Source organism: Dromiciops gliroides, chromosome 3 (assembly GCF_019393635.1).
Source record: "Dromiciops gliroides isolate mDroGli1 chromosome 3, mDroGli1.pri, whole genome shotgun sequence".
Classification (NCBI taxonomy): Eukaryota; Metazoa; Chordata; class Mammalia; order Microbiotheria; family Microbiotheriidae; genus Dromiciops; species Dromiciops gliroides.
Genome location: NC_057863.1, coordinates 227,771,604 through 228,348,319, shown reverse-complemented (window position 1 = coordinate 228,348,319; position 576,716 = coordinate 227,771,604). Strand labels below are relative to the sequence as shown.

Below are 576,716 nucleotides of genomic sequence, written 5' to 3'. Positions count from 1 at the left end.
CTACCTCATATTTACATAACACTTTAAGATTTGGAGTGTTCTTTACATACATTATCTTATTTGATCCGCACAACAACACTGTGAGGTAGATGGTCTTACTAGAACTAAAACTCAGTCAACTGTTTTCCCCCCCTGCATTCTAGTTTAATGAGGAAAAGAAAAATAAATGATAAGAAAACAATTTCTGGGATATTTACTATGAAGATTGACTTCTAAGGAATATCTTGGAGGGGGAGGGTCAGTAGAAAGTCAGTTCAAAAGTCTCTACTTGGGGGCAGCTAGGTGGCGCAGTGGATAGAACACCGGCCCTGGAGTCAAATCCAGCCTCAGACACTTAACACTTACTAGCTGTGTGACCCTGGGCAAGTCACTTAACCCCAATTGCCTCACCAAAAAAAAAAAAAAAAGTCTCTACTTTCTTGAACAAAGTGATTGTTGATCCAATGGTATGTTGGTCCTAAATGCAGCAAGATCCTGAATCAAAGAAAGAATGAATTATAGTATTCAATCAATCAACACATATTTATTAAGTACCTACTATGTGCCAGGAGCACTGGTAATATAAATATAACAATAAGACAATTGTCTGGTATACTTAGCCAATAAAATGGACAAGTAGACATACATTTTATAAAAGTTTTCAACAAGCTTTGAAAAAAGTTTTCTGAAGAAACTGGTATAAACCAAAAAGTTCAATCCATTCCCTAAGCATTCTGTTAACCAAAACTTAATTTTGCTTTAAAATAATGAGATATGACTTGTTTTTATTTTAAATTTAATTTTACAATTATTTTTTCAATTAAGCATCCATTTTCTCTCCCTCCCACTTCCCTCTCCATTTCCCACCCCTTATTTATACACAATAAAAATGAGGAAAAAATTATATATTTTTTTCACAACGAAGGCATATCGACGTAGCAAATCCCCCATGTCCAAAAATATAGGTCTCGTTCCAGTTCTTTAGTCTGTCACTTCTCTATCAGGAGGTGGTTATCATGCTTAATCCTGGGTCTTCTGGAGTTGTGGTTTGCCACTAAATTAATCAGAGTGCTAATGTCTTTTGAAAATATTTTTCTTTAAATTGTTGTTGTTGCATAAATTTTTCTCCAGGTTCTGCTCATTTTACTTTGCATCAATTCATAAGGTTCTTCCCAGTTTTCTCTAAAACTGACCTTTTCATCATATTTTATTTTACAATAATATTCCATTACTTTCATATACCATAATTTATTTAGCCATTCCTGAATAGATGGGTAGCCCCTTAGTTTCCAGGGTATTTGCTACTATAAAAGTGCTATAAAAATTTTTGTACCTGAGTTCTTTTCCTCTCTCTTTGATGTTTTCGAAACCACTATGCCTATCAGTAGTATAACTGGGTCATGAGATACACACAGTTGAGTGACATTTTGGTAAAAGTTGCAAATTGCTTTTTAGAGTGAATGAGCCAACTCACAGCTCTACCAACAGTACATTACAGTGCCTGTTTTCTAGCTACCCCAGTAATATTTGTGACTTGTCCTTATTAAGGAGTGAGTCGTAAGAAAAAAATAAGAAAAGGGGAAAAGTCATAAACAAAAATATTATAAACTAGAAATGTAAACAAACTGTAATTTTATGAACAGAAAAAGCTGTGCCTATTTAAGATCATTTCGGCTTAGCCTACGTCATAGAACCACAAAGAGGAAAAAGGAACTTGGAGAGACATCAACTAGTCCAACCTTCTCATTTTACAGGGAGGAAACCAGGGCATAGAGACAGAAAAAGACTTGCCAAAGATTACAGTTAATAAATGTCAGAGGCAGGACTCAAACCCAAGTCTCCTGATTCTAAGTGCAATGATCTTTTTTATACCAGGAAGCAGCTTGGTCATGCAGTTGATAGAGCACTATGCGTGGTGTCAGGAAAAAGAGTTCAAATCCAGCCTCAGACACTTACTAGCTGTGTGAGTCTGAGAGAGTCACTTTACTTTTGTCTGTTTCAGTTTTCCCAGCTGTAGAATGAGGATAATAATAGCATCTACCTCACAAAGTGGTTGTGAGTATCAAATGAGATCATATGTGTAAAAAGTACTTTAACTGAATGACTACATGTTGGCGATGCTGTAGAGGGGATTCAGGTTCAAATATAGGTTGAGCTCTAGATGGTCTCAGATAGTTTCTAGTACTCTAATTATGTGATACTAGGATTGAATCATATGGACTTGATAATAATCCAGTTGCTCAATAAACAAATACTATTGGGGACAGCTAGGTGATGCAGTGGATAAAGCACTGGCTGTGGATTCAGGAGGACCTGAGTTCAAATCCAGCCTCAGACACTTGACACTTACTAGCTGTATGACCCTGGACAAGTCACTTAACCTTCATTGCCCCACAAAAAAACCAAACAAACAAAAACAAAAAACAAAACAAAACAAAAACAAATACTATTAAAGCAGAATACAATCATAGATCTAGAGCTGGAAGGGACCTCAGAGGCCATCTAGTCCAACCATCTTATTTTACAGAAGAGGAAACTGAAGCCTAGAGAATACAAGTGACTTGCCTAAGGTCACACAGTTCACTAAACTGGGGTTTTCTTAGATACTTTCCTCTATCTCACTTCTCATATATACTTAGGGATATTTCAATTTCTCCTGTGCAATATCTCTAGCATCTATTTTCTCCTCTCTATTTCACCTGCCACTACCCTAATTCAGGCTCCCATTAATGTCTATATAAATATAATAGCTTCAAAACAAGTCTCCCCACTTTTGAATAGCCCTAATTGTTAAGCAGGTTTTCCTTTCAGTGAACTGAAATCTACCTGACAACTTTCTCCCTATTTGCTTCTGCACTTTGGATGGTCTAGTTCTTCTTCCATATCCCTTTAAGTACCTGAAGGTTGCTATCCTGTCTTTTGTTGAGTCATTTTTCAGTCATGTCTTCATGATCCCTTTTGGGGTTCTCTTGGCAAAGATACTGGAGTGTTTTTTTTTAAATAGTATATTTTCCCAATTACATGTAAAGATAGTTTTTAACATTCATTTTTATAAGATTTTGAGTTCTAAATTTTTCTCCCTCTCTCCCTTCCCTCCCCCCTCCCAAAGCCAGCAAACAATCTGATATAGGTTGCACATTACAATCACGTTAAACATATTTCTACATTAGTCATGTTCTGAGAGAAGAATCAGAACAAAAGGGGGAAAGAAACTCAAGAAAGAACAACAACAACAGAAGTAAAAATAGTATGCTTCAATCTACATTCAAACTCCATAGTTCTTTTTTCTGTATATGGAGAGCATTTTCCTTCATAAGTCTTTTGGCATTGTCTTGGATCATTGTATTGCTGAGAAGAGCTAAGTCTATCACAGTTGATCATTGCACAACATTGTCTTGGATCATTGTATTGCTGAGAAGAGCTAAGTCTATCACAGTTGATCATTGCACAACATTGTTTATACTGTGTACAATGTTCTCTTGGTTCTGCTTATTTCACTCAGCATCAATTCATGTGAGTCTTTCCAGGTTTTTCTGAAATCCACCTACTCATCACTTCTTACAGCACAATAGTATTCTATTATATTCAAATACCACAACTTATTGAGCTATTCCCCAGTTAATGGGCATCCCCTCAATTTCCAATTCTTTGCCACCACAAAAAGAATAGCTATAAATATTTTTGCACATGTGGGTCTTTTTCCCTTTTTATGATCTCTTTGGGACATAGACTAGTGGTGGTATTGCTGGGTCAAAGGGTATGTACAGTTTTACAGCCTGTCGGGCATGGTTCCAAATTGCTCCCCAGAATGGTTGGATCAGTTCACAATTACATCAACAATGCATGTGTGTTCTAATTTTCCCACATCTTCTCCAACATTTATCATTTTCCTTTTTTGTCATATTAGCCAACTGGATAGGTATGAGGTGGTACTTCAGAGTAGTTTTAATTTGCATTCCTCTAATCAGTAGTGATTAAGAACATTTTCCCATATAGCTTTAGAAAGATTTAATTTCTTCATCTGAAAACTGCCTGTTCATATCCTGTGACCATTTCTCAATTCGGAAAGATACTGGAGTAGTTTTGTCATTTCCTTCTTCAGCTTATTTTACAAATGAGGAAACCAAGGCAAACAGGGTTAGGTGATTTGCCCAGGGTCACACAGCTAGTAAGTGTCTGAGGACAGATTGGATCATGTCCTACCTAAGTCTAATCTAGATTGAACATAGTCAGTACCTAAACTTGATGAAGTCATGCTAATTATTATTATTATTTTTTTTTTTTGGTGAGGCAATTGGGGTTAAGTGACTTGCCTAGGGTCACACAGCTAATAAGTGTTAAGTGTCTGAGGCTGGATTTGAACTCAGGTACTCCTGACTCCAGGGCCCGTGCTCTATCCACTGTGCCACCTAGCTTCCCCCTAAGTCATGCTAATTCTTAATGATTATCATGTCCCTTTCTTATTTTCAAATTCATGTTAAATATCTTTGTCCTATATTTTCCATTCTCTTTGGTAGAGAAAACAAAAACTAAGTAAAAGTTGAATAATTCTACTTTCTGTCGTTTGACATCAATTCTCCTAAAAAAAAACAACTAAAATAATTAGAATTACTAACATCATCAAATCAGATCAACCATGCAGTGATTGATAAAGTGCTTAGCAACTGACCTGCAAATGATTGAACTGGGTAGCATAACGGATAAAACTGTAGTTTAGTGTTTCGTAACCCTTAATTCTTCTAACATTTATCTGGCGGATAGTACCTCAAATGAATCAGCCCTAAATATTTAGTTTGTCCACTCTAGTACTATGTTCAATAATAGAGCAGAAAATAATAAATTGAAAATTTCCAGGAAAATGACACCTACTATGTTTTGAGATATAATATAATAATATAATAAATACAAAATTATAACCATTCATGGAATTGAGAGCTATACTTGCCACTGTCAGATATTGTCCAATTTCTTTACAGAGACACAACTAAAAGGTCACTCTATGGCATTCAGATCAATTCTTATTAAAGTGAGATTCTCATGGTGGAACTGTTTCCACTAACCGGAGAAGGGGCGAAGGTGAGTCGCTGGCACCTTAAAACCAGTCGCTTTGGGCAGGTGGAGCTCGTTAGCCTTGGCAGGCAAGCCGCCTAGGGGAAGGAACCCTGATTTTAAACCTCCGCTGCCTTGTGGCTATACCCATATATGGGAAAGGCTTCGGAAGTCAACCCTGAGGAAAAATCAGGAGCCTGAGTCCCTTAGGCAGTTGGATGTTGGACATCACATCCCTCTGGCAACTCCTGCGGCAGCACTGGTGCCAAACTGTATTGGCTCTGCCTCTCCTTTGGATCCACCAATGTCACGGAGAGGGAAAACCTGCTGCATGGGCAACAGCTTGTTTTTCATATTGATCCAGCCAGGCCAGCGCCCTGGAGAGGATACTCCAGCTACTCCTCATGGGGTAGATACAACACAAGATGAGGCAGTTATGGTTATAAGTCACTCAGGAGCTGCGGCTCCCATATCAAACTGCACATCCACACTGTGGCCTGTGGCTCTTTAAGGCACTGATCCATGGTCGTCTGTGACTGGTGGAGGCCTACTACATATATATATACTCAAAGAAAGGAAGGACAGACAAAAGGAAGATGAAGGAAGGAAAAAAGGGAGAAAGGCACAAGAAAAATGATTTTAATACAAGAAAGATTTAAAAGTAGAATAAGATAAAGAAAATTAAGAATGATTGGTTTCTTTGCTGAGAACCTGGTTAGGGTTAAAGTCAAAAAGTTATACTAAAGCACAATTTCAAACATCCCTGCCATTTTTATATACAAGTAACAATAGTCTGGAATACAACTTCAGAGATAAGGCAGTTCTTTAAGATTTTAAGTTTCAAAAGCCTCCTTTTGTTTTTGTTTTTTTTGGTGGGTCAATGAGGGTTAAGTGACTTACCCAGGGTCACCCAGCTAGTAAGTGTCAAGTGTCTGAGGCTGGATTTGAACTCAGGTCCTCCTGAATCCAGGGCCAGTGTTTCTTCCACTGCGCCATCTACCTGTCCCTGCAATAGCCTCCTAACTGGTTTCCCTCCTTCCATTCTCCCTGATACAATCAATCCTACAAACCACCATCAGGTTAACCTTCCTAAAATATTATTTTCATCATATTGATCTACTGCTTACAAACCATCATGGTTCCCCATTGCTTATAAGACAAAGTTCAACCACCCAAATATGGCATTCAAAGGCCTCCACAATCTTACCTTCTTCAACATTGTTTTATTATTAATAATATACAAACTCTCCACTGAAGATACATCATCCCCAAGCATCCCTCTCCACCAAAATACCTATGCCTTTCCTCATACTATTCTTCCTTTTTAGATAGTGTTCCTACACTCCATATCTAGTCTTCAAAACGTACTTCAGATCTCACTTCTTCTGTGTAGCCTGCCTTAAACCCTGTACTCTCAGAAATTGAACTTTCAGAAATGCCTTTGCTCTATTTCCTTTCACTTTATTTTTCTTGGGTTTTTTTTTTTTGCAACATGGTTAATGTGGAAATATATTTTGCATATCTTCATTTGTATAAGGGGTAGCATATTTCTTGTCTTCTCAATGGATGGGGCTGAAGGAAGAATGAGAATTCACAACTGAAAATAAATAGTTTTTGATTTAAAAAGTTAAAATGGCAGGGGAGGGTGGGGCAGCTAGGTGGTGCAGTGGATAAAGCACTGGCCCTGGATTCAGGAGGACACTTGACATTTACTAGCTATTTGACCTTGGGTAAGTCACTTAACCCTCATTGCACTGGAAAAAAAATGCACTCCACTACACTCCATGTGGAAGGACAATAGAGAGAAAACACATTGAGAAGCATCCAAAAGAGGCATTTGAAGCTGTTTCTCTCCATCTCTTACAAGATAAACAGGGTGGGCCAAAAGTCAAGAAGGGATTTCAGTATTTAATAACTCCCTTATTTTTTGTTTTTAATTTACAATACCATAGAATCATTTACAGTATATATAGGAAATGAGTTTACATTACGTGGGAAAAATAAAATCTTATAAATGGTGAAAAGTAAAGAAAAAATCATTTTTTGGACATTTTATTCACTTTATTTACATAATTCCAAACTGATCATAACATTTCACAGCTCCACCAACAATGCAGTGGTATGCCTATTTTTCTACCTCTCCAACATGGACTGTTATAATTCTTTGTCTCTTTGACCATTAATTCTATTAGGGAATGGTTATATCCATATACTTGTTAACTTGGTCTGAACACTGACAGCTTATGCATTTCAAAGCGAATTCTGCCTGGTAGAGTAGTCAGTCCTAGCCCCCTGGCACCTTATCAGAGATGTTATGGAACCTTTGCCACTACATGGCTATAAAAAATAATTTTCAAAAAGTTTTTAAAACATCATGACTTTTGACCTACTCTTTATAAGATATATCCTCCTCTTCTAGAAGTAGGGATTCCTTTGAAAAGAATCTGTTTTCAGGGGCAGCTAGGTGGCGCAGTGGATAAAGCACTGGCTTTGGATTCAGGAGGACCTGAGTTCAAATCCAACCTCAGACACGTGACACCTACTCGCTGTGTGACCCTGGGCAAGTCACTTAACCCTCACTGTCCCACGCAAAAAAAAAAGAAAGGAAGGAAGAAAAGTATCTGTTTTCCTGGGCCTAAGTCAACCAAATGAGAGCAAATTCCATCTTTTACCTTTCTTTGTATCCCTCGCACTTACCACAGTACCTAGCACATGGTAGGTGCTTAAAAAATGTTTGTTGACTGACAATAATCAGGCGATAGTTCCTTGTCTGAGGTACTAATGAGAGGAGTTCAGTTTCCCCTCCGCAAGACATCTGTCCCTCAACAAGTAGCCAAGTGTACTTGTATATCTCTTGTCTAATAAATGTCCATACTCTGTAATCTTATAAAGTGGCCAAGAGAGGAATCAATAAGGAGTTTCCTTCACCAATTCTAGAACATGTAAAATTAAAGACTTTTTAAAAAGTTACATTATTTTTTAAATGGAGAAAAATGGATATTGATATCTTCCACAGGTTGGATAAGGGAAGCATTCTTAAACATGGGACAGTAAAGGTCACTAAAGATAAAGTAGATAATTTCAATAACATGAAACTGAAAAGCCTTAATAGGAAAATTGTCAGTTGGTTAAAAAAAAATTTTCATCAAATATCTTCAACAAAGGTCTGATGTCCAAGCTCTGTATGTAATTAAAACAAGTACATAAGACCAAGGACCATTTCCCAATGGATAAATAGTTAAAGGAGATGAATAAGCAGTCCTCAAAGGACAAGCTATAAACCAATACCATCATTATGAAAGATTGTTCCAAATAAGAAATGAAATTTTTTTAAATTCTGAAGTTTTTCCTCATGCCTAAAAAATTGGTTGAGATAACAAAAGATGAAAATAATCAATGTTGGAATGGCTATATAGGAAGGCTGACACACCATTTTGGAATACCATCTAAAATTATGTTAAATAAGTGGATAAAATGTCCATACCTCGTCCCCAGAGATCTAACTACTAGGTATATACCCAAAGAGTCAAAGACCAAAAAGTCCCATATACCAAAAAATTCCAGTCTCAACACCTTTTATAGAATAAAGCAAGTTCCCAATGAGTGAGGAATAACTAAACAAATTGTTGTAGTACATTAATATAATGGAATATTGTTGTACTATAAGATGCAATGGATGTGAAGAATTCAAGGAAATGTGACAAGCCTTATAGGAACTGATTTCAAGAGAAATAAGAACCAGAAAAACAATGTACTAAATGGCTACAATAATATAAACAGAATGGACAATAAAATGAAACTAAATATTGTTTAATTTTGACCAATAATGACGCCTGAGATGAAAGAGAAGAAATAGAAGGTGTATTTTCCCCTTTTTTCACTGAAGAGACAAAGGATTCAAGATATGGAATATTACATATACTACTATAGGTCACAGCCATTGTTTTTTGTTGGTTTTGTAACCTTTTTCCTTTTACTTCAAAAATCTTGGTTATGATGGAAGTTTCTTAGGGGAAGAAAAAAGATGTATTCAGAAAGGAATGGATTGTAAAAATCAATTGGCACCATTTTGTTTTTAATGAGGAGGGTCGAATTAGATGATGTGTAAGTTCTTTACAGGAGCTAAATCCAATGATCACACCAGCAATTCCATATTTAAATTGTATTATATTTCTTGGGGTTTTCAATATTTTTTGTTATTATGTAATTTCATCTAGAAATGTTTTGTTTTCACATCATTCTGTAAACTCATTAAGAGCAGAGACTATCAGCGAGTGACATGCATTTTGTCCTGAAGATAGCCTTGCTCAAGTCAAAGGGATTTGTTTGATGGACTTATCTAAGATTTTTCCATTAGATTTAACAGGTATTTATTTTTTTTAAGTTTTATTGATGTATTTTGTTTTTGCATTCCCAACACTTACAGATTACTCCCATTTCATGAGAGGTTTCTTTTAACAAAGTAGCACAGTTAAGTAGAAGAAATAATACAGTCATGACCTTATCTGAAAATGCTTGCAATATTTCACATGTTCAGCAGCTCTCTGTCTCTATATAAAAAAAAAATTAAAAAGCAGAAATCTATTTTCTTTACCTCCCACTCCCTACCCCCTTGAATAAAAAAAAAAGAAAGCAAATTTCTTAGAGCAAATATATATAGTCAAGCAAAGCAAATTCCCTTAATAGCCATGTTCAATAATATGTCTCATTGTGCACCCTTAATTCCATCACCTCTCTGATTCCATGGGAGTTCTTGTTACTGAGAAAAGCTTCCTTTAAATCCCATCTAAAATTCTATCTTCTACCCCCTCTTAATTCCAGTGCCTTCCCTCCGTTATTTCCTATTTATCCTATATATAGCTTGTTTATATAGCTAGATAATAAATAGATTAGATATAGATATATGGTGGGTAGCTAGGTGGCACAGTGGATAAAGCACCGGCCCTGGATTCAGGAGGACCTGAGTTAAAATGCGGCCTCAGACACTTGACACTTACTAGCTGTGTGACCTTGGGCAAGTCACTTAACCTTCAATGGCCTGCAAAAAAACAAACAAAAGATATAGATATATGTATATATGTGTGTATACATATATATATATATATATATATATGTAATTGAAGAGTCTCCATATTTAAAGAAAGTAGTTGCTGTCTAACAGCAGATTTCTTTGTGTGTAGCCGACTGTGGCTGTATAAAAAATAAATTAAATAAAAATTATATATATATATATACATATATATATATATTATACAATCTTATTTTGTATAAGACAAAATTGGCGTGACTGGTTATACTTCTATGGAGTAAATAGTGTGTCTGTGAATTTCTCTGGGCCACCAAACCTGCTAAATAAGAAACAGAATCCAGGCACTATATAAATGTTAGCTATTAGTATTATTAAAACTATTATTCCCAGTTTTCTCTTCTCCTTTCCTCCCGGTAGACCATGAACTCCTTCAAGGTAAGGAATGATTTTGCTTTATCTTTGGATACCCAAAACCTACCTCACACAGTGCCTTGCACCTAGTAGGCCTTAATATGTGTTTGTTGAATTGAATAAAACAAGTGTGGAGATCTCACTATTGGTTCTTATACTTCTCTTGCATATTGTGTACCTCAGAGGCATGACTCCTGGGCCCTCAGACAGTTTCATGGTTCCCAAGGAGCAAACCATATAATTGACAGTCATATATTATAGATAGTGTATCTGTGTTTCTCATAAACCCAAGGAATCTTAGGCTGATAAGAATATTTAAGAAAAAATATTCCACTTTTCTCTTTCCATTAAAAAAAAAATCTCTGGGCAAATTCAATCTATTATACAATAGTGGGTATTTGACAGCAAGATAACTCCCATTTTAATATTAAATTTAAAATCAGTAAAAAAAACAATAGTAGGTACTTAATAAATGTTTGTTGAATTGATTGTCAGGTTCAAAGGAGTGTTAATTTTCACAAACCTGTACTAATGGAGAACTGCAGCTTGGGTAATCTAAAATTGTGGGTAATCATTTCTATTTGGTTTGGGAATACATTTCTCTTCTTGAATATGGATGCATGTGACATTCTGAGAGAATTCAGACTATTGCAAGCAAAATAATGAAGTTATGCAGTGAATGCCTGACTAGGCATAAGCTGGAAATTTGTCCAGATTCCTCCCAATCCTGACTGAGTAGCACCTCAGCCCAGGTTCCCACTGTATTTTAGTCATTTCTCTCGGCTTTCTACAAAACAGCAGTCCATAAGCATTTCTTAGTTTCTGTCTCCCTGACTGTTTCTGTCTAAGTTGGTCGATTTCTTCAGCTTTCTCTTACCAGAGCTCAGCAGAGTGCCTGGCACCTGTTAGGCATTTAAGAAATGCTTGTTGACTTAACCTTAGGCAGTGGGAGAGTGGTATTCATATGAAGGGTAGAGGTGAATAAGTCTAAAGAAGAATTCCTGCTTACAGACTGGCACAACTGCTTTGATTTTCCTAGGGAACAAGTCATAAGGAATCAAGTCAACAGAAAGAAAGGCTGAGCTGCCAGTTTCCCTGTCATCACAACTCAAATTTGCTCATAGATGGGGAGTATTTTGGTATCAGATGGTTTACTATTAAAATATGTCCCTTTATTTGTCATTTTATCTCTTGGGTTTTAAAAATGGCTAAAAATTTCACAAGAAGATTGAATCAATTTCTCCTTTAGCTGCAAAGTGATAGTAAGCAAAAACATACCCCCCCAAAAAAAAATCCCAGTGATAGTAAGCAAAAGGAAAGCAGCCACCTACAGCTAAATAATGTCTTTATCCATGTAAAACTGCTGAATATCATAGTACTTTTTAAAAGGTTTGTTCTAGGAAATTTCCTCTGGTGATGGCTATATAACTCATTGGGCTGAAGTTGTAGCATTAGAAATGTATGTTCCACATAAAGAAAATATCCCTGAGAAGGAACATTTTTTGACATTGGAACAACTTTCCAAGAGAGGTTATGAAATCTTATCTGGAGGTCTTTTACAGTAGAAGAGATTCTCATCTGTCAGGGATGATTGAGGTGCAGTTTTGCCTGTAGGCGAGGATGCTGGCTGGATGACTTCTCAAGGTCCTGTCTATGATTCTATGACTCTGTAAATCACATCAGCCACCCCTGAAAAGCAAGCACAGCAGCTGGAATTCATTGTGAGGAATTCACTTTTCAACCAACTTTTAGCCCATCATCTTGAATTGAGCTGACATGCCTCTAACCCGCATCGGTGTCCAAAGCTGTATCAGCAGCTGGGGCAGCCACAATTTCAGAAAGAATGAAGGCATACAGGTTTCCTATACCTGAGAAGTGGGAGTGAGGTCACTTCCTGCTGAGTCAGAAAAGGGGAGAATATGGGTGTCTAGATCTGATAAGAAAGTGATTTTAACTCAAGCATCCTTCTGAGAGTGGCGGGGGGAGAGTAATGATATCTATTGATAGAATCAGGAAAAGCAACTTTCAAGAGAGAAAAATGTTCTCCTTCTAAAGGTCTTTAAATTCTCTGGTTTTATTGTTATCTGCTTTCTTTTGGGGGAATGACTGTATAAATCTTGTTTCAATACAATTGGATTGATGTACACATATAAATTTGAATGAAGAGAATCATTAATTCCATCTTGTCTATTCCTTTGTTTTGACAGGACCAACAAGCCTTTCAACAGATCTCTAGCAATGCTATGACTCCCAAGATAGTCATTCATTTATTCCAGATTTAAATCTGTCAATGCTTGTGGCCACAACTACTTCTTTGGCAGTCTCTTCCATATCTTAATAACCCTCTGAGGAAAAAAAAATTTTTTCCCTAGGATCCAAAATAAGCCTCTTTTTAAAATAATTTTAGTTCATCTCCAAAAGCATTACAATCATCCCATAATGGAAACCAATTAATTCTGAATTTTTATTATGTTATCTAGTGTCTCCATTTATTTACTGTTTTAACTCTCAAAGGCTTTCTTTCCTCTAAACCCAGCCTCCTCATTGTGCACTGGAGAGCACTGGCAGTGTAGACTGATGATCCATTAGAAGCTAAGCCCCTCCTCACCAGCCTAATATTCTTATAATCAGCTAATACATACATATATATGTATATGTATGTATGTATGATATTATAAGGTGCCTACACTACTATAATAAGTAAAGCAAGTGAACTATGGGAATAATGAAGTAGCAGTTGTTGCCAACACCCTTTTTCCTTTTTGGGGGGTTACCTGCAAATGACATCAACAAACAAACAAAAACAAAACCAGAAAGAAACCTAAATTTTCACCTATTTGGTTTTTTGGCTTTTTTTGAGACTAGTTTCCCAGGAAATTCAGCACTGCCTGCCTACACCTTTGGCATGAGATTGGAGCCACTTTTACGGATCATTCCTGAGCAAGTGGTCACAATGTAAGACAATTCCCATTTTAAGAATGACTATGAGTAATAAGTAATTTTGACTATTATAAATACCCAAATTAACTATAAAGGACATATGGAGAAAGATGCAATCTGCATCCAGAGAAAGAACTGAAAGATAGAAATAAGTATAGAATGATTTCACATATATGTTGTGACTTTTATATATAGCTATAATTAGCTGGCTCAGCATCTACTACTGTGGGGCTATAGGCTATTAGCTGCCTAAGCCAGTCTGTAAGGGCCTATCTGCCTGGGGGTTTAAAAAATCCCCCAGGTTCATTAAGCCCAGGGACCCAACCTATAAGGGCCTGACCTTCCCCAACTGCTTCTCCCAAACTGACAAGAAAAGGCCTCTTTCAGTTTAAGCAAATACTAGGGTTTATTGATATGGATAAACTTAGGGATAAATGTAGAAATAAGGACAAAGAAAAGCAAAATACAACCTGTGAACTTTGGTACACCAGACTCACTCTCTCTTTTAACTTTCTCTCCTGCCGCCTGTGCATCTCTCGCCTGTGGGTGTGGCTGGCCCCTACAGCCATGCCTCACTTGGACTGGTTTGCCTCCCTCTCTCTAGCTTGCCGCTTGCGCTTTCTCCTCACTGTCAGCCGCACCCTGCTTTTCTTCATTGCTTCTTCACTCTCTGCTGCCCCCTTGTCTCCATAGCGTCCCCCTAGTGTCTCTACCCCCCAGGCTATAAAACTCTTCTCTCCCTTGAACCTCAGGCTGGCACCCATGCACCCCAAGCTAATTCGCTGGCACCCTCAGGCCGCGCCTAAGGCTGGCTTGGGGCACAGAGACTCGGGGCTGGGCACACCCAGAGCAAGGGGCTGGGCCGAGAAAGCTGGTGAGTGCCTGAGGCTTCCTATGTGTATCCCCTCTGAGTGGGGCGTGGGCACCCAAGGCCTCTTTGTGGGGCATGCTGCGTCAGGGAGAGCAGTCACGCTGGGGGCGCCTGAGGCTAATTTTAGCCTCTTACCATGTATATAAACAAATAGGCATATATGTATAAATATACACACCTATTTGGATGTAATGGTTGTCATCTCTAGGGAGGAGGGAGAGAAAAAGGAGGCGGGAAATTTACATGATAACTTTGTCATGTATTTAAAAGGAATAGGAAATTGCACATAGTGGATTTGCAGTTTCATGTGCAATCATTTATTGTACTATGTTATGAAAATGCTTGTCTTATTTCATAATTTAAAAAAATTAATTAATTTTTATTTTTTAAAAGAAAGGGCTTTAATAGAGCAAAAGACCAGTCCATTAACTTGGCAGGTACAATAAGGTATCACTCAGACCAGGTAGTCCAGGCGTGGCCAGAATGGGCAGTATGAACAACATCAAAGAGCATGTTTGGACTATAATGATTTGGGAAGCACAAGTCCACCTAGATTAGAACTACTCTAGTACTCTAGGCCAGTGGAGGTCACAAGAAAGGATGAAATTAGGGACAGCTAGGTGGCACAGTAGATAAAACTCTGGCCCTGGATTCAGGAGGACCTGAGTTCAAATCCGGTCTCAGACACTTGACACTAGCTGTGTGACCCTGGGCAAGTCACTTATTCCTCATTGCCCGCCAAAAATAAATAAATAAATAAAAGAAAGAAAGGGGAAAAAAAAAGAAAGGATGAAATTGAAAAGCTCTTCCTTCACAGCAAGGGTGATAATTCTAGGTACTTCTCATTATTCCTAGTGTAAAAACAGCTGATAGCTGAAAAGATATTTAAGTTTAGGTCCCAGTGGCAGCCCTAGGTGCTCCTAGATGCCCAGGAATTGGAACATAGGAAAGGGACTTCAGTTACTATTGGAGTGAACCTTGGTTCTTCCCATTATATAGGAAAAGGGGAAAGATACAAGTGAAAAGATGTTTCAAATCACAAATAATAAAAGGAATTCCATTTAAAACAATTGCAGTTTCATTTCATACCCATCAATTAGCAAAGACAAGTGAAAGAAATAGTTGTTTGAGGGGCTATGGAAAGTCAAGAATGTTGTTGCAGCTATGAATTGGTCCAAATATTCTGGAAAACAACCTAGAATTATGGAAGAAAAGTTACTAAGCAATCCTCTAACCAAGCAATCTTACTACGAGACATGAATTAGATTTCGAGGTGGTCAAAGGAAGGAAGTTCCCATATATATGGAAATATACATAGCAGTACTTTTGGGTTATTTTGGTTTTGTTTTTGATTTTTTGTGAGGCAGTTGGGGTTAACTGACTTACCCAGGGTCACACAGCTAGTAAGTGTCAGGGTCTGAGACCGGATTTTAACTCAGGTCCTCCTGAATCCAGGGCCAGTGCTCTATCCACTGTGCCACCTAGCTGCCCCACAGTACTTTTGTGATACCAAAAAACTAGGAAAGGAAATGGATGCCCATCAAATGGAAGCAGTGACCCCACACCATTTTCCTTCCACCTCCCTTTTTTCCTTTTCCCTTTTATCTTCAAAAACTCTTTAGCACATTTGTAAAGAGCACAGCATCTGATGACATAGACCCAGTTGGGGCTCTCACTGGAAGTGTAAGTGGCATTAAAGTGCTTTAGGAGTTCCTCCTGAGGAGGTAGACTGCAACCCATCCATGCCTCTCCATTCTACACAATTCTTATTCAGAAATTCCCATAAGTTCATCAATGGGGCTCCACCCAATATGCTAGAAGCCTTTCTCATTTTCTTCTGACATTGAAAGGGCAGTGGTGGATTCCTCCTAGTCTACCCCATTCTTTTTCTTTTTTGTTTTTTTTGTTTTTTGAGGGGGGCACTTTCGGTTAAGTGACCTGCCCAAGGTCACACAGCTAGTGTCAAGTGTTTGAGACCATATTTTAATTCAGGTCTTCCTGAATACAGGGCCAGTCAGTGCTTTATCCACTGTGCCACCTAGCTGCCCCATCTACCCCATTCTTGCTAAAGGACCAACACGCTTTTTTTTTCTATCATACAATTCCTTGATAGCATTTTTTACTTCTGTTCTTCTTTGGAGTTCTTCACTGATTATTTGTTGCTGCCTGTTGACACTATTCCACTATCAGTGCACCTCTTTTGGTCTCTTTGTGATATTCATTTTTAATTATCCAGACTCAGCTGTATTTCATGTCTTACTGCCAGATAATACCACTGGTAGAATGTTAGAATTAAAAAGATGGACTTTGCTCTCAGTGGAAGTTTGTGGTCAGTAAAGGAGATTGGCAATTTCCCCAAAATTATAAAATCCACTCTACTCTAAATCCAACTCATTGTCTATCTGCATTCTGCCCCAGATATGCATACGGATGGACAATCTCTACAGAGGATCCATCCAAATTCATGTTAAAATCTAGGTCATGAAAGACATCCTTCATCCATATAGTCTTTCCTATGTGAATGAATGGGCCAAACTCTTTTGAATTCTATATCTCTTCCTGGCTACTCTGCAATGTTGTAAGACCTGATCTTTGGAGAGCTGAATTTTTGGAGCCTCATGGTGTAGCTCCAGGTTCAAGGGTCCCTGAGTTTGAAGTTCAACCACTAGATCTTTTAAAGAGAAATTTCCTGATACACACTTCTCCTTGGAGAAAGAAGGTGGCAATCCACATGGTTCTTATGCGGGATTCTACTTGGAGGAAAAAGCTGATGAGTTACTTGGGACAGTATAGACCCAATAAGAAGGTCCAAAACATGTTCTACATTCAGAGAGAGTCCAAACGAGAGAGTGGGATTAGAAATCTTTTTTCTTTTTAAAAATTTGATATAGAATTATATTTTATACATATATCAAATATAGATATAATTTACAGACACATATATTAAATATTGTGGAAATTTATTTTGATTTGGGGACCCTACCTTTAGGCTGAGCTTAGAAAGCCTTAGGCCCTCAGGGTCTCTCCCCCTCCTCCTCAGCTTCAGCTGAGTGAAAAAGCCCGGTGGGCTATACAAGACACCAGGTCAGACAGCTGGGGGAAAAAAAGCCCCCAGCTCCCTCCGACCTGAGCGGATCCTGGATAGCCCCTGCTGAGGCACGTGAAACTTGGAGCGCACCCCACCACCACCACCAGCCGCAGCTCTTGCTGGCGGATTAGCTTGGTCTGTGGAGGCGAAGAAGCCCCAAGATTTGAGTGGAGAGAAGAAAAGGTATATATAGACCTGGGAGACGGACTAGGGGAAGGACGGCTGACTAGAGCAAGGAAGGAGACTAGAGGGGGACGGACTAGAGAAGGACGGACTAGGAGAGAAGCTGACTAGAGGGGAGCCCAGACAAGGACGGAGGAGAGTTCGGTTCCGAAAAGGAGAGCCAGGTCTGACAAGGTTACAGGCCTTAATACGAACCAGGGAAAGTGTAACGTGCCCTGAGGCCGGAGGTGGCTAAGGCCCTTACTGTATTCAAGAAGTTCGAAGAGCAGCAGGTGCAAAAGAGAGACCAAAGAGACGCAAGAGACGCAGTGGAAAGAGACCACAGGAAAGCAGTCAGGTTGTACACTTTATTTCCCTGTATTCCTAATTTTAAATAGTATCTCATAAATAAACTCTGCTTTGATTATTTGGTTAAGAGGCTTCTTAATCTTTAATCTATCAGTTTGGGAGCAGTGTGGTGGAACTTTATAAACGGCCCACATTAAATTAACGAAGTCAGATAGCCAAATAGTCAACAGTCCCCAGATTAGTCCTCTAGTCAGCTTCAGCCCCCAAATTTAAGCTAGTCAATTTAAAATTATTTCACATTTGAATGGCGACCACGAAGGGACTTACGGCCCAATTATAATTTTTCTAAATTTATCATTTTTCATGTAATCATAATTTTTCATAAATCCAATTATATATAATTTCCAGGTTAGTTATAGTTATTAATAATTAATTTTTGTACAATATATAATGTAAATTTTCTACATTATTGCATTTAGATATGCCTAGATATATTCTTTTTTTTTTTTTTTTTTTGGTTTTTTAGTGAGGCAATTGGGGTTAAGTGACTTGCCCAGGGTCACACAGCCAGTAAGTGCTAAGTGTCTGAGGCCGGATTTGAACTCAGGTACTCCTGACTCCAGGGCCGGTGCTCTATCCACTGGGCCACCTAGCTGCCCCGCCTAGATATATTCTAATACATAGAACTTAGTATTTTAATTCCTTAAATAACTGTTTTATAAATAACAAATACATATCAGTTTATATAGATGATTTATGACAGATTTGTTTAAATACAATTACTATATAAATAATACCTAAATAACTCATAAATGTACAACATATATATGTGAGTGTGTATAAATACATATATACCTCCTGTACCCTTCCTAGCACACCCCTCCCCCACCTTTCTAGATTAAACATTTTTATTTATATTTTTCTATTCCAATCTCTATCCCTCCCTTGCCCCCTCCCCTCTCCTTTCCCCAAGACAGGAAATAATCTGATATGAGTTATACATTTATGATCAAAGGATTAGAAATCTTGAGGAGACTGTGTGGGATTCTGTGGGAGAGAGGAACTCATCAGAAGGACAGAGGGCTGTCCTAACCCCTATGTTCAGTTCTTTTGAGAGGGAAGCTCTAAGTGTCTGTATTTAACCTTGGACCCTTGTGAATACTTAGCATTTTGTGCATTTTTCTTGTAGGATGGAAAACAATTCTTCCCATACTCAACAGCTATATTGTACATTCAGTGTCTAGTCTGCGCAGGAGTTAGGGACTCTGCTACCCATGTTTGAGGATACCCTAGTCATGAGCAATACCCAAGTTTTATTTCAGAGATTTTCTTGAATTACTCTTGGTAGAAAAAGATGAGTGAGAGGGAGAAATATTGACTGTCATCCAGCTCCCCAAATGGGCCTACTCAATGTGAACTAAGAACCCCTTGTTAGGGCCCTCTGGGCCTAGAAGAAAGAGATTAGGATTCTTGAGTTGTGTTTCTAAAGGCAATCAGTTCTATTACTATTGCATAGTTGATTTTCTTCAAAGGAAGGAAAGATAATCAACCAGATGAGACATCTTTGTGGTAGAATCATGCAGTTGTTGGGAAGTCTGGCGTTCCTAGGTAGCTTTCCCTTTATGTGTCTGTGCTTCTCTGGATAAGTCACCTGTTCCATACCAGAGATGACAAAAAGATTTAGTGGTAGGAGTGAGCCATTTCATATTCTTTGCCTGTCTCAGAAATCATGACCTCAGTAGATCCCATCCAGCCACTCACCAGGAAACCTAGTCCTACTTAACCCTCTTGTCATCTACCCTGCTACTGCCCCCCTTCTCACTCTCTGGATTTGACCTCCAAAGACCATGTACTCCTTAGGGGAATTAATACACTCAGCTTTGGGACTGTTCTCTGAGGATAAGTCATCTTGATGAAAAATTAAATTCACTTAATCTACTCTGTCTAGCAAGGCTCAGACAGTGCTTCATATCCCAGCCAATTATCCACCAGGAAACCTGGGCCTAAACAGGCATCTTGTCATCTGCCCTATTATCAAACATGTGTACCACCCTACCCTATCCACCTCTTGCTGTGGGAGTGGTAATTGAATGATCAGTACCATTGTCACTGGAAAGAGTGTGACAATGCATTAGCCTCACAATGTCTCCATTCACAATCCCTGTAACTCCCCAGACCAAAAAAAAGCTGCCACTCTTCCCTTGTTTAGATTGCTTATCCTGCTAGAATGAAGTTCCTTGAGGACAAGAACGATGTCCTTTTTGTATTTGTATTCTCAGTGCCTAGCATGGTTCCTGACACATAGTACGTGTTTGATTTTTTTTTTCATTCATTCATATTGGTAAGAATAACAGGCCCATAGCAACAACTGGGTAAAGTCTATGTTTGTGTTCAGTCTAATATGTATGGTCAAGCTGAACACAGACAGAAGTGAGTAGGATAATATCACTCCCATGAAAATATAAGAATGCCTTGTGTGCTCACGGGAAGCCTCCATCCCTTGAATGTGAAAGGAAAATAGGGAAGATTAAATAACAAGCCTTCCTTGTGTGTCCTTTCAGAGGTGTAACACTATAGCTTTCTTATGGATGCCAAGGCTTAAAAAGGGGATTTAAGTTAAGGCTGCTGAGGACAGAAGGGCTGTTAATGGATTGTAAAAGTAGGACAAGGGTTTGGAGGATAGATAAAAGAAATGTGACAAGAACATCTGCCTAACAAGAAGCAAAGAAAGCAAAAAGAAGCATATAGATATAGATGAAGAGAAAAAAGAGCAAAACAAGAGATTCATATAATTCATTTAATATATTTCCTACAACAAATATAGGAAAATATAGCAATGTGTGATGTTATTGTAGGATATTTAACACAATAAATTTCAATCATCTCAATTGAGATTTTAAAATCTTAAAATATGGTCAGTGAGGAATGATTTAATCTTCACTGTGGCCTGGTTTTACCAGATAATTGCAAAGCTAATATCATTAAAGTAGCTTTGAGCAACTCAACCAGGCCCTTAGAAAAATACAAGTGTAATAGGGATTAATGGAAGGTCCCTATTGATAATTGTAGCTACTGCCCTGGTCCCTGGCATCATCCCACATCTCTCTTCTGCTCAATAACTTTCAGTAGCTATTGCCTCTAGAAAAAAAAAATACAAACTCATCTTATTATTTAAAACCCTTCACAATCCACCTCTAACCTACCTTTCTAGGCTTATTTCATTGTTACTCCCTCCATAGGCTCTATTTTCTTGTTCATTTGCTGTTGCCTAAAATTAGCATTCTATTGCTCACTTCTGTGATTTTTCACAGGCTTCTCAAACTGTCGTATGCACATGTTGCATCCTTTCCAGGAGAATGTAAGCTTCTTGAGGCTGATTTTTTTTCATCTTGTCTCTAGTGTCCCTTGCACCTAGACCAGCCCCTTTACTTATAGTATGTACTTAACAAAGGCTAGTTAGACTTGAACTAGATTGGATTGGCCTGCTTTAACTGGATTGTGATCAATTGTTGGCACAAAAATGTGTATTTCCAATTTCTAGATTTACCAAAAATTACAGAGCCAAAAATCTTTGTCCAGACTGTCCTTTCTTCTCTATGTAGATGCTGCCAGCTGTTCCAGGGACACTGCTAAGACACTGAGGGGAAATTGGGAAGTCCTCTGAACCTCTGCAGTTTGAAAGATCCTCCTACAAGCAAGAGCATGAGCCCCAGAGAAGTTAAATAACTTATCCAGTCATACATTTTGCTGTGATCTAACAAGTATACAAACCTTAAAAAATAAAAATAAAAAAGCTTCTCGACTCATTATTCACATCTAATTACCTTCCCACTTCTCCCTTCAATTTCACTGATAAACTGAAAAAGTTGACTGTGCCTGATTCTTCCATTTCTTTACAACTTTTTCTCTCTTCAACCCCTTACAACTGTGTTTGTCTCACCACTCTACTAAAATTACTTTCTATGAGGTCATCCATGACCTCCAAATTACCAAATTTAGTGGCCCTTTTTCCATCCTTATCTTTTTTTAAATTGTTCTTCTGCTCCCCAGTAAACTTCTCATTTGACATTATTGACTACTTCCTTCCTTCCCTCTATCTTCCTTTGACTTTGGCAATAACATAGCCTTCTGGTCCTTTTCCCAGATATCTCTCATTATAAATGAAACCAGAGGAAGCTAAATCATAAAATCCTAGAGTTAGAGCTGGAAGGACCACTTTCTGAGTCCAACTATCTTGAAAGGTTAAATGATTTGGTCAGGGAACCATAGCTAGCAAATATTTGAGGTGGAATTTGAATGTCTTCCTGCCTGTAAGTCAAGCACCCCATCCCCTAGGCTGTTTCCTCAAATGGAAGAATGACTCCCGGGTCCTGCCTTCAAAAGCAAACAAAAGAGTTTACAGAGTTGTTTGTGTATCCAAATGTAACAAGAAGCAGCATTGTGTGGAACACTTGATTATTTTACTTTAGGGTGTTCATGATGAGCATAGATAAAAAATGGATTTTATTGGACAATAGCAAGTACAATAGGCAGATATTGAACAATACCTGTACCAATACATGAGCATCGTAATGATTTCTCTCTCTCTCACACACACACACGTAAACATACACTCCAATGTGACTCTGCTTACATAATACATACCCTTATGATTCACTCTTTAAATCAGACTCATGATTTTCTAAGTGGATGGAACTCTAAGAAACTTACTCTAAAAATGCAGAGTTGCACTTTCTCTACAATTTACAGACTTGGAGAATTGGTAGGAGAACTGAAAGGTTGACTAACTTGTTCTGGGTCACACAGCAAGAACATGGCAAGAGTCTGGGCTTGAACACACATCGTTCTGAATCCTAGGTCAGCCCTCTAGCTACTACTCCAAGCTGTCTCTCATTATTCAATCACAAAATCAATTAATGTTTTTGGATGTTTCTTATATATGAGACAATGTGCTATAGTCCTTAGCAGTATATGAATTTTTTCACTTCAAGGATCTGATTTCATCAGCTGCACATACTCTCTTTATCAAGGCAGACCAAGGTCCCTCCAAAGCCCAGGAAGGCAGTATTCATGAATTGTGATGGCCAACAGACCCATCACCTAGTGGTCAATTTTTTGAGGATGAGCCTCTCAAAATGTAACTAGGGAGGGCAGCTAGGTGGCACAGTGGATAAAGCACCAGCCCTGGATTCAGGAAGACCTGGGTTCAAATCTGGCCTCAGACTCTTGACACTTACTAGCTGTGTGACCCTGGGCAAGTCAAGTCATTTAACCCTCATTGCCCTGGCCAAAAAAAAAAATGTAACTAGGTATCTCACATGACAGACATACAGCCTATTATCTAGTCCATATTCAAACTCTCCATATTAGCAGGACCTCTCAGAGGTTCAGAATACCCCACAATAGGACATCAGAAAAGAACTTTAGCATGAATACCGCTAGCTATGCAGGGGTATATACAGAGAACCATTATTAACTTCATAAATAGTTAAAAAACAGATTCATCAAACCAACCAGAGTTGGTATGAGAATGTCTTTTGATGGACTTTCATTTTCATAAGACATTATAAGAACATGTACACACATGTATACATACATAGCTGAAGAATTTACATTTAACATCTGTCTTGCAAAATGAAATAATCTTTTGGGATGTCATTTTCAAACATTTCACGACTAAAAAGTATCCAAGTGTTCTAAGTTATTTTTTTCCTAATGCAAACACCTGGGGCCTATTGAATTTAATTTAGCAGCCTCTGTAGTTACTTATGCTAAAACCAAAATATGTAAAACCTCTATCAGACCAACATGCTTCTATTATGGTGTTATGTTTCTTTACTACTATTGTGTTCAATAGGGTGCTGCCTGGTTAAAAGAATTCATGTGGAAAATATGTGCATTAGCAGCCCATGAGAGACCCAAAAGAGTAAAATTTATATTCCAGAGAACAACTGAATACTTTCTGTAACTTCCAAACCAAAGAAACACAAGTGGGAAAATCTGCTAGTTTACAATGTCTCCAGGCAAGCTGTCTTCAGGAACTCATCAAGTACTTGACAGCTGTACTAATGGTGTCACCAAGATTGATCCTTGACCAACCCAGAATCTATAATCCAGGAAATCACCTCTAACCCTTCCCCACTCACCAAAGACCACTTCAGAAATACAGGAAGCAAGGGGCAAGAAAGGGGTTTTCTTCCTACACATCTGTGTGTTTTCCACCCACTGTGCATGACCCTGTATATCGCAGTGACGAGGATAAGATAGAGATAATGATGGATTGATGGAAGAGAAAGCCTTGAAAACACTATGTTTAAATTAGTAGGATCCAGAATCCCTAGGCTATTAGAAACTCCACTGAACCTTTAGAGTCTTCATTTCAGTTGTAGTAGGGCTTTTGCTTGTTTATTTACAAACTGTAAGAAACCAGTCAGATTTCCTTGTCTGTATTTATTTATTTATTAGTATGCATGTGTCTTGTTTTCAAGTTGTCTAATATTGATTGTGATGACAAGAAATGTCTTTTCAATGATACTTGTGAATGTGCCCAAGGGCTAATGAATGATGGGCATATTCAATAAAAAGCTAACAAACAGAGAGAATGAATAAGGACACAGTCAGTCTTACTTGAAGGGAGTACAAATGAATTGGGTCATGGATTTTCCCATGATAATCACTAATTTGTTGAACACTTGTCAAGCTCAGAGCAAGGTTTCTGCAGTTGGGGCGAGGGCAGGGGGAGGCAGAATCTCTGTCATGCATGAGAAATTTTCCACACTTTCTACATACGCAAAATCATAGGATTTAAAGCTGCAAAGAATCACTCACACTTCCATTCTGCAAATAAGAGAAGGGAATCCCAGAGAGGTTAAGTCACAGAGATAGTAAAGGACAGCCCAGATCCTCTGACTCCAAATTTAGAATGCTTTCCATTATACATTATACACACATATATATATATATATATACACATATATACATACACACACACACACACACACACACACATATATATATATATATATATATACATATATATATATATACAGTATATATTATACAGTATGGACTGCCTTCCTAGCAACTGGAGAGTCTATTCTATACAAAGCAGTATTTTTTTCTTTTTCCTTTAAAAAAAGAGTTTTATTGACGTCTTGGGTTTTTATTTAGGTTTTATTTTCTGATAATGTTGTTGTTGCTGTTCAGTCATGTCCAATTCTTCATGATGCCATTTGGGGTTTTCTTGGCAAAGGTACCAGAATGGTTTGTCATCTCCTTCTCCAGCTCATTTAACAGGTGAAAAAACTGAGGCAAACCGAGTTAAACAACTTGCCCAGGATCACACAGCTAGTGTGTGTCTGAGACCAGATTTGAATTCAGGAAGAGGAGTCTTCCTGACTCCAGGACCTGCACTCTATCCTCTGCACCACCTAGTAAAAACAGTAGCTACAAAAATATACCCCATAAACATGGGGCACACACTCCTACAAAACATACACAGCATCCCTGGAAAGAGTGGACACAGACTTAGAAAACAATGGTGGTGTGGCCCACATGTAAAGAATACAGGTGGATAAGACTACTCATTCCTCTCATAATGCTGTATGATTCTGGACAACTCATTTAACCTCTGGCTGCCTCAGTTTGCTCATCCATAAAATAGGGATAATAATAGCACCTCTCAGGGTTGTTGTGAGAATAAAATAAAGATAATATTTGTAAAGCCTTTGCAAACCTTAAAAGTGCTATGTGAATGATATTACTATCACTATCTGTTCATTATTTTTCTGCCTAATTACAACAACAATTTCTTGAGCAAAGGATTGAGTTTAAGTGCTAGGGATATAAAGACAAAATGAAAAAAAAAAACAGTCCATGGAAGTGAAAAACAAAGAGGCAAATTTGGGCTTAATGTAAAGAAAAACTTCCTGGCAATTTTTCCTGTCCAAAAGTAGATCAACTTGCCTTTCAAAGTGGTGGGTTCTATTCTGGAGGCTTCTTGAGCCAAAACTGGCCAACTTCTTGATGTTTATATGCTGGTATCGTGGAGGGTCCTTTCATGTAGACATTTGGCGAGATGGCCCCTGAAGTGCCTTCCAACTCTCAAGTTCCGTGATTCTGTGATTAGGAATTGGCATACTCTTTACCACTGCCCCCACTACCACCCCCTCCCACTGCCTAACAGGAACCCTTTTACACCTATAATCTTGGGAACTTTACAGAGGCAATAAATGGATGTGGGGATGGGAAGTAGTATAAAGGATTGAGGGTTTACAGAAATCAGAAGAGAAAGACAGGTAAAAGCAAACAAAATTGAATTATCAAACAGACCAAAAGAGGAACAAAAAGAAGAAAAATAAATATGAGAGAAGGGGGAAAAATACTGAACCTAAGAGAGGAAAAACCATAAGTAGGATAAATTGCATATAGATCACATATTCAAAGAATAGGACAATAAAAAGTAAATAAATGTATATAGATCTAGAGGGAATTCTCTTCCTTATAAACTTCCCCCAATAATCCTGAGGGAGCAAAAGATAATAGAGGCTCAATACAAAGAGAAAAATGTAGAACTAGAAATACAGTATACAAGTTCACTACAGCTAGTATAAAAACACATGTCTGTGTATGTTTGCGTGTGTTTAACTAGGGACAAGCAGGTTGAGTGGCAGTGGCTGCAAGCTCTGTCTCTCCCCTTCTGGTCTTTCCCAGAGTTCTCCAGAGCTTCAGAGTACAGTCCACTTAGTCCTGAAAGGAGAAGAGGGGTGCATGAGAGGTGAATGGAAAAGGCTAAGAAGCTAGTGTCTTGGGTTTTTAGCTATAGTTTCAAAAAGACTCAGTGAAAGGTGCTAACCTTGTGGAGGGCACACTGCCCAAGTCCTGAGGTAGGGAAGATGTGAATGCATTTCTGTCACCCTTCACCAGGCCAAGAGTGCAGCTGGGGACCATTGTTTAAGATGGCAAGTTAGGGGTCTTCAAAATCATCTAGGGGCAGCTAGGTGGTACAGTGGATAGAACACTGGCCCTGGATTCAGAAGGACCTGAGTTCAAATCTGACCTTACTAGCTGTGTGACCCTGGGCAAGTCACTTAACCCCAATTGCCTCACCCCTCCCCCAAAAAAATCTAAAAAAACAACAACAAAAATCATCTAAAGGGCTTTTCTGGGTGTCCTCAGGTAACAGATAAAACTGCAACTGTGTTAACTAGCATGTTTGCCCTGGCTAAGAACTGAAAGGTCATTACCAAAATTTTAACACTTCCCTTAAGGGAACCTAGGTAGCACAGGGGATAGAGCACTGGCCCTGGAGTTGGGAGGACCTGAGTTCAAATCTCACCTTAGACACTTACTGGCTGTGTGACCCTGGGCAAGTCACTTAACCCCAATTGCCTTACACATCTGAGGCCATCTCTAGTCGTCCTGATGTATATCTTGCCACTGGACCCAGATGGCTCTGGAGAGAGTGAGGTTGGTGACATGACCCTCTTCGAGAACGAAGGACAAAAATCAACACCTTCCTGAGGAAGAGTAAGTGGACCATAGTGTCAGCATAGCTAAATGAATGAAGGAGGTTGCAACCTCCTTGAGGCCTTACTTGCACTCACCCAAAATATCCAATCTGTTGGCAAGTCTTGTCACACTTATCTTCACAATATCTCTCCACTCATAAAGCCACTACTCTAGGGCAGGCCCTCATCAAGTCACACCTGAACTAAGAATAACCTTCCATGCTTCAAGTCTCCTCCTACTCCAGCCATCCTCCATTCTGCTGCATTACCTAAAACACAGGTCTGACCGAGTCACACATCCCTTCCCCACTCAATACACACCTCTTACATACAGGATCAAATATAAAGTGTTCTTATTTGACCTTTCCCAGGCTTTTTCTTGCTTCTGGTACTTCTCTCTCCATCTCCAAACTCTTTGTTTTTTCATTGCTTACCCCTACCCCCACCCCCACCCCCAGGCCTGAACTGTTCTCCCTCCTCACCTAAGCCTTCCTTGGCCATGCTCAAGACTCAGCTAAAATCTCATTTTCAGCAAGAGGCCTTTCCTAGTCTCTCCCACTGCTAGTGGCCTACCTATGAGGTTACCTCCCATTTACACCATCTATATCTTGAACATACATAGTTATCTGCATGATGTCTTCCCCATTGGAATATGAGCTCCTTGAAGTCAGTGACTGTGTTTTTGTCTTTCTTTGTATCCTCAGAGCTTAGCACAATACTTGGCACATAGTAAGTGCTTAATAAAGGCTTGTATCACAGAATCTCAGAGTTAAAAGGACCTCAGAGGGGGCAGCTAGGTGGCACAGTGGATAGAGCACCGGCTCTGGAGTCAGGAGTATCTGAGTTCAAATCTGGCCTCAGACACTTAACACTTACTAGCTGTGTGACCCTGGACAAGTCACTTAACCCCAATTGCCTCACTAAAAAAAAATAAATAAAGGGGACCTCAGAGGTCATCTAATCCGACCCATAGATGAATAGGACATCCTTAGCAAGAGGCCCAGGGGTCAGACAACCCACCATATAAGTGTGCATATTATTATTTTCTACATTTTCACTTTTTAATATAATTCCAAATTGTTTCCTGATTCTCAGTTCCTAATTCTGCTAACATTCATGTGCTTGTCTTCCCATACAGCTCCCAAAATTTACCATTTTCCTTTTTCTTCATCCTTTCCAATCTGATAAATATGAAGTGAAACCTCAGAGATGTTTCAATTTGTGTTTCTCTTATTATTTTTAATTTTTATTTCTCTGATTATTAAGCCTACTGCCTCTTGAGGCAACCCGTTCCATTTTCAGATAGTTCTGATTGCTATGAGGGGTTTTTTCCTCACCATTATCTAGCCAAAATATTCCTCATTTCAACTTTCATCTATTGCCCATAGTTCTATCGTCTGTGATCAAGTCAAATAAATCAGATCCTGCCTCATTTTGACAGTCCTTCAAATACTTGAAGTCAGCTATCACACTCTCTCCTAACACCATCCACATGACCCATATGCATACACATATCCTACCCCAAAAAAACTCTCATTTGATCATCTCACAGCATGATAAAGTAGGTAATTTAAGTATTAACCCTGTTTTGTGGGGTCAGCACAGAACTGTGAAAGGACTTGCCCAATGTGGCTGAGCTGGGATGGATTCAAGCCCAGATCTTGTCTCCAAATGCAAGGCACTTGCCAGTATACCACCGCTCCTACTTGCCTATATAGGACTATATAGGAATACAAAAGGAATGTAAGACACTATGCCTGCCCTTCAAGAGTTTACAAGTCAAAGGAGAAGACAAATATCCACAAAGCAATTAATTAAAGCAAAGCACTATACAAATATGGATCTAAATGAATGCTAATAACTTTTATATAGTTTAAGGTTCACAAATGATATATTTTATCTCATTTGATCCTGATAGAAACCCTATGAGGAGGGTGCTATTATCATACACATTTTGTAGATGGGAGAAATAAGATGGAAAAAAAAGTTAATGAACTGTCCTGGGTCATACAGCTAGTAAATATCGAAGGCAAGATTTTAACTCAGGTCTTCTGGACTCCAAATCTAACACTCTATCTATTATACCAAGCTGTCTGAATAATACATAGGATGACTGTTACGTGTTGGTGAACTTTGGTTGGTCTATAGTCACTCAAACATGAGCCAGAAGGGAGGAGTTACTCGGGATAATTCACTTTTAAGAAATACAATCTAGCTATCAAATAAATTAAATGTCTCCTTCTCTTTCCACAAGAGACTGACCAGCATTAAGTTCTTTAATTATTTTGAGTGAGATGGGGGGGGGGAGTTCTGTGTGTATATATTTTATTGAGGTGTCGATAAGAGCGTTTCACTATTTTTTCCCTTTCCTCTTTTCTTGGCAACAGTACGCACCCCGAAGCAGAACAATTGGTTGCCATCGTGGCCAGACCTAATAACTGATTAAGACCCTACTCGTTCCTTTTCATTTAGCCAAAAACTAAAGCTGTCTTTTTAAGTAAAAATAAAAGACATTTTCTTACTTATTTTTTAAAAAAAAAAGGATGGCAGTTATGGAAATTCTACAAAGGACAAGTCATACTGTATGCTAGAACAATGAAAGAGAAGAACCTTAAAGGGTTTGGGATAGGTAGAGAGGATGAGGCAGAGCATTCCTGACATGAAAGGATCATAGCTGGAGAGCTGGAAAAGACTTCATTTAGTCCAAGTCTATCATTATACAATTGAGAAATGGGCCAGAGAGTTTGAGTGACTGTTACAGAGGCAGAAATAAGCATGGTCCCCATGGGGAAACAGAGTGAGGGAACGGTGGGAAACAAGATTGACTAAAAAAAACAAGATCCGGGGCAGGTAGTTGGCGCAGTGGATAAAGCACTAGCCCTGGATTCAGGAGGACCTGAGTTCAAATTCGACCTCAGACACTTGACTGTGTGACCCTGGGCAAGTCACTTAACCCTCATTGACCCACAAAAATTAAAAAAATAATAATAACAAGATCCTTAAATCTGGGTGGAAGAGTTTGGACTTTATTGTAGGTTGAAAGGAGTTAATCCTATAGACAGTCTTTATCTAACAACTAACAAGGCGGGTTCTTACAATATAGAAACTACTCTCCAAATTGAAATCATTGGAGTTATATTAACTGTTTTAGGTTATAATAAGTGCAACTACAAGAATTCATGTTTTCCATCATCTAGTAAACCATGTGTCCCATTTAGCCATGGTGCCTGCTAAATCTGGTGAAATTCATGAATCAAGAATCATATGGAAATGGGGCAGCTAGGTGGCCCAGTGGATAGAGCACTGGCCTTGGATTCAGGAGGACCTGAGTTCAAATCCAGCCTCAGACATTTGACACTTACTAGCTGTGTGACCCTGGGCAAGTCACTTAACCCCAATTGCCTCACCAAAAAAAAAAAAAAAAAAGAATCATATGGAAGCAATATGGTGTAGGGGAACAAATGCACTGAACCTTCTTCAATGAGAGGTTCTGGATTTGAATCCTGGTCTGTTACTCAGTATCCTCCTCTGTAAAATGAGGGAGTGATTTAAGCTGAATGATCTCTGAGGTCCCTACTAGCCCTAAATCCTATGATCTCCTTTGGCTTTTTGTGACTAATATTTACATATCTGGACTATTTCAGAATGCAGAGAGTAATTTTCAAAGCTCTCTAAACTGACTATCAAATCGTAGCATAAGCACTGGGAAAATCTTACTCAGTTGCTATTTTAAGTGTGGGCACATGCTCAGTCTCATTACTCCACTTATATCTGTAAATCCGATGTAATTCAACAAACATTTATCAAGTACCTCTTATGTTCCAGAGACTATGGTAGGTGCTGGGTCAGTCAATAAACATTTATTAAGCTAACCTACTATGTGGCAGGCACTAAGCACTAGGAATACAAAGAGAGGCAAATAAGACAGTCCCTGCCCTCAAAGAATTCACAATCTGCTAGGGAGACAACAAGTAAAATAAATGTAACACAAACAAGCTATAGATAGGGTAAATGGGAAGAAATTAAAAGAAGCAAAGCACTAGGATTACAGGGATTAAGAGAGGCTTCCTGTAGAAGGTGGGATTGTAGCTGGGATTTAAAGGAAGCCAAGGAAGCCTTAGTGGGCAGTGATGTTGGAAACAAAGACACAATAAATAAAAATAGTATTTGTCCTCAAAGACCTGTAAAATGAGAAACTGCCGGTTCCACTTTCTGTACAAGGTGATTGTAAGGCTGAAAAAAAGGTCATGTATAACAGCACTTTTAAAACTATATAAGGTGCTATAAAAATATTATCAACAGCAGCACTTTTTTCCCCAAGAAGTATATGTCAGTACATCTCCAAGCCAAAGGCTGATTGGTCCTGGCACACACACTTGGCAAACTTGTCCAGAGTCATACATTTGCCAGTGAATTGTATGTTTCAACCTTGAGGCACAAAGAAAGTATATAGTGAGGAAGAATTTCTCTCACAACAAGTTCAGACAGATCCTTCTTCCCTTGACCTTGTTGCAAAGAGTCTCACCTGGTCCCCTCTCCACCAGTAATTCCCATCACTAGGAAACAGACATAAAGTGATAGTCTTTTCAGGTCTGTCAGGGTAATGTTGCACTGCATGTCAGTTTCATGTTTGATGCAGTATTTCTGAGATAACCATTGTAAAGTAATATGCCCCCTCCCCCATACTTGGTGACTTAAAATAAATCCCTAAGGCAACAAAATAAATTATTTCAAAATTTTTAAAGCTGCTCATTTTAATTTTTTATTTTGTTCAATAGATTTTCTTCTTAAAAATTGCTTTTGTCATTTGATTTTTAACGAGCTTTTTATTACTATGCTAGAGTAAATGCTTCTGGAAACAGGCTGGTTTTGGTCTATGGGGCAGCAATCTAACTCTTCAGAAAAGGCCATTTAAAAAATAGTTATGAGAGAAAGGAACCAACCTGAACAATGCATAGCAAGTTCACTGATTTCTCTCACTAGATCAGAGTTCTTCCAGCAAAGAGATTAAATATTGATCAGTATGGGTGCAGGGACAGATTCTTCTGGCTGGCTGCTCTCTACCATGCCTCCTTTACCTCTCTGCTTTCTTATGTTCACCCTTTTCTGATGTCTCTTTCACATCCATCTATATGTTCAGGTCTCAGAATTTAATCATTTATCGCATAAATGGCTTTTTAAAGGACCTGGCTCACAGAAATCACTGGGCTTTTGTCATAATTATTTGCTGAGGAAATACTGAGCTCTCCTGCACAGAAAATGCATTGTACACATCCAAGCATCTATTTGGAAGATCCACATTAATAGCTGTTAGCAGTCAATGTTAACATGCACACACATACACAATTTATATGACTTTTTTTTGCAGAGCAACGAGGGTTAAGTGACTTGCCCAGGGTCACACAGTTAGTAAGTATCAAGTGTCTGAGGCCACATTTGAACTCAGGACCTCTTGAATCCAAGACTGGTGCTTTATCCGCTGCCCCCCCCAGCTGCCCCTATGTGGCTTTCTTAATTTCTTTGATACATCTGGGTTGATTTTTGAAATGGTATTATTTATACCATACTAGGCTCTGGGAATTTAGCAATAATTTTTTTATCAATACCAAATGAAGAAACAAAATCATTTAGTTAAAATGTAGTTGGAGCCTCATCAACTTTGACCTAATCCCTCTCTCTGAATATTCAAAGAGATAAAGTATTTTAGGGGGTTTTTTGTTCTGTTTTGTCTTTATTGGGGTTTTTGTTGTTGTTTTACTACGAAGCCAACTAGTTGATTTGTGTGCTCTTGTGAAATTCCCTGCCATCCAGGCTGTTTTTCTCCCTAGGACCTTTTAAATACACAAAATGCTCTTTGGGAACTCATCTCAAGCATCCTAATCTTTTCTTTCTTCATTTTCACTGAAGCTCAAACCCCAATTCACACTCATACTAAAAATATGCACTGTGTTCAGTTTAAGCCGGTGATGTTTTCAGCATTGTCTGATGGATTCAGCAGCTTTCTTGGCTCCTGGTATGAATTTCTACAGTGACTTTCTGGCATAATTTCTGAAAGATATTATAAGCTTGCTTCACTCCTAATCGTAAGTACCAAGGGGGAAAAGGCAGTTAGCTTTTTACTATCAAGAGACTTTCCAAACACACTCCATCTATGGTGATTGGCTGGGGCAGGGCTTGTGGGATGGGGGAGGAGGATAAACTGCTAGCAAACAGATCTCTACTTTTTTTAATCTGATGGAAATGTTTACTCATTCATTAAAGTGGCCTCCTTCTTGGATCTTGTTCTGCCTTGCCATAAAGCTTCTCTTTGCAACGTGTATACCTTGGATCCATCTTGGGGATGAAACTGACTGTTCTGCTAGGCCTATGATTGGGTCATACAAGGAAAGATGTTTGCCATCTGTGAGTTTGGACAACTCTTTTTGCACTGAGAAGTGGCCAGCTATGCATCAATACCATTTTCTGCTTCAGTTAAGTGAATTTGATTTTTATCTTGCATGTGGGTCTCCAACCTACGGGCAAATGGAGACCACATGGTAATTATCTCTCCATCAAGACTCAATCCAAGATAGCTGTTCTTAAGAGAAAGCAAAACCAAGAAAATATCTGGGGTGTTAGAATGTATTTATTGCTAATATATAGTGATTTCAATTGCAAAAAAAAAAAAAGAGTCAAGCAAACCGCAAAACAGAAAAGGAAATAAATAAATTCAAAACGGGGATCGTGACAGTATGACACCAGATTATTTTTCATATCTAAATTATTAGAAACTAGGGCTTAGGTAAAGGAAAACAATACTGAAAGGCTTGAGAATCCTGATCAACGCATCATCTGATCATAATTCCAGAGGACTAACAGTGAAAGGGAAGCACACTTCCTGACTCTCAGCAAAGAAATGGTGGACCCCAAATATAGAATGAGGAATATGTTTTCAGACATGGCTGATGTGTTCATTTGCTTAGTTTAACCTGACTTTTTTATTATAAGAAGTCCTAAAAGATGAAGAGGAGGGAGGGGTCCTGGACAGGGGGAGGGAGAGGGTAGAGATGCACAGGCATATTTGTTAAAAGCAATTAGGTACTGGGGTAAGTTAGTTTCTTATTTAGAAGCATATGAAGGACTTTCACAACAGCTCTCTTTGCTTATTTCAGTTGAACTGATATAAATAGGGTGAGTTTAAATCATTTTTGATAAATCATTCTTGTCATGCAAAATGGCAAATTAACATTTGCCATTTGGAAAAGGAAAAAGCTATTGATCATAAATCTGGAGCCGGAAAGAAGCTTAGAGGGCATCTCACCCAACCCCCTCATTTTACAGATGAAGAAACCTCGGGCCAAGAAGGTTAAGCTGCCTCCATTCATTTGGCAGGCAATCATTTATCAAGCACATGCTCTGTGCTGGGCACTAAGGAGTACAAAAATGAATAACACAAGGTCCCTATCCTCAAAGAGCTTGCCATCTACTACATAACGGAGAACATGCAGGCCGGTAACTGTGATGAGGGCAGTGGAGTATGCAGAAAGGGGCCAAAGGAGGGAGAGATCATTTTGTTTTGTGGGGATCAGGAAGTTTATATGAAGGAAGGAAGCATCATTTGATTTTGGAAGGAAGAGGAAGATTTTAACAGGCATGATGAGTTTGGAAGCCATTCAAAAAATAGAGAATGCTGTGATCAGAAGCATAGAGAGAATAAAACTTGGGACACATTCAGGCAAAAGCAAATAGTCTAGTTTGACTAGAATATATAGTATTTTCAGTCAGTCAAACAATAAGCATCATTAAGGCACTTTGCTAAGTGCTAAAAAGAAAAAATGTGAGACAAGGTTAGAAATACTCACTGAAGCAAGATTGTGGAGGGTCTTGAATGCCTTATTAAGGAGTTTAAACTTTGTTCAATAGTTAATAAGGGGTCAACTGATGATTTTAAAATATGGGTATGATGTGGGCAGCTAGGTGGATTGAGCCCCAGCCCTGGAGTCAGGAGGACCAGAGTTCAAATCCAGCCTTAGACACTTACTAGCTGTATGACCCTGGGTAAATCACTTATCCCTGTTTGCCTCAGTTCTTTATCTTTAAAATGAGATAGAGAAGGAAATGGCAAAACCCTCCAGTATCTGTGTCAAGAAAACCCCAATGGTATCACAAAGAGTCAGAAACAACCTAGATGACTCAACAACAAAAACAACAAAAAAAATGATGTGATTGGGCTGGTGCATAAGGAAGATCTAACTGGTAGCAATGCGTAGGATATGGGTTTTAGAAGTCATTGGAGCCTTAATAAGGTAGAAAATTTGCTGTATATAATAAGGAGTCAAGTGAATAAAAGAATTGCTGCATCACAGTAAGGGCCAATGTGAGGTAAAATGGCATGAGTCTCTAGTTGAACCAATCAGCAAAGTTGTATAACTTTCTTCAATAACTCAGCTGTACCTCCAAGGCAGAAGCAGAGAAAAGTATAGCAGATAGTGGGTGTTATCCAGAGCTAGACAATCTCAACATTAGGTACCAATGGCCCCCATTCAAATGTTGAGTAGATTTAATAATATTTAGCATTAATTTAGCACTTTAAGGTTTGCAAAGTATTTTTAATATATTGCTTCATTTAGTCTGCACACTACCTCTCTGAAGTAGATGTTATCAGCACCCCCATTTTACAGAGGAGGAAACTGAGGCTAAGAGAGGTTAAGTGACTTGCTCAAGGTCAAACAGTTTCTAAAGCAGGATTTAAATTGAAGTCTTCCTGATTCTAAGACTAGTGCTCCGGCCATTGTGCAGTCTAATACTACTGCCAGTAATGATCTCACATCTATATAGCCCTGTACATAAATTATTTTCTCTTATTCTCACAATAGCCATGCAAGGTTTATGCTACATTTCAAACTGTTCCCATGTTACCAGATGACATAACTGAGGCTGAGAGGTCAGTTGGGGGACAATAATTCCCTATAGTTCAGGTAATGATTTGCCTAAGGTTGCTTAGCTAATAAATGTCTGAGGCAAGATTGAAATTCGGTTCTTCCTGATTCCAAGTTCAGTGCTCTATTTCTTGTGCCATCTAGTACAGCTATAATGGGAGGGATTGCATGCTCTACCCCTCCCCCAACTGGGATACTTATGAGTTCTAAGAGTCATCCTCATACCTCGTGGTTAGCAAGAAGGAAAAAGTAATTTGATTATTTTGTATTTTTTTGAATGCACACTCAGTTCCACTCCAGACAATTTAAAAGCTCATCTTCACCCTGCAATAAATGGACAAGAAATAATCACAAAAAACCTGTGTATCTTCTGAAGTAGAGGGCAGGGGACTCTATTATGAATGCTTGGAACCAGATTTCCCAAGTATCCACTTACGTTGCCATAAATCTTCAAAGGCCTAAACTCTCATTGTCCAATCCCCATTCCCCCATTACACTACTAATGGGGTAAGATGACATTCATATAACCCTTTACATCAATTAATTTACAACAATCCTACAGATATCATCTCCATTTTACCAATGAGGAAATTAAGTTTGAGATGGAGAAGGAAACAGCAAATCACTCCAGTATCTGTGCCAAGAAAACCCCAAATGGGGTCACAAAGAGCCACTGCTCATACAGATAGAAAGTTTTGGAGTCAAGATTCATACCTACATCTTCCATATTCCAAGTCCAGTTCTTTCCAATTCACCAGGATCACTCTCTAAAAGAAAATGTCCCAATATTCAGTGTTAACATAGTTTCTTAAAAACTGAGGGCATTGATTTCTTGGATTTCTTGCCTGTGGCCTCTTATTTCAATCATCCAATGATATCATTTTGGAATAGGAAAAAAACTAAAAAACCGTTTCACTGTATTCAGATTTTCACTCCCATTAAAATTACACTTACATTATTTGCCTTGCCAAAAATGTAGGTTATATATCACATATAGCCCTGTTTACCCCCCAAATATATTGATTTTCTACAAAATAAGATGCAGGTGGTGTCTAAATGAGATACCTAATTCAAAGATAGGTACCAAAATTTCAGCTTCCATTTGGTCTACCCTTTCCTTGACAGCCATGCGGATAAAAATGACATTTTGCTGAATCACAAATACCTCAAATAATTGTTGATCCTTCATTCTCAAAGAGTATATCACCAATCAGGATAGTGATGTCTTTGACTTGCAAGTGAATTGGATGTAACTGAGTCTCATCAGCCTCATTTTCTCCTCCAGAGTCATCCGAGCTCAGTGGCAAGACAAAGGTCAAGGTGACTGGCAATTGTCCCAAATGCAGTGGGATTTTGGTCTTTTTAAGCTAAGGTCTTTCCCAAGGTCTCAGTTTGTCTGAGGCAATGCTCTATCACTAACTAAAGGCTAGGTAAGAATTGAGACAAAAGATGACCTAGTTTACTTTCATAAAAGAATCAATCTGGGAGGCGAAGATCCTCAGAGTGTCTGGTCAGAACCTTGAACTTATGGCTCAGACCAGAAGAAAACCAAAAGCTGTAGCACATCCTTGTCAAAGATTTGGGATGATGATGATTTACCTTGAAACCATCCGAGCATCTACACGCTACTGAAACAAAGACGGCTGTGCTGGCTTGGTCATGTGCACCGCATGCAAAACTGGTGCATTCCTAAAGACCTACTCTATGGTGAGTTAGCCTCAGGCCAAAGACCTGCTGGATGCCCCCAGCTTCGCTACAGAGATGTATGCAGGCGAGACTTGAGGGCTCTGCGAATAGACATCGCAGCTGGGAGGAGATGGCCAAGTACCGCGCTCGATGGAGTTCAGTACTCATGCAGCTGAAATGGGCCTTCAAGCTCGGGAGGAAAAAAAATGAATGAGACGCAGGAACCTACAGGCGACAGAGAGCGTGCAGTTTTAAGATGTCCTCGTTGTGGCAGGAGCTGCGGCTCCCGTATAGGACTGCACAGTCATGCTGTGCCCTGTGTCTCTTCAGGGCGCTGATCCATGGTCGTCCACGACTGGCGGAAGCCTACTACTACTACTACTACTACTACTACCTTGAAACCACAGAGGGAACAGACTGACCAGATCAAATGAAAATTTTCCATTTCTAATTGGATCAGTTTACTCTGACAATTGTTCAAAGACCCAGTATCTAGTTTGTGGATTATACGGGATATTTTTCTCCTCTTCTTTCTTCCCTTTGCATGGAAACCTTTGACCATTCTGCTACCATTTAACACTTCTATCTACAGGCATCAAAGGCCAGAAGGAAGGGGCCAAGTGCTGAAAGTTACTGCTCTTATGAACTCTCACACAGCTGCTACAAAGCAGGAAAAAAGGAAGATCATGGTGCACTATCATTAATGTTGAATATTGAGACAGAGCCCTAGGTTCAAATTCTGGCTCTACTACATATGCTACTTGGTAAGGAGACATTTAGCTCTAGAAATGGAAAGACTCTTAGAGATTATTTAGTTCAAACCCTCCCCGCTTTTCTTTACACATAAGGAAACTGAGACCGAGAGTAATTTGGTCATATAGTTAGGAAATATCTGGGGCAAGATTTAGTCCAACTTCCACATTGTTTTTTACAGATAAGGAACCTGAGGGCTACAGTAGCTCAAGACTTCCTGATTCTAAGGCCTTAATAATTGAGGCCTTGAGTGACTTGTCAAAAGTCTTATAGGAAGTTAAATGGTAGCCTCAGAACTCAAATTTGGGTCATTTGACTCTGAAACAACTTTATTTTCACTGTGCCACCAGTCTTCCATTTCTTTCTCCATAAAAGGATGGGGTCGGATTTAATTTTATTACCAGGATGAAGGGTGGAAAGAAGAGTATGCCAGAGAATAAAGCATATGCTGTCAGACATATGAAGCATATCAGTTTATTTTACTTAATTATCCTTTGTTACAAGGAAACACCTTTGAAGGGGGGAGGGGGAGGAATTGAGATGTCTTTAAAAAATTGAATGAGCAGAACCAGCACATTGTACATAGTATCAACATTATGAGATGATCAACTGTGATAGACTTAACTCTGTCTTCTCAGCAATACAATGGTCCAAGATAGTGCCAAAAGACTCATGATAGAAAATGCTCTCCACATCCAGAAAAAAGAACTGTGGGATCTGAATGCAGATTGAACCGTACTGTTTCTACTTTTTTTGTTTCTGTTTTTTCTTTTTTGAGGTTTTCCCCCATTTGTTCTGATTCTTCTTTCATAGCATGACTAATGCAGAAATATGTTTAATGTGATTGTACATATATAACCTATATCAGATTGCTTGCTGTCTTGGGGAAGGGGGAAGGAAGGGAGGAAGGGAGAAAAATTTGGAACTAGAAACCTTCTAAAAACAAATGTTTAAAACCATCTCTACATGTAACTAGGAAATAATAAAATACTTTCATGATTTAAAAAAGCATCAATAAAACATTTTTAAAAAGAAATGAATCATATAAAGGGATATATCTTTAATCTATGATCCTTTTTATTATCCCAAACTGGATATTTTTTATAATCTTTTGGGTTTCAATTATCTACCCTCTGCCTGGCCCTCAACACTGTGCATAATCAAAGGTTAATTATGGAACTATTCATTGAAAGTCCATTAAACACTATGGAAAAATCTATTACTTTTCTATTCCATCTACAAGAGAAAGCTCAGCAGAGAACATCCCACCTGCTTGACACCAGCTCAGGTTTGTCATTGCTTTCTCTGTTGATACAAAAGCCTACATGTGATCCAATATCATCTCAGGAAAAGCCTGGTTAGAGGCAGCTAAATTTCTGTTCCCATCAGTTCCAACCTGGTCCTCTATCTAAACAAAGAGAAGAAAGACCATCCAATAAATTAATTCCTTGGTCTCCAACAATTATACCGGCTAGAACTGGTGAATTATTTAAAACCAAAAATTGATTAATTATTCACTGAGAGTTCACAAGAAGCCTCTCCAGTCATATAACGATAGAGAGGCCAGCCAAGCTGCCACCTTAGAATTCAGAAGCGCTGAACCAAATCTTTCCAGCCCCTAAATCTTTAAAATCACAAACCCAAGAGGACTGCCACAGGCACTAAAATCTAAGGTAACCCAAAGAAATGGGCTAATTTTTTAGAAGAGAAAGGGAGCATATATTCAATTAATAGTAGTATCAAAGTCCATATATTCCTGGGAAATTCCATACAATGGTTTAATGCAATTCAGTTCAATAAGCAGTTGTTAAACACCTACTGTGTACCAAGCACTGTGCTAGGCACTTGGAGATATAAGGACACAAAGGAAATAAACCCTCTTAGAGAAAACTCTAGCAAAAACTAATCCTATCATTCTAGATTATTTTTCTTCTCCTTTTTCTTCCTTTTATTTTTCTTTCATAAAAGTAAGCACTTATGGTAGGTACTTTGATTAAGTAGACTTAAGGACTTCATTCCTGCTAAATACTTTGTTCATATAAAGGCTAGGTTAGACAGGATACCCAGTCCATTTCAGTCCTTAGTCTGCAGGATTGGGTGAGTTAATTGAGACGTGAGTCAACACTTATCATGGATGACTTTCCATAGGAGAAGAATACAACCCTAGAGCCAAGATGTTTCCAGCAGACTTCCCCCAGGCGAATTTTTCTTTGCACCCCTACTCTGTGGAATTCGAAGGGACAATAGCCACAATGCTACTTTGTATTTGTAGAGTACTTCACATGTATCATCCCATCAGTATCAAAAGGCCCTGAATTGGACTCACTTAAATGTGGATCACTTAATCAATTCCATCTTGTAAATGGATATTAAATTATAAACAAGCTATTGCCTTGCAAAAGGCCTTTCTCTAGTAACAGGTGGCTTGTACGAAGTCTAGCTACTACTTCTAACAGGTATTTGTCAAAGTCCCAAGGAGTCTAGAAAACAATGTGTGCTTTCATACTGTGGAATACATGTGAACAGAAATTCCTTTCGAGGTCATGTATAATGTATCACAATATTACACTGGATTCTTTTGCAATGCTCACTGGGCCTTAGCATCACCAAAGAATACTAACATTTATCTAGAAAACATTATTTCCTTTCCAAATTTTCTACTCTTGGACAAAGATCTAAGACTTAAAACTTGGATATGGTGTCACTAAAGTCGGGCCAGGTAGCTTGGCTCAGCCTAAAGCGGCTATATATATGCAATTTTGAAAGCAGCCTTCTCCTTAAAAATATCTGGAGCAGATAAAAGATTCAGGTACTTCTCTCAAGGTTTCTTTTTGGTGGAGAGAGTGGTTGGTGTTCATTGGCCACGCTGGAGGTTTTGATATGATTTTCCCCCAGAAAAAAGAATTTCTGAGTCACAAATCATGTTTTTTAAATCCCTCAGTCTCATGAAAAAAGCAGGCCAACTGACATATTGGTCCCAACACCATCTCTTCCCCTAAAGTCTTTACACATCTTGAAATAAGAGGGGCTGCCCTACCCACTAGGCATAAGTGCAGTAGCATGGAAGTGAATTTCTCAGGGTTCCTCTGTATTCCAAAGGAGGTCTAGAACAATAATACTACTACTGCTGCTGTCGATATTAATTTATAACATATGACTTCAGATATATTATATAAGGTATTTGGATTTCTGTTTTAACATCCCAGTGCCCCTGAGTTTCCCAGGGCCCATGTTGATGTAGTCACCTACAAGTCTACAAGGCTGATGCAGTCACCTACAAGTCCCTGAGAGAAGACACAGGAAAGGTAGGTTTTGATGGGGCCAGGGAAGAAAGGGATTGGTTGTTTCAAGAGGACAGGTTTTGTTAGTGGGAAGGAAGACAAGAGTAGCTAGTTATCAGTATATAGGCACCAGGCCCCTAGTAATAGCTCATAGCTATTTATAGGGTGCTTTAAGGTTTACAAGCCACTTTACAAATATTATTTTATTTTATCTTCACAACAACCCTGGGAGGACTGTGCAATTATTATCCCAATTTATGGATGAGCAAACCGAGGCAAAGACTAAGTGACTTGCCTGTAGTCACACATTTAATAAGGTCTTCCTGACTTCTAGGCCTACCACTCTATCTATGCCCACCTAGCTAGCCTACAACTATCCCTACCTGCACCTACAGGTGATAAGAAGAAAGGCATCTGAGAGAGAGAAAGAGAGAGAGAGAGAGAGAGAGAGAGAGAGAGAGAGAGAGAGAGAGAGAGAGAGAGAGAGAGAGCAAGCTCACAGGATTTTGCAGGAGCTAAGATAACATGTTGACTTTATAATTTTCCCTAAGGCTATACTTTTCTTTTGGTAGCTTGGCCTCTTCATTTCTTTAAGTAAAGTTAAAATAAAAGGAGAGAATGTTGAGTAGGAGGAAGGGAAGGAAAGCATTCTTTCTTTCTAGGTCTCAGGGGCTATTTTGCTAATACCATATCAACCTCAAACAGCAGTTGGTTGAATGCAAAGATTGTCTTGAGTAGACAGACAATCGATCAAAAAACATTGCTTAAGTGGCTGATATATGCCAAATTAGATACTGGGAATATAACAAAAAATATGAAAAAAAAAAATCCCTGCCCTGAAGGAACTTACATTTGAATGAGGGAAACAATGAATATGAATATAATATAGGCTGAATAAATACAAATAATTTGGGAAGTGAGTGTACTAAAGCTGGGGGGCTAGGTAAAAGGGGGATCAAGGATGACTTCATGTGGTCCTTGAGCTGAGTCTTGAAGACAGATATGAAAATGGAAAACATTCAGAGATTGAGGGGGAGGAGGGGGACAACCAAGGCAAAGGTAAAAAGACAGTAGGTGTAATGTTCAGTGAGTAAAACAGAAAGCAGACTAGGAAGACTGGATTGCAGTATGAGAAGGAGGAAGTAATAAGTAATACAACTGAAAACATAGGAAGGAGCCTAATTTAAATATCAAACAGAGGAATTTACATGTGATTCTGGAAACAATAAGGAACTACTGGAGTCTATGAAGGGGAAAGGGGGCAGGTGGTAGTGGGATGTGTGTGTGTGTGTGTGTGTGTGTGTGTGTGTGTGTGTGTGTGTGTGACATGATCAACCTTGTGCTTTAGGAAAAATCACTTTGACACTTCCGTGGAGGACTCATTAGTGTGGGAAAAAGCTTGAGTCAAGGAAACCAATTAGAAATGTAGTTGGGATCATAAGATGTAGGGCTGGAAAAGACTTGTCAGACCATCTAATCCAAAGTTAGATTGGAATCTTTTTGAGGGCAGGGACCATCTTTTGCCTCTCTTTGTATCACCAGTGATTCCTCCAATTCACAAGTTGAGACATCACCCTCCTGCTGTCATTGGTTCTCCTTGAGAATGAAGGATGAACAACAATCTGTATCTCTGGTGCTTGGAGCAGGCCCCGGCACATAGTAGGTGCTTTATAAATGCTTGTCGACTTTCTCGACTTGACTTGGTGGTTACCAGCCTTTTTCTCTGTCAGGGTCCCTTTTAAATGCCATTAAATGTCTTAGATTCCCACAAAAAAAAAAAAAAAGAAATGTAGTTGGAGGCTCTAAGAACCTAAACCAAGGTCTTGGCTAAATGACTAGATAAGAGGAGCTTTTATGAAAGAAATATTGTGGAGATAGACATGACAAGATTTAGCAACTGATATGGGAGGTGAGAGAGAGTGAGGAGTCAAGGATGATACCAAGATTGCAACACAGAGTCACTGGAAGGATGACGATCCTCTTGACAATATTAGTGAAGTACAGAATGGGGTGGGTTTGGAGGGAATGATAATGAGTTATGTTTTATACATGCTGATTTTGAGATATCTTCAGGATATCCAATCTGAAGTTTCCAATAGGCAGTTTATGATGAAGAACTGGAGCTCAGGAGAAAGACTAGGGCTGGATATATATCTGGGAGAAATCTGCATAGAGATGGTAACTGAATCCATAGGAGTGGATGAGGTCACCAGAGAGAGTATAGAGATTAAAAAAGAGGGCTTAGGGAGCAGCTAGGTGGCGCAGTGGATAAGGCACCGGCCCTGGATTCAGGAGGACCTGAGTTCAAATCCAGCCTCAGACACTTGACACTTACTAGCTGTGTGACCGTGGGCAAGTTGCTTAACCCCAATTGCCCAGCAAAAAAAAAAAAAAAAAAATTACCAGAGAAAAAGAGAGATATAGGAAGATGGAGGAAACAGTAACTAATGAGAGGATTTTTTTTTTGCTTGTTTCATTTTGGGTTTTGGTTTTGGTTTTTTGCAGAGGGGGAATTTGAGAATGGGGAATTAGTTATGTAAGGAAAGAACTAGTAGCTAGAAAGAGGTTGAAGATGAGAGAGATGAGATGATAGAAGTGAGCAATTACTGAAGAAGATAATTGAGGATGGGGTCAATGATGTTATGGAGAGGTTAGCCTTATTGAAGAGGAGGGCCACCTCTTCCTCAGAGACTGGAATAATGGAGGGTATGGAGGGCGATGATATCAAGGGATTGTGAGCTGAGGAGAAAGGGAGTTCTCCGAGAATAGGCTTGATTTGTTGTTGTTGTCATTTTTGTCATTGTTGTTGTTAAGGTATAAATCAAGAGAGGTCTGAATTTAAATCCTGGCTCTGACACTTCTTAGCTAGCAATACATCCACAGATAAGCCAAATTAACTCTGAACTTCAGTTTCTTTACTTGTAAGACAGAGAATAAGGCTCTCAGATATTGACAAATTGCTCATCTATATTACTTTTGACACAGACAGAGATTTGGCAATGTATCTGCATTGGTACAGAGAATTCTCACCTTAAGAATGGGAATAAAACCACAGGTCCAGTGGGGAAAAAAGGCATGATAATATTTGTACTACCTAAGTCTCATGGCTGTTATGAGGAAAGTACTCTGTAAACTTTAATGTCTATATAAATGTGACCTGTTATTTTGATCAGGGCTATATGCAGTAATGTACTAATGGACCCTTAGAAGTAGTTATAGCCCATATTAAAATGTAAGTAATTCGAGATGACAGGAAGGAACTTCCAGAAAGAGGCAGCCAGTCCTAGTGGGAAGAACCCTGCGACTGAAGCCTGAAGATCTGGGTCCAAGGTCTAACTCTGTCACTTACTAGCTGGGTGATAATGGATAAGTCACTTAACATATCTGCCTCCAAAATAGGCAAGCTTGGACCTGATGACCTTTAAGGTCCCTTCATTATATAACATCCTAAGATTCTAGGAATTCTTGCCTTGGGTATTCCCAGATGCATTGACCCAGATGTGGTTAATACATTTGTTTAGGTTGCATGTAGGGTGTCACAGAGTTGTCAATCTGCACTGGGAGAGGGCATTTTTCTTAACAAGAGTTTCTTTCTTTCTTTCTTTTTTTGGGGGAGAGGGGGTGGGGCAGTGAGGGTTAAGTGACTTGCCCAGGGTCACACAACTAGTGTCAAGTGTCTGAGGCCAGATTTGAACTCAGGTCCTCCTGAATCCAGGGCCGGTGCTTTATCCACCGTGCCACCTAGCTGCCCCCAAGAATTTCTTATACTTACAAAATTCTCCAGATGCCCTTCCCTGCTAAAAAAAAGATAGTGTTAGGTAAAACCTTTAAATGTCACCTATAATAATAGCTAACATTTATGTAGTACTTACTATGTATTAGGCATATACAATTATTTTCTCATTTGATTTTGAGCCTTACAACCTTAGGAGGCAGGTGTTATTATTATATCCCTATTTTTCAGATAAGAAAACTGAGGTAAACAGAGGTTATGTGACTTGCCCAGGGTCACACAGCTAGTAAATGTTTGAGGTTAGATTTGAACTCAAGTCTTCCTGACTCCAGGCCCATGTTTCACCTAGCTGTCTCAACTGTTGAAGCTCCGAAGAGTGTGGAAAGCACAGAGACCCATTTGACTAGGTGGACTCCAGAATAGCTAGCTTTTCCTCATTCAGTAGATTTGCCCCATCATGGTTTTGGATACAAATACACTGACTATCATTCTATAAAGCAAGCTTGGTTGCAATTTTGCAGTTTTCTAAACACGTCCATCTCCAACTGAAAACTTTATCTTCACATTCATAGTTAGGATATGTACAGATATTTGACCAAATCTTTAAATAAATATGGCTGTGTCCATGTAACCTCAGACGTATCTATATGTCAGATATAGCAAACAGCTAAATGGGGGTCTATATGGCTCCAATCTGGTAGACCCAGTGGTCTGATTTGTCTTCTTCACAAAAGGGGAATTCCTCTTCTTTTCCATAACTAAAACCTTGATAGTAAAGAACTAAGCATTCAATGGGTACTATTCTGATAAGATGCTCATGACTCATGGAACTGGTTGAATATTCCCTGTAGATATGAATCTCTCAACATATGTGTTGAAGATAATCCCTCCCACCCCATCTTTAACCAACTTTCAATGATGCTGTGTCCTAGACTAAATATGACAATGAATAGTTATTAACTCTTGGATTGTCCATGCCATCATTCATTCATTCATTCATTCATTCATTCATTCAGCAAGCAAGCAAGCAAGCAAGCAAGCAATTATATTAAGTACCAGACACTATACTAGCTTCTAAGGATGCAGAGACAGAAGATAATCCCTGTCTTCAGAATTTGCCTTCTTTCTATATGTGTGTACATACATACATCCATACACAAATAAGTAAATGAAAAAAATTAATTTCATGTTTAGTTACATTTTAAATTTCAAACTGTCTCCTTCCATCCCCACTCCACACTAAAAAAAGCTACCATTTCACACACACACATATACACATACATGATGTATATTTTCTTCAAGAATTAAAGACAAACAATAACTATGTCTTCTATGCATGCATGCATACATGTATGTATGTGTATATATGTGTGTAAAAACATACTATCCATGATCTTCCAGAGCCATCTGGGTCCAGCAGCAAAATATATATCAGCATGATTGGAGATGGCCTCAGATGTTTAAGGCAATTGGGGTTACCGAGGGTCACATAGCTAGTAAGAGTCTGAGGTGAGATTTGAACTCAGGTTCTCACAACTTCAGGGCCAGTGTTCTATCCCCTGTGCCACCTAGCTGCCCTCCCATGAACAATTCAAATTTCTCCAATCATTTAAATCAGACTTTATTTGCATAAAAAGTGATTTATGATCATGTTTATCTAGTTCCTGAGTTTGTCTTGACAGCTATACTGTCTACAGTTAGTTTAAATGACGTATCTCTTACTTTCTCTTTTTGCAAAATTTTGTTGATGATATGTAGAAATGCTGATGATTTGTGTGAGTTTATTTTATATCCTACTACTTTAGTAAAATTATTAATTGTTTCAACTAACTTTTTAGTTGAATGTTTAGGATACAATCATATTATTTTTGTTACCTTTGTCATTGATATAATCAATTATGTTAATAATTTTCCTTATATTAAACTATCCCTGCATTCCTGGCATAAATGCCACTTGGTCACAATGTATAATCTTTGTCATATATTATTGTAGTCTCCTAGCTAGTATTTTATTTAGTATTTTTGTATCCATATTAATTAGTGAAGTTGGTTTATAATTTTCTTTCACTGTTTTAGCTCTTCCTGGTTTAGGTATCAGCTCCATATTTGTTTCATAAAAGAAGTTTGCTCAGACTTCTTCTTTGCTTCTTATTCCAAATAATTTATTTAAAATCAGACTTTGCTGATCTTTAAGTGTTTGGTAGAATGATCTATCTATGGTAGCTTTTCTCTTAATGTAACTTCCCTGTTTATCTCTTTTAATTAATTCTATTTTAGCTTTAACTTTATCTAAGATCATTATCACTACCCCTGCTTTTTTTTTTGGGGGGGGGGGCATCAGCTAAAGCATATTTTTACTCTAGAGATGTGTATCCTTCATATTTAAATTTGTTTCTTGTAAACAACCTATTATCAGATTCTGGTTTTTAATCCTTTCTGATCTATTTCCATATTATGGTTGAGGATGAATCGCATTCACAAAGTTACAATTACTAGTTGTGTATTTCCCTCTGTCCTATTTTTCCTCACTGTTAATCCTTCTCTCCCTCTCTTTTTACCCCATCCCTCCTCAGATATCTAATTTACTTCTAACCACTACCTCCCTATTCTTCACCCCTTCTAAGAATACCTCCTTTATCCTCTCCTCTTGTCCTATTCTTTAATCTACTCACCCCTCTAAAAAGCCTTCACTTATCCTACCCCTTTGCCTTCCTATTTCTCTCTAACTTAAGAAGACTTTTATATCCTTCTAGATATATATATATATATATAACATACACATATAAACATACATATCTATATCTATCTACCTATCTATCTATCTATCTATCTATCTATCTATCTATCTATCTATCTATCTATCTATCTACCTAATTCCCTCTTTAACCCATTTCTGATGAGATTCTGAGGATAAGGTTCTTCCAGCACTGCCAGTCCTCTACCCCCTCCTGCCCTTTATTATTAATAGTTCTTCCATTCATGACTTGTTAGTATGAGATAAGTGCTCCATTTTACCTCTCCCCACCCAATTTTATTTTTAGGATCATCCTCTCATAATCAACTGAACTCCAAGCCTTCTATCTATGTATACTCTTTCAAACTACCCTAGTAATGATAACATTCTTAACAGTTACAGATAACATTTTCCCATCTAAGATGTAAACAGTTTGACCTTATTATATCCATTATAATTAGTCTTTAATGTTTACCTTCTTATTTTTCTCCTAATTCTTGTAGGTCAAATTTTCCATTCAGTTCTGGCCTTTTCCTTATGAATGAAAGTCTTTTAATTCATTAAATAGATATTTTTCCATGCAGGATTACACTCAGCTTTGCTGGGTAAGTTATTCTTGATTACAAATCCAGATATTTTGATCTTCCAAATACCTGTTTCATACCCTTCAGTCTTTTAATATAGAGTATTTAAATTGTTTCTTTCTAGTTGTTTGTAGTATTTTCTCCTTGAAACTTAGCTATAATGTTCCTATGAGTTTTCATCTTGAGATCTCTTTCAGTTGATGACTGGTGGATTTTATTCATTTTCTATTTTATACTCTAGTTCTAAAACTTCATGGCAATTTTCCTTAATAAGTTACTGAAGTATAGTGTCTAGATTCATTTTTCCATCATAACTTTTAGAAAATCCAACAATTCCTCTGTTATTTCTCCTTGATCTGTCTTCTAGGTCAGTTGTTTTTCTAATGAAATGGTTCATATTCTCTTCTTTTTTTATTCTTTTGATTTTGTTTTATTATTTCTTGCTATCTTATGAAGTGATTAGATTCCCCTTGGCCAATTCTAATTTTTAAAAAGTTATTTTCTGTCGGGGCAGCTAGGTGGTGCAGTGGATAGAGCACTGGCCCTGGAGTCAGGAGTACCTGAGTTCAAATCCGGCCTCAGACACTTAACACTTACTAGCTGTGTGACCATGGGCAAGTCACTTAACCCCAATTGCCTCACACACACACGCAAAAAAGTTATTTTCTTCTAAGTTATTGAATCTTTTTCCAATTGTTAGACTTTCTTTTCATAATTTTCTTGATTTTCTTGAATTACTCTTATTTTTCCCTTAATTTTTCCTCAACCTCATTGATTTTAAAGTCCTTTTCAAGCTCTTCCAAGAACCCTTTTGGAGCCTGTAACCATTTGACATTTTTCTTTGAAGTAGAAGTAGCTATTTTGATTTCACTGTCTTCTTGCAAGGTTTAACCCAGTTTTTCTCTATCATCATTGTAACTATCTATAATAGTAATTCTTTCTCCCCTACTCATTTTTAGTAGTTTATTTCTTGGCTATTAATTTTGTGTTAGAGTTGGGCTCTAAGCCTCAAGGTGTGAGGGATAATGTCTGAAGCTTCAGGTTTTTCATACTGTTGTTTTCTGAGCTCTATAGGGCCCTGACCTCAGATACTCCTCTCTGCCCTTGAGCTACAACCAGAGCCCCCAGCAATGCAGTCACTGCAAATGCTCTTACTCCCTGCAATCTTTCCTGCTTCACCTCATGCTGCTGCCCAGGAACCAAAACCAGGGATTCTGTTCTCCTGCAAGTGACCACAGCCAGCAGGGCCCCCACCCTCTGCCACCACACTGACTGCACTAACTGAGGGTGCTAGTTCCTCCTCTCCCACAACCACAGCCTGAGACTGTCTGGACAGTGCACCTGGGCCCAGTACCAGCAGATGGGCCTGCAATCTTCCCTTGGAGAGCCATCTGATCCCTACACAGTCTGTGAAGTGAAAGTTCCTGAAGCCAAGACTGCAGCCTACACAACTGCCCCCAGGGCTTGTTGTTTGTTGATTCAGTGGGATCAGCCCAGAGGTATCTATACTTCAATCAAGCCAAACCACCAGCCTTGGAGGTCAGGTCTTTCCTAATACCCTCCTAAGTTGTCTTGGGTCACTGAAAAAAATTATCAAGGTAATATAAAGTAATTTGTGGAAGACAGCAGCACTAACAACTGGGTAAATCAGAAAGGCCCTTGTGTTTAAAAAAAAAAAAGTGTGGGTGGGGGAGGGAGGGAGAGAAACATAAGCTCAGCCTTGAAGAAAAGGTAGGAATTCTGGGGAGCATTCCAGGCCTGGGAGAAAGCCCATACACAATGCCCTAGAGGCTAGAGATAGAATACTATGCATGAGACATATCTATACCTCAGGATATTCTTTTTCAGCCTAAGCCAATGGTTGTCCTTTTTTCTCCAAGAGTCCAAAGTAAGCCTTTCACTACAATTAAGCTACTGTTTCTCAAGTTAAAGGCCTCCATAGGGGTGTATCTAGGCCATAGGTTTTTGCCATGATCATATGCTATGAGTCATAGTATATATGATGTGATGAAATTAGATTTCTCTTACTGTGGGTGAAAACTACTTGTGGCATAACTACATGTATAAAATACTAGAATATTTGGGTTTTTGTTTTTGTTTTTTTAGTGAGGCAATTGGGGTTAAGTGACTTGCCCAGGGTCACACAGCTAGTTAGTGTTAAGTGTCTGAGGCCGGATTTGAACTCAGGTACTCCTGACTCCAGGGCCGGTGCTCTATCCACTGCACCACCTAGCTGCCCCAAATACTAGAATATTTTAAATCTTTAAGATGGGATTATAGAAGGAACCATATACCGGGGAAGAAAAGAGGGAAGAACCAACCAAAAAAATAACCCACCACCTTGAGGACATAATGAAGTGAATCAAACATCTTGAATATGGGCAGGTGATAGTCTTACCAGTTCTTTTTTTTTTCTCTGTAAAAAAAAATGTATTATTTATTTTTAACATCCATTTTTCAAATTTTTGAGTTCCAAATTCTCTCCTCCCTCCTGCTCCTCCTCTATCCATTGAAGGAGGTAAGCAATGTAATATCAATTATACATGTGAAATCATGCAAAATATATTAACTATGTTGTAAAAAAAAATTTAAGCAGGAAAAATAAAGAAAGTGAAAAAGTATGCTTCACTCTGCACTCAAAGTTTATTAGTTTTCTCTCTGCAGGTGGATAGCATTTTTTCATCATGAGTCCTGTAAAATTGTCTTGGATCATTCTATTGATTAGAATAGCCAAGTCTTTCACAAGTGATCATCTGAATAATATTGCTGTTAACACGTACAATGTTTTCCTGGTTCTGCTCACTTCACTTTGCATGAGTTCACTTAAGTCTTCCAGTTTTTTTTCTGAAACTAATTCCCTCATCATTTCTTATAGCACAATGGTATTCTATCATAATCATATACCACAACTTGTTCAGCCACTGATGGGCATCCCCTCCATTTCCAATTCTTTGCCACCACAAAGAGAGTTGCTATGATCGGTTTTTTTGTACAAATTAATCCTATTCTCTTTTCTTTGAACTCTTTTGGATACAGACTTAGTAGTGGTATTGCTGGCTCAGAGATCATGCACAGTTTGATAGCTCTTTGGACATAGTTCCAAGTTGTTCTCCATTATGGTTGGATCAGTTCACAACTCTATCAACAGTATATTAGTGTCCCAGTTTTTCCACATCCCCTCCAGCATTTGTCATTTTCCTTTTCTGTCATGTTAGCCAATCTGACTGATAGGATGGCTAGGTGGTACAATAGATAGAGTGTCAGGTTTGAAGTCAGGAAGACCTGAGTTCAAATGTGGCCTCAGAAACTTACTAGTTGTATGACCTTGGGGAAGTTACTTAATCCTGTTTACCTTAGTTTCCTCATTTACAAAATGAGCTGGAAAGGGCAGCTAGGTGGAGCAGTAGATTAAGCACCCTTCCTGGATTGAGAAGGACCTGAGTTCAAATCCTCAAACGCCTGGCACTTACTAGTTGTGTGACCCTGGGGAAGTCACTTAACCCACAGTGCCCCGCAAAATTTAAAATAAAATAAAATAAAATGAGCTGGAGAAGGAAATGGAAAGCCACTCTAGTATCTTTGCCAAGGAATTCCCAATTGGGATCATGAAAAGTAGGACACAACTGAAATAGCTCAATAACAAAAAAGCCTATCCAAAAGGTGTGAGGAGTTACCACGCAATTGTTGTAAATCGATTTTCTCTCATCAATAGTGATTTAGAGTATTTTCTGTGATTATTGATAGCTTTGACTTCTTCTTCTGAAAACTGCCTGTTCATATTTATTAATTGGAAAATGATTTGAGAAATGATGCCTTTATCAGAGAAACTTACATTTTCCCCCAGTTTCCTTCTTTCCTTATAATTTTGGCTGCATTGTTTTTCTTTGTACAAAACCTTTTTTTTTTTCAATTTAAGGTCATCAAAATGATCCATTTTACTTCCTGTAATCTTCCCTATATCTTATTTGGTCATAAACTTTTTCCTTCTCCATAGATCTGAGAGATGAAATTTTCCACTCTCCCCTAATTTGCTCATAATATGATCCTCTACATCTGTCATGTACCTATTTTGACTTATCTTGGCATATAGTGTGAGATAATGGTCTATATGTAGTTTCTGCCAAACTGCTTTTCAGTTTTCCAAGCAATTTTTGTCAAATAATGAGTTCTTGTCTCAAAAGCCCGGATCTTTGGGCTTAATCAAACACTAGATATTACTATGTTCATTTATTACTGTACTGTGTGTCTAATATATTCCACTCTTCTGTATTTCTTTGCCAGTCCCAGCTTGTTTCATGATTGCTGCTTTGTTAAGGTATTTGAAATCCGGTGCTGCTTATGTGTTCTTTAACTGGGTGAAGAATTACAGCCCATCATCAGTGTCCTGAAGCTAGAACTTGGTGAAAAGTAAAATGGACACAAGTTGGGTCACCTGAAAAGAGTCAGTCATTCCTATCTTTTGTAGGGGGAATATACAGGTAATGCCTTCCTTGTGCCTTAAAATAGCCTTGTGAAACACTGGAGAGGCTTAGGAGTCAGAGGACGCAGCTAGTTTGTCAAGTACCCGTGTGACCTTGGGTAAGTTACTTAACCTCTTAGGGAATCACTCAACCCTTCAGGCAAGTGAGGGGGTTGAACTACAAGATCTCTAAGGTCCTTTCCAGATCTAAGTCCTATATTGCTTTGAGCAACTGAACTTTACCTTAAAGGGAAAACCCAGATCTACAGATGGGTTGGAGTGCAAACAAAGAAGAGGTTGAAGTTGAGAATCTCAATATGCCTTTGTGCCTGGTCAGTTTTATGTTTCTGTGCTCTGTTTCTTCTCTTAATTCCTAAATAAAGCTTTTAAGCCCAACCTTGTCTTGGTTAAATTAAGGGCTAGGGTACCTGGTCCAGAGCTAGTCAGTTGTTTAGTCAGGTTTAGGGCCTAATTTGGGGAAGGGCCAGGGAAGGAACCTCCCTGGGGGGGAGCAACCTTGGGGTTTCACAGCTAAACCTGTTCCCAGGTTCCCTGGGGACTTTCTTAAGGATGTTGTAAAAACAACAGCAACAACAAAACAAAACAGAAAAACCCTGTCCGCTAGGAATTTACAGTCTCAAGTAGAGTAGCAACAACATTGATATGGATCAGGTTGTGTTTTTTTGAGGGCAAGCCTTAAAGGAAATCTTATTTAATTGTTCTAAGTTTACAGTTAATTCTCTACTTTTTTCCCTGTGTGGCTGATTGTTAACAAAATATGAACCTAGTTTGAGATCCTGCATGTGTCTGGAGTTCCTCTCTGGCCTTCATTTTTACTGTGTGTTCAGAGGATGCAAATAAATATTAACAGAGCCAACATAATTGAGAAGATAAATCCTTCTTGAGAAATATTCATATAGCCCACACCAAAGTCTAATGGTATTATTATCTCTTTTTTGTTTGTTATCTTCACTGATATTCTACTCTGTTAGCAGGGCCATTCAAGGCTGGCTGTTTACTTTTTTAGAGATGAAAAGTGTGTTCCTTGTTTTCGTTTTTTTTTTTTTTTTTTTGGGGGGGGGGGAGAGAAAAGTACCTATAGGGCTGGCCCTAGGTAAGATTGTAAAATCAGCAAAGTTTGCAAATGACCTGTGCCTACTCTTTTTTTGGGGGGGTGGGGGGTGGGTAATGAGGGTTAAGTGACTTGCCCAGGGTCACACAGCTAGTAAGTATCAAGTGTCTGAGGCTGTATTTGAACTCAGGTCCTCCTGAATCCAGAGCTGGTGCTTTATCCACTGTGCCACCTAGCTGCCCCCATGCCTACTCTTTCTAAAGCCTCCTCCTTTAAGAAGCCTCCCCTTACCCCACCCCACCCTGCCAAAAAAATTACTCACAGGAATATGGTTGTCTCTGAGCCTTTTAGTCTGTTCTTCCCTCTCTCAAAATCTGCACTCAAAATGGGCCTGCACATAGTCGTCTCCACTTTTTTTTTGGAAGGATCTATGATCTCATAATATAGGGACCTCCCAAAGAGGCATCTTCTTCCATAGTTCTGCACAAGCCAATCAGCACCTACTCTGTAAACACAGGCATGCATACATAAGAATTGGTGGCCAAAAATTTTTAATATTTTGTATCTCTCTTTTTTAGGTTTGTATTTCTAAAGAAAGATGTAATTGCTTTTAAATTTAATTTTAGTTCTGTTGTAGCTGTTTTTATTTGATAAATAAAAATATCATTTATTATTTAATATTTAATATATGTTCATTTAAAAAAGAATATTCACTAGGCATATGTTCTAATGAAATGTTCTGTCTAATCCTACATAGGCAACTTATAGTTTTAGAGAGCTGCATAGGATACTTAGAAATCGAGGCATTTGTTCAGATAACAGCCAGTAAGTAAAATCAGAAGCAGGGCTTGAACACGTCTGCTTGACACGCAGGCAAGCTCTCTACATACCCACTATTATACTCTGCCTCACCATTGCCACTTTGTTGATCACTTAAATCACTGTATTTCTCCTCTCCTCTCTTCCTGAGGACTTATGCATTTTAAGCTTTATGGTGGAATAAAAGGTTTGATGGAGCTAAAGTAATTTTTCAGACAACAACTGAACTGGCAGGGGAGATGTTTGAGAGGGCATCAGGAAGGACTTCCCCTGGCCTCTGAAATCTTACCTCTACTTTCCACCTATTCAGAGGCCAGAATCCAAGAGGCCAATAAAGAACAAAAAAGATAAAATGCAGGCCAATTAGCAGACTCATCAATTAGTCCCTAAACTTTCTCTCTAAAAAAAAACCACACAGGGTTTTGCCCCACAAAGGTTCTTGCTCATGGATGCAGAGAATCCCTACTTAGTCTGTCTCTGCTAATAAGAGGGCCTACAAAGAAATGGCTTGATGTTGGTGCGGAACATAAAAAAAAAAAATAACCCTTGTCCCAAGAATAGTACATGATCAACCAGAATCTCATATCCAAAACATTAACATTTCTTTCTTTTGTTTTAGTTTTTTATTCATTTTGACCTGAAATACAAAGAGAAATAAATTTCCATGTACACAGCACAACACAAAAAGAGGAGTAAGTAGGAAACCATGAGTCTCCATTATACACTATTTACTCTTTTTGAAAAACTGAAATAAATAGTATACATTGTTTTCAAAGCTAATTTGCTTTTCTGTACTTCCTTCTGAGTTTTCTTTTGTTCTCTGCTGTGCAGTTTTTTTTCTCCCTCCTTACCCACTCCACAATAGAGAAGGCCACCATTAGACACAGATATATATATATATATATATATATATATATATATATATATATATATATATATATATATATATATATATATATATATATATAATTATACTGTACATCTATTAGTTCTTTCTCTAGAGGTGGATAGCATCTTTCTTTTTTTTTTTTTTTTTTTGGTTTTTTAAAGAGGCAATTGGAGTTAAGTGACTTGCCCAGGGTCACACAGCTAGTAAGCGTTAAGTGTCTGAGGCTGGATTTGAACTCAGGTACTCCCAACTCCAAGGCCAGTGCTCTATCCACTGGGCCACCTAGCTGCCCCTGCATCTTTCTTCATGGCTCCTGTGTAGTTGATTTGAGTATTTATAATACTCAAAATGACTTAGTTGTTCTTAGAAAGAAATCCATTAGCATTTCTTTAGAACTTCTGATAGTATAAGATATTCTAATCACATTTATCATTGCATTTTTTATTCTACAATGAAGTTCTTGACAGTAAATACAATGTGCCATTAGCTCCTTTTTTGCTATCATCACTAACTCCAATGAAAAAAGACCTTAGAGGAAAAAGAATTTTCATTTTCTTTTTAAATTTTTTTCTTTATTTATTTTTTTAATTGTCACTTTTCAAGATCTAATTCTTTTTTACATACTTTGCCTCAAATCTTCTCTCTGTTCAAACTTAAATTTTTTAAATGACCCAGTTCCAACACACAAGGACAAGCCAGAACACTCCATTCCTCATGTGGGTCATCTCTGTGTTTTGGGCATCCATTTTGCCCAGGAGTATGTAAGCTCCTTCAGGGCAGGGCCTGCTTCATTTTTATCTTTGTATACCCAGTGCCAAGCACAATGCCTGAAATATAATAGATACTTAATAGTTTGTTGAATTACATTGAACTGAAAATTGGCATGGTGGCATATGTGTTAGAAAGCAGAACCATCAAAAGAGGTGTAACATGTTACCCAGAAAAATCAACCCTAAAATTGACTTAGCACAAACTCTCCCGTTTATGATGAAGAATATTGGGAGTGAGAAAGGAAAGGACTACTGAAAACCTGTCTCAGAGTTATATATGTCAAGTGAGCACATGGACATTGGCAATGATTTTTAGTTTTTCTGCATTTTCAGTTCACTACTGCTTTGGTAAAGGTAAGTAGCATGTTTTGTTTTCATTTGTTTGTTTTATTATTGAATTGAACAGAGTTCTATAGTCTTTAAACACTGCCTTTACAATGTATAAATTGTTCTCACTTTGCATCAGTTAACAAAGAGCTTTCCAGTTTTCTCTGAAATGATTCATTTGTTTCATTTCTTACATTACATAGATTCCATTACATTCATATGCAGTCTGTTTAGTCGTTCCCCAATAAGACAACAGCACTTTAGTTTTCAATTTGGGGCTACTATGAAAAAAAGGTCCCATCGATATTTTTGTACATATAGGTCCTTTTACTGTTTCTTTGATCTTTTAGGAACATAAGCCTAGTGATGCTATAGCTGGGTTTCAAAGGATAAGTAGAATTGGGGGGCATAGTTCCAAATTGCTTTCCAGAATGGCCGTACCAATTTATAGCTCCACCAGCAATGTAGTGGTATGCTTGTTTTCCATAGACCCTACAACATATGTCATTCTCCTCTTTTGTCATCTTTGTTAGCCTGAGGGATGTAGGATAGATATTCAAAATTGCCTTTCTTTCCATTTCTCTAATTATCATTATTTAGAGCATTGCTTCATATGGTAGTTGATGGCCTGAATTTCTTCTCTTGAAAATTGTCTATTTATACATACACTTTGAGCATTTATTTATTGGGATATGATTTGGTCTTATAAATTTGAAGGTCCTTATATATCTTGAATGTGAAACAAATCGGAGACACTTCATGCAAAGGTTTTTTTTTTCTAGTTACCTGTTTCCCTTCAAATTTTAATGACATTGGAATTGTTTGCAAAAACTTTAAATTGTATACAATCAAAATTGTCTGTTTTATCTTGTATGATTGCTATCACTTGTTTAGTCATTTATGTATTTTTCTATCCATAGACGGGAAAGATAATTTCTTCCTTGTCCCTCTAATTTGTTTATGATCTGATCTATCAAAGTCACATATCCATTTTGAGTTTATCTTGATGATCTGTCTCATCAGCTCCCATAGATTCAATTATCAACTCTATGCAGGTGATTCTTAGATCTCCTTATTCAGTGTTAATCCCTTTCCTGACTTACAATCTCACATCTCTATCTGCCTATTGAACATCTTGAACTGGAAGTTCTATGGATATCTTAAACTCAACATGTCCAAAATTGAACTCATTACCTTCCCTCCCACCCCCCCCCAAAAAAATCTCTCCCTGCTTTCCTATTACTATCAAGGGTACCATCATCATACCATTCACCTTGGTTCACAATCTAAGTATCATCCTCAACTCCTCACTTTCTCTCACCCCATATATCCAACCTATCAAAAAGTCTTCTTGTTTCTACCTTTACAGTATTTCTCACATATGCCCCCTTTTCCACCCTTTTCCAGCCCCTCATCACCTTGTGCCTGGACTATTGTAGACATGCAAATACTCTGGTTGGTCTCCTGGTCTCCTGTCTCTCTCCACTTCAATCCATCCTCCACTTAACTGTCCCTTCCTAAAATGCAGTTCTAACCATATCACCCCACCCCACCCATTCCATAAATCCAACTGGCTTTCTATTACTTCTACAAATAAGTATAAAATCTTCTCTTTGGTTTTTAAAACATTTCACAACCTAGACCTTTGCTACTTTTCCAATCCTCTTATATGTTACTATCCTCCATGTACTCTGTGATCCAGGGACACTGGCCTCCTTGCCAATCCTTGTGGAAGACACATCTCCTAACTCTGTGAGTTTTCATGAGCTGTTTCCCCATACTGAATTCTCTCCGTCCTCATATTCATCTCCTGAGTTCCCTGGCTTCCATTAATTCCCAACTAAAATCCAACCTTCAACAAAAAGCCTTCCCAATCTTCTTAATACTGTTTTCTCTCTGAGATGATCTCTAATTTATCCTGTATTTTCTTTGTATATAGTTGATTGTGAACTGTCTGCCATTACACTGGGATCTCCTTTAGAGCAGGAATTGTTTTTCTTTCTTTAAATTCCTAGAAGTTGGCACAGTGCCTAATACATACACAGGTGGTACTTGGGTGAAGGTGTTCATCTAAATCTAATTTCTGCCAGATTACTGTTCAGTTTTTCTAGGAGGTTTTTTCGGTTTTGTTTTTGTTTTGTTTTGTGGGGATTTTTTGTCAACTGATGAGTACTTCTCCAACTATTTGGGATCTTTGGGTTTGTCAAATACTATGCTACTGTGTTGGATCTGATTGTTTCTTCTGCATGTTGTGTGCCTAATGTGTTCCAATGATCGATTTTTGTAACCAGTAATCATTTTAATGTAAGTCATTTTAATGCTTACTGCTTTGGAGTACAGTTTGAGATGTGATGACAGATCCTCTTCTCCCTTCCTTCCAACTCTTTTTTTTATTGTTAAGATTCTTTAGCTTTTATTGCTCTATATAAATTTGATTTTTTTTAACTTCTAGCTCTATAAAATGTTCCTTTGCTAACTTGATTGGTACAGTACTGAATAAGTAAATTTGGATAGCATTGTCATTTTTTATTATACCACCTTGACCTAATCATGAACAATTGATGTTTCTCTAATTATTTGTCTGTCTTTATTGCTTCAAAGAGTTTCTTATAGCTAGATTTATAAAGTTCAAGGGGAAATCTTAGTAGATATATTCCAAAATATTCTATAGTTTCCATAGCTATTTTGGGGGGGGGGCAATGAGGGTTAAGTGACTTGCCCAGGGTCACACAGCTAGTGTCAAGTGTCTGAGACTAGATTTGAACTCAGGTCTTCCTGAATTCAGAGCCAATGCTTTATCCACTGAGCCACCCAGCTGCCCCCTCCGTAGCTATTTTGAATGGATTTTCTCTTTCTAAATTTTCTTGATGGGTTTTTCGGTAATATATATCTATGAATAATTCTGATTTATGTGGATTTATTTTACATCCTTCAGCTTTACTGAAATTGTTGTTTTAATCAATTTATTTTATTTTATTGGGGGGGTGGGGCAATGAGGGTTAAATGACTTGCCCAGGGTCACACAGCTAGTAAGTATCAAGTGTCTGAGGATGGATTTGAACTCAGGTTCTCCTGAATTCATGGCCTGTGCTTTATCCATTGCACCACCTAGCTGCCCCTGTGTCAATTAATTTTTAATTGACTCTTTAGAGTTCTCCAAGTACTCCATTATATCATCTGCATGAAAGTGATAATTGTTTCTGCTTTCTCTTACATTTAAAAAATATATTATTTATTTATTTTTGACATTCCTTTTTTAAAATCTGGATTCTGAATTCTCTCCCTCCTTTTGCCTCTCCCCCACTGATTGAGAAGATAAGCAATGTGATATAAATTATGTATATAAAATCATGCAAAATATATTTCCATATTAGTCATTTTGCAAAAAGAAAAATAAAGTGGAAAAAATTATACTTCATTATCTGCTCAGAATTCCTCTGGTCTCTCTCTGGAGGTGGATAATATTTTTCATCATGGGTCCTTCAGAACTGTCTTGGATCATTCTATTGATCAGAGTAGCTAAGTCTTTCATAGTTGATCATCCTCACAATATTATTGAGTGTGATGTTCTCCCAATTCTATTCACTTCACTTTGCATGAGTTTATATGTCTTCCCAGATTTTTCTGAAACCATCCCCCTCATTATTTCTTTTCTTTTTTTGCACCTTCATAATTTCTTATAGCACAGTAGTATTCCATCACAATTATATACCATAATTTGTTCAGCCCTTTCCCAATTGATGGGCATCCCCTCAACGTCTAATTCTTTGGCACCACAAAGAGAACTGCTATAAATATTTTTGTACATAAAGGTCCTTTTCCCTTTTCCTTGATCTCTTTGGAATACAGACTTAGCAGTCTGTGATATTGCTGGATCAAAGAACATGAACAGCTTGATAACCCCTTGGCATAGTTCCAAATTGTTTTCCAGCATGGTTGGATCAGTTCACAATTCCACCAACAGTGAATTAGTGTCCCAATTTTTCAACATCCCCTCCAGCATTTGTCATTTTCCTTTTCTGTCATGTTAGCCAATCTGATTGAGCAGCTAGGTGGAACAGTAGATAGAATGCAAAGTTTGGAATCAAGAAGACCTAAGTTCAAATTTGGCCTCAGATACTAGTTGTGTGACCTTGGGAAAGTTATTTAACTATATTTGCCTCTGTTTCCTCATTTATAAAATGAGCTGGAGAAGGAAATGGCAAACCACTCTAGTATCTTTGCCAAGGAAATCCCAAATGGGATCATGAAGAGTAAGACACGAATGAAATGACTGAACAACAAAACCACTCCAATAGGTGTGAGGTGGTACCTCACAATTGTCTTAATTTGCATTTCTCTAATCAGTAGTAATTTAGAACATTTTTCATGTGACTATAGGTATCATTCGGGGAATGCTTATTTTTTATAAATTTTACTCAATTCCCTATATAGGTGGGAAATGAGGCCTTTATCAGAGTAATTTTTTTTGCCTAGTTTCCTATGTTCTTTCTAATTTTGGTTACCTTGGTAAAACCTTTCTTAATTTAATGTAATCAAGATGACCCATTTTACTTCCTGTGATCCTCTCTATCTCTTATTTGGTCATAAACTCTTCCCTTCTCTATAGATGTAGCAGGTAAAATTTTCCACACTCCCCTAATTTGCTTATGATATGACCCTTTATGTTTAAGTCATGCACCCATTTTGATTTTATCTTGGTATTTGGTGCAAGATGTTGGTCTATACCTAGTTTCTGCCAAATTTCTTTTCAGTTTTACAAACAATTTTTGTCAAATAGTGAGTTCTTGGCCCCAAAGCTTGGATCTTAGGTTTTATGAAACACTAGGTTACTATGGTCATTTACTACTGTTTATTATATACTTAATCTATCCCACTGATCTACCATTCTATTTCTTAGCCAGTACCAGATTGTTTTGATGATTACCACTTTGTAATGGAGTTTGAAATTGAGGGGATGAAATTCTTCACTGGCTTTGGCATCATCTGCAAAACCTCTGAAATATATGACTCTTTTTACATAGGCACAAAAGTTTACCTGAAAAATCTCCGGAGGATATGCCAGTGTTTTTCAATTAATCTCCACACCTGGCTATAGAGCACTGTGTTCCTTCCCTGGGGCAGTATAAATAATGTTTCACTTTGTCAATGCAGAATATCCTTTGTCTAATCTTGGCTCAAAGGAATTCTGCCCATTAGTTCTTCATTGGTGTTCTATAATGCTTCCTACAGCAAAGTGTACTGGTTGCTCTTTTCTGGATGTCTGACATCCACAGTGTGCACATGCAAACATACATACAGTCAGCATCTTTCCACTGTGACAGTTTGATGTAACAAAATCCCGATAGCATAATTACCTGACATTTAAGAAAACAACGTGCTTTCTAGTTGTTGTTTCGCCTGCAAGTAGCCCACACTGAGGCTAACATACAAACTGACTCTTACTACAGCTAAATAAAACCCAGGAAGTAACATTGCAACTCAGATAAAGCAGACACATTTATCAGCAAAAGTGTGGACAAACGGTGGCTGTCATTTGCATTTCAAAGACAGTGGCAGCCCTGCAGTTACTTAGTCTCTGAGATCACTGTGGTTATTAGGCCATTTGACTGCTACCGAAACCTAAACTGGCTTTAGAATCTTTAAATATATTTTTGGATGAGAAAAATGAGTGAGGTTCCAAAAAAGGAAATGTTTGCCAGACCACAGATCCTTTTCATTTTTTTCCCCTCGCAGCCCTTCTGTTTATTAAACTGCTACTCCTTCCACAACATCCTACTTTTCCAAAGCATTGTCCAAAATCCCTTTAAGCCATGGGCTTGCCGTCATTCAAATTCTTGAAAGATTTATTTCCTCAGTCACCTTTGTTTCTATTATGGCTATCTCAAGGGCAAGAATTTTATTGGTAGCTGTACAAAACTAAAAAAGATGCCAATTGGGAGAGAGAAATAAATAGATGTGAAGTGTGAGCCCTAAGAAATGGTGGCTATATAATCTATTCAGTAGAAAGAATGAGTGTTGGTTTGTTGTGGTGGTGGTGGTGGTGGTGGTTTTTGCATAAAAATATACATGGAGATAGGTAGATACATATTTGCATACATGTATAAATGTGGAGGCACACATAGTGAAGCAGGAAAAGGAATTTCTATAGAATACATGGTTCAGTAGTTGTCAGTCATATTGCTCATGATACAGGAATTATGTTTCTGACAAGGAAACAGAAAAAGAGGCATAATTAGGTAGAGAAATAACCACCTTTCAAAAAATAACCTTGAGATGATGAAGTACTTACTAGGTGGGGGAAATGAGGTTCCTTCTTTGGCATTCATGGTCTCTATTTTTATTTTTGGGACCCAAATTGATTCCTGTTAAAATATACATGAAAGAATTATTTTTAACAAAATACTATCCTAGTACTCATTAGTGTCTTATCTAGTATTTCGAAAAATCCATCTACATTGACCTGAATAGCTGGGGAATGATGGAAACAGACATACTCCATAAACCAATCTGAGATCCAAGGATCCAAGTTGAGAGAGACACTGAAAAATGCCAGCTGACTACATCAAGGCAAAGATTCTCCAAAATCTTCAGCCACAGCAGGTCTGATCCTTCAAGGAATTAGCTTCAATAGTCATTCAATTCATGGAGGAAAGGACATTATGGGTCCAATGTCCTTTGGGAACAAAAGATGGTTATTATGAGCATAATATTTTTAAACTAAGTGGTTTATATTCCTATAGGCTTATTAAAAGTATAAGAAAGAAAAGAAACTATAAACTCTCAAAGTTGGGCAATAACAGTGACTCATTGAATAGGCACTTCTTTAATACAAGGAAACCTATTTGGTAGAACTGAGTAGAACTGTGGCACAGTAGATACAGGGTTCAATTTGGAGTCAGGAATACTTGAGTTCAAATCCAGCCTCTGACACTTACTGGCCATGTGGCCCCTTGGCAAGTCACTTAACCTTTGTCAACTTCAATAGCCTCATCTATAAACTGGTTATAGTGATAAAAGCACCTCAGAGGGAAATCACTAAGATTAAGAAGGACTGGGAAAGGTTTCTTGCCCAAAATGGGGCTTTGGCAGCATCTAGAAAGAATCTAGGGAATTCAGGAGACCAATATGAGGAGGGCGAGAAAGTTCTAGGCATAGGGGACAGTTTATGAAAATACACAGAGATGGGAGATGGAGTATTTTTTTTTCAAAGAAACAGCATGAAGGCCACTGGCACTCTCTCAGAATATATGAAAAGGATCATGGTATAGGAAGACTGGAAAGGTAGCAAAGGGTCAGGTTACATACAAACACAATAGATTGCATTTGGTCCTAGAGGTAATATAGTACAGCTAGGTGACAGTGAATAGAGCACTAGCCCTGGAGTCAGGAGGACCTGAGGTCAAATCTGGCCTTAGACACTTGACACTCAGTAGCTGTGAAACCCTGGACAAGTCATCTAATCCCAATTGCCTCAGACATCCAGCACCATATTGTCCTCGTGTATATCTTGCCTCTGGAACCAGATGGCTCTGGAGCATAGAGTGAGGCCGGTGACTGTGCACAGCCCTACCTCACTGAAATCCAATTTACTGCAAATCATGTCATCACCCCCATGTCATGGTCCTCTTTGAAAACGAAGGATAAACAACAGGCGGTAATATGGAGCCACTGGAATTTATTAAATAGACCTTGTGAAATGATAAGACTTGTACTTTAGAAAGATCAATTTGACAGTTGAACAGAGACAGATGGATTGTCGTGGGGAGAGGCTTAAGGCAGGGAGACCAACCAACAGGTTCTTGCTATAGTCCAGGCATGAAGTGATGATGGCCTGGACCAGAGTGATGGCAGTGTCAGAGAAGAAAAGGGGGCATATATGAGAAATGTTGCAAAGGTAGAATCCATAAGACTCAACAAGTAATCGAGTATGAGGGGTAAGAAAGAGTAAGGAATTAGGGGCAGCTAAGTGGCGCAGTGGATAAAGCACCGGTCCTGGATTCAGGAGTTCCTGAGTTCAAATACGGCCTCAGACACTTGATACTTACTAGCTGTGTGACCCTGGGCAAGTCACTTAAGCCCCATTGCCTTGCAAAAAAAAAAAAAAGAAAAAGAAAGAAAGAGTAAGTAATTGAGAAGGACACCTAGGTTGTGAACCAAGGTGACTGGGATGATGATGGTAATAGGGAAATTCGGAAGAGCGAGGGGTTGGGGAATATAATGAGTTCCATTTTGGACATGTTGCTTAAGATGTCTATAGGTTATATAGTTCAAGATGTCCAATAGGCGGTTGGAGATGTGTGACTGGAGGTCAGGAGAGAGCATAAATCTAGAAAAATAGAGCTGAGAATCATCTGTATAGAGATGATCGTTGAATTCATAAGAGCTCATGAGAAAACCAAGCAAAATAGAATAGAAATGAGAAGAGGGCCCAGGATAGATCTAAGGGATATTTCCCTTGTGACAGAGAAAATGACCAGTTAAGCAAAACCAACCTCTGTGCTGACCAAGGATAAACAACACACCACACTCAGTCTCCCACCTCACCAGCTAAAGGAGGGAGATGCTTTTTCCCATCTCTTTTCCAGGGCTAAGATGGACCTATCATAATTATACAGCATACCCTTTAGAAACCCTTTGTTTTAAAAAGGAAGAAGTTAAAGATAGTTCAAGGTCTCATGACCTATAATCCGTACAATTATAATAGACTCCAAACTGATCTCCTTCTCTCCAGTCTCTCTCTCTTTTAAATTCATTCTTCACAGGATGGCCAGAATAACTTCCTAATACAGAGGTCTCGGCCGTGTCATTTTCCTGCACCCAAAATCCTCCATAGTTTACCTAATAAAATACAAATTTATTGTCATTTGAGGTCTTCTGAAATTTGACTCCAACCTACCCTTTCAGGCTTACTATAGATCACACCTCTTTGTATGGTCTAGCTGCTGGCCTAATGTTATTCTGGGCTTGCCTTGCCCCTTCTCATTTCTATGACTTGGAAGGCATTACCCCTGCCCCCATGCCTTTCCCTCATGTCTTCACCTGTTGAAGACTATAGAGTGCTAGACCTGGAGTGGGGAAGCTCCGAAGGCCAAGAGGGCCCCAGATATGAGCTACATGACCCTAGACAAGCCACTTAACCTCTGTTTGCCTCAGTTTCCTCAACTATAAAATGGGGATAATAACAACACCTACTTCACAGGGTTGGGAAGATAAAATGAGATAATCTTTGTAAAGTCCTTAACAGTTCCATGCTTTATATAAATGCTCATTCCCTTCCCTTCCCTATGAAAATCTTTCTTTTCCTTCATGTGGTACATGTTCCTACATTTTCCTGATCTTGCCCCGTGAAAGTAATCTTTCCCTTCTTGACTCTCTCATCCCCCTCAATTTATACATCTTATGCATTGATCATAACTTAAATGACAGTTCAGCTTAGATTATAGCTAAATATATTACTTGAATTATAGTTATTTGCACATTTGTCTCATCTACCTTAATACTACAAGAATAGTCCATATTTACTTAGTGGGCTAAGGTCTATAAAGCATTTTACTTGCATTATTTCATTTGGTCCTCCACACTTAAAATGATAGCTCATGATTGCCATTTATGGGCTTAACCTTCAATAGTCAGATGGCATGACTAACTCAAAGCAAGGGCTTTTTCTGAAATGGTGCAGTAGAAGAGCATATCTCCAACAAAACGAAATAGCTGCCCTGCAATCCTGGGGGTATGCTCCCCCACAAATACATGCAGTATCAATGGAGAGAGTGGACACAGAGAGAGAGAGAGGCAAATCACATTTCAGGCATTGCAGGGTCCTGGTGAAAAGAAAAAGACAAAAAATGTAACAAAAAGACAAAAAATAATAAATTTTATGAGTAGGAGAGCCCTGGCATCTGGAAAAATGAAGAAAAAGCTTTGAGTAGAACAGAGGTGACAAACACAACAAATAAACTGAATACAACTCAAACCCCTGAGAATGTTGCATAATCAGATGAAAACGGAATTGGCAAATATTTAACAAAATAAATAAAAATATAATTAAATACAGATAATATTCATATATAGTTTTCTAAGTCAATATGCACCTGAAGGGATCCTCATGTATGGTTTAGAGCCCCTTATTTCCATGTGAATTTGACATGACCAATGCAGAAGAAGCATTTGAATAGTTTTGTTTTTGTTTTTGTTTTGCGGGGCAATGAGGGTTAAGTGACCTGTCCAGGGTCACACAGCTAGTGAGTGTCAAATATCTGAGGCCGGATTTGAACTCAGGTCCTCCTGAATCCACGGCCTGTACTTTATCCACTCTGCCACCTAGCTGTCGCACATTTGAGTAGTTTTGAAGAGAACAAGGATCTTAGAGGCAGAAGTGAGATAGGACTGAGTTCTAAAATGGAGGAAATCCAATGCAAAGGCATACAGATAGGGTTTATCAACAAGTCTACTATGTGCCAGGCACTTCTGGCACCAAAAAAAATTAAATAATTCCTGCCCTCAAAGAGTTTGCCTTCTGACCTAATTTCTTTCCTCTAGTGTCAACATTGTGATACATGGGGATCTTTCCTAGTGTCAGCGTCAGTCTGAAGTTCTGAGCCGCCAGGTAAAATGCACTAGAATTAAGTAAGTGAGAATTACAAGTGTTATCATCCTATTCTCCCTAGTGTTGACCATCTGAATAACCCAGCTGAGCTGACACACAACCTTCTGTCATTGGAAAGGGTACCCAGCAGTGGACATTTGGACATGTCAGGACTAGAACCACTTTACCACTTCACCTTAATTAGACAATCATTTGGTTTGTCCTGTCACTACTCAAAAATGTGATGCCCCAGACTTTAAAATAGTTGGGCTGGAAACAAAATCTTCTCTGGATACTCAAATGGAATTGTGATCTCATCTATTTAGGAATTCCCTCCAATGGCATAGATTTAAGACCCAGATGGTTCCAGAGGAGAGAGTGGGGCTGGTGATTTTGCACAGCCCTCTCTCACTTACATCCAATTCACTGAAAGGCATGGCATCACCTCCCAACGTCATGGTCCTCTTTGAGAAGGAAGGATAAACAACAAAGGCACCATTCAGTATACTCAGGTCTTCCTCTAGTTCTGCTGACATGCTAATGATCACAATGGAACACAAGGCCTCTCCCTCCCTAGGTCTCATCACTTTATCTGACCTTCTTTTTCATTTGTACATGTCTTTAATGCTATCCTTGGGCACACAAATTCTCCTTCATAAATGCTTGTTTATAATGTGCTACAACCTGTTCTCAACATCACTTGGATGGTGTTGAGTCATTTCAGTCATGTCTGACTCTTCATAACCCCATTTAGAGTATTCTTGGCAAAGATACTGGAGGGGTTTGACATTTCCTTCTCCAGCTCATTTGATAGATGAGGAAACTAAGGCAAACTCAATTAAGAGACTTGCTCAGGATCACACAGCTAGTTAAGAGTCTTGAAGCTGAATTTGAACTCATGAAGATGAGTCTTCCTGACTTTTCTTGGCCTTAGACACTTACAACTGTATGACCTTGGTCAAGTCACTTAATCTTGTTTGCCTCAGTTTCCCCATCTGTCAAATGAGCTAGAGAAGGAAATGGCAAACCATTGTACTATCTTTGCCAATAAAACCCCGAATAGGGTCATGAAGGCTCAGACACAACAGAAAAATGACTGAACAACAACAGCAAGAGTGTCATATATGTAAACAGATATCAATAAACATTAAGTATTTACTATGTGCAAGGTACTATACTAAGCACTAGGGGATAAAAAAGAGGCAAAAGACAGTCCTTCCCCTCATGTTGCTTATAATGAAATGGGGTAGATAATGTGCAAATGTATACAAAGCAAGATATATTCTGCCAGATGAATAGGAAATAATCATTATATTTATATATATATATGTGTGTGTGTGTGTGTGTGTGTGTGTGTGTGTGTGTGTGGTTATATATACATACATATGTGTGTATATGTATATATGCGCATTTCTTGCTGTACTGCTTATCCATCAGTATGTATATACACTATACTATAGCTTATCCATCATTGTGTACACACACACACACACACACATACATATACACACAGATGGGTAAGCAATAATATAGGATTCTACCCAAGTATATGACTTGTCTGGATTTCCCTATCTGGCTAAGTAGGCCAAACTTTTTGGCATGATCATGAATTTCACAGAGAAGGTTTTGCAGCATTAGGAAGTTTGATATAACTAGTACCATGTCATCTGAAAAAGGAGGCATCTGAAAGACTCTGCCCCTTTAACTTCGAATCTGTCCCAGATATCCTTGATCATAATGCCAAACATACTTCTCTCCTGACCTCTCCTGATAAACACCTTTGGTGAGCATAACTCTCCCTGTATCAAGCCCTTCGGGTTATCTGTATTGTTAATGTCTTTCAAAGGATCTTACATAATTTTGATATATGCATGGGAGACTCCTTCCTTATATGTCATAGTATCTTAAATTTAGGAAGTGAAGACACTCTTAAGGCAACCCCCTCCTTTTATAGATAAGGACAGTGAGACTCAGAGGAGTTAAATGTCTCACCTAAGAAGGCTATCTAAAATATACAGATACAGAATTTGAACCCAGGTCCTCTGGTTCTCAATCCAGGGCTTTTTCTATTATACCAGCCTGCTTATGGAGCAAGCCTAACCTCAAATATCTAGTAGAGTTTTAAAAATATTTCTTCTACCATTTCTTCTGGCACCTGTAATTGAAAATTCATTCCTTTGGATCATGGAGGCTTTCCTAGGCTTTAAGTGTCTCCCATTAAAATATCCCTGGGATGAACACCTTAAGCTTTTATCAACTAATAATTTAGAAGGAAATTGTGACTACAACTCTGCAGAAATTGGACATAGAATAGGCAGGTATGCCCCTAAGAGAGAAAAAAGTGTCAGAGAAAGTGATGAGTGCCCAAAACAAACTTTTCCTAGATAGTTCACATTCCAGGGCCCCCTAAGACTTTGGGCTCATACAAACGGGGTCAAATCCTGGAGGGAGATATTTTCTCTATTTTCTCCAGTTGCCCTCTAGCTGGAGTTACTCCAAGGAATCTCCAAAATACAACTCAGGTATAGCTCATGTTTAGCTTTCCCCAGAGGCGGGTAAACAGAATCCCCCACCCCACCCCCATCCATACAAATACTCAAAGTAATAAATGCAAATCAACATGGGAGAGTCTTTATTTCACTCTGTAGGAAATGGTAAAAAAGATACAAAAAACCTCACAGCCAGCCATAAATAGATAGCAAAAAACAAAACCAAAAATACACACATTAGCTTCCCCAGTAATGGAACTGAACTTAAGGATGCTATTGGGATAAACTTGATATTCTGATCATTCCCTCTTTCCAACAGAATCTTAGAGTCCCCACAAGATTTATGGTAACACTCTATGGTTTAGACTCCTCCTTGAAGGTAAGGAGACTTTGGGGGCTACTAAACAAGCAGTGTCCAGTACGGTCTCAGTAACTCACAATAGTAATGGGGGGGGTGGAAAAGAAGATCAGACCTCTTGACCCCTCATGATGAGGATTTAGCCCTTCACTTCAGGAACCTTGTGCTCAGTCTTTTCCCCTCTTTAAGAAACATGCTGTTGAGAAAACCTCCTTCTAGAAAGTCTTTTCCAAACTCTCAAAGCTGGGGTTACCCATGAGGCAACTTCTAAAACTGGCACTGCCCAAGTAATATCTCTTCTGTGTCTAAAAGGCTAGGTTGTGGTACCACATTCCAGAGGGAATTCAAGAGTTTGAGTTCATGACATTGTCTCTTGGCTTCTTGGGCCAAATGGGAGGAAAAAAGTTTGTTTCTGCTAAGTGATTTTCTTTAAAAAAAAAAAAATCAAAACCAATAAATCTCATCTTTCTTTTAAAAATAAAAGAAATTTTAAACTTAATCACCAAATAAAATATTTCCATATATCATAGAACAGAAGGAAAAAATTGTACATGAGACTGTGACAATTTTGTAGAGCTTGCTTTTCTTTTAATGTAGAAAATAAATTTAACATATAACTTTCAGACCTGTCTTGCTTGTCTAGGATTCCTTCTGGCCTTCCTTCTGTTCCCTGATTTTGCCTATCCCTACACCCTCCTCCCTCCAACCAACCCCCAATTGGAAAAGAGAGAAAAATAAAACCCTTGTAATAAATATGTAGAGTCAAGGTGGGGGGAATCATCAATACATTGTTCACATCCAAAAAATGCCTATCTCATTCTGCATCCTGAGTCCAACATCTTTGTCAGGAAATGGGGCACTGGGTCAAATACTTCTGAAACCATGGTTGGCCATTTCATGGATCAGAGTTCTTCAGTTTTTCAAAATTGTTTTCATTTACAATGTCATTATTATATAAGTTGTTCTCCTGGTCTATTAACCAGAGCACCCTTTATCACTCTTTTCCACTCTTTATCAGTTCATACCTCTTCCTAGGTTTCTCGAAAACTATACCTTTTCTAATTTCTTATGGTGCAGGAATATACCATTACAGTCATGTATCATAATTGGTTCAGCCATTCTTTAATTGATGGACACCTTGGTAGTTTCCTATTCTTTGCTACTACAAAATGAGATGGTTATAAATAATTTTATATACATAAGTCCTTTTCTTCTTTCTTTGATCTTTTTGCAGGCATAGGCCTAATAGTAGTAGTATTGCTCAGTCCAAAGGTATACATAGTTTAGTGATTCTTTTTTCAAGCATAGTTCCAAATTGCTTTCCAGAATGTCTAGCCCAATTGCCATGTGCTTCTATAGGAGTTTTATCATTGTTAGCTAATCTCATGTTGGGGACTGGGAAATTCTAATTTTAGGTATCTGGTCTCTTATGTACTCTGAAAGGCAGAAGGTGGCTAGGAACTTGAGGTCCAACAATTCCTCTTTGAAGCTACTTGGGCAAGCACTTCTTGCATCCAACAATGTACTTCTGCTACAAGTTACCATGGGTGACTCCAGGGTGTGGGGAAGAAATTCCCCATTAGTCCCTCCTTCTTGTACTCTGAGAAGGTTAGAAGAAGGCAGAGAAAAGGAGGGAAAGAAGAAAAAGAGGGGATTAGCTAGTCTGGCAATTTATTTTTATAGATTACAGAGAAAGGTGGCTCCTCCAACTAGAATCTGTCCTGAATCTCAGTTCAGTAGCTGGTCACCAAGACTTCCTTTGTTTTGTGTCCTTTCAACCACGTGTCAGCAGGCATGCCCATGAGGAGGTAACCTTCAGATGTCTCCTAACATAGCTCTATGTCTTCCTATCTCATCAAGTTGATTGGGCATCGATCAAGGACCCTTCTTGATCAACCCCAGATGTAAACCTATTTCATATTTTGTTTAGTGTCAGTCGTGATCCTAAAATCCCTTTTAACAGTCTCTCTGATGGTTGTTCTAGCCCTTCCCCTTCCTCTCCATAAACTCTGTCTTGGCATACTCCCTGCAGACTAAGTGGTGTATTATTCCCTTACTCCCTACTAGGTGATTAAAGGTTTCTCTGACTCTATTGCCTATCCTATGAACCTTGGTTTTTAGTTTTGTCTGTTTTTTTTAAACCACATCAAACAATAACATTTTCAGAGTTTTTTGACCATTCAGTTGCATTGCATTTTTGTTCATCAAAGACCCAATGAAAGAATTGGAAATACTTTGTGCTTCATTACAGAGATATTATTGATCCTAGAACATTCAGACTTAAGCTGTATTTTTGCAGGTATAGCTAATTCCTGAGCCCCATCTGAATCCTTGTGGAGTAAAGCTCTGTGTTCTAAATGCTCCCTGGCTCTTAGAACCACATGAAAAATGAAACTTTGATGTTGGAGTATTTTCCTATCTCAATTGTTGTTTTATAAGCCTGAATCCAGTGACTTGAAATTTCCTCTCCCATTGTTCACCCACTCTGCAGTTATCACTGACATCATAAGACAAGCCAGAGACAAGATAGGAAATAACTAAGCCCCTTAGGGAAGTTCTAGAATCCCAAATTTCCACATAATTTTCCTCCAACTAAATTTCTTTAAACTTTTTCATATTCATTGTTTTCACCTGTGACACATCCTACTTATCCTTTCTGCATTATTCAGTCTGCCTGCTTTCAGGGGAAGCTATTGTATTCAGAACACGCACTTGAATTTCAAATCACTTGTGTCTTTCTTGCTAACCAGTTTTCCAAGCAACCTCATAAGCAAGAATTCATTAATTTGGACACCACTAATTCAGAACTTGTGATAGTCTTGACAGCATCTGGGCTGAAGCTTATCTTGACATTATGATGAAAGGGATTCCTGAACAAATTATTGGTATAAACAAAATTGCTGGGGGGGGGGATAAGAGAAGGGGGGGAAAACTTTTCAAAATACCCAAACAATTGAAATGATAATTATAATTTATTCTTATCTATTCATTCAAACAAATTCCCTGAGGACCACTGCAAGATGATCACATAGGCCTAAATCAAGTTATTGTAATGCTTGAATGTAGTAAAACCACATAGTTTTAAATGCCCTAAATAAAATATGTATACTTTATGAATATCTTCCTGTTGACAAAAGTAAACTTTGACCCCCACCTAGAGAGAAAAATTAAGATGGTGACCCTGGGGGTTTCCATTTTCTCCCTTCGATTCCTAACTTCCTCTCCAGTGCGGTACCATGCGGAATAGGGCAGAGAGGATGGAGTAGAGATGGAGGGGGCAGGGACCAAGTGAAGCAGCAGAATTGTAGTTTTCTCTCTTTTCCTATATCATCTCCATCTGGCTTCTTCCCTCCCTCCCCCTGCTATCTATTGGTATCATCAATTCCACCCTCCCCAATCCCACCACTACCTACACGTTCTGTGGGGGAGGGAGTCAGAAGATAAAAATGAATGTTAATATTCTGGTTAGAGGCAGGGGATAAGGTCATTGTGTTCTGCGGCCATGAGGAGAGAGAGAGGAAATCCCCAGCAGTAGGGGAGAAAGAACAGCCTGTGTGAAGCAACGTCAGTCAGCTGCATTTAAGTTACCACCTCCCTCTTTGGTTCTTTAGATATTCCTGCATCCCTGGCAAACAGCAAGGAAGGGCCTGGCATGATGCTCTCAATCCCAGAATCCTACAGACCAAGGCAAAGGCTGAACCTATTGTTTATTATTAGAGCCATACAATGAAGCAAAAGCAAAGCAAGGGAATCCAGAGCCACAGCTGCCTGTGTCGGCTTAACTTACATTATTGTGAGATGAGCTCTCTCAAAACAACATCGAACACCATAAATTGACTTACAATCCTGTCCCTACAAACCCGATCAATTTGTGGCCAGGTAGTCAGATGGAGTAAGGGGTGTGAAATCGATAGGCCATTACATAGCCACTTAGGAAATCCACTCACTTGGCAGCAAACTTTCTGGAGAAACTTCAAAGACCAAAGAAAAAAAAACCCAACCCACCAGTGACAATATATTTTATGGTATATTCTGTACCCTATGACCTCACAAATGCCAGGAACCATGAAAAACATTTGACTGCTTGTGGTTGGTTGTTTTTCTTTTTTTTCTGCTCTATGTTACCATTACAGAAAACTATGTAACAAGTTTCTTTTTCATAGGAATGTAGTATGGAGATGCTTTTTTCGAAGTTTCCCCTTTGAGCCATGGGAGGTTATGATGCGAAAGCTACAAATAGATTATTAGTGGAGGGGCTGGCAGGAGAGAGAGAGGTTCTAACTCTAAGTCTGACACTCCATTACAAAGTTATTTACTACCTTGACCTGCTTTACAGTATAGAACAAAATGCATGGACTGAAGTCCAAGAGTTTTGTTTGTTGTTGTTGTTTTTGTGGGGCAATGAGGGTTAAGTGACTTGCCCAGGGTCACACAGCCAGGAAATGTCAAGTGTCTGAGGCCAGATTTGAACTCAGGTCCTCCTGAATCCAGGACCAGTGCTTTATCCTTTGCGCCACCTAGCTGTCCCAGTCCAAGTGTTTTTGAAAAATTATAACTATAATAATAATTTATTCCTTTGCCTACTTCATAAAATATTCTAATATTTTGCCTACTACTTTATAAATCCATGGAAATTATGTAAAATATCATAATACCAAATATTCTCAGATCAACATTAATCTAGTGCATACCCTATGCAAGGATTGTAGATGGTAGGAATACTAATACAAAAATTAGTTCCTGACCTTCAAGGGCTTACCTTCATCTAGATGTTAAACCTCTTTATTATTTTGCTGCTAATTTATTTACTGACAGCCAGGATACATTCTAAAACCTAAAAATAACCCCCCAAATAGGTTACATTAACACCTACTTTGTCTAAATGAAAAGTTTGGTTTTAAAAGATGACTTTCAGAATAAAACAGAAATAGGTGCATGTGGAATCTAAGTATGCTCAAACCAGTTTGAGATGGGATTGGAGGGGAGCCAAGGGAAAGACCAACTGGTTTCCTCGTGGAGACAGAGCTTATAAGACTTTTAAAAAAATCTCTATTTCAAATACACAGAAAACATTGAAATCAGTTTTTTCTAACTACTGTAGCATTTACAATGATATTACATAGATGTCAAAAAATGAGTCATCCTGGATCCTAGACCTAATTTTAGAAAAAAACCTTTCAAATGAAAATAATAATAATATAGTCCTATGTAATACTTTAATTGAGTGCATGGGGAAAAATCACTCCTTTCAACTGATTAAGTTATAATAAGTATTATACATTAAATGTGATCAACACACCACTTTTTTCTATTTAATAGCACTTCACACAGACTTTTCCCTCTGCAATGCTTTCAGTAATCTTAACATATTTGAACATGAGTTACTTACATTATCTCCTTAAAATTCCTAACAATTCATCAATACCACAATTGTTCACCTGCACATGTTCCCTTCCCCTCAGTGGTCAAATTAGATTAGTCTGCAGAGCACCGTGAGAGGTACTTTCAAAACAGCCTGTAATTGAGAATGAGGATTTTCAACAAGGCTCAAATGTACATTTATAGTATAAACAAGAAGATTGTTTTGCACTTAGTATTTAATACTGCATTTTCTAATGAGTGCAAATGCATCTATATTTTCAAGGTTAAGTTCTGCTCTAAGGAATTTGGTGAGGCAAAGCTTTTTTAAACACATGCAAATCACAATTCTATTCTAGCCTCCAACACTTTCCTGTGTGCCCCACATAGTCCTGTTCACTTGACCTTACAGTCCTTCAGCATAATGAAAGAATTTGGCTCATTAGCTAAACTACATGGGTTGATTGGCACTATTTTTCACCTTAAAGCACACAAGATTACTAGGCTGTGTGCAGCTCTAACAATGAAGGGTTTAGAAACCACCTTATGAGGCGACCTCAAGACCTGAATGGTCAAGAGCACAGTTTTCAGGATGAGAAGAATAAACTGTTTTCCATCCCATTGAACAAGTACTTGATAACTAGTGACCAAATAAATACCTGGATTGAGCGCTAAACACTTTCATTACAGAATTTCCTCCCTCATTTGCAAGAAAAAGAGATTCTAAAGCAAGAGTTCTTAACCTGGGGGTCTATGTATTCCCAAGTAGTTGGATAGATTTCAGGGGATCCAAGAGCTTGGGTGGGACAACAATTATATCTTTATTTTTTACCAACCCCTAATTGAAATCTAGTATTTCTTTAGAGTAGCACAGTATCTTTAAATAGTTGTAGCTAGACAGCTCTCTTTGTGCTGGCAAAGAATTGGAAATCGAGGGAATGCCCATCAATTGGGGAATAGCTGAAATAGTTGTGGTATATGAATGTAATGGAATACTATTGTGCTATAAGAAATGATGGGCAGGATGGTTTCAGAAAAACCTGAAAAGACTTAAGTGGACTGATGCTGAGTGAAGTGAGCAGAACCAGAACATTGTACATAGTAACAGCAACATTGTATGATGATCCACTGGATAGACTTAGCTCCTTTCAGCAATACGGTGATCCAAGACACTTATGATGGAAAATGCTCTCCACATCCAGAAAAATGAACTGTGCAATCTGAATGCAGATTGAATCATACTATTTCTACTCTTTTTTGTGTTTGTTTTCTTCTTTGAGGTTTTGCTTTTTTGTTCTGATTCTTCTTTCACAACATGACTAATGTGGAAATAAGTTTAATGTGATTATACATATGTAACCTAAATCAGCTTGCTTGCTGCCTCTCTCTCTGGTCCCTAAATGTGGGACAGAAGGAGAAGTCATATTCCTTACTCCCATGTCTCTTCCAGACTCTCTTTGTCACCATCACTAAGCAATCTTTCTTCTTTTGAGGTTCATTCTATGTATCTCTATTACCCAGTTCACTCCTTACACAGTTATCTATAAACTCCCACATTGTTCTCCTTCCTTCTCAAGGAGATTTGACCTCAAGGAGGTCAAAGTCTTCCTCCTTACCCCTAGTCCTTTATGTTCCATGATCTTTTAGTCTGAAAGTCCCATAATAGCATTATATCTTCCGTAGCTATTCCTAATTCATTAGGACCTGATTTCGACATTAATTTAGAATTTTACAATTTGATCTTTCCTTGGACCTAATTTTTTATTCCTTCTTAGACAATTTGAGACAAAACAAAAAAAAATTGTTTAACAAGCATAAGCACATGTTGAAAAAAAGAATGCAAACTTCTTCACATATAAATTATATAATACGTATAATTCATGCCTTAAAATTGGTCGTTATGCAAACTGCTAGAACCCCGAAAAACAAGGGCATTAGCCTAGACTTGTCCATTTTTGCCATCACACATGTACCAGGCTTTGTTTGGACAATTCAGAGCTAAGGTAAATGTAAAATGTCCTGCAAACTGCTTCATGCTCTGATAAGGTGTAAGGATCAGCCTCCCCAGAGATTGTAACTTGCATGTTAGTGGGAAAAGTGCTGCTTAAAAGAGTAGTTATAAATTAAGTCACTGAATCCTGTTTTTAATTTGTTTTATCAAATGTCTACTTGTGGGTGTCCTGTTTTAAAGCATTCCTTTTTAATGAAGGAATAAATTATCTGTCCCATATTTGGGGGGAAAGGAACTCTATTTGATGTTATAGTACACCCCCCATATGTGAAGTCCCCATAATAGCTACCACTCCTCTCAAGAGTGAGGGGCAGGGGAGACACATGTTCAAAGTGCTCTTGTGGGTTCACATCCAGTCAACATGTTTACTTTCTTCCTAGTCATTCAGAGGATGCAATTAGTTTAAAGCAAAGATATTTTGTGTAAGATATGTAAAAAAAAGAAGAAGAAAAGAAGGAAGGGAGGAAGGAAGGAAGAGAGAGAGGGAGGGAGGGAGAGAGCAAGGAAGGAAGGGAGGGAGGAAGGAAGGGAGGGAGGGAGGAAGAAAAAAAGAAAAGAAAAAAATCACCCATATCAATAGATCATACCTTCTCACAAATATATACATCTTGTGGGAGAATAAGCATGCAGAAGGATGACTCCATGAAGGGGCTATACACCAGAAGAGTTGAATGGCAACAAATACTTCTAATGTTGTAGGGCCTTAGATGTCTTCTGGTTATCTCACAATTCTTTTCTCACTAGACCTGCTCCTCAGAGGACACTGTGTTGCTGCCAAGCACACTGTTTTGTCGGGTTTGCTAGACCAGCTCTTTATTTGTGGAAGGGGTGAGTGTGGGGTAGGGGCATCTCTTCAGGGCTTGTTCCTCTGCTAGACTTTTCTGGTTGCTCCCTCCTAGAATGCCAGAAAGCACTGTAGACAACCTATTTGTTCTTCCTCAGGACATAGAGAACACCGAAGTACACAGTTCAATAGTTCTTTGCTAAGAAGTTTAAATTAAGAATGTAATGAGGTTAGATCAAGAGAAAGATTAGTTTTAGTTACTATTTAGTCATCTCTTCCACCTGCAAATCTCTGTTCCAAAATAACTTAGCAAAAGGAAAAAGGAAAAAAGAAAAAAAAAACCCAGGTTATTTACATTTGCTATCTATTTTTAGTCATCTCTCTGTTTAAAAAATTTTAGTACATTTTAAGCCCCTATTAGAGCATGTTTTAACCTGTAGGAAAGTACTGTATTTGTTTTTGTAGCCTATTTTCATTGCTTTAGAAGAGAACTGTTTTATTTTCATCTGAGAGTTTTCAGTAGAGGTTATGCAAGGCCAATGTGTCTAGCTGTTTTGTCAACAGGTTATGCTGGGGTACTCAATAAAATGGTGCTAAATTCAGAGCCACTTATCATGTGTCTCTTTTTATGTGGCTCAATTTTTCCATTACCAGTAGTTCCCAAATGCTAATAAACCTAAACACAATATTTATGGTGGGAATGAATTCATTATGCCATTCAGAGATAATAATTTTACACCCTGGAAAATGGACAGTAAAGGATAGAAAAAAAAACCAACCTTGAAGGAAGTAGATCAATTAGATTTTTTCTTCCTTGACCAGAGGATGTTTAAGGCTATTGTTCCTATCAGGCTCACCCTGGGGTGGGGCCAGGATGACAACTTTCCTGGGCTGTGACTGAAAGATTTCCATTGCAAACAGCTTAACTTCACATATTGGGGCAGGGTATGAGGAAGGTCAGGGACACAAGGTTTTCACTTAGGAATGGACCAAATTGGTCCTGGAGAACTGAAGTCAATTGCCAGGGATGTGGGCTGGTGAGCTGAGGGAATGGCTAGAGATGTGGTGGGAGTCAGTTCAATCTATGCCTGGCGTAATAATAGAGAAGATGTGACTTCTGCATGGAGAACACAGCACTCAGTTTTTTGAGAGGTCAGGTATGTTTCTGTGCCTACTCTAGAAGAGGTTGGTCCCCTTGCTAACTTCCCTCAAACTTGTTGTAGCTGGACAGCTCATATTGTTCTGGGCACTAATTACTAGAGAAATTCTCTCTCTAAGTGGTGGAGAATATGGAGGGGAGAAGGAAAAGGAAGATCCACAGTAAAAAAGAAAAAGGAAAAAAAAAGTATGGCACACTGATCAAAGTTAGATTATATTTAGTTCTCTAAGATTAATTCCTTTGGACATGGGACATATTTTTGCTTTGAATTATTTTTTGGTTTTGGTTTTGGTTTTTTTTTGCAGGGCAATGAGGGTTAAGTGACTTGCCCAGGGTTATACAGCTAGTAAGTGTCAAATGTCTAAGGCCCGATTTGAACTCAGAACTCGGGTCCTCCTGAATCCAGGGCCCATGCTTTATCCACTGCACCACATAACTGCTCCCTGCTTTGAATTAGTTTATAAAATTGGAATAATTTCTAAGTACCTTAGAGGTTCTTCAATGAGATATAGATATGCTAGAATCTTTGCAAGTCAACTGATTTAACCTCTTTCTGCTGCCCCAGTCCTCTCTACAACACTCTTGACAAGCAATCATCTGGCAAATCCACCCAAGGGCCAAATAATTTCTTTCGCCAACCTTGGACACAACAGGAAGGAAGGACCTTTCTACATGGGCCCCAGATCTACCCTTGGCTCGTTTCACTTTTCCTTTCTAACCCTACCTTTGTCGTGGTTGTTCAGTCGTTTTCAATTGTGTCCAACTCTTCATGACCCCATTTGGGGGTTTCTTGGCAAAGATACTGGAGTGGTTTGCCATCTCCTTCTCCAGCTCATCTGACAGATGAGGAAACTGAGGCAAGCAGGGTTAAGTGACTTGCCCAGGATCATGCAGAAAGTGTCTGAGGCTGGATTTGAACTCAGGAAGATGAGTCTTCCTGACTCCAGGCCCAGTGCTCTCTCTACTATACTACTTAGTTGCCCAATGCTATCTATATCAGACTTCATTTTCCCATTTTTCACTAATCTCAAAGCCATTAGAAAGACACCTATTTCAAGCATCAGTCTTCTGTTTCCTTTGTCTCTTTTTAGCACCAGCATTAATATAAACATTAACAGCTCTAAAACCCAGTTTATTATTTCACTTCATTAACTCTTCACTAAATCTCTGCAACATTCATAATCAGCCTCTTTCTTCACATGTCATTTCACCTTTTCATTTCCTCCTATGTTTATAATAATGACCAGTTACTCTATACCAGGATCATTCTTCAAATGACTGGGTCAGCTCCTTTTGAACATGATCCACATTTTATGAAGACCAGCAGGAGGAGAAACTACCAATCTCAGTGACTTATCATAGCCCTGAATAATGTCAAGAGATAGCTATTTAATCATGGTGGTGGTGGTTGTTTTTTCAAATAAAAAGAATCAAAAGAAAAAGCCACATTTTCTAATATGTGACTATTAGAGACTGTTACATTATATGGATGTGGTATGATATAACAGTGGATAGAATGCACTAGATATGGCATCAGAAGGAATCTACCTTAGATACTTATTGGTCAATTCACTTAAACCTTCTCCTCCTCACCTTACCTTATAGATAGCTAGGTGGTACAGTAAATGGGGTGCTAGACTTAGAGGCAGGAAGAATTGAGTTCAAACCCAGCCTCAGATACTTATTAGCTGTGTGACCCTGGACAAGTCATTTAACCTGTTTCCTTATCTGTAAAATCAGGATAATTATAACAATATCTAGCATTTATATTAGTGCTATTAAGGTTTACAAAGTGTATATGTGTTCTCTTCAACAACCATGTAAAGTAGGTGCTATTATTACCCTCATTTATAAGCTTTGCAAGACTTGCAGGACCATATAAACGCTATTATTATTATTATATATTATCAATCATTTATTGGTTGATATTATCATACAATAGAATATCAATCATCTATTGGCTAATACTGTTATATTTTATGTATAATACTATTTATTACAAATTATTATCAAATGGTGATTATAAAATAGCAGTACTAATTATTTCCCAAGGCTGACATTGAGAAGCAAATAAGATAATGTATTCAAAGCATTTTGGTAACTTAAAGCACCATGTCAGTTATTATTATTCCAATCAGACTTAGGAATTAAAAAAAGAAATCTGATGTTCCATCTATTTGGTTCTATAAGTCAAAGCTCATTTCAACCAACTCAAGTAGCCAACCATATTCATGAATTACAGTGAGATTGTGTTTAATCCAACTCTGATGAAAATAAGTGGACTTTCCGACAAGGTTTGGAAATTTTTTGGTTATATAGATATTTTTGCTGTTGCAACAAGGCTTGACCTTTATAGAAAGAGGAAGGGAAGAAGCATTTATTTAGTACCTACTAGGTGTTAGGCATTTTGTTAAGTCCTTTACAAATATCTCATTTGATCTTCACAATCACCTTGTGGCTTAGATGCTATAATGATCCCCATTTTACAGTTGGGGAAACTGAGGCAAAGAGGTTAAGTGACTTGCCCAGGGTCACGCAGCTAGTAAGTGTCTGAGGCTATATTTGAACTCAGATCTTCCTTACTCTAGGCCCAGGACTCTATCTACTATACCACCTACCTACCTTAGAAATGTCCAAAAGAGGGCAGCTAGGTGGCGCAGTGGATAGAGCACTGGCTCTGAATTCAAGAGGACCTGAGTTCAAATCTTGCCTCAGACACATGACACTAGCTGTGTAACCCTGGGCAAGTCACTTAACCCTCATTGCCCCACCAAAAAAGAAAGAAAGAAAGAAAGAAAGAAAGAAAGAAAGAAAGAAAGAAAGAAAGAAAGAAAGAAAGAAAGAAAGAAAGAAAGAAAGAAAGAAAGAAAGAAAGAAAGAAAGAAAGAAATGTCCAAAAGGCAATGTTGGCAAAAAAATGTTTTTTCTGTGATGGAAGGGAAGAACCTTATACTTGTTTTTTTGGTTTTTAGTGAGGCAATTGGGGTTAAGTGACTCGCCCAGGGTCATACAGCTAGTAAGTGTTAAGTGTCTGAGGCTGGATTTGAACTCAGGTACTCCTGACTCCAGGACTAGTGCTCTATCCACTGCACCACCTAGCTGCCCTATACTTGGTTTTGGGGGTTTTTTTTAATGATTAAAAATCATTTGAATCTGGGTAAAGGCATTATGAAGAACATACCACTCAGGCACAGTTGTTTCTTTTCAATCTACATTTAGATTCTCTGTACAAAGTCAAAACAACAGGCTAAAAAATGGAAAATGCACAAATTCAAACTGTTTGGGACCAAGTAGAATCCCCTAATTGATCGTTTTCACTAAATTCAACTGCGGTGTGTTGAAATGTGTTGTTTGTTTTTGCTGAATTCAACCAAAAGGGCACTGTGTGAGTATACGGGAGTTTTTAATACCAAACTTGCTCATATTTTTGCCCTTGGGTATTTTCTGAATTCACTCCTTAGTTTTAAGGAGGAAATACAAAGACCTTCCCCCCCCCACCCCCCCGACATAATTGTCCACCCTGACTTGCACCATAGGCTTCTGTTGTTAGCATCTGACTTTCTGAAAGGTAATAGGGACTAGTAGGTCAAGGCCTGCTTTTTCGGGCCCTGTATAACAAATTCTGGCAACTTTTACACACTCCTATTAGTGAAGTGATTATTATTTATTGATCCTAGGTGTAGGGGGTGGGTATCGAGGCATTTTGCAAATGAGGATGATGATTCTATCTTCCCCTTCCTGCCCCCCCCCCTTCCTAATGTTATCTAGATTCCTACCAATGTGTATGTTTGCAATGATTTCTCGATTTCTCTTGGCTATTTTTGGAGTCTTGATGGAGGAAAGGGGACAAGTGGAATGCTCTCTTTTGCTATTTTTGCTGTCTGAAAGAAATTTTCTCATTCCTCTTTTTGGGATAAGTTCATCCAGCCATTCAAAAATATTTATTGAATTTCTGCTTTGTGCAAGGCTGGGTGATAGTACAGTTAGCCCTTTTACATTGCAACTTTCCCCATTGTGGGTTTCCATATATTGAGAGTGGGCATAAGAAATTAAATGGGAATATTGAGGCGGGGGAGTTTTGTAGAAGCCACAGATGACATGTAAAGGCCATCAGATGACATATTAAAAGTTAAGGAACTCAGAAATATATGAAATATATGGATAGTATTGTATAATATCAACATTTTATCTTTTAAGGTACTGTAAGCACCCCATAAAAGAAAAAGAAAAAATTCATACTTCTTCTCTGGTACAAAGGGATAGCCAAAAAAATGTATGCCGAGTTTCCAGATCATGGGGGCCCTGGACCCCTAACCCCCTGCGATGTAAAAGAGATGACTGTGTAGAGACTTTGTCCCTGGTTCCTGGTTCCAGAAGATCTAAACATCTGAGCTTTTCCTGAAGTTCTTCGGGCCTGAGTACCTCCCTAACAAAAATTTCTGACATAATCCTGTTACAATTAAATAAATCCCTATTGTTGGGATGCTGATTAGCCACAGCCCTGTTTCCTGGCAAGTCATGCAGCCAGGGTAGAAGAAGTGAGGGAAGAGGCTTCTGCTTGCTCCCCATTTCACTCCTTGGCAAATGAATATCACCAGAGAAATATTTTCATACACATGCATCTATCGCTTCAATACCGTCATCATCACCATCATGATTTATAGCTACAAATGTATTTAATAAGCAGCTGCTATGCACAGATCACTGAGCTAGCCATTAGGGACTGACAAGGACATAATACTTTGTCCAGGCCCTTGAAAGGCTTACAATCTAGTTGGAGACAAAGGAACTATATTCAAAAAATGCAAATGATAACCATAAGGTAACATACAGGCAGTGTTAAAATATATGTTATGTAACCTAAGCACAATAAAGAGTTTAATTAAATTCTATTCAAATTCTTCCTCAAACATGAGTTTTATGACCATGGGCAAGTCACTTAGCTTCTCTCTGTCTGACTTAGTTTCCTCATCTGCAAAATGAGGGTAATCATAGCACTTACCTCCCAGGGTTGTTGTGAGGATCAAATGAGGTAATATTTGGAAAGCGATCTGTAAACCTAAAAGTGCTATATAAATGATCGTTATTATTATTCCATTCAAAAAGCATTTATTAAGTGCCTCTTGTACATGAGGCTCTGCACCATGATCTGCTGCTATAGGCCTTGTGATGTATAGATAGGAGATAGAGAAAGAAGGAAAGAAAGGAAGGAAGGATGGAAGGAGGGAGGGAGGGAAGGAAGAAAGAAAGGAAGGAGGGAAGGAAGAAAGGAAGGAAGGAGGGAGGGAAGGAAGTGGAAGGAAGAAAGGAAGGAAGGAGGGAAGGAAGAAAGGAAGGAAGGAAGGAGGGAGGGAGGGAAGGAAGAAAGAAAGGAAGGAAGGAGGGAAGGAAGGAGGGAAGGAAGAAAGGAAGGAAGGAAGAAAGGAGGGAAGGAAGGGGAAGGAAGGAAGGAGGGAAGGAAAGGGAAGGAAAAGAGAGAAAGGAAGGGAAGGAGGTAGGGAGGGAGGAAGAAAGATGAAGGAAGAAGGGAGGGAAGGAGAGGAGAGATATATAAAGGGTTAACAAAGGAGCTGGTGCTTGAACTAAGTGTTAACAAGGGCTATTTCTATATACCAGTTGCCCTTCCTGGTTCTAGTGGATTCTGATAGACAGATGGGAGCTTTGGGCTTGAGAATGACCTAGGCCTGTCCCCCAGTAGTTTGGGTTCAATATTAGAAGAAGAAAAAAATGAAACATTCATAGGTCATTCAGCAATTAACAAAAAGAGATTGACTTTGTCATCACAGAAGAAAGCTATTCAACCAGAACAAGCACCGAGGACACCTTGAATGTACTCTGTGATCCAGCTACACTGGCCTTCCTGCTGTTTCTCCTACAAGTCAGTCTGACTTTAGTCTCCTGGGCTTTGCACTGGCTTTTCCCCACACTTTGAATGCTTTTCTTCCTCACCTCAGCCTTGGAGTTTCGTTGGCTTCCGAAATACCTCAGGTCAAATTTCACCTTCTGCAGCAGACCTCTTCTGGTCTCCCCAACTACTCGTGCCTTCTCTTCTGAGACTACCTTCCATCTACTCTTGTATGTATTTTCTCTGTGCCTAGTTATTTATATGTTCTCTCCCACATTAGAATGTGAGCTCCTTGAGGGTAGGAATGATGTTTTTACCTCCTTTTGTATCCCCAGCAATGCTTGGTGCATAGGAAGCATTTAATAACTGTTTGTTACTTAATTGACTGAAATGTAGTTTCTATTTTGTAATATTTTACTCTTATTAATGAATTGATTTTCTACAATTTTCATCAATAGCAAAAATAATATCACAAATGGATTTTTGTATGAGAAGAGAGCTCTTTGGAGTTTCTTAGATTCAGGAAATCTCTTTGAAATCCTTTAAAAAGTAAATTTGTTTAAAAAAAAAGTAAATTTGTATTGATATATTTTGTTTTTACATCATTTATATTCCTCAACAAATCTAACCTTGCCTTCCCTCCCAGAGGGCTATCCCTTATATCAAAGAATAAAAAGGGGGGGAGCAATTCAACAAAATTAATTAATCATTGAAAAAGTCTGATGTATTTAGTGTTCCAGAACCATATTACCCCACCTCTACGAAGAATTAGGGAAGGCACCATCTCCTATCTCTTTTTGGAGGTCAGGCTTGAGCATTCTATTTTCACAGCATTCATCTTTGATTGCTTTATTGTTCTTTCCCATTTACACTGCCACAGACTGGGTGGCCATAGTGGATAGAACACCAGGCCTGGAGTCAGGAAGATGAGTCTTCCTGACTTCAAATCTGACCTCAGACACATACTATCTGTGTGGTGCTGGGTAAGTCATTTAACCCTGTCTGCCTCAGTTTCCTTATCAGTAAAATGAGCTGGAGAAGGAAATGGCAAACCACTCCAGTATCTTTGCTAAGAAGACCCCAAATGGAGTGACAAAGAGATGGACATGAATGAAAAAACTCAACAAGAAAAAAAACAGTGAAGGGCCTGAGTGATGTCTGAGGTCTCCTCCTACTCTGAGATTCTGTGATGCCTTAAAGCCTCCAAGACTGAAGCCTGATGGAATGGAGAGCTAGAAAGGACCTTATGAAAGAATTGGCAGAACTTGGTTATCAACCCAAAGCAAGGAGTAAGGGGAAAATGAAGAATCAAGGGTGAGTTCAAGGTTTTTAGTTTGGATAACTGAGAAAAAGATAATAGCAGTGACAGAAATAGAGAAGCTTAGAGTGATACCAGGATTCCCATGTTATACCAGCCACAGTGTTTGTAGAAATTGTTCTAGAGAAACATAATGGGTATGGAAAGTATGGTCCCAGATCCTCCAAGACCCAGTCTGGCCGCTTTTAACTTGTGTGTGTGTGTGTGTGTGTGTGTGTGTGTGTGTGTGTGGCAATTTTGGGTTAAGTGACTTGACCAGGGTCACACAGCTAGTAAGTTTCAAGTGTCTGAGGCCAAATTTGAATTCAGGTCCTCCTGAATCCAGGGCCAGTGCTTTATCTACTTTGCCACCTAGCTGCCCCCCAGACCAAGCAAGCTGTCTTTCACTAGAAGTAACAGAATGACAAAAAGACAAATAGCCTCTGATAACCATTGTTCTTATTTGAGAGGCTCTAATTTCAGGGCAGAACATTTGACCTCGAGTTAAGGAGAGATCTGAGTTTGAATCCTGCCTCTGATCCTTCCCCATCTCACTTGTGTGACTATGGGCAAGTTCCTTATCTGAACTTCAACTTCCTCATCTAGAAAATAGGAATGGGGCTATCTGTCTTCCAAGAGTGGCTATGAAGATAAAATGAGATCACATGTGGAAAGCAAGTTACAAACCTTAAAGTCAGCTGTCCATATTGAATGAACTAAGAAATGTCATACCAAGGGACATTTTTCCACCAAAAGGAATATAATATGGCTTACGTTCAGAAAATAGGTTTTATGAGAATCTGAATTATAAAATAGATAAATCATAGGAAGTGAATATCTGCAACACTAAAAGACTATTTCTTCTATGTGGTTTATTTAAATAGTGAATTCCCTTAGGATATGTGCTGGTTATTATCAGATGTGTGTTCTTAAGCATTTTAAACTGCAACAAATTTTAAATTCTAAAATTGAACAAATATTTACAAAGTACCTACTATGACACAGAAGATAGAGAGCCAGCCTAGGTGTCATGCAGACACGCTTAGGGCTTCCGACACATACTGGCTGTATGTCCCAGGCAACACCCTAAGTAAAGATGGGGCAGATCTGCACGTGTAGAAGGAGCTTCCTCACTTGAGAAATCTCTATTCCAATGAAATCACGGGTTTAGTCAATATCTTTATATGCAAGTCATTTAAGCTATTCTACTTGAGCACCAATTGCCTCATTTATAAAGGCAGTAGGGGATAGTGGGAAGGAGGAAAACTTCCTTACAAGGATGTTGTAGACATCAAATGAGTTAAAGTATGTGAAAACCTTCAGTAAACTGTAAAGTACTACATAAATATCAGCTACTAGTATTGCTATTTTGAAAGTCAGCTTACAGATAACTTTTCAGGAACACATCTATCACATAAAAGGAAATACAGCCATAATCTTAAAAATATTTGTTCAGAGTCATAAGTATTTCAATTTGTTGGGAAATTTGGGGTCATTTACTTTATATTATGTACTTTCAGTGATGTAAGTGTGAAAGTCTGAAACCCTCCATGAGATTCTAGCTGGCATTTAAATGTGTATCGGCTGACTTTTTCATTGATTCCTTCATTCAGTTTTCCTTTGGAAAGTTTTAAAATAGCAGCTGCAATTTATGTCCTCTTGCCCGCATTTCTATTCCTGTCATATTTATATAACTTTTGAACTTGACTTACATATGTTTTAGCAATTCTACTTTTTTTCAATGCAACTTGGCAGATAGTTAAAGGATATCACTTATTTAAATTAGAAGGAAGAATTTTGAACCTCAACTAGAAAAGTGATATTTGCATGAAAAAAAAAGCTCTTCTTGTTCTAGTTTTGGCTTTTTTTTTTTAGATTTGATCCTAACCTACATACTTTCAGAAGAATCTCACTTTAAATAACTAAAAATTATTTAAAACAATCCTTCAGAAATCTAAAAATGCTTTAATTGTGTTCATAAGTAGGAAATGTCTTATCAAAATATGTTTTAATCTAATCATAAGAAGTTTTACAGGCCAAATTTAAGTATTAACACTAGAAGCGCCATATTATAAATGCAATAACTCTAAGTGGGAAATCTCAAAGTCAATTAACACAAGAGATTCTAATGCAAAAATTCCAATTCAAGAAGACAAATATGCCCAAGTATCTAAGCATTACTAAAGATTCAGTGGGACGGAAACCATGAGTGGAATATGTCTCTGCATGGAGATAGATTTGCACTTTCATGTGCAATCATCTTTTTATTGTATTATGTTATGGGAATGGTTGTTTTATACCATAGATTTTTTTAAAAAAATTAAAAGTAAAAAATAAATAAGTAAACCAAACCATGGCTTACTTAATGACAACATTTGGAAAGGTCAAATGTGAACATGTTTTGCCTGAAACAAGTAATAAATACTCTTTAAAAAAGCAAAGAAAACGAAAACATAACAAGTTAAATGGGGCTGTGCAGGTATATTATATATTAATCATTTATTATAATTATATATAACTTTGTAACATAAATATATAACATATACTTACATATGATATCATTTTAGGTTGGTTGATTATTATATATTAATTAATAGTTGTTGTTCAGTCATGTCCTACTCTTCCTGACACCATTTGGGGTTTTCTTTCTTTTCTTTTTTTTTTTGCTGGGCAATGAGGATTAAGTGACTTGCCCAGGGTCACACAGCTAATAAATGTCTGAGGCCACATTTGAACTCAGAAAGATAAGTCTTGCTGAGTCTAGGCCCAGCATTCTATCCACTCTACCACTTAGCTGCCCATGATTAATTCATTAATTATTAATACATGTGAAGAAATCCAGGAAGCAAGATGGAGAAGCATGTTGAAGAACATTTGGGTGAATATAAGGAGAGGGAAGCTGTGGCTAACTCAGCTCACAATCTGATGAGAGGGTCCAGCGGTTGACCGGGTGGAGTTTATAGGGATCTCTGCTGGCACTGAGGTGGAATTCTGATGTTTTCCCAGGCTTGTATACAGGACACAGTCTTGCTTGGCAGACCCAGGTGGAATAGGGGCATAGGCATAGCTGAGCTTAAACCAAAGTGAACCAGATTTGTTTCCAGGTTAAAGAGCAAGCCGACTGTGGTTACTTACAGACCAGAATACAGGCCAGGAGAGCTGAGAACGTGCCTCTCCTTAAATCTTACCACCTGGGACCCTCTGAAGCTTGGGATAGTACATTCTGGAGACAGTGCCCCACTTTAAGAATGAGTCAAAAGTCAAGAAATACATAGGCAAGATGAGCAGGCAGAAAAAGGTGTGGACCATATAAAGTTTCTTTGGTGACAAGGAAGATCGAGGTACACCCTCAGAAGAGGATAGCGATGTCAGGGCTCCTACATCCAAAGCTTACAAGAAAAATATGAATTAATCTCAAGCCATAGAAGTGCTCAAAGTAAACAGATAAAGTAAGAGAGGTAGAGGAAAAAATTAGAGTGATGCAGGAAAGTCATGGAAAAAAGTCAACAGCTTGAAAAGCCAAATGGAAAAGCTCTCTGAAGAAAATAATTGCCTAAGAATTAGGATTGAACAAATGGAAGCTAGTCACTTTATGAGAAACCAAGACACAATAAAGCAAATTCAAATGAATAAAATAATAGAGGGCAATGTGAAATATCTCCTTGGAAAAACAACTGATCTGGAAAATAGATCCAGGAGAGATAATTTGAAAATTATTGGACTACCTGAAAACCATGATCAAAAAAAGAACTTAGATGTTATCTTCCAAAAAATTGTCAGGGAAAATTGCCCTGATATTCTAGAAACAGAAGGCAAAATAGAAATTGAAAGAAACCACCAATCACCTCCTGAAAGAGATCCCAAAAGGAAAACTTCCAGGAATATTATAGCCAAATTCCAGAGCTCCCAAGTCAAGGAGAAAATACTGCAAGTAGCCAGAAAGAAACAATTCAAGTACTGTGGAGCCACAGTCAGGATAACACAAGATCTAGCACCTTCTACATTAAAGGATTTGAGGGCATGGAATATGATATTCCAGAGGTAAAAGGAATTGGAATTACAAATAAGAATCACCTACCCAGCAAAATTGAGTATAGTCTTTCAGGAGGGAAAATGGGACTTCAATAAAAAAGAGGACTTTCAGGCATTTGTGATAAAAAGACCTGAACTGAATAGAAAATTTGACTTTCAAATATAAGACCCTAGAGAAGCATAAAAAAGGGAAATGGAAAAAGAAATCATGAGAGATCTTAAAAGGTTAAACTGTTTACATTCCTACATGGGAAGATAATATGTCAAACTCATAAGAACTTTCTCAGTATTAGGGCAGATGATAGGAATAAATTTAGACAGAAGGCACAGGTGGGAATTGATTATGAAGGGATAATATCTGTAAAGCATTTACTTTTTGTTTATTTTTTTTGTGGGGCAGTTAGGGTTGGGTGACATGCCTGGGATTGCTGAGTTGGTGAGTGTCTTGTGTCTGAGGCCAGATTTGGGCTTGGATCTTATTGGGTCCAGAGTGGGTGCTTTGTCCACTGTGTCACCTAGCTGCCCCATGATGACATCTTTAGGTTAAAATGAGGGGGAAGAGAATTACACTGGGGGAGGAGGAAGGGGAGAGGTAGAATGGAGTGAAATCTCATATGAAAGAAGCAGAAAAGAGCTTATGGAGTAGGGGGAGAGATGGGGGAGGAGTAGGGCAGTGAATGAGCCTTACACTCATCAGAATTGGCTCAAAGACCTTACTCTCATCAGAGTTGGCTCAAGGAAGGAATAACATACACAATCAATTGGGTGGAGTAATCTATCTAACCCTGCAGGAAAGTAGGAGGGGAAGGGGATAAGGAGGGAGGAATGAAAGAAGGAAGGGCAGAGTGGGGAAGGGGGCAGTCAGAAGCTAAACGCTTTTTAAGAGGGATAGGGTAAAAAAACATAGAAAATAGAGTCAATATCACGGGGAGGGAATAGGATGGAGGGAAACAGTTAGCAATAGTAATTGAAAAAAAATTTTGAAGCAGCGGCAAGAGTAATGTAAGATGATGATGATGGTGGTGGTGGTGGTGGTGATTGATGATGATTGGGGGAAGATGAGGATTTATTGATGAGGACTGATTGATGATGAGGACTGATTGGTAAAGATGAAGATTGATCATGAGGAGGATTGATTTAGGATTGATGGATGGTGATTGATTGATGATGATGACAAAACGTATGGTACTTACTTTGCTGGGTTATTGTGAAGAAAATTCTTTATCAGGTTCTGAAGTTTTGTTTTTGTCTGCTTTCTTTCACAACCTGACTAATGTGGAAATGTTTTGCATGACTGCTCATGTATAGTTTATATTGAATTGCTTGAGTTCTTGGGGGTGGGGGTGGGGAGGGAGGGTGGAAGAGAATTTGGAACACAAAGTTTTTTTTTTAAAATTGATGTCAAAATTTGTATTTTACATGTAATTTGGGAAAATAAAATTCCAAATATAAAATTTTAAAGAAAGAATATAAGTAGAGGGAGAAACATGAAAGAGGGGTGATCAGGAATGTCTTTGATCAATTTGGTGAATCCCCTTACCACCAATTTAATTAATGAAATTACAGGGCATGGACCCTAGTAAGAAAAGTAGTTCTCATGGGGGTAGTTGTGTGATCTACCCTCTGGTAGAGAGTTCAATCAATCAATTAAGTACTAACCATGTGCTGGGTTCTTTCTGCCCTCAGGGAGTTCATGTTCTAATATGGGGAAGACAACATGTAAATACACACAAGATACATACAAAGTAGATATAAGATAAGGGGAAGGCACCAGCAGCTGGCAAGACCAAGAAAGGTCTCTGCAGAAGATGAGAGTTTGAACCGATTCCAGAAGGCAGCTAGGTATTGTAAGAGATGGTGGTAATGAGAGAGAGGACATTCCAAATGAGGGGGAACATCTAGTGCAGAGGTACAGAGATGGGAGGTATGTGAGAAATAGCAAGTAAGTCAGGATGGCTACATCAAAGAGTTCTTGAGGAGAGCAGAGTGTAAGAAGACTGGAAAGGGTCCATGTTGTGAAGAACTTTGTATGACACCCGAAGACGTTCATCCTAGAGGTAATAGAAAGCTACTGGAATTTACTGAATGTGAGGTCTTATGTATGTATGTGTGTATGGCGGGGAGGGGATGACATGGTTTGACCTACACTTTGAGAAATCGCCTTGGTAGCTGTGTGGAGGATAACTTGGAGAGACCTGAGAGGCTACTGCAATATTCCAGTCAAGAAATAATGAGAGTCTAAATTAGATTGGTGGCTAGGTGAGTGAAGGGAAAGAAATGTTGTAAAGGCAAAATAGGCAACAGATTGAACTAATTGGGCTAAAGAGAGAGTGAGGAATAGAGTATGTCACCAAGATTAAGTTGGGTGTTGGGAAGTATGATGGTGCCCTCACTGATAATAGGAAAGTTCAGAAGAAAGGTGGGGTTTAGAGGAAAAAATAATGATTTCTGCCTGGGACATGTTGAGATACTTATAGGGAATCCAGTTGGAAATGTCTGTTCATTTACCATAATTTGTTCGGCCATTTGCCAATTGATGGTCACTCTGTTTCCAGGTTGTTTTTTTTTTCTATAAATATTCTTGTATACATGGGTCTTTTCCTTTCTCTCTTTGATACTCTCTTTTATATGCCTAGTAATGGTAATGGGCCAAAGAGTATGCACAACTGACTTTGGGTATAAATCAATATGTTTTTTAGTATAGTATGAAAAGCCTTTCCAGAATCGTTAGATCAATTCATAGCTCTATCAGCAGTAGTTTATGGTTCCTGTCCTCCCACTACCCCATTCATTAATTACGATTTTCTTTTTTTGTCATCTTAGCCAATATGATGGGTATAAAGTTTGAGTTGTTTTAATTTTCATTTCTTTGTTATTAATGATTTGGAGGACTTTTAAGGTAGTTGATAACTTTTCTTTCTTCTTTTGAGAACTGCTTGTTCATGTCCTTTTACTACTTGTCCATTGGGGAATAGCTTTGTTCTTATATATTTGAATCAGTTTCCTACAGATAGAATGGATTATAAAGTTATGGTTAGTTGAACATCTGAAAAAGGAAGTGTTAATCACAAAAGAGCCAGCATAGCTTCATAAAGAACAGGTTGTGACAAACTAAACTTATTTCCTTCTGGGGACTATATTTCTGAACTGGTAGGCAAGGAAGAGAATACTATCAATATTGACTATTTCCAGATTTTGGAAAAATAAACATGGGGCAGGTGGAGCCATGATGGCAAAATAACATAAAGCAGTATAGAAAACTCTTTACCCCCAAACTCCCCAAACAGATCTAGAAAACATATAAAACTGAATGCTAACAGGGAAATCAAAGAATATGTCATAGTCACTTTTCCAGCCCAGGTTGGCATAAGGAGACAGACTGAGAAGTCTGTGAACACTAGGACAGTGCGTGGCCAGAAATGTGTACTGTCCAAAGCAGCTTTGTTGCCCACTATCCAGCTCTGAATAACTGATTTACGGTGGATTGGGAAGGAGACCTATGCCCAGGAGTGGCATTCCAGCATAAGGAAGGCCTTAGCCAGAGAGATACAAATTCAGAAGTAAATAACAGAAGTGTGACTCAAACCCCAGGAATGGAGCAAGATCTCAGCTCTAAGGAGGAATTACTAGGGCAGAAATCCCAGACCAGAGGGGAACCCATAGTTCTGTCATTCTAAGACAGTGAGAAAAGCAGTGTTTTGCAGCTAGCTGTAGAGGCTGGGGCCTGGAGCAGTTCACTGGTACTCAGACCCAAACTTAGGTGAGGAAATTGAAGGTCTCAGACCAGGCAGTCAGATTTTGCCCTAAAACAGACCACTTGAAAAGCACTGAAAACTTCCAATTCTGAGCTGTCCCTGAGATACTGAAATAAACCTATGTCAGAAAAAGGTTCAAGATAAAAAGTATCGGGGGCGGCTAGGTGGCGCAGTGGATAAAGCACCGGCCCTGGATTCAGGAGTACCTGAGTTCAAATCCGACCTCAGACACTTGACACTTACTAGCTGTGTGACCCTGGGCAAGTCACTTAACCCCCATTGCCCCGCAAAAAAAAAAAAAAAAAAAGATAAAAAGTATCTTGGTGAGAAGGAAGTAGAAGTCAAGAAATAGATTCATGCCTGTAGGCATTACTTATCTGGTTGGCTATTCTGGGTTTCTAGGAGTTTGGCCCCTGGGGCAAGGACTTTCCTTTTGGGGAGGAAAGCCTATCATAACTGAGACTCAGATAACTGGAATGCTCATTCTCCTTATAGAGGAGAAAAAACAGCTAAGAATTTCCCCCCAAGTTTGATGACTATGTATGTAAACGAGGATCCCATCTTTATAAAAGAGTTGTAGCTTAAGCTTCTTGACTTAAAGCTAAAAGGAAGATGTGAAAGTCCATTCTTCCTCTTGTAGGGAAGATATAGTACCTCACTGAGACATCTAGCTGAAGCCAGAAGCTAGAAATAGGAAAGTTCTACCAGCTCACGACTAAGGGGAGCCATGCCGGGCAGCACTGAATGGGACCAAAGGGTCAGCAAAGGACATTCTAGCAGTGAGTCTAGGAGAACAGCAAAGATCAACATCCAGCAGTGACTACACACTACATGAAATCATCAATAAATAGACCCAGCATGAACAGTATAATAACATTACTAGAAGATATTGGCAGCACTGCAGCATCAAAGACATGATTTGTCCCTCCACACATGGGCTAGCTATATAGACTGTGCCTCTTAATACCTGTTATCTAGGTGTTTCTACTGGGGGAAAGATCTATTATTATTTCCTTACTGTGCTATTTCATTAAATGCCTTTGCTTTGAATTAATTGTACCCTCTGGCTAACTAGTTAAAAGTAAACACAATGGAGGGGGGTCTATGATCTATGGTTTTGAGCAGTGTACCACAGAGTACCTTGAACTTTGTGGGGCTTATTGGTCGGGAAATCATCCCTATGCAAGTTGGGTATCTGTATGCCACAAGGTGCTATACACATAAGCATAAAGTAGTAGTTGTGGGGGTGGTAGTATTAGAGATGGTATTAATGGAAGCAATACTTCTGGAAAATAAGTACTTGTCAGAAAAAGGCCTCAGAGCTTTGACTCCTCTGTCCTCTGGTCTCTAAGGAATTCCGCAGGAACCTTGATGGTCAGCTTATCCAGTGACGATTAGGCCATGAGATAAACTAGCTCATGCTGTTCAAATTCACATGAGATTGATTTGTACTAGAAAATCAATTTAGTAATTTACAATGAGAAATATAGCTGCCCAAGCAGTTTAATATTTGCTTAGTCAGTCAGCACATTATCTCCTCAATAGGGAAGTTTATGTGGGAAACCAAATTAAGACCATAAGGGTGCTTAGTGATCATATGAAATCAGAGCAAAGAAAATGCCTATGGGATTATGTCTACCCAAACCAATTTTGTGCTCCTGTTGACCAGCCTGGACACAATCTCCCTTTGTGAGTAATAAAGAAACATGACCCACGTTGCTCTCCAAGTTCGGTTTTTTTTTTTTTTCCAATACTTTAAGCTGCCTTTTCTTTTCTTTCTAATTACATCAATTGTTTTACATCAAAAGGTTCCCAAATGCACCATCCTTAAGGCCTTGTGGCTTCTTTATTTGTTACTAGGAATTTGGAAGAGTTCAGAAGCACATTTAAAATATTTATTTTTGTCTTTTAACAAAGAAGAATTTGAAGGATCTAGCCTGAGTTTCTAGGTCTTCTGAAACAACTCCAGCTTCCTGGGGGTGCACCACAGCTCCTCTTTGGAGTCCATTCAGGAGACCTTAACCTTTGGCCCCTAGGATTTCCACTGATTTGTTAAACGTCCCTGATCACTGAACCCCAACTTGAGGCACAGAGCCTCCTGAACCTTCCTGGCCCCTGAGCTGACTTGGCTCCCCAGGTTAATTAGATAATTCCCTAATCACCAGTCTTTATTTTTTAATGCCGCTGATGTTGCCACAGATTTCTAAATGCACATTTCCAACAACTATTTCTCTCTTTCCTTGCTTACCCCAGTCATACATTCCAGACCACATGAGTATGTTTGTAGGGTTTATTTATAAAGGAAAAGAAAATACAAAATTCAGAAAAAAAATATATCAAGGTAGAATCATAAGTAGTATCCATTAAGCAAAACAAAACAAAATTACCCATTCCCAGACTGCACGATGCTACCTTCTAAACCTTTCTTCTAGTTACAAATTATCAGTCCTGGTTTCATGACTTCTCCTCCCAATATAGTGTGTCCACTCCCCAAGACAAGATTGGTATTGTTTGCCCTAGAATACCCAAGCAGATTTTGTGAATGTCTTACTTGTACTCTTTGTTAGAACTCATTAGTACATATCTATAATGAAACTCATTTTCATTCTCAGCCAATCAGGTGGCACTATGATAGTAAAATAGACTGAGATTGCTCTTCTCACATTTTGATAACATCAAGAAATTGATGAATATCTACTCTATCCCATCAAGAGGAAAAATATCAAGGAATTAAAAAAAAAGAAAAAGAAGTAACTAAGGGCAGTATTTATGATCATTTCAAAAACTCAGAATTATTAAACACAACACACACATCACTCCTAGAGTTCACAAAAGACAAGCTTGTCAGTCATAAGAATATCTCAGAATTCCCCCCAAATCCTAAAAAGAAATCAAACCTTAACATAGCTCCTGAAGACAGATTGATTTGATTCAAAATTTGCTGCATGTGCTTACTACATGAAAGTGACTGTCCTAGGCCTGAAGATACAAAGACAAAAGGGAAAAAAATGGTTCCTGCAGAGAAAAGTGTTTATATTCTCCTGGAGATTTGGTTTAAAGCCCTACTGGGTTGGGTTAGCTGGCCTCTGAAATCCCCTTTAGCTATATACCTATGTAGATGAAGTAAATATATCATTTATGGAGGGAAAGAGTACAACTAAGGGGATCAGGAAATGGTTCCGATAGGTGACCTGGGAAGGTAGGTGGTGCAGTCAGGGGATAGAGCCCCAGGCCTGGAATCAGGAAGACTCTTCTTCCTGACTTCAAATCTGACCTTAGACACTAGCTGTGTGACCCTGCGCAGGTCACTTCACCCCGTTTGCCTCAGTTGCCTCATTTGTAAAATGAGCTGGTGAAGGAAATGGCAAAGCACTCCGGGATCTTTGCCAAGAAAACTGCAAGCAGGGTCTTGAAGAGCAGGAAATGACTGAAATGACTCAACAACAACAAGAGAAGATGACATCTTTGACATCCAGGCCTTGAAGAAATGTAAGTATTCTAAGAGGGGGAAGTGAGAAGGGAGTACAGTTTCAGGTTTGGTTGATACCTTGTCTCTGAAATAAGATAACTAGCCAGAAATATGTGATGCAGCCGTGCAAGCGAGCAACAATACCAAGATGGTAGACAAGATGCTGCTGCACTAACCTTACCTACTCAAGGGTGAATTATTAGGAACCATTATTATTTTGATTGATCACATTTATATACAGCACTTCGTAGTTTACCATATGCTTTTTCTCACAACCACCCCGTGAAGTAGGTGGTACCAATATTATTATCCCTATTAATTCAATAACTTCTTGGCTTGTCTTTCCTAATCCATCTTGGCTACAGTCACATTCATGCCAGAGAAGTGTAAAATTGGGGCAATTCTTTTCAAAAAGATTTCTGGCTTTTAGCCGGGAATCCCCTAGTCATACTGTTGTCAATGTCACTCCTTTCTCTTCATCTCTCCCTACTTCCCTGACTCTCATCTGAATAAATAAGATTCTAGTTTCCACCAAATTTTGACCTTTATATAAATAGGATAAGAGCCTGCCCAGATTTCTTGGGAACAATCTAAACTTTTTTATATCCTTATATACTCCTTTAATTAGAATAATTGTTCAAACTCATTCACAGTACCTGGCACAGAATAATAGATAGAATTTACATATTGCTTTAAAAGCTTGCAAAATGCTTTACAATTATCTCATTTGATTCTCATCCTAGGATGTAGGTGCTATTATTATCCCCATTTTACAGGTGAGGAAACTGAGGCTGAGGGAGTTTAAGTGAGTTGCCCAGTGTCATGAAGCTGGTGTTTAAGGCTGTATTCATATTTAGGTCTTCTTGACACCAAGTGTAGGACACTATCTACTTTGAGAAATGAATATTTCTCTCTTATATTTAATAGCTAATTATTGTATTAGGACCAAGATTCGCCCTGCTTCTTCTACTTCCTCATCCAGAGACCAACCAGTGTGGTAAATCTCTCTTAAAGATTTACCCAGGGGGCACAGCTAGGTGGCGCAGTGGATAGAGCACTGGCCCTGGAGTCAGGAGTACCTGAGTTCAAATCCAGCCTCAGACACTTAACTAGCTGTGTGACCCTGGGCAAGTCACTTAACCCCAATTATCTCACTTAAAAAAAAAAAAAAAGATTTACCCAGGACAAGATCTAATAAGACAGTAAAAGAAATTCTAAGTCTGAGCTAATGGGTTTATTCCTGCTCATTGTGTTTCCTCAGACAGGTCTGGGAAAGTGTTGATTCTCCCTTTCTTTCAAGACAGGTCATATGGAAATGATGTCTCTTTGACCAAGATTTGGGTGACCTAAGTCACATACCTCAAGACCTTCATTTTAATATAGCTCACCTCCTGTTGGGATATCCAATCAGAGTTGATTACCACCCCCCAGGAACACCTACTCTTTGAAGGGTGTAGGAACTGTGAGTCTACAGTCATCATTGTCTTTGGTCTAAGAGAGATGGCCAAATGACCATCTTTTTATTAATAATGTGCTGGCTTTATTAATAAAATGATTAAATTACCCAGAAATTATATCTCAAACATTTTTAATCACCACACTACCAAGAAACCTATATGCCTTATGCATTGTTGTTCAGTCATTTCAGTTGTATCTGACTCTGTGACTCCATTTCGAGTTTTCTTGGCAAAGATATTAAAGTGGTTTGCCATTTCCTTCTCCAGCTTATTTTACAGCATAGGAAACTGAGTTAAAGAGGGTTAATTGATCTGTCCAGGCTAAGATAGCTAGTAAATGTCTGAGGCCATATTTGAACTTCCTGACTTCAGGCCTGGCATTCTAGCCACTGTATCACCTAGCTGCCCAAAGAAGAAACAATCATGAAAGGATACAGCAATGCATACACATACATAATATACATAGTAAGCCTTAATAAATCATTCATTTATTCTTATTCTCATTCATTCTTATTCTTCTGCATTCTTATTCTTGTTCATGTTCTGCCATAGAACAGCTACCTAAACTGTTGGAGGCCTTCCTTTGGGTCTCTTAATTTAAAAAAAAAAATTAATTAGCAAAAATCTATTTTCTCTTCTCACCTTCTTTCCCTTTTGGAAAAGAAAAGAAAAAGAAAATTCTTGTAACAAATATGCTTCTTTGACATATTTTTTTTCTTTTTTTTCTTTTTTAGTGAGGCAATTGGGGTTAAGTGACTTGCCTAAGGTCACACAGCTAGTAAGTGTTAAGTGTCTGAGGTGGAATTTGAACTCAGGTCCTCCTGACTCCAGGGCCAGTGCTCTATCCACTGCACCACCTAGCTGCCCCTCTTTGACATCTTTTAACATCTCATGGATACTAATGCAGCAGACTAACCATATGAGATCCTTTTGTTATGGGGTTTGAGACTATTAAAGTTTAAACTGGCCAGCCAAACTAGAGGACAGACATACCTTGAGAAGGAAGAGTGGCAAGTATATCAGGCGAGGTTACTGCCTGATTGGTGCCAAGGGACAGAGATAACTCCAGAAGACAGGACCACCTCCTCACTCAACTCTTTCCCCACCCCCAAAAGGAACTTTCAATTGTCAGGTGGTGATCACCCCATCTGCCATCTATAAAAGTTTTTGCCTTTTTCCTGCTCGAGGAGATAGTTCCAGAGACATGGTTCTCTGAGATACCTATCTCCCCTCCAGACTCCTCTCAAGGTCTCCTTTCTCTAGTGCTAAAATATAGGATTATTGTATTCTAATTGGATTTGTGTGTGAGAGGGTGTAATTCTTTACAGACCCCCCCCCACTACCACCAATTTCCCCTGTGACACTTTCCTATAGGTATATGACTGGCCTTTCCTCCTATTCTGATCATATATTATTTGATAGTATCTTTCATGGTATTTCTTGACCAAATTGGTCCTCATAGGTTACTTTACATCCCCACCAGGAAAATCATCCTTTGGTTTACATATAATTTTAATGTTTTTAAGTGTTCCATGATTTCTAGCATGATTTGACAGTATGGTACAGAAGAGTCAGGAAATCCTCTCTCTAACCCTTACATAGCTATATAACTATAAGTAAGTTGTTTAACTTTCTAAGCCTCAGGTTTCTTGCCTATAAAAATGGGGATAATAATACATTCCTCCTGAGATTGTTATACAGTGTTTCTGTAAACCCTGAAACACTAAGTGATTTATTTTATTCCAGGGATATTGAATCATTGCAAAATTGGTGGAATTAAAATAAATATTTTTTTGGTGATGGTGGTGGACACATTTTAGGAAACAACTTTGGATCATTGAAAGCACTACAATTTGCCAGATACAATCTAGCTCATTTACTTTCTCATAAACTTCTGGGTTCATTGTCCATCTGTGGTGCCAGTGCCTATTCTATGTACTGATGGACTAACTCAGTTGGTTCTTTACCAACTATGTCATAATCTTGGCTGGGTGAATCACCTTTTTTTTTCTGTTTGCATTGCTAGACCAATCTCTTTTGAATGATCAGGATCCTATTAAGGAGACTATAATATTTTGATGTAATTTGCACAATATCATCCACGTATAAGAACATATGGAAGATTTTAACATCTATCAGGAATCTCCTTTCCCTGTGGAGTCTGTATAGAGCATTCTCTGTAACAGTTGGGATACTTCTCACTAGCATAGTCCTTTTTGTTCTATGCCTTACTTGATATTGATTATCAGAAGATCATTTAACAGTTATTTCTGGAATAGTATTTATCAAGTAACCTTGTGAAATCTTTATGCATGCATGGTAAATATCTTGTTGGAACCAAGTCTCTTAGGCTGTGTTTGGGTCCATAGAATTATATACATTTTAAAATAATCAACAGAAAATGAAAACTGCCGAACCTGATATTCTTTACATCTTTCAGTTAAATGTGTGACTAGGAAGATGTGGTTTGTTAGAAAAACTTAAATGTGAAAACCTGTCTGTTCCCTTCTCATGTTTTCATCAAGGATACCTTCAATACATGTGTAGATCATTTTCATAAAATTCTTAAAGAGATAAGAAAATAGGCATATGGATTAATAGTAAATGATGTCTTCACTGTCACTTTTTTGTAATAATCCATAATTTTGTCTAGTTTTTTTTAGTAACTTCCCTTCTCTGAGATACTTCGAAAATTGATCCAAAAGTAACTTAAAAATTATTTTGGGGGCAGCTAGGTGGTGCAGTGGATAGAGCACCAGCCCTGTAGTCAGGAGGACCTGAGTTGAAATCCGGCCTCAGACACTTGACACTAACTAGCTGTGTGACCCCGGGCAAGTCACTTAACCCTCATTGCCCCGCCAAAAAAAAAATATTTTGCCCCAGCACAATTTCTTCTCTATGTCCTTGGTCGGGTCCAGCTGCTCTTCATTTCTTGAGTGTTTTTTCCCCTTTGGCATATAGTATACCAGGTTCCCAGGTTTTAAAGCCCAAATGTTGTACATCACAGTGAACAATTATGAGAAGTGATTGCAATAAAAAATGCTGCCAAATTGGTTCATTTAGTGTCCATTGGTTGTCCTCCTTCCAGCCTCATATGTAAATGCCGTGGAGTCTGACTTCATTTATGAGAGGTTAAGGGACTTGCCAAAGCTCACATAGGTACTATATGGCAAAGGTAGAATTTGAACTCTCATCCTTTGACTCCAAACCCATGGTCTCTTCCACTGAACCATATTACCTCTCATTTTTTCTTCCCTTCCACTCCTTTCACTGTTTTGTGAGTTGGCTCCTGCCATCCTCCTCTACACGGTAAATGACCTTGCTTTCTAAGCCAGTAGGAACAACTTCCATTTCTTTCTATTTAACAAAGAGCTGGTTTCCTGAATGAAGTGGTCTGGGGAATTTTTAGTTGTGGTGCCTTTTATATTGGTTAAATCTCTCTAGGAAATGGAGATAAATGGTCAGACTTTTATAAATTTTCCATTTTCAAAATCAACATCTTTTTAAAAATATATAGTTCAAGTTGGAGCTCCTGTCATTTGCTAATGGCACTATCTTCTAACCTTTCCCTTTCCCCCCAATTTAATTCTCTCATTAATCGTGTCTGGGCCCAAGAGCCTAGAAGACTTATCCTTCTCCCTTTTGCACTAAGTGGCCCTTCTGCTTTGGAAGTCCAGACCAGGTTCAGTCCTAAAGGAAGCCCTGGCCTCCAATTGGAGGGGAAAGATGCTCTCTATGCTCACTTTTAGGCTAGTTAAGTCTGACCCCAAAACTCTTGGGATAAATTATTTAAAGCTTATGTTTGGTTCTACCTCACATCCAAAGTTGACATAAAAAGGAAACTCGCAAATGTTAGCAGGGCTGCAGGAAAACAGGCGTATTGATGCAATGTTGGTGGGGCTCTGACTTGGTAATCATTTTGGAAAACAATTTGGAATTATGCTCCAAAAGTTACCGAACTGTTTATACCATTTGACCCAGAGATGCTACTCCAAAGAGGTAAAAGAAAGAGGAAATCGACCTACATGTACAAAAAATATTTACAGCAGGTTTTTTGTGGTGGCAAAGAATTAGAAACTAAAGGGGTGTCCATCAATTGGGACTGAATGGCTGAACAAACTATATGATACATTAGAATAATGGAAAATTGTTGTGCTGTAAGAAACTATAAAAGAGGGGGCAGCTAGGCGGCACAGTGGATAAAGCACCAGCCCTGGATTCAGGAGGACCTGAGTTCAAATCCAACCTCAGATGTTTGACACTTACTAGCTGTGTGACCATGGGCAAGTCACTTAACCCTCATTGCCTGCCCAAAAAAAATTATTTAAAAAAAAAGAAACTATAAAGGAGATGATTTCAAACAAACCAGGCTGAAGACTTATAGCAACTGGTCCAGACTAAACTGAACCAAACCAGGATAACTATTTATACTATAACCAAGAACATTGTAAAAATGAAAAATTTTGTTATTCATAGTTTTTGTTTTGTTTGTTTGTTTTGGTGAGGCAATTGGGGTTAACTGACTTGCCTAGGGTCACACAGCTAGTAATTGTTAGGTGTCTGAGGTCGGATTTGAACTCAGGCCCTCCTGAATCCAGGGCAGGTACTCTATCCACTGCACCACCTAGCTGACCCAAAATGAGCAATTTTGAAAGAACTCCAATCAATTATAAACAATTATGATTGACAAATCTGACAGGGAAGCTCCTTATGTCCCTATCAAGGGTGATGATAAACTAAATATACATAATCTAACATCTATTTTTGGACATAGCCAATATGGGATTTCCTTTTGCTTAATTATGCTTGTTACAAGGGTGTTTTTTTTTTCCAGTGAGGTAGGAGGAGGTATGGAGGAAAAATGCTTAATTTAAAAAAAAATTATTTTGGGGGCAGCTAGGTGATACAATGGATAAAGCACTGGTCCTGGATTCAGGACAACCTGAGTTCAAATCTGACCTCAGACACTTGACACTTACTAGCTGTGTGACCCTGGGCAAGTCACTTAACCCTCATTGCTCTGCAAAAAAATATATATTTTAAAAAGAAAACTTGGGTTTTGGCTCATGTCTATGGCCTCCACAAAAAGATTTAGGAGAAAGATACTCAATGTACAAAGGAATCAGTTATGGGGACAGATATTTATTTACTATGAACAAAATAAATGTTAAAACAGAAAGGACTCATACATAATATTGACAGAATAACTTAAAACAGGATTCATGCACTTCACTTAAAACTATTTTATAATATATTCCAGAAACCATTAGACTTCATCAGAACATAAAGTAGTTCATAGGTCTGCTGAATGGACATTTCAACTTAGCTCTTAACCGTCTGAACAGCTTTCAGTTATGCTGTCTGTGACATCTTCTCTGAAGAAGAAACTCTCCTTCCTACCCAGTTTGTTGCAGTCTTCAGACTGCTAAACCATTTAAACCCACAGGGTCACTTCAAATACTGGACACTTCTATCTTGTTATTGTAGCTTGGTAACCTCCACAGAAAAGGAAACAGAAAGTAGAAAAGAAAGACAAGGGTTGAGGCACAAACTCACCTAGTGAAGTCTTTTTACTCTAGCTGCTATGTAAGAGAAGTTATGATACCAGGATGAGAAGAGCCAGCCCATGTTCTACTCTTTATTGTAGGCTTCAGAGTTACATAATACTACTGGGATAATCCAAGGTAGATAGAATGAGCCAGCTGTTTTCCCTCTAACTTACACAGTTAAAGACATGAGCTATGATGGGTCAAGGGAGGTCACTTAGGGTTTTTTGCATCACACTGAAGCACCAAGTGCTGAGCTACATTATAGTTGGAGGCACCCAGGAAGTCTATCATTCCCATAGAAACCAAGCATGGAATCCACAGAGGTATACAGGAGAGTTTCCAGGCACATATTACCTGGAATAGCCCCTACATAATGTTGATTTGGATCTTTGGGGGTTTTTTTTGGTTTTTTTTTTTTTTTTTTTTTGTGAGGCAATTGGGGTTAAGTGACTTGCCCAAATTCACACAGCTAGTAAGTGTTAAGTGTCTGAGGTCGGATTTGAACTCAGGTCCTCCTGAATCCAGGGCCAGTGCTCTATCCACTGTGCCACCTAGCTGCCCCATGGATCTTTGGTTTTATTGGCCAATGGTCTGAGTGCACATAAACTTTTGACTTGGAATTGACTCTCTCATGGCCAGGTTCACGGTCATGATGTCATTCTTTACTATTTATTAACCAACTCCCCTCCCATCCAAATATATCATAGGATCACAGAGTAGAAGGGACACAAAAGACCATCTAATCTGACCCCTCATTTTACAAATGAAGAAACTTAGGTCTTAATATTTTAAGCAACTTGCTTAAGGTCACAAAAAAAAAAATTACAGAGACAGGATTTGAACCCAGGGCCTCTGATTCCAAAATTTGTACTGCACTGTCTTTTTAGATCAGTTACCAAACCATATTGTTTCTACCCCCTTAATATCTATAGCATATATCCTCTTAATTCATATAACCACTAATCTCATTCAGACCCTCATAATTTCTAACCTGGACTTTTAAAATAGCTTCCCTTTTGGCCTCCCTACTTCAGTTCTCTCCTTATTCCAATCACTGTTAGCACAGTGATTTTCTTTTTTTGTTTGTGTGTTTGAAAACTGTTAATTTAATGGGGGTATTTTTGTTTTAAATTAAGAAAGTAAAAACAGTAAATGTCTTACTGTTGGGAGAAAAGCATGGTAAAATCCTCTTTTTTTTTTTTTTTTAAGTGAGGCAATTGGGGTTAAGTGACTTGCCCAGGGTCACACAGCTAGTAAGTGTTAAGTGTCTGAGGCTGGATTTGAACTCAGGTACTCCTGACTCCAGGGCCAGTGCTCTATCCACTGCGCCACCTAGCTGCCCCCGCCACCTAGCTGCCCCCAAATCTTCTTATTTTAAAAAAAATATTTTCTCCCAATTACATGTTAAAAACATTTCTTAACATTTTAAAAAATGCTTTGAGTTCTAAATTCTACCCCAGAATGATTTTCTTAAAGTATAGGTATTCCCACGCTATTCCCTTATTTAATAAAATCCAATGGCTCCCTACCTCTAGGATCAAATATAAACTCTAACATTGAAAGCCCTTCATGGCCTACCCTACATTATCATTATGTAATTATTAAGATTGACTTATTATATGTTATTTCTCTTCATGCGTCATGCTCATGCTTCATGTTTAATAAAACTAACCCTACTGTTTTTCATATATGGCACTCCATTTTCTATTTCCATGATTTTGCATTGGTTGCCCCCAATGCTTGGAATGCCCTTCCTGCTCATCTGTCTCTTAGAACCCCAAGTCTTTTTTCAGTACTCAACTAAAATACTCCTTTCTACATTAGCCCTTCCCTGATCACTTCCTTTCAGGTATTTTATTAATGCCCTTCCCTCAAAAATCACCTTTTATCTATTATGTAACAATTGTGTGTATATGCACATTATAATGTATACATATAGCTATGTTATACAAAATATACCTATATGTATAACATATGTATATGACATGTATGTACATATTGTATCACCAATAAAATGTGAGCCTTTTGAGGGCAGAGAATATTTGTTTCACTTTTGTCCGTGTATCCCTCAAAAGCTAGAACAGTGGTTGACCCATGATAGGTACTTAAAAAATATACACACACACACATACTATATATATATATGTCTAGGAGCTTCCATCCCTCTTCTTGAAAAAGACATTTATGAAATCCAGATATGAGGCTTCTGAGTACTCTTAAAGCCTTTGATTACTTTTGTTTCTAAACCCTAAGCTACATTTACCTTCTTCTTCTTCTTCTTCTTCTTCTTCTTCTTCTTCTTCTTCTTCTTCTTCTTCTTCTTCTTCTTCTTCTTCTTCTTCTTCTTCTTCTTCTTCTTCTTCTTCTGCCATTCTCCCCTTCTGTTCCATTTCATATTCAAGTCATCAAAAATTAAAGTTTATGTTGACTTGGTTGAATGATCTCATCAAATTCTTTTTAGAATATCTCTATATTTTCATTCTTTAAAACAGTGTTGTTTGATACATTGTAGTCATCTTCAGGGTAATCATTTTGCTTATAATCATCCTGAGACTTCCAGGGAAGATGACCAAGTAACTCATGAAATGTGGTTCCTTACTGTGTTTGGACAGATGAAACTAATTCCACCAATTTCTTTCTTGTGCCTCTCCTCCCAGGCATGCATGCCTGAGAGCTATCCTTTCATTAGCTGCATTTTTTTGTGTCTCTGGTTTCATCTATGACAAGAATACTAATATTTTTAATAACAATAACTAGCATTTATAAAGGGCTTCAAGGTTTGCAAAGTGCTTTTTAAAAATCATATAATGTTATCCTAAAGGCAGATTTTTTTCTTTTGGGGGGGAGCAATGAGGGTTAAGTGACTTGCCCAGGGTCATACAGCTAGTAAATGTCAAGTGTCTGAAGCCAAATTTGAACTCATGTCCTCCTGACTCCAGGGCCAGTGCTCTATCCACTGTGCCACCTAGCTACTCCCTCATATCATGTTATCCTAACAACAGCCCTGGGAGGTAGATATTATTATTATCCCTATTTTACAGATGAGGAAACAGAGGCAGATTCAGGTTAAGTGACTAGCCCAAGTCACACAGCTAGTGAGTATCTGAGGGAGAATTTGAACTCAGGTCTTCCTGACTCCAGGTGTGGTACCATTCATTTTCCTGCAGAGCTGCTAATTGTGTGGTTCACATCTTCTAGTAGCGTAGAACTCATATATTACTGGATGAAGTTCTTATATTGAGAGCTCCAAATAGTTAAGTTGATGTTTATAAATGCTTTTAAACTTGTATGTGATCTTAAAAATGTTATGTCCCATTTTATGATAGACCCCCCTTCCCCCTATATCTGTGTAAGCAGAGGGCAGTTGCACAGGACTGAAAGCTATTTTTTTATTTTCTTTGTTTCATGGGTTTTCAAGGCCAAATAATTCATCATCTAGTGTCTGACCTGCTGGTGATGAGCCTCTATACTTAGCTTGGCAACCTATATTAATGAAAAATTCATAGTTTGTCTACCAACACGATGAAGACTATTTCAGAAAAAAAAACTGCTTAGACGACCAATTGGAAAGTCATCATAAGATTTTGGCTCTTTTGGCAGCAAATTCATTTATAGATTCACAGCAGAAAATAGACACAAAACTCATGCATCATTTTGTTGGCTTCAGAAGACCTAAAAGAAGCCAAAGTAAGCTAAAAGTCTGGAAGGCAATAATATTCAAACTCCTGTACAGCTGTGACCTCTGTCCTTGCACCTAACGCCATAATCAGCATGAGGCTAGTTCATCCGAGACATTGATCTTATGTGTCAATTCTTGGTCAGACAAAACCCCTAAAACTGAAACTTTAACAGGAAGTTATGCTACAAATGAGGCCAAGTTGCCCATAATTACCAATACACATCACACCTCAACTGGGTAGGTCTAACTACATGAAGAAAATAGAAACCAACAGCTGCTGCTGGGAGTCAATGCAAACGAATAGCAGAAACAAATTGTACAATGCAGACCATAAGGGCACAATGAAGAAAATTGGAAAAATGTAACTAAAATATCATCAAGAAAGATTTCTCTTGATGTAATAATACATGCTCTTCTGGAACTAGTTTGCTCTAATTGGGGGGTGGGGAAAAGCCAAATGTCAAAAATAGTTATTAAAATTTCACCGGATTCCCATCTTTTTAAAAAAATCTTCCTCACCATCTCTTTGCCCACAGTCCCCCCCCCCCCACTGCCCGTCTCTCCTCCCCACTCCCTCCCCATTCCCATCTCTAGTTTCAAATGTCTTATGGAATCAAGAGACTGCCTTATCCAATGCCAGGCACTAGTCAAAAATAGAAGTGTGGTGTCCCAGACATTTATGGTAATAGTAACTGTGACAGTGTAGTTGGGGACAAGGGAGGGAAGAGCCAAGAGGAGAAGAAATACTGACTTATTCTTAAATCTATTCTTTTTCAGTAGTCATATTCTAGAACATAAGGTCACATACTGAATAAGAGTTGACATTTATACAGTGATTCTCGGACATTATCTCATTTGATTTTCAATTCAATGTAGCTCAATTTAATGAATATTTATTAGGTACTCAATACTGTGTTCCAGACACTGTGCTAGGAGCTAGGGGTACTAAGACAAGAGTGAAAATATCTGTCCTCACAGAGCTTACATTCAACTGGGGGAAAACTCATCTATGGCTAAGTAAATGCAAAATATATGTAAAATAAATACAAAGTAACTTGGAGACAGATAGCTAGGTGGCACAGGGACAGCTAGGTGGTGCAGTAGATAGAACACCAGACCTGGAGTCAGGAAGACCTGAGTTCAAGTTTGGCCTCAGGCACTTACTTGTTGTGTGACCCTGGACAAGTCACTTAACCCTGTTTGCTTCAGTTTCCTTATCAGCAAAATGAGCTGCAGAAGGAAATGACAAACACCCCCCCCCTGGATCTTTGCCAAGAAAAGCCCAAATGGTGTCACAGAGAGTTGAACATAACTGAACAGCAACAACAAAACTTGGTGGAGGAAGACTGCTAACATCTGGGGAGGGGAAGGGTCCCCAAAAATCTCATGAAAAGAGTTTGCAACTATAATCTTCACAACAGCCATGTGGGATAGCTAGCCACATACACACAAACACACACACACACACACACACACACACATACACACAGAGTGTCTCCAAAGTCTTAGTGCAGTGTTTAAGCTTATCCTCCTTTCACAAAGGACAAAACAAGTTCAGGAAAGGTAAGTAATCTGCTCACAGTCCCAATGCTAAGAGTAGGAGCAAGTCTGAATTCAGATCTTGTCTGACTACATATTCAGTGCTGGTTTCCACTGCCTCACCATGTTGTGACATTGTACCACTGTATCCATCAGAGATGAGGAAACCCTATGAGGAAATGCTTAGACTTGTAAATGAAATAGTTCATCAGAAATAAAATGAAATTGATTTTCTTCTTTGTACATAGCAAGAATATAAGAAAATGTGAAGGATATGAAGTTACCATCATACACCCTTATATATAAAGGGATTATACAGAATGGTCCAAAAGTCACAGTCATGAAGGGGTTTCAATATTTAATAATTCCTTTATTTTTTGTTTTTAATTTATAATATCATAGCACCATATACAGTATATACAGAAACAAAGAATTGGGGGGGGGGGCTGGGGCAATGAGGGTCAAGTGACTTGCCCAGAGTCACACAGCTAGTAAGGCTGCATTTGAACTCAGGTCCTTCTGAATACAGGGCCAGTGCTTTATCCACTATGCCACCTAGCTGTCCCCCCCCCAAGAAAAAATAATTTTTAAAAAGTTATTAAAACATTAGACCCCTTCATGACTTTTGGCCCACCCTGTAGATCCAGATAAATATTTATATTTATGTATATATATACACCGATAGATAAATAGATGATAGATAGATAGATAGATAGATAGATAGATAGATAGATAGATAGATAGATAGATAGAAAGAAAGATAGATTTGGTCTAGACTTCTGATTTCATTCCTGAGGAGGAACTTCTCCTATCATGGAAGATGTACACATTATCTGCAATCCTTAGAGAGTTCCAATGACTTGCTAGATAAGGGTCACATAGCAAGTATGTGTCAGAGATTATAATTGAACCTGTTTTCCAGACTCCAATGCCTACTTGGTTTTTTACTATAACATGTTGTGTCCCAAGAGTCTTCATACAGTTTTAAGCAATTAAACCTTAAAAATCTACAAGACTTTGGGGACATTCTAGATATAATGATAATAAAAAAATAAAATTCCAATTCAATAGAATGATAATAGAATGAAAATAAATTAATAAAATTGCATTAAAATATAATGATGAGAAAAAGGGACCTCTAAGTTCCCTTCCAGTACTAAAACCCTATCCTTCTAGGATTCTTTGAGTTACAAATGTTTTAACACCTGTATGTGGCATTAACATTTAAAAATTCAAAGCCATTCAGAACTCAATCATCTACAAAACAATTATCTTAGTTATCCAAGGAGCCTTTTCCTAAAGTAAGACTTCTCTTTCTTGAACAAACAGTTTACACTTTAATAAAGCATTCTTTACTAGTGTGCTACTCTGCATAGTGAGACAATTTCTTTAATAGTTGGAGTCTATTAAAACCAGCCATGCACCAGTGCAACTGGACAACTAGTGTGCTGATGAAGGTTTTGTGTGTACGTTTGGTTTTTTTCCCCTTCTTTGAATGGTTGTTCCTAGCAACGTGCCAATCCCCATTCATAATCTCAATAGTCTCAAGTTGCTCTCTTTACTTTTTTTTTTTCTTAGAGAGGATTCAAGATTTGTATATGACATTTCTGGTCACATGAAATGAATGTTAATTTGGTGCACACAAATAAACAGGAATTCATTACAAAGGCCCAGGAGAAAAGTGCAATATTTCACTTGCGTTTAGCTCGATCATGATTTTCTTGGACCTGCTGGCTTCTCTTTGTCAATGTGCTGTCATGCTTGTGTGTGTGTGGGCGATCATCTTTGTGGAGTAACTATTTATAACATCATAGCCTATTCCATGAGAGTACTCAGTGGCAAGGCTTGAAGTTATACATTAAACTTTGAGGTGGTAACAGAAAAGACACATCAAATATCCTTTTTCATGTTGAAAACATGTTCCTCAACAAAATAAAAATGACCATTTGGAAATTATGTTATACTACCCATGCAATTCTGAGAAAAACAAAAACCAAAGCGTCTATGTATTAAATAAGCAATGAGTAAAAAGGTGTAGATTTTGTTATTGTGGTTTTAAAAAAAAAATCATTCACCAAGCACCCTGTTTTAACCACTTACTGTCTTAAATCTCCTTAATTCTCTCAATGCTATGAGTTTTGTTGTTGTTGTTATTGTTAAGTTGTTTCCGCTTTGTCTGACTCTTTATGACCCCATTTGGGATTTTCTTGGCAAAGATACTATAGTGGTTTACCATTTCTTTTCCTGATTATTTTATAGATGGGGAAACTGAAGCAAACATGGTTAAGTGACCTGTCCAAGATAACATAGCTGGTGTTTGAAATCAGATTTGAGCTTAGGTCCTCCTGACCAGTCTCTGTTATTCCACTCAGTTCAGAGCTAATGTCCATAAGAACGTGATCTCATAGACTTAGAAAAGGAAGGGACCTCAGAGGTTATCTTATCTGGCTTATTTTACAGATAAGAAAACTGAGGCCTGAAATGTTTTTGTATTTCCCCATCATATATATGTATATATGCATATGTATTCATATGCAAACACCATATACATATAACATGAATAGACTTAGACATAGAAGATGCATATATAATATCCTATATATATATTACTTGTTTTATGTGATTTATATATATAATACATAGCATATAACTATCATAATTTATAGAAATAACAGTAAGAACACATTTATATAGCACCTTATGGCTACAAGGAACTTAACATATATTATATTTATATATACTTAGAGCAGGAAGGGACCTTGAAGTTTACCTAGTCCAACCAACTAATTTCACAGTTGAGAAAGTTGAGGCCTAGAGAGGTTAAGTAATTTGACTAGGGTTTACCCAGGTAACATGTGGCAAACCTGAGATTTGAGCTTAGGTCAAATTACCTCAAACTACCACTCTTTTCATTGCAATCCACTGTCTCCCATTCTTTGATTTGTTATACAAGTTATAACAAGCATTACCTGTAAGTAATGCAAGTGTCACTATCCTTATTTTATAAAAAAAACTAAGGTTCATAGAAATTAAGGGACTTTTCCAGATTCACATCATTAATAAGTTCATATCATTAATAAGTGCTGGTGTTGACACATGGGCTTTCTAACTCCAAAGTCTTGAAAGAATATGTATCAGAGGAAAAAATGGAAAATATGCTTAATTCATATGAAAAATAATAGAATTTTCTTTTCTGAACTACTTGATGACTTTCCCTCCATTCTTATTCTTTGTATATATCGATACCCTGATTCCTTCCTTTTCAATATCTTCACTGGAAATTGTTATAATAATAATAATTGCTAGAATTTCTATAATACTTTAAAGTTTACAAAACTCTTTATAAATATTATTTCATTTGATCCACAAAACAACCCTGGGAGGTAGGTGTCATTATTATCTTCATTTTATAGATGAGGAAGGAGAGGCAAATGAAAGTTAAGTGATTCACCCAGGGTCACACAGCTAGTACATAGAAATCAGAATTTGAACTCAGATCTTCTTGACTGTAGGTCAAGCCTTCTATCCACTAGACCACCTAGTTGCCTAGGCATAATTAAATATATAAATTAAAATTGCAAGAGGGACCCAAAAGCTAGAATACTGTAAGTAAAATGTATGAGGAAACCAAATGCTAGAATAGAAGACCAGTATTATAAATATGGTTTGGCGATCATGGGTTTCTTATATTGATTATATGGGTGAGTCTTGGGTACTTATTATGGGCAAAAAATTGTTTATAAACAAAATCAAGTAAAAATCAATGCAACCATCATCCCTCCACTAATTGGGTTATTATTACCTTAGGAAAGCAAGAACATATTCTGACTTAACCCTTACATACGCCAGGGGCTGCTGCATAAAATTTTCACTCATTCCCATTTCCTTGCTGTTAGCTTAGTCCTGAAATCAGGTATGTACAATTGGCCAGTGGCAAATAGGGATTTTATGCTGGGCAAGAAGTAAGGAATATTTTCTTTAACTTATTTACTTATAGTTGGCTCTTAGAGCAATAGCATTACAAAGTATGTCTGAGATGACTTTTTTTTTTTTAATTTACTACCAAGACATCTGATCTCTGTATACTGTCTGGCACTTTTCATTTTATGCAGGAAAAGCAATCATATTAGAATCATATAACCAGAGAATTTCTGAGTGGGGGAAAAGACCTTAGAGATTATATATTTCAACCTTGAAATTACAACTTGATTAGGCACAGTCCCTTTCCTGCTTCCCCACAAAGTTACAAGGTCCCTTAAAATCCATCTAATCAGTAAAATGGAATGGGAAAGAGGAACCTGAACACAGGCATTATTTCTTCAACTTAACAGTCAAGGAAACCAAGGATCTCAGTGGTCAGTGGCAGAGCTGTAAAGAATAGCTCATTACAATGCTTTTTTCTACCAGGTCAGCCATGAAAGAAAGAGAGAGAGAGAGAGAGAGAAGGAAAGAAGGAAGGAAGGAAGGAAGGAAGGAAGGAAGGAAAGAAAGAAAGAAAGAAAGAAAGAAAGAAAGAAAGAAAGAAAGAAAGAAAGAAAGAAAGAAAGAAAGAAAGAAAGAAAGAAAGAAAGAAAGAAAGAAAGAAGAAAGGAAGGAAGGAAGGAAGGAAGAAAGGAAGAAAGGAAGAAAGAAAGGAAGGAAGAAAGGAAGAAAGAAAGAAAGAAAGAAAGAAAGAAAGAAAGAAAGAAAGAAAGAAAGAAAGAAAGAAAGAAAGAAAGAAAGAAAGAAAGGAAGGAAGAAAGAAAGAAAGAAAGTAAAAGAAAATACTGACCAATATGTCGAGTTTTAAAGAGTTCAGGATGGGCCTAGTGAGAATTGGGCCCTAGAGCTAATGAAAACCAGACTGTAAGTAAGCCTAATGAGAAATTTAATATATGCTCCTTCCTTTTTGTTTGATTTTTTATGGGAATGTTTGTGGGGAAATATTGAATGTATTTTCTGTTGGTGGATTCTTGTATTCTTTTAACAGAGAAAAGGGGAAGGCAGCCCATAGAGCATATGGGTTGTTGAGTGGTTATTGTTGATAGCACCTTACCCAACTCCATTTTTTTCTAACTCTGTTCAACCTGAGTATGAGTCTACCTGGCCGTTGTGTGACCATGATCAAATAACTTTAGTTTCAGTTTACTTCTCTGTAAAATTGGAATAATCACCCTCTCCTTGTCTACTTCACGGGGACTGGAGAAGAAATACTATATGAGGAACAACTTGTGAATTGTAAAGCATTTTATGAGTTATGAGTTATTTTTATTTAGTGGCAGAATTCATGACTAGAACCCATATCCCTGATTTTCAGTTGGGTATGTTTTCTATTTCATTATCTTCCTTTTTCTTTTCCTTTCCCTTTGTCTCAGACCTGGACTTTCCTATATTAATAGACTATTAATGAAGAATCAGCAAAGTAGATTAATGTAACTGTTAATCTAGTTTCTTACTTGGAATAGGATGAAAGGAAATAGGCTAACATCCCAGCAGGATGGATTTAGGTTAGACTATGCCTAACTTCATTATGAGGGAAAATTCTAGAAATGTCTTCCTGTGGAAAATTTAGTTATAACCAGATATCTTTTGGGAGGGTTAAGGGCACTCAAAGGATCAAAGGGGCCTGGCTCCAGTCAATTGTAGGTGCTTGATCAGTACACTTGCCTTGTCTCCCCCTCCCCCTTTAATACTGGAGGAGTAAGTCAGCAATCATACTTAGGAACCTCAGGAAGGATTTTTGAATGGACTTACTGTACATGAATTGAACCAATTGCCTTGGGGATATTTACTATGTCTTTCACATGCCATGATTGTGACTGTTCTCACCTGGGGAAAGAGTCCAGGAAGCCTGGACTCATGGTCTATTCCTGTATGGTTGAGTGTCATGGAATTCACTCCACCTCAAGGGTCTTGTGTCTAGAAGTTTGTCTCCCATTCTTCCTCTCTGCAACTGCATTTGCCCTAGGTGCTAGAATTCTTATTTGCAGGTCTGTTTTAAGTGTAATTCTACCATGAAATAGGCAGATGACCTTTCAGTATTCCCTTAGAGTCCTTCCTATGAGTCTGTGAGTCAAATGGTTAACTCCAAATGAAATAAATTCATAGATTCCCCCCCACCCCATTCAAGTAATTGTCATCAGGCATTATTAAAAAGCCAGGATAAATGCTGAATTCTATTAATTAACTGGGTACTGTTGATGTAAACTGGCTGCAAATCTTATACAGGTAGCCAGGAAGCTTGGTTCATATTAGCATTTCTACAGATTTTTCATAATTTAAGTATTGGCACCAGCTAAGTAGTTGAAATAGAAAGGTAAGTTATTAACCAAGTTCAATTCTCTGACAAAGCAACTAACAAAATCTTGGGCTCCCAGGCTTGAGGGAGGGTTTGTTTGGCTGCGCAGCTAATAGAGAGTGTGTGGTACCAGAGGAATGTGTCACAGTAATGCAGAGAGCTGTAATGATGTCAACTTGTTATTTACTTTCCAAATCTGAATGACTGAGCAAGGCGAAAGGAGAATCAATCAACCACAATGTGACCCTACAGGCGGAAAAAACACAGCACTCCCACCAGTAAGAGATTGGGGGAAGGGAAGCACATGTAACCAGGGCAATGTTGCATCATTTACTTGCATTGGTTTTGTATCGCACCCTTCTTTTTTCGATTGAATGTAATACCTCAGTATCAATCTGTACAAATCCAGGGGACAAATAAGGAAAGAAGGGCAGGTTCAAGGCAAAAGAACATCAACAAAACCTTTTGGGGGTCTTGAATTGCAACTGATACATAATAAAAATCCATTCTGCTGATTCACAATTATGGAGACTGTGTAAGTCTATATTTTTGATGTGCTCTAATGATGGTGTAGAAACAATAGTTTTACATCATTTGTGATTTATAATAATAATATAGCATTTGCATTTGTTATGTTTACATTTTTGATAGGTGACCTGGCCCTTAAAAGTAAGGATCCCCCTCACCTTTTTTTGCAGACAAATAGATCAAATAAGGTTATATTGTGGATTACTAAATACAGTACTAGCCACTTATTACAAGGCTTACTTATAATACCATTCTCCCTTCCCCCAAAACAACCCAAAACAAAATTAGACTACCACCACCTTATTTAAAATATAGGAACCAGGCAAAACCCCCACAACAACCCAAATGTGTTTTGGAGTATTTGTTTAATTGGATTAAACTCAAAAGGGCTAGGCGATTGCCCCATGCATGGAGGAGGGAGAGAGATGTATAGAATTGTGGAGTTAGACCTGTGTTGTAAAGTAAGCCATGAGAAATAAAAATACTTTGCAAATGTCTGAAACCTGGATAAGATAATATAAACAAATCTTGATGCCTGAACCGCCTTTACACCCTAGGAACAACAATAACAATAACAACAACAAATTTTGCTCTCCCTAAACTCACTGCCATATGCATGTATGTATATTTCATCTACATATGTACATACCATTGCTCATCCACTCGGGCTTATTTTGCAAAATTGCATACAACAAAGCTCACTTATATTTTTTCAAAAGAGGGGGAGGGGTAGGTGTTTTCAAGCAGCCGAATTTTAGAAGGGAACAACCTAAATACTGGTTGTGTTAAAGACAGTTGGGGAAAAAAAAATTTTGTTTTGGCCTCCCCCCCAATCCCCCCCCCCCCAAAGGAGGGGTGGTGGTGGTTGGCTGGGTTAGTTGTGGCTTAAGTTTCTTTTTTCTTTCTTTTTTTTTTTTGCAGGAGGGGGGAGGAGTTGCATTTTGGAGAGGGTGTGTGTGTGTGTGTGTGTGTGTGTGTGTGTGTGTGTGTGTGCGCGCAATGGGGGAAAAAAAAGGTGGTTCCCCACTCCACCCCTTCTTTGCCTAGTTCAGGTCAGCTTGCTGGATTTTTTTTCCCCCTAGGAGGTCACTCGCTGACTGTCTCTGTCTCAGTCTCAGTGTGGATCTCTTGTCTCTTTTCTCTTTCCGAGGGGTAGCTGCTTCTGTTTCTGTCTCCCTCTCCACCCTCACCCTCTCTCTCCTCTTTCCCTGTCTCTCTCTTCCCCCACCCCCACCCCTCACCTCGTACACACACACACACACACACACACACACACACACACACACACACACACACACGCATGCAGAGACACACAGAGACACACATCAAACACTAACTCTGCTAATGAATTAGTGAGCCGCAAGCAGCCAAGCAGCAGCACCTCCTGACCGCCATTCCGCACCCAAAAAAAAAAAAAAACCCAAACCAAAAAAAAAAAAAAAACTTTCCATTTTCCTCTTCCCACTCTCTGGGACTTCCTTTGCATTTCGGTGTGTGCAGAGGGGGGAGGAGGAGGAGGAGGAGAAGGAGGAGGAGGAGGAGAGGAGGAGGAGGAGAGGAGGAGGAGGAAGAGGAGGAGGAGGAGGAGGAGGAAGAGGAGGAGGAGGAGGAGGAGGGGGAGGGGGGGGAGAGTTGGGATTTACAGTCTCCTTTAACGCTTGCTGGGACCTTGGAAAAAAAGAAGAGTTACACCATGTACAGCAAGTGAAAGAAAAGTCTTGTGTGTTTCCAACAGAAGTTGAGGCTTTTCCCCCGCTGCTTCTAGGAGTGAAAAGCGTTGCCTTTAATACACTTGGAGTGAGGTGAGTTTGGAGGGCTGATTATTCATCATTTAGACCTTTTGGAGAGGAGGGGGGGAAGAGAGAGAGAGTGAGGGAGAGAGGGAGAGGGAGAGAGAGAGAGAGAGAGAGAGAGAGAGAGGGGGGGGGGGGAAGGGAGGTGGAGTGTGTGTATTGCAATTTTCTGATCAACTGGCCCCTGCTTGCCATACAACACCCCCCCCCCCTCCACCATGCAACAAACTTCTCTGGGTTCCTTTTTTTGGTGGTGATTGTTATTATTTATTTATTTTGCAAGCACCCCCCCCCCCAATTGGATTTATGGCTATGTTTCTCCTAGGATTCCCCACATTTTACTCTTGAGTGTCTATAGTGTGTGTTATGTGGTTTTGTTGTCTTAAATCATCTGGACAAAGTGGCTGGCTTTCTTAAAGGAAAGGTTTATAATTGTGATTATTTTGTGATTGTTGGGTTAGGTTTGGAGACGGTGGTGATTTTTTTAAGGCTTGAACAATAACAAAATGTGTTAGCTCCTGAAGTGCTCCTTAGGCTTGTGTTGTTTTTTTTTTTGTTGTTGTTGTTGTTGTCCCCCCTCCCCCTATGTTCTTTTGTTTTGGGCTGGAGAAGAAAGATCAATAAGTTTGGAGGAGAGTTTTTGGAATAATCACTTGGCTTTCAGAGGCTGTATTTTTAATTGGGAAAACTGCTAAATGTAAGGTATTCACATTGCAGATGGTGTGGAATTTCCACCAGCCCAGGGGTGGGGGAGGGGAATCCCATTCATCTACAGTATTAGATACAGCAAGGACTGGAATTACACTCGAGAAAATTGATCAAAGTTGAACTCCAAATAGTTAAATAAGTTAGTGGGTGTGCACGTCTGTGTGTTTTTTGAAGCACAATTTGCCATACTTGTCAAGTAACTTGAAAGCCACTCTCCTCCCCTCCCCCTTCAGCAAACTACTGCGAACAGTGTTCAATGTTATGAAATAGATTGAGGGTGGCTTTTATTAAAGTGTGTGCAGGAGGTTGCCCACTTCGCAAGAAAACAAAATTGCAGACCTGTTGCTTACGTCGTTAATGTGAAAAGATGCCTTGCTTGATCATCTGGATTCTGTGCCCCGCCAAAGAAATTGCCACCCCCTTCCTAAATGGTGTACTTGCTAGAGAGAGACTTATGTTATGAAAGCCTGTGAGAGCACCTTAGTCCCAACAACTCTGGGCTGCTTTTTTCACTTTGCTACTTTTGTACTGTTTTAATCTGAGCAGTTGTTTTGATATTTGGTTTAATGGGGTCTTATTTCATATATAATTGGGGACACTTGTGATAGGAGGCTGCCAACCCCTGGACCTGTTTAATTGTATGTTATTGTATCTCAAAGGCATTATTGCTGTTAAAATATTAAAAGTTAGGTTTCTAGGTATTTAATTTCAAGTCAATAACACTGTTTAGGGGGAAAAAAGACAAAATGATTGCATCTATAAGGTATTTCTTACTTCTACAAAGTTTTATTTTCCTCCTTATTACACGATATTTTTATTTTTCTGGCAGGCACTAGAACTCACTTTTAACCTGAAAGGGGGAGGGGCACAGCTACAAACCGGGAGGGGGAGGGAAAGAGAAACCTTTCTGCTCCGGCCATGTGTACTTATCTTCAAAAAAGGCAATGGCCCTTGAATATTTTTACCAGAAAAAGTGTGCCACAATCTTAGAACAGATTATGAGATAGTACATACAATAAATATAGTGTGAGGCAATTAAGACTTTGATATGCTCATTATTTTGAGATCCGTAATTTTACACATACAGTGAATATTTCAGGGAAAACTTTTAAACTGGGTAACAAATGTAGGATAATGATAACCAAAAAAGAAAGAAAAAGAAATGCACTCCCCTCCGGTCTGACTATTAATGATCCTTTCCTTGAACCTAATCACTTGCATACACTTTAAACTTCACACACCTGTGGGACAAAAATGGTAAGTTTATCATGCTGTGCTGTTGTCCCATGTGTATTTAGGTCTCCGGGGTGTCAAGAGTTGCCCTGAAGGTTCAAATAGGAAGAGATTTATTTGCACAAAGCAAGTAGAGTATGAACTCATTTTGAAAGATCATTTGGAGAAGAAAATGGATTTTAAAACATTTCAGTAACATTGTTTAAATATTTTTGTCTGTTGATGAAAGTAATTATGATCTAAGTAGGAGGAAACTTTCTTCTTTCAGTCCAAGGGGTAGCAAATTGTCAAAAGGGGCAGTCAGTGCATACGGTGGGAATCCTTGTCAATTAAGCCCTCGGCATTTGTTGACTATTCAGTAAGCTTATTCAGAGCTCTATACTAAGCTTCCAGAAGGATTGTTCTTGCCCTCAGGGATCTTCCTCTAGGGCCAAGCTTTAAGACTTTTGTCATTCTTGCCTCTTTACACACCTCTTGGCCCATCTTTAATTGTTCACACCTCCTTGTTAAAAGCTAGGGGAAGAGATGAAAGTCTAGCGCGTGGCTAATTTCTTTTGTTAGTCTTTTAGCTCTCTAAGTAACTTCCACTACTTAGAACTTCTTTTGAACCCTTCTAGTTTGGCTATAACTCCTTAGCTTGGAGTGTGTTAGTGGTGGCTCTGGTCTTATCACAACCCCTTCCCACAAAACTCTATCAAGAACCCCAACAACAGTTATTTTTCCACACAGAGTAAGAAAGAGTACTAGACCCAGAGTCAGAACACGGGGGTTCCCAGTACAAAATTGGCCACTCTTTAGCTATGGGACAAGTCAGTCCCATTTCTGAACTGCTGTCTCATCATCGGCAAAGTGGGAATAAAATGTAATTGCCCTACCTATTTCATGAGGTTACTATTTGATTTGTGGTGATTTCATTGTGGGTATACTTATTGCAAACCCTCTTCACTTTGGTGTAGGTCGTTTTATAAATCGCTGGCTTTGGGGACTAACCTCTTCAAACTTAGCTAACCTTATCCTTAGCCAAACATCCTTTTGCTCATTGCTAGGGTTTCCTGGAAGCCAGTTGTTCCCAACCCTATAGGCAAAGGGTTGCCTAGGCCTGGAGTTATTATGAGGGGTAAAGGAATCTACGTGCTTGTCATTTATTATCAGCCAAGAAAATATACTACTTGACTCAGTACATAAAGTAATCAAATGCTATCTTCTACACATACAGGTACTGCTATTTAAAAAATACATATAGGTACCATTTTGATTAATAAAAGGGGAAGTCCTTTAAAAGCATTCTTGAAGTCATGGTATTTTTGTTATGTTCCCTCTAAATTTCCTTTTATTTATTTTGAATATATCATTACGTCTATACTTGTATGTATATATTGTATTGTACATAACCAATTCATTTTTGTCATCGTGTCTTCTATACCTAGAGCATAGTAGGCATTTAATAAATATTTGTCTATCGATTGCTTGATCTGTTTCCTAAATCAAAGAAAAAACTGTGGTCCTAGAAAGTAGTCACAGAAAGAACTACTACTACTATGTTGAGATCTGAAAAATACATCATCCATCACATACTGGTTAACTACTACCTTATGCCTTTCCATCCATCATAGAAAGAAGGATCTATCACAGCTTCTTCTCTGCCAGCATAGTCTTTGAAAACCCAAGGTCCCCTTCATGTCTTGGTGGGCCTCTTCCTCATTAATGCTTTCCTCATCATTGGTGAGGAAAGGGGTTCCCAAACTGTAAAATATGATCTAAATGAGTTACGGTAGTTCACATTTTGGCCGCCATTCATCATTCATTGAGCTTTATGGTTTACTAAATGTTTTCCTCTAAATGTGATCGTATCTCCATTTTACACCTGTGGAAACTGAGGATGGGAAGGGTTTATACAATTTACTCAAGGTCATACAGCTGGTCCAGGCCTTCTCCAAGTCTATCAAATTGCAGAGTTAGGATGCAGTCATTGCATTGTGTGTACATCTTTTTCTCTGTCCTGTAAAGATTTTAAAATAAGTTACATGTTGATTTCTGTATTTAGCCACATAAGCAGTTCAAGCAGAAATTTAAACAGTAATTTTATTTCTATATGTTAATGGGTATCTAATTTGCCAGTTGTAAATCATCATTGATCTTTAGAAGGCCTTGGGAGAATAGTACAAAGAGCACTGAACTTGAAGACCAAAGGTTTGGTCGTGTTCATCCTACTAACCATGTAACTTTAAACAACTAATTTGAATATTATATGTCTCAGTTTGCTAACCAAAAAAGGGGGTAATCATCCTTGTTCAGCCTTTTCAGAAACATGAAATGAGACAGTGTATGTGAAAATGGCTGGAAAATATTAAGTACTATCTAAAGTCAACTGTTTTGGTTCAATTTTTAATATTCTGGGTAAGGGAGATCAAAGTTTTCCTCCAATTTTTTTTTTTTAATTACTGAGATCTCCTTATATAGGACTTTGATAAAACTTTTTTTGACTTGGGGGCAGAAATATTAACCTTGGCATAGACTTCAATGCCCAGCTCTCTTATCATCTCTGGGCCAGTGGAAGTCTTCCAAAGTGAGAAGATTCATTATGATTTTGTTGTTGTTGTTGTTTGTTGTTAATGTCAGGGCCTTTCCTTGTTAAAAAAAAAAAAGTGACTGATTCATAGTTCAGCCAGTAAACTGGGATCATCACAAAAATAAAAGAGCTCTCAGTGTAAAAAAAAAAAAATTGAAAGTCAGTTTGCTACTATAAACACATCGCTGCTGGGTCTTTTGAATAGCTTTATGGCTTTTAAAATAATTATATAGTACAAATTTAGTTTTTAAATGATGATGGGGAAAAGATAAATCCATACTTGGCCTCACATATCTACCCACTCCAAGGGTCCAATATTCTCTCTGTTAAGCTTTGGCAGAAAGTAGCCAGAAAACTTTTGAAGGCCAGGAATTCCCTCTTCCAGGGAGAAAGAGGATGGAGCACTGTTGAGTGATAGAACTAAGCTTTGAGAAGTATTCTCAGACCTTAACCAACATATAGATCTTGAGGTCATAACTGAAGATTCTCTCCCAATTTCCTACTTGGGAGGAAAACAATTAAACTTCAGATTCTGGGCTGCCCTACTTTTGTGTTTTTAACTGGTGGTAAGATTCATGCTGTAAATGTGTTTTTACACATATGTTTGTGTGGCATTGAAGTCTGGTGTTGAGTGATAATAAATGATTCTGTGCAATGTAAGGAAGGAACATCTCTGTTGTGGTTTTTTATTATCTTGGATTTGCCCTTTTTTCCTCTTTGAAAATTAAATGCACTATATAGACAGTAGGCTGTTTATATTTCACCACCAAGTACATTTTTTAAAAAAGGTTTTAATCAGGAAGCAAGATGAAAATAATTTTGTAAACTATGCTTTTTTTTTTAAGTTGGAAAGATAAACATTTTTTAACATGACTATTTTTAGTGTGAAGGAAATAGCTGACCTCTTTACAGCCAGAATACGGACATTATATTTTTTTCCCTTAGCTTCTCTGTCCCCTTCCCCCTGGCACTGTTTATAGGTCTCTACCCAATAGTCCAGTTGACCACACTGCCTGAAATGAAACAACAAAAATCAAAACTGAATGTGGGAAGAGAATTTAAAAGTCAACATGTTTGGAAAGGGAATAGAACACATGGTCTGAGAGAAGGAGTTTCAAAATCTCAGGGGAAAGATGTAACCTTAAGGAATTCACTCCCAACATTACTTCTTTAGCAGTGTGTCATTGAACTTGATTTAAAAAATGGTGATGTTACTAGAACTAGAGCTCTCTTGCCTTGTCATCAGGATCAATTGGGAATCTACTCCAAATGTGGGAAGAATATTCAGAAATTAATTTGAAGACATATTTAAAAGATTAAAATGGAGGAAAATATTTTTGTTTTTTAAAAGGAAGTTTTGTATATTGCTTTTAAAAATAATTTCTTATGCAGAGTGAGGTAAAAAGTATCTATGAAGAGATTAAAAATAGAAAGAAATCTAATGTGTGGGGGTTAATATTTTTTTAAAGGGCACAAAGATTAAGGGGAGAAATTCCTGATTGAAGGGTGTGAATGATACTGTTCATTTTAACTGTCATGGTACTTTAAACATTTTGCTTTGGAATCGGAATATGCAACCAGCAAGCAAGCTATCAACAAATATTATTGTTGGGTACTGTGAGGGATACAGAATGTATTAGATGAGGACATACTACAAGGCATAAAACCCATGAAGTGATAATTAGTAATATAAAGTAGTATATGATAAGTGTCAATGGGTTGGCACAGACAATAAATGCTAATGGAATTTGGAAGAGAATGAGACCACTCTGGACTTGTCAAGGATTTTAGTTGGTCTATTAAGGATGGTTAAGAATTGGGTGGAAAGGAAGGGGAAGACTCTGCTTTGGTGTAACAATCCAGAAATCTAAAACAAACTTTACAGAACACCTACATAAAAGCAGCTGGTTGGTAACAATGAATTGAGCACAAGGTATGAGGTGAGGAAGACCTGAATTCAGATCCTGTGTCAGACACCAACTTTGGCACTATGGGCAGATCCCTTAACGTTACTCAGCCTCGGTTTGCTCAGCTGTAAAAGTCAGGGAGTTGGATTTGATGACCAACAAGGTCTCTTCTGGCTCTAAATCTATGATTCTAATTAGGCGTTTACTTTGTTTTTTTGGCACTTCGTCCCCTGGGCTTTATTGGCATAATCATAGGTCATTACATTGGGTCAACATTTAGTTACTTTGGTATTTCCTAATTTTGAGAAACAGTCAGAAACATTGGGTTGTTACCTTTCTATTGTTTACCCAGACAACCCCAAATTCAAGTTCCCTGGCATGTACCCAGTGAACTTCTTGGCTAAGTTTGGAATATGATGGCATCCATGTTTGTTCTTACCGCATTTCTAGACTGCCTGACTAAATTGGATGTCCATTGGAAGCAGGCTGGAAAGCAATTAATGTTAGGATTTTTGAGGCTGCCACTGTCTTTGAATGCTTTTTCAGGCTTTACCCTTTTACTTCCTGTGGAACTGGAATCCCAAAATTTAGACTGAAATATAGTCCAGAATTGGCCCTTGGTTTTAGTTGTATACTTCATTACAAATATAAAGACGAGGGAAAAGTTTGTTTTGTTTTGTTTTACCAATGGTGATTAGATGTACCAAATTCTTAAATCCATATGCGACTTTAGGGATACATTTCAGCTTAATCTTAAGGACAATTTACTTGGATAGAATTCTGATACATTTTTCACTCCATTTGACCCTGGAGCTACTCACATGCTTAATTTTTTTTTTTTTTTGCGGGGCAATGAGGGTTAAGTGACTTGCCCAGGGTCACACAGCTAATAAATGTCAAGTGTCTGAGGCCAGCTTAAATTCTTTAAAGAGCTCCAGTTGCATTTTTCTGAGTACTCCCTACCACAGATAAATTTAGATAAATTTAATATCACCCTATAGCCAACCTGGTGAGTCTGTCTCTGTCTGTTATATGTCCCTCTACTTAGGTAGGTTGGTCTTTGGCCAACAGATATGGTAAATCACTGGACCCATACTTGAAGCCTTTTTAGGCTGATAGAACTTGTTAAAGTATGTACCCTACTGCTCTAGCTCTAGGGAACCCAGGTCCACTTCTTTTCCATAAGACACTGGATTAAGACTTAATCAACTCATCCACTTAGAAATATTTCCCAAAGCAGGCCGAATTTGAATTTACTCCATGAAACCAAAAAGGAGGTGAGTGATCTAGCTTAATGCTAGTTATTTTGCTAAGAAGCACATGGGAGCTATTACTGCCAGGGGTTTGTGACCTTGCCACAGACCCCTTTGGTGGTTTGGTATAGTCTCGGGATACCTTCTCAGAACGTTTTTGTTGTTGTTCAGTTGTTTTCATTTGTGTCCATCTCTTTGTGGTTTTCTTGGCAAAGACACTGGAATGGTTTGCCATTTCCTTCTCCAGATCATTTTACAGATAAAGAAACTGAGTCTAAGAGGGTTAAATGACTTTGCCCAGGGTCACATAGCTAGTGTCTTGTAGCCACATTTGAACTTAGTCTTCCAGATTCCAAGCATAGTACTCTATTCACTGTGACTCCTAGTTGCCTGAAAGTTTTTAGATGCATAATATACATACATAGGATAACAAAGGAAACTAATTACATAGAAATACAATTATAAAAAATTAATAAATATTTATGGATCCTAGATTAAGAATCCATGTATTAATGGAGCATTTTAGTCATAAAGTATTTGTCTTTTGCAAGAGCTGCCTGAGTTATTCTCCATGCCCCACCCCCTACCCCTTAACTTATAGTCAGGGATAAGATCAACTTCAAATGTCAAACTGACTTTTTATTGTATTAGGTTGTATAAATAGTGATGCCAAATGAATTATTGCTCATGTTTAATATTTCAGCCTACATTTTGTTTGGCATTGTAATTTCAATTTAGTGATAATACATTTTTATTTAGGAAATGAAATATTTTCTAGAAAACCAGCAAATGGTTATTTATTATGTTGTGGAAGAGAGCATTTTAGGTACTTTATTTAATGTTCTCAAATGAAAATCATTTAGCAATAAAAATATACCGAATATAGCTTAAACTTTAGATGATTCAGAAATGTAGGATCCTATAATCTTTAATTATTAAAATGAACATAAGATATTGTATAATATTGAAAACATTCTAGGTCTTTTGAGCTTTCTGATTGGATTATGGATAAATAGGGCTTTATTGCATATGACAGCACTGTAACATTTTATTAATTCCCTGTAAGCAAATACTGCCAGCACAAAGAAACCTTGTAAGAAGTATTTCTAAGAGCTTGAAAAAAGTTAAGAAATATTAGCTATTATTTTACATTTGTATTTCAGGGTAATTTTGAAGCAATTGTAGGTCTCAACCATGTCCATTACAGCCCTCTCACTTATCATTATTATTATGGTTTCTACTTTACTGTTGAGAAACTGAGACACTGTAGTGTAAGTCTGTTGTTCAGGTCACACAGTGGTGTGTTTTACAAACATAAATGTAATTTGCAGTTTCTCTTTTCATCTGACAAAAATGCATTGCTTTAAAGATTTATTTTTTATTTAGGAAAACTGGTGAAGGAGAGAATGCATTTCTATATAGTTAGGTTCATTATGTTTGCAGTGACCTGTTATCAGTTACAATTTAATCCCAGACCATAATACAGCTGTGTTGCACATTCTGTCATATAATAAAACTCAAACATTCTCAATTTTGTACTTTAAGACCCTGATTGTCATTTTATGACAGTAGAGATCAATAAAAGGATATTGTTTTGTCTAAATCATAATTTGGCTTTTAAAAATTCTTACATCTATATTTGTAAAACACACCACTGATTTTATGCCAGTTTAGAACATTTCCAGGGATTCATATTTAGCACAGTATTTTAAAAAGCCTTTCTAGGCGAAACAACTTATGTGAAAAGGATATATCTTACTTGTTTGTAAAAGCCTCTTAAGGTGGCCATTGTACAGTTATTATCTCTATTTTACAGGTATAAGAAACTGAGGTTCAGATGGTAAAGTGGTTTTGGATAGTGGAACTTTTGGGGGTTTGCCTCTTTTGGTTTGATTTTCATCAGACTCTGAAGAGAAACACTTGATTGTATTTTTTTTTCTAAAAAAAAAAATTGTTGGTGCTTTTTTTTTAAAGTCACTCTCACCATCATCACAGTGACCACCCCATCCTACTTTAGAACCTTCCTTTGTAACAAATAAATACAGCTAATGAAGACACATCAATACATTGGTCATGTCTCCAAATATGCCTCCTTCTGCCCCTTTCATCCATCACCTCTTACCCCATAGGCAGGAGGCATACTTCATCAACTCATTGTTCAGAGCTCTGAAGTCTTTCAGTGTTTGTTTTTGTGTCTGTTATTGTGGTCATTATATAAATTGTTATTTTGATTCTGCTTCTTTTGCCTGAATTCATTCAAGTTGTCTCAAATTTATCTAAGTATCTTATATTGGTCATTTATTATGGCTCAATAATATTTCATTACATTAATATGCTGCAAGCTAGTTCCCTCTTAATCTACATCTACTTCCAGTTCTTCGCTATGACAAAAAATACTGCTATAAATATTTTGGGATATGTGTGTGTATGTATGGGAGGGGAGAGAGAGAGGAGGGAGGGAGGGAGGGGGAGGCAGAGAGAGAGAGAGACAGACAGACAGACTTTATCTCATTTATCTTCATGGGATATGTTTAGTAGCTGTATCTCTGGGTCAGTCATATTTATAGTTTAGTGATTTTTCAAAAAAGCATAATTCCCAATTGTTTTCTTTAGTATTTGTTGGATCATTTCAGAGTTCTACTGTCAGTACAGTAGTGTGCCTATCTTCCCACATCCCCTCCAGCATTTGTAATTTTTGTTTTCTTTGTCAATCTGAAGGGTGAGGTGAAATTTCAGAATTGTTTTAATTTTTCCCATTATTATTATTATTGATTTGGAGTATTTTTTATGTGGTTGTTGATAGTTTGCTTTCCTCTTTGGAAAACTGTGTATGTCCAGCCGTTGTGGTGACCACTTACCCAATGGAGCTATATTTTCCATAGATCAAGAGTTTTCTGTTATTGTTGTTTTTTTGTTTAAAGAGACATTGCTTTTATTTTGAGAAAGCCCTGGAGATCACCACAGAAGGGAAGGTAGTTTCCCCAGTGGTGTGGGGGAGGGGTAAATTCCGGAAAAAGCCTCTAGCTGAGAGAGGACTGATATTTGCTTCTTGCTTGGAGATAAACTACATGGGCTTTCAAAAACTATGCCTAGATCTCAATCTGCTGGTTGAGTATTCTTTGTTTAAAGAGATGTGAGGAACCTTAGAGGTCATAAGTCCAACCCTTTCATTTTACAGAGGAAGCTGAACCTCATGGGGAAATGATTCAGCCAAGGTCAAGCTGAGTAAGATTCAGAGCCAGGATCTGTGTGAAGGTCTGATTCTAAATCTTGACAGTACCCAATGCATATTTTGTAGACCAGAAAGAGTTTTGGTAGGCCTTGGTTTATAAAAACTTTTTAAAAAATATTTCAGTTTCTTGTATTAGAATCATAAAATATTGGAGCTGGAAGGGACTTTAGAGAAAATTCTTATTTTACAGTTGAGGAAACTGAGTCTGAGGCTAAGTGATTTGTCTGTGGTCATATAGCTGCTAATTGGCGGTGCCAGAACTATAAGAGAGATCTTTTGACTCAAAGCCTGGGACCCTTCCCTGAATTTGTAAGACAGTCTAGTAGCTATTATTTGGTGAATGGGAAAATTCTAGAGTAAAGCTAGATATTTCACATCGATGGTAAGAGTTCTGGACTTTAAGAATCAGGAAGATCTAAGTTTGAATGTTGCCTTAGATATGTACTTGTACTTAGATATGTGACCATGGGAAAATCATTTAACTTTTCCCTGCCTCTTGTAAAGTGGGGATGAGAATATCAATAGTATTATCCCCAGGAATGTTTTGAGGATCAAATGAAATAGCATATGAGTACTATGTAAATGCTATTGTCTTTATGTCATTGGCATATTTTAAAAGATAATGTAACATGTAAATTTATGAGTAGCTTTAGGTTTGTAAAAATATTAAAAATTCCTTTTTAAAAATATCACTGTCATTTCCCACTACAATCCCTCCCCCACAATGTCCCTAATATAGAGCTTTTCCATATAACAGTTTTGAAAACTGGTTGACACAGCAACCCTTGTCTGATATCATATGCAGCATTTCAGCTATTAGGAACTAGAGCAAAAGTTCTTAACCTGGAGTCTATGTATTTTTAAAGATTTTGTTAACTGTAATGATGATGATGGTGGTGGTGGTGGTGATGGATGATGATCATAGTTCACATGGTGATTTAAGGTTTGTAAAACACTTTACAATATTATTTCATTGTATCTGAATATCAACCCTGGGTGGTAGTAGTGTTATCATCTCCATTTTACAGAGTAGGATACTGAAGCAGATGAAGGTAAAGTGACTTGTCCAGAGTCACACAGCTAGTAATTGTTTGAAACTGGATTTGAACTCAGGTCTTCCTGACTATAGGGCCAGTGCTCTGTGCATTTTTAGTTTCCTTTGTAATATTATGTATTTTATGCATTTCAAAAAAACATTATTAAACTTTGCCAGACTTCCAAAATGGTTCATGGCATAAATGTTATTACATTAGGTTACTAATACAACTTGGGAGTTAAAGTGTGGTGAACTTTTCTTTTCTTTTAGAAATCAACATTCAACAAATACTTATTAAGGTATTTTGTATTAAACAAATACATCAGCTGGTTATAAAACAGAGTGAGGTCTGGAGGGATCAAGGAAGGTTTCATTAAAGAGGAAGTAGTGTCTGAGCTGGACTTTAAAAGATGATCAAGGGTTTCAGCCTTTAGAGTGAGGAAGGGAAGACTTCTTAGTCCAGAGAGGAATAGTATGAGCAAAGGCAGTGAGGCTTCTGCAGTGGTCTAAGTGGGTGGTCACAGAGGCCTGTACTGGGGTGGTGAGGATGAGAACAAGGATGAGGGCATGGATAAAAGTGTTGTTGGGAATGTGGAACCATTAGCATTTGATAACAGCTTGGATTTGAGAAGCAAAGGAGAAGGAAGGTTTCAAACATGGGAAGTTGGTTGAATGGTGTAACCATTGATAGAAACATTCATGGTAGAGGGAAGAACAGGGTTAGGGGAAAAGATAATACCTGTTTTCTGAAAAAGCATGTTATGGTAGAAAGAGTATTGGACCTTGGGTTAAATCCTGACTTTACTGCTTACCATGCCTGTATGACTTTGCTCAGATCACTGATTACCTCTTGACTTCAGTTTTCTCCTCTAAAACTTGGAATGGGGGAGAGATAGAGGACTCTTATATCTATCTCTTGATATAGGATCTACAAAATCCCTTCCAGTCCTAAATCTATGATCCTATGAATAATGATTTTTTTGTTTTGTTTTGGACTTGTTGAGTTGGGAGGTATGATAAAGGAAGTCAGGAATGTAGATAAAGATTTGGGCGTCATTAGCTTAGAAGGGTAACCTGGTATGAATAAAATTGTCAAGGAAAATAATGTAGAGTGAAAAGGGAAGAAGACCAAGGAAAGACATTGGAGGAACACCCCTTATGAAGGGGAAGAGAAGAACAGGGAAAATGGGAGAATGGATGGTTGGAAGAGTGAGAAAAAGACCATTGAAGGCAAGAAAAGAAGGAGTGTAATCTAGGCCAGCTTTCTAGGTGAAGTAGGAGCATAGGTTATCCGCTTGAAGGGAGAAGAGGAGAGGTGTTCAGTTGGAGTGAGAGGAGAGAAAATAAGTTTCAACAATTAAAGTAAGGAGTGAAGCAGAAAGACAAAACCAGAGTAGGAATTACAAGTGTGTTGAAGGCCCAGCTGAGATGCTGTACCATTAATTTAAAGTGGGTTTGATCAGCTTAATCTTGATTTATATAATGCTTTAAGATTTGTACAACATTGTACATGTTATCTCATTCAATTTTCCCAAGAATAAGAGCTATTATTAGCGCCATTTTACAGATGAGGAAACAATGTCAAGGGTCTTAGACCGGGTTTAAATTCAAGTCTTCCTGACTTTCAATCCAGTGCTCTATCTACTACATCACTTGACTGCTAGAAACTAGATAGTAGTAATTGCTGAAGAATGGAGATTCAAATATGTTGAGAATAGTAGAAGGTCACGGCAAAGGATTCTAGGATAGTACCTAGTGAAATTAATTTTTTTTTTGCTTTCTAGCTTTTGTTTTTACATTACATGCCTTTCCCGATATATTCCCCTCTCTCCCTCCCTCCCAGAGAACCATGCTTTATAACAGAATAAAAAAGCAGGAAAAAAATCAACAAAACTAATGGACAGTGAACAAGGCTGACATTACAAGCAGTGTTCCATGCCCATAGTGCTTCAGCTCTGCAAAGAAGATGGTTTGGGGGTGCGGGTGGGGGTGGAGGGGAATGCATTGGAGAGAGCAGAGGGTAGAAGCTGCTGAGATCTCTCCTTTTAGACAAGATCTGGTCATTGTGGTCTCAAAGTATTCCGTTTTAATTGTTTTGTTGCTATTACTTCCATTTGTGTCATACTCACTGTTTCTATTTTTCCTAGTTATACTGGTTTCATTTTGCACAGATTTCCTTTGTCTTTCTTTGTTTCTTTTGTTGTCTTTATATTTGTTGTTTGTTACTGCACATTCCATTCCATTCATGTATCACACTTTGCTTAGCCATTCATCGTTGATGGGCATCTACTTTGTTTCTGGTCTTTTGCTATGAAAAAAGTTGCTGCTATAAATATTTGGTGTATTTAGGACTTCTTTATCATTGACTTCCTTGGGGGTATATATACCTTATCTAGTGAAGTATTAGAGTAGCTGAGTCTAGAAGGAAATGAAGCCAGAGTGGTGGAGTTGGACTGGAAGAATAGGAATGAGTGGAGGGATGGACTGCAGGTCACTATGAGGGTGAAAAGTAGGTTTCATGTGAATGTGAAAACATGGGAGAGATTGACTACATATCAGATACATGCATACAGATCAGAGAGATGGTTGGATCTAAAGTCTTATGTTATAATTCGTGTTGATAAGTTCTAGCTAAAGGTTGGAGAAATAGATCCCCGGAGTTAAAGAGTTTCAAGAATTTTGTGGTCAGATGATTAGAGTGGTCATCAACATGAAGATCAAGGGCTTGAGAAGGATGGCAGGGGAGGTGGAGAGAACCCTGTGAGCTAGGTACTGAAGTCTTTGAGGAAGTTGAGAGAATCACTTGTGGGTGATGACAGCTGCAAGGATGGGGAAGGAAAATTGTATACAAATTTCTTGGACTACAAAAAAGGAAAGTTCAACCACAGTTGGCAAATGATGTTTTGAAAATGGCAGTGGGAAATATGCCCATTTCACCTTCTGGCCCTTTCCTTGGGGGAGGGGGAAGGGGAGAGTGAAAGGAGTGACCTCCAATGGAAAAAGTTAAAACGGTTGTGATATCCTTAGAGAATCTTTCCACTTGACTTCTAATCATAGTTATTAAGACAGAATGGAAAAGTATGCAGCCCTACACCAATTTGGTGGGAGGTTCCATCTACTCTAGTACTTCACTGCTTTACAGAAACTGCTGTCTTATGTAACTTTACAAATTAGACAGTAGTATTTTTTGGAGTAGAGAGAGGTGTACCCAGAAAACACTTGCCTCCTATAATCTAATGCTATTTATCCTTTACCTTCTTTTGGTTTAGATTTTTTTCTGTACCGCTCAACTGATATTTTGGGTTGTTTATATTGGGTTCTTTGTTTGAGAACTTTAATTTGGTATGAGAGTCAATCATTTAAAAAAAGAGAATTTTTTTTGCAGATAGGATTAGGTATAATAGCTAGCATCTACCGTCTATATAGCATACAAAGGCTTTCAAAGCACCTTACATATATTATTTCATTTGATTCTGAAAACAATTTGAATTTGAAGGCTGCTTCAGATATAGCTAATAGCTGTGTGATCCAGTCAAGTTGCTTAACCTCCTAGTCTCAGTTTCTTTATTTGTAATAATAAAAGCACCTACAAGAGACACAGTAGTAAATGACTTTAGTAATGTACTGTTTGATAAACCCAAACACTCCAACTTCTGGGATAGGAACTCAATATTTGACAAAAACTGCTGGGAAAACTGGAAGATAGTATGGCAGAAACTAGGCATATACCAACACCTTATACTAAAATAAGGTCAAAATGGGTACATGATTTAGACATAAAATGTGATACCATAGGTAAATTAGGAGAGAAAGGAATAGTTTACCCCTCAGATTTGTGGAAAGGAGAACAGCTTATGACCAAACAAGAAAAAGAAAATATTATGAAATGCAAAATGGATGATTTTGATTACGTTAAATTAAAAAGTTTTTATACAAACAGAAGCAATGCATCCAAAATTAGAAGGGAGGCAGAAAGCTGGGAAACAATTTTTATAGCTAGCATTTCTGATAAAGGCCTCATTTCTAAAATATATCAGGAACAAAATCAAATTTATAAGAATCCAAGTCATTCCTCAATTGAGAAATGGTCAAAGGATATGAACAGGCAGTTTTCTGATGAAGAAATCAAAGCTATCTCTTGCCATATGAAAAAATGCTCTAGGGGGCAGCTAGGTGGTGCAGTGAATAAAGCACTGGTCCTGGATTCAGGAGGACTTGAGGTCAAATCTGACCTCAGATACTTGACACTTACTAGCTGTGTGACTCTGGGCAAGTCACTTAACCCTCATTGCCCTAAAAAACCAACCAAACAAACAAAACAAAAAATTGCTCTAAATCACTGTTGATGAGAGAAATGCAAATTAAAACATCTCTGAGGTACCACCTGATACCTATCAGATTGGCTAATATGACAAAAAAGGAAAATAATAAATGTTGGAGAAATTGGAACACTGATGCATTGTTGGTGGAGCTGTAAACTGATCCAACCATTCTGGAGAGCAATTTGGAACTATGCCCAAAAGGCTATAAAGCTGTGCATACCCTTTGACCCAGCAATAGCACTATTAGGTCTTTTCCCCAAAGAGATCAAAAAAGGGGAAAAGGACCCACATATACAAAAAATATTTGTAGCTGCTCTTTTTTGTGGTGGCATGGAATTGGAAATTGAGGGGATGCCCATCTATTGGAGAATGGCTGAACAAGTTGTGGTATATGAATGTAATGGAATACTATTGTGCTATAAGAAACGATGAGCAGACAAATTTCAGAGAAAGCTGGAAGGACTTATATGAACTGATGTTGAGTGAGATGAGAAGAACCAGGAGAACATTGTACACAGTATCAACAACATTTGTGTTGATCAACTGTGAAAGACTTGACTCTTCTCAGCAGGACTCATGATGGAAAATGCTCTCCAAGTCCAGAAAAAAAGAACTATGGAATCTAGATGCAGATTCTATTTTTTTGTTTGTTTTTCTTTTTTGAGGTTTTTCCTTTTTGCTCTGAATCTTCTTTCACAGCATGACTAATACAGAAATATGTTTAATATGATTGAACATATATAACCTATATCAGATTGCTGGCTATCTTGGGGAGGGGAAGGGAGGGAGAAAAATTTGAAACTATAAATCTTATAAAAATAAATGTTGAAAACTATCTCTACATGTAACTGGAAAATAATAAAATACTTTTATGAAAAAAATAACAACAGCACCTGCTATGCAGGGTTGTTCTGAGGATCCAAAGAGATGAGAGATGATAATGATGTGATGCATTTGCCTAGTGACTTACAATTTAATAGAATGTAAGATTCTTTAAGCAGGGGGCTGTTTTTATCTTTGTTACTGTGTTCCCAGGCCCCTATCATTGTGCCTCCAAAAAAAAAATAGGCTTACCAAATAACTTGTTCAGTTGAATTCGTTTACAAAAGCAGCTTTGGGGGGGGGGGAGACGGGGCAATGAGTGTTAAGTGTTAAGTTGCCCAGGGTCACACAGCTAGTAAATGTCAAGTGTCTGAGGCTGAATTTGAACTCAGATCCTCCTGAGTCTGGGGCGGTGCTTTATTCACTGCACCACCTAGCTGCCCCCCAAAAGCAACTTTCACACACATCACTTCATTTGAGAAAGTGATGAAATCTATTGCTGATAAATCTTGTTAAAGCTGAAATCCAGCCTGTTTTCTAGTTTTCTCCTAATACTCTTTTGGGCTTCTTATAGAAGCCCTTTCATGATTAAAGTATTGTTAATTGCTAATGCTTTCTTTTTCCTTGACAAAATTATTGTCTTAAAATGAATATTTTTGTATTTGATTGTGTTATATTGTTTTTTGTAATAGAATATATAAGCTTCTTGATGACAGGGACTATTCTCTCATCTTCTCTTGTTTTCTTTTGTTTTGTTTTTTTTTTTGTATCCCAGCAGTTTTTGGTCTTTTCAATGGTGACACAGTTTATTGAGTAGCCATTCAATATACTTATTGAATTGAATTGAATCCACGTTATATTTGATAGATTGTGTCAATTCATGTAATTTTATGGAGAAAACCACATTTGCAATTAATTCTGTTATTTCCCGAGGTTACTATGTAGAGAATAATTGTAAAAGTACCATTCATGATTCAGCCCACATGCATGCCAGAGGAAGAAGAACAGGAAGGAATTACCTTCCAAACTTAGATTCTTGGCTTTAAATTTGCTCAAGGTAAAGTTGTCAACCACAAGCCTCTTGGGGGGAATTTTCAGACGATGTTTGTTTTTTTTTATTGAAAGGGTTAGAAATGTCTGCCTCTATTTTGGGGAGTGGAATTATTTGGTATTAGGATCTGTTTCTTCCTTTGTGACTAGTAAAGTTGTGCTGTAGCTGCCTGTATCTAAAATTATGCAGAGATACTTGTGTAGCACATTAAAGAGTCTAAAGGGAATAATACTTGTACATTTCTATATATTGACATGACACATTATGCCAAAATATCATTAACACTTGTCAGGATTTATATATCCATTTAGACTTTAGTAAACTGAGATATTTATCTTGAACTTTATTCTTTTCCTCATGCTTCTTTTACAGTAATATCCAGAAGGCATCTCTTTAAAAGAAAGAAATAATAGGATTTCTTCCAACTCAAACTTTTATGCCTTTTGTCTTTTTTGTCCCCATAGAGCTCAATACTTTTAAAACCCCACAAATGCATGATCAAAATGGGTAAAACACACATGGAATATATTTGTAAATATATTTTATTTCACCTCTCTATCCTCATTTAAGTATAAACAGACTGTATAGGAAGTACTGTGAATTAGTGGGACTCTCCAAGTTTTAAAGATGCTTCTAAAATGTGGCATGAGAATGAAGTGTTTTAGCTCTTGTTGGATTATTCCTGTGAATTTTTTTTTTAAAGGAGAGGCTCAGAGAGAGAATGCTGAAGTATCATCAGTTGCAGGGTTCTGATTATTCCACTGGTCTCTCTACTTATCCAGTTACTGTCCTAGTTCTGATTCTCATCACTTCTCGCCTGGACTCTTCCAGTAGCCTTCTAATTGGTCTCCTTGCCTCAAATCTCTCCCCACTCCAATCTATCCTCCACGTGGCTGCTACAGTGGTTTCTCTAAAGCACAGGTCTGACCGTGGTAACCCTTCCCTTCTCCCCACTCTGAAAACTGCAGTCATGCCTGATTACTTCAAGATCAAATACTGTATATAGTTCTTGTTCTTGGCATTTATAGCTCTTCACTTACTTGGCCCTTTCTGACCTTTCCAGTGTTTTCACCCTTGACTCTCTTCTATTCACTGGATGATCCGGATTTTTATTATTATATATATTATTTTTGTTCTTCCTTTCATTCTATGCTTCGAGATCCCATCTCCTTGCCTCGAAGCTGATTGTCCAACCTTCTCCCCCCAGCTTTCCCCACCCCTCCGCTTCTTTACCCCTAAGAATTCCTGGTTTCTGTGAGACTTCGCTCAATTTCAGCTTTGTAGGAAGCCTTTTTTCTTCTTTCCAATTACTCGAGCCTTCTTCTAAGCTTGCCTTCCTTCTATTTTCTATGTACCTGTTTAAATACATGTTGTTTTCCCCTTTTGAATGCAAGCTTTTTCAGGGTAGGGACTGTTTTTACCTTTCTCTATATACCCAGAACTTAGCAAAGTGACTGATCTTTATGGTAGGCACTTAATAAATGCTTACTGATTGAAAAGTCAGGTAGCTGTAACGTCGCATATATACATGTGTACATTTATATATACACACATACACACACAAACAACACAGAGACACATACATATAGATGTATACACACATATGTATTTGTATATACATAATGTATGTGTATGTATGTGTGTATGTGTGTGTGTGTGTGTGTATATATATATATATATATATATATATATATATATATATATATATATATATATATACTCACACACATTTATACACACTTTCTGTGCCTATAAAATAGTGAGTTGGTTTCTACATGTAGCACATGGAAATGTCTTATTACTTTATTTATCTGTCTGGAGCATCTAGATAGTGCAGTGAATAGACCACCAGGTCAGGAAGACTGGAGTTCCAATCTACCCTCAGATATTCACTAGTTGTGTGCTCCTCTACAAATCACTTTACTCCTGTCTGTCTCAGTTTCCTCATTTGTAAAATGGGGCTAATAATAGTGCCTGTCTCCCAGGATTGTTGGGAGGATCAGATGAAATAATAATTGTAAAGCACTTAGCACAATGCCTGGCTATATAAATGTCACTTGTTGTTGTTGTTATCATCATCATTACCATCTTTGAGGCTAGAGATAGAGAAAATGAAAATGCTTTTTGTTTTTCATTTTTATTCATATCTTTGGTTTTTATATTACTTTTCCTTTCCAAATTGGTCTTCAAGTCGAAGGGAAAAAAGCAGTTCAACAAAATTAACCAACACATCAACAAAATCTGACAGTATAGGAGATGCTCTACATCCATACTCACCCCACATTCACAAAGAAAGGAGGTATATTTCAAAATTTCTTCTCTAAGAGCCAAGGATTCCATTTTCTTTTATTCTTTTTCCGTATATTGTTGTGATTCTGCATATTTTTCTCTGTATCAATTTATATAAACTTTCTCATGCTTCTTTATATCCTTCATCATCATCATCTTTTTTTTTTTTGGTGGGGCAATAATATTCACTTACATCTTTCTTATTTGTTTCACCATTCCCTCATCATCGAGTGTCTTCTTAACTTCTAATTCTTTGCTGCTTACAGAAAATATTGCTATAAATATTTGGCTTATGTAGAATCTTTCCTTCTGTCTTTGATCTCCTTGAGCTATATGCCTAGTAGGGCTTTCCCTGGGGGCAAAGTCTGAACATTTTAGTCATTTTTTCTTAGCATAATTCCAAACTACCTTCTAGAATGGTTTATATTTCCCCAGTAGTAGATCAGTATGCCTGTGGGCAAAGTGCTTTTTAAACGTTAAAGAACTAAAGAAATTTGTTGTTGTTATTATTATTCATTTTCTTTGTGTAACTATAGGTATGCACTTATAAACATATTGCAGGCAGAGAACTGTGCAGCTTATTCTTGGCTCTGCTGCTAACTATATGACCTCTCTTGGCCTCAGTTCTTTCTGCAAATTATAAGTTCCTTTTTCAGCTCTGATATTCTACAAATGCTTGAAGAAAATTGAGAGCAAAAATGTGCATAGCAGGATTCTTGGTTACTTCAAGCTACTTCAACACTTGGGCAAAGTTAATACCAAATGAATTGTATTGTCCAGAAAGAAAAGAAGTGGAAGGAAGGATATGTAACAGCATAGAGAGGGAAACTATTGTCAAAATCATAAAGAAAGCATAATACTTTATATTTGTCTTAAAGTATTATGTGGACCTTCCTGTATAAAACAACAGGTAGAGAAAACAGCAGCATGTTATTGGGAAGATTATATAATCGAAATTAGCTATCATCACACAATGGTTATAAACAAATAGCCACAAAAGTGCATCATCTTTTAAGAAAACCATTTTTATGGACTTTTACAATAAATTTGTGCATTGAATTCCTAACTTGACAGTTATAATAGAACTTAATTGCAAGCAAAATGTAAAATAAAAACTAGTTTTTAAGAAGCATTTCTTCATTATACTGTTTCAACTTAATTTCAGGCTCTACAATTCTAGACCCATTCAGTTCTGCAATGGTTATACCATCATGCTATCATTCTGTCTGTCTGTGTAGCTAGTCTTTCTATCTATCTTTCTGTCTTCCCCCTCTTAGAAAAAGCGGTCTACCCATTGTTTCTATTCCTTTACTACCCATTAACTCATCAGTTTCTTGTAGTCTGGCCTCACCAGTCTACTAAAACTAATCTCTCAAGGGTTACCAATCATATTTTAATCGCTTAAACCTTTTTTTTTTCAGTCCTCATCCTCCTTCACCTTTTGGTATTCAATAGATAGATAGGTAGATAGATAGGTAGATAGATAGATAGAAAGAAAGAAGATATTCAATAGATAGATGGATAGATGATAGTATAAATAGTATAGATTAGGAGTTGGGATATCAATTACATATATACACACATATAGTATAGAGGAGTTGGGATATCAATTATATATAATATATACATACTTACACACACAACACACACACACACACACACACATATATATATATACATACACACATACACATACATACATGACATTGACATCCCAACTCCTACTCTATACTGTCTTCTGACACATACTGGATGTGTGGTTCTGGGGGAGTCACTCTCTCAATACTTGAGGCACCTCTCTGAAACTAAGTTGTAGAACAGTTGTTCATATGCACTGATAGAGGGAGTTCATTTTTTGAGAGTTCCTTTCACAGGTCAGAATTCCCCTCACCCTCATTCTCCCAACATAAAAAACATTTTTTGGGGGGGCTGGGCAATGAGGGTTAAGTGACTTGTCCAGGGTCACCCAGCTAATAAGTATCAAGTGTCTGAGGCCGGATTTGAACTCGGGTCCTCCTGAATCCAGGGCCGGTGCTTTATCCACTGTGCCACCTAGCTGCCCCCAAAACATTTACTTAACATTTTAAAAAAATCACTACCAGTGATATTGCATGGACTGCTATGATCTCAGAAGAAACATGGAATGTGTATATGAATTATTGCCTCCACTATATTTCTTTCCAGGAGATCTTATGTATTTATTGTAGAGGTCAGATGATTTTTAGATATGTGGGACTGTATAGGTATCATAAAGTAATCATAATTAATTCTTGTGTCACCTTATCTTTGATTCAGGGAGTTCCACAGATTTGAACTTCGATGTCCTTGAAATTTTGGGATAATTAAAGTCAAATTCTAATAGAGTATAGGCATATTCTACAATATTGCTTGTGTGATGCCTTTTTTTCCTTGTTTGCAAGCTTTAAATATAACCTTTTAAATTTGTCAAAGAGAAGGGTGGCTTTTTGGTTTCTGCAGAAGTATGTGGTTGCTTATATCTGCAAGATCATAGTACCTTTTCTTAGGTTTTTGTAGCTGTAAGGAAACTTAGGGATCAACCAGTCCAGATTCAAAAGCTGAGGCCCACAAAGATAATATATTGGTAAAACTGGGATTGGAAACTTAGATGTGCTTTCTTCCCCTCAGTTAGGCCAAATTAGTGAGGAAGATATGATTCTTGTCTTCACTTGCATTCTATTTTGGGAAACTAGAGAGAACAGTAACAAAGGCAGGTAAGTACTTGGTGATATAATACCAACCAGGTTCATAAAAATGGAAAGGAATGCAAAGTAAAAGAAAGCTCACCTTGCTTTGAAGTTAGTTAGCTTTTCTTTGGTTCTGCTCATTTAGTGGTCTTTTACCAGGCCCTGCCCTGTTTAACACTTTCATCTATAAATCTGATGGGGCTGCAAAGGGAATGTAGGGTGATATTAGTCTATGCTATGAAGTTAGGTTCTCTTTGAGAAAGGCATAGAATTCAACAGAATGGAAGGTCTCAACAGGTTAGAATTTTGAACCTAAACAAAGAAAAATGTAAAGTCCAATATTTAGGTTCTGAAAATCAATTGTACAGGTATCGGATAAGGGAAACTTGGCTTCATTAACAATTAATGTAAAAAGACTTGAGATTTGAGCCTGAATGCTGAAGCTTTCTGCTCTGGGGAGGGATGTGCTTTATTTAGGATGTTAATTTGGCAGTTGTGTGGAGGATGGGTTAGAGAAGGGTGAGAAGGGATTCTGGGAGCCAGATTAGAAGACTCTTAGAATAGTTTAAGGAAGAGGTAGCTTTCTAAAACCTGATGGCCTTTTCTTGGTGCCGGAATTGATAAAAATGACAAAAAACTCACTCCTTTCAGATGCACAGGTCGTTGGGGGTGATAACATTTCTTGGGAAGTAGTATGGTAGTGTTCCAGGCACTTTGTGGATTGAGCCTACAGTGGCAGTTCTGGAACAACCCAGGAGGGTTCAAGGCTGGATAGAATACACAAGGTTTGAGTTTTGACTGTGGAGTCTAACTAGTCTTCCTTGGGTTTTCTGGACAAAGAGAGAAAATCCAGACCTTTCAGGTCTTCTGTAGGTGAAAATTGACTTAGAGGCAAGCCTTTGTTTAGGGTTAGGAAAGAACATTCATTGTTGGAATGGTCTACTCAAATGTCAATCACTTCTTAGGAGCTAGAACACTAAATAAGCATCCTATGCTGTAGTCTAAAGGGTGCATACAAATAGAAAGATGACTGAATGCATTTAAATAAAAGTGAAAAACACATATATTTGTTTAATATTAAGGAAATAACATCAATCATGTGGACTTCTGAGGAAGAAATTAAGAAGGGGAGAAACAAATTGACTCACTCTTTCCTCTTTGTAGGAGGTTATTTTTTGAAGAAAACAACTAAAACAACACACTTGACCTTGAATCTCAATCAAAGAATGCTTATGTATGGGCAGCTACAACTGATTTCCATAGGAGTTCCGTCCCATTCATGTGGCTTGAAGCTCAGCCTGTTATCCCTTTCAGTGCCAATTTTGGGTTTACTTAGGCCACATGTTTTATAAATTAAGATAATTAAACAACTATGTAATTGTAGGACCCTATAACTTTGGGTTGTTTCTTCATGGAGGTCCCAGTGAGATGGGAAAATATTGCTGCTTGGAATTTATGCATGGGGTCCCAAGTAGTGACCTTTTAAGAAGCCTACAAAAAATTGTAGTGTGCAGGTTGGCAGGTAGTAGTCACCTTCTAATTGATTCAGTGTGTTTTCTTTGTTCTTTGCATTTGAATGAACTGAAAAGTGGAGGCTGCAGGGGAAAAACTGGAGGAGGGGCAGGAGTATGGGGAAAAGGAAGGCAACATTTAAAGGTAGACACGAAACTGAAATGTAAAGGTTATGTGAACTAATTTTCACTTTCTATTTTTGCTTAGAGGAAATGAAATTCCATCTATCTTAGTTTGCTCAGCTCTTAAATTTTTCTCCTATTTTAGTTTCCAAACCTGATAACCTCTTCTCTGATCATCCAATACACTTAATAATAATTTTCCCCCAGGGGACAGGACTTGTGATTTCACAGGTATAGGATATTCACCATGAGGAAAACTCCCTCTTTATTGTTGTTCAGTCGTTTCAGTCTTGTCCAACTCTTCGCGACTCCCTCTTTTTTTGGGGGGAGGGCTTTTCTTGGCAAGATATTGGAGTAGCTTGCCATTTCTTTTTACAGCTCATTTTACAGATGAGGAACTGAGCCTAACAGGGTTAAATGACTTGCCCAGGGTCACATAGCTAGTCCATGCCTGAGGTCTTCCTGATTCCAAGACCAGTACTCTATTGAGTCATCTAGCGGCCTCCCATAATATAGCATAGTATAAAATAATTATAACATGACATATTATGTGATATAATATATATAATAATAACTGGGATTTAAGTAATTCAAAGTTTATATAGTTTATCTTATGATAAAATTATGATGAAATTTCATGATAACTATGTGGTCAGTTATACAGGTATTTTATAAGTATGTGTACACACACACACACACACACACACACACACACAGAGGTATATCATTCTGTTAGGAAACAGGCTTAGAGAGTTTGAGTTACTTGCCCATGGTCACCCAAATATGAAATGTTGGAGGTAGAATCTGAACTCAGGTTTCTGCTGATTTTAAAAATTCAGTCCTATTTCCTTTGAACTGTAGAAGCTTCCTTTATCTGTTCATCTTGTTAGAGGAAGCATCTTGCATCAAACAGCTCTTAATGGGCAACTCTGAATGAAGGGTTGTGTTATTGCCCTGTATCATCTGTTTAGGAGCAACTAGGGCCTAGTAATGGGAAAGCCACTGTTTTTCAAAAGCGACATATTGAGTGGCCATCCTGGCAGGCTTAATAGCCTAATTTAATCTGGCCACCTGTTGGTGCATGTTCAAGGATCTACTTTGCCTGGTCCTTCTGGAGAAAGCCCTGCAAAAACATGGGTCCCGCTGTACTATGAAAACCCCGGGGGGAGGATGCTGCATAGCCTGCTTTAGGCTTTGCAAGGCTAGAGCCTTTTGTGGCTTCCTTTTGACAGAGACAGACTTGCTGTCCACTCCAGAAACGAGGGATAGAATGTAAGGCTAATGGTTTTCATTTGATCCTGCCTACAGTAAGTAACATTGAAGCTGCTCTTTGTTTAGCACAGTGCCTGGCAAATTGTAGGTACTTGGTAAATATTAATCGACCGTTAGCACCTGTAGAGTTATCTATGTTCACAATATATTCCCTCATTAGCCACCACAACTCAGGCTCAAACAAGGGGGACATCAACTCATTTCCACTTGAGGAAGTGTGCTGCTCCCCTTGGTGGTTTTCCTTACAAAACCCGAGATGGAAACTGGGCTACCCCTGTTGACCCATCGTTTTAATTGCAAGCTGGTGGCCAGTATTTAGCACCCCCTTATATATTTGTCAGGCTTCCTCTTGCTAATCCATTTGGGCATATAGCCTCCTCTTCCCTTTCATCACTATAGTTAGAACAACTTGCGTGTTGGGGGCAGGGTGCTTGGCTCTTGGTATAGAGTCAGGGTTCATATCCTAGGGTCTGTGAACTTTTTTTTTTTTTTACTGATAGCTTTATTTTGATGCAATTTATTTCCTTTGTAATCCTATGGGTTTAATTTTGTGCATTAAAAACATTCAGCTGTGTGACCCTGGGCAAGTCACTTAACCTTTATTGCCCCCCCCAAAAAAAACTAAACTAAAAATAAAACCATTATTCTAAGAAGTGTTCCATGGGCCTGACAAAGGGATCTAGGACACAGAAAAGGTTAAGAACCCCTGCATTAAGGGGACTCATTCCAACTGACCCTCGAATCTGGATTAAAAAAATAATGAGAAAAAATTTGGATGTTTTGGAACAACTTGGTAAGGTGGGGGAGTAGAAGGACCTTTACTTCCTTTTATTAACTTTGATTAACATACCCATAGGATGATCATCAATCATTTTCTTCATGTGGATTTCTCATTTCAAAAGCCACACTGAAAACTTCCAATGGGAAAGATTATTGTCATCCTCTTTTTCGATTAATGTGGCAACAGGAACAGAGTCTCACAATATCGTGTGTCCATTTGTATGGATAGCCCTTTTTGCCTGACATCTGCACCCCCGCTTACTTAGTGCCAGGCACTGTGTTAAACATGTTAAAATATTATCTCATTTGATTTTCACAATAGTCTAGGAGGTAGGTGCTGTTATTAACAGTTGAAGAATCTGAGGCAAACAGAGGGTAAGTGGCTTGCCCAGGGCTACACAGCTAGTAAGTATCTCAGGTTTTCTTGACCCTAGGCCTGGTACACTATCTACTGCATCACCTTGTTGCCCATTAGGGTTCAGTTGCCTATTGCTCAAACTTTATTAGCTCCAGCCAGGCCTGTAGTGGAGTCAGGGGAAGGGGAGGGTATTTGGTGGGGAAGGTCCTTAGCTACTCTGATGCAATTTAGATGAGACTGTGCCTAAAAGGTGGGATCTAATTAGATCTGAAACAGGGTAGTGATAGAAAAGAGGAAATTTCTGAGTGGGGACGCAAACCCCCATCTCCCAAACATCTTTTAAAAAATTTATCCCTTCCTTTGCTGTCCCCCACCAGAAAACCTACAATGGAGAGAATTAATTTCTGTGGGACTAAGTATACCCCTCCCTCCATTTTAGCCATTTGAAAAGTATCAAAGGACCACCTCCATCTGGCGTCTCTAACGTGAGTAGGGCTGATTTTTGCAAAAGGAAATCTTTAAGCTCCCGAAATTGAGAACCACTGACTAAATCTCAACTTTCCCGCCATTAGACCACGCTCTCCTTCCTCATTAGTCATTACTAAAGTGATTTTTAACGTCTCTTTGAAGTTTTCTGCAACTTCCCAAGTTCTTTGGTGGTGAAAGCCCATCGATCTTTTGACTCTTTTGTGGAGGAAGTAATTTGCTTATTTCATGGAAGGTAGTATCCTGGAGTCCTCCTGTCCTGGGATAGCCCCAAGGCTCTCTCTTCCTCCGGGACTTTTTGTTTCCAACCCTCATCTTCATCCCTTCTCCTATTTTCTCTTCTCTCATTCCTCTTATCTCAGCAGGGCTTAACACATTTATTCTGTGACACTTCTGGGTCAGAGATCCCGTTCCATTTCCCATTTACAGCCTGTCCTTTCTCTGCTCACCCATTATTATTGCTATTTTCACCTGAGTTGTTACTAGGCATGGTCCTCTACCTACAAGGCCTTAAAAAGAAAAAAAAAACATCCTGAACCCTTGCCCCTCCAAAAAAAAACCCCATTCATGTCTATTTCTAAGATAGGTTGCTTTAATTTTCTTTATGGAAGCTTTTCTAAAACTGCCAATAATTGCCAGAGGATAGGCAATCTTGTATTTTTCCCCCCTCTATCAAGCTTCTTAAATACTCATTTTGCTAATCCTACAGTCAGTGTGAGCTGACTCCTTATCCGATTGAGAGAATCCCCTGAATATTCCTAAAATCACTGTTTCTACAAGATCCCAGGCCCTTGTGTCTGGTCATATAATCACTGGAGTTCCCTTTATTCCCTCACTTTAATAATGAAGTTAACCAGGGTTCCTCATAATCAGCCACTGCTACCTACATTACTTTATGTTCGTGGCCAGTCCTAGCATAGGTTAGTCTAGGAGTCATCCCTGGAATTAAAATGCAACAAAAACTCTCATGGGTCATAAAATACAATTAAAAACAACTTTACTGATAATGAGTTTAAAAAGAATACAATTTTTCATTTACCTCGGTTCAAAAGGTGTCCCTCCCCCAACCCCAACCCCCAACTAGATACAGGATAGGATTTTTATACCCCTAGCCCTTTGGATCAACCCAGTCTGAGGGACAAACTCTGCTTCCTTAAAAGGGAAACCATGCCAGGCTATATAAAATATGTATTGTTCCTACCACAAGTTTCTACTATATAGAAAGCACTCAGGTTAGAAAGGTGGAGAATAGGGGCAGCTAGATGGCGCAGTGGATAAAGCACTGGCCCTGGATTCAGGAGTACCTGAGGTCAAATCCGGCCTCAGACACTTAACATTTACTAGCTGTGTGACCCTGGGCAAGTCACTTAACCCCAATTGTGTCACCAAAAACATAAAAAAAATTAAAAAAAAAGAAAAAGAAAAAGAAAGGTGGAGAATAACACATCTTTTGCCCTCAGAGTGTTTTCTCATAGTGAGAATAAGACTAATGTGGAACAGTATGATTTGAATTCATTGGACATAATGGGTTCAAATTCAGGCTCTGTTTTTATGTGTCTGGGTTTTAGCTTCCTCATTTGTAAGATGGGGGAGGGGTAGGTAGACTACACTTATAACATCCCTTTCAATTCAAAATAAGGTACATGGTTGAATATGACAGGGCAAAAGAGAGATGAAGTGTTCCAGGCAAATTTTTAAAGGGAAATGTTTAAATTTTTACTTTAAAATTTTAAAGTTAAACATTCTAAATCTGAGTTTTTCTTTGGGAGTATCAGAAAATGTCCAAGATGAGTTACCTCTCAAAAGTGAATGGAGGGGCAGCTAGATGGCACAGTGGATAGAGCGCTGGCCCTAGATTCAGGAGGACCAGAGTTCAAATGTGGCCTCAGACACTTGACATTTACTAGCTGTGTGATCCTGGCAAGTCACTTAACCCTCATTGCCCTGCCAAAAAAAAGTGAATGGGAGAGAGGGAGGATTTGGAGAGTAGGGGGACTTTGCTGGAAACGAGAGAAAGTCTGGAATAGCTACAATGGGGATTACAATAGGTTATCAAAAAGAACAGAGTCATGGGGGACAATTTTTATGGATTAGAAATATGACCTCAGAGGTCCCTTCTATATGAGTTTAAAACTGAATTAACATCTAGTACATTTTTGGGGGGTTATTTTGGTAACTACAGGAGGGACTTGTGAGAATTCTGTAGTTTAGCATAATTTGAGGGGTGATACAGAGATTACTAAATTTATCTAAATATAGTCATTGAGTTGGAAACGGCTTTGGCAGTCATTTGGGCAAATTTTCCACCCAGAAGGAATTTGCCTTTGCTCCAACACTTGGGGTGATGTCATGTGTATTCTCAGATTTTGAGCTCCAAGGAACCTTAGGGTCATATTGTCCAACCCTCTTATTTTTACAGATTAGGAAACTGAGAAGAGATATAAAATAACTTGCCCAAGGTCACACAGGTGATGGAACTAGGATTTGAACTCTCCCATATTGCCATTTCCATTTCTTTTTTAATAGCTCTGTCAGAACTTGATCATGTTGAGCTGAAATGTCTTCCTGTAACTTTCATCTCTTGGTCTTGGTTCTTCCCCTTTGGAACTATAAGGTCCAAACCTGCTTCCATAAGTCATTCCTTCAGATACTTAAAAACAGCTATCATTTCTCTCTAGTAAGGCTTCTCTTTAAGCATCCCAGTTCCTTTAATAATTCTTAATGTGACATTGTTATATAAAGTAACATTCCTAATATGACCTCCTTCCTTTTTCTCAATTCCACTATTGCTTTTCCTTTGTGGAAAAAACAGAAGCAATATAAAAGTTGAGTAGTTTTGCCTTCTTTTTTTCATTGTACCCTCTATTCTGAATAGCATATTGTTAATGCCAATTTTTAAAGAAAACTTAGATAGGTAGTTATAAGAAACTTTCACAGAAACAAATACAGATTATTCAGTAGCACAGTTGAGTCTTGTCATGTTTATAATGATCTCCAAGAAAAAAACTCTCAAGACTCTTTTATTGTACTATAATTTGGTATTCAGTATTGTTTAAAATGGACTTGAAATTGAAGTGTTTTTTAAAGGCAGTGATCTCTTGTTTTCTAATTAGATTGTCTTATTTCATTAAATCGATTATGTATAATCTTAACTAGTATATACTCTGAGTAAGTACCATGTTTTATATTTCTTTTGTATCTCCTCATAGGCTCAAAACAATATTTAAATATTTAGTAAATACTAAATAATCATTGATTCATAGTGGCATTTTGTTGTATTAGTATTTAATTCATCTAGGTAAAGTTTCTTCATAAAAACATACATGGAATATTCAAATTATTTTGTTACAGTTGTATCAAAATCACTTTGTTGCTAGAAATCACAATTCCAGTCTATAGACTCTTTTTTTTTTTTGGTGGGGCAATGAGGGTTAAGTGACTTTCCCAGGGTCACACAGCTAGTAAGTGTCAAGTGTCTGAAGCTGGATTTGAACTCAGGTCCTCCTGAATCTGGGGTCGGTGCTTTATCCACTGAGCCACCTAACTGTCCCCCTATAGACTTTTTAAATGAAATAACTAATATAATGAAAACTTGGGAACTCAAGAAATGAAGAGGAGGAAAAATATCATTTACACACAGATTCCACCCCTATTTCCCTGTTTCCTTGTTGGCTCTTTTGTTTTGGTGCTTCAGATATTTGAGGTGGGAAGGAGTTGACTATTTGATGATGCTGATAAAAGAATTACAGCAGTGACAAGTTGAGTTTTCACTTGCAGAACCACAGACTCCATACATGGTCCTTTCATCATAACAAGCGAGTCTTCACATTGATGAAGACCAAGGAAAACTTACCTGTTGTAGAGAAATATTCGTAACTTAGAATTTGCTGTAAGTAAATGTGCATAGTGAGTGCTGTCTGCACAGGCCAACCAACCAGGATATAGAAATTACTTTGTTACAAAAAATTTTCCCTTTTAAGATAATGGTACTCTTTTTAATGGTATATTATCAGCAAAAGCTCTTTGGTTCTCTCAATCTTGGTGTGGGAAAAGGCTTTTAGTAGCCCAAGTTCTCTTGGATTTGGGGGAACCTGGATTATAATGATCCTTGAGGAAGGAATGTCCATTCTTTCATCCTGCTTTTATCAGCCGGTTTCCTTTTACGGTCATCTCAGTGCCTTCTAATGGCACCAGGTGAGTAGGTTTCATAAACAAATTATCTAAATACCCTCAATGGCACAAGATAATAAAACAGGGGTAAGGAAAAAAATTAGAAACTAGAAGGAACCTTTGCATCCATTAAAAAAGAAAAGCCACTCGACCCTAGTGAATCAGTTAAGTCAGTTGATAAGCATGTATTAAGTGCTTACTGTGTACCAGACACTTTACCAAGTACTGGGGATCCAAATAAAAGCAAAAAACAAAACAAAAAAATAAAAACCAACAAAAATCCCAAAAATTGGTCCCTGCCCTCAAGATATTTATATTCTATATAAATTAGGGTGAAGGTCCACTCAAACAGGCCATCTTGCTGTTGTATATTCCCGAACACCTGGAATACACTTTTGTCATCTTCTCTTCTTCGAATTCCAGTTTCCTTCAAAACTGAGCCTGGGCAGGGGCAGCTAGGTGGCACAGTGGATAAAGCACTGGCCCTGGATTCAGGAGGACCTGAGTTCAAATCCCACCTCAGACACTTGATACTTACTAGCTGTGTAACCCTGGACAAGTCACTTAACCCTCATTGCCCCAAAACAAAACAAAACAACAACAAAAACTGAGCCTGTGCACCACCATCTACAGGAAGCATTTCCCTATGCCCCCATTTGCTGGTGCCCACCCCAAATTGTCTCTTGCTAATTTGGTATATATTTATATACAGAAACTTTTCTCCTTGGATAGAATGTAAACTCTTTGAGGACAAGAACTGTCTCATTTTTGCTTGCATATTCCCAGCACCTAATGCATAGCTTATTAAATTCTTATCAATTAATTGCGTAGCAATCTCAAATGTTAATATGATAAAAATTCAGCAAACTCAACCTTTTTTTTGCTGAATGGAAACAAAAAGAAAAACTTGCAAATAAAATGAATTGAATTCTTGGAAGTAAAAGCATATAATTGTGAACAAAATTTATTGGCTTCTGGTAAAGAAGCTCACCAAGAAATAGTGAATGAACGCCAATGTTCATATAATTATGATACCCATTTTATAGTTGTGGGAACAGGCCTCAAGAAGGTTGAATGATTTGTGCAAGGTTAGATGACTAGTCCCGGGCCGATCTGGGACCCGCGAATAAGTCCTGATGTGCTACATTCAAATCCAGTAGATCTTTCCTCCATATTGCTTCAGAGTGGTTTGGAAGGAAGCTTGTATCAAATGATTTGCTTTGGAGGCAGTCTAACAACAAGCAGAATTTCATCAGCTCTTTTCTTGGCTACGAGAAAACTTAAGAATAGGTTTGTTCCCAATCACATATCACACAATATGAAATTAGCTTATCCTTTCCAGAGAGCAATATTGGTTAGGTTGGAAATAGAATTCTGCATCCGCATGGGGAGATAGTAGCAGGAGAGAAGATGTGAAAGGACAAAAGATGAAATAGAAAGATGGAAAAGGGTAATACACTTATTGTTCCTATGTTTCTAAATGAATGAACTAAATTAGAATAACACACACTTGTCCTATGTTTTCCCCAGGTTTATGATCTTGGCACAGAAGGATTGTTGTGAGTAACCCCTGTGGCCTTTGAACTTGACCCTTGGGCTTTTTTTTTAAATCAGCTTTGTAGGCAGTAATTAGAATTAAGCTTTTTTTCCAGTACTACTTAACTGAGAATGCTGTCCAGTAACTTCTTCTCTTGCACCAAAATGATATGCTTCTGCATGCCAGAATTTTGCATAGATCTTCATATACACAAGAATTCCAAATGCTCTTAAATGAGTTCACGTTCCTACTGAAAATCTAAGAATACTAGGCAAACCCATTTCCAGTGCTACTTGTTTTTTTTCATCGCCCCAGAATTTCAAGACTCTCTGGGTAATTCAAATCAATTCACTAAGCATTTAAGTGCCTGCTCTGTACAAGGCATGGTGCCAGGCACCAAGGATAGAAATGGGGAAAAAATGGAAAATAAGATCTCCGCCCTTAAAGAACTTGCATTGTGCTAGGGAAATACACATTCTCCCCCCCCCCAATAGTATACATGATACATTATAGAATTATGTTAACATTGCCTCTGCTTTTTGCCTACTTGAATTGAAATCGAGGTCCCACCCCCACATTTTGGAAATGGAGACAGTTTATGCCACAATTATTTCCCCATCTCATCCTCTCTTCTCTCCTCCATCTAAATCTTAGTGAGTCGAGCTGGAATAGTAGAACACCCCATCTACACACTGAAGAAGCAGAGCAGTAAGAGCAGTGGGGGTGGGGTCAAGATCTGGATTCAAGTCTTGTAATTGGCATCATGAAGCTCTGTAATCTTGGAAAAGTCATTTTCATTTTTCCAGGGCTCAGCTTTAAAACAAGGAGGTTTTGACCAAGGTGTAGTCAATAAGGTTTTATATAACCTCCTGTGACACATGAGCCATAAAATTCAATGATGTGACTTCAGATGCCCACTCAATTTTTAAGAATTTGTGTGGCTATTAAGCCATCACAAAGGTGAAAACATCTGTGTGTGTTTTGTTTTGTTTTTAAAGAATCATTTATTATAGTGTACCTCGAAGACTTGCTCTGCTGTCATTATGAAAACCTCTGTCATGGGACAGTGTTTTAGGTGAGATTTTGTTACCATGAGTTTGGCCCTTACAGTAATCATTACTCGTGGGTAGAGTTCAAGTTGGATTCATATTATATCAAATTCTGTTGGGATATAGGGAGGCCCTTGTGCATTTCTTCCCTTTATTATGTAACTAGGAGGCTCTACCAGGAGGCGTAGTCAGAGGTTGATTGGATACTATCAGACCAACAAAATCAAATTCAGACACTTAGTCTAAATGGAAGTAAGGAATTAGGTTACTAGTATCTCATTATCTTAGTTCTCTTGTGGCAGATATACAAGATTGAACCAATGGTGACATGTTCACACATCTAGTAACTGTTTTTCATAAAAGTAAGTAGAGGGGGCGGCTCGGTGGAGCAGTGGATAAAACACCGGCCCTGGATTCAGGAGTACCTGAGTTCAAATCCAGCCTCAGACACTTAACACTTACTAGCTGTATGACCCTGGGCAAGTCACTTAACCCCATTGCCCTGTAAAAAACAAAACAAAACAAAACAAAGTAAGTAGAGAAATTGTCCTTAAATGTTAGACCAGCTATTTTTTTTTTCAGTAATGACAGAAATGATGGTTTTGCTGCTACCTTTTAAATTGGCTTTAATTTGACCCATTTATTGGGTGAATTTTCGGAGCAAAGAGAGGTGTGTTGAACTCCACTTGTAAATATTCATTAATAATTCATATTAACAAAACAAAAGTAATTTTATTCCTTTTTAAATTTTTTTTCAATGTTCTTTTCTTCTCTGGTAGCAGTTGTAACACAGGGAAACAAAATTGGCATGCTCTCCTATGTAATGCTGATTTTTAGCCCTTTTTAGCCCTTTTTGTCATTTCCCCCCTTTTGAAATGTTGTAAATTAAAGCTGAAAGGTCTTGTTTCCCCCCCCCCCCAAGATTTACAGAAATCGTATGCTTAGGGGAAATACCTTTTTCCTAGCAACACAGGATAACCCATTTACCTTGATCACCCACTAACTCTCCTGACTAGGATAACAAGTCTGATGAGCAGAAACCATCCCTAGACTACAACCAATCAAGGATGATCATCCTGATCATTGACACTGTGCTGTTTTGACGGGTGGTTGGGAGGAGGCTAAACTTGCAGTCAGGGAATAGACGAGAACTACTGAAAGGTCATATATCATCCCTCCCCCTCTTTCCCTACCTCCTTCCACAAAAACTGCTCAGGTTACACATTCCTTGCCCTTTTGTAATCTTCTCTCCTTTCCTTGTTTTTCTCCTTTAAGATTGGCTGTGATCTCTTTTTTTTTATTCAGATTTTGCCTGAAAGAAGAGTTGGGTTAGATTTTCTAGTGACTTAGTACCCACCACCCTAGCTCAGCCCTGACTTGGTAAGGAAAAGAAAGGAAGGAAGGAAATTTTATGGAAGGAAAGAAGAAAGGAAGTTAAAAGCTATTTCACTGGGATGCTTTGGGAATTCTAAGTTGATGTGCTAAGAATTTGTGCCTTTAAAAAAAGAGGCCATTATCCCATATTATTTGGAGGCATTGTGGTATAGTGGAAAGAATGGTAGATTTTGAGTCAGAGAACCTTAATTAAATTCCCAACCCTGTTTCTTCCTCTGTGACTTTCAGCAAGGCAGTTAACCTCTCTGGGCTTGTTTCCACACGTGTAAATTGAGGGTGGTGTTCTAGATCAGAGGTGTCAAACACATTTGGTTCACAGCATTCTCTAGGGCTCAAACCAGATTAAAATGTAATTGGGAAATATTTAACAAAATAAATAAATATACAATAAAACACATATAATAGCACATTTAAAAAGTCAATATGCAGGACCTGGGCATTTGTGTACAGATTAGTACCCAGCCCCCTTTTTATTTTAGGTTCTTTGTTTTATTTTATTTTCTAAAACATTTTTATTTAAAGTTTTGAGTTCCAAATTGTTTCCCTCCCTTTCTCCCTTCCCTCCACCCTCTCTGAGATGGTAAGGAATCAGATATAAGTTATATATGTACAATTATATAAATCATTTTCATATTAGTCATTTTGTACAAGAAGACTCAAATAAAAGAAAAGAAAGAATGTGGAAAATTGCATGCTTTAGTCTGTATTCAAATAATATCAGTTCTTTCTCTGGAGGTGGATAGGATGGTCTATCATTAGTGCTTTGAGATTGTTTTTAGCCTCCCTTTTCTATTTGAGTTTAGCACTGCTGGCCTAGATGACCCCAGAGCTACCTTCCAGTTATAAATCTCTGACTGTTTTCCTACCTTTTAGGGAAGTATTCAGATTGATTCATTACAGCAATGAAAGCAAGGTATTTTCTTAAGATATTAATTTTAAGGGGAGTAAAATAGTTTGTGGTGGTAATTTGTGGATTTAAAAAAATGTCAGGAAAGAAAATTTAGAAATATGAAAAAAGTTGCTGGCCTAAAGGGACTGGAGGCTGATGTTTTTTTCATATAGTACAAGTTCATAGATCAGTTGATCAGTCCCTCATCATGCATTTATTAAGCACCTATTATATGTCAGGCACTGGGGATACCAAGCCAAAAAAAAAAAAAGTCTGCTCTCAAGGAGTTTACTTTTTATTCTGGAGGAGAGACATCCTGGGAATTCAAAATGTGTACAAATCAAAGAGCTAGGAGAGCAGTTTATATAACAATAACATTATAAAAAAACAACTTTGAAAGACTTTAGAAATTCCAGGGAGTGAATGTAATGATAAACCACAATCCAGAGGAGCCGTTCACTTCCTGTTTGAGGACTGAAGGCCTTAACATGCAGGATGAGACATACATGTTTGGGGATGGCCAGTGCAGTGTGAATGTTTGTTTTGTTTTGGACATTCAGTTTTCTTTTTCTTCTATTGTTCCACTTTGGAGAGGGAGCAGGGGGAGGAGAAATAAATGCTTTTAAAAATGAATGAATGGGGGGAAGCTAGGTGGCACAGTGGATAAAACACTGGCGTTGGATTCACGAGGACCTGAGTTCAAAACCAGCCTCAGACACTTGACACTTACTAGCTGTGTGACTTTGGACAAGTCACTTAACCCTCTCTGCCCCCCCCCCAAATGAATGAATGAATAAAATGCACAGAAGAGAATAGAAGGAAGGTCAGGGGGAAATGGACAAAGAACAATCTTTAAAGTAGCATGTTGATTTTTTAGAGAAAATGATATTTTATTTTTCCACAATTACATGTTAAAGAAAAATTTTCACATTTGTTTAAAAACAATTTTGAGTTCCAAATTTTCTCCCTCCCTCCCTCATACATTGCTCCTCCCTGAGACAGTATGCAATTGGATATAGGTTATACATGTGTAATCAGCATGTTGTCTTTTATATATTTTTTAAAGCAAACTGTATATATAGAGATTCAAAGTTTTACATGTGATCCCCTTTTTTCTTTTACATTACATATGCTCTCTTTTTGTATTGTTTGTTAAATCCAAGATGAAATTTAAAAATAAATGATAATTTTGTTAGGGAAGCTATCATGGGTATCATGGGTATCGTGGGTAGTGTGTGTGTGTGTGTGTGTGTGTGTGTTGATGGTGGTAAGGATTGGGTCATGGAAGGCTTCGTATAGAAGGTGGATCAAAGGATTTAGATCTTAAGGCCACTCAGTCCAACTCTTTCCTTTTACAGATGAGCAAACTGAGGCTTAGAGAGATCACCACCTAATATTAAAACTGATAATGGTGGTGGTGGTGGTGGTGATAATGCATATGGTTTGAATATATTCTCCATTAGTACACCTCCATATTAGAATGAGGTATCAGAAAAGGACTTTAATAATGCCCATAACCTTTGACCTAGAGATTGGATCAATTGGCACATACTTCATGGAAGTCATTGATAAATTAAAAAAAAAAGACCCCATAGTTAACAAAGTGTTTATAACAGCACTTTTTATGATAGCAAAGAACCAGAAACAAAGTAGATGTTGATTGATTGGGGAAGGGCTAAAAAAAATTGTATTACATGAATGTTATGGGATATTATTTTCCTGTAAGAAATGACAAATATGATGAATTAAGAGACGCATGGAAAGACTTAAATGAACTGATGCAAAGTGAAGTCAGCTGAACAAGGAAAACAAGATGCACAATGACAAAAACAATATAAAAGAAAAATACATCAACCACAAAAGAGTAGAAAGTTAATTTTTCCAAATGATGAAGAACAAGCTTGACCTTATAGAATAGATGTGAGAATACATCTTCCCTCACTCCTTTGCAAAGGTGGAGTATTCATGGGTGTTGAACATTTCATACAATATCATATTTTTTCAATATAGTAATTAGTTTTGTTGATCTTTTTCCCTCTTTCCCCCCTTAAAAAAATTTCTTTATCATAAAGGATGAGTCTTTGGAAGGGGGATGGAGAGGAATACAGGCGGACATGCAGGCAATGTTATATCTATCTATCTATCTATCTATCTATCTATCTATCTATCTATCTATCTATCTATCTATGTGTGTGTGTGTGTAATGTATATATAATGTGTGTGTATATATATATAGAAATATATAGGAAACCTATGTATGTGTGTATATATACATTGTGTATACAATATATACACATTGTATGTATATATGTATATATACACACATATTATATATATATATATATATATATATATAGAGAGAGAGAGAGAGAGAGAGAGAGAGAGAGAGAGAGAGAGAGAGAGAGAGAGAGAGAGAGAGAGAAAATAGAGACAGAGACAGAGAGAGGACTTTACTGTATGGGCAGGGATGGGAGGCAGGCTGAATAACAACAGGCAGTAGGATTTGGCTCATCAGCTTTAGTTGGCTGACCATTGGTATAGAACATGGATTATAGTGAGAGAGCTAGGTGGCTCAACAGATAGAAAGCTGGGCCTAGAGTCAGGAAGACCTGAGCTTAAATATGGCTTTAGATACTCAGTAGCTGTGGGACCCTGGGCAAGTCACTTAATTTCTATTTGCCTTAATCTACTGGAGAAGGAAATGGCAAAGCACTTCGGTATCTTTGCCAATAAAACCCCATGGACCGTATTGGCATGCCGGTGTCCACGGGGTCACAAAAAGTAGGACATGACAGAACAACATTGGAATGTAGTAGACACTTAACAGATGTTTGTGGTGTGAAGGAATGCATGTTTCTCTACTCCAATCCTGCTCTCCCATTGGAGGCATAGATGGAATGATACCTCCCTGTCCATGTGCAGTGACTTTATCATCAGGAGAAAGCTGTACAAGTCTTAACCTCTGACACTACTTGAGTGACCATGAACAACAGGTCTGGTATCTTTTCTGAGTTTGATTTTCTTCATCTGTAAAAGAGAGACAATAATATCCACATTACCTACTTCACAACGTTTTGTGAACTTCATATAGGATAACCTGTGTAAATTGCTGTTAACCTTAAACCCCGCAGCTATTATCGTGTCATCTCATTAGAACTGATTTTTCTCTCCTTCCCATACCTAGAAACAGCTGGTGTCATTCACAAGGTTATTGTGTGTATTTCTGGACACTTCTAGATTATAAACTGTGAGGTTAAGGCCCAGGCTTCAGTTAGCCATATTCACATTCTCTACAGTTCTCAACACTGATCCTTGCTCAGTAAATATTTGTCGAGGGAATGAAGTCAAATACACTCTTGATCCCCCCAGCCCCCAGTTGCTATCCTGGGTTGTGCTAGCCCCACAAGCCTCTCTTACTGGTAAAGGCAAAATAAACTTTTATGCATGATCTTAGCGCTATTGAATAGTCAACCTAGAAAACATGATAGCTACATTAAATGACTCATGATCACCCTAACTATATAGAAGTGACTTCTTAATCCCTGGTGTTCTGTTCACTAGGATCACGATGGAAGCTACCATTTGGGTTTCATCTATCAGATGTAAATAATGTGTTATCATTGATCTGATATGGATTCATTAAAAAATGTAGGGGAAAGTTTTAATATCTCATTAAAGCTTATTACAAATTCCTTAAGTTATTTGATCTTCTCAGGTTCTGATTTTGGGAACACTTAAGTAAAATGAACCTTGAATATTAGTCTTTAAAGAATGCCAAATCTCTACTAGTTAAGGAAAATATGAAAATACAGGTTAGCTTTAGTTTGCCCGTATTAACTTGATTCACTTATCTTATGCCATTAAAATAGAGATTTGATTTACATGTAGAAATGATTCTCAGGCATTTTCCCTAGACCCAAAATAAGACTTCAAAGAAGTCACAGATCAGAGTTTCACTTCAAAGATGTTAGTATCTATAAATATTTTTTACAACTAATAGATCACAGATAGATACTTAGGAATCGATTAAAGGCAAACTCATAGTCTTCCTTAAAAAGAAATATCTATTATATTCTAGATTGATTTTTGATAAATGAATATAATAATAGTGAACTTGCATAAAGTTGTTTATTCCATGCAGAAATAATCAGTTCCCTGATTCTTACAGATAGTAAGCAGGAAGATCCAAGTAGAAAGGAAAGACAATTCTTTGTAGTAATTATAACATTGGAGTAGAATTCGGGAGATCTGTCACATAATCTCTTGGGGCTTTCAGTTCCTTTCACCATCAAATAGGGTTAATAATATCTCTATCTTCTTAGAGGTTTAGAGGAGAAGGAGGCCTACCTGACAGTCAAGAAAACCAGATTCTACTCTAGGCTCATCTTTTAACCAGCAATGTGACCCTAGGCAAATTTACTTTCCTTGGATACATCTGTACAATGAGTGAAATGGACTAGCTCAGTGGCTTTCAGATGATTTTTGAGTAAAGGGAACTGTTGCCTTAAGCAAAACTTTGGCATAACCTTTGCAGCAATATATTTTTAAATTAATAAAATGACAATTTAAAAACCATGTATTTTCAAGTTAGTTTATTCCAAATCTAATAGTATTACAAACAACATAATGAAAAAGATGTGATTGTTTGTAATCAGCGATTATTTTTTAAATCATCAGGAAAATATAATTCAATAGCTCACCTTATAAAATGATTCACAGCTATTTCCATTTTGTTTTTTATTTCCATGAGCTAGCATGTGGGAGATTTTTAATTTTTTGCATTTTGCTTAAAAATTAAAGAATTTGGTTTCTAAATACCTTTCTGAATTTGCCAGAGGCCACAGATCTCTCTCTCTCTCTCTCTCTCTCTCTCTCTCTCTCTCTCTCTCTCTCTCTCTCTCTCTCTCTCTCTCTCTCTCTCTCTCTCTCTCTCTCTCTCTCTCATTTTGGTCACAATACATGCATCACCAGAAGTAAACCCAAACTAGAGAGTTGAATTTTATTTTTGTTTCAACTGTATTTGACTTGGTTCACATTTTTTTTTCCCTTCGCCAAGTCTTGATTACTGAAACCCTTGCTGCCTTCCCTCCTCAAACCTAGAAATTTTAACCAATTATCCACATTGAGAATTTGGACAAAACAGATTTTGAGAGGGAAAAGAAACAGGAAAAAACAAATGAAGGAGAAAAAAACAACTCCACTTTCAAACCCTCCAAATCATATAGATAGGCACAGATTTTCTGCCAAGACCAACCCACAACAAACTGATCAGGCATCGTATGACTTTGGGTTTATTCAGTGGTTAATTTTAATGCAATAAAAGAAACTAACTTTTCAGTCATGTGGTCAGTTTCAGTCATCATGATGATGCACATCAGCTGAACAAATTCATGTTTTTAATGGTATAACTGACAGTAAAGTAGATGGATGTTTTGTGGGAACTTCTACCATTACGACTTTTTTTTCCTCTTAGAACCTCTGGATTTACTTTGCAGAACAACACTCTTTTTGGAACACTTGAATGAAATCATCCCTAAGGTCCCTGTCATCTCTAAATGTGAAAATGCTTTAAAAGTGTAAAATCTTATATAAACATAAAATTATTAGTGAGTTATACCAACTACATGGAATATTGGCGTAGTCAGTGTGGCTGCTTGATTTAATTCCCATAGAGTCTGTAAGAACATTTCATAAAATGGTAATCAACTATGTGCTGCACTTTAATATATGTGTGTTTTTAATGAGTTTGTAAAAATCATCTGGGTTGATTTCATATTTTGCTTTTGTTCCACTGCTTGTGTGGGAGAATTAAATACATACAGATTGTGCAATGAACAGGATAAAATGTTTTTTGAAGTGAATATTAGGATTAGTAATTATGATTTTTACTATGTGTTAGGGCCAATATCATTCTTCTCCCTCCCCTACTGCATACCCCAGGGGACCATAGCTCTGAAATCATAATGAATCCTGGAAGTTGGTGGTAAAATAAGATTTGGTAGACATATTTTTGCCTTACTTAATCACTTTTTTCAGGAATGTATTAAATGGAAAAGTGAATTTATAATGTTTAGTTGTTCAATTAGGATTTTGCTTGACCTGGGCATATAGATCTACTGTAAAATTTTATAATAAGAACTTAAAAAAATTTCTTAATTAGCACTGTTATCAGTGGTCAAAAAAATTCTCAAAGTGCTTTTTATTAATTTTTTTCCAAATGAGGTCATTTAAAAGATGGAATATAAATATATGTATATAATATAATTTATGTACTCTAACATACATATATAAATATATATACATGTGTGTATGTGTATATGTGTGTGTATACACACACACACACACACACATCTTTTTAAAGTAGTGGAAAGTCCATTTACTGTATATTGAGTTTTTAGTGGAGAAATTAGGCCTCATGTTCTAATAGACTTTTATTACATTTATAAAGTTCCTTCTGCGATTTAACACTCTGTATGAAGCACCATGTACATAGCTAAAATAGCTTTTGCATTCAGTGAGCCTACGTTTTATTGATGAGATGAAACAATTTAGGCAAATAAATAAATGTGATGTGATTTGAGGAGGGAGAGAGTACCAACAACTGAGGCATCAGGAAAATTCTTTGTGAAGAGGTGGCCTGGCCTAGAGGAGTCTTGAAGGGTTCTATGAAGCACAGATGAAGAGAAGAGGGCATTTTTGGTAGAGTGGACAAATCTTTTTAAAAGAGTTGGGAGATGGACTATTGATTTTTGTCAAAGAGATCATATTATTTGGAACATATCAGCTATGAAGAAATTCTGAAAAGGGAGTTGGGAGTCAGATTGTGGAAGGCTTGATATTCTAGGCTGAGAGGTTTATATTTTATCATTGGGGTAGTGGGGAGCCATTAAAATTCTTTGAGAAGAGGAGTGGCATGATAAGACCTGGGTTTTTTGAATATTAATTTTTAAGTTATGGTATGCATATTTCTAAAATGATGTATGATGTGTTGTGTATTCTTATCTTAGCTGACTCATAGTTATTAATAGGGGGAAAAAACCTCTTGTCTTCTATCTTGTATGATAGTGATCAAGTTAAATGGGTTTGTTTTACCCTTTTAAGATGAGATAACTTGCCTTACAAATACCATCTTTTTTCCTTCATTTTCCTTCCTTTTTAACACCTGAACCTAAGCAGCTGTCAATTTCAAATTTCTTGGCTTTCATTTTTTAGCACAGGAAGTTATATTTTGTATGCTAACATCTCCTTATTGTACTTCCTACACACATCAAGCTGACACCTAGTGATCTGCTCTAGGATAAAGACAGAAAATGGTAAGGTCCCAAGACAGACTGGAGTTCATAGAAACTAATTTCTCCGCCAATTCCAACACCAAAATCAACTGAATACCGTTGTAGTCTCTGCAATAGATTGTTTGGTTTGGTGAGCAGAACTATCAATTAGAAGTACAAATATAAATCTGGGTTGGGTAAATTCAGTGTTTTAAAATGCAAATCAATTTCTCTATGTCTAGAAAATAGGCTATTGTTATTATTTTCACTTGCAGTTGTAGATAACTGTATATTATTTTCCTGTCCGTAACTTTAACACCAAGAATGCATTTGATTTCTGATAAGAACACGTGGCTATGAAAAGAATTGGTTCTGACAAAAGGTTCTGATACTTAGTGAGTATGGTAGGGAAAGTCAAGTCAGCCCTCTAAGCCTCTTTTTATTCATCTGTAAGATGGTGGTGTGGACCAGGATAATGGTGGTACTGGGGATGTGTGAATTATGCCTCCCAACCCCCATCTCTTTTTCCATATGCTCACCTGGGTATTGTTGCAACCAAGAAAGTTGGAGGTGCTGAGGTGGGACAGTGAACTTTGAACCTTTGTGGACTGGGACTCAGCTGGGGACCTTTTGATTAAGAAGAATATAAAAGTAGTTTTTCAGATTTTGGAGAGAAACTCCTTAGACTTTTGGGAACCTCTTTGGCAACCTTGTTACCAGTGTCCTGGGGGGGTGGGGGTGGAGGTAAGAATAAACTACACAATGATTCTTGCCACATAGGCCAGACTAGTTTTTGTGATTTTGTTTTTTAAATTCTTAAAAAGGTAATGAAATTGTCTTTGAGACCTAATGAGTCTAGGGAACCAAAGCTAAGGCTTTGACATGACTTCTTGGTGGCCAAAGTACAAAAGCTAATACAGGAGGAGTCAAACTAAAATTTACATATTTTCTTAGGGTAAAAGCAAATATTTTCAACTTTGCCCATGCTTCTTGTGTACAGTACTCCTGAATGCTCTCCATTCAGTACTGTAGAACAGGCCATCACTTGAGATGACTGAAAATGAAATTCGTATTACCAACCGAGACAGAAATTGGTTGGAACTTATAGGAAATACAAACTTGACCTTTTTGAGTGTGTGTTGTGGTAGAAGATGAGAATACTAATTTGGGGGGGGGTGCCTCAAAGAAGAGCATGAGAAAATTACATACCAAGGGAGGTGAAACATTTGTTGACTTTTAAACAGAGAAAACTTTGAGCAAAATTGAAATTTTATTGATGAAAAAATACATTTTTATTCATTTTCATCAGTTTCTAACTCTGGATTATGGTTTGTACTCTGAAATCCCCTCAACTCCTGGTGTGGTCATAAATAATGTTGAGAAAACAGCCTATAAAGTAGTACTTTGAAAATAACATTTGTGATGAGTTTTTTCCCCTTCTGATTATAGTAATAGGATATTTGTAAAGTTCCAAAAAAGCTACTTTTTGGTTTTTTGGTTTGTTTGGTTTTTTTGAGATGTCTGGAAACATACAGCACTAAGAAAGGGATAGAAGGGCATGAAATGATTAGACTTGTTCCTGTAATAGATGTACAAAGGCAAGGAAAGGTATTTGGGAAGTGAAGCTATTGGTTTGCAGAAGGTCTGGAATATATAGCTATTTGCCAGCTATCCCCAGATAACATCTGCATTTGTTTTACCCTTGGCAAAGCTAGCTTTCAAGTTTATTGATGCTTAGCACCTACTCAGCTTAACTGGTTAGTTGTTGACTTCTCAGGTACTCTATTGACTGTTAGCAGCCACTTAAACTTAATTACTTTTGTTGATGTCTATCTAGGATTTCTCTTTTTGCCTACGTCCTATAAAGTCTTTTGAAACTCAATCTCTTTATTACTATCCCAGGTGTCTGACTGTTTGAGAGAGATCTACTCTTCATAAGCCTTGGTTGGGTGGGAGACTTAGCTGTCTGGTAATAACAGAGGAGTTTGGCAGTATTGGTAAACTCCACAATTTCCCCCTGCTCCTCCTGAGTTAGTTTTTCATTATATGGATTCATTGTTTTGTTAAAGGGACTGTCAGTGATATCGATTTATTCAACAAACAACTCTTTACTGAGTAACCTCCTCTTTTGTGTCTTTCCGAAGTACCCTGTAGAGAAGTGTAATACTTAGCCCCTGCCCTAAAGAACCTTACCTCTGGTTGAGGGGACCACACACAGTAATGTGATAGTACTTGATTTTTATTGTGGAGAGAGTTATTCATTAATATTTCTGTTTGTTGGGATTTGGATCAGTGGATGAGTGAAAAATCATATGTTAAGCTCTTCCATTATGTTAAATGCTGGAGATACAAATAAGAAAAGTGAGACAGTCCTACCCTCAAGTATCTTACATTCTGTTGTAGGAGAGAATGAATACAGTGTGGGGGCTGGGGCCAGCGGGTTATTTTGGTTTGGCAAGTCTGATGGGTGCAGGGAATGGGGAAGTAGATTGACCTACTCTTTCTTTGGCAGTAACTTTGTTTTTTATTTAATTTTATTTATTTAATTTTTTCTGGCAAGGCAATTGGGGTTAAGTGACTTGCCCAGAGCCACACAGCACACAGCTAGTAAGTGTCAAGCATCTGAGGCTGGATTTGAACTGAGGTCCTCCTGAATCTAGGGCCGGCCAGTACTCTCTCCACTGCGCCACCTAGATGCCCCTTTGGCAGTAACTTTGGCAGGATGGATTTCATTATGGTTCCAGTTCTGGGAAAAGCTTGGAGTGGGAAGGATTCAATATTTCAGGAATGACCAGGTTATAGAATTTGTGGTTAGTAGGAAAAATTGCAAAGGATTATAAAATCAACATAGGTTATTGCTCTAGTTTTATTTTTCCTTTGCTGAATACCAGAGATCTCTTCCAGATCCTACTGCATGTCTGACCATGGTTTTGTCAATTAAATTCAGTGGGTCTAGAATTTACTGAATGGACCAGCTATGGGCCTAGAACAGGGCTTATTGCAAATGGATTGATGAGGCATGGGAAAAAACAAGCAAAATAAAACAATACAAATTCTGTACATTTTTCCAGTTTGCAGAAAACTTAATGCAACTATCACCTCCTTTGCAGTTCCTACTGGAGGGGATGAGTTTGTTCCTGGTACATTGCCATTGTTTGTTGCAATTAGTATTTATTGACTGAGATGACCTTAATCGGTTTCATTGATGTACCTTGGGTTTATTAGGATTTAGCCCTTTCAATCTCTGGAAGGTTGCTACCATAACAGAGATCATATTAATTAGCTGTGAAAGATACATTTTATAATTATGTATTTCTTTCTAAAACTTAAACACAGCACAGTTCAAATCGAGTATAAAAGCATGTAGCCAGATAGATGAGAATGTAAACTACAGCATTCTCTTTCTTTTTCTGGGAAATGAGAATGGGGTTAGGAGGAGGTTGGTTAGGACGATATTATTGCCAGAAAGGTGAGAGATGTCATCAGTGGTTAAAAACCGGATGCATTTTGTACCCTGTGCTCCTTGGGTTTGTTTTGTTTTTGATAGCGGAGGAAGACAGACCAGTTACCTCTTAGCCTCAGGCAAAGTAACTGGAAAAGGATCCTAGGAAGCAATGACAACTCGTTTATCACTGTCTGAAATCACTGGCTCTGGATTCATTTATTTATTATTTTCATATATTTATTTACTTTGTAGAATGGATAAAACAAGGTTGGCTGCTTCACTACTTTTGTATTGGATCTAACTCCACTAGAACAATACCTGCTTTAAAGTGATGTCACTTAACCAATTTCTGCCTCAGTTTCCTCACCTGTAGAATATGCCTCAAAACCATGCTGCACTTGGATAGAGGAACAAGGAATCATTAATGGGTAGAAAAGGGGTTATGTATTTGGGGGAGGGGGTAGAAACAAGATATCTCATCAAATAATTGCGAAAGACTTGTTTGGCTTCAGAGGACAGAACTAAGAAAGTGGGCAAAAGGTGCGGAGAGATAGAAATGTTTTAATGTTTGTTCACATTTCCTGTTTTAAATAATACTAATACCAGCTGAGATAAATTCTGCTTGATCGTCAAAAAAAAAAGTGGGGGGGAGGAGCTAGGTGGTGCAGTGGATAGAGCACCGGCCCTGGAGTCAGGAGTACATGAGTTCAAATCCAGCCTCAGACACTTAACACTTACTAGCTGTGTGACCCTGGGCAAGTTACTTAACCCCAATTGCCTCACTAAAAAAAAAAGTTGGGGAAAGATAGAAACTTCCTTAACAATTAAATTTGTCCAGAAGTGGAAAGGACAATCTCAGAAGGTAGAGTGAGCTTCTTATCACCAAAGGTACTTTAGTGTTAGCCATATTGTAAAGGATACTGCTGTTCAGGTATGGTTTGGATGACCTCTGAAATGAGGAAGTATACCTTTTTTCTCTTTTAAATTGGTGGCATGTAGATGTCACAGGCGGGTAGAGCAATTGGACTTGCAGTCAGGAAGACCTGAGTTCAAATTCTACCTCAGCTGATTACTAGTTTTGTAACCATGGGCTAGTAAGTCACTTCACCTCTCTTCATTTTTCAGTTACATATAAAATGGGCATAATAATAGCACTTAACCTCTCAGGATGGTTGTGAGCATACAAAGGAAAGAATATTTGTAAAGTTCTTTGCAAACCTTAAAGCTCCAAATACATAATAATAATAATAATAATAATAGTTATATTGATAGTGATAGTGATGGCAGTGATGAGATATGAATAGTTGCAGGTACGGACATGTGCTTAATTTCATGTAGGACAGGAATTTTTGCTCTGCTGGTTGAAAAACTGTCATAGAAGAGGCATATTTTATAAGTACTTGTGCATAATTTTTTTCATAGGTATTGTGAGGAAAAGTCAGCCTGTTTTTTACTGCCTTGCAGGGAGTAAGATAAACCTTGACTGAGAGGTAATTTTTGAGAGTTAGGGATACATGAATGTAGTTGAGCATTCATAGAGGTATCACTGGCTAAAAAAGGTTGGTAACCAGTGTTGTGGTATTTTAAAATTGGCTCTTAAAAAAGTGATGCGTGATCTCATGCAATTAAAGTCCAGGCCAGAGAATGAACATGGTGTGACTTTCAGTCCAGAGATGACAGTTTCAGATTGGTGAGTTCCAGAAAACTTTGTTATCTGCCATCTACACACAGTCCAAGGTAGGGCCAGGAGTCCAAGATAAAACCTAGAAAACTTGACTGCTCAATGAGGAAGTGGTTAAAGGGTCATTTTTTAACATGTCTGAGTATTCATATCCCTCCACAAAAGGCCCAGTACTAGAATTAATCATATGTAGAGGAGAAGGGGAACAACAAGCTACTCAATGCTGAAGGTGGAAGTAAGGGAGGAACTCATGGCAGGCCAGATAGGGGAGAACACAGAGATAAGGAATCTCTCAGGTACATGGTATAAGAAGTTTATTTGAGAACAGGACACAGACTGAGGAGAATTTGTGAAGGGAAGACAGTTTGAAGTTTTCCTCTTTGATAAAGTTAGAGTACTACTAAGGAGATTTCTCTTTTACTGGGTCTTCCTAGGAAACAAGTAAGGCAACTAGTAAAATAACTGCTAGAACTCCTTTTAATCAGTAACATTTCTCTCAACTGGCTATTAATGAATCCCTGATGAGATATTATCTGATTAAAGGCATTATATTTCCTCAGCAGTATCTGCATTTTAATAGGGAACTCTTAAGCACCAAAGGAAAGAATCTCCTCTAATGCCTGCCACCTGATACTTCCCCCAAGAAGATGTTTTGGGGTTGATTAAGTCTACTAATTATTCATCTCTGTCCAGTGGAATTAGCCACTTACTCTGCCTGCCTTTCAAACTGAACCTGTTTGACTTTCATATGAACCAACTTGGCCTCAGTGCTATTTTTTGATATCAATTTTTGACAATTCCAAGAATATTCCAATAAGGTTGGTGGGTCCAAAAGAGGATTGGATCTGAGGTCAGATGATCTGGGTTCAAATCTTACCTTTGTCATAACTGGGTTGGCCCCAGGAAAGTCCGCATCAGTTTCCTTATAAAATGAGGAGTTAGAAATTTTCTTCCAGCTCTGAGTCCGGTCTGAGTCTCTTATTTGGGTGTTAAATTGCCATTTAACATAGGAATTCACTAATTACTTTATCTCCCCTCTTTCCTTTTTGGACACATATCAAGATGAGAAAATGTATATAGTAAGAGTTAACTATTGTTTATTAGAGGCTGACTATACTTAAAAGCTAAAGGAAAAATTAAAAGAATTTGATGACTTGTGGCATTTATGACCAATGTAATTTCATTGCTCTCTTCATTTAGCTGTTTGTGATGGAGAAAGGAAATTAACAATTTATGTTTTTTATGAATGGATAGTCAATAAATCTCTTAATATTTTCAAATGAGAATATTGAAAACAATGGAAAACATGTTTTTCTTTAAGTAATATGAAATATTTCTCCACTCAGAAAAATATGAATAAATAAAAAGTGCATTTCTTCTGGGTATAGTTCTTTTTAAAATGGCTATCAAAGAGTCATTTAATATTGCATGTTACTAAATGTTTTTGCAGATAAGCTTTCAGAATAGTTTTGGACTTTAATAATAGCAGATAGGTATATAGCTATAGAAGAAATTAGGTGGCTAAGTGCTTTAAAGACATCTCATTTGATCCTCACAACATTCTTGGGAGGTACGTGCTATTATCATCCCCGTATCACAGTGGAGGAAAGTGAGGCAGACAAGGGTTAAGTGCCTGGCCTTGGGGGTCACAGTTAAGGGTAAGGTCTGAGGTCAGATTTGAATTTAGGTCTTCCTGATTCCAGGCCCAGCTCTCCGGACTGTGTCACCTAGATGCTTCTGCGGGCAATTGTTTTTGACTTGAGACATACCAGGAAAGCCCTTCTGACTCCCTTCTCCCAACTTCCAAAACATCTCTCTTCACTGAGACATGCTGATGCCTGAAATTTCACAATTAAAGATTCATTCATTCCTTTGGCCTATGTCTTAAAAATGTATATCCTCCTGGAAAGAGGCAACATCAAATCTTATTAGTAATTCATAACTGTGTCAATCAATTAATTAGCAATCATTTATTAAAACCCTAATATATGATAGAGATTGTGGTAGGCACTGCAAGCACAAAGATAAAAATGAAACAATCCCTGACATCAAGGAACTTTTTTTTTTGAGGGGCAATCAAGGTTCAGTGACTTGCCCAGGATCACATAGCTAGTAAGTGTCAAGTGTCTTTTAAGGAACTTTTTAATATTTTCTTGGGGAGCTACCATAAGGATGCAAAAATATATAAAAGGTAATTTTTTAGGGGAGGTACTAGCCACTTGTAACTCAATTGGCCTGTGCAAAGGTGCAAAGACACAAGCTGAAGTGTCCTGTGTTAGTAACAGTAAGAAGGAGGGGATGGCTTGTCCATAGGGTATGTGAAGGGGAGGAATGTTGTGAAGAGCTTTAAGTGTCACACAGCAGTTTGTATTTGACTCTAGAGGCAATAGACCACTAGAATTTATTGAACTAGAGTTTAGTGACCTGGTTAGATCTGTTTCCACTCTGACAACTGAAGGATCAGAGTAGAGAATCTTGAGGCAGGGAGACATTTGGATGCTATAGGATGCATTAGATGTTAGGATGTTATAGTCCAGGCAAGAGGAGATGAGGATTTATATTAGGGTGGCAGCCATCTGAATGATGGGAGGGGACGGAATCAGAGGTACAACTACAGGGCAGGATTGGCCTTTGGCAAGAAGAACCACTATCTTCATCCAGCTTGAGTAAAGGAGGAGGGAATAGGAGGATGGTGTCAAGGGATTTTGAAATGTAAAGTCAGGAAGAAGAGGGAGCTTAAGGCAGATGGTCTTTATTGTCGGGGAGGGAGTGGTATAGGAAGTTTGAAGTAAGAAGAGACGATTGGGAGCCATCTCTCTGGGGAAGGGGATAGAGAATCAATTATGAAGGAGTAAGGATCACCATGCTACTGTGACGGCTTAGTAGAGATAAGATAACATAAATTTGCAGTGCATTGGTGATTTCCTCCAACACTCTTCTGCAGCAGTCCACTTGCCTGAGAATCTCAAATGGAGAGCAAACAGAGCAAATGTGCATTGGAGAGAACAGTGAAGTGGGAAGAGAAGGAAGAAAATGAAATATTCTCAGGTTCCAGAGAACACACTTTGTTTGCTCACAGTTTTTCTCTAGATCCTTTTTAGATCAGGAATTTAAAACAAGAGTCTTTCTACCTCTTTGGCTTTGAATGACAGACTTTGCTGAGATGCCTTAAGGGGAAATATTGCAGGCTCCAAGAATAAAAGAAATAATACCAGAAGAAGTGGGGCAGCTAGGTGGTACAGTGGATAGAGCACCAGACCTGGAGTCAGGAAAATCTGAGTTCAAATCCAGCTTCAGTTACTTACTAGCTGTTTGACCTTGGGCAAATAATTTAAGACTGTTTCCCTCAGTTTCCTTATCTTTAAAATGAGCTGGGGAAAAAATGGCAAAACACTCCAGTATCTTTGCTAAGAAATCCCAAATGGGGTTCATAAAGAGTCAGACATGATTGAAATGGCTCAACAACAACAGCAAGAGATATGCATATGCATATGTGTCTATATGTCTATATGTGTGTATATATACATATATACACATATACATACACACACATAAATAAACTGGGCACAGGATTTTATTTATAGAGATGAAGCATTGGGTTGAGAGAAAACACTTGTCCCTCTGAACAAAGAATCCGAGAATGCTAGTCTCAAACTCTTGTTTCAAGTATAATAACAGAATCCCCCAATGAAGCCTTAATTTGATTCTCTGAAAGAACATCCCTTCCAAGAATGCCCTTTCAATCAACACACATTAATAATAACAATAATAATTATTATTATTGTTATTAATTATTATGGCAATGGGGGTTAAGTGACCTGCCCAGGGTCACACACTAATAAGTGTCATATGCCTTGGGGCGGATTCGAACTCAGGTTCTCCTGAATCCAGAGCCAGTGCTTTATCCACTGTGCCACCTAGCTGCCCCACACATTAATTATTTTTAAAAGGCAGTGTGGAACACTGGCGCATATAGTACTGTCCTTAGAGTTAGGAAGCCCAGGGTTCAAATTGTACCTCTGACTTTACTCCTATAATGATAAATCGCTTAATCTCTTTTGACTTCAGTTTTCTCATTTGTCAAATGTAGCAGCTGTCTTACAGGATTGTTAATTGGGATCAGATGAGATAATGCATATAAAATATTTTTCAAACTTCTAAGTAATGTAAAAATTTTCAGTCATTATTAGATTATATTTAACAACATTTAAATGAATGTCACTTACTTTTTATGCACTATGTTCTAATGCACTCTGCTCCCCATTTGCATTATCCATTCATTGTTTCTAGTTCTTTCACCCTTTTACTTTTCACCCTCCTCTCATTCAATTCTTAATTTACTCAAAACTATTCTTCCCTCTTTTCTTACCCCAATTTTTCTACTTAACCCAGTGTTCCCCAGTGACTATTGAATTCAGCAAATTCATTGTGAATCATATGAAGTTACTGCTGCTAGCAAGGTTTGGTTTGGTTCCACTAGAAAGAGATGGTGGTAATTATAGAGGAGTTGACATCTCTGTTGTTATTGGCATAAGGAGTGAGATTTGGGTAGGGAATAGTGAGTGAAGGTCAGTTGGGGTAGGTGGTGCAACACGGCTTAAACTAGAGTTGGACCCTGGTAGGCTTGATGTCAAGTGAACAGAAGTGACTTATTTGTTTTGTTGTTCAGTCATTTCTGATTTTTTTTTTTGACCCTGTGGACCATAGCATGTCAGGTCCTTTTGGTTCATTGACTTTTCTTGGCAAAACTGGAGTGGGGCAGCTAGGTGGCACCGGCCCTGGATTCAGGAGGACCTGAGTTCAAATTCGGCCTCAGACACTTGACACTTAGTAGCTGTGTGACCCTGGGCAAGTCACTTAACCTCAGTTGCCTTGAGTGGTTTGCCATTTCCTTCTCTAGTAGTTCACCTTTTGTCAGAACTCTCTACTATGACCTCTCTGTCTTGCGTAACTCGGTACAACACAGCTCATAGTTTCATCAAGCTACACAAGCCCCCCCATCAGTGATAAGGAAGGGGTCCATCTAATGAGTATCTACTATGTAGGAAACATTGTCATGGTCATGATGGGGAATACAAAACGAAGAAAATTTGGACTGCTATTCAGAAACATTTAGTATTGGAAACATGTTCACAATTAATTACAATATCAAGCTGAATATGGTATCTTATGAGTGGTATATGGATCAATCATAGCTGTTTGGGGGCACATACAGTTGGACTAGATGCATAGACATAAACCTTAATGCAGATTAAATGTTTAATTTAAAATTACTGCTATGCTAAGGTCTCTTTAGTCAAACTAAATGCTCCTAAACATGGGAGTTCTAGTTAACTGTAAACTCAGCAGCATAATGTGGTAGATAGAAGAACTAATATAATTTTGGATGCATTAATAGAAATATAGTGTCCAAATAGTCCTTCTCTATTCTTATGTTCAGTCCTAATTGGACCACGTCTAGATCATTCTGTTTTTTCTTGACCAGAGCTTGCTAGATGATGGTGAAAAGATGATTGGAAAAGCATGTCATTCAAGGACTGGTTGATGATTTAACTAGATATTTAGCCTAGAAGAGCAGACTTGGAAGGAAGGGGAGGATGTTGGAATGTGATAACTATTTTCAAATATTTAAAAGACTATAATGTAAAAGAGGGTTTGGACTTGTCTGCTACTAAAGATAGCTTAGAGATGTCAGTGGGAGCCATGGAAATGTTTAAGTCTGGCAAGGGAAGGGAAGAGTAGAGAACAACTTATGACATTGCTCACATCGAGGAAGAGAAGGTAAAGAGGAATCAAGTGAAAAAGACAGAATTAGAAGAGAACTTGGATTGCATAGTATCACAGAATGCATGAGAGTTTGAAGAATGAGGAATAGTCAGCATTTATGATACACAATGGGGCCCGGAAAAAGCCCAAAGAATTTAGCCATTTAGGAAATGATAATCCAATCGAACTTGAAAGATCCTCAGAGATGACTAATTTTGCATGGGAGGAAACTGAGGCCAAAGAGGTCAAGTGATTTTACTTTAGTCTTACAGGTAGTAAGTAGGAGAGACAGGAATACAACCCAGGTTTTCTGACTCTGAATCTTTCTATGGCATCCTCTATACCTTTTGGGGAGCACTTTTGGAGTAGTAGAAAAAAGAAAGGAGGAGCATGGAATGGTAAGCGTGTTGGAATTAATCAGGAGAGGTCTGGTTTCCATTCTGACTCTTCTTGATACTTAAAATGGTTTCTTCATCTATAAAATGGAGAGAATAATCCTTAGAATATTTACTTCACAGGCAGCTGGGTGGTACAGTGAATAAAGCACTGGCCCTGGATTCAGGAGGACCTAAGTTCAAATTTGGCCTCAGACACTTGACACTTATTAGCTGTGTGACCCTGGGCAAGTCACTTAACCCTCATTGCACCCCCCCCCATTTACTTCATACAATTTGCATGAGGAAAGAACTTTGTAAACCTTTATATGCTTTGGAACAGGAACTGTGAAGATGAACAGCTTTCTGGTTCTGACAAAGTCAAGTCCTTAGTGTGGCTTTGTCTAAAATGATTTTTTTAAAAGTTCAAATTGTCTGCTATTTGTGATGATCCCTGCTTTGCTTTGTTATCGCATAGAATCTAAAGTTACTTGTGTATTGCTTTAAATAATGGGTTAATACTTAAAGGATGCAGACCAGTAGAGTAAGTCTTTGACCTTTAGATATATTCTTTTTGATTCTTTAAATTGATTGTACATTCCTTATTTTTAGGATGTAAACCATCATGTACTAACTTGGCAGTTTTATTGGTTATTAGAAGACTTAACTGGATTTTTGTATCTAGAATGTTGAAAAATAAAAGGATGAAATAGGTACATTTTATTGTAACAGTCATTTATTAAGCATGGATGTAATATTGTGTTGAAAACTTCAAAAAGTTTTTAGATAGACCTATAAGTTTAAATGTAGATGTTGATATACTATATTTACCTTAAGCTTCAAAGTCAGTGAATAAACACTTAAGTGTCTTCTCAGTGCCAGGCATGGGCTAAGGCCTGGGGATAAAAAAAAGGTAAGACAGTGCCGATGGAGCTGACAATCTAATGGGGAAGACAACAAACCAATATATACAAATCATCTACATTTAGGATAAATAGGGCATAATTAAGAGAAGGGAGGCAGTAGAATTCAGAGGAATTTCAGAGGGAAGAGCTTCCTATAGAAGAGGAGATTTTAGTTGGCATTTAAAGGAAGCCAGAGTAGAGATGAAGAGGGGAAAGTATTGCAGGCATGGGGTACAGCCAGAGAAAATTGCCTGGAGTTGAGAGATGGAGTGTTTTGTTCCTTGAACAGCTGGGAGACCAGTGTCACTGGATCAAAGAGTACAAGACATTGGGCCTTATACACTGAAACAGGATTTTGTATTTGTTCCTGTAGGTGATAGGGAGCCACTGGAGTTTACTGAGGGGAGAGAGAGAGAGAGAGAGAGAGAGAGAGAGAGAGAGAGAGAGAGAGAGAGAGAGAGAGAGAGAGAGAGAGATCGATCCCACTTGGACAATGAAGGAGAATGGGAAAAGTTTGAAGAAACAAGAAATTTGGATGCACCAGGACATTTAAAGCTTATCAGACTAGCAGATGACACAAAGTATAAAGGTTAGTTAACACAATTGATGAAGAAAACAATAATAGTTCTAGCATTTTTATAGCACCTTCTTTGTACCAGTTAGTGTGCTAAGTACTTTACAATTACTATCTCATTTGATCCTCACAATAACCTTGGGAGGTAGGTGCTATTATTTATCCACTTTTTGCAGTTGAGGAAATTGAGATTAAGTGACTTGCCCAGGGTCACACAACTAGTAACTGTCAGGGCAGATTTGAATTCAGGTCTTCCTGACTCTGGGCCAGGTGCTCCAACCACTCTTCCACCTACCTGCCCCAAGATCCAAAAAAATCTTGATGGGCTCAAGAGCATTGGGATGGATTGAATATAATTAAATTTAGGAGATTTAATGCAAGATCTTACATTTGGATTCAAACAATCACCTCCAGATTAAGGAAGTTTAGCTAAACAGCAATTAATCTGAAAAAGATGTATGTGGGCTCTAGAAGACAACCTCAATGTGAAGGGCAGCTAGGTGGTACGGTGGAGACAGGGAGACAGAGACGGAGAGACACAGAGGGAGAGACTGAGAAACAGACGTGGTTGGACCTATGGTTTAGGAAAATTGATTTGGTTACTGAATGAAGGACGTTGTGGTAAGAGGTGTGGGGAAGAGAAAAATCTATTATCATAGTCCAGGCATGAGGTGATGAGGACCTGTACAGGAGTGGTAGCTGGGTCAGAGAGGAGAAGGGCCATATTAGGGATGTTGCAAAGGTGATATTGGCAGGCCTTGCCACCAGATTAGGTCTGGAGGGTGAGGGGTAGTGAGGAGTCAAGGATAGTTGTGAACCTGAGGAACTGGGAGGATGATGTTTGTTGCCTTCTATAGTAATAGGGAAGATTGAAGGAGGGGAGAGGTTAGAGGGAAAGATTATGAAAAATTAAATGAAAATCATTTGAGCTAGAAAGTAGTTGACCTCACAAAAAAAGTGGTTGAAAGTGAACTTAAGGGCAGCTAGATGGTGCGGTGGATAAAGCACAGGTCCTGGATTCAGGAGGACCTGGGTTCAAATATGACCTCAGACACTTGACATTTACTAGCTGTGTGACCCTGGGCAAGTCACTTAACCCTCATTCCCCCCCCCCCCCCAAAAAAAAGTGAACTTAAAACCTTGAGTTTTGCCACCAACTATTGTAATGGAATGAACATAGGATTTATAGTGAGAGGCTCTTGTGACCACATCCCAGCTCTGGTATGCGATATCCTTTGTGAACTTAAGGAAGTCATTTTACAAATATGAGCCTCAGTTTTCTTATCTGTAAAATGAAGGGGTTGGATCAAATGACTTGAGTTTCCTTTAAGCCCTAAATTTGTGACAGGCCATCTGGGACCCATTGAATCTTATGGTCAGCTGGTTCTATCTTAGGATGGTGACTTAGGAGCAACTAGGATAGGGAAGAAACACTGGCTCCTCAGGACAAGCGATTTCTAGTTAAATGACATCAGCTAATATCTTATTCATTTATACTAAGTTTTAAAAATATTGGTTAAGTATCATAGTTGCATATGCTGAACTGTGTTTTAAATTAGAAAAGACAGCCCTCCCTGTGGTGTAATTTGACATTGTTCTAGTGACCAAAAATCTAATTAAATTCGTAAATACCATAAATATTCCCACCTGTCTTAAATAGCAAATTCAATTCTGAATCATAGAGCATATGGTTCATTTGTTAAATAGGTTGGTGACTGTGAAAGAGCTAGGAAGAAATGAACTAAGAGATGAAGTTCACGTTGGTGGGTGACAGGGGGATTGGGGAAAGTCCTTGATGTCTTGTCAAGGCTATGACTGCCAGATTCTCAGGTAATGATGTGCTCGATATAATACTAATGTTTCATAGAACAGCTGAACAGGAATAGGCAAGGCAAACAGAGAAATGTGAGCACATGGCTTTTGGCCGACCTTTACACATGACTGGTCATCTTGTAGGAGATGGTGAAGATTGATTGGAGGAGCAGTGCCGAAGCAGGGCTAGTCAGGAAAAAAAAATCTACCCCCCCCCCCCGTACTCCACCATGTTTGTCGAGGAGAAGTAATAGTCACTACATCCTGAGTTTGAAGTTTGAACTTTACATATAGGAAAAAAAATGTTTCAAATGGCAGATACCAAGAGACCCAAACATCCATATACAAAGAACAGAAAAAGAGGATTATGTGTGAAACTGAACTGTTATTTTATACAATTTGTTTTTAAAAATAAAACACAAGGGGGCAGCTAGGTGGTACAGTGGATAAAACACCCATCCTGGATTCAGGAGGACCTGAGTTCAAATCCTGCTTCAGACACTTGACATGTACTAGCTGTTTGTGACCTTGGGCAAGTCATTTAACCCTCATTGCCCTGCCCCACCCCCAAAAAGAAAAAAAAAACAAAAAGAAAACAAAGCTATATTGGATCCCTAGCTGTTTGGCCTGGGATGCAGTTGAAATGGTCTACACTATGAGAACATGTGGATGGGTTGCAATATGACTGATGGAGTGAATGACCACATCAGTAATATCACTGATTCATTCGTGAGAAGTTGCAGGAATAGTGTACATACAGAATAATAGTGTCTCCTCCCTACCACAGTATTTTTAAAATGGAAAATGTGGTATTTCAACTTGTTCAGTCATTTCAGGCTTGTCCACTTCTTTAGGACCCCATTAGGGTTTTTTGTTTGTTTGTGGGGGTTTTTTGGCAAAGATGCTGGAATAATGTTCCATTTCCTTCTCCACTTCATTTTACAGATGAGGAAACTGAGGGAAACAAGGTTAAGTGACTTGCCCAGGGTCACACAACTAGTAAGTTTCTGATGCTTGATTTGAACTCAGGTCTTCCTGACTCCAGGCCTGGCACTCTATCCACTGTGCCACTTAGCTATCAGTATTTTGGCTATACAGGGATTAATTGATTGTTTTGAGCACCTAACTAGTTTATAGTATTTCTATGCAGGTAGCTAAGTGGTACATTAAATAGAAAGCCCCGGAATCAGGAAAGCCTGAGTTAATCCCCCCTCCCCCAGGCACTTACTAGATGTGTGACTCTGGGCAAATCACTTAACTTCTGTCAGCCTCAGTTTCCCCACCAGTAAAACAGACATTAAATACTTCTAGGGTTGTTATGAGGATAAAGTGAGATACATATAATAACACACTCTATAAATGATAACTGGTATTATGATAGCAAAACATGCTGCAGTTTGTGAATAAGTGACATTTAAAAAACCAACACATTTTAAGATACGAAACTGATAGTAGCATATACTTTTTCAAATTTGGAAGTCCAGTCACTTCCTACCTGTTGTATTACTATTCTCTGTAAAATACCCAAGTGGTTTCTATAAGCATTTTCAAGTGGTATCTAGCCTCTACTTGAACTCTAAGTTTTTATATTTGTTTCTATTTTAGATTTTTCTTTAAAAAGAAAAAAATTCCTCTGTGAACACAGTATTTTCTTTTTGATGTATGTAGTAGTGAGGAAAACTTTAAAAAAATTACCTATGATGCTGTTATTGCAGAAACTGGCATATGGATTCTGTCTGGATATCCCTTCCTTTTCTTATTTAGTCTTTCCAGCCCTAGCACCTTTCCCTTAAAGAATTATTAACAGCGGCTGGAGGCATATGCCTTTGAACTCAAGGGAAGTTAAACTAGAATTTAAAAGTACTGGTAAATTTTTAGGTTAACCTACTTAAAAAAATAACTGTTAAAACCCCAGCAGAATGAAAAATCATCTGCTTTTCATAGCCTATACTTATGCAAATTTTAAATAATTAAATGAGTTGATGGGGGCCTATTCCTTTCATCTCCTTGGCCTGAGATGAGTGAAAGTAGAATAACAGAAACTAAATGTTTAGAGGAAAGTATTCATTCAGTTAATCAAGTGTGGTGTGGGTTACATCTCCTCTTAGACTTCTTTTAGTCCTTGGCCCTTCACTGTTCCCACTACTGATCTCTATGTTAATTTTCCTTGTGAATTTGATAAAATATAAACATTTTGTTATACAAAGAACTGAAAAAGAAAATTGTACACACAACTGTGAAGTTAGAAATGTATAGAGTTTTTGGAAACAGGAGGCAATGCCCTTTCTGAGGAAGGTAGGAAAGGCTAGTTTGACTGCACAGTAAAGTATAGGAAGGGGATCAGTGTCCAATGAGGCTGGAAAGGTAAGTTGGGGTCAGGTTTCTAAGGGTTTTAAAAGCTTAACAGAGCTATTCGTATTTGATCTTGGAGGCAGTAAGGAGTGGAATTGATTGATTTAGTTGTTGTGTGGTCTGGTCAGATTTAGCAGAGGGAATAGGGTGAACTAGACTGGTTAGAGATTAGAGTTAGGGAGATGAATTAGGAGGCAGTAATTTGTGCAAGAACTGATGAAGACTTGAATTTAGATGGTGGTAGAGAATGAATTGGATATGAGGGATGTTGTTGAGGTAGAAATAACAAGATTTGACAGTGAGGAATCAAGGACAATGCTAAGGTTCCAAACTTGGGAGACTGGAAGGATGGGGCTGCCTTGGTCTTATCTCTTATTTGTTTCAGCTGGCTAATGATAAAATTTGTTTAAGATACAGCCTTATTTGGGATTTACTGTTATGTACAGTGTGAATAACTGGCCTAAGCTTCATTCCTGTGTAATTGTTTTCCAATTTTCCCTGCAGTTTTTGTTGAATAAGGAGTTCTTGATGGGGATATTTGGGGTCCTTTATGCTCCTGTGTTCTGTTGCTTTTGGAATCTTATTTACCTAATCAGTTCCTTTGGTAATCTTTTCTACTTTTTAAACCACTAAAATTGGGGCCATATAGTGGAGGACCTTGTGAATTTCAAAGCACTACCTGAATATAAGCTTATTGAACTATTTCTTTTGGTTGCTATTGACAAGTTTTCAGTAAAATGGTGATGACACATTTGTGCAGAAGGATGATTGGAGGGGAGGGTGTTACCAGTAGGAGGATGACCAATTAAGAAACTCTTGTACAGGCAGGTGGTAATGAAGGCTCCGACAGGAACTGACAATGGGAATAATGGGGAATCAGGCTGGATTCAGGAGAATTCGGCAACTTATTTACATGGTGGAAGGGAAGGGAGAGAAGGAAAAGGCAAAAAGTGAAAAATGATACCAAGTTTTAAAACAATGAAAAAATCATACCAAGCTTTTGAATATAACTGCTTGGGTCAATATTTGGTGGCAAAAATATAGATAGCATGCTTCACAAATTCTGGGGGAAAGCGTGGAGTAGAGTTTTATATTAATAATAATACTTAGGACCTAAACACCATGCATGACAATTCTTCTGTGGCAGATGAACTTTTGCATTTGAGGATGTCAAAATATGTCAGGAAAGATTCCCGTGAACCATTCTGTACTTTCTTACTTTCCCCCCCAACAAATCTCATAGGATAAGAAAAATTAGCATACAATGAATCTTTCATTTCATCTATTCATAGTGGGACAGAGGATTTCCCCGGCTTCTCACTTACTTCTGACAGGTCAGATATGATGATGATGTGGTATGAGGGTTGAGATAAGGAACTGGGGGAGGGGCAGGTCTTCTTACCATTGTAAACCACTTGGGTGCCTCTTTGTCCTAACTAGCTTTATGTGTTGTCCCCTTCCTTTCATCCCTTCAGACAGAGGGGATCAACTTACTTGCTTGTATTCTGTTACCACTATCTGTTGATTTCAATTGTAGTTTAAAAAAAATTCTATGGTTCATTTTGAAAGACTACAATCACACCTCTTCTCTCCTCAAAGCGGGGGTATCACTTTGTTGTTTCCTAGATTTTTGTCGTTTTAGATCAAATGTGGGAAGAAACTAAGGAGTAAAAGGATTCCCTCTGGTAGAGACCCCACCACCACCCTTTCCTTTTTCTCACACTCCCTAGGAAAAGAGAAAGTCATATGTAGGTGCCATTTGTGGCTCTTTTGAGATAAAAAAAGGAATTGATTAAGATTTATCTACATTTCATGAGATAATCTGCCTCAAGCATTTCTTTCAAAGGAACTGGGAATTTTAGAATGAAGAATAGGAAGGAGCCCATGGATGGAAGGTTAAGGAGGTAGTGTATAGGGGTAGAAGACGTTGTTGAAAACAATGCTAAGGGTTCCCTTCCCTCTTCCCTCTTCCCTCTTCTTTTTCTTGTTCCCTAGGCATTGCACTTCCTGGACTAGCCTCGAGGGAGTATGATGAAGGCAGATGGTTTGGGGGTCATTGGAAGAAGCCAATGGGAGGAGGAAGAGGAGTAAACCTTAAAACAGTGGCATTAGGAAGGGAAGGGGAGTTCTTATGGGCACACTGATTGAGTTTGTCTATAGGAAATAGTGCATAAATTGGTCATATACAACTTGGGGATTACCTGTGTATTGACATTTAGCTCTGAGAAAGGGAAACAGATTGCTTTAGTGAACAGAGTATTTTGTACGTGCTGAAAACATGAGTTGACTTATTGGCTGTGCTCAGAATATCATTCATGTGGTTTGGACCTTACCAAAAGCTGAAAGGATTCTTTAAGACAAAGAAAGAACTTGGCTGCCTGTAACAAAGTCTTTAGCTTTTGTTCCTAAAATAACCAAATAAAAAGCATTCCTAGGAATTTGGACCAATTTCCTAATAAGGCAAGTGAAAACAGAACTATAACTTGTAGTTGAGAATACTATGGGCAGGGTACTTAACTCCATGCTCCTATGGTAAGATGTTATTAAAGTTTCCCTAGAGTATACAATTATTATATAATTGCTTAATAAGAGGAAGCTTTTGTTAAGATTTACACTGAAGTGTTTAGCTTTTAAAAAAGAAATCTTCCAGATTTTAATGGAAAATTTTTATGGTCTCGAATAGTGGTCTGTTTTCATTCTCTACTCTTTAAGATAAAACTTATTTATAGTAGGGTGAATTGTGGGCAGAAAATAATCCAACTCTGACTGTAGTATAAATATATGGATGGATATTTAAAATGTCTGCATGCACATAAAATAATGCCAGAGGGACATTCGTTTAATGTAGTTATATAAATGAAAATCTTTTTTGATATACAAATTTGCATAGTGAAAATAATTTTCTCCCCAGAGAAATGGTCATTTTTTAAAAATCCATGATACTGTTTGAAGTATAAAATTCTATTGATTTCTCTTTCTTTCTTCCCTTCCCCCAATTTGGAGCAAGATAATCAGATGCATAAGCATCCCATAAGGTTAGCTGACATGAGAACCATTCTTGTCTTTTATTGGGTCTCAGTTTGTTTCCTGTGTTGGGGATAGGAATAATAAATATAGCTATATCCAGAGTTCAAAATGAAATTACTTTTGATTAACTTTTCTGTGTAGCTTCTTTATTTATATCTCACTTAGTCATACTTACTAAAATTGAGCTTTTAAAAAGTACTGTCAATTAATTCATTCATATATGTAGAGTTCGTTCTCCAAATATGTATAAAGGAAATGTATTGAACCAAAATAAAGGAAATAGTATCAGTTTGTGCTGATTGATCAGTATTGGTTTTCAACTTTTAAAAAAAGAACTTATTTTATTTTTATTTAATTAATTAATTTATTTTTTAGTGAGGCAATTGGGGTTAAGTGACTTGCCCAGGGTCACACAGCTAGTAAGTGTTAAGGGTCTGAGGCCGGATTTGAACTCAGGTACTCCTGACTCCAGGGCCCGTGCTCTATCCACTGCGCCACCTAGCTGCCCCCTTATTTTATTTTTAAAAAATATTCCCCCCAATTATATGTGAAATAGTTTTTAACATTAGTTTTTAAAAATCTTGAATTTCAAATTCCTTCCTTTGTTCCTTCCCCCTCCCCCTCCCCGAGTTGGCCAGAAGTTTGTTATAGATTATACAAGTGCAGTCATGGAAAACATATTTCTGTATTAGTCATGTTGTGAACCAACTATTTTTAAATTCTTTCTCAAGTTTCAGGGAGTAGTGAACTTTGCATTGGAAATATAAAAATTTAGAACTGTAACATACCTTGTAGCTCATCCTAGTTGAAATATTTTATTCATAGACAAAGAAACATTGATAAAGAAAAATTAGGATCTACCCAAGCGTATAGTAACATCATATTGAGTAATAATAATAGCTTACGTTTTTTGTAGCATTTTAAGTTTTGCAAAGTACTTTACCTATTTTATCTCATCTGATCAATAATCCTATAAGGTAGACTCTTTATTCTCACTTTTGTGGATGAGAAAACAGGCTGAGGGAATTTAAGTGACTTGCCAGGGTCATGCAACTAAGTGTATGAGGAAGGATTTGAACTTATGGCCTTCTGACTTCTCAAAATATTCCATCCATTACACCTTGCTGCCTTTAAGTAATTAAAGCTCATGGACTGAGAGGGGAACAAAGGGAACAATTAAGATTCCAGATCCAAAAAAATCTTACCATCAACCCAATTGATTACCTTTAAGTGAAATTAAACTCTACTTTTAGCTATTTAAAATGTGGATTTTTTGGGGTACACTTCTGAGATATGGATAAAAGGAAATGTCATAGATAGTACTTCTAGTTATAATTTTGTTTGCCCATGGTAAATATACCTAAATATTCAACAAATTATCTCTTCTTTTTTTTAAAAGCTAAGGATTTCTTTTTATCTGGTGTTTTCTTACATGAGTGTGAATTATAATTCTTATGCACAAATTAAAAAGTATGATTATGAACTAAGAAGAAGAGAGCTGAACAGGAGATACATATTTTCTCCCCCCTCTCCCAGCCTCCTCTCTTTGTTTTCCTGTGTTAAACTTGGAGATAGGGAAGAAACACATCAGAGAAAAGTTGGGGATGTCTGACAGAAAGGTTGAAAGGAATTTAAGGATAATTATAACTTAAAAGCTAAACAGAAAATGAAGAGTTCAGCTCTTCTCAGTTCGTAATCATACTTTAAAATATAAAAAACGACAAAGATTAGCAAAAACATTTGTTCTACAAGAATTCTTAGTAGAGAGTTGATTCAAAAGTTTTCTTTTTTAATGACATTTTCTGTAATATGATTTTACTAGAAATAGGCTCAGTAGTTTCAGGGTTATTAATAGTTTTGTTTTTGTGGTCATTGAACGTTTCAGATACGTTAACAATTAGGAATTGATAGTATATTTGAATAGTAAATAGACCTAAAGCTATTTCACTCTGTACATAGTTACTTTGAACAGTTCACCAAGTATTGATTAAGTGCAGAACATTTTTGCCAACACTAGGGGACTTATTAAGATGAACACCAGTGGACAGAGTACCCAGCCTGGAGTTAGGAAGACTCCTCTTCCTGAATTCAAATCTGGCTTCAGACACTTAGTAGCTGTGTGACCCTGGGCAGGTCACTTCACCATGTTTGCCTCAGTTTCCTCACTTCTACAATGAGCTGGAGAAGGAAATGACAAACCACTCCAGTATCTTTGCCCAGAAAAACCCCAAATGGGGTCAGAGTCAGACTCGAGTGAAACCACTAAACAATAAAATATAGTATTTTGTGGTTACAAAGGACTTTTCACACAATTCTGTGATGAAGTGCTTTGTGCAAATGTTGTTATCACCATTTAACAAATGAGACCTCCTTAGAACAATTAAGTGACTTGTCCATAGCTATAGAACCAAAAAGGGGCTGAGCCAGGATAGTCTTTGCCCTCACTTAGCGCATTCACAGCAAACCTCACTCATTTAACTTAGCTGGTAAGTGGAATGTTGTGGTTAACCCAAAATTCTGGTTAATAGAGAACTTGCATATGTATTATACATTAGCAATATTTGGGAATTAGACTACAGTAAAGTGCATTCAGTGTTTTAAATGAACTTTTGAATGTAATTTAATCTTTGGGAATCAGATGACCCCATCTGATTTTAAGTTTAAATTCTCCTTGTGAGCATCAGTTATCATACAGCATTAAAGGTGTGCAAATTTGATGATCTCTGTAAGTTGTGAGTACAGCTGCTTATTACACCATGGATATGCTAGCCTTGTTCATCCTTTTCGTTTTTCTTGCGTGGATAGTCAGGCCAAACTTTTGAGTGATAATTAGTTTTTAAATTTTGGATAGCCACTTCAAGGGGATGGTGTGCTGGGCCCATAGTTAAATAGGAGGAGAATAGGTTATTTCAGGAAATTGCAAAGTTCTTCTATTGACCTCAGGTTTCTTTCTTTTTCTTTTTGTTGTTGATTCTTTCTCAGTATTTAGAGAACAACAACAAAAAGGATTGTGCTTAAACAATGAACTTCTGTTATGTAAACTTATTTTAAAACAAGGTATATTAAATTTAATATGGTTAACAAAATTCTCATTTCCTTTCTTGCCTTCTTTCACTTTTTCTTTTGTGTATTTTTAACTGTTTTATTGATACTACTTTTAAAAAAATATTTTTGCAATTCTATTATTCCCTACCAACTCATTCTCTTTCCACTGCCAGCCATAGGAACACTTCCTTTTAGGGAAAAAAAGGTAGTTGGGTGTGAAAAACCTATCAACGGAATGACCACATCTGAAAATATATGTCTTATTCTTTACTTCCGTACTCCATATGAAGCATGCTTCATCATCATGTTTTTAAAGTTATCTGTCTTCATTATAGAATTTAAAATATATTGTACATAGACAAAAGAGGGAAAGAAAGAGATTATTAGGTAAGTAGGAAAGTGTCACATGCTCAAATTCAAAACACTTTCCATCTTTTTAAAAAAAGACTATATAGGTGGGAATTATTAGACTTCCTTTCCATAAGTAAATTATACTTACGTGGAAATTCATCAGTATAGGATGGAAGACATTCTTTGTAATTTGAAGTTACTCTTTATCTCACTATAGTTCCTGAAAATTAGAGTAATTGAAGTGAAATTTAAGAACACACATACCTTGATTTCCCATTTCTGTGCTTGGTTGGAGACAACATAGTTCTTTTAAAGTCTACAGGTCGCCTTTAAATGCTAAACAAAAACTGGAAGGCATACCATCTTTTGGCAAGGTCCTAAAATTTCATTAAGAAAAGGTAACTTTGAAATAGAAGGATAGCATATAGGTAGGAAAAAATAAAAATAAGAAAGATTACATAATTGCTAGATGGAATTTATTTTAAAATAAAAACAAATAAAATCAAGTAATCATTTTTCCTTACCTATTTTTGGTCCCATTCATTTGAGAAATGCACCTTTTCCTATTATTAATGATATTGAATTGCTAAGGAAGTAACCAGCATTTGATTACAGCATTGTAAGATGACTCTTAAATATATGGGATATATAAGGGGAAAATTGTATGGGAATTTTAGAGATTTTTTTAAAGGATCTTTTTTTTTCCTTCTGAAAATTTCAAATTTAGGATTTTGGAAATTTAGAGTAGTTTGAGAGATTTTTAAAAGGAATTTTTTCCTCCTGGAAAATTGCAAATTTAGACCTTTTTCTATTAAAATTATTATCAAATGACTTTATAAATTGTTGCCTTCATTTGCTCCCTCTAGATGGTTTCTTAAAATTAAGCAGTGGGGAAATTTTAACCAGAAGATTGTTTTCATCCAGAGATTATCTTAAAATTTTAGTCCAAACCACTTATTTTACAGAAGAGGAAAATGAGACCTAGAAAGACTTCAGACAACAAAGGTAGAAAGTAGGAGGCCTGGGATTTTGAATCTAGGGCCTGACTTTAAATATATTCTTTTCATTATACCTGACTACTTATCTTTATATCATTTGAATCAGAATACATTTAATGTATCAAAAGATCCAGACAAAATGAGTAAATATGGAGAATCCATGAGTGTTTCACTTTGAAAACATAGAAAAAAAACACAGTGGAAGACTTTATTTTGGAAATGGGAATAATTTATTTTGCCAATACATGCTGCTATAAATTTTTTTTTTGGCAGAAATGTCAGTAATTATTTTAAAAAATATTTTCACCCAATTACATGAAAGAACAATTTCTAACCTTCTTCTTATCCTTTTTTTTTTACACAATTTTGAGTTTCAAATTTTCTCCCATTCTCTTTCTCCTCCCCCATCATTGAGAAGGCAAGCAATCTTATAAAGGTTACACTTGTGTAGTCATGTAAAACATATTTCCATATTAGTCATATTTTGAAAGAAAACACAGATCCAAAAAAACCCTAAGAAAAATAAAGTTAAAAAAACCCAAAAAACAACCCGCAGTATACTTTAATCTACATTCAGATTCCATCAGTTCTTTCTCTGGAAGTGGATAGCAGTTTTCATCATAGGTCCTTCAGAATTGTCTTGGATCTTTGTATTGCTGAGAATAGGTAAGTGTCACAGTTGATCATTGTACACTATTGCTGTTATTATGTATAATGGCCTGCTGGTTCTGTTTACTCCACTTTGCATTAGTTCATGTAGTTCATGAGTCCTTTCCAAGTTTTTCTGAAAGCATCCCTTTCTTATAGCATAATAGTATTCCATCACAACCATAGACTGCAGCTTCTTTAGCTATTCCCCAATTGATGGACAATCCCCATAATTTCCAATTCTTTGCCACCACCAAAAGAGCTACTACCGATATTTTTGTACACCTTGGTCTTTTCCCTTTTAAAAATATATCTCTTGGGGGGGGGCAGCTAGGTGGCACAGTGGATAGAACACCGGCCCTGGAGTCAGGAGTACCTGAGTTCAAATCCGGCCTCAGACACTTAACACTTACTAGCTGTGTGACCCTGGGCAAGTCACTTAACCCCAATTGCCTCACTAAAAAAAAAAAAAAAACCTAAAAAAAAATATATATATATCTCTTGGGCTGGTACCTCAGAGTTGTTTTAATTTGCACTTCTCTAATCAGTAGTGATTTAGATAATTTTTTATAAGTATAGATAACTTTGATTTCTTAATCTGAAAACTTCCTGTCATTATCCTTTGACCCTATTTCAGTTGGGGAATGGAAATGTCAGTGATTATAAGCATGCAGGATCATAGTACTACAGAACTTAGATCTGGAAAGGATGTTGGAGACCATTTAGACTCATCTCTTCATTTTACAGAAGAGGAAACTGAGGCCCAAAGAAACTAAATGACTTGGATCATAGCCCTAGATGGAGGAAACCTTAGAGAAAGCTTGTCCACTTGTCTTTCATTAGACAAAACAAAACCAAAAAAAAACAACAAACAAAAAACCCCACCAACCTCCATCCTTAGTCTTTCACATATTGCAGAAAACGTATGTTTGGTCCAGAAAGGCAGTAGGGTTTCTGTAAAGCATGTTCCACTTACAACATGGTTGAAAAGTTTACCTGGTAGGCTCTGACTCTTGTCATTTCTCTGCTTCTGCAATACCTGAAAGAGAATGATTTATATTTTAAAATGTATTGAATCAATAAATATACTAATTAAAAATCCACAAAAATTATCAGAGTTATTCTATGGTTTGATCAGGGAGCTTGGAACTTCCCCATGGAACCTCGTTATGGAATATTTTTATCTCTTTGTAGCCTGCATTTACCTGAGGTTTATTGAGTATGTTTTCAGTAAAGTAATTATTTCTCTGAATTCTCAGGCTATGAGTGGTCCAAAGTAGTAAATATGGACACTTGGCTCAGGTTAGCTAGAAATATTGACAATGAAATAGTCCCTCATTTCAGGGGGCTAACATCCTATTGGGGGAGTCAACATGCCAGTATATAAGCATATAAAATATACTTAATCCTCAATGGATTTATGACTTCATTGTTTGGTGAGTTCCCTGAGTTGATGCAGACTATGACACCCACCCATGGCCAACCGTTCCTTGGGATACCCATCCATGTCTTCCCAAAGAGTTTGCCACTGGGTGTGCTGGAAGTCTGTCTTGATTTTCTCTGACATCTTGAGACTCTCAGAGTACCACTCTGACCACCCACCTCTTATAGCCTTTTAGTGACGTGACTAGCCCATCTTCTCTTCTTGTCATACAATTCTTGGATTACATCCTTTATTCCTGTTCTTCAGAATTCCTAGTTGGGTATATGTTGGAACCTGCTTATAACTGTTGTGCATCTTTCCATTATTCTCTGTGTGATGTTCATCTTTAGTTTTGCAGAGGTAGTTGGTGTCCCAGCTCAGACTGACATACAGAAATATTAGTAAAAGATTTATGTTGAAAAGATGAGGGTTTCTCTCAACCACAAACACGTATACATTGAGGTCATTCTTGAAGAGGCTTCTAGTTGGGAGCAAGTCGACTATCACAAATGATATGCAGCAGTGGACTTCATGTTTACCAAATCACAATTTACTGAAAGTTGTAGAGAATATATGGTCCAGTTGGGTTTCTTGTCGATGATCAAAAAAGTATTTTCGACTCAGTAGAACAGAATACTTTCATAAGGCTCTTAACAACAAGGTTTCCCCTAGCCATATATGAAGATCATTCAAGACTGAATAACAATAAAATTACCCTGTTCAGTGACCCTCTAATGATAAACATGAGGAGAAAAACAGGGAGATGTATGCCTATCTCACCAAAAGAATTTGTCACTTGGCTAGAGGTGATCTAACAGATTCCAGGTCTGTGAGGCATTCCTAGGGGGTGATGAGATTTTCCAGATGCTCTTTTTTGTGGATATGGCATTGTGTTGCTTGCATCAAATCCCAAGACATTTCAGAGCTGTCTGGAAGAGATTTATAATCACTCAAAGGAGGTAAACGCCAAATGAATGAAGAATGTCAATTTCCCAGATTTTAATGTGAATCTGAAAGGACAACTTATATAGAGTTTGACCAACAGTATATATGTCTGAGACATACAGTACAGAAGGACAATGAGCTGGTCCCATAGTTGAAAAAAGAGAGTACAAGCTAGTTTGCTTTTGAAAAATTGCAAAACACTTCTCACTGACCCCAGGTTTTTCAGCAGAGGCCCATCTTTTCATTCACTGACCCCAAGTTTTTCAGCAAGGGCCCATCTTTTCAATGCAGAAATATATACAAAATAAAAAACAAGGTGATTTTTGTCAGGGAGGTACTAGTTACTGGAGGGGAATCAGGAAAGAAAAGGCTTCATGTAGAAAGTGGTGCTTGAGCTAAAACTTGAAGGCATCTAGGGATGCTAAGAGGCAGAAGAAGTGAGGAGGAAATATATTACAGGAATGGGAGATGATAGCATGTGCAAAGCTGTGGGGGAGGGATAGAGAATGTCCTTTGTGAAAGGCAGAAGCCAGAAACTCTGTGAAGTAAGAAAGCTAGATTGGCTGGACCAATAATGTCAAACTCAAATGGAAATGGGGCCCATTAAATTGTGTACAAGGAAATCCGTAGGCTGTGTATTGAATTAGAAAACTGTGATTAATATCATCTATGTCTTTCATTTATTTTTAAATATATTAATACATTTAAAAATGCTACTTATGTTTTCTTGTACTTTTATTTTGTTAAATAATTCCTAATTACATTTTTTGGGGTGGGGCAATGAGGGTTAAGTGACTTGCCCAAGGTCACACAGCTACTCCTAATTACCTTTTAATCTGGTTTGGGTTGCATTCTGGGGTGTTGTGTTGTTTGACACCTCTGGGCTGGATTATAGAGTGTGTGAATAACTGTAGTATGCATGAATCCTGAAAAGTCAGGTCGGGGTCTGGTTGTGAAGGTCTTTAAATGCCAAATAGGACTTTATAATTGATCTTATAGGTAATTATTGAGGAGTAAAGTGATATTAGGTTTGGGAATTTCAGTTTCATAGCTGTGTATAGGATGGATCAGAGAGGGGAGAACTAATAAGGAGGCTCTTGCAAGTAGTCCAAGTGAGAGGTGATGAGGGCCTAAAATAATGTGGTAACTTTGTGAATGGAGATAAGAAGACACTTGAGAGATGTGGACATGAAATTGACAAGCCTGATTAGATTTATGTGGTGAGGGAGAACGAGGTGAGGTTAATTCCAAGGTTGTGAACCTAGCGATTGGAAAGATGGTGGTACCCTGGATAAAAATAAGGAAGTTGGTGGGGAGGAGTTTGGGAGGAAAGATAATGTTTATTGATTGATTGATTGGTTTGAACGTGTAGCTTTTGAAATGCCTATGGGGCACCAATTCAAAATGTACAATAAGCAGTTTGTGATGTGTTCCTGGAGCTCAGGAGACTATGGCTAGATAGATATATTGATCTGTGTAGAGATGATAATTAAACCCATGGGAACTAATGAGGTCAACCAGAGAAAGTGAAGAGAGAGAAAAAGGAGAAGTCTAGGAACCTTTGGGGTTTACCTATTGTTAGGGAGCCTGAGATATGGATGATGATCCAGCAAAGGAGACATAAGATACATAGGAAGACCAAGAGGGGGCAGTGTCAAAAACCCTTAGAGAATTGAGAATATCCCATAGTAGAATATGTTCAATAATTTCAGATGCTGAAGAGAAGTCATGAAGGATGAGGATTTGAGAAAAGCCCATCATATTTGGCAATTAAGAGATAGATCATTGGTAAGAGATATTTAGGTTGAGTGAAGTTGGAAGTAAAGATTGGAAACCAATTTGTTGCAAAGGTTTGAGAAGTAGAAGCAATGGAATGGATAGAGTTTTTCAAGGCATTTGGCTATATGAAAGGGAGAACAGAATGTTAGCTTGAGGGAATAGTAGAGAAATTTGTGTCAGTCTGGTCAAGCATTAATTTTTTATAATTCCATGAAAATGATTTTTTAAAAATGAATCATCAGAAGCTTGCTGTTAGCTCAGAAAATGAGACTGAGCTCTTTACAGTTGTTATTCAATTAAATTTCTCCTCTCTTCCCTGCCCCCATTTTCTTTTCTGAAAATGAATATGCTATACTTTGCATTTGTCCTGTTAATTAGCGTGAGTAAGGCACAGTAGCAGGATTTATTGGAAAACATGGATTGGAGTCTTATTGGATCCACAGAAGACCTGAATGGGCCTTCAGAATAAAATCATGGGCTCTTCTAAATATCAAATGTCAAACGTGATTATTTTATGAGCTAACATTAGAAATGTAATACTTTTTAATATTATTAAACGATCAAGATGACTTTACATTTGTAAAGGGATTTAAAAAGTGTTGTACATAGTTTCTCAAAGTTTTTCTCTTGCGAGAAAAAAAAATTTTTCCGATTTTCAAATTTATTACCAGTCCTTTCTATCCCAACCACCAAATTTTAATGAACAAAAGTTGACCTCAAAATTATGCATTAGATATATTCTTAACTGTTTTGTGCAGAGTGGATATTTGTATATTATACTAATGAATTTCATTTTGTTATCTAAAATGTGCTTCCCTCAGAGAATGTTTTGACCTCAGTGCCAAAGTTCATGTTGAATTCTTTACAATTTAAAAAGCTCTTTATCTCTGTCAATGTGTTAAATCTGTGCTAACCAATAAATTTTTTTTTTAGCGAATGCCTATTATGTGAATGAATGAATTAAAAAAGGATTTATTTCTATTTGCTAAACATTGTGCTAAGTGCTAGGGTTCAAATAGAAAAAAAAGGAGTCCCTGCTCTCAAGAACAATGACCTTGAGAGACAAATGATAAGGGCTGGAGGTCTTTAGGTTGCAGGGGCAGTGCCTATGGGGCTTGCTCATTCTTCAGTTTCTCTTTTCTTCTCCAAAGTGCAGCTATGTCTTGAATAGGTAGAGGAGTATAGCAGGGATCCGGCCACATCACTGTTGGAAAATAGGGAGTAGATTCAAGGACGAATTGGTGCCAGGGCTCTGGGTTCCCTTCTGTAAGTCTAGGAATGGGGGCTGGGGCTCAGTTACAGTCAAGCTAGGAAGGGTTTCCCTGATGACATCTGTTTAGTGGGAGGAGGGGAGAGCACTTGGAGAAGCTGTCATGTGGAAAAGAGATTAAACTTGTTCTGTTTAGATTCGGAGGGCAGGACCAGGAGCAGTAGTTTGGATTTGCTACCAGGAAATATTTGCTAAGGAGCTGTTCTATAGTGTAACGAGCTGCCTCTTCCTTGGAAGTCTTCAAGCAGAGACTAGACAACCAACCATTTGTCCCTTTTATGTTGGTGAGGATTTCTTTGATGTATGGATTGACCCCTGAAGTCCCTTCTAAGTTTCAAATTCTGTGTTTCTGTGCTGGGGATTGGAGGATACCAGGAAATGGAATAGCAGCTTAGTTTTTATTCTAGTTTGAGGAGTAGGATATGAAGGCTTAAAAGATACAAACCTATAATTAACAATTAGCTGCTTGCAGACTTAAGTGCCATAGGATATTTGAAGATATTGTGAGATAACTCACCACTAGGGATGGGCAGCAAATGTTTGATGATTTGAATCTTCAAAAGATGGGATACTCTTTGGACAGGTGTCGAATAATTGGAAAGGTATTCCCAGATGGAGGAAACAGTGTGAACAAAAGTGCAAAAAAAGACAGAATTCAACTAAGTTAACTATTATTTAGTGAACACCTACTGTGTGCCAAGCAGATCAGTATAATTGTTCTAAAGGGTTTTGGGAGTTCCATGCACCACCTCTAGCCCTGTTACTCAAACGAATGATTATTTCATAGATAATCACAATGTACCCACAATTACAACCATTTTGTTGAGGGCCCTCAGTAACATAAGAAAACTTGAATACTTAAGTGGCCACACTGATTGTGCTATGATACTTAGCAGAGAGAACTCCATAGTTGGCATAGCTCTAATGAAGAACCCCCATCAACCCCCAGCCCCACCACCAATGCCCATTACCTATTTGTTGATGGATTGTCTGGTTAAATAGAAACATGCTTGATTCCTGCTTTACAACAAAAACCTTTAGCTGTTTTTGTTCTTAAGCATAGCAAGCCAACTATTAAGAATTTGTTTTATCCTAATAACTGCCTGAGTGATAACAAAACTGTACTTCTGTCTGATAAGAATATTTGTCTTTTTGATTTGAATCAGCAGTTGGGTTTTTGTTTTATTTTTGTTTTTGTTTTTTGGTAGCTCATATTCTGTGGTTCATTTAGACATTACATAATGTCTAAGCCATTATGTAGGCAGCCAATGTTATCTGGACTAAATCGTGCACTCAGGAGCAAGTTCAAATCCTGTCAGCATGGAATGTTGTAATCTTGGGTGTGGCCCACATCACTTTCCTAAGATTCAGCTTTTTCCTTTGTAACATCAATCCCCTTAGAGGTTTTTTGCAATTATCAAATGTGCTAAATGTTTATAAAGAATTTTCTAAACCACAAAACATCAAGTAAATTCCAGCTATTCTTATTAAATGACTATCAGATATAAACTAATGATCAATTAAGGTAGATTTTAAAAACTTAAAAAAAAAATCATGGATCCCTTTCAATGGTCTAGTGAAGCCTATGGACCTCTCAGAATAATATTTTTTAAGTGAATAAAGAAAATACATAGAATTACAAAGGAAACAATTACATTAAAATGCAGTTATCAGAATATTTAAATAAAATATTTATAGACTCCAGGTTAACCCCTGTGTTAGATTAAATGCTTAGTTGTGTTGTTGTTCTTGTTACTTTCAAAGGAGATTTGCTTTCATTGATAAAGGGGACTCCCTCCCCCAATCCTCTTAGAAAGTTACTTGGGGCACTTGAGAAGTTGAATGACTCAGGGTCCATAGCTTACCATATTTCACAAACTGGACTTGAATCCAGTTCCCACTGAGGGACAGACTGCCTGACAAAAGCTTATGCTAAAAGATAACTGAAAGAGGAAGGAGGTGTTAAGTTGATTAGATTTCTTTCATTCTTATTTTCTGATTCCTTTTAAACCCTGGGGATAATGACATTTGTTGATTTGGAGCTGGATGGTGTGGAATTCTAAACCTCTCTGTTCAGCAGGGTGAATAATTAAACCTTAGAGAATTACCTAGTTACTGGTTTGTTTAGTTAGGGAAGAGGAGCACATTTCTTTCCCCATTTGCTTCATCTCTGATCTTAGACTTCTCTTCTTATCCCTTTATTATCAGTTGCCTTTATCTTATAAAGAAAGCCCTTCTCTCACTGCTCTGTTCTTTACTCTTCATTCTTGCCCTGATATAAATAGAATCCCTTAAGAACTAAACTTGATGATCAGAGAAATTTTCAGTTCAAGCAAGAAATGACTTGCCCTTTGTGAGCATTCTGTTTGCTGCCTTCTGAGTACAAACCTCTCTACAAACATATAGCATGGTGCTTATAATAACAATAATTGACATTTATATAGAGCTTTATAGATGTTATCTCGTTTGATCCAGTTTACAGAGTGCTTTTTCTATATTATCTCATTTGATCCTGATGGCAATTTCTTGAAGGAGGCTGAGGTAAGACATTTTAGAGATGGAGAAATTGAGAGTCATTGAGGGAAATTGACTGGCCCAAGGTCACGCAGCTAGTAAGTGGAATTGTAAATAGAATCCAAAATTAGAACTAGACCTTTTGATTCCTACTTCAGTGCTGCTTTTCTTAAGATTATAGGTTTAAAAAACTCGATATCATTCTTAGGTTTCAAATAACTAGAGAGGGAAAGTTCCTGTAACACATGATCACCTATAAAAATGGAGAATAGATTGTCACAGAAATTTATAGAACAATTGATTATGTTCTGTAATTGAAGACAAAATACAATCGCTTCCTCATTACAGGACCCAAAGAACTAAAGTAAATAAGCAGTACGTTAAATAGGCAATTTAACCTATGTTTTTTATTTCAAGGAAATATATAGGGGTGTGGAATAATAATTATATTTATATAGCATGCTAAGGTTTACAACGTACCTTAAAATATCATATAATTTTATTTCAATAGCCCTAGAAGGTAAGTGCTATTATTATCCCCATTTTGCAGTCAAGGGAACTGAGGCAAAGGGTATTTGTGCCAATGATTTGCTTATAGTTGGTGTGGTTCCCAGAAGAGAAGTTTAACAGATTACAGAGTCTTAAAAACTTAAGGGTAAAGAGACTGAGAGGAAAAGCCATTGTTTATCTCTGTCATGTTTAAGACAACTCTTTTTTAGTGCATTTTACCTGGGAGAAATAAAGTATTTTAATCAAAAGTTTGATTTGTTAAATCTTACAATAATTGCTATTTCATTTCTGGAATGTCACTATAAGATGTGTAGGTATTTGGGGTTTTGCCACTAAAAACAAAGGGGATTTGACTCATTTTTTGAGGGGAACCAATGCATTTCCTATTTTTTGCTCCTTAGAATTTTACAGTGTACTTAAGTCATAACTACTAAAAGCACCTACAACTTCCCATTAGTCCACTTTGGGGTCACCGCAAGCACATTCCCGTTTGCCACCTAATGTTGGGGAAAGTAACTCCAGGTAGATGGTTAACCAAAATTGTTTTCTGCTCATCAGCTTTACATTGTCTTTAGAGAAGTGGATAGTGACCAAAAGTGTGAATTACCTTTGTTTTGCTGCTGGTAGACATGTAATCTTTTGAGTATCAGAGGTCTTTTGCTTCCTGAAATTGCTTTAGCCCTTGGCATTTCCCTGCTATTTTTACTCATTATGGGTTCCTAGCCTCTGAAAATCATTTCATGTGACTCGGATTGAAAAGGGACTGAATGGATAATAGAGAGAAAGAGGCATAATTGAAATCATCTTCATGGGTTATTCAAGCCACTAGTCTAGACCAAATAAAATAGGGATAAAGGAGTGATATTTTCTTACATATTTTATTAATTCATTAACCGCTTAACACTAAGACACAGGCATATAGTGAAGCCCAAACTGAACTGTGGGAACATACACCTCAGGTTTGGGGTTTTTTAAAAGATTGACTTTCAATCTAATTGAAAGATATTCATTGTATTTCTTTTAGTGGTATACAGAAGGTGAGATTGCTTATTGTCAATTATAAATAATAACTGATATTTATATATCATTTTAAGGTTTTCAAAGCACCTTTACAGACATCATCATCTCATTTAATCCTCATAACAACTCTATGAAATAGGTACCTATTTCACAGATGAGTAAACTGAGTCCAACAAAATTTAGAGAGGTAAAATTGCTATCTAGTTAAATAAAAACTAAAATGACTACTAAAATACTAAAACTCTATCCTGATTGGACCTTTTGGTCTCTTCTTTCTCTAATCTATCTTCCACACAGAAGGTAAAATAAATTTTATAAAGCTCAATTCTGACCATGCCACTCCCCTGTTCAAAAATTTTTAGTGGTTCCCTATTAGTTTTATGGTAAAATATTAACTCCTCAGTTGGACAGTTAATGCTCTTCATAATCTGTCTCTAGCCTGCCTTTCTAGACTTATTTTACATACAGACTAAGACTAAGTACAGACTAAGTACAAAGTAATTTACCTGTATATAAGGGAGCGCGGGGGAGACTAAAAATTGGCAGAATTAGGAAGAGACGTTATAGGAAGTGACAGCTAATCTTAAAAGGACCAAAAGATTAATTGCCTTCTCCCTGTTAATTATTTCCAATTTATCCTGTATATAACTTATTTGTATACATTTGTTTGTATGTCGTCTCCCCTATTAGATTGTGAGCTCCTTGGGAACAGGGACTGTCTTTTGTCTCTTTTTGTATCTCCAGTGCTTAGCACAATGCCTGTCATAGAGTAGGTGTTTAATAAATATTGATTGATTGGAGTAAAGGCAGGAGAGAATTCTGGACATTGAGGTACAAACTGTACAAAAGGTCCATAGTCAGGAGTTTGAATGTTCTATAATTGAAAAACAAACAAACAAATAACCCAAAGCGTTTTATTGATGCCTTGTGATTCTGTATCACAATCATTTGACAGCCCCCCCACCCCATTTCCCAATTGAACTCTCCTTTTTAGATGGTATTTAGTTCTGCTATTCCAAAACCTCTTTGAGAACCCCAGAGTGAAGTCTGCTTTACATAAGGTCTTTTTGGTACTTTGCTAACTAATCTCCTTTGGATTGGATGGGGGCCAAGACAAATCTGTCCAGGAGTGTACTGAATTCTGCTTTGTGGAGAGTAGTCCTATATAGGAGCTTCAGGTACTTATAAAAGCAGCCATGACATATTTAATAAGGGCTTCTGGATAGTACCTGTGTTTTATGACCTACATATCAGTGTGGCATCTCTATCAATCTCTTATTTACTTTGCATTTTTATTGGTTGAGTGTAAATCTACTAATACTTAAAGCTTAGTAACTGAAAAGTACATCTCCAGGTCATTAATGTGAACAGCCTGTTTTCTCTTTAAACTCATAAAACTGGGCTTTCAGTGGAATTAATGGGAATAGTTGAAATGATGGTGGCCAAGGTAATGTGCTTGGTTAGAGGGAGGTCAAATTAAGCCAGCTACTAAATACTTAATACTTAAAAAAAAAAAAAAAGATAGTACCTAGATAAAGAAAGCAACATATAATATGGTTTCCAAACATTGAATTATTGACTTTTGATTTTTAATTTAGGAATTCCTGAAAAAAGGACAGTCTAAATTATATAACTGTATTTTTATGTTTCCCATAGAAATTTGAGAATGTATCATATAAAAGTAGCCACAGAGTGTCTTTATTTGAATTGTAGTCTGTTGAAGTCAACAGTGCTGAACTGAGTCATGGCTATAGCTGTTGTAGTATACTTGGGGCAGCTAGGTGGAGCCATGGATAGAGCACTGGACTGGGAATCATGAAGACTCATTATCCTGGGTTCATATCTGTCCTCTGACACTAGCTGTGTCACCTTCACTTAACTCTGTTTACCTCAGTTTCCTCATCTGTAAAATAACTGGTTAACCACTCCATTGTCTTTGCCGAGAAAACTCCAAATGGGGTCACAGAGTTAGACATGACTAAGACAACTCAACAACAATAAAAAAAATTGCCGAAGAGGCACTGAAAGATTAAGGGACTAGTCCTCAGCTATCAGAGAAAGGACTTGAACCCAGGTCTTCCTAATTTCAATTGGCTTTAACTCCAGGTCCATTTCTTTATTCACTGACTACTTTGCTTCTTAGGAATATCTTACCTAATGTTAATTCATTATTGAAAATACTCATTTAAAAGAACTCTATTCATTATACAGAAATAATAATTATATCTTCATTTTCACTCGCTGGAATGATGTATAAATATTCACCAGGAGTACTTTGAGTTTAGCTAGATTATTGCAAGGAAGCCAATTCACACTCTTCTTTTCAAATTGGGAAACTTCTGGAGTACTTTAGAGCATTTAACTTCACCCAAAATGAGAGAAATTATATTGTAAAATTACTCAGAGGTCAAAGACTGCTAACTGAATTTCCATGATAAAGAAAATACTCTCTCCAACCATTGAATCGAGGCGGTAATTTTTCTATGTGCTTTTTAATTTCCTTTTCAATAAGGAGAAAATATATTAAGACAAGGGCACTGTCCCTTTAACTGATACTGAAGCTCAATGTCAGTTCCAATAAAGGCTTTCTCTTATTTTAATTACCTCAAAAAGGTTTTGAAGTTGTAGGTTGCATTGATTTTTTTCCCCTGGTTCAGGCCAGAAGCAATGCAATTCCCTTTCTTGAACTAGGCTTTTAATCTCACAATTTGGAATTTAACTGAAAGACATTGATTAAGGGCCTACTATGTGCCTTTAGTTGTGAGAGATATGGAGAATTTTTTGTTTGTTTGTTTAGAGAGAATACCTGACTTTGAAGAACTGGCATTTTTTTTGTTTTGTTTTTAAAAAAGTGTCCATGTGGATCAGGAAGAGAAATCGCAAATGGTATTTGGTTACAAACACAAAATAAAAATCCCCTGGTTACACACTGGAATCTCTTTACAAAGCAACCCTTTGGGTCTATGCCACTAGACCATGTTACAGATAAATAGTCCATTTGGAGAGCAACGGCTAAGGTCATTGAGACATTTCAGGACCATTAATTCATTCAACAAATATTTATTAAGAGACTATTATGTCTGTGCTGTAAGAAACCAAGAATAAGATTAATGAAGAGAAGCATGGAAAGAAGTATATGAGCCTATACAGAGTGAAGTAAGCCGAGCCAGGAAAACAAAATACATAATGATTACAATATAAATGGAAAGAACAACCACAAAACAATCAAAACTGGATGTTTCAAAATTATAAAGAGCAAGCTTGGATATAAAAAAAAAGAGATGTAAGAAGACATCTCTCCCTGCCCCTTTGCAGAGATGGGGCTCTGAACATTCTATATGATTTCAGATCTTTTCCCCCCAACATATTCAGTTTTGCTTAATTAAAAAACAAAACCACAACTTTTTAATAAGGGATGGCTCTGGGAGGGGGTACAAGGGGAAATGTAGATTCTGTAAAACGAGAGACATCGATAAAACAATTTTAAAAACAGACTACTTTGTGCTATAGAGCATCTGTGGAAAACATAGTTTTATGTAAGACTGAAGTCCACTGTGAATTGAATGATGGGCAGGGTATTGAATAATGGCTGGAATCTCTCCTGTTATTTAAATTTCCCCCATCTCCCTTTAATGTATTCATAATGCAAATTATGGGATATACTCAGGTTTTAGATAAGTAAGATTTTGGAGGGAAGTTCAGTCTCTGTTTGTAGTTTTTTGTCCTTCATTTTTTTTTTTTTTTTTAGTGAGGCAATTGGGGTTAAGTGACTTGCCCAGGGTCACACAGCTAGTCAGTGTTAAGTGTCTGAGGCCAGATTTGAACTCAGGTACTCCTGACTCCAGGGCCGGTGCTCTATCCACTGCGCCACCTAGCTGCCCCTGTCCTTCATTCTTGAAGAAGACCATGACACTGGAATGTTGCCACAACTTGCAGGGAACTAGATTTAAGTGAGGGAGGGTCCTAAGCAAGGTCACAAACCTTACTCTTTCCTCCAGAGCCATCTGGCTCCTGTGGCAAGATGAGGATGACTGGAGATGGCCCTGGATGTTTAAGGCCATTGCAGTTAAGTGACTTGACCAGGGTCACACAGCTAGTGAGTATCTAAGGTGAGATTTGAACTCTGGTCCTCCCAACTTCAGAGCCAGTGCTCTATCCACTTTGCCACCAAGCTGCCCCAGTCTTTATTTCGACTAGTTCCACATATAAAGACATTTGTTGGAAGTTACTAAAGAAATTTGAATTTAATTATAAATATTACTGGTAGGGCTTCTTGAAAGGAAAACTTGGAATACATGGGAAATGACCATGGTTCTATGATTTATCAGATGTCAGGAGCAGGGCTTAACTCTTTTGGGTTGTTGGCATTTGGGAGTGGTAGTGGAAAGAATTCATCTCATACTCCCCTTTTCACCATTTTGGGAATAGAACAATTCTCCACTGGCAGTTTGCTGCTGCTTTACTTATGTGCCTCTGAGAAAGCCACCCTAAAATGCTAAGGCTAGTTTTACAATTAGAGGATGAAGAAGGGTTTGCATAATAAGATGCCTTGCTAAAAGTAGGTTGTTTAGAGATACTGTATCTTTCTCTTCACCTAGCATTGTATTTCAAATGGAGTGGGTGCTTAATAAGGGATTGTTCACCTAATGAATGAATGAACGAACTTGTTTATTATTTCCCTTTTGTATAGACTCTTAAGCTCTTTACCTCTCAGTATCCTTTTCTGTAAAAGGGGGGAAATAGGAACCATTTCAGTGGGTTCTTGTGAGTATTAAATGAGTCTGCAAGGGGCTTTACAAACTTTAAATCTTGACATAAATGTCAATGATGAGGATGGTGGTGGTGGTGGTGGTGGTAATGGTGATAAGGATGATGGTGGGGGTTGGAGTGGAGGTGATGGTGATGATGGTGAGTGTTATGGTTGTGGTGGTGATAAAGATAGCAATGAGGAGCATGAGGACAGAAGGCAGTGGAGAGAACCTGGTAGGTGTGAGTAAGCTACAATATCTAACAAAAAAGGGCTTTCTTTCAAGAATAATGGAATTGTATCCATGAAATGTATGATTGAAAAAGATGTGCTGGTCATATGAATGGTTAGGGGTAGCTCAAGTGCTCCACTAATATGTTACTAGTATGCTCCTATGTATGTCAGGAGAAAACTTGGAATTTTTTCTCTCTTGTTAGGTAGACATCCTCCTTCCCTCTAATTTATGAGAGGTCATTTACAATGACAGGACTTGCACAGGATGGGGCAGTATGGATAGGTTGTCACCTGCATCATTGGAGAGAAAAGCCAAATCAATGATAAAACAAGCCCATTTGAGGAACCTTTGAGTACTTCACGCTAAAAATGATATGTAAATTAAAAGTGATGGTAATTTGTTCGATTAAAGGATAGTTTAACTAAAGCTTAAATATGATCCCACAATATCACAATATCTATCCTAGTTAATCAGCCTGGGGAATGTTTTCTTTGGAAGGTAGCTTTTGCAGAGGTTGAAGGTGGGGGAAGCTAGGTGGTGCAGTGGATAGAGCAGTAGGCCTGGAGTCGGAAAGGCCTGAGTTCAAATTCGACCTCAGACACTCACAAGCTGGGTGACTCTAGGCAAGTCACTTAACACTATTTCTCTCAGTTCATCTGTAAAAGGAGCTGGAGCAGGAAATGGCAAACTACTCCAATACCTTTGCCAAGAAAACTCCCAAAAGGGGTCATGAAGAATCTGACACAACTGAAAAATGACTGAGCAACAACAAAAGTGCCTAGCGCTGAGCAGGCCGGTTAATGCTCATTGATTGCTCTTGAATGTCTCCCCTACTTCAGCATTCTCCAAATTCTAATTTTGGTTCTTAATCATATGAATGTCTCTGTGTATATAGTATAACTGTTTATATACAAGTTTCTTGGGACACCTTGGATACAGTCTTTTACTTCAGCATGATAACGTTTTGACTTGGCTGGCATCCACAACAGAGTAAAAACACAGCTTTGTGGTATTTTTGGAGAGCCACACACGTACCATTTGTTCTTGGTTACTTACCTGAACATTTTGCTTCAGTTCCAGAAGGAGCTAGAACTAGGCCGATGTAGGACAATTTGGTACTATAGAATTATATATCAATGTTGAATTAAGAGGCACTATGGGGTAATTGAAGTCTGCCTCTTCATTATTCTCTTAAATGCTATTACTCAGTCCACCAATACTAAGCTGTTACTATGGTGGTGCCACACACTTTGTGAAGCACTGAGGATATAGAGAAGAAGCAATGTCAATATAGTGAAGCTTCCATAAAAGGTGATTTTGAGGCCCATGACATAGAGCTGTCTTAGGGGAAACTTCCTTAAAAGAAGGTCCTTTTGGTGCCTGAGTTACTAAAGTCCTTTTACTGGGTCAATGGCAGCTCTTTCCTGTATTGATTTCTTCCACATAGCAATGATTGACAGCAATGATTTGTAGTCAGGAGACCTTGGTTAGATCCTATCTCTGCAACTCAGCACCTGGGTTACCTTCAGCAAAGTCATTTTGTTTCGATAGTCCTTCATTTCCTCTTCTCTGAAATGAAGGGTTGAGGCTCTTCTGAGTCTAAATCTAGCATCTTGGAAGCAGTCCCCTTATTTATGCTGGTGCTGACCTGATTCACTGTGGCTGGGAATCACCACTGGGGTGGAAGCTGTTGGAATGCCAGCTCATTCTTCCTGATGGATTCTCTCCCCTCCCCTGCTGCTGGAAAGTCTCAGTTAGAATCTCCACCTAGCCTCTAACCCCACTTTAAAAAAAACACCTCCTTTTGATTCATGGTTATTAGGATGATTATTATTTCAGCTACATTATGGGCTTTTGTAGAAACTGGCTTGGGAATCTCACCCTCATTTGTCCTGTTTTGTAAGGGGGAAGGCATTATGAGTTCTAAGCAATAAATTTGCAAATGTTCATTTGGGATATAGTCTGTACCTAATTGGGAGTCTACCTGTTGTGTTATTGCAAGGTGTGAGTGTAGTTTGTATTTGTGATATGGGGATTTTCCCTGGCACAGAGAGATTGACCGATGGACAATGCTGCTGGAATTCTGAGGTAGACCTACATGAAGACCCACGTCTTTCAGCATCGTAAACCAAAATTTCTGACTGACAGAGCCAGCCCTTCCAGTTCTAAAATTATTACAAATATATTAAGGAAGTAAGCTGTGGCTGTCCATCACATGATTAGTGTCCATCATCCATATATGGAATTTTTCTCAAGACTTTTTATTCATTCCTAGCTCTCTTAAAGGAAATATTTGATATTTTTTCTTGAATGTTTATTGGAATTTTGTGGTTAGCGGTTCATCTAACAACTAAAAAGTAGTGATTATATAGATGAGATGTAAATTGTTCCGTTAAAAATATTAAAGAACCAGGCTTTTGTGTTAATCCCCAGTTTAATCACTTCATCCTAGTTTATATTGTTGTGTTAGCTGATAAATGGTTTAATTTGATGAACCTGGAGATCAGGGGATAAAGAGCTGGCTAGGGATTCAGGAATAGCGTTCAAGGTTCAAGTGCAAACTTGACATATATTTGCTCTGTGACCTTGCCAGGCAAGTCACTTAACCTCAGTGTCCCAGATGACTCTTAAAATTATTAGTTGTTTAGCAGTTACCGATGGGCATTGGTAGAGGTTCACGACTAGTTTCCTACACTAGTGTAGTCATAGTTCTGGTTAAAATGTCTTTGTAAAATGTATATATTACCTGTGCACTTCTAATCTCCTTTGTATGGGTACCCTTTGATGTTTAAGACTAACACTATCAGTACCACCCTCTGGGGGGGGGGGAGCAGGGCCAGACTCAGGCTCATTATGGTCTCTGTTACTGACTGTAATATATATAAAAATTTTAATTTTTTTTTGCAGGGGGGGGGTAAGTGACTTGCCCAGGGTCACACAGCTAGTAAGTATTAAGTGTCTGAGACTGGATTTGAACTCAGGTACTCCTGAATCCAGGGCTGGTGTTCTATCCACTGCGCCACCTAGCTGCCCACTGATTGTAATATTAAGTGGGTGGAGAAGGAGGCAGTGAATTTTGGGGAAAAAAAATTAGTAAAAAGAAAAAGAAAAATTAGGTTTTTTTTTAAAAAGTTGGATAGATCATTGGAATCAGCCATCAGGAAGACTCATACCTATGAGTTCAAATTTGGCTTCAGGCAATCGATAGCTATGTGATCCGGACACCCCCCCCCCAATCACTTAACCCTTTTTTGGCCTGTTTTCTCATCTATAAAATGAGTTAGAGAAGGAAATGTTAAATCACTCCAGTATCTTTGCAAAACAAAAAAACAAAAACCAAAAACCAAAAGCAAAACAACCCCCAAATGGGGTCATGACGAGTCGGACAGGACCAAAACAACTGAACAACAACAAAAGTAAAAAGCATTGTGCTATCAAGCCAAGAATACAGGCAGTAAATTTGGGTAGGAGGGAGCTGACTTGGTAAAGCTGTACTTAAAGAGGAAGTAGGGCAAGGCCAGGAATCACAACCAAGAGGTGAGGTTCAGTGCTTGGACTGCAGAATTTAGCATTAAGGAAAGTCACACGGTTTGGAACTTGAAAACATTCTTTGTTGGCTACACTCAAATATTTTGTGAATAGGTGAATGTTTTTCTGCTCAGCCTTGGAAGGCCTACTCTGCCTGAAGAATATCATTGAGTTGTAGAGGTCTCTTCTGCCCTCATTCTCTGGGGACCGACTGTAATCTTTCGTCTTTCTCCATAGTCCTTTGCAAACAAGTTTATATGCTAGACCCATATTGCTTTTGGCTTCCATATCTTTCTTTATACTGAGGAGATTGAATGTTTAAAAGGCCAAGGAGATTTCTGGACTCCTTTGGCCTTCTCTCCACAGCTATATTTTGCATCTGGTAAAATTATCTATGAAAAGGTCAGAGTCGATGTAGATCACTTAGGATCACAGAATTGTAGATTTAGGACTGGAAGGGACCATTTAAATCATCTAGTAAAACCCCCTCATTTTGTAAATGAGGAAACTCAATCCTACAGAGGATTGAGTGATTTGCTTACGGTCAAATAAGTGGTAGATCTGGGATTGGAGCCGAGATCTCTGCTGATCCCAAAGAAGCAATCTTTTCACAGTACTGTTCATTTCCTGGTTGGGTCTTTCTTTCTTTCTTTCTTTCTTTCTTTCTTTCTTTCTTTCTTTCTTTCTTTCTTTCTTTCTTTCTTTCTTTCTTTCTTTCTTTCTTTCTCTCTCTCTCTCTCTCTCTCTCTCTCTCTCTCTCTCTCTCTTCCTTCCTTCCTTCCTTCCTTGGAGGGGGGGAGAAGGAAGACTTGGAGGGGGACTGACAGTTTATTTTAAAAGGTTGGAATAGCTATAATCACATGCATTACTTTCTCATTTTAATCTTTTTTTTCTGGCCTGGTATTTAACTTGAAGTTTATTCTCATCAAGCAGCGATTTCCCAGTACACACATGTAACTGGTTCTAAAAGCAACTATTGCTGTGCCTATAACCAGGTACTTTTTAATCACATCATCTTAGTTTATAATGTTGATATAGCTTATAAATGATTTCATTTGATGAAGATCAGTCAAGCAGAGAAGCATTTATTAATCACCTATCTTGTGTCAGTTACTATGCTAGGGATACAAAATCAGAAAAACACTAGAGAAAGATAAAGGATTACAACTGATCTGCCGAGATGAGGCCAGAATCTACAATGAATGATATTTCTTTTAAAAAATATTTTACTATTTTATTTTTCCCTAATTATGTGTAAAAACAATTTTACATTTTTTCACATGTTGAGTTCCAGATTCAGTGAATGACATGCTTAAGGCAGAGTTGGCCTTTCCGGACTAAGCATAATACATTCATTTACAAAATATTTCTCTATTAATATTAAGTGTATTAAGCCTTATTCTTTTTTTTTTTTTTTAGTGAGGCAATTGGGGTTAAGTGACTTGCCCAGGGTCACACAGCTAGTTAGTGTTAAGTGTCTGAGGCTGGCTTTGAACTCAGGTACCCCTGAATCCAGGGCCGGTGCTCCATCCACTGTGCCACCTAGCTGCCCCAAGCCTTATTCTTAAGCTTACATTCTATCTATCTGTCTGTCTATCTGTCTATCTATCTATCTATCTATCTATCTATCTATCTATCTATCTATCTATCTATCTATCTATCTATATCTGTCTATCTCCATCTATCTATCATCTATTTTTTGTCTCTATTGGTATTTGCAAAATAAAAAGGAAATGGGGGGTAGAGGCCCAATCAGCAGAAAACGCTTCAATTGGAGGTGGAAGTTGAACTATCATTTAAAAATGAAATCTTTGGTGTTTACCTTGTCCATAGTAATGGCTTTTTTTTTTTTTTTTAAAGAAAGTCATTGGTCACACAGCTAGTAAGTGTCAAGTGTCTGAGGCGGGATTTGAACTCAGGTGAAGAAAGTAATTGTGAAAGATCTTTGATGCCTCCATCCCATTTTTCTAGTTTTAGCTTTTATACTCATTTTGTGTGCCTACTTACGTATTGAAGTTCCCCAGTGTTTAAGTATATGTTACTTGGACTCCCATTTGGAGAAGCTTGTCAGATCCTTCATAGAACGTAACCTCTTCATCTTCTCTAAGCATGTTGTTACTTAGGTTATAATTATTTTTGTAGTGGTCAGTTTCCTTTTAATACTCACTCTGAGCACGGTAAGGTGAGGTGATTAAATACCCTTAACTAGAACTCAGTATCCCCTATAGCTATCATCTCTCTTCCCTTTCTCAGCCACTCTTTTCACTTTCTTCTTTATATGCTTTGGATCCTGGCTTCTAATCTCATCACTTAACTGAAACTCTTCCTCCTCCCCTCCCCCTCCGCCAAGTTAATTGTGATCTCTTAATGGTCAAATCTAATGGCCTCTTCTCAGTCCACATTCTTCTCAACCTTTCTGCAGCTTTTGATACTAACTCTAAAAAAACATTGCCTCAGTTTCTTCCTCTATAAGATGGGGATGATGACATCACCTGCCGACCTCTTAGGGAACGTCAAATGAGAAATAATTGAAAGCATTTAGCACAGTGCCTGGCACATAGTAAGTACTATAAAAATGCTCATTCCCTACCCCTTATATGAGGCAGCCATATAATCGTGGCAAAAGCTTTGGCACTCTAGTCAAGGGATCACATCCTGATTCTGTTATGTGCTACTGGTGTGACCTGGCAAACCCCTTTCGTCATCTATCTGTCTGTCTGTCTGTCTATCTATCTATCTATCTATCTATCTATCTATCTATCTATCTATCTATCTATCTATCTATTTATTTATTTATTTTTTTGCGGGGCAATGGGGTTAAGTGACTTGCCCAAGGTCACATAGCTAGTTAGTGTCAAGTGTCTGAGGCCATATTTGAACTCAGGTCCTCCTGAACCCAGAGCCTATCCACTTTGCCACCTGGCTGCCCCTCATCACCTTCTCTTTGCTTAATACTGTGCTAAGGTTGCAAGGACAGAAAGGAAATTTTCTCTACCTTTAAGGAATTTATATGCTATTGAGGGGAAACAATATGTGCTTGTACAAGAAGCTGTTCAATACATCTAAAGTCATTTATAGAGGAAGGGGCACTAGCTACCTTCCAATAAGAATTGGTACCCGACCTGGGATTGGGACAAACTTGGGAATTCTGTGAGGCAGAGGTGAGATGAGAGATGAAATGAGGTAATGTAATGTAATGAGATGAAATGTAAGTAGGTCAATTTGTCTAGAACATAATGAGCAGTTAAGCCTAGGCTAAAGCCTAGATTGCAAAGTCTTTAAGAGCCAAACAAGGGGGTTTATGTTTTATCCTGGATACAAGTGGGAATCAGTGGTGCTCCTTGATATGGTCAGGCCTGTGCTCATTTAGACATGCCAATTTGTCAACCGTTCGGAGGGTGGATTAGAGAGGGGAGAAACTGGAGACAGGGTGACCAATTAGGCGCCTATCATGATAGTTCAAGCCAAGGATTCTGAGAACCTAAACTGTGGTAGTGGTTCTGCCACTGGAGGAAAGGGGACAGATTTGGGAGATGGCAGAGAGGTAGCAAGCCTGAGCTTACTCATTTGTAGAATGAGTTAGACTAGTAGATCTCTAAGGATCTTCTGTCTCTAATTCCAAATTTTAGATAAAGGTTAGTCTCTTACAAGACAAATTCTTCCAGCGTCTTCCCTAGTCAGTTTATCTTGTATACAACTGCCAGATTCATATCTGTGAAATAGAGCTTTGACCACATCGCACTTCTGCTCAGTCTTCCCTATTGCTTCTAGCATAAAATATAAATTCTGCAGCCTGGCATTTAAATGTTCCTACAAAAACAAAACAAAACAAAACAAAATAAAACAAAAAAACGGGTTCTTTCCTTCCTTTGCAGACTTATTTTATGTTACTTCCTTTTGTGTCCTCTGTGTTCTAGCCAAATTAGCTTACTAGCTATTTCACAAACTTCCCCTATTTGTGGACAGAAATGTCCCAGCCCCGTCCCCTCCCCATGGCCCACAATGCACACTCTCTACACACATTAATTGACTTTTTACAATCTCTAGCTTCTTTCATGGCCTAGTTCGGATGTTACCTCCTATGAGAAATCCATCCTGGTACCCCCAATTGTCAATGTCCTCTGGCTTCTTATATTCTCTCTTTCTTTTTTATCGGTTTTTGTGTAGAATGAATTCAGTAGAATGCTTTTTAAATGCAGGGGCTATTTTATTTTTGACTTACTACTCACCATGTATCACACATTCTGCATAGTAGGACATAATTAATATTTGTTGAATTGACCTGAAATTCTTCCAAAACCATGAATTTTTGTTCTCTTGATTGAATATTGAATTTTAGAAAAGAAATTTAGTCTCATCCTCCCTTTCTAAAAAGAATATGATGGGGCAGCTAGGTGGCACAGTGGATGGAGCACCGGCCCTGGAGTCAGGAGGACCTGAGTTCGGGTTGGGCCTCAGACACTTAACACTTACTGGCTGTGTGACCCATGGCAAGTCACTTAACCCCAATTGCCTCAGTTAAAAAACAAACAAACAAACCACAAAAAGAATATGATTATATTCTTCTTGTATTAAATGTTGGAAGTTATCAGAAAAGTTTTACTCAAGCTACCCCCTATCTCTATTAATCTTATCTCTATTATTATGGCAGACAATTGATTCTGTATTTTGCTAAAGCTTTTTGTTGTAGCCTGTGCTTTGGATATTTTTATAGTGGTGTTTTCCTATCTAGAGAACTGATTTGTCTCATGATTATTCTGTAGGGTATGATCCTGTTCCCTTCACTATTTCTTTGTTCTGCTTTTTCAGTGAGTGAATTGATGAGGTTACACAGGTTTTGAGGGGGAAGTTTGAGAATAATGTTTATCCCCATCCTTTCATTTCCTAGTTTAATGGATGATATTTGTTCTTGTATTATTCATTGTTTGGAAAGTGTTGCATGTTTGATGCCCCAGAATTTCCTTTTGTTTGTTTTGTTGTTGTTGAATCAGAGGTTTGCTTTATTGACCTCTGATGGTTAAAGAAGGTAGGGAAAGTCAGGCGAACCAGTACCAGGGGGACACAGGTACTTATTTATCAAGTGCAGAAGCATAGATACCCATTCTGGTTACAGGAGAAACGTGCAAATTAGTGGAATAGATGGAAGATGGTTAGATAGTTTGGTTGATTTTCAGTCATGTCTGACTCTCTGTGATCCCTTTTCGGGTTTTTTTTGGGCAAAGATACTAGAGTGGTTTATCCTTTTCTCTCCAGCTTATTTTTACAGATGAGGAAACTGAGACAGACAGAGTTCAGTGACTTGCCCAGGGTTATTCAATCATTAAGTGCCCTAAGGCTGGTTTGAATTTAAGAAGAAGAGTCTTCCTAACTCCTGGCATGGTGCTCTAACCACTGTACCACTTTGCTGCCCCAGACTGGCTGTATTAGCCTGGAAAAGTTGGTTGTGGATGAATGTAATAAGGAAATGAGGAGACTTAAGAAATGGTAGGAGAAATATATGAACATGGTAGAAGAAATAGAGAAGAAAGGCCACTCATGCCCTATAGCTTCCTTAGTTTTGTAGGGGTTTTAATACTGTTTGTTCTGAGAAAGAGGTTGAGCTAAATTATGCTGTGGAAAAGAAAGACTTCTTAGTACAGTTGTATGTAATCTTGCTGAGAGATCTGAGATCCCTTCTTGTGAAGCCTTGCTGAGCTGGGGCTTTTTTGTAAGCTGTTTTAAGTGAAGATTTTGTTGCCTCATTCCTTATACAAGGTCAAGACTGCTTTTGATTTATGTAAAGATTTTTCTTGTGATTGGTTACATTGTTAATTTTGGGACCGGGGTTGTTGAAATTCCTTGGTCAAAATTCCCATTTTCTGTGACAATCTCCATTTCAAATAGTAGGCCCAGAAAACCAGAATATGCCAGTTGTTAGTATTAGCACCTTCAATTTGTTTATAGCAAAGTGTGCCATTTGTTTTCCGTTTTCAAAGCCAATTATTTCCTATGTCATCTTGAGGAAGTAACAGTAACCTTCCTAGCGCCAAGTTTCCTCATCTGTAAAAGCAGGCGACTAGACAAAAAAGTTATCTGAGGGCCCTTGTAGCTCTAGACCAATGAAAGCATTTGCTTTAAATGGGGTTGCATATAGGTGTCATTTTTCTTTTCAAGTAGACTGTGTCTGTTTTCTAAGGGCCATCTTAGCAACTATGGCCACTTGAGAATGGATTCTTTGGTCATGACAACTTATAAAACAAAATTAAAGAATTTAAAATGCCCCTCAGTCTTATACAGCCTCCCTTGATGGCAGAGTTGTGAAAGGGGGACCAGAGAGTGTTAGGAATCATAGATTTTCAAATGTCTCTAAACTTTAACCTTGCTTTTGGTACTCTTAAGTGTGAGATACTAGCTATTAACAATGACTTGTTAATGGAAGAATGGAACCATATCAATCTTGATATTATTGTTATTCATGAAACTGGAAGGAAAAAGGAAGTTGTAGCTAAAAGAAAGGATGGTTCAAGGGTTCTCTTTGGAGATGCAAATACAGGAGTTGTTGGAGTTGCTTTTATTGTGTATTCAAAGGCAATAGAAAATATCCTTAAAAAGTATCTTTGATCTTCTAGTATTGTAGTGCATATGAAAAGTATTTGCAAAAAGATAAGTATTAAAATTATGTGGGGGCAGCTAGGTGGTGCAGTGGATAGAGCACCAGCCCTGGAGTCAGGAGTACCTGAGGTCAAATCCAGCCTCAGATACTTAACACTTTCTAGCTGTGTGACCCTGGGCAAGTCACTTAACCCCCATTGCCTCACTTAAAAAAAAATACTGTGGTTTACAAGTCATAAATTATTGCAAAAGATGGGGAAAGAGAAAAATTATCTGACGAATTAGACAGGAACCTCCAAAATAAGTTAACATATATCTTGATATTTAGTGACTTGAGTGATAATGTGGGCATAGGGAAAGAGAGTGAAAGTCTTGGGAAATTTGATTTGGGAAGAAAAAAGACCTGCAAACACAGGTAGGGTTGCCAGCTCCTTAGAAGCCTTAGGACCATTACATCATAAATACTTTCTTTGAGACCAGAATCAGAGGGTGTTGAACATGTCAAGCACCAAACAACATTAAAAAAAAGATTATATTTTAACAGGAAGAAAATTACTTATTTGTTTCTGGTGTGTAAGTCATCCTGAATTAATTGACTGTATTGGCCAGAACACTGATTTGCTAAAGCAAAACTAAAAATTAATACATAACAAGCATAAAGAATAAAAAATGAGAAAAAGGTGCTTTACATAATTAACAACAACTCCATTGTGACGTATCTAGGCAAGTTATTTGGAAAAGGGATGAAGCAGTGGATGTCATCTTTAATTATAAATTGCGTACCAAAGTTTGAGCAGGTAAGGTGGCAAGGTGATTAGAGCATAGGGTATGGGGGTCAGGAAGACTTGAGTTCAAATTCAACCTCAGACACTTACTAACTGTGTACCCAGGGCAAGCCACTTAACCCTGTTTGTCTTAGTTTCCTCACCTGTAAAATTAGCCGGAGAAGGAAATGGCAAACCACTCCACTATCGTTGTCAAGAAAATCCCAAATGAGGTGAACAAAGAGTTGGATATGACTGAAATGATTGAATCAAAAACTCCCCCACCAAAAACCAACCCCTAAAACAAAGTTTAGCAAATTAAATTAATTGCCAAATTGCAGAGACTGGATGATTCCAGAAGGCACCTCAGCCTACAAACATGTCATCTCCTTGCCTAGCAGAGTGATATGTTAGCAATGGGCTGCTTTAATTTAGAATTTTAAAAAGCCATTCATAAGATGTTTACCAAGAAGGATAATAGAAGGCAATGATCAATAATGCCTAATAAAACAATTGAGAAGCAGCAGGGAAAGATCTTTAAGTATACAATTGGAAGGACTTCATTAAGTGGCTAGAAATGGAAAAAGGATTTCAAAGATTTATTTTTTTAATTGTTTATCTGTTGAGCAAAGTAGTTCACAGCATTAGGAGGCTGACATTATACAATCCTACATGTGTTTCTTGAGGAAATGTAAATGACACCGATTTTTTAAAAAGATGGTAATAACTGGAATAGAACAAGTGGTCACAGAATAAGAGCTTTAAGGCATTGATTCTCAAGGTATGGAGAAAACCAAAGGTATGGAGGGGAAAAACCCCACCGACCTTGGCTTTCATTACTCCTCAATCCCAAAAGACAGCTGAGAGAATATCAGTAAGTACCAACCATCCCATATATGCCAGATGTTTATTAAATAATCTGAACATGAGTTGAGGGTATTGGAAGAGAAGAGCTTGGCTTTTCCAACCAGTAATTCACAGTGGACCACTCCTTAACAATAGCATAATTGTCTGAAAGGTGTAGATAATACAACATTCCACTGTGCTTATTGTTTATTGACTAAAAAACCCCCACATCTCCCCCCCCCCCGGGCAATGAGGGTTAAGTGACTTGTCCAGGGTCACACAGCTAGTAAGTGTCAAGTGTCTGAGACCAGATTTGAACTCAGGTCCTCCTGAATCTAGGGCCAGTACTCTATCCACTGCACCACCTAACTGCTCCCGCCAACATCTTTTTGATCTGGCCATGCAAGATGCTTCCAGCAGGGTGCTTCCGTGTTTATCTCAAAGTTATTTAAAATAACTTCAAAAGATATAATAAGAGAACTTTGTTTCCTTATTTTATTAGTATTATTTGAGGTGTAGGAGTCATTCAGTGAACATTTATTAATTGTTTATTATATTCCAGGCACTGAGCTAAGTATTAGGGATACAAAGAAAGACCCAAAATAAATAAATAAATAAGCCCTGCCCTTATTGAGATTACATTTTAATGAGGGAAAACTTGCAAAACATCTATGTACATACAAAATATGTACTGAGTAATTGAAAGGTTATCTCTGACTAGGGCATTAGCATTAAGAAAGACAGGGAAAGTGTGACTGTGGGCAAGTCACTTAACCCCAATTGCCTCATCAATAATAATAATAATAATAATAACAATAACAATCATTAAAAGGATAAGGAAAAGCTTCTTGTAGAAGGTAGTATTTTAGCTAGAATTTAAGGAAGCCAAGGATGACTAGAACTAGAGATAAGGAGGGGAAGTTTTCCAGGTATGAGGCACAGTCATTGAAAATGCACAGTCAGAAAGTTATGCCTCCTCCAAGACTAGCAAAGAGATTGGTGTCAATGGATCATTGACTAGGTAGAGGGAGTAAAGTACAAGGAGACTTAAATTCAACAAAGCTATTCACCATTGTCATAGAGGAGATCCAATGAAGAGTCCCCTCTGAAAATAGATTTTCTGTAGATGGTGAGTTCTTCCAGAGGTGTCTGTTTATGGATGACCTTAATGATTGCATCACTGGAACATTGAAGAGTCTCTTAAGCAAGGTCTAGAATTGATTTAAGAGGCAGCAGGTGGCTCAGTGGATGGAGCACTGAGCCTGGAGTCAGGAAGACCTGAATTCAAATCTGTCCTCAGACACTTACTAGCAGAATGACCCCAGGCAAGTCACTTAACCCTGTTGGCCTCAGTTGTCTCATCTGTAAAATGAGCTGAAGAAGGAAATGGCAAGCCACGCCAACATCATTGCCAAGAAAACCCCAAATGAGGTCACAAAGGGTTGGACACAATTGAAAAAAGACTGAACGACAAGAAATGATCACTCTAGAGACTTGGGAGAACATAAAAAAATACAAGTGGATGAAGAAGGCTTTTTGGTCCAGATTATGATTTGCAGCAACCCATAGAGTTTGTCTATCGGTAACTATATCTAAGACAGATACTGCAAATAGATCCTAAACTTGACTGCCTGTCAAAAATTGCAAAGATTTAAAAAAATTCACCTTTCCCCCAAAGGAAAGACTCGCCTTTTAAATGCCATGATTTTTCTGGTGATGTACAGCTTTGAGTAGTGGAATTTTAAATTTGACAAACACTGGGAGTTGAGGCTTACCCAAAGGGCGCTGGAGAAGCATGAGATGGGCATGAACAGGCCACATCACATCAAAGATGAGTAGGTCCAGAGAAAAAGCTGAGCTCATTACATAGTGGGAAGGAGGGACAACTGGTGGACAGCACATGAGCTGTTACTATCCATGTAATGTTAGGAGAGCACAAGGGGTGGGCTCCCTGTGGTAATGAGTGAAGTAGAATGGGTAGTCCCATTAGACTGATTTTCTTGAGAGGAGAGACTGGGTTTTTTTGTGGTTTTTGTTTGTTTTGTTTTGCTTTTCTTTGAATCTCCAGTGCTTAGCACAGGAGTTTGCGTGTAGTAGGTGCTTAATAAATACTAGTTGACTGACTGCAGGCATGGATGGATGGATGAATACTGTGTAGTGTTAACGGGATCTACATGGATTTAGTGGCATTTTGATTGTCTGATTTCTACAGAACTGTCCATGCTTTTTTTACCAGTTCTTTAGCAATGGAACACATTTGTGAGTCTCTTGTCTAGGATGAAGCCATATAGCATTGTGTGTGTGTGTGTGTGTGTGTGTGTGTGTGTGTGTGTGTATGGTATATTTGTGTTTCTTTGGCAAACTAACCCCAATACATAGGCATTGAAGTATAAAATTGTAGCACAGGTTGGTTCATCCAAACTAGAACTGTAAGGTAGTAAACCATTTTGATTTTATAATTTGAACAAAGACCATGAATTATTAAAACAGTGCCCCTTAAATTTAGAAGCTTATGTGTTTTTTTCCTCTGCTTAATTTTTCACAGACTAAAGATTACAGTGGAAGGGAAGATTGACATGGTTCAACAGTGTCTTGGAAAAACCCATAACTAGATGTTATTAGAAAAACCCATCACTGGAAAATGAGCACTGGGAATATTACTGATAACTTCTCAAAGGTTCTTTATTATCTTTTAACAAGCATAAAACATGTGCATTCTTATTTTAATCACATTGACAGTAGAGCATTTAATTTTGACTTCCTCATCTGTTTTCCCCTTTCAATTTTTCACCTTTTTTATATTTCGTTATTAGAAGTAAAGCTCTAGGGTATGTTTTTTTGTATGATGTCTTCAGTAACACAAGGAGCAGAGAGGAGTGAGTGTTCTACTCAATGAAGGCAAGGAAAACAGGAGAATGGAAATTCTCATATAATAAAATTCAATTGAATGAACGTTTATTGAGTTATGACTGTGTGAGGTACTGCTAGGCTGGGGAAATCAACGCACAGGTAGTCCCTACTTTCAAGGAGTTTCTGTTCTCCTTTAGGGGGAGGGGATCAAAAAGAGTTTGAATGTAAAATGATATATAACCAGTGAAATAGATTTTATTAAACTCCTGCAAGTTACAAGGCATGGAGCTAGGTAGAGTGTGTGTTGGAGGCAGGGGGCGGTTTGGGGGGGAGGGGGATAAAACCAAAACCAGTCTTGGAGTTTATATTCTTTTGAAGATATTTTTTTTTAAGTTTTATGGGATTTAAAGTATAATTAATGCAACATGAGAATTTAAATTTTTCTTGACCAATCATATAAGAACAGAAAATTACTAATCGAATTTGCTTTTATGTCAGTGGTTGTCTTATTAGTTTATTGTGCAACCTGAAGGAATCAGCCAGTTTGGTCTCTGTAGGCAAAAAGAAGGGTATGAGTACTTATTTGGGAGGAACTTAAAGGTCATTTAGTCCAACCCCTCCCTTATTTTACCAATGAACAAATAAATCCAGAAGGGTGGGCACTTGTCAACTGTGTGACCCCAGACAAGTTGCTTGACCTCTTTTGTTTTTGTTTTGTGGGGCAAGGAGGGTTAAGTGATTTGCCCAAGGTCACACAGCTAGTAAGTGTCAAGTGTCTGAGGCTGGATTTGAACTCAGGTCCTTCTGAATCCAGGGCCGGTGCTTTATCCACTGCGCCACCTAGCTGCCCCCTAGTAAGCAGAATCTTGAGCCTGGGAGACCAGTTAGAAAGCTATTGCAGTAGTCCAGCTAAGAGGTAATGAGGTCCTCTCTTGGGGTGGCAACAGTGTGACAGAAGGGAATGGGACATATATAAGAGATTCTGTAGTGATTATGTAGTGAGTCAGATAGGAGCTGACCCAGAGATTGTAGATTGTAGACCTGGGTGGCCGGGAACATTGTGCTCAGCATTAATAGGGAAGTTGGGACGAGAGGCATGGATATGGGGAGAAAGATAAGGAGTTCTGTTTGAGAATGTTGAATTTGAGATGCCTACAGCATATGCAGTTTTAGATACCTAAAAGATAGTTAATGATTTAAGACTATATTCAGGAGAAAGACTCAGATTGCATATATTGACAGATCTGGGAATCATCTGCAGAGTTATGATCATTGAACCCTTGGAACCTGATGGGATTATGGAATGGAATGTTGTACAGGAAGGAGAGAAGCAGGCCCAGGATAGAGCTTTGAGTCACACTTAGGGTGAGTGGATACTGAAAAGAAGGGGTGAGAGCCAAGAGAGAGCAAAGCATGAGACCAGTGTATCCAGAAGAGGATGATCACAGAGTCTGAGACTAAAGATAGGTCAAGAATGATGAGGATTAAGAACAGGTCATTATATCTGGTTGTAAGAGATTTTTTTTAACTTATTACGGAACACATGAAAATATAAGTTAATCAGGCTATGGGGACTTACATAATTGGACTTGTGTGTCTCCAGATCACCCAGCATGATGAGGTTGATGACTGCTGGCTTCCTCTTACAACAAAGAGGGAGAAAATTTTGAGGGGAGGAAAAATATTCGTTGTTGTCTGGTCCTAGCCCTTCTCTTATTAGCCTTGGGAAAGAGGGAATTTGCCTGTTTCCAACTAAGAAAGAGGGTCAAGATGTAAACTATCCTATGAGGCCAGGAGTAAACAATAAGAAAGAAAAAAACTCTCACTGGATTATTTTTATTTATTTAATTTTTTAAAAAAATGCTTAATCTCTCTCTCTCTCTCTCTCTCTCTCTCTCTCTCTCTCTCTCTCTCTCTCTCGGGGCAGGGGTATGAGGGTTAAGTGACTTGTCCAGGGTAACACAGCTAGTAAATGTCAAGTGTCTGAGACTGGATTTGAACTCAGGTCCTCCTGAATCCAGGGTCAGTTCTTTTTCCACTGTGCCACCTAGCTGCCCATCACTAGATTCTTTAGAGAAGTTATCTTCCATTAAGTGTTTGGACAGGTATTTATTTGATGACTGCCCATTTGCCAGATCGCCATACAAGACTAGATTATGGGAAGGGACCCTTAGAGTTCCCCCCACATAGTGGTAGATTGTTGGCTTAGGGCTGAAAGGAACCTCAGACATCGGTCAGCCTTCAGTCCATAAATGAGGAGGCCAAGCTGAAGTAGGATTTGAACCCAGGGCTTTTGACTCCCAAGTTCAGTTGTCTTCACAGCCTTCTCATTACATCATGCTGCCTCCCTCAGTCTATATCTACCTTATTCTGTCACTGTTTTGTTTTGCCAGCTTTCAGAGACCAGATAATCTGTGATCTTTCTTTTTTGTTCCAATGTATACTCACTATTCCCTTAAGAATTATCTCAGTCCTGCAATCTAAACCCATTTCTTTTTTTTTCTATCAGTGATGAAGAATAGCTAGTTGGTATATTCTTTGGTAGAATTATCCAATAGTCTATTTTTTCTCCTTAAGATTTACTTATCTGAGGATCATAGGTTTTGAACTGGGAAGGACATTATAGGTAACTTAATCCAGCTCCATCATTTGACGGATGAGTAAACTGGGACCGAGGAAGGTTAAGTGATTTGCCTAAGATCACATAGGGTAGTAAGTGGATTCAACCCCAGGCCCTTTGACTGCTGACCCAGTGTGTTTTCTACCCCTGTACTTCCTCTTCACAGGTCCCATTTTTCTACCCTTTAATCATCGAGAAATTCAATTTCCTTTTTTCTAGTGACTAATATAAATTATACATCATAGTTCCATTGGCAGCTGCAATCTCTCATGATTATTATTAGCTATGTAAATCTTGCTTTATAGTCATTTTACTTTGAAAAGGAAGTCATGACACACTCATAATAAAGAAAAATAAATAACCCAATCTGGGCCAAAATAACGGTTTTATTCCCCGTTGTTGAAGAAGATCAGATCACTTCAATAACAGGTTCAATTTGAGAAGCATTATTAAGTACCTACTTTGTATAAAAGACACATCTCTGTTGTTATGGTGTTTCCATCTTATAGGAGGAGTAAGTACTTACTTAACTAACCAGAGTACAGAATAACATTTAAGTGGAGAAGAGAAGACAAAATGTGATTAGAAATCTGAGAAGGGCATAATCTAATGGGGGCAATCAAGGAAGACCTCCTGGAAGAGGTGCCATTTTAGTTGGGGTTTAAAGGGACAAATAGGACTTCGTCTGGTAGGGGAAGGATGAGAGGACTTGCCAAGCATAGGGAACAATGCAAGAAGGAGGCAGGAAAATGTAGGATATTTTCAGGAGACTGTCAGTATGGCTCTTTGGCTGGAGTGCAGTGCTTATGGAAGGTAGTATGAGTTAAGCTCAGAGAGGTAATAATAGTTACATATCATGGAACACTGAAACCAAGGGAAGGAGTTTGAATTTCACTTGGTTGGCAGTAATGAACCATTGAAGGCTTTTGAGCAGAGGAGTAACATCTGGTCTATGCACAAGAAAAATCTGACAGCCAAACAAAGGATGGTGTGGCTGCTGTTAGTCTTCTTGGGAGGTCATTTGAGTTTTTCTGGTGAGTGTCCATAAGGGCCTAGTGAGTGACAGTGAGAGTAGAGAAGGGGGGTGTTTATTAGCAAAACTAATTAGCAATAGTACTAAAAATACTGCAAAAATTGATCAGATTTGGCAGGTCGTTGCTTGTGAAAGTTGAGGAAGAAGGAAAAATGAGATATTATCCAGCTTTCTGTCATGGGAGAACTATATGAATGGGGGTATTACAGAAATAATGCACTAGCAAGGTAGATTCTGGCAACAGTTACTTGAGTTTTGGATGTGCCGAGTTTGAGATGTGGACCAGAGTTCTGGGGAGAGGATGGGGTTGGAGATTCCCAAGACTACCGATCATTGTCTTTTCCTTGAGACTCTCTTCTCTCTCACTTTTTAGGATACAACTGGATCCTGGTTCTCTTCCTACCTACATGACCACTTGGTCAGGTCCACCAACGATGGGGGTTTTGTAGAGCTCTTCTCCCTCTGTTTCCCTCCAATCTGATTAGCACCTGTCAGTCATCATCTTTATGTTGACGTTTCCCAGATCTACTTGTGCTCTACTGTGCTCAATTCTCATCTCTAACTACTATTAGACATCTTTGTGTGGGATGTTTCATTTGTTGTTGTTGAGTCATTTTTTTCAGTCGTGTCTGACTCTATATGATCCCATTTGGGATCTTCAAAGCAAAGATACTGGGGTGGTGTGCCATTTCCTTCAGCTCATTTTACAGATGAGGAAACTGAGGCAAATAGGGATAAGTTACTTGCCTAGGGTCACATAGCTAGGAAGTGTTCGAGGCTGGATTTGAATTCATGAAGACGAGTCTTCCAGACTCCAGACTGACCTGGCAATCTATCCATTGAGCCACCTGTCTACTTTAGGGATGTTCCATAGACATTTTAACTCATCGTGTTCAAAACTAAATTCATTATCTTTCCCTCTCCCTGTCCAGTCGTTACTGTGTAGGGTACCACTATCCTCACAGTCCCCCAACCTTGACTTCTCACTATGTCTTACCTTTTATATACTGTTAATTTTACCTTTATGATGTATTTCATATATACCTATTTTTGTCCTCTAACACTGCCACCACTGTGATGCAATCCCATCCCACTTCTTTCCTGGACTGCTTTTTGTGACCTGCTGATTGGTGTCTCTGCCACAAGTCTCTCTCCACTCCATTCTATCCTCCATTCAGCTGTCAGGGCAATCTTCCTAAAGTACGGGTCTGACTCTGTCACTTCACTCCTCACCCCCCACCCCACTCACTCAACTCCACTGGCTTCATATCACCTCCAGCATCATATATAAAACCCTCTGGTTTTCAAAGACCTTTATAACCTGCTCCTCCATCCTTCCCAGTCTTCCCTCCTCTCACCAAATATTCTGTGATCTAGTGACACCGGCCTCCTTGCTGTTCTTTCAACAAGACACTCCATATCCTGAATCTGGGCGTCTTCATTGCTCGTCCCCAGCACCTGGGATTCCCTTCCTCCTCATTGTCACTTCCTGGTTTTCCTAGCTTCCTTCAAGCCCTACTAACAGGAAGCCTTTCCCAATTTTCCCCACTTAATTCTAGTGCCTTCCCTCTTTTGATTATTTCCATTTTCTCTTGAATATAGTTTGTTTGTACATAGTCATTTGTATAGACTGTGAGCTCCTTGGGAAGGAGAGACTGTCTTTTGCCTTTCTTTGGATCCCCAGCACTTAACACAGTACCTGCTACATAGTAGGCCATAATATTAATATTTATTGGCTTCTTGCCTGCCTATTTGGCATTTTACCATGTGTACTTCAGGAAAATTCCACTTTATTTACTAGGACATTTGAATCTTGTTATCATAGTAGAAGGGACGGTTGATGTAGGATAACCATGGGAGTAAAATGAAATGGGAAGTAGGATTGTTGAGGCCAAGAAATCTTTTTTCTTGATTCTTAGTTTATGAGTGCTATATAGATCAAAGGCATTAGTTTAGTTTCTCTGTAGAGTACTGTACCTAAGATGAAGATGATGATTTCATAACAATTTATTGCATGTCCACTGAAAAAGTGAATGATCTAAATTTGAGAGAGAAACAATATTACAGCTGTGAGAGAAGCTACAGTTAAATAAGAATTCCTGAATGTTTGCTGAGGTCTGAAACACTACACTTTATAAACAACCTAAATGAATTCATCCATCTACCACACACAGTCTTGTTATACCTGAGGGCTAGCTTGCTCACCTGATAGGGTCTAGTTCATTCAGTTTTAAGTCAGGACGGTGATCATAAGTCTGTAACAAGAAGGGTCACCTTCAGAATCTGGGCAAACCTGTTTTTATCTACACATCAGAATTGTAAAGGTGCCAGAAAAATGAAACTTGGGGCACCTTTCATCATGTTAATGAATGATCAGTTGAGATGATTTAAAAAAAAAAACACCAAATCTTTGCAAACCTTAAAGTATTACATAAATGGTAGTCAATAACATCAGCAGCAGCAACAGCAGTAGCAGTAGATCAAATGATTATGCAGGATCAAAATTTAAGGCATTAAGATAGAAAAAGGAGAATATATTCACTAAAGGTGCATCATCTTTTATCAGAATTTAGACTAACATGAAAAAATTCTATAAGGGAAGAGTGAATATATGGAGCAGATTTATAGATTAGGGGAAGGCCCAATGAATTTCCTTTGCATTCGAAAGCAGCCCCTCAATCGAGGAGCCATATGAACTTTTTCATCTTTCATTGGCGGGCGGGGGGGGGGTTTGAAGCAAAAATAGCCAGCATTTATTAAGTACCTACTGCATGTAGTTCATTGTAATTAAATTACTTGATCCTCAAGGACATGCCATTGGAGAAGGGGGAGGAAAAGTGCATAGACAATGATAATGCTTGTTATAATTATTAAGCACAGAGGAGAGGACAAAGGGGAATTAGTGGAATGGTTGCCATGGGAGGTTGGTTGTCAAGTCACATTGAAACCCAAATTAGAATTTATAGAATGGGCAGAAATCAGAGCATATTAATGGATGACATTTCTGAGTTTGAGATTATTTTAATGATTCTTTAAATGGACAGTAGATTACACAGGCATTCCTAGGGCATGGCCCAGACTTTGGGAGTCTGTAGTCATTCATTGGCGGCCATTGTGAAGGAGGAGCTTCTTGACTATGCAGATGTGGAGAACCTAAAAAGCTATTGTCAAGGATTATATTTATGACCCCCTTCTGTAGGGAAGAAAATGGTCAAGAACATGATCAAACTGTGCTCTATAAAGTGAATGGTAACATACTTGTTCAGTTGTTTCAGTTATTTCATCTCTTCCTGACCTCATTTGGGGTTTTCTTGGCAAAAATGCTGGAGTGGTCTGCCATTTCCTTCTCTAGCTCATTTTATAGATGAAGAGGAAGTGAGGCAAACATGACCAAATGACTTGTCCAGGGTCACACAGCTAATAAGTTTCTGAGGCTGGATTTGAACTCAGGTTTTCCTGACTCTAGGCTGGGAGCACTATCCACTGTACCACCTAGCAGAGTAACATAGAGCATATTCTCAATTTCACTGCAAAGAGACTTTTCATCTCCCCTGTTGTATGGATGATATTTCTAAGTGCCCCATAACTTTTCATTTGAAAGCATGTAGTTGCCTGTCAAAATAGCTGAGACCCCAGAAAAGTTCCATGTGTACAGTCATGGAACAAAACTGTCATTTTGTGTTGGGCTTTGAACCAGCATTTGTAGGAACAAAGGGTCAAATCCAGAGGAAACCATAAACATTTTTATTTTTTTGAGTCACCATTGAAAGGGGGTGGAGTGGGGAAAGCTTGAATGTCTACTCCCATTTCCAGGCACCCTTTTTATTCTTTGTCCACAAGTTGAATAAAGATAAACAGCAATTTAAATGTAATATTTACATAACCTACAAAAATCTGGGTCAGCCTAGCAAAACATGGACTCTGAGGTTAATTCAGTCCTGTTGAAGGTCTTAAGAGTGCCTGATGAAGGCATTGCTAGCATTTTTGTGAAAAGGGCGGTTTTTAGTTTTTTATGTTTGTAAACTACCTATTTGGCAGAACATTCCCTTTTGTATGGAAAGTTTCTAAAGATTTTTAAAAATTAGTAATACTGTGATAATTTAAAATATAAATATATATGTGTGTGTCCATGATTCTCTTAGCTCCTTGAAGGCAGGGACTATTTACACCCAGCACCGTGCCAGGCACATAGTAGGTACTTAATAAATGTTTGTTAATTGATTGACTGTGTGTGTTATCTAATCTATCTTTGTTTTAACAGAGGCAGGTCAGAATTAGAATCCAAGCTCAAATCCAGATTCAGACACTTATTAGATGTGTAACCTTTGGCAAATCACTTAAACTTCTGTTTGCCTCAGTTTCCTCAGCTGTAAATTGGGGTAATAACAACACTTACCTTGCAGGGTTATTGTGAAGATCAAATGAAGTAATATTTTTGGAAAGTATTTAGCACCATGCCTGGCACATAGCAGGCCCTGTGTAGATGCTTATTCCCTTCCCTCTATTTTAACAGTTCTCTGAATATAGTGGGTATTTAATAAATGCTTGTTGAATTATAATTCAGCAAAGCATTAAATATTTCCTTTGTGTAAAATATTATTCTGGTTACTAAAGTAGGTATTTTGCTAGGCATGGAGAACAATGCAAAGATAAAATATAAGGACCAGCCCTTACCTTCAGTAATCTTGAGAGGCAGCCTGGGATAGTGGAAAGATTCATGCTGGACCTGAGTTTGAGTTCTGCTTCTGTCTCTTACCTAGTTATGTGATATTATTAAGCAAGCCATTTCACATCTCTCACCCTCGATTTCCTCATCTGTAGAATGACAGTAATAATATTTGCGTTACTTCCTCAACATGTATATTTTTTAGAAAACGTTTCAGGGTGCTAGAGACAAACATGGTGAGTTTTTATTTGAATCTCTAATAAGAGAGATTAGGCAGGTGAAACACTGTGGTTTAGTGGTTGGAGATCTGGTCTCAAGACCAGCCCTCTGACATTTACCAGCTGTGTGAGTCTGGTGCAGGTCATTTATCCTTTCATTTCTCTGGCTGTGTAATGCTGGCACAAGTCATTTATCTTCTCAATTTTCTAGGCAAGTCTCTTGGACTGTTAGTTCTAGAGAAGGAATAGACCTCCATTGGTAGGGGGAATTGCCTTACCTCTGAGTTCCCTATTCCAGTAAAATCACAGGTCTCTTCTTTATCCCTAAGGTAGTTGAACAAATAACCAAAAGAGAAAATAGAGTATGATAAAGTGAATGAACAAAGTCCTATAAAAAGGGAAGAATCATTCTCTGCTGGGGAGGGGTGATGGAGAAAGTAGGAATTATGTTTTTTCCTTAGAGGAGGATAAAAAATTTAAATATCCTGTGAGTGGGGATGGAGAAGAAATTCAAAGCATAAAGGTATGGAGGAAGGGGAAAAATTAAATGTAAAATCAGGTTTTGAAAAAGTAAAACTTGTCAAGATGACATATTGTGTGACGTATTATATTTCTTCGGCATGCCAGTAATACATTCTGCTCTTAAGTTGTCGATTGCTATTATACTAGTACTTGTATTGGCTTTGTGAATAATTTTTTGATATTTTGTTATTTTCATAATTTTCTTTGAACACATTCTTTTAAAAAAATATAGCCTACTTTCAAAATTGCTTTAAGGAACTGTTGCGTGAAAGAGGATGTTAATGTGATTTCATTCATTCAGTTAACATCTATTAAGTATCTTCTGGGGATGATATGAAGTTTAGACAAGATGCTTTGGTTCTTGCCTTGGTGAAACTTAAAGTCTAATGAAGCGACAAACAAGTGCCTCTAATAACAGACCTACCGAAGTGCATCAGACAGTCGCAAAGCAAACTATATGAGGTAGTAGCTCATAAAACTGTAGGATATCCTTGTTTTCCATGTGTTGATTTATGGGAGCCTAGGATTTAGAGTTAAAAAGAATTCAATCCCCTCGGTTTCCAAATGAGGAAATTTGAGCAACAAAGAAGTGATCAGTTGATCTCCATACTCTATCTTTCCTCTGAGTCAGGACTGGAACTCATGTCCTTGAACTCCACATTCAGCCTTCTTAACTGTATACCAGCTGCCTTGTGGGAGAAATTAAAATGCCTAATTACAGAGCATCATAGAGTATTTTAGAAAAACTTGAATAGATCTTGATTCAGAATGCTTATGGAAAGACAGAAGACCCTCCCCATTTTCATTGTCCCAACAAATCCTCTTTGCTGTCTTGACCCTTGTTTTTACTGAGCCCTATCATGGTTCTGAGCCATTTGCAAATTGAAGAAAGAGGATGGTTGATGTGGGACTGCATGGGGCTATAAACAGTGTTGATTGTACATATTCCCGCTATTGTTGATTCCCAGGAGTGATCAAAAAGACCCAAGAAACTTGCTCCTCTTTTCAGTGCTCTGCACATAGTTTAATAAATGTTGAATGGAATGGGAGAATATATATATATATATATATTTATTATTATTATTAACTGGTTCTTCTTTGAATGCAGATACTTGAGGAATTCTAAGATGTCTTTAAGATTAGCTAGAAGAAACAAAGGAAAATCTTGGTAATCAGGAACTTAAGGCTGGGGTCTTGGGACCCAAAATGTTGGGCAGTTTAGGAGTTTGGAGAGGAGATAGATTGGATGAGTGCAGAATTAACTTGGTTTACTTAGAAGTTTTGGTTAGGGCTCTGGCCTTCCCCTGTATTTCTCTATATAGTTGTATATTGCAACCCCCTGAGTTCGGAAATAAAGAAAAACTAAGAGAGCTGGTCTTGAAGCTAGGAAAACTTGGGTTCATGTCTAGCCTGTGAGACCCTGGGCAAATACTTAATTTTTCAGTGTCCTAGGCAACTGTTATTTATTTGATTTTTAAAAAAATAATTGTGAAACAAAATAGGCATTTCTGTAATGTGGTATAACAGAAAAGATGATTGCTCCTGAAACTTCAAATCCACTATGTACAACTTGCTATCACTTTTAAATACACAACAAAGCTATCGTGTAAATTTTCTTTCCCCCCTTTTTTTTCTTCCCTTTCCCCACTCCAACCTGACCCAGAGATGACTACCATTAGACACAAATAGGTCTGTGTGTGTATGTGTGTGTGTGTGTATGTATGTATACATACACACATATGTAAAATTATTCCTAGGCAACTTTCTAAGAATTCTAAGCTGGAGAAAAGAGTCTGAAGTATTTTGGTAGAGGGACTTTTTTCACTTGGGAGTTCTTTCTTATCAGTGAAATGTTTAGTTCAGCCCCTACCTGTATGTTTGTTGAGAAAGTCCTCTGATTGATTGGCACCCATTTTGTTTCCATTTCTTTGCTAATACAAAGAGTACAGCTATAAGAAAAAGGGAAAGCTCATGAATCAGAGTCAACGGTAGCTCCAGACGATGAGTCCTAGGTTCCAGTGGGAGGGGGATGGGCTTCATGGCTGGAGAGGAGGCAGTCTGGTATGAGATGACCTGGAAATTTTGAAATGCTTGCTGTGTGCAAAGCAGGATAAACCATAATCCTTGAAGTTGGAGATTACCATCTACTCAAGATAGGACAAATAATTGCTGTATATCCATCTCTTACCCCGCTTCCCCCCAAACATGGTAATGCATTAGAAAATACAATGTGATATCCAACAGGGAAAATACCCTTCCAAACATTCTCCAAATGCAGAAAGCTATTATCCCCAAACTGACTTAACACATCCCAATTGTGATTTGTTTTTGGCTGCATTTTCACAGCTGTTCTCTGTCAAAGTGCATCTTTTAGGAGCAGTGGAAAAAAAAACACACCACAGGGGAGTAACAGCTTAAAGTGGGAGGGAAGGCTTGTGGCATAACAGGCGGCGCTATACTAGCTAAGGGGATGAGAACAGATCAAAACAGAGTGAGAGGTTGAGTAAAAAACCCTGACCATCAACTTAGCGGGACTGGCTTTTTCCACCTTTCCCTTGGGAGAGCAGGGGAGAACTCACTGGGTGAAGATAACTGGCAATGATTATGAAGACTTGGTGCCCTGAGGCCTGAGTTGATGTTTTACTGTAAACAGAAAATCCAGAGACCTGGATGTTGAATGAGAATTCAATAATGTGTATATTTTCAAGGGTGTCGGACAAGATTAAGAATTTGGAACTGAAAAAAATTAGAAATATGTTCGACATAAATGCCTCTCTTTCATTCCTGAATATTATTACATTTGGTGTATATTTAGGGCAGAGTCAGCTTGGGAAGGAACCCACATTCCTTTAAAATGATAGGGTTGAAGACTTCAAGGATATTGTCCTTTCCTTTTATTTTGAGAATTTTATTAATTATGCTGTATCACTTCTCTCATAATGACAAGGATAACTCAAAATCATCTTTGTGTAGATTATCCAGTGTGTAATAGATGGATGTTCCTTCTTGTGTGTGTGTGTGTGTGTGTGTGTGTGTGTGTGTGTGTGTTTTAATCTTTCTGGCTGAGCATTTTATCCCTGAAGTAATTTCTTTGACTTTACAGCTGAAGTACATTAACAAGTATAAACTGTAATAATACCACAAATTATGTTCATTTTTTTCCAGATCGGATAAAATAAAGGAGGGAGTACTCGACTACTTTCATTCGTTTGAAATATTTTGTAATTTTTTCCCTCATTCTGCTTTATTCTTTTCCTTTTGAAAGTCCACCTGTGTTCTTAATGGCTCTTTGTAACTTGCTTTTAAGGATTTTTAGTATAGGATGAGGGAACAAGTAGTTACTTTGGAGGTAAAAGATCTGGATTCAAATCCTTTGATCTTAGGCAAGTCTAAAGAAGTTTATTGAAGGAATGATACCTCTGACCCTACCCCCTCCCCACACTTCCTTTACCCTATTGCACTGTAGAAGCTTACATTCTAAAGTAAGATTTAAACCCAGGCAGCAATGTAGCATGAGCTGTTAAGTGGCTATGTGACCTTAGGAAATAATACTTGCACTTGCATAGTGCTTTAAAGTTTATGAAAGACTTTACATATGCTATCTCATTTAATCCTCACAACAAACACATTAGGTAGTGGTGGTGATGATTTGTTTCAGTCACATCCAACTCTTTGTTATCCCATTTGGGGCTTTCTTGGTAAAGATATTGCTATGTGTTAGGTGGGTACTATTATTATCCCCATTTTACAGATGGGGAAATTGAGTTAAATGGTATAAAAAGGCAGCTGGTTACTTTGCATTTTTTCTGTATAAGAGAGAAAACTGAGGCCATATATAAGAACTGGTAGTATGTCGTCTTCAATCTACCTGGTGCTGACGACCTATACTCCGGCTTTGATTTTGTCACTGCCTTAATCTCCATGCTAGCTCTAGCATTTGGTTATTCAGTGTCCTTTGGACCTGACCTATTTGCTAAAATCTTTGTAGTGGGACCACATCCTGTTACCTTGGGGATTTTTATCTCCTTTGGGACCTGTTAATTGTCCTTAATCAGCAGGATTGTATGTACCCTTGTCTGCTAATTCCCTCCCTCCTCCCTTTTTTGGGGGGTGGTGGTGGTATTTACAGAAAAAAAATCACAGAAAAAAAAATCCTAATGATTAACTGAATTCTTAAAATCATTGAAATTTGCCCTTCTGTAAAGTCTGAAGTGTGTGTGTGTGTGTGTGGGGGGGGGGTGTTCTTAAGCTTTTCTATAATGGAACCCTTTGACAGTCTGGTGAAACCTATGGACCCCTTCTCAGAAGAATGTTTTTAAAGGCGTAAACTACAATACATAGAAAACAGAACAAAGGAAATCAATATTGAAATAGTTATCAGAATACCTTAAAATTAATGGGTCCTAGCATATAAACACCTGGTCTAGGGCTTAATGGCTTTTAGAAAACACCCAAACTTCATTTTGCACAAGGATGAGGATAGTCAAGTAGTCCATCCCTTTTAATACCATGTTTCAATAGTCTTGAATGTGTTCTACACCTATAGCCAAAAAGCTTCGAATCAAAATGAGATAATAGATGTAGAAGAGCTTTGAAAAGCAGAAAAGACCATTGTTATTACAATATTATGAAATGTGCTACAGCATAAGGGAAACTTTGCCTTTATGCAAAAAGAGGTGTTTGTTTCCTCTATCTTTTCAAGGTAGTAAAAGCTCTATACTTTTCAAGTACTGTGTATTATTCCTCTATAGAATAGGTATATTCTATACAAAATTGTCCTTAAAATTAAATTCCATGTGCTGAGTTTCCTTTTTCATTGATTCTATGATGAAATCAGATATGTGTTCTTTAAGGAAAAAAAAAACTTCTAGGGGAACAGGATCAAGGAAATGCAAAAGGAAAGCTGAAATTGTAGACAGGAATAGAGGTAAAGCCACATCTGCAGACAGACACTTCACTCTCCCTACCTCTTTAACCCAGTATACCTGTATGCCACTCTGTCTTCCAAATTCTTTCATGGTTTTGTCATTCAACAGATACTATTGAGTTCTGTGAGACAGCCTGCCACGGTAGAAAGAGCATTGGATTTGAAGTCTTAAATTCAAGGTTACCCCATGTGACCCATTTTAATATCTTTATGTCTTAAATGGGGGTAATTCCTCTTGTATCACCTACTTCACGGTTTTGTTGTGAGGATAATTTTAACTTTCCTTTAGAATCAAATTTTATAAATTGGATTGTCCTACCATATAGGCTACTTATGCTATACTCATTCCAACCTTCCTAAATTTGTGATCTCCTGATTACTTATTCCCTATTTAGTTGTGTTCCTTCCAGGTGATAATCTAGGTTCTAACAATAGTAACAATGACAGCAAACAACTAAAAACTTTTACATAGTAGTTTCAAGTTTGTAAAGCACTTCAAATTCATTGTTTTATTTGATCTTCAGAACAATACCTTGCGGTTGGCACTGAACAGGCATCATACCCATTTTATAGATGAAGAAAATGAAATTAACCAATACCCCCATTCACACTGCTAGTAAGTTGCAGGCCCCTCAGGAAGAAACTAATCAAGTGATGACATTGCTGACTGTACTGAAAGTACTTATTTTTGCTTTCAAAGCTTTCAAACTCTCCTCATCTGACAGCTTCATATTCCAAATAATTCTCACTCATTCATTGCCTAGATGAAAGTCCACAAACCTTTGTTCATTCAAGTATGTAGTTGTTTTTGAGGTTGATTTTTGCAATGAAGGAGGTGGGGTAGAGGGATGAGAAGAAAGACCATGTCTAATCTGTTGGGAAATTGATTAATTTACACAGCAAAAAGCAAATGGAGCTAAAAGGTTTGCAGAAATATACAATGAATATAGTATTTTGTCTGTGAACCTGATTAGGAAAAATAAGCTTTAAAGGTTCAAAGAATTATAAATTGTATGTACTGCTTTATATGTACACCTCCCGTTCATCCAGTTTTCTTTTTCAATTTCGTGATGCTTTGTTTTACAAATAGCTGCAAAACCTAATTGTAGCTTCTTAAAATGTCAACTCAGCAGCCAAATTTCTTTGTGTAGAGGGTGACTTTCCCCACTCCACCTTGAAATAAATGATTTGTATGCAAGTTGTCCCTTTGAAACAGCAATCTGTCTCACTTGCTATACAAGTAGCTCCTAGAAGGGGAGAAACTCAATAGAGCTGACTCTAATTTTTTAGGCTCTAATTCAGTTTTAGGGATTATTCAGTCACCTTATTTCTTTTCAAGATTTAACTACTCCCATAGCACTGCTATCAAAAGTTATGAAACTAGAAGGTAAAACTCAATGAGTCCTTTTTAAGTAGAATGTGACTATTCTCTAGATAACTCACAAAAATGGTTAAAATGGAAATCAGTCCTTGGAATTACTTTTGTCTTTCATTTATCGAGGTCAACCCTCCCTGTCTGCTGTCTCCAAAATGATGGAGTGCTGGCCACAACATACATGTATATACCATATATGATATATGATGCAACATATACATGTGATATGACAGATAACATGCGAGTATATATTAGACTGTACAAGCTCTCCTTTATTGGAGATGGGGGAGAGAGTAGAATAGGGAGGGTATATAGACACACAAACACTTGGATAATTTTGGCCAAATTATCATATGAATGTGTTTTCTCTTTTCTATGAAAGGAGCTTTTCTATGTTGGATTTTGTGGTTACTCATGTCTTTTAACTGTCCTCTGTGCACAGGTATATTGAAGACAGAATAGGGGGGGAAAGGCATAACATAAACCTTTTCCTAGGCTATATTAACTAAAAGAAACAGGGATACATTTGAAAGTAAGGAAGAAGGTATGAATGCTTTTTATTTTGCTGTGTTCTTGATGAAGATGATGTTGAGTCTGCTTTCATGCCCAAGTGGGCCCCAGGTAACTGGATTTTGAATGTGTTGACAGAAGGTTCTCCCCTCTAGGCTCTTAGGTAGGTGGGAGAATAAGTCAATGTGGTCACTAGCCTGTTTTGTCAAGCAAGTATTGGCTTTTAGTGGGATTGAGCATGGGATCAGTGCCAGGGACTGCTCCCTGGAACTTGAGTACAGAAAGCACTTGCTTTAACTCCCTTTACCTGTTTGGTTTTTTTTTTAAAAGTAATACACATGATTCAGAGCTAAAATAAACGAATCTGAGTGTATATTTAATTATTGGGTCCCATACGATGGAACCTTTAACTCTTAGTAATATGCAACAGATAAAAGTCAAAGGCATCTTTGTAAATAAAAAATGCCCTTTGATTTAATTAAATTAAATTAATTAATTTAATTAATTGGATTAATTTAGAAATGGAGCCAAGTGCCTATGTCAGAAATTTACTTTGCTCAGATAGTTTGGATTTAGGTATTAGAGTTCATTCCAGTTATTCTGTTAATGAATGTCTAGTATTTTAAACATTTCTTGATATTCTGTTTTAAAATTTGGAATGACAGCATTGCATAAGAGAGGTCATCTAACACAATCCTACCTCAAAACATAGATTCTGCTTAGACCTTGTGAAAAGTTTGTATACTTCAGTTTGAGAGGAAATTGGGAAGGCGTGTATGAACTGATGTAGAGTTAAGAAAACAAAATTTGAACAATTTATATGATAACATCATAAAGAAAAACAACTTTGTAATATTTTAGAACTCTGAATGCAGTGATAAACCACTAATCCAGAAGATGGAGGATGAGGAGAACTATCATAATTTGTTACACATTACCCAATTGAAGGACTCCTCCCTCCCCCACTCCCCACTCCGTTTCCAGTTTTTTTAAAACACAGAAAATCCTGCTTATAAGCATTTTAAAAAATAAATGTGGGTCTTTTTCAGTTCAGATCTTTGTTTTTTTGAAATACGAACAACTTTAATGACTTTTTAAGGTATCATTCTAAATTGCTTTCTAAAAGGGATAGACCACTCAATAACCACACTAAGAATGCATTCATTAGTCCTTCCTTCCCCATATATCCCTTCCAACAATTGTCATTTTCCCTTTTTATTGTCTTTGACAAACTGATGGGTATAATATATAACCTCCGGGTTGTTTTAATTTATAATTCTCTTGTTAGTAGTGATTTTGAACAATTTTGTATTATGCTTGACTTCTTTTGAGAGCTTGTCTGCTCATTGCTCATATCTTTTGACTATTTATCTATTGGGGAGTGATTCCTTCTCTTTCTCTCTCCCCTCTCATATTTTTTTGGGCTATCAGATCTTAATCAGAGAAATTTGCATGTTTTTTCCAATTAATTTTTTCCCTTCCAATTATCACTGTATTCATCCTATTTCTACCAAAATTTCCCCCTGTTTTATGTAATAGTAATAACAAAAATTTACATTTTATCACTTTTAATCTTTTCTATTCCTTGTTTTGTCAAGAACTCTTCCCCTATCCATAATTATCAGAAGTATTTCCTTCCCAATTGCTCTAATTTATTTATGATATAACTCTTTATGTACAGCTCATGTATCCATTTGCAACTGGTCGAGATTTTCTCTGTAGTGGCATTGCTGGGTCAAAGGGTATACAAAGATACATAACTCTTTGGGCATAGTTTTACATTACTCTCCAGAATGGTTGGATCAGTTCACAATTCCACCAATAGTGTGTTAATGAACCTCTTTTTCCACTTCCTCCTCCAACATTTGTTATTTTCCTTTTCTGTAATATTAATCAATCTGATTGGTATGGTGTAGTACCTCAGAGTTTTAATTTGTATTCATCTAATTAGTAGTGATATAGAACTTTTTTTTTTCACGTGACTAAAGATAGCTTTTATTTCTTCAGAAAACTGCCTGTTTATATCCTTTGACCATATACCAATTAAGTAATGGCTTATATAAATTTCATTTATAAATTTGACTCAGTTCTCTATATAGGTGAGAAATGAGGCCTTTATCAGAGAAACTTCCTATAAATTTTTCCCTCCCCGTTTCCTGCTTTCCTTTTACTTTTGGCTGCATTGGTTTTGTTTATGGAAAAAGACTTTTTCATTTGATGTACACAGCAGGCTTCTTAACACTGGGTTCTAGGGATAGATTTCATGAGGTCTATAAAGTTGGATGGGGGGAAACTCTATTTTCACTGATCTCTAATTGAAATTTATAATATCTTTTGGATATGAAATTTTTAAAAATCAAAAGAAAATATTATTCTGAGGAGCTCCATAGGCCTCCTAAGACTGTCTAAGATGTCCATGACCCACAAAAAAGTTAAGGATCCTGCATCTATGGCTATGAAAAACAATAAACACGTTATTTCCCTTTTTAGTTACTTTCTCAGAGTTGATTGACTTGTAAGCACTGAGTTCTCTAGGGTGAGATATAAAACCTGTGAAGTGAAAACATGAAATTCAGATATCATTTGTTTGTTAACTAATTCCTTAACTTAGCTTTAGGAATATTTCCAGGACCCTAATTTCCTTGTTGTTGGTAGTTGCTAATTGTTTTTATTTGTTAGTATCCTTAGTTCCTGTTCCGATTTATCGTGATCTTAAAATATGCAAATATATGAATTTGGCAGTGTGATAAAGATTTATTAAACTCCTACTGTGTGCTAGACTCCATGCTAATACTTTACAAATCATTTAATCTGATTTGAAGAGATGTTATGAATCTATTTACATTTGTTTTTAAAAATTTCCTCACCAAATAGTGAATGAAATTGAAAACTATTCAGTTAACCTTTCTGGATGTGGGGTGAATAGGACATTTTTTGCATATGTCCTTGTGATAGAAACCGAAACATGAACACAGCATAAACATATGGTATTTGGGAATTTTGAGCTTAAATTCAGAGATAAATAATGTATTTTGTAATTATATTTAAAATCTTGTTTAATGTGCAGTGCAAATTGTGGAGAAGCAGGACTTTTTAAGATTCAAAACAGATTGTTTAGGGTTCTTTTCAAAGTGCCTTAGTACCTTGTGATACATTTAGTCATCTATAAACTAGAAAACTAATTAGTACCACGGCATAAGGATTATTTAGGCACTTAAGAAACATTAGGCTTTACAGCTGTGCAAAATTTATTTTAATAACTTTTCATTTAAAAATTAGCTGTATATGTGAGAAAAAACCACTAATCCAGTTCTATTTGATGCATTCATTGTCTTTAATCCTTAAGATATTTTCCTTAATAAAGATTACATTAAACCTTATTTAGAACTGTGAAGTAATATAGAAGTTTAATTATAAAACAGTTTAGAAATAGAAATATTCACTTGGAAATCATACCCCAGTGGATCTATGATCTCTTTGTGTGTGGTCCTTCCTCCAGTGATGCAGATTGCAGTCCATCTATGCCTTACCATTTGTATAACTCTTGTTCATGTCTTCCAATAAATTCTCAAGGGAGAGGAGCATTGGGATCTGCCCATTTGTTGGGAAGCTTTTTTCTGTTTATCTTGACATTATCTGGATACCAGTAGAGTAAGGCCAGATCCTGATTAGTTCAAGCAAGGAAAGGAAGAAAAGTTTTATGAGTGATTTTTTTTTTTAACCTCGCAGTCATTTTCTGGTATCACCTTTTCTCTCAATCATAGGGGACCCCACGTTATAATAAAAAAGTACTAATGAGCAAAGCCAGTTTGACCACATCTGACAGCATATGCCTTATTCTGCCCCTGTATTCCAAGATTTCATTCCAGAGAAGATGAAAAAATGTGCTATCATCAGCTTTCTGGAGTCAAGATTGATCATTGTATTCATTTGAATTCTTATAAGACATGATAACTTGTTAAAATTCTGTCTGTGATAGCTAGGATTCCCTCAGTGAGACTTAAGTCTAGCTAAATAAGTTAATTAGATCTTATGGAATCGATTGACTCATATTATTACTTCATCATTTCATGAGATTGACATACTAGATTTGCATGGAGTAAATGATCTTTAAATAGGAACTCTGATCTGTAAAATTCACTTTATTTCCACATGGAATTTGTACTACCTCTTGTAGTTTGGATAAGTAGATTATTCATAATTTTATGTCGCTGAGTATCTGATACAAAGAACATGATGGATTCATTAATTGCACAAAAGAAATGATCAGCAAGACAGTATGTATGTCAACAATAGTGTGTGCACATGTATTTTGCAAGTTTTATCGGTGAGAAATGTATGCATTTGCAAGCCTGAGGTTCTGCCAAGAATAAATATTATTTATAACCAATATATCATTGAAATGTAAAAGTAGTTGGCATTAGTGGCTTGTCATTCCTATTATTTTGGATTGCTTTAATTTTATGGTTCTGGTTTTACATTGTAAAAGTTACAAACGTAATACAAATTCAAGCTTATTCATTATCTAGCTTGGAGAGGGGTGAGTGAGAATGGGGGAGAGAGTGGAAGAGATCAAATGATAGTAAATGACTAAGTTAGCTAAGCAGGAGCAGATTATAAAGAATTTTGCCTACTGATCTCTTCTAAGGGAGAGTTGTGTTGTTGGATATTCATTACTTTAAAGGAATGGAGCCAATTGACTTCCTTCTTTAAAAATGTAGTAAATGAGCCCTTATAACAATGAAAACAATTAGTGTAAGGCTATAAAATAAGTACAGTAATAGACACCATATAATGTACACATAGAGATTTGTCTTTTTTGTTTGTTTTTTAATAGATTACTCTGATATATTGTACTGTGTTCTCTTTTGCCTCTACTCACAAGTACTACATATTTCAGATGTTCAAGATACTATATTCCAACCTACCACAAGACTCCGTGTTAGCAAAATGATAACCACTTACACAACACAGTATAGCATGACATAGGGGCAGCTAGGTGGAGCAGTAGATAAGGCACTGGCCCTGGATTCAGGGGGACTTGAGTTCAAATCTGGCATAAATAAATTTTTAAAAATATGTATGTATATATATCATGACATAACATCACCCCATACCATACCACATTTATTACACATCTGTGCTAAGTGCTGAGAACACAAATAACAAGAAAAAGTCCCTGCTTTCTAGGAGTTTACAAATTAAATGAGTGTAATTCAGGGGAATAATGATGTTGAAGTCAAAACCAAGTAGAGCAGCTGGTGGGAAAGGAAGAGTTGGCTGGGCTCTATTAAGGAAGGATTTGGGAGGAGTTTTTTGTTCCATGTTCTAGCCCAGCATTCAGAGGGAGAGGTGCCTGAGGTTACTGATGAAGTGTGAGTAGCCAACCTGAAGCCATCTCCATGGTGATGAGCTTATGGGCTTGGAGTGGTGGTGGGTGGGGTGGAGATGCTGATGGTGGAGTTGAAACCAGGAAGAGCATCTGATGGGAAATGAACAGCAACATATCAGCATGTGCTTCCTTTAATCATCAGTTACCAGTCTTAGTTCCTGGCCTGGTTGGATGTAGGGCCGGGCTGGCAGAAATAATTTTTTTAATGAATTGGGCATAACCCTGAAAGCAAGTGAGACTTTCCAGCCACGTTTTAGAGGAAAACTGTTTTTGTGATAATAATGTATGGAATTCTTGATGGTAGGAATTGTGATTCTTAGTATGTGTAGCAACTGCTTTACTAAATAAAATTTTTCTTAAAATACCAGACAAATCCTCTTTTGCTCACTGGTCTGGTTGGTCTGGTCACCTTGCAGATATTTTTCTATAACTGGGATTAAATCTTATAATCTTGCTTTATAATTTATAATCTCATATATGAGGAATATTATATATAATATATGTAATATAATATTTATATAATATATATGTAATAATAAACCATATGCAAATTCCTATCCTTGAGGGATATTTGTATTGTTTTCTAACAATAGGGCATTCACATATGTACATATGTATGTGTACACACGTACATATGTAAACAAAATGGAGGGAAATGAAATTATAGCAAGTACTGACATTGCTTTTCCTCCTTTGCTCCAAAAAAGTTATGAATTAAGTAACAATTGCTGCAAACCAACCTCAGTTAAGATAGTTCCTAACATTTAGGCAGAAGTTGAGCCATTTTCCTAAATTTATATTTGTGTCCTTCTCCAATCAACCTCTGGCCTTTTTATGACTGAGGTAAAATTTACATTACCGCAAACATTTGAATAACAGAAAATCAGATTATACTATTGTCTCTCTGGATAGACAGGTAAAAAGAGCAGACCTCTTCTTGGGACTACCTTCAGTTCTTGCATAGGACTACCACTTTGAATGTTAGTATCAGCACAGATCATTTGCTCTGAGATGCCAAAACACCTTCTTTCTCTGCCACGTCACAGTCCTACTGTCTCTTTTTTCTTTTGCTTGGTTGTATTAGGGATTTCGGTTCTTGGGTCAGCTGCTCTGTATGACTGTATTCCTTCTTCTTCATTTCCATACCTTTGTAATCTTTCCACTGTATCCTGCACTCTCCCTGTGAGTTATCTTTTATAATAAAACAGAAGACAAAAAAATTAAACAATATAGCAAAAAAGTCTCATGTTGTTTGTAGTATTCCACACTCATGGTCTCCTACCTCTGTAAAGAAGTGTGTGTAGGGAATGAGAGGGGGTCATTTTGTTCTCTGATGTCTCCCATGGAAGCCAAGCTTGCTCATTATAATTTTGCAACATTCAGTTTTATTGTTTTGTTCATTTATCTGCTACAGTTGTGTCTATTGTTTTCCTGGTTCTTTTTACTTTGCTTTGTATCAGTTGATATGTCTTTCCTTGCTTCTCTCTGTTCATCATGTTCCTGGTTTCCTAAAACATAGCAATAATTTTATTATGTTTTCATACTACAACTTGTTTAGCATTTCCTCAATTGATGGATATGTCCTGTATTTTCAATTCTTTACTACCATAAAAAGTTCTGCTATATCGTCATTATGGTTTTTTTTAAATTTTTTGCTTGGCAATGAGGCTTAAGTGACTTGCCCAGGGTCACACAGCTAGTGTCAAGTGTCTGAGGCCGGATTTGAACTCAGGTACTCCTGAATACAAGGCTGGTGCTTTATCCACTGCACCACCTAGCTGCCCCCATCATTTTGTATTTTTAAAGGAGGCCTACATATTTTAGAATAAGGTATGGTGGCAGTCCTACTCTATAAGTTAAGAGTTTTGTGGTGAATCCAGATTCTTTGTAAAAATGAAATCAGAATTTTTCTTCTGACAATAGGGTAATTATGAAATTTATTTAAGGCTATTTTACTAAAACTGTTTTGTTTTTGTTTTTCTTATTGTCAGGTAATTGAAGATAGAAAACTGGCCTAAAAGCAAAATCCAGAGAAAATTGGGAACTTGCCTGCATTTGCCCCAGAGTAAGTGAAAGTACATATAAAATGGAATTCTTTTTACCTAATTAATATCCTGTCAGTGTCTGCAGATTTTTGGTCTTTTAAAAATAAATATTAACTGTATTGGCTTTATGTACTGGAAACTATGAAGATTACTCAAAATTTCTTGGATGAGTTTGGCTGATTGAAAACAAACAAAAAATAACATAAAATATCATATATCTCCATTAGTTCTTCACAATAAACTCCTTTTATCAGCTCCTAAATACCAGTGTAAAAATGAAGAAAGGCGGTAGTTGAAAAAATAAAGTATGTATTTCATTTGAACTATTAAAAAATGAGCTTTCCCCATATAGATGATAGGTACTTCTCTTTTCAGATGGCTCATAATAACTTTATTTCAATTTTTACTTGTCTTTGAATCATATTTGAACTTTTTCTCAGGTTCAGTGGGTGGGGTGGACTTTTTCAGTTCAGAAATATTATGTTAAATATTTTTAGAGTATAGAACCTTACTTAAATTAACTCCTATCTTGGGAAAGCAATAGACAAAAATTGCAGGAAGGGTTTCTTCTGAGGATTAGCAATAGCATCTTGTTTCTCAGTATGTGTGTATGTATATACACACACATATACAGATATATATCTATGTATTTGTGTGTATATATGTATATATATTATATATATGTACACATAAACATAAGGAAGATAAGCATTCTGGGAACAATGAATTTAGCAGTGCTCATAGGAAGCTAGTAATGAGTAAGTGACTTTTTAGTCCAGAAAAGAGAACTCTAGCTATAGTTGAAGGTTAATGAACAAGTGTCGGAAAGGTAGTATTGAATGTCGTGCTAATGACTTTATTTTTTATTTTATTGTCAATGAAAGTTTTTAAGTCAATGAAAGTTAAGTTGAATTGAGGAGTGATGTGAAAATTGTGTTTTAGGAAAGTTAATTTGGCAATCATTTGCAGGATCAGTTGGAAGGCTGAATCTAGGAAGAGAAAACAGCTAGCTACCTAGCTGCTCCCTCAGGTAGTAGAAGGTAGCTGTCAAAGAAAGGAGTAAATTGAGACATGAAATGTTTGTTTTAGAAGTAAAAAGATCCAAATGAAACAAGGCCGAATCCCTGTTCTGAGGAATTGTTAAGATGGAACGTAAAATCCATTTGTAAGTGTAGAAATATAAATACTTAGACAAAAAATGGGGTATACATTAAAGGGTAGCCTAGATTAGTACTATATAGAGGTTGCCAGAGTAAGCATATTTTATCCCATTAGGATAATTTTTATATTATATATGTGTATATATACACATATATTTTCCCTTCAGTATTGCTATTATACACACTCATCATTCAATTGAATGAGATTGTTGATAAATGTGAAATATGATTGCTAAGTTCCAGACAATTAGATATAAGCACTGATTGCTTTTGCTTTGTATCCACGTTAGCGTTGGTGTTTAAGAAAGGCGTTTACTCCACTCTAATACTCCTACTGCAGAAGACCAGTCAGTAGTCTAAAATTGAACTGAAGAAAAAGCAAAAATTTCCATTTATATAACAGAACCAAAAAGTAGAGGCTAAATCCAACCTGAGTAAATTCAACTAATAGCCCTTACCCATATCATCCTTTCCAAAGGTAATTGGAGCATTTACGCATAGAGGACTGAATGATGGCCCTATGAGTTCTTGAGAAGATGGTTTAGATTTGATTCTGATACTACTTCTGTTGTAGTATGTGACTTGAGCAAACCTGTTGAGAGGAGGCAATTCCCTCTGGTCAAACAGATAAAACAACCAAATTCTATCTGAGAACTAACAACTTCCAAATAATGATATTGATCAAAAAATCAAAGGACTGAAGACAAACTTACAATATTTGTCTCAAGAGAAATGCTTATGCTTCCAGGGATTCCAGTTTTATGACAGAGTGTAAGTAGATTCAAGTTAATGAGGCACTCTTCAATGGGATAATAAGAAATCTCTTGAGGTCTTGTCAGCTTTCAGGGTGATTAAAGTAATACCTAGGAATCTATCAGGTACTCAGACAATTTTACTGCCCTCTGTAACTCAGCAAAGAATCATCTTTGCTCTGGTTATAAATCCAGTGACTTTTTTAAAAAAGAGGCACAGTCATTTTAACACTTGCTTGATTCAGCTGCTTATAAATGATGAAGTGTTCTCATTTTGACCAATGACTTTATTTTCTTGACATTAAAAAGAAGGGCTTGAGACAGACTAGATTCAAAGAATTGTACCATTGGAAAGAGCCACCTTGTCAAACCTGGAGCCAGTACACAGATTCCATTTATAATATTCTTGACAAGTACATTTGGGTTCAAAAACTCAATTATTCAAGGAAATGGTGGGGGAGGTGTGGTTTGACAATAATTCATATGGGGAAAAAAAGATCTAAGAGTAGTAAATGCCTGCAGTCTCAGTATGAATCAACAGTGTGATGTGGCAATCCCAAGAAGTGAATGTATTCTTAGGCTGTATTGTTAAAAGTATGATATGCATGCAATTCAACCAGTGATGATACATGCCTCTGAGTCATGGAACACTATATTCTCCAAAGAATCAGAATTGTGTATAGAATGATAACCTGATATGGGTATAAGTTGATCGCAACTTATTACCAGTGGTGACTTGTGCTCAAGGAATAGCCAAAACGTATATTTCAGGAATTTTTTTTTGTTGGAAAAAGAAGTGTGTAGGTCATAGAATGAGAGTGACATAATGCTATAAATGGAAAGTCAGAGAACTGCACTAATATCTCCAGAATGTTAAAAGACCAAGGAGAAAACTGCCATCACATTGGAAAAGTCTCTGGAGATTTTCTGGGAGGGCATAACGAGGATAATATAAAATGAAGAAGTGCGTCTAGATGTGATTTACACCACTGGAAGGAGTTAGCTACACCTTTTACATTGTGAGTTCTTTAAAGGGTATAGCATCCCAGATAAACTATTGTTGCAGTGATGAATTAATTGGTCAGACTATTCTGGGAAAGAATTTGGATCAAAGCTAGAAAAGGCACCGTTCTGTGTCTATACTTTGTTGTTCAGTCATACAGTCATATGCAACTCTTTGTAACACCATGGACCATAGCATGCCAGGCCCTTCTGTCCTCCACCATCTCCCAAAGTCTGTCCAAGCTCACGTTTGTTGCATCCATGATACTATCTGTCTCATCCTCTGCTATCCCCTTCTCCTTTTGTCTTCAGTCTTTCCCAACATCAGGGTCTTTTCCAGTCAGTCCCATCTTCTCATTCATTATATGACTGAAGTATGTAAGCTTCAGCTTCAGTATTGCCCTTCAGCTAAATAGTCTGAATCCTACACTTTGACCCAGCCTTAGACCATTACTAGGTACCCACCCCAAGAAGGTCAGATACAGAATGTCAGAATATTCAAAGCCTCCTATTTTGTGGCACCAAAAACAAAAAATTGTAAACAGTATGTGCCTGTCATTTAGAGAATGACAATACAAATGATGGTACAGGAATTTATTATTATTATTATTTATTTTTATTATTATACATTATTACACTCACTTTTACAAAACTTAAAGACATTAGAATTCAGACCAATTAATTGATGTAATTCAGACCGAATTCAGATGACAGAAAAGCATACTTTTCAGTTTTCTCTCCGTAGAGAGGTGGTAGAGTTGGGTGAAGAGTGAGGTATATGTTATCAGAGATGGCCAGCACGTCAGCAAGTTTTGTTTAATTGTACTCCTTTGTTGTAGGAGAGGGTTCTATGGGGACATATGTATGTATGTAATATCACAAAGCAACAATAAAATATTTTTAAAGTACATTTTCCAAAGTGAGAACTATCCTCTAATCAGACCACAGTTTGGGAGGATCATTGAGAAATTAGACTCCACAGAGCTGGGTAACCAGGGTGATTAAGACTACTTGGCTAGAGATCACACCAAATGGATTGGTTGAAGGAATTGGAGTTCTTGAGCCTGAAAAAGAGAAGACTTAGTGAGGGCCACCAGATAGTTGTGTTCGACACTATTTGAAGGGATTCTATCCAGAAGAAGGATTCAGTTTGTTCTATTTAACCCCAGAGAGCAGAGCTAGGAACAGAGGTCAGGTTAGGCTTTGACTTGATCCAAGGAAAGACTTCCTAAAATTAGAGCTTCCCAAAAGTGAAATGGGGAATGGGTAGTGGTTTACCATTTATTGAAGGTCTTCAAGCATGGGCTTGATATGCACTTGTCTGTAATCTTGTAGAGGGAATTCCTGTTCTGTTTTCACTAAGTTGACCTCTGAAGTCTTTTATAGCTTTGAGATTCCGTAATTCCCTGTTTGTCCAGCCTCTGCATAAAAGCCTCCACTGATTGGGAAATTACTATTCCCTGAAGCAGGCGGTTCCATTTTTGGACAGCTTGACTTGTTAGGAAGTTTCTCCTTATGTTGAGCCAAAATCAATCTTCCTGTAATTTCAATCCATTGGTCTGAGATATTAGACCAAGAGAAACAAATCTGATCCTTCTTTTACATGACAACCTTTCAAATATTTGAAGACTTCTCCCCCACAAAGTCTTTTCTTCTCCTTGGTAAATATTCTCAGTTCCTTTAAATGTCATTCTATTGCAAGATTCTGGGTTCCTTATCTGTCCTGATGACTTTTATTCTTTTTTTTTTACTTTTATTCTTTAACAAAATTGCTCTCAGTTCTCAGAGTACTCCCCCCTCCCACTCTCCCCTATTTAAAAAAATTAAAACCATATTATACAATGACCGTTTCTGTCAACATATATATCTCATTGTGAACCCACAGCATAACTTTTTATTTAGTGGAGGCAGTGGTAGGTTAAAAACCTCAACTTCTAGTCAAGAAGACAAATTCAGACTTACCCCTGATCCAGTAAGGAATACACACACATACACACACACACACACACACACTCCCCTAGACACTGAATAGTTAAGTGACTCTGGTCCCCGTCTTATGTGGGGGTTGGAGTCAATAACCTCTAAGATCTTTTCCAGTTCTAACTCTATGATCTTACAGTTTGATGACACTCTGGAAGTTATTGGCCTTGGTGTCATCCTTTCTAGGATGCAGAGCCACAAATGAGACATGATAGTTCAAACATACCCTTCCCAAGAAATTATATAATGGAATTATCATCTAGCTTACTCTGGTCTCTCCACATCTATTAATGTTGCCTAAGATCAAAGCAGCTTTTTTGGTTGTCACATCACTCCGGCTGAGTCATAGTGAGCTTACAGGAAAACACCAAGGTCTTTTCACTTTAGCATCCCACTACAGTCTGCATGTGGCATAGCCACAATATATTTATTTTAATCTTTCTGTTTTCTTATCTTTTTTCATTACAAATTGAGAGAGTTCTCAATAATCTCTTTGTGGGTCCATGGTAAAGCAGTGACTTCGAGTTAAAAATGTGCTTATTTACTTTCTTTAATGACAGATCTGACCTTTTTGGCTTTTTATAAGTGAAAACATAATATTTAGCATGTACCAGATTTTCAGTATACTTTGTGACAGGAGTTCTTAATCTTGAGTCCAAGGATAAGTTTCAGGGGATCTTCCCTTGGATGAGAAAAAAAATCATATCTTTTCACTAAAGAAAGGGAAATTTAGCATTTTCTTCAATTATATTAAAACTCTATCCTTTAAATTGATAGATATTTACCAGACTACCAAGGCCAGGGGTTTGGGGGGTAGGGGGGCAGGGAGAGGTGGGGATGATAACATATAAAAACAGTTAAGAACTCTATAGGCATATATCACATCATGTTGTCTAACCAACATCATTTTTGCTTTAGAGTTTGGCACCTACTGTGTGCCAGGTGTTATGCTTAAGTGCCTTACAAATTTCCACTCATTTGGTAATAGTACAGCAGTCCTCAAATTTTTTTTGTCTCAAGATCCTTTTATATTCGTAAAGACCCCAAAGAACTTGTTTGTATTGGGTTATATCTGTTGATAAAATAAAAACTGATAGTCTTAAAATATTAAGTCATGTAAAATAATAAATATATTATGTGGTAAAAATCAACATATTTTTATGAAAAATAACTATTTCTTAAAACAAATAAAATAGAATATTGACATTTTTTATGTATTTTAAAAATATCTCTAATGTCTGGCTTAATTGAAAGTAGCTGGATTCTCATAAATGCAGTCATTCCGTTGTGATACGTTGTTTTGATTAAAGTATATTAAAAAACCCAGCCTCACACAGATAATGTTGTTGGAAAAAGAAAGAGTATTAAATAGGCAAATAATAAAATTAGTGCTAATATAAAAATAATCTTGACCTCTTAGATCCCCTGAAAAGGTGTTGGGGACTACCATGCTTTGAGAACCACTGCTCTAATATATTACTTTAAAAAAAAAACCTCAAGTTAAATTGCTTGAAATCTTGGTCTGCAGTGGTTCTAGGTGGTGTCAAGCTCAAAAGGCTGTCAGAACACTTGGGAGGACTCTTCCCTTTCTTGATTGGTGGGAAATGTTGAGTCCAACTAATCAGAAAACGGTAGCTATACTTGAGTGGGGCAACTACAGTGAATCAAAAGTATTTCACCAAAGAAGAAAGTAAACCCCCCCCCATTAGTTTCCATTTCTTTGCTTCGACAAAAATTTTTACTATACACACACATCTCTTTTTGAAATATGAGTCCTTTTTACCTTTCTTTAATCTCTGAGAAATAGGTCTAGAATTGTAGTGTAGTCACAGGGTATGTAGTTTAGTTATTCTTTGGTTTTACTTTCTGAATGCTTTCCAGAAGGGCATGGACCAATCCACAGTATTACCAATGATGTATTGACATGCTGGTACTCCCAAAGCCCCTTGAATTATTGTTTTCTGGTTTTGTCATCTTTACCTATCTGATGTATGTGAAATAGAGCTTCAGAGTTTTGTTGTGGGTTTTGTGTGTGTGTGTGTGTGTGTATGTGTTTGTGTTTTGTGGGGGGACAATAAGGGTTAAGTGACTTGCTCGGGGTTTCACAGCTAGTAAGTGTCAAGTGTCTGAGGCTGGATTTGAACTCAGGTCCTCCTTAATTCAGGGCTGGTACTTTATCCACTTTGCCCCTTTCAGAATCATTTTAATTTGCATTTCTCTTATCTTAGGTGATTTGGATCATTTAAAAAATATTTTTGTTTATTAGCTTGCTTTTCTTCTTTAAAAATTGCTTATTTCACTGTTGTGAAGAGCAATTTGGAACTATGCCCAAAGAGCTATATAAAACTTTGAATACCCTTTGATCCAGCAATACCATTGCTAGGTTTATATCCCAAAGACATCCCCCAAAAGAGGACAAGACCTATTTTTACAAAAATATTTATAGTAGCTCTTTTTGTAGTGGCTAAGAAATGGAAATCAAAGGAATGCCCATCAGTTGGGGAATAGCTAAAGAAGGTGAGTGGTATATGATTGTGATTTAATATTATTGTGCTATGAAAAGTGACAAACAGGACGATTTCAGAAAGTCCTGGAAAGACTTATATGAACTGATGTATAGTGAAGTGAAGTGAGCAGAACCAGGAAAACATGCACTGTCCATCTCCAAAGCAAGGACTGATATTAATTGAACACAGACTGAAGCTGAAGCAAGCTATTTTTCTTTCAACTTTTTTCTTTTATTCAAGTTTTCTTACACAAAAGGACTAATAAGGTTGTTTTACATAATTGCACATTTATAACCTATATTAGATTGCTTACTGCCTCAGGGAGGGGAAAAGGGAAGGGAGAAGGGAAGGGGAGGGGAGGAAGGTAATGAGAGAGAGAATTTGGACCTCAAAATTTTAAATGAAAATGTTTATTATAATTTTTTAAAAGAAAGAAAAACAAAAAATAGAATTGCTTATTTCTACCTTGTGATCATTTATCTATATGGGAATGGCTTTTGTTCTTAAATATTTGAATCAATTCTGTATATATCTTGACTCTCAGAGAAAGTGGCTACAAGGTTTCAGCTCTTCCCAATTAATTGTTTTCCTCTGATTTTTTTGTTTGTTTGATTTTGGTACATCCTAATCATAAGAACAGGAGGTTAAGCTGCACACCTTCCTTTCTCATGTTTTTCCTAGCATTTTCCTTTATTTTCCTTCCTTTTCTATAATCACCAAATCTGAGCAGAATTACCCCCAGGCTGTGTCTTATTTAATTCCCTATATAACCCTTGAAGACATCAGGATTTTAAATAGACACCTTTTTCTTTTCTTCTAATTAGAATTGTATTACTTCATCATTTTTAACACCTTTCCATTGCTAAAATGCATTGACCTGTCTTAATTTTTCTTGACTCTTGCCCTCACAATTCAGAATTTTACCTCACCTTTGATCTTTCTATTTGGAATATTTGGAAGTCCTCTCTTCCATTAAAAATCATTTCTTTCCATGAAAGATTAAACCCAGTCTTGCAAGATAAGTTATTCTTGGTTTTAAATCTGCATTTCTTGCCTTGGGAATATTGTATTCCTAGATTTTTTCCTCTTTTTTTTTTTTTTTGGCATAGTTGTTGCCATCTTATGTGATTCTGACTGTAGTCCCTTGGGACTTGAATTATTTCTGGCTTCTTGTAGTATTTTTTTTTTTTGACATTGCAGCTCTGGATTTTGGCTGTGACATCCTTGGGAATTTTAATTCGGGAGTTTCAGGAAGTGACTGATGAATTCTTTTTCTTTTCTCTCTTTATTTCCATTAAATATGAAATATACTAGAGTAAAACAGTTTTCATTTATTTTTTCCTGAAATATGGTATCTAGGCTTTTTGGGGGGTGAGGGGACAATAATTTTTAGGAAGTCATGATCTCCTTTACTGGTTTTCCACCGTAGTTGTTTTTGATAGTAGATACATTGCATTTCCTTCAATTTCTGTTTTTCAGTATTTTAGTTTTCTAGTATCTATTGTTTCAAAGAAATTTTGAGTTTTGTTTGGTCTGTCCCAATTTCCTGAGGGCCATTTCTTGAATAAAGTTTTCTTCCTCCTAATATAAACTATTTTTTCTCCTTCAAAATCTTTCTTTCCAAGGTTTTGTTTAATTTGTAATTTTTTTTAATCTGTCATTTCATTTCTTCCAGGTACTCTCTAATTCCTTGTGACCAAGCTATTTTTTTTTTTTTTTTACCGTAAGGATTAGCTTGTAGTAATTGTGGGGTTTCTACTCTGAGTTTGCTTCTTGGGCTTCTTTTGACCCATAACATTTCTTCATGGTGTTCAATGTCTTCTTTACTCATATTTTCAACCTCAGTTGTTCCAGGGCCCCTTGCCACCCTTGGGTTTCCGTAGATGACCTTCACCTCCTTTGATTGATATTTCTGTGCTCACAGCCTTGACAGGCTAAAAGTCCCTGGTGCCTGGTCCCTGATCTTGGCTCTCCAATGAGTTCCCACATACCTAGATGTTATCCTGGGCTGGGGGTTGCTTAGTGACTTCATTTTCCTTTTAAACTTCCCCAGGCCTGGTTCTGCTATAGTCTTCTGGTGCCCTTTTGGCTTCCTCGGTCTCAATACTACTTTAGGCTTTCTCCCCATTTACTTGACATTATGCTGGTTTACTGAGAGCATGCTTCTTCCACTCTTTTTTTTTTTTTTTAATAAATCTCTTCCTGGTATATGCCATGATTTTGTTTGTTTGGGGAAAAGGGAGATGCTTTCTTTTCTTTTTTTTTTTTGCAGGGCAATGAGGGTTAAGTGACTTGCTCAGGGTCACACACTGCTAGTAAGTGTCAAATATCTGAGACCAGATTTGAACTCAGGTTCTCCTGAATCCAGGGCCAGTGCTTTATCCACTGTGCTACCTAGCTGCCCCCTCTTCCACGCTTTTTTTTTTTTTTTTTTTGGTGAGGCAATTGGGGTTAAGTGACTTGCCCAGGGTCACACAACTAGTAAGTATTAAGTGTCTGAGGCAGGATTTGAACTGAGGTCCTCCTCAATCCAGGACCAGTGCTCTATCCATTGCGCCACCTAGCTTCCCCCTCTTCCACTCTTAATAAGCATCTGCCAGCCTTTGTGTATGGGCCTGAGCTGGAAGAAAAATCTTAATTGATATTCCTCTTTGTTTTCACTTTTCAGCCAATTGATGTTTTCTCATATTCAATTGTAATTTCGTTCAGTTCAATTACATTCAACATATTCTTCCTAAGTATAGAAAAAAGCATTATGCTAAATGTTAGGGAAATATAAAGATTAATACAGAAGTGTCTGCCTTCACACAGTTTAACTCGTGCTAGGAGATAGAAAACAGAACAAGCAAGCAGAGGAAAGGTAGTAACAAAATTCCTCACAAGGCCTGAAGAAGGAAGGAAGGAAGGCTTATTTTCAACTGAATAAGGATCCAGGAAAGGTCTAATGGAAGCAGGTGGCATTTATTCTGAATCTTGAGGGATGATACTGTGTTCATGTAACTTAATGTTCATGTAACTTAAACTTCAAGATCTTTCTCTAGAAAAGATGAATGAGACAGATCCTAGCTCTACGAGTGGTGTGTGTATTTATGTGTGGGAGAGACAGACAGACAGACACAGACACACACACACACACACACACACAGGAGACAGAGATTATTTCAAGCATAAAAAGCTATTTTCACTATATGCTGAATTTAATCATTTTGTACCCATCCTTGGACCTCCAGGGTTTTCCTTTCATATCATGCAGTCAGTTACCATAAACATCTGCTTCTTTAGGAACTTCCATTCTTCCCAGACTGGTTTTTAGATTCATTCCTCCCACATCTTTGTCCCTTACACTTTTGAACAATTGCATTACTCAGAAAGTAGTCTTAATGTCCAAGGGCAAAAGATAGAGATTCTTACATCCCTGCCATGTATTATCTGTGTGCCTTTGGATTAGTCTTTTAAGCTCAGTTAACCTAATCTGTAAATAAAGGGTTTTAGATTTGATGAAATCTCTCAGCTCTAAAAATCTTATTTCTCTGTGTCTTCTTCCAAAAGATTGCCCATCTACTTGGCAACCAACCAAGGCTATATGACCATACTATTATTCATACTATATACCTGTTTTTGTGTAATCAGAATGTTGAATAAAGTTTTATTTAAGTTTTTAAAATGTCCCTTGTTTTAATATTTCTATAGAAACTGCATTTTCTAATAATTTAGAATAGCAGTTCCATTTAGTAAATATTGAGCACTTATGTTGAGTTCTATTAGATCTTGGAGGAAACAGATAACTAAGGCATAGTTATTACGGTGGGAACTGGTACTGTCTACAGAGATAAAATAAATATAGAAATATATGTGTGCATGTATATGTATGTGTATTTCCTTTATTTGGTATAGGGTCTCCTAAGTATATAAAGTAGATATAAACAGAATGTTATGGAAAACCAAGGAGAGAAAGATCATCTACGAGCAAAGGGGATCAGGGTGGTTTCATAAGCAAGTTGACATTGATCTAGGTCTGAAAGGTTAAATAAGGTTTTCAGCAGGCAGTTGGAATTGGGAAAGAAGGACAATTTCAGGAATGGGTATGGGCATGTGAAGGTTATAGAGGGAAGAAAGTATTGGGCTTATCAGGGAATCAAGAACATATAGTTCAGTGTGTTCAAGCGTGGAGTATTTGGGTGGGAGTAGTATGAAATGAATTTGAAAGCCCCGGCCCTGGATTCAGGAGTACCTGAGTTCAAATCCGGCCTCAGACACTTGACATTTACTAGCTGTGTGACCCTAGGCAAGTCACTTAACCCTCATTGCCCCACCCCCCAAAATATGAAATGAGTTTGGAAAGGTGGGATTATACCATATATGGATGTTGAACGCTAGACAAAGAAGTTCATCCACTGTAGTGAGCCATTGAAACAAAGGTGTAATGCTACTGAATCTGGGCATAAAGAAGATTAATCTGGCAGTGGTATGAAGGACAGTGAGAGGGGGCTGAAGATAACATTGGAAAGTCCAGGGATCTGATAATTCAGTTACTAATGAATGGCTCCATTGGCGTGCTTAGTCTACTGGCTATATTATTCTCAACAAGAACGTTTTAAAAACAAGATTAAAGTGCTCTTTAAAGGGTTTTAAAACTCTTGTCATGCATTTATAAAACCAATTTTATATATGAGAGAAGTAATGGCGACTTGGATATGTCATTATGCCAACTTTACTGTGACATCTATGCCATAGATAGACTCTTGTTCATGACTCTTGGCAAACCTACCCTGTGTGACTTTACAAGATTTCATAGCTTAGATATATTTATCATTAATTAGCTATTTACCAATAATTAGCAGATTTCCTAGAAAATAAATATATTACTGGGAAAGAAATATTTAGTAAGATGAATTGGTATAAAATTTCCGGACTAAAAAGTGAAATATAAATGTTGCCAAATGAACACCACACAGTGATAGCTGAAACGTAAACAGTGTATTTTTGGTTTACTCTTAATCTAGCAGATGGTCTTCTTTAGAAAGAATTCTAAGATTCTCATCTGGTTAGGATTGGAATCCCACAACATAAACCTATTCTTAAGACCAGTGAGAATTAGATTGAAATCAATCCTTTTTAGTGCTGGACCTTTTTAGAAATTGAATATAAACATTATATTTTGGGTTTGGTCTGAGGAGAGGAATGATAAAGTTTTAAAGAGGTACAGTTTCATGTGTGTGTACTAAAGATACTGTGACAAATAAAATATTTTAAATAACTTAATACATCTGTATTTGTTAATTTTATTTTTCTGTTTTATATATGTGTGTGTGTGTGTGTGTGTGTGTGTATGCCCTTGTATGGATGAATGGATGGATAGATGGATGGATGTGTCCATCCATTCATTTCTCCATCCATCTTCCCTTGTAGAATATAAGCTTTCAAAAAAATTTTTTTAAAAAGGATATAAGCTTTCAAGTAGGGATTAGTTCATTCATTTTACTTGTAACCCCATCCCACTTAATCAATAGCTGATTGATTGATAAAATAATTATGCTACTCCATCCTACTCACTGCCAGTATTTAACAGTATGCTTCCTTTCTTCACAGGCTGTCTTCTGCCATCACTCAGTTTGGGCTAAAATGTAAGGAAAATGAGGGGATACTTAGATTTCTGGTATTTACCCTTTTTTAGTCCTCTCACATTGCCCAAGATTTGGGGACTGAGGGTACTGGACTTAGCTTCAGGAAATCTAGGGGTTACACTCAGGTGATAATACTTATACTATGACCGCTACAGGTTACGACTTCTTTGGTCCCATAACTTTCTTCATCTGTAAAATGGGAATAATAATACTTAGATAATAATAATACTTAGAATTGTTGTGAGTAAAGTATTTTACAAATCTTACAAGCACTATATAAAATTGAGTGGCTTTTTAAAAAATTGACTTGTGATTTATTTCACCACCTATTCTGCAGCTGATAGTCATAGGGATTTGTTTGGGGCACTGAGAAGTTAATTGACTTGCCCAGGCTCACACCCTATGTCAGAAATGGGACTTGAACTACAGATTCCTGCCTGAGCCAACTAGATATCCATTATACATCAAACTGACTCTATAAATGAATTATTATTATTGCATCTTAAATTATGCCTCTGGGTGAAAATGTACATAAGAAACAGACCTGCGTGAAAGAGATTAGGGTTCTAAAAGAGTTCATAGAAAGAAGTAAAAGCTTATATTCACTTGAAGTATCTGGGAATGGCTCAGTTCAGAGAGCATCAGAGTGGGAATATTTTACCAATAGGTAGGAAAATTTGGCCAGCCTTGCCAGTACTTGTACATGTCTACCACACTGCAAGGATGCATGGTAATGTTTCCCCCCAGTCCTTTCCAAGTCCTCTGGCCTACCGTCACTACATTTTATGGAACTCTAGCAATCAGGACAGTATGAATCCCTGCATTTATGGTACAGTCATCCATGCTCACTCACCTACCATGGATGCCATCCCTGATGGGCTTCTTATCATCATTCCACTCTCTTGTAGAACAGACACATATTGTGGCTACATCTCAGAGGAGAGGAGAGGGAACCCATATGTACCTTACTGAAGACATAGGTGATGCTTTCCTGAGGGTGCCTGGCTTGTGGAAATAGGAGGAGTTCATATGTATGCAAGTCATGAAATCACGTGAAAACCATTTAGGTGGTTTGGTAAAGGCTGACAGCCTCATTCTATTCCCTTTCCTAATGGCAACCTCCCCAGCAAATAGCCTCTTGTTGTCACAGGTCTCTTCTCTCATAAGGTCTTATGTTCTGTGGTCTGAAGTCTTCTCTTTCTCTCTTTCTCTTCTCCACCTGAATTTGTCTTTTTTTTCTCCCAGGGCAATGAGGGTTAAGTGACTTGCCCAGGGTCACACAGCTAGTAAGTGCCAAGTATCTGAGGTCAAATCTGAACTCAGGTTCTCCTGAATCCAGGGCCGGTGCTTTATCCACTGCGCCACATAGCTACCCCCCTGAATTTGTCTTAAAATTTTTGTCTGGGGAATCCTGCTTGGTGGTGACAGCATTGTGAGTTTTAGTTCTTGGAGGAAGCCCAGTACTCCTGCCTACTTCCTTCTTGTAAGACCATATGATAGAAGGGTTGAATCATATCAGCTATCATGTAGAGTTTTGGAGAAAGGTTTCTTTGTAAGATGATCAAAGATTCCATAAAAACGACATGAGGTAATAAGAAATACATGTTACATAGAGAACTACTTCCATACCTGGACCTGTATATGCTGTCTCCTGCTAAAAACATGTAAAGCATCCCTGTAAATGAAGAGTTTAGAACAACAGCCTTTAGGATTCACTATAAAATTCTACAAGAACCTTCCTCCTCCTCCCTCTCTTACCTTCTGTTTTTCTGCCAAGTGAAAAATATAAAGACAGTGGTAACAAGGAAAATATCTATTCTTATTGTGTTGCTTAAGCAACAAATAAAACAAAGTAGTCTCTGAGTGGGCCATTTTCTCCTGGGTTTTTTGTTTGTAAAGTTCACTTTAGATTTGGTGGAGAAATTATCAATGATTTTATTACTATTGTATATTTACAGAATGATAATTTTCAGAGTACTCTCGAATGTTATATAATTTGAATCACAATAGTCTTGAAGTAGGTTAGGTGTGTATTATACTCTGCATTTTATGGGTAAAAATTAAGTAATAAAACATAGTTGGTGGTAGAGTGAGAACTAGAACCCAGGTTTTCTGATTTAGTCAAGGACTGATTGGAAGATATGAAAATCCTAGGAGGATCTCAGTATGCTACATATACTTAAAAAAACACACTAAAAACAATTCAGTATTAGGGATAGGGACTAGACATATGATTTCATTAGTACAGGGAATGCCCAAGTGATTAAACTCCATTTAGTAAGTAGTAAAATGATACCTTTTCTACAACTTAATGGCCATAGAAAGTTGGCCAGAATACCTATAGAGGTTAAGTTGATTTTTGTCCAGCATCATCCAGACAGCATGTGTCAGAGATGGTATTTGAACTTGAGTCTTAGCCCACTTCTCTACCCCAATACATTCCATTGCCAAATATTTAGTGTGATGAGGCATATTTTTATTGTGGAAGGATTCTTAAAATTTTCTCAAATTTAATACATGTAGCTTAGCCACCTTCCTTAAAATTGCTGTTCTCCATTCAGACCTGAGCTGAGTTAGTGTGATATTTCAATGCTTCATTCTAAGGCAATACTGTGTTTATTGATATTCTTATGTAGAACAAAAGCAAATGAATGAAAAATAGATTTATTTGACACTTAGGCATAAAGTGATATTTCTTTGATTATCTCTTTATAATTCAACCATTAGCTTAACATTTTCTTTGTTAGGATACAAAGGATATTTAAACATTAAATCTTTCAAGCCAAATAAGTCTTAATAAGTTAGCTACTTTAGGTATTAAATACATCAAGGAGAAATAAGTTAATCAAAACAATTTGAAGCTAATTATGATTTCCACATCTACATAGTAATTTACTTTTCCTTTGAAGTGATCTGTAAAGACTGTGAGGTTATTTTTAAAAATGTACATATGCATTCTAATGTATTCTTTCAAAACACTTGCCTAAAGTCATGTGTTGCTCTTCATGTAAAAAAAAAAAACGAAGCATTTTTATGATGAATAAAGTAGAGTGCGTTTAATTTTTCCCTAGTGTCACTGATTAATTTAAAGTACTATGATGGTTTCTTTAAATTTGTTTCATTTTTAGTTAATTTAAGTTTTTTTTTCTCTTTATCTTTATGGTCTCCATTTTTAGAGGGTTTTGAGAATGATGAAAGACAAAGTTTTGGGTTGTCTTTTTTTTTTTTACCACCCTTTAATATTTTTGAAAATTTCTATTCTGATGTCTCATCATTGCTGGGTTATAACCCTGGATTCTTGGTGGCTATGTCTGTTCTATCAATCAGGAAACACTTTCTATATAGACCTTGGAAATGATTGTGTCTTCTATCTAGGGATTGGCCTTGATGTAAAAAGTCTCATTATCGGAAGGCTGGCAACTAGAATGTGTGTATACATATATATACACACACATATATTTGTGTATATGTTTCTGCATATGAATGCATATATATGTGCATATGCAGAGGTAGTTGGTGGTATGGTAGGTAGCATAGATATATATGTGATGTATATGTATGGTTGTATATGTATATATGCAGAGGCAGCTGGTAGAGTGTTAGGTAGAGTGTTGAGACCAGAGTCAGAAAGACCTGAGTTCAAATCTGGCCTAGGTTACTTACTAGCTGTGTTACTCAGGACAAGTTACTTAACCTCTGCCTCAGTTTCCTCAAACATAAAATAGAGATAATACCAGTATCTACCTTGCTCGGTTGTGAAGATGAAATGAGATAATATTTGTGCATAGCATAATTCCTGGAACATAGTATGTGCTATAGAAATGATTACATTGTGTGTGTGTGTGTGTGTGTACACCATGCAGTGTTTGATTTGTTTTCTCTTACATTTTGCATCAAAGCACCAGAATTTTAGGCATGGATGTGTTTCTTCCACTGTTCCTTCATATTTTTATTTGCATAAAATATTGCCACTGAATAATAGCAGTTCTTTACCTTCGTCAAAGAATTGATGTGGAGAATTCATATTATACCAAAATATACAAATAGGGAACAAGTGGGTTTATGAGTTTTAGAAACTCCAGAATTTAGTCCTAGTTAATTATATAACAACAGTAATAATAATAATAATAGTAATTATTATTATTATTATAGACTTCTGGGACTATGGATAGGAAAGACTGAAATGTCCCAATTGGCTATGAAATTTCTCATCTTGACTCAATGGCATTCTTCCTAATCTGTGCTTTTATATGATATTGCAACGATATGTCTTTAGTCTAAAGATACTCTTTATCTCGTCAGTATTCAGTAAAATTTGTGAACAGTAAATAATTGACATTTACCTAGTTCTTGACAGTATTATCTCATTTGAGCTTTACAACAACCCTATAAGGAATGTGGGAGAATAGGGACAGGGACTGGACCTATGATTTTACTGGAAATGGGAGCTCCCAGGTGAGGGCATTCCCTCTACCAGTGTAGGGGAACATCTTCACTGAAAATTAATAACCTTAGTTGTTGCCTCAAGAAACAAGAGGTTAAGTGGCTTGACTGGTGTCACACAGATAGTATCAGATGTGCCACTTGGACCTGAGTCTTCTTGACTGGCAAGACCAATTCTTTTCAGGAGTGAAATAAGACAGTGGGTTTGGAGTTTGAGGCCATTAGATTGAATCCTGGCTCTGCTATTTACCACCTATGTGACCTTGGGTAAGTCATTTCGTATTTTTGACTCTTAGTGTTCTCTTCTGTCTAACATGGCAGTTAAACTAGATAACCTCAGAATTCTTTTAATCTCCAAGTCTATTATTGCATGGATTCACAACTCCAATGGGCTCTTGATGGGCGTTGTAGGAATGCCAACCTACATGTAAAATTTATTCAATGCCATGAATAAATTAGGACATTATAACTTTACAACTGTGGCCAAACCAACTTTTGCAAAACTGCCAGGGAAGCCCGTGCCTTATTACAGACCAGAGAGGAGTTTTGAAAATGGACACTAAATTATTGAAAAGTACCCAAGTTCTCTCATTAATTTATCAGGATTCCAAAAATGACACTCAAGAAGGGGCTTAGAGTGGAGAGGAGAGTGTCTATAAAAAAGTGGTGTCTTCTTTCTAAGTGTGCATTCTGGCCATACTGACAAGCAAGACTGTACTTCAGGTGAATCCCATAGCAAATATTTCAGTACCCCATTGGGTCTAATATTTACTAATACAAAATATGCATATTTGAGGCAGGAAATAGCAATGATAATTCTGAGGAGGGGCTTTGATGTGGAGGTAGAATTAGGGCACTGCTCAACCATTTGTACTTTCCTATGTTGAATTCAGCTTTGTTTGGTGGAGCTAAAGCACTTAAAAGCCTGCATCTTTTACTGGAGCAGTATAGGCATATTCCAAGAATATACTGACTTAACTGAATACCTCTATTGAGAATTAACTTATCAGCTAATTTTATTGCCAAAGATCAATCCATCATCAATGAGCACTTTTGAATGAATGAAAATAAAGTTTACTGTGTGCAAAGCACTATGCTAAATGGTTTGGTTTTTTTTTTTGGTGAGGCAGTTGGGGTTAAGTGACTTGTCCAGGGTCACACAGCTAGTAAGTGTCAAGTGTCTGAGGTCAGATTTGAACTCAGGTCCTCCTGAATCCAGGGCCGGTGCTCTATCCACTGTGCCACCTAGCTGCCCCGCACTATGCTAAATGTTAAGGATACAACAGAAAAGCAACAATAGTCTCTGCTTTCAAGGAAGTTACATCCAGTGAGGCTGATGACTGCGCAACTCTGCCTTTCTTAAATCCAACTCAGGTACAAGTCAAGCTTCAGTCTTTGGTCCTCTTTGAAAACAAAGGACGAACAACATTCCAGTGGGGGAAGGGGGTGGAGACACACAATAGGAGGTTTCAGCTGCGATTTAGATGGAAAGGGTGTAGTGGCCAAGCAGATGGTAATACTCCCCTTCTTTCATTTTTAATTTTTTTGGTGTGGGTAAAATCAGAACTGTTTCTGATTTTGAAGCATTTGACAGTGCCAAGGGCTTTTGTGTCAAGAACTTTATTTTCTCTGTCTTCAGTAGCTGTGCCTGCTGGGAAGGTAGTGCCTGCACCTGCCGCTTCAGTTGTCAGGTTCTGTTTCCATAGGGATGATTTCCCCAGATGAGGACTTCCGGGGCTGGTCTGGAAGCAAGACCAGTGCTCTGGGGGATGGAGGGGAGTCCTGTCGTTCCCAAGGCTCTTGGGTTTAACTCCTCTTGGGTGAAAGTTGGTCAGTGATTGGTGGTAATTTACCATTTAAATAATGAAGATAACTCATTATTTATTTGTAACACATTTATTATTCTATTATTTAAAGCTAGGTGGATAGAGTATTGAAAACAGTGTCAAGAAGACCTTAGTTCAAATCCTGCCTCAGATATTTTATTAGCTATCTGATTCAAAGCAAATCACATAATCTTGTTATTTCTCAGTTTCCTCATCAGTAAAATGGCAATAATGATAGCATCTACTTCCTGGTGTTGTTGTGAGAATCAAATGAGGTAACATTATGAAAGGTACTTTGCAAACCTTTAAAGCGCTATCTAAATGCTAGCTGCTATTATAACTGCCCACATTTCTATCACACACGCTGTTTATGAGGTGCTCTCCTTTGTGAAACAAATATAGTATAGTAGAACATCAGCTCTAAGAGGGCTATAAGAGGATCTTTGTTCAAAACAGTGAAAAAGCTTTAATGAGTTTATTAGCTGTTGAGAAAATAGGAAGATCGTAAATTAATATGTGTGTTTAAATGTTAAATTATATTAAAGTAATGATAATGTTAAAACCTTTATTTGTAGTCTAGTGTGTATATATATACACATATATACACCTACACACACATATATACATACATACATACACACACATATGCCCTATTCTTATGAATAGATTCCAGCTTTGTCCCATGAATACAGTCAGCTAAAGCAGATTTATATTGATTTGCCTGGAGAAATCCAGTGATGCCAGAGTGGTTTCAGGCAAATGGAAAGACAATTCTCTTAGCATAGCATCTTAACCCAGTTCCATAGATTGGTCTTTATATCTTGCTGTGACTAGTAATTGAAAACAATGGATACGCCTACTTTCCCCCAAAGACTTCATTTTGTAAAATATTTTCACAATTGCAAATTCATACTTTTTCTTTTAGTTAACTGTAAAGTATTTGTATCTCTCTTTTTTTAAACTTTTGCAACAGAATCACTTTGTGTAGTTTCTAGCCCTTATAGTAAATAAGTATTCTTTGTTCCAAGATGTTAAAATTTTTCTTTATGGCAGGAAAAGTACTGCCATTTTCCTATTTATTGATTTGCTAGATTTGCCTAGATTTGTGTAGTCAGTTTCAAATATGCCTCGGGTTTTTATTGTTATGTTTAGTTTAAACACATCAGTAATATTCCAACAAATTTCCCAAAAAAATCCCCTTGCACCATAACACCTTTCACCACCACCCCCAATTTAAGCAAAACTACTTAGTACATAAATGATACGCCTATTTTAAACTTCATTTTGATGCAAATCTGTTTTTAATGCTATTTTTGTGTGTGCAAACATGTATTTGTGTATATACATGTATGTTATTTCATTATTAATGTTTACCATGTCTATATATATAGCAGAATGGGTTAGAGAAAGGATGGTAGGTATATTATATATACACCCTGTATTGGTCTTAATATAAGCTGCACTTTTCCCCAAATCTAGCTCACATAAAACTTTAGCATAGTGTATATTCAGTGTTATTTTTTCATTTTATATCTATAAATATTTTTATTTCTCTACCTGACTCATTTTAAGGGTTTGGCCAATATTTGGAACAATATGATATATGCAAACTATGTATTTAATATAAAATATACTCTCAAAGCTGCTTTCTGAGACTTTGAGAAAAAAAATTGAAAATTAAGAAGTATTTGGAAAGAATCATTTTTCTTTTTGACCCTGGATGTCTTTTATTTCCATCCATTCCTGTAGAGTGTGAGACTAATAATCTTAGAGTTAGGGGGCAGCTAGGTGGCGCAGGGGATAAAGCACCAGCCCTGGATTCAGGAAGACCCGAGTTCAAATCCGACCTCAGACACTTGACACTTACTAGCTGTGTGATCCTGGGCAAGTCACTTAACCCTCATTGCCCGGCGAAATAACCAAAAACAACAAATAATCTTAGAATTAGAGCATCCCCAAAAGTGAGAATTGGAAAGGACCTTACAGAGCATCTAATAAAATAATAACATTTTACAGACGAGGAAAACGAGACTCTAAAAGGTTAAGGAATTTGTTCCACGTCACAGAACTAGTTGGTGACAGGATTTACTAGGTTCCAAATGGTGTCTAGAGTTGTGTCTTCTCTCTTGCAGAGTAGTTTGTCCCTCTCCTCTTTCCAAATTTTCTACTTCCCCCAACATGCCCCATCACTGTTTTCCTTTAAAAAAACTTTGTTGTTGTTGTTTAAAAAGGTGGGGGGGAGTGGAACTAGGTGTTGCAGTGGATAGAGCACCGGCCCTGGAGTCAGGAGGACCTGAGTTCAAATCCGGCCTCAGACACTTAACAGTTACTAGCTGTGTGACCCTGGGCAAGTCACTTAACCCCAATTGCCTCGGAACAAAAAAGGAAGGACTTGACCAGCAATCATATTATTTTCTTATTAAAAATAAAGTTTGGAAAGACACACATTATGTCAACATCGCTTTTTTTTCCACTAAAGGTGAGGAAGGACTGAATAAGGAAAGAGAGAATGGGTGGGTAGCATGAATAGGTCATTATTTGGTTTGCACAACTTGTTTACTTATCACTCTGATATTTAGAAAGCATTTTCAGTGATCCTTTTTGCAAACCACCTCATGCAATAAGTGGCAAAACAGAAGCAATTAGTTGGATAGTCTCAAAGGGAAGCTTAAGCTTCCCTTGAAATGCAATGATTAAATCCTTTTAAATGGTAACCAGAACAGGCAAAAAAAAGGGGGGGCTGTAATTAGCCACTAATGCATTTTTTTTTTCAGGAAGAGTCGATATCTACTAGATTCCAGGCTGGCAATTAGTAATACATACCGTTTGGTCACTTAAATTGAAAATCCTAATAACCAGGGCTGGTGCAGGAAAAAAGGATCATCGAGAGACACAGAGCTGATATAGTGTTCTATTGATAGTACCCAAGTCGAACTGTACCATGCTTCCACAAAACAAGTACCCTACTGTGCCAGAATACAAATGGATTGTCTGTGGCAGGATGCAGTGAAGACGTTTGGCAGAGAGGGATCTGAGAGCTTCTGGCGCAGTATAATTGAATTGTCTATTTCTTTTAAAGATACAGAAAATTGTTGTCGCATTTTTCATCATAAGGAAGATAAGGCAGCTTGCCAAACATACTGTATTGATAATAGAAAAATAAAACCGTGATTCTCATATTTCAATGCAAATCATTTTATCATATTTGTGAAAGCCCTAGAAATAAATGGGAATGGTTTTGCAAGGCCAGATGTGTCAAAAACCTAAGTGAGATGGTTATTCAAAAGGGAGTTAAATTGAAATCATTCACAAAAATATCCCCCCTCACAGCAAAACCCAAAGCCTCAGAGGAATTTAGTTAGTATTTAATGTAGAAATCACTGATGTAAAGAATAACAGGCATCTTATTACTTATGTTTCCAGGCTGCTTACTGTATTCCCTAAATATTTTAGAATATGTGGATTATACTTTTTACCACTTAAATATATAAAAGCTTGGGGAGGAGGAGGGGGAGGGGGAGTGAAAAGGCCCTTTGTAGCAGACTGATGCATCTTGTTATAACTGATTCCAATAGGACAAGATGATGCAACTAGCTGTAACATAGCTGAAATATGTTATATAAATGTTCAGCATTGGTACATTGGGAACCCCTCTCAAGCCCCATTCAGAGCAGTGAACATAAATTGTGTTATGACAGGAGCTTCAGGCCACACGGTGATGGCTCAGCAAATGAAGAGCTTTTAGCTTTTAGATATGACCACATTTAGGAGACTGGCATTTTTATTTTTTGCACCATTGCACCCTTGATAGGGTTGGAAATTGGAACCAAAATAATTAGATTGGCTATCCAGATCCCAGCAAGCTAGCCAAGTAAGGATTCGAAAGTATGCCTTGTTTCTTTTTTGAAAGAGTGAGGAAGGAAATTATAGTGTAGTAAATTGCTAAGATATGGATATCATTTTCGTTGAATCAGTGCATGATACCCTTCACATTTGTGGAATCTGGGTTTGCTGTTTTAGACGTTCTCAGCTCAGTGTGCTGAACTCCTATTGGCGATTTTTTGGGTTTTGTTTTGTTTTTTTTTTATTGGGCTCCATGGATTATAGAGTGATTTGCAGGAGTGAAGGAGAGGGAATTGGCTATGTGTGACTGCCTGTTGTTTTGCCCCTTAGCAAGCTAGTTAAGTTATAGGGACTAGTTTGGAAAGGCTGCCAACCGTAGCTTTCTTCAATGCAGCCCAGTCTTCCTTGTCAAGATTAGGCTTTTCAGTATAACCTAGTGTGTCCCCAATCCCTGCTTCTTCTCCTTTGGGAGGAGAGGAGAGAAAAAGGGAAGACAATGTTATATCCATTTAAGTCTACTGGGCCAGAAAAGGGACAAGTAGGAAGAGGAGATAATATGCTTTTGTGCTTCTCTCTCTCTCTCTCTCTCTCTCTCTCTCTCTCTCTCTCTCTCTCTCTCTCTCTCTCTCTCTCTCTCTCCTCTACTCCTTCTTGCCTGCCCCTTCCATTTCTCTAAGTCCTAACTAAGTCCTTTGTAAATAGGAGGAAATATAGGAGCAGGACCAATGAGGGAAACAATATTTAAGGATTTCTTTTCCTTAAAGGTGGTACTTTTCCAGAATAGATCTCTGGCCAGTGGTCAGGACTTCATTACATTATTTTTTCATCCCATTGAAGTTTGTGCCAGTCAATATATTTCTTTAATGAGGAATGCTGTTAAACAGGCTCTGATTTCAACTTCTAGATATTAATGATACATCTGATTCTTTATTCCTCTGTTGAAAACCCAAAGGGTGTAGCAAAACTCTGAAATAGTCATTTTAGTTCCTTTGGAAATTTAACTCAGTTCAGTTAAGTAAAAAAAAAAATCCCTTCTCACACTCTGCATAACATCATGATCATCAGTAAACTATTTTTACGGTCCCAGAAGACCAGTTGCAGAGAAAGTCCAATTAACCTTGCATGCTGCAAAGTTACTCAATATATTCCAGTCACATTCTCGTGTTGTCTTTTTCATGGGCATTCTATTTTATTATTTCACATCAGCCACGTTGAATTAAAAGGTTGCAGAACATCAGACCTTGCTCCAGATCTGTCAAAACCTTACAATCTGCAAAATGTTTTCCATCTTGCTGTTACACTAAGTAATACTCTGCAATAACTTTTCATTTGTTGAGGGTAGGTAGGTTTACCTGCCTACTGCTCATTCCATAGGTCCAGGAACAGTGAGGAATTTGAGAATATGGAAAGAAAGGTAATATAGGTGCCCAGGTAAAATGGAAAAGAAGCCTGCCAAATGTATAGCAAATTAAGGATGATCAATACAGTTTCTAGTTAGTCAAATCCCAGCTCTAGCTTTCTACTCTGTTAAGCCTAGGATTCTAGTGAAGGATGCTGACTCAAGGACACATCCCTTATTTCATTTGTTTCCTAGTTAGGTGTAGTTGGAGCAGAACATTACCCACAGGAGATGTAGTGAGAATTAGGCCAGGTCTGTGCTAAATAAAGTGTTTTAAGAGATTTCTTCATCCTTTCTAGGAATAAGATCCATATGCTACTTTACTGTGTTGTGTATGTTCCATTATTAAAATAATGAAGCAAATCAACCTTGTGGGATTCATTAAAGCAATAATAATAAATAATTATTTTAATTAATGTATTAATTAAAGACATAATTTCTTCAGAAGTTCAAGCTAATGTTTTGATCATCTGAAGCATGAGATATATATATATATGTATATATATACATATATGTATATAAATGTATGTGTGTGTATATATATATATGGCATCAGGATTATATTGTTGGACTCAAATCCCAAATTAAAATTGGGATCTACAATTACAGTGGTTGATAGGTGTCAATTTGTGCATTCTTCCAATAATTTCCAGTTGTAACCAAGTATCTTGTTTAGTGTAAGGAAAATGTAAGATTTTTAGCCTTTAAAAACATTAAATGTGAGCCTGTATATAAATGCTACTGAAAAGATAACAACAATGTAAAGTAATAAAAATAAGATGGGACCAGATTTGTGTGTGTATGGTGGTGGTGGTGGTGGTGGTGGTGGTGGTGGTGGTGGTGGTGTATATGCAAAGTTGGAGGTAAACTCAGATGAAAACTTTTTGTAAGCATTTGAGGATGCCAGTCTGGATCTCAGAAGAGATATCAGGATTGGAGATAGTGATTTGGGAGCCACCCTTCTTAGAACTAACTGATAGTCAAATCTTTGGAAGCAAAGGAGATTACTTGGAGAGAAATATATAGAATTAAGAAAACTAAGGGCAAAACCTTTGGAATTAACCACCTTAAGGTTTAGGAAGAAGACCAGAAGGCAGAAAAAGAGCAGTTAGGGATGTAAGTTGAGTCCCAGTAATTTATAGTGTTTCTTAAGGCAGAAGGGCATCTAGGTGGTGAAGTGGTTATAGAGTGCTGGCCCTGGAGTCTGGAAGACTCAATTTCCTGAGTTCAAGTTTGGCCTCAGATACATGCTAATTGTGTGACCCTGGACAAGTCACTTAACCCTGTTTGCCTCAGTTTCTTCAAATGGCAAATGAGCTGGAGAAGGCAGTAGCAAACCACTCCAGTATCTTTGCTAAGAAAACCCCAAATTGGATCCTAAAGAGTCAAAACACAACTGAAAAATAACAACAAAGGGAGAAGAAAATAAACTGTAATAGGGGCTACCCAGCAGAGTGATTTGCTTCAAAGTAGAGGAGGTCTCACTAAAAAGCCAATGGATTTTGGCAACTAAGACATCATTGTTGACCTTTAAGAGGGTAATTTCAGTAGAGTGGTGAGACTAGAAACAGATTTCAAGTTACTGAGGAGAGTGCATGCTAAGAAAGTAGAGGAATTAAAAGTAGGCCCATGTTTTCAAAAAGTTGGTTTGTAAAGGTAAAATGAGAAATGGTGACTAGATAAGAGTAGAAAGGTTAAGGGAAGACTTTTTAAAAAAATTGTAATGACCTGGTCATGTTTAAAGACATGGAAAAGACAAGAAACAAAGGAGATATTAAAGATATGATGACTATTGGAGAAAGATCCAGAAAGGTAAAACAGGAAAGGGAATTTAAGATACAGAGTGCCATTTTTCTGCAACTCAGAGGGAAGCAGAGTGATTTATAAGACAGAGAAGTTTTGAGGCATGGAGGAATGGGAAGTTGAAGGAGCTCAGTCTGGAAAACCATGGCTCAGAAAAGTAGAAAGCTGAGTCCTCTTTAATTGATATAGGACTTTGGGGTCTAATTGAGAGTTTCAAGAATAAGGAGAAGATTTAGAAGAGTTACTGTGGGAGAAAAAAGCACTAACGGTATACATCTAAGGTGGCAAGAGATTTTGATCTCTGGTATATTGACAACTATCATTTATCTAATTAAATGTGTAGGGGGACAGCTTGTAGCAAGGGAATTTTAAACATGATTTAGGTTAAAAGTGTACTCAATGGGATACCTTATATTACTATAAAATGGTGCTAAATTTGACAAAATAGCTAATGCTTCCTTTGTTGAACTACCTTTTTTAAAAAAAAATTAATTAAATTTAGGTGTTGCTACAATGTGCCATTAAATGTACTTAGCTGTTTTAAAGATTTTCCCTCTATTTTTCTCATATATTTCTTTCTTTCCTTCTTTTTTTTGTTGAGGCAATTGGGGTTAAGTGACTTGCCCAGAGTCACACAGCTAGTAAGTGTCAAGTGTCTGAGGCTGGGTTTGAACTCAGATCCTCCTGAATCCAGGGCTGGTGCTCTATCCACTGTGCCACCTAGCTTCCCCTTCTCATATATTTCTATTTTTTTTTTTTTGGTGAGGCAGTTGGGGTTAAGTGACTTGCCCAGGGTCACACAGCTAATAAGTGTCAAGTTTCTGAGGTTGGATTTGAACTCAGGTCCTCCTGAATCCAGGGCCAGTGTTCTATCCACTGCGCCACCTAGCTGCCCCTCTCATATATTTCTAATCTAAGAATTCTGAATTCTATATATCATAACACCTAAGAACTTAAGGTGAACCTATTATAAATTAGGCAGCTGACTAATTAGAATATAATCTCTTTGTCTATTCCAAATAACCTTTAGTTTCCATGGGTGTTTATGTTTGACTGTAGTCCATTAGTCTCCTTCACTCTATAACCAAATTGGCCCGACCTTTCCTGACAATTTCCGTCTCCTTTCTTTCTATGCCTTTGCCCAGAACTTGTGATAGAGCCTTTTCTCCCCTTCATTTCCCAGGATCCCTAGTTTCCTTTAAAACTCACCTCTGAGACTGCCTCTTATATATGGCCTTTTCTAATAAACCAGCATTTATTGCATTTATTTTGTGTGTTTGTTGTATATTCTTATATGTGTATATATTGTCTCCCAGTGCCTGGCACATAAGTTCTTAATAAATGATTATTGATTGATTGATGGTAGAGTAACTCTGTTCCTTGCACAGTCACAGTCAGCACTATGAATAAATGGCCAGAATGAAGCATATCTGAATTTTTGTTTGATGCTTAAAGTGTTGGTAGAAGGTATCTAGGAGATTGGCCTCCTGTTGTACTGATCTCAAGTGTCCTGATAATTGCCTTTTTTGATATCAGCTTTTCTTGTGATCTGTCTTTTTATTTCAAAAGTACCCTTTAGAATGGCCATAGGGATTTTTTGAGGGGCATGATCCAGGATGGGATCAAAGACTCCCCTTGGATAAGCCAAGTAGTTACTAAAATTGCATTTCAGAAAGTTTTTTTGGGGGGGGAGATGTGTAGCTACAAAGCCGGTTGTTTTTAAAAGTTCTTAGGACTTTAGTAAATTAAACCCTAATTTCATGTTAGTCAGCATTAGGAAGGCAGTGTCCAGGTCCAGGGAAATGTTAGTTCTGGTATATTGTGCTCAGTTCTGGGCACCACATTTTAAGATGGACGTTGATAAGCAAGACTCTGGGGCTAGAGTGTGTTCAGAAGAGGGCAGTCAGAATGGTTAAGAAGCTGGACATCACGTTATAGGAAGTTTAAAGAAAATGGCTATGTTTAGCCTGCCAGACTCCGGGGAACACGATAGCATTCTACAAATATCGGAATGGCTGTGAGAGAGATAAGATAGTCATGATCTGCTTGGCCCTGGAGAACAGAATTAGGAGCAGTCATCATAAGTTGCAAAAAATGGCAGATTTAGGCTTGTTGTCTTTCCTCTGCCATCTTGGCTCCGCCCCAAATTTAGGCTTCTTATAAGAAAAACGTTATAATGATTGGAGCTCTCTAAAGGTAGGACCAGCTATCTCAGAACGTAAAGCCTTCAAGCAAAGGCCCAATGCTCACTAGTTGGGTACATTGAGGAAGGGGTTCTTATGCAAGTATTTTTTGGATTAATGGCCTCTGAGGTCCTTTACAACTTTGAGGTTCTGTGATCCCGTGGAAAAGGAACTCTGGGCCTGGTCAGGTATGAAATCTACAAGATCTCTTTCTTTGGTTTACCAATGGCCAGTTTGTTCCCCTGGGCTGAGTTCCTGAGGTCTTTGCCACACAATTTTTACTTGAGACCCTGAAAAATTCAGGAGTAGGAGACAGTAGTTAAGAAAAAAGAAAGAAATTCATTAATTGAGGATTACAACTAATCAGTGTTTCATTGCATGTTGTTTTACTTTCATTCATATGTTTACAGAATTATTACTTAGTTGCTTAAAGTATACATATTATCTCTCTAGTTAGTTACATTATAAGCTCCTCAATTACATTGAGGTCTGCTCCTTTTAAAAAGTATTGAATGGTTCAATGCTTTCCTATGTTTTTCCCTAATAGGTAGAAACCTTGATAGAAAGTAAAAGGTATCAGCAGTTTGCTTATGAGAAGCCACAATAAAGCATTTGCAATTGAAATAACTCATAACAGTCTCAAGGCAGGAGGAAAACCATTTAAAATATACTGAATTAACATTATAGATGTTAACACTACCTATTTGTCATTGGTGGCTTTAAGGGATTTTTGTCCCTAAAACAACACATGAAATGTCAAGTTATGCTTTCATTTCACTTCTTTATAAAGGGTGATGAATATTTGAAAATCCTTTACTCAAGTCAAATACCTTATGTACCTTCGCAGTAAACATTATCTTTGTTTCATGATGGAAAAGGTTTTTCCATTGTCTTTTCCTTCTAATTTCACATATTCCCATGAACTACACATTGCAGAAACAGGGATATAAAAATCATAAAGATGTATTGTTAAGTTTTTTCTTTGAGTCCTTGAACAATGGTTGCTGACAACAGAAGCCTCGCTTGTTAAAATTAGATTTTATTCATCAGTATAATAATTGTAGGAAATCTTAGGATGGAAGGATGCCAGGAAATCTGTCTAGGTCTATTACATCCTTTGAATTGTAGCACAGAAGCCAGGAGAATCCCAGCAGTCCTAACATCAGAAAGATACCATAAATAGGCTGGGTATTCTCATTTGTATGTGTGTGTGTATATATATAATTATATGTATAAAATATAAACTTACATATTAAAAGGAAGCATGACTTAGTGCATGTGCATAGAAATCTGACCATAGCAAGGTCAGGAAGACCTGGGACATCTGGCAGTTCCCAACTCCCCTGTCCTACCTCTGACTAAAACTGACCTATTCTGGGCAAGTCATCTAACCTCCCTAGGGCTGTAAGAACAGTTGTGAATCTGCATTGATATAGGGAGTTTCTTCACTGGGAGCTTTCTTTGTACACCAAGTGAATCATAGATCTGGATCTTCTACCATACCCTCAATCACTTCCAGCCCTCATGAATATAAAGATGTGTGTGGGAAGAGGGACTTGTAACTGAAGTTGCAGGCTTTTGGGGGAGAAGTTAGGGACAGTTTGGTTATAGTGGAGTTTCAATTTCAGGTCTTAATTATACTCATCATTCAGATCCTCCATTATATTCCTGAGTATCTTCCCTGATCACTGCCCCCTGCCCAAAATCACCATTTATTGAAAGTATACTGAATTCAGAAAGGAATAGCACAGAACTTTACAGAATTGCAGAATCTCATTTGGAAAGGGTCCTCAAAGGCCATCTCATCCTCAATAAAGAATCCCCTCCAGAATTTCTTTAATGAGTGGTCATCTAGCTTTTGCTTGAAGACCTGGGAAGAGGAAATTTTCTGCCTTGCGAAGCAACCCTTTTTCACTTAAAAACTGTGAGAAGTTTTTCTCTGCATCAGGCTTCTCATGTAAGAATCCATTTCCATTTAATATTTGTTTAAGTATTTTATATGAAACACTTGGAGCTTTTACACCCATTGGAAAAGAAAAACCTAGACTACTGGAACAATATGAAGGCTGGGAAAGTTTCTATGAATTTCTCCTATGGTGGCCTAGGTCTTTTGATCCTTTAAGAACAGCTGATAGACACAAGATTTTGGTGACATCTTTTGGTAAGGGGTATTCAACTATTTTCCTATGATAATTCATTTTCATTGATTGCTTCTACTTGTGAAATTATTCATGGCATGCCATTTCTTTCTTGGGTAAAGGAGGTGCTAAGGAGTTTCCTATAACAAGGTGTGAAGAAATTCCTTAAAGACTTGAGAAGATTAAAGGGACTTGGCCATTGGACAAAGCCAACTGGCAGCACATCTAGTGGTTGGCTGAGAGAATCAGTCACGATTTTTGGACCTATATAAAAAAGCAAGTCATTGAGCAGTTGGAGAGTCATTTTTAGTCAGTATTGAAAGAAGAAGAAGCCAGTTCCTGAAAGGGGCATTTCCTGGAGCAGCGTGAGGGGAGTTTCTCTATTGCTTTCCCTTTCACCTCCATCAGCTTTATCATATCTTAAAACTGGACCTAGATGGGTCTGGAGGGGAGAGTGAGGCTGGTGACTTTGCACAGCCCTTCCTTACTTAAATTTAATTCATTGCAAGTCATGACATCATCTTTCCAATGTCATGGTCCTCTTTGAGAACGAAGGGCAGACAACAGCACTTTGAAGTGTCCAATAGGAGACACTGCATCAACAGGGAGAAGTAAAGTGCACTCCAGAATGAAATGGATACAGAAAGGCAATCATCCAAGGGAGGAAATAACTTCTAGGAGTGAGACTTCTAGCATGAGAAAACAGAGCTGTCTGTGGACTGGGAGCTGTGCATGACCTTTAGAGAGTTGAGGTACAGAGATGACTGAACAGGGAGAAAAAAAGATTTCCAAGCCCTGAAGTTTGGGAGTTTTGAGTTGTATTGGTATATGGGAAAGGAACATGTGTACCTCATTAATATTGTACTCTTAAGTTTGTGCATATCCTTTACCTGGATGCTGTGTGTATTTAAGAGTGTATTCTGGGCTTAGCTGGGGAGGAATGTTTTGCAGCTACTGTACATTTTTTACTATGAGTTTTTAGTAAATGCCTTTACTAAAAGCTCATTGTGAGTACTGGTTGAATGTTAAAGGGAAACACTCCAGTGGGGGCTCATGAGCTATCATTTTAGAGGTAGACACTACAGGGTTATACCTAGAACCCAAGGTGCAGCCACCATCTAGGGACTCAACCCCTGACTATGAGCATGAGTTGGAAGGGGTGCTGCCTCCTACTCTTTCATACTCAGAATCTAATGTTACCATTTGAACACAGTGTGACTATAATTGCTTCTGTTATCTGTGTGAAAAGTGGTGCTTCATAGTTATGTACACAGAAACATTTTTACAGTATTTTCTAAAGGGCTAAGAACAGAAAGCTTCATGTAGAAAAATGATATGAGCAAGTTAAATATCTCGTGCTTCTTAGTACCTCAAGTGACCTCAAATTTAACTGGCTCTAATCTTTCTTCCTTTAGTGCTTCCTACAGAAGCAGATGCCTTTCATCATTATAAGGGAGGATTTGTCCTGAACCTTTCTATTTCCTATGTTTGGCGTTCTCTTCATTTTAAAAACAGATGATACTAGCACTTTCTGTATGCCTCCTATTTCTTCCTTGCTATTCAACTTCCAAACCCCTTTCATTCCAGTATATTTTGAGTTGGTCACTGCATCAGCATCTCACTGAGACACACCTTGCCCCCTTTGTATTTTCCTGATTGTTCCTTTTTTCTTGAAATTATTGATTAATATGAGAAATCAGCCAATTCAATCAATATGTTATTGTGTAACCAAATTTATTTTAAAATTTTAGTTATATTTTGTTTTGACACAAGGCTTTTCCCACTGAACATACAAACAAATCCATCTACCAAAAAAAATTTGGTGAAGAAGTTAGTCTATGGAGTGTTAGCAGAAAGGTCAGATAAGCCCTTTAGCTTTCAAAGTATAGTGCTAATGTTGGCCAGTCAACTTAGAAACTATTGAAATCCAGCTTCCTTTTAAGCTGAATTGTTATTACTTTTTAAAAGAAGAAATTGAGACAGAATCACTTGTTCTATGTCATTTGAGTAGAATTACATGTCTTGTGACTTAGTCTAGTTCTTTTTCTTCAGCAATAGGAGTTCTTTACCTAGAGCCCATAAATTTGTTTTTTTAAAAGATATTTTGATAACTATTTCAATAAAATTTGTTTTCCTTTTCAATCCTATTTTATTTTATGCATTTAGAAACATTCTGACAAGGGGTCCATAAGGCTCATCAGAATGCCAAAAGGGTCCATGGCACACACACAAAAAGTTAAGAACGCTTGATCTAGGGACCATCCTAAATATCTAGGAGGTATTGCATAGCACCCCTTTCTCTCACCCTGGCTCACAATCTAAACAATAAACCACAAACATCTATACTAATAAAGTTCAATAGCATACCATGATAAAATGATCATGAGAATTAGTGCTGTAGGAATTTTGAGGTCTAATAAATCAATTCAAGTCTAATCAGAAAAGGCTTCATGGAGAAATGGATTTGAGCTATATTTTGAAGGGTAAGTAGAATTTAGATAGATAGACACAATCCCCACTATATAGTAAGTGCTTAATGTTTAATGAATCAATGAATGTCGAATTACATTTGGGGGATTATTATGGGTAAATACATGGAGGCAGGAGAGCACAAGATATATTTAGGGGACAGGAAATGAATAATTTGGCCAGAGCAGAGATTCATGTATTGAAAACTAGAATTTAAATACTGGAAAGGTAAGTTATATAGGACTCTAAGTACTAAGCTGAGGAGTTTAAATTTTACACTGAAGTCACTGGATGACTATTACATATTTTTGGGTAGTTGAGTACTGTAATCAAAAAAGTATTTTAGAATTATAAATAAAATAGCAATATGCAGAATTTATTGGAACATAGAGACTACAGTTAGTGAGACCAGCTGGTATTGAGGGGAATGGTTTGAAATTTTTATAACATCAAGTCTTCTTATAATCTTTTCTGTGTTTGTCCATTTTAATTTTGGGAGGTTTGGGAAGGGGAAGGGTTGGGTTATAAATGTTCATTCATGAGAAACTTGGGGGGGGAGAGAGAGAGAGAGAGAGAGAGAGAGTTAGTTTTGATAATAGGATTCTGAAAAGGAAGAGATGCCCTGGATAAACTTTTGTTTGTGACTGGAATACAAATCACCCAAAATTAGATCTTGATTGGGAATATCAGTTGGATCATTGGGAAGCTGCCAGCATGTTCTCAACTTTATAATACTTAGAAATTTCTGCTAAGTACCCTGTTCTTCTCTCCACATTTAGCCCCTTCCATTAGATTCTGTGGTCCCACTGTGCTGTTGCAGTTAAACCTCTGATGATAACTGTACTTTGGTTTTCTGTTTTTCTCCATGCTGATAGCTTTTAAATATAAATCCCTTAGAATTTCTCCCCACCCTAAAAACACTTCAGCACAGTACTACTGGATTGTGGAAAGAACACAACACTAATGGGAACTCGGAAATAATTACAACAGTAACATGCATAGCTGCAGTGCTAGCACTAAACTAGGCAACCATTTAGAACAGAACATCTTTGGGGGAGAGTGGGGACATAGAATGCATTGTAAAGAAGTAGGGGCATTTTTTAATAAGACTGTCTAAATCAGCTTGTCTAATGCCAGATAATTCTACTATCCATGGCTTGCAGGTTTTGTGCTGCTACTGCTGCTGTTGTTGCTTTGTTTTGTTTTTGTTTTTGTTTTTGTTTTTTACAAATTGGGTATCATATATTAGGTGAAAAATCAAGGTCCCTAGTGGGCAGATTTCAGACCTTGCCTAAGGGATAGAAAGGCCTTGTCCCAACTTTGCATTGCAGTATGCTTTTGAATTTGAGATGTTTGCTAATCTGGCAGCTCTTTAGAATTTTTAAACTGTGGAGTCCCTTTTAATCTTCTAAGGTGCATTGTGCAGAATAAATTGACCTGGCAAATAAATCAATGTTTTTCATTTTGGTTTTTTGTATTCCCAGCGCCTTGCATAGTGCCTAGCACATAGGAATGATTGTTGAATTGAATTGAATCAACACAAATTTTTCTTTAGAAGAGGCAGTCTGTTACAGTGCTCGGCTTTGACTCAGGAGAGACTGGGCTTTGATTCCTGCCTCTGACATAACCCTAACTACTTCTCTGAACCTCAGTTTTCTCATCTGTAATACTTACCTTGCAGAGTAGTTGTAAGGATCAAATGCTATAATGTATGTAAAGTACTTCGTAAACCTTAAAGCCCTATATAAATGTCAGCTGTTAGAAGGAATGAATGAAAATTTATAATGGAGCTATTATCTCAAGGCTGCTGCTGTTCTCATTTTCCCCCAGCTAATTTCAAGCTATTACTATTATATTTATTATATTACTTCTTCCACTAAAACCTTGTTATTTTGAAATGTAATTGGGGGTGATTGGGGAGGGCAGACTGGAAATTAACCTGTTTCTTAGTGAATAGAATAGTCACCAAGTCACCTGGGGAATAGCATTTGCTTCTATTACAAGTTACTTTGAATATCAGAATACAAATACATTGACTACATATGAAAGCTGTATTTTTTAATTTATATACACATATGCATACGTGTGGCATTTTTAAATTTTATTTTATATCATTTTATTATAGATTTTTTATGATGTGGAGAGGGATTGCCTCAATTCCATTCCTCCTTGCTACTAACATTATTTCTATCTTTCTGTAGACATTTAGTTATTTCTTTTCTGCCTGGTTATCATATGGTAATCTTGGCTTCTCTCTCATACTTTAATATTGATTGCTTCATCTGGTGTTCCCCCTAGTTACATTCCTACCCATTCTGTTTATGTGTCCATGCATTAGGATCATTCTAAATCTGTCAACAGCCATCTTTTCTCATAAAATTTTTCCTAGAAATAGTGAGAGCTAGAAAACAGGAAAGAAGAGGAGGACAGATGTACTTGAACTCAATAAATACTTACTAAAAATAGGGGCTGTACTCATATCTAGTTCTATTTAGTAATAGCCAACCTGGGTGCTGATAGTTTGCCTGTTGATGATAGTAACAATGAAATTAAGTATATGCCTATATGTATATACACACAAATTCTGTGTTTATTTCATATACGGTTATACCATTGAGATTAAACACACTTATACATAAAGCTTCCCCTGCTCTACTCACTACTTGTGTTACATTGGGCAAATATTTGTGCCTCAGTTTCCTCATCTGTAAAACTAAGGAGTTGAACCTCTCAGATGCCTTTGGGCTCTAAATCTATGCAGACTGGGTCTTAGTGGTATGATGCTTTCATACGTGACAATTTCAGTTCTGACATACTACTAAAAGGACATACACTTTGAATTTTTTTTATGCGGTAGAAATGAATTTCACTCAGTCCAACCCACAGTTGATTATTGTCTAGCCTACCAATAAGTGACCGTTATTACATATTTGTCAGATAGGTAGAATTAAAGAAATAATATAGAATCATGGAATAGAGAGAAAACAATAACCAATCCACTCTGAAATTTTAACACCTAAGCTTTGGTTTCATTTAACCCCCTGCTCTTAACCAACAAAGATAACTAGTTACTTATTTAATTTAGCCAGGTGAAGAGCACCAACACATAGTAAGCACTTAATAAATGTCTTTTTTATTCATCCATTTATTCATTCACAACATGCTTCCTATCAACATTCCTTCCCTGATAGGCAATTTGAAAGAAAGTGGCTTGATTTCCCAGTTTCTCTTTCCTTAAGTCACCAACCACAATGCCTCTTTCTCCAGCATCTACCATTTTATTCTTTTATTGGAAGATACATGTGCCAACACCAGGGAAAATGATAGATTTAACAGTAAGTGATTCATTACCATCCTCTGTAAGTATGACTTAGAGGAATGATTTCATGGTTCATTTGTTGAGGTTGGTGTATAGGATCTCTATTGATTTTATTTGCATTAACTGGGGGAAAAGGAAAGGTGGTTTGGGGTAGAATGTAAGGGCATGGCAAAAAGAATCTTTCCCCATCTCTGATTCTGGTGTTGTAGGTATGTCTTTAACATATGATGTCATGGTGGAAGTGGCATAGTAAGTATTCTCTAATGTGACTAGCATGATTAGTGAAACTGTAGTTTTATTTTTAGTTTAAAAAACTGTAGTTTTTAAAGCATTTTATGAAAATGGTACATTATTTTTCACTCTTGAGGACATCTGTGTAATCTAAAAGCCATATTAACTGACATTATACAAGGTATCCCAAAAGTCCCCCAAAGCTCTAATAGCTTATATTTTAATGCCTTTTTTTATTTTTTAGAGTTTTAATAGTTTAAAACTGCACTAAGACCTTTTGGGACACCTAGTACAGTACTTGAAGGTTTGCTAATACTTAATAGACATTTGGGCCTCACAATAACCCTGCGACATAAGCGCTACAGATATTATTATCTAGGTAGCACAGCTAGATAGAATGCCAGGCCTGGGGTTAGAGAAGACCCCGAACTCAATCTAGCCTCAAACACTTACTTAGATGTATGACCCTGGGCAAGTCTCCTTAACTTCTGTTTGACTGAATTTCCTTATCTGTAAAGAGGGATAATAATTCTTACCTCTTAGGGTTGTTGTGAGGATTAAATGAGCTAATAGTTGTAAAGCATTTAACACTGTGCCTGGCACATGGGGTGTGTGTGTGTGTGTGTGTGTGTGTACATATACATATACACATACACATATACACAAATACACCTGTATGTATGCATGTATATTTATATATGTATGGATGCTATTATTATTATTATTTTATAGAGGAGAAAGCTGGGCTTAGTATAGCATGTCTTCACATTGAACTTAGGTTTCTCTACCTCTTTTTTGAAATATGCTTTAGACAGGTGCCAGAAATGGATATGAGGTCAACAAAAAGTTCTTAAGACTTGTAAATATAGATATCTTTATTAAGTAACAATAAAATCACCTTTCACTTTTACAAGCAAGCCCAAACTATTCCTCAGTCATGTTTATCAGTCCATACATTTGGCAGGGGAGGTGTGGGGGTGGGGGGGGGTGGGCAGCAAGGATAACCTTTAACTTAGTTTAGTTTCCGGTCATAAAATGTTCTGTCTCTTTGAAAATAAAGGAAGTGCAATGCAGACGTAATTGTAATGCTACAGAAGACAAGCTAATTACCAAAAAAAAAAAATTAGAGGAAAAGAGAACAGTCTATGACTTTTAAATACAGCTTTTAAAAAAGAAACTACACTTGCCACATTGAAGAACACTAGTTTGAACTATTTAGGATGTAATTTACAGATGATATAAACAAGTATCCATAATAATTCCAAATGCTACTTTGATTCAAAACCTTTTTGGGGGGAGAGAGAGAAACGAAAATTGGAGAAGTTACTCAGCTATTTCAAGAAAATTTTTATCATTAAGTATCATAAAGGAAGCGATAAAAAGAAGCAAACCATGTAATTGCTGAGTGTACATGATTATGGATCCAGGTCTCCCTGGCGGTCCCCTCCCTCAGAGCTGCTGTCTACCCTCAGCTGCCCTTCCCCCCCCCTCTTTCTGGTTTCTCTCCATCTCCCCCTCCCCCCCACAGGTCCACCCTCCCCCAGTCCCCATCTGTTGTTGAGCTATGAGTCATATCAGCCAAGTACAAAAATGGCTGTGGTCGCTACCTGTTTGTGGTTGATTGGTTGTTTTTCCCCTCCGATTGCTGCAGGCACGGAAGAGAACTGTGGCTTATCAAGCATTTCTATCTGGTTGCTGAGTATAACAGCTTCAGAGAAAATGGCTGCCTTGTTTTCGAGGGCTATCCTAGGGAGACCATGCAAGAGAAATGAGGATCTAGCTGAGAAAACTCAGAAGTGGATTTCCGGGCCATTTAGCATTTATAAATACACTTCTCTCCAGGTAGCTGTACTGACTCTCACATTTTCCACACAACCAGCGCAGTGATGTTGCATCAAGGCTGGCTGTTTGAATGATAGCTTGTTCCAGGTTGGGGAGAAAGGGAAATGATTTTTACCAGTGTCATGAAAACATCTCAGAAATAATTTTTATGGATTTTGGGGAGGGAGTGCTGAATAGAATATTAAAAGCTAGGTTGCCAAGTGGCTATAAATTTGGGTAAAATTATTTTCGAAGAAATGTATTACTGTAAACACAAGAGCTTCCCAAAGGCTTCCATTATTCTGCATCATATTAGACAGAATAGCATGTTAGAGCAAACCATGATATAACATTTAAGTGAAATTACACCCCTTGAGTGTAGGGCCAGAGAATACATTTCCACTATTAACATATTTGTGGTTCCTGAGAAAGCACCTAAAAAAAACCCCCAACCCTCCCCAGGGTGCACTGTGATCACTTTAACGGCTCCATCCTTGCCTCGATTAACCCTTTTCTCCCAACACACACAAACACACACACACACACACACACATACACACATACACATCTTGGTAGTCTTTGGCATATGAACGTTACTGATTAAAAAAATAAGTTTTATGTTTTAAGTCCCCAGAAATTTTATATGTGGCCTAAACACTAATGATATTTTTTTCCTTTTGTGGTTCCTTGCCTTTGGCTAGAACCCTCAAAAGGTTCTCTGAGAGAAGCATCAGGGTTTGTTTTGTGGCTTCCTACCCTGATTTTTTATTGCTCTTTCTGGGATTTTACAGGAACTTGTCACTGGTTATCTCCCATGTCTCTTGTACACAGATGGTGAAAAGAGAGACACTTTTGAAATTCTACATTCCTAAGAATATAGGGGAAATAGGTTTCAGACCACATGAGATTTTTCATTGTTTTCTATGTGAGTAAGATAAGAACTCCTGGCAAACCATGCTTTTTTTTTTTTTTTTTTCCTGGAGCCAAACTTTGGTACTGGCCTGATAAATTGAGCTGTCTTCAACTTTCTCATTTTTCTCTCATTTTGTCTAGTCACTTTGTAATTTTAACCTCCTGCTATCGCTTGGGTCTACATTTTTTTTTTTTTTGGTGAGGCAATTGGGGTTGTGACTTGCCCAGGGTCACACAGCTAGTAAGTGTCAAGTGTCTGAGGCCGGATTTGAACTCAGGTCCTCCTGAATCCGGGGCCAGTGCTCTATCCACTGTGCCACCTAGCTGCCCCTACATTATTTTTTAAAAATAACCCTTTATAAATCATTAAATATTAGCTATGGTGAACTTTTATTTAGCTGTATATTTTGAATCATTGGTATGTAGGTATTCTCCCTGTTTCTCTTCCTCCCCATCTTCAGTTTCACCACCCCCACTTCATTTGTATTAAGCCATCGGATACCATGACTCTTAGGTGAGTTCTTTTGAGGTTTCTGTTAATTCTAACCTCAGTGTAAGCTCTGAAATCATATTTGATTAACAGTTTCGAGAGTTTTAAGCAAAGAAAGATGTAGTGAAGTAAAATAAGAGCTCTTGTGATACTTTGAAGATTTTTTTAGTTTGTGATTTTAATATATAGATATATTTCTTTTCTTAAGGAGTGTTACATACACTGATCTTTTGCTTTGTCTCACACCTCTATGGCTGAATTTTGTATTTTTAGTTTTTCATTCTAACCACAATATTTTCACAGCTGTACTTTTCACTAATAAGGCAATATAATTATGATTCAATTTAAAATTTATCGGGAGAGAGAGGCTCAAATATGTGGTTAAGACAGACAGCATTAAGACTCATGGAGTCCTCTATTAAATATATTCTGTGTCTCCCTTCAGTTTTGTAGACACTAGATTGATAATTCAATTCTATGACAAGGAATATGAATACAATCATAGCGTAAAAAGGGCTTTAATGATTAACCATGCCCATTTGATTCCAACCCCATTTTGTAAATAAACTGGAGTACCAAAGCCACCAAGCCATATATTGGTAAAACTGTGACTCCTACTCATGCCTACTAATTTATGAACCACCAGTGTCTTTCGATTATCCATGAGTCAACCCCAAGGATTACTTATTAGGCTGCTATATAGATTCCTTAAGTTGTGTATTCCCTCTATCTCTTTGTTTAGACAATACATAATGACATAACAATCTTTCTAGGAGACAGAATCAACCAGGTATTTATTAAGTGCCAAGTGTATGCCAAATGGTCCATCAATAAACATTTATTAAGTGCCCACTATATAATCAGGTACTGTGTTAAGTGCTGGGGATACAAAAAGATTCCAATTTAAGATGTCTGAAATGCAGTTGGAGATGCTGGATTGGAGGTCTTTAGCACAGGATAGGTAGATTTAAGAATTATCAGCATACGGATGGTAATTAAATCCATTGGAACTGAGGAGATCACCAAGTGAAGTAGTAGAGAGGGAGAAGAAATAAGGGCCAGGGCAGAGCCTTGTAGAGACATTGTGGAGAGTGCTGATATAAAGATAAAGTGAAATTATTGTAATTCAGATGAGAGGGAATGAGGACTTCAAATGGGGGGAATATCATAGGAGTTTAACCTCAGGTCCTTTGGCTCCAAAATCTAGAATTGATTCTATCATATAATACTATCTCCATCAGCATAGAAATGATTAAAGTCATGCTACTCACAAGGCCACAGAGAGAGGTAGAGGGCCCAGGACTGGCTTAGCACACCTATGGTTAGAAGTAGACAGCTACATGGCACAGTGGATAGAACACTGGGCTTAGGATCGGGAAGATGCATCTTCATGAGTTCAAGCCCAGCCCCAGATACTTATTAACTGTGTGACCCTGGGCAAGTCATTTAACCTTATTTGCCTCAGTTTCCTCCTCTGTAAAATGAGATGGAGAAGGAGATAACAAAGCACTCTAGTCTCTTTGCCAAGAAAACCCCAAAATGGGATCACAATGAGTTGGACACAACCAAAACAACACAATAGTTAGGGGTAGGATATAGATGAAGGGAAGACCAGATGAGATCAATGTCATGAAAACCTAGAGAGAAGACTCAGAATATGAAAGGGGATGATGTCTATGGTTCAGTAGTGTCACGTGCTGCAAGGAGGTTAAGAAGATGAAGGAAATGTTATCCCATTTGGCAATTAAGAGATCTTTAGTTAACAATAGAGTTTTAGTTAAGAGGTTAGAAACGAATGGTGAGTTCAGGGACCCAGCCTCTAGTTTGGTTGGAAAATTGAGTGCATGAAGGGTTATTACGTAGATACATGTTATTTTTCTTTTAAAATACATTAGTCCATTAAAATAATATTTTAAGCTGAACAGTTTTTCTACACATGTTGGCTTGTTTTATCACCACCACTAAATTAAGATGTCATCAGATTTTCAAGGCTGAATTTTTCCAGCTGTATTATATAGTTTTCATTCATTCAATAAGCATTTATTCAGTATTTACTATGTCCAATACTGTCCTAGACTCCTACCCCCACATTAAGTCAGTCTGGTTTCCAAGAGTTTATCATCTGTTGAGGGGAAGCACCATATACCCCAGTCAATGCAAAATTTATGCAAAGTCATTTATGGCCTGAAGAGTACTAATAACTGGATGGGGGTCTGGAAAGTCTCTTGTAGTAGATGATACTTGAACTGAGCCTTGAATGAAGAAAGCTAGGAATTCCAATATTTGGAGGCAAAAATTAAGTGCATTCCAAACCTGGGGAGAGCCTATGCAAGAAGGCACCTAGATAGGGAGGGCATAGTATCTTGTATGGTGAGCCGATATCACCTAGACCACTTTGTCTACGGGGTAGATTATGTGATGAATGTGAGACCACTTTGGACAATTAGATTAGAAACAGATAGTTAAAGGCTTTATTATTTTTTAAGGAAATAAAATGAGCATTTCCATATACATAGTAGAACAGGAAGAAAAAAGATTATACGCAAAAGTACAAATCTCTGTTATGCAGAACTAGCTTTCTTTTATCAATTGCATTTTTTTTTTAGTGAGGCAATTGGGGTTAAGTGACTTGCCCAGGGTCACACAGCTAGTAAGTGTTAAGTGTCTGAGGCCGGATTTGAACTCAGGTACTCCTGACTCCAGGGCCGGTGCTCTATCCACTGCGCCATCTAGCTGCCCCCCTAGCTTTCTTTTAAAAATTTATGCTAAGGGGGCAGTTGGGTGGTACAGTGGATAAAGCACTGGCCCTGGATTCAGGAGGACCTGAGTTCAAATCCAGCCTCAGATTCTTGACACATACTAGCTGTGTGACCTTGGGCAAGTCACTTAACCCTCATTGCCCTGTCCCCCAAAATAACAAACCAAAACAAACAAAAATATATGATAAATTCTAGAAAAAAAGAAAAATATATGATAAATTCAGCATGTTACTTTCAAAGCTGTCCTACTTGTCTGAGATTCAGTGGCCCTTTTTTCTTCTTTTTTTTCTTCTCCTTTTTTGGTTTGCTTATTCCTCTTTCCATTCCCACTTATCCCTTCCCACTCTGTGACCAAGTTGGAAAAAAATAAAACAAAACTCTAGTAATATATTCATAGTCAAGTCAAATACATGTATGTGTGTGTGTGTATTTATTGACACACACACACATATTTCATACTTTATACTAGAGGCAGTCGTGAGCTGTTGAGCTTCTGGAGTGAGAGATTGATGTCAGACCAGTATAAAGTCTACAAGATATGAGTAAAATTGAGTCAAGCCAAAATATGTTGAAAACTATATAGAAAACATGCATGTAGGAAAGGCTATGAGAAATAAAACCTGAAAATTTAAGGTGATTTTTGTCTTAATTTGTTAAAAATTTTCTCCAAATTAATGGTTCAAGGACAATTGTAAATCAAATATAGAAAACACAGTTAATTTTGATATCTTTAATTTATGCTGCTGTTGTTGAGTCATTCAATTGTGTTTGACTCTGTCTGACTCCATGCTTGGGGTTTTCTTGGCAAAAATATTGGGATGGTTTGCCATTTACTTTTCCATTATATCCCCATTTTTACAAATGAGAAACTGAAGGAAATAGGGTTTAAGTGATTTGCCCAGGGTCCATTGTACCACTTGGCTAACCCTATCTCTAATTTACCCTTCATGGAAATTTAACCTGGACTGGATTAAAATTTGTCTTTGTACTATCCATAAAACAAAGGAATTGCTAAGGAAATACTTAGCAGTCTGTGACTATATGGGGTTACTTAATCCAATTAAGATAAAAATAGTTCTGGAAAATGTTAGTACGTGTAACTGATTACAAGCAGTTCCATCATTGAAGAATTAATTTTGAATGGTTTTAAAAAATAATTATAAATCAGCCTATCAAAATAAATAATGCTTTTTGTATTTCTTTAAATCTAAAAATAAAAGTACCATATATGTTTATATAGTCACAGTTCATTTATTTGGCATCATCCCAAATAAGGTTTTCACAAAAGTATATTTTCCATATAACTGATGCTCATTTATATAAGCCCAAAAACTTTCTTTGAATTTTTATAATTTTCAGCTTAAATTCTTCCAAAATGTATTATATGCTACCTTCTCTTTGAAACATGTTTATTCTTAATAAATAAAACAAGAATTTTTATATACATTCTAGACCAGAAAAGGAGGTTTGAACATGAATCTGCAGATCTCTATTTTCATATTCATGTTTACACACACACACACACACACACACACACACACACACACACGTATCTTAGTATATTTTTAAAAACACGTAATAATGACCTCACCTTCTTAAATGGAGAATATTAAACAAAATGTATCCTTTCTTAGATGACTCAGAGGCAAGGGTATGCTACAACCAGTTTCTACTGGCGTGAAGATCTGATTGCTAAATTTTCAGTGTGAATATCAGATCCCAGAGAATTACTCAGATTGTGACTATGAGCAAATCACTTAACCTTTGTTGCTTGCCTCAGTTTCCCCATGTGTAAAATAGGTATAATTATAGCATCCCAGAGTTGTTATGAGGGTCAGATAAGAGAATTTATTTAGTATTTAATTTCCCCTAATTACCTGTAAAATAATTTTTAACATTCGTTTTTAATTTTTTGAGCTCAAATTCTCTTCCTCCCTCCTCAACCCCCTCATTGAGAAGGGAAGCAATGTGATATAGGTTATACATGTGTAGTCATGCAAAATATATTTCCATATTAGTCATGTTGTAAAAGAAAACATAGACTCCCCCCCAAATCTAAGAAAAATAAAGTAAAAAAAAGTATGTTTTGATCTGCATTCAGACTCCATGAGATAGAATTTTTTTTTTTTTTTGCGAGGCAATAGGGGTTAAGTGACTTGCCCAGGGTCACACAGCTAGTAAGTGTCAAGTGTCTGAGGCCAGATTTGAACTCAGGTGCTCCTGAGTCCAAGGCCGGTGCTTTATCCACTGCGCCACCTAGCTGCCCCGAGATAGAATTTTTTTTAAAAGGCTCTTATAACGGTATCTGGAACTTAGAACAGTGTTTCTGGAACCCTATTTATATAGTAGGCTCTATATAAATGCTTGCTCCCCTTCCTTTGACAGGTGTCTATTAGCCAAGATTCCTTCCTATTGTTTACTAGTCATGATTAAACCAATACACATTTTCAGCCCTCTTCTTTTGTCCAGAAAACTCTCTTTGCTGTGGACATACCTGTCTACCCGTCTTGTAGATAGATATAACCTTAGAACTTAAAGGCAATTACAATCGTTGATTTGATAGTGTTTGTTCTCTAGTTTCGGATGTTATATTTGGAATTTTGTAATATATATAAACACATCTTCAGCTAGGGTAGGGTAGCAGGTGAGCATTAGAGTGAGGAAGACCTGGAAGGGATAAGGGTAGTTTCAACCCTTCTTGTCGTTTATATAATAGCACCTCCACAGAGGTAGAGACTTATTAATGTCTTGTTAATTTGATCAATTAATCAGCTAGTAGTTGCCATGTGTTGGGCCCTTCCATTGAAACTTAGATCTAGTTACGGTTTTCTATGTTTGAGGTTCTTTTCACTAAAGTAGATTATATTTATGTGTTTAAATTTCCTTGCAAATCAAGAGATAGAGAATTTTCTTTGCTATATTCACTTAATTGTGCTAATTTTAAATGTTGCTAAAAGTAGTTTAAATGTTTCACATTACTTCATGAAGGCTATGGAATAAGATCAGTCATATGTTTATAAAGCACCTACTATGTAAAGTCCTGGGGGGGGGGGGGTGGAGGAAAAAATGAAATTTTCTGTGCCCTCTAGTATTACTTGAAAAATTGCAGATGCTCAATAGGGCCCTAAAATCTGCCTCCTAGGTACAGGTGCAGGATTGATTATATCCAATGGTACTCTTGTGCTTGTAGCTGCTGAGAAACCCTGTCGATTTTTAAATTTATTTTCAAACAAAACGGAGGGAGAAAAAGGAAGGAGAAGGCAGGAGGAGACATCAAAAAAGATATATGTGTATTAAAGCAGAAAAAGAAAGCCCTCTTTTAATATGAGGTTTTTAATGCCAGTCTTTTGGGTAGGAGATAAGGACTGGACTCATGATTTCATTGGTGTTGAAACCTCCCAAGAAAAGTACTTTCTTTTCAACATTTAGTCTTAGAGAATTACCTACAGTACTGAGAGGTTAAATAACCTAGGATGTGTCAGAGATGGGACTTGAACTCAGGTTTTCTTAACTTCCAAGGTCAGCTTTCTAACGACCACATTGTTCTACCTCACCACACTTCTGAATGTCTCTGAAAATCCTGCTGAGGTAGAGGTAAACAACACTGTATCTATTTAATCTGTGGTTTCTGTAACCCAGATTGACTCGAGAATGCATGATGTGGAAATAGGCTGATAGAGTGAATTTTTGATATTGGGTTCTAGAGATTCAGAAGGATAAAAGTTACAAACCTAATGATTAACGGCTACGGTTGAGATGCTAGGAAACATTTGAGGAATAAAGGTATATAACACTGGGGAAAAGAACAGAACATATTCAAGATAACCTAGCTTTACTCATAAACCTAAGACACAGGGATGAGAAAAGAGGGTACCAGGAAATGTGAAAAAGAGAAAATGAGTTGAAATACTCCTTACAACACCCCTCCCTCCCCCCCCCCCCCAAGTACAGGTACTTTGCCACTCTTTTTTTGTTTTGTTTATTTTTGTTCAAATCTTATAGTTTTATTCTTGGAAACCATCCTAATTATACTTACTAGCAGAAACTTTCCTTCTTTTAAAAAATCATCATAGATTATATGCTTTTAAATGGTCCTTATCTGAGGAGATATTTTTTTCAGGGCACATTAAGTTGAAACAACAGTGAATGACAACTTCCAGATAGTTCATACACCCACTTACATATTCAACTACCCACTTAGAAGCAAAGATGCTAAATGTCAAATGGTCATGGGCATACCGAGAGAGAGAGAGAGAGAGAGAGAGAGAGAGAGAGAGAGAGAGAGAGAGAGAGAGAGAGAGAGAGAGAGATTCATGAAATGTATAGTGTTCATGGAAAATGTTGAGAATAAGCAACTTCCTAGCTGTCTGGTTCTACTCACTTTATTATTCCTGATACAGTGGAACCCTGTTATAATGTGGTGCGTTATTTTTCAGATTCAGATGGGTCATGAGTCAAATTTAGTCATCTTAAACAAAAATCCAGTAAACAATTTGAGTCAAGTATTGGGATATTCACCTAGCACCAGTATAATAAAAGATGCTTTGCTATGGGACAAATATTTGATAATTGCATCTGCTGTTATTTCTTGTTTTATCATTAAAATATTAGTATGCCTATACAAGTCTTTCTTTTCTCTGTACTGTTTTACATAGTTTGAGATTTATAAGGAAGCCTCATTTCTAGGGACTGTTTAGGGCACAGGGTGTTCTGGTTAATTTAACTCTCTGGTTAATGTGACAAGTCTTTTTGCTTCAGCCTCAAAGAAAATCTTTCTAAAATGTCTTAGTCCACTTTCTTGCCTTAGTTAAGTACAGGATCAGGCACATAATTGAATCTTTGATTATTGAGGCTCTCACCCTTTCTCAGGGTCATCACTTGGAACATCAATTCTCATTGTACACAACTGCAGATGTAGATGGCATATGTAGGAAATTCAGTTGACATTGCATTGACCCCAGTACATACCTTGGTAGTTTTGAATAAATCTCCATCACCTTGTTTTTCCTCTTTTTCTTTCTTCTCAATGCAGAGTACAAAAAAATTCTGGCTATTTGAATTTTACTGAAGATTTTTTTCTACAAAATTTTTTGTATTGCAGACAATTGTTTCAGATTGTAATAATAAAATATTCTCTTTTTTATGCCTAGACAAATAATGATATTATTGATAGAGGAAATAGCCCTCCCAATCTTTATTTCTAAAACTGCTTCTAAATGTTAAGTAACTAATTCTCAACATATATGGTCTTGATAAAACCTGGTAAGATTCATCTTTCTATCGGCTACTCTGTTTATTTCTCAGGGGAAATAGTATCTCCTTGACCATCATGTGGTATTGCAAGATAAATGCCTGCAGAATCAACAGTGTCAACATAAGAAGGACTTTTATTCCTCTTCTACAAACTTGAACGAATAGATCATTGTAATAAAAAGGTTTTTAAAAAAGAAAAAATTTTTAAAAGCTGATTTCAGTCTTTAGGGTTTCTGGTCCTTTAATCTTTGTTTCCTTAACTTTTTCTAGAAATATGAATTGCTGATATCAGCATTATTGTTTTAAACATTGTAATCTCTTTGCATTTATCTCCCTTCCATGTCCTTGAGGCTTCAGCTGTTCTAATTCATGGAATAATAATCTGCCTACTACCTTTCTTACATGTAAGGTGAATGAATGGATGGATAGATTAATATAGAAAATCATTTATTAAGTGCTGATTATATGCAAACTACTCATGTTGATGGTTACATATGCTATACTACTGCCCTGCTTATAAAATAGGATTAAGTGATTTAAAAATATTAACTAGGCACTAACCCATTTTCTCTATATAAGGAAAAGGAATTGAAGTTCCCACTTTCATTTTAGATGTGGCAAATCTTTTTTTTTTTCCAGTTTATAACAGTTTAACCCTTGTTTAACACTTTTATCAGGCACCTGCATATCAAATCAATAAACATTATTAAGCACCTACTGTATACCAGATACTGTGCTAAACACTGGCGATACAAAGAGAGGCAAAAGATGGTCCTTGCCCACAAGGAGCTTACAATCTGTTAATGGGGGAGACAGCATGCAAACAAATATATACAAAGCAAGATACATACAGGCCAAATAGGAAATAATTAAGAGAGGAAGAGCATTAGAATTGAGAGGGGTTGGCAAAGCTTTCCAATTAAAGATAGAATTTTAGTTGGGACTTAAAGGAAGCCAGGCAAATCAGTAGGTGGAGTTGAAGAGAGAGAGTTCCAGACATGGGGGGACAGGCAGAGAGAATGCTTGGAGCTGAGAGATGGAGTTGTCTTATTCATCGGAATAGCTACCAGTCCAGTGTCACTAGATGAAGAGTATATGTAAGGAAGGAAGTAGTATAAGAAGACTGCAAAGGTAGGAGGGGGCTAGGTTATGAAGGGCTTTGAATGCCAAATAGAGCATTTTGTATTTGATCCTGGAGACAATAGAGAGCTACTGGAGTTTATTGCATAGGGAGGGTGATATTATCAAACCTGCACTTCAGGAAAATCACTTTAGTGACTGAATGGAGAATGGTTTGGAGTGGAGAGAGACTGAGGCAGGAGACTCACCAGTAGACCCACCTGTCTAATAGTATAATAGTCCAGGTGTGAGGTAGTGATGCAGGGCTGCCCCAGCGTTGTGATGGCGGTATCAGGAAAAGGGGGCATACCGAGAGATGTTGCAAAGGTGAAATCAACAGGCCTTGACAAACAGATTGAATAGTGAGGAGTGAGACATCGTGAGGAATCCGGGATGACTCCTAGGTTATGAACCTGTGGACTGAAAGGATGGTGTTGCCTTCTGCAGTAATAGGGAATTCTACCTTCCTAAAGCATCAGGAGGAAAGATAATGAGTTCTCTTTTGGATATATTGAGTTTAAGATATCTGTTGGACATCCAGTTTGAGATATCTGAAAGGCATTTGGAGATTGGAGATCAGCTGAGAGTTTAGGGCAGGGATAGGTAAATTTGAGTCATCATAGAGATTGTCATTTAATCTATGGGAGCTGAAGAGATCTCCAAGCAAAGTGTACTACTATGGAGGGAGAAGAGAGGAGGGGCCAGGGGACAATCCTGAGAGAAACTTAGTTAAGACAGTGCAATCTGGAAGAGGATTCAATAAGGAAACAGAGAAGGAATACTAAGAGAGGTAGGAGGAGAACCAGGAGAGAGTGATGTTCCAAAAACCTAGACAAAAAAGAGTATCAATGAGGAGAGAATGGCCCACCATGTCAAATACCGCAGAGAGGTCAAGGAGAATGATGATTGAGAAAAGGCCATTGGATTTGGCAGATAAGAGATCATGAGTAACTTTGGAAAGGGCAATTTCGGTGGAATGATGAGATTGGAAACTAAGGTGTAAAGGGTTATGGGGAAAGAGGAAAGTGAAGGTACCTATTGTAGGCAGCCTTTTTGAAGAGTTTAGCTACAAAAGGCAGAAGAGATATAGGACAATGGGTTGGAGAGTGGAAGTTTCAAGTGAGGGTTTTTTTTTCAGATTGAGGGAAGACAGGATCATGTTTGCAGGCAGTAACAGCAGATGAGCCAGTAGACAGATATTTAAAATGCGTGAAAGAGAGGGTAGGGGCAGTCTGATGAGGGAGACAGGATGGAATGGGATTGCTTGATCAAATAGAGAGGTTAGCATTGGTAAAGAGTAAGGCCATTTCATCATGTGAAGGAGGAGAATGTTGGCAGAAGGCATTGGACTGATAGGAGATAAGGAAGAGAGAGCTCATGGAAAATGACCTCTTTTTTCCTTTAAAATATGAGCCAGGTTCTTTGCTTAGAGATGTTCAGAATCCATGAATGTTTGAGAAGGAATGAAAAGGTTTGGAAGAGCAAACAGTAGAGAGTGGGAAAGTGAATTGATGAGGGAATTATAGTAGGATTGCCTAGCAGCAAGGAAAGCCCAGTTGAGACTGTATAACAAAAATCTGTAGTGCATCTAGTTAGAAAAGTTGTGATTTTTTTCTACCTTTGTTCAGTGACATGTGGTGGAAGTGATCCAAGGCTGAGATTGGCTGGGTGTAATCAACAATATGATAAAGGTAGCAGGGGGAGGGATTAAAGAGAGGAAGACAATGTGGAGTTGAATTGATTCACCAAAAGGTCAAGAAGAGAAAAAAAGAAGAGAGTGGTTAATACAGGGAAGATGTCCTGGGAGAGAATTAAGGAGTCCAGGGATTAGAATTAATGATACCATAAGGAAGGCAGAAGGAAGGGTAAAAAGTCAATAGATTAGGATCAGGGGATCTTGGAATTTTTTAACATAGAGGTGATACATTTGTGACTGATGACAAAATAAAGGCCATGACCACCTTTTGTGTGTGGCTGAGATGGGGTGGAAGAGTGACTTGAGAAGTGAGTAGGTTGAAGAACTCAGGGGTTAGTTAGGGTGTTCGAGGGAGAACTGATATGTACATCTGTGTGCATGTATGTATGTTTATATGTATGTGTGTATGTATGTTGAAGTATGAGTGCAGGAGTAGGGAAGGAGAGAAAAATGGTGAGCTAGCTACTGAACACCTTGAATGAGGAAGGGGCATGACCTGGGGGATCTGTAGACAGTAGCTACCAGAATTTTGATTGAGTAGTAGACACAAATAGCATGAACCTCCAAGGAAGAGAAATTTCTGGATAAGGAGGTAGAGGATGACCCTGGAAGTGGCAGGGAGGAGCTTGGAGTATTCCAGCTTCTTTGCCTTGACTAGTGAGCCAAGGGGAATGAATGAAGGGGCAGTCAGTACTGGAAAAAGGGTGATCAGGGAGAGCTAGTGGATGGAAAGAGTGGGCAGGCATTCCAGAGGGCACAATGGAAGGGTTGGGTGGTATTTGGTTTGAATTTTGGGACGTGAGGGGTTGAGGGGATGATCTTGAAGAAACAGGTGGTGAGAAGTTGAAGAATGGTAGGAGGGGTTTGAATGATGATCTACAGGAGTTCAGAGTCTATGGGATGTAAAACGTTATAACCAGATGTGAGAAATGTTCATCCTAGAGTAGAAGGCACCACTCCCTCTACCTCAATAGAGGTTGGATATTGGGCTTGGGGGCAAGTGCAATATGATATGGGAGGCATGGGATCAGATGGGAGACCCCACTTCAACAGTTCTTCTTCCCTTCAAAGGCTAGAGGTTGGGGGAAGAATAGGATGCAGCTGGAGATGAAGTTGAGCCTGCACGGAAAGAGAATGAGTCCCTTTTCTCACAACTTTTCTCTTCCTCATCCCTTAAAGGACAGGTACAAACAGGAGATGGAAGACCTGACTGTGAAAGGGAATGTTAGTCCTCTTTGTACCAGAGGTTCTCCACATCCCTGCTTGGGAAACTGGACTGTCAGCAGGATAGAATAGTGAATAGAGAGCCTAGTACTTCAGTATTTAGGAAGTATGAAATAGACAGAGCTAATGACTTGATGGAATAATCAAAATTGAAGTCAGAAGTTCTAGACATGTGTCCTACTGGCCACACACAGCCCACAACACTCTTGAGTATAGCCCAACCAGATTAAAATGTAATTGGAGAATAACTAGCAAAATAAAATACAAATAAAACATAGGTAATATGTGATTTAAGTCAATATGTGGCCCACAGGGATCCTTATGTACGGTTTAGTGGCTTTGTTTCTATTTGAGCTTGACCACAAATGATTTAAATAACCTTTGATAAATTTGTGAGATCTATATGGGAAATTAGGAGCAAATCAGTGAAGGTAATAGGTATATACTAAAGGAGGAAAAATAAACTTCCTTAGAGCAAGGTAGAGAAGAACTACTTTTGTATGTGTGATAGAAAAATACCATGTAACATTGTTGCAACACAGATGAATTATGAAAGATATCAGTGCAATTCTGTTTTAAGAAATGAGTATAATATATTGGACTGAGCATTGGCTGTTATATCCATTTTGGGGATCTTCAGTGAAATAGGAAATAAGAAAACCTGAGGCCTTCCCTAGAGAGCCACAGGTCATGAAAAGATTGTAAAACACAAGGCCTAGAAGAAAAGTCAAATGTCTAGGGAGCAATTTAATTCCGACTTATGTAAAGGGTTACTTTATAGCTGATGGGGACTCTCCTGTGATTCATCATCACAGAGGACAAAGCATTCTCATTTATAGTACCTGCATTTTGTGAATATTTTCCGTTTTCCTAATAACTAACATTTATGTTTCTCTTTAAGATTTACGAAGTGCTTTACATATATGTTAACTTCTAAGTTATATTGTCCCTATGAGGTGGGAGTGTTTATTGTCTCCATTTTACAGTTATAGAAACAGTGGCACTTGGTATATATGACTGTTGGTATCCAGAAGGTTGTTGCTAAGGTCTGAGTATCCACACTGCCTTGTCTGTGGGAATTTACATTTGGACAATGAGATTATTTGGAGCAAGGCCATTGATGTGGTGACACCCATTCTCCTAAACTGGAGAGGTAGCAGTTCATTCTTACTGGAAAGCTCCCTAGATGAGAACACCTACTCTGACTGAGTCATTCAACCTCTGGACTGGTTTCCTTTTCTGCAAAATGAGGATAATAAAAGTTAATGCCAACCACCTCATAGGATGATGGTGTAGATCAGAGCAGATAGTATTTGTAAAGTGTTTTGTGAAATCTAAAGTGCCATATATGGGACACCTATCATTATTTATGCTGTCATTATTAATCAGTGGCCGTGACTTATATCTATGGCAGACTCAGTCGTCTCCAGGTGTGGTCTCTGACACGGATACTTAAGAGTAAACCAGTTTAGCTAGACCTGTAATCAGCAAATCATCCCTATACCGTGATAGAATATTGTCATAGCATAGGCCTCGAATTTGGAGGACCTCCTTAAACAAGTAATGAGGATTTTCATCTGTCTTTCCCTGTGTCGGACCTATTATTTAATCGTTATGTTTTGTTTTGTGGGGCTTTTTGGGGGGTGAGCAATGAGGGTTAAGTGACTTGCCCAGGGTCACACAGCTAGTAATTGTCAAGTGTCTGAGGCCGGATTTGAACTCAGGTACTCCTGAATCCAGGGCCGGTGCTCTATCCACTGTGCCACCAAGCTGCCCCTATTGTTGATAATCTTTAAATGTGGCTTAGTTATATATTGTTAAAGCTCATTTATGAGACCTTATGTCTTTGAGATATAAATTAAGTGCAAAACCTCAGTACTTTTATTTAAAATTATCTATTCGAGATGGTTTCGATTTTATACTCAAAGTACATGTGAATTTGATCATGGAAGTACTTTTTGATTGCTCTGCTTGCCAGGGTGAGTGAGTTTTTGCAAGAAGGAAAAACAACATGTGTATATGTAATGAATGTGTGTATGCATGTTTGCGTATGTGTACAGCTCCCAATCCAACATATATACATATGTATGTACACATATATGTATCTACACACATATACCACCCTGGGTTATAAAGGTAACCTAGTATAGCTATTATCAATTAGTGAATTTATGGACTATTATAGACCAAATACAGAGTAAACTAAAAATTATTTCATTCTTAATACATGCACATTTTACGTATGATTTTGCTTAGATAAGTGGTGACCATAAAACTCAATGAAAAGTTAGTTGGCACAGTGAATAGAATGCTGGGCCTAGAGTCGGGAAGACCTGAATTCTAATCTAGCCTCAGACACTTACTAGCTATGTGACCGTAGGCAAGTCACCTAACCTCTGTCTGCCTCAGTTTTCTCAACTGTAAAATGGGGATGATGATGAAGATGATGATAGCAGCATCTCTCTCCCAAGGTGCTTGTGAGGATTAAATCAGATAGTGCCTGGCACATAGGAGGTTTTTAATCAATCCTTACTTTCTTCTTTGCGTATTATTTTAACAATATGCCATTGTGAGAAATCTGGTATTGTAGTAAGGACACTCACTGGATCTGGGGGCTGAGGAATTGAACTTGGATCCTAGTTCAGCAGCTTACTACTCAGGTGACATTTGAGCAGGTAGCTTAACTTTCCTGAGCCTCATTTCCTCAATTTAAAAAAAACATAAGGGTTGAATTCAATCTCTAAGTCTGATCTTATAATAATTTCATACTAATTAGGTAAATTTGGGAACTACCCAAGTTATTTCCATCTTGCTGAAAGGATGACCTTTAGCTTGTGGAACTCCCAAGTCTTCTCAACCTCCCAGTCCCCCTTGCTTAAAAACCATTGGATGTAGACATTTGTATACTGATAAATATGCTTCATTATTTAAAGAACCAGCAATTTTGTCAGTGCCAATATTTCCCCTCCTTCCCTACACAAATCTTTGTTCTTCTACAATTTAGTAGGTCTTCTTAAATTGCTGTGGACCAAAAAGGCATTATCCTTCACCAACTTTATGATATTTTAGACAGTCCTTGGACCATAGAGAATGATCCATACTGCAAGCTATCCAGCTTGGTGTGGGATATTTCAAAGTTTACCCTCATCTGGCATAACTATAACCTTCAAGAACCTAGAGTCACTTCTATGTTTCAGTAAGACCTTTGAGAATCATACTTTGGAGGAATTCTTGCTTTGTTTCTTCATTAAGCGACTGTAGATGAGGCTACTCATTTACATTCCCAGTGCTTTTAAGTAGCTGTGTTAATGTTAATGTTTAAAAATTTCATGTTTGACTCCAAATGTGAATGGGAAACAGATATTTTAAAAATCAATTTCAGTTGATTAGTTATCAAAACAGTCTTATTTTATATGAAAGCAGTTATCCTAGTCTAACATCTTTAGGAACTACTTAATAGAAAACAATTATTGGAACAAATCAGAAATCAAGGGTGATTTTGGTCAGCATATTTATTAGGTGTTCTGGGTAAGTAAAGATATTTTTGATATGTAATGGTAATTTCAGCAATGTGGGTAAGTCCTCCAGCAGTTTAGATTATACAGCTCATCATTGTCTTCTCTTGTAGTCTTTTGCATTCTCACCTATAAATTCCGCAAGGATACACTCAGTACACTGGAGACTTTCTTTAGATATTTGATGATATGTGGGCTCCAGTGCCTCACTTGGCTTGTCCATCAATCTTACTACATAATTGGTTTGACTCTTTTTTCAGTTATATATTTTCTGGATAATACATGTGTTGAATAGGAGGAACAGATTAGGCTAGATTTTCATTGGTGGATAGTGCAGTGTTTTGAATTTATTTATTAATCCCAAACTTATCCACAACCTAGAACTCATTGAAAAGTTTTGTTGATACCTTTTACTTTTATATCACATTTATTTCTGAATATGTGTTTATGTCAACCCTACCTCATGAGTCTTCTCTTCAGACAAGGTTTATATATATATATATATATATATATATATATATATATACACATACATACATATACATATATATGTATCTACACATACACACACACACACACACACACACACACACACACATATATAAAGCAAGAAACCCATTTTCTTTTGGTGTAGTGGATAAAGCACTGGCCCTGGAGTGAGGAGAACCTGAGTTCAAATCTCATCTCAGACATTTACTAGCTATGTGACCCTGGGCAAATCACTTAACCCCAATTGCCTTAAACATCCGGGGCCATCTTCAGTCGTCCTGATATTTATCTTGCCACTGGACCAATATGTCTCTAGAAGAGAGAGTGAGGTTGGTGATCTTGCATGGCCCTCCCTCACTTAAATCAAGAGATGTCATGATCCTCTTCAGGAACGAAGGAAAAACAACTTTTTGTATACCATGAGTAGGGGACCTGGTGATCTCCAAACAATCAAAATTGTATGGGTGACTAAAGGGTAGTGCAGGGATACTTGGTGAGTATAAGTTGACTATAAAATATTACCAATAATGACTTAGGCTCAAGAAGTTGTATAAAACCTATCATCCAGGAAATAGGAAAAGGAAAAAGCAATTTATTGTTAATATACTTTTAATTAGTTGTTCTTTTGTAGATTAACAAATTGGGGTTTCTCTTTGTTTTGTTTTTTTTTTGCTTAATAGCAGTACTGTAGAATTTTGAATACACCATCCTAAAAGGTAGAATTTTTATTCTGTGAGCAGTATGAAAAAAAAGCCATATGATAATAATGTTATCTCTTCTATAATTGAGTTTTGTCACCATTTCTAATAAGATCTTGATACTCAGGTACCAGTGTATCTTAATTGACTCTGAGTTTTCAGAGAGTATTAAATACTTTATTGGATATGTGATCCACCTCCCAGCACATAGTAAGTACTTAATAAATGTTAGCTGATTGAATGATCTGCCAACAGTACAGATTGCTATAGACCGGTGCTTCATTATTATCTTGTGTGACTCTTTTCCATGTAGTCCTGTAAGACCAACACAGGGACTTCTATGGATCCTTCAGGTGCCTAGGAGTAAGGAAAGGCTTCTAATAGGTCCCCTAAATAGAAAAAAGAGCATACAGACTCTGTTTATTCTTTTGCAATCTCTAACTGATTATTCTAGGGGCAGCTAGTGGCCCAGTAGATAGAGTACCGGGCCTGTAGTCAGGAAGATTTATCTTCTTGAGTTCAAATATGACCTCATATAATTACTAGTTGGGTGACCCTGGGCAAGTCACTGAACCCTGTTTGCCTCAGTTTCCTCATTTGTAAAATGACCTGGAGAAGGAAGTGGCAAACCACTTCAGTATCTTTGCCAAAATAAAAAAAAACCAGATGGGGTCATGAAGAGTCAGACATCACTGAAAAATAACAACAAACAGAAATTGTTTACTCTTACTATATGACAAGGCTATCTCTTTTGTCAAATAAAACTTTTTTTGAATAGGATACCTCTTAGCACAACTTCTTAAGCACAATTCTTCATTGATAATATGCTGCAGTATATTTATTCCCTCCATGTGTCTTTCCATTGCCTTCTGTGTGACATAATGGATGGAATTCTGGGCCTGAAATCAGAAAGGCCCATGTTCAAATCTGGCCCAGACACTTATTAGCTATATTATCCTAGCCAAGTCATTTAACTGGTGCCTGCCTCAGTTTCGTCAACTGTAAAATAGAGATGGGAATAGCAGCTATCTGCCAGAGTTTTGTGAGGATCAAATGAGATAATATTCTCACGAGCTCTTAGGGCAGTTCCTGGCACATAGTAGGCACTATATAATAAATACTTATTTCCTTCCTTCCAAGTTTGGATTCTAAAAATATGATGGTATTCCAATACTCTGCTATATGTATAGTATCACTGGAAAAATATTAGTGTTTAAAAAATGTTTTATTTCAGAGAAAAGTTGGTGCCACACTATTTCCCAAATGCAGTCCAGCCCACGCTTTTCCTCCTGTTCAGTTCTGTGTATAGCTCATTGTTCATCTAAAGGTACTGCATAAGATACATGTGTTGGGAGACCAGCTCTGTCATCTCTCCCTTCAAATGGCATTGCTTAGTCTGAAAGTAGGTATTTTTCATCCACTTTAAAAAGATTTCCATTGCTGTATTTTGGTTTTATATCACTTTTATTCCCAAATAGATCTCTCTCCCTCCTCTGCCCAGCAAACTTTCTCTTGTAACAGAAACAATAAAAGAAAAAAAAAGTTCAGCAAAAGAACAAACCCCAAAACAACTTGTTAGGCAAGTTTGACAGTATATACAATGTTTCACACCCATTAATCTTCCACATTTTCAAAGAAATGAGGGAGGTGCATTTACTTATCTCTTTTCTAGGACTGCACTTAATCATTAAAATTACACAGCATTCTGTTTCAGTATCTTTTTTTTTTGCCAATTTATATTGTTGTAGTCATTGTGTCAGTTATTTTTCTGGTTCTGCTAACTTCATATTGCATTAATTCCCATAGGTCTTCCATGTTTCTCTGAATTCATAATATTCACCATTCCTTACAATGTGATAATATTCCATTTCATCCAGATATCTCAATTGATATAGCAATTTACAAATTAAAAGATACATATGTTGTTTCCAGTCTTTTGACACTTCAAAAATTGCTACTTTGATGATTGTGGTATAGATGGAACTTTCTATCTTGGCACCTCCTTGTCTAGCAATGAGATCTTTGGGTTAAAGCATATAGATGTTTTGGTCGCTTTTTAAAAGAATTATTCCCAATTGCCTTCCACAATGGTTGGTAAATTCATAGTTCTACCATCACCTGTTTTTATATGTGTGTGTGCTCGTGTGTGTGTTTATGTGTATATTTATGTAGGAAGATTTGAGCCCAATTCTTCTTAGTAATTGTGAATCTCATTTAAGAGGCTCTGATGATCCAGCTAGGTGGCACAGTGGAAAGAGCACTGGCCCTGGATTCAGGAGGACATGAGTTCAAATCCAGACGCAGACACTTAACACTTACTAGCTGTGTGACAACCCTGGGTAAGTCACTTAACCCCAATTGCCTCACCAAAAAAAATAATTAAATAAAGAGGCTCTGATGAGATTCATGTTCTAAGACTTGTTGCAAGTCAGTTCAGGGTAATGTGCAAACAAGAGCATGGCCCCTACTGTCTATAAGAATTCCTTCTTTGATTAAGACTCATGCTTGGCCATCCTTTCCTCACTGACGATGTCAAATACCTTTGGCAAGCATGCATCTAATGTGTTCACAGTTGACATTAATAATCAAAGGGTCATTAGACAAACTTCCTCTATTTTGTCTTTCAAGGAATCTTGTATGATTTTGACTTATGTGAAGACGACATTATGTTGGAGGAAAGCCCTTTAAGGAGAGGCAATTTGTGCTACCAAATCAAATGCTTACCTATAGTAAAGAACCAATAAGCCCAGTAAAACCTTACATTCTTGTACCAATAAGTCCATTGTGAGGTTGTAAAAATGTGATCTCTTGTAGTATTGTTTGTAAAATTCTCCCTATTCATTTGTCATTTTCAGCTAAAATGCCCTTGATATGTGTATAGATTATTTTCTCATTGTGTTGAGATAAGAAAGGCATATAATTTCACAGTTAGTGATATCTTATCAATCAGATTTTTTTTGGTGGAGAAAGGTAGTAAGAACATCTTTGGGTTCTCCCTCCACCCCAATCATTAATACCTTACCTTCTTTCAGATTATCTCGATATTGAATGCTCTCCAAACGGTGTCACTTCCAACATGCACCACCTCCGTAATTATACTTATTCAAATAGGGCTGTTTTTCTTGTCTTTTTTTGCCCGTTGAGGCCATTTATCTTTTCCCCTGAAGTTTATTGGAAACTATGAAGTTAGAATCTAGATCGAGTGTTCTTGGTGAGGAAAAATTCATTGAGGAAATGTTAGCAGATCTTTCCCATTTTCACCTCTTTATTTCCTAGTTTCATCTCTAAATGTTTATGAAGAACCAGATTAATGAATCTCAAGTCAAAATGTCTACACATGTATTTTTTCCTTCATTATTTTAACCGTTTTATGAGCTGATACTATTTGTTATCTTCTAATATTCTCCTACATAAGATTTTGAAACTGAGTTGTTATTCTAAATTGGTGTTGCTGTCCACTGCTATATCTCTACTGGGCAAAGAACTGGCTAGAATGGTTTCTAGGTGCTTTTGTCCTACTGTGAAGTAATTTACTTTAAATAGATTTTTAGTTTTTCTAGTCATAGGATGTTGAACAAAAATTTCATGTTTAGAATACCAGTTAATATTTATAGAAGGTTTAAAAACTTTAATTCTTAGCATGCTCTGCCCCCTTTTTCACCATTTTGTCTCTGTCAAAGCAAAAGTAGAGGCTGTCTGAAAAGGACTAAAGGCCATTTTTTTCATTATTCCATGAGTTTCTGCAACCAAAGAATTCATCACCTAGTTGCCTGCCTACTCATGATGAACGGCTTTTTATTTAGCCAGACTGCTCCTCCAACATAGTTCTGTCACATAGTCAGTAACCAGTAACATCATTGAGCCATGCTGGTGTGAGTCTTCTCTGTAACTGGCAAGAGGAACACAACAAATGCACCCCCAAAATGGTTTGTTTGTCTTCTCTATGGTTTCTGGAGTATTTGGCTGTTATAATGTCAACTCAGCTATAACAAAGAAGGAAAAATTTCAGTGGAAAAGTGACAAAGTACAAAATTAAGCAGGATATAAAGATCAAAGATATAAGGATGAAATTAAGTAGTTGAGAAAATTTTAGATGTAAGGTGGAAAGATGAAGCATGCTGGTTACCTCCTGACAGAGAAGTGATCACAGACTCAAGATGCAGAATAAGACATATGTTTTTGGACCCAACCACTTTAGAAATTTGTTTTGCTTGACTCCTCATACATGCTACAAGGGTTTTGTTTTTCATTTTTCTTTTAAGTGGGACTGGGGTGGGAAGGAGAGAGGGACCAGGGATAGTATAGCTAACTAAACAAGAAGAAAAGACGAAGTCACATGAAACATTTTTTTTTTAATTCACAGAAAAGAACAGAAGGAAAGCCAGAAGCAATCACAAATAAGCAGGAAAGCTTGGAAAGTTCTATGTTGAATTTATTGTATATTTTAAAAGAAAACCAAGTGGCACACAATAGAGTTGCACAGTTTCATGTACTGTCTTTTTTTCTGTTCAACTATGTATAGGAAAATGTTTCTTTTATTTGGTGGTAAGTTTAGAATTTAAAAAAATTAAGGGAAGAAAGGATGTAAGGTCATAGTACAAAAGGTTTGAATTAACTTAGTGGGAATTATAGATTTTTGCCAGCAGTCTAAAAATTGTCTCTTTGAGCAGAAGAGCAGATTTTCTGATCATTACTAAAATGTCACTAAATCTTTCCATTTAGACACCGAGAATGATGTGTTATTTTCTCTGAGTGGGTACTCCCTTCATGAACAGAGCTTACAACCTCTCTCCACATGCTTTTATATATCGTCATGCCCTTAGGAGGCAATTTTCTATGTACCACAGGTCTGAAAAATTGTATAATTTCTTTCAAAATACAGATTTTATAGCTTGTATACATCCATGTTAGATGTTAGTCTTAGAAACCTGCTATTAGTTACATATTACCCTAAACAGACTTTTACACATGACTGAACTAGAGGAATGATTATTAAGTGATGATGGTGTTATGCTAAGTGCACTTGGATTTATATACCCACTGTGACTTGGTCTCCTGGAATAAATTGTAGATAAATTGTAAAACTTTAACTCTGTGAAGCTCAGTACCATTAAGGGTAGGTGGTGGGTGGAGGGAAGGGATGACAGGGGGTAAACTGATTATGACCTTTAAAATTTTCAACCCAAGATCTAGTCTGTGTTGTATGTGGGCATAGCAGGAAGAGAAGCACTTAGCGAAGCATTGTTTTTGCCCTCGGGTGGTTGGTGCTTGCAATCAAAAGGCTTTTTCATGAAGCCTAGCAGAGTTTACCCTGACAGAAATTGTACTGACAGTCTAGTTCTTTGATGATGTTAAGACATCTTTCAAGACTAGTATAATTCTTTTTGCAAGGAAACAAACATAAAACATCTGCCTTTTTTTTTTTTTTTGGTGGGGGAGAGGTTGTATCTCTATGCAAGAACGGTAGTTTAAACTTAGAATTTCCTCTCTTGGTGATAGTAGTTGGCATATGATAAGTGTGGAAATATAGGGCCTAATATGAACAAAACTTGGTATTTCCTGAATGGAAGGATGATTTTACATAACCTAATAATTATGCCCTGTGTCACTGCTTTAAAAATCAACTAATAAAATTATGTTCATGTCTTCTTTTTGTTTTGAAGATCATGTGAAATCAGATTTAAAAAATTTTAAAATACCTCTAATTTGAGGATTTTTTAAAATTGGGAAATATAGGGTGATATAAAAATTTTCAAATTAGATTTTTGAAAAGGGAGCTTAACAGATAAAAGTCGAAAAGTCCAAATAGTTTTTTATGAGATTATATGAGAAATAGTTTAAATGACCAAAAATACTCAAATTTTATTCCACAGCAAAATTTCTTTCAATGTTTGTTGTTGTTGTTGAGTCATTTTCAGTCTTGTCGAACTATTCATGATCCCATTTGGGGTTGTTTTGGGCAGAGATCCTGAAGAGGTCTGCTGTTTCCTTCTCCCGCTCATTGTACAGATGAGAAAACTGAAGCAAACAGGATTGAAGTGACTTGAAAGTATCTGAGGTCAGATTTGAACTCAGAAGGATGTCTTCCCTACTCCAGACCCAGCTTTCTATCTACTGTGCCACCTAGCTGCCCTTTCAGTATAGTGATGTAAAATATGTAACAATGACTCAAGAAGATGATATGTGGCATCCTGGAAAGATCACTGTATTTAGAGTCAGAAGACCTGTATTCCAATGCCAGCCCTGACATTTACTGTGGAATTACAGCAGAATCATTTAATGACCGTTAGTCTCAGTTTTCTTACCTACAAAATAAGAATAATAGTTCTACTGCCTACCTCAAAATTCTACAAGGCATTTTTAAAGGCATGATTTTTGCACATTATGAGGGAAAAAGCACATTAAAAATATGATATGTCATATAAATATTAGCTGTTGATTTTTATAATATATATATTATTTCATGCAATACATACTAGTTCTACATGTAAATTACATTTCTTTGTATGAAAAATAAAACAGAATAAAATAGATCTTGCAACCAATAAATGATAAATGTGGAGCAAGAACCTTAAAACTTGGACTTTTAGTTTGAAGAGAAATACCATGTCTGCTCTTTGGTCAAGTAAATGTTTCACTCAGATGAGCAAGTGATTCATTGTGGATAAAAAATTAATCTGGTTTCTTTGGCAACTTGTAAACAAGTAATCCAATAGTCTGAGATTTCAATCCACTTCTGTGAATACAGACTTTCTGATTTATGCTGAAAGCATTATAAATTTCAGGAATACATGCATTTCATTTTGTGTTTCTCAGCTTGAAAAATAACTTCTATAATTCTCTTCTGTTCTCTTTCCTCATTACTTAGACCAAACTGAGCAAAATCAAGGAACCGACAATCCTAGAGATCTATTACTATTTTGAGTAGAAGACAAAATTTAGATTTAAGTTTTTGTGAGCATATCCCTCTTCCTTCTCAAGAAAACAGCCTGGAAGTACAAGCTATGACTTTCTCAGTTCTTGACCTCTAGGTACATCACAGTCTCTAAAAACTATTTAATCTATGCCCCACTCCAAATCTCTGCCCCCCCCCCCCTGCCCTGGCAACAAAAGATTATGTCCAACCAGGTATGTTATTGAAAAACTAAACAAGCCAAAAACTTAGAGGATGTTAAAGGCTCTATACTTTGCAGATGATGACACTGAGGTTCTGAGATTTTAAATGACTTTCTTGGTCACATAGGCAGTAAGTCATTAGAACTAGACTTTGACCTCAGCTCCTGTAACTCTTTATCCTGCGTTTTTTTCTGTCACAAATCCGAACATGCCTGAGGAGCAGCATATGAGCTGGAAAATGACTGTTGAGCTCATCTGGGTGCACCGGAGACAGGCCTGTAAATGCTTAGTTAATTGGGTCACACAGCAATCAATTAAACAAGCCTTTGTTGACCTACTACATACCCAGAACTGTTGAAGCTGCTCTTGATAACTTTAGTTAATTTGCGTAAACCTACACTGAGAAAGAGAATATCTCCCTAGAATTACAATGACTGAAAGCAGAAAGTTTGAGAGGGATGACAGACAAATTCGATGCTCAAGTATCTAACCCAAAGAAAGATTGTTTTATCATTGTTCTGCACTGTAGCCTTCCAGCTACCTTATTATCTGTAGATCAGTTGATTGATCCATCTGATCTCCCTTTTGTTTTCCTCTGCTCTAAAGGTCTGAGATGGGTATTTTTTGTAGGCAAATATCAGAATTGGGATGGGGGTGTCACTGTCTGTTTCTCATTTCTAGTTGTAATATTTGGGTTTGACTCGGTTCCAGTCTTGAGAATGTCTGTGTGCCATTTAACTGGTCTATTACTTCTACGGGCTAATTATTAATTAGATAAATATTCTGGTTCATTTTTGTAAAAATATTAGTTATATGCTAGCATTTGGGCTAAGGTCCAGAAAAAGAAAAGAACCATTAACAAATGTATTCATTCCTCTTGCTTGTGTTTCCATGTCAGTTAAAAACATTTGCTCCTTTAAATTGAATTTATTTGATTTATTTATATGTCAGTAAATATTTGAGATTCAAATTTTGGACACATCACACATTCTTCTGAGAAGAAGCACAGAATTTCCTTATAGTGTAAAGACCTATAGTGTGGGTGGATGCCAGTCGAGGACAAATACACCAATCTTCCCCCACTCGGTCTGTTTCTGGCTCATTTCCTTATAAATTGTCTCTAGTATTTAATGACAGTCTGGTTGAGTATGTTCTTGAATAGTCTTCGACATGACCATATTTACAAAAACACAACCCTTTTCTAGAGTATATTGAGGAAGACTCTAATCCCAGGAACTACTTACTACCCTTAAGTCTCAAACAATGAATTTATAGAGTTAGATGAAAATCACTATCAGTAGCCATGTAATTTTTTGGCAGTATCAAATATTAAAGAAATGTAAATAAACATTTAAACAAAGTATAGCTTAAATAGGTGACTCATAGCCAGAGTCACTTCTTTGTGCTGGGAAAAATGGGAAAGAAGGAGACACTGACTAGTTGCTAGTTGTATATAGTCTTTGCTTCAGTGCGCTTTTCTGCTCCATGTCCATCTTCTCTCCTTTTACTCTTTGGTTGACACACTCATTTGTTTGCACCTTGCTCCCATCTCTCCACATCTACTTGTGAAGTCTCAAAACATGGGAGAAAGTTCTTTCTGTAAGGCCACTTGAAACTCAAATACAAGCTGAGCTCTCTTTTAAAATATATAATATATATATATATATATATAATCCCCCCCAATTACATGTAAAAACAATTTTCAACATTTGTTTTTCAAAATTTTGAGTTCCAAATTTTCTCCCTCCTTTACCTTCCCCTTTCCCCAAGGTGGTAAACAATGTAACATAGGTTATACATGTGCAATCATATAAAACATATTCCTATATTAGTCACTTTGTGGAAGAAAATTAGAACATAATAAGAATAATAAAAAGTGAATTAGCTCTCTTAAGACTGCCTCTTAATAGTCTAGCCCAAAGTCTGTCTCTTCTGGCAAGTCCTCCAAGATTTTGTGATTTTCCTTAAAAAGACAACACGAGGGGTGGCTAGGTGGTGCAGTGGATAGAGCACCGGCCCTGGAGTCAGGAGTAACTGAGTTCAAATCCAGCCTCAGACACTTAATACTTACTAGCTGTGTGACCTTGGGCAAGTCACTTAACCCCAATTGCCTCACTAGAAAAAAAATACAACACGAATATCCAGTCTCCATAATCCTATTCAATATGTAACATCATTATCAAATGCCTCTCTTAACCTGGGTCTCTGCAACTTTAGGCGTTGTTGTTATTGTTGTTGTTTTGTTGAATCATGCTCAGCTCTTTGTGACCCCATATGGGGATTTCTTGGCAAAGATACTGGAATGGTTTTTCATTTCCTTTTCCAGCTAATTTTACAGAATATGAAATGGAAGCAAACAGGGTTAAGTGACTCGCCCAATTTCACATCACAAGTTAAATGTCTAAGGCAGGATTTGAACTCAGGAAGATGAATCTTTCTGGCTCCAATCCAAACACTCTATCCACCATGCGGCCTAGCTGCCCCAACTTTAGGACACATAGAGGTAATAAATGATTATCCTATGCTTTCATCAATGGAGCTGTTTTTTCCACCAACACACATCACCACATCACTACCACATCTTGGTAAATGAATTGTGATAACCCTTTCTGGACGGCTAACCTTCTAGAGGTGAATCATTCTGAACTTACTTAGGCTGATCCTCAGAGAACAGATTCGGATTTTGCTACTGTATATGTAGTCTAGGACTTTATGGTTTAGAGGGATCTAGGAGACTGTATTATGGCCTGCCAGACCTCTAATTCACTAGTCTAAGTTCTATTGCTTCCATTTCAAACTGATGCATCCAGAATAGGACTTCAGTAGAATATTCTTAAGAAATAGAAATAGAAATTTAATTATAAATATGCTCAGATACTCATGGGTCTGTGATCTCATCATTTTGGCAGTTCTCTCCAGTGATGCAAATTGCAATTCATCCATCCTTGCTTATTCTTTTCAAATCTTGTCCATGTCCTCAAATAGATCAGATATAAGTTCACCCAACATGCTGGATGTTTCTCTCATTTTCTCCTGCTATTGAGGAAATATCAGCATAAGACTCTTGCCCTCTACCCATACACCCTCACCTTTACCATGTGACTAGCCTATTTATTTCTTCTTCTTGTGCATTTCCATTAGAATATCCTTTACTCCTTTTTTTCTTTAAGTTCCTTATGGGTTTTTTGTTGCTCACATCCACCAATCAATCAACAAGCATTTTTTAGCTCTTACTAATAATGTTTCAGGCTTTGTGTACCTGTGTACATTGTTTTATATTGTATATTCATTTTTAATTCTTTGGAAATTGTTGTATTACATGTATCACTACCAAACAGCAATACTGATAGAATGTTCATTTAAAAAGGATGGACCTTTGTTTCCATGGGGAGACTGGGGTTATTAAAGGAGCTTTGCAATTTTCAGTGGCAATCAATTCATTCTGCTCTCTTTCTTTGCTGGGCTTAGCTCATCCATCCAAATACATGTAATAATTTGAGTAATAGATATTCTTTGTCCACTTGGTCTTAAATGTGTGGCTAGTCAGGCCAAATCTTTGAGTGGTTCTATAGATCTTTTCCAGGACGCTCTGTAATGTCCAGGGCTTGCTGTAAGCAGCATGATGTCACCCACAAACAAGAGCACTTGGAGAGGAGTTCACTATCCACAGAGAAACTATTTTCAACCTTTATCCTTTGCTGAATCTTTTCTATCAGTGTAGTGAACACCTTTTACAATCCTCCCTGTTCTATGCCTTATCTGATGTTTATGAACAGAGGATCATTAAATAGGGTTATTTCTCTATAATGTCTTTTAAGGAATTTTTAAAGATAAAGTTTCATTGATAGATTATTTTTGGTCAGTAGTATTTCTTCCAGTATCCCTTTACTTCCATTACCAGAGACTCATCACATATAACAAAAATAGTTTTTTTAATTTTTTTAAATGTTTATTTCTAATATTCATTTTTTAAAATGAATATTTTTTAAAAAAAATTTGAGTTCCATATTCCCTCCCTGCCCTTTCCCCCATTGAGAAGGCAATAAATAATATGTTATACACGTGAAGTCATGCAAAATATCAGATAATCTTTTTAAAAACAGAAGGAAGAGATTAAAAAATGAGTAATACTAATACACCAAAAAAGTCTGAAAATATATGCAGTGTGTCATGCCTGCTTTCAGTTGTTTTGTGATTTTTGTCTTTCAGTTTATATTGTTCTTATCATTGTGGATATTGTTTTTTCTTAGGTCTGGTTATATCACTCTGTATCAGATTGTATAAATCTCTTCATACTTCTCTATTCATTATTCATCTGTTATTATAGCACAGTAATATTCAATTCAATAAACATTTATAAAGTTCCTACTGTGTGTCAGGCACTTCAGTAAGCACTACGGAATGCAAAAAGAGGCAAATGATGGTCCTTACCCTCAGGGACCTTACAATAATATTCTGTTGTATTCATGTACCAAAATTTGTTAAGCCATTTCCCAGTCACTGATTGTTTCCTTTTCTTTGAATTCCTTGTTACTACAAAAAAGGTGTAAGAGTGAGTGTGTGTGTGTGTGTGTGTGTGTGTGTGTGTGTTGGACGTTTCAGGAGATACCTTGTTGGAAAAGATTTTAAGTTGTGTTTTATGCTCCTGAGTCAAATACTTTTTCATGGTCAATGAACAATAAGCATAACAGAATCATGTATTCACTACATTCTTCAATTGTGAAATAATAAAGATGTGGAATACTGTTGAATATTGCTTGTGAAAGCCTGATTCTATTCCCTGCTAATAACCTAATCAAGGATGAGAAAAAATGATGACTTATATAAAGATTTTGTATAGGTTGGTAACTGATGTTTTCTTAGTCACCTTGTTTAATATTAATAACAGCCAGGATTTTTTCCAGACTTTTATCTTCCCTTCCTTCATATGTCTTGCAGATCACTTTCTTAATGCTTTCTCAATTCTGTCTCACCCATAACAGATTTCCTCAATATATATTTGTGCTAATTTAGTTTCTTTTGCCATCTTTGATGCTATTTCTTCCCCATAAATACATTCATAAATCTAATTTTAGGGTCCAGATAAGATATTTACACTTTATTGATGGTGAAATCAGTTTGTTATAGTAACATTTATAGCTCTTTCCCATTTTCCTACTATTTGTTGACCTTATTCCATTTCATCTTAAAATCCCCTGCATGGCAAGTCAGTCAGATGTTTGACATGTATAGAATATGGAAGTGAGCAGAGAATTTAAGGTGAATTCAGAAGACTGGCATCATCTTATCAGAATATTGTCTGGAATATTAATACAAAAATGATCTGAGGTTGGAGATAAATGCTAAAAACAGCAATTTTTGTTTATTTATTTTGTTTTAAAGATATTGATGGGGGCAGCTGGGTGGCACAGTGGATAAAGCACAAGCCGTGGATTCAGGAGGACCTGAGTTCAAATCTGTACTCAGACACTTACTAGCTGTGTGACCCTGGGCAAGTCACTTAACCCTCATTGCCTTGCAAAAAAAAAAAAAAAAGATATTGAGGCCAAGAGGAAGATTAGAGAACCATTAGGACAGTAAATTGGAGGTGGATGGAGCAGACAATGCAGGAAAAAAGCTATGCACTCTTGTTTTATGTATTTAAAAGAAAGCGCTTTTTAAATGGGAAGAATAGAAAACAATACCAATAGTAGCTATCATGCTTCACATATTATTTCATTTTATCATCAGAAGAACCCTATGAGGTAGGTGCTATTATCCTCATCTGACAGAGAAGGAAACTGAGGATGAGGAAAGTTAAAGGGACTTGGCCAGGGTCACACAACTAGCAACTATCTGACATAACATATAACTCATATCTTCTTGACTTTCAAGTTTAGTATTCTGTCCTTATGTCAGTTTATCACATATAATTATAAACTCCACCCCCGAAATGTATATTCTCTTTAAAAAAAAGCACAACAATTAAACAAAACCATTAGTTATAGGAATTGTGACTGACAGACCATGTAATGTTCTGTACTTTTAGCTTACCCTTTCTTAAAAGTGAAGAAGGAAGATAGTATAGTTTTTTATCAGTCATCTGGAAACAACATTGATTGTTTTATTTCATTTGAATTGTTCTCTTACAGTGTTGTCTTCACTTACATTTCACAACCATTTTGTAGTTTGCTCTCCAGAAACTTCTTTCTTAATTCAGGTCTTCTCATGTTTCTCAGAATTCCCATAATCATTTTCCCTTATGGTACTGTGGTCAGGGTGGTAGTTATTTTATATAGGTGGAGCTGGTCCTTTAATGGGGCGGGAAGATCATTTGGCTTCCTTGCTGCCTGAGTCATAATAGGCCTTGTCTTTGGGGAGTGTCTATCAGAGGTTTTGGCAGAATTCCCATAACCCTGTAGGGAGGATGCCTTTCTGAGTGTCTTCATATTGCTGTGGTGAATATGAAGGCAGAGAGGAATGGTGTTTTATCTGAAATAATGTCCTTTTTAATTTTAGGAATTATATTCTTTTAAATAAAAGTAAAATTATTTTTATAGTGTTTTATAAACTATGGGTGCTTCATTGCATTCTAATTTCAAGCCTAAATCATTAGATTGGCCTGGCTGAGAGTGGATACAACAACATTCATATGTTAAAATTTGTTTCAACCATTCCCAAACCAGTCGGCACATATTTTCTTTCTAATATGTTGTTACTAGGAAAAGTGATTTTATGAATAGATTTTTAGTATATATTGGGCTTTTCTATCATTGATCTTATTGGATATAAACCCAATAGAGGGATCGATGGTTCAAAGGGTGTGAATAATTGGGAAACTTTTCTTGTACAATTACAAATTACTTTCTAGAACAGTCGGAATGGTTTATGGTTCCCCTTGCACACAATGATTTATGGTTCCCCTTCCCACAACTTCTCCAAGATAGAGAACCTCCATCTTTTGCCACCTTTGACAATTAAGTGAATGTGAAATGATACCAGAATATTGTTTTAATTTGTATTTTTCTTATTAGTATTTGCTGCATTTTTCATACGGTTGTTGATATTTTATATTTCTTCTTTAGAATACTGTTTATTTAGATCTTTGTTAATTTGTCTATTGGAGAGTGATTCTTACTCTTACATGTGTGCGCCTATTCCCTATAGGTTTTGGATATCAGACTTCAAATTATAGTCCTGTGAACTTGACTTCAGTTTCCTGGCAAGATTCCTATTTGTTTATTGAAAGGATGATTTGTAAGCTTTTAGACAATGTGACAATGATCGTTAATAGTCAGCATAATTTTATCTGGAACAAGTCATGCCATATTAATCTCATTTCCATATTTGGCAGGGTTGCTAGATTGGTAGTTAATAGGAAAGCTAAAGACCTGAATTTCCACAAATCATTCTTCAAAGTAGTATCTCATCCTATATTTGTGGACAAAATAGAGAGAGGTATTAGGTAGAAGAACTAAACCCAAAGATAAGTCAGCGAAGGAATTGAAATAACTTGTTTTTTATAATAGAGTATCCTTGTATTCATCCCTGTTTCTGTTCTGCTTAACATTCTTACCAGGTGTTTAAATGAAGGGATAAATGAAATAGGGTTATAGACCTAGATCTGACAGGAACTTTAGAAGCCATCTACTCCAGTACTTTCATTTTATGGAGGAACTGACACAGCCCATGTTAAGTAAGGTATCAAAGGTCGCACAAGTAGGCAATAAGTGACAGTCAGTTTTTGAAACCAGGTGTTCTGAGTTCAAGTCCAGCTCTTTCCACTGTACCACAGTGTTTTAGCTCCAGCTTAACTGTGCAGCTTAAAAAAATATTTTTACATTATAATATGTATTTTAAAATGCAATTATTATTTCCTTATATTTGTATCACCTACATTTCCCATTATTTTATATTACTCCTCTTTGTGAAATATATGTTATAATCCAAGTTGGATTATAAACTATTTACCATACTCAGTGTTCTATCTCCAGACTGTGCATTTGTGTCTTTCCCCAACCCCCCACACCTGCAGTACATTCTTGATCATACTACATGTGGGGTGTTGTGTTCATTCCTGGTTACATATAAGGAAAGACATTTATAACCTGGAATGCACCCAGAAAGATGACCAAGATGGTCATGAAGAAACCATGACTTGCCAGAATTTTTAAAAAGACCTCCAGATATTTAATCTGGAAATTGAAAGATTTAGGCAAGGCATGATAGCTTTTTTTCACATAGATGAGGTGTTCATCTTTGAAAGAGAATTATGTATGTTTTACTTGAAACTAAAAGGCAAAAGAACTAGAAATAATGGGTCAAAGTTGCAGAAAGGCAGATTTTAGCTCAATTTAAGGAAAAACTTTGTAACCATTTGAGTTATCTAGAAATGAAATGGAATGACTCAAGAGGTAACAGATGTCCCATTCGTGATGATGTCAGCAATGTGGAACAAAGCTTCTTAAACTGTGGGTTGTGACCCTATACAGGGTCACATAACTGAATGTGGGGGTCATGAAAAATTTGGTAACAGTAAAAGGTTATGTATACCTATTTTATTTATCTATATACAAACCCAGGGTCGCATAAAATTTCTCAGGCAAAAAGGGGTCATGAGTAGAAAACGTTTAAGAAGCTCTGATGTTGAGGACCCATCTGCATAGATATGAATTGGGATAGGTGATCTCTGAGATCCGTCCCAACTCCAGGATTCTGTGAAACCAATACCCCACTGTATGTGCAGCACACAGTACTAGCTATGGGAGATAGAAAGTTCAAATCATAAACAGCTTTGTTCTAGGGAAGCTTATCATCTACTAGGAGAAAGGTGAACATTTTTGCAAAAGCATAAAAAAGTGCATGTGATGCACGTGAGAATCAAAGGTTTTGTTATACTGATTAGTATATGTTTCAGTCATTCCTTCCACACCACACCCCCCAATATTTGAATAAATTTCCAAAAGTTTGCTTGGTAGGTACCTCTACAGAATTAGGATTTTGACTTTTATGTACAGAGAACTTGATAGCTGAGAAATGAGGCCTTCTCTACCCCCACCTCCATCCCTACCCCACCCCCTTTCTCTCTCATCTTCAGTTACTGTCAGAATGTGATGAAAGGTTAATGATTTTCAGACAGAACTTGAATTCACATATTAAGTGTGCTCACAAATATCCACATGCTGCCTCTTCAACTGCAGAATACTGCAATCCATTTCCTCACCACAGAAAAACAACTTCTCCCCCCATATTGAATAATCTACAATCTGCAAAATGGATTACTTCTCTTTCACACTGACCCAACTTATGTGTGGTTTTAAATTAGTTGCAAAATATAACTGTCCTTACTTTACACAGTGTAATAAGACCCTTGTTAAAATTAGTTCCTAAATACAAGCTAATATTTGATCCAGCTTTCATCAATAAAATCAATTTACTTACCCGGTAAGTGAAGATGAACGATCTGTAGGTACTTATTCAGCAATAGCCATAAGTTGAATAATAATTCATTCTTAAAGTGAGCTCCTTAAAATTTAGCTCACAAGGAATTTATCTGTTCACATGAAGGCAAAATTAGTGTTCCTACAGTAATAAAATATTTGTTGCTTGAAAGTCTAGATGTGTTCATTGAGTATTTTTGAGGGAAATAGTGAATGAAGAGTATTCTTCCTTGTTGCTCATCTGAGCCAAATTTGATACAGTCCATAACCTGTCAAGAGTCATATATGTGAGCCATGAAATGTCTAAATTAAATACAAAAAATATTTTTAAAATGTTCAAACATTTATAAAACATATTTATTATAGAAAACATAGTCTTACTAAATTGGGAAAACTGGGTTAGTTGTGAGCACTTTTGTGTGTGTGTGTGTGGGGGTGCAATGAGGGTTAAGTGACTTGCCCAGGGTCACACAGCTAGTCATAGGCACTTTTGTTTTTGTTTTTTTCTTGTGGGGCAATGGGGGTTAAGTGACTTGCCCAGGGTCACACAGCTAGTAAGTGTCAAGTGTCTGAGGCTTGAACTCAGGTATTCCTGAATCCAGGGCCGGTGCTTTATCCACTGCGCCACCTAGCCGCCTCCATAGGCACTTTTAAATTGCTATTTTTAGAAAAATCTATTGCTAGGATGCTTTAAAATGGAGCAGTTCTTTTAAATGTATCTCAGTTGTCTCATGAACATAGACCATATTCTCAAGAACCCTCTGGCTATATTTTAATTTTAAAACTGGAACCTTAGAGATCATCTAACCTAATAGATAAAACATGAAGAGATTAAGACTTCTCCAAAGTTACATGGTTACCAAAAGAGCCAGGATTAGAAATCAGATATCTAGACTCCCAGTCCATGCCTCTATCCATTTTTTAGTAAATAAACACATAAAATGTTCTGACATTGCATCATGAAAATCATTGATCTATATTCAGTTCAAACTAGTCATCCTTTATTATTCAGTAATAATTTAGTATGTGTAATTTAAGATTCTAAATGTGGGTTCTAATCTGTTCCCCCAGTTTTGGGGGAAACTGACTAAAATCACTGATAAAACAAGTTTAGGTTTTTAAAGGGTTTATTGAAAGGTAGAAAGAGAAAGATTGAGAACAGAATTCCAAAGGCATGGCAATCCTATCTTTCCTCAATTTTCCTGTGAAGTCCTCTGCCACCATCACCACCACCATAAAGTAAGGAACCAAAAAAAGACAGACCTCTCCGTGCAGGACCTCCTTCCTCCTTCCTGTCCCCGCCCAGAAAATGGGAGGCTCCTCAAGTTGATTGGCTGGTAGCCTTGGTGGACATGGGTATTCCATGCACAAACGTTAATTCCTGATGCCAAGGAAAAGCTGCATGGCCTTGCCCTCTGAGGCATTTTCCTCATGGTGGAGCTTTCCTATAGTAAGTCTCCAGTAGGTGGCGTCATTCCAATCATTACAGGTAGCACTATTTTTTGTTGTTCAGCCACCTCTAGAAGCTACTTTATCATAGAGATTGATTCAGTCTGATTAGAAGGAGTTAGTCTCTAACTATTCTTCTTCTTTTTTTGTGTGAGGCAATTGGGGTTAAGTGACTTGCCCAGGGTCACACAGCTAGTGAGTGTTAAGTGTCTGAGGCTGGATTTGAACTCAGGTCCTCCTGACTCCAGGGCCAGTGCTCTATCCACTGCACCACCTAGCTGCCCCTCTATCTATTATTTTTAATTCCTGCCTGTCCCCCTTTGTATGGAAGTCTCACACAAACACACAGATACCATTTCCTTTCCCCAACCCATTCTTTTGCCCATCTGAGAACAATTTTTTAAGGGACTGATCTAGACTTGGGATTTTATCGTCCATTTTTGGAGGGTGGGGGTAGAGGGGAATGAGAAGTGGGAGTGTCCAGGTTTGTGATTTAATCAGTGTGTGAAATGTCCAATTGTGGAAACATTCTCTCTTCTTTGCCACTGGCACAGATCAGAAAATCTTCTATAATTTATAGTCTTAGAGAATTTCCTGAGGCAATTAGGGATAAGAAATGTGTCCTTGATCAAGCAATTAAATGTCAGTACCAGGACATGAACCCCTATCTTTCTGCCTCTAAGACTACTCTACCCACGTTTCCTCTTATGGGAGGTGACCTTCAAGCTCCCTTCTAAGTGTAAGTCTAGGAGCTGATGAGTATTATATGTTTAATGTAGAAGGCAAGGGTCCATGTTGTAATTCTTTTTTGTGTATTGTTTAGGGAGCTCTAAGGAACTTTAAATGAGCTCGTTGAGTGGTCTCCAACCACTCCAACCCACCAGTGGTGTAACATCTGTGGTGTGACCCTAAGTATGTGATCAACCAATTGGAGGGTGGGAAGATTAATGTTATACCACTATTCTTAAGATAGCCAACCGTGGGACTTTACTCCAACTCAACCACATGTACTCTTCATCTCTTTATGACCCAACATTCACTTGCTCAGTTCCCTGCCACCATTGTGCAATCCCCCAACCCAGCCTCCTCCTTAGGGCAGTTATAGCCTAACCAGAAACTAGGAAACCGTACTGATAAGATACACGAATACTATTAGGAAAATATACCTTCTCCCCACCCCCACAATACTCATCCTCTGCCCCCTGGATGACTTGCGGGCTGTGGTACGCATACCTGGGACACTAATCAATGAGTAAGAAACACTTACCTTCCTCCTCCCTCCCTCCCACCACCGCCTCTGCTAACTGGGTTAGAGAATGAGCAGTTATTTATTTGCACTATAGATCTTATTATATCATTTCCCCCTAAACCCACCTCTCTAATAAACTTCCTAATTTCTGTTGAAGGCAATACTATTCTTCCAGTCATCTAGGTTTACAACCTCAGAGGTATCATTCTTAACCCCTGATAAATGCTTGTTAACTGACTATCCTACAAAAACACAATTTAAAATATTCCAGTGTGACGTGTATTATAAATATACTCATAAATATGACTTGAAAAATCTGTTATTTAATTGGTTATGAACTATTATTTGATTGTTATATTAGGTATCTTCCAATTTAAAGTTATCCAAAAAGGAAAAAAATTCACCTGTTTAGGCTAACTATATTGACCAAATTAACGGAATAATTAACTACTAACATTTATTTGTAAGTCTACCTTATCCCACCAGAAATACACAAGGACCTTTTGAAAATGCTTACTCTCACCAAAATAATGATTATTAATAATATATTGGTATAAGCAAAAGCATTTTTGCATTGTTAATAAATATAAAACTTTAAAAATTGTTTATTTCATTTTTATCCTTTAAAACTTTTTGGGGGCAGCTAGGTGGTACAATGGATAAAGCACTGGCCTTGGATTCAGGAGGACCTGAGTTCAAATCCAGCCTCAGACACTTGACACTTACCAGCTGTGTGACCCTGGGCAAGTCACTTAACCCTCATTGCCTGCAAAAAAAAAAACCCCAAACAACTTTTTATTTTATGTTTTTCAATTTATACAATGTTTTATGATAATTCATGCATGTAATTTTAAAGAAACATACATATGTTATGCATGAATACTTAAACTTTTTTTCTTACCATTAGGGGTTCATGTTCAGACCAGTTTTGAGATAACTGATTTAATCCTGACTCCTCATTTCATAAATAAAGAAATTAGAAGCCCTCAAGGGAAGTAACTTGTCCCTGAGTATCATATACTTGCTTTTTTTTTTATTATTATGATTCATCTTTTTCCAAAAAAAATTTAGACTAGGATTTCATTCCTTTGGTCAAATACCTTTTAACAGCCGTGTTTAGATTTAAAAGGAAAATGTCTAAACCCTTCCTTTAGTGTGACATTCAAACCTTCACAAACTAGCCAAACTATAAACTTCTCCCCTGTTTCATTTACCTGTTTCCTCATTACAACCTCTACTCTTCCTCATGAATCCCTTCTTACATCAATCAGACAACTGAGGTCAGAAAGGCTTATTGAATTCTTGCCCATGTATCTTTTTTTTTTTTCTTTGCAGGGCAATGGGGGTTAAGTGACTTGCCCAGGGTCACACAGCTGGTAAGTGTCAAGTGTGTGAGGCCGGATTTGAACTCAGGTACTCCTGAATCCAGGGCCGGTGATTTATCCACTGCGCCACCTAGCCGCCTCCGCCCATGTATCTTTGGTCATGCTGTAACATCAATCTGGAATGTCCTCCCATTTCCCCATCGCACTGAAAATTACTCATCAAGGGCCAGGTCAGGTCAGTCTTATCTTCTCTGTGATTCTTCCCTGATCACCACAAGGATACTCCATTTAGTAAATTCTATGATATTGAACTGGCTACACACCATGCCTGGGATACCTGTGCTTCCAAAAAACTGAGCTCAAATTCTAATTCTGGAGGAAGCTTTTCCTAAACCCCAACCCCATCTCCCTACACACTCAGTGTCTTACCTCTGAGATAACCTTCCATCTACTCTGTATGTATCCTGTATAAACATAATTATTTACATTTTGCTCCTCCCAGTAGACTGTAAGCTCCTTGAAGGCATGGATGGTATTTATGCCTCTCTTTGTAGAAACTTAGAACATAGAAAGTGCTTAAAAAATACTGGTTAGGGGCAGCTAGATGGCGCAGTGGTTAAGGCACCGGCCCTGAATTCAGGAGTATCTGAGTTCAAATCCAGCCTCAGACACTTGACACTTACTAGCTGTGTGACCCTGGGCAAATCACTTAACCCCCATTGCCTGCAAACAAAACAAAACAAAACAAAACAAAAAAATACTGGTTAGTTAAATGATTTTTCCTCATCTGATTTCCTATAATACTTTTTTTGTATATCACTCATTCTATATTTAATCATATATTGTTGGGGTTTTTTAATGTTCTTATATTCTGTCATACTTAAGGCCGATAATATGGTAGAATACTGGAAGCAAGGAAGATCTGAGTTTGAACTCTGTCTATGAAGCTAGCTGCTTGACCTACTGTAGGAAAAGGTACTGGGACTCTCAATTTCCTGATATGTAAAATAGATATCATTATACCTATTTAACAGGTTTATTGTGAGGACTACAGGAGATTATATATATATATATATATATATATATATACATATATACATATAAAGTGTTTTTGTAAACCTTAAAGTGCTATATAAATGTTAACTGTTAATATCCTTTTTTTATGTGTTTCTATTCCCCATCATACTAATAATGATAGTAATAACTCACATTTTTGCTGTGCTAAACAAATCACTTCTTGACAAACAGCTATGGGAGGTAGTTAGTGTTAAGTATTATCTTCATTTTATAAATGAGAAAACCTTCTTAGAAAGGCTAAGTGCCTTGGCTCCATTCACACTACTAATACGTACCATGGCCTGGAACTAAAATCAAGTCTTCAGATTCCAAGACCACTGGTTCTCTTCCCAACTAGATTATAAACTCTTTAAAAGTAATTACCACCACCACCACCACCACCACCACCATCATCATCATGGCTGGGCAAACTCTCTCAAGCAGGAGACCTTGAATGATCTATCTCCAAGACAAGGGAAAAAAAAACAATTTTGCAGAAGTGATATTGAGGATTATTGACTTCAGTGGAAAAATTTTGATCACCAATTGGCTTTCTGTGGAATCTTACTTTTCAAAGAATGAACTACTATTTGTTATATTAGTTGTTTTTTCCCAGTCCATTAGTACTGAATGCAGATATAGAACTTTCAGATTAATTTTCCATCTATTAGAAATATACTGGGGGGCAGCTAGGTGGCACAGTGGATAAAGCACCAGCCCTGGATTCATCAGAACCTGAGTTAAAATCTGGCCTCAGATACTCGACACTAGCTGTGTGACCCTGGGCAAGTCACTTAACCCTCATTGCTCCAGAAGAAGGAGAAGGAGAAGGAGAAGGAGAAGGAGAAGGAGAAGGAGAAGGAGAAGGAGAAGGAGAAGGAGAAGGAGAAGGAGAAGGAGAAGGAGAAGGAGAAGAAGGAGAAGGAGAAGGAGAAGGGGAAGAAGGAGGAGAACCATATTTTCAAAGCATTTGTTTTAGTGAGAAACTAGAATTTGTTTAAATTATTGCTTCCTAAGCTTATGAAAAGTTGTTACATTATTTATTAAGTTAGTCAATCAACAAACAGTTATTAAGTACTTGTTATATATATGTAAAGCAGTGAGAAATCCTCCATAATTACATATTAACTACCAAAGGGGAGGGCAAATGTATTCTTAAATGGGATTTGTTTAGGAATAATTAAATATAATTTATTTCCCCCTCATAGCAATCTCTTTTATGTCAATAATAAATATACAATGCTCTAGGTTGAGGGTTACATAAAGTGATACAGAAGAAAATTGAGATTCTTTGGATTGTTTGGTGTGTTCTGAAATAGAAAAATTAGAAAGAAAAATTATTTTATTGGCAGAAGTGATATTGAGGATTATTGACTTCAGTAGAAAAATTTTGATCACCACTTGGCTTTTTATGGAATTTTACTTTTCAAAGAATGAACTACTGTTTGTTGTAATAGTTGTTTTTGCCCAATTTATTAGTACTGAATGCAGATATAGAACTTTTGGATTATTTTTCCATCTATTAGAAATATAGGGGCAGCTAGGTGGTGCAGTGGATAGAGCAATGGCCCTAGAGTCAGGAGTACCTGAGTTCAAATCCAGCCTCAGACACTTAACATTTACTAGCTGTGTGACCCTGGGCAAGTCACTTAACCCCCATTGCCTCACTAAAAAAAAAAAGAAAGAAAGAAAAAGAAATATATTGGGAGCAGCTAGGGGGTGCAGTGGTTAAAACACCAGCCCTGGATTCAGGAGGACCTGAGTTCAAATCCGGCCTCAGACACTTGACACTTACGAGCTGTGTGACCCTGGGCAAGTCACTTAACCCTCATTGCCCTGAGGGGGGGGGAATATATATATATATATATATATATATATATATATATATATATATATGTAAAGATAGGGTTATTAGCCTTGACAAATTTGATGATAAATATAAACAGTTTGTGTTTGTATTCATCTTTGAAGTTTCAGTATGTGTGAACAAAATATTTAAATCAAATTATGTCAATCAATGTAGGTTTTACATGGAGCAAAAACAAAGAATGACAATTTTGAACATATATGGTGAAGACCATATTTGCGATGTCAGTGTAAATATTCAAATCGATCAACTGGGTATTTTTAAAAGGATGAAACAAGAGTGACTAATTTATGTTTGTCTGGATTAATTGCTTTCCTTGCTATTTTGTGAATAACACATCTGGTAAAATATCAATGCTGATTGATCTACTGTATTCGATATAGTGATTCTGCAATGCCTAAACACAATGTATAGGTCTTCCAGCAGAATTCAAGTCATAACATCTTTACATATGACCGTTGTTTTATATCTTTTCTTTTACCCCTTCCTCAGTCCCCATAAAGGCATTCTTAGAGAATTCCAGTGCATTTTTATGTGGGCCTTTTATGTATGATTCCTTCCTCTCTTACACAGTCCTCTGGAGGGGAAGAATCTGATTCATTAAGTTTTCAAGGACTAGGGTAAGCCTTTTCATATAAGTCAAAGAAAAATATCTTTCATGTTTAAATATAGGGTATTCCAAAAGTTTTAGTAAAGTTTTAAGCTATTAAAGCTTTTGGGAAACCTTGTATTTTCCTGAGGATAGAGATGCATATTGATAATATTGATAACATCTTAAATGATAATTAATATAACAGAAGAAATATGTCTAGTCTGCTTCATCCTATTAAATTATAATAGTGTGAATTGTTCCTGCAAATGGGAATTGATCCAAGGAGAGCTCAAGAGTAGGACTACCAAGAAATTTAATTGTATTAGGAAAGTACTTTAGAATGATGAATAAAATTAGAACTCTTTTGATTGCCTGCCAGTGATGTCATACTTGTTGTAATGGTGCAGTTTAATAATACCCATATCTGGACAAGTTAAAGACAAACAGAGCAGTGTGGCAAGCCATTGACCACTCGGGTACAAAAGCAGTAAAGCTTTCCCACTGGTACCATGAAAATGTTTCACAGCACCTGTGTGAACAAGAATAGAGCGTGTGTGTGTGTGTGTGTGTGTGTGTGTGTGTGTGTGTGTGTGTATTGAAAAGCAATATTCCTTTTCTTTTTTTCTTTTTTTGGCGGGGCAATGGGGGTTAAGTGACTTGCCCAGGGTCACACAGCTAGTAAGTGTCTAGTGTCTGAGGCTGGATTTGAACTCAGGTCCTCCTGAATCCAGGGCCAATGCTTTATCCACGCACCACCTAGCTGCCCCCAAAAGCAATATTCCTAAAGCAGATATGAAGTATGCAATACAAAAGGAACAATACTTTATATGTTTAATAGCTTGAGGGAGGTGCCTTCTTTATCTCTGTATTGTTTGATTCTGTTTGTGCTCTTCTCATCTGAAGATATTATAGTGGACCATGAATAATAGAAAACCTGACCTGTGTTAATTTTCCACAATGGCTGCATGTACAGATTTTTTTCCTGCTGCCCAGCTTCATTGTGTATTAATTACCTAGAATTAGTGCTGCTATGATAATAATTGGCATTTATATAACACTTTAATTTTAATATTATCATTATTATATAATATGTTAGGGTTCACAGAGCCTTTTTTAATACATGATTTCATTTTATGTCCACAACAATTTGTTAAAAGAAGGTACCTTAGTTATAATTATACCTGTTTCATAGGAAACTAACATGCCAAGAGTCATGTAGTATAACCGTATTCACATAGCTAGTAAGTTTGTGCGTGTGTGTTGAGGCAAGATGAGGGGTACTCAACCCCAGGTCTTTCATGACTCATAAGTTCGTTGTTGTTTCCAATACCATACCACCCTCTCTCTCAGTTTACTTTCTCCTTCTGCCCTCTGGGCACTAAAATATGGCAACCCTTCAAATACCTAAATAGAATTATCAATACCTAGCCTTCAGTCTTCTCAAAGCCAAACACTGCCAGCTCCTTCAACCAAACTTCAAATGGCCTTTTTCTTAAAGCTGTTCAACATTCTAGTTGCCCTTCTTAGAGACTTTCCCGCCTTTCAGTGTTCTCCCTAAAATGCCCTGACTAGTCAAATCAGTAAGTATTTATTAAGCCTGTATTAGGTGACAGACATTGTGATAAGTGCTTGAGATCCCCACCCCCTAAAAGAGGAAGAAATGGCCCCTGCTCTCAAGGAGCTCACATTCTAATGGAGGAAATGACGTTCAGACAACTGTGTCCTTATATAAAATATCTGCAGGATAAATTGTAGGTAATCTCAGAAGGAAAGAACTGGTATTGAGGGGAACCAGGGAAATCTTTCATCTTCCAAAAGATAGGAGGTAGAACAGGGAGAGCATTCCACATGGGGCACAGCTAGTGAAAAAGCAGTGTGGAAAGGGAGTGTATTAATCAAGAAACAGCAAAGGAGACCAGTACTGCAAATGTGATCTGACCATGTGAGAACACAGTAGGTCTATTATTTCCCTGCTTAGTTTGCATTTCTAATCAAACTTTATTTTTTAAAAATTTGGACTTGGACTTCTGAAATCTTCCTTTGTGAAGTCTGAAGCTAGAGGTTTTTACATTTTTTTTTTTAAGAATTGTGATTAGGGGGCAGCTAGGTGGCGCAGTGGATAGAGCACCGGCCCTGGATTCAGGAGGACCTGAGTTCAAATCTAGCCTCAGACACTTAACACTTACTAGCTGTGAGACCCTGGGCAAGTCACTTAACCCCAATTGCCTCACCAAAACAAAAAAGGTGTGATTATAAAATAATGAGATCGATCACATAGACTTCATCTCCTCCAAGGTATCATAACTTTATAGTCACTCTCATTCTGCTTATCTAAAATCATTAAGAAAACACCAACTTGGTGGCTTTTTTTTCCTGAGTCCTTTAAATTGTGCTGACAAAACATCCGGTATTTTGCTGGTGATCAAACCAAGTAACTAGATTGAAAATATAATGGTGTATTTCTAGTGCCATAATATTCTGTAAATAAAAGATCTATAATTTCAGTCATACACTTATGAAAGAGCTGTAGGATTTAGTCATTAAAATTAGGCATCTTTGTACAGGTTGTTCCCCTTCACAGATGTGTTAATTCTCTTTTTGTCAGAAAAGTGAATTTTCAAACCATGCTTCGCTAACTGTGGCATTACTGTAGTTTATTAATCAAGATGTAAATATACTTAAAATGAGAGTTAAATGTATCTACAAAGCATCTTCTTTATATCATCATTCCTTACATCCATTTGCACATGAGCTACTATTATAACTGAACATCTTGATGCCTTAAGTGTCAGTACTTTGGGGAAATTTCTTTCCTCTGAACAGGAGCATCTTAGATTATACCTCATAGGATCTTGAATTGGAAAGAAACCTTAGAAATCACCTAGTCCTCAAAAGGTTCCAAACTTTTTTGTGTCATTGACTTCTTCAGCAATCTGGCAAAAGTCTATGGACCCTTTATCAGAAGAATGTTTTTCAATGCATCAAATAAAATGCCTCAGATTACAAAGGAAAACAATTATATAGAAACATTAACAAAATATTTCTGAAAAAGTGCATGGACCTCCAGGTTTTGTCCCTGGCCCAGTCTAAACTCAATCTCAGAATTAATTTTCAGGATTTGTTGACAGCTGAATACTATTTTAACTAAAATTCATGGGTTTGAATATGGCTTATGGAAAGAAAGCCGATATTAATCATTTACCAACTTAAAAATATATTGGTTATCTAATTTCTAGAATCCCTATCATATGACTGACATCCTTTGATCTTTCTCAAATCCTTTCCAAAGAAGAGTACCATTAGAGTAAAAATACCACAAAAGTTTAGAGGTTGACATACCAGCCAAGTCTGCAGTCGTTCATATAATAGTTGGTCCCCTTTTTCTCTTAGTTGAAGTGTAGACTCAGGTCTTTTATTTTAAGGAGATACCCCCCTACTAGATATGAAATGAATTTTTAAAAATTGGACCCATATTGAGGAAGATTTTACAAAATCCTCCACTTTTTGGGCAGAATTTATGGAAAACTAAGAAACACAGTCTTCTATTTTTAATCTCTGTTATTTCTGTAAAATCTATGAAAATGTCATACTTAGAATTCTGGGCTTGGGGGTTTTGTTTGTTTTTTGTGTTGTTGGATTTTTTTAAACCAAAAGCATTTCTGCAAAGTACAATGATACCATATGTGATCTGTGAAAGTTGTACTCAAATAGCAGATTTGAAGTATTGTGTTTTTCTTTTAACTTCTTTCATTATAAATGTGTATTAAAATATTAAATATAAAGTAATGTTACATATTCTATAAAAAATTATCAAAGTATTGATCCATCAACATCCAACAGAAATTTATGTTAAACATATTCAAATGCCCTGCTGTAACTTTACACTAATTATATTCATAATTACACTAGCATTTATATAGCACTTTAACTTTTGTAGAGTGCTTTACAAATACCTCATTTTATTATCTTAACATCCTTGAGAAGAAAGTACTATTATTATCATCCCCATTTCTCAAATGAGAAAACTGAGTCAGGCAGAGTTTAAGTGACTTGATCTGGATCACACAGCTACTAGGTAGTGTCTGAAACCAGATCTGTATTCAGTTCTTCCTGACTCAGGGTTCATTGCTCTATCCACTGTACCACCTAGCTGTCTCAATAAAAATATTTACCTAGCATTGCTTCATTTCATTTTCTATAAAAGTATGAAAGTAGGCAATTGTTAAGTATGAGACCTGAGATTTGGCCAAACCCAGAATAAATCATGCTAAGCTTAAATTAGACAGCATACTTAACATTGTTTCCTTTTCCCATGTATTTAATTTTTATAACATTTTTTACCTGCAGTAAATTGACATCTGCAATGTCTTAGACGAATAACACAGGGAACCAATAAAGGGACAAAATTACTTGAATATGTGTGGCAGATAGAGTAACTATTGGTAAGCATGGCATTTTACATGTTGGCAAAGGTGGCAAGACCACAAATTATTTTATCAGACAATAGAAGTCTTGAAAACTCTTTTCCAAAACTCTTTTACGTGCTCTTAAAAAATGGATTAAAAAGACCTACATTCAGCTTGATCTTCACTTATCCTAATATGACCATATGTTCTTTCCCTCTTTCTAGCAGACACTCTTCTTCGCAGAAAAGATAAGTTGGAACAGTACCAAAATCACATGCTTGGATTTTTAGTTTAGAAGAGGCAAAGACAAATAGTTTATGTTCTATTTGGAGCTAAAACTCTTCATTCACTTATGCCTACATTTTTATTTGCATGGCTAAGTCCACTTAGAACACTCAGATTGGTTAGTGTGAAAATGTTTGCACGTATGCCTTTTTCTTTTTATTCTTAAATATGTAGGCAAAGAAGAGGATTTAGCCAAAGGATCTAGATTAAAATTCCAGTTCTGTTATCTACATGTCTGGACATCAGCTTACTGTAAAACAAAAAGGCTAAAAGAGATGAGCTCTGAGATCCTTTTCAACGCTAAAATTCTATCATCTTAAATCCACCCCAGTCCAATAGAACAAGTATTTGTTAGATGCCTACTGTGTATGCCAGAAACTATGCTAGGAACTAGGGGCACAAAACAAAATGAAATCTGCTAATATAATTGCATATGTTCCATTACCATATTCCTGTACACCACTTTGTGACAGATTTTGGGGCATGCTGAATAGAACAGACCATTTGTATTCAAGGATAATTCTCATGAATCCAAAGCCCTTTCAGTTTTCTGTAGCCTTGAAGTACTAATAATGGAACTATTAGTGAAATGACCATAAATCAGCCTAAATTATAGGATTCAGAAAAGCAACAAATTCTCATATCAAACTGAAATGGTCTATTGTCTTGATGTCATACCAACTTTTTCTTCATTGTATTCTCAATTATTTAATGTAAACTAGCTAATACTTAGGTATTTTGTGAATTCATAACATGGCTGAAGGCAAAGTTCTTGGCAAAGCTAGCATTAAGAGCTTTCCATTTCATATGTCATTGTGTGATTATAGTATTTTGGTTATTCTTTCCCAATATATGGCAAGACTGCATATAAATGGAGGTGTTTTTCCAGGGCTAAGCTACTCAAAGAAGATTTTAATGTTGGTGATTTCACTGGAAGAGTCAGAAATTGACCAGAGATGCTGTTTAATGCCAAAGAATATTTGATGCAACAACCATCATGAGCCTGATTACATGGGCATTTAATAAATATGTATTGAATTGAATTATGATCAAAGAGGGGAAAAAAGAATTATAGAAACCATAGGAATTCATTGACCAAGTGAATAGGCATACCCCTTCCCTTATTCTACAAAATAAAACAAATACCATTCCAGGATATTTATAAAATTTCTGGAAAGTGTAATTGGAACTTTAAAAGTCAAATACTTGTAATGTGAAAGTGGTACTCAAAAAAAAAAAAAGAAAAGAAAGTGGTACTCAGCATTTATAGATTTGTGAGTACTGTGCTAAGTGCTATAGAAAGTTGTAAACAAAGTAGAAAAACATGACCTGCCCAGGTAATTTTCAGTCTAGTAAAATGGTGTTTTTTTTCATCACTAACTTGTTGGCACCTTTAAAACATGGTCTAGAGGCTCTTCTACATTCATGACATTTAGAATAAAAAGATTTGAGATTCTATACAGTTTCTAGAAGTGCTCATCAGTATCTGTAAATATAACAACTCAATTTTATATAGCACCATATAACCCTATGTACTTTGTATGCATTATTTCATTTGCTCTTTATAACATCTACAAAATAAAATACGCAAACAAAATGGATTGTTGATTCATTGCCATTGAAGTCATTCTGCTTTGTTATTTTGACTTTTCCCCCTCTCCCCATATCTTTGAGCTCATTCTTCTAGGTCTCATATAGAAACGGCAACTCTACCACAAGTTGTACAGTAACTTGCTATACCTATGTGGCATATTCCCTTTCATTATCTATAATTAATGCAAGGAAGTACTGATATGCAAACAAGCCTGAGAAAGCTGACCTGGTTTTCTGAAGTGTTTTGTTTCCTCAAAATATTGCATCCTTACAACAGAATCTTACTACATGGCCTGATCCTTCATTGGTGTAATCAGCCAAACACAAACAAGAAAGAGGATGTAAAACCCAAGGATATGCTTGTTACTAAAATTAATAGTCAGAATTATTTAGCTATGATGTGTGATATGAAGTTTGGTTGTACTTAGCCCTGGAGAGCTTCCTCTGATAAACTCTGTGGTTATCCTTATTTCAACTCATGATACAGGAATTTGCATTTCCTGCAATAAGCAATTCTCCAAACATGTTTAGGTCAGAAATTATATAGATTTTAAGGACACATATGTATATATAAACATATTTCAATTAAATTACATTATATATAAATGTCACTTTAGATAGACTGAGAGTGTTCTGGGCTCTTACTGTTGGTCATCTTGAAATTGAGTGTCTTTAAGAGATGTCAGTGATGAGATTGTCCTCAAACTTTTGTGCTACCTATGTTGGATTAGGTGTCACAGCTACCATGTGAGAGCTTGTTCACTGGAGTTGTAGAGTATAATGTCATCTCAATATCACATTAGCTCGATGAGTTTCCTGCAACATGTACGTGGTGCCTGAGCCATAGCTAGAGAGTAGTAGTGTGTTTGCTATCTGGAGAGCAGAATTCAGTGATGCCTTTCTTTTTGAATGAACATTTTACTGGTTTTTAGTATTTCTTGGGTTTAGGCTACTGTGCAACCTTTGTCTTTAGGCGAACTTTTCTTTAGCTGTCTATTCTACAGAGCCTTGAGTATTCTATACTATAGTTTGTAAGCTTTTTTGTAAAAGACTTTGTATTTGTATTTTTAAGAGTGGCTCATCTATATATGGTAGCTCTTGAATAGCCGTCTCAAGGGCTTTTTGAAAATACTTACAGCTTTTTGAGCTGAAAAGTATCTCAGAGGACTAGAAACATTCTAACACAAGCTTTTGGATCTCTTGTGTCCTCAAGTGTGGCTGTATATGAGATAATGACTAAGACTGCCTGCCATACTTTATTTCTAGGGGAAAGCTGTCACTAGAAGAATGACTTCATATTAGTTATATTTACACATATACTAGTAATATTCTTTTTCTGAGTTGGAATGCCTTTCTATCAGTAGAGTACAAGATAATAAAACTAATGTGACTGTGTTCTTTTGTGAAACTTTTCACCCACCCTTGCCAAAAATGAATTCCCCTTTGATCTAGAGTTGGTGTACTTATCCATCTTTTGTTTTTCTAAAATGATGAAGTTCAGAATTTTTAAAATACATTTTTCCAGATCCCCCTTTGGACAGGTAGATACTAGTGAGGGTAATAGTCTTGACTCAGTGGGTCTGAGTGTGACAGAACTGATCAACACATGTCTGAAAAAAATAAAAATGAGATTGAGGAAGGGAGACATGATAAGTGTTTCCAAGTATTTAAAGGACCAACAGATAGAAAAGGGATTATTAGATTTGTTCTTTGATGCTCCAGACAACAAAAGTAGGAACAATGGGTAGATTTGTACAGGAACAGATTTAATAATAATAGCCTGCATTTATAGAGGCATTAAGGTTTTCAAAGTGCTTTACAAATATTAGGCACTATTATTACACAGCCCCCCCCCTTTTATGGTTGAGGAAACTGAGGCAGACAGTTTAAGTGACTTGCCCAGGGTTACACAGCTAGTAGGTGTCCAAGGCTGGATTTGAATTTGAGTCTTCCTGATTCCAGGTCCAATTCTCTATCTACTGTACCAGCTCTCTGCTTTGGGTTTAATGTAAAGGAAAACTTCCTAACAAGTAGAACTGGATTGGGCTTCCTGGAGAGGTGGTAGGCTCCTCACTAGAACTCTTTAAGTGGTGGCTCAATGACCATTAGGTATAGGAGTTATAGAAAAGATTCCTGCTAAGGTGTTGATAATTAACTCATTGATCAGTATGAAGCTCCTTCCAACTCTAAGATAATGCAATGGGAAGTACAAACATGACTGGCATAATTAAATATGCTTAGTTTGGCGCTTTAAAAAAAAAGAATGTATTAAATCTGAGGTAGAAAGAATATGAAAGAGAATGTTTAATATTTTCTATACAGGATTTCTATGCAGAATTTTTCCCTTCAGGCACATGGCAAGTAAAATATTTTTGAGGGGGAGGAGGGGAAGGGGAGGAGGAGGGAAAGTGGAGAACAGGAGAAAATCAGTCAAATGTTAACAGTGTGTGAATATCTCCATGTTGACCAAAGATGAAAGAGTCTAGGGAGAAACCCTATTTAACCTCCTTCCTCTCCCCACCCCCAGCCTGTCACATTCACACTTATAATCCCATCCTCTGTTCTCTCCCATTATATCACCAGAGAACATTCAGCAGTGTTACTATTTTGCTATGTTAAATCATAGGCTCTAACATCTGCTTAGGTTTTTTTGAGTCAGTTGAAAATACACTTTCTCATTATCACCAAGAAGAAGAATAAGGTATTGTCCATTCCTTTCATACCCAATACTATAAATGTAGGGTTTTTTATAAGTAGTATAGTAGTAGGAACGTACTGACATTGTGACTGGAAAAATATTAATGGAACAGGGCCCACGGTACCAATGATTCAGTCATCTGTCAGTTTGATAAATGGATTAGTGTAAGAGGTTCTCCATTGGGGGAAATGCAGCCCATAGGGCTTCAAGCTAATTATATTTAAGTTGTTTAGTACTGCTGGGAAGCAGCATCTAGGCAATTGCTAAAAGCTTTGATTCAGTGTGCACCATTAGACTATGTGTTGAGAAACTCATTACCCTTTCATGCTTGCCTTGGATAGATTCTAGGAAGCTAACATGAAATAGAGAACAGGAATCAATAGCTAAAAAGACATTTTAGTTAGCCTCTGATCCATTTCCTGAATCAGGAATGGCCTGTGATCTCTTCTATAACTTGTGTAGAAAAAAAGAAATGTTTAACTGCCTCGAGTATCATCCATCCAAAGCTGGACTTGATGAAGATGTGCATTCAGACATAGCAAGATAACTTCCAACTGAGATCGGTTGCAATGGATAGCCATGAGCTAATCAGAATGAGCAAACTAGGAAATGTTGCTATTCTTTCATAATTTTCTACATGAACAAATAATATCCATATTCAGATTTGCCTCAGGGTTAAATAAAACATACCAATTAAAGTGACTAGAGTTATTATATTAAGGGACCAATTCATTTTTATTTTTCCCACTAATTAGAATACATTTATATACATTTATGTACTAATTTTTACCCCAAAGTTGTTAACTTTAAACAAGAGTAAAAACTATCCACACAAGTTCTGCCTTTTATCTCTGAATCATATAGAACCGTGAAATCAAGACTAGCAGCTGTGTGTGGCATTGAAAAAATGTTCAAGGCAAGCAACAAAGTGCATTTTATCCATTTAAATTAGGATGTAAGTATAGGTAGACAGAAATATAGCTGGAATTGATATCTTCACTATTCTTTTCTCCTAAAAAATTTCCATGGGAAATAAACATAATTGGTATGTACCTCAATTTTGTGTTTTATGTACAATTTCAATAGCACAGTGTCCCCCAGCATTACTCTTGGAGAATTGAATGAGGCATAGCATTGTTAAGTTCTAGAGATAAGAGCCACCTACTGAGTCAATAGTTTATTATGTCACTTCAGTTGTATCACAATATGAATTGTTATTGGGTTTTTTGACTTTTATCCTTCAGATGAATGCGTGAGGCTTTTCCATTCATTTACAAGGTCTCTTGTAAATGAAATGATTCTATAATGAGCCAATGAAGGTTTCAGGTCAGAGATTTCTTTTCTACATAAATATTTTGCATCCCAACCTTATTTTATTTATTTTTATTTCCTTTTAAAAATTGTGTTCTCTAATAGCAACTAAGTACATAGATCATAATTATTATATACTTGTTGTTATAAATAATATTAATAATATGCTTCAGTTTAAGAGTTTGGAAGTTTTGATTTGCTACTTAGGGATGTTTTGTTTTGTTTTTTTCTTCAGACAACAAAGTTATTTATAGAGAGTGAAGCTTTCATTCATTTTTTTTTTTACTTTGCCCATACTGGTTTATCCTCTTAAACTTTACATGATTCATTTCTTTTTTCCCTCTCAACTAATGTGTTCCAAGAGCAATGGTATTTACCACACTAAGATCAGCAGCGTGAAAAACAAAAGGCCAAGTCTTTTGATTCTTCCTACAGACTCTATAGGTAGTTTGCTGAATCAAGTGTTAGTTAGGCCATCAAGTCTTTTACTTGGCTCAGTGTTTTAGAATCACACATTGGTAGAATTTCACTCCTCTGTTGTGAATGGAGCTGTTATTGATTGCATTGTAGATAAATAATTTTATACATAAAAATTAGTCAAAAAATGTTGAAGAGTAACAATATTTTATTCTTACTGAGATGGAATTACAATAAGAATGAAGCATAAAATAATCTTGAAATGACTCAAAAGATGGCGATATAGGAGAAGTAGTTTGGTCATAATTTGAAATATATTTTCTTTGTCAAAGGTGATTTCAAATGAATTGTATCTTAATTTACTACCATAGCATACCTCTTAACTTGATACTGTAGAACCAAGAAGTAATTTTGATTTGTCTCCACATTGCAATTAAAAATGGTACAAAGTAACTATGACTTTTTTTATACTATCTTTTTTCTGTGTGAGGCAATTGGGGTTAAGTGACTTGCCCAGGGTCACACAGCTATTAACTATGACATTTTAAGAATCAAATCCTTTCCTCAGCCCTCATTCTACTTAATTTCTCTGTAGCATGTGCCGTTGTTGACTCTGCTTGAAATTCTCGTCATCTTTGGCTTCTCTGAAAATTTTGTCATAGTTATCCTGGGCTTAATATAGCACCTAGAACATGGTTGGTTGTTGTCTGTTCTTGAAGAGGAATAAAATAATACTGCTATGTTGGTGTCAGGGTATGGTGTATCTGACTGGCTAATCAGACTAATAGAGGTTTGGAACACTCAACCACAGGTCAGGTACAAATAGTCCCTATAAACATTGGGAATGGAGATGTCTCTAAATTTGTGCATCTCATTTTTCTTTTGAGCTGCTGCAGTTCTGCTTTGTTCATAGAGCACAGTACCTTCTTTGATGTAAGCACACTATAATACGTGCTTAATAAACACTGTATCTTTCTATCCATCCATCTTCCTACCTCTCTAGTCCTTTTTAATATTCATCTCTGACTCCTAAATATGGGCTTATTCAAGGTTCAGTCTTTGGACTACTGTTCATTTTCTATACTTAACCTACCATCAGTGACTTACCTTTCTAATTTATACTGTACTATATAGTTTAATCTTCCTAAAATCTGTCTAACTTTCCAAACTTATCATTCTCTCTTCTCCTTCATTAGTCTTTATTCCAGTGAGACTCGTTTTCTCATTGTTCCCTGACAATATGTTATATTCTCACTTGAGTGCCACTTTTTCTACCTCCCTACTACTATACTGAAACTTTTCTCTCTAAGGTAACCAATTACTTCCTGATCTCAAATCTAGCACCTACTTTCTTTTCTTTAATAAATTTTTATTGATTGAAAAAAAAAAATCAGATATAGTTTTACCCAGTATCCTTCTCTATCTGATAGATCCATTGCATGTAAGAAATAGTATTTTTTTAAGGAAAAAAAAGAAAAAAAATCCACATACCTGATTAGCACATCAAAAAAGCAGGGAAGGGTGGAGCCAAGATGGAGGAGGAGAGGCTGTGACTCCCACAAGCTCCAGATAAACCTGTCCATTCACACCCAAATAATGCGGTAAAAAATCAAAACCCAGAATAGCCTAATGCACATAAGAACAGAGTGAGACTATTTCTCCACAAAAGAGGGCAATTCTGATCACCTATTGATCCGCTGAATAGCTCAGCACGCGGTCTGGACCCAGCCAGGGACACTGCTTCCAGCGCATGTCAGAGTCTTTAGCACCAGCAGCTTCTGAGGCTCCGATCACGGACTGGTGAGGGGGTTCAGTGGTAGGCCAGGGTGAAGTGGAGGCAGTGTCTACAGGAATTGGGGCAAAGCACCCTGGGTCTTAACCAGTGAGCTAAATCGAGTGGTGGTGGCCCAGTGGGGGAGGGGCAAAAGCACGCCAAGCTTCCGACCATAGAGAATCAGAGTTCAATCAGACTTCTGTTTCCCGGTCAAAGAGAAAGCAGCTGTGATTACTCACAAGCCAGGCAGGCTGAGAAGAAGCCCAATCACCCCCTGGGCCCCGCTGTAGCACGAACAGTGTGTCCTGGAAGCAGCGCTACACTTTAAGAAGGAGTAAAAAGCCAAGGAATAGTAAGCCAGGATGACTAGGCAGAGAAAGCAGAAGACCATCGAAAACTTCTTTGGGGGAAAGGTAGACCACAATACATCCTCAGAAGAAGAAGATAATAACAGGGTCAAAGCTCCAACATCCAAAGCTTCCAAGAAAAATATGAACTGGTCTCAGTCCATGGAAGCTCTCAAAAGGGACTTTGAAGAGAAGGTAGGAGAGATAGAATGAAGATGTAGAGAAAGAGAGGAAGGAATGGAAAGAGAAATGAGAGCAATGCAGGAGAGTCATGAGAAAAAAGTCAACAGTTTGAAAAGCCAGATGGAAAAGGAGATTAAAAAACTGTCTGCTGAAAATAATTGCCTAAGAATTAGGATTGCACAAATGGAAGCGAGTGACCTTATGAGAAACCAAGACACAGTAAAGCAAATCCAATTGAATGAAAAAATAGAGGGCAATGTGAAATATCTCCTTGGAAAAACAGCTGACCTGGAAAATAAATCTAGGAGAGATAATTTGAAAATCATTGGACTACCTGAAAACCATGACCAAAACAAAAGCTTAGACACCATCCTTCAAGAGATTGTGAGGGAAAATTGCCCTGATATTCTAGAAGCAGAAGCTAAAATAGAAATTGCAAGAATCCACCTATCACCTCCTGAAAGAGATCCCAAAAGGAAAACCTCCAGGAATATTATAGCCAAATTCCAGAACTCCCAGGTCAATGTGAAAATATTGCAAGCAGCTAGAAAAAAGGAATTTAAATACTGTGGAGCTCCAAAAAGGATAAAGCAAGATCTAGCAGCTTCTACATTAAAGGACCAGAGGTCATGGAATATGATATTCCAGAGGGCAAAGGAACTGGGACTACAGCCAAAAATCACGTACCCAGCAAAACTAAGCATCATCTTTCAGAGGCAAACATGGAATTTCAATGAGAAAGAAGACTTTCAGGCATTTGTTATGAAAAGACCTGAACGGAATAGAAAATTTGACTTTCAAATACAAGACCCTGGAGAAGCATAAAAAGATAAACAGGAAAAAGACCTCATGAGGGATATTAAAAGATCAAACTGCTTATATTCCTACATGGGAAGATAATACTCATAAGAACTATCTCAGTAAGGAATTAACAGTGGACACAGGTCTGAACTGAATACGAAGGGATGATATCTGTAAAGCATTTATGTTTTGTTCTTTGTGGGGCAGACAGGATGAGGTATCTTATGTCTGGGGCCGGATTTGGGCTTGGGGCCTCCTGGGTCCAGAGCTGGTGCATTGTCCACTGTGCCACCTAACTAACCCATGATGACATCATTAAAATAGGATTGAGGTGTAGGAGAAATAGACTGGGGGAGGGGGAAGGGGAGAGATGGTCTGGGGAGAGGTTGTTCACATGAAGGAAACAAGAAAAAAGCTTATGGAGGGGAGGGGAAGAGGGGGAAGGAATTGGGGAGTGAGTGAACCTTAATATCATGAGAATTGACTCAAAGAAGGACTAACATACATATTCAAGTGGGTATAGTAATATATTTTTGTCCTGAGGGAGGGGAAGGAGGGAAGGGCAGATTGGGGGAGAGAGCAGTAAAAAGCAAAATACTTTTGAGAAAGGTAAAGATGTTCTTGCATAACTGCACAAGTATGACATATTGAATTGCTTGATTTCATAGGGAGGGTTGAAGAGAGAGGAAGAAAATTTGGAACACAGAATTAGCTCAAAGACCTTAAACTCATCAGAGTTGGCTCATGGAGGGAATAACATTCACACCCAGTTGGGAGGAGTAATCTATTTAACCCTACAGGAAGGTATGAGGGGAAGAGGATAAGGAAGGAAGGGTGAAAAAAAAGGGAGTGCAGATAGATTATGTGTGTGCAGTCATGCAAAACATTTCCATATTAGCTATGTTGCAGGAGAAAGCACAGACCTCCCAAAAAAAAATCCCCAAGAATAATAAAATTTTTAAAAGTAAAAACAAAAAAAACAAAAAAAAAAAAGGAAATAATGTGCAATAATTCCTACCTGTGTATAGATTTCCTATCTCTGCAAAAGTGGAAGTATCTTCTTACATAATTATTTTATGCCCTTGATTTTTTATAAATAATTTTTCATTGTTCACTTTTGATTTTTTTCTGTGTGGCTATTATTTTTGTTTACATTGCTATGATCATTGTTTTCTTGTTATTCCTTACTTCATTCTGAATCAGTTCATATGAACCTTTCCATGCTTCTCTGTATTTATCACATACATCATCTCTCAGAAGACAATAATTTACCATTACATTACATTCACATACCACAATTTGTTTAGACATTTTCTAATCAATGATTATTTACTTTATGTACAATTCTTTGTTGTCACAAAAAGTGCTACTATAAATATTTTGGTTTACATAGGGTCTTTTTTTTCTTACCAAGGACCTCCTTGGGACATAAGATTAGTAATGGGATTTAGGGGTTAAAGAATATGGGTATTTTAGTCACTTTTTTTTGTAAAATCTGAAATGGTCAAGAGGTTACAGCTCCACCAACAATGTATCAGTGTACCTATGTTTCCACAACCCCAACAACATTGACTGTTGCCATTTTTTTTAGTGTTTTTGCCAATTTTCAGATTATTAGGTAAAACCTCAGACTCATTTTGATTTGCATTTATCATTATTCATGATTTGGAACATTCTGTCATGAGGTTGTTACTAGTTTACAATTCTTTTCAAAACTGTATTCATATCCTTTAACCATTTATCTGTGAGGAATGGTGTGTGTGTGTGTGTGTATGTGTGTGTGTGTGTGTGTGTGTGCAGCTATACACACCCACACCCACAAATATACAGAAACATACATACATATATGTGTGTGTGTGTGTGTGTGTGTGTGTGTGTGTGTGTGTATTAATTGCTTATGTATCTTGGGTACAAAACCCTTATTAGAGCAATTTTGGTACAAAGTGTTTCCCCCCATTCAACTACTATTATTCTTATTCTAGGTGCATTTGTTTTTTCTGTGTAAAAGTTTTTCAAATTTTTGTAATCAAAGTTATTGATTTTTATTGTTGTTTAGTAATTTTCATTCATGTCCAGTCTTTTTGGACTGTCAGTCAGTCAAGTCTTTTTTACTTCTTGGGGGGTTTTCTTGGTGAAGATACTGGAGTGGTTGATTAAGAATACATTTACATGGGGTAGCTAGGTGGTGCAGTGGATATAGCACTGGCCCTGGATTCAGGAGGACCTGAGTTCAAATCCAGCCTCAGACACTTGACACTTACTAGCTGTGTGACTCTGGGCAAGTCACTTAACCCTCATTGCCCCACCAAAAAAAAAAAAAAAAGAATACATCTACACACAGCTGTTAGAGAAATTATCTCTTTTCTGACTTTTAATAGTATAATCTTTAATATTAGCATCACGTATCCATTAGAATTTATTGTGAAATACAGTATAAGATGTTGGTGTAAGCCTAATTTCTGCCAGACTGCTTTCTGGCTTTCCCAGGAATTTTTGTCCTAAATAATTAGATTTTCTGCTTCATCAGTCTCCAGATTGTTGAGTTCCATTTTTTCCCCCTGATTTTTCTTTGGCTAGTCCATTCCACTGATCCTCCTCTCTATTTTTAATCAATTTTAGATAGTTTGGAAGTGCTATTTCCCCTTTACCTCTTTTCATTATTTCCTTTGATAATCCATGTATTTCAAAAAATGAAATGTATTATTTTGCCAAGATTTATGCTAACAGCATCTTTTCACTTATCCTTCGTAACCCCTATGCAGCATAAGGCATTATTGACCACTACCTCTTTCTTGAATACTGTTTCCTCTTCTTACTACTTACTCATCTTTGTCCCCTTATCTTCTAGATTCCTTAAAATGAATTTTCCCTAAGGTTCTATCTTTTCCATTCTCTAAACTTCTCTAATACATAGTTTTTCATACCTTTAGCATGCCATTTATTACCTTGTATAGTTGGACTGTATAAATACTTCAATTTGATTATGAGTCCCTTGACTGTAGGGGCCTATTTTACACTTTTTTCTGGGCCCTGCAGCAATTTGTATATGGTCAAAATGCAATAAATTAGTGTCTGATTGAAATATTAAACTTGAGCATGAAAAGAAAGATATAATACTTTTTTTCATCTTGGAAACTTGATTAACTTCCAATCTTTTCTGAATATTTAGAAAATTGGAATTTAAAAAAGTTTCCCTGTAGTTTTTCAGAAAAACATAATGAGCTCAATAATAATGTTCCTCAGAACAAATTTGCAAGTGAATGACAAAAACAAAGATCCCATATGCAGCAAATTATTTATAGGAGAATATTTTAATAACAAATACCTGGAAACAAAATAGGTGCCCATCCATTGCAGAATTATTGAATAAGTTGTGGTATAAAAATGCAATATCATATTATTGTGCTTTTAAGAAACTGTAAATATGATTGATACAGATAAGCATGGCAGAATTTATAAGAACTGATACAAAATGAAGTAAGCAGAACCAGGAAAAACTATAAACACAGTGGCCCCAATAATGCAAATGGAAAGAATAAAAGCAAATCAATCAAAATTGAGTATTTCAAATGATAGTGTCCAAGTTTAATTCTCCCGCCCATCCCCACCTCTATTTTTTGCTGAGGTCAAATAGTCTGAGTGTGAAATACTATATATATATATATATATATATATATATACACACACACACACACACATATATACATATATATATATATATAAATGTCAGACTTTAAAATTATTGATTAATTTTTCCCAAACTGCTCTGCTCCCCTCCCCATTTTTTTAAATTAAAAAAAAATTTTTCATAACAGCTTTCTAGGAGGAGATGGGGAAATGTAGTTCATATAAAACCAAAAGGTAACAATAAAAATGCATTGAAAAATAAATTTATAAGAAGTAATGTGTCAAATCCAGCCTCAGACACTTGACACTTACTAGCTGTGTGACCCTGGGCAAGTCACTTAACCCCCATTGCCCTGCAAAAAAAACAAAAAAAACAAAACAAAACAAAACAAAAGAAGTAATGTGGTATAATGGAATGATTTAAGAAACATGGGTTTGAGTCCCTGGCTCCAGAACTTACTAGCTCTCTGACCTTGTCCAAATCATTTAACTTTTTTAAACCTATCTTTTCACCACTTTAATAGGAATCCTTGCACTACCCAGTTCACAGGGACAATAGAAATATCCCTTATGTTATTTACAGTGTCATATTTACCAAACTCTGTGGAAGTGATATGATCAGTGATCAGTTGTTTTTAAAATGCTGTGATAATAGCTTAACTACATAGTTAAACAAGAAGAGTATGTGGTGAGTGTGGTACATTAAGCATAAGAATCACACTTTAGGGGCAGCTAGGTGGCACAGTGGATAGAGCACTGGCCCTGGAGTCAGGAGTATGTGAGTTCAAATCTGGCCTCAGACACTTAACACTTACTAGCTGTGTGACCCTGGGCAAGTCACTTAACCCCAATTGCCTCACTAAAAAAAAAACAAAACAAAAAAACAAACCACACTTTGACATTAAGATGCAGAGGGATCTGAAGCATCAGAACACTGAGATGTCAGTGGGTGACAGACACGAGGGTCACAAAACAATTTTCCGAACTGGCAGTGATAGAAGTTGGAGAGATTGCATTGATTTGACATTCTTTCATCATTTTCATCATGATCCAAGGACATTTTTTTTTTCAGCCAGCTTATTAGCTACTTACTAAGAGAGTAGGTTAGATTTAAAATTTTAAGCACATCCTCTACCTGATTCCTTTCCTTCCTTCCTTCCTTCCTTCTCCCCTCCCCCACAGAGAAATTCCCACAGAGAATCTACTGTTCTGTACTGGTAGGTGCTCCATAAATACTTGTTACCTGAGAAATTAGCTGAGGCCTTTTAGGTTATTGTTTCAGTTCATAAAGAGTGCTTTACCAAACCAAGCAATAAGCCTACATTTTCCCTTTGTATAATGGAATTGATTTCCAGCACAGTCTACTATAAAGTGGTTTTTGTATGGGTGGGTAGAAGGGATTATTTTTTCTTTTTCTGTTGACTTCCATTTTGCGGGAAAGAGAATCAGAAAGGCATAGTGGATATAGAGATAGAATTGATGTCTGAAAGATCAGGTTCAAGTCCCAGGACTCATATATATCGGCAGAAGGATTCTGGCAATCACTTAACTTCCTAGGGCCCTAGGCAACTCTCTCAAATTTTCATGTTTCAGGAAGGAGTTTCCTCACTTGATCCCTCTATAAGAGAAATCTCAGCTCTAGTCCTAGACCATTTTAAAATTACAGAGGTTTCCCTCTACTTTCCTGTCCCTGCATCAAGAACACATCCTTTTTTTCTTTTTAAGTGAGGCAGTTGGGGTTAAGTGACTTGCCCAGGGTCACACAGCTAGTAAGTGTTAAGTGTCTGAGGCCGGATTTGAACTCAGGTCCTCCTGACTCCAGGGCCGGTGCTCTATCCACTGTGCCACCTAGCTGCCCCAAGAACACATCCTTTTAAAAAAACAAACAAACAACACACACATCCTTCTTCAGGAGACCTGGATGTGGAATCAGCTGGGTTGTCCAGTTGGTAAAGAGCTAGTATTGGAGGCAGAAAAGATCAGAGTTTAAATTCTGCCTCAGATACTTACTAGCTATACGACCCTAGGGAAGTGACTTACCTTCACATGTAAAATGAAGTTAATAATAGCATATAATAATAATAACTAACATTTATGTAATGCTTACTGTGCGCCAGGGGCTATTTCAGGCACTTTACAATTATTATCTCATTTAATCTTAACACCTGGGAGGTAGGTGCTATTATCATGCTCATTTTATAGATGAGGAAATTCAGGCAGGCAGAGGTTAAGAGACATACCCAAGATCATACAAAAGTGTCTGAAGCTGTATTTGAACTCAGGTTATCCTGACTCCTGGCACTTTATCCTCTGCACCATCTAACTAGGTGAAACTAGTTTGTTGTAAAGGTATGTTAGTAGAGGCTTCTTGATGATATAACACTTGCGTAGTGCTTTGTAAATTCTAAAAGTGCTATGTAAGTGATGGCTATCGTCGTAGTCGTTATCTTCACCATCATTATCATCATTTGTCGTGGCTTAAATCCTTCCTCTAATACTAATTACTTGTATGATCTTAGGCTAGTCATTTAACTCCCCTGGGCCTCAGTTTCTTCATCTGTAATATGAGAGAATTGGATTAAGGCGGCATCTGAATTTCAGGAGGATATTTTCAAGGCTCTGCAGTTTCTGTTGTGCCTGACACTTACAGGCTCTTGAACCACTCATTTCAAGGATTCACACAGGTGACAAACAGCTAAGAATGTGTGTAGTGTGCTACACCCAATGACTACTTCTGTCTCTCCAACAGACAAATCAACCACTCTCTATAGGGAACATAGATACAGATGTATCCCCTGTGAATGGGATCAGAGAACACTGAAAACATTCACAGGAATAAGGGAAGTGGCCAGCCACAAGTGGCTGCTTGTATTTAGAGGTAGGCACTGCTTGTCTCGTGCTTACAACCACTGGGAACTTCGTTTTGTTTCTGTGACAACAGGAGCTAAATTTCAATGGCCAGCATGTCTCTAGTGCAGGTCCCCTATAATATCTTCTGCAAGCAATGTGCAACTCCAAGGGACGACTGTCTTTAGGGGCAGGCAATCAGTCATTAATTCATTTATAAAGCACTTACTACAGGCATACTTTGGAGATATTGCAGGTTCAGTTCTAGATGGTCACTGCAATAAAGTGAATATGGTAATAAAGCAAGACACATGAAGGTTTTTGTTTTTCCAATGCATATAAAATTATGCTTACACTATACTGTAGTCTATTAAGTATGCAATAGTATCATGTCTAAAAAAACCCAGTCGGTACCTTAATTTAAAAATACTTTATTGCTAAAAAATGCTGAATGTAATCTGAACCTTCCTTGAGTCGTAATCTTTTTTGTGGTGGAGGGTCTTGCCTCAGTACTGATGGCTGCTGATTGATCAGGGTGGTGGTTGCTGAAGGTTGGGGTGGCTCTGACAATTTCTTAAAATAAGACAAAAGGAAATTAGTTGCATCGATTGATTTCACTTCAACACTTAGAGGCCACTATAAGGTTATTAATTGGCCTAATTTCAATATTGTTGTATCTCAGGGAATAGGGAAGCCCAAGGAGAGGAAAAGCAGCAAAGAAACACATTTATCAATTGAGGTGGTGGCCCCAAACCATTACAATAGTAACAGCAAAGATCACCACAATCTATAACAATAAGAATAAGGAAAAAGTTTTAAATATTTCAAGAATTGCCAAAATGTGACGCAGAGACACAATGTGAGTACATGCTTCTAGAAAAATGTTGCTGCTAGATGCAGTGTTGCCACAAACCTTTAATTTGTAAAAGTAACAATAACAACAATAAAACTCATCTCTGTCAAGTGTGATAAAGCAAAGCTCAATAAAACGAAGTATTCCTATATGTGCCAGGCCCTGTGTACTAGGGGGATACAAATCAATTCAATGCAAATAAAGGAAAGAGAGTGTTCCTGCCCTCAAGAAGTTCATATTCTAATGGAAGAGAAAACATGTAAATCAGTATATCTTAAAATATATGCAGAGTAAATGGAAGGTAATTTCAGGGGTGGGGGAAGAGGGGCCCAGAAAGGCTTCCCTGCAGAAGGTGAGATTTGAGCTGTCTGGAAGGAAGCCAAGGAACCCAAAAGGCAGAAAAGAAAGGAGGGAGAACATTCCAATCTTAGGGGACAACAAGTAAAAAGGTATGGAATCCCAAGAGATGGTGGTCTGTGTGCGAGAAATAACAAATACAGCCTGACTGTAGAGTGTGTAAGAAGACTAAAAAAGTAAGAAGACAATTAGGATGTGAATGGTGTACATGTGTCCCCCCCCCCCAAAAAAAAAGGCCTTCATATTGATCCTGGAGGTAATAGGAAATCATTAGAGTTTACTAGCAAGTGTGGGATTGCCATGGTCCTATCTGTCACTGAAAAAACTCACTGGCAACCATGTGCATTAAAACAGGGAATATAGTTGAGGCAGGGAGTCCAATTAGAAGGCTATTTTGGGGCAGCTAGATGGCGCAGTAGATAAGGCACCAGCCCTGGATTCAGGAGGACCTAAGTTCAAATTTGGCCTCAGACACTTGACACTTACTAGCTGTATGACCCTGGGCAAGTCATTTAACTCTCATTGCCCTGCAAAAACAAAACAAACAAAAACAAAGTAGCTCTTCAGTTACTTCCCTTGATAAAAAGAAGGCTATTGTGATATTCAAGTGAGAGATGATAAGAGCCAATAGTATTGTGATATTCAGTGTCACTGAAGAGAAAGGCACATGTGAGAGATCTTATGGACATAGAAATGACAAGATTTGACACAGATTGGATATGTGGGGTGAAAATGAGTGAGAGGTCATTGAAAAGAGCGAGGCAGTGATCCCAGGTGTTTTGGAAGATATAGGTACCTTCAGTGGTAACAGTAAAATTTGGAAAGAAGTTAGATGATTTGGGAAAAAAGAATGAGTTCTATTTTGGAAAGCTGAGTTTGAGATAATTATGGTATATCCAACTTGAAATGTCTAAAAGGCACTTGTTGATGTAGAATTAGACATCAGGACAGGTTAGGACTAGATCTCTAGCTCTTGATACACATATTTACTTAACCCCAATTGCCTCACCCAAAAAAACCCCAAAACCAAAAAAAAAAAAAAGGCCATTGAGACCAATCCTCTGATTTTACAGATGAGGTTACTGAGACTATGAGGCTAGAGCTGGGACTTCCTAAGATTTTTAACTCAAAATACTGTGTTATCAAAATGTCAGTCTATTATAAAATTAAAATCCAGTCTACATTGTTCTTGATGACAGCATATTTAATCACTTTAAAAAATGGTATGATTTCATTCTTTTGGTGGGGGGGTGGCAATAAGTGTTAAGTGACTTGCCCAGGGTGACACAGCTAGTAAGGGTTAAGTGTTTGGGGTCAGATTTGAACTCAGGTCCTCCTGAATCCGGGGCCAATGCTTTATCCACTGTGCCATCTAGCTGCCCCTGATTTTGTTCTTTTAAAGAAATGTCTTCTAGTTTTAATTATATGATTCTGGCATAGTAACACTACAGTAGAATTTGCCACATATTCTTATTTTGTGACTATTAAAGGTTATTTTACCAAAAAAAAACCTTGTGAAAATTGTAAAGCTCTTTATCATTTTGAAAGTATATAAAATATGCAAGAGTTTCTTTTTAAAAAAAAACACACCTGTAAGGTAGTACTTTTAGAAGCACTTTTACAATTTTTCAGAAGATAATGCATTTATTATGATGGCCAATTTTTTAAAAATCATCTCTAATATTAAAAGAGAAACATTTAAAGACAAGATTAGAAGCATTGAGGACACAATTAATTTGAAACCTTTTTCTGCTGGTACAATAAACAAAAGGGTATATACATGGCAAAGTGAATACAACACTGAGCTAGGAATCAGGAAGACTCATTTTCCCGAGTTCAAACTCAGCCTCAGACACTTAGTAGCTGTGTGACCCTGGCCAAGTCACCTAACCCTGGTTGCCTCAGTTTCCTCATCAGTAATATGAACTGAAGAAGGAAATGGCAAACCATTCCAGTATCTTTGCAGAGAAAACCCCAAATGGGGTGACAAAGAGTTGGACACATAATCTATATCAGATTACCTGCTGTCTAGGGGAGGGGGGGAGGGGGGAGGGAGGGAGAAAAATCTGAAATTGGAAAGCTTGTATAAACAAATGTTGAGAACTATTTTTACATGTAACTGGAAAAAAATAAAATAATTTTATCAGAAAAAAAAGAGTTGGACACAAGTGAACAACAACTATATATTATTATATATAATAAGAATGATGATCATGATAAATTAGGATTGCTGTCTGAATAACAGCTGACCAGCCTTAAAGTAAGAATGTTCTTGCCTCTGACATCTACTTGCTGTGTCTGGCTATTTCATTGCCTCAGGCAACTTTCTAAAGTTATACTTATAGTCTAATTGAGAAGTTTCCACACTGGGCTTTCTCCAACCCTTATGAAGCCACAGATCCCAGCTCCTCTTCTTCCTCAGTAAATGTATGTCTCCACGTGGCTGTACTAGATCAATGACCACATCTTGGCATAATTTCATTCAGTTTTTTTTTAGGTCATTAACATTCATTTTTCAAGCTTTGGAGTTTTACATAGCCTTATGTTGAACTTATAATTATATTGCATTAAAAAAATCCCTTAAAGCAAAACTTTATTTAATTGGAATTTAGGGGAAATGGGATACTCTAGTTACTGTAGTATTCTGATTAATTAGGGAAATCTTATTATTTTATTTTAGCCCCCCCTGCATTTCCCCCGGTGAAATGCATTAGTACACTTCTGCCTCTAGCAAGTACAGTATAGTGAATATTGTTTTAATATTTCTTCAGTTTGTTTTGCTACAGGGTCATCAGTGAGAGGATGAATTTTTGTGCAATTATACACTATGAGGGCAGGAACAATATTTTAATTTCCCTTCATAACCCCCCACCCCCCGCCAATGCATATAGTTGATACTCAAAAGTTTTATTATTGAATGAGAGGTAGTATAGCATAGTTGTCAGACATTCCCAACCTTTGATTTGGATTCAGTCCCTTTCCCTAACACATACTAGTATTGTGATCCTGGGCAAAAGGGTGTCATACTGGCTTTGGTAGAGGGAATTCCCTCGCTGAAAGGCTTCCTTATTCCAATATTGTATTCTGTCACATCTGATAGACTTAGTATTAATCAGCCTGTTTCTCTAGCATTTGAATGGGAGACTGGGATGTCAAGTATCCAAAGAAGCAGAATTGGAGAAGCCACTAGGAACTTTCTCTCCTACATGGCTTATTGGCCCTTTAAAGACAAAAAACCCTTCTCAGTCCACAAAGACAAGACCAGCAGTCTCTGTTGGTAACCTCCAGGTGACTAAAAGAGCCATCTGTCTCAAGTTGTTTCCATTCTCTTTCTACTGTGCCTGAAATTACCAGCATTGGAACTATACCTATCATTGTGTTACATTGCTAAAATGCAAATAGATTATTTTCCATCAACACCTTTTTAGGAATTAGTTCATCAGATTAATTATTTTGACTGAAACAAAGTCCTGTGGGGATGAGGTGGAGAGGGTATGGCATGTCGAGAGGAAAGGGGAAGAGGTTTGGCAGGGTCTACACCACAGGGACCCTAGACAGTCACGTGGGAAGTAGCATGAGAACTCAGGTCCAAAAGAGGAAGACGGTTTTTTTGGAGGGTAAGCATTGGTACCTAAAACTGGCCTTGCAGTCGGAATTTAATTAAATGTAAATTTTTGGAGAGAAATAAAATAAAACAAACTAATGTTTTATTAATTTCTTCCTTATAAAGAATTTGCAGGTCATTTCCTTCTGAAAATACCTTTATTCTTCCATCAAAACACTTGTTTTCTGTGTAAGCCTTAGAAATGGTCACTAAGAACCACTTGGCTCACCCTCTGACATTTTCTAGATACTCTGTTAGAGAATCACCTTCAGAATAGGACAGACCTGTTTGAGTAGAAGGCTTAGAATCTAATTTTCCCTGGCATGATTTAAACATAAGTGAGTTGTATAAATAAGGAAGGAATACTGAATCTGTTCTTAGTTTAATATAAGAGAGAATAGTTTAAACCTTCAGGCTATCACCTATAGAAATTAAGTACTTGGTTCTTACAATAAGTATTTTTAGTTTGCCTTGCAAGTATTAGCTTGTATATGATCATTTAGTTCATTGGTGGACATGGTGCCAGGTAATAACTTTGCTTTATCAAGTCAAGTTCTTAAGTGGACCCATAGTGTGATTATAAATAAATAGAAATAACATTAGACTCTCTGAACATTAGGGCAGTGAATAGAGTACCGGCTCTCAAGTACGAACCTGAGTTCAAATGTGTCCTCAGATACTTACTAGCTGTGTGACCCTGGGCAAGTCACTTAACCCTGTTTGCCTCAGTTTCCTCATGAGCTGAAGAAGGAAATGTCAAACCACTCCAGTATCTTTGTCAAGAAAACCCTAAATGGAGTCATAAAGAATTGGACATGACTGACCAACAACAGATTGAACATTTTTTTAAAAACAACAAAAAAAATTTTTTAAAGCTTGGGAATATGCTAGATATTAATTTTCTTCATGTAGACATATGCTTGATTATTTATCGCCTTACAGACAGAAGAGATATACCTGAGAGGCCACTGAATCCAGAAATTGGGGCTTAGAAAGTTTAAGAGATTTGACAAGAATCACACAGCTAGTATGGCATGTTAATGTAGGTATTCCTGACTCCAACTCTAGTATCTTATCCATTACACCAGTATCATGTGGTTTTCTTTGAAAACATATTTAAAATAATTTCCCTCTGGAAAGAAGGATTCCATTTTGATTTGAACTACTGAGAAGGAAAAAAACCCTTTTCTTTATGATGAATGTTGAAAACCATCCCAGAGTCAGACTCTCCCTGGGGTTAGTTAATAAGTTTGGATAAAGTCACTGAGTTATAAGAGTAGAAGAAATTCTCTCTCCTCTCCTCCTCTTATTCCCATCCCACATCGTGACTGCATTATGCTGTGGTTGGGTTCAGTGGTTTGATTGAGTAAACCCATCTGAGTATTGTTCTTTGTGGCCCACTGAACCTCTAATATAGTAAATTCCTCTTAGACACTCAAAACCAGATGTCTTAAGTTAGAGGATGATAACCCTATTTCAGATAAGGGATCCAAATAGATTGTTAGCTCTTTGAGCTGTCACAGGATTGACAGAGTTGGAAGGGATCTTAGACATCCTCTAGACCAGAAGTTCTGAAACTATTTGTTTAATATTTGTTTAATATCTAGCCTTGGCTAGAGTGCTGAGTTCAAATCTGGTCTCAGACACATTCTAGCTGTGTGACCCTGGGCAAGTCACTTAACTTCTGTTTGCCTCAGTTTTCTCAACTATAAAATGAAGATCATAATAGCAATCTTGCAGGGTTATTGTGAAGATCAGACTATGTGAACATGCTTAACACAGTGCCTATCATATAGCAGATGCTATATAAGTGCTAGTCATTAATATTATTAATAATAAGTATTCTGTTGGTATAATTAGTTCTCTTTGTAATCCTATATATTTTCTGTTATGCATTGAAAAATATTTTCTTGGGGCAGCTAGGTGGCACAGTGGAAAAAGCACCGACCCTGGATTCAGGGGGACCTGGGTTCAAATCCAGCCTCAGATACTTGACACTTACTAGCTGTGTGACCCTGGGCAAGTCACTTGACCCCCATTGCCCTGCAAAACAGACCAAAAAACCCCCAAACAAACAAAAAAGGAAAGAAAAAAAGAAAAATATTTTCTTTAAAGGGGTTCAGAGGCTTCACTAGACTGCTGAAAGGATCCAGAACACAAAGTTAAGAAAAAGGTTAAGAACCCCCTGATCTATACCAGCCTCATAAATTCACAGATGAAGACATAGAGGTCCAGAAAGGTTATAGAAATAATTTGCTGAATGTTGCACAGAGAGTAAATCACAGATCCAGGCCCCTTGTCCTTTAACTCCAAATCCAGAGTTCTTTCCACAAAACTATTTGGAGCACACCACACACTAAGGGCTGACTTTAGGAAACATATTCATGGCTTACTACTTATAAGACTCTACATTAGGTGCTATGCAAGAGAAAAGAGGTAGAGGGGAAGCATTGGTTCTGGGATCAGTGGTACCAGGTTTAAATTCTCTACCTCTGACACATGATTTTTGTGACCTTAGGCAGGTCACTAAACATCCCTAGACCTCAGTATTCTCATCTCTAAGATAAAGGGGTTGGACTAGATGGTCTAAATCTATGATGTTGTTGTTGTTGTTGTTGTTGTTGTGGGACAATGAGGGTTAAGTGACTTGCCCAGGGTCACACAGCTAGTAAGTGTCAAGTGTCTGAGGCCGGATTTGAACTCAGGTCCTCCTGAATCCAGGGCCGGTGCTTTATCCACTGTGCCACCTAGCTGCCCCCTATGATTTTGTTAAAGAAATTAGTGAGACAGGATTTAGAGCCAGGAGGAACCTTTGTTCCTAATCCTGGGGTATTGACAGGAGATGGTAAATATAGATCTCTATATTAAAAAGATAGGTGGGTTGTTGGATGAATGGATAGATGGATGGATGGATGGATGGATGGATGGATGGATGGATGGATGGATGGATGGATGGATGGATGGATGGATGGATGGATGAATGGATGGAAGGGTAATCACCAAAATACAAAAATAGAGAGTTTGATAAGAGAAGTACAAAGTGTTACTGGAATTCAAACAAAGGAGACTTTGGGAGAAGAATGAGGAGGGTAGATTAGTGAAGGATTCACAGGAAAGGTTATACTTGTTCATCACTGTACAAGTATGTGTCAAAGGCTTCCTGTCTATAAAGTTGGCCTTCTATCCATTATTCAGGCAGCAGTGCTAATTTCTTTTTCATTCAAAGGAAATCCAAGATCACTTTGGCTAAAGGTAACAGATTAATTATGTCCTTTGTTCTAAATATTCCATCTTTAAATTTCCCTTTTTTTGGCATTGGAGATGATTTAGAAGGAGGAAAGTGTAGACTGTGTTTAGCCTAGATGAGCAGGCAGATTTCAGAAAAACCTAGAAGACTTAAGTGAACTGATGCTGAATGAAGTGAGCAGAAACAGGAGAACATTGTATACAGTACCAGCAAAAGTGTGTGATGATCAGCTGTGATAGACTTAGCTCTTCTCAGCAGTACAATGATTCAAGACAATTCCAAAGGACTCGTGATGAAAAATGCTCTCTACATTCAGAAAAAGAACTGTGGGATCTGAATGCAGATTGAACCATACTATTTTTACTTTTTGTATTATTTTTTCTCTTTTGCTCTGATTCTTTTTTTCACAAACTGACTAATGTGGAAATATGTGATTGTACATCTTTAACTTATATCAGATTGCTTACCACCTTGGGGTGGGGGAGGAAGAGAGAAAAATTTGGAACTCAAAATCTTATAAAAATGAATGTTGGAAACTATCTTTACATGGAACTGGAAAAATACTATTAAGATTAATTTTTTTAATTTTAAAAATAGAAAGCAGTCTAAGACTGGCAAACAAGGGCACTGAGGGAAGATAGTGGAAGATAAGTCTTAATAGAGAGGGGGCCTTTGAAGCATGCTTTCCTGGGCTTACATGATACTTCTTTCTCCTGATTCTCCTACTCCCTCTACTTCTCATCATTTTACTTTGGGAGTCGTCATCCATATCCCATCCCTTAACTGTGGGTATATCCAAAGGTTCTGTCCTAGTTCCTCCTATCTGTTTTCTTTCTTGACTATATCAGCTCTTCTCCTAGGTTCAGTTATAATCTTTTCTCATAGATTGATTTGTTACGAACTACCATTTAGACATTTCAGACTGACTGTCCCATAGCCATTTCAAACTTAGGTCAGAAAGGGAATTAATTGCCTTTCTTTACAAACCCACCCCTCTTCCAAGCTTGCCTTTTTCTGTCAGCATCACCACTATCCTTCCACTATCTCAAAACCTTCATCTTTGACTCCTTACTCTTACCCTTCATATTCATTCAATTGCCATGCCTTGTCTCTTCTTCTTGCATAAGTTTTTACATTTGCTTCCTTCTTTCCACCGTGTCAGGCAGGGCAGTTTGGGAGTTTGTACAAAATGGTTATAGCATCACTTTTTTGTTGTAAGAAAGAGCTAGGAACAATGTGGTTGTCCATCAGTTAGGGAATTGCCAAATAAACTAGGGTTTTAGAATATATTGAAATATTATTGAAACTTTAATGCTAGAAGGTTCATATTCAGAGAAACCTGGGAGGATTTATGTGAACTGATGCAAAGTAAAGTGAGCAGAACCAGAAAACGTAATACAGTGATTACAGCATTGTAAAGAAAACTTTGAAAGACTTAAGAGCTATAATTAAACAATGACCAGTTACAGCTTAAGAACCCCTAAGTCATGGTGCCGACGAACAACAAAGAGGTGTTGGTCTAATGATGTAGAATGAAACTTAGTTTTCAGGAAGTCAATGGGTTTTGTGTTTTGTTTTGTACTATTTCCCTTCCCAGAGAGTCACAGTTTTATTTACAATCCCCCCACACACTTTCTGTTCTTTGTGTATCAAAATATTTATGCTTGATATTTAACTTCATATAAAAAAACAAAATGTAAAGTCTAAGACACAGAAGTACATCCTTCTTCCTCCTTCTCCCCACTCTCATTATGTAGAGAAACTTTCTGGTTCACAGTTTTACAAGTCACAGTCTCTGATGTTCATGGTGTTGCAACAATCTCTCTTCCTCGCCTAATAAAAAAGATTGGTTGAGTATGTAGAAGTAGGTTTATCTGTCAGTCATCCTTGTGTCTGCATAAAAGACCCTAACCTTTCTTAGAAGTAGGTTCTAATTGAGGCTTTTTCTCTCCAGGTACAGAACACTGTTTTTGGATTCTGCTATTTCCAGGGATTTTAGAAGGCATCCCCATCGAATGGGGAAGGAATCCCATAAAAGAGATTTAGGTAAGTCTATTTCAACCCTAGTCCCATTAATTCTTGGGCCTTTAGGGGAGAGAAGCCAAAGAAACTTAACCATGTGGTTCCTGCAGCCTCAGAGGGATGTTGTCATCCTTAAATTTTGATACCCCAGCAGATTTTAGGAATTACAGTCTTGGAATGGGAATATTATTCATGCCACTGATAAAGGATTTTAAAACTTCCTTAGTGATATTAAAATAAAACAAAACAGACTGCATTCTACTCTTTTACCTAGAAAAGAATGGTAGATACTCCATGTTGTGAAAGCAGAAATTAGAGTTTTCTAATTCAGCTTGTTTCTACAGAAACTAACCTTGCATGGCTCTCTCTATTTTCTGTTGGTTTTTTAGACTGTAAATATCATTTTCCTGAAGCTTATAACTATGTCCTGAATAGCCATTCAGATTCCTTACTAACAGTGACAGAGGCAGCTGGTCATTAAATCGTATATTTATAGTTGAAAGAGATCTTAGTAAAAGTAATGTTTTAAAAAGTAAAGTTAGGGGGCAGACACTTGACACATACTAGCTGTGTGACCCTGGGCAAGTCACTTAACCCTCATTGCCCCGCCCCCACCCCCCTAAAAAAAGTCATGTTGTACAACCTCCTCATTTGTAACACAAGAAGACTGATCCCTAGAGAGGTTAATGACTTACTTACCTGAGGTCATGCAGGATGTAAGTAGAAACTCTGGGTATCCAAATCTTACTCCAAAGCTAGTATTCTCTCACCATACTATGTTGTCCCAGAGTTCCATAATCCATGATTTATTTTCCTTGCAATTAAAAAAAAATCTAGGGGAAGCTAGGTGGTGCAGTAGATAGAGCACCGGCCCTGGATTCAGGAGGACCTGAGTTCAAATTTGACCTCAGACACTTGACACTTACTAGCTGTGTGACCCTGGGCAAGTCACTTAACCCCAATTGCCTCACTTAAAAAAAATTTTTTTTAATCTAAATTTAATTTTTAACAATTTTTTTCCTCCTTTCCTACCTTTCTCATTGAAAAAAGGGGGGGAAGAAATTTAAAAGAAAGCCCTTGTAACAAATATACAGTCGAGCAAATTCTGCATTGGCTGCATCAAAAACATACACATAAACATATGATTTGTTCTTTTAAAAAGCTACTTGTCTTTGACTTTTTATTTGTTTTGGGCATCCTATCACTGGCTCCTTTAATTAGTTACTACTGCATTTCCAATTGGCTGACAGAATAATATCTCTCAAGACATTCATATTTCATTTCAGAATGAAGTTCTGAAATCATCTATATAATCCATTCATTTTGGTCACTTTTTGGCAACTCTTTATTAATGGTAGGACTTTGAGGATATTCGAAGTCTCACCCCCTCCCCCACCTCTTTCCACTGGCTGCCTACTCAATCTGTCTGTTATTGAGTAAGTTAACCTGCTGTCTCAGCAGAAAACTACTAGCCAAAATTCAAAAGAATTTTTTAAAAATCATCACTGGTTCCCTGCCTTCATGATGTTGGTTTTACATTCCTCTCCATTCCCCAGGCCGGATGACCATAACCTAGACTATCCACTATGCTTTCTCCAAGAAATTCCCTTTTCCATCCCTTAGACATGAACATGAGATCTTCCCTCCTCTGGCTATCCAAAGTCAAAAGCCTGGATTTACATCTCAAACAGTGATGCCTCTGTCCCAAGAGGACTTGTTTGTTAAAGCTCCTGATTAAGTAAGTCAGCCCTAATATCTTTAGAACATGGAATTTATTAGGTGCTGATATTGTTCTGAGTACTACTCTTCTCATGATCCCAATAATCAAAAGCAATCCAAGACCCTGTGACGTAAGTAAATCTTTCTTTTAATCCCATCTCTGTAAATCAGATAAAGGGAAATGTTATTAAAGCCTAAATGCGTCATAAAAATGAAGAGCATTGGTATTGGAGGCTCTCTCTCTCTTTGTCATAACAAAAATCCCTGACCCCACGTTTTCTTTGCTATACCATGAAAACAACAGCAACAACAATAACCTTTCTGTGTTTAAAGTAGGCTCTATAATGCTGAAGGCATATATCAAAGAATAGAATCTATTTCCGGAACTGCTTAAGGAGGGCATTGAAATTGTTTGCCTATTAGTATGTTTAGTTTAGCTTCTGAATCTTCAGGGAAATAGAATAAAACAGAAAAATAAAGTGGTGAATGGTCTTCATTCACGGCTGGTTGTGAACTATGATATTTTACAAACAAGTTGGTAAAACTGGAAACAATCCTATGCAATTCTGACACATTTATGACTGTATGATAAGATTATACCATCAGCAATATAGCCTTATTTAAATAAATCACTACATCCCTTTATCTGTTTAGTAACAAGGTGTTTTAAAATTATTGATCCTTGCAAAGCCTGGAGTTCAGTTCACTTTATTCTTAGCCAGTAATACTTCAGCTAAATTTCCAGGTGGGTACATTGAACCCACAGGTTTGCTTGTATTCTGCTGACCACTAGATGATTTATGTAAGAATTTGAAGGGACTTTGGAGGTCATTTTGTTCATTCCCTTCCTTTTACACATTAGCATAGGATTGAAGTGATTTGACACAGTTAGATGGTATCCCCATTAAATTGGGAAATAATCCTTTATTTCAACCCTAATCCTTATGACCCTTAGAGAGAAGCCAGAAAAAACTCCTATGTCTTTCCTGAAGCCATGAGAACTATTGTTATCATCACTGTATGTTGGTAGCCCAAAATATTTCTGAAAGTACCTTAAGAGAATGGGGACATTCATGCCACTGAGGGAATCTAATTCCTCTCTCAAGAAGATCTAGGCAGCTAGGCGGCGCAGTGGATACAGCATCAGAGCCTGGAGTCTGAAAAATCTGAGTTCAAATGCAGCTTCAGACACTTCCTATCTGTGTGACCCTGGGCAAGTCACTTAACTCTGTTCGTTTCAGTCTCCCCATCTATAAAATGACCTGGAGAAAAAAAATTGCAAACCTTTCCAGTATCTTTGCTGAGAAAACCTCAAATGGAGTCATGAAGGGTCAGATACAATTGAAAGACCGAACAACGACCTGACATATATTTAAATTTGGAACCTTGGATTTCTCATCTGTAATATGGGGATAATAGTAACCCCTTCCTAACTGTATTATTGTAAAGATCAAATGAGATAACATATAGTAAAGTATTTGCAAACCTTAAAAAAATACATAAATTCCAGTTATTCTTTTCATTACTAGTAGTATTGCATTCCCACTGCCAATCCTCTTAGATGAGGCCCTCATCATTCCTTTCCTGGAACATTATAATAATCTCCCAACTGATGATCTCCTGTTTCCATGTTCTTCACTTCTCATCCCTGTCTTAATACCACTGCTAAAATAATGTTTGCATTATGTACATCTGACCATGTCAGTCTCCTGCTTTAAAAGCGCCAGTTATTCCCCATTGCCTAACAAATAAAATATAGACCATTTGGTCTGGTATTCAAGGCTGTCCACAGTCTGCATTTCATATATCTTTCCAGCCTTATTTCATACTACACCTCATTATGTAGTCTGGATGACTTCCCAAGCATAATCTTGCCAGATCCTCCCTCTATGCATTTAGGGATTCATGTTATGATGCCTGGAGCCTAGTCCCTTCTTGTTTCCATCTCTTAGAATCCTTCAGTGCCCATCTCAAGTACACCTTCCTCCATGAAGCCTTCTGTCAGCCTTCCTCCACCTTTTCCCCCCTTTTCTAGATAGAAATTATCCTCATCTCATTGGATCTCATTAGCCACTCTGACTTCTCTCCTGTGTACTAATAAAAACTCTAGCATTGAAGACACCTGTGTGCAGTTTGTTCTCTAGGGCAACTACTGCCCACATTGTTCTGGGTACCATGTAGATCATATAGACGACAGAGTCCTTGCCCTCTGAAGTCCCCTGGCTCTTAAGCAAAGCCATCAGCTGTGTCCATACCATGTTGGTAGATGGACATTGAGATGTGGGATTGATACTAGTGGGGCTAGGCTGAGTCCTGGGGTTGGAAATATTTTCTGTGACCTCCATAGAGGGCACAGCCCCTCTGCCTTCTAGCCATGAATTTCCTTCCTGAGGTAGAGAAGAGCAAATAAATAATAAAATGAGAGCCTGAGCAGATCTGGGGCAAGGGTGGGAATTGAGTGCCTCCCAGTAACTGACAAGGGGAAAAGGCTCCCCTTCTATGCTGTTGTGTTGGGGTTTTTTTAGTGGGGGACTAAGGGGTAATGAAAGCAATACCAAAATAAAGGAAGAGGGGAAAGAGCACCAATGAATCATTAAAAAAAATAGAAGGAAGACAGCAGAAGGAAGCTCAAAAGGAGATACGGAGGGGATTAGAACAGCAGTGGTAGGGGGAATTGAATGAACCACACTGACTCTATCTTGTGACTCAATTCTGGAGCTAGCTCAGTTCCTTTTCTGTTCTCTTCAGCTATGGGTCTGGTCCAGTTTCTGTCTCATGAGAAAACTTTATTCAATTATGGGGATTGTCAGATTGTTTTTTTGCTTTTTTTAAACCTAGTCCTGCATGGCTAGGAAGCTGGACCACCTCTACCTGCTGCTTAGAAAGCCTTGACTAAGGACCATGGTTATGCTGACAGGAAGATTGATGCAAGGAGTTTTCTCACAGTTATATATATCAAGTAATCCATATGTCTTATCTGAAAACTGGCCCTGTTCTGGTCAATCACTTACTGTTTCCATGTTCCTTTGAATGTTTACACTTGCAGGGAGTGAGACACCTCTTTTTTGATTTCAGGAAATTGGACTTATTTGCTCTTCCCCTCCCAAATTGAAAAGGCCTTAATCTTTCGCCTAATTAGAAATCAAATTACCTAATTTTGTATCCTGGTTATTTGTAATTAATTGGTCTTATTTGAATAATTGTTTTTAATGCATAAAAATGTGTCTCCCCCTATATTTGGGGACCAGTGCCAAAGATGAGAAAGGCCTGGTCCCGATTTGTTAAGGAATTGGCATGTATCACTTAATAAATCAATATGCTCGGAACCTCAAACCTTTATTTCCTTGGGCTTTTCATCTTTCACCCTCCACATACACTATGTCAAATTTGAATTAAAAGAAACCCCACAAGATTTACATAGTAGATAAAAATAAATTGTCAATGACAAAAGCTCCCCATTTTATACATAGTTCTTTTTTGTTTTTCTTTGTATATTGAAATATTCATGTTTTCTGGTATTTATTAAATTCATAATAAAAAAGAAATGTTTTTAAAATTAAAAATTAAAGGTCAAGGGGTGAATGGACTACAAATTCAATATGAGGCAATAGTATGACCTAACAACCACATGACTATAAGGCAGCATTACGGAGGGACAAGGAGGTGATAGCCCTGCTGCACCCTTCCTGGGTGAGAATACTACTTCTGGATGCCATGTCTTAAAAAGGAAGGGAACTCTAATACGTAGTTAAGAGCCCCAAGTTCATGCTCTATGAGGATTCATGGATGGAATTAATTGGAAATATTTAGTATGGACAGGAGAAGATTTAGGAGGGACAAAATAGCAGTCTTCAAGTACTTGAAAGGATGGCTTGTGGGAATGAGATTAGACACATTTTGCTTGGTGGGAGAGGACAGAACTAAGAGGGAAATTAAGGGTTTGTAGAAAATCTTTACTCTGATGGTTTGGAGAACAAGCTGTGACAGGTTCTCTGACACACAAGAAAATATGGTCCCAGCAGCCGACTCTGTCTACTTGCTGACAGTCAGTCTACCTAAGAGAGTCTCAACACCAATGCAGTTTGGCCACTTGGTGATTGATGTCTTGGTTTTGGCAACCTACGAAATGAGGAAAATACCAAATAGGCCTCTCTCATTGTCCTCTTTCATTCTGCAGTGATATAAGTTTTTTAAAATGGGGCAGAAGTGTCAAATCATACTTTTTAAAAACTTTCTGTAAATATTAACAATTGTTGACATTGAAAGTTTAAAATCCTCATCTATTTATGAATGAAAGGTCAAATGACTAGAGGAACTGGATAATATTGACATTCTTAATGTAAATAAAACCAGTGGGAAAATATAAAGGGTATGTATGATCATTCCATTTACATATAGAAATAGATGATCGAGAGAAAAAAAATTGGTCAATAAATAGAGTGAGGGATAGGTGTTGGTCTGTACATTGAGTTTCAGTGGTATCCAGACTGTGTCAAGAGAATGAAAGGTGGGACCTCTGCTTAGTGGACCCTCTGTGAAGGATTTACAGGCGAACAATGACGAGTCACATAAAATGGGCAGGTAAGAGCTTGTTGCAGACTAGATTGTTGGATGAATATCAAACTACCAAAATTCAGAGATCTATTGGAGCATTAAAAGCTGGGATAAACAAAAGGTAGAATTATCCCAAAACACAGTTGGCTGCCTCAGGAAATGAAGGATTTCTCCTTGTTCTGAGGTCCTCAAATGAAGGCTAGATAACCACTTACCATGTATTTTGTAGGAAAGGATTCTTCAGGTTCTAAATAAAGTCACAATTAAGAAAAATGGCGATATAAAGCTTCTGTTGTATAATCAAGCCTCTAAATGCAATTGTATTAGTAATTGCAGTGAGGCTGGCTTCAAAATTTAAGAAAGGTGTCTTTGTGCTGGAATCAATACTTCAGGATACTTAAGGAAAGGGTAGGCTATATAAATTCCTGTAAATTTGCAGACGAAAGGAGTGACTTGAAACCCACTGAGATAGCCAATGGAATTTTACTGGGAAAACTATAAAATGAAGTAAGAAAGTGCTGATTGGTACTTTAAAGAGGACAGCAAAAAATGATAAAAAAAACTAAGGTAGTGTTTTTGAAACATGGAAATAAAATATAATTACATGTGATTAACAGCCGTATCTTTCTTTTGAACCAGTGTGAACCTGAATAATCACGCCTTTGAAAGATTTAAAGATCTGAAAACCTAATTAAATTAAGTTTATAGTGGGCAACAGTAAGACTGCATAGAATTAAAGGAGAGGCATATTAGTTAAATATCCTGGCCCTTCTTTCATACTAGATTTCCTTGGAGTCCATTGACTAACATAAATGCCATCATCTTCTCACCTGTTAGGGGCCAGAAGGAGAGGCAATTAAAAATAAAACAGTTTATGTTAAGTACATATATACATATATATGTTTTTGTATACTCATGTATTATCATTCTTATTCAATATTGGCCCTCAGGTATGACAGATATTCTGTAACATGGTGGACAAGAGATGTCTTTTTCCCCTGGGGTCTGAACAGTTTAATTCTAAATAATATGAAATATCCAGTTACACTTGGGTTGTCCCAGGCAATTTATTTTAATAGTTAACTCTGACCAGCTGATATTTAACCTTAGCATATTTTTAAAATATTGAATATAACACATTCTGTGCTTAGGGAAAAATAATGACCACACCTGATATTTCAAAGGATGCAATGATTACTGAGCTTGAAGATGTAAGGGTTGGTTTTGTTTTTTTTAAAGATCCCCCAGGTTCATTAAGCCCTGTACGGGCCAAATTTAATATGGGATCTCTTCCACACTGCCCCCTCCCCAATCTTTTCTCCCAGACTGAGATTAAAAAGGCCTCTTTTCAGATAAACAAAAATAACAGGGTTTATTGATGGGAATAAATTTAGAAATAGGGACAAAGACAAGCAGGAAATACGATCTGTCAACTTGCCCACCAGACTTAGCTGTTTCGTGTTCAACTCTCTCTATCCCCCTGTGCTGCGGCGTTTAACTCTCTCGCCTGCCGCAAGGAATGCTTCACTCTCTCTCCCTCTCTCATCTCTTTGTCTCCTTGTCTCTGCTCTCTACTCTCTTCTCTACTCCCCAGAATAAAAAACCCTTCTCTCACAGGAAACCCGGGCCAACCACCCACACACCCCAAGCTAATTCGCTGGCACCCCTAAGGACCATGTCCAAAACTGGTGGGGCACAGGGTTTCCTTGCATACCCTGGCTTGGCTGGAGGGAGCCGGGGCGTGGGTTTTCCATGCATACTCCCGCTGGCCGGGGCGTGCCCCAAATCGTAATAATTCTTACAAAGATTAAATGAGATCGTATTTGTAAAGTGCTTCACAACAAGTCTGTTGCTTAATAAATACTTTATTTGTTGCCCACCTGTGGAATGAAGAAGATACCAAATGGACCTCATTCTTATTTCATCCCCTTTCATTCTTCAGTGATGAGTAAAAAAAATAATGGGGCAGAAGTGTCAAACCATACATTGTTTAGACTACCTTTAAAATATCAGTGACTGTTGACATTGAAAATATAAAATCCTAATCCTGTTATGATGAATCTCTTCTTCCATATGTATACTCTGCTTTTTTTCTTCCATTACTTAAAAAGTTAATGTCTTCTGTCCTTAAAAAAAATTGCAGCAAAATAATCCATTCTTTAAAAATGATTGGGTTGAAGTTTAAGAAAAAAACCACATCAATCAACAAAAAACAGAAAGAATGAACCAATCAAATATATTGAAATATAAAAGTAAAGAATCTAGTTAATATGAAGAGTAAAGAGAAAATGATGGGGGGGTATGGGTGGGGGTGGGAAGAAGAGGGAGCCTTAAAATATCAGGGTCATAATAACTCAGAAATTGTTTTTGATGTTTTTTTCTTCCATTTTTTCATGAATCACTAGGAACCTCCCCTCCAAGTAGACACTGTGCTGTTCATGTTGTTGGATCCTTGAAGGCTCACTTATAAAACGGTCCACACATGAAGTCACCATAAAGGTAATAAACATAACTAATACCATTTTGATCCTTATAAGACATTAATTTTAAAGATAATTTATTATAACAGAACTGTTGTCTTAACTCTTAAACTCCCTGAATAATTTTCTCACATGAGGTTTGTGGATTGTACCCCCTTCCTGAATCTGGTAGGGATTAAGTCATTATGATTTATACAGTCAATTCTCAGTGATGTTGAGAGGTGGTAACTAAGCCTTTCAGTTTAAGCCAAAAAAAGATAAAACCAAATGACACTGTACAGCATTTTGCTATGTAGAATGCTAGACTTGGCATTAGGAAGACAAAAGTTCAAATGCTGCCTCAAACATACTGGCTATATGATCTTGGGCAAGGCACTTGATCCCTGCCTCTTTTTCTTCATCTGTAGACTGGGAATAATAGTAGCACATACCTCTTTAAGGGTGTTGTGAGAATAAAATGAAATAATATTGTATAGTGTTTTGCAAACTGAAACTTTATGAATACTAGTTATTATTATGATTACTATATATTGGTTCTTAGTAGGCTTGCCAAAAATGTCAGTGATATTTTTGGTAACCCTATAATAAGATGATCTTATTCCACTATAAATTTGTTGCTGTTGTTTGCTTGTTTTTTAGTCATGTCTGACTCTTCATGACCCCATTTTGGGTTTTCTTGGAAAAGAGACTAGAGTGGTTTGCCATTTCCTTCTCTAGTTCATTTTACAGATGAGAAAACTGAGGCAAATGGGTTAAATGACTTGCCCAAGGCCCCACAGCTAGTAAGTGTCTGAGGTCAGATTTGAACTCAGGAAGATGAGTCTTTCTGAGTCCTGGCTCTGTACTCACTCCACTGCTCCACCTAGCTGCCCCCCTCCCACATAGATACATCACATTAATGTTGTGAATTGTCATTAATGCAAAAAGTTCTAGGTAAATTAATATTACATGGATGACTTTAATTTTGGCTAATCGTCTGCATTCTGAATTGCTACAAACACACACACATACACACATTTATTTATTTGATTGTTTATTTACTTATTTGTTTAAGAACTAAGTCCATAATGATTTATAAACAGATGCAAACTTAAAACATTTCTGTAAAACTCATAGATTACATTTGGCAGCATTTAGTGAGATATCTTAGTATTATTCCACGGTGAAAAATTAAATTCTTCTAATGTATTGAAAGAAGTAACAGGTCCCATTCTAGTTGTAAACACAAAAATATATAAATTTTTGTCAAGGTACATAGAACCTAAATGAAGTCTGGGAAAGCTGAAAAGAAATGAGGCAGAAAGCTGGGTCAGAATTTAATGTTTTTGGTGTAATTTAATATTACATGGACTCTTGTTTTCTGTTATTTTTCAGCTTGTTTTTAGCAGAATTTATAATTGTGAGCCAACCCTGAGAAATATTGCTAAATCAGAATAGTTTAATTTTGTTTGAAGTGTGTACATTCTTATTTACTGTGGTCTTAATACATATTCTTTGCAAAGTAAGGGAAGGAGATCACTAAGATTCTTTAAAGGTAGGAATTCTTGAGTCCAAAGCTATGATTCACTTTGGAAGTACCTTCATATTACTGTTGTGGTTAAGTCAGAAACTAATATTAATTTTGTTATTTGATCTTCCAAAATTAATTGAGGCAGATTCTTTTTACAGTAGAAGTGAAAATTCTCCAATTTCTTGTATTTAAAGATAGATTGAGGGGAGGGGAAAGTTAATTGACAATTTCCCCCTTTTTATACCCATTGCTTCCAGTATACATTCCTCTCTTGTTAAAAAAAAATTAAAGTTAATCAAAGCCAAGTGGTACCAAGATTGTGTATACAACATTTTGTACCATAATTCTCTGCCTGTTGAGTGAACTAGACCTGGAAAGGACCCCAAAGGCCATCTATCTGGTCCAACCCCTATAATTTTACAGATGAGGAAACTGAGGGCCAGGTATGTTAAGTGATTTGCCCAATATTACACCCATAGTAAGAATCAGAGGTGGGATCTGATATCTTTATCATCACATCTCTTGAACCGAACTTAGCCATTACAATTATGAGAGGAAATATTTTCATTTTACCATTTTAAAAGAACAACTACCATTACTTAAAACAACCAACATTTAAATTTAATAAAAAATATGCTTATATGTTGTGGATATTTTTTACTTACTAACAAATATAATTAATTATATACTGGAAACACGTTTTTTAAAAAACTTTTAATGAGGTGAATGGTATTGGGTTTGTTGTTTTGTTGTTTTGTGGCTGGACTTGTGATTTCATTGGTGTTGGGAGTTCCTGCTAAGGAAACTCTTTACCAATGCAGATTGGCAATGTTCTGTGGATATTAGAGTCTTAGACAGTTGCTTAGGACACTGACTCTCAAAGGCAGCCTGTGTCAAAGAAAGGACTTGAACCTGGTTCATCTTAACCCCCCCCCCCCCCCGCCTGTCTCATATCCACCAACCCATGCTGCCCATCACAGATTTTCCTAAGGACAAAATCCCAATAACTTTTAAAAAATTTTAGCAATTTTTTTTCTGACTTATGAGCTGGTACTTCAGGAATATTATATTAAATTATTATAAGTCCATACTTAATTCTCACTGCCTTTTGACTGTTAAATTTTCAACCTGAATTTCTAGAAATCTAGATATTTTCCCTTCAAAATGATCAAAATGGGGGGCAGCTAGGTGGTACAGTGGATAAAGCACTGGCCGTGAGTTCAGGAGGACCTGAGTTCAAATTTGAATTCAGACACTTGACACTTACTAGCTATGTGACCCTGGGCAAATCACTTAACCCTCATTGCCCCCCCACCAAAAAAATGGGAAAAAAATGTTTTTAAAATAAAATGCTCAAAATGCCAATGTTCATCACTTAAAATTTTTTTCAACATTGACATTTATGTATATTGTATATTATATTATATTTATATTTATTATTTACATTATATTTCTATAATTTATGTTATATTTATGTAAATATCACTTATTTCTATAAATTTTTTTATTACTCAAAATTTTTACTTTTTCTTAAGCTACTTCCAGACCAGTGAGGAAGATAGTAGGTAAATTTCACTTGTGTGATACTCTAACCTTTAATTTTCCCCAAAGGAGTAGTTGATACCTTTCCCTAGGCCATTTCCTTTGGATTCCATGTTCAAAATCATAGACAAATTACCTAAGGGCGTGGTAAGCACAGTAATATATTTACCTTGTAATTGGCATATTAGTTTTAGTAATTCACGGAACAATTTGTTACATTCCAACGCTTGTCCACAATTATGGGACTTGGTTATGTAGTACAAGTTGTCCCCCCAAAACCCACCTCCCCCCAAAAAACCTGAGACTTTTCTGTTAAAATAGTATGCCTTAATTACTTTCTACAAATCCATATGGCTTAAATGCTCATGTCCCATTGCTCCTTTCCAGATAAGGATGTAAGATTTTCCCCACACTTTCTGCTAGTGCTTGACCTTTCTCCTTTTCATTCTTCCCAACCTGACCTCTCCAAATGCTTTCAGACACCCGACACTGAGACATCCAATACCTTCTGATATGGACATATCTATAACCCCAACATCCTGCTACCTGCAAGAGCTAAGATAACCACTCTGAACTGACTGGTGCCCTATCATTTTACAGCTCCTCCTCCACTCTATCCCTACCAGCTAACATTTCATTAAACTGATAGCAATCTTTTTGCTCTTGCCCAAGAAAGAACCACCCTACTTTTAGGGTGGCATTTAGGATCGGAATTCTAGCCTAGCTACCACCAATGAATCAACCAACAGACAGCATTCTCTACTAAGATTAACACAGTATTTATAAAAGCCTAAAGAAATCACCGACTTGTTTTGAAAAAAATGTCATAATTTATTAATAATATTTAATATTTCCACAGGTAATTAAAATTATGTATAACAATATATAAATATCTTCCAGAAGGATAACATCTTTTAAAGACAGATTGATTACTAAATAGGAAGAAATATGTACAGAGTTTTTCATTCAACAAAATTTGTTGTGTCCATATCAGGAGAGTATGTTAGTATATGGGTTCTTGGCTGAGATGTATAAATTATATAAATTGGCTAATTATCTCATCTTCCTTGCTAGAACCATTTTCCTTGAAACAGGCAAGATATTTTTTTAATCCTTCATTTTTTGTCAGTATGGCAAGAAGTCAATTTTGCTACTTGTTAGCAGTCCTAATAAAAAGGCAGTGAGACAAATAAGTTAAAACGATTGGTTCAAATATATTTTGAGATAATAGGGATTTCTGTGACTTCTTCTGTCAATTCATTTGGTGATTATTGAGACCTGGTTGCATTTGAAATATTGAAGTTTAGGGTAAGAAATAGAAGATGCAAAATACCTAAAGACTTTATAGTGTCTTATAATTTTTTTAATGGGCATTTAAGAGAACTATAGTATATGATTGCATATCTCATGCAAATTATCTAAGTAAGTGTTAATTTGAGATTATCATCAGAATTGGCACTTAATTCCTTACTCACAGACCCTTGAAAATAAGCTTCCACTTACTAATGATTGGGGAGTATGTTAATATAGCATACAATATAATTCACTCTCACAGGGGAACAACCTGTAACTTAAATACTCTTTCAGGCCGAATTAAATGCCACAAATTAGTAAGTGAAATCTAATGACAGTGCCCATTAAAGTTACACTATCTAAAATTAGACTCTCATTTCAAAGTAAACCACAACAGAGTGGTGACACATAATTTCCTTCTACAATCTCAGATGTCAGTAGCTGATATTATTATCTGTATCAACATTCACATTTGAGTAAATTGTCTTGTGCCAAGAGTTAAAATCTATACGTGGAGATAGAAAAAAATATGCAGATGGTAGTAAATCCCATGACAAAGAATGATTCTGAACGAAAAAGATATTTCCATGACCCATAAAAAGAATACTTTGTTGATGTATTTATGACAAATTCTTCACAGTAAATTATTGTGTATAAGTGCTCTCTCTAGCCCATGAGTAGTCACTTTTTGTAATTAATTGATGGCAAGTTTTTTTGTACTGTACATGGGGATAAAAACTGATGTCTTTGTAATTCTTTTGTCTTGTCATGAAATAGCAATTGTCCTCCAATTTTCTTAACTCATACCCAACTTAAGTAACCCCACCACCTCTAAAGAAGACCCACTTAAACTTCCTTGCAACTGTTTTACCACTCAAAAAAAAAAGTTTCTTTTTCTGAATGTTGAAGCTGGAAAGAAGAGAAAGAGATGCTGATGTTTATTGCCTTTATTGAGATCTAATTCACTGCTGAAAAACTGCACCCTGGAAATGTAATTCCTAGCAGTATTATCCATGTTGGATAAGTTCCATAGTAATCATAATTTGAAGAATCTTTGGAGTTCATTGTAAAGAGATTTCATTTGTATTATCATTTGTGGGCTAAAGTTTCCATGGATAAAAATCAAAATTACAATATGGTTCCGGTCTGTTTGAACTTTTTTAATCCATTTGCTGGAACAAACAGTACCCACTCTTTTTCATTCACATTGTTTCATTATTCTTACTTTATACTTCCTCAAATACACATTCTTGGCAGGTTTGGAGTTTTATTTCAATTTTTTTATTGGTTTGGTTTGGTGTTAGGGGGAAAAAATTTATAATTTTCTTACCAGCCAGGAGAGAGAGATTCCTTCTCCACAGAATGAGCCCTTACAGAGTTAATTCTCCATTGGGGAAGCTGTTAGACTTCCAAAAAACGAGGGGAAAGTTTCAGGGAAATCAAGTGGAGTTATTCAGAGAACAACACAAGCTCGTTCTCCTCTTTTCTTCAAAGTCCATTCTAAGAAGGCACAAAGATACATGCTCTAAACTAGTTCAACAGGTTTGGAAGAGAATTATTCATATGCTCTTATCTTTACCTCACCACCTACCAAGGGGATGCTTGGAAACAATGCCCACACATCAAGCACTTGTAGGGATGGGCATCGATCTGTCCACACCATTTGTGTAAATAGGAAAAATTGGAGAAGAGGCGGGACACTGTTGCCGTATTCCCTACTCTCTGAATTTCCCAAACAACTTTTCAGTTAGCAGCCACCTGGGGCTGAGGTATGGGATGTGGTCAAGACACAGCACCAAGTTGTGGTTATTCACTGTAGGCCCAGCAGATGTTACTGGAGCCGCAGGATTTAGAAAAAAGAACATGGGAGTCCTTTCCCGCTTCTGATTTAGAGTGAAGCTGGAACCATAGAGGACTTGTAGCTTCTACAGCTAGTGTTTCATTATGTATTTTAAATATTTCCAGATTCTATGAACTAGGGAAAAGTTAAGTTGTGGAGCGATTTACTTTAATTATGAATCTTAAAACATGTGTATATGAGTACAGCAACACCACTGGCATAAATGCTAGTTTACTTCTTTCTGGCTGTGTTTATTTAGTATTTGGTGGGGAGAGACCTTTTCATTTCTGTGTGCTTGCCTTTTGTTTCAGTTAAGCCAAAAAATCAAGATGGGGCAAATCAACAGAAGTTACAGCATAGATCATGTCATATATTTTGAGCTAGAAGAGAGTTTGGAGGCCAGCTAGTCCAACCCCTACCTCATTTTGCAGATGGGAACACTGATGGTCATGGAAGTTAGGTGACTTGCCTAAGATCACACACATAATTAAGCATCTATTGGACTGGAGCCTGGGTACTCCATTGCTAAGGTCAGTCTGTTTTGTCAACAGCTTACCTTAGATTCAAGCTACAATTATGTCTTCTGACAAAGAAAACTTCCCACATTATAATTCTGATAGAGATCTTAGAGGTCATTTTTCACAATCCTAGATTCAGCATCATATGGATAATCAATCAATAATTATTTACTTATTAAGCACTAACCATGTGCCAGACATTGTGCTAAGTACTAGAGAGCAGACATATTAACATTGGTCCCTAGGGTCCTAGAAAGAAAAGAATTAATACACGACGGAAAGGAATTAGTTCACGACAAAAAGAAATCATGTCTTGAATTTAAGGAGTGGGGATATTAATTATAAGAATGATAAAAACAATAATAATTAGCTGTAGTGCCTACTATATGCCGGTCACTGCACTAAGCACTTTACAGTTATTGTCTCATTTAATCTTCATAATAACACTGGGAAATAGGTGCTATTTTTAGCTTCATTTTAAAGTTGTGAAAACTGAAGCAGCCAAGTCAAGTAACTTGCCATGGGTCACACATTCAGTAAGTGTCTGAGGTCAGATTTGAATTCAGGTCTTCCTGACTCTAGTCCCACCATTCTATCTACTGATAGAAAATTAGACATTTTATTAATGGGTGGTGGGTTTTTTTTGGGGGGGGGAGTGGTATAAGCACAATGTCCCTTTATGCTACTTAAATAGATTCCCATGGGCATAACAATGGGCAGTCTCTTTGAGCAGGCATTGTGGTAAAATGGAAGGAGCATTAGATTTCAAATTTTAAAACTGGATTTAACTACTTAATGCTCATGTGACTTTAGACAGGCCATTTCTACCCCACCCCCCCAAGCCTCAGTTTCCTCCTCTTTAAAACTGGATAACCTATTAAGGTACCATCTTCCTTGCAAGGCAGCTAGGTGGTACAGTGGATGGAATGCTGTGTCACTAGTGATGTAGACCTGCGTTCAGATATGACCTCAGATACTGTGTAATCCTGAGCAAGTTACTTAATCTCTGTTTGCCTCAGTTTCCCTGAGACTCACAGCACCCACTTTCCAAGGCTGTGGCGAGGATCAAATCATATTTTTAAGTGTCTGTCCCATAATAGATGCTATAGAAATGCATATCCCCTTCCGAACCAGCTTCTGATCCTCTGAATTCAGTCATATGAAAGGTTAGTAAACATTTTTGTGAGCCTTTCTGTTTTAGAGATACTTGGAATCTAGTTGTTAATGGGGGAGAAAGACTGGATCTCTGATCTTATTAGTATAGGTGATTAGAACCCCTTCTACTGTTACAGGTCAGCACCATCTATAAAACTTGAAATCTGATAGTTACCAAGAGAATTCAGATATTCAGTGAATTGCCCAGTTGCACAACTAGTATGTGTTCAAGGCAGTAAGACTTGAACTTAGGTTTGTAATTAATAATAATTGTTAAACATTAATTGTCCAAGCTAGAGCAAGGCAACTCTTGTTTAAACTAAACCAATAGGCTCTCTGTTGATTTCACCTCACAGCACATTTAAAAAGCAACAGTACCTTAATTTATCCTTTTTTGAAATATATCCAGAAGTAAAAAGCAAAAATTACCTAGGTGGTACAATGGATAGAGTGATATATCTCAAGTTAAGAAGACAAGTTCAAATTGCACCTCAGACACTTATTAGCCAATTGACCCTTGGCAAGTCACTAAACCTCTTTCTGCCTCACTTCCCTCAGTTCAATTCAGTAAAGACTTATGAAGCGCCTACTATGTGCCAGGCATTTTGTTAATTGCTGAGGATACCGAAAAAAGAGGTAAAAGAAAGTCCCTGTCCTCAAGGAGCTTACAATCTAATGTAAAATGGGGATAATAATAGCACCTACTTCCCAAAGGTGTTGTATTAAATGAAATTATGTTTGTAAAGTCCTTCAGAAACCTTAAAGTACTATATAAATTCTGGCTATCATCATCATCATTATTTATTATTATTATTATTATTATTATTATTATTATTGAGATTAGAGTGCAAGGATTTCAGAGTACTTTGAATATTTCATAGAGACCAAATAACTAAACGAAGCCAACCAAAATTTTGTAACCTTTTAATCATTGTGATTAATTTATATGAAAAAAGTCTTTAAAATATTGAATGATGAAAGAGCCAAAGGAAAAACTTAAATAGATCTGCCTCTTCTTGGAGACTATTTTTAAGCAGCATATTTTGTGGTCTCTTAGTGATGTTTTCCTTTTAACAGTTGGTTTTAAAACAAGATTTCCCAACATGTAGCTCATATCTGAAAAATTAGCGACAGGCTCTCTCATAAAGCTGTATAAATAGTAACTTACAGTTACATAGGGCTTTCAGGGTTGCAAGCCAGGGACTTACTACAAACCTTTCTTATTAGCTATTTACTACGCTTGCTGCCAACGGCCAAATGAAGATCAGGGAAGATCATTTATTATTAAGCTTTATAGTCTCCAAGTCTCATGTTTGAAAAACCTCATGAAACAGAATACCAGGCAGCAAAACTGTTCATTGCAAAGCAAAGCCTCTGGGGAGGAGTTAGGGAAAAGGCAGTGAGGAGATAGAATACGACTGGAGAAATTACCAGGGGGAAGGGATAAGGGGACATGGGAGAATAAGAGGAGCCCAGAGACTTTGGGGGGGGGTACTAGTAGAAAACTTGGAAGGATAGAGAAGGAACAGAAGAAATATAAGGGGAAGGCAGTTATGGGACTGTCTTTAGTTAGATTGTAACTTTCTTTTTAAAAAAAATACATTGGGGGTGGCTAGGTGGCACAATGGATGCCTGAAATCCTGGAGGCCTACTCATCATTTCTTCATCAGTGGTTATAAAAATGAAAGTAATCTTGTACCTTACAAAAAAAATCATGCCACAGGCTGTAGGTCTAGTTTCTTTAACTTACTCTGTGATATGATCTTTCACTGAGGTTGGCCAGTTAAATCATCCTCCAGTTATCAGGGGTTCCCTAGATGAAAAGCTGCCACTAACTTCTGCTTGATCCTTCTTAGATAGATGAGAAGAACCACAGCTTGACCAGATTAATCGCTCAAGAGATAGGGTCAACAAAATTTTTTACTCGTCCTGAAGTCAGGCAAATATAAACCAAAAAATAAAATTCAATAAAAAAACAAGAATTCAGCAAGTGTGAGGTTGGCATACACAATCAATTGGTCAGTAAACATTTATTAAATACATACTATGTGGCAAACACATAGTAGGAGATACTTGAGGCAGGGAGACCAAACCCCTCCCAAATATTATCTTATTTGATCTTCACAACAACTTTGTGAGACAGATACTTGTTATTATCCTCATTTTACATATGAAGAAACTGAGGCAGACATAGATTAAGTAAGTATCTGAGTCTGTATTTGATTTCTTTCCTGTAACAGTCTTAGTGACGGTCCTTAGAGCAGTCCCTTTCCCCTATAATTGACAGGTCTTCTCTTTTTTGCATAGTCAAGTAGCAGCATCTTTGTCTTTTCCCTTAGTGCCCATGTGAGATGAAGAGTGCAGGGTAGAGAAAATCATCTCTTAATTTCCCTGTTTCTCTTTTGTTGCTAACAACATAAACCCATTACTCCCAGAACTGCTTGTTTAAGGGAAAAGCCATATGTGATTTATGTTCTAATCTAGAACTATCATCCTAAGCATCTCTTCCATTTCTCACCCAAACTCCTAGGAAAAGTCTACATGTCCTTGTTGCTTCTGCTCCCTCATCAGCCTTCTGCTATCTGTCTTTAGGCCCCACCACTTGACAGAAAACGTTCATACTTTAACTTCCCAACAATCACATAATTGCCAGATCTAATGAGGTTATGTTTTTTTCTTCTCAAACCTCATCTGTCTCCATCCCTTCTCCATTTGACAGTGCTGACCACATACAGACAACCTCTCTTCTGAGTTTTGGTGACACTAATCTCCCCTGGTTATCCAACCACTCTTTGTTAGGTGTTCTATGCTGGATTGTCATCTGTACCATGACGTAGTCATGGGCTTTGTTCTGAGCCCTTCTCTCTCTCTCTCTCTCTCTCTGTGACCTCATTGACTCCCATGGGTTTAATTATCACCTCTGTGAAGATGACTCATAGGTCTTTATATCTAGCCTGTCTCTCTGCTGAGCTCCTGCCCCATATCACCAACTAATGATTGGACATTTTCACACTGGGCATCCTGGAAACATCAAATTGACCATGTTTAAAACAGGATTCATCATCATTTAACCAAAACCCAATCCTCTGACAGTTTCTTTTTTTCATTATTCTTCAGTGGACCAAAGAAAACAATAATTATAATAGCTAACATTTATATAGTTCTTTACAAATATTGTCTTATTTGATCTTTACAGCTAAGTACTATTTATTATCACCATTTTACATATGAATACACTGAGGGAAACAGATTAAGTGACGTTTCCAGGGTCGCACAGTTAGTATATGAACCTGGATTTGAATTCAGATCTTCCTGACTCTAAATCCACCTTTAATTTTATTTAAGACCAAAGATTTTTTTATTTTTTTAGTGAGGCAATTGGGGTTAAGTGACTTGCCCAGGGTCACACAGCTAGTAAGTGTTAAGCGTCTGAGGCCAGATTTGAACCCAGGTACTCCTGACTCCAGGGCCGGTGCTCTATCCACTGCACCACCTAGCTGCCCCAAGACCAAAGATTTAAAGAAACAGAAGGGGTCAAGTGCAAGCCATTCATTTTATAGATGAAGCTTGAGGCCCCGAGGAAACAAGTGTCACAAGTTACATATATAGTAACTGGAAGAGTCAGAATTTGAACCCACTGCCTCTGCCTTAAAATCTAGCTCCTTCAGGCTTCAGTCATTAATGCCTTAAGTGAAAAGGTGACAGAACAGATTTTTATTTTTGTTCTTGTAATAGATTAAAAGGCCTAGATACCATTATGATAAGTAGGCTAAAATGATTAATAGTTAAGAAAAGGCCAGAAGACAGTTGAATAGGCAATGCCTCCCCTCCAAACTATTTTTTCTATTCCTAACAAAACACAAATTCTAATTTTCTCATTTATAATAATCTCAAAAGTCATGGCAATAGAGGACGATAATGTCTTTAACATTTTCTACATTGTGCCGGCACTTCATTTTCAAAATATTTAACTTTTTTTTCCCCCAGCAATCACCTAAAAGTATCAAAACATTACTTTAGAGTTAGAAAGAAAAATGCCAAATTATATATTATTTTCCCAGCCAGAGGTGACTTTTTAGTGCTATCTATAGAGATTATAAGGTTTTAAAAGAAAAAATAAGTAGGGGCAGCTAGGTGGATAGAGCACTGGCCCTGGAGTCAGGAGGACCTGAGTTCAAATTCGGCCTCAGACACTTACCACTTACTAGCTGTGTGACCCTGGGAAAGTCACTTAACCCTAATTGCCTGGCCAAAAAAAAAAGTAAACAATTTTATTTATCTTTTAAGATATACTCACCCATTCCGACCCTATTTTGATTTTTGCGGACCTTTTTTTTAAACAAAGGAAAATTTGCTTCCCTCTTCTTACATAACTTATCTGTTTCATGTGCTATAGATTTTCTTTAACATGATTTCAATTTTATCAAAATTAGATTCTTAAACGGCATTTTTGAATGCATTTTTTGCCCTTTCTGTGGTCAGCAAAGTGCTCTAGATTAGTACTCTCCAAACACTTGGTGGGACAATGGAAATTCCAAAAACACTTATTACTGCTCCTGATAAAGAAGCGTACTATCTTTATTCTGACTCTAAACTTGTAAGTTTTTCTTGTCCTATGACCATCATCCATTTATCTGTAAACTGGGTTTGGTTTATGGTCCCCAGCTAGTAAGTAATGAGCTGAGAGCAGGTCATAACTAACACAAGGTAACATTTTCAAACTCCTTAGAATAGACAGTTGGGGGGGGGCAGCTAGGTGGCGCAGTGGAAAAAATACCAGCCCTGGATTCAGGAGGACCTGAGTTCAAATGTGGCCTCAGACACTTGACTCTTTTTGTTTTGTTTTGTTTTTTTAGTGAGGCAATTGGGGTTAAGTGACTTGCCTAGGGTCACACAGCTAGTAAGTTTTAAGTGTCTGAGGCCAGATTTGAACTCAGGTACTCCTGACTCCAGGGCCGGTGCTCTATCCACTGCGCCATCTAGCTGCCCCCAGACACTTGACTCTTACTAGCTGTGTGACCCTGGGCAAGTCACAACCCCCATTGCCCCGCAAAAAACAAACAAACAAAGAATAGACAGTTGGGAAAGGAGGAGACCAGGATGGAAAGAGCAGTATTATTTTTTTAACAAGACCCTTACCTTCTGCTCTTCTAAAATCCATGCCCTAAATTCCTATTTGTTGGTTTTGTGAGGATCTCTGCTACTAATTAAGTGTATAGGTCCTAACAGCTTTTGGACAGTGATGTATGCTCTTGGGAGGTAATTGTATTTGGATAATTTTTTTTCTGTCCAAATAATGCCCTAAAAATCAGTAAAATGTTTCACAGCGTTTCAGATAACCTAGATTAGAATAATTAAGTTGAATAAATTTACAAAGAGAACCTTTTTTTACTATTGTAACTGTTTTGGTCTATTGAATGGACAAGTCCTTTAGAAAAGATAATCTAACAGAAGTAGGATCTTCATGTAGCTAACACAAAGAGTATTTTTTCAATAGATTAAAGGAGTTTGAAAATATTGTACCTCACAGTATTTCATTATATACAGAAGAAAGGAAGATCTTTGTCATTATAGAGAGTGCATGAATATAGTAAAGTTTGAATCGTTTGTTAAAGGTATTATAAATATCATCCAATTTTGGTTAATTTCTTAGAAGAATCTCCAAAATTCCCTTCAATCCTGATGCAATTTTGAAAATTGCCACAACTCTGGATTTCAGCCCTAATTCTGGAGAAAACATTCTCCAAAACGAGTCTCAAAATAAACAAATTTAATATCAGGAATGAAGAATAAAGTTCCAGTGCTTTCACTGGATCAAAGATATAGAACTGGAAGAGATTTTCGAGATCGTCTGTCTAATCCAATCCCTTCCTTATGCATTTGAGAAAACAGAGGCCTGGAGATTTGAATCTAGGTCCTCTGGTGGGCAGTTAGGTGGCTCAGTGGATAGAGTACTGGGCCTGGAGTGAAGTTCTTCTTCTTGAGTTCAAATCCAGTTTCTGAAACTTACTAGCTCTGTTACCCTGGGCAAGTCATCTTAACTCAGTTTGCCTCAGTTTCCTTTTCTGTAAAATGAATTGAAGAAATAGAAAACTACTCTACTGTCTTTGCCAAGAAAAACACAAATGGCTCCATGAAGAGTTGGACACAACTGAAAATGACTGAACAACAACGAAACCTCTGGCTCCAAAGCAAGTATTTTTTCCACTGTACTTTGTAGTTCTTTACTTCACTGACACTTTTTGAAATCTAGAACAAATGTTTTAAAACGTGACCATCCCTTGAGAGAGCGCTGGCCCTAGAGTCAAGAGGAGCAGAGGAGGTCACACTTATTAGCTGTGTTACACTAAGTGGGTCACTTAACCCCAATTGCCTCAAAAAAAAAGTTACCATCCTTGGAATGCTCTCTTAGTCATTCCACATTTCCCTCTGTATTCCTTATGTTCATTTGATCTTGGCAGATTCTGTGAAGTTGATGAAGGATTTGTGGTGGAGGGTTGGTGAGCAAGTATCTCTCTTTTCTACTTGAGGAAACTGAAGAACGTATGACTTCTTGAACACCTTAGTGATTAGTTCATAGTAATGCAGAATACTCCGAACCAGATATCTTGGCTCTTAGCTCTTTTGCTAAACTTTATTCAGGAATAAGCCCCTCCTACTTCAATTCCTCATTGGTTTTACAGGAGGAATACCTTCATAATCATTATTCGGTGAACCTGAATTGTGGATTTTGGGAAAACACCTCACTCAATTGCCTTAGTTGCATCTGTAACATTTTGAATTAATCAAATACTTAGACTGTCAGGTAGGTCAGCCAGAAAACAAATTCTTCTTGAGGTATGTCAGAATGAAGTAGGTCAGAATAGAAGATGAGAATGATCAGAGCACCTAGGTGGCACAGTGGGAGCAGCTAGGTGGTGTAGTGGGGGCAGCTAGGTGGTGCAGTGCAGCAGCTAGGTGGCACAGTGGATAGGGCACCAGCCCTGGATTCAGGAGGGCCTGAGTTCAAATCTGGCCTCAGACCCTTGACACTTACTAGCTGTGTGACCCTGGGCAAGTCACTTAACCCCAATTGCCTCACCAAAAAATTTTTTTTAATCTATTAAGTTTTTACTATGCACCAAAGTCTGTGTTAAGTGCTGAGAATACAAATACAAGAAAGCCCTCAAGGATCCAGCATTATAATGGGGAAGATTGCAGTTCAAGGGGAATGGTATTGGAGAGTAGTACTCAAAAGTGTCAATGATGGTGAGTGGGGACCTTGAGAGAATTGATTGAAATACCCCCATCCAGTAACAGTGGCAAAGTTGATTCAGTCATGTTCTTTGGTAGTTCCAAAATTGGAAGGGGGAGGAAGAAGAGGTAAGGAAAAGGCAAGAGAGTCCAGAATTGAGTGAATCATGGCTGGGACCTTTTCTGAAGATGCAGTCAGCAAACAGGAGAGCAGAGTAATAGAAAGAGTATTGGATCTAGAGTCAAATGTAGCCTGAGTTCAAATGCCACTGCTTATACTTAGGATCATAAGGCTAGAGCTGAAGGGACCTCAGAAGCCATCCAGTTCAATCCCCTCATTGCGGAAATGAAGGCATAAGAACATTAAAGTGATTTGCTCAAGGTGAAACAGGAACTCAGTATTGATTGGGTCAAGATTTGGAAATTTGTAGAATGATGACTAAGGAAAGCTGAGTACTGCAGAATCGACACTTTCAAATTGTTGTGGTGCTGGAGAAGACTTTGGAGGGTCCCTTGGACAACAAGCAGATCAAATCAGTCAATACTTAAATAAATGAATTCAAGCTATTCACTGGAAGGTCACACACTGAAGCTGAAATGGAAATATGGTAGCCACACAATGAGAAGATGGGACTCAATGGCAAAGACCCTGACGCTGGGAAAGATTGAAGGCTAAAGGAAGAGGGGGTGGCAGAGGATGAGATGGATAGATGGAATCATGGAAATAGAGAACATGAGCTTGCACAAACGTTGGGAGACGGTGGAGGATAGAAGGGCCTGGTGTGCTGTGGTCCATGGGGTCAAGAAAAGTTGGACACAGCTGAAAAAACATAGAGATAATAATACCTACATCACTAGATTGCTGTGAGGTTCCGACGCAAGAACATCTGTAAAATGCTTTGCAGACTTTCAGGTGTCATGTGAAACAAAGGAAAACTCATATTCAAGAAACCTGGTAAGCACTGTTTTCAAGATGCATGTGTAGGATCTGTCAAGGAACTCAAGATTGTTTCATCGTTCATGTTGTTTATTACTGCTTTTTTTTTTTAAGCAACAGAGTTTCTAATGCTGTTTACTTTTGGAAAATTCTTTTTTTGCTAAAAATATATAAATGTTAATGAATTTCACATGCCTTAGTTATATTTTAAATCTCCACTTAAAGCCATAATCATAATAAAGAAAATATTGTCCCTCTTTATTTGATTACTGGGCATTGGAATTCATATTGGATTTTTTACCACTTTATCCTTTTGAACGATTTATAAATTAACTAATAAGTTTTATTTTTAAAAAATGAATAGACGGGGTAGCTAGGTGGCGCAGTGGATAAAGCACCTGCCCTGGAGTCAGGAGTACCTGAGTTCAAATTCAGCCTCAGACACTTAACACTTACTAGCTGGGGCAGCTAGGTGGCGCAGTGGATAGAGCACCTGCCCTGGAGTCAGGAGTACCTGAGTTCAAATCCTGCCTCAGACACTTAACACTTACTAGCTGTGTGACCCTGGGCAAGTCACTTAACCCCAATTGCCTCACTAAAATAAAATGAATAGACTCCAAAAAAATCAAATTAAAGAGACCCCCCCTTTTCTGTATTATAGAAATTTACCAGTGCTTCAAAAACTAGTTCTATGGTCAACGGATCTTAGTAGGAAATATATTTTTGCCTGTGCAAAGAGATATATGATTTTAAAAAGTAAATACTATTGAATTTAACTGACAAATTTTAAACTGTAGTATTTTATCTGAAACTATAAGAAGCAATGAATATTGTAATATGTGGGACAGCTAAAGTGGCACAGTGGATGGAGCTCTGGGCCTGGAGCCAGGAAGACCTTAATTTAAATCCAGCTTCAGACACTTACTAGCTGTGTGACCCCCAGGCAAGTCACTTCACCTCTATTTCCCTCAATCCTCTCATCTGTACAATAGGAATAATAATTTTCACTTACCTCCCAGGGTTGTTGTGAGGATTAAATGAAATAATTATAAAGCATTTAGCACAATGCCTTACACATAGTGAGGGATATGTAAATGGTAGCTGTTATTATTATTATTTTAAAGTTAATTAACTTTCCTCTTTATTTCTTATTTAGTGTTCCTTTGACAATACTTATTTCTAAAGAGAAACTTTAGACTTATAGTTAACCTGACTTAACCCATCTCTTCAGGTACCTTTGCGTTTGCAGCTTTGAACGATGGAAGGGATATCAGGGAAGTTGTTATTTTCTCTTTATGGAAAATTGCACCTCATATCAAGCTTAATTGAAGGCATCTTCAATCATATAGGTCAGAAAGGAAAATAAACATCCTACCACTAATTATGAAAGTCCCTTCCCCCTGGCTCAGTGGCAAATACGATTGATCAATACAGCAAAGATCTCCTTCACTTTTGAACTGACAAACCTGCACAACATCTTTTGAGCTCTCAGAACTCAAAGCTAAAAGCTGATGATATGAAGTAAACCAGTTGAAGAATGAAAAAGAAATAAATTAAGCAAATTAATGAATTCCAAGTGGAATATAGAGGGGGAGAAATGGTTAATGAGGTAGGATTTTTCAGCTATTGAAATTTGATATTTTTATCAGTATATAATGTTGTTTCTTATATTGCAACATTACTAATTGATCAGTCATCAAAAAGACATTTGCTGGGGCAGCTAGGTGGTGCAGTGGATAAAGCACCGGCCCTGGATTCAGGAGGACCTGACTTCAAATCCAGCCTCAGACGTTTGACACTTACTAGCTGTGTGACCCTGGGCAAGTCACTTAACCCTCATTGCCCCACCAAAAAACCAAAACATTTTCTTAGAACTATTTTTGGGGGGTGGGGGCAGGGCAATGAGGGTTAAGTGACTTGCCCAAGATCGCACAGCTAGTTTCAAGTGTATGATTCAGATTTGAACTCAGGTCCTCCTGAATCCAGGGCCCATGCTTTATCCACTGTGCCTCCTAGCTGCCCCCAGAACTATTTTTTAAGAAGTAGCAGTGTTGGATTACACTGATTGATTTATACACTCTTAATTGGGCAAGCAGTTGGTATTCGTGAGAAATCTGCCCTTGGCTTTTTTTTCATAGGTGAAACAAAGGTAAACTATATCCCAGTTGGGCAACATTATCCTGGATTCTCAATTGGTGGGGTTCAAATTAATGGTTCCATTATATTCCATAAATTATATGATAGATTTCAAGTTATTCATAATAAACAAGAACTACATCATTAGGAAGTAGCAGAATAATTTCATTGTAAATAGTATATTAATAATGATGACTAGCATTTACATATTGTGTTAAGGTTTGCAAAATACTTTACAAATATGATTTTACTAGATCCTCACAATATCTCTGAGAGGTAGGTGTTTTATTATCCCCATTTTACATATAGGGAAACTGAGGCAAACAAGTTAAATGACTTTGCTGGGGTCACATTGCTAATCAGTATCAGAGGGAGATTTTTAACTCCTATCTTTAGTTCCAGCACTTTATCCAAAATATTTTTAAATGCTAAAGAAAAAATAATTTACCATAAAGCATCTGTAATTCTTTTTCTTCCCTTTCATTACTTCTCCATAGTGTCTCTTTCTCTTGATAACAGCCTTTCCTTTTGCCTGTTCTATATTTCATTCAAACCCTGGTTAAAAAAACTCAGCTCCTCTATGTACCCTTTGATAATTACTTCCAAGCCTGTTCTGATAACTTTTCCTTTCTACATCCCCTAATTCCCTCAAAAATTGGAAATCTGGGGCAAAGGCAGATGTTTAATACTTGCATTTGTTTATCTTTCTCAGAGTAACAACATGTATTAAGACCTCATCTGACACATGTCAAAAATCCTGATAATTTAACTATATTATATACATTTGGGTTCTGGTTTTGGAACATGCAAATAATGAGTTTAAAAAAGGGATTTATGGTTGGCTGGGCTTTGTTGTGGGTAAAAGGACTGTGACTTTATTGTTGTCCTTCGTTCTTGAGGAGGACCATGACAAATGTCATGACTTACACTGAATTGGATTTGTGAGGGAGGGCTGTGCAGTCACTAACCTCACTTTCTTCTCCAGAGCCATCTGGGTCCAGGGGCAAGATATACACATCAGGATGACTGAAGATGACCTTGGATGTTTAAGGCCATTGGGGTTAAGTGCACAGCTAGTAAAGATCTAAGGCTAGATTAGAATTCATGTCTTCCTGACTTGAGGCCCAGATGGGTCTGCTGACCCACCTGTTCAAAGCTTTAAAACTATTTATTTAGTGGTGGATAGTGAGCTAACTGCAATGAGGAAGACCTTTGTTCAATTACAGCCTCTTGACACATAATACCTGTGTGACCCTGGCAGTCTCTTAACCTATCAATGCCTCAGCCAGCTCTTTCAGACTATAAGTTGCAAAGCAGGTATGATCTGCTTCGGCAGAGGGAATTTCCTCTCTGGGAAAGTCTTTTGCCAATGAAATCACAACTCCAGTCCAAAAACAAAAACAAAAAAGTTTATTGCATTAATGAGCTTATTGGGCACTACAGGTCTATTGTACTTATTTGCTTAGCACACTGTCCTCCTTTTAACAGACTTTAACTAGGGACAGCTAGGTGGCGCAGTGGATAGAGCACCGGCCCTGGAGTCAGGAGTACCTGAGTTCAAATCTGGCCTCAGACACTTAACACTTACTAGCTGTGTGACCCTGGGCAAGTCACTTAACCCCAATTGCCTCACTTAAAAAAACAACCACCACCACCACCAAAAAAAAAAAAAAACAACAAAAAAAAACCAGACTATAACTAGATGCCACAGTGGATATAGCACTTGGCTTGGAATCCAGAAGCACTCTTCATGAGTTCAAATCTGGCCTCAGATACTTACTAGATGTGCAGCCCTTGGCAAGTCACTTAACCCTGTTTGCCTCAGTTTCCTCATCTATAAAGTGAGTCAGAGAAGAAGAGGGTAAACCACTCCACTATTTTTGCCAAGAAAACCCCAATTGGGGTCATGAAGAGTCAGACATAACTAAAATGACTCAACAACCACTTTTTTTTCTTCTTTCAAAGAACTGAATTTTTATGTAGGATACCTAAACTGGGGGGGGGGGGGCGTTAAAGGGGAGTGGATGATCTAACCACGACAATGAAATTATTCATTTTCCTCTAAAATAGCACCAACTGTGGTGCCCAAAAGACAGTGGCAGAAATGATAAAAGGTGTACCAGGCCCTTTAAAAGAAATATCTCATCATCCATAGATCTCCAGGGACATCTGTTAGAGCTATGAAGGGCCTGCTGAGTGATGTGATAAGTGGGAAGAACTAGCGGCTGAGCTTTGCCTGCAGGAGCAGGTGTTACTCTAGGCAACAGGAGTTACTAATTACCAAAGGAGGTTTCAGTGAATGAGAGCCTACGTTGCCAGCCAAAAACACATTCAAATGGAATTAAAGCAACCAGCAGAATCCTGGAATTGTCTTCTTTGTAATAGATGGTTAAATATAATTTTGCTCCGGCACTGTCTGTGGAATTTAATTCTGGCAGATGAAATTTTTGAAAGGAAGAGAAACTTTGTTTTCCAACCTTAGAGTTGAATGTTGGTGAGGTTAAAATCATATGAATTTAATTCAGAAGCAATAGTTACAACCAAATTTCATCAAGAATTCTTTTTTTTTTAATCCAAAGAAAGCAGCAAACAAATGGTTTGGAGTTCAGGAGACAGAATGATTTACTGAATGTTTAATAGCATATTTTGATGTCGTATGTAGTTCTGGGACTTGATGCGGATTAAATATTGGTTTATGTTCATAGTCAATTATGATAATGTTTTGAAGTTCCAGCCCAACAATTTTGAATGTTCTTGCCATATTTCATGGAAAACCTTTGGTTCTAGTCACCAAAAGGATTAATATTTGGAATTTGCTTTCAGGTGCAGCCTTTTAGGAGTGTTTGCTGCAATTTTATTACTCACAGTTGGTTTTAAGTACCTGGTGTAGGTGTAACCAAAGTTATTTGTAAATTGAAAGTCATATAGATTTAATACCATATCTGAACAAACAATTTCACCCTGGGATCCTTATCTAAATCTTGAAAGGAAATTAATCTGCCTGATGAAAGCAAGAATCATCTGCCATGGACAAGAGTTTTCCCACCTTCTCAGGAGATCACAACACCTAAATGAGGACATAATGCGTCCTTTATGATAGCTTTAGACTTAGAATTTTGAAAAGTAGTAAGTATATAAAACTATTAATAATTAATAAAAATAATTAAGCATCCGTGGTTAATCTAAATCCCTTTTGTAAATGACTTTTCAAGAATATAGCTATCATGAATTAAGACATACCGACAGGTCTTGGGACTATATTACATATGAGTAAATCCAAAGTTTTAAAATATAACTTCTTCAAAGATAACTTTTGCTCAGATTCAGAGATTAAGATATAAAGAGAAAAAAGAAGGGAAGGGGCAAAGAAATATGGTATAGTGGACCTGTTATGTATTTATGTTTCTACACACCCTTCTTGTTGCATACTTAGGCGTGCTTATTACAGTAACAAAGCACAATATTTTTGCAAATCTGATTACTCTAGTTATGAAAAATGAAATTAATGCAATTTATTTGTGTGCCTTTTTCATCTTCCCTGTTAGGTTATAATTATGGCAACTCACATGTACATAGCATTTTGAAAAGGTTTACAAAATGTTTTTCTCATAACAGTCTCTTCCTTCCTTCCACCATGATCTCCAGCATACCTTCTAATTCTAAATCCTATAATCATGACCGTGCCTAAATCCCTAAAAGTGACTCAGTAGACAGAGCACTAGACTTGAAATCAGAAAGATCTGAGATGGAATACTAAGACACTTATTAAATATGTGACCCTAGACAAGTCATGTAACCTCAGACTCAAGTTTCCTCTGTAAAATAGAGATAATAATGAAGGATCAAATGAGACAAGATATGTAAAGTGTTTGCAAAACTTGAAGCACTATATAAATTTCAGCTATTATTATCGTTATTAAAAGGAAAGGAATTCCTCTTCCCCTTTCTCAGTAAACTTCGATGGCTCCCTATTTCCTTCTGCATCATAAAATTCTTTCTTTGGTTTCCTTACCTTTAATCTTACATTTTATTCCATGTATACTATGATCCAGTGATACCAACCATCTCGCTGACCCTTTATCTCCTGATTCCTTGTCCTTTCTTTTTTAATATATTTCATTTTCCCAAATTACATGTTAAAACTATTTTTTTTTAATTTGGGGTTCCAAATTCTATCCCTCCCTTCCTTCTCCCCTCCCCGAGACAATAAACAATTTGATATAGTTTATATATGTGCATTCATGTAAAATCTTTCTATATTAGTCATTTTGTACAAGAATGATATGTACAGGAAGGAAGGAAAGAAGGAAGGAAGGAAGAAGAAAGAAAGAAAGAAAGAAAGAAAGAAAGAAAGAAAGAAAGAAAGAAAGAAAGAAAGAAAGAAAGAAAGAAAGAAAGAAAGAAAGAAAGAAAGAAAGAAAGAAAGAAAGAAAGAAAGGAAGGAAGGAAGGAAGGAAGGAAGGAAGAAAGAAAGGAAGGAAGGAAGGAAGAAAGTGTTTAGCCTCTACAATTAATCAATTAAGGGAAAAGTCCTCATTTGTATTTATATTTGTTTAAAACCAGTTGTATTAACATATAATACAACAAGGTAATAATTAAATAGTAGGCAAATGCCACTTGAAGTGAATTCCCTTAAAACAGGGACTAATAACAATTCCAAGGAAGTGATGAACAGGGCCTTTATTTTGGAAAATGAAATAAATGATGAAATTAAGTTTAATTCATGTTGTTTAACAAATTTTAAATGATTTCAACTGTGATAACTCAGAGTGAGTGAGGAATGTATCAACTATTGATCATGTAATTTTGCTTGTAAAGTTAAATTGCATGGTACAGTGCAGCACAGCAACTTTCACGTAACTTTCACAGCAAGAACATAAAGAAGGTCATTTTTATAAAAACATTCTGGGGTTTCATCCTCAAAATTCTACTGAGCTCTGGTCTTTTTATCAGAAAAGCGGTGGAGTCTTCTATTTCTTTACAACTCCATTTCACCCCCACCCCCACCACACCCCCTTGTAGGATTCTATTCTTTTTTTTCTGAGTAAATTATTTCTCAAAGCCTATGTATTTTTTTTTTTTTTGCTTTCTGAAATATCATCCCACATTCTACATTCCTTTAGGGTAGTTGCTGCTGAGGTAATTCTGACTCCTTGGTACCTAATTCTTTCTTTCTGGGTACTTGCAGGTTAGTTGGATTATTGTTATTATTATTTTACCTAGAATCCCTAGATTTAGGATATACTATTTCTGGCAGTTTTTATTCTGTGGTTTGTCAGGAGGTAATCAGTGGATTCTTTCTATTTCCATTTTGTCTTCTGGTTCTATGAGATGTGAACAGTCTTTTTAAGATTATTTCTTCAGATATTATGTCTAGACTCCTTTTTTGCCCTGCCTAATAGTTTAATAATTCTTAAGTCATATTTTCTCACTTTGTTTTTCAAGTCAATTGTTTTTTGCTATGATGTATCTTACATTTTCTTCTATTTTCCCATTCTTTTTCAAAAAAAATTTGCAGGGCAATGAGGGTTAAGTGACTTGTCCAGGGTCACACAGCCAGTATGTGTCAAGTGTCTGAAGCCAGATTTGAACTCAGGTCCTCCTGAATCTAGGACTGGCACTTTGTCCATTGCGCCACCTGGGTGCCCCCATTCCCAATCTTTTGACTTTGTTTTAATATTTCTTACTTTCTCATGTAGTCATTAGCTCCTATTTGACCAATTCTTAATTTTCAGGAAGCTTATTTTTTGGGTAAGGCTTTATTTATTTATTTTTCTCTTGTCCCAAGCTATTAATTCTCTTTCCAAATCTTTCTTCCATAGCTTTCTCTTTTATCATTCCCCGCCTCTCCACCAATGCCCTTATTTGTTTTTTAAAATATTTTTAAACTCTTTTAAAAAATTCTTATTTATATCTTACAGGAATTATACTTGAACTTATGGTCAAACCATATTTTCTTTGATGTTTTGTTTGTAGATGTCTTGGAGTCATTTTCTCCTGGATTTGTGTCTTGAGGGTCCCTATCACTATAATAGTTTTTCGTGGTGGGATTCTATTTTTGTGTGTCTACTTCCTGACTTGAGACTTGATCTTAGTACTATGCTCTGCACAGCTCTGAGGGGTGTGTTTGACCTCAGTTTTTGTCCTCTTGGGTCTTTCTTTTGTCTTCGTTGGGTACTGAATGTTATTCTAGGATCTCAATGAGAGATCAGGAGAGACCTGCAAACTTTCAGGGCTTCCAAAGTGGTATGATACAGGGCATCTAATGGCTCATTTCCTGGTCTGAGCTCTGCAAATTCCTTGGGGGGGGGGGGCGGTATCTAAAAACATCTTGGCTCTGGTTGGAAGTTTCAGTAGACTCATGATGGACTTGGCCATTATCAGCTAGCTAGAAAGCTGTGCTGGTTCAAAGTGACAGCCTAGGACCTGTGACCATACTTCACTCTAGAGTCCACCTTGGGTCTGTTACAGGAGGCTGTGAAATGAGCAACAGAGCTACCAGTTGGGCACCTGTTCTACAGCCTGCATGAGGTTCTACAGCTCTGTATGGTTCTAGGACCTTTTCTTGTCCTGATGTACAACCTCAGTCATCTTTCACTCCTGTGTGGAGTTCTCTATGCTTCTGATCAGATTCAGTTTCTCACATCTACGGAAATAGAAAGTTCTCCCTATACCAACTGGCACTGAAAAGTGAATGACCATGAGATTTTTCTTAAATTTCCTGATTAGGACTTAGGTGCATTTTCTTGATCTTTATGGGGGAGATGTTTTAAAGAACATTGGTTGTATTTTTCCCCTTCTACTTGACCATCTTGGCATGATCTCCATTTTTGAATCCTTTGAAAATCAAATCATTTTCATTTGCCACAACTCTCACACAATCATAGACTGACTGATAGAGATAAAGAAGAGAAGTAAGGGGTTATGCTCTGAAGCTAAATCAAAAAGAATGTCTGAATGGGAATCTTCTAAGTGGTCCATTCATTAATAAGTAGTTTCATGTTATGATGACTTTTGCTTCTCTTAACAACCTAATATGGAGGCATTGTTGAATCAGCTGACAAAGAGCAAGCCTCAGAATCAAGAAGACACATGTTCAAGACTTTCCTCTCACTCATACTGACTACAGAACCCTGGGCAAGTCTTTCGAAGCCCTAAGTTTCCCCAAGCAATTCTCTGATAGTATAAGTTTTACAAGAGTTATGGATTTGCAGTGATAGAGGGAGTTTCCTTAACCAAGAGTCCCCTACAGCAAAGAAATCATTGATCAGTACCACAACAAAAGGAAATTTCTGTAAAGACTTGAATAATGATTATTCTAATAAGGAAGAATCCCTTTGTATTTAGACCTGTTTTCTCATTATTAACAGAATGTTATATTTAACTCTTTTTATGTCATCTACAGTAGCCAGCTCGCCTCACTATTCCTCATCTTTGTATTATTTTCCTATTTATCAGAAAAAAGTGGGTTTAGTCTGATATTTGCAGATGTAATTATAAAGTATGCAATATCAAATGGAATTTAAACAACATTAAATATTCAGTAATATTAAGTGCATTTTATATTATCCATGTCTTTGACTGATGGCCAGTTCCTGCTTGCCTGACACATTTCATTAATGTAAATAATAAGGAATTGACATGTGTAATAAAAGAGAAGTGAATAGAGTATGCAAACTATAGGCCAGAGCGTATAAATTTTATTCCCAATAATATTCTAGAATGTATTATTAAAGGGATGGTTAAAGAACATTTAGAAAAGGCAGAAGTGATCACAAAGAATCAACATGCCTTCAAGAGTATTTCATGGGAGATTAATTTTATTTCCTTTCCTAGATTGATTACTAGGCTAGTAAGGATCACTGGACTAATTTTATTTCCCTTCCTTAACTAACCACAAGACTGATATTAGGGAATGTCATACTTCTGGTTTACCTAGATTTTAGTTAAGCATTTCACTTTCTCATGATGTTCCTGTGGATAGAACCAAAGGATGTGGATTTGACAAAAGGTAAAGTTAGGCAGCTTCAGAACTAGTTTGAGGATGAAACCATGTTTCCTTAGAAGTCTGTAGAATATTTTTCAGAGATCTGAGCTTGCTCTCATACTGTTTTATTCTTTGATCAGTGATTTGGATAAAGGTATAGATCTCAGATTTATCAAAAGGGGAGGGAATCCTGACATGTTGGCTGACAGGGTCAGGATGTCCAAAGATCTGGACAGATTAGAACCTTGGACTGAATTTAATCAGATGAAATTAGGTTAAGAAAAATGTTGAGTTTTGTACATGGGTTCAAAAATGTCTACTTCTTAAATACAAATGGAGGAGGTGTATTTAGACAAGCATCCATCTGAAAAAGTCTTAAATTTCAGCATGCCATGATAAGTTCAGAAGGATTCAGCACCATGATGTGGTGGCCCAAAAAGTTACTGTAAACTCGAAATGCATTTAAGAAAAGTATCATCCAAGATTAGGAAGATGATATTCCTGGTCGGCTTTGCCCAGGCTGTACACATTTGGAGTGTTGTGTTCAGTTTGGGGCTCACCACTTTAAGAAGGGCATCAATGTTGAATACTGAAGGGCCTCATGCTCCTCCCACATGAAGCTTGTGTTAAAGGAATTGAGATTATTTATACTGGAGAAGAGAAAATTTAGGAGAATTAGGATAGGTTTATTTAAGCATTTGAAGCTCTGTCACATGGAAGGATTATGCTGGTTCATCTGAGTCCCAGAGGGGCAGACCTAGGATTAATGGGTGGAAGTTGTTGAGCGATTGACATAGATTTGATGTGAGGGGGGGAAAATTCTAATAATTAGAGATGGAATTTCTAATAAAGTGGAATAAACTGCTTGAGAAGGTTTCCCTTCACTGGAGAACTTCAAACAGATACTGGAGGACCATTTGCCTGTTATGCTTAGAGGAGATTCATTTTTCCCATGTGAACAAATTGAACTAGATGGCTTTCAGTGTCATTTAGCATTGAGATGTTGTCATTGTGCGTGCTTTTAGGAAAATGTTATCTCAGTTTTAGCATGTGTTCTAGAAGGGGGGGTGTAATAGATCTCCATGTTATAATTTATTTTGTACAATAAAAATACTAGCCAGAAAACTATTTCATGCCTAACACAATACCATCTGCATGCAGACATTTGAAAGTACTATTTTAATGGTCATTTTGGAGTTTAGTAATCTACAAAGCCCAGTGAAAACAATTTTTATTAGTTTGTTTTCAATCTTCATTGCTTATAAATTTTCTTTTTTGTGTGTGGTGGGGTTTATAGCTTACTAAGTTCTGTAATTATGAAATATTGACTTTACTTATTAACCATACATAAATCCTCAGTGTAGACCATATCTGGGCATATACAAGTAACATCCCAGAATGGGAGCTAAGGATAAGGTAGACACGTTCATGTCAGGCGCTAATAATTTTAATGTGTGTACCTACTCATGTCTTTCATATTCCTCCATAATTCCTAAAGTAAATACAATCAGAGGAGGTAGTGTACCAATTGCTGTTCTTTTTTTTCTCCTTTTTTTTTAACAGAGGGTGGATCACACTTCTTATAAACCTCATCATTTTGAGGTGGGGCTAAGATGAGCATAACCAGCGACGAAGTGAATTTTTTGGTATATCGTTATCTCCAGGAGTCAGGTAAATTATTCATCTTTCAGTCAGTAAGCAGCATTTATGAAGTCAACTGTATACAGAGCGTTCTGTTATAAATGATACTAGGTTAAAGCAAAGGATAAAATAAAAGGTATCCCTTTCCATGATGGGGCCTGGGTGTAGGATGCAGACCACGACAAGGGTCATAGATCCCTCATTCCAATACATTTTGGGCTGACTTTGATAAGAAGAGAAAGTACAAAGGACTGTATCCTGAATAAAGTATGTGTGTTGTTAAAGAATGGGGTGATGGTGAAGAAATTTATGAACTGATTCTACATTTATTAATCTCCTCACGACATCACCCTCCTGATGTCATTGGTCCTTTTCAAGAATGAAGGACAGTCAGCAACATTTTTAACAAACACTAGTTTGGGGGTGGAGGGAGGGAGTGAAGGAGATATCTCATTTTTCCACTGATTTCCTCATTGGACTAGTAGGGAGACTTTTATACCATGGCAGATAGTTGAATGGCAATCAGGAATACTTAGGTTTGAATCCCATTTCTGACACTAGTCATATAACAACTGGGCAAATTATTTCATCTCTCTAACCCTCAGTTTTCTCATTTGTGAAATGGGGATAACTGCCCTGCAGCACCTACCTCACAGTGTTTTTGTGGGGATCCAATGAGGATCAGTCCGTAAAGAACTTTGCAAAGTCTAAAGTACTGTGTAAAATATCAGTTATTATTATCATCTAGTTAATGATCCTTCCCCTACTTGTCCCAGAAGTAAGGGATTTTGCTGGTGTGGTTTAATTATTCCCCCCCAACTATATTTCAATAAGATTGTATATTTATTATGTGTAATTGGAAGCAAATAGACTCAATAATTTCTGCCATTGATCACTGAGCAGATTGGTTCAGTGTGGTAGAGAAAGTCAGACTCCTCCGATTTTAATTCTGGTCATGACATTAGCTATGTGACCTTGGACAAGTGTGGTTCTCACCTACAAAGTTAAGAGATTGGGGGCCAGCTAGGTGGTGCAGTGGATAGAGCACCGGCCCTGGAGTCAGGAGGACCTGAGTTCAAATGTGACCTCAGACACTTGACACTTACTAGCTGTGTGACCTTGGGCAAGTCACTTAACCCTCATTGTCCACCCCCCCCCCCAAAAAAAGAGAGAGAGAGAGATTGGACAAGGAGATTCTGAACTCCCTCCCAGCTCCAAAATGCTAATATCATGTCACAGTACTCCACTAACATGTGTATTACCAGTTTAGAATTCAGTCCAGTTTTTAAAAAGATTCAACCAATATTTGACTCTTTGTACAAAACCCTGTGCTAAGAAAATCACATTTCATAGGGAAATAATAAATAATAATAAATACCATTGTCTTATAATGAGGCCAAAGATACACATATATACACTGCAGATGTGTGTGTATATATATACACACATACACACATGCACAGAGATAAATAGATATATACATACATGCATACATATATTACTTCTTTCTGGACTTTGATAATTTTCCAGTAATTAGAGATGTGTTCCCTTCTTGAAAGTATTCAGCTCCTTTCAGTCACAGATATAAGATCACACTTAGCACAGTACAAAATGTTATAGGTGAAAGACTGGAACTGTTCTTGCCCTTGGCATTTGTGATACATCCGATGGGGGACAGAGAATGAAAGAGGTTTAGTTTCGTTTTCATTTTGATGGGACAAAGCACAGTAAATTATCTGGATCTAGAGAATGAAGAGGGAGCGTGGCTGTCACATTGTACCTAAAGAATAAGGTTCAGCAGCACACTTATGTGAGTAAACAAGGAATTCTTTTTCCTTCCTGTTTTGGAATAGTTAACTCCCCACCTTTTTGCATTTGTTTACATTTTTTACCATCTGGTTACAATGCTTTTGAAGACAGTTGTTGAGTATAGCTCATAAATGTGAATTTGGTGTTTAGAAATAACATATTGATTTTATTTTCTGATTTATAAGTAATTTAAAAAAGAAGCCATGTATTGAATTCATATTTATCAAGAGAGTCTCAGGCCTTCTACTTTTAACACTATATGCATTCTAATACTGACATTGAAGACCACACAGAATCTTTGAGCTGGTTTATTATTAAAAAGAGGAACTTTGGGGGCAGCTAGATGGCGCAGTGGATAGAGCACTGGCCCTGGAGTCAGGAGTACCTGAGTTCAAATCCGGCCTCAGACACTTGACACTTACTAGCTGTGTGACCCTAGGCAAGTCACCTAACCCCAATTGCCTCCCTAAAAAAAAAAAAAAAAGAGGAACTTTGTCCTATCTGGGTACTCATGTACAATGTAGGTAGGTTGTATGATATGTTGGTCTTAAATCCAGACAAAATATTCACTCATTCAACAAACATTTATTTAAAGTAACAAGCACATAATTTTCCTCCTTCCAATTAAGGTCTTATTTGCACTGGAAAATTATTTCTGCCCTTTTTCTTTATTATTATTCTTATTTTAGCAATAGGTTACCAAATTGATTCAAACCACTATGGCCTTTTCCTTTGAGAAACTGTTGTCCTCATGTTATACTTTTCAAAATGTATTTGAGGACATTTTGAGTCTTTAATATTTTAATTAAAATTTGCTGGAGAACCCTCAGTAAATATTAGACAAATTTGCTTGCAATCAAGTTGTAGAAATTTATGCAGTAATTGGGTGTGACAGGTAGTATGGTGCCAGCACATCTGTTTTAAGGAAGCCATTGCTTTTCTGAGCTGCCCTAACAGTGTTGTCAGCTGTTTTTCTTTTTAGAGTTTGTGTTTTTACCAAGGAACCTATCCTTGCTTGTGAAGTTCCATAAAAATGAAACCTATTTAGAACAAGAAAATTTGAATGTTTTAAATCACTGCTTTCATTTCCAAATTTGAGGGTTTAGTCCATGTCTGACTTTATCTTTAAACATTTAGTGAGAATTCATGCAATTAGTACATTCTAAAGTTAACCTCAAAAAACTAAGGAAAATAAATGTGTTTTCAAGGTAATTTTTAATAGACCATTACGATGTTTTAGTTTATTAACAAATTTTAAAAGATAACATTTAGCATCTGTTCTCAGTGTATTAAAAATTTTTAAGAGCCGAGTTATAGAATCGGGGAAAAAACCTGGAGTTTTTTCCAGTCCAATTTCCTCACTTTACAGATGAGGAAACTGAGACCTTCTGACAAAGAAGTTCAAGTTAATCACTTTTTCTACTAAACCATTAGGCCAATTATTACAGATTGTTAATCATACTGGACTTGGGTTAAGAGACTTAGGTTTAAATCACAACATTTATTATGTGTGACTTAGAGGAATTCATTTAAATTCTCTCAGCCTTGGTTGCTTTCAACTCCATAATAGGGAGAGCCTCCCCACCCCAGTTGTACTATATAGTTCACCCCATAAGTTGCCAATGTATTTATTAACAGGCAGGAAAGTGTTGAGGGCTGACCTTTATTTTAGGTTTTGGAAAAAATAAAGCCACTCCAAAAACAAAAGTAAGAAAGAAACTATATTTCACATTTGTACAGATTTTTAAAAAAAGTTAGAGAAACTGAACTTACGTAAATTAAACACACCTTTATTTTTAAATAAAGAACAAAACTGTGGGGTTTTCGTTTGTTTTCAAATAGCCATTATGTTGGGATAAGTACACAGAATTGTTCGAGTTGTTTACTTATTAGTTCTTAACTAGTCATATAAAACAGTGCCATCTTTAAAACATGCACTTATAGATCTGTGAAATTAGGAAAGAAAGACAAGAAAAGTTTCTTGTTTCTACTTCTTGCTTGTTTTTATGATTGTGTGTGTATTATGCATGTGTGTGCATGTACTTGTATGTTATCTCTCCTGATTGAAGGCAGACTCCTTGAGGTCAGGGATTAAAGTCTCATTTATTTTGATATCAACAATGTTGATATATTAATAAGCAATTAATAACTACATGTACATTTATTGAATTAAGGAGTTTTGGTTTTTCCGATTCTATTCTCTCCTCTTCAGAGGAAACATTTGCATAGTCTGGCTTATTCTATTTCTTTCTTTTTTTTTGTGGGGCAATGGGGGTTAAGTGACTTGCCCAGGGTCACAAAGCTAGTAAGTGTCAAGTGTCTGAGGCCAGATTTGAACTCAGGTACTCCTGAATCCAGGGCTGGTGCTTTATGCACTGTGCCACCTAGCTGCCCCTTGGCTTATTCTATTTCTGACATTTAGCCTAGCATGTAACATTTAAGTCTGAGGAAAACTTCTCTAATAAACTATGCAATTGGTATGTTCTCCCTCTTGGAATTGCTGTTTATTTGGGGTGGATAGGTGGCCCAGTGGCTAGAGGGTCAGGCAGGGAGTCAGGAGGGCCTGGGTTCAAATTTCTCAGGCACTTACTAGCTGTGTGACCCTGGGCAAGTCACCTAATCCTGTTTGCCTCAGTTGTTTCATCTATAAAATGAGCTGGAGAAGGAAATGGCAAACCACTGTAGTATTTTTGCCCAAACCGCCCCAAAAAAACCCAAATGGGGTCATGAAGAGTCAGACAAAATTGAAAAAAGACTGAACAGTAACTTATATGTACTTCATATTTTTGTACTTTGTCCATAATGAGTATCCCCAATAGAATATAAGCTTAAGGGCAAGAATTGTTCCATGTTTTTGTCTTTGTAAGTCTAGCAACTAGCACAGTATCTTGTATACAGTAGATGCTTAATAAATATGATTAATTGATTTGAAGAAGGCACTTTATAAATCTTAGTTACATGTGTGTGAATTATTCTTGGCAATAGCAATAATGTTTGTGCTGGGGTGTGTGTATATCACATATACAAATACACATATGTGTATAGCATATACATATTTATGTTATATACACATGCATATGTATTTGTATATGTGTCTATACATTTAAGTGTCCTTGAGATTATCTTCAAAGGTGAAATCTAAAATTGGTGAAAATTCGATGCCAATCAATAATTTGCAAAACTAATTTTGAAAAAAAAAAGATGTTAATTTTCTTTTCTTTCCATTTTGATCATCTTTCCCTTTAATCTTCATGTAGTGCTATTTTTTTTTTTTGGACTAAACTTGTTATTTTTTTGGTACAAGGCGCTAACAATGAGGAAATACAAATGACTCTGAAATTGACAATCTTAGAAAATTTCCTGAGACTTAGAATAAGTGATTTGCCCGGAATCACCCCAATAAGTGGAAGAGGTGGAATTTGAACATGGGGCTTCCTGATCATAAGGCCAGATTTCCATCTACTGTACCACATGGCCTCTTACATTTCATTGTATTTATATGACATGCTATTTTTATTAGGTAATTTCAGTAGATCTTTTAAAAAAAACTTATTTTTTCCCTCAATTACACATTAAACAATTTTTTAACATTTTAAAGTAATGAGGTTATTTCCAATAGACCGTTTCTGTTTTTAGTATCTCATTTTTAAAAATTCATGAAGCTAGGAAAAACTTGAGAATATCTTTCTAACTCATGGGGGGATCCATTAATATTCTTACAATATACAAGAAACAAAGCAAGCAAATTCTGAAATATCACCCACACTATAAAGTAATCAGTTTTTTCAAATTTTAGTCACTTTGATGAGATCATGGATTTATTCATTCAAAAGGTATTTATGAAAGGATGAAAATAAGTTTATATAACACAGATTATAGGTTTAGAGCTAAATGGGACCTTAAAGGTCATTAGCCCAACCATTTCTTTTTGATGAGAAAACTGAAGTATGGAAAGATTGTGACCTTCCCAAATTCACACAGAAGTAATGAATGAGAGAGCTAGAATCTGAACCCAGTTCTTGGACTCTAAATCCTCTATTTCTTCTTGGTTTAGCCCCTTAAGGAAAAGGGCTAATTTCACTTTTGTATTATCAGGGCTTAACACAGTATTTGGCACCTAGTAAACTCTTAATTAATGCTTTTTCATTCATCCTTTCACAACCTGTCATTTTTCATGAAAATATAAAATGACAAGATTAACATTATTTTGTTTATGGTGGAAATGAGTAATCAGTAGAATTGAGTATCTGTACAAAAAAAATCAAAATATGTAATCTGGTGAGGATAGGAAAAAGGTATGGTTTGCCATTTCGTTTGTCTTTAAAACCAAACATCAAAACATGGTTGTATAGCAGAAACAACACTAAATTAAGAAGCAAGAACTCTGTGCCCCCTTCTGCTTAGTAGGTAGATGATTCTCTGAAGCTGTGTCTTAAAAGGCATCTAGGTGGAACAATAGATCAAGTGCTCGACCAGAAGTCCAGAAGACCTGAGTTTAAATGTAGCCTCATTCTCTTAGCTAGCTGTGTGACCCTGGGTAAGTCAGTTCACTTCCATTTGCCTCGGTTTCTTCATCTGTAAAATGGGTATGATAATAATAGCACCTCCCTCCCAGGGTTGTTGTGAGGATCAGACAGGATAGTATTTGTAAAGCAGTTTACAAACTTTAAAGCACTATATAAATGTTAGCTATTACCTGTAAATTAAGATAAGCAATACCTTGGCTAAGATGCTCTTGATGGCCTCTCTGTGTCTAAAATTTTGGTTCTCTTCCACTTCACCTGCCTTTAAGACAATACTTCTGTGTTAAGTGTTGCTTATAGAAAGAAAGAAAGGGGGAAAAAATCAAAGATTAAAGGAAGGGTGGTTAGGAAGGTGTAATGGAGAGGATAAGTCAGAAAGAGTAAAGGAAAAGAAGCACCCAGACTGGAATCAGGATGAACTGAGTTCAAATCCAGCCTCAAAAATATAATAGCTGTGTGACCCTGGGCAAATCACTTAACTTCTTATTTGTAAAATGGAGATGATAATAGCACCTATGTCCCAGGGATATTGTGAGGATCAAAAGAGATAATAATTGTAAAGTCCTTACCACAGTGCTTGGCATATAGTGAATACTCTATATAAATGTCATTTATTTATCATCATCATCAGAAAGATACAAATAAGGAAGTCCCCCCAAAAGATTACAGGTTGGAGATTCATGAGGATCAGAGAAAGAAGGGAATGAGAAAAATACCAAGAGAAGCATGCAAAGGGGAAAGGGAAGGAAGGAAGATGAAGGTTTGAGGAAGATGAAGAAAGGGAGAGAGAAATATAGGAGAAAGAAAAAAGGACCAGAGAACAAGTTCAGAGTTGACTACTGTGGGGGGCAGCTAGGTGGCACAGTAGATGAAGAACTGGCCCTGGATTCAGGAGGACCTGAGTTCAAATCCAGCCTCAGAGACGACTCTTACTAGCTGTGTGACCCTGAGCAAGACACTCATTGCCCCACCCAAAAAAAATGGATATAGAGAGTTGACTACTGTGGCCACAGTTAAAAAAAAATTACATACCCACAAACACAAAATAGAATCATAAAATTTAAGTGCTAGAAGGAACCTTATAAGGCATCTAATTGAAGTTTTTGATTGAGTACCTCTAATAATAACATGACACCTGCAGGGAATTGAAGAAATATCTCCCCCAGAGACATGTTAGCAAGACAAAAATCCATGACTCCTGTTTCAGATTTAGGTGGGTTCTTTTTTGTTTGTTTGTTTGTTTTTGTTTTGTTTTGTTTTGTTTTGATCAAAAGACTAGAAAGGATCTCAGGAAGTTATTTATCCCATCCCTGTAACTCCAAGGCAGGACACAACTCAAATGATCCTTAATGGTTCTCCGTGATTTAAAAAAATCTTATCTTTCACCCTCTGGTGGATTTTGTTATTGTTGGTTGTTAGTGATGGGTATTCATTACTGTGTCTTGCAGAGGTTAGGTATTCAGTACATATTTATCGATTTGATTTGATTGCATATTTTTACATCCTCTTTATGCCTGTGTAAAGAATAAAAATGGTTTGGAAACCATGTCTTATTGGGAGAGAGGGAGCTGTAAAACCTAGTTAACATAATTACCAGGTGTAGCACCAACAGAATTTGAATTTATTTTTTAATTAGTTATGGCAGTCTGGCTTTAATATATAAAGCTCTGCTGACTCTTGTCTTCTTGAGGTTAATAGAGTGCTCTTCTGCTGTCTCTTTTGTGATTCCTAAGAAGCTTAGTTCATAATAATTTTGCATTTCCCACACTCCTCCCAAGATCATTTCACAATACCAGGAAGAGACAGACAGGGGAGCTCTTTATAAATATATAATGCTTTGTGTTTCTCCTTTTCACAAGAGGGTCATAGTACCCATCTTACACGCAGGTTGTTAAGATGAGAGAGCTCTTCCAAAAGTATAATGGATTTTTTTGTGTGTGTGGCCTGTTTCCTTCTTCCTAATTGTAGGCAGGGAAGTGTCAATGAAGTCTGTCTTTTTCTGTCTGTCTCTCTTTTTGTCAGTCTCTCTGTATCTGCTCTCATGTTCTTGTGTTCTCATTTCTCTCTCTCTCTCTCTCTCTCTCTCTCTCTCTCTCTCTCTCTCTCTCTCTCTCTCTCCCTGTTTCTTTATAAAAAAGAAGAAAAACTCAACAAGTCTTGGTGTGATTTATCAAGTAATTAACTGTAAGCATAGTGGCTATGGTTTCTTTACAGCTATAATTCCACACCTCCTCCAGAATCCACATTATAGAGAAATAGCTTCCCTTAAAAAAACAACAACACAAAAAACAAGAAACAAACCACAAATCAAGTGATAATTTCACACAGATTAGAAAAGCTGGATAGATAATCTAGTGTGATCACAAATCACAAATTGTAATTAAATATAGCTGAAGAGAAGCTTGAAAGGGTCAATCAGATGCACAAAGGAAAAGGGGGGAGGGTGCTGCCAGTAGCTAAAGACACTCATCAAGTGAATTTTAAAAGAGAAGATTGGCACCAGGCTGGGGCTGAGTTGTTTATTCCTGTGCCTGTTAGGAAAGTCAGAAGAAATGGGAACAGATGCCTCAACAGAAAAAGGATTGTGCAGAATTTAAGAAGCAAGGGAAAGAGAATAGGGATATGAACCAGAGGCAAGGGAGGTAAATGAAAGGCATGGATAAAAATGATAACAGCTGGGGCAGCTAGGTGGCGCAGTGGATAGAGCACTGGCCCTGGAGTCAGGAGTACCTGGGTTCAAATCCGGCCTCAGACACTTAACACTTACTAGCTGTGTGACCCTGGGCAAGTCACTTAACCCCAATTGCCTCACTAAAAAAAAACACAAACAAACAAAAAATGATAACAGCAGCAATGGAAGATGATTTTTAAAACAGTAGGGAAGAACCCAGCAATGACACAAATCATCTCCAGGGCACTGGTGAGCTAGCTGAATGGTTTTGGTGATTCTTCACGCTAACCAATCAAGAATTATAAGTTGCGGGGCAGCTAGGTGGCACAGTGGATAGAGCACCAGCCCTGGAGTCAGGAGGACCTGAGTTCAAATCTGTCCTCAGACACTTGACACTTACTAGCTGGGTGACCCTGGGAAAGTCACTTAACCCCAATTGCCTCACCAAAAAAAAAAAAAAAAGAATTCTAAGTTGCAAACTTGGTGGCAGCCTTCTGATAAAAAAAGAGGAGGGGGAACAAACTGTTCTACCTGAGTCATGGTTCATTCTAAAAAGAATCCCAGATGTACTACAAGGGAAATCATTTGGCCAATATCTCCAGCTGTAGATGTTGATGTTGATAATAGAATATAAAATCCTTGAGGAAAAGGATTGTGGGGGCTTGGCATCCCCAAGTGCTTTGCTTGGTGTTTCACACACATATTTTTGTTTTATGACCAGATCTCTTATAGGAGTCTTCCAGTGAGAAAACTCCCACTCCCAGTGTAGATTGGTATGTGTTCAACAACTTATTTGTTCAGTCATTTTCAGTTGTGTCTGTCTCAGTGACCCCATTTAGGGTTTTATTGGCAAAGATACTAGAGTAGTTTATTATTTCCTTCTCCACCTCAGTTGACAGATGAGGAAACTGAGGCAAAAAGGGTCAAGTGACTTGCCAGAGATTAATAAGCATCTTGCCTAAGATGGCACAAATAATATTTTTAGAGGAAACTTAATAACTTCAAGGCCAGCACATTGTTTAACACCATGCTAATTCTGGTATACACAGTAGGAACCCAATAAATATTTGTTCAAGATGGTGGTGGTGATTATAATATGACTCAGTTTCATTAGACAGTATAAACATGGGAATGAACAACCTACCATAAATAATGTTACATGCTTTCTTCTGTCTCCAGTCAATGCACCTAAGCACTTAGGAAACTGAATATGGCTTTTACACATGTATTTAGGGCTACCCAGTTCTTTTTTTTTTCAGTGACAGCATTTTAAAATGTAGGAAAAAAGAAATGAATATGAGTTTTTATTTGCTATGTGTTGATGGATTTTAAGGTATTCTTTTATAACTTGAAATTAGCCTTCTGGAGATCTGTAGGCTTGGGTCATGTACTATAACTCGGTGAATCTGGCAGAGATATACTTAGCAGAGAGAGCATACCCATTTACATAAATTCCCTGCCTCGAGCACTGCTTTGGGTCCAACCTTCACAGGAAAAAAAAAAATAGAAAGCTGCTGTAGCCCTGCCAAATGTTCATTGAGTAAGTCAGCAGGGTGTTGAGCCAAGATGTATGACCTTCCATGCATTGCTTCAGATAAAGAGAACCCTAAGTTTTTGGCACTTAGGTTAGTAGCTAGTGCGACTTGAGTATATTAGAGCCCTGCCTTCAGTGTATTAAAAAAAAACACTGAAGTATAGTGAATTATTTCCTCTTGTTTCCTGACTACAATACCTCTGAGCATAGTAAGCAGGTGTTTCATAAATATTATTTTATAGTCATGATCAACAATAAGCTAAATGAGAAATTGATGCATTTTAGGTCACATATTATTACCATGTGCCAATATTTTACCACTCAGGCAACTATGATTGTATTCCATTTTTCAAGGGTGTTATTCTGCTTCTGGGTGGCTGTTTTTTTAATTATAAAAGCAACAATCTTTTGGAAGTTATTACCTCAGTTCTAATTATAATTTACCTGAAAGAATAATCTTGTACTTAACTGTGCAGATTTAAAGATCAATATCTTTGAAGACATTGATATATGTTTCATGAAATACTAGATTTCAGAATCACAATGGTTTTCCATCTTCTTTCTGTAATGGAGTGATTTATTCTCAGTAGATCCTCTGTTAACATCATTATCCCTGGGTCGTTCAAAGCCAATAGCAACAGTGATTTTTAGATGTGAGCACTTTCATGCTGGATTAATTCTATCTTGTTGACAGTTATTATTGTTAGTATATGGCCTTATATGTTACTTAATAACTGTCTACTCAGGTATAATTATAGTATGCATTTAAATGCTAAATACAGTGTATGTGAGAGGCATTTTGGCTTACCTCGATAAAAGGTTAGCCTTGTAATCAAGAAGACCTGGTTTGCAGTCCTGCCCTTGACACAAACTAGCTGAGTGTCCAGCTAGTGGGCAAATCATTTAACCTGTCCCTGCCTGAGGCAAACTTCTAAAACTCTAAATTGACTATAAATTTCTTAGTTTCATCATTGATAAGTTTCTGTCCTCACCATTGAGCTTCCTTCACTGATGAAATCATAGATCTGGACCACTCTCCCTGCCCCAAAAAAGTAAGCTTTGTTTCTCTGTCATTATATTATATATTATTTCTCACCATAGCTAATGAGGATGTGACAATATCAAATCACCATACTTTGAAAGTTCTACCTGAAGTTTGGAAGCCTTTTTTCGTGAATGTCTTTGAGATTCTATCTCTCAAGAGGAACCTTGAACAACAAGGACTTTTTTAACATGACAGTAGAGGGAAAAAAATCCAATTTAGGAACGACATTGATTCTATTATTCCTATCATTATGGTAAAGGGAGGTTTCTTTTTTTACCAGTCAACTTCCCAGTCAGGTAGGTCATGGTAGATTCACAGCAGTTTGAATACCAACATAGGAAATAGTTCTAGTAAAATCAGAGTCCTATACTGTTTTTCATTTTTTGGGATTTGTTTGTTTGTTTTTGAAAAATGCCTTAAAAATTTGAACAGCTTGTTAGTGTCAATCATTTATTAAGCAACTACTATGTGCTAGGCACTGTGCTAAGCACTGGTGATAGAAAAAGAAGCAAAAGACAGTCCTTAGCTTCAAGGAGTTTAAAGTCTAATGGGGGAGACAGCATGCAAACAAATATATAAAAAGCAAGCTATATAAAGCATAAATAAGAAGTAATTAACATAGGGACCACACTAGAATTGAGAGGTGATGGGGAAAGCTTCCCCTAAAGGAAGGATTTTAGTTGGTATTTTTAAGGAAGCCAGAGAGGTGAATAGGTGGAATGGAGGAGGGAAAGAGTTCTGGGTATGGGGAATAGCCAGAGAAAATGTTCGGAGCCAAAAGATCGGAGTGGTTTGTTCATGGAACAGCCAGGAGGCCAGTGCCATGGGATTGAAGAGTATATGTTGGATAGTAAGGTGTAAGAAGACTGGAAAAGTAGCAAGGGGCCTTTACAAAGGGCTTTGAATGCCAAACAAAACATTTTGTATTCGATCCTGGAGGCAATAAGAATCCTCCTAAATTTACTGAGTAGGGATATCATGTGGTTGAACCTTCACTTTAGGAAAATCACTTTAGTAGTTGAATGGAGGATGGATTGGAGCAGAGTTATTAGCCATTTTTAACAGCCAGAGGTCAAGGCATTAACCTAGTAGTATATTATCTCTACTCCTAGAGATTCTATTTCCCAAGCAGTCCCAATCTTCGTGAGGCATTTATCAGTATATGACATGCTAACAAGCCATTTAATTAGTCAGGACCAAATGCTATACTATGGAATATACCATGTAAAACTTTTTTTAATAGTCCAAACTGTTGTGGAGAGTTTAAATATATCATTGCACCTCAAAAAAAATTCTACAAGCACCTTTCATTTTCCCCATACTTCCAATGTAAGCCAAACCAGCTAGTTTCTGAGTAGTGTTGGATCAGATGACAGCTGCTATCAATGGTTTAAATAGTTATAGTGAACTGTGAAGATTGACATCTTTTTTCCCATTTCTATAAAAACTCCTGCTTGCTAGCAGCTCAGATTATCTGTGCTGGTCCTAATTTCTTTTCTGGTTCTAGCTGATTTTATGTGTTTGTTAGTTGAATTGTTTTGGTGAAACATCCCCAGTAGGGACAGGTACCATTTAGCAAAAATAGAAAAAAGACTTGGATAATAAGAGACATGAGCTGAAACTCCTAGCATGGATTTTCACTATGTGACCTTAATCCCTCTGAACTGTTTCCTCATCTGTAAAATGAGAATGATAATACTGTAGATCCTTTCCTTCTCGTTATTGTTGTTGTTATTAAGATAGAAGCATTTTAGAAAAAATGTAAAGTGTTATATAAATTCAAGCTACCAAGTGACATGGAAAAAGATAGAAGAACCTCTCCCTTCAAGTGGCCAAATAATCAGCTTTGCTGTTTGTGAAGAAAATGTTGTCATTGTTGTGTTGTTGCTGTTTTTAATGGCATTGTCAGTCTTTGCAGTTCACTATAACTATTTAAGCCAGTGATAGCAGCTGCCGTCTGATCCAGCACTACTCATAACTACATGTATTTTCCTTTATATTTTGAAGATTTTTATTTCAGAGTTTTGAAAACTAGGCTTATGGTGGAAAGAAGACAGAAAATTGTTTTATTATTAATACTTCATGCATTTAAGGGCTTTTGGTAAGACTGAAAAGATGTATCATTGAATCTTTGGCATGAGTGTTATACATGAAATGATGCATCTGGTTATTTTTAAGAGTTAGGCTAGAAACCATAATTTTAGACAGCTATTTCTTTTTTTCAGTTTATTCTTTTTTGTGTGTGAGGCAATTGGGGTTAAGTGACTTGCCCAGGGTCACACAGCTGGTGTCAAGTGTCTGAGGTCGGATTTGAACTCAGGTCCTCCTGAATCCAGAGCTGGTGCTTTATCCACTGTGCCACCTAGCTGCCCCTGCAGTTCATTCTTTATACATTTCTTTCCTTATTATTTCTTTTCAACATTCTTTTTTAAAAATTTTGAGTTCCAAATTTTCTCCTACCCCTCCCTCATCCATTGAGAAAGCAAACAATGTGGTATCAATTATACATATGAAACGATGAAAACATTTCTATAACAGCTATTGTTTCTGATTACATTATATGGGTGTGAAGAAGAGAAGTGTGATCAACAACACAAAAGTATCATAGACGTTTTAATTATATTTTTCAGGTCATTAGACACACTGTGGCCTTGAGTTTTGTTATTATTATTCTTTTGTTTAATGGAGCCAAATAACCATATTAAATAAGAGATGGATTAGTGAACATACATTTTAGGGTTTCGTGTACAAAATCTTGTAAAATAAGCAGACGAAAAAAGTTATAACATAGATTTTTTCCATATCCTTGGGAATTGAGCATGTGATGGTAGGGTCTTATACTGAGCATCTGGCTTGCTCGTCATTGAGAATTATCCTGCCATGCCATTACCATGAGATGAAAGGTGATCAGAGTAACTGGCAGAATCTAACTGAGCCATATACAACAAGATAGAGGATTAGTCATTTTTTCTGAACCCAAGGCCTTTCCGATACAGATATTAAACAAGCAAATAACCCCAAAACTCATGAATGTCCACTCACTGACCCTGAGATCACGAGTACCCTTTGCTCAACTTCACTACCAGCCACAAGACTGCACTAGCAGACCCAAGTATCCTGTACAGGCTTACAACTACATCTCCCCTCTGTATACTGGTTCCCCCCTCCCTCTTTCTAGTGTTGTGGAGAACCCTGGATCCAGGCTGCACCAGACCATGACAGAATAACCAACATGGCTTCAAGCCCATCAGGAGCAAAAGTGTACTAGGGGCCACAGAAGTCACTTGGGGCTGGTGAACAGTGACTTGCCCAGTTTGGGAGGAAGCTGAGATGCTTTGAGATCCATTCCCTCCCCACAAGGAAACCACCATCAGTGGGGCAGAATCAGAAAATAAATAGGAAAAACTCAAGAGAAAAAAAAAAGACTAAAATTACCAAAGATCTCAAGAAGAAGAAAACTCAGACTTTGAACATAAACAGATAAATCAACAGGGAAAATAATAACAACAGAAGGAAATATGACCTTTAGGTCTAGTAAGCAAGTTCAGGCTTCTATGAATAAATACTACAAAACAAAGGAAAATGATCCAAAATTTTATGAGACAGAAGACCCTAGGGAATGTGAGGAAAATGTGGAACCACAACACGTTGTTCTTAAGTGGTTCAAAAGAGAAATGAGTATTATAAGAGCAGGATTTATGGCCTGCACAGTGAAAATAATGAGCAGATGGGGCAGCTAGGTGGCGCAGTGGATAGAGCACCGGCCCTGGATTCAGGAGGACCTGAGTTCAAATTCGGACTCAGACACTTAACACTTACTAGCTGTGTGACCTTAGGCAAGTCACTTAACCCCAATTGCCTCACTAAAAAAAAAAAAAAAAAAAAAAAAAAAAAAAAAAAAAAAAAAGAATGAGCAGAATAGAAAAACTGGAATCTGCCATGGCAAGTCTCCCTAAAGCAACAAAATAGATAATAATATATTGGGAATGCAAATACACAGAAGTGAAGGACAATCCAGAAGAAGAGAACAAAAACCAGTTAATGTTAAAAGAAAATAATGCTTACCCTGTAAGCCAAACCTACTGATCTCAAAGACGGAATGCATGGAGACAACCTAAGGATCACAGGTCTCACAGAAAAACATTGACGGGACAAAAAAAGCCCTTAACACCATAATGAAAGAAATAATAGAAAAGAACTACCCAGCCTTCTGAATGTAGATACTGAAATATCAACTGAAAGTACTTACAGATCACCTCCAAGGGGGAAAATCCCTGCAGACTCACCTCTCATAGTTAAATTTAACAATTCAGTTCAGAAACAACAAATTCTGCAAGCCATGGAGAGAAAGTATTTCAGATACAAAGGATGTGAAATTCGAATAGCGTGAGTCTATTCTGCGCCCACCAGAAAAAGTAGGAGGAAATGTGTTCCGAAGAGCAGTGGAGCTCAGGATGTAGCCCAGAGTGATCTACCCTGCAAATCTGGGCTTAACCAAACTTGCAAAAAAAAAAAAAATGGACCTTCAGTAATAAAGAGGCTTTTGTGGTTTGTTTGTTTTTTTAACTTTTTTTTTTTGGTGGGGCAATGGGGGTTAAGTGACTTGCCCAGGGTCACACAGCTAGTAAGTGTTAAGTGTCTGAGGCTGGGTTTGAACTCAGGTCCTCCTGACTCCAGGGCTGGTGTTCTATCCACTACACCACCTAACTGCCCCAATAAAGAGGCTTTTGAAACATTTTTTGAAAGAAAACTAGAAACGAAGAGATTATTTGCTTCTCTAACACTCCAAACAACAGAAAAGCAGCAGCAAAAGACTGCAATTGTAGGAGAGTAATGGCAAAGAGACCATTAAGAAACTTCTTTCTAAATGGACGCAAGGAGATAGGAGTGAAGAATGAAGTCTGATGGGGGTAACAGTGAAGAGGTAGACCTGGGGCATTATGGATAGAACCTGGCAATACCATGTCTATGTGAGAATCAATTGAGGGAGATTGTTGTTAGACTACATTATACCATGGGAGGATACATGAAACAGAGGGAGGGGAGCAGCAGGTTAGAGATATATGTGTAATTTGCCCAGGTCAAATTGAGGGTTAGCATTGAGAAGAAGGTGACACATGTAGTGCCAGAATATGAAGAGCCTACAGGAAAGTGGGGGAGAGGAGGAGGGAAGGATTGAAAAGGGGCTTAAAGGAAGGAGGCCTTGCTTTAGTTGTAGGAAGGAGTTCCACTGATGAATGTGCCTATGAAAGGAGATGGGGACCTTGCTCTGGGAATAGCCTGGAAGATTTAGTGATTAAAAAGCCTTCTTGTTCTACTGAGAGAAGGGGAGGTGGAAGCTCCTGGGGGTAGCTATGACGTGGGGGAATGGGAGAGAAGACCTAAAGAGGAAATTTTGAGGCAAATGGAGGGAGGAGGAATTGTATTAGGGAAGGGTATGAATCAGTGGTGGACTGCATAACCTGAAATGTGGTTAGAGAGAAGCCCTACTGGGGCAGCTAGATGGCGCAGTGGATAGAGCACTGGCCCTGGATTCAGGAGGACCTGAGTTCAAATCCGGCCTCAGACACTTAACACTTACTGACTGTGTGACCCTGGGCAAGTCGCTTAGCCCCAATTGCCTCACAAAAAACTAAAAACTAAAAACTAAAAAAAAATATTAAAAAAAAGAGAGAGAGAGAGAAGCCCTACCATGCAACAGTGTCCTCTCTGACACCTGCAATATTTGGCATTGTTTTGTAAATGAGCCACAATGGAAAAGGGGAATCCATGGAGGAAACTCTACAAGGCACTATCAGAAACCATCCAGAGGACAGAGCCTACAATGAATATGTTAGAAGCTTTGATTGCATGAGGAATTCAGAGAAAAGAGAGAGTCCAGATGATCACAAATCAGAGAATGAGGGTTTAGCGTAGACAGAAAATGAAGATAGATAATTAAGAGAATGAGAGAAATTATTTTGGAAATAGGTGTCCTCCGAAAAAAAAAGAAATTTTTAAAAACCTAATGAATAGGACTAGTTGAAAGGGATGAGTAGAAGGGGGAACATACTTCACTGAGAGAGAAAAGGGGAATGGAAAACTCTATAACCAGATAAAAGCAAGAGAGAAATAGGAACTGGTAAACAAAGCCTTAAAGGTAAAGGGGTAAGAAAGGAGAGGAGGGAATCAGGGATGAGGGAAAGAAAGCCAGTGGAAACAGGACCACCTTAAAAACTAAAATAATTAAAGGAATGCAGTGCTTTGTTTACAGCAGAGGGGAAGCCTCATAACTTGGGAAAAAAACAAATTTTTGGAGACAGATGGAAGAAAATTATAAACATAACTCATAACTTTAAATGTAAATGGACTACACAATCCCATAAAACAAAAAAGAATGACAGATTGGATAAGAAAACAAAGCCCTACAATCTGTTGCTTACAAGAAACACATTTAATAAACAAAGACATACATAAAATAAAACAGAAGAGATGGGGAAAAAATTAATGTGTATCAAGAGAATCCAAAAAACCAGGAGTTGCAATTGTGCTATATTATACTGAAAGGAACTATTGACAACAAGCTAATATCAGTAAATAAATGTATACACACCAAATGTCTTAGCATCCAAATTCACAAAAGAAACATCCGAGCTATAGTAAGAACTAGACAGTGTCATAATAGTGGCAGGAGACATCACGATCCCGTTTTGAATCTCTCTATTCCTGTTTCTCACTTTTTGATTAAGTCAAAAAGACAGATAAAAAAATTTAAAATATGCAACTGGACAAATTGTTGGAGAAACTAGAGTCAAAAGACTTAGGGTATCATCTAAATGGGACAGCAAGAAGATACCTATACTTCTCGAACCACATGAAACTTTTACAAAAATTGACCATGTACTAGGGCACAGAGAAATTGTGAATAAATATAAAAATTCAGAAATAGTGAATAAAATTTTATATTCCATAACATAAAAATAGTAATTGGCTCAGGGACCACAAACAGAAGATATAGATCCATATAAAGATTTATCAGTGAAATCTTAAATAATAAATAGGTCAAAGAACAAATCACAGAAACAATAACTATGTAAAACAAAGTGATAATGATGGAACAACATAAAAAATTTCTGGGATATAGCTAAAGCACGCCTTAGGGGGAAAACATATCCTTACAAAACATACATTGACAAAATAGAAAAAGAGGATTAATGTATTGAATGTGCCTTTAAAAAATTAGAAAGCCAGTTAACAAACCTAACATAAGCACAAACTAGGAGTGTTAAAATTAAAGGGAAAATAGATATATTGTAAGAAAAAATCCCATAAAATGATAAATAAAACAAAAAGCTGATTATTTAAAAGACTAATAAAATTGATAAGTCCTTAGCTAATCTGCTTTAGAAAGAAAAACAAAATCAAATCAACAAAATAGCAAATGAGCAAGGTAAAATCACACCAAAAGCAGAAGAAATAAGAATAATTTGAACATACTATAATTATATGCTAATAAAAATGAGAAAACAAAAAAGGACTACCTCTTAAAATATAAAATACCCAAACTATCAGGAGATCATATCATGGAGGAGGAGGAGAGGAGGAAAAAGAGAGTATAACTAGCTGAAAAGGAAATACCAAAGGAAAAACTCCTGATGCTGTTGGATTCATGGGAAAATTGTACCAAACTTTTTTTTTTATTTTATTTTATTTTACATATAAGGTATTTTATTTTTTTTCCGTTACATGTAAAGATAGTTCTCAACTTTTGTTTATACAAGCTTTACAATTTCAGATTTTTCTCCCTCCCTCCCCTTCCTTCCCCCTCCCCCCCAAACTTTTACAGAACAATTAGTACCCATACTTCAAAATTATTCTCAAAAACTAAGAAAGAAAGCACTGTACCAGAATCCTTTTATGAAAAAATATATAATCCTGAAACCAAAAACAAATAAAACAAAGAAAGTATAGGTAAATGGCATTAATGAACATTGATTCAAAAATTTTCAACAGCATCCTATCAAACAGACTAAAGTTATTTATCCAAGAAATCATTCATTATGTGGGATTTATACCACATAAAAAATTAGGCCAAGACTAACATCTTATACCACATTTATTACTTTAAAAAAATTAGGCCAATTCTACATTGTACAATACACATTTTTGGGAGGGAGTCAGGGCAGTGAGGGTTAAGTGACTTGCCCAGGGTCACACGGCTACTAAGTGTCAAGTATCTGAGGCTGGATCTGAACTCAGGTCCTCCTGAATCCAGGGCCAGTGCTTTATCTACTGTGCCACCTAGCTGCCCCTCTACAATACACATTTTAAATGGATATGTTGTTTAGTCATGTCCGACTCTGTGTGACTCCATAGACCATATAGTCCATTGCCTTTTCTTGGAAAATATACTGAAGTGGTTTGCCATTTCCTTTTCTAGAGGATTAAGATAAACAGAAGTTAAATGACATGCATAGATATTAAATGTCTGAGAACAGATTTGAACTCTGGTCTTCCTGACTCCAGGCCCAGTACTCTATCCACTAAGCCACCTACCTACCTCATAAATGGAATGTGACCCTAAAATTAAAGATAATAAAATTAGAAGAGAAAGTAGAACAGAAACAGATCATATACCTCTCACAACTAGCTATCAATAGGAGATGTATTCTTTTTTAAATATTCCAGTTTATTATTTATTTATTTATAATGTTCTTTTCTTTGTAAATTTTGATTTCCAAATTCTCTCTCTCCTTTCCAAACTTTCCCAAACCCAGTGAGAAAACAAGCAATATGATATCTATTATGCATGCAGAATCATGCAAATCATATTTCCATCTATAAGAAGAAAGACCCCATACACTCTAAAATATTTATAGCAGCACTTTTTTTGTGATGGCTAAGAATTGGAAACAAAGTAAATACTCATAAATTGGGGAATTACCCAACAAATTTGTGGTGTATGAATATGAGGGAATATTTCTGTGTTGTAAGAAATGATATTGTGTGATGAATACAGAGAAACCTGGAAAGAGCTATATGAATTGATGCAGAAGAAACTAAGCAGAACCAAGAAAACAGTATACAGTTTCTATAACAATGTAAATGGAAAGAGCACACCAAAAAAAAAGAAAAATCAATAGTAAATATAACAGAATTATAAAGGTCAAGCAGTATTTGAATGAAGTGATATGAGAGAATACTCCCAATGCACTCCTGCTTAGAGGGGGTGGGGAGGGATTTACAAGTGTTATACATTACACATATATTAATCAATTGTGCTTACTTTATTTCCTCCCTAAAATATACTGTTTAAGAGATACTTTGGATGATAACTATGATGATGTAAAAAACAGAAGATATCAATAAAAACTTATTTTAAAAGAACATAAGTCATGAGGAAAAACTGCTGGACCTAGATAAGCTTCTCCTTTTCTCCCAAATCACCACTGAATCTTAAAATGTTATCTTTTTTTAATCTTCCATTTGTCTAGAATTCAGAGGATTCTTGTAGATAAATGCAATTAATTTAATCAAGTAAAGTGGCTTTTTTGGAGAATTTTGGTTACATGAAAGATTCTGAATGACCAATGCTTGATTTAATATGTAAAGTCTATGTTACTAAGCATCTGAACTGATAATAATAACTGATAAGAATCCGATAGTTGTTCAATAGCTTTCCCTGCTTCAGTTTTGCTGATATGAATAAGTGAAGTGTTAGAAAAATTACTATTTCTGAACCGTGTTTGTTTAGCTGCAAATCTTTTTTTAAAATGGTTTTTTATCTTGCCTCCCTTTTGTGTTCTATTTTTGTTCCCCTGGCTATAGTGCTCAAATAGACAGTGAGTGAAATGCAGCTTACCAAAGGATCTTTTCCAAGTTTTATTAATCTTTTCCAGTGTATTTTCCCACTTGTATAAAAGGAAAGTCTGCCAAAAAAGCATTCTTTGGCAGATTCAAAAACAAAAACAAAAACAATTTTGGGTAGCAGATATTCAGTCTAAATTTTTGGCTCCTGGTGAGAGGATTGGACATCCCAGAAAAGGGGCGTGATTCTTAGTATTTGTGAATAATTGCTTCTACAAAACGTATTAGGCAACGATGCACTCTCTAATTCTGGCAGCTGACAAATTACAATGTCGAATGCTTTGTGTTTCCTAGGGACTGTGGAATGCCTTCTTATGCAAGACACGTTTCCAAGGATTCTGGAAATCATTTTAATGGTTCAGCTATCTTAATTTAAACAAAAGTACAGGGCTTATTGTTCAGCTGATTCCCTAAAAATATATTTTGACTGCAGTGCGTATTTTACATTGCTAATGTGTGTCCCCATTAAAAGCCTTTATGTAACAGTTAAGGTAAAGAAAGCATTTCTTAAGGTGGTTGTAAGATTGCCTGTAGAAATGATAAAAGTTTCTCTTAAAGGAAAACATAAATTCTCTCTCCCAATAATAAATAAGAAAACAGGAACCGTTGGTGCATCATGCTCTATATCAAGAGGCCTTTTAAAATACATGGAAGCATAATAATGACCTCTATACCTTGACTGTACACCTAAGGGTGCCAGCACTTCATTTGTGATTGTAGCTGTCTATTCTTTCTCCATTTTAAGCAACTTTATGCTATTTGTGTTCCCAGGCTTGCTCTAGATTAGAGGGCTCTTTGAAAAAAAAATTCCCACAGAATTGCAAGAATAAATGGTAGGCCTTAAATTCAGTTGGCATCAGTAATTATATCAAATGAGAGTAGGGGAAAAACTGCATGACAGAGACTTGGAAGAGTCGTGTAAACAAGGCAATTTACAACCAGTAAAATAGGTTGTTTACTCTAAATTCAGATCTCTGAGGGGGAAAATGTAGCCTATTCAGCATGTGGAGGTCATGCAGTAAAGTACCCCAACCAACATGGAGGTCGCATTCTAAAGCTGTAACAGCACCCTGGTAAAACACATGAATTGCCTCTTGAACCAACCCTCGCTTTGAGAAATAATTTGAATTAACATTCTAGCTAGATATTTGATTGCTAGTTCAAATGGATCCTGGCTACCTGAGTAAATGGGAATCTCTGGATAGATATCACAGTCCTACTTAACAGATATTTAGGCTGGTAGCCACCACTGTTCCACTTTCACTGCCTTATCTGCTCTCCCAACATTTTTCTGAAATTCCTATTAGGGAAAAAGTAACTTCACCCCCCCCCCAAAAAAAGTGTTGGGAGACCTAGTTTTAACTAATTTTTAGGTGTTTTAATGAAAAATATCACACAATAGATAACATTTGTAGAACAGAAACCACTGAGAGAATATTATGTTTAAGTTTAAATTTATTTTTAAAGTACGATCAGATCATATTGGTCAAGGGTCAACGTTCTTTTCACCAGGGCCCCTGCTGGGCCGTTATTGACAATTATTGACTTACTTAGAACACCATTTGCTACTCTTTATAGTATCATAGAATTTTAGACTTCAGAAAAACCTCAGAGATCATCAAATATAAAGAACCTTCTATTTTCCTACTTCCCTAGTCCCATTTTCTAGGATAGAAGATTGCCACAGCCAGGGTCAAAAGTCCAATATTCTAGGAATTACAAAATCCAGACACCATCTCTCCTCTTTCTAAATTCACTTGGCTCATGTGATTGCTAATTTTAAGTAGGGCAGCTGAAGCTCTCAGAATCCATCTTCTATGTCACCCCCACTTGAACAATGGCTCAAAGTAAACATTTACAGTTTCCAGTGATGTGGCTATTTTCTCTTATCTGAAAAATACTATCCAGGCCTGTGATCATGGATGATATAGCATGAGATTATGAGGCAGCCTGGGTTCACAATGACAGTTTTGTCACATTCATTGTGTGTCATCTTAGAAAACGTCATGCAACCTTTATGTAACCTTTGAACAATGGCAAATACCTGCCTATCTTGTCCAGCAAGGATGACTACCCTTCCTTAAATTACAGTCATAGAATTTTAGAGTTGAAAGGGACCTCAGGGGTCTTCTAGTATGATCTGTAGCCTGTTTGTGAACATTCTCCAGTATCTCAAGCAAATAGTCAAACAACATGTTTGAAGGCTTCCAATGATAGATTTGTCATGATTCCCCAAGACAATCATTCCATTTTTGGATAGCTCTACTTGTTAGAAAGTTTTTCCTTATATTGAGCTAAAATCTTCCAGTCTGCAATTTCCACACATCATTCATCGTTCTTCCCTCTGGGGACAAGAACAAGAAGTCTAATAATCCCTTCTCCACATAACAACCCTTCACATACTTTTAAAGCTTACTATCTTATTCCCCCTAAGTTTTCTCTTTTCCAGACTAAATATCTCCAATTCCTATCATCCTATTTACACATAAATTTATATATATATATATATGTGTGTGTGTGTGTGTGTGTGTATGTATATAATATATGCATATCTTTTATGGTATAATTTAAAGCCCCTTTGGCATTCTGGTAAACAGCTTGTTGGTGTCAAAGTCCCTTCAAACATACAGTGTTCTGAACTGAGGGTAATGTTTCATATGTAATATGGCTAGTGATAACTATCATCTACTCTCTCATTGCAGGACCTATATTTCCAGTTAATGCAGCCTAATTGCATGCTAGTTTTTTGGGCTACCATAATACATGATTGACCTATACTGAGATTTGCAGTCTATTAGAACCCTGAGGTCTTTTTTTCCCACTATGTGAATGGCTTTGGAGTGTATATCTTCCATATTTTATTTGGTGCCTGTTTTTTTAACCCACATGTAACACTTTAGATTAGCATTTACCTATAATTCTAAGCTGTTGGTTGTTTTGAATTCTTATTCTTTCATCCAGCTTTACCTCCCAGCTAGTTGTTATCTGCAAATTTTAGAATTACTGATCCAAGTCATTGATTTAAAAAAAAGTTTAACAGAATAGAGGCTAGGACAGTGCCCTGCAGCTTTCTAAAGTAGAGAGCTCTACTTCCTATCAATCCACCAATCAACATTCTTGGGTTCAGTCTGTCAGTTAGTTCCTCAAGTTCACATAACTGTACTATTATCTAATCTGTATCTCTCTGTTTTGTCCGCCAGAATATTGTGAGACATTTCTTCATTACATTATTGAAATCAAATATCACCAGCATTCTACTGATATACTAATCTATGTCAAAAAAATAAATGAGGTCAACCCATAAATCAGCAAACATTTATTAAGTACCTACTATGTGCCAGGCAGTCTGCTAGGCTCCATGGGGATACAAAAGTGAAGCTAGCCCTTGATTCCAAATTTCTTATACTCTTCTGAGGTGACACACACAGGGATGTATACATTTAAAATACATACAACCAGGGCAGCTAGGTGGTGCAATGGATAGAGCACGGGCCCTGGAGTCAGGAGGACCTGAGTTCAAATCCAGTCTCAGACACTTAACACTTACTAGCTGTGTGACCCTAGGCAAGTCACTTAACCCCAATTGCCTCACCAAAAAAAAGAAAGAAAGGAAGGAAGGAAGGAAGGAAGGAAGGAAGGAAGGAGGAAGGAAGGAAGGAAGGAAGGAAGGAAGGAAGGAAGGAAGGAAGGAAGGAAGGAAGGAAGAAAAAAAAGAAAAGAAAATACACACAACCTAGGCCCTTCCTATCTTTCTGATCTTTTAATGTGTGACTCATTTTCATGAATTCTGTGTTCCAACCATAGTGGCTCACTTGCTGCTCCTCACACACAGCATTCAATCTTTGATCTCTATTCCTTTGCCCTTACTTTCTTCCCAACCTGGAATGCTTTTCCTACTGGCATCTACCTCTTCAAATCTTTGGTTTCTTTCAAGACCCAGTTTGATTGTCACCTTCTGCATGAAGCTTTTTTTAGTCCCTCTTGTCCTCTCTCTGTTCTGTATGGGGCTTGTATATACCCACATATATGCTTGCTGTCTGCCCTTAGAATGTCAGCTCCTCAGAAGCAAGAATTGTTTGGTTTTTGTCTGTTTCCCCACTACCTAGCCTAGTTACTGGCACGTAGTTGTTCCTTAACATATGCTTGTTGATTAATTATGCTGAAGTACCTCCTATATGCTGAGTGCTTTTCTGAGTACTGAGGAAGATAGAGAATTTCTATCTCCTACATAACAACTATAAATAAGAGTGAGAGACAAACTGGGAAAAAATCTCGATAATGTAACTTTAACAAAAGTGATGAGAATGATTTAAAATATAATATAATAATTCTTGAGGAAAATATAAAATTAGAATTGGAAGGAATCACAAAATTCCCAACAAGTATACACTTTGACAACTTACACCAGGTATTTTTCACTTACACCCTTATAACACCTTTTTCTTAAATGTTTTATATGTGTATATATGTGTATATACATATATATATACTTATACATGCATACCCTCTTAATACAATAAATCTAGTCCTTTCAATATATTAAATATTTCATATTTTTTAAATCCTTTGCTAAAACACTTTTTAAATCATGACAGTAAGCCCTTTCTCTGGTGATTCTCCAGAAGATGGTACAAAGGACTAACTCTGTTTCATTCTTTACTGTCTCTCGTATCAGCCTTCCTTTTTTTCAGAGATAATATCTTCAAAGTTCAAAGATCAGATTGTGAAGGTATTTTCCGAGTAATAGCTGTGGCAACTGTCTTTTGGAGGGGGAGGTGAAGCTTTGAAGCAGTCCCTTGTCAGTCTTGGTGTTACTCAGAACTGGTGCCATGCTTAGACTGCAGAAGTGTCTGTGTAGGTTGTCTTGCCTTCATGATTGCCATTTCCTTTTAGCTGAATTATAAAATTTTACAAAATAGATTACCTTGCTAAATTTCTACTTTCCTTTGAGATCTTTATGTAAGTTCAGTTTTGGAAATAGAGACAAATATTGGGGTTCTTTCATGCCAATAGATGGTTCCACAAAATGTAGGAATGGGCAACTTTTTGGTATACCTTTCACTCTTAAATTTGTTTGTTTTTTAAGAGTATAACCCATAGTCTCCATGCCAGAAAATGTGCTGTTTTTAAAGGGAAAACAAGGGATATTGAGAATATATGCTTGTATTAGCCAGTTCTTACTTGTTGCCATTTAATAACTGTTGAAAGCTAGCCATATGCTAACTTCTGTAGAAGGCATGGCATTCTACACAAACTCTGTTTATCTCACATTTCTCTAATGGAGCCAGAGTTACTTCTCTTATATTGGTTAGTCAGCCATTATTTGTTAAACACTTAGTACATTCCAGGGACTCTGATAAGTACTGGTGTTACAAAAAGAACAGTAAAATAGGCCCTGGGCTAAAGGATCTCACTTTATAATGGGGGAGACCAAAAGTATATATGTAAGTATATGCAGAATATCATTCAACAAGGAGAATATGGGGGCTGGAAAGATGGATTGGAACCAGTTGTGAAAGACTTTAAATGCTAAAGGGAGCCACTGAAGTTTACTGACTAGAGGAATGGCATGGTCTTGCTTTACAAAAATCACTTGGCAGCTGGGTGGAGGATGGAATGGAGTGGGGGGTGGTAGAATGGAATTGGGAAAACTAATTAGAAGACTGTTAGAAGAATATAGGTTAGAGATATTGAGGGTCTTTATTAAGATGGTGGATGAATGATTAGACAGAAGGGGTGTCATTTGATTTATGAAGGCAGAAATGGAAAGATTTAATAATTGAAAGTGTAGGGGTAGGGGCAGCTAGGTGGCAAAGTGGATAGAGCACCGGCCCTGAATTCAGGAGTACCTGAGTTCAAATCCAGCCTCAGACACTTAACACTTACTAGCTGTGTGACCTTGGGCAAGTCACTTAACCCCAATTGCCTCACTTAAAAATAAATAAATTTAAGAAAGTGTAGGGATGAGGGAGAGAGGGAAGATATGGAGATAACATGGAGGCTAGAAACCTGGGACATTGGAAGATTGGTGAGTCTCTTGGCAGAAACAGAAATTTAGAAGAGGGGGTAGTTTGAGGGAAAAGATAATGTGTTCTGCTTTGGATACACTGAATTTGAGATGTATCTGAGTCATCTTGTTTGAAATATCCGATAATCATTTGATGATGCAGAACCAATGTCTGAAGTTCAGGAAATAGACTTGGGCTAGACTTTATAGACAAGTGAGTCATTCCCATGGAGATGATAATTTAAGCTCCTGAGTGTTGGTGAGGTCACCAAGAGAGAGAAAAGGAGAGCTCAGAACAGAGACCCCACACTCAGGGGTGATATTGAAGTGGATATTGAAGGAGGAGAACCAGGAGAGAGTAGTATCATGAAAACATGCTTTATACTGGTGGGATGGTTGGTTAACAGTATCAAATGTAACAGAGAAGGTGAAGAAAAGAACAGAGAAATACCACCATCACATTTAGCAGTTAAGAGGCCAATTAAGAGATCACAACTTTGAAGAGATCAATTTCAAATGAGTGATAAAGACAGCTTTTTTAGGAGTCTAACTGAGAAAGGGAGAAGACACACAGCATTGATAGCTAGCAGTGGTGGTAAGGTCTAGTGAAGGTTTTTTAAGGATGAAGGAGACTTGAGCATTAGTGATTTCACTTTGTAGGAGTTTTGGGTGGCATTTATTCTTAGTGACACATGTATACTTGTGGTTTTTTTTTTAAGTGAGGCAATTGGGGTTAAGTGACTTGCCCAGGGTCACACAGCTAGTAAGTGTTAAGTGTCTGAGGCCGGATTTGAACCCAGGTACTCCTGACTCCAGTGCCGGTGCTCTCTACACTGTGCCACCTAGCTGCCCCACATGTATACTTTTAAAATGAAAAAAGGGTTGGGAAGAGAGCCCTGTTCAAGTGTCAACTCTGTCATTTACAATGAGTGTGACCTTGGGCAAATCACTTAACCCCTCTGGATGTCAGTGATTTTACCTGTAAAATGAGAGCTCAGCAAAATGACCACACAGATCTCCCTTAAAGATCTAAATCTTATTATGCTCTGAATGTAAGATCTGTGATCCTATAAACAGAGAGGAGTAGGACTACAGATGATTCAATTAAAGTCATAATCTACAGAATAAAATTTAAAAGTAGCTCAAACTTTTTTTACAATATCCCATAAAACACAATTTTGATCTGACATATTTGAAAAAAATGTTCATTCTAAAAAAATTTTTTAATTCTGTTTATAATATGTATAATATATGTAATATAAAAATGTTTTATAGTATATGGAAACATTAATATAATCATTGACTGTAGAAGAAAAAAGGACCTTTTCCAATTCTTTATCCAGTGGGTAAAGTCCCACTACAACAAATTATCCCCTCAATGTTTTTGTGTCATAGATGCCTTTTGCAGTCTGGTAAAGCCAATGGACCGATCTCTTACGTTGATATTCCATAACCCCCATTACTAAGGCATGACACATCTCTCATTTCAAATAAAGAAATGAGGTTATATGATAATATAGTATTTTAATTAAAATAAAGCAGCATGGTACAATGGAAAGAATGCTAAATTTGTATTCAAAGGACTTGGATTCGAATTCTGGCTCTAGGATTTACCTGTGTGACCTTGGGCAAATCATTCATCTTGTCTGGGTCTCAGTTTCCTCCTCTGTAAAATGAGGAGAATTGAATTACATGACCTTCAAGGTTTCTCCCATCTATAAATCTATGATCCCATCATATTATTTAAAGACACTGAGAAGCCCCTGAAAGAACAGAACACTGTTGATTCTGTGCCAGGATAAGTAACCTTCAATGTTATACTGTCATTTTTAAAAGCAATCGTTCATTGGTATGCTGTTGACAATTTGCCTTAAAACCACTTCTTAGGCCTAATTATAACAAGAAGGAGAGTAGCTAAGGCAATGAATTCAGAAGTGACCTGAGAAACTTCAGTTAAGTCTGTTATAATTTAACAACTATAAAAGGAAACTAGAACTATAAACGAGAAGCAAGGATATTTAGTAACCTTGTTTTTCTGTAAAATCCCTTTATAACACTATTCACTTGGATAGATTATGGGCTAAATATCTTATATAGGCTTTTACTGAATAAAATGACATTTGACTCCTTTCTCAATCTATATAATAACCCATACATGATCTGGCCCTTTTATATGGAGAAAGGAGGACAGTATTCTTGTGTTCATAATATCCATTCAGTCAATCAACAGATATTTACTCTTAATAGGGCTCATGAGGGAAATAACAGAAATGATCATTCACATCATTTATTGGTGAATAAAGCCCCTACTTGAGCATTTCCAGGTAGTGACACTCAAAACCCCAATTCTCAAAGAGCCAGTCAGGAAGAAAAGAGCACAGAAAATGAAAGGGAGGAAAGAAATAAGCATTTATTAAGCACCTAATATCTTCTGGGTACTGTGCTAAGCGCTTTACAAATATTAACTCATGAGATGCTCACAACAGCTCTGGATTCCTTTATTCCCATTTTTACAGTTGAGGAAACTGGGGCAACAGAGTAGATTTATGAGGTCAACTTTGAACTCACATCTTTAGGCCTTTTGGTCCAGTGTTTTATCTGTTATGCTACCCAGCTGCTTCTAAGTGGCCCACAGTTCTTGATTATAGACTCTAATTTTAGTGACAAACATTTTATAATTAGACTGATGTAAAGAAGGGCAGAAAACTTTTTAAAAAGTCATTTTCTGCCAGTCCTGGATTCAGGAAGACCTGAGTTCAAATCCGACCTCAGGCACTTAATACTTAATAGCTGTGTGACCCTGGGCAAATCACTTAACCCCAATTGCCTCACCAAAACAAAAGTCATTTTTCTGGGGCAGCTGGGTGGTGCAATGGATAAAGCACTGGCCCTGGATTCAGGAGGACCTGAGTTCAAATCCAGCCTTAATCATTTGACACTTACTAGCTGTGTGACAACCCTCATTTCCCTGCCAAAAAGACAAAAAAAAACCCAAACAAATAAAAGTCATTTTTCTTATTGGTCTTTTTGTCCTTTCTTCCATGCAACCAAAAGTAATCAATGTGCATTTGTCAACTATGTACTCTGTGTTCCCTACAAAGTATAGATCCAGTTCTCCCATTAAGACAGCCATGAACACTACGTATAGTAGTTAAGGAATGCAGTACCTGTCTCCCAGTTAGAACAACATAAAAGATTACATTAGTGCTAATTTAGTGGCATTGCTAACTCATTCTCTTCCCACAAAGTATGATTGCTCCTTCATTCTTGGTTCTTTTCTTGAAGAGTTCATCAAGTAGCATCTCAAACTTCTTTTTTTATAATGACCATGCATGAATTTCTGCAGTTTATGAAGGGTTCAAAATTAAATGAGTTATATAATTGTGATCATTTAAATGGCAAGACCTCTTATAATGCTATATGTAATATTGTAATTTTTTAAAGGAACTCCTATGGAGATTGCTTTGCTAACAAATTGTCTGTTGTCTACCCAAAAAAAAAGTATTTTAATTCTAACCATTTACAAAAGTAAAATACTTTCCAGATGTTCATAACCGACCTGACCTTTCCCCATCCCCAGTCCAATTTTAGATGTGCTAATTTTTTCTAAGACTGCTATTCTACTTGCATGTGTTTAAAGGCTAAGCAAACTCCCCTCAGTTCTTTTCAAGTTATGTCAGAATAGAGAAAATCGCTTTTCCATTCTGTGTTCTTTTAAGACTGACTTTTTTGTGGTTATAATATAAAACTAGATAAAACTATAAACTTAAACTTGCCCTTGTTGTGGCCTTCGGTTTGTTAAAGAAATGAAAGCAAATTAGATGAAAAATTCATTAAGTATTTGTAAAGTTATAACGGTTTTAAGGCTGGTGATGTTCAGCCTAACATTTTCTTTTCAAGTAAGGTCATACAAGGCAGAAAGCTTAAGTTCTATAATAGGCTTTTTCAGTTAAAGCTGTTATTTTTCTTTTATTCCTTAAATTAAATAGAACCTCCAGTGTCTTATGAAATTACATTAACATTGAATTTAAATTTAAGTAACTACAGAGTTGACAGGATTAGCTATTAAACTATGAGTTGTATTTATATAATATTTCCCAAATTTCCATTTATATACAAAACTAGCAAATGAAGATATAAAAAAGATTATTTTTTAAAAAAACCTTTATTTTGGGGGCAGGTAGGTGGTGCAGTGGATAGAGCACTGGCCCTGGATTCAGGAGAAACTGAGTTCAAATCCAGCCTCAGACACTTGACACTTACTAGCTGTGTGACCCTGGGCAAGTCACTTAATCCCCATTGCCTTGCAATAACAAACAAACAAAAAAAAAACCCTTTATTTTGGCCTTCAGTATGGACTCCTTCTGTGTACAATCCTAATATAGTCACTCATATTGGAAAAGACCCTGATTTGGGAAAGATTGAAGGCAAAAGGAGAAGAGGATGGCAGAGGATGAGATGTAGAAATAGTGTCATGGAAGCAACAAACATGAGCTTGGACAGACTTTGGGAAATGGTGGAGAATAGAGGGGCCTGGTATGCTATGGTCCATGAGGTCACAAAGAGTTGGGTACAACTGAATGACTGAACAACAGCAAAATCTAAGCCCTGTTCATTCAGATCTCTAGTTATCTGGTCTATTTCAGGCAGAGTCCAGAAAGAAAGATACTGGTGACACACAGTTGAGCTAAATTTGCCAGCCCATCATATTACCCCAACTTTTCCCCTTCCTCCTCTTTCCCCATTCTACATGGTCTTTGCCTCAGACCCTGTTATTCCATGACCAGTTGAACTGGATACATGCTCAGCTCCCCTGCTGGACACATGAGATGAAATCATAGCACTTCTGTTCCTTTAGCCTCTACCCAGTCTCAGTTTGGCTTCATGACCACGCTCAACCTTGAACTTCAACCCTACTCTGCTACCCCTGCCCTCCCCATGTTCTGATTTGAAAAAAAGTTTAATTGTAACAGTAAGGCAGTATGGTCCAGTGGAAAGAGTATTGGACTTGAAACCAGACAAGCTCTAATTCTGACTCTGATACCTAATAGTTGTGTGACTACAGCTAAGGCCAGCTGCTTTCTCATATGTAAAAATGGATTTAATAATTCTTGTTCTATTGGGACAACTAGGTGGTACAGTGGATAAAGCACCAGCCCTGGATTCAGGAGGACCTGAGTTCAAATCCAGACTCAGATACTTAACACTAGCTGTGTTGACCCTGAGCTTAACCTTCTGCCCTGCAAATAATAATAATAATAACAATAATAATAATAATTCTTGTTCTATCTACCCTATAGGTTGCTTTGAGGAAAAGGTGATTTGCCAACGTGAATGGGAAAGCTTTTTGTAAGCATCTACTATGTACCAAACGCAATGCTAAGTAGTAGGGACAGAAAAGTAAAGATATCACACTACTCTCTTAAGGAGCTAACATTATAATGAGGGAGACAGTATACAAAGAATGATAGCCAAGGAGGGCATCTCTCATCTGGCAGGAAGTGGGGGTGGAGATGGCTAGGAGAATAGGGTTTGAAGTGAAACATGCTGGGGACTTTCCTGTAACTGGGGTCCTGGAGTGGCAGTCATCAATCAAGACAGCAGGGGCCCCCCAGGGAGAAGTTTCTCCAAAGAAGCAAAGCCTCTATCAAGGAGGAAATGGGCCCAGAGTACACTGAGCTTGTACTACAAAAATGTGCATTGTTGTCACTGGGTCAGGCTGGCAATCTGCCACAAGACCATTCAGCCACCATTTTTCCCCAGACTCTGTCTCTCAGTGTTCCCTTGATGCTCTTGGCCCAGTATTTTTCAGGGACCATAGTACCTCAGTGGTTTGCATTTTATTACTTTTCATTTATTCTTTCTTTGTGTGCACGGGGTATCCGTTCAGGAGAATGTAAGCTTCTTGAAGTCAAGAACTACTTATCTGTCTCTGTGACTTTGGTGCCCAAGCATACTGTCTTCTCCACTTTTGGCAGTAAATGTTTGTTGAATCTGAAACTGAGCCCAGATGGCATACAAAAAATACAGTTGAATCTGAAGACATCCAATAATTGAGAATGTGCTCTGTACTCTGCCTTGGTCAGACCACATCCGGAGTATTGGTTCACTTCTGAGCAACATATTTTAAGAACAGCATTCTTCCTATTGGAAGATTGATTAAAATAATAGAGCCCAGAGAAAATCCTAGAGGAAAAGGGGGGATGGTATGAGGGTAGAGGACATAAGGACCATCTTTAATCATTTCAAGGGCTGTTATATGGAAGAAGGATCAGACTTTTTCTGCTTGGCCCCAGAAGATAGAAATAAGACTCATGGTAGAAGTGAGAGAGAGGCAGAATAAAGAAAAAACTGCTAACAGTTAGCATCGAGAGGAAGTGGGTTTACCCTCGGTAGAGATCATCAAGCAAAGTCTAGAGGTATATGCAAGGTATGCTTGAAGATTCTTTCTTGTTTGGGTTACAGACTAAAATGATGTCCTTTTCCACTTAGAGATTCTGTGACTTTTGGGGTACAATATTCAAAACCTAGTGCCTGGGGCAGCTAGGTGGCGCAGTGGATAGAGCACCAGCCCTGGAGTCAGTAGTACCTGAGTTCAAATCCGGCCTCAGACACTTAACACTTACTAGCTGTGTGACCCTGGGCAAGTCACTTAACCCCAATTGCCTCACTAAAACAAACAAACAAACCCTAGTGCCTGTTTGGTATCGATTCAGAAAGCCCCAATCGAGGCAGATAGGTGGTGCAGTGGATAAAACACTTGCCCTGGATTCAGGAGGACCTGAGTTCAAATGCAACCCCACACACTTGACACTTACTAGCTGTGTGACTCTAGGCAAGTCACCTAAACCTCATTGCCCTTCAAAAAAAAAATAAAACCAAAAAAAAAACCGAACCAAAAAAACCCAGAAAGCCCCAATCACAGCCCCCCATACCAGAACATTCACACCTTTTAATACTCTTCTTGAACTGCATGGTTGTTCATAATCTTTGTGCAAATACATGATATTGCTAGGTGCTGTTGGGGCTGCTGGCTCTCCCACCCTATTCTCCCTGTTGCCCCCAGTTCTAGTAGCATGCTTTTCTGCCCTTTGTTTCTCTTTTGTAGTGCTAGAGTAAGAAGGGGGAAGCAGCAACACAGGTGGCTGTGTCATTTATGTGCCCCTCCCTCTATTCATACATCCATCAAAAATGCCCAAATGTACATCAAGAAGGAAGTTGTATAGCATATGTTCAGGCTTCTTTCTGGCATAGTTTGAATATTTAGGAAATACTATGGAATCAAAGAATCCCATAAAGAACCTCATGAGACAATCCCTACCTCAAAGACCCCCATTCATGAGGAACTCAATAACCCACCTGTATAATTCAGTTCAGCAAATATCTTTTAAGTACCTGCTGTTTTCAGGGCACTCAGCATGCTATTCTATTTTTATAGCTCTAATTGTTAGGAAGACTTTTGTCCTCTTATTTTGGAAATACATTGCTTCTTTTTCCCATATAATCTGCCAATCTGTCTCTCTGCCCTTTGGTCCTAGCTAGTTCATCCTTCATCTTGGCAAGGGATGCGTGGTTAATGGTCATATAGTCAGGCATCTCTGTAATACCACTCTCGGGACCCAGGCCAGGTGTTATAAGTGAAACCATGTTTTAACAAGGTTTTCCTGGTATTTCCCTTGGCCAGGGTCCAAGACGATCATATTTTATACAGAATTTCATGTTATAGCAAGTCATGACATAGCACAGCTCCAATATATAAATGGTCTCTCTCTCCACATAATTTTCTCCAGCAAAATCCTGTAAGAGAAATGGGGTAAGAATCAGGAGCTTATCCTTAAGTTTGATTTCTAGATCTATATTTGTTATATAAAACCAAAATGGAGGTCAAATAGTAAGTTGAACTGCCGTGCATAAGAGAATAAGAGAATTATCATATATCTTTTTACATTTGATGTTGGTCTAACTTCAACTTAAATTTTGTAACTAGTATATTGAAATATACCCTCCAGTGAAACAAAATAATCAGATAATCCAAGTGAAAAATAAACCCCAAAATGTTCACAATAATTTTCTTATTTTCTTCTCTTTTTCTCTTGTTTTTGTCTTGCTGTGTTTCCTTGCCAATGTCATTGGCTTTCCTTTAGTACTTACACATTATTACCTTTATCTTTTCTTTCTCTACCTCCCTATTCATTCCCCATTAGAAAATTTATTCTCTCTAATTTCACCATGTCCTTTACCAGTAACTGTGCTGAGTGGAAGGTGGGCAACCTTCCAATAGGTGCCTGAGTTCTATAGGACACACCTTTATGATCCAGGAAATAATGACAGGAGAGAAGCTATGCTAATTCTGCTGTGAACAGGGATGTTATAAAAAATTATCAGTATTTATAGAGGAAGAGGTGGGGGGAAAGGATAGAAGCATATAAATTAGATTTCTCTGCTTTTTTTCATAATTCCATTCTAAGATATCTTCTCCTTATCCTTTTAGGATGGATAAAATAATTCTCCTTTTTTAGTTTTTTTTTCTTCCTTTGCCACTTTACCTGCATAAGAAATGCATTTCTCTTCTGAGGATGAACAGGGAATGATTATGTCTTAGAGTATTTATTCACCATTGTGTCTTGGTCTTTCCCATTCTTCCCTCCCTAATTTTTTTTTCTTTGCCTTTTTTTTTCCTTTCTTTTAAAGACTTGCTTGAACTCTTCTTGTTCTTTATAATTCCATAAGGAAATGATACGGGCTGGTTGGCTTCATTTATTGCTTGTTCCATTCCTGGGTCTACAGAGGCCTTTTGGCTTTTCCACCTGAGAGTCCCTTAGGCATCTCAAATTCAACATATCCCAAACAGAACTCAGTATCTTTTCCTCTAAATCCACCCCTCCTTTTAACTAACCATTTTCTCTTGAGATCACCAGCATTCTCCCATTCTCCCAGGTTTGAAGCCCAAGTCATTCTTGATCCTTCACTTCACTTCCTTCCCCAATACCCAGTTAGTTGCCATCTATCTACTGTCCATTTCACCTATACATATCTCACATCTATTCCCTTCTGTTTGCTCACACCCAGACTTTCCTAGTTCAAACCCTAATCGCCTCTTGCCTGGACTACTGCAGTAATATCCCATTCATCTCCCTATATATCTTTATCTTCTCATATATCTCTCCATACATAGGAGATATATTCCATCTCGTATATCAGTGCTTTGCACAGACCATCCCCTATGCCTAGAATATTTACCACCATCATCTCCATCCTTTAGAACCCTAAGCTCCTTTAAAGCTCATCTCCATGGGGACAACTAGGTGGCACAGTGGATAAAGCACCAACCCTAGATTCAGGAGGACCTGAGTTCAAATCCGGCCTAAGACACTTGACACTTACTAGCTGTGTGACCCTGAGCAAGTCACTTAACCCTCATTGCCCCACCCCCCCAAAAAAACAACAAACTCATCTCTCATCTCCAGTAGTGCTTTATCCAAGAGACCTTTAATGTTTTCCCCATTTAAGTGAGCCTTCTCCCTCCCTTTAAAAAAATCACTGTGTATTCATTTTGTGCGTATCACACATTTATCTCTGAACATGTGATATCCCTTGAGTAAGTGCCTTGGGGTCAAAAATTCACTTTTGTATTTGTGTCTCCAGAGCCTAAATTTCTGACACATACGAGGTGCTTAATGAATGTTTATGAGCTGGTTCATTCATTAGTTTCCATATCACTGGAGGTTATAAGATCATAGATTTAGAGCTGAAAGGAATCTCAGGGAGAAGCTAGTCCAACTCCTCTCATTTTATAAGATGAGGAAAGTCTGACACAGAGAAAGTAGAAAAATGGGGATTCAGCCTGCAGATCCAGAAAAGAGTCTTCCTGTCCATTCCCTTCTGAACAAGTCTATACCTACTATGTAAGTGGGACAAGTAATCTCACTCAAGGACTTTAAAGGTTTCATAAGGAAAATTTTAAATTGTTTTTTGTAACTATCTCTTAATGGATTAATAGGCATTTTTATTATTGTTGTTGAGTCGTTTTAGTCGTGTCCAACTTTTCATGATCCCATGTAGGGTTTCTTGGCAAAGAACCTCAAGTAGTTTGCCATTTCCTTCTCCAGCTAATTTTATAGATGAGGAAACTGAGGCAAACAGGGTTCAATGGCTTGCCCAGAGTCACACAGCTAATAAGTGTCTGAGGTGGGATTTGAACACATGAAGAGGAATCTTCCTGACTCCGGGCCCAGTGCTCTATCCATGGCAGCACCACCTAGCTACCCAATAGACGTCTACATCAGTAATTAAAGACACTAAGTGTTTTCACTGGTATGTGTACTCCATTCAGAGCCACAGACTGAAACCCTCCCTACCCTTAGTAGCTTAATGAGTTCTCTCACCACCACCCCAAATAATAACATTATCTGGTGATAAGTCTCTGAAGACTTACATAGACTGGTCCTCAGGTGGGCAGACCATTTTTATCCCTATACTCAAAGCCTTTTTAGCTTGGTAGGAAATACTAGAGGTCGGCCAGTGTAATCTTTGAGAACACAAAGCCACCTCTGTACCACAATGAGGACTGAGAATTTAGTGGAGAAAGATATTAAGTGAAAAATATGTTTGGAATGCCTACCTCTTCTGAGAGTGCACAGGGAATGCATGTTAAAGATGTTCTCTCAGGAACCTTAACATCTTCAAATGAGGAAGATTCTTGTATCTGAAATTCTTTAAAATATTTATATTTTAAGCCTATAGGCTAAACACTAGCTATTGTAATAACATTCCATAAGTTTGCCATCTGTCCTATAAAGTGGTATTTTTTTTAAATGCAAGGAACACAAAAAAGGAAGTCCAGAAAGTAACACAGACAAGCAGGACAGCTTTGAAAACTACAAGTTGAACTCATAGCCTTATAGAGAAAAGTAAGTTATACATACCAAAGATTTTCAGTTTCATGCACAATCTTCTTTGTCTGTCCTATGTACATGAAAGTACATACCTATGTATATACATGTATATGCATATCCGGTTTTATTTCCAAATACAGAGTTTTCAAGGAGGGAAAAAAAGCCTGAAAGAAACCTGAGAAATAATGTCATCTAACCTCCCTGGTGACAATTGCAGCCCATGTTATTCAACAACAATTTTCCATAAAGGGAGGGGGGATTAAAATTAAGGTTCTAAAGACAAAATTTTTAATTCTTCCTTTCTTTTCAGAAGCATCATTAAATTTTGCAATACATGTTCATTTAAGTATGTTGATGATTATGAACAATTTTAGAAGATACTTGAAAATATTCAGCTTTTTATTACCTTTTATTTATTTCTTGTCCCAAAATGTTGCCCTGTGACAGTTTTGGTTAGTTTATAGAAAAAGAACTATTTCATTATCTGAGACTCAGATGAATTGCAGAATTCATATATTCAGGTTCACTAAAAATGAGAATAAAATAATGACTTCGAAAGCCATTCTAAAAGAAGGTTATTTTTTGTCTTAGCTGCAGTTCGCCCCCCCACACTTTTTTTTGGTAGTTTGGCTCTGGTTTGTACTATTCTTGCATGAGTTTATGCAGCAGATATTACTACATGGCAATTAATTTATCAATACATATTTACATTGAGTATTTTTATTTTTAAAAAATATGCTCTCTAACTCATGTGTTAAAGTAATATTTAAATATAAGGTATTGTTATTATGTAACATAGAGTCATAGGATCTTGGATTTAAAGCTCAGAGATTTTAGAGGCCATCTATTCCTCATTTTACATGTAAGGAAACTGAGGCCAAAGAGGCTATATATGACTTATTCAAGGTCATACATTGCTCTTAAGGCTTCATATGTCTGTCCTAGATATTGTTTTTGTGGTAAAACACAATTAACGTTTGCTCTCCTGTGCAGAAAGCATGATGTTTTTGTAAGAGAACAAGAATTTAAACAATTGTTCTAATAAGGAAAAAAAGGCAGCATGAGTTGGTCAAAGTAGAGAGCTATGTGGTCCAAATGTTGCACAAAATAAAGGATAAAGCAATCAATAAACATTTATTAATGTTTATTACAACCAGCAGCTACTATGTGAAAGGCACTGTGCTAAGCACTGGAGAAAAGAAAAATCACAAAAGATAATGCCTGCCCTCAAGGAGTTTGCAATCTAATGGGAGAGACAACATGCAAACAAATATATACAAAACAAGTTATAGAAAGGATAAATAGGAAGTGATTAAAAGAGAGAAGACATTGGAATTAAGAGGCTTCCTTTAGAAGGTGGAATATTAGTTGGGACTAAAAGGAAGCCGGGGAGGTCAGTAATCAAAGGGGCAGAGGGAGAGGATTTTAGACTGTGAACAAGACATTATTAAGCAGTTTTAGAATTGTACAAAAGTAAAGCATGAGGGGCAGCTAGATGGCGCAGTGGATAGAGCACCAGCTCTGGAGTCAGGAGGACCTGAGTTCAAATCCGGCCTCAGACACTTAACACTTACTGGCTGTGTGACCCTGGGCAAGTCACTTAACCCCAATTGCCTCACCAAAAAAAAAAAAAAAAAAAAGTAAAGCATGCATCTGGTCCATTGTCAGTATACTCACACGGCTGAGGTTCTTAGAATTTAGAGCTGCTAATCCAATTAATTTATATTTCTCTTGCAACAGAGCATAACATTTTAAGTTGTAGAATCAAACTTCTTTTCTGCTGATGATTCTAAAGGGTTTTTAAAAACCAAATCCATGTTACCCATTTCATAATCATAACCATTCTCCACAGGCTCCTTCCCACTGCCCTCTGTACACTACACATGTGGTTTTTCCCCATCACAACTTTTAAGACTAGTTAGTTGTAGGTTAATAGCTATATGTTAGCATCTAAATTTTGTAGCCAGTGAATGGCTTGCTTTTGCAGTGCTGAACTTCCTCACATTGGATATAAGTATCAGATTTTTTAAAAATGTTAATCGATTAGAACTGGTGATCAGTCTGTGTTAGGGTCAGTTTTCTATAGATAATGATGCTCTTCATCCTGTGTCTTCCCAAGTTCACAAAAATCCCGCTGACTTCAGCAAATGCTTCAGGCTTACAGAGAAACACACACCTGGGACATTCTGGCCAATTGTACTCAGATCTTTCATCAAAGTATTTGGAAGCTCTTTTACTCCTCTCCCTTTAACAACTTCCTTGCCTGTTCCCTGTGACAGATGTAAGTATTTCCATCTCTTTCAGTGACATCTAGCTCTTCACTCCCAGGGATTTCTCTTTGGGTGGAAAAGCCTAATGTTGCCAACTTTGATAAGCAGCCAGGAAAAGTGTGGTCATTCAGGGAGATGTGTGAGTAGTAAGTACCCTTATATGAGATGTGAAATTAACGTGATCATTGGCCATGGATTCTCTTTCAAGATCAGAGCAAAAAGGAGAATTGCTATTTAAGCAATAATGTTCAGTATATCCTAATGCAAATTGGTAACCACATGGCTGGCACCTCGTTTGTTGGGTCATAGGTTGGTGCCTTTTTTGGATTCCCCTCCATCCAACCAGTGCTTTTACATATAGCAGACACTCAGAAAACATGCTGATTGAAAAAAAATAAATTTGATATAAGAAACAATTATACTATAGTGGAAGAGATAGTGTAGAATAATGAAAAGACTACAAGACTGGGAATCAAGAGACCTGAGTTTCAATCAGCTCTCTGATGTCCCTTCCAACTCTCCAACTCTTAAATCCTAAAGAATTAAAGGTGTCAGGGGCGGCTAGGTGGCGCAGTGGATAGAGCACTGGCCTTGGAGTCAGGAGTACCTGAGTTCAAATCCGGCCTCAGACACTTGACACTTACTAGCTGTGTGACCCTGGGCAAATCACTTAAGCCCCATTGCTCCGCAAAAAAAAAAAAAAAAAAAAAAAAAAAAAAAAAAAAAAAAAGAATTAAAGGTGTCTAGAAAATTATAAAATTGATGTGCTTTTAAAAAATTTATTCTATTCTAAAAAAATAATAAAATGAAGATTTTCATATATATTAAGTAGAACAGAAAAAGAAGGCTGTACATGAAACTGACTGTTATGTACAGCTAGCTTTTCCTTTTAATTATATATTAAATTCAACACGTAACTTTCAAAGCTGTCCTGCTTGTCTATGTTTCTTTGTATGTTCCCCCCCATCTATTTTTACCTTGTTGCCTTTGCTCATGCTGTTTTTTTATCCTTTTAATATCATCCCCTTCCCCCCCCCCTTAACTTACTGAAATCCCTACCCAGCTTTGGAAACAATTCAAATGGAGCCATCTCTATTCAGGCTTCCCTGGTCACCTTCACCAGTAATAGGCTACCCTCTTCCCCCAAATACTAAGCAGCACTTCAAATATATTCAGACCATAAGCTTCAAAAGAGTGGGAATGCATGTCTTTTTATTCCAAATGTGGTATCTCCCCTAAGGTCTGTAGCAGTGCTCGGCATACAGGATGTGCTGACGAATTAAACTGACTCAGAGCTTACATGAAAGGACCTCCACAATTTGGCCATGACCTACCTTTCCAACCTATTTCCTTCCATTCTCCAAAACAAACCCTCTATGTCAGCCAAACTGGTCTGTTTACTTTCTCCTACAACATATCACCCTTTGGCTAATACTTTTTTTTTCTTTTATTACAAGTATTTTTCCACTTCTGAATATTCAGATGTTGCCAGTGGTTCTAAGGGGTCAGATCCATGTAGCATTTTCCTGACCTCCCAGTCTAATGATCTATATACCATTTAACAATTTATATGGTTGTCATTGTGTGTAGTACTCAGTTATACTTAATGCATACAGTCTTGTAGTATTTCTTGACCTTTTCCATGTATATGTCTTTCCCTGAGATTTTTAAGTTCTTTAGGGGCAAGGCTTATTATATGTTCTACTTCTTTATGCATCCTATAGCTTCCTGAATAGTTTTCTGAACATAGGAGGAGCTCAATTAATATTTGTGAATAAATGAATCAGAAAACTGGCTGTTTAGATTTCTTGGCACACACAAAAAACCCCAATCTTGCTCAGTGTTTCAGAGATAGGACAATTAGGGAAAGCTGCCAATTGGGTTTTCTCTACTCCCAAGGGGAATGACATATTCAGAGATACTTTTTGCAACTCCCATTGATTTTAGTCATGGGTTTTGCTATTCAAGGTAACCTAGGTTTTAACTTTCCTGCCTCATTCTGCCAAAATCCTTGTAGGAATGGTTTAATTTATTCAGTTTAATGATTTAGCTTTATCTTAAGATAAGGACATGGAAAGAAGAAAAATTAATAATAATAATAATAATAATGAACATTTATGACACTTCAAGGTTAACAATTTATATGGATTACTTAATTTGATCTTTACATCAGTAGATGTTATTATTTCTCCCTAAATCTCTAGAAGTTAAATGACTTGCCCAAGGTCACATAGATAATAAATATCTGAAAAGGGATTTGAACTCAGGACTTCTGATTCCACATCTAGAATGCTATCCACTAGTTCCCTCTAATTAAAAAAAAAAAGGTTAAAAACGCCTAGAAATATTCAAGCCAACAAATTCTCAATGTGAATTTTAATCTCATTCCAATCTATTTGAATGGTTGGTTTGGAAACATTGCAATTAGTGGAGAGCTGATCTCTAATCCATTACATCCTTGTTACATGTTCTTAATCATGGCATCTCTCTGTCCAGAGTAATGCTGAATCTGTGTGAATTGTATCATGAATCTATCTTATCTTGCCTAAGTGATAAGCTCCTTGAGCATAGAAATATTTTCTAGAAAAATGTCATATATGTTGTTACTCAGTTAGGTCTTGTTAAAAGGAGAGGACAGGCAGATTAATAGCATAATATTGGTAAGGCTTAATGAAGATGTCAAAAAGTTATGTCTATTGAAACTCATTCTTTATACAGAAGCAAAGTTTTAAAATTACTCAATGTGGGAAAAGGTTGTTTGAGGGCAACTATTGAATTCAGGGCCTCAAGAACAGAATTTTGAACATTACAATTGAAATGATAGTAAATTGTGATTAGAAGTCAGATGATATCATTATAAATACTTTAAAAATATCCTTATATGATGGAAATGCCTTTTACCTACCTAAAATCAGACTGGTTTTTTAAAATTTGTTTTATTTTCAACTCATGAGATAAAACAAGCATTTCCATAACATAGTACAATAAAAAAGATGATTGCACATGAAACTGCAAATCTCTTCCTTTTAAATATATTATAAAGTAATCATGTAAATTTCTCTTTTTTTCTTTCTGATTTTTTTCTTCCCCTGTCCTATGCCCTCCAACCCCCCTGCCCTGAAATTCTTTGGGCATGCCTATATGTGGCCCTTGTATTTTGGGGGTCATTTGGGGAGTTAATTTTTTAAAGACTTTCTTAAAAACTAAAGGCTTAGCAAATCAGGTTAAATCCATATAAGCAGCACACAATGCATGTAATGGAGGTATCATTGGAAAGGAAATGAAGATATGTGTTTTAGTTCTGGCCCTGATACTGATCACACGTAGGAAGCAATCCAGAAAGCTTTAAATTTGAAGTCACAAGCCTGACTCTGACACTTATTCAGATTCAGAGTTAAAAGATACCCTACCAGCCATCATATCCAAAGCACTCATTTTACAAATGAGAAAAATTTGAGGACTAGAGAAGTTATTGTGAGAGGCAGAGAAGGTCACTTAACTTCCAGGTCTCCACTTCCTCATCTATAAAATAAAGACATTGAAGGAGATGGGTTTTGGTTTAATTTTATTTGGCAGGCCATCAGAATCCATAGGACTTTTTTAAATTAAAGGACCGGCATGGCTAGTTCTAAGCCTAAAGATGAACCCAAGGACAAAATTAAGGACAAATTGGAGGAACATCCCTACTTTCAAGCTAAAACTGTTTGAACACTTTTCTTCTATTCCATAAAGAGAACTTTTTATTCTTGTTGGACTAGATCGCTTCTGAAGTACTTTTTGAATTTGACATCCATTAGTTATAAGGGGAAAGAGTAAAGGGAAGAGCTATTAGAAAACATAATGCATTAATCCTTATAGATGATACTGAAGGTCCTAAACTGAGGTTGTTTACATTGAGAATGGATATAAGGGGACAAATAAGTGAGAGATATTAGACTATGGTCAACATGGAAATGAAATGTAAGAGATAGGAAAGCTTTAAAGGCAACACCATGATTTCAGACGTGGGGAGCCAGGTGAATGGTGATGCAACCAATAAAAATAGTGAAACCGGAAGAAGAAATAGGTGTGGAAGATAATAAACTTAATTTTAGACATGGTAAATTTCAGGTTGATTGAGGACATTTAGGTAAGATGCAGCTCTAGGAAGCTAAAGATGCAGGTTTGGAACTCAAAAGATGGTCAGGGCTGGAGATAGATTTAGAAGGTATCGACCTATAGGAGATAGGTAAAGCCATCGAAATGAATGAAATATATCTCTAGGAAATACTTTAGAAAGAGAAGAGACAAAGGGACAAATTTAAACACTTGGGTAATCCATACCTTGAGTTAGGGGAAAGGCTATGGAGAGAGAAGAAATTAGAGTAAGTGATCCCAAGTGAATAGAGGACATTGTAGAAAGGAGGGCCTTCATCAGATGTTGCAGGGAAGATAGATGGCCAAAGAATTTAAAATATCAATTGTATTTGACAATTCGTAGGTCACTGTGTGACCTTTGAGAGAATATTGTGAGGAGAGTAGTAGTAATAGAGGCCAGACTATAAGGGATTTAGGAGTCGGTGGTGAGTAGGTAAAGACACAAGGTAGGAAAAAAGGGAGGTTGTACAGAGAAATAGATTAGAGATTCAGAAAAGAAAGACAAAATCATGTCGGAAAAAAAAAGATGTCTAGGGGATAGGCTCAAAATTGTAGGTAATAGGGATTAGACAAAATCAGGAATGAGTACTTTTTTCCTCTGAGATAGTAGGAAGGGAGGAGAGAGTTAGTGATGGAGCTGAGAAATTTTTAAGGGCTAAAAGACTTTGGATTCATCATATGTGTCATGGTAGGCTCCTTCTCTCCTTTTTAAACCAAGAGCCCCCTGTCTACTGGAAAAGGAAATCAATTTTGGGGGGTCTCTGGAGTTTATTTTTTAAAGAAATAAAACTTTTGAGTCATTTGTTTTTCAAATTAAAAATAGGAAGCATTTAGCTTAAATATAGCAACAAATATCGATAAAACTTTAGTTCTGTATTATGGTGAAAAGGGGGTGAGACGATGAGGGAGGCAGAAAAATAATCAAGAATGGCTATAAGAGAAGACAGAAATGAGAGATGGGTTTTCATATTGCAATATTTCCGTCTTATAATCGGTTAGTTTATTACAGCTAAGGACTTTTAAAACTGTGGCTTTTTTTAATCACCTCTTGGTAATTGCCTCATAAACCAAATAAGGTTGAGCAATGATCTGAATTCAACCTAAAATGCCCATTTTACACGTGAAAAAAATGGGACTCTAAAATCGAAACTCTAATCTTCTAGACTGTCCATGTCACAAGTCAATTAGCCATCATCTACTCCATGCCAGACACTATGCTAAGTGATAGGGATAACAGAAGGGCAGCCATGTGGTACAGTAGATAGAATGCTAGCTAGGTGACCCTGGAGAAGTCACTTAACCCTGTTTGCCTCAGTTTCCTCATCTGTGAAAAGAGCTAAAGAAGAAAATGGCAAACCACTCTAGCTAGTATCTTTGCCAAGAAAACCCTAAATGGGGTCCCCAAGATTTAGACATAACTGAATAACAACAGAGGGATAATGAAATGTCAGGGGTAGTGGTTTGGGGGGGGGAGTAGGTACTGTCCTTGCTCTCAAAGCTTAGTCCAGTGGCAGTGTATAGCTTGGATCAGAGGTGGAAGAGATCAGAGCCAGGGTAGCCTTAGGAATCTGTTTCAGTGATTCAGGCATTAAGTGATAAAGTCCCTGAACTAGGATAATGAGTGGAGTGACCTTAGTGAAGACTTGGAAGTTGATGGGGTGGGGGAGGAGTACTAGGCTTTACAAAGGAGCAAACAGCCAGATTTCATGTCCATTTGGGAGAGGGAACTATTGGGAAGATAGAAAGGGAAAAAAGGAGAGATTTTAAATCTGGACGACCGATAGAAAATTCTACAAATTTTCTCTAACATAATTAATAGATTCTAAACTTACTTTATGGTAATGGGGTGAATCTAGTTAGAATATATTTTAAAGCACTGCCTTCTTTGTCACTTACTGTAGATGGAATGGATTGTCATTCACTTTGAACATTAACTTATTGGAAAAAATTATTCCTCATCAAAAGTATTTAACTGCATCTCCACCTCAACCAAGTACTTATATGTTACATAAAAGTTCATTAAGATTATATATATAGGGGCATCTAGGTGGTGCAGTGGATAGAGCACTGGCCCTGGAGTTAGGAGTACCTGAGTTCAAATCCGGCCTCAGACACTTAACACTTACTAGCTGTGTGACCCTCGACAAGTCACTTAACCCCAATTGCCTCACTAAAAAAAAAAAAAAAAAATCAAAAACAAGATTATATATATAGCCGGCCATAAGGAAAGTTGTGGGAACTGTTTTCTTGGTTGTGGAATTCTTTCTTTTACTCTAGCACTGAGGCATCCATGAGTTTATGGTGGCCCTCCTATCACAGAGGGAAATGACCTAATAAACTAGTTTACCTTTAAACCAAAAACAATTTGTTATCCCCTGGAGGGCTATTAACGTTTTAAAAAGAGGATCTCTCATGAATTCAAAGAATCTCTCTAATGGTGGAATTTAAGACACTGTGACACTTGAGTGGAGAGGTTTTGGAGGTGAAAGGGGGGAAGGGCAGAGGATTCTCTAGAGGTCATAATAGCCGCTACCCTAGTGTACCAGCTAACAAGTCCAGCCCTGACCATTTGTGTGTAGCTGGGTGGCACATTGAATAGAGTACTGGGCCTGGAATCAGAAAGATCTGAATTCAAATCCAGCCTCAAACACTTGCTTGGTAAGACACGAAATCTGTTTGCCTCAAGTTCCTCATCTGTAAAATGGGGTAATAATAGAACCTCCCTCCCAGGGTTTCTGCAAGGATCAAATAAGATAATAATTGTAAAGCTCTTAGCATAGTGCCTGGCACATAGTAAGCACTATGTAAGTGTTAGATATTATTATTGTTGTTGATGGTATTGATGTTGATTTTTCCCACTCACTTAAATCTCTCTCCCCCACCCTCCCTCCTGCCTTCTCTCCAGCTTAACTCCTTAGCCCAAGCTTCTTTTCTTTCAATGCCATCACTGTTCTCCATTGTTTCCCCTTTCAAAGAAGGATTAATTCTAGGATATACTTTTAAGTTGCTAGAGTTTGATCACCCCCGGCTTGCTAAGAAGGTGACAGAACATGAAATAAAAAAAGGATAATCAAGGAAAGCCCACAGTTAACAGTCAGCTAATATCAGCAATAGGGAGAATTTCTTACTTTTTTCTATTGACTGAACTGTTTTTAACTCCAGAAAAAGAGATCCCGACAAGAGTATCGTATTTTCCTGTTGTTTCGTCATAAAATTAATTTTCTCTGCATGTCCAGTTGTATCTCTGAGCAGTGGATTTTCCTTTCCTTATCTTCTATTAAAGAATGGCTCCCTTGTGTGAGCTACAGCAATGCCAGGGCCATATACAACCTGTGCAAAGAAAAAGATCCCAGTGTTGAGCTTCTGGAAAGATTGATACTATCCTAAGGGGAAAAGAGATTTGAGTCAAATGTTTATCAGAGTAAGATTCAGCCAGAAAATATTCCCTATTCTTTATGGCTTTTTAATTACTGGTGTGTTTTTTTGAATTGAGACTGATCATTTTATTCCTAAATGTGTTTTCCCTCTCACTGCCCAAAAAAAGCTCCCATCTTCCCTACTCTCCTTTTCTCCCCTTCCCCACCAGCTATTTCTTCACCTACAGGACCCAAAGCCAATAACGTTGGATTCTGAGTTGATTTCTGCACGTTAAAGTTTTAAACAATATTCACTTTTAGAAATAAACGGATATGCATCTGTCAATAAAACTTGGCTTTCATGTCATGGCTTGTTTTCTTGCTTTTAGGTTTTTCCCATTCGGCCTTCACATTTGGTATTGAAAGTCACATCAGTCAATCCAATATCAATGGAACATTAGTGCCACCTGCTGCCCTTATCTCCATTCTCCAGAAAGGCCTGCAGTATGTGGAAGCTGAGATCAGCATCAATGAAGTAAGTCCCTTTATTACTTACAAGCAGCACATACACTTGGGCAATTACAGGTGTGCTTTACTTAGAAGGCAGCCAGAGCAATCCCACATTTGGGGAGGAATGTTTGAAAACTCCTAATGTCTTGGAAAACAAGTATTAATTACTTATTTCCAAAAAGGTACTTGACAGAAATTTTAAGTGTTTCACCTTTGCTTTTAATTTCCTTCATAAATGTGGGACTGCTAGTTACCTAGATGTAAAAATAGCAGCAAGCCTTTCGTGCTCTTTACACATCTGTGTTTTCTGTATATATAGAATAGCGATCATGTTTAGTATGTAAACAACACATTTTCAAATCATAAAAAAATACACGGCAGCTTTTCATCGACTTAATATTTTGGTGTTATGCTCATTTTGGTGAGCACACTTCACAGGGTGTCTTGTCTCTTCTCTTTGTACTCTGCAAGCAGGTGGGCAAAAAAAGGTGACCACAAAGGAAAGATAGATGGTAGAGCTTTACCTGAATTAAACAGAATAAAGAAGAGGTAGTGATCTCCATGTTAACAATAATTTTCCAGCATTATTTTATTATTATGTCTTCCTTTAATAGAGCGGAATTGGTAGTGGAAAACTAAAGCATGGTTTTAAACAAAAACCTGGGGGCAGCTAGGTGGCACAGTGGATAGAGCACTGGCCCTGGAGTCGAGTACCTGAGTTCAAATCTGGCCTCAGACACTTAACACTTACTAGCTATATGACCCTGGGCGAGTCACTTAACCCCAATTGCCTCACCAAAAAAAAAACAAACAAAAAACCTGAAATAATTATTTCCTTCCACCCAAATTCCTACCTCTTTCCCCTATGATTTAAAAATATTAAATGAAAGAACAGTTCTCTGATAAGCTACTTTGGCTTTAACAAACTCCTCTGACATAATCTCTTTTGTGGCAATTGCTTCACTTCTATTTATCCCCCCACCACCACCTTTCTCTTCTCTGGTCTTGCCTTCATTTTGGGTTTCTGAGATGTGTTTTTCAGTTGAACAGATTCCTCATGACTTTCCAGAGTTTCAACAGTACTATGGTTCTCAGCTATATCCTTGAATACCTCCATCTGTTACACTCCCATCTCCTTTTCCTGACTCCTAAAATGTACCCCAGGCTTCCCTTCAGATACAAATTTCATATTCCATTGCTTCCCAGACTTTCTGAGTATAAGAATCCCTTTTTATGTTCAATAATTTCATGGACACCAACCTGATACTATCAGTGGTAATTGTGGAGTCATTGGTATCCATTGGTTAAGAAAAAAATACAAATTATTGCTTGACTTCTCAATGGATAGGGCCTCCCCCCATCCATTGATATTCAGCCCCTTGGCTGGAGAGAGGGAGAGAATTTGGAACTCAAAATTCTAAAATGAAAGTTAAAAGAGAAAAAACTAATGTTAATTACACAGACATTCTGTAATTTCAGCAAGGGGAACTTGTTGTTCAAATCCAGATGTAATCTAAAAGTCTTTAACTTAATAGATAAGTCTTAGAGAGTTGCCTGAGTCACATAGAAAAAAGTTAAGTGACTTAGCCTAGGCCATATAGCTAGTATAGGAGGCAGGATTGGAACCTAGCTCTTATTGACTCCAAGGCTCAGCACTCTACCCTATGCAAGAAAAAGCATATTGACAATTACCATGTATTCAGTAATATTTCTTTAAGAATTTGTATTTCATTAATCACAACAACATCTTTGTATAATTTCAAGATAAAAATTCCAAGATCACGTATTCAGTACAACAAGGTTACGTTTCCTTTTTTAGGGGACTTATTTTGCTAGAAGCCAGTAAAGAATGAAATGACCATCCTTGCTGTGCATATAGATTGAAGGAACCCTAGCAATAATTCTGCATCCCTTCCCTACCCCCAGGGATCCTCCTCCCACAAAGATAGAATCATTTCCTTGAACACTTAAAAAAGGTCTTCATAACCTTCACCTCAATCCATTTTGCACAGCTGGTAGAACCAATCACTCATCCCCTCTTTCTGAAATTCTGAAGTATGATAGTGTTCACAAGGGTCATCGTGTACTCCAAAATATTTTAACAGACCTCCCACCCAAGCCTGCTAAGTAATCAGTCTTGCTAGAAATCTCCTTGTCCTCCATTTCCCTCCAGTCTCAGCAGCAGGACAGTTTGCCTAAAAATTATCTCCCCATCTTTGCTGTTTCCTTTTGATACAACATCAATTATGACGACTTTTGTTGCTGTTTGTTTCAAGAGTGTTGCTTTTAGATGCATTGACAGACCAGACATTCTTGATATTCTGATGCTAACGTCTTTCAGTCCTTCTTTGCTACTCATGTTCTTCTCTTCTGGTTTTCATCCGTATATTTCCCCTGTCCTTTGTAGTTCTATTTCTTTCTCTCAGTTCTTTAATCTTTCCCAAAATCTCTCTCTCTCTTTTTTTTTTTTTTGGAATTGTGGAAAGTCTTTTGCCCATTTTCCTCCTTTCCCCATAATACTTCTTCTAAATTAGGCTGTCTCCCCTCTTCCTCCTCATTTTTATCTTTCTTTATCCAAGAGTTCTTCTTGGTCTTCCATGTGCTCTCTTAACTGCCTCTATTTTCCTTACCTCCCATTGGTCCTTTAAGTGCTTGATCAGTGTGTTTCTGTTCTATCCCATTCTCAGGAAGCCCTTCCTCCTCTGCCTTGTCTCACTCGTTCAGCTCTTCCACGATAGGTCATGAGATTTTAGAACTGGAACCCATTCATCATGCATTCACAGGTTTATAATACCAGACTTTTAAAGTAAATAAAATGAAAAGGTCCTCAGAGGCTGTTTGGTCCAACTCCCTCCCTCCCACCTCCTTGTATAGACACAGATATCGAAACTTAGCGAGGTTGTGATTTGTCTGGTCCGATAAGTAAGCAGGTAGTCAGGTAGTCAGTAGGAGTTAGGTAGTAAGCCTGCAAAGTGGGATTTGATCTCTTGTCCTCTGACACTGCCACACCTTCTCTTCTCAGAACCCTCCTCATTCTTTGAATGTGAAGAAGCTGTGACCTAGAGAGATTTAACTCACCCAAGGTCATCTAGACAGTGACAGTATAATGAGAGGCAAAATCAAATAACTTCATTTATCATTGATGTCTTTAGAAACTAAAGAAAAAAATAGAGTCTTAAAATGTTTGAGAAAAGTTTTAATAATTAATTTAAGCAGTTACTGCTTTTAATATCATTATCGCCAGGGTCAAATGAGTACATATCCCCTTTTTTTTCTTTAGTTACTGCTTGTATTCAAAAGAAACTTACTTTTCTCTAATAATGCTGACTGAACCTAGTCAGTTCATTGTTGAAAATGTCACAATGAAAACATGTGCAGAATGTACTTTCTAATGTATTTATACATCAAGTCAGGGCCAACTCTGCAGGTTAAGATTTCATATGATGACAGTGTGTGAATGTGCTTAGACTAAAAGGCATTTTCTGCTGTGTGTGGTGAACTGTGCAGAGCTCTCCAAATCAGAAACTTAAATTGATCTAGATGTAAGGAGTCCAGCAGAGAGAACGACCTCATCCAGATAGGAAATTTAAATATTTCTGTAATTGTTCTGTTAATGGAATCAATATTTGGTCAAGGTCTCTAAACCCAAGAATGGGTTTCACATTCACCTCAAATGCAGTCTTAATCCAAGGTCAGTAAATAACTCATTTTAATATATGCAATGAATAGATTCCATAGAAGTCAGGTTTGGATTCATGCAGGATAAGTTAACTCTTGAAGACACGTCCTGACATAGACATGAAACCTTGAAAGAGCTAATTTTACCACATGCAAAGACTGGTATTCATAGAGATTTCCTAGGCTCTCCATGGCATAAATTCCAAAAATAATAATAATTTTAGCACAAAAATGTGCACTAGTCTCTAAATTTCCTTGGTATATAAGTGAGGGTGCTTTTGAGTCAATTTATTGAACATTTGTTAAATACCTTTTATGTGTAAGGCTTACTGTGTGAGAAATAAAATGACATAGGACAACCTATATCAGATTACCTGCTGTCTAGGGGAGGGGGGAGGGAGGGGAGGGAGGGAGAAAAATCTGAAATTGTAAAGCTTGTATAAACAAAAGTTGAGAACTATCTTTACATGTAACGGAAAAAAATAAAATACTTTATTAATTTAAAAAAATGACATAGGACACAGAGGGCAAGTCTTCAGGTCAGACATAGGTTCCAGGCCTGCCTCTGAAACACCCAGCTGTGGGACCATAGGCAAATAATATAATCTTCAGGTGTTCTTGTTGTCAACAAAAAAATCTCTTGGTTGGTCAATCCAGTGCCTTTTTTTTCAGCCCTCACTCTTCTTGAGCTCTTTGCTGTGTCTGACATCACAGGACATCCCTTCTTCCTGCAAACCCTCTCTCCCTAGTCTCTTGCCTTGATGACCTCATCAGCGTCTATGGCTTTCATAGTTGTCATATCTATGCAGATTCTTTGAACTATATATCCATCCCTAATTATTCTACTCAACTCCAAACTTCCATCACCTACTAAATATTTCAAACTGGAAGTTTGGCCGACATCTCAAACTCATCATGTCCAAAAGAAAAGTCATTCTTTCTTCCCTCCCAACCCCTCCTCAAACACCCCTCTTCTGAGCCTCAATGTTTCTGTTGATGGCACAAACTTCCTTTTACTTGGGTTGACAAGGTTGCCCAGTGGTTAGAGCACTGGTCCTGGAGTTGGGAAGACCTCTGTTCAAATTCTGTTTCAGACACTTATTGTGTGACCCTGGGCATGTCTGCCTCAGTTTCCTCATCTGTAAAATGAGGGTTTCTTCCTTGGTTGTCGTTATGATAAAATGAGATGAATGCTAGAAAATCTTGTCATATATGACAATGAATTTCATTAGCCTTTCTCCAAACTGCCCTCTTCTCCCCACTGCCACAGCCACATTCATAGTTTAGAATCTCAATACGGGGGCAGCTAGGTGGTGCAGTGGATAGAGCACCGGCCCTGGAGTGAGGAATACCTGAGTTCAAATCCGGCCTCAGACACTTAACACTTACTAGCTGTGTGACCTTGGGCAAGTCACTTAACCCCAATTGCCTCACTAAAAATTAAAAAAATTTAAAAAAAGAATCTCAATACGTCTCATCTGGACTGCTTCACTAGCCTACTGACTTTCCTGCCCTAAATCTCCCTTTTTCCAATCCGTCCTTTACACAGCTGCTAAACTGATATTCCTAAAGTACAAGTCTAATCATAAAACTCCCCTACTCAGGAAGTTTCAGTACTTTCCTATTGCCCCGTAGGATAAAATACTGACTACTCTTTGACATTTAATGACCATCACAATTTGACTTCCACCTGTCTTTCCAGATTTACCTGCTCTTGCTTCCTTTCACTCATTCTCCCTTCCACCCCAACTGACCTACATGCCATTCCTTGTAGGTGACATTTCTTCTCCTGTCCCCAGTGCTTTTCCTCTTAATCTCTGCTTCTTAGAATCTTGAGCCCTGGTGAAAGCTTAGTTTGAGGGCCAACTCTTGTCAAGCCTTTCATTATTCCTTGAATTCAGGGAGGAACTGTTTCCATTTTTGTCATAATCCCTAGTACCTAGCACAGTTCTTGGTACATAGTAGGTGCTTAATAAATATCTGCTAAATTGAGTAACTTACAGATAAACTATTTGTTGTCATTAGTGAAAGGATTCTTTATGCCAGGAAGCTCTCCATACCAGTGAAATGACACATCCAAAGATGAAATAAGATATGGTCCTCCAATCAGTAGAGGGGCTAAAATTTGTACAGTAATAACTGTAGTACAGTGTAGAATATGATAGGTACAAAGGAGTCGTCAAAAAAAAAATAATGCTCTCAGAAATGTGAGGAGATCACTTCCACATCGGGGATAAGGGAAGGTTTTGTAGAAGAGGAGTTGAAACCTTAGTTGGGGCTTGAGGGAATAGTAATAATAATAATAACAATAACAATAGTTATCATTTATGTAGCATTTACTACATGCTAAGCACTGTATTTGGAACTTTACAATTACTGTTTCATTTGGTCCTCAGAACAACCCTGGGAGGTAAGAGCTATTGTTATCCCCATTGTACAGATAAAGAAACTGAGGCTTTGGGGCAGCTAGGTGGTGCAGTGGATAAAGCACGGGCCCTGAATTCAGGAGGACCTGAGTTTAAATCTGCTCTTAGACGCTTGACACTTACTAGCTGTGTGACCCTGGGCAAGTCACTTAACCCCAATTGCCTCACTAAAAAAGAAAAAGAGCACTGGGAGAAAACTGAAAAGGGCCTAGAACCCCAGAATGAGGGTCGTGATAGCTAGCACTGGCACTTCAGCCCTCCCCCTTCTCTGTGACATTGTTGCCCAGGCACATTTTTTGCTTTTTAAAAATTTTCAATTAAAAAAGCTATTTTTTTGCTTTTTAAAAAGTATCTCTGGGGCAGCTAGGTGGCACAGTGCATAATGCATCGGACCTGGATTCAGGAGGACCTGAGTTCAAATCCAGCCTCACACACTTGACACTTACTAGCTGTGTGACCCTGGACAGGTCACTTAACCCTCATTGCCCAGCAGAAACAAAAATTAACTCTGCCATCATCTTTTGCTACCATGTCTCAAAGGTTTCATTTGTTTTGCTCCCATTTCTTAATGTTTTCCTTAAAATACATCTGGATACTATTTTCATATGAAAAGAATCAATGACCTAATTTTATATTCATCATCCATTCATTCATCTATCTATCTATCTATCTATCTATCTATCTATCTATCTATCTATCTATCTATCTATCTATCTACCTACCTACCTGTCTACCTACCTATATATCTGGCATGTGTGTGTGTGTGTGTGTGTGTGTATATAATTTGACATATTGTTCCAAAATTTTGTCACATGATATCTTTCCTAATGCCCTGAGGTGCTAGTGCCTTCTTTCCCCCTGCCCCAAATTACCTAATATTTATGTGTTCATTTTTATATGTATATATGTGCTTATATTTGTATATTGTATTGTTTATTTATGTAGTATTAGGGTATGTATATAGTAGAGTATGCATTTTATGTTGTGTGAAGTACAATGGCCAATATGTTGCCTGTAGTACAGTATAAGAATATAAACAATATTAGTACATGCATTATTATTCTATACAAATATGTGCCTATTACATGCAGATGTGTATAAGCATTACTTCTACATACCTACTACATACATTATTATAGACATGTTATATACAGGTATACATACACAATAATAATGAATGTCGCATTCGTATATTTACATATTAGCAATACTACTACATACATACTACATATTCCATTATATGCATGTCATATATTATATGCATACATATATTAACAATACTACTGCATGCAGTAATATATATGTAAATATATAGAGATACATAAACAATACTATACACAATAATAATGTATGTTGTATATAGTATAACATGCATTAGAAGCAGCAATGCTACAGATTATATGTTATATGTATATTATTATATGCACAGGTATAAGAAGTACCTACTACCTGTATTGTCATATATATAATATGCATATATTTAAGAAACACAGTTCCACATACAATGATGCATGTGGTATGTATGCAGTGACATTTATGTATAAGCAAATACTTCTACATATGACATATCTAATAATGTGTATGGTAGTCTTTATATGTGATAATAATAATAATGTGTATAGTATACATGTAGTGGTATTATTTCTATACGTGTGCTGTCACTCCTTGAGGGAAGGGACAGTTTCCTTTCTGTAACTATAATATGTCCAGTGCCTAACCCAGAGTAGGTAGGTAATAAAAGCTGACTGATTGAAGAGAGAGTTCTAACTCTGGACTGAAAGGACGTGACTTAAGATCCTGTCTGGGACACTTGCCTCCTGTGTGAACATGGGCTGGTGATCTCCCCTCTTAGGTCTCAGCTTCCTTGTCTATAAAATGAAAGGATGAGACCAGACGGCCTTTGGGGGCCTTTCGTCTGTGATCCTCTGACCCTGGGATTGACTCAGCGTGTTCGCAGGAGATTGTCCTGTACTGACCCTTCTCAAAGAATAATTTCTCTCTCCAGGAAAGAGCCTGTAACCACTGCCATTTGGTTTCTTTTCCTTTCCAGGATGGTACAGTCTTTGATGGCCGCCCCATAGAGTCCCTATCGCTAATAGATGCCGTGATGCCTGATGTTGTACAGACCCGACAGCAAGCATTCAGAGAAAAATTAGCTCAGCAGCAAGCCAATGCAGCAGCAGCAGCTGCAGCCGCCGCAGCCGCAGCCACGGCCGCAGCCGCCGCAGCCACTCCGGCAACCGTCTCCCAGCAAAACCCACCAAAGAATGGAGAAGCCACTGTGAATGGGGAAGAGAATGGGGCACATGCAATAAGTAAGTGCAGGACCTGCGTGGCCTGATACCAGCAGTGAGTTTTCTCTCTCCAGGGCTAAAGAACATAGCAAAGTTGGAAAGAATTCATCCTCAGGATTCATCTATTTTTTAAAAATCTCTACATATCCGAGTGCAACCATTTTTTATCAGACTGAAAGGATCTGTGATTTCCTTCTGTATGAGTATTTTCTTGACCAATCTGGATCTTTTTTTTTTTTTTAAACAGGGCAATGGGCTTAAGTGACTTGCCCAGGGTCACACAGCTAGTAAGTGTTAAGTGTCTGAGGCCGGATTCGAACTCAGGAACTCCTGAATCCAGGGCTGATGCTTTATCCACTGCACCACCTAGCCGCTCCAACCAATCTAGATCTTAATAAATGAGGGAAGTGAGGAAGGGAAAGAGTGAGGAAGGAAGGAAGGAAGGAAGGAAGAGGGGAAAGGGAGAAGAAAAGGAGAGAAGAAGAAAGGAAATGAGGGAAAGAGGAAAAAAGAGAGGAGGGAAGGAAAGAAGAGAGGGAGGGAAAGAGCACAGGAAAGAAAAGAGGCAAGGAAACCACTTATTAGGAAACCACTTATTAAGTCCCTAACATGTGCCAGCTCACTCACTGTGATAAGCTCTTTAAAAATATCACTTTTGCTGTGTGACCCTGGGCAAGTCACTTAACCCTCATTGCCCTGCCCCCCCAAAAATATATTACTTTATTCAGTCTTCACAAAATCATAAGATTATAGATCATACATCTGGAAAAACCCTTTGATGCCACCTAGTAGTTCAGCTTCTTCATTTTACAGAAGGGGAAACTGAACCCCAAAGAGCTTAAATGACTAGCCGAGCCAGTTAAGTGGCTGTCAGAATTTGGATTCAGTTTCTCTAACTCCAAAATCCACACACTTTGCACTAATGGTTAAAATGCTGAACTTTGAGGCAGGACTTGAGTTCAAATCCTCCCTCAGACATGCATTAGCTGTATGATCCTCAGCAAGTCATTTGACACTGGGCCTCTGTTTTTCCATCTGTAGAATAAGCCTAATAATAGCACCTACTTCAAAGGGTTGTGAGAGGGAACAAATGAGATATGCATAGTATTTTACAAACATTATAATCATCATCATTATTAATCTCTCCAGATTTGACCAGCTTGGTACTCTTGACAACAGATATGCCATTGTTTCCCAGACCCCTATTCAAAGCATTTCTGGTCTTAGTGTAACAGTAAGAATTGTACTTTGCTAGAACCCAGCATCATTTCATCACCACAGTGAGGCATTTCAGGAGGGTCTTCATGGAGATACTAGACAATTCACAAAGAGCAGTAGTATCTTAGGGTCATATGGCCCAGATTCACAGCTAGTACTTCAGTCCCTTCTATGATATCCAACTTCTGTTCAGACATAATTAGTGAAAGGGGAGCTGAGGATCTAAGAATTCCAATTTTATACAAAAAGTTCATTCCTTTATTTGACCCAAATCTGCATCCCTATAACTTCCACCCCTTTGGGGCTTTGTTTTACCCCAATGGGACAACACAAAAAGTAGTTTATTCACTCTTCCCCATATCTAACTTTTAGGTATTTAAAGATGTTGTTGTCACTCTGCCTAAGTCTTCTTTTTCCAAGTTAAATATTCCAGGGCTTCATTTTATGTGGCGTCCATCTCCTTTCCCTACCTTGTCAGCATTTTCATTGTTCTCCTTGACGTGTGGTACCCAGAACTGAACATACTGCTATGTTATGTTCTGACCAGTGCATGATACTGTAGAATTCTTTCCTCTCTTGTTTTGACAGCAATATTGCACTGTTGATTCATATTACTGGCAGCTAGAGCCCCTTGGCCTTTTCCAGAAGAACTATTCTCAAAAAGTTTTCCCCATTCTCTACTTACAATTAATATTATTATCCTAAGTGCAAACATTCCTATTATAGATAAACACTTCTTCCTCTTAGTTTGTTCCTACTGTAGTTTTTTGAATCTGCAGTCCATATTCACTCTGCATCACCTTGGTGACATCTACACATTTGGAATGGGTGACTTCTGTATTTTTCCAAATTATTAATGTTAGTGCTTTCTTGCTGAGATTATCTCTGATTTTTCCAGAATATATTTTGTTTGTACATCATATTTTGAATGTTGTCTCCCCAATAGATTGTAAATTCCTCGAGGATGACAGGGACAATTTTTTTCTTTCTTTGTATCTCTAGAACTTAGTACAGTGGCTGGTTCATGGGTTCTAAATAAATGCTTGTTGACCTGAGAAAAATTCAGAACAGGAAAAGGGCCAAGAAGACTATCTTGTGGCAGGATTCTAGAGACTTAATAACCCGTACTTTGCATATGTTTGTCCAATCAAATCTAACTCTACTACTATCCAATCTACATTTTTTCCATCTTCTGCATGAAAATATCATTAGGAGTTTTTTGGAATGTTTTGCTGAAATCTAAATATACTGTGTTTATACTGTCTTCTCATCCACCTTTTAACACCTGAGAAAATGAAATGAGGTTAGTTTGGCATAGCTCATTCTTTGTGTTTCCGTTTGTGTATTTATTTTGTGTAAATGATCACTACTTGGAGTTAAGAATTCTGGGTTCAGGTGTCTCCTACAACACTTATGAGTTGGGGGAGCTAGGTGGTGTAGTAGATAAAGTACCAGCCCTGGAGTCAGGAGGACCTGAGTTCAAATCCAGCCTTAGATACTTACTAGCTATGTGACCCTGGGCAAGTCACTAAACTGTGATTGCCTCCAAAAAATAAAAGCCTATTACTTATATGACTTTGTGCAAGTCAATATCTCTGAACCACATTTTTCTTACCGAAGTTGGGAATGATAATCCCATCTCACAGTTTGTTGTGAAGAAAAGGCTTTGTGAGGCATAAAATGCTATGTGACTATGGCTTATGATAGTCATTACTATTATCTGCTTAATGAGCTTTTAAATTTTTGTCTAAAACCCACCTTTTTCCCTATTGTCAACTTCTTTAGCTCTTGTATATCTCAAAAACTAACTGCAGGGGTTCCTTCATCTAATGGGCAGTTTCTTTCAGCACTTGATTGATCTGGGCCAAGAGACTTGAATCAACTGTGCAAAGCCAGGAACTATCCTCTTACCATCTGTCTAAATGCTTCAATTCCTCCCTGACTGTGTTTGTTATGCCCTGTGTCACTAGAAGACCATTCTCATTGATAGAAAAGGAAACAGAATTAGAGTTTGGTGATTCAGTTTCTTTGTCATCTGCTAATGTTACCCCATCTGGCCTACAGTGTAGGCCTAACACTTTCATATTCTTCTTAATCCAAATAGAATTTTAAAATCAGCTTGTGTAACTCTTAGCATTTTTGGTAAGCCTCAGCTTACACTTTAAGTCTTTCTGAGGCTGCTTTGACAAGTCTTTTGTTGTTCTGGAATCATTTCAGCCGTGTCTGACTCTTTGTGACCTCATTTGGGGTTTTCTTGGCAAATATATTGTAGGGGGGTTTGGGGGGGGGTTTGTTTGTTTTGTTTTGTTTTTTGCAGGGCAGTGAGGGTTAAGTGACTTGCCCAGGGTCACACAGCTAGTGTCAAATGTCTGAGGCTGGATTTGAACTCCTGAATCCAAGTCTAGTGCTTTATCCACTGCGCCACCTAGCTGTCCCCAAAGATACTGTAGTTTTTTCCTTCCCCAGTCTATTTTACAGATGAGGAAACTGAGGGACAGGGTTAAGTGACTTGCCCAGGGTCACACAGCTGGTAAATATCTGAGGCCAGATTTGAACTCAAGAAGATGAGTTTTCCTGACTCCAAGCCCAGCACTCTCTCCACTGTACCACCAGGCTGCTCAACAAGTCTATACCACCCCTTTTTATTGGTCCTTGGTTATATGTCCTTCTTTCCTCCTTATGTCTGTACCCTTTGAACATGTGAACTCATTGGAAAGCTACTAATTCTGCTGTTACATTGGTGGGTTTTAAGTTTCTTCTTCTTTTATTAATCCAGGTCATTTTGTAATTGTTATTGTAAGACTTTCTTTTCTAAGAGACTCCTACACTTCTTGAGCCAGTTTCCTTTACGTTTAATAAGCAATAAACTCACCAGCAAAAGAAGTCAATCATTGATCAAATGATCTTAGCAGAAAGAGACTTGGCAGAACACTTCTGGATAACATGCATATGCAGAGACCTACATACATATGTATAGACATAAGCACACACTGAGATTTCAGGTTTTTATCATTACTATGTCTTCTCTGTCTAGAAACATCTTTATCTGTATTAGAAAAGCATCCTAAATTTCCCCTGCCTAACAGCAGGCATATAGTATTTTAACACGCTAATATCAGTCCTGTTTTTCATTCCTTTTTTCCTTACCCAAAGACTCTCATTCATTCTTTATTCCTAAGATTTGTGAATTTCCATGCAGGTTTATTATCTTGATATACAATTGATCACTCAGTGAGCATTTAAGTACTAGTTATATGCCAGGCACTATACTAAGTACTTTATAATCATTTTCTCATTTAATCCTCACAACTGTGAGGGAGTAATAATGATAATAATAATAATAATAATAATAATAGATAACTAACATTTATATAACACTTATCATGTGCCAGGGACTGTGTTAAGTGCTTTACAATTATTATCTCCTTTAATCTTCACAACAACTCTTCCCGGTTGGTACTATTATGATCCTCATTCTAGAGGAAGAAACTGAGGCAAATAGAAGTGAAGGGACTTTGCCCACTGTCACACAGCTTAGTGAGTGTCTGAGCCAGGTTTGAACTAAGGTCTTCCCAATTCCCAGTCTGGTACTGCCCCCACTGCAGCACCACCTAGATGCTGAACAAAAGCAGGACACTCCCTGCTAGCAGGAGCTTGCACTTTATTGGAAAAAAGAACCATAAAAAATCCAGAGTTTTCCAGAAGCCTTAGGCTTATATAAACTAATTCAAAGGGAAGTGAGCAGAACCAGGAAAATAATTTTTATGATGACAATATGAAGACAATTTTGAAAGATCTGACAGCTTTGATCAAAATAAAAATAATGACCAGCCAACATCCAATGGGCCAACGAGGAGCCATGCTGCCTGTTTCCTGACAGAGAAGTGATGGACTTGTGATTAAAAATGAGACATATTTTTTAACATGAACCATGAGGAAATTTATTCTTCTCAGCTTGTGCATAGATTTAAAATTTTTATTTTATTTTTAATTTATGGAATAAAACATGCATTTCTATAACAAAGTACAATAAAAGATGATTGCACATGAAACTGCAAATCTAGGCACAAATTATCATGTAAATTTTTTTTCTTTTTTTCTCCCCTCCCTCCCCCCAACCCTAGAGATGGCTACCATTAGACACAAATAAGTAGATAGGTGTAAAATTACTCTATATATCTATTTATCAGTACTTTCTCTGAATACAGATAGCATCTTCCTTCACATATCCTTTATAGTTAATTTGGGTATTTGCAATAGTCAAAATAACATACCTGCTCAAAGTTGCTCTTAAAACAGTGTTGCTGTTACTGTATACAATATTCTCTTGGTTCTGCTCATTTCACTCTTCATTATTTTGTGCAAGTCTTTCCATGTTTTTCTAAGATCATTGAGCTCATCGTTAGCTATTCCCCAATTGATGGGTGTCCCTGCAATTTCCAGTTCTTTTCCACCACAAAGAGAGTTGTTATAAACATTTTAGAACATATAGTTTCTTTTCCTTTTTCAAGGGTTTTCTTTTTCTTTTTTTCCAATGGTGAAGTGAGGTAAAAAAGAAAATAGATTTTTATTAGTTAAAAAAGTTTAATTTTTCAATTTTTGAAAAAAGGTAGGGTTTAGTAGACTCTGTTACATCTCTGACACATGTCATTTAGGAAGGCATATTTAACCATCAGCAAGTCACTTAAGCTTTCTAGACCCCAAGTCTCCTTATCTATAAAATGAGGGCTTTGGATTTAATGTCTTGTAAGCTCTAAATTTATTATTCTTTATTAGGTCTACATCCTGTAGTTTGCCTCTAAGTAAGGATTTACCAACCATGACTACTCATCTTTTCCTTCTATTTCTTTCTACTTCTTTTCCTTCTAACAAGATTCATTACATCTGTCGGAGACTGTGAATACACCTTCTTTTTCTTTTTTTTCTTTTGTATTAGACCTTCATAGCTCCTAGTTTAATGTGATCTCTGAAACTTAGATATACCTTTCCTCAAACACTACCCAGTTTAAAAAAAACCTCAAGTAATCAATCGAAGAATTTCATTTAACTGGTTAATTAAATCAATTGCTTCTGCCTTAAATCTAAAAATTCTATTTGTTGGAAACCATATATGCCATCTCAATTCTTTATCCTGGATGGTCTCAATCAATAGTTTAGTGAAACCTATCATCTCATTGGATTTCCTCTTTACGGATCAGGTTCAGAGGGTGTGGATACGTGTCTGAATGTGTCTACATGTCTGCTTATCCTACTTATATGACAACTGTGTTGCTTACTTGAAGATTGCGTTCCTCAGCCTAGCTGCACAGCTGTCAACAGAACTGTATAATTGAATTGATTATTGCATTGATGGCTTACACCATTCAGACACCGTGGTCCTTATCCCTGTAGCCCCATGGTATGTAACACTTGACAGCTGTCTGGGATTAGGATGCTGCCTGCAGCCACACCCTGTAACAGCTTGGCCAAAATGCAGAAGTGCACACATATAAATTCAGAGAAAACATTTCTCTGACTCACAGATCCCATCAGGAATTTATTGTAAATAGTAAACATAACTCATTATAGCCTGGCTTGGAAGATTCTATGTTTAAAGTAAAATAAGGGGATTTGATAATAGTCAAATCTGCAATCACTACCTAGAGAAATAATGATAAAATTTGGTTGGTACTCAGAAAGAGGTTAAAAAAAAAAGAGGAAAGGTATCTCATTGTGTGTCTAATTCTGTGTATGGTAGTATATTTTTGGATATATTAAATGAATTTTTTCTTCTTAAGTGGCTTTGTGTGTGTGTGTCTGTGTCTGTGTCTCTGTAGATTTTAAAGAAAGCCGTTTTCTTAAGTACCTAGTAAATGCAAGGCATTGTGCTAGGCACAGTTACAAAGCCAACTTCTAGCCTTAAGGAAGTTTATAGTCTAGTGGAGTGATCCTGCAGGTACAAACATAATTAAATCCGAGATCATTTAAGAAGTACTAACAACTGCAAGGTTCTGAAAGAGGGTTTTACATAGGAAGCACTGGAGTGGAACCTTGAATATAGGGGGTCTGAGTGGCAAAGAATAGAAAAGAGTTCATTTCAGACCTGGAGGGGTGACCTGTGTAAAGGCATGGAGATAAGCGTTAATATTCTGAGTTTATAGACCAGCCAGTCATTATAAGATCATAGATTTAGGGCTGGAAGGGACTTTAAAGGTCATCTTATCCAATAGATGAGAAAACTGATGGTGGTCAACAATATGAAAAACAGTGGAGAGATTAAGAATAACAACTGCAAAAAAACCATCATCATATTTAACGATTAAGATGTGACTGATAACCACCATGGTGAGAGTAATTTCAGTCGAGTGTGTGTTAGAATCCAAATTGTGAGGGCTTAAGAAGTGACATGGGAGAAAAAGCTGGGAATAGTTAAGAAATGATGGCGCAGTAGATAAAGCACCAGCCCTGGATTCAGGAGGACCTGAGTTCAAATTCAACCTAAAACACTTGACGCTTGCTAGCTGTGTGAGCCTAGGCAAATCACTTAACCCTCATTGCCCCGCAAAAGGAAGGAAGGAAGGAAGGAAGGAAGGAAGGAAGGAAGGAAGGAAGGAAGGAAGGAAGGAAGGAAGGAAGGAAGGAAGGAAGGAAGGAAGGAAGAAATTTTAAAAACCAAAAAAAACCCCAAGAAATGGAAGTAATAAATCTAGGTGAGTTTTTCTAGGCATTCAGCTATGATAATTTAAGGAGATGACAGTCAAATGAAGGTTAGTCGTTTTTTTTCTGTAATGATGGGATAGATCTGAGTATGTAAGCAAGGATAGAAGGAGGCAGTAGTTAGGGAAAGATCAAAGATGTCAGGGGTGGTGACCACTGAAGAGGAGACCAGAAAGATGAGACCACGTGCACAAGGAGAGCAGCTCCTCTTGACAAGAAAGAGGCACCCTCTCCTCAGAGACAAAGGTGGACCGAATGAGGTGGGAAGGGAGAAGGGGGATTTCCTGGGATACAGCTTCAGATTTCTCAGAAGGAGCCTCTGCTGAAAAAAGAAAGTAAGCGCCTAGACTAGGAGCTTAAGAAGAGAGGAGATGGTTGGGAACAGCTGCTGGCAGGGAATGTAATGGAGAGTTCACCATGGAATAATGAAAAGACTTCTGTGTAGCAATCAGGGCACAGTTGAGTTGAGATGACATGAATTGGTAGAGGACCCAGACAGTAAAGCTCCATGCCTCCCTCCAGAGGCATTCCACGGCACCAGAAGAGAACAAGAGACCCCAGTTGTTCTCTTAATCTTCGTGAAAAGCAACTCCCATTGGTGTACATCTGAAGAGTTTTATGTCTAAGTACACAGAGAGGTGATGTTTAGTCAGATAAATTCTGCAAAGGTGAAATTGCACAGAGGAAAAGGGCAGAGTGTTGCTTTGAAAGCCTTCAAGAGATCTCCTTTGGTAACAGTAACATTGATTGCAGGTGATATTGGAACTGATTAAAAATTATTTATTAGGGGCAGCTACGTGGCACAGTGGATAAAGCACCGGCCCTGGATTCAGGAGGACCTGAGTTCAAATCTGGCCTCAGACACTTGACACTTACTAGCTGTGTGACCCTGGCCAAGTCACTTAACCCCCATTGCCCCACCAAAAAAACAAAAACAAAAAAAACCAAAAAAAAATTATTTATTAACGGGCAGCTGTTAGGCTGATTGATTTCTAGTTCACCATATGTGGCAGGGAGGTGGTGTGTCATGGGAGGTAAAATGTCTGACGAAGCCAGGCAGACCTAGGTTTACCTCCTGCCCTTGACTCTTACTAAGTATGTGATGCTGGGCAAATCGCTTAAGCTCTATGAACCTCAGACAACTCTTTGAAGACTATAAATTATATAGATAGCACTTATATAGCAATTTAAGGTTTGTAAAACACTTTACATATGTTACAACAATGCTATAAAATATGTGCTATCATTATCTCCATTTAACAGATGAGGAAACTGAGACAAAGGAAGGTTAAGTGACTTGTTCAGAGTCATACAGTTAAGTATCTGAGGTAGGATTTGAACTCGGGTTTCCTAACTCCAAGTCCCACACTCTATCCATGGATCCACCTAGCTGCTGCTATAGGTAGAGTGTTATCTGTATCTAAGGAAAGGCAAGGAGGTTTCACACCAAGGAAGGTACAGGTACTTAACATATTAACTTATATCATTGATATTCAGACTCTTCAAATTCAGGTGCCCCTGAAAAAGGCAATGGGTGCCTAGCAGTTCCTTACATAAACTATCCTTTCGTTTATATTTTGACCTCATTTCACAGGGCCTAGAACTATTTGCAATGCTCTTTCTTTAATCTTCCCAAGAAACATTGCCTTGGTCCCTGGCAAATAGTGTTGTGTTTCTTGATTTGTTTTTTAAGTGCCCTAAATATTGCCTCCCTAAAATGCCTGGTGGGTTCTACTTTTGTTTAGGAAAATGATATAGAAGCCCCTAAAAGAGACAGTAATTGTTGTGCCTTAGAACATCCATCAAGACATCACAAAACAATGGGGACAGCAGCCATTCAGAAAGAATAGCACTGTTTGAACAGAAGCTCTCCAGATAGAGAGTGTTGACATCAGAAACACTGTTGATTGCTGATGGACAGCTCACAGAGAAGTGCCCCCTGGAAAAGGGCCTTATCTTTTCGGAGAAATTACATTCAGGCAACGCTTGCCTTACAGCTTCCCAATGGGCCTGTATGAATTACGCTGATTAGACAAGACATTAGTCTGATCCCCCGAAGTGATGATGGTGATACTGTCATCAGAAGCAACATGTCGCTACCCACTGTAAGGAAGACTGCAAGTCAGAGGACCTAGCTTTAAATACATATTCTGTCTCCATCAAATTATATGACTTTGGGGAAGTTATTTTATTACTTTGTATCAGTTTGTTTACCTTTTTAAAAAAAGCAGTTTGTACTATCTCATGGCTAAATTCTCTTCCATGCTATAAAATCATATCATTCTAAGACTAATGGGATGATAACTTTATTATATATTTAAATGGAATAGTAAGTTGTACATAATAGATTTGCAGTTTGCAATCTTTTATTTATTATACTATATTATGGAAATGCTTGTTTTATCCCATAAAATAAAAATTAAATAAATTTTTTAAAGATTAATGGGGAGGGGAGAAAAATTCAACAAGAAGTTGGATAGCATAAACAACTGATTCAGCTGGTTCCTAGAGGGATGTTCATAGCATGTGTTGTGGGGATAACAAAACAGAGAAAAGTCATCAAGCAGAATGAAGTCAGCAGAAACAGAACTGCATACACACCAACTACAACTAGATAAACCAAAATGAAGCAGAAAGGAAGGAAAACTAGGCCAGAGGTGAATGATCTTTAGCCTGGCCTTGTTGGGGACCCAGAACACAAGCATTTTCTTTGGCTTGTTAGCCGTCTGTTAGGTTGCTTGGTTTGTTCTATCTACCTTGTTTGAAGATAAATTTGGGGGGGTTATCCCTTGTTCCTTAGGACCATTTGATTGCTTGTTTTTCTTAATAGTTGTTTATACTTTTTAAAAATTTTAAAGGGAAAAAAAGCATCAACCCTAAAATAATATAAGACCCAGTAATGCTCAATTAACATGTGAGACATCAATTTTGCTTTCTTGGGATATCACCCTTACTTTCTTATCAAGTAACAGAAATATATAATGGCTGCTGTTCAAATCTAAACTGACATACTGATTATGTCATGGTTTCATAGTGGCATCTGGGAGATATTTGTAACTATGAATGGCAATATGAAGTAGATCAATGTGCAAAGAACAATGGATTAGAGATCAGTGGCCATCGGTTTGAATAATTCCAGTTCTATAAATTAATACCTGTGAAACTTTAGGCAGCTTACTTAACTTTTCTGGGCCTCTCTTTTGAATCATCTACAAAATGGGATTGCAGTCTACAAGGGAACTGCTATATCAGCAGTTCTCAAACTCTGTGGTCTTAGGACCCCTTTGTGCTCTTAAAAATTGAAGATTCTCTAATGAGCTTTTGTTTATATGAGGTATATGTCTCTCATGACTTACAGTGTTAGAAATTAAAACATCTTAGTATTATTTTGTTGTTGAAGTGTTTCAGTCATGTCTGACTGAAGTTTTCTTGGCAGATACTGCAGTTGTTTGCCATTTCCTTCAAATCATTTTACAGATGAGGAACTGAGGCAAACAGGCTTAAGTAACTTGCCCAAGGCCAGTGTCCAAGGCCAGATTTGAACTCATGAAGATGAGTCATCTTGATTCCAAGCCCAGTGCTCTATCCAATGTACCACCTAGCTGCCCTAGTACATTAAAAAACAAATTTTAGGGGCAGCTAGGTGGCGCAGTGGATAGAGCACCGGCCCCTGGAGTCAAGAGTACCTGAGTTCAAATCCAGCCTCAGACACTTAACACTTACTAGCTGTGTGACCCTGGGCAAGTCACTTAACCCCAATTGCCTCACTCAAAACAAAAACAAAACAAACTAACACTAAATTTTACCTCATTGACCCCGTGAAAAGATCTCAGAAACCCTTAGTGGTTCCTGGATAACACTTCGAGAATCACTGGGCTATTATTTCCTTGGTATTACCACAATATTCTTGCCTGGCATGATGCAAACAATGAATGATAAAATAGAATGCAGATAAAACTGCAGGATGCCAGGGAGACCTAGCCTTTTGCTGAAGTAGCCAATATCTTGAAAAGCCCTGACTTCCTCAGAAAACAGTCCATGAATGCTGCTCACAACAGGCAGGCTGCTTAAAACTGTATCTGAAGGAAAATTGCCCATGCCCTGAGATCAACAGTGAAATCCCTGTTCTCAAGATGCTGAAAGCTGGTGAGATTCCTACTCTGAATTCCATTTTCTCTTTCCTCATACCTAGCCAGAACCTCAATTCCCAACCAATATTCATACCCTTGGACTCTTCTGCTACATAGCTTGGACCTCTAAAGGTCAATTCACTTTACTTCCTGCCCAAATACCATGCTTTTTCTGTGTCCCCATGTCTAAGTTGAACTTCTAAATATCAATCTTTGACTTATAGACCTTAACCACACTTGAATTTGACTTACAATTCCCAAACCTTAGCCAGCTTCTTTCAGCTGGAAGTTTGTCCGTGCCTCCCAATTTTGACCTGACACCCTGGACTTTTATCTTGACCTTTACAATCCTACCCTGGCTTGGTTTTCAGCCCTTTCCTGTCCTCCCATGGCCATTCATAACACAAAATTTCTTGCATCTGACCCCATTCACAAAGCCACTTACCTGGTTTATCACCTCTCACTCTCATCTCCTCTAACCTCCACCAAAGCTTCTTAAACTGTGGGTCTCGACCTCATATGGGCTCACATAACTGAATGTTGAGGGTTACAAAAAATAGCAGTAAATGTTTGAGTTGTATAACTATTTTATACCTATATATCCAGGGTCATGTAAAAATTTCTCTGCCAGAAAGGGGTCTTGAGTGGAAAAAGTTTAAGAAGCTCTGACCTAAACTACTATAATCACCTCCTAATTGGTTTCCCTGTTGCAAGTCTCTCCCCCTCTCCAGTCTAGTTAGAAAATTGTTCTTTCGGGGCAGCTAGGTGGCACAGTGGATAGAGCACCGGCCCTGGAGTCAGGAGTACCTGAGTTCAAATCCGACCTCAGACACTTAACACTTACTAGCTGTGTGACCCTGGGCAAGTCACTTAACCCCAATTGCCTCACTAAAAAAAAAAAAAAAAAGAAAGAAAATTGTTCTTTCTAAAGCTCCAACCATGGTTTTCTCCTGCTCAGTAAACAAGAGCGGCTATTGCCTGCTTTTCCTCACATAATGAACTTCCACCTCTTATTTCTATGCCTCTGCATAGTCTGTCTCCCTTTTTCCCAGTGCCTAAAATTCTCTCCTTCCTTTTCTCCTACTCTAGAATCTCTAGTCTTCCTTGAAGCTGAACTTAAATATTTTCTCTTACATGTGACTTTCCTCTATAGATACAAGTATCTTCCCTAAAAAAAAAATTAGCTTGTATTTTTGGGTATATACTTCGATGTGTACATATTGTTCCTCCTGTGCATTTCTAGTTCCTTGAGGACAGGGGACTGTTTCATTTTTGTCTTGTATTACCAACATCCAGTGCAGTGCCCAGCAAGTAGTAGACTCATTGATCATTAAAACATGCTGGTCAACCAAACCAGGGGTGTCAAACACATGATCCATGGGCCACATGCAGCTTATAATACTCCCAAGTATGGACTGGAATAGATTAAAATGTAATTGGGGGGGCAGCTAGATGGCACAGTGGATAAAGCACTGGCCTTGGATTCAGGAATACCTGAGTTCATCAGACCATTAACACTTACTAGCTGTGTGACCTTGGGCAAGTCACTTAACCCCAATTGCCTCACCAAAAAAAAAATTTTTTTTTTAATGTAATTGGGGGGCAGCTAGGTGGCACAGTGGATAGAGCACCAGCCTTGGAGTCAGGAGTACCTGAGTTTAAATCCGGCCTCAAACACTTAACACTTATTAGCTGTGTGACCCTGGGCAAGTCACTTAACCCCAATTGCCTCACTAAAAAAAAAATGTAATTGTGAAGTATTTAATGAAATTAATAATTTTTTTAAATGTCTACAAATGTATGTTTTTCTAAGTTAACATGTGCTCTGCAGGGACTCTTATGTACAGTTTAGTGACCCCCATTTCTTTTTTAGTTTGATACTGATCTAGGATTCATAGCCTAGGTTCCATGAAGTTGTTTTTTTAAATATTTTGACAGCTGAATTTTAACATAGCTGGGTTTTTTGTAATGCTGTGTATTTTGTTTTATGTACTTAAAAACATTATTTAGAAAAAGAAGGGTCTATAAGTTTCACAAGATTGTCCAAAAGAGCTCATGACAGAAGAGCCCCTTATCTAGATAGTTCTCCAGCACGCTTCTGGCAAATGACAAACGAACATGAATTATCCCATCAACTTGACCGAAGCAAGACCCTTCATCTTCAAATACTATTGTGAGCATGAAGTACATTATTTTAATGTTTCATTTTACTAAGAGGGGTGTGATTAGGATTTATTGATATTTTGATCAAGTTTGATTTGATTTGATGCGGCTATGTGATCCTGAAAAAATCACTTAACCCTATTTGCCTCAATTTCCTCATCTGTAAAATGAGCTAGAGGAGGGAATGACAAACGACCCCAGTATATTTGCCAAGAAAACTCCAAACTGGGTCAGACACAACTGAAACATGTAAACAACACAACTGTCGAATAAATATTGCAGATATTATTCCCATCTTAAGGTTAAATATTTGTTGGAGGTAGGATTCTAACCCATATCTCTGTTGTCCCAAGTCCAGTGCTTATTGTACCATACCATATTCGCTAAAATAAGGCACGTATTAACAATACCTTTTCATCTCCTTGTGACCTTTAACACAAGGGATGCTTACAGAAATAAATATCTTAATGTGTGAATTAATTTAAGAAGCGGTGGTTTGGTGCAACAGATTAAGAAATCCAGAGATAGATGATTTTACTAGGGACTTGAAGGCAACTCACTGAATCTTTATGAACTTGTACTCTATGCTCTCACTCTGCTAGAGTCAAAGTTGGCTCTGCCCTAGTAACAGCCAGCCACAAAATCCATCAGAGCTAGAAAGAGCCCTTCATTAATCTTCTTAACACCTTCCACCAGGCAGAGTAGATGTTTTGTACTAAGTTAAATGAAACATTCCATCAACAGTCCAAACAATCCAAATAAATTAGGGAAGATCAAATCAGGGCAAGAATTGAGTAAACTTTGTCATATCGATTTCCTCTCCAAGATTTATTGATGCTGATTGTTACATCACAGTAATTTTTGGATATGTTCTCCCCTTCCTATGCCCCTTCCCCCAACCCCAACCTGATAAGCCTTTTATCAAAATAACAACAAAAAAGTGAATAAAACCAACTATATATTGACCATTTCTGAAAGTATATGTAATATTCCACAACTCTGGTTCCCCTCTTCTCCAAGAAAAGGAGAATGATGCATTTCTTTAAAAAAAATTATATATCATCTATATACAGGCATCTACACGTATAGAGATACAAACCTTATTAAAACAAACAAAAAGAATAAAAGATGTTTTTTTAAATATTGCAGTAAAACTGACCGAGATAGTAGAAAAGTCTTACATTGTATTCACGTTCTGTACATGCCTAGCAAGTGCATGCCTTCATTATCAGAAATGTTCCTGATATTCCAGGTGTTACTCCAGATCATTAGCTAGCTCAGCCTTTCCATTTTGCATTAGGAAAAGCGTTGTAAACTTCCCAGATGTGGCATTTCCTACTCTATGGACCAGATTGTTGAGATCTGAGACTTGGTACTTATGAAAGGGGAGCAAAAGGCTAAGATTTCTGGCTTTCATCCTCCACATTTCTTTTCTTTTTCTTTATGGTCACATTTGGAAAAGTAGGAAATGCTATTTTCCCCTTTTTTCTTTTCCCCTTCGTATTGCCTATGGCAGAAAGGTTGTCCAGTAAAATCTCTGAAAACATTTAAATCATTGAAAGTCCTCCAGAAGATCCTTATCACATCATGAGGGTATGGATGTTATGCGACGGAACCAAAGTTCCCCCATTTCCCTTCAACAGATTAATTTTTTCTAGTAGGCAAAAAACAAAAACAAAAAAAAACAACTTTCTTTAGGATTTAATTGACCCCTGCCTCACTTGATGCTAATTTTCTATTCCCCTGAGGATATAAAGAGTCCTATCCATGTAGTGTCAAAACCCTTCCAACTTATTGGATGTCTAAAGACCACACAAGTCATCATAACCTGCCCTGCTGACCAGATGCATTTCCATATGGAGATGAAAGGGGGGGTGCTGGGAGGAAGTGCCTTTGTATCCTTGTTGAATACCCTTGCTGCATTAATATAACTCCTTGTTAATTTGTCGGTGATGTGAGTGCCTCATTTCATTCCAACGTTGAATCTGATCTTACGGGGCCTAACTACAGCCTCATAGTGACTAGGTTTGGTTATATTGTTTAAAGTTACTATTTTTAAAAATATCTTTTACTACAGATAATCATTCAAAACCAATGGAAATTGATGGTGATGTTGAAATTCCACCCAACAAAGCAACAGTCCTTAGGGGCCATGAATCTGAGGTGTTCATTTGTGCCTGGAATCCTGTCAGTGATCTCCTAGCATCTGGGTAAGGCCATGACAGAAGCTTTATATATCTCTCATACTTGAGCATCCCCTGTAGACGTAGGGTATGCCCAGATTGTACGATAACTACATTTTGATGTCAAAGCCCTGGAGTGGGTCTCTTATTACAAAGCCATTTGGTTTACAAACTAAAATCCAAACCATTGCCTTTTAGGAAGTGTTTACTTCTAGAGTATAATCTCATCTGCTTAGTTCCAGATGTCTCAAATTTTTGGTAACATGAAGGAGAAAGTTCTATATCTCTTTATAATAGAAAAAGTTACAAGAGAAAGAAAAAAATAGACCTTGCATCCAGAAGGGAATAGAAAGTAACTACCTCTAGAAGCCAGACTTTAAAATAAGTCACTTTTTTTATGCTTTCTTCAAAGATTTCTACATTCTTTAAACATTAATGCCTCTACTAATGTACAGCTGCCTTTAGGTAGGTGAATAAGTATCTCTATATGACATGTCAGAAATATACTTATTAACATTTCTACCAAATATGAACCCATTAAGCTAAAGCCCAGGGAGACTGATTGTAGATCAGCATGTTTCCCCAAGTTGTGGTCAGACTTCATAAAGTTCAGGCAGACCATCTGCCAGTGGGACTTCCATGTTCTTTTCACTTTTGTGTCCCACTGAAAAAGGGAGCTATCACCAAAATCAGAACACTTTAGTTTCAGAATGAACTCACAGCATCTTACCTGAGGCAAGATTTTCTTTTTAAAAACTATAGTGGGCCGGCTAGGTGGTACAGTGGATTAAGCACCAGCCCTGGATTCAGGAGGACCTGAGTTCAAATCCGGCCTCAGACACTTGACACTTACTAGCTGTGTGATCCTGGGCAAGTCACTTAACCCCCATTGCCCCATTAATTAATTGATTGATTGATTAATGAATGAATGAATGAATAAAGTGCTGGAGGCAGCTAGGTGGTGCAGTAGATAAAGCACCAGCCCTGGATTCAGGAGGACCTGAGTTCAAATCCGGCCTCAGACACTTGACACTTACTAGCTGTTTGACCCTGGGCAAACCCTCATTGCCCCACAAAAAAAAAAAAGCAAAAACAAAACACAAATTAAAAATATAGTGCTGGGGCAGCTAGGTGGCACAGTGGATAGAGCACCGGCCCTGGAGTCTGGAGTACCTGAGTTCAAATCCAGCCTCAGACACTTAACACTTACTAGCTGTGTGACCCTGGGCAAGTCACTTAACCCCAATTGCCTCACTAAAAAAAAAAATTAAAAAAATATATATATATAGTGCTAACATTCAAAATTAGTATATAAAACTTATATATCAGAAAGCCTTATATGGAAGACAAAGAAAAAACCCTATAAATCAAAGGAGTAAGATTTAGAGAAGTGACAGCTCAAAAAGCACCCACTGTCAATATATTGTTGCATTGTTTGATGCTGTCCACCAATATTCCTTTCCCCAAGGCTAGCAGCTAATTGTGAATGCATTTTCATTTTGTAGGTCTGGAGACTCAACTGCAAGGATATGGAATCTTAATGAAAACAGTAATGGTGGTTCTACCCAGCTAGTTTTGAGGCATTGTATACGAGAAGGAGGACATGATGTCCCTAGTAATAAAGATGTCACTTCATTGGACTGGAATGTAAGTACCATAAAGATCATTTAACTGCCCTGAAAGAGCAGCCTTTATAGAGATTTGGACAATTATTGGCGAAAATTTCTTATCCACATCTTTCCCAATGTGATTCAGTTATGACTCTATACTTTAAAAAAAATTGATCTGATGGTTCTGGAAGTAAGCCTCCTTATGAGACAGCTTGGCCCAGGTCAAACCGTAACAAATAGTTTTGCAACTGATATCAAGTTTTTATATTTAGATGAAGAAACAATTTTTCATTAGCAAAAGATTTATATATGTATTTGTTTGCGAGTTATGCATGTGGCATATGCTGTTCTTCCATGATTTTCTCCTTGTTCAAGTATTGATATTCTTTCCCTGCCCTCCCTCCATCCCTGCCCCCCTCAGGTGCTTTTAAGTGTTTTCACATATTCCACATTTCATGATAAATTCCGTATTCATCCAATCTATGAATTATATCCAATATTAACATTATTGCCTTTACTTGAGGGAGGCTAAGAAAAACCACATCTGTTTGAGTTGTCAAGAGTTGTTTTTATAACATTCTGTCCTGCCTATTTTAAATGAAGTCATTAATTAGAAACACAGTATACATCTTAGGCAGCATAAAATTTAGAATGCTACAAATGATTTTTTATTGCTCAGCAGTGTTCCTGTGTGGCTTATATTTTCGTTAGGCGCCAGTGTCCAAAGTAATCAAATTTGATGATCTGACGCTTAACTTTAATTCTTACTTTAAAATGTGTACTGGGGTTGATAAGGCATGTTCTCATTAACTCTTCTTTCCTAAAATCTTTTTTTTTTTTGCTTTTCTTTTTGCTCTCCAGAGTGATGGAACACTGTTGGCTACAGGTTCATATGATGGTTTTGCAAGAATATGGACAGAAGATGGTAAGTTGGATAGCAGTCATATGAATGATTAAGGTAAAAGATAGTGGGACATCCTTTATTTTGATTGGGTGATCATGCTAATGTTGTATACTCAGCATTTTGTTTGTTTGTTTTTATATAACAGGTAACCTGGCAAGCACCTTAGGTCAACATAAAGGTCCCATCTTTGCTTTAAAATGGAACAAAAAGGGGAATTACATTTTGAGTGCTGGTGTTGATAAAGTGAGTATTAGAAAAATATAACCCTTTGATCAGTAAGTGTACTGATTTGTGAACTCTTGGCAATAGAATGATTTCTTTGAATTCTAAAATTTCCCATTTTACCTGTCCAAAGACATCAAAAGAATTTGGGGTTCATTTATTGTTGTGGGTCTTGATCTCATCAAGTAGAAAAGAGATTAGATTACTCCTAAGAGGTTGAATAAATGCATTCCATATGATGAATTTTGAACAACTTCCCAGTTTGAGGTACACAGTGCCTGGAAGGAGAGTGAAAATAACTGAATTGGACCCTTCATAACTTTTACCCAGTAGATTATTTCAACAACAAAAAATGCTTTTCCACCAACCATCTAATCTTTTTTCCCCCCTAGTTTAATAAAATCATGGATCCTTTTATATCCGTGATCTCAAAACTCAAATGTTAATAGTTGTTTTAAATTTACATTTAAATCATTCATACATCTGTGCTATTATTACCTAAGCCTCTATTTCCTTAGAAAGATCTGTTGATTTAATTATATATTTGTTCATTAAAAATATAGTGAACCAAAAACTAGGATTTGCAGTGGCTATAGGCAATTTTCAAGATTTGAGGGTTTGTGGCAAAGACCACAGATTATACCCTTCCCCCCAGTGTCACAATATTTGTAGACTTATATGGGTGCTGGCTACTCTGTCCACTGGTCAGATTTGTGACTAAGTTCTTCTGGACACTGAATATAATTGCCATATTTGTCCAGTATCATTAGGTCAGGGCTGGATGTCATTCATAGAAAATGCAATTCTTCAATACATTGTTTTGGCATATTTGTCCTCAAGTCGTGGTTCTTCTGGAAAAGAAACATTAAAAGCAAACCAAGTGAATATTCATATAAATTTGTACCTATACTCAAAAGTATTTAATGTTTTTATCTACTTGTATGCCCAGTGATCATGACAATTATTAATTATTATTCATTATATAATTATAATGCCACAATTATATTCTTATAATAATTTTCAAACAGTTGGAAAAGTCTTCTGAGTTGCTGGTTTCTTTTTTACTATTTTAGCATTCAAGTTTTGAAAAATAATATACTATATAACAAAATTGATCTCTAGGAATGTTACTATTATCATCAAATAATATTTACTAAGCTTCCATATATGGATAACCCTACTGGTAAATGTTATATAGAATGCATTAGACACATCCTACCTTGGAGGATGAAAACATAAAAGGAAAATCAGTGTGTATGATTGTGACGTGAATATGCTGTATCCCAAGTTCTGAGTGTTTGAGTAATAAGATTTTTCCCTTCAGTTCTTAATACAAAAGCATACGTCTGGGGGCAGCTAGGTGGCGCAGTGCAGTGGATAGAGCACTGGCCCTGGAGTCTGGAGTACCTGAGTTCAAATCCGACCTCAGACACTTAACAGTTACTAGCTGTGTGACCCTAGGCAAGTCACTTAACCCCAATTGCCTCACTTAAAAAAAAAAAAGCATACCTCTAAGTTTGATTTTATGGATTTATATGTCCAAATTAGAATTCACTTTTACCTTAACCATAAATATTTTACCTAAATTTTTCCTGAACAATATAACTCATAATAATAAACTTTCTCATTTGTCTTCAACTCCTTTCTACAGAGGAATAAATGGAGATACCTAAATTTTTCTACTTGATGATTAAATTATTACCCATTACTACAATTATAATGAGATAAAATCTCCATTGTGCATTACTTCGGCAAATAAATATTCACTTTGGTAGACTTATTACACTATAATGCTACAGCTTAATGGAGGATAGCAGTAATTAAATAAATGGTATAATAGTAACAATTCAGAAAAGAACACTATTTGGGGAGAATTGCAATGTACAGAGGTACCTTGCTGACTTTCCCAGTGTATTTTATAGTTTGATGACTAAGCTAGGACTTAGTCCTAACAATATTTTTCAGAATATTTGAAAATTGCAAACCCCCTTCAAAAAAGTTTTCTTTGTCCATCCCCAACTTTAAGAATTCATTGAGGGGCAGCTAGGTGGCGCAGTGGATAAAGCACCGGCCCTGGATTCAGGAGTACCTGAGTTCAAATCCGGCCTCAGAAACTTAACACTTACTAGCTGTGTGACCCTGGGCAAGTCACTTAACCCCAATTGCCTCACTAAAAAAAATTAAAAAAAAAAAGAATTCATTGACTAGTAAATTTCAACTACATTAAAAATCAAGGTCTAAAAGATTTAATAATCTCCTTATATTTATCTAGTTGAATATCAAGTTAAAAGAACAGTGTTTCAGTGGCAAAAAAAAAATTCTGTTAATTAGTCCAACTCCAACCCTGTATTTGTAAACTACCTTAAAACAAATTTCTGAATGTCTTCTCCAGCCACCAATCAATAAAAATTTTCCCACAGTCTTGCTAAATAACAAGTTTTGTTATATGACTGGGAGATTGAGGAGGAAATGCTAGGAAATCAAAATTTCAACTAATTGAGAGTTAATTCCAGTTAGACTTTCCCAGCTTTCCCTTCTAAGTGAATTAAAGGACTGCAATTGACATTGTTTTCCAAAAACACCTGAGTTCTGTCTTTTTTTAAAAATTATTTTAGCAGAAACAGGCAGTTAGTAAGATACCTTTCCCTAACCATAGCATAATGCAACTGCTTTATTGTAATTTAGCACTGTCAGTTAGTGCAGTGAAAATTTGCAGGCAAGAAGAATATCAGAATTGTCCATTTCTAGACTTGGTCAGATGCCAGATAAATCTTTTAAATTGCACTTTGTTTTTACCTGGTGAGAAGAACAAGTAAAAATTACTGGGTTTTGATGTTATCTTTTTTTTTAAATCCCAGGCAACAAGATATAAATCTGTAGTTTTTACCTGAGAAGATGATTTAAAATGTGCTGTTTCCTTTTAGCAGACATGTTTTTTCTAGAAATAACTTTCAAAGGAGCGAAATAACTAACTTCTTCTTTTGTTTCCGGAGCACAGACAACAATAATTTGGGATGCCCATACAGGAGAAGCTAAGCAGCAATTTCCTTTTCATTCAGGTAATTATCATTTTCTGGTACCCAAAAATAGTTTAAGAAATGATCTTGAGAGTAGCTATCAACACTGAGGTGAAGAGGGGAGGGGAGTGGGGCAGGAACTGAAATTCATGTCATGTTAACGTTTGCTCTAAAGGTTTTCTGAGCATGTGTGCCCTAAACTCACTACCTGCTCCAGGTGGACAAAGGGTCAACCATCCACATAAAAAAGTATGTGTTGTTCTGAAAGGGGATTAGTTACCATTGATCTGCACTCAACCACAATCATAATGTGGCTTTCTTTAATGTTTGAATTGCATGAAGCAATATGGGAGGCATCTTGGGGTCTTAAGGATTTAAGTTGTCCAAATCCCTAACTTTCATTTTGCCCCCACCTTTTTTTAAGCTATCCTGTTTCTGTGGGTGACCCTTTAGCTAAGAGGTGGACTGATAAAGCTTCCCTTAGCATTGTGTTAGGCCAAAATGTTGTAAAGGTGACAGAAGACAATATACCTTCCTTTCCCTTGGGCAGTGAGCGTCCTTGAAAAGAATTTGTTTTTCTTCCCAAAAGACTCACTGCTGAATTTTAAAGGGACTCCTAAGTGGCTTTTAATAAATTAGGGTGATGGAATGCCTAAATAAGAACATTTTCAGATATCACTGTGGGGTAATTTTATTAGGCTAACTGCATGTTAAAGACTTAACTCTGAGAATTTTAATTTCGAGAGAATCAGTACAGAATACAAAGAAGAGTTCCTGAGAAGACCACACACCATTACCACAATTTGGAGGCACTTTTAACTAGAGCCTTATGTATGTACTTTTGATGCTATAATTGAAATCACAGAAGAATAGATTTCCAGTCTCTCGCAAATTCTGCCGGACAGATCCTCAGTCATATGAAGGGCTTACTGGATATACCAGGTTTCTGCCCAGAAATCAGATTCTGCTGGGTGGGGTGGGGTGGGATGAGATGGGATATGGTCTTAAAGAAGTTTCAGTCTGTGGGAGGTGAATTTTTATGAAATTGTTTGCCCATGTTTGTGTGATGAAGGGACAGAGACTTTAAGGTTCGGTAGGCCATGGTGTAATAAGATTTAGCCCAGGAGCAGGTTTCAGAATGGGACTAGAAGCTTTCATAGCTTTTCTTGCCATGCCAAACCTAATCTATCAGTTAGACAAGAGAGTTGGAAATGAATATTCAGATGGATGACCCAGTTTATTCAGAACAGAGGGGAGCTAGGTGGCAGAAAGACCTGAGTTCAAATGCAGTCTCAGACACTTACTAGCTGTGTGACCCAGGGCAAGTCACTTAACCTTGCTTGCCTCTGTTTCTTCAACTGTAAAAATGAGCTAGAAAAGGAAATGGCAGACCACTCTAGTATCTTTGCCAAGAAAACCCCAAATAGGATCATGAAGAGTCGGATGCAACTAAAATGACAGAACAACAACAAATCCAGAACAGAGGCCCTCACTTGGCCTTGCCCTCAGGAGTCAAGAACAAGAAATCTGAGCAGAAAATGAGGTTTCTCATTAGTAAAAGAAGGGAGTTGGAGAAAGTTATCTTCCAAAAGCCAGTACTCTGGTGGGCAAGTATAGAAATAGACAGAGCTTTGTTCCTTCGACAAACAGACTGGGCTAGGAAGGGATGAGAAGGGAATAAGTCTCCTAGTGCCTATACCAGGCACTTTTACAAATATTATCTCAGGTGATCCTCACCACAACCCTACAGGGTAGGTCCCATTATCCTCATGTTACCATTGACAGAGGTTAAATGGCTTGTCCAGGGTCACACAACTGGGAAGTACCCATGGTGTGATTTGAACTCGGGTCTTTCTGACTCCATACTCATCACTCTAGCCACCAGCTAATATACAAAGAACTGAAGCCAAGAATGCAGTGAAACGGGTCCCCTTTTGATCTCTAAGTCATAGTTAGAAGCCAGCAGGGCAGAGAATTCCAGTTCTGGAACAGCTGAACAAAAGGGGTTTGCCAAGTCTCTCCAAGCGCACCCCCACCCCAAGGTCTTAGCTGATTCATTCCCAATAGTTTTTGTTCTGGCAGTGGAATTTTTGCTCTGGTCTCTTATTAGAGAGAGCTGAATGAATACTAATTGGAATGTATGATTTCACACCTGTGATACCTGGTAAAATCACTTCAAAAGCAAGAGCACATTTGCCTCAGGGAAAAGCATGGAAAAACATTGTTGTTCTGGAAAGAGGTTTTGTGGGAAACTCCATATAATGTCTCTAATACATTGGAATCCATATTCATTAGTATTGCTTTTACCCAATCAAACGTAATTATTCTAGAGGGTCTGCGATCAATCAACATTCAGAAAGCATTTACTGAGTGCTCACTGTGTACCTGACATTTTGCTAATGGTCAGAGAGTTAAAGAAAAAACTCCCTCCAAGAACTTACATTGTAATAAAGGGGAGACCAAATAGGTATGTGGAAGTTTCATGCAAAGTAAATGGGGGCCGGCCCTGGATTCAGGAGGACCTGAGTTCAAATCCGGCCTCAGACACTTGACACTTACTAGCTGTGTGACCCTGAGCAAGTCACTTAACCCTCATTGCGCTTAAAAAACAAAAACAAAAACCAAAGTAAATGGGGGAAGCCCCCCAAAAAAACACCACCAAAGTAAATGGGAAATAAATTTTGAAGAGAAGACTCTAAGGAGAGGGCATGTACAAGAATGGATTCTACAGAAGGTGATGTTTGAGTTGAATTCTGAAAGAAGGTCAGGAAGTCGTAAGAGGCAGAGGCGAGCTTTTTAAATATGGAGGACATTCTGAATAAATAAATAAAGATGAGACAGTGTCTGTCCTATGTTCAGTCTGTAGAAGAGATAATCATCTGTTTATAATTATATATAAAGATGATAATTGAACCAGTTGGAGCTGGTGGGACCACCAAGGTAGAAAGTATAGAGAAAAGACAGAGCCTTGAGATACCCACATTTACAGGATGTGACAGAGATGATGATCCAGCAGAGGTGACCAGGAGGGAACAATCAGACACATAGGAGATTAAAAACAAAGTAGGTCATGAAGGAGCAGATATTGAACATAACAAGCCAATACTCTCCTCCTAAAAGTATGTTTCCCAATTACAAATTTTTTTCTATGTATTTTACTATTATACTTGTGTTCTAGGCACTTCTGATCTGTCCTATTGACTGACAGAGCCAAAGTAAAGATGAAGACAAAACTACCATTCCTCCTGGATTTCTTTTGTTTGTTTGTTTGGCATAATTCTAAAAACAATCATGTTCTCTGTTATAGTGACGGGCCTGATGAAAGATTTACAGTCTCAGGGTGCCAGAAGTTCTTATGTATCTGGTTAGAAATCCATTTGCAGCCCTGCAAACATTACTCTTGCTATTTTCTAGACTTGCTGTCAAAGTCCGGACCATTGTGTTCCCTTTAGCATGCTCGTTAATAATTTGTTCGAAGTCTTTCAGCAAAATGTAGTGATCCCTAAATGTATTCTCTGGTCTTCAGGGAGGAGAGTGTCATCCAACTTGTGTACAAGATGAATAATCCTCTAGTTTCTCTCTGTTGGAGCTTTTGGCTTAGAACTATTTTGTCAGGGGGATATATTTATAATTATGATTGCAAATAGATATGTATATTCATAATAACGGTATAGCTCAAGTTAACAGAGTACTTTATTATGTTACTTGCTCCACACAGTAACCATATACAGTAAGTAATATAAGTATTATTATCTCCATTTTAAAGATAGGGAAAATGAGACTTAGAAAGATTAAGCAACTTGGACATCTTCATATATCTAGCATTTTTGAACTCAGGTTTTCCTGATTCAACCTATTACAGGGAAAATAGTATTGATTCTGGAACCAGAGGACCTGGGTTCAAATTCTACCTCTGATGTTTACTAGCTATGTGATCTTAGGCAATTCATTTGCCCTCTTGAGCCTCAGTTTCCCCATCTTTAAAATGACAGAGTTGGACTAGGTGACTTTTGAGGTGTTTCTTCATACTAAGGCATGTACTCCATCTTGCCTCTTAGAATTCCCAGCCTCCTTCAGAGGACAGTTCAGAGGCTACCCCCTACATAAGGTCTTTCCTGATCCTGCCCCGCTGATAGTACCTCTGTCCCTGCCCCAAATTACCTTCTATTTATCATCCATCCATCCATCCCTTCATACATACATTCATACATGCTATATATGCACATATGTGTATGCTAAAGTATATATATATAATATTCTATATATGTAGAGTACTTAAATTTACTCTGTATATGCATATATGTAATATATTTTGTATTCGTTTATATGAGTTCATGTTATTTTCTTCTACAGACTGTAATCTCCTTGAGGCCTGGAAGGGGGTGGGGTGGGCAGGACTATTCTGTTTTTATCTTTGTATTTCTGGTGTTTAGCACAGTGTCTGCCAGATATCAGTTGCTTAAGAAATGCTTGTGGATTTATTGATAAATGCTACATATAGTAGCAAATGAATCACCCTAAATCTGGCACTCTTTCTACTGTGCCCCATGGCCCTACAATTGATTAGAAATTTCCCCAGGTCCTAATGGATGACTCATTTGTTTTATCCAGTGGGCTAGGGAGCTGTGAAAATATAAGAGCAAAAATTCCTTTTGGGGGGTTAGTCACTTAATTGGATGGGGTGAGAAAGTATATTTCCATTCATCAAGCACTTAGATGCTATGAGGAATCAAGGAACTCCCTCCATTGTTATTAGGGAGTGCAGCAGTATTTATTAAGCCTTCTCATTATTAGTAAGGCTGTATTAAGTGCTATACCCTAAAAATGACATAGGACCAGTTCCCTGCAGAATAGGGAGATTTTCTGGTCCAAGGAGTACCTATTGGCATAAGCATATGTGTATATGCTGAGCTTGGATCTTCCCCCAACTCTCCACCCTGAATCTCTGCTATACATCTTCAGGAACAAATGGCTCTTTGAGCAACTGTGGCTGAGAACCTGCAGGATTCATAGATGACAGCTTCAGTGCCATCAGAGGCGGGTAGGATCAGGACCCACCCCTAGCAAAGAGCCAAGACAGAAAAAAGGAAGCAACTCCTAATTACAGAATCCTCATTCCTGGAATTCTGGGGAACAACGACACTGATTTTGATGCTAGGTCCTTGGTGATCATCCCCTAAACCTTCATGTCAAGCCTTCACATTTTCCAGTGTATTAATACAGAGACCCAAATACAGAACTTGCCCCCTGGAATTCATTATTTTGTTATAAATGAGAATCATCTGTAGACATTGTCCTATGGCTAACTGATCAGCATTCTGACAGAACTGATTATTTCTTTCATTCCTCTGGGTACACGTGGGAAATACTCCAAGAATAGTTGTGCCATGGTTAAACACACTGCTGGGAGTATTAAAAAAAGAAAGAACTTTTGCTCTTGTGATTTATATCATTTTTTAAAAAGCCTTTCTTGACATTCAGCCAGCTCTGCCCACACAGTATCTTTCCCTTGGGCATGAAGTCGTACATTGAAGTTAATAGCATCCCAGCCATTGTATGGGAGATAGATAGCAGAAGGGTTCAGCCCATTATTTAAAGAATAGTGGGAGAAATGAGGAAGAGAAATCTTCTCGTTAGAACACAGGAAAACCTGAATTATCTTTCTGTCTCTGGTGCTGACTCACTGTTTAACCTTGGGTAAATTAGTTAGCCTCTGGTTGTATGTTTCTAAGCAACCTTGTGATGTCTTTCTTCCCCTCCTCCCTCCCCTCCCCCCACAAGCAAACCACTTCATTATTCCTTAGCATAGCTATATATCACTGTCTGATTTCCGGATGCTTAGCAGTCATTAACCAAAGCACTAGACTAATAATAAGGTCATGTACAATAGACCCAAGTGATTTCCATAGGACTTCGTACAGTGCCATGCATCCCATGGGCAAAGTGATAATGATGACCTCTTTATGTTTCAAATTTCATGACTTATGAAATAGAAGAAATCATTTGGACATTATCTGAAAAAAAAGCACATGATGATATATCATTGAGGCATCATAAGCAAAAATCTTACTGAGGAAGACAGAGCACTAAGAATGGGATAATTTAGTTCAACAGGCATTTATTAAGTGTTAGCCCTGTGCTGGAAGCTCTATTGGACACTGGGTATTTATAAAAATCAAAATGAAACTGCCCCCTGCCCCCTGGCTTCATCTTACCTTTCCTGCATTATTATACATTATCACTCCCTTGTGCACTCTGTGGTTCATCCAAACCCACCTGATTGCTGTTCTTTACCCCTGACATTCCATCCCCACCTCCCCTACCCCTCTACCCGGATCTGCTCTCCCCTGTTAGAAATCCTGGCCTAGCCAGGAATAACTGGTTTTTAGTGGAGCTCCCTAGTTCTAGATATGAAACCTGAATTATTCTTTCTAACTCCAAAGCCTCTTCTGTCACCGGCCCCTGGTAAATAAGAAGGTACGCTTTATGGTACTGAGTGAGGAAGCCAGAGCTTTCTTAACTCCTAAGTTATGTTATCTTCTACTAAATTCCTATTCTGGATGTCTCATTAGGCTGTGAAGGGTAATTCTTGTTCTCAGAGGGACAGTAGAAAAGTCAGAGAACCTGGGTCATACCCTGCCTTTGCCACCTGTGTGACCTTGAGGAAGGCTTACTCTCAGGGCCTCAGTTTACTTATCTGTAAAATAAAGGGTTTGGATTGAATGGCTTCTGAGCTCATTTCTTTGAGTTCCTTATTGCTCACACAATGTAACAGAGAAAACCCCTCTCAACAATCTATTCCTTATGTCATTGAAAGGACAACTGGAAAAAAACATAAGAAAACTAAAATAATTAGGCCTTGCCTTCAACAGATTCTGAAATTGTATATTGTCATCGCCCCTTTGGGGGGAACTTCGCTTATGTGTCCTATCTCAGATGTCCATTCAGAGTACTCTGTTATCTAGGACCTGGACTTCATACAACCAGAAAGCCATTGGGGGCTTTCTCAGTTCAAATTTCTCAATCTTTAAGCGTGTCCTTGTAAAGACCAGACTTTTGTTGCTTCCAAAGTAACAATCAATTGAACTAACAAACTTTTCCATGTTCTAGAAGAGGAGTTGAAGAGTTCTCCAAGTTCCTCTCCTTTTCCCCAGGTCACATAGGTGCCTTTATACAGTTGTCTTTTTCTTTTCTTTTCTTTCTTTCTTTCTTTTTTTTTTTTTTGAGGCAATGGGGTTAAGTGACTTGCCTAGGGTCACAGCTAGTAAGAGTCTGAGTACAGATTTGAACTCAGGTCCTCCTGACTCCAGGGCCACCAGTTAGCCTCTTATACAGTTGTCTTCTAAAAGCAGTGTTCCTCCCATTTGGAGTATACTGAAGGAGTATTCTGATGATGGACCAAAATGCTTGATATATTGGGGATTTTTCCACATATTGAAGGACTTTTGGTGACTGGGTAACTAAATCTCTAAATCTCTTTTTTTTTTTTTTTTTTGCTGAGGCAATTGGGGTTAAATGACTTGCCTAGGGTCATACCGCTAGTAAGTGTCAAGTGTCTGAGGCCGGATTTGAACTCATGTCCTCCTGACTCCAGGGCTGGTGCTCTATCCACTGCGCCACCTAGCTGCCCCTAACTAAATCTCTTTTAATGGGGTCCAAGAAAAAATATGAATTCCTATACCTGTTCTTTCCTTTAGTTAACAACGAGGACCAAGTTGAAGTGTTGTATATCTTTCATGTTCTCTAAATTAGTTAAATTTGATAAAGACTACCAACTGAACAGAGAAGGCCCTCTGCCTTAAGTGGGAATGATGGAGAGGTCCCCTTAAAGTAGAAGAAGTCTAGATTACCCATTATGAAGATAGAGATGGGAGGGCATTAAAATTATTCAAGGGTAGTTAGGTGCTACGGTGGATAGAGTATCTGACCTGGAGTCAAGAAGACTTATCTTCCTGAGTTCAGATAGGGCCTCGGACACTTACAAGCTGTGTGCTCCTGGGCAAGTTTCTTAACCCTATTTGCCCAGTTTCCTCATCTGTAAAATCAGATGGAGAAGGTAATAGAAAATGTCTCCAGTATCTTTGCCAAGAAAACCCCAGGTGGGGTTATGAAGAGTCAGACATGACTAAAAACAACTAAACAGCACCAAAAAAAATTCAAGAGAAAGAGGGTCATATATAAATGGTAGTTTGATGTGTTACAGCTGCAAATATTCCCCTTTCTCTTTCTTCTTAGTCTTATCTTTTCCTCCTCTTTCCTCACTCATTCCACAGTTAAAGCTGCCCCTACCCTGAGGCTGTCATCCACCTTGCCAGTCTTTCCCCCTACTTCTGAAAGAAGGGAAAAAGGAAAGAATACTATAGTTTACTAAGCACCAGGAATAAAATATCTAGAATCAATAATGTGCAGCCACGTGACAATTACCCAGCCTTCTTCGCCTTGAAAAATTGTGGGTCAGATAAAAACAAAATGCCCTCACTAGGGGAGTAGTGTGGGGTTGGCCCAGTGAATATCTGAAACTCGATATAGAATGGGTTGCCTGAACTTGCATTTCTCTGAACGAGAGCTCCTCTGCACGCTCCATTGATTTCTGTGAGCTCCCATATCTTTAGTATCTCTGGTTCTCACTTCTTTGTTTTAAATTTCCCTTTGTAATAAACAGCTTCAAATTTAATACACTGGGAACAGACACGGCCTCATAGAGGAAGGCTGGTGGGGACAGTGCCCATCCATGATGGCTAATGTGACTTCTCTCCATTCCTCCCTGTTGTTCATGCTTTGTAGCCCCTGCCCTGGATGTAGATTGGCAAAACAACACTACGTTTGCATCCTGCAGCACAGACATGTGTATTCATGTATGCCGACTTGGCTGTGATCGCCCAGTCAAAACCTTCCAAGGACACACAGTAAGTGAACCATCTGAATTGTGGGATTTGCGTTTGGTGAAAATGTCTTGGGATTCGAGAGCTTTTATTTTAAACCAGTGATGTTTCTATCACTTAAAAGAGGGGTTAAGGGTAGAGGGCAAGCCCTATAGATGCTTTTCAAGTCTTTAAAAAAAAAAGCCTATGCCTGAAGCTGTTTGTGCCTGATGAGAGTTGTACAGACAGTGGTTAGATTGAGTTCAGACATCAGGTATCAGAGAGAAGCAGAAATAGACCACTCAGTGAACTAGCCTGTACTCTGACCGTTATCCTCATCTTCCCCTTCCTCCTCATCCCTCCTCCCATTGGAACCTTGGAATCACCCTTGGTGAGATATAGGTGAGATTTTAGAAAATTTGACTTTCAAATACAAGACCCTAGAGAAGCATAAAAAGGTAAATAGGAAAAAGAAATTATGAGGGATATTTAAAGATTAAACTGTTTGCATTCCTACAGAAAGATAATACTCATAGCTCATAAGATCTTTCTCAGTATTAAGGCAGCTGAAAGGAATATACTTAGAGGGCACAGGGGTGAATTAATATGAAGAGATTTTACCATATTTTGCAAGAACCAAGCTGCCACTGCATATCATGCTACTGTACACTCCAGTCATCATCCTCATCCCTGTCCTTCCCACCCACCCAACTGCCCAGAACCTAAGGACTCTGCCCTTGGAAACCAGCCTGACCTCCAGTAGGTTAACTTTCACTTCCCCTTGCCCCAGAATTCCCCGTCACCATTTCTAAATCATACTTCCCATAAGATAAACCTCTCTTCTTTCCAGTTCCTGTTGCATGTGATCTTCCCCCTTTTAAAATTTAACATCCTTGAGAGCAAAGACTTCAAATATGAGCAAATATTTGTTGGTACTAGGCAGCTAGGTAGCAGAGTGGGTAGAGAGCACTGAATTTGGAATCAGGAAAAATCACCCTTCATGAGTTTAAATCTGGCCTCAGACACTTACTGGCTATATGACCCTGGGCAAGTCACTTAACCCTGTTTGCTTCAGTTTCCTCATCTGTAAAAATGAGCTAGAGAAGGAAATAGCAAGCCATTCCAGTATCTTTACCAAGAAAATTTCAAATGGGTCCATGAAGAATCAGACTTTACTGAACAACAACAAATGTGTTAGTTTTTTGCTAGCACATAGTTAAGTACTTAATGTCTTTTTTTTTTTTTTAAGTGAGGCAGTTGGGGTTAAGTAACTTGCCCAGGGTCACACAGCTAGTAAGTGTTAAGTATCTGAGGCCGGATTTGAACTCAGGTCGTCCTGACTCCAGGGCCTGTGCTCTATCCACTGCGCCATCTAGCTGCCCCTTAATGTCTTAATGTATACTGTTGATCTAACCATCCATCTTTCTGTACTTGGGAAGGGTGGTACAGGCAAGGTGATTAGACTGAAGTCAGACATTAGATAGCAGGGCACAAATGCATATACTGACCGGCTACTTTTAAAAGTTTTTTCATAAGTTTTAATAAGTTAATTTTTGCTTTTTACCTACAAAGCTCCAGATACTTAATAGTAAACATGACAAAATACAAAGTTTTTTGGTTGCCCATTTAACTGTGATGTATCCATTTTTTTCAGCATCTGCTTATCTTTCTTCCACCTCTAAACTGCACTAGGTCCTTTACCAAGCTTCTGGCTCATACTCAGCAGTTTCTTAAAACACATTTCTCCTCTTCATCGAATAATACATCAATTACTACCTATCCTAACCACATGCGCTAGTCTCTCCTGCCATCCCAAGGTCCAGGCTTCTGCATCTTCTAACTCCTTTCTCTTTGCCATATGACTTTGGATTACTTCTAATTATCCCTCACTCACTGGGCCCCCTCCCTCTGGATCACTCTTCCCTCTTTTATTCTCCATGGGGCTATTATTCCTTCTGAGCATTTTGAAACCAACAAACCAAGGAAAGTATGTAGTAAACAAAGTTCAGCATATTTCTCCAACTTCCTCTGGGTGATTCCAAGGAGAAGGGCCTAGGGAAATATGTCTTCTGGTATTCCTCTGCCCTGTTCAGCAGTGTTCCAAACTGAGATATTGGAGGGTGGGGGTTGGGGTACAAATGAATAACTGGTAACACCCTGCAAAGACCTGCCTCAGCTTCCATCTGGAACATTTGCAATCAGAACCATCAAAAGGGGTCTTGTTTTGGCCAATTCGGGAATTTGTTTTGCTAAATCATGCATATTTGATACAGGGATTTTGTTTTTCTTTTTTTTCCCCAATGAGAGGAGCAAAGGAAAAGATGGGAAGAAGAGAAAATAAATTTTTTTCATTGAAACAAATTTTAAATTAATTTTTTTCTTTTTTTTAAATTAATTTTTCTTAAAGGGCTCTTTTCCATAATGGTCCAGTCACTACAGAACTCTACTCTTTCTGTCTGCTGAATACTTGGCACATATGTATAAATCTCTGTATGGTTATTTACATTGGTGTTCCATTGCCTTGTGGTTAGTGTTTGTGCTGGTCCCATAACAAATTTTAACTCCTACAACCTGGTGACTAAATCTGGCTCTCTGGTGTTCTCCATCTACTCTTTCCCCTTCCACCCTCTTTCTCCTTTAAAAATAACATATTGTTTGAGGTCATGCACAGCTTCTGGTATAAAGGACTAAGAAATGATGGCTCTAAGGCCATGGAATCCTATTTTCCCAAACTTTTACCCATCCCTCCCCCAATGCAATGTGATTTTTTTAAAAAATGAGAATTCAACTTTATAATTTAATTATTTCACTTTGTTAGTACACATTCTCCTTGCCCCTTCCTTCCAAGTTATGATTTTAGGTGCTTTCAAGAGGAAATATGAGTGAAGGTGATAGTCTATGAATAGAATACGCATGAGAAAGCGAAGCGGGGTGGTAGGGGTTGTTCAGGAGAGAAAAGGAAACTGGGATTGGGGGTGGGGGGAGCTGGGTATATGTTTTGGTTTCTTCTTTGGAAATCTAAGGCATAATTTGTTGTAAACTGAAGATCTCATTTTTAAATGACAAAAGCAAAACACTATTGCCCTCTGCTGGATGACAGACATTTTTATTTTACTTAACTTTTTGGGAAAAAAAAAACCTTCTGTATTTCAGAATGAGGTCAATGCAATCAAATGGGATCCTTCTGGAATGCTGTTAGCATCCTGCTCTGATGACATGACGTTAAAGGTAAAAGAGATTAATCCAGAGAATGAAGACTACACTCAAAATATATATATATATATATATATATATATATATATATATATATATATGCATACCAGTGTGAAACAAGTGCTTTAAAAAATATCTTTGTTCATACTTTTTTGTAATTTATATACCTCACTAATAAGATTGGCTTAGTTTCTTTGTAATTTAAGTATTAAATTTTTTTGGTGGACTTCGGGAAGTAAACTGACACAGTAATCATTTGGAGAGAAAAAAATCACTAGATTCTCAAATACTAGGTTATACTCATCTTGTCTCTGAGTAGTATCATTGCTAATCTTTTCATAATGGAACCTGTTATTCAAAAAATGCATATTTTTTGAAGCTTAGCACCTGAAATACTTTTTGTTGCTTTTCAAATACTATCTAGTTTTTAAAAATTATTCAGATACCCAAGGGCTAGAAATATGGTGCCACATCATATATGCATTCTGTATAGCAATAAGCCAAGATGAGTCTGATGAAAGAACAGAATGCCTATTATTAGAAGACAGGTAAATTCATTGCAAACCTTATCTGTAAAATTAAAGAGTTAGATTGTGTTATCTTTATACTTTGCTCCAGCTCAAGACCTAGATTGCTTCACAGTTGGGTAAACTTTGCAGTGTATAGAATGGAATGAGAATCTAATTATGGGATTGCCAGTTAAAGAGATTATCAGTTCACAGCATGTCCCCTCAGTTCCCCCCCCCCAAAAAAAGGAGGAAAAAGACAGAGAGAGGATGGGGAGGGGGGAAAAGAGAGAAGAGGTTCCAGAGATTTTTATTTTTTTCACTTTATTTTTATCTCTATTTTTTATTTGCATTACCCAGATTTGGAGTATGAAGCAAGATACATGTGTCCATGATCTTCAGGCCCACAGCAAAGAGATATATACCATCAAATGGAGTCCGACAGGACCAGGCACCAGCAATCCAACCTCCAACATCATGTTAGCAAGGTAAAACTAAAACAAACTCAAAACTCAGTCTAATGCTGTTTGTTAATGGGATAGCAATCTCCAGTTAGCATTTTTTATTGCCAAGAAAGTAACAGCCAGGAATGTAACCAATTGTCTCTATTAGAAAAATTACTAAAAGCTTTCGTTATACAAAGGAGCGGAAATGGGGAAGTGGCTAATTTTTTTATGAACCTCTATTTATTAGAGGTCAAAGAGCAAATGAACTAAGTTTCTACTAAATGTGGCATGTAAACAAAGTGATTCACTTCTGAATTGTTCTGTCTTATATACTATGTAAACTTCATTTTGTGGATTGGTGCCTTTTGTTCCAGTTTGTTCTGAAATCTGTCCATTTGGCAATAGACCGTCAATAAACATTTATTATTCACCTACTATGTGCCAGGCACAATACTAAGGGTTGGAGATACAAATAAAAAAAAAAAGAAAGATAATCGCTGTCCTCAAGGAGCTTACAGTCTAATTTTAGACCTGTCTGGCCAGGCCAGCCCTTTTAGAACTACTCAAAAAACAATAAGTAAGTATGGAAACACTTTGAAGGGTTAATATCTAAAACTGTGCTTTAATTAATATTAGATTTGATCAGTGTGGGTATTTTCCCCAAGCATTGAAATCCTTCCTCCTCCCATTTGATTCTTCTCAGAGTCTTCTCATAAAACCTCCAAGAAAATCCACTAAAGATATAGGAAGAAAAAAATATTAAATCATTAGAAAACATGACAAATCCTGGCTTTAATGATGACTTTGAAATACAACAGCAACAGAGTTGAGTTCTACTTGGTTGGGAGGCTGATTTCTTTGTACATCTCAAACCAAAATTAATAATCATAGTAGATCTGAATGGTTTTAAGTGACTCTCTAAATTTGAGCAACATTTTTCTGCAAATTTTCATCAGTGTGTTTGTATTGTCAATACATTTTTTAGGTGGCACAGTGGATAGAGTACCAAACCTGAAGGCAGAAAGATTCATTTGAGTTCAAATCTGGCCTCAGACACTTACTTACCTATGTGACCCTGGGCAAGTCACTTAACCCTGTTTGCCTCAGTTTCCTTGTCTATAAAATAAGCTGGAGAAGGAAATGCAAACCACTCTAATATCTTTGCCAAAAAAACCCACCCAAATGTGGTCACAAAGAGTCAGGAACAACTGAAAACAACTGAACAACAACAACAAAAAAATTCTACTTTCTGACATGGTCAAGGATTGAATTGTTCTGGTTAATCAAATTTTCCTGTTTCGAAAGTTGCCATCTATAACATATATAGGCAGCTGGATGGTACAGTGGATAAAATGCTGGGCCATGAGTCAGGAAAAGCTGAGTTCAAATTCAGCTTCAGACACTTAATAGCTGTGTGACCTCAGACAAGTTACTTAATCTCTGTTTGCCTTACTTTCCTTAACTGTAAACTAGTCATAATAAAGCACCTACTTCGCAGGGCTCTTGTGAAGATCAAATGCAATATTTGTAAAGAACTTAGCATAGTGCCTGACACGTAGGAGATGCTACGTAAATGCTAGCTGTTATTATCATTTATTATTATCATTATATAGTTTACCAAAAAAGCAGGTACGGTCTTAGACTTCATTAATGGAAGTATAGCTTCCAATGCACTGTGAGCTCCTTGAGGCAGGGACTGTCTTTTGCCTCTTTTTATATCCTTCACACTTAGCACAGTGCTTAACAAATGTTTATTGACTGACTGATGAAGGAACGAGCAATCCTTTTGCTGACCAGATTGTGCTCGGTTCTGACATTTCAAGAGAAATTGGGAGATAAAACATGGTTGTAGAGGACCAGCCTTAGAATCAAGAAGACATGAGGTCTTATGTTGCATCTGACACATACTAGCTATGTGGCCCCAAGCCAGTTACATAGCATCTCAGTGCACCTTGCAATCCTCTAAAAATATAAATTAAAGACAAGTTGCCAGTCTGTACTGGTGGTAGGAGTTTCCACTAGCAATTCCCTTTGCTGATAAAATCACAGATCCACTCCTGAAAAAAAGAAAAACTAGAGAGTCCGCAGAGGAAGCTTGTTTTCATCACTGCAAATATATAGCTTATTTAAAATTCTTACCTTTTTAAGAAGGGAGGAAGAAAATTCAGAACTTAAAAAAAAATTTTAATGATTGTTTAAAATGTAAGGGGCAGGGGTAGCTAGGTGTTGCAATGGATAAGGCACTAGCCTTGGATTCAGGAGGACCTGAGTTCAAACCCAGCCTCAGACACTTACTAGCTGTGTGACCCTGGGCAAGTCACTTAAACCCCATTGCCCTGCAAAAAACAAAAACAAAAACAAAATGTAAGGGGCAGCTAGGTGGTGCTGCAGTGGATAAAGCACCAACCTTGGATTCAGGAGGACCTGAGTTCAAATCCGAACTTAGACACTTGACACTTAGTAGCTGTGTGACCCTGCGCAAGTCACTTAACCCTCATTACCCCTCAAAAAAAGAAAGAAAGAAAGAAACTGCTTTTTAAGAATAAAAAGATGTAATTACATTTAATTGGAAAAAATAAAATAAAAATAAAATAAATTTCATGGGACCAGAAAAAAAATAAAAAATAACTCCCCCCCAAAAAAATTAAAAATAAAGAAGTTAGCTAGTGGTCTGGAAAACATCATAGGATAAGGGATCTAACAAACTGGGAATGTTTAGCTTGGAGAAAGGAAGGCTTTAAATGGCTTTCTTCAGATATTTGTAGAGAAGGATGATCTTCCTTTTTTGTTGTTGTTGCTATAGGTGACAGACCTACGAAAAATGGGAAGTTTAATAGGGGTAGCTTTGGGGTCAGTATAAAGAACAATTGGAGTTATCCAAAATTAGAATGGCCTGCCTATTAAATTAGTGAGCTGTCTGTCACTGAAATATCTGGGGCACAGACCAGATGGATTCCTGCCTAATTTGGGAGATCAGATTGTGTGTTTCCACTTCAAGAATAGGAATGAGGGATAGGGACTGAACCTGTTTTCGTTCATCTAAGGAGTTCCCAAGTAAAGAAATTAATTTCCTCTACCAGCGCAGGTCATAATTATAGTCTTAAAGAATTGCCTCAAAACACTGAGTCAGTTGTTTGGGGGTCACACAGCCCAGGAGGTGTCAGAGACTTGAACTCATGCTTTATTGGTCTCATGGTCAGTTTTCTGGCCACATGTCATGCTGCCTCTCTGTGATTTTCAGAAAATGAGAAAACAAGAAAGTACATTCAATGTTAGCACTATATTCCAACTAATCTAGTTATTTTCTGGTGATTCAGGGGACATGGCCTTCAATGTCTTACAATGCCTCAGTGGTTGACTACTTATTCCTTTCGAAAGTCATTTTTCTTTCCTAAGCTTCGATGACTTTGCAATATCTTGGTTTTCCTCTTATCTCTGACTCTTCACTGTTTTCATCCATTTACGGATTATTTTATTTTATCCATTTTTTACCCATTTATAGTCATTAACTATGTGCAGTACACCATATTTGAGCTGTGCTAGAGACACAAAAGACAGTGTTAACTGTCTTTAACAAGTTTATAAACTATTATGGTATTAGCAAGGACAGGGGATGGAGGGAAGGGGAGGCAAGGAGAAATATCAGCGATTCTTGTTTTTCTCACTACTGGAAGGTAAAAATTAACTGAAATTCTGTCCTTGGCTCTCATTTCTTCTCTCTGTGCCCTCTGCCCTTTGGTGATTTTATTAGCTCTCGTGACTACCAGTATTATGTCGATTTAGATGATTCCCATATCTATATTTCCAGCCCTGACCTCTCTCCTGAACCCCAAACCCACATTCTTTCTTTTTAAAAAGAAATTTTAATTATATCTTTTGTTTTTTACAACACCTGCATTTTCCAAATTGACTCTCCCCCTTCTGCCTCCCAGGGAGCTATCAAGAATGAATTTATTTGGGGCAGCTAGGTGGCACAGTGGATAAAGCACCAGCCCTGGATTAAGGTGGACCTGAGTTCAAATCCAGTCTCAGACACTTGACACTTACTAGCTGTGTGAACCTGGGCAAGTCACTTAACCCTCATTGCCCTGCAAAAAAAAAAAAAAAAAAAAAGAATGAATTTATTTTAAAATAACAAAGAATTTAAAAGGGGGGAAGTTCAAAAAACTAACCAAAATATCAAAAAAGTATGATAATATATTCAGTGTCCCACCTCTACCAAGAAGCTAGGAGAGGTACTTTGTCATAGCTCTCCTTTGCAGCCAGACATGGTAATTATGATTTCACGGCGTTAAGGTTTTTTTTTTTTGTTTTGGGGGGATTTTTTTGGTGGTTCTTTCCTTTTACATTGTAGTCGTTGGTATGTTGTGTTAGTTTGCTTACTCTACTTCATTTTACATCAATAATTTTGTCTTCCTATGCTTCTTTGTATTTATCATTCATCATTTCTTACAGTAATATTCCTTCTATTCATATATTACAATTTAACCATTTTTTAGTCTATGCCAGCCTACATTTTCAATGCTCTTACTGAATGAATAGCTCCATCTGGCTGTCCCACTGATATCTAAAAAAGAATTATTAACTTATCCAAAGTTAACATATCTAAAAGAGAATTCATTCCTGATTTCCCTATTTCTGTTGATGGCCCTGTCATTTTCCCTGTCACCCATGCATGGAAACCTCATAGCATTTTCCATTCATTATTCTTTCTCACCCCCTATAAGTAATCAGTTCCTAAGCCCCATCAAGTTTGCCTTCCCCATGAGTCTCTCATTTGTCCCCTCCTTTCCTTATTCATGGGTACCACCCTTGGCAAGACTTCCCCCACCCCCATTACTTCTTTCCTGAAGTTTTCCAGTAGCCTCTGCCTGGTGCCCGTGTCTTAAGGCTCTCTACCCTTCAAGTACAGCCTAGATCATATCTTTCTCCTGTTCAAAACTTTCATTGATTTTTTTGCCTGTCAAATTAAAACCATACTTCTTGTCAGCCCTGAAGGCCCTGAACAAAATGACTCTAATATAAAGTTTCAAGTTTTTTATTTTCTTGTACCCATTCGTATACCCCAGCCAATCTGAATTATTTGCTGTTGGCTGAATATACTCCATGCTTTTCCACTCCCTCCCCTTTTCTTTCTGAGATACACTTTTATATATAAGCAGCAAGGTGGCGTAGTAGATAAGGCACCGGCCCTGGATTCCAGAATATCTGAGTTCAAATCTGGCTTCAGATATTTGACACTTACTAGCTGTGTGATCTTGGGCAAGTCATTTAACCCCCATTGCCCCACAAAAAAAAAAAAATAAATAAATAAAAAGTTTAAAAATACATATATATACACATATATATATATGTATATATATATGTATATCAAGGTCCTATTCCTCTTTCAAAGTCCAGCTCAACTACGACTTCCTTTGCTCTCCCCTCCCCCGATCCTCTTTAGTATTCTGTGTCTCATAGAATTTACCACCTTCTGTCTTAGACTGTAGGTGTTTGTAGCTTGTATGAGCCTCTTTTCTAGGTCATAAGTATTTTAAGTCCTGGCACTATGTCCCATGCCTAGTGCCTCTCAGATGGTAGGGATAATTCAGCAAAATAATTGCTGAGCTGAATTAATTATGAACATTAATTATAGATCGATTGAAAGTTTGAAAAGTAACTTGCATACCTTATCCACTTTGATCCTCACAACAGCTCTTTGAAGTAGGGACTCCATGCAAAAGCATAACAAGTTCGGGGCAGCTGGGACCATAAAGTGGAATCTTCACCTATCCAGACACTACTTCCTCTCCCCTGCTCAGTCCCTGTACCTTGTGAGCCTTCACTAGTCCATCCCTCTGCAAGGAATGGGAAAAACCAGGAGAGGTCAAGGAAGCAGAGGCCTTGGCAGTGGAGATTGGGGAAAAGATGGGCCAGTCCCTCTGACCACCCCCCATGATTACACCCCCTACTAGGGCTATATTTCCTGGGCTTCTTTCTTCCCTTTCCTCGCACGTTGGCAGCTAGGTGGTGCAGTAGATAGAGTGTTGGGCCTGGAGTTAGGAAGGCCTAAGTTCAAACCTAGCCTCAGACATTTACTAGCTATGTGACATAGGCAATTCACTTAGCCTTTCTTTGCCTCAGTCTCCTCACCTGTAAAATGGAGATAATAATAGCACTTCTCTCTCTGGATTGTTATGAGGATCAAATGAGTTAATCATTGTAAAGTGGTTGGCACAGCGCCTGGGACATATTTAAGTTGCATATAAATGTTACTTATCATCATCGTCATTGTTGTTACTATTCTCCCCTCATTCTCCATCTTAGCCCAAACTCTACTCATTCTATATCTCCCTCTATTCTCTGGAACCTTTCTTTATCATCCCCAAACTCCTCCTCTTCTCCTTAGCTCACTTCTCCCATTTCTTCCATCTTCTTGTTTTCAATAAAACCTAGCTTCCTCTTCAAGACGCCAGCTGCTCCTTCCCTTAGAACTCCTGACATGCACAGGGCCGAGGAGAAGAAACTGGGGTGCTCCTTACTTACTCCCCACTGCCACATTTGGACCCTCCCTTTCACTATCCCTAAGCAATCCCCTCCAAGTTCACTCCACCCTGTTCAACTCCTTAATCATGGCCATTTATGAATTTTCCAGTCACTCTCTTTCCATCCCATAATCTGTCCTTTCTGAGTACCCTGGATTCCTGTCTCTTCAGCCTCCTCCACTCCTGTGTCAGCTCCTCTCAGGACTGTCCTACCTCACACGGCTCCCCTGCTCCCCTGCCCCTCTTTTGGTTAAATTTTCCCCAATTGTCAGAATTCCCTAGTTATGTTTCCGAGACTATGGGTTTATTTATTCCTGTTTTATATATGTGAATACCAAGACTCAGAAAATGTAAGGCCAAGCATGGCATCCTTATCCATTGGCATCTCTTATCCAGTCTCTCAAGCCACTGGCAAACTGTAGAAATCTCATCCCAGGTGGATTGAATTCTGGATACCAACTTATTTCATGTGAAATATGTTATTCTTTGAAGAGAAATGAGAGTACATACCCAACCCACACCTTCGTGGAGGTAGGAGGTATTGACACAATGTACATGCTTTCAGATTTCTTCAGTGTATTGATCAGTTATACTAGGGTTTTTCCTTTTTTTTTAATCTTTAAAAATGTTACTTGTTGGGTAGCTAGGTGGCACAGTGAATAGAGCACTGGCCCTGGACTCAGTAGGACCTGAGTTCAAATCTAGCCGCAGACACTTGACACTTACTAGTTGTGTGACCCTGGGAGTCAACCCCAATTGCCTCACCCCCCCAAAAAAAATTTCATTTGTTATATGGGATGGCTCTCTGCGGGATGGAGTAGTAGGGATACTAGGGATGACTATGATGATGTAAAAAACTGAAGACATCAATAAAACCTTATTTTAAAAAAAGAAATGTTATTCTTTTGATGTTGATGGTTTCAAAAATAAAATTATAGAATACTTTCCAACTCTTTTAAAAAATTTGTTAACTCAGCTAGTCATTTTCTCAAATGCTGTAATCTGATTAGAATAATATCAAGTTTTACATTTTAAATAGTGTGAGTATTTTAAAAATCTGACTTAGTATAGAAATATTCCTTATGCCCACCTATTGAAATAGAGGCAAGTGATTATAAAAATTGAACACTTTCAGATAATGCATAAAAATGTCTGTGTTCCATCTATTATTTTTAAAACAAATATAAGTAACTCAGTTTTAGGATAGGGAGTTGAGGAGAGAATTCTCTAATTTGCAGGCTTCCAAGTTGAAAGCATAGAAAAATAAAACAAACCCCAAATAAAATTTATTACCTAGTTTAATGAACTAAAGACAGAAAAAAATGGCTCAAATGAGGACATTAAATTTCATTTTTCTTTGTTATTTCCCTAGTGCATCGTTCGATTCTACTGTCAGACTGTGGGATGTTGAACGGGGAGTTTGCATCCATACACTGACCAAGCATCAAGAACCTGTCTACAGTGTAGCATTTAGCCCTGATGGAAAGTACTTGGCTAGTGGTTCTTTTGATAAATGCGTCCACATCTGGAATACTCAGGTAATTGCATGACTTTTATCATGGAAGTCTATCCAAAAATAAAACCTAAACTTTAATTTAACTGTTAGACCCACAAAACACAGCCAAACAGCTTTTTCTTGGGATGACAATGATTATTTAACTTTTCTTCATTTGTCTGAGATGGCAGCTGGTACATGGTTTGTTGAGTGCTCTAGGAATTATTTTAACCCAAACAAATAATCTAAAATGTGAAACAACCAAAAGAAGAGTAAAGGAAACTTTATCCAATGATTTTATGCAAACTATATTTCCTGAATGAAAATGTTGCAGAATGTGCTAAATATTTCACTATTAGATCATTCTCCCAGACATGCCACAATTCTCTGGCAAGGTTTACAGATTTTAAAATTCTGTGAAAGAAAATAAATTTTAAAAAGACATTTACGGGGCAGCTAGGTGGCACAGTGGATTAAAGCACCAGCCCTGGATTCAGGAGGACCTGAGTTCAAATCTGGCCTCAGACATTTGACACTTACTAGCTGTGTGACACTGGGCAAGTCACTTAACCCTCATTGCCCCACCCAAAAAAAAAAAAAAAAGACATTTAAGATTATGGATAATCCTAAATAGAAGCTAATCTCCAAACCTAACTTTTCTGCTCTGGAATACCTTCTTAACTCTGTTTGGCTTCATCTATAAAAAACTAATAGCCATTGTGGGAAAATCACATCATCCTTCTTTCTAAACCCAGCCTAAATGCCATCTTCTCAAGGAAGCCTTTCTTGATCCCCACAAAAATGACTGCACGCTCCTAGTGAATTCTCATATCCCTCACATTTTTACATACTTTATCTCTTTAGATATCACATACTATGCTGTGTCCTATTTATTTCTGTGCCTGGCACATCTTCCCATTAGTCCCCATAAGTCTTTGAAGGGTCTATCCATGTCCTTCAGCACCTAGGTACTCAAAGTATTTGGCAAAGGAATAGAAGAACACTAGCCAATAAGAGATTTAGAAGCATGTAAGTAGCAGGGGAAGGAAAACCTGGGTTTAAAAATTGGCCATAAGAAATTCATAAGTGAATAATTCTCCTTTAGGTAGTTGAGAGATAACCACTTATCAGTCTACAAAACAAAAAAGGTACAAGATAGGAATTTGTGTCATAAAGTATATTGTACAAAAAAGCATAATTGAAATGATTTATTTTTTTAAATATTGAATGGAAAAATTGACCTTTCCATTTAAAAACCACCATCTTGACTTTATGTTGATTAAAGTTCCATTAAAAAAAAAATACAACTCTTAGGGCAGCTAGGTGGTTCAGTGGATAAAGCCCCGGATCCAGGAGGACCCGAGTTCAAATCTGCCCTCAGACACTAGACACTTACTAGCTGCGTGACCCTGGACAAAAAAAAGAAAGAAATATTAAAAAAATATATTTTAATCCATACTGAATCTCCCCATAAAATAAATACATTTATTTCAGGTATAATGGGGGAAAGTAGTTAATAATTTACCATATTGAAAATGGGAAATGATATCTTACTCCAGCTTAGTAAAGCAGGCATGTTAGCTTTCATGGAGGTAACAGGGATTTGTTTTCTTTATATTAGGAAAGCCAAAAATTGACCCAAGGTTTTCTGACACTTTTCCTATGCTAGAATCTCATAGTTCAGCCGCTTATTAATTAATCCCAAAATATTTATCCAGAGGGAATTACCTTGGCTCAAAGAGTATTTCCTGATATCTCCAGGTTCATATTTATAATTTGAATATGGTGTCATAAATGTGATTTCATTGTGGCTATGGTGTTGGTTGACTGGCATGGGCTTGTCTGTATCCATAAAAGAATTCCGGTTTTAGCTTTTTGCAAAACCTCCACCATTATTATTTGATAGTAAAAATCAAAATGATATTTTAAGTATTAAATTGCATTTTTAAGTGGAAATGTATTTCTTTTTGCAGAGTGGAACTCTAGTACATAGCTACAGAGGCACTGGAGGAATCTTCGAGGTATGCTGGAATGCTAGAGGAGATAAAGTAGGAGCAAGTGCATCTGACGGCTCTGTAAGCATCTTCTTTATTTTGGGTTTTTTTTCCCCCTCAGGGGAAACCCCCCATGGGGTTTTTCTTATGAGAAGGACTTAGAGATAGAAAGGGAAGAAGAGGGTGAGGAGGGTAGACACCAAGTCCCGTACACAGTGATTTGAGCATAATGCAATGAAGGTTCTTCCCACAATGTTCTCTTCTCAAAGCTTATACCAGAACAAAGTAAAATTTGGCAGATCCCGCTGAGCCCAATCCTGGAGATGGACTGTATACCCTTCCTTAAAAGTCAGAGACTTGGGGGCAGCTAGGTGGCACAGTAGATAGAGCACTAGCCCTGGAGTCAGGAGGACCTGAGTTCAAATCCAGCCGCAGATGCTTGACACTTACTAGCTGTGTGACCCTGGGCAAGTCACTTAACCCCAATTGCCTCACCCAAAAAAAAAAGAGAGAGAGAGAGAGACTCATCTTAGAAGGATTATTGATCTCATACCAGATAGGGCCTTAGAGACCATAGCCCAACTCCCTCATTTAAACTGAGGCCCAGAGAAGTTAAACAACTAATTGATGGTAAATAAATTGCAGAGCTAGGGTTCAATCCCTGCCATGCTGGTTGGTTAGCTGGCTACCTGATGGTAACCACAGCAACTCAGAAAGACCATTTATTTACTCAGGAGGTGGGCAAATTGTGATGTTTTCACGAAAGGTACAAAGGTAAGGAAGTCATGGATCTTTTGAAATGTTAAAATATGATAAGGGTGGGCAGAGTCAGATATTTTCTTTTTCTTTTCTTTTTTTTTTTTTTTAGATATTTTCATAAGTAACCTGACGCAAATAGTTAGAGAATGTTCAGTACCTTTTACCGAATTTCCACAGTATATAGAAAGTTGTGTAAAGATGGCGTCATTTTTCTCTTTCCTCAATGTATGAAAGTAACATAATTACTCATATTTAAAGGTTAGCTATTTGAAGCCTGGTTTCAGGAGTGGTTATTGTTGTTGTGGAAATTCACATTTCTCTAGTCCTTTCAGTTTTACACAAATATATTCTTCCCCACTCCCTCCCCCCAAAAATCCTGTGGGGTAGGTAGAACAAGTCTGATTAACCCCATTTAATAGCTAAGGAAGCTGAGGATCATGAAAGACATGTAGGATTTAGAATTGAAAGAGATCCTAGAGGTTATCTATTCTAGTTGGAATCCAAAGGAGTAAACTCTATCAATAAGCATCTATTAAATGCCTACGACATGCCAGGCACTGTGTGCATTCGTGAAGAGTCAGAGACAACGATGGAACAGAGACTTATGTTCTAACAAAGGAGACCAGTTGTACTTGTAGCACAACAATAATGTTAGCTTCTTTGTAGCATCTGAAGGTTTTCAAACTGCTTTGCAAATAACGCTAATTCGATCTTCACAGTGCCCCTGAGAGGAGATGAGATTATTATTATGATTCCCATTGCACAGACGAGGAAATGGAGGTTCAGTATTTTGCCTAAGGTCACACAGTTAAGTAAGCGTCCTGAGGCAGGAGTTTTAGTGTTCTGGCTCTACTGAACAGCAACATGTGCTAAACATTGTGTGATCTGGGAGTCATTTGCACAGAGATTAAACACATGGTAGCTGATGAGATTCCCCAGAGACAGTAAAAGAAGAGAAAAGGGTCTGGAATTTGCCTAAGGCCACACAAATAGTGAATAGGAAAACTGGGATTCAAACTTAGGCCCTGCAATTCAAATCCTATGCCAGCCCATGAGGGGGAGCTTTCACTTTTCCACCCTTCTCATGAGAAGAAAATATAGTCTATAGTACTCATTTTTCAGATAAGAAAACTGAGGCCCAGTTAAGTGACTTTCTCAATCACAGACTGTCATTCATTATGACACAGAGTGTCATTCATTAAGCACCTACTGTGTAACTAGACACCATTCAACAAACATTTAGTAAGCACCTACTATGTACTGAGCACCATTTAGCAAACATTTATAAAGTACCTACTTTGTGATAGGCACTGCAAGGGCAAAAATTACGCTATCCCTGCCCCCAGGGGAGCCTCCTTTCTATAAGAGACTGGATCACCTGAACTACAAGTCCACCACTGTCCATTATAACTTTCTTTGAGATCATCATATCCATTCAGTGTCTTTTTTAAAGGGTTATTAATAGTTGACTAATTGTTTTTCCCTTTGTATAACTCTTTAGGTGCCAGATAATTCAGATTTCATAATAGTGTAGCTCTTAAGCTGAAACCATGGAACCTAACCTCCCCACTGTACATATAAGGAAATTAAAGCCCAAGGAAGCCTTAGGTCACACAGGTAGTATCAGAAGTGAGATGAGAACTTAGGTCCCCAGAGCCCTTGATATATATGTGTATGTACACACACACACACACACACACACACACACACACATCTAGTTATTTACATGTTGTCTTCCTCATTAGAATATAAAGCCTACATGTGCAGCCCTGGGCATGTCATTGAACTTCTGTTTGCCTCTGTTTCCCCAACCATAAAATGGGGATTATAATAACTACATTGAGCTCTTGTGAGGATCAAACGAGATGATATTTGAAAAAGCACTTAGTGTAGTGCCTGGCACATAGTAGGCCCTCTCTCAATGCTTATTCCTTTCCCTTGCCTTTCCCCTCTATCTCCCAACTCCAGGCATATTTATTTACTGATTGCCTCTCATGCCTTTAATTCTCTCCCTCCTCATCTCTACTTCCTGGTTTCTAAGCCTTCCTTTAAGTTCCAGATAAAATCCTCCCTTCTGTAATCAGCTTTTCCAGTCTCCCTTGATGCCCGTAGCAGTTCATCCTGTACAAATCTCGTTTATTTCCATGTTGTCTTCCCCCTTTGAGAGCTAAGACTGTATTTTTCCTTTCTCTATATCCCCAGCACTAAACACAGTTCTTGGCATACAGTGGGTACATAAAATAAATGCTTGTGAACTGACTTGCAGATCAGAAAGACTTTCAAGCCATGATGAATGGTTATACAGATATACCTTAAGAGTAGCATATGGGGCTAGGTGGTGCAGTGGATAGAGCCCTGGAGTCAGGAAGACCTATGTTCAAAATCTATATGACCCTGGGCAAGTCACTTAACCCTATTTGCCTCGGTTTCCTCATCTCTAAAATGAGCTGGAGGAAGGAAATGGCAAACCACTCCAGGATCTTTGCCAAGAAAACCACAAATGGGTTTTGAGAAGTACAAAGAGTTGGACACGACTGAAAATGACTGAACAGTAACAACAAAACCCAGTTGGTCCACTTGCTTCCATTCTCTCTTATCCAATCCATTCTCTACACAACTGCCAAAATTATCTTGCTAACCTGGCCACTCTCCTATTCACAAACTTTTAAGAGTCCCCCATTCCTTTCAGCATAAAATAGAAAATTCTTAGCCTGGCATTTAAGGCCCTCTGCAACCTGTCTTCAGCCAACCTAGACTGATTTCCATCACTTTCCTTCACACCCTCTTTCTTTGAACCAAATTATATCATTAACTGAGCCTCTGTGCATTTTCACAAACTGCCCCCACTCTCATGTCTGGCATGCACTCCTTCCTCATTTGTACCTCATTTGGGTTTCAGCCCAGGTGTCACCCCCTGTGTTAATAAACCTCCTCTGATCCCTCTGTCCTTCCTCAAATTACCTTGTGTTATTGATACATGCATGTGTTCTTCACTCTTCCCTGACCTTTGGTAGAATATAAGTTTCTTGAGAGCAGGAATTTTTTTTTCTTTTCTTTTCTTTTTCATTCTCAGGACTAGGCACATGCCAGCTGCTTAGTAAATGCTTTTTAAAGTGGTTTGGCCTAAATTCTCGGTGGTTCTTGGGTTAAGCAACCATTTCAGGCCACAATCATACGTGAGATATTAGACTGAATTTGTAGATCACAGAATTGTGTATTCATAGCCTCTCATAACAATGACATCTTTATCTTTCCTTCCAGGTTTGTGTTCTAGATCTGCGGAAGTAAAGGCAAAAAGCCTATAGAAAAATTTTTAAATGGACCAGCAGTGAATGTGTGGGGTAGCAGCACTCTTCAAAAACAATTCTAACAGCTCAAAACTGTACGAACTTGACTTAAGTTAGAGTGTACAATGACAACAACTCTCCCTGGCCACAGGAGTCTAGTATTTTTCTGTAATCTTCATCAAGGAGTAAAACACACACACAGACACACACACACACACATACACACACACACACATACACACAAACACAGTCATATCACAGGGGAAAGGATGGTTTCCACCTGGAACATTCAGCCTTGGAAGCATGAAGCCACCAGCTAGACACTGCAACTGTTGGGTTTGCATCTGAGAACTCATTCTGATGGCTGGGAAAACAAAAACAAACAAAAAAAACAAAACCATGAAAGCTGTGCCAAAAAGAAAACGAAAACAAAAACAAAAACAAAACAAAAAAAGCAAAATGCTGTGATAAACCAAAAGGGAAAAAAATTCCTCCTCCTTGTGGTGTTTTTTTTTCCTTCCAATTTGGACACTACAGTTGCTTTCCCAAAGGATGTTCAGAGACCAGTTTGTACTGATGAAATGCGCGACTTTGTAATCTCAACACTTTCTATTTTCTAGAATTCTTTTTGTTCAGTGGTTTTTCTATCAGCTGGAATATTATAGCCTGGCCACCCACAGGCTTAGATTGGAACTGGGATTTTCCCTTCTTCCACTGTTCTGTTTTGTTCCTCTTCTTTTTTTTCCCTTCCTTTTTTTGGTTTTGTTTTCTTTTTTATTTGTTCAGTAAGCCCACAGTAGATGTAGCCTGATGGACATGACAAAATTTTTGAAAGACAGCTTTCTTCTTCCTCCTCCTCTATCATGCCCACCTTCATCTCTTCATTCACTCCTTCTCTCTTTCTTTTAGTCCTCCACACTATAGACCTTAGCATCTAAGGGGCACTTTCCATAAATTGTATATTAAGTGCTTTATGTGAGAGTAGAGGGCTAAAGGAACTTTTTACAGGAGAAAGATGACTTATAAGAGAAAGAACCCGGAATATTTTTGGAAAAAATATTTTTATGTTAAACGATTTTAAAAACCTAAAATTGCCACCAGAAATAGGCAGATTTGTGTGATTCATGTAAAAAAAGACACAGACAGAGTTTGAAGTACTTAAAGATGCAGTATCCCTTTTCCTCTTTGCCTCATGAAATGCTATAGGAAAAAATGTGGTTGAACAGATATCAACCTTTTCTCCCCCACTTACTGTGTGAGTTATTTTATTAACACATCAGCTTGTTTGCAGCGTGTGTAAAAAAAAATTCAAACTCTTGGTTCTAAGTACAGTATTTCATTTTTCAAGCTTTAGATTCACCTTAGTAGCTAACAACAATAAGTAAATGTCAGGCTATAGGCACCTAGGACTCAACAGAAATTTCCAAACTCATAAAGTGTTGAAGGTGCCATTAAAACCTACCCCCAAGGCATGATTTCAACTATTATTCATTCCTTTTTTTCTTTTTTTTTCTTTTTCTTTTCTTTTTTGCAGTAACAGACACAACTCTTTGGTATCATCACCATTTTAGAGATTACCATTGGCTAGTCATCACAGAGTAGACTTTAAAAGGCTCCAAGATCAGACTTTAGAGAATAACCAAAATAAATGTGAGGAAGATTTTTCCTTCCTGAGGATGAAATATGTAGGTAGGATATTATTAATAATTTCTGCCGCTCTTTATAATTACTTTCCCTGATGAAAAAATGGGGAGAATGTTTGTTTGAATAATAAATCTTTTTACGATTGTTTTTAAGATAGTAATTTCTTTGTGTTCCTAGCAGAGCTCCATATTATTGTGATCAGGTGATCTTTTGCACTATTTTTTCAAAACCCTACACTGGCCTATTTTTAAGATTAGCAATAGGGGAAAATAACTTGTGAGAGGAGAGAAGAGGCTCTCTTTTAAATCATGCATTTTACTGCAAAGCCTAGTAAGGGATCAGTGGGTTGGTCTGGTAATTGAGGCCCCTGTGGGCTGCTAATAACAGACAGATTCCAGCTGGGTGCATGTTCCAGGGATGATCAGGGGTATTCTTGAGAAAATGGATTGTCCTCTATGGAGAGGGAAGCCAGTCTCCATGAAATGAGAAGAGCTTCCAACAGTATTTTGAAACATAGTTGAAGCAGTTACCAAAATTGTTGCATGGTTTTTTTGTTTTGTTTTGTTTTGTTTTTATTAATTGTTCCAGGATGATTAACAAGATACCACTTAGGTATTTGAATTATCCAAGATCTGTCCTCCAGAGGACCAATGAAGTGCTCTGCTTGTGATCAGAGTATTTTTTTTTCAGCTACTTGTTCCCCAGGCACTTAAAACAAAGCCAAGCTAGAGTTTTCACCATTCCCTTCTTAGAAGACAGTGGGCCCAATTCATGGATTTTAAAATAACATGACACCTACCTTGCTGTCTAGGTAGATTTGTGGAACAGTGTAGTGAGTGCCATCTTTAGTCCTCTCTCTATTTGCCCCACACTCACCCTTCCCCCAAAATAAATTACTGTACAGATTTAACAGCCCCAAAATATCCAAGTGAATGTTATCAGAAGGTAGTGGCCCCATTTTTAATGCTTACCACCAGTGACCACCCCCCCAAAAAATGGAGGCAAGGAATCTGGTAAGAAGGACCTGTTAGACAATCTAAACATTAATGTGGGCAGCCAGGGTCTTGCTGAAGTATTTTAATTTTACCTGTTTGGTAAATTTGAACTCCATTTGCATGATCGGATTCAATTAGAGCACTGTGCTAAGGAGGCTATGTTAGCTTCACAGAAGTAAAAATTGCTCCAGGACACAGATGAAACCCTTCTTCCTAGCCATCTGTCTTTCAAAAGCATGCCCACTGGTTCACAAGGAACCAGGTAACAAAGCGCGGATGATCCCACACAGATCCATCAACCCCATCAGAATAAAAAAAAATAATTCATTTTGTTCATCCATTCAGCAAATATTTTATTGAGTACTCACTCAAGATGTCTGCCCTACTGCCAATGAGATGGTGGAGTCATCTTTATGCAAAGGACAGTTTGTTTTATTTTTACCAATTAACTTTGTTTACAATTCTTAAAAATTGTGAGAAACAGAAGTACTTAATGACTTAGTGACCAAATGTCCTAATTCTGTGAGCATACTAAATAAATCTATCCTTCACTGACTGTCTTCAACTGGGTTTGAAAAGATCAAGAGGGCCTGTGCCTGAGCTCAGTGTGAGAAAGAGTACTGCATCTTTCACCTAGGAAGCATTGGGTTGGTCCCACGGGGGACAAAAAGGGCCTAACGTGACAGGGTTGAACACGCACTAACCCCGTGCTATATTGTAGGACTTTACTTTTGATTTGTCTTTAAAAAAAAAATAGATCATTTCAGAGCCAAGTGACGTGCACTTTGTCCAACGTAAGGGTCTGCTTTTTGTTTCTTGTTATCTTTTCCTTTTTAAAAAAAAAAATCTTTGTTTTGCCTTTAAAAAAAAATTGTATTTCTTTGTCAAATGCAGAAATGTTTTCAGCCACTCACTGAAGTTTTTGAATTCTGGCTTGTGCAGTTTTTATTGTCTGTGTCAGACTTACAGCCAGACTCGGTTCTCCGTCAGCATTTCCAGGTTCAGTTAAGTCAACATCAACCCGTTTTGTTCCTCCCCCCCCCCCCCCGCCACCCCCCCTACTCACCCACACACTTAAAAATCACCTCGTGTGTCGTAACTCATTTGTTTCAAGGAGAGAATCAACAGATCATATTCAGTGTCTTGAATAAATTGCTATATTTTGATATTAGAAAACTTTGTAGGTGTTGTTTCTTATTCTTCTTGGGTCATTTGTATATATTGTCCGCATTCCTGACAGGCGATTAATAACTTTGATTCTTTTCCAAATTGCTGGTCCATTGAAAAGGAATCAAGCCCCCTTTTGAAATGACTGACCAAAAATTTGACTGTGACAAATTGTCTTTCTCGACTAAGGCTTGTTTAGGTATCATCAAAACTACATAGTTCAAAACAACTATAGCTACATATCATTAGCTAGAAATACTATCAACCACTGTTGATATCAAGTCTAAGTTTATTTAAAGGAGGCTCCTTTTCATTGTTTGATTTTGAGCACATGTACTCTTTATAGTCAAGAGGCCCTGACCTTTGGAAATTTGAGTTAGAGAATTAGATTAAGGTTGAAGATCAAAAGAATTAAGACAAATAAAATTAGTTAAGACAGTTTATTTTTTATTTTATTTTACTTTTTTGGTGAGGCAATTGGGGTTAAGTGACTTGCCCACAGTCACACATCTAGTAAATGTCAAGCATCTGAGGCCGGATTTGAACTCAGATACTCCTGATTCCAGGGCCAGTGCTCTATCCACTGCACCACCTAGCTGCCCCCAACAGTTTTTTAAAAATTTATAAAATTTTATAAAATTTATAAAACCTCCAAAACACTATAATTAGCTCCTTCTAGATCCAGTAAATGTGAAATAAAGATTGTAATACTGCAAGAATGGTAAATGAAGTGACAGAATGGGAGGACTGGGAGAGTATAGGATATAACATCACATGGTAACAATTATAATAATAACTAGCATTTGTATATCCCTTTAAATTTGGCAAAGTACCTTCCATATATCATCTCATTTTATCCTTATAACAGCCCTGAGAGGTAGGTACTGTAATGATTGGAATGACACCACCTACTGGAGACTTACTGTGGGAAGGCTCCACCATGAGGAGGATGCCTCTTATGGCAAGGCCATTCGGCTTTTCCTTGGTATCAGGAAGTGATATTTGCTCACGGGTACTGTCTGTCAAGGTTACCAGCCAATCGACTTGAGGAGCCTCCCATTTTCTGGGAGGGGACAGGAAGGAGGAAGGAGGGCCTGCGCAGAGAGCTCTGTCTCTTTTTGGTTCCTGACTTCACCGTGGTGGTAGTGGCGGCAGCAGAGGACTTCACAGGAAAATTGAGGAAAGATAGGATTGCCAGGCTGTAGGAATTATGTTCTCAATCTTTCTTTTTCTATCTTTCAATAAACCCTTAAAAACCTCAACTCGTTTTATCAGTGATTTTAGTCAGTCTCCCCCAAAACTGGGGGAACAGATTAGAACCCATATTTAGAATTTTAAATTACACAGTACTATTAACCTAATTTAACAGATGGGGAAACTGAAGCTGAGAGGTTGAGTGATTAGCCCAGGATCATCAGCAAATAAGTGTCTGAGGCAAGATTTGAATTCAGATCTTGACTCCCAAGTCCAGCACTCTATCTACTACCATGCCTAGCTGCCTCAAAAGAGATATAAACCAACCATCCAGACAAGAAAAATTAAGTGTTAGTTTCAGGCAGTTTCTTGAATATTGTTATTTATCAAAATAGTAAGGGACATTAAGAGCAAAAAAAAGTATCCAATATTACTAATATAACTATAAACCTAATTTAGTCATTAATCTTAAAACAAAAAATAAATTAGATTTTCATATTCTTCTAACACCACTGTGCTTCTAAACTGGACATAGAAAAAACACAACCAATGTTTCATTAAGTGATTTCAATGCTTCCTTGAATGCCACAGAAACTCCAGTTTCCTGTAAGCTTTGGTGATGGATAGTACCTAGGCCTAGAGTCAAGAAGACAAGTTCAAATCTAGCCTCAGACACTTATTTGCTGTGTTACCCTGGGCAAATCACTCGATCTCTGCCTCAGTTTCCCCACCTGTAAAATGAACATGATAGTAGCTTAGTGCCTGGCACATACATAGTAGATGCTTAATAACTGCTTGTTTCCATCCTATATCTTATTTACCTTTTTCAGTCAGAAGGCTTTGTGAATGGGGTGGCACAGTGGATAAAGCACCGGCCCTGAATTCAGGAGTACCTGAGTTCAAATGCAGCCTCAGACACTTGACACGTACTAGCTGTGTGACCCTGGGCAACTCACTTTACCCCATTGCCCTGCAAAAAAAAAAAAAAAAAAGCGACTTTGTGAGTAATAGAGGAACCAGAATAGGTGCAACTAGGACCAAAAGATGAAAATCTCATCTAGGCAGCAACAATAATCCAGAAAGATCCCAGTCATGGATGCTTTGAGGCATTATGGGCAAGGAGTTGGGGTGTCAGGAAAGTATGCATGCCATCAGATAAAGCAAATATTTCACAGATGAGGAAACAGGCATAGAGAGGTAAAGCAACCTAATTCATAGCGGGGCCAGGATTTGGATCAGTCTTCCAAACCTACGTCCAATGTTCTTGCCAGGCCACTTGAAAAAAATGAAAGAGATTTGGATGAATGAAGACTAGGATTTATTCAGTTCTCTCTATGTACCACGCATTTGGGATAAAATTACAAAAGAATGGCAGTCTTTGCCCCTCCGTTGTAGTTTTCATTTCAGTGGGAAGAGGTAACACATGTGTAAGGAAGTGAGTAACTAGAGAAAAATGCTTTGATTTGGAAAATCACAGGGATGGTGATTGGAGCAGTAGGGCAGGCAAACAGTCAAGGAAAACCAATCATGATCCTAAGTGGAGTGACCCAGCAAGTAAACAGGACCTTGTCGTTAGTCTAGGCAGCCTGAAAGGTAGGAGGCTGGGCAGGAGCACACTCATCAGCAGGTAGGACAGGCAATAAAGAAGAAGGCAAGACACACACGTAAACACACACACAGACACACGCAATCCATGCTATAAAGTTACAGTTCAAAGCACACTCACCCACAAAAGGAACAATGCTGAGCCACCAGATCCTAGGGATTAGGTTAATTGCAGCACAAAGCCTGAAAATGAATGATGGTGGTCCCCAGTATATACCACATTGGGGCAAGAAACCCAGCCTCTGCAGAAACCTAGATCATGCAACTCACATGTTGAAACTGACTCCCACTTAAAGGCTATAATAATGAAGAAATAAATTACCATCCTGGAAAACAGATCTTTCACCTGGTCTGGACATATAACAAGTTCAAAGTCAAATGTTTTAGAACAGTTTGACACAATATTTCTACTGTAGTTTCATGGGGAATTCTAAAACATCATAAATAATGTTTCACAAGACACAGTAAATCCCTGCACAGATGCATAAAGTAATCACTGCCATTTTTTCTTTTGTAAATAGCTAGCTAATTACCAGAGAGGTCATTGATAACTTCAAACAATGCTGGTGGTTCCTCTTACTAGGAACATTCAATCATTTTTGGTTGGTTGGTTGGTTTTGTTTTTAATACATGCAATTCTTCATTAGGGCCAAATGCTTTTACGAAGTTTATGTGACTGAACTGTTGTAACCTTTCGAGTTGAAGTCTCTAGTTGAAAAGTGCTTGGCCTGGAGTCAGGAATACTCATCTTGCTGAGTTCAATTCTGGCCTCAGACATGTAATAACTGTATGACCCTGGGCAAGTCACTTAACTCTGCCTTAGTTTTCCTCATCTGTAAAATGAGCTGGAAAAGGAAATGGCAAACCACTCTAATACCTTTGCCAGGAAAACCCCAAATGGGGTCACAAGGTGTCAGACACGACTGAAATGACTCAACAACAAATAACAATCATACTATTGTTACTGTTATTAATGTTAGCTGATATCATCGATCAATACATTTTTGTTGCTGTTCTAAATATATATAATAATGAGAGGAAACATATAAGAGCAGAAGGCTCATCTTGGGATCAGGCAGACATGAGATCAAGTTTGACACATACCAGGTATGTGACCCCTGGACAAGTCACTTATTTTCAAAGAGCCCAGGTACCTCTCCCACACTATAAACTGCTAAGCAGGTGCTAATTTGCATGCAGAGGGAGTCACTCACTAGGCATTTAGTATACTGATAAAATCACAGATGCAGTTGGTCAAAATCCTCAATGCCTAATTAATAAATCCCAAACCTATAGTATTATCATTATGAATTAGTTATTAATATATGATTCATTAATTTTAATACATGTATTAATGCTTTATCATTTATTATAATTGTATTAGCAAAACCTTCAGATTTGTTAAGGTTTTTAACTGCACTGAGAATTTTGGGACACCCTCTATTTTTGGTGCAAGCTGACATCACTTCACCAAATAATAGTAAAGGCTGGTAACAAAAATATAGCACCAGACCACTGCTAGGTTCATATCCCAAAGGCATCCCCCAAAAGAGAAAAAGATCTATTTGTACAAAAAAATATTTATAGCAACTCTTTTTGTGGTGGCTAAGACTTGGACATCAAAGGAATTCCCATCAATTGGGGAATGGCTAACCAAGCTGTGGCATATGTTGATAATGGAATATTATTGTGCTATAAGAAATGACAGGGGCAGCTAGGTGGCACAGTGGATAAAGCACCGGCCCTGGATTCAGGAGGACCTGAATTCAAATCCAACCTCAGACACTTGACACACTAGCTGTGTGACCCTGGGCAAGTCACTTAACCCTCATTGCCCTGCAAAAAAAAAAAAATGACAAAACAGAATGATTTCAGAAAGTCTTAGAAAGATGTGTATGAACAGATGTATAATGAAGTGAGCAGAACCAGGAGAACATTGGGCACAGTGACAGCAATATTGTTTGATGAAGAAGTGTGAATGACTTATTATTCTCCAAAATGCAATGATCCAAGACAACCCCAAAGGACTATGGATGAAACATACTATCCACCTCCAAAGAAAGAACTGATATTGATGGAACACAGACTGAAGCATGGTATCATTCATTTTCTTTTCTTTTTTCTTTTACTCAAGTTTTCTTATACAAAATGACTAATATGGTAACATTTTATATAATTGTACATAAATAACCCATATCTGATTGCTTACTACAACAGGGAGGGGGGAGGGAGGGAAGGAAGGATAAAATTTGGAACTCAAAACTATAAATAAAAATGTTTATTATTTTAAAAAAAAGAATACATCATTGGGCTTGTCAAATATAATTGAAAGGTTTAAGTTTACCTTCAGCTAAGATGCAAGGATGGAAACAAAAGGCCCTCACTGGATGATAATACCAACATGAACTCGGCCAACAACATAGCAACAGAGAGACATCAAACAAATCTGTGTGACTCCAACATTTGTTCAAACAATGGCGGAGTCACACAGATTTGTTTGTAGACATGGAGAGGTGGGTTTATAATAGCAATTCAGGAGCAGAAATTGTGGAAGGGTTATCCTTAAGGATCACCATACTTAGTGATCAGTGTATATCATGCAAGGAGAGAGTAGAAATGGTGTCACACAGCACTGCAGTCTATAAAAATTTATTAGATATCAAATGCCTAGCAAGGCATTTGATTACAACCTTTTTGCTATGATTATACATCAGATGTTCTTTGATCTTTCATGGCCTGATGGAGGACAAATCTACATATGACAAATACAGTCCTCAAAAGTATCTGGAGAACTCAAATGATCAACTATATTGAAACCAGATAATTATCACAAACCAATTGTTGCTCAGTTGTTTGGTTGTTTTTTCAGTCTTGTCTAACTCTTTGTAACCCATATGGGGTTTTCTTGGCAAAGATACTGGAGTGGTTTGCCATTGCCTTCTTCAAGTCATTTGATGAGGAAACTGAGGCAAACAGGATTAAGTGACTTAGCCAATGTCACACATCTAGTAAGTGTCTGGGGCTAGATTTGAACTCAGGAAGATGAGCTTCAATGACTGGTTCTCTATCCACTGTAAGACCTAGCTGCCCCAAAATTGTTGTCCACAATTAACAAGTAACACTGATCTACAAAAGCTCAAGAACAATGTTTTTAATAGATGCTGCTATAACAAACACTCATGTAGTTGTGAATATACGTTAAATTAAAAGCTTTCAAAATATAGAGACCTTGCAAAGCAGATCAAATTCTGGTGGGAACAGGATGAGGTACAGTCATCCCTGTTGTGCTGTCTGCTTGTTGTTATTGTTCAGTTATGTCTGACCCTTTGTGACCCCATTTGGGGTTTTCTTGGCAAAGGTACTAAAGTGGTTTGCCATACCCTTTTTCAGCTAATTCTACAGATGAGGAAATGGGGGCAAACAGGGTTAAGTGACTTGCCCAGGGTTACACAGCTAGTAAGTGTCTGAAGCAGAATTTGAACTCAGGTCTTCCTAACTCCAGGCCTATTCTGCCATCTGTGCCAGCCAGCTGCCCCAAATCTGCTACTGAATTTCATTTGAAGATACTTTCAGTTAGCCTACAGAGTATAATCTTACATCCTAAAACTTGTATTTAAGTTGAAAAATCTATTATTTTATCCACCTTTTCAACAGTTTATAGAACATAAAAAGAAAAGACTAATAATAGGATAGCAATTAGTGCCAGCTCCATTGAAAAAGATTAAAAGAGGGGACAGCCAGGTGTTGCAGTGGATAAAACATCAGCCCTGGATTCAGGAAGACCCGAGTTCAAATCCAGCCACAGACACTTAACACTTACTAGCTGTGTGACCCTGGGCAAGTCACTTCACCCTCATTGCCCCACAAAAAAAAAAAAGAGTGAAATAATAAATAATAATAAGTGTTGGGGTAGCTAGGTGGCGTAGTGGATAGAGCACCAGCCCTGGATTCAGGAGGAGCTGAGTTCAAATCCAGCCTCAGACACTTTACACACTTACTAGCTGTGTGACCCTGGGCAAGTCACTTAACACCAATTGCCTCACCAAAAAAAAAAATCTAAAAAAAATAATAATAAGTGATATTTGTATAGCACGAGTTTACAAAGCACTTTACTTGCATTACCTACTACAATCCTGAGTTCGTTACTACTAATATCTCTGGTTTACAGATGGAGAAACCAGGTGCACAAAGGTTGTGATTGGTTTGGGGTAGCTGATATCTGAGAATAAATTTGAACTCAAGTCTTCCTGGCTCCAAGTTCAGCACTTTCTCCACCATTTCATATTACTTATAGTCTTAGAGAATATTCTGGGGCACTAAAAGTTTAAGTGATTACTTGTCCATGGTCCTTCTACCAGCACATGGAAAAGGTAGAACCTAAATTCAGGTCTTCCTGATGCCAAGGCCAGTCATCTCTATCCACTATGCTATGTTACCTATCATCACCAGCACCAGCAGCAGCAGCACTTCTTTTCTATTAATATTAGTTTGTCTACAAAAGAATGACTGAAGAAGAGAAAGAAAGCTCAGCATACATAATAAACCAGAGATAGTAAAAGGATATTGAGGAAGTGTCAGGAAAACTATCACTTATTCTCTTTTTCTTATGCTAGATTTTCAAATTTCTTTTATCTGTACTAAAGATGGTAATGGGGCTGGAGCAAGAAATAATAAAACAGAAAACAATATGTTGAGGGAAATTATCCAGGAAAGGGAAAGGCTGGCAAAGAGCTAAGCTGATGTGTGCTTTATCTAATAACAACTGTGTGGAAATGATGACATTACAAGAAATAAATCTTGGCTCCCAGAGAAGGGAAGCGGATAGAATATGAAAGGCTCTTCTTGGTACAAAGGAAAAAAAACTGACTAATAAGTGAATGTGAGTAAAGAAGTAATATCTTTTTAAAGGTTTATTTTTAATGTTAAGAATTAAGAGGTAGCAGTCACTGAAACATCTATGAAGGAAAGTATTAGTGTGAAATAAAACATATCACTAAATATATTTACCAGGAACAGTTAGTGCTCCAGAGGAAGAAAGAATTCACTACAGATTTATCTAGTTCCTTAAAAAAATTCTTGAAAATGCAAATAAACCTGGATATATACCCCAGAAAATCAACAAAAGTGAGTGGGCCACTTTTTAGGTAAGGTAACAAGAAGACCTTGGAAATGATCATTTTAAAACCTTGATTCTGGGGGCAGCTAGATGGCACAGTAGATAAAGCACCGGCCCTGAATTCAGGAGGACTTGGGTTCAAATACTTACTAGCTGTGTGACCCCAAGCAAGTCACTTAACCCCCATTGCCCTGGAAAAAACAAAAACAAAAACCAAAAAGAAAACCTTGATTTACAAATAAGGACAAAGAATTTAAAAAGTAATGTTCCATGGGACAGCTAGGTGGCGCAGTGGATAAAGCATCGGCCTTGGATTCAGGAGTACCTGAGTTCAAATCCAGCCTCAGACACTTGACACTTACTAGCTGTGTGACCCTGGGCAAGTCACTTAACCCCCATTGCCCTGCAAAAAAAAAAAAAAAAAGTAATGTTCCATCAAAGTTCTGCCATTGAAAAATTCCAACTCAAAAACTGAAGCAGCACTAATTTGGAGAGTGTCTCAAATACAAAACTAAATAGACACTTCAAAATAAGAGAGCAACATACATTATTACATCTACCTGGTAAATAAGAAAAGATATTTGTGGGGGCAGCTAGGTGGCGCAGTGGATAGAGCACCGGCCCTGAAGTCAGGAGTACCTGAGTTCAAATCCGGCCTCAGACACTTAACACTTACTAGCTGTGTGACCTTGGGCAAGTCACTTAACCCCAATTGCCTCACTAAAAAAAAAAAAAAAAAAAGATATTTGTGGTTTCTCTGCAGATGGGGGCAGGGAGTGTTGGCATAATATTTATGTTTATCAGCTAAACTAAATTCACAGAGCAATAAAGGCCCAAAAGGCCTGAGAGAAACCGAGGGTAAGAACTGATTATGATGATAAAGGGTAAAAAGAACAAAAACATAACTGGAAAACTCTCCACAAGTGGCCCCCCCACATCATATTTTGGGTGGATGTGAGCTGACAGGATGCACTTCATGAGGCCGATTTAGACTAGGATCAGATTGGGCATGGTGGCACACACCTGCAATTCCTGCCACTGAGGGTGTCTCAGGTTGATGGATTGCTTGAGTTCAGAAGGTCTGAGCTGCAGTAGGGTTAGGCTGCCATTAAGCCTGGTAGCACTGTGGCAAGCCACAAAGTGGCTCAGGTCAGAACACTGGACTATGTTAAAGTTTCCACATTGATCAGTATTTGGTTAAAGCCTGTTCAGTAGCTGTTGCACTTCGGAACAGAAAGATCCAGTCACCCCTTTCCTCCCACCAAAAACAAAAACAAAATAACTCCCACAACACTAAAACCACAGTCGTAGATGTCAGACCTAGCCGGTATCTTATCAGTCATCTAGTCCACACTTCCCTTCCTCTCCTCCCCACTATTTAATAGATGAGGAAGCAGCAGGCAGGAAAGGTTAAATGATTTTTCCCAAGGTTACACATTTAGGAGAATCTGGCTGTCCCTGAAGATAAGGGTGTCATATAACTATCCTCTCCCCACTTATGGCTTCTAAATACTCCAGAGAGGTTCCAAGAAAACAAAACTAACCTGGATTTCTCTATAATCTCCCAAGAGCTTCTTAAGAATAGAGAAGTAGGGGCAGCTAGGTGGCACAGTAGGTAGAGCACTAACCCTGGATTCAGGAGGACCTGAGTTCAAATCCAACCTCAGACACTTGATACTTACTAGCTGTGTGACCCTGGACAAGTCACTTAACCGCAATTGCCTCACCAAAAAAAAAAAAAAAGAAGAAGAAGAAAAAAAGTATTGGATCACATTAGCTATCATTAGCTATCATGATTTTAGGCTGTTGACCCATATTGAGGTTTTTTCATTGTTCAGTCCTTTCAGTTGTGCTGACTCTTTGTGGACCCATTTGGGGTTTTCTTGGCAAAGATGCTCAAGTGGGTTGCCATTTCCTTCTCCAGCTCATTTTACAGATGAGGAGACTGAGGCAAACATGCTTAAGTGACTTGCCCAGAGTCACACAGCTAGTGTCTGAATCCAGATTTGAACTCAGGACCTCCTGACTCCAAGGCCAACGCTCTATCCACTGTACCACCTAGTTGCCCTCCACATTGAGGTTGCAGTCCTCTAAAACCCACATACATCTTTTTTTCAGATTAACTGCTGTTTAGATAAGGCTCCTTAATCTGCAGTTGATTGTTTGAACCCAAATGTAAGATCTTGCATTATATCTCTTAAATTTAATCATATTCAATCCATCCCAATGCTCTTGAGCCCATCAAAATTTTTTTGGATCTTGGGGCAGGTAGGTGGAAGAGTGGTTAGAGCACCTGGCCTAGAGTCAGGAAGACCTGAATTCAAATATGACCTCAGACACTTACTGTGTGACCCTGGGCAAGTCACTTAATCTCAATTTCCTCAACTGTAAAACGTAGATAAATAATAGCACCTACCTCCCAGGGTTACTGTGAGGATCAAATGAGATAGTAATTGTAAAGTGCTTAGCACACTAACTGGTACAAAGAAGGTGCTATAGAAATGCTAGAACTATTATTGTTTTCTTCATCAATTGTGTTAACTAACCTTTACACTTTGTGTCATCTGCTAGACTGATAAGCGTTAAATGTCCTGGTGGATCCAAATTTCTTGTTTCTTCAAACTTTTCCCATTCTACTTCACTGTCCAAGTGCGATCTCTCTCTCTCTCTCTCTCACACACACACACACACACACACACACACACATCCCCTATAGTATGGTACAATGTTAAGAACACTGTCCTTGGAGTCAGAAGACTTGGGTGTGTATCCTACCTCAGTCTTTCACTACCTATGTTGTTTTGGGAAAATTACTTCACCTGTTTGTTGTTATTATTATTGTTGTTGAGTTGTTTCAATCATATGATTCTTTGTGATCCTGTTTAGGGTTTTCTTGGCAAAGATACTGGAGTGATTTGCTATTTCCTTCTCCAATTAATTTTAGAGATGAGAAAACTGGGGCAAACAGGGTTAAGTGACTTGCCCAAGGCCACACAGCTATTCCACGTCTGAGCCAAGAATCAGACTCAGCAAGATGAGTGTTCCTGACTCCAGGCCTAGCACTCTATCCCCTGTGCCACCTCACTGCCCCTTCACTTCTATGGGCTTCATATTCCTCATCTTTAATATGAGAGAGGGTGACAGTGATGGTTTGCAAAGGATGGTCAAAGGGTTTTGTGCTAGAAATTCTTTAAGGCTTCATTATCAGCAAATAGTTGCCCAGTTCTGATATATATGTATGTATATATACACACACACACACACACACACACACACACACACACACATATATATATATATTTCCCGCTATGAAAACATGTGAAAACATGTCTGAGACATAGAATTATTTCTTCAGTGATTTGAAATCATCATAATGTGCCCAGCAATTAATTTATTTAGATTTTTGATAGTTTTCATCATTATAATACATAATTGTAATATAATTTTATATTTTAAATTATAACTATATAATTTTAATTTTAATTTGGAGCTTGGTGGGGCCAAAAATGATCACTGCAGTTATTGTAAACCTTTAGTGAATAACTCCAAAAGAATATTATGCATTTGGAACTCTTTATTATCAAAAAAGAAAAAGAATATTATGAATAGAATATTAAATTACTCTGGGGATTCAAATTTTTGTTGTTATTGAAAGGGGTTCTCCAAACCAAAAAAATTGGGAACCACTGAACTAGAATGATCTTGAAAGTCCCTTCTTACCCTAAATCTATGATCAAATGATATACTACCTTTTTAAAGCAAGGTAACAAACTAGTATAATTGATCCAGGAAGATTTTGTCATACTTGGAAGACAAGTGGGATTCTTTTTTCAAGCTCCTAGTCAACTCTGGAGTACTCATTTTATAGAGATACAACACCCGTGTGTCTGAGGAAAAAAGGACTTGGCTTTGCAGTCACCATATCTGAATCCATCCTGAGTCACTAGGATGCCCTTGGAGATTAGAGAGCTGTGTGCTCCTGATCCCTGGGCTTACTTTTAGGAGACCAAAAAAATCTGCAAAAACCATAATATGATAGAAAAACTCCAGAAAAAAAAAAGACTTATCTGGCACTGTATTAGGGTTAAGCTCTGGAGATGTCCACATTAAAAGGCATGCATCTTTCTGTGGTGATGACAGAGTTTTACAGTGGCTCATTAACTGAATTATTAAAAAAAAACCCAATGTGCTCTTTTTATGCTGGTGATGATTGTTTGGATTGTTTGCTGCCAGGAAGACCAGTGAGTGGTGGGCCTAGAGTCAGGAAGACTCATCTTCATGAGTTCAAATCTAGCTTCAGACACTTCCTAGCTGTGTGACCCTGGGCAAGTCACTTAAGCCTCTTTGCCTCAGTTTTCTCATTTGTAAAATAAGGTGGAGAAAGAAATGGCAAACTGATCCAGTATCTTTGCCAAGAAAACCCCAAATGGGGTCATGAAAAGTCAGACATGAGTGAAAAACAAGAAGGAAGATCAACTCCTAAGTGGGAAGGACAGTGATGTGAGTCAAAGGGAGAGAGAATTGTAGCAGTAAGTTACTGCGCAAGGGGAGGAGGCAGCTAATGGGTGGGGAAGACCCAAAGTATGGGTCTAGGAACTCTGGGAGCTCATGGGTAACACTTGGTTTGTACAAGGGAGTGCAGAGAAAGTGAATAATGGGGCAGCTAGGTGGCACAGTAGATAGAGCACCGGCCCTGGATTGAGGAGTACCTGAGTTCAAATCTGACCTCAGACACTTAACTTACTAGCTGTGTGACCCTGGGCAAGTCAATTAACCCCAATTGCCTCACAAAAAAAAAGAAAAAGAAAAAAAAAGAAAGTGAATAATAGAGCTACACACATACACCCCGGGTGCTCCATACCCTAATATTGTGGGCATGCTTCCAGGGCCTATGCCCTCCCATGCTACATCAATATTTGGGAAACATTGCCCAAAGAGCCCTAAATGCCTCGATAGTCTTTGCTCAGGACAAGAAAATCGCTAAAGGAGCACAAAGATAACAAGAACTTGGAGAATGTTTGGGATCAGTCTGAGTGACAGTGGGTCTGTAACCATTCAAACTGGGACACCAGGAAAACTGTGTCCCCTACCAAGGTAAGATAATACAATGGTGGATTGGAGGCTTTTACTTATCAGTACAAATTTTCTTTGAGTTTGTGAACTGTAACATTATAGAGATTAAATTTTTTCTGGATAGTAGCTAGAAGCCAGAGATGTGGGAGATTCACCTCAGTGCACCTGAGACCTTTATTAATGTCATGTGAGCACTTTGAACAGAAAGGTTAGGTCTGTGTTGCCCATTTAAGCACCTAATCATAGATCACAAATTTAGAGCTGGAATCGATCTCAGGGGTAATCTAGTCTAAGCACCTGACTTTTACAGATGAAGACTACAAAACAGAAATGACCCAGCTAAGGTCACACAGGTGGTAACTGACAGAAGCAGTATTTGAAGTTCCCACTGAATTGCCTGGTATGTACCTATTTCTATATGTGGTGTAATAAGGGTAATCATGGCCCACACCCCTTACCCTGATCTGTTCTGGTAAGAGCACAGTCCATTGGATCATTCATGAAACTGAGCAGGTCTTCTGTGGCCATTTCCATTGTACTTTGCATGCTCTGGCTCAGTGCTGAAGGACTTGGCACTTCTAGATGACACAGAAATCCCTTGATGCCCATAGAGGAACGCATCAAAAAAGGATTGGGGAGATAGTTTCCCTTCTTGTTCTCTCTCTTCCTATCTACTAACCACCTGATAACTTTGTGGGACTTTCTCTTGGATTTCCTGTGAGGCAGAGAGGGACCAACTCACCTTTAGGTATTGTCTTCCCCCATTAGAAAATAAGGTCCTTGAATACAGGGGCTCTCTTGGTTGCATTTGTGTACTACCTGACACTTGGTAAGCACTTAATGAGGCAATCAGAAATCATCTGATAGGGAGAAATTGAAGATGAGAGAGAGAGAGAGAGAGAGGAGGGAGGGAGGGAAGGAAGATATTTGAAGTCATAACCTGTTGAAGAAAACTAGAGAGGATGGATCAAAGGCACATGTCCTTAACAAAGATGGGCTACTTCAATGTCAGAGACTAGGGGAAAAGAGAAGATGGAGAATGATGATGCGGTAATTTGAGATAAAGAGAAGGGGAGAAGAGGAAGGTCATGTTCTCGGTTAAAGATAGAGGTAAGGGCTCTCAGCTCAGAGATAGCAAGGAGGGATAGTATGGGAAGCTGGAGGGGAAAAAAAGGAAAGGTTTATATAAACTTTTGGGGGGGGGGAGTGAGATAGAGAATCAATTGTTATTGTTCTTGTTTCAGTTGTGTCTGACTCTTTGTTACCCCATTTGGGGTTTTCTAAGCAAAGATACTGAGGTGACTTGCCATTTTCTTCTCCAGCTCATTTTGCAGCTGAGGAAACTGAGGCAAACAGGGTTACATGACTTGCCCAGGGTCACACAACTAGTATCTGAATACAGATTTGAACTTAGGTCTTCCTGACTGCTGGCCCAGCAATGGGCCACCTAGCTGCCCCAGGGGAATCAATTAGAGAGAAGTAAAAGAATTGTTTTGCATCAGTGAAGGTTCAATTGAAGTTGAATAAGATGAATTAATTATGTACCCATCACCTTGGTTGAGTGACTTTCATGAGATCCATTCAAAAGGTACCAAAGAGGCAGATGGTGGAAGTAATCCAGGTCTGGTGTTTGGCAAGAGAAGATAGGACGAGTGAGCAAGGGATTTGAGATCCCCAGTCAGAAATCCTTGTTGTTGTTTGTTCTTCATTCTCGAAGAGGACCATGATATCACAGATGTGATGTCATGACTTACAGTGAACTGGATTTAAGTGAGGGAAGGCTATATAAAGTCACCAGCCTCACTCTGTCCTCCAGAGCCAGCTGGGTCCAGTAGCAAGATATATATCAGGACGACTGGAGATGGCCCTAGATGTTTTTATGGCAATTGGGCTTAAGTGACTTGCCCAGCTAGTAAGTGTCTGAGGTGAGATTTGAACTCAGGACCTCCAACTTCAGGGCCAGTGCTCTATCCACTGCACCACCTAGCTGCAAGGATGTCTATCCTTGTAACATTTAATTGGCTAACTACAGGGTCAAAACTGGAGAGGAGAGAGAAGTGAAGTCAGAAGAAGGGTAACGGCCTGAAAAACCATTAAGGGACAGAGAGATCCGAGGTCTCAATGAGGGCCTTCCCCACTCCCGCCAGTTCTCCACACAGCCACCAAAGTGATTTTCTTAATGCATGGCTCTGGCCAACTCCTCCCACCATTCAATGAACTCCTGCTGTTCCCTTTCATCTCTAGAATAAACTCTTCTCTCTGCTATTCAGAGCTCTTCAGAACCTGGCCCTAACATACTTTTCCAACCTTGGAAATTCCAACACATTATTCCCCTTTACACACTCTATGGTTGAGCCAAACTGGCTTTCCTACTGTTCTTTGTCGAAGGCATGGTACCCCTCACTTCCATGCCTTTGCACAGGCGGTTGCCCAGTGCCTGAAATGCACTTTCTCCTCATGTCCATCACTCAAAATCTCTTACCTTCTTTCTTTTTCTTTCTTTCTTTCTTTCTTTCTTTCTTTCTTTCTTTCTTTCTTTCTTTTTTTGTGGGGCAATGAGGGTTAAATGACTTGCCCAGGGTCACACAGCTAGTAAGTGTCAAGTGTCTTATGTGCCAAATTTGAACTCAGGTCCTCCTGAATCCAGAGTCAGTACTTTATCCACTGCACCACCTAGCTGCCTCTCTCTTACTTTCTTTCAAAATGGCCCTCAAGCACCGCTCAAGCTCTAGATGCTAGTAATTCCTCACACCAATTATTTTTTTATCTATATTTTATATGCCTATATGTGTACATGTTTCTCTCAAATGAAAAAATATTTGTAAAGCACCCAGCACAAATGCCCGGGACATGGTAGGCTCTTAATGAATGTTGTTTCCTTTCCTTTAGCCCAAAAGAATGAGGTACTGGAAAGTAGGGACTTTTCACCTTTGTCTTTTAATTCCCAGCACATAGCACAATGACTGCCACCTAATAGGCACTTAATAAATGCTTAGTGATGAAAAGAAGAGAAGGCTATTTTCATTCCTGAGGGATAGGTTCTCTGCTAACAAATGAACAGGCATTTGCCCTAAATTCTCTGGATTTATTATAAAACTCCCTTCTCCCCTTTAAATACTCCTTCAGTTCTATTTTTCAAAAGGGAAACCTCAATTAGGTCCTGACAGGTTGAAACATTTGCTTATCTCTCTTTTAATGAGGGAGTGGGATAAAGAGAGTTTCTAAAACTATAAATCCTGAGCTCTAGAATGTGTTGGGCTTACTGTACAGTTTTTCCAGAGTGAAAAAGAATTTGAGGTACAGTGTTCTACTCTGCCCTCAGAAAGGTTCCATGTTGGTACTTATTTGCAAAATGTTTGAAAGCAGAGGTTCTTAATTTTTGAAACATGAGGGTCCATGACCTCAGAAAGGAAAAAAAAGACATCTCTATTTTCATTAACACCTGAAATTTAGCATTTCCTTCATATATGAACATAAATGACAAACCTTATTATCACAACGGGTCCACAGGCTTCACCAGACTGCCAGTGGTGTGCTGGAGCCAGCTCTAATGGCTCTAGAAAGCCAATTGTTATACTTCCAGTGTGAGCATTTACACCCCAGAAATGGATGAATGCTACAATCAGTCTGATTTATTATTTCGTCAATTTCTAGGCTTAATAAAGTGATAGAGAGGGGGCAGCTAGGTGGCACAGTGGATAGAGCACTGGCCCTGGATTCAGGAGTACCTGAGTTCAAATCCGGCCTCAGACACTTAACACTTACTAACTGTGTGACCCTGGGCAAGTCGCTTAACCCCCATTGCCCCACAAAAAAAAAAATAGTGATGGAGAAAATGTTAATAATATGGACTAAAAAAATTAAAATAAAAAAATTAATTAATATGGACTAAACTCAAAAAATATGTAATGTATACTTTTGAGGGGACTGGTGGGGGAGGGAGTTGTTAACACCAGTGAACCTCTGGGGACCCATGACAAAAAAATGGTTAAGAACCTCTGCCTAAAGAAATGGGCCAAGGTATATGGAAATCACACTCAATATGGCTAGAAAGAGACCCCTGAATTTTGCTTGCCAAAAAGAATCCACGTACTAAGACAATGAAAGGCTACACAGGTATAGTGGAAATAAGAATGGAATTGACAGAGACCTATATTCATATCCCTCTAACACAATTTGTACCTATCAGCACACATTTGACTTTCTAGAACTTTATTTTTCTCACATTTAAAATGAGGATAATATTATAATCATACGTACATTCATGAGGTGATTGTTGTTGTTTGTCCTTTGATCTCCAAGAAGACCATGACATTGGGATGATGTCATGATTTGCACTGAATTAGATTTAAGTGAGGAAGGGATTATGCAAGGTCACCAACCTCACTCTCTCCTTCAGAGCCATCTGGGTCCAGTGGCAAGATATATATGTGTATGTGTGTGTATATGTGTGTGTGTGTGTGTGTGTGTGTGTGTGTGTATGGACAGCTGGAGATGGCCCGGATGTTTAAAGCAATTGGGGTCGTCACACAACTAGTAAGTGTCTGAGGTGAGATTTGAACTCAGGTCCTCCCAACTTCAGGGCTAGTGTTCTACCCACTGTGCCACCTAAGTTACTGGGAGGATTAAATGAGATAATGTATGCAAAACATTTTGTAAACTTTAAAGTACCATATAAATGTGAGCTACTATTATTACTACAGTGGTATATGTGGTGGCCATATTCCAACGAACCAAAACACACATGTCAACCACAAATATGCAGAAGACATGAACTAAATGATCTTACCTCTAGGGAATAAAAGCTACTCATTGAAGTAGAGATTCTAAGTAGCAAAGTACTAGAATCAAAAAAGATGACCATTGATTGATACATCAATGTGATGAATTATTACTGTACCACAAGAAACAATAATTATGAAGAATACGGAGAAGCATTTACATGAAGACTTACATGAACTGATATAAAATGAAGTAAGCAGAAACAGGAAAAATATATATAATGACTGCAAAAAAGAAATAGAAAAAAAATCACAAAACCCCAAATTGAATAGTATGCAATCATAATGTTCCAGCTTGGCCCTTTGGGAACGAGGTAAAAGCATCTTCCCAACTCAGTTTCCTGGAAAGATTGGTCCCTTCTGGCTTTAAATCTATGATCCTATGATTCTATGGATTCTTCTATGCAGAGGTAGGGGCATACTGGTGTAGACTCTTGTATTTCTGCAAAGACTCTTTTGCCTTTGGAGCTTGCTAAGATGGAATCCTCTCTCTTCCTGGTTCTGCCAGTTAATAATATTATTTGCATTATGGGGGACAGCTAGGTGGCGCAGTGGATAAAGCACCAGCCCTGGATTCAGGAGGACCTGAGTTTGATTCCAGCCTCAGACACTTGACACTAGCTGTGTGACATATATATACATAATTTGCATTGTAATAGAAAAGTTCCAAGCATTCTTCTGAAAAAATTTTTGCTCAACATAGCGTCAGGGACAAAAACAAACTTTGCCATCCAAACAGGCCATCTCCTCACCCACCAAATATGGTAACGTAGAGACTATGATCTACAATTTCACTACGACCTATTTATCTGGCTGAAAATACACTGTGTTGCTACCACCAGTGCTGCCATTTGTCACTATTCTAATCTCATTCATGACCAGGGTCAATCTGCTGATAAGTATGTTTATAAGGCTGTCCTTGAAGAAAACTGGAAACCTTGCAGAATGAGTTAAAACCAATTTATTTTTTCCAGGAAAGGATTTGGAGCGAGGTTTTGGCTTCCAGCCAGTTTGAGAGGCGTGACACTGCTGCGATAAGCTGCTGCACAGCTCATTTACAAGGGAATGCTCAAGTTAGCTCTTCCATTTCCAGTCACAGCTCATTCATCTACCCCAAAAGTGATTTTTGTGTGTGTGAGGGAAAAGTTAGAAACTTTTCAAAAGCAGGATCATGGGAAGGGGAGTAAAGGTAATAGTAACAGAGAGGCAGCAGGGCCAGTGGGAAGGCAGCAGGGTGCTCCAAAGAGCAGGAAAACTCAGCAATGGCCTCTAGAATTCGAGACGGGAACCTCTGGACCCTCCAACGGCTGCCCTTCATGACTTCCCCCTGATCCCCTCTGGAGCAGTAGCATCATTTAAGTTTTGGGACCCGCTTGGAATGTGGATTTCAATTGTGCTGGCATCAGAACCTGGGAGAAAAGGAGAAAGGACTGTGTTATTGATAGTCCTTTCTGTATTCTCTAAATAGTCACTTCAAATGTCCATTGTGCTCAAACCCAAATTGTCAGTCAGTGTCAGTCAGAATCCCAAGGACTGACATAACCAATGAAAAGATGGTGCATTTTTCCCTCATACACTTTTCCTTACCTGAGTGAGAAGACAGATCCTGGAAGAATCATTTACAATGACTGATCCCGGAAACATTCAACATTATTCAATGAACATTTAAGTGCCTATTATCTACAATTTAATGTGTTGGGCACTGGGGAATTATACCTCCAATTTTATATTTTTGTCTAGGAGAGGCCCCAAAACTCTGTTGCACATCTTGATCATCAACATTATTCGCCAGACTTGAAGCCAGATGACTTTTGACTGTTTCCAAAGATCAACCCCACCCCGAAAAACAGCTGGTAAGTATCAGTGCTGAGACTCATTCATTCAAGGAAGATTTAAGTGTCTACTACCTGTAACTCAGTGTGCTGGGTACTGAGGGAGTTATACTCCCCACCTCATTTATCCAGCTTCCCGTCTGCTGAAAGAGAAAGTTTGGTATAATGGTATAATGGAAAAATGACTTTCAGTCAGAAGACCTGAATTTGAATCTCAGCTCTGATATTTACCAGCTGTTTTTGGAGGATGGGTTCAGTGTTTGGAAACAGCCAAAAGTCATCTGACTTCAGGTCTGGTGAATAATGTGGATTATCAGAATGAACAATAGAGGATTTTAGTCATTTCCCAGACAAAAATATAAAGTATTGAAACTAATTCTCATGTGTGGCTCATAAATTGTTCTAAAGGCAGACCCATAGGAGGTATTTCAGAAATGTTATTGCTGGAATAAGTGTATTCCCTTCCAAGTTGAGTATTTTGAAGAACCCAATCATTTGGAGGCATTTTTTTGTTTATCTTAAAGAAATTCATCAGCTACTGGACTGTTACTTTCATACAGGAATCAAGTCTTATCTGAACTTTCTGTCTTTGCCAGCAGAATTCTCTGCTTCTAGCAAACATTTAAGAGATACTTGTTGAACCAAATTATTTCACAGTTATACCTCTTATGTATAAGTGAACAGGTAAAAAACTCATTCAAATCTTGTACTCAAAGAGTGATGTCAAAGATATGAAGTCAACCAGGGGAGATATACTGTATTCAAGAATCTGTCCTAGATCTAAAACTCTTAAATATTTCTCCCAGTATAGAGTTGTCAGTGGCATCAATTGGAGCAAAGTAGCTTATACTTGAATACTTCAAGAATCTGTAATTTTGCCGGTATGGGTATGCTTTCCACAAATACGGATGGCAACTCCTCTATACCTTAATGTCTGGACTTTGAGAGCTGCTGTAATTGAAACAGGAATTTTGCCCAGGTAGCTGCTGCAGGCATCTGGGTACTGTATAAGTTATAACTGTCCTGAAGACCTAACACCAGACCGTCCATGAGAAGGAAATGGAGGTAGATTGGGGGAGTGTTGAGCTATAAGGGTGAAGGGAATAAGTTAGCTATGTTGTAAACAAGCCTGGGTTTACTATTATGGGAAGCATGAGATGTAACATATCATCTGACCATGCACATGGCTAATTATACACCCCTTGGAATCAAACCATGGTCCCCCCTGAGTGCCATTGTCCTCAACTGCTGTAAAGAGGTTACTTCAAAATTACAAAAGTAAAAAGCCAGTACTAACAAAAGTTCAGAGGCAGCTAGGTGGCGCAGTGGATAGAGTGCTGGCCCTGGATTCAGGAGGACCTGAGTTCAAATCTGGCATCAGACACTTGACATTCACTAGCTGTGTGACCCTGGGTAAGTCACTTAATCCCAATTGCCTCACCAAAAAAAAAAAAGTTCAGTGGGAAGTGTATAGGCTCTTCTGGAAACAAAATGAGACCTATCCAAAAGTGGACTAGGTTGCCTTGAGGTGGTGGTTTCTCCCTCCTTGAAGGTCTTCAACCAGAGGCTGGTTGACCACTTACATGTGTGATCATGGGGATTCTTTTCATTTGATGTGGACCAAACAGCACTGATGTCCCTTTAGGCTTTCAGATTCGATGACACTGTGAGTTCCAATGAACATTTCCACGAGAAGAAAAGACTAGGCATACTGACAAGAAGGGTTTTATGGTGCAGTGAACTCCACAATGAAACATGATGTGACAACAGATTTTAGCACTGTTGCCATAGAGACAGATATGTGATGCAGGGATATAGGAAAGGTAATTCCTGTGGGATGAACTGGCACCAGTCAAACCCTTCCCACAGTATTGTGCTCAGCATTACACTTCATATTTTAAGAAAGATGTGGAGAATTTGCCCAGAGTTGACAGGAAGACACAGACTGAGATTAAAGGGTTACAGAAGAGGATCTATGAGGAGAGGAGAGGAACTCAGTTTATTCAATTTGAAGGAGACAAGGCAAGTTCTAGATGGAGGAAGAGCTATTCCAGGAAGTCCAAGAGCCATCTGTTTCCTATCACAGCTAAGGATAGACCCAGGGGTTTGACTTTCTACAGGAAGACTATGTGTTAGATAAAAGGAAGGATGGAAGAGGTTTCCATCCACCCAGAAGAGTCAGGACTGCTTTCTTTGAGGACAGGGAATGGACTGAATGACCTCTGGAGAGCCTTGAGATTGAATTCCTGAAGAAGGAAGGGCTTGTGGCACAATATAAGCTATTTATGACCCTGCCTGAACCCATGTTTTTTGAAGTCTTGAGCTCATGGGAACTTCCATGAGTTTGTGGTTTGGTTTTGTTTTTTCCCCCAAAAGACTAGATTGTCATGTCACATGGTGGCAAATGATCTAAGTCTGACCCCAGGACATTCCCATCCATGCATGCCCTTATCTTGTAGAAATCACTAAATAGTAGAGTGGTTTTTTTAATAGTAGAGTTTTGAAGGAGTTTTCTAAACTCCCATCATCTCTCTCCATTCCCAGTTCTCCCTTGGTGTCATCAATGAACAAGGTTTGTTTTGTTTTGGGGAGGAATAATGATACCTGGGGGGGTCGGGGAGACACAGAGAAAGAAACTGAGGATTGAACTTACTTACAGGAAATCCTCCTTGATCCTTAGTTTGGTAATGATTTGCTATTTAAGTGGGTTTCCCTGATGCTTTTATTCAAATCCTAAATATCTCCTTAGATGACAATTTAATGGTCCCTTAGCTGTAAGGGACTAAGATACAAGCTAAAATAAGGGAGGAGGGTCACAACTAAGCTAACCGCAGATAGATGAAAAATACTTAGAGAGAGGCGGGCCTATACCTTTCTTCAGAACTTATCCAAACCCTTATGTCCTGATGTCATTAGCAGAAAAGCTTCTGTTTTTCATAGGAAAGTTTTGGGTGATGAATTGAATTAGATTGCCAGTGCCCCCTGGTGCCAGTTGGCATAAACACCCTATGAAGGATAAGTTATCTGATTAATAAGAAAGTTCTCCAAGTTCCCTACTGGATGTGGTAGGTTCAGGAGTTATTAAACTCCTCTTTATCCTTCTGTCCAATTTCTGATGGAAACTAGGCTGGCACACCCATTGACAAGCCTTCTGATCCACAGTTGACTTGGCAACAAGCCTTCAAAGGATGTCGGACCCAATAAACATATGATAGCTGCCCTTGGCTCCTTCTCTGCTCCTGGACTCTAATCAAGGCATTGAATTTGATCCGGCCATCCTGTAGAGTCGATGGCCGTGTATGTCTTCCTTTGTGTCCCTATAACAGCTCCAGTCCATTGGGCCACCTGCACCGGCAGGCCCCCAGGCTTTAGTTTCAAGGGGTGACAGCAGGATACTGTGACAAGAAAGCCTATATCTCTGGAGCCCAATCCCCCTGAGAATCCACCTTGTCTGGATTGGTTATTTCTGGGTCCCAGGATAAGGTCTGTTTCCTGAGGGCATTTGCTAGATGAAGTTGCTGTGAGGATGAGTGGCTAAAAAGAAAAATATATTTAGCCTAAATGACCATTAAGAGCTGAGCTTTGCAAATGGCCTCATGAAGAGAGCGCAGGTTCCTCCATCTTGTAGAGTGTTCAGGCAATAAGTTGCCTTACCACAATAAAGAGGAATTCTCCAGTAAAGTTGGCTTTGCTTTTTTTCCCCCCAGGTTCCCACATAATAACATCATTCAGCTTTCACACTGGCTGTAGGCTCTTCTGGATTCAGAGGGAAATGGAGAGCTGGAGGAGCTGCTGTTTCTCCAGGTTTCCCACATGTGGCTTCACTTATCTTTCCTATTTCTCTGGAGCTAAACATCAGAAACAAGGGTGGAACTCCACTGCCCTCCCATCAGCACCACTGCCATCTTTGCTGCTAGAGTTCCACTTCTGAAACACTGCTGTTTTTAAAACGCTCACATACATGATCCCAAGTGCTCTCTAGAAACAAGTGCAACATAAGATCCATGGATAATGACAAAGGATTCTTGTTAGCCTTAAAAAAAAAAAAACCCACCACAAACCAAAGTTCAAAAGTAGCTCTATTCATAAATGTTAACCATGCTTCTGTAGTATCTAATGGAGTAAAGCTAGCTGGTTTTAACTATCAGGCATAGGCATACCTGTTGCCTATGCATTTAGGTACCTTAAAAAGCAGAGTTGCACCCAGGAATAAAGCCAGGGCTCATGGTGAAGCAGCAAGCTGGGTGAATAAATACTTTAAAAAGCTCTGCCTGTTGGCCCAGAGTTTAGTATAATTTCCAAATCTGAAATAATGAAGGCATTTTAGAATAGGATACTTTTTTATTACTAATCTCCAAAGCACTGGATAAGCTCCACTAGACTGGAGAAAAAGGGGGATTTAGCAACCACACTTCCAAATCTGGCCCAAGGGCTTTCCAGAGTGGTCCAGTTCCCAAGGATGGAAGTCCGGACTGAAGCAGCTTCCTCGTACTCACTCTAGACTGGAAATACTTCTGGGGATATATATATATATGTATATATATATATATATATGGCAATGAAGGTTAAGTGACTTGACTAGGGTCACACAGCTAGTAAGTGTCACACGTCTGAGGCCACATTTGAACTCAGGTCCTCCTGAATCCAGGGCAGGTGTTTTATCCACTGTGCCACTTAGCTGCCCCCTCTGGGGATATTCCCTAGACTTCAATAGCTTCTAGAAGATGACAGAGTCAATAAACCCATTCCAAGGACCTGTTTCCATTGCAAAAAAACAGAAAACTACCAATCAACAATTATCAGTCCTGAAAGTCTCTCCACACACCCCTATTACCATTATATATTTTGTATTGATTTACTTGTATAACATATATTTGAAGGGGAAGCTAGGTGGCAGAGTGGATAAAGCACTGGCCCTGGATTCAGGAGGGCCTGAGTTCAAATCTGGCCTCAGACACTTAACACTTACTAGCTGTGTGACCCTGGGCAAGTCACTTAACCCCAACGGTCTCACCAAAACAAACAAACAAAAAAGAATATATTTGAAAAACAAGGATTATTTCATTTTTTTATCACTTTGCTCCATACCTGGCACATAGTAGATACGCTTGTTGAATAAATGCTTGAAAGTTGGCCTACGAAATATCATCTGACCCTGAGAACAATTTATGCACTAACAATATCGTAAAAGCAAATGACTTTGAAAGACTTAAGAACTCTGGTCTATAAAATGCTCAATTATTATTCTAGAGAACTGATAAAGATAAAAATAATAACTAGCAATTATATAATGCTTCGAGGTTTTCAAAATACTTTACATGTGTTATCTTACAACGCTGGTGCTACTATTATGCCCATTTAACAGATAGGGAAACAAAGTCTGAGAGAGATTAAAGATCACAAAACTAGTAAGCATCTGAAATGGGATTCAGACTCAGGTCTTCCTGACTCCAAGTCCAGCACTCTTAGCCACTGCATCAACTAGTTGCCTTGATAACAAAGAATACTGTCTACCTCCTGACAGAGAAATGATGGAGTAAACATGCAGAATGATCCATATTTGGACATGGTAAATATGAGAATTTGTTTTGCTTGACTATACATATTTACTACAAGGGTTTTCTTTCTTTTTTTTTGAGGGGAGAAAACAAATATTTGTTGATTGAAAAAAATTTAATTTAATTTAAAAACTTATCACCTAAAAGATATATGTGTGAAACAATGCACATTTATGATTAGTGAAATATTTTCTTACATAAAGTTATCTTCAAGCACTGTGGGTCATGTTCATCAACAAAAACCTTTTATTTTCATAAAGTCCTAAACAAAACTCTTGAGGATTTCAAGTTTAATTGAAATTCTAACAAATACCACCCCCCACCCCCCACCCCCCTGCAAAAGAAAGAAATTGGCCTAATTCCACAGCAAACCTTCCTAACATACTCCTGAGTCACAGCAGGTGTCTTGGGTTTGCATAGTTCCAGGTCTATACATTCTTTTTTTTTTTTTTTTTTTTTGCAGGCAATGGGGGTTAAGTGACTTGCCCAGGGTCACACAGCTAGTAAGTGTCAAGTGTCTGAGGCCCGATTTGAACTCAGGTACTCCTGAATCCAGGGCTGGTGCTTTAACCACTGTGCCATCTAGCTGCCCCCAGGTCTATACATTCTTGAAGCTGCCCCAGGCTCCTGGTTAGAGGTACTTTGTCTTCAATGGTTTCAATCAGCACAGATACAAAATTCATGTCATGTTCACCCTATCACCCTGTTAATTTCTTAGCTTGTACCAATCAGCAGAATGCTAAGACTTAGAGCAGTTGTTATAGGAGACCCTGGGACATTAACAAAGTCTTTTTATAAATTCCTTCCAGCTCATAAATTGGTTTGGCAAAACCCTATCAATCCTTAATGAAAGTGAGAATTTAGTAGCATCCATTTAGGGAGAAAAGGCAAGAGAGAGATGTATGGAAGTTAGGAGCTACTAAATTTGTTGGAAATGTCAGCCATCAAGACACAGTAACGTAGGCATTATCAATGGAATGCCTCATGCTGGCTAGAGCTATTCTTCATCTATGTCTAGACAAGTCTTTTAAAAATAATGACCAACAGGCCCTCCCTTGAGAGTAGCTCTATACAGATAAAGATGTATGTGATCTGTACAAACAAACAGATCTTGTGGGAGGAGGAGAGGGAAGAATGTTAATACTAACTATGTCCAGAAGAAGCAATTCCAGCAGAATGACACAACTACATTTGAAAAAAAGAACATGGTGTTTTCAAGAGCAGTCCCCTCCCAGACCCTCTGCCACATACATATGCACCAACCTTAAGTAGCTTAACAAGATTGACAACTCTAATTGTACCCTAGAGTTTTCTTGTTTCACATTTCATCTGTGTTGCCTACCTGACGAACTGAGTCTTTGTTTCTATCACTCTCCCCTCACCTTTAGCAAAGGATCTTCAATTAGTTGAAAATTCCTGCTAATTTGTCAATTGTCTAATCTGATACTCTGAAACTAGAAAGGGATAGGGCTGGATGGGCTCAGGATGTTTGACATTCACTTTTTTTTTTTTGCGGGACAATGAGGGTTAAGTGACTTTCCCAGGGTCACACAGCTGGTAAGTGTCAAGTATCTGAGGCTGGATTTGAACTCAGGTTCTCCTGAATCCTGGGCTGGTGCTTTATCCACTGTGCCACCCTGACATTCACTCTTAAATCATTCAAATACTCATTCAGTTCAGCCTCAGTTTGTTTACCTGTAAAAGGGGGATGGATGGGGGCAGCTAGGTGGTGCAGTGGATAAAGCACCAGCCCTGGATTCAGGAGGACCTGAGTTCAAATTTGGCCTCAGACACTTGACACACTAGCTGTGTGACCCCGGGCAAGTCACTTAACCCCAATTGCCTCACAAAAAAAAAATTAATATCACACAAAGGACAAGAGAGATACATGGTGAGTGGGAGCAAGCTGCAACATATAACCAATAAGGAATTTTGAAGAAGAAAGGGAGTAGAAGATGTCATTAAGGAAATGAATGATAAGAAAAAATAGGAATAATAATCCTTATATACTTCACATGGTTGTTGTGAGAAAAATACCTTGTTAATCTTGAAGTGCTATAAAAATGGTATCAATTTTTACAGTATACAAGGCTACTCCATAAATACAGGCATGTGCCTACGAATATGGAATAAGGGTTGGCATTAAATGCTTAAAGTGATGGTTTTTCCTAGTTATTTTCATTATTTTTTCCAAAGTGATAATGGGATTTTTTTTTTACTCTGACCTCTGATTTCCTTGCTATAGAGAATTCCCAGTGAGGAAACTCCCAACATTAGTGTGAATCCATAACTATTTTGCAATTTACAGGTTTTAAAAAATTGCCTGGAGCACAGAGATGCCTAGTCACTTGCCCAGGGTCACACAGTCAGCTAGGTAGCATTGAGAAAACGAGAAGTGAAGCAAAGAAACAATAAGGTACAAAATAGTTCTAAAACTTGTTAACTTGTTTAAGAGGTGTGTGTTTGTGTGCCCGGGCATGCCAGAAGCAGGACATTTCTGACTGTAAATTCTATATGAGATATAGGACTCCATACAAAGTTTTCTATCTGCTCCACCATGCTGGCTCTCTAATGAGATTAGTGAATTATCATTTTTCCAGAAGTATTTTGCTTTAATTGATCTGTGATGCCATCAATATGGACATTCACCCTAGTCATGAAGATCTCAGCCCACTGGTGCCTGCCCACTATCCATTTCTCACTGTAAATCCCCTATGAGGGACACACCCAACATATAAAATGCCTTCTGGTTCTCTTTTTTTTTTTTTTTTTTTTTTTTTTAGTGAGGCAATTGGGGTTAAGTGACTTGCCTAGGGTCACACAGCTAGTAAGTGTTAAGTGTCTGAGGCCGGATTTGAACTCAGGTACTCCTGACTCCAAGGCCGGTGCTCTATCCACTGTGCCATCTAGCTGCCCCGTTCTAGTTCTCTTGACACTGTACAAATATCAATGGAAAGTCAGACTCTTATGCCCTATCATGGCATGGAAGTATCCCTGGCTATTTGAAGGTTATTTCCACAGAGAACAAATTCTGGCAGGTTTAACCATGCTGGAAGTCAGTGTGTATGGTCCATGGACTATTTTCCTATTTCCTACAAATATGCCCGTGTCTCCTCCACCCTCAGAAGACCCTAACTTGATCCTCCTATCCCTGCTAACTATCATCCCATATCTCTCCTTTGTGGCTAAATTCTTCGAGAAGGCTGTCTAAGAATAGGTGCCTCCACTTTCCCCTCACTCTTCTGAACCCTTTGCAATCCTACTTCCAACCTCACCCTTCCACCAAAATTGCTTGATCCAAAGTTACCAATGATCTAATTTCCAAATACAATGGATCTTTTCTCAACCCTCATTCTCCTTGACCTCTCTGAAGCCTCTGACACTGTAGATCACTCTCTTCCCCTTGATACTCTCTTGTCTCTAGATTTGGGGGACATTATTCTCTCCTGGTTCTCCTCTTACCTATCTTACCCCTGCTTCTCAGTCTCCTTTGCTGGATCTTGATCCTGATCATACCCTCTAAAGTCTGCTTAGACAGTCACAGGGCTCTGTCCTGGGTCCTGTTCCCTGTTTCCTCTGTACTAACTCACTTGGTTATCCCATTAGCTCCCATGAATTTAATTACAATCACTATGCTGATGATTCTCAAATCTACCTAACCTTTCTGTGGACCTCCAATCTCACATTTCTTACTGCTTTTCAGACGTCTTGAGCTGGATGTCTAGTAGACATCTTATATTCAACATGTCCAAAACGAAACTCATTATATTTTCCCCTAAACCCTTCCCTCTTCCTAACTTTCCTATTATTGGGGCAGCTAGGTGGTGCAGTGGATAGAGCACCGGCCTTGGATTCAGGAGGACCTGAATTCAAGTCCGGGCTCAGACACTTGACACTTACTAGCTGTGTGACCCTGGGCAAGTCACTCAACCCCAATTGCCTCACACATAAAAAAAAAAAACCAACACAAAAAAACAAAAACAAAAATAAAACAAATAACTTTCCTATTATTGTGGAAGGCAATACCATCCTCCCATTCCCACAGGCTCACAGCCTAAATGTCATTCTTGACTCCCTACCACCTCTTACCCCATCATATCCAATCATTTGCCAAGCCCTGTTGAATTCAATTTTGCAACATCTCTTGAATAAACTCCCTTCTCTCCTCTGGTATTGGTAGAGACCCTCATCACCTCATTCTTGAACTATTGCAATGGCCTGATAGTGGGTCTGCCTTCCCTCCCCTCTCCATCCATCCTCCATTCAGCCACTAAAGTGATTTTCCTAAAACACAGGTCTGACCATGTCACCCTCCAACTCAATAAACTCCCTTGGCTCCCTATTGGCTTCATGATCCAACACAAAATCCTCTGTTTAGCCTTCAAAACCCTTCATCACCTAGTCCCTCCTACCTTTCCAGTCTTCATAAACCTTACTCTCCTCCATATACTCTTTAATCCACTGCCAGTGGATTCCATGCTATTCCTTGAACAAGACACTCCATTTCCTGACTTTGGGTATTCTTTCTTTCTTTCTGTACCCCATGCCTGGAAGGCTCTCCCTCCTTATCTATACCTTCTAGCTTTCCCTTGCTTCCTTCAAATCCTATCTTCTACAGAATCCTTTTCCCCACTCCTCTTATTTCTAGTGCCTCCCCTCTGTTAGTCATTTCCTATTTATCCTGTATATAACTTGTTTGTACATATGTGTTTGCTTGTTATCTCCCTGTTAGATTATGAGCTTTTAGAGGGTAGGGATTATCGTTTGCCTCTTTTTATATCCCTAGCATTTAACACAGTGCCTTAAACACAGTAGATGCTCAATAAATGCTTACTGACTGACTATGGTCTTATCAATAGGTTATGTTTGCTTCCTGAATAACTAGTCTAAATACAGAAAAGTGCATCACCAGCAGGCAAGATCACTTAGAACTGAAATCTCTGACCACAGCAACCCATGAAAGAAACATTTTAGTAATATATAAATTAGGATTTCTAATTAAGATGGTAATGTGGGAGGCTCAGGAGAAATTCAACACTCCAATATTTTGAGCCTAAAAAAAGGTACCAGATTTTTTTTTGGTGAGACAATTGGGGTTAAGTGACTTGCCCAGGGTCACACAGCTGGTAAGTGTTAAGTGTCTGAGGTCAGATTTGAACTCAGGTCCTTCTGAATCCAGGACTGGTGCTCTATCCACTGTGCCACCTAGCTGCCTCAGTAACAGATTTTTTAAATGATCAAGAAATCCTAAGTGAAACAATAACAAGCATCTTTAGTCAGTCTGGGACTGCACAAGAGAGAAGGAAGGAGGGAGTGAGAGAGAGAGAATCAAAGGCATATGGGTATTGGGAGAGAGGTCCTTCCAGAGATGTCAGAATAAACTCAGCTAGACAGTTCAGAAGCCTGCTGATGGTGGGACTAAGCTGTTCCAGAGAGACCTGTACTTGGCAGTACTCTCACTGGTATGCTCTAAAGAGACTGTTAGAGCACTTTGACTAATGATGCCACTACATTGGGGGTGACTGAGCAGAAATAAGTTCTAATCAGGATCTGAAACCTGTCAGTGCTCTGAAGCCAGGGACACCAGGGGAGGGAAGCAAATGATAAGAGCCCAAGAAATCAAAATCAGAACCAAACACAGTCTGACCACAACATAAAAGAGTACATGATATGGAGACTCCCTGAAAAATAGGGTCGATCAAAAAACCTAGAGGCCATTCTCCAAAAAAAAAAAAAAAAAAGTACAAACCACAAAGATATAGGAAAATAAGAGGGCAAAATAAAAATAAAAAGAATTCACCAATATTCTCCTGAAAAAAATCCCCAAGTGAAAACTCAAAGGAATGTCAGAGACATTCAGAGCTTACAGGTCAAATGAAAATAATGCAAGAAGCCAAAAATAAAAAGGTCAAGAACCAAGAAACCACAGTCAGGATCACACAAGATTTGGCAGCAACTATTAGAAAAGAGATAAAAACTTGGAATGTGACATTCCAAAAGGCAAAAGATAAAAACTTGCAATTTAGAATGACTTACCCCACAAAACTGAGTATAATTCTACTGGGGGGAGAATAGATATTTAATAAGAATGGAGGGCTTTTAAATATTTGTGATTAAAAGACCTGAGAAGTAAAACAGAAACTTTGAAATGCAAACATAGGTATAGAGACAAGCCTAAAAGGATAAATACATTTTGAGTAATTGGAAGGGGTTAAACCGTGATGAAATATTTGGGTTCTTGACCTCTCTGCATCATTTGAAACTATTTATTACCTCCTTCTCCTGGATATTCTCTGTTCTCTGGGTTTTTATGACTCCTTTCCCCTCCCAATTTCACTGCTCTTTCTCAGTCCCCTTTGCTGGATCTTCATCTATATCAGGTCTATAACCCTTTCTCCCTCCTAAGTCTTTGTCCTTGTTCCTCTTCTTTTTTCCTTTTATTCTGTCTCACTTGGTGGTATCATTAACTTCCATAGGTTTAATGATCATCTATCTGCAGATGACTCCAGATCAATATATCCAGCCTTAGTCTCGCCTGCATTACAGTCTCACATCACCAGCTGCCTTTTGGACATCTTAAACTGGATGTCCCAAAGGCATCTCAAACTCAAAATGTCCAAAACAAAATTCATTATATTTCCCCCTAAAATCTTCCCTCTTCCCCACTTTCCTAGTTCTTTCAAGGGTACCACCATTTTCTCAAGTCACACAGGCTCTCAGTATTGGTGCTATACCTGATTCCTCACTGTCGTTCACCTCATGTATCTAATCAGGTGACAAATTCTGCTGTTTCTATCTTCACAATATCTCCTGTATATGTTCCAGTCTCTTTACTTACACAGTCACCACCCTGGTTGAGGCCCCTCATTACCTTTTGTCTGGACTATTCCAATAGTTATCTAATTATTATCCTTGCATTGTCTTTCTTCCAAATCCACTCCATTCCCCAGTCAGCTGTAAAACTGATTTTCCTAAAGTGTAGGTATAAACCCAACTCAAACTCCAGTGGCTTCCTATTACCTCCAAGTTTAAATATGGAATCCCCTGTCATAAAGTTCTTCACAATCTGACCTATTCCTACCTTTCCCACCTTCTTATACTTTCCTCTCTTCTACACATTCTACAACTCAGATACATGGCCTATAGGAAACTTCATCTAACATCTCCATGCCTTTGCATTACTTATCCCCCATGCCTAAAATGCTCTTCCTCACATCTACCTTTTTGTTTCTGTGGCTACCTTTTAAGATTCAGCTGAGGGGGGCGGTTAGGTGGCACAGTGGATAAAGCACCAGCCCTGGATTCAGGAGTTCCTGAGTTCAAATCCGGCCTCAGACACTTGACACTTACTGACTGTGTGACCCTGGGCAAGTCACTTAACCCCCATTGCCCCCCCCCCAAAAAAAGATTCAGCTGAAATCAAAGGAAGCTTTTCCTGGACCCTCTCCACATTCCCTTCTTCCAGCTGCTAGTCTTTCCTTCTGAATTATCTTCCAACTACTTTGTGTATATGCCTACATATTTTTCTATTCCACCCCCCCACTAGAATGTCAGTTCCTTGAAAGCTGGGACTGTTTTTGCCTTTGTATCTATCCTAAGCACTTGGCATAGAGTTTGGTACGAAAGAAGTGCTTTAAAAATCTTGGTTGACATTTTAATAGAGGGAGAAAAGACAAAGGTCTCTAATATCTTAAAGCATCAAAGAAGGAGGTAAAGATTCACATAAGGAGTTGAATGTTACAAACATAATTTGGCGGTGGTTTTGTTTTATTCTGATGGTCTTAGGAGAGTAAAGAAGAGAGAGAGAGAAAAGAATACACTGTGGAAGAAATAAGGAAGAAGGGGAGGAAGGAAGAAAGGAAAGAAATAAGCATGTATTAAATACCTAAACTATATATATTATCTCATTTGATCCTCACAATCACCCTGGGAAGTACTATTATTATTATTATTATTATTCCCATTTTATATTTGAGGAAACTGATACTAACAAGGATTAAATAACAGGTTGACACAGCTAGTATATATGTCTGAGGCCACATTTAAATTCAAGTCTTCCTGACTTAAACCCAGGAAATATTAATTCTTGAATCCAAGAAATATTTATCTCTTGTGTAATATTATGTAGTATTGGGCAGCTAGGTGGTGCAGTGGATAGAGCACCAGCCCTGGATTCAGGAAGACCTGAGTTCAAATCAGGCCTCAGACACTTGACACTTACTAGCTGTGTGACCTTGGTCAAGTCACTTAATCCTCATTGCCCCACCCCCAAAATATTATATAGTATTATATAAGTCTTTAATATTAATATTATATATTACATAGTATTATATAGTAATAGTTATACTATTTCTCATAATTGAAGTGATAAGGAGAGTATATAAACATGAAGGAAGAGAAAGGGGAAGCACACGAACTCTTACTTGAACCAGACAAGTGTTTAACACACACACACAGAGTTTGGTATAGAAATACAATAAATTCAACAGGAAAATAGGTGGGGAAAGAGGGAAGAGAGAAGAAATGAAAGTTTTCTGCAAGAATGGGAAAAAAAGTTCCAAATCATTTATAAGATAAATTCAAATTAAAACAAGGTCTTTGCCTCATGCCCATCAGATTTCCAATGATGACCAAAAAGGAAAGGGATAACTGTTAGAGGGGCTCTGGGAAGATAGATGCATTGATTGATACATTCTTGGTAGAGCTATGAATTTGCCCATTCTAGAAAGCAATAATTTGGAACGTTGTCTCAAAAGCACCAAGCTGTGCATACATGTTGATTCAATTATACCACTACCAGGCCTATGCCTCAAAGAAATCAAAGAAAGGAAAAGGACACCTATGAACAAAAATATTTATAGCAGCATTTCTTATTGTAGTAAAAAACAAGAAACTAAGAAAAGTGAATATCAATTGGGAAGTGGCTAAACAAATTTTGGTATAAGAACATAATGGAATTTTATTGTACCATAAGAAATGATGAAAGAGACAGAGTAGGGGCAGCTAGGTGGCGCAGTGGATAGAGCACCGGCCCTGGAGTCAGGAGTACCTGAGTTCAAATCTGGCCTCAGACACTTAATACTTACTAGCTGTATGACCCTGGGCAAGTCACTTAACCCCCATTGCCTCACTAAAAAAAAAAAACACAAAAAAACCCCAAAAGAGACAGAGTAAAAGAAACCTAGGAGAACATGTATGAAGTGATGCTGACAGTGATAAGCAGATCAGAAAAGTAATTTACTAGAACACTAGATAAGGGCAGCTAGGTGGCGCAGTGGATAAAGCACTGGCCTTGGATCCAGGAGGACCTGAGTTCAAATCCAGCCTCAGACACTTGACACTTAACTAGCTGTGTGACCCTGGACAAGTCACTTAACCCTCATTGCCCTGCAAAACAAAACAAAACAAAACAAAACAAAAAACACTAGATAAAAACAACTTCAAATTACTTAACTCCAATCAATGCAATGACCAGCTCAAAGACTGACAAAGGATGCTTCCTCCCTCTTGAAAGAGAAATTATGGAGTAGAAGTACATAATGAAATATGCATTTCTATAAATGGCCAACATATGGATTGTTTTGCTTGATTTTTGTTGTTAAAAAGGAGGACTTTTCATTTAGGAAGAGTTTGGTTATTGAAGAGCTAGTGATTGTGAGAGCAAAGGGAAAAACAAGAAAGGACAGTGAAGTGTCAGTGAAACACTTTAAATATGACAAATTAAACCAATAGAAATTTGCAGTTTTATATACTACCCACTTTCTATTCTTTATACATGGAAACAACCATGTTTGTTGGTATTTATCAAGTTAAGAAAAACAAAAAAATTAACATTAAATTCCTAAAAGGCCAACTTATAAAATGCAACTTTTAAAAAAGTCTTTAGTTTTTAATAATAACAACATGGTATATTTTAAATGAAAGTATTATTTTGAAATGGAAATGAAAGCATTTGTGAATAGATATATTTTTACTCTTTAAATTTAACATATTTCTCATATTTTGATTATATTTAGTTTATTATAGAAGGAAACGTCCAGTTTAGTTCATTATTCAAGTGAAAAAGCCCTTGAAAAATTAAACTTTATGCAAAATTTATGCTTGATTTTTTAAAATATATTTGTAAGGAGTGATTAAAATTACTTTAGGCAGGGGCAGCTAGGTGGCGCAGTGGATAAAGCACCAGCCCTGGATTCAGGAGGACCTGAGTTCAAATCCAGCCTCAGACACTTGACACTTATTAGCTGTATGACCCTGGGCAAGTCACTTAACTCCCATTGCCCCGCAAAAAAAAAAAAAATTACTTTAGGCATAATATTTTTATTAATGGAACTTGAATTGTGTCTTTGAAAAATTAAGTGGAAAATTTCAGGTGCATATTTAGAGGTCCCCTATGGATGGGCTTCTTAATCTTTTTCCACTCAAGGCCTCTTTTTGGCCAAGAAATTTTTCCATGACCCTGGGTATATAGGTATATAAAACAGGTATACAAATCAAACATTTACTGCCAAATTTTTCATGACCCTCACATTCAGTTGCACAACCCCAACATGGGGTCACAACCCACAGTTTAAGAAGCTTTGCACTATGGCATTAGAAACCCAGTCTTGATAGGATTATAGGCCAGTAGGAAGCCAGCCACTTCTTCCAACTTGGCAAAAGAGTTTTTGCTTTTGTTTTTGAACCAACCCAGTGATTCCACTGGCATTGAAAACTTCCAAAGAGGAAGCACTCTTCACCAATGCAAATTAGTACTTACTCTTCAATCTTAATGAGTTGCTGTGATCATCTTGGGTCAAATAGTATATATCATAGGCAGAATTTTAATCCAGTTCTTCCTAACTCTGAAGCTAACTCTTTATCCACTATATTTGGCTGCAATTATTCCCAGTACCTGTTTGAGCTCAAGAACTCAGTGGATAAAAATAAAATACTTTATTAATTAAAAAAAAAAAAGAACTCAGTGGATAGTGAATTTGTTTCTACTGACCTGACCTAGCATTTTAACAATGTGATCTTGAGGGATGTTTGGGGATTTCTCAGACGTGTGTGTGTGCTGTACATTTCCATAAAAGTCCGTATCTCCAGTGTGCTACCTGTAATCACCAAATTCAGCCCCTGCCCCAGAAAAGAGAAACAGAGGAGTCTCAGACTATCCCATTGGTCAGTCATTCTTCATTACAGCTGAAATTGTTTCCAACTCTGTAGTTTTCCATTTCTCATGGAGAAACATGTCAAGCTTCAGCAGTTTCTTTTTTAAAAAGTTATCTAAACTCAAAAAACATCTCAAGGAATTTCCTCCCCTGCTTCCCCTAATCCAAGCAACAACACAGATTTTGCTGAGAATAAAAACAAAATGTAGTATTCATGACATTCTTAGAAAAGAAGTACACATTAAAACTTGAAGGTTTAGTGAGGAGAAGGAGTTGCTCCCTAAGCCAGAGTTTAAGCCAGATGGCATCCTATGGTGGCTCTAATTGGGCAGTACTTAATTTTTTTATTTTTAAATCAAAACTTCCCTAAATTTTTCTACAAAGAAAAGGAACCAGGAAATGGCTGTAGGGTATGGTCGAGAAGAGAAGCTGCTACTTTTTGTAAAAAGTAGGACTGAATTGCCCCAGTTGTGAAAGAAGCAGGGAGAAAGACCAAATGTAAACTGTTCCAAACTCTAATTATTTTGTCCAAGGGGTGGGCAACATTTATAAACTAACAACGATTCTGTCTCCTTAGTATTTCCTTCACTTTTGGTGAAATATTTATACTAGATCTTTGATTTCAGAAACAAACAGGACTTTCTTTTAGTTTTAGCCAAAGCTGTTTCTGTGGTTCTGTTCAAGTCTCACAGTCAGAACAAGAGAATAAATCTTTAGAGCTTTCACCATGGGGCTTTACCATTTTCTTTTACTCATAGAGTGAAATACCCTAAAAACACTACCCCCGTATATGTGACTAAGCAAGGGAAAAGAGCTCCAAAGGTAGCCAAGTTCTGATGGAACTCCCAGAGATATATGTAAAAATAACCTGTAGTTTTCACAAGGCCCTTCCATACTAGCAAGAATGGTATTTTGCTTTTGTTTTTCCCTTCAAATAACAAGCTAGTGCAATGCATATACGCTTCTTTTTGTACTTAAGCCTCTTGCCAAGTCTGAACAGACTGAGGGGGGACAGATGCAAAAATGTGACAAGGTATCCTAGCAAAGTACTCAGACATCAGTTGACCCCACAGGAAAAAGGCCTTGCAATACAGAATGTCAATGCTCTTGGCTATCATTTCGATTTTCGCTTTGTGCAATCCTAATTTTCCCAAGGAAATGCACTACAGTTAAAATTGTCAAGGACAACATGGTAACAAGTCTACATGAGACAATGTCCAAGGATTCGTGGGTTTATGTTGGTCAAATGTATTTTCTCTTGGACCCACTCTTCCACTTCCTGTCTCCTTCCCATCCACACATACTGAGAAAAGTCCTCCAGTGCTTAAATGAGAACGCGTTTAAAACCTCACAGTACAATTCTGAGTCTTTTTAGAGTAATTGGTTTGAAACATCCAAGGGCAGATCAGAGGCAAACCACTACTGTAACCTCAGAGCCTCTTCAGTGCTGATTCCTGACAACACATTTTATTGGCATAGGGTCTGGAGTTACCATTTAACTTAGATTTCCCATGTCAGGCAACTCAAGAGCTAGACAAAAAAGGGGGTAAAACCTAAAAATTCTATTTAATAAATAAGCAAAGGTGCATTATAAAAGGTTAGATTACCTACACTGAATTTATTCTTCTGTATATAAATGTATGTATATGTGTATATGCATATGCACATATACACATGTAACAACATGTATATTAGGTATATACCCATTTATTCTTAAATTCCATAAATCGAGCCCACTTCTTTCAGATCCAACATGGAAATTGATTACAGATATAAACACCACATCTCCCATAGAGTATTATTATTGTGTTATATAAATTATTGGGGGGGCTGTTTTTAACTAAATTATTGGGGTCCATACTGGATTTTTCTAAAATATTGCTACTTATAAATTAATGGCTATTGTATCAGTTTAGGCAGGAAGAATTTATTATTAAAGTATATTAAATATTAGTAAAGAATTGACCACATGACCATTTACCTAACTTTCTCACTAGTCACAGGATTATAGGCCTAAACAATTAAATACCCATCATATTGAGCCAAGAGGGAGAGGAGAGGGCACATGGCGAGTTCAAGAGAGTCCCAGGAAGAAAAAGAGATCGAACCCTCCGAGGTACATTATGCTCTGGAGACAATACTGACACCCTTTTAGGCTCACAGGTTTAGAAGTGGGCACTGTGTAGTCTATGGAAATTACCAACCTTGATAAATAGGAGACTTTGAGAGAAATCCATCCCTGTTATTGGTTATGTTACCTTCTGACAGCATGCCCAGAGCCTCATCAGAATTATGCCCATTCACCACCACTGTCTTCTTGGGAGAATAGCTTTCATAGTTGAGGGAGGAGCCAATTTGTGAAGTATAGGCATGTTCCACAGCTGAGGTCGACAAAGATTCCCACTGTATCTCTTTCTTGTGACATTTCAAATCCAAGTTGCATCCGGTCCAGCCATAGAAAGCCAAGGAGAAAAGAAAGCCTTGCACTGGGTTCAGTATTCCCTATGAGATCCAGAGGGAGAAATAGAAGGTAGTCAATGCAATGTTTCATGATGCATGCATGATGCATGATGCATGCAGTAGATAAACAGTGGTTTGTCTGAACCAAGCAATCAACAAACATTTATTAAATATTAAATACTTACAATCAACAAACATTATTAAGCACAGTACCAGGCACTGTGCTAAATCTCTTGGACTACAAAAGACAAGAATGAAATGATCAAAAAAAAAAAAAAAGAATGAAATGATCCCCACATTCAAGAAGCTTACATTCTATTGGGGTTACATAAATAAAAACATACAGAACATGGGGGACAGTTACTGGATCTGTGATTTCATTGATATAGGGAAATCCCAGATGAATAAACTCCTCCTATAATACAGGTCAACACAGTCTCTGAAACAGTTTTAAATAATTTCCTAGAACACAGAGAGTAGAAGTGTGCTAGTAAATATTTGCTAACTAATTCTCTGGGGGAAACCATACCCAGGGCACACGTTTAAGTTTAATTTGCATCATTAATGTTTTCTCCATCACTTTCTTAAGTCTAAATGTAGTTTAATGATATCTGAGATGTAAATGTTTACACTGAAATTGGCTCTCACAATGTGCCTGTTCAACCTGGCTCCAGCATATCTCTGAAAAGTAAAAAGATTTGCCAAGGGTCATACAACCAATATGTGTGAGAGTTGGATTTGAACCCAGATCTTCCTGGTTCCAAGGCCAGATCTCCATGATGTCATTCTACCTCTCAGAGCATCTATACAGAATATATATAAAATAAGTTCAAGGTAATTTTGGGGAGAGTGGTGGGTACTAGCAGCTGGCAGAAGGGAGGCATTATTTATAAAGTTGTACTTCAGTTGGGTCCTGAATTCAGGAAAGCAAGGGATCTTAAGAGGTGAAGATGAAATGTGGCACAGACAATTCAAAGGAATAGAGATGCAGGGTGTATTATCACATGTGAGGAACAGTGAATCGAAGCAAATTCTACTCAGTAATGCTGTGCTGCCAGGACAATGGAAAAAGCTATTAAGGAGGGACTTTGGGGGAAGAAAGAGTTGAAGACAGGGTGGCTATCATTGCTGTCCTCTCATATCCTTAGAGACAAATTGAGAATGTCCTAAGAGTCAGTGAGCGCTTGCCTGATTTCCCACTGGCTGACTCGGGGAGTCAACCCAATCTTCTCATAAAGCACTGGGCTAAATTCCCAGCTGATGTTCAGATCTCTACATGGTAAAGAAGGCTCAAGCCTTCAAAAGGACAATGAATCAAATTAACAACAAAGTCATTTTTAAGTATAGAAGCTCCCAAGTGCAAGACTGCTGGCCCTGTTCTGAGACAATTTGGAACTATGCCCCCCAAATCATTGATTTACACATATCCTATGACCCTACAATATCCCTGCTATGCATATAATTCCCAAGGAGGTCAAAGACACAGTCACATATACAAAAATATTTATAACCAGCTATTTTTATACTAACAATGAATGGAGGGTGAACGGGAAAGTAGGTTTCCATTGAGTGGAGAATGGATGAACAATTTGTGCAATGGAAATGTTCTTGAAAATTACTGTACCATAAAAAATGCTAAATATTAAGAATTCAGGGAAATGTGGGAAAATTTTTATGTGCTGATGAACAATTAATCCAAACCAGAAAAATTCCTATGATATACACACATATATAAATACATGTATGCATACCTCATTTTATTGTGCTTTGCAGATACTGCATTTTTTTATAAATTGAAGGATTAGGTCAACCCTGCATCGAGCAAATCTATTGGCACCATTTTTCCAATAGCATGTGTTCACATTGTGTTTGTGTCACATTTTGGTCATTCTTGCAATATTTGAAATTTTTCTGTAATTATTACATCTGTTATGGTGATCCATGATCAGTGATCTTTAATGTTACTATTGTAATTGTTTGGGGGCAGCACAAAACTGTATAAGATGACAAACTTCATTGATAAATGTGGTATGTGTTCTGACAGCTCCATCAAGCAGCCTTTCCATCTCTCCCCCTCTTCTCAGGCCTCTCTATTCCCTGCTACAAAACAATATTGAAATTAAGCCAATTAATAATCTACAATGGCCTCCAAGTGTTCAAGTGAAAGAAGAGTAGATTGATCTGGTAAATTTCATTATTGTCTTAAGAAATTGTTGCAACCACCCCAGCTTTGAGCAAACACCAACCAGATCAGTCAGCAGCCATCAATATCAAGGCAAGACCCTCCACCAATATAAAGGTTAGGACTCATGGAAGACTCAGATGATGGTTAACATTTTTGGCAATAAAAGGTGAGTGTATATATATATAGTTTCTAGACATAATTGTATACATAATAAATTAAAATACAGTGTAAACATAACTTTTATATCACTAGGAAACCAAAAATTTTGTGACTCGCTTTATTGTGGTGGTCTCTAACCGAACCTGCAATATCTTCTAGGTCTACCTGTGCAAAATAAATATAAGGTAATTTAGGTGAGAGGGATGGGTAGTAGCAGCTGAAAGGAGAAGAAAGACTTTATATAGAAAGTGATGCTTGAGCTGGAGAAGACACAGGACTTTAAGAAGTGAAGGTAAGAAGGGAGTACATTAGTGTATATATATATATATATATATATATATATATATACACATACATATATATATATATATAGGGGCAGTTAGGTGGCACAGTGGTTAAAGCACCAGCCCTAGATTCAGGAGGACCTGAGTTCAAATCTGGCTTCAGACGCTTGACAATTACTAGCTGTGTGACCCTGGACAAGTTATTTAAACCTCATTGCCCTGCAAAAAAAAAAATAATAGCAAGGTGATGTTTAAAATCTAATGTGTCCTTACATATGTATTGTCATTAGAACATGAGCTCTTTGAGAACAGAGACTTTATTACTTTTCTATTTGTACTCCCCAGCACTTGACACAGAGCTTTGCATGCAGTAAGCTCTTAATAAATTCTCTGTTCAAAATGACTAATATGGAACTGATCCAATCATTTTGGAGAGCAATTTGGAACTATGGTTAAAGGGCTTTAAAACTGTGCATATCCTTTGACCCAGAAATACCACTACCAGTTCTGTATCACAAAGAGATCATAAAAAAGAGAAAAGGGCACACGTACAAAAATATTTATAGCAGCTCTTTTTGTGGTGGCAAAGGACTGGAAGTTGAGGAGATGCCAATCAATTGGGGAATGGCTGAACAAGTTGTGGTATATGAATGTAATGGAATACTATTGTGCTATAAGAAATGATGAGCAGGCAGATTTTGGAAAAACCTGGAAAGAGTTGCATGAACTTGTGCTGAGTGAAGTGAGCAGAACTAAGAGAACATTGTGCACAGTAACAACAACATTGTGTGATGATTAAATGTGAAAGACTTAGCTCTTCTCAGCAATACAATGATCCATGGCAATACCAAAAGACTTAAGATAGAAAATGTTCTCCACATTCAGTAAAAGAACTATTAAGTCTGAATGTAGATCAAAATATACTATTTTCACTTTATTCATTTTTTTTCTTGAGGTTTTCCCTTTTCTTCTGATTCTTCATTTACAACATAACTAATATGGAAATATATTTAACATAATTGTGTGTATATATATATATATATATAACATATCTGATCACTTGCTATTTGGGGGAGAGGAGAGGGAATAAAGAGAGGGAGAAAAATAAAGAATACTTTAAAAATATATTGAAAGAATTCAGAACTGAGCAACGCAGTGTCTGATGATGACTTCAAAGGATTAATAATGAAGAATGTCTTCCTTTTATCAGAAGAAAAGGAATGAGACATAGATGGCAAAAAGGCATTCTTTTTCCAACACTGACGTGTTGATTAATTTTGTATTTATTAAAGGAAAGTTCTACTGTGGGAGTAGGGGATGGAGTCACTGCAGTGTAATATAATGAAAACATCAATAAGATATTTAAAAGATCAAAAAAAGAAGAAATTAGGTGAATCAGACATGAACTGTATGTGATGAAAACATTCTGATTTTAATAATCACAGTTTCTCTTTCTCAGTGATCACTGACATCCAACTCTCTGAGGATTCCAACTACTTTTTTTTTTGCACTGGGCAACGAGGGTTAAGTGACTTGCCCAGGGTCACACAGCTAGTAAGTGTCAAGTGCCTGAGGCAAATTTGAACTCAGGTCCTCCTGAATCCAGGGCCAGTGCTTTATCCACTACACCACCAACTACTTCTTTTTTTTTTTTTGGCGAGGCAATTGGGGTTAAGTGACTTGCCCAGGGTCACACAGCTAGTAAATGTCAAGTGTCTGAGGCCGGATTTGAACTCAGGTACTCCACCAACTACTTCTTATTGGCCAAAATGCCATCCTTGGAGGCCTCTACCCTAGGGCTTTGTTCTCCTCATTGGTGATTCTTTCTCCCCCTTCTCCCACACCCCTCTGTTTGAAAAGGTCCTCAGCCATGCTTCACCTAATTCTCAACTCTCTCTGGAAACCCCTTCCTTCCCTCCCTCCTCCTCCTCACCTTCAGCACTGTCCTCCCTTGCCTGTAGTATTGGTACCCTTCTTCCCTCTTTTAAACACTCTCTAGGTGTTGTCTTCCTCAATTAGGATGTAAGCTCCCCAAGGGTAGGGACTGCCTTGCTTGTCTTGGCATCCTTAGAGCTTAGCACAGTACCTAACACATGATAAGGGCACAATAAATGTTCTGTTTGTACATCTAATATTATATATTCTAAAACTTTGCCAGGGGGCAGCTAGGTGACGCAGCAGATAGAGCACCAGCCCTGGAGTCAGGAGGACCTGAGTTCAAATCCGGCCTCAGACACTTAACACTTACTAGCTGTGTGACCCTGGGCAAGTCACTTAACCCCAATTACCTCACTAAAAAAAACCCAAAAAATGACAAAAAAACAAAAAACAAAAAAACTTTGCCAGGAATAAGGTCATGACATCATGGACATCAATATCACCTCAGAGACAAGCAAATCTAATCCCCTTGCTTTACAGGTGAGGAAATTAAGGCTCAAAAGATTAAATGACTTGCTTAAGATCACATGGGTGACCACTTATTCATCAGATCATAGATTTAGAATTTTAAAGGGCCTTAGAGGTCACCTACTCTAATTACTTCATTTTACAGATGATGAAAATGAGGTCCAGAAAAGTAAAGGGATTGCCCCTGGTCAAGGAGACAGAGATTAGCAGATGAAGAACTAGAATCCAGTTTCTTTGACCATAAAGATAGCACTCATTCCACTGCCCCAAGCTCTCTCCCACTACATTGGGAGATAATTCATCTGGACCCAGTTACCAGAATTCGCTGAGGTCCTCAAGATGATTTCTCGTCATCTCCTCACTTATTTTGGATTTCTACTCCCACCTAATAATTTTTGTTCTGTCTTTCCCAATGTAAAGATCATTTCTCATTGGAAAAGAAAATGAAATAAGTTGAAAAGTTCCATTTTCTCACCATCTTCTGTTATCCCGTCCCCCTAAGTAGTGGCTATGGTCAGTCCTTCTTTGATCCTTCTTGTATTGTCGATTTAGAGATAGGAATAAAGATCAGGATATAGGGACTAGACCTTTGATTTCACTGATAAAAGAATATCTAAGTGAGGAAATTCCCTCTAACAATTCATTTCAGCACCTTCTCTATACCTTACAAGTCTTATAGAGTAGCCTAAAGCACTAAGAAGTGACTTGCCCAGGCTCACACAGCCATTATGGGTCAGAGGTTCCCTGTACATCTCTCACAAGTGCCAAGACATCTTTTGTTGATGTTCTCAGCATTCATTGTCATCCACAGCTTATGCTAGAATTAAATGCTCCTGATACAATCACAGGAGTATGCTGGTTTTAAAAACTATTCGTCTTTATTTAACTGTTCTTGCTTCCATTTTGTGTGTGTGTGTGTGTGTGTGTGTGTGTGTGTGTGTGTGTGCGCGCGCACGCTTTATGTTAGTCAATAAGCTCTCTGTGCTGCCGAATTACTCTATGCAAGTCTTCTTTTTCTTCCTTATCAGAACCATTTTGCCTTGTAGTTTCAGAATTTTATTCTTGGCATCTTAACTTACCCTTGGGCTGTCTATTCCAGGGGAGTAGTGATTTGCTCCCAAATTTCCATTATTTCTACAGCAGCAACCAGGGCTTCTTTGTTGGTCACAATTAGATTCAGAACAGCAGTTTCTTTGTTTCCTCCGATTTTTGAAGGATAAGTCACAAATCGCTCAGCTGCTCTGCTTTTGGCTGAGAGCACATGAACACAACTAGATAACTGAAGTACCCGCTTATGACTATATTATGCCTATTCCATTTCCCAAACTCCTTATATCATTCCTACTCTTGTCCAAGTAGTCTTTCATACTCCCATAACAATATAGCTCCTGTTTCAACCTCTGTCAATGCCTATTCAAGTATTATGTCAATAAACATTGATTTTAAAAGTGTTAGGGATAAGAACAAAAGTGAAAACAGTTCCTGTTCTCAAGAAGTTCACATTTTAGTGGGGAAGTCAATATGTAAACAACACCATACAAAAAAAGATATAACCAATATGAATTGGAAATTATTCCAGAAGGAAGACACCGGGGTCACAGCTAGATGATGCATTGGATAGAGCGCCAGGCCTGAGAGTCAGGAAGACTCATCTTCCTGAGTTCAAATCTGGCCTCAGACACTTACTAGCTGTATGATCCTGGGCAAATCACTTAACCCTCTTTGCCTCTCTTTCCTCCTCTGTAAAATGAGCTGGAAAGGGAAATAGCAAACCATTCTGGTATCTTTGCCAAGAAAACCAGAGATGGGGTCACAAAGAATCAGATACCACTGAAAAAGACTGAAGATCAAAGACAAAGGTTTGCCGCAGAAGTTGGGATTTTAGCTGAGACTTGAAAGAAGCCAGTAGGCATAGGTGAGAAGGGAGAACACTACAGGAATGGGGGATAGCCAGGGAAAATGTTCCAAGTCAGGAAGTTTAATGTTTTGTGTAAGTAACAGCAAAGAGGCCAGCATCACTGGGGAGTATGATATAAGAAGGTTGGTAAAGTTAGGAAGAGGCCAGGTTGTGAAGGGTTTGAAAGTCAGAGGATTTTATATTTGATCTTGGACATAATATGGAACCAAGGGAGTTTACTGAATAGGGTGGAGGCTCCTTTGGTTAACTAACTATTCTTTGTTGTTTCCTCTCTTGGGTTTCTTATATGAGTATAATCTCATGTGCTTTTTCTTTGCTTTTATCTTTATATCTCATTCTTCCACCATTCAACTTCATAATATAGCTTAACTCTCCTTTTTTGCCCTTTTAGATCCTTTTTTTTTTTTTTTTGGTTTCTTTGAAGTATTTTTTCTATTCTTTCAACAAACATTTCATTCTTCCTGTTAATCTGGACAGTTGATGTGTATTCTTTCAACTTTTCCACCTTCTCCACCAAGACATAACCTAATTTTGAGTACAGAGAGGTACGACTTAATACTAGTATGGACACAAACACAGCAAACATTCTGCAGGTCATTTGAAAAATGTTCCTTGCCCTCCATATTTGCTTAAAGAAAGATCCTCCCATAATTCGTCTTCTCTTCAGTAGCACTCTTGTTTAACTCTTGCGGCTAAGTGCTTTATCAAACTGTCTGTTTTCCATGACTGCTTGTTACATGGACAGCTCAGTTGCTGGAGCTTCTGAGAGAAGTTTAATTTATTTAGGCCAGGCTTCCTGCCTTTCTGACAATAAGATTGTGTAATCTGCTTTAATCAGCACATTCCTGTCATATCCCAAAGCAGAACAAAGCAAACAGAAACAGATTCACGAGGAGAAATACAATTATTGGATCTAATTATGTCTATCTACCTTGTTACTCCTTCTCCTTGATCTCCAGGTATCTGCCTATATTTTCCTGGCCATTTTTGTTCTCTTGTACCAACTAGGAGATGAGACATAATTTATTTAATTTAATTTTTTTTGCAGGGCAATGAGGGTTAAATGACTTGCCCAGGGTCATACAGCTAGTAAGTGTCAAGTATCTGAGGCTGGATTTGAACTCAGGTCCTCCTGAAGCTAGGGCTGGTGCTTTATCTACTATGCCACCTAGCTGCGCCCCATAATTTATTTAACAAATAGGAGAAAACACAAGACAAAAAGTTTGTCTGGAGCTGAAAAGGTGAAACTAAAGTTTGGGTAAGTGATTAGCGCTGGATATATACATAATTGGGACATATGCATTTCCATGGAGATGATCACTGAAACCATAAGAATAGGTGAGAGGGCAACAAGAGAGAGAAGTGGACCAGGATGAAACCTAAGCAATCCATATTTGTATCAGGGAGAAGATAAACCTTTGAAGAAGGTTGAGGAGTGCTAAGAAAAGTAAGAAGAAAAGCAGCAGAAAGTAGATTCATGGCATCCCAGAACTGGAGGTGACATTTGGTCTACCCTATAACTGAATGTAAATCCCACTTACCATATCCCTGAGAAGTGGTCACCTAGCTTGAAGACCTCTAGTGAAGGTGCCTGATCATAAAACTGAACAAAAACATTAATTATGCCTCTGGGGGCTTTAAACAGCTAAGTCCAAGGAATAAGTTGGAGTTTTATAGTTTGAGTCAGTGAAGGCAGGAACCAGCAGTTGGGGAAGAAGCCAGCTTTTTCCCTCTTTGGGGGGGATGGGGAGAAAAGTGAATTTTCTCTCCTTTCCACCATTAGCCACAATCTGTAGTAATGGATTCACTTGCTCAGAGGAAGACTGCTCACCCAGAAGTTGGAGAGTCTATTCAAGAAAGCAGACTTATACAATTGAGACAGATACAGAGAGCCAGTCAGTCTTGAAATACCAAAAGTAGTTTCAAAGTGTGCAGATTTGAGGTAGTTGTATCAGGAGCTCTGTGCATTTAATGTCTTTCCTCCACCATCTTGGCTCCCAAGTGTGCAGATTTGAGCATGGATTCAAGAAAGAGCTATTCATGGCAATGGAGAGTTGAGCTTTAGGGAAGTGAGAAAGATTTCAGGGCCCTGAAGTACTGGAGTTGAGACTTGCCTTGACCACATGTATTTCCTATATGCCTCCTACTATCACCGAATTCTAAATTTATGTATTTGTGGGAGAGTGCACCCAAGGCTTATGTTGAAAATGTTTTGTAGCTGAGGTATTTACTATCTAGTCTTGGGAAATGGCTCTTGGCCATTGTCAAGAGCTAATGTGCCTACTGGCTGATTGGTAATGGAAAGTCCTCCAATGAGCTCTCAGGATTTTTAAGAATAAGTACCTACAGGGTTTCCTACTTGAACTTTTGAATAGCAGTCACCCTCTGGAGGACCCAACCTACCAGTGTGAGAGCAAATGAAGGGAACTAGCTTAGAGGAAGTACTATCTATATAAAAATGGAAAGCTGGAAAGCCATCTTTGGAGTTGCCAAACCACTCTAATTTGTGGAACTGTAGTGTTATTGCCCAGATCAAATGAGATAATATTTGTAAGGCACTTAGCACAATGCCTGACACCTAATAAGCATTATACAAATTCTTATCCCCTCTCCTCCAAATCTGAGTTCAGATTTGACAGATTTGGAGACCTGTCGCATCCCACTCTCTTCTCCCACAGCTGCACAGAATTTCGCTCTCTAAATCTCTTTTGGATGCATAAGTCTTATTTATGAGCTTGATTTTCTCCTCCCTAGAAGGGACAAAGTTACAGAATAATCATTCATTTGGAAAAGAATTTGCCACCAAATGAAGGACAGGCAAATGGTAGAAGAAACTGATCATCTCTCTCATTTTTCAAAACCTTCAGCTCTGAGAGACCATCAAATTGCTGTAGGAAGTTGCCTTAATTTGAATGCAAAAAACCCAAATTCTAGGGGCAGTTAGGTGGCGCAGTGGATAGAGCACTAGCCCTGGATTCAGAAGGACCTGAGTTCAAATCCAGCCTCAGACACTTAACACTTACTAACTGTGTGACCCTAGGCAAGTCACTTAACCCCAATTGCCTCGCCAAAAAAACAAACAAACAAACAAATTCTAATAGATTGTTACTGTAAACTGTTGTGAATATCTAATGGATTTTGACAAACTGGTTAACTAAGATCTTTTAGAAATAAAAATTTATGCCCTTACTCTTTGTTGGCTTCCTTCAGCTTTTGTGTACTATACACACAGAGTCAATAGAACAAAGCAGAGGATCTCCACAATTTGAGTTCTAAATCTGAGCCTCCCTGCATCAATAAAGCTGGAGTTTTTTTATATTCACATTCATATATTCATAGTCAAATAAAGCATAAATATTTAAGAAAAGCAATGTCCCTCCAACACCCAGATACAAATTTACAAATATACAAGTCATTTCTGAGTATCAATTTCCTCCTCTAGAAAATAAGGGGATTTAAAAGATGATCTCTGGGGTTCTTTCAGGCTCTAAATTCTGTGATCTATTGCTATGGTCCCCCCCCCCCGCCCCCGCCCTTTAAATGTGTAAGAAAGATGACAATCTGGTTGACCTACCAGAGTAAACCATGTGATCAGGGTTGCATTTCTAACATTTTTCAAGGAACTTCCATTGATATCTGGCTGTGTTTCAAGGTAGAACAAAAGACTTTCATTGATGATATTCGGCAACCAGCTGTCAGGAGGATAAAGGTGCATAGGAATAAGAACAAGAAAACAAAATGAGTTTTTAATGACGAGATCCTGTTATTAAAGTAAAAACTGGTGACTAGAGTCAAGGAACTAGATGTCTGTTTACTCTGGTTACTTGTAGCCAGCAATGAAAATAAATATGTGTAATGGCATTAGATCAAGAAATGTGAAGTTCTTTGACTCTAGTCTAAAACAAAGAAAACAACAAAATCTAATGACCTTCTCCCTTCCCAACATCCTTGTATTTATTCTATGCTTCCTCACACTGTAAAATTACCATACTATCTGTAAGATTGATCAGAATTTTTCTGGAATATGCTTTTCTTACTTCAAGAATCTGTGATTTTGTCTGTGGAGGTGAAGAAAGGAGAAAGGAAGGGATAGGAGGAGGGGAAGATAGGGAGAGATAGGGAGGAATGGGAAAGAAAGAGGAGAAAATGAGAGAAGGGAGAAAAGGGGTAGAGTTGACACTGTAGAGCATTTTAAGATTTCCTTTTAAAAAATTTCTTATACCATTGCATTACTTGATCCTCATGATAACCCTATTATTATAGCCATTTTATAGATGGAGAAACTGAGTCAGAAAGGTAAAATGACTTGATCATTGTCACACAAGGGAATGGGGAAAGGAATAAGCATTTATTAAACATCCACATAGTGCTGAGCACTATGATAAGTGACAGGCAGGATTTGAACCCAGAACTTTGCTAAATCTAGAGCCAGTGTTCTTGGTTGTGTTTTGTTTTGTTTTGTTTTGTTTTGTTTTTGTGGGGCAATGGGGGTTAAGTGACTTGCCCAGGGTCACACAGCTAGTAAGTGTCAAGTGTCTGAGGCCAGACCTGAACTCAGGTACTCCTGAATCCAGGGCTAGTGCTTTAACCACTGCACCATCTAGCTGCCCCCAAGCCAGTGTTCTTTATACCTTAGAAGCAACCCTTCTGTACTTTAGCAAACAATCTGCATTGAATTGCTGTGGTTTAAAAAAAATCATTAGCTAGTTTAATGATTTGGAACAAGGAACCTCCCCAAATTTGGTTTAGGCTGGTCCCCAGAAAAACAAGTATACAATATAGGATCAAAGATCTAGAACTGCATGGGACCTCAGAGACCAGTTAGCTCAACCCTCTAATTTTACAGATAAAGAAACTTGTCCAAAGCTATTTAGGCAGTAAATATCAGAGTTGGGATTTGAATCCAGGAACTCTGACCCTAAGTCCACTCTATCATGCTATCTTCCCAATTGTTAGCCATTCTGGTACTGTTCCCCCCCACCCCATCTTAGTAGTGCCTATTAGAGCTTTAGCTTCTCTGCTATAAAGAACCCAGAGTTACCTTTTGGGGGAGGGAGGGGGTTTTCTAGGGCAGTTAAATGGCATAGGAGATTGAAGGCTGGACTTGGATCCAGTCTTTAGTCACTTATTAGCTCAATATCATTAGACAAGTTATAACTTCTCACAACCTCATTTTCCTCACCTACAAAATGGAGATAATTAATAGCAACCTTATTTCACAGAGTTGTTGTGAAGAGTTTTTACAAATCTTTTGTGTTTTCTCCTTTCATATTATTGGTAGGTTATGGGTTATATAACCAAGACCAAAATAACATCAATTACCTTGGTATTAGAAATGTAACTGGTAGAGGGTTTTAATGAACTTTGGGAGAGTGAACCAATTTTCATAAGAGTAAGAAAATGTATGCTTCTGATAGAGTGTCTAAGCAAACCTCATTATGTCAGGTAAATTATTAATACTACAGATGCCTGTACGGTATCTGGAAGTATCATTTAACCACAGTGAAGAGCTTTCTGAAACTAATATGTCTCCACATTGGTTTCAATTCTATTTTAAAGGGCACCTACTTAAGACCCTGTTGCCATCTGCCCTTCACTAAGCTGAGTCACCCCACCGTGGCAAGTGACCAACGATGACTTGTCTCTGTCCTTAGGTACAGAAATTCTAGCTGAGAGGACTCATTTGGTGAGTCTTTCAAGCTTTTTAAAAGTGCTATAACCTGATGCTAACTCCAGCCAAGGGGTGAAATACCGGATGCAGATGGTTGGGAAGTTTGGAAACTAAACTTGGGATTCCTTGTTTCACGGGCTTTACATATGCTCGAGTAAAACTAAATAGTTTTCCAGAAGCTTGTGCATTGTGAACTTGCTTTCCTGTTCTCACTCCATTTCCTCAAAGGGCACCTCACACAAGTTTCAAAGATTTCCTTTCCAAAGACTTCTCTTTGAAACATCCAGGTCCCAGCTGGATCAAGCAAAATGACAAGTTGCTTTCAAATCTTCCCTCCCCTCTCCCGTGATGAAAATGGGTAAAAGAGAGGTTACCAAATAATGAACACCAGCATAATTTTGAAAAAACGAATTTGAATCACTGCTCCCAACCGCCTTTCATTCTCTGTGTAAATGCCTTGTCTTCCTTTGAGTAAAGATGCCACTGAAAAGAATAGAAGAGAACTTAAATGGTCTTGTTCATTATTAACAGAGATGGTACGATGATTGTGAAAGAGACAAAGCTAGATGTAACCCAAAGAGCTTTTAAATTATTCAGGGGGCAAGGCAGAAGACTGAGAAACTCCACCAGAATATTAAAACTACCTTCCCTGTAGGGCATCTGGAATATGACAAATGAACTATATTTAATATACTATCATCCAACATTGTGCAGGGAAACCCTGGATGAACCACAATTAAATTCAAGCATGGCAGGTCTTGCTGTATTCATAATATAAATTTCTTACAATTAAAAATAGCTGCTTTTTAAATATGCTTTCTTTTCTGTGATGAAAGGTAAGAAGCCATTCTAATACCCTGTTTGAGGGTTCGGTGCTACTATTGAAGAAAGATTCTGGATCCATCAAATAAAAAGCTGCTAGTTGGTTCCTGAACATTCAATTCCCTCTCAGTATCACAAAAGCTCTGCATGAGAATTCTCTAACTTCATCATAGTGTGTTAGTTCAGTTTGAACAGTCAGATAGAAAGCAGACAAGCAGAAAGGTTTTTTGATGACCAAAATATAGCAACAAATCTAGAAAGGTTTTTTATTGATAGATATACATAATAAAGGCAGGAAGATGGGGTAGAGCAGCGTTCTTAAACTTTTTCCACTCTCGACCCCTTTTTGCCAGAGAAATTTTTACGTGACCCTGGATATACAGGCATATAAAATAGGTGTATATAACCTTTTACAAATTTTTCATGACCCCAATATTCATCTACTCATATGGGGGTAGAAACCCACTGTTTAAGAAGCTAGGGAGTAGAGAACTGTGACCTTGCCTAATTCACTCACCTTTTTGTTCTGGCTCAAATTAATTTGCATATCAAACAAGAAAAGAATTTATAACCTCAACTCATTTTGGGACAAAGGATTGGGATCTGGGTCTAAGGCACAAGATTGAGAAGAATAGTCTTGGCCTGGGTCATTCTGAATCATTTTCTTGTTTACTGAATGTAGTCTAGTTATGATTACTGAGTGAATGGTCTTATCAGGTACATGTTTTCTGATCACTGCACCCTAGTTGACTGGAGCTGAGATATTTGGTAGGGGCCACCAAAGAGATGAATTTCATAAATTGAAACCAGGGAGTACTGCCCAGTAGAGACTAACAGAGTAACACACACTGAAGTTTTGGAGCCATACACTCATGTACCCTGGTCACATGTGTCCTTAAGTGTGTGCCCCATGGGTAAACCCTATGAATTTCTACTCTTTCCACTGATTTGTATCTCTGTCATACTATACCCTGGTTCTAAATGGAGGAAGGAGAAGAAGAAAAATAATCCATTGCTACTTTTCCTACTGTATGAGTTCATTGAATAAATGCCTTTGCTTTGATTGTGTCCTCTGAATGACTACTGAATGTAAACACATTGGTGGGGGCTTGTGAACTATGGTCTTGAATTAATAGAAATCATTAGAACATCTTGGAGTTAGGGCAGCTTCTCTGGGTGTCCCACAGGCTATGCTTATATAACTAAAGACTTTTTGTAGTTCTTATTAATTTGCTAGTCTACACTTTCTATTCATAGATAAGTTTTCTCCTAGTTCAATTATCCTTACATGTTTGGGGAACAAAGGGAAATAGTAACCTGCAAAGTCCAAAGAGATCACATATATCCTAAGTACTTTATAAAACACTAGCCTAAGAGCTTTATTTACTCCATTGGTCTCTATTAGAGGCATAAAATGTGTGGCCTCTATTACCTACCTACCAGTAAAGCAGCAGCAATCTTACCTGCCATAACTGTCTTTCGGAACAGGATGGGATTGGCCAACAAAACTAGCAGGAGTGGCACATAGGTAGTCACATAATGGGGGACTGCATGCTCCAGGCCACTTTCACAACTGAAGTGGAAAAAGGAAAAGTTATTTGGTTTTTGATACCTTTGATTTTGTTAGCTTACATTAGACTAGTCAGCTGACTGCCCAGAAAAGCTAAGTAAAGTAAGAAGGAAAAATAGCAAATTTACTTCTGACTCACTCCAAAAGAAATAGGACTCATTTATTTTGGCTCCAAATATTAAATAAATCAAGGAAAAGAGCAGTATGTTTCCAGTTGTCACTTAAATGAAGGATCCCATATACTATAATGCTGGAAAGGAGTAAAAGAATCCTCTTGATAGGGTAACAATAAAGAAGGAAGGGACACACTGGAGCATGATGGGTTTTCCCCAATGAGCTCTTCAAAATGAAGGAAAGAAAACACAAGAATAGACAAAAGGCTTAATTCACAAAGTAAGTCTTTCATATTTCAAATGAGAATCATGCTGACCATTATGACTAGCGAGTAATAATTATTCCCAAGGGAACATGTCATGAAAACATAAGATGTGGTGATCACTGCAAAGCCACAGGTACATATATCAGCAAGATAGCCCAATAAACTAAGTGGTAAAGAAATTACATGGAATAGGAGAAAAGAAATGAGAAAAGGGGAGAAAGATAAACAATAGATTTAGTCACTATGTCTCAGCACCTTGTAAGTGAACTCCTACTAGCCTCTTCTCTTCTTCTTCTTCTTCTTCTTCCTCCTCCTCTTCTTCTTCTTCCTCTTCTTCTTCCTCCTTCTCTTCTTCTTCTTCCTCCTCTTCTTCCTCCTCCTCTTCTTCTTCCTCTTCTTCTTCCTCCTTTTCTTCTTCCTCCTCCTCTTCTTCTTCCTCTTCTTCTTCCTCCTCCTCTTCTTCCTCTTCTTCTTCTTCTTCTTTTGTGGGACAATTAGGGTTAAGTGACTTGCCCAGGGTCACACAACTAGTAAGTGTTAAGTGTCTGAGGCCGGATTTGAACTCAGGTCCTCCTGAATCCAGGGCCAGTGCTCTATCCACTGCGCCACCTAACTGTCCCTTAGACTCTTCTCTTGCTCATGAGTTGTTTCTGGAACCATTTACATTTTGGGGACAGGTCCTAGACTATCTATCTATAAGTTTCCAGACAACCACCATTTCACTATGGAGATTCTTCTTACTCCCCTCCAGGAACACAAAATCTTTGGAAGACCTACCCAAGCGCCCAAGGCTATAAAATCAAATCAAGAGAGATACAACAGACTCTATTTTCAGTTTGTGAATTGTGACTACCTTCCCATATCCCCCACCTCAAGAAGAGGCTAGAGTTTCGGTATATGGGTCGATAATAATATGCCAGACAGGTTCAGGAAGTTGAAGCATTCAATAAGGAAGTCACCCAATCCAGGTGGCAAAAGTTGGATAGAACATATCTCTGCCTTATATGCTCACATTTTGGTGAGATTTTAGGGATTTTGACTAAGATGAGCCCAGGACATATTACAGTGCACTACTGTCTAAAGGGGGACCATTAGTATCTAAACCTGTTCCTAAGGTTCTAGGGAGTCAACTTTAGCTCAAACCCCTAAGGAAAATAGAACTGCATAGGGCCACAGGGAGGTCTTAAGGCTGCTCCTAGTGCCACCTAAGAGTCTTCTTTTTGGTATTTAAATCTCTTCATTACCTGGCTACTTCCTACCTTTCACGTAAGAGGACACTTTCCATGAACTCCATGATCCAGCTTTCAGTTCCTGAAACATGACACCTAATGTCCTGTCTCCATATTTCTGTCTCCATCCTCAATGCCTGGAATGTTCTATTTTTCACCACTACCTCTTCATTTCCTTGACTTTCTTCAAGACTCAACTCAAAGCTCACTTTCTACAAGAGGTGTTTCTTGATTACTTCTCTGTGCCTAGTTATTTATGTGTTTTCTCGCTCATTCGAATATGGGCTCCACATCAATTGGGGAATGGCTGAACAAATTGTGGTATATGAATGTAATGGAATACTCTTGTGCTGTAAGAAATGATGAGCAGGCAGATTTCAGAGAAACCTGGAAGGACTTGCATGAACTGATGATGAGTGAGATGAGCAGAACCAGGAGAACATTGTACACAGTATCAACAACATTGTGTGTTGATCAACTGTAATAGACTTAACTCTACTCAGCAATACAATGGTCCAAGATAGTTCCAACAGACTCATGATGGAAAATGCTCTCCAAATCCAGGAAAAAAAAGAACTAGATGCATATTGAACCATACTATTTCTATTTTTTTTGTTGTTTTTCTTTTTTGAGGTTTTTCCCTTGTGCTATGATTCTTCTTTCACAGTATGACTAATGCAGAAATATGTTTAATGTGATTGTACATCTATAACCTATATCAGATTATTTGCTGTCTTGGGGAGGGGGGAGGGAGGGGAGGGAGGGAGAAAAATTTGAAACTAGAAATCTTATAAAAACAAATGTTGAAAACTCTCTCTACATATAACTGGAAAATAATAAAATATTTTTATGGAAAAAATAAAAGAATATAGGCTCCTTGAGGATAGAGACCATTTTTGCCCTTCTTTGTCTCATTAGAGATTAACACAATAGCTGGTACATAGTAAGAGTTTAATAAATCTTTTTTGACTGACTGATTTGGGGGTTCCTGACAGCATGGGGATATCATAAGTATGACTACCTGTGCTGTAGATGGGCCCCCAACAGTAGTTGCTATATTTGCTCTGAGTAGTGATAAACTTGCCAGTAATAAGTCCTAGAATGATCCCATATCCTTGGGTAAAAATAGGGTTTAAACTTATTTCTTAATTTTTGTCTCTAGTCTTCTTGTTCTGATTCATATCTTACTGATTTTAAATTTCTATTTTCACTCATTCATTCATTTCCTGAATAAACAAATTCTCTACCTGGACTGCCACCAAGTTGCAATAAATTAATAGCTTACCTGAAGACAGAAGGATAATAAAGCATAGTAATGCCCTCTATGCAAAGAAGGATCGCCAGGCCCCATGCCATTATATGGTAAAGCAGAATAGTACTAGAAGGAAAATGAGAGTTACAATTTAGATATACATGGAAATAACGTTGTGGGGGCAGCTAGATGGTGCAGTGGTTAAAGCGCCGGCCCTGGATTCAGGAGTACCTGAGTTCAAATCCGGCCTCAGACACTTGACACTTACTAGCTGTGTGACCCTGGGCAAGTCACTTAACCCCCATTGCCTACCAAAAAAAAAAAAAGAAAAAGAAATAACATTGTGACACTTTGAAGAAACCATACTGAAATGGTCAGAAAAACGCATAGTGAATGGACTTTTGGGGAAAAGAATTAATTTAAAACAAACTTTGGCCTAGCCCTGAGAAGTAGTATGGTAGAGTAGAAAAAGAGCTGACTGTAGTATGAAGAAAACTGGGGTTCTTGTCTCACTTCTGACACATACAGACTATGACCCTGGGAGAATTATTTAACTTCCCAATGTCTTAGGTCACTCTCTATGACTATAAATTGCAGAGCAGTTGCCACCTTCTTAGTAGAGGAATTATCCTCAATTCCAGTATGCTAGTAAAAAAGAAAAACACACCACAGGTCTGCTTCCCTCAAAACACAAACAAGACCTGACTTAATCAGTCATGTTGCTGTAAAACATTGTAAATGGTTCACAATTTATTGCACAGAGTGAAGTAAACAGAACCAGAAGAACAATTTATACTATAACACCAATATTATAAAAATGTAAAAAAAAATTTGAAGACCAACAGCACGATTTCATACTCTGCTCTGACGACTGACCTCCCTGGGCTTTATGAAGTTCCAACTAAAATCCCATCTTCTGGGGGCCAGTTGTCCTGATTTATATCTTGCCATTGAAGCCAGATGGCTCTGGAGGAGTAAATGAGGCTGGTGACTTTTTGCAGCCCTGCCTCACTTAAATCCAATTTACTTGCAAGTCAATACATCACCTTCCTGCTGTCATTGGTCCTCTTCAAGAATGAAAGACAAACAATAACTAAATCTCATCTTCTATAGGAAGTCTTCCTCTTTTCATTCCCGTGCCTTCCCTGGGTTATCTCCTATTTATCCTGAATGTAACTTGCTTTCTATATATTTGTTTGCAAGTTGCTCCCCCCACCCCTTCCATTTAGGCCAGGGTTGAAGCTCTATCCACTTTTTTTCTCATAGAGATGTAGGGGTTGCTAAGATGTGGAATGCTACTTTCAGATGAGATCACTATTTTTAGTTTTACTTAACAGTGTTTCTCCATTACTAGAGAACTCAACAAACAAAAAAGATGGGGGGGGAGGGGAAGAGCTATAGAACTATAGCTTGAAGGAATGATAAGGTCAGTGAGGGATTTTAGATAAAGGAAAGATTTAAGATTAGAAGAGACAATTAAGGGGTCAATCTCCTAGAAGAGAATTAAGGGAATATGATCAAGGCTACCAGTAAATAGTTGGCTTGGTAGAGAAGAATTTCTTTATTAGAAATGGGAGTAAAGCAGTTGGTTAGTTGTTGAATTGTTGTCCTTCATTCTGGAAGAAGACCAAAATGACATCACTATATTAGAGTCAACATACGGTGTGTCTGTGGCTGATCAGACCAATACAAGCTTGGAATGCTATACCACAGGTTGGGGATAGGTCCAGCACAAATAGTGCATGTGAACATTTGGGATAGATTCTCTAAATTTGTGCATTTTATGTTTCTTTGGAGCTACTTCAATTCTGCTTTGCTCACAGAGCACAGAGCCTTCTTTGATGTGGGCATGCCATGCTGGGCAATTAATTCCAAAATTCTTCAAAGAAACCTTGAGAGTCCTTGTGTTGCTTCTTCTGGCCACCATGCGAGTGCTTGCCTCCTGTGAATTCTCTGTAAATTTTGCCTTTTAGGCAAAGCCGTAGGAAGGGGGAGGAGGAGGGGGAGGAGGAGGAGGAAAATGTAAAGGGATTTTGAGATGTGGAGAAGAGATAAAGAGGGAGCCCAAAGTGAATTGATCTCATTTTCTCAGTAATTTATGAGGTGAAATCTTTTGTTGAGAGGATGGGGAAAGGGTAGAAGAAGCCTCAGGGAGAAAAGAGAAAGTTTATAACTACCACTAAAGGGAGTGGAACAACCAATTGAGGCAAAGAAAAAGGACTGCCTAACTTGAATAAGGGTCCAGGTGAGATCAGATAAGATGTCAGTTTCAGTCAATGCCAAAATGGGAATAGGAGTATGGAAATAATCTAGGATTGAGGTTTGACTAGGGGATATAGGATTAAAGAGCACAGGACAGTATAAGGTTGACTACAGGGTGAAGATTGGAAAGGGAGGAAACTGAAGCTGGAGCAGAGAAGCCAAACTCCTAGGAAGGGACTGCTGGTTTTTTTCACTTCTCCCAATGACTTCTCAGTCTTATTCAACTGGCTTCCCCATAATATAGAAACTGCTCCAGTCAAGGTTACCAGTATTCTTTTCTTTTCTATTTTTTTTTTTTTTTGGTGAGGCAATTGGGGTTAAGTGACTTGCTCAGGGTCACACAGCTAGTAAGTGTCAAGTGTCTGAGGCTGGATTTGAACTCAGGTACTCCTGATTCCAGGGCCGCTGCTCTATCCACTGTACCACCTAGCTGCCCCCCAGTATTCTTTTTAATAACTAAACCCAATGGCCTTGATTCAGGCCACATTTTTACCATTTCAGATGCTGACACTGTCAACCACCCCTTCCTCCTACGTAATCTTTCCTCCCTAGGCTTCCAAGACTTTTGTTCCTTCTTGGTTGTTGTTCTCCTTACCTGTGAGACAATTTCTTCTCAGTCACCTTTCTTGAATCATCATCGTCGTCGTCATCACCACCACCACCACCACCACTCCACCATCTAAGGGTGGCTGGCTTTTTAGATTCTGTTCTAGGCCCTCTTCTTTTAGATTTTTAATTCTACCTCCAAAAATCTTTCACAACTGTCTCCTCTTCATTCACCTAACCCTAACCCTAGTTCATAAACCTAACCCTAGTTCATAGTCTCATCATCTCTAGGCTATTGAAATAGCCTGCTACCAGATTCCCTCTTGTCCAATCTAATCCATAGTAATCCATAATAAAATACAGTTTTGACTCTATCAACATCTTATTGAAAAACACAAACTCCACAGACTGGCATTTAAAGCCCTTAACAATCTACCACCTTACCAGTCTCATTTCATTTGACTGCCCTTCCTACATCCTTCACTCTAGTCAGACAAGTCTTCTAGCTCTTGCCAATCTCAAAATTTTATCTTGCCCCCTCTGTGCCTTTGCAGGTCTAGAATGTAATCCTCCTTACCTCTATCTTGTAGAATTCCTGCCTTATTTCAAAGTAAACTTCACCTACATTCAAAACAAAACCCACCACCATTATATTTTGAAATTACTTTGAATTTTGATATGTCAGGGCCTAGGTTCTCTTACCCACATAAACCAGTACCCATAACAAGAACATAAAGACCATAACAATAATAATGATATACTGACAGGCTATAGAAAATCAAACTAGAAATAAATGAAAAATGAAGATATTTTGAAACTAGCCATGGAAAAAGATACCCTCCTTGGGGGTTTGCTTAAGCCCCCAGGAATTCCAAATTAGGATAGGTCCTCCCCTGTACCTCCTTAAGGTAGAGATGATTATAATGAGACTGATAATCAATTTATCCATACTATAAATATAACTATCTTTTCGTTCACTAGTCAAGAAATACCTTTCCATTTTTCTGGTTATCTCCTTGCGTTCACTCACAGTATTGTAATAACACTTGGGAAACTTAGTCACTGAGTCTTGTCATTCTTTTGGAACAACTCACGATCCCCACGGTCTTTATGACCTGCCTCGATATGTTCTTGTTATGGGTACTGGTTTATGTGGGTAAGAGAACCTAGGCCCTGATTTATATTAATGAAGACACTATCCATTAACTGGGGTCTGAATCCCTTTTAGAGCTCATATCTAAATTAAAGCTTGGGTCTTAGGTTTTTCTGTTAACCCCTTTTTTTTCCTCTTACATCAGGGGGAAGAGAGTGGTTTTTGTCATATGCCCACTACCAAGGACAGAGCCTTACAAATACTAGGTGTTTAATAAATTTGCTTTGAGTTCACTTATATTCCTGATTCCCAGTCTACTGCACTACCCATTATGCTATACTACCTCTCTCTGGTGATATTAGATAACAGCTTTTCAAAAAAGAGCTCTCTTTGATTGAGCCTAGTTTATTTTCCTTATGGGTCCTTGATTCTCTTCCTTAAGAAATCAAAACCATTATGAACCTCCAAAAGGTTCTGAAGTTGGCATTGAGGGATGAAGTGGTTGATCAAGAGATGACCAACAGTATGTTAATTCATCCACTTGAGGCACAGAATTTGTACAGGTGATAATGTAGATTTCTCAGTGTTTAGGACTTTAATAAGTAAGGGCTAGTCTTTTCTTTTATTATTCAATATTCTATTTTAAATCTTTGTATCTCAGGAACTTTAGCTTAGTGATGGGCACATTGTAGGGGTTTAATAAATTGTAGCTAATTGATTAGTTACTACTTAAAGAAGGAGATTTGTGGTTATTAGAAGTAGTTTTATTTACTGCCCAACAATTCCATTCTCCTTCCTGCCCTACCGCCTCCCCCCCACCACCAGTTTCTCAAAGTTAACTGAGCATATAACCCAATGTAACTTCTGTGTACATAAATGAATGATGAACACTCAAGCACACTCAGAACTTGGAGGTTTTTTGAGGTTTTTTCTTTCTCTTCCTCACATTAAAATATAAAACTTCTGTCTATCCTTCTATTACATCTCCTGGCAGAGGTCCTAGATTCCAGCAGATTCTTCTGGCAAATATTAGATACTCCACCTAATCAGAGTTTTAAAATTCTTTTGAGCTCCAACTAAAGCTTAAACAGGATGGATTAATGGAAAATCAAGGGTTTTCAAATTGAAAGGACACTAGAGCATTCAAATGAAGGCGGGGGGGGGGGGGGGGGGGGGGGGGGAAGGCAAGGCAAGTTAAAACCACACCCTAATGAACATTAAACATTCTAACATTATTCAGATGTCTTCTCTTATTGATGGAATGCATAAATATATTTTGTATCCTCCCAATCCATGGATTTGTGCCATTGCTCTTTCCCCTCATTTACTTCACATACCACTTTCTAGCATTCATGCTTATTTCTTGTACCTACATAGAATTCCATCACACTTATCTACCAACTTTGTCCAGGGAGTACTCTGCTTCTGGGCCTATACTGTAACTTTTATAGGTCTCTCTGGTTGCTTGTAATACAATATTCTTATAAATAGCAGAAATGGACTTAAGAGAATTACAGCTTTCTTGTGATTGACAATTTTGTGGTCAATTTGGGGGAAGGCAACAAGGAATCATTTCAAGATATTTTCTCCAATTACACTATAAATGTTTCCTGGAAAAGCAGTTCCCTCATTTTTTTTTGTGGGGCAATAAGGGTTAAGTGACTTGCCCAGGGTCACACAGCTAGTAAATGTCAAGTGTCTGAAGTCAGATTTGAACTCAGGTCCTCCTGAATCCAGGACTGGTGCTCTTTCCACTGTGCCAACTGGCTGCCCCCTCAATGTTGTTTTAACATGAAAACAGGTTAGTATTTTAGCTCTGCCTATTCATGCTCCAGAATCATTGAGCTTTGTTGTACAGTGGAGAAGGAAATTAAAAAGTGTTTACCCTCAGTGAGGTAGGTTAGCCTTTGGTGATCTTTGCATTTTGGTTCTTAACCTCTGGTTCAGAAGCTAGAAACTTCTACAGTATGAAAAGGATACACCTTTGTTCCTTCTCATGTCCACCACCCATAGAACCTAGCTGGTGAGGAGTTGGCTGGGAGGCTTTTTCATGCCAATCTTGTCCCCGTGTCCCTAGGAGACTTCCCAGGGACTTGCCAGTAATTATCTTCCTCCTGCCTCCCCATCACCCAACCAACCTGAGAAGAGGAGGTAGCTGGTTTACCAAGACCCATAAAAACCTTGTTCTTAATAATATTCCCTGGGGCAGCTAGGTGGCACAGTGGATAGAGCACCGGCCTTGGAGTCAGGAGTACCTGAGTTCAAATCCAACCTCAGACACTTAACACTCACTAGCTGTGTGACCCTGGGCAAGTCACTTAACCCCCATAGCCCCGCAAAAAAAAAAAAATATTCCCTAATATAGATTCAGTCATTCTAACATCACATCATACTCCAGAATTAGTATGGCCATATTTATGCCATTCAGTTCCATCAAATGTTTGTTTAATAGAAAACATCTAAGGGTTTGCTTTTTTTTTTTTTAGTGTTGCTAGTGTTTCCATCTGAAGTATTCTTGCTTTTGTCCATTTTGTGAAGCACTCTTAAAAAACACACCAATGCCACTATTGGTAACCTGGTCTTTAGCAATACATCAGATGCACATATGATACTAAACCAATACAATGCAGAATGATGATGTTAAGATGCTCCACTAACTCACAAACATCACATCAATTTAATTTTTACTCACATTAAATTCAAACCGGTTATCATTATACAATTCACATGAAAATGAATTTTATATTATTTGGATTCATATTAATTTCAACCTAGCTGTAATTTATAGATTCAGTGCCACATCAAACAAATTATCAAATAATTACTTCAGAGAATTAGGAAAAAATAACAAAGTCCAGCTGGAGAAACAAAAGTTAAAGAATTCTCAAGGGAAATGATGGGAAAAAAGTGGAAAGGAAGGAGGCCTAGAAGTTCTACATCTCGAACTTTATGACAAAGCAGTAATCACTTAAATCATCTTCTACTGGTTAAATAAAAATAGAAAAGTTAACCCATTCAAAAAGTTAATTGTATATATGTTGATAGTAGTAATTGAATATAGTAACAATTTTTAATAAACCCAAAGACTCAAAATACTGGAGTCACAACTTATTTATTGACCAGAAATGCAAGGAAAACTGGAATGTAGTTAGATAGAAATTAGGGTTAGAACTACCTCTCATACCATATGCCACAATCAATTCCAAATGGACATGGGTTTAGACATAAAAGGTCAAATCACAAACTGGAAAAGCAGGGAAGGGAATATCTATCTCAATTATAGACAAAGAAAAGAGTTCTTGACCGAACAAGGGATAAAAAAGACTTACAGAAGAGAAAATAGACACTCTGTTTTTTTGCAGGGCAATGAGGGTTAAGTGACTTGCCCAGGGTCACACAGCTAGTAAGTGTCAAGTATCTGAGGCAGGATTAGAACTCAAGTCCTCCTGAATCCATGGTCAGTGCTATATCCGGTGTGCCACCTAGCTGCCCCTGACACTTTTTAATACATAAGATTAAAAAGATTTTATACAAACAAAATCAGTGCAATAAGAATAAGAAAGTAAGCATTGAACTTGGAAAAAATCTTTGCCACAAATTTCTCTAATAAAGGTTTAGGATCCAATATAGTTAGGAAGCTAAGTATATTTAGGGGCAGCTAGGTGGCACAGTGGATAGAGCACTTGGTTTAGAATTAGGAAGAGTCATCTTCCTGAGTTCATAATTTGTCCTCAGATACTTATTAACTGTGTGACCCAGGGCAAGTCACTCAACCCTGCTTGCCTCAGTTCCTCATCTATATCTATCTATCTCTATCTCTATATCTATATCTATAAAAGCTAGAGAAGGAAATGGCAAACTACTCCAGTATCTTTGCCACAAAAACCCCAAATGGGGTCATGAAGAGTCAGATACAACTGAACAGCATTTTTAGGAAATTGATGCAAACATATAACAAGAAGAGCCATTCATCAATTGAAAAATGGATAATGGATATCAATAGGATGTCCTCAAAGGAAATAAAAACTATAAACATCCATGAAATAGCCATAAAAAATGCTTCAAATCACTAACAATAAAAGAAGTGCAAGTTTAAAACAATTCTAAGGTTCTACCCCATAGCCTCAGATTGGCAAAGATAGTAAAAAAGGAATATGAAACATTTTGGTGAGGATGTACACTAAACCACAGTAGTAGAAATGTAATTCCATTGTAATATCACTACTAGACTTAAAACCCAAAGAGAACAAAGAAAAGGGAAAAGGACTCACATGAATAAAAATACTTATAATAGCACTTTTTATCATAGCTAAAAACAAAGTCATTCCCCATAAGCTGAATGACTAAACAAATTATGGTACAGGAATGCAACAAAACAATACTGTAAAAGGGACAGATTCGGAGAAACTGAGAGGACTTATATGATACTGATATAAAAGAGGATTGATACTTAGTCAAGTGGGCAGAATCAAGAAAACACTTTATATGATTCTAACACTATAAAGGAAAGCAAGCAAGAAAAACCAATTATGATCAATGTGATTATCAGCTAACACTACTTCAGAATATTGACAGATTCATATTTCCTACATCTAGACAGATAGGTGTTAGGCTAGAGATATAGAATGAGACATTTTCAGATATGGACATGTGGTGTTTTTTTTTCTTCTGACTACTTATTTATTACAAGAGAGGTCTTTTATTTGGGGATTTGGGAGTAGAAGATTTATAGGAGAATTTAGTGAGTAATGACAATTACATCAAAAAAGAAGAAAAGATCATCAATAAAACAAAAATGCAAAAGAGAACAGAAGGAGGTTCAGTAAGAGACATAGATAAGCCAGGTTTTATTAGAAATAGAGATTCAATATGCTATAATCCTCTTCTTCTGTTCTTTGTATATGAAAATGTTCTCATTTGTTAATCAAATTTTATAATAAAAAAAGGAAAAAATGTTTTATTTAAAGAAGACACCCTGGGGGTGGCTAGGTGGTGCAGTGGATAAAGCACCGGCCCTGGATTCAGGAGTACCTGAGTTCAAATCCGGCCTCAGACACTTGACACTTACTAGCTGTGTGACCCTGGGCAAGTCACTTAACCCCCATTGTCCCCCACACACAAAAAAACCCCAAACAAATAAAGAAGACACTCTGTGTCAGTGACTGTGTTAGACCATTCTATAAAACCAAAATGCCCAGAAATTCCATGTGTAGTAGTTATATCTAAAAAAACCTAACTTCAGCTAAGGATTAAGGCCTGGACTCCAACACCATAACCAAATCCTTTGTGAATATTATTGGAGTTAAAAATAAAATTCATTTGTTCCACAATTTTGCAGTTCAAACACTCCAGTTTTGTAACCATTCTTTGAATGATGTAATTTGCAGATATCCCCTTAGGATTATTTTGTTTTTCCTTTTAGTTTTTCTTTTTAGGGCATTTTGAGGCTTTAATTCTATAATTGGAGAAGAGTTTTTCTGTGGAGCAAGTGTCTTTTTGTTACTTTTGAAATGTCTCCACTAAAGTTTTATTCTGATACTTCCTTAGAGCATATTAGGTTGTATCCAAACTTTAAAAGCTTTTCATATGAGCTCCCTGACACACTGAATTTCAGTCATATGAGGATTAGACCAAGTACTCAGAGGCTTATCACTAGAATACTTGGCCACTAGATGATGTACCTACCAATAGACATCAATTTTTTTTTTTTACTATCACAACCCACTTAGAGGGAGGTTACAACCTGTGCCCATAGAGGGAATATGAAACAAGCAATGCAATCATGTATCAGAATGTATTGATAAATATTATGCATGGATCAATTGAAGTATTGTCAAAATATCTTAAGTGGCCTTAACCGGAATTTTAATTTTTAAATTTAATTTTGTCTTAAAATACTATTTTTAAAATTGATATGTAAAAGCCTTTTCCATACTGTTTATACCCTTTTTCAACAATAAAACTAAGCATTAAAGATGCTATCTGTGCAGAGGACCACAAACATAGAAAGTGCTCAGAGGCCCACCAGCCCAAATTCTCATTTTGCAAATAAGAAAGCTGAACCCCAAAGAGATCAAGTGACCTCTAATACTATCTATGACTTTTGTCCCAGGTTATTCTTGCAAAGGTGGGCCCATGGATATGACACAGTGCATATATTGTCAGATTTTTTAAAAATATATATTAGTTTTCATGATTTTTTTTCCTTTTTTTATTCTTTGTCCTAAGAGATGACTTTCTGGAAGGAAGAAGGGGAAGATACATGGAGAAATATAGATTATGTGAAAACAAAAGAAATCAGTGAAAAACTATTTTTAAAACCTTAATGAGCTCTTTATCCAGTTACATCCAACATTCTGGGCAATACACATTTTTCATTTACTATTTTAAACAATCTAATCACAGATGATTTGAATTATTGGTATGAATGACTGCAGATTTTATTGGAAGGGTTTTCTGAGCACACACAAACATGTGCACATGCATGCGTGTGTTATGTGTGTGCATGTTCAATAACAAAATTAATATAATGTCCTTTGCCAATAGGCGAAATTTGTAAAATCTCATCAATGTAAGGAAAACTTTTGTTCAAATGCTGCTCTGGACTTTATATTAGTGCATAATATTAGTGAACACCTCAGGAGGTATGTGTCTATGGTAGGAGAAATATCTACCAGAAACCCCTTACGCTAGCTGGGGTATTTCCCCACCCGCCAAATCAATCAAAACAGTCCTTTAGACTTAATTGGCTTAGGGAACTAAGGGTTTGGACATTGTCACAATTCTTGGTTACCTTAAGGCATAGAAAATGCCTGCCCATATGGGGTCAAGGTCCTCTAGATTTGGAAAATCATACTTTGCCCTGCTGAGCAGACACATTTCTGTACAGATAGATGGGTGGAGCCTCAACTAGCTGAACTAAGTGTCACATTTTTATTGAGTATCTTCTCTACCCTATAGCTAAGTAAGCTTCTTTTTGTTAACTGTTGATCTACAGGTAACTGGTTTCATTCCAATTCTGAACCTAAAGCATAAGACCATCATGAATTAGGCCCAGTCCACTGTCATTTTTGTGTGTGTGTGTGACGCAATGGGGGTTAAGTGACTTGCCCAGGGTCACACAGCTAGTAAGTGTCAAGTGTCTGAGACAGGATTTGAACTCAGGTACTCCTGACTCCAGGGCCGGTGCTCTATCCACTGCACCACCTAGCTGCCCCTACTGCTGTCATTTTTAAAGCTTCAATTGATGCTAATACTCAGTTGATCACAAAATTATTTCTGTCAAACCTCTTCAATCCTGAATGATTTAAATATATGTGAGACCCTCTGCTTATGCTGAGACCTAAAGGCTGCATTTCATTTGGTGGCAACCTGCTGTTTTGAAATTAACAAGCATTATCACCTGTATGACTGGGAAGAGTACTCTGGCTCACTTCTACCATTTCAATCTTATTTCCTATTAACTCCCTCCTTCATGCCCTGTCCCTTCCAGTCAAATTGACTGGCTAGCAGTTCCCCAAATATATAATTCCTATCTCTGTGCCTTCCTATAAGTGATTCTTCCATATCTAGTAAAATATTCCCTCACCTCCACTTCATGGAATCTCTACTTTCTATCAAAACACAGTTAAGGTGCCATCTCCTACTTGAGGTCTTTACTATTGTCTGTTGTTAATGTTCTCTTCCTCCCGAGACTTTAAATACATTTTGTATTTTCTTATATGTGTATTGGTTGTATCCACCCAGTAGAATGCAATCTCCTTTAGGCTGTGAGATGTTGAGTTTTTAAATTTGTTCCCATTAGCCTTAACATAGTGCCTTCGTGCTTAATAAATGATTGTTGAATTAAACCATTTTAAATAAAGATGTTATAGAGAAGAAAGTAGGTGCATATGTGTGTGTGTGTGTGTGTGTGTGTGTGTGTGTATAAGTATAATTGCTGTTACCTTTGTGGGAAAAACTATTTGCTACTCCTGATTTTTCCCATTCTTTGGGATACATCCATCTCTGTCACTCTACTACTGTCATAGAAAAGAACTACACATACCGAGTATCATTTTGTATTCATGTGTTGTTATTGTTCAGTTGTTTCAGTCATGTCCAACTCTTCTTGGCAAAGAGACTGGCATGCCTTGCTATTTCCTTCTCCAGCTCATTTAATAGATGAGGAAACTGAGGCAAACAGGGTTAAGTGACTTGCCCAGGGTCACACAGTTAGTAAGTGTCTGAGGACAGATATGAACTCAGGAAGATGAGTCTTCCTGGTTCCCAACCTAATGCTTGATATACTTCACCACCTACATGCCCCAATCATATGTTACCATGGTGAAAAAAATGCTTAACTTTATGACCAGCCTTCTATGGTGAAAAGTCTTTAGCTGTAGCTAGGCTGGTCTTCAGACAGTATATCCTAAGGAAACAGCTGAGCAGATGCTTGTGAAGGATCATGGCTCATAAATCTAGAGCTGGGCTTTGGAGACCATCTGGTTCCATTCTTTCATTTTACAGATGAAAAACTGAAGTTCACAGAGGTTAAAGAATTTGCCCAAGTTCATAGAGATTATGTGAATCAGGATTTGAACCTATATCTTTTGATTCCAGAGCTGGTGTTCTTTTTTTTGTTTTTTGGTTTGTTTTTGGTTTTTTTTGTGAGGCAATTGGGGTTAAGTGACTTGCCCAGGGTCACACAGCTAGTAAGTGTTAAGTGTCTGAGGCTGGATTTGAACTCAAGTACTCCTGAATTCAGGGCCGGTACTCTATCCACTGCGCCACCTAGCTGCCCCAGTTGGTGTTCTTTCCACCACACCCTATTGATCTCAATTGTGGAAAGCTTGGGATCATAGGCTTAGGAGTTTCTACTTTATTCACTAGACAATAAGGAGCCACTGCTTTGGGCATGATCATCTTCCCCATTTTTTTTTTCAGATGAGGGACACTCAGGAAGGTTAAATAATTTGCTCATGGTCACATAGCTATAAAGTAGGGGTCCAAATCCAGTGCTCTTTCCATTCCCACTCCTATATAAAGGGAGATAATGTTTTTTGTTTTCAAAAGTATCCCTCTTCGGGGGAGCTAGGTGGCATAGTGGATAGAGCAATGGCCCTGGATTCTGGAGGACCTGAGTTCAAATCTAGCCTCAGACACTTAACACTTACTAGCTGTGTGACCCTGGGCAAGTCACTTAACCCCAATTGCCTCAGCAAAAAACCAACCAAACAAAAAAAAGCATCCCTCTGAGTTAGAGGCTACATTCTCTAGAAAAGAGACAAGAGTAAATAAAATGAACAGTCTCAAAGATATGACGCAATTAAGGCAAGGGTAAACAATAACTGTCAGTAATAATTTGAAAATAAGATTTGCCTCAGAGAATCCTTAATGTGTACTGAGAGAATCATTATATTTTTTCAATTTAACTATGGAACCAGTTTTTTCAATTCAATGTTTTTATAGTATTAAATTCTTTATCATTTGTTTTTAATATTTAGAACCTGGTAATTGTTTCAATCTACATTTTATCATTTTAAGAAAGTTGTAATTCTCTATGTTATGTACCTTAAATATATAGGTAGGGGGGGCAGCAGTGGATAGAGCTTCAACCCTGGAGTCAGGAGGACCTGAGTTCAAATCCAGCCTGACACTTAACACTTACTAGCTGTGTGACCCTGGTCAAGTCTCTTAACCCCAATTGCCTCACCAAAAAAACAAAAACCAAACCCCCCCCAAATTTATATATATATATATATATATATATATATATATATATAGGTAGGTAGGTAGGTACTTTCATCTAGTCATTTTTGTCTTCTTCAATCTAATGTAGTGGATAAAATGTAACTAAGCCTGTCAATTGTAATAATTTATTGACCACCCTTGCAAATCATTTGAAGTCTCAGAGATTTGTAAATTTGTACTAAGGTTAAGAGCTGGGGGCAGCTAGGTGGCGCAGTGGATAGAGCACCGGCCCTGGAGTCAGGAGTACCTGAGTTCAAATCCAGCCTCAGACACTTAACACTTACTAGCTGTGTGACCCTGGGCAAGTCACTTAACCCCAATTGCCTCACTTAAAAAAAAAAAAAAGAAGAGCTGAAGAGACCTTAGAAGTAATTTAGTCAAACCTCTTCCTCAAGATCACACAACTAATCAGCAACAGAGTCAGAATTTGAATCCAGATCCTCTGACTGTAAATTCAGTACTTTCTCTCCTCTTATATATAGCTGTTCCCTCTAATATAGAGGCAATTGGGGTTAAGTGACTTGCCTAGGGTCACACAGCTAGTAAGTGTTAAGTGTCTGAGGCTGGATTTGAACTCAGGTCCTCCTGACTCCAGGGCCAGTGCTCTATCCACTGTGCCACCTAGCTGCCCCTATTACAGACTTCTTAAGATAAGTTCATTGTTTTCAAAATTTTTCTCCAACAGAAACCGTTAAATGAATTCTTATGACAAAATTCAGTTTGTGATTTATTTTCTCTGTTAATACCTTAATCCTGCAGATCTTCTTATCACCAAATAGGCATCTACAGCATAGCAGAACAACCACCAGAAGCAGGCACTATATAATAGCTGGATCCACATCTACATTAGGGAGGAAAAAGCATATATCAACTCGCCTGAAAACATTCACCAGATTCCCAGACCATCCGTGAAATGAAACATTAGAAGTCCATTTCCTTTGACGTTATTAATTCAACACATGAATGCATTTAGTTAGACATGTGGCTGTAGTTTTTGCAATGAAAGAAGGATATTTGTCTTGTGATACATTGTTCCCTCTACTCAACTGGATGTGTTTAAATAGCTTTGTTTCCTTTAACACTTTCCCACAGAGTGGATGAAGTCCATAGTGAAATGTGCTAGGTTTAAACTATAGTAGGATCTGATAGAAGTTTACAAATTGGAACTTTTTTCTTCCATCTGATCAATGGAGAAATGGTTAAGAAATGTACCTCAACCATGATGGAAAGCAACTGTTTAAAAAACACCAACAGTAACAACTCCCCAGCGTGAGGTAAAATCTTCATTCAGTTATAACTGAGAAAATTTTTGGGTGCAGGCAATGAGAAAGGAAAGAGAGGGCAAAGAGCCTTTTGTTAAGTGAAGAGAACTAAAGCAATTTCCCTCTCTCTGTTAATCTTTTTTCTATTACATTTCTTTTTGAGGTGGCAAGGCAATGAGGGTTAAGTGACTTGCCCAAGGTCGCACAGCTAGTAAGTGTCAAGTGTCTGAGGTAGGATTTGATCTCAGGTCCTCCTGCATCTAGGACCGGTGCTTTATCCACTGTGCCACCTAGCTGTCCCCTCTCTGTTAATCTTTTGAGGGAGGCATCTGGATAAGTCATTTCATTGGTTCAGAGAACTCCCAGTAAAGAAGTTCCCTCTGCTGATGCATATCAAATTCCTCTGTAACTTTTATGGCCTTAGTCAGTTGGCTGAAACATGGAGGAGTTAGGTAACCTACTCATGGTCACACAACCAGGACCACCAGAGGAATGATTTTCCTGCCTCTAAGGTTATCCACTAAACCATGCTCTCTCTTCTCTGTCCATGATTCATTATTTGACAACACAAAAGCTTTGAGGTTCATTTTGTTTTATTGAACATACAAGTTGTTGTAGTTCGAAAAACCCTGGATAAAAGTCCCCAGTGTATTAGGTGCTTGCTCATCTCTACCCATGGAGGAATTTATGATAGGACATGGAGGGGACAGCTAGGTGGCACAGTGTATAAAGCACTGACCCTGGATTCAGGAAGACCTAAGTTCAAATCCAGACTCAGACACTTGACACTTACTAGCTGTGTGACCCTGGGTAAGTCACTTAACCCTCATTGCCCCACCAAAAAAAAAAAGTACTACTATGATAGGACATGGATAAGAACTGCTCAAGAATCAGAAGGTATAGAATGTTATGTACACTACTGGAGGAAATACCTACATGGATCACAGGTCCATTGAAATATTGAAGTATTAGGACAAGGCATATTTTGATGATAATGAACTGCATTTAGAATGAAGATATCTCTAGAACACACTCCTTTCCTGTTTTTGCAGCTTCCATTACATTCCATACTGTGTAAATGTATGTGTGCATGCACGTACATGGGTGCACATGAGTGCACATGGGGTGAAAGGCAGTCAGAGAATAAAGTAAAAGATAGGAAGAGGGAGTTGAGAGCAATGAGAGAGATACAAAAATGGTACTTACCGAAGTTCCTACACAGAAAGCAGTAGGCCATACATCTGTTCCATTCACCACTGAGATGTTTTCAATGAAATCTGGAAATCCTAACCATACTGTAGACCTGAATATGATACCTAAGGAAAGAATGAACTGACCTTCTAAGTCTGTAATTCCAATTAAATTTGCATGCTTAGGGGGGCAGCTAGGTGGCACAGTGGATAGAGCACCGGCCCTGGAATCAGGAGTACCCGAGTTCAAATCCAACCTCAGACACTTAACATTTACTAGCTGTGTGACCCTGGGCAAGTCACTTAACCCCAGTTGCCTCACTTAAAAAAAAAAATTGCATGCTTACATATAGCTATGCTTCTAGTTATATCCAGAGAGAAAACAAGGACAAATACATGCAAACTTATATACAAACAGAATGCAATACTTAGTAAACATTTGTTAATCTGACCAAACCTCAGTGCTTAGCTACAAAGTATCTTAACCTATTTAGAATAAAGGCAAAGAAGCCATTTTTGCTTCTCTTATCATTATGCTGATTTGCTACTAAAATTGATGCATTATTTACTCCTTTGTTAAGCATTTCTATAAAAATATATATAAAGAAAAAATAAATCTGAAGTAATAAAAAGCATTATTTCATCTTAAGTATAATCTCCTAAATTGATTACTCAAATTTCTCTATAGAAAGATGAGAATGTTGTATTTTAAGTGTTCTTTTTTAATTTTTCCAAAATACTGGCTTCATTACTTGCCTTAAATACTTCTTTTTTTTTTTTTAGTGAGGCAATAGGGGTTAAGTGACTTGCCCAGGGTCACACAGCTAGTAAGTGTTAAGTGTCTGAGGCTGGATTTGAACTCAGGTCCTCCTGACTCCAGAGCCAGTGCTCTATCCACTGTGCCTTAAATGCTTCTAAACATGGAGCATACTGACCTACTTCATCAGATAATACAATGACTTGTTTCCAAATGTACTATTATGTAGCACTTAAATAGGTAACACAAACCATAAAAGATGGGTCACAAAATAACCAGTTAGTTTTTGCTTTTTTTTGAAGAGGAGATGCTTAGATACCTTCTTCCTGTTATCTAGTCATTTCTAAAAATAATAATAATAATGTTTCATATTGTTGTTAGCATATTATATATTGGCACAGTAAATGGAAGGACACCCTTGGAATCAGGAAAATGTGAGTTCAATTCCCATCTGACTCATCCTGGCTTAGTGACACTAGGCAAGTTTCTTAATATCTCACTGCTTCAAGCAACTCTCAATCAACTAGCATTTTAAAGTATCTACTATGTGCCAGGTACTCGGAATACAACAGGAATACAACAGGTACTGTGCCAGGTACTCGGAATACAACAGGAATACAACAGGTACTGTGTCAGGTACTCGGAATACAACATAAAAATTAAGGAGTTTAGTTTCTATCAGAGGAGATAGCATATACAAAAATATCTTAAAAATAAATATAACTGCAGACACAGTGGGGTGGGAATGGAAGGCACTAGCAGCTGGGGAATCAGGAAACATTCTGTGTAAAAGATGATGCCTGAGCCCAGTTTTGAAGGAAACCAGAAATTCCTAGAGGTAGATGTTGGGAGGAAAAACCTTTCTGGTATGAGACACAGCCACTGCCAAGGTACCAAGATGGGGAAAGGACTATGTGAGGAACAGCAAGAAGGCTAGACAGGTAAGGTATATAAAGGGGAGTGATTTATAATAAGATGGAAAGGTGGGTTGGAGTTAGGTTGTAAAGAGCTTTAAATAACACACAGAGGATTTTATATTTGATCCTAAAGGTAAAATAGGGAGCCACTGGAGTTTATTGAGCAAGGGAGTGACATGGCCAGACATGTCCTTTAAGAAAATAACTTTGGGGGGGCAGCTAGGTGGCGCAGTGGATAGAGCACCAGCCCTAGAGTTCCAGTCCGACCTCAGACACTTAACACTTACTAGCTGTGTGGCCCTGGGCAAGTCACTTAACCCCAATTGCCTCACCAAAAAAAAAAAAAAAGAAGAAGAAGAAGAAAGAAAGAAAGAAAGAAAAAAGGGAAAAAAAGAATATAACTTTGGCAGCTATGTGGAAACTGAATTGAAGAAAAGAGAAACTAGAGGGGAAGATCAGTTATGAGAATATTGAAGTACTTCAGGGCAGAGATAATTAAGAACCTTAACTAAGATGTTGAATGTGAGAAATAACAAATTAAATAACAAATTATTGGGGAAATCCAGGGGGTTTTTCCCTTCCCATTTCCTCATTCTCTACTAGGTCAAGCTAGCATCCAAAGAACATTCCTGATAAAGAGACTGGATTAACTTTCTCCTCAATCTTGTTCAGACCCCACCCAAGTAGGGAAGGAAGCCCACTGTGTTCTATTCAGCTTCTGGTAGAGGGGAGATCCTTTTTCTAGATTGCCCAAGGCTAGGAGTGGTCTGGGAGCAAGAGAGATTAAAATCATATTCCCCAGCCCCTCATTCTAATAAGCCCACTTCTTATTATAATATTCATTCTCTCATTACCTATTAGTCAATGAGAGTTGATTTCTACCCTCAGGTAATCTTCCAAGGGCATATAAGTGTTAAGTGGGTTCCATGAGAGGTCTTTTGGTTCATGAAAAACAGCCAAATAACTATCCTTTTATTAATCAGTTGTTAGCATAATTAATACAATGATTAATTCCCTAGAAACTACGCCTCTTGAACTTTTTACATGTCACATGGCCCTATGAGCAGTGAAAAGGAATCAGACGTAAGACATGCTGTGGTAACTGTGAAAATGGCAACTGATTTGATTTGTGGGCTGATGTTATAGTCTGACCTCTGACCTTGTCTAACCTTGTTGCCTCCCACAATTGATCTACTTCCCTAATCAAGAATTCTGACTCTAACACCCTATTATTCCACCTCTTCCTGTGCCTGTTCTTTGTCCTTACCCAGACCTTAAGTTCTTCCAGCCTTTTGTGCTCTCCCAGGCCCTTAACCCTTAAATCCTTAAAAGTTTCCTCTTCTCCCATCCTGATACTGAACCTATAGTTAATCAGTTCAACTTTAAATATTCCCCTATTTTTAAATCCCTTTTCGGGGATGACAAGATCAAGAATGTAACTATCTTTGATTACACAGAGGCAGAATTAGGATCATGGTCATGGGAAGTGAGGAGATTGAGAGACTAGGACATTAGAGTGTTAGAAGGAACCTCAATGTGTATTTATTATTTGTTAAAATCCTCTAATACAAAGGGCAGGGGGTGGAGTAGAGGATACTAAAGGCAGGTCCTGAACTCCTTGAAGGAAAAAAAAGAGAATAAATTTAGGATCAATAGACAAAAATGCCAGGTTCTAGATTATATGATAAACTTAGAGAAAAGGAACCACAAAGGAGGAGAAATTGCTGAGTGATAGAAAGAAAAGCATGCAAATGGAAATGGGGAATAGGGTGTATTCTGATTCCTCTTCTAGTACGACCATATCAAGGGCAGGAAAGATGGGACAACCAGACAAATTAGGGTTCTACATCGCAGAGCAAGACAAGTGCAGATATCCCATTGGCTGAGAGATTTTACTATACCAAGGAAATCATTGACCCAGTCTGAAAACAACAAAAGAGAACTTTTGACAATATACCACCACCTTATGTTTATACAGTGCTTTGTACTTTTTTGCGTGTGTGAGGCAATTGGGGTTAAGTGACTTGCCCAGGGTCACACAGCTAGTAAGTGTTGTGTCTGAGGCAGGATTTGAACTCAGGTCTCCAGGGCCAGTGTGTGCTTTGTACTTTTAAAAATAGTTTGGGGGCAGCCACCTGGCTGTGGCACAGTGGATAAAGTGCCAGCCCTGGATTCAGGAGGACCTGAGTTCTAATTCAACCTCAGAAACTTGACATTTACTAGCTGTGTGACCCTGGGCAAGTCACAACCCTCATTGCCCCGCAAAACAAAAAAATAAAAGTACATAATAAGATACATTTTCTCCATTTATTTAAGAAACTGGAGAAATGGTCAGGTATCATTTTCTTCATTTTACATATGAAGAGCTTGAGGCTCAGAGAGGTTGTCATTTTTCTATAATTATACAGGAGTTCCCTGACTCAATATTGTAGTATGTTTTCTACCAGATCATGGTAACACAATTCCCTTTATTTCTTAGAACTAAAAGAACATAAAAATACTTTCTAACTCTTAAAAAATATTTTATTTTTAATTTTTATTGATAGCTTTTGTTTTTATATCGCCTTCATTCTCAACGAATCCCTCCTTTTCCCACCTAAGTCATCCTTTGTAACAAAGACTAAAAAGGAAAAAAATTAATAAAACACTGTTCAGCAAAACTATCCAATGTATCAATTCAATCTGACAGTGCATGCAATGTTCCAAACTGCAAAATAAGGGAGGGAGGTAGATTTTCTTATGTCATCTTCTAAGCCAATCTATACAGCCTTTTTTTTTTAATTGAGAAGTTTAAGGATATAAAAACTCATATACAACTAAATGACTTCTAAAGTTATAAAAAAAAATCACAATGAAAAACTCAAGTCTGATGAGTTCTGTCCATTAAGCTGAATAAACCAAATCTTTTACCCCAAGTATATGTGAGTCCTCTCTCTCCTTGCACCTCCAATTTCTTTTCTCTTAACCAAGCCTCTTGAATTTTAAAACGGCATTTCTGAAGACCAAGCTTACAGAATCAACGGGGAGAGCTGTAGGGAATGGCTGGTGTGCCGCTGCCCCTTGAATGGAGCTGGGGGCAAGCCAAACGTACTAATACCCTCTCCTTTCAACAGAAAGCATTGACTTACAGGGTCCTAACTTTTTAGGCATGATCAGCAACACCTGGTTCATAATTCAGCAATCATTTCAATTCATTTCAGCAAGCCATTATTAAGGGTCTACTAAGGGCTAGCCATTTATAAATCATACTGTAAATCACATTTCCCCCTACAAGAACAATAACTTGAAAATAAATTCAAACTATGCTACTATGCTGATCCTGCTTCCTTGTACTGATCCTCCAGGCCAAAGAAATAATTTTTAAAAATTTAAAACTACTTTCCTCCTTCTGGTCCAGAATTAAGTGGGAAAGAACTTTCATTCCTCCATTTCATCCTGATTGAAAAGCAGCCTTCAGATTGTGCTTTGAGATCACCCCCAAGAGCAACGTCCCTCTAACTCTTAGGAACAGGTGGTGAACCCCACAGGGCCCCTTTTACCTAGACAGCCCAGGAGATCACAAGCAGAGACGAAGAGCAGGATGGTGGCAGAGGAAGTTTTAGGAAGCTTCTTGGGCCCCTGGCTCCTCTTGGGAAGGAGCTGTAAAATGCTGAGCAGCAAATTGAAAGAGGCGCTCCCGAGGCACACCCCGTTAAATACCTGGGGCTGGAAAGCCAGCACCAGCTGCGTGGCTGCATCCCTGTTGGGGCAACAGAAGGTCTCAAGCCTGGGAGATGCCATGGAAAAGTCTGGCCTGTGGTATATGCAGAGATCCTCAGCTGGCTGCTCTGCTTAATCCAGAGCCGGGAGGTCTCCTGATCCCCTGCAGATCCCTGGCCTCAGGGATTAGATCATGTGCTGTGGCTGGGCAAGGAGAGATCATGTGGGCGACTGCAGCTCAGAATAAAGCTCCCCCCCACCATGACTTTCTTCTCTCTCAGAAGCTACCTCTAAAGGGGATGGTCTCTGACCA

General features: G+C 37.7%; 2 protein-coding genes across 5 annotated transcripts; one reads left to right on the top strand and one right to left on the bottom strand.

The window, feature by feature from the left end:
* Positions 1–119,177: 119,177 nt before the first annotated feature.
* On the top strand, positions 119,178–498,302 carry TBL1X (transducin beta like 1 X-linked). Of its 4 annotated transcripts, XM_043992596.1 has the most exons (19): positions 119,178–119,348; positions 217,003–217,134; positions 240,562–240,635; positions 351,648–351,739; positions 360,394–360,487; positions 388,183–388,290; positions 436,743–436,888; positions 445,018–445,282; positions 461,546–461,678; positions 463,157–463,298; positions 464,123–464,186; positions 464,311–464,408; positions 467,386–467,446; positions 476,189–476,310; positions 479,419–479,493; positions 480,345–480,472; positions 488,330–488,495; positions 490,426–490,527; positions 494,467–498,302. In XM_043992596.1, exons 6-19 carry the CDS (start codon positions 388,233–388,235, stop codon positions 494,491–494,493), a joined length of 1,587 nt encoding a protein of 528 aa, XP_043848531.1. In that variant the 5' UTR covers positions 119,178–119,348; positions 217,003–217,134; positions 240,562–240,635; positions 351,648–351,739; positions 360,394–360,487; positions 388,183–388,232; the 3' UTR covers positions 494,494–498,302. The 4 variants fall into 4 exon arrangements, with proteins under 4 accessions (XP_043848531.1, XP_043848532.1, XP_043848534.1 ...); XM_043992597.1 differs by lacking the exon at positions 217,003–217,134; XM_043992599.1 differs by lacking the exon at positions 388,183–388,290.
* Positions 498,303–517,185: 18,883 nt separating this feature from the next.
* GPR143 (G protein-coupled receptor 143) lies at positions 517,186–576,484 on the bottom strand. Its single transcript, XM_043998232.1, has 9 exons — positions 576,244–576,484; positions 571,047–571,156; positions 569,325–569,419; positions 554,979–555,071; positions 551,979–552,088; positions 550,068–550,176; positions 547,597–547,714; positions 536,869–537,112; positions 517,186–517,476 (listed from the first exon to the last, which is right to left on the bottom strand). The coding sequence occupies exons 1-9, from the start codon at positions 576,482–576,484 to the stop codon at positions 517,382–517,384; spliced, it is 1,215 nt and encodes a 404-aa protein (XP_043854167.1). The 3' UTR covers positions 517,186–517,381.
* Positions 576,485–576,716: the final 232 nt, after the last annotated feature.

Coding starts and splice junctions, on each gene's coding strand:
- TBL1X (XM_043992597.1), top strand. CDS start 388,233: ATGAGCATAACCAGCGACGAAGTGAATTTTTTGGTATATCGTTATCTC. Junction 461,679..463,156: donor AGTGATCTCCTAGCATCTGG/GTAAGGCCATGA, acceptor TTCATTTTGTAG/GTCTGGAGACTCAACTGCAA. Junction 463,299..464,122: donor TCACTTCATTGGACTGGAAT/GTAAGTACCATA, acceptor TTTGCTCTCCAG/AGTGATGGAACACTGTTGGC.
- GPR143 (XM_043998232.1), bottom strand. CDS start 576,484: ATGGCATCTCCCAGGCTTGAGACCTTCTGTTGCCCCAACAGGGATGCA. Junction 569,420..571,046: donor CTTTCTGTGTAGGAACTTCG/GTAAGTACCATT, acceptor TCCCTAATGTAG/ATGTGGATCCAGCTATTATA. Junction 555,072..569,324: donor AGAAGATCTGCAGGATTAAG/GTATTAACAGAG, acceptor TTTTCCTTCTAG/TACTATTCTGCTTTACCATA.